Source organism: Nyctereutes procyonoides, unplaced genomic scaffold (assembly GCF_905146905.1).
Source record: "Nyctereutes procyonoides isolate TBG_1078 unplaced genomic scaffold, NYPRO_anot_genome, whole genome shotgun sequence".
Classification (NCBI taxonomy): domain Eukaryota; kingdom Metazoa; phylum Chordata; class Mammalia; order Carnivora; family Canidae; genus Nyctereutes; species Nyctereutes procyonoides.
Window position 1 is genome coordinate 31,817,031 of NW_026575048.1, and position 576,716 is coordinate 32,393,746.

The following is a 576,716-nucleotide window of genomic DNA, read 5'->3' on the forward strand; positions in this document are numbered from 1 at the left end:
GGTAGAGATTTTGCTTTGTTCAGCATTGCATCACAGCATCTTGAAGAATGTCTGTTCTTGTAGGCACCCAAATAATTGAATGATTAGCAAGCTCCAAATTTGATGTGATCATAGGCTCATTGGCAAGTTTCACTTCTTTTCTTTGGAATTGTGAAGACCTCAAAATATGGCACAGAAATTTGCACTTTTCTGTCTCAGCTGTGTTGTATTTTCTTCTACCTATTCACCGTTGATTTCATGTGTGAATCATGTCAGACTTTCCATTGTTGTTGGCTGCTTTATCACTCACTCCCTATTTCTTCATTACCCTCCAGTTTCTCAAATTGAGCTGAAACTGGGCAACATTTCAGACTGGTTTTACTGAGGTAGAGGGCTTAGAGAGTATGGCTCATAAATACTATATTGTGAGCTAAGGAGAGTGAGGTAGGAAAATGCATAATCAGGGTGCTGCTGGCTGGAGAAAACTACTCAGTGCCTTTGAAGACAGCTCTAGTTAAGGTTCAAGAGCAGCCACTGCTAGCATAATTACTATCAATGAAAGTGGCAACACCCGTGGTGAGTTCCCAGAATAGCTGAGATTCTAATTGATAACACACAGAGAACACAAGCAAATCAGAAAGGAAAAAAGGCTATTAATTTTGAGTATAAACTACATGAAATGAAAATGAAGACAAGGAAAATGTGTTTTAACAGAAAGAAAGGACTCTGTGCTCAGAATCGGCTTCTTCCTTTTATGGGTAATTTATTATATTTTAGTATAGCACTAAGTGTTTTACATGCATTATCTCATGTGATCCTTTAGCAGTGCTATGGCCAAGGATTGTTGGGTCTCCATTTAATTGATAAGGAAATTGAGGCTAAGAAATCTTAGGTTAGTGGACAATGGGAACAGTCAACCTAACTAAAAAAAAAATCCAAATTTTAGCCACTTTGCCATTCTGGGTACCTTATCTGGGTCACAGCTACAGTAGTATTTGATCACAGCTTACCTTGATCACAGCTATAGTAGTACTTTTCTTTCAGTTATTTCTTGTTGCTCATTGAGGATGATGTAGTTGTATATATTTTTGGTTCTTTTGAATTCATAGTTACCTTTGGACTTAGCCTAAAACTGGGTACTTGGGCAGAAGAAGTACAAGGGCATTTTTACTAGTTAACTTTGACTACCTTTCTCTTAATAATTTTGGGTAGAGAACATAGCACTCAACTCAGAGGAAGGAGAACTGAGTTTGAATGTAAACAGAGGTACTAAGATGTAACCTATGAAAATATCTTGAATGGTGCCTGGCACATAATAAGACCAGAAGAAGGTGAAGTAGTGATAGCAACAGGAAGGAAGAGAAACTGGAACATATGTCCAAAGATGTAGGACTCCATTAGGTAGGAGTCCATCAACCTTCTCGGGTCACCCCTTTACCTTTGTCCTCTGCAACTTCTGCTTCAAGTTAGTCATAAAGAAATTTGAAACATGAATTTCTCTCCCCATCTAATAAAGATTCACAGTGAACTTTAATTTTGAACCAAACTCCAAATGAAGGTAGTGGTCTATGGAGCAAAGTTCCAGGTTTGTAATCTGCCCCTCTTCTCTGATAGGGGAACGCTCAAGAGGAAGAGTGAAAAGAGGACAGAGTGGGGGACTGAGGGCACCCGAAGAGAGTAGAAGTTTTGCTGACTTTGGCAAGATCAGTCCTAAATGGATCCTGTGCTTTGAGGGCAGAGGGAGATGGGAAGCATTTTCTGGAAGTTTTCAATGCCATCAAGTGTCTGAGGCTCTTTCCTGGGTATTTGAGAAACCATGAAAATGCTCACCTTATTTTTCAAATATCTATTAGGTTATAATGAGCTAGTTTAAATATGGAAACAAAGATTATAAACTTGTGTCTGACTCCAAAGTCAAAGCTATTATGGACTCCCTTCTGTTCCACTCAGCCTCCCTCCTTGCTTTCTAGATGCTGAGCTGAAAAGCTCAAGCTACATACTAGCCACGGGGCAGAGGGACAGTATTGTTAACAGTGCCACATGTGATAGTCAATTGAGTCAATTCTTCAAATTTCTCAGTATGCTTGGGGTCTTGCCATAATAAAATGTTCTGGTTAACTGAAAGGTACTAGCTGCCCACAGATGGACTGCCAATTTTTTGAAAAATACCACAATTAAACTTAATTCAATTTTTTTCTTTGATAGAGCTTGAGGATCATGCAATTAGTATTTCTATCATCATTAGGATTATAAATACTCATTATATCAAAAAAGAATTGTGGAAGTAGTAGCTCATGGAGAAATGTATACTAAGGGAATACTTATACTAAGAAATGTCAATGAAGTGGTATTTACTCTCTGAGTGTAGCTAACATTGGGGAGATTCTGCTGGTGGCAAAGGATGAGATGCTCTAGAGGGGGTGGGCAGAGGAAGGCTCTGAATTGTTGCCATCATTGAAACAGTGCCTCCTTGAACTGATTTGTAAACTAACAACATTGACTTCAGCCATCTTATGTTTCTAGGTATTGTGATGAGTTACAAAAATCCACTGTTACTTTACAGTGCTCTTCTAATGTATACACTTTAGTTGTATGGCAAACACTGATTCAAAGGCCTGGTTTTGAGTCTGTGTTGGTGCTGGCTCATTTAAGGGAACAAATTTTCATTATGGCTATGGTGAATTAAAATCTAATTGAATTCCACAGGCATTTAATAGTGTGTCTAATATGGGCAAGGATGTATAGTAGGTGATGGAAAGTACAGAGATTAGGGTTGGTGCTTGGTAATCCAGGTTTCCTGGTTCCATGAAGCTCTTAGCAGATTATATTATAGACAGATGTGAACAAGCTCCTGACTGTGAAATGTTGACTTTCTCTCTGTCTTAATTCACATCCCCCCTCAAAGCAGTCCCTGCTGGGAGTAGTTTATGTGGAAAGAGATCTCAGGAAATCTGAGGAGATGGGGAAAGGAGAAAAGCCAAAAAAAAAAAAAAAAGTTGATGAGCAGGTCCCAGTTTGGACAGGTGGGGGTGGATCCCACTGGAGATCTCTGAAGTACTCTGTGGTACACATGCCAGAATTGTCCTACCTGAGGATGGGGAGTTTAGATATTTACTGACTTCCATTACCCATCAGTTAGGGATTGGCCCTGAGGTCAGCAACCCCACAGCACTTCAGGTGCATGACGCTGAGCAAATGCTCCGGGTGTTTGAGAAAGCTTTTTGACAGAGAAGCAGGAAGTAGGAGATGTGGCAGGCTGGAAACCATTTGTTGGTGAACTCACCTCAGCCTAGGAGAGTGCTATTTATTATAGCAGTTACATGAGTTCACCACAGAAAGTTTGGAAAATAAAGAACAGTTCATATCCACTTCTCAGAAATAACTACTGTCTTCATTCTATTGGACTTTCTGTGAAAATTTTTTTTCCTACTGTGTGTGTATTCTATATGTGTATATGGCAGGGTTTTCCTTTTTTTATTTGAGACTTTGTTTTTCTTACCGTTTCCTCATCTTCAAGGAACTCAATCCCTAAAATTTACCTCAGAGTTTGGAAGAATTGAAAGTAGACAGTATGAGGTTAGGAATGTTGTGGAGATTATTTTGGATATTCTGGAGGAAAAGACGGGGCACCAAGGAACCCCTGGGTCTTAGTTTGGGCTACTATAATTGAATACATAGACCAGGTGGTTCATAAACAACAGAAATGTCCTAGTTTTGGAGGCTGAAAGTCTAAAATCAGGGTGCCAGCATGGCTGAGTTCTGGTGAGGGCCCTCTCTTGATATGCAGGCTGCCAACCTCTAGACTACTCCTATAACAGAGAGTTGTTTGGGGTCTCTTTTATAAAGGCACTTATAAAATTCCATTTCTTGAGTGCTAATCCCACTCACGAGAGTTCCATCCTCATGATCTATTCACCTCCCAAAGACTCTGCCTCCAGATACCATCATTTTCAGGGGTAAGATTTACCATATGAATTTGGGAAAGACACAGACATCCTGTCTATAGCACCTTGACAGTAGCAAGGGAAAAGGAGATTCAACCCAAGATTGGAGGGATGCTACAGGCCTGAAATTCTTAGATGCATCAGACCTCTCCCCAGTCTATGGCTATGGCTGGGTAAATGACCAGAGTAGAAAGACTGACCTGGGGCACAGTGGCTCTCAGCCTGACCAGTGCTCCCAGGACCCCACAAGAAACAGATCTGCCTTTCTTAGTCTCAAACCTGTTGGGCTGTGGTATATGGCGATGGGAGTGAGTGACTAATGCAGGCCATGAATGATGACCTTGGGGCTCCCTGGTGCTTGGCTCTACATAATGCTCTAAGACTTTGCCAAAACCTTGAGGAGAGGGACTCCCAGAAATGACTGATATGAATTATATCACCACCACTGTGGATGTGGGATTATAATTGACTTTAGTTTGAATAAGAAATACAACTAAGGAAGGATTTAAATTTTAGATTTTCTACTTTTCCTGGGAGATTATTTTCTTGTGGCCTCCATGGCTTCTGTCTCCCAAGTCCAGCCTACGGCCTCTGATACAGCTCACAGTGACCCAGACATGTAACTCTTTAATCACTTTCCACCAAGAAATAAAAATTACTTATCCTGCATCATCTGATCGACTTTATTAAAGACTGGGGCTCAGGGAGAGATCACATTATGTGGAGTCTCATGCCATTTCCCCAACTATCTTTTTTTCATTCTATGTCTCCCCTTTCCTCTGGTAGCAAGAATGAGATGTTGTGGCTGCCCTGCCTCTTTAGGCTGGTGTTTGTTCCTATTTGGTCTGTTCTGATTAGTTATTAAATATATTGTCTTTTCTTTTTATTTATTTATTTATTTATTTATTTATTTATTTATTTATTTATTTATTTATTTCAGAGAGAGAGCATGCACGAGTGGGAGGGGGAGAAAACCTCAAGGAGACTCCGAACTGAGCCCACCTGATCTCATGACCATGAGGTCAAGACCTGAGCCAAAACCAGGAGTCAGATACTTAACCAACTGTGCCACCCAGGCTCCATATTGTCTGTTCTTGATCATCCTTCTAAGAAGCAAAACAAATTTCTCTTTTGCATTTTATTATGTTACTAATGACATTTTGGAGCTTAATCATGCCCTTGAGAGTTTCCTATTCATTCACATAGTTCTTAATATAGGAAATAGTTCTAGATATAGATAGTGCCCTTCTTAAAAGGCATTCTGTTGATTAAAGTTATATTTATCCTATATAAAACAGCCCCTTTAAGAATTTTCAAATTAAATGATTGAGAACATTATGGCAGAAACACCAAATTCCATTTCATTTTTCTCTTGGGCACTCAGGAAGATGTTCCCTGGCTCCCCTTGTACTTAGGATGTAGCTATGTGATTAGTCTGAGCTCTGAGCAATGAGCAAAGATGATACATGTCACTTCCAGGTGGAGTATTTACGAGGCAGTGTGCTACTCTCCAGCTCTCTCTGCTGCAGCACCTGTGGAAGCTATGTGCTGAGATAGTAGAGGTGCAAAATGGAAGCAACCTGGGACTGGAGGTCCTCCTTCTGGAGAATTGCTTGACTGAATTAGACTTTGTGATTTAATTGAGAAATTAGTTGTTATCTCAGGTTACTAAGATTCAGGGTTATCTTGTAATAGCATATCCTGAAGTAATTGTTAAGCCTAAATCATAATTGATATGACCAACTCTGGAATCAGCCTTACTAGACTCCATTCCATGCCCTCCCGCTTTCGAGCTATTTGACCTTACAACAAGTTAACTTTATGAAGCTTCAGTTTCTTCATTCTTCTGTAACAGTACCTTACGTATAGAATTGCCAGGAGACAACCAATATGAGGTGCTTAATATACTATCTGGCACATGATAAAAAAATGTTGAAAAAGCAATAGCTTTTTGATGACAATTATGCATAAGGATGATTAAAACCTAAAACAAAATTGTTAGTATAAGCATGTAAGTACTCCCAAGCAATTTTAATGTCCATGTTTTTTGTTTATATTTAGAACCAATTATTCATCATAAGAAATAGCATTAGGAAAATTATTGGTTGAGTCAATATGTGTTTACTGAGGTCAGTAATAAAATGTTTGAGCCTGAGTTTTTCACATTTGTTGCCACAGAATTGCACGTAGCACTCTCATTTTAATCTTCTACAACTCAAACAATTTTGTATCTTTATCATTTCTGAGCCAAGCCTGTTTTTGCTCCTTTTTTCCCCTCTCTAAATCTGGTTTGTTTTCACCATATCCTCTTTCCATGAAGAGATAGCCTGTTTTGCCTTTTTTATGTGAGTGCACATGGCAGTACATTCCTGACTGTCCATCTCCCTTTTTTATGTTGATGGTAGGGGTGATCAAGAGGGTTGGGGAGGGACCAGAGAAGATGCTCCATGGTTTAACGCTTGGGGAGGCTGGAAATTAGGCAGCGACCATGGTGAGGTAAAGGAGATGATGAGCTAGGTTTGTGTCTGTCATGTGTGAGACATGTGCACTCTGGGGGTTGGGATTTCAGGAACATCAGCACAGAGCAGTTTTGTCACTGGAGTTCGTGGTGGTCCATTAGGATGGAGATAGTCCATGGCCTTTTAGAAATAACTCGAATTTTGGAGAGATTGCTCCTGTAATTAGGAATTAACTCATTTCAGAAGCTAAAGACAAAGGGATTAAGAGAGAACACAAAAAGATTCCTTAAGGTATGGAAGAAGGAACAGGAACCAATTAAGAGGATAGAGGAGGACCATTGTAAGAAGACATTGCTCTGAAAGCTAAGGAGGGAAGAGTTCATGTCTGGCACACAGGCACTAAATATTTAATTATTACAATAAATGGAAGGGCATTCAACCGTACTAAATGGTACAGACTAATTTAGGAAGAATGCAGCCAGTCTCTCTCCTGGCTCTGGTTTGCATCCCTTTGTGCTCACTTGTTAATTTTATTTCTTGTTTGGTTTGGTGTTTCCCCCCCAACTTAGTTCTAATTTATTTTACCTTGCTGCATTAACCCGTTTTAGAACAAAGTAAGATATTTATAAAAATATTTGTCCCCCAAGTAATTCTAAGTGAGCAAGATTTGAAAAAAAATAAAATATCTACTACTATTCTAACCTCACCAAGAGATTTCTACTGAAAATGACATTATTATAAAGCTCTGAGTAAGCACATTGTCATAAGGATTATACCCCAGATGCATCTAGATAGCGGTCATCATTATAAAAATAGATGTTCATTCATAGAATATTTCCATATAACTTCTATTCCAATGAATGAATATAGTACTATTACATAAGGGTCTATATTTAATACCATGTTAAGAAAAGATGAGTGTGGATGACGTTATATACACACATATATATTTATATATAGAGAGAAAGATGAAATTAATAAATCTACATACAGAGTATTTCTGGGAGGATCAAGATGTGGCTGTTTATCCATACCTTGAAAATTTTCTTTCCTAGATATTGAAGAAGTTAGGATTTTTATTTCAGCTACTGCCAGTCCCAAAACTTTCCTAACTCTCCACCCCACAAGCTGCCTCTCCTGCCTGCCTTTCTTTTGATTTAAAATCAAAGACCCTGCCTCCAGCCAGCTGAGTCTACAGACTTAGTCGTTTCCACCCCTTGCTGCACACAGGTGGCAGCTCCAGGTGGGCAGTGGCTAAAGGCTGCGGAAAGTGTAGCTCTCCTGCTGGAGGCTGCTGGCTATCTACCGCCAGCTAGAGGCACTGGGCATTTTGCTGCCAGAGGCCAGTTTCTCTTTCTGAAGGCTTTTCTGCTTCTTTGGCAGCAAGACTCAGAAATTGGGTGAATTGGTAGTGGGCCATGGGGCGGGTTGGAAGGGAGTGGGACTCTCACAGAACCTCTTAAGCATGAGGCTGTTCTTTTGACTTGGCTATTCCCATTTATATCTCATATAAACAGCAAAAAAGATGGGCTGGAGAGATCAAACTAGGAAGTGCATATTCCTTTGGTAGCAGATACTTCATCTCTAGCCCATGTTTTCAGAGCACTGTTGACAGATACTAGCTTAAATAAATGTTTCTAATTCAACATATGAGTCAATAGTAATGCAAACAGACATGGCTGATAAGTGCAGGAGATAAGGTGAAATTAAAGGTATTTTGCGAATCTTCAAGATATGTATATACTCTCATTTCACGTTTTTCCCATTTTAGGGTGGGTAAAAAACAGATAACATATAGGAAAAGCACCCAAAATGAAAGAAACTTGTGTGAATTATTGCTAGTGCCACATCATTCACATTTCATAAACTTGGATTCCTTAGGTCTTGCTTTTTACGATCTTTCTGTGTTTTAGAATTTAGAGCTGACACTTATGTACCACACATACAGTTTCATTCACATTTAACACTAGATAAGAATTTCTTTTTAAAAACCAAAATTATAAGTAAATATTGTATATTACTGAATGATTTAAGCTCTAAGTTTCAGAGTTCTTTAGTATTGGAGCTTTGAATGTGGTAACTGAGCAATTCCTGTTGCTATTTAATTTATGAAAATTCCTTAGTGTTGGCAATGATTTACCTGTTATTTCATCTTATTTGTACTTAGTAATCAGTGTTTAGCTTTCACGTAGTATCTTTGGAACTAATAAACCAATGTCAGTACCTTGATGGGTGGGCTGTTTCACTTTTAATATATGTAGTTAATTACAGTAGCCTAATTGAAAACCAATAATTGTCATATTGCTTAATTTGGCAAGTGGTTCTCTTATTACCTCTTATCGGAAGTGTATCTTCTCCAGATCATTTCAACTGAATTTTTTTTTTCCTGACTTCTGGATCTTTTGCTGGCTGATATCACATCTGTCATTTTATGTTGAGTCTACATTTTTTCAAGCTTTTAGTGTATTTTTATTTAAATAAAAGATATTAAGTTTAGAATTTTCATGAGTAAGCAGTCTTATATATCAATGTGAAGTAAGACAGAGATGAATTGGAATCTCCCTGTGGTGCCTAGGATGGTTTTGGAATCCCAAAGAATTTGAGTGATATAACTGCTCCTTTTGTCTATACCTTCCAGGATTTTTGAATATTTTTTCTTCCACTGCACTTTTAAATTATTCTGCACCTGGTAATCTCTCTGAATTCTGATAACAGTTGATTATATGTGATTATCTGAGATAATCCAAGTAGTTAATCTTGTGGATATATTGAATGTAATTTTGTGATTAAATTTTAATTGCTGTATCTAGAGTTGTGGGAATTCTCAGTATTTCTGCACAAATAATGTCACCAACACAAAGAATGTTAGGAAATACCCAGGTTCTCCTGCTTCACCATTTCTCAACAAATCTATTTTCTTTCATTTGTGTTGGCAGTAGGTCATACTAGTCTCAGAAATAATGCATAGAATTATGCATAGTCCAATTCTTTTTATTTTATTTTATTTTATTTTTTTTATTGGAGTTCAATTTGCCAACATATAGCATAACACCCAGTGCTCATCCTGCCAAGTGCCCCCCTCAGTGCCCATCACACAGTCATCCCAACCCCCCACCAACTTCCCCTTCCACTACCCCTTGTTCATTTCCCAGAGTTAGGTGTCTCTCGTGTTTTGTCACCCTCACTGATATTTTCACTCATTTTCTCTCCTTTCCCTTTATTCCTTTCACTAATTTTTATATTCCCCAAATGAATGAACCAGTCCAATCTTAAGTGACCTATACTCCTCTTCCTTTGTCTTCATCCCCATCTCAACTCAACTTTGTGTGTGTGTGTGTGTTTCTTTTCAAATTTTTGTTTAAGTTTTAGTTAACATATAGTGTGATGCTGGTTTCAGGAGTAGAATTTACTGATTCATTACTTACATATAACACCCACTGCTCATCATAACATGTGTCTTCCAACTCAACTTTTTATTGGAATAGGGGAGAATATCAAATGTTGTTTCTTTTGTGTTTCGACTCCTGAGCTAAAAAGGCTTCATAAAAAATATAACAGGTTTCTGATTGCAAGCAAACTATCTTGACAAAAGGATGCTTGCCATCAGGTTGCTAGGAGGGAGTCCTTGAAGTAATAGCTGTCTCATGATCCAAAACTGGCCAATGGACAGCAAACCAAGGGAGTCCTGGAGGTGGAATAGCCAGATACCCAACTGGGGTCACATTGCAATGCCACTTTGGCCCAAGTGCCACTGCTCTTCCATCATTTCTCATCAATTTTACATCTAAATGTCTTTCTGTCTTGGTTGTAGTTGCTCAAGATTCTGGGTCCCAGGAGCCAAGTATCCAATGCACTGATCATAGATCTGATGAGTTTCCATAGGTGCTGGTACAGGCAGGTGTTAGAAATTAACCTTCCAAAAGGCCCCACAGAGAGATGGAGTGCTGATTGGAAGGGATGTAGATAATATGCTAGACAACCACAAAGAAGTTAATAAATATCTGATAACCTTTAGAATCAAAAGTCTAGCAAATAGTACTTGAGGAAAAAGCCTAAACTGTACCACACTGAGTATTACAGCTAGCTGCCCAGGGGAGATTCCTTCTCAAGGGCTGACCCAAACTCAGAGCTGAACCCAAATTGCAGTTGAGGAAGGTGGAGAGGAATCTTGACCAACCCACATGTGCAGGGTATCAAGTTCCTGCTCACCCTTTTGAGTCATGCATCAGCTGGTCCTTCGTAGAACCAAGAGCCCCTTGCTCTGTTTCAAAGCCTTACTGCCTCCTCTGCAAGGACACACTATGAGGTCTGGTTTCCTACTATCCTAACTCTCTTGCTTCATATTATTATCTCAGGCATCCTCCCAAAGACAATCCAATCTGCACATCTGTGCTTTCTAGTAGAAGGAGATTAAGGGACATGTCAGAATTCTTAAGAAATGTTGGAAATATGGAAATCTAGTTAACTCAGATTTCTTATTAGGAAATATAAATTTTCCCCCTTTCAGCTAGGATTCCCTAATCTTTGACAAGGGGCACCTGGGTGGCTCAGTTGAGTAAGTGTCCAACTCATGGTGAGATCAGGCCCTGCCTTGGGCTCCCTGCTCAATGAGGAGTCTGCTTGAAATTCTCTCTTTCCCTCTGCCCTTCCCCCTGCTTGCACCCGTGCTCAGTGTCTCAAGTAAATAAATCTTTAAAAAAAATCTTTGATGTAAACACTTTAAAAATACCTTTTTTTTTTTCATTTCTACCAATCTTGTCTTTCTGCCTACACATACTCATCAGCCTTAAGACCAGCCATCTGGCACCTCATGTCTCAGTTGGCTAGAAAAACTTAACAATGTATGGCATTGTTCCATGTAATAAAAACGAGTAATTTATTATTTAAAATTCAAATAATTTAATATGCTTTCTAAGAAATTTTTTGGTTTAGACAATTACGAAGGAAAATCGAAGGAGAAAAACCACAAATAGGAAATGTTTCTGACCTAAAAAGGAGAATAAAAGTTGAGCTTATTTTGAGTAGATCTCTCTAATGATGAGTCAGAAAATGGGAGAAGGGCTTTTGATCTTCCAGTCTGTTCTAGTCACTGTAGCATTATCTCAGATTCTGAGACTGCATGGCATTATTTTCATTCCTTAAGGCTTCCAGAGCACGATTCTACTCCTTTGCTTCTCTGAGGCACTGAATTTTGGTTCCAGCATCCTCTAATCTCTGTCTGTCTTTGCTATTATCTATTGACCATCTAGTTTCTCCTCTTCATTGAGTTTTTAATTCTGACTGTGGTTTTTCTCTGCTCCCAAAGTTCAGTCCTTATCCAGGGTGATTTTCAGGCTCTGTGGATGACCCATCCAACACCTTGATCTGTTTTTTTTCTCTCCAAGGACCTCTACCTCCTTTAAGTTTCACCCTTGCACACCTATAGTCTGGAGCCCATCATCAGCCAAACCTGTTTCAAAGTCATAATTTAGACTCATCATGACATTTTTTATTCTATTATATTAGGACTTCTCATTCATTGTCCCCTCTACTCTCTGCCTTTCCCAATACTCTTTTCTAGCTTCTGTGCAATATTCTATCATTTCAACTACTCTCTTCTTATAATTTAACCCTCCCATGTCTTGTGTTCATTACACCCTCTTGGAGAAACCCCCAAATCCTAGATGAACCACTCTCTTTCTTTCTTTTTCTTTTCTTTTTCTTTTCTTCTTTTCTTCTTTCCTTCCTTCCTTCCTTCCTTCCTTCCTTCCTTCCTTCCTTCCTTCTTTCCTTCCTTCCTTCTTTTAGACTTTATTTATTCATGAGAGACACAGAAAGAGAGGCAGAGAACATAGGCAGAGGGAGAAGCAGGCTCCCCTCAGGGAGCGATGTGGGACTCTATCCCAAGACCCTGGGATCACACCCTGAGCCAAAGGCAGACAGACGCTCAACCACTGAGCCACCCAGACATCCCCACCCACTTTTTCATGTACTTGTATCTGCTCTCTTGGGTATTTCTTGAGAAAATGATTGGAACCGCTATGAATTTATGGTCATCATCTTAATCTGAGTGTACAATACTAACCAGAATATTCTTTGAAAACTGCAAGTCTGATTATATTCCTCCTTCTAATTTTGTAGTTTAATAGCCTTCAACTACATATATTTGCTCCTAAAATTAAATCTAAAACTTGAGCAACCTTTGCCTACTTTTCCTATCTCAGTGCCCCCTGCTCCCATTTAGCCACTTGGCTACCTACTGGGTATCTTTTAGTTTTCCTGTCTCTAGGTGTTTAAACATGCTCTTTCCTACAACACTCTTCACCATCCTCTTCTACTTTGCTAACTCCTATTAATTCTTCATGCTTGGTACTACTCACCCCTTCTTCAGATAAACTTGATCTGACCTCCAGGCAACTTTTGCCATTATACACTTCCATAGCACTCTCTGCTGCCAATTTCATAGTACTTTTCAAATCTTTAAAAATGATGCTATATTCCATGCTAGCATCAAATCTGGGACTCTTACTCACTGTAGTTTCCCTAGCATTTATAATAGAAATCTTTGCTGAGTGAAAGGATGGATGCGTGGATGGATGGTTGGACAGATGAATGAAATACTCACCAATATGAATAATTCATGCCACCCCACTCTATTAATATAGTTGACTTTTATATTACTTTTGTTGTTTCTCCATCTTTCTTTTCAGTTTCTGAATTCTCATTTTGCCAGTCTATGAAGTGTGAGATAAGCTGAGATAGACAAAAGAATTGGAGATGTGATGTCTGTTTTTATGTTAGTAATCAGGATTGCTTTAATTCCTTGCAAGTCTTCTACTGAGACATGTTCTTCTGACCTTGGACATAATCAGATCTGAAATACCTTTGAGTCTGTCCAGTGATTCTTAATGCAAAGCACCTTCTATCTCTTTGTATGTGGTTGGCAAACTAAGGGTGAGTTTTTGAAAAGTATACTTGATAAATCCATCCATTTCAATTGTGGTTTAGATTAAATCATTTCCTGAGGGTTTCATTTTTACTGCTGGTTTCATTGGCAATTGGCAAATTTGTCCTTATATTAAACTATGTAAAAACAGTTCTAAAGGAATTGGCTCCAGAGGCCATTTTAATATTTTTCATATGAGAGACCATTATTGGCCACATTTAACAAATTATTGGCCAACATCTCTACTTAATGTACATCTCCAATGTTACCTTTGAAGCATTTTAAAGAAAAGAAAGCTGAAAAATCTCTTAAGTATGATATATAGATTTCCTTTTAGCCTCTTGGAAATGACAGTGAAAAAGAAATTGGACAGAGAAACAGAAAAAGTGTGGGAGGATAAAGGCATTATTTTTCTTTGTATTTTTATTAGTTGGCCAAATATCTTAACCTGACATTCTAAACCCTCCTTCAAAATGATTATGGAAGTTTAACCGTAGATGAGTTTTCAGGAAAAATTGGGGCAGTGGGGGGACTGATCAATATTACCTTGAGGCATTAGGCTAAACATACAGAAATTTAGAGGCTGGGAATCAGTTATGTGATGTGACTTCAGGGGAATCATCTATGAACAGATTTCTCCCCCAAAATACCATCACGAACCTATTACAGTACTAGGAATTTTGCCAATAGTTATTCATTCCTCCAGGATTAAGGGATTATATACTTAGCAGTCTTCTTTAAAAATGCAGAATTTTTTCCTATGATGTCTTAGAAGTGTGCACAAATGTGCATGCACACCCCACTTCCCAGTTACGGACTTGGAATTAGTTAATCAAATAGCTATCTTTATGGGAAGGAAACACCTATAAGTGTTTCCTGATAGGTGAGACCAGCATATAACAGTTCTTTAGATGGAAGCAAAAGAGAAGTTTTCTCTGTTAATAATAACTTATTGGAAGGACACTGGTGTGCAGCATTAGAGGAAGAGGCAGCCAATCAGGCCTTAAGAAGGACAAAAATCAAAGTCTGGGAACTTAGGCAAGATGATACCTCCTTATGCCTCAGATTCCTCACTTAGGGACTTTGGAGACAAATATAGTGCTAACTTTGTGAATTGCTAGTAGGATAAAAGGAGTTAATACTCATGAAGTTCTTAGAACAGGGGCTCACATATAGTAAGCACTCAATAAAAGTGATCTCTTAGTCTGGATGCAGAAACTCTCGGGGGCCGCCAATGGAAAGACTGGCTAATGGAGAGATGGCATGGGCCAGGAGAGATGGTGGTGGAGGTGATAAGAAATAATTAGATTCTGGAATACCACAGGTAGAATGCCAACAGTATTTGCTAATGGATTAAACATGAAGTATGAGCAAAAGAAGAATAAGAATGATGTCATGGTTTTGGACCACAGCAAATGGAAAGTTGATGGTTGTCACCTACTGAAATGTAGGTGATTGGGACAAAGAGGCTGTCTTTAGATATATTAAATTTCAGATGCTTATGATACTTCTCAGAACAGTTATCAAGGTCAACAGGATACAGAAGTCTGATGTTCACTAGAGAGGTCCAGGCTTGAGGTCCAGAATATATATAGAAGCTGAAATAATTCTTTACTAACTACTTGCAAGGGTCTAGTTGTTATTAATGAATTTTGTCTGACATTACTGAATCTTTATTCTCCACCCCCTCCTCCCCCCAGCGAAAGATTTAACTGGTTGGGTTTCTTTGTCTAATGAAATGATCTAGACTTTTATTGGAGAGGTTTCTGGGACTTTGATGGAGCTATCAGTTGTACCTTTGCTGGAGTCTTTCATTAGCATTTCCTGTTGGATGTGGTAGATAAAGGTGGTACCCAGAGGATCCTACTGTTTGGATGTGTCTTATGCAATTTTGTAGAGGAGAGCTTGGCAAAATAGGGCCATAGGAAGTACCTTGGGGGCAACAAGTACTGGGAGTGGGGAAAGGATGAAGACAACAAGAAGGGAATGTTCTAAAGACAGTTTTTTTTCTGCCCTCCTGATCACTGCTCAGTGTCTTCAGGGAACTGAAACAGTCTTATATTACACTCAGTATTCTTTCTCTCTCCCCAGCCCTTGTACTCAGTGGGAGACACGGCCGAGGGATCACAAGAAGACCTGTCTCAGTCCCCTTCCACTTCAGCACACAAGGTCAAAGCATGTCATGCATTTCTCTTCTGCTATTAATCTTCATTATCCAAACAGTCATTAAATGAAACTCAGCCCACGTTTTTTTTTTTCTGTTCAGTTTTTATTACCACCACCTGACTAATTATTAAAAAGCAAGCAAGCATCAATTAGATCCAGACACATACATGACAATTACACTGGGGAGACACGACAGGGTTGAACAACACATCCCCCTGGAGTGCATAATAATCTGGCAGAGACCAGAGCTCTATGTATAAGCAACAAATGCATCTAATTGACTTCCTGGGAAGTGGGGTCCTCATGTCAAAACATCTGGGTACAATTTTCTGGGCATTTAAACAGCTCTGACTCCAGAGAGACATGGAGTAGGCCCTGGGCTGCATCTAGACTGGATTTACACAACCCCCTAGCACCTTATCCTTGGTTCTTGCACCACATATGCCTTTTTTCTTTAGCTCTTGGTCCAATTCACCTGTTATAGTTTGAAGTTATAGACTTTTCTTCCTATATTTCATCAGCCAATCCTGTACCACACTGAATTTCTGGCCATTCCATGGACAGGAAAGGAGGGTCAGTAGGCACCTTATACATGTTCTTTCCCCCCTTGTTTTGCTAAAAATGTGCACTCATTCTTCAACTCCTGGTCTAAATGTCACTGAGTTAATGTAGTTTTTACTGATTGCCCCCAAGCATTTAGCTGCCTCCCATTTTCTTTTTTTTTAACTTATTTATTTATTCATGAGAGACACACAGAGAGAGAGACACAGAGAGAGAGAGAGACAGAGATAGAGACAGAGACACAAGTGGAGGGAGAAGCAGGCCCCATGCAGGGAGCCCGATGCAGGACTCAATCCTGGGACTCCAGGATCATGCCCTGGGCCAAAGGGAGGCGCTAAACCCCTGAGCCACCCAGGGATCACCCCAGCTGCCTTCTACTTTCTGTCTCTGAACTAATACTTACCAAATTTGTGCTGTAATTTAACTACTCAGGCATCTGTCTTTTCAACCAACTTGTAAGCCACTTGAGTTTAGGGAATATGTGGTTCTGGTTTTGTAATCTAAGATCCCAGTACATGAGCCATTCAGTGAATTCTGTAGCATTAATTAGCTTTCGCTAGGTTAACTAAAATAATTATGTTAGAAAATGTGGCTGAAATAAGTTTTTACTCAATAGTTTGTATTGTTTTCCTGTCAATGGCTTACTAAGAAATATTGGTAGGTTTCATATCGTCCTCATATTTGCACTTGTGATACATGATAGAGGAATGGTTCTCTGCATGATCAGAGGAACATTAGAATCACCTGGGGGCTTGATGGGCACACAGATTCCTGAGCCCTACTTCAAATTAGAATCAAATCCTTAGAAAGTGGGAACTGGGAGTCTGGATGTTCAAGAAAATTCCTTCAGTGAGTCTTATGGACCTATAAGTTTGAAAGCCACCAGAGTAAAAGAGAGTGGGAGATAAGATATTCCTTCATAAATGCAGCCAGGATGCACTATGACATAAAACCATCAGAGGCCAGAAATTGAGGTGAAAAACCATATTCCATTCTGTGACAGAAGAAGAATATCCTTTTATCCCCAACCTTTCTTGTCTGCATTCTCATTCCCCACCACTTCAACTCTGATGCTGTGCATATATCCTCAGGTCTATGTGCTTCATAAAATTTTTCATGAATGCCCCTAATGAAAGAAAATGAAGTTATACTTCTGGGATTCTGGAGGTGGAAGGGTAACCCAAAGAGGCCTCTAAGAAAAAACATTTCTGTAAAGACTGGTTTTATCTCACATATTCATGTTGCCTGTACATATACTCCATAATGTACATATTTGTTTTAAAATAAAAATGTTTTAAAGCACTATTGAATAAAATTTAAGCTTCAGGAGGTTGCACCTCTTTGCCCTTTTCCATAACTGCAGAGTTCCTTTTTTCTCTGAGAAGGCATCAACTTTTAAAATATCAATGGATAAGGATTCTGGTAAGAGGAAAATAGTTATAAAACTAATGTAACTATAGGAAGTTTGGGTGGTTCAGTCGGTTAAGTGTCCAACTCTTTTTTTTTGGGTGGGGGCGTACAGTATACTTTATTGATAATACATGACAAGGTAGGGCTCCCCAAGCCCCCCCCTTCCTCGGGGTCTGGGATGTAAATTGGAGGTCAGGAGATTCTCAGTGTGTTGGGGGATTAAGTTGGGGCAGGGACTCCCCAGCAGCTGAGGGCCTCTCTCTTCCTCTTGTTCTTGCTGGGGCTGGTGATCCAGGAGGCTCTTACTCCTTGGAGACCATGTGGACCATGAGGTCCACCACCCAGTTGCTGTAGCCGAATTCATTGTCATACCAGGAAATGAGCTTGATGAAGTGGTCACTGAGGGCAATGCCAGCCCTGGTGTTGAAGGTGGAAGAGTAGGTGTCACTGTTGAAGTCACAGGAGACAACCTGGTCCTCAGTGTAGCCCAGGATGCCCTTGAGGGGGCCCTCCGATGCCTGCTTCACTACCTTCTTGATGTTGTCATATTTGGCAGCTTTTCCGGGCGGCAGGTCAGATCCACAACTGACACATTGGGGGTAGGGACACAGAAGGCCATGCCAGTGAACTTCCCGTTCAGCTCAGGGATGACCTTGCCAACAGCCTTGGTGGTGCCAGTGGAAGCAGGGATGAAGTTCTGGGCAGCCCCTCGGCTGTCATGCCACAGCTTCCCAGAGGGGCTGTCTACGGTCTTCTGGGTGGCAGTGATGGTATGGATGGTGGTCATGAGGCCCTCCACAGTACCGAAGTGCTCATGGATGACTTTGGCTAGAGGAGCCAAGCAGTTGGTGATGCAGGAGGCATTGCTGACAATCTTGAGGGAGTTGTCGTACTTCTTGTGGTTCACGCCCATCACAAACATGGGGGCATCAGCAGAAGGAGCAGAGATGATGACCCTCTTGGCCCTGCTCTTCAAGTGAGCCCCAGCCTTCTCCATGGTGGTGAAGACCCCAGTGGACTCCATAACATACTCAGCACCAGCATCACCCCATTTGATGTTGGCAGGACCTCGCTTCTGGAAGATGGAGGTGGACTTCCCATTGATGACAAGTTTCCTGTTCTCAGCCTTGACTGTGCCGTGGAATTTGCCATGGGTAGAATCATACTGGAACATGTACACCATGTAGTTGAGATAAATGAAGGAGTCCTTGATGGCGACAATATCCACTTTGCCAGAGTTAAAAGCAGCCCTAGTGACCAGGCACCCAATACCGCCAAATCTGTTCACTCTGACCTTCACCATTGTATCTTGGGGACACGGCTGGCACTGCACCAGAAGATGCGGCTGTCTGTTGAACGGGGAGGAGCAGAGAGCCAAGTGTCCAACTCTTGATTTTGGCTCAGGTTATGATCTCAGGGTTTTGAGATCAACCCCCATGTCAGGCTCTACACTCAGTGGGGAGTCTACTTGAGATTCTTTCCCTCTCCATCTACCCATCCCCCCGATCATATGCTCATTTGAACATGCACACACACATTATCCCTCTCTCTCCTAAAATAAATAAATCTGAAAAAAAGTTAATGAAGTGTAAATAGAACAGCAAAATCCATATAAATGACCAGACATGCTGATCTTGAGTCTTTTTTGATATTTTATTGTTTAGCAAATACTTAATGGAGAATCAGATTTATTAAAATATACTGTTCATTTAGCACTATTCACAATAGCCAAGAGGTAAAAGCAACCCAAATGTTCATCAGCAGATGAATGGATAACTCTGTTATACTTAGAACAGAATATTATTCAACCTAAAAGAGGAAGAAAATCCTCACATGCCACAACATGGATGATCTTCAGGACATTATGCTAAGTGAAATAAGTGTGTCACAAAATATCTGGTTACTATAGGATTCATTTATATATGGTAACTAAAATAGGCAAATTCATAGAAATAAAGTAGAATTTTTATTACCAGGGACTGGGGGAGTTGTTTAATAGGTCTAGTTTCAGTTTTGCAAGATAAAGTTCTGGGGATCTGTTTCACACAATGTGGATATATTTTACCACTACTGAACTGAACACTTAAAACGGTTAAGATGGTAAATTTTGGTTTAACCACAAAAAAGTGTGTGTGTATAAATTCACTTAAAACAACAACCCTGTGAGGATAGACAGTATTAAACCACTTTAAAGGTGTGGAAATTAGATTCAAAGAAATAGTGATTTATCCAGTACCCATCTATGTTAATAGCAGAATAAGGATTTGAACTCAGTCACCTAACTCCAAAGCCAGTGCCCCTCCTAGTCATCTTGCTCCACAAGAGTGATCAAGCTCTTTACTGCGGGCTGTTCTGCCACTTGGAGGTCCTACACCATGAGGAAGTGCTCCTTCCTTAAATTCTTTTGTATGTATCTGGTTTTCTGCTTTTCCTCTAAAGACATCTTTTTTCATCTCACTGGGGGAAGATTTTGTATGCTTATGGATATTTAGACTTGATAACTTCAAACATGTAACCAGAGTTTTCTACTTTGTTTTGTGTGATTCGGGTGGCATCATAAGTGGGGACTCCACTCAGTGTCCCTAAAATGATCTGATTTTACTTATTTAATTCTGTGTTAAGATTTCATTTACAGAAAATGAAAGGGTGCTGCTGCTGGGAAATTAATCTATTCCAACTACCAGAATGACTCACCAGAGAGGAACAATTGGTGAGTGGTATAGCCAGGAAGAGAACTCCGATCACTTTCATGGTTTCTACTTGAGTTTGCTGCTTTTTGAGATCCTATTTGCTAAACACCTGTAATGCTTTGGTCTTAAGTGTGGTACTACCTCATTCTATTCACATTGATTTTTTTTTAAAGATTCTATTTATTTGTTCATGAGAGAGAGACACACACACACACACACAGAGGCAGAGACACAGGCAGAGAGAGAGAAGCAAGCTCCATGCAGGGATGTGGGATGTGGGACTCGATCCCTGGGACTCCAGGATCAATGCTCTGGGCTGAAGGCAGGTGCTAAACCACTGAGCCACCCAGGTGTCCCCATTCATATTTATTTTGCCTGTGTTTTCTCCTAAGTATAATGTCTTTGAGGGCATGTCACTTATCTTGGTGTCTGCCTCTGGGTAAGGACAGTGTTTGCATTGTGGTTCATTCGTTCATTCGTTCGTTCGTTTCATTCATTCATTCCACATTGTAGTTACTTGATATGTACCTGCTAATTACATGAATATGGTAGTTACAGTTTCAAACCCATATAGTCATTAACCTCAAACTCCTGTTATGCTTGTCAGGGGTAAGAAATACAGGCAAACGTTGAAGGTCAGAGACTTTTTATAGCAGTTTCATTTGTTAAAAAGTATGATTAATTGGAATACGTTCCATGGTGAAAATGAAACTTTGCTGCTTGTCTGTATGGCTCTTTGATGAAAACAGAGGGGAGTAAGTGGAAGATGGGGACTCTGGGGAATCTGTGACAAAGGGCTCCATCTGGAGAGCTACATTTTGGAGATGTTCCACCTGGTAAACACCTTGTCAGGTGTTTCAGATTCAGTGAACTCAATGTATTTTGCTTAACTGCCTTTTCCATTTGCTTCTCAACTCCTTGTGTACTCAGTGGCAATTTAATCCATCTGCTTCATACTCATTTACACCTAACTCCTCTAAATGTTTGGAGGGAAAGCTGAAAAGTCTCTTCTGTATTTAGTTAATACAGATTGATTTTTCAATTCCAGAAAGGAATGGCATAAACAAATACCAGGATCGTTTAGTCTGATTCATAGTATGGGAACCCTCTATTCAAGCCCTAGGCAACATTGTGATTAAAGTATCTAACCTTTACTATCTCTTGGTGTCCTCTTCTGGGCCCCTTGTATGTCTGTTTTCGCATAGTACTCCAACCTCATGATCCTCTAACATAGTTCCCCATATTTCTGTAACTCATGCTTTACTTATTGGCAGACTATTCATTCAAGAAAGGATTTCATGATTAGGTGTTCATGGAAAATATTGGGATGGAACCAGCAATACTCAAATTTTATTGAAAGTTTACTACATGTCAAAAACAGGATTAGTTCATTATACTCTCATAACCACTCTGAAAAGAGGTAGTATTGCTATTCTCATTCCAAAAATGGAATTTAGGCATGGAGAAGTTGAGTGACTTGCCCTGGTCATACTGCTTGCACATTGTGGAATAGAAATTGAAATACAGGCTATCTGACCTTAGGCATATAGTCTTAATCCCCATGCCTCCTGCTTCTTGTTGACTTACAACCCTCTCAGTGTGTTTGCATTGCAGTGGTACTTCTAGGATCCTTAATCTTAAAGAATGACTCTGATGGGTGGGAAGAGGAATAGGCCCTGAAAGCTACAAAACAACCACCCAGGACTCTTGAACCATAAAAGTTGGGTAGGAGGATGAGAGCATTACTCCACATTCATCTGGGGCTGACTCATAAGATGCAAAGATACAAAAATATTTTCCTTTGTGGGTACAAATCGACTTATTTGAAGAATCTGCCCTGGTACTTTCACTGTAGACAATAAACATTAAATCATTTAAAAATGTGCACTGGATTTCCCAGGTGGTTTGAGGTTCTGCAACCTGAATTTGCCTGCCTTCCTACCTCCCCAGGACATCACTACCCATCTCCAGCCTCCACCCCAGCATGGTTATATCAATGCTGTAGTTATCAAAGTATGGTCTCCTGAGTCAGCATCACCTTGGAACTTGTTGAAAATGAAAATACTTAGGCCCCATCCCAGGCCTACTGACTCAGACTCTGGAGCTAGAGCTTAATAATCTATGTTTTGATCAGTCTCCCGGGTGATTCTGATCAATGTTTAAGTTTGCAAATCAGTGTCTCTGTGGCAGGAACAGTGACAAAGGGTGTACCTTACTCTGAGTCTGTTTTCTCATCTGTAGAAAGAGAAAACCTATTCTACCTCTTGATTATCTTTGGAATTGTGAATTTTGCTTATGGTAAACCCTATAAACTCTAAAGAACTTAATCACATGAAAGTATCATGCAAGCTGATAACAGCATAATGAGTCCTTGCCTATCTTCTGTTCCCCTCTCCAGTCCACATGGGATTTTGAAGGGCATTGAGGTTTCATACCAAAACATACTGTATGGTATGGGTGGGACACAACTGCTTTTTCAGAGTGCAAGATTTTTTTTTTCAATTGCTTCTAGAACTCTTGAGAAGCCATGGAGAGTTAATCAAATTGCAGAGTAGGTTGCTAGAAGAATGATATCTACTATATCACCGTGTCCTTAACCTCTGAGGCCCTTACTTTTCTGATTGCCTGTAGAGTGGGGATTGGACTCTATCCTAGCAAAAGAATGTCATTAGTTGCTCAAGGACAACCAGTGAATTAACAGCCATGGCAGGATTTCTGGGAAAATAACAATCTTATTCTCTGTTCTCCTTTTACATCTAGGAAATTCTGAGTTAAAGGTTCTCATTTAATCTGGGAAAAATGACAAATGAGAGCTTTAATTCTACCTCTAGCACTTACCATGTTACATGATAATGTGCAAGAGGAAAGTAACTTCTCTGAGACAGTTTATTTTTTAAAAAGATGATAAAATATTTATAGGCTGGAAGGTTATAATGGTGAAATAGGATAGTGAACATAAACACCAAGCACAGTTCCTGGGTGCTTGGCACTCAAAATATTGGTTCTCTTCCTATCTTGCCTAAGTGGGAGCCATTCAGTGTTGAGGAGCAACTGATATATAGGTGTTGATGATGACCTGGAGGCCAAGTGCACTGAAATTTGGGGGATTCTCACCGTCTTTATCATTTCTCATAGTCCCTACTCTTGACTTCCTTTCTAAAGAGAATTCTAGTGCTAAGAAATCATGTTTAAAAGCCATTAGTTTAAGCATAATAACCAGATATCTTTGAAAAGGGGTAACATTAAAGATTAACTTGTGTTGGGAAATATGGCCTGTATTGAAGGAAAGCCACATCAAACAAATAGGGAAGAGACTTTGGCAGAGGGAAATAGGGATTCATCTATCTGAAAATTACAGTTTTGTGATAGAATTTCTCTTCTCAGGTTATATATTGAATATTATAGCATCCACCGATTCCAGGAAAGGCTGTTAGAAATCATGTCCCTAAGGGAATTTACTGTAAGCAGGAACAAATGGCACATGCCAGATAAATGAGTTTACTCATTTTCCCACAGGTTGATCTTTTAGAAGGAAGAGTCCCGTCTTGGGAGAATTCCTTCTCAGGTTTCTAAGATTCCCAGGTATGATGAAGACCCCTAATCTACTTCTGCCTTTACTCAGGAATTGTTCTATGGCTGAATGGAGGAGGAATCAAATTTAGAACTGCCTAAAAGGAAATCCAGATACAGGCTATTATTAGATGAGAAGTTAGCTGAGGTGGTATCAGCTTGTAAGGTACTATCAGTTATACTTGGATTTAAGAGAGAGGATCTTAAATAAGAGCATGGACCTAAAACCATGAAAGTAGTAGGAATAATGAGTTTTCAAAAATTCTACTGTTCAGAAGCCAAGGTTACAACCATGACTTGTATATATAAGGAGGCTCACTTCATGTAACAAAAGAAATAAAAATGTGTTTTTAGGAAAGGACAGGACATTAAGGAAAATAAAGTTAATTGTGTTTGGAGAAACTATCTTAAAATTTCTAATGATGCTGTAAGATGGGGAAAATGAGAAAATGCAGAGTAATTGTGTTTGGGAAGGCCTCTCTGGCTGCTGAACTTTGCCACCTGACATTTAAAATCTTTCATCCTCTGGTCTCACTTTACCTATCCAACTTTGCTGGATCTCAGTGATGTACTTCCAAAGTCTTTGCTTGATTGATGCAAAAACTGATGACCAGAGATTTTAAGAGCTAGCTCTCTCTTACACAATCAGTTAATGTTAGAATTGATCATGGAAGTAAAACCTTCTATGAAATATATTGTTAGTAAAACAATATAGTTTTACTATATTGTATATAGTTAACAGTGCATTAAATAGTGCATCTGTTCTCTTTCCAACATCCTATAGACCCTCTCAATTTACCGTCCTCACTACTTTCTACTTCCACCATACTTCCTCTTGTCTCTGTGATGTTGCTGAGATTTCCCTCTCTGATCTAAAGGAACATGTGACCTACACAGAGACCAGGGTTCTGATCCAACCGCTGCCATTAACTAATCTTTAGTCTTGATTGTAACACCATCTCCTTGGGCCTTAGTTCTCTTAAATATGTGAGTACATGGGATGAGGAGGGATTCAAATGACTGTTATACAAACATAAATATGAGGACACTTCAGATATGGTATTTCCCATTTTCCCATTGGGAAGCATCATAGGCACACAAAGCCAGTTTTGTTCAATTATAATAAATACACTTTTCAGGATGCAAATGAATGTCAAAATATATTTTAGTTATGCAGACATGTTAAAATAGCATATTTTATACAGACTGATTAGTCATACAGCATTTTTTCCTCTCATGTTTCTTAAATTTTAAATATATAAAATATTCAGCATTGGTATCATCATGAGTGGAGCCACTTTTGAACCATCTCAGTTTTCCAGGGTATGCTGTCTTCACTTGTATCTAAGACATAGTCTTTTTTGAATCTGTATATGATGATTTAACTGGCATTGATTGTCCCTCATCACAAATACTCTTTTCAAAAGACTTTACTATACTTGATTTTTATTTATTTTCTGTGGGTTTGATAGCTACAACATAACTTATGTTGATTTTTCAAATGATCTTTATTTTTTTAATTATTATTGGCGTTCGATTTGCCGACATATAGCATAACAACCAGTGCTCATCCCGCCAAGTGCCCCCCTCAGTGCCCATCACCCAGTCACCCCAACCCCCGCCTACCTCCCTTTCCACTACCCCTTGTTCGTTTCCCAGAGTTAGGTGTCTCTCATGTTTTGTCACCCTCACTGATATTTTCACTCATCAAATGACCTTTAAACTTGTTTATAATGATATCTAACACAATTATGAGCTCTGTCCCAGGAATAATTACTACACCTTTATTAGATTTCTTTTTTTCATTGTCCACAAGCTAATCTGTCATGTGAACTCTATAAACATTTAACTAACATAGGTTATGGGCATTTCATGCTAGCATGTTAGCAAAAGACACTTTATTCCAAATTTTCATAGAATGTGCTCTATTTTTAGATTTTTTTTTTAGATTTTTTTTTTTTTTTAAGGATGTAGGTAATGTGACTCTCTCTTTACTGAGAAAAATTTTGGGAAAAAATCTTCACCTTAATACTTGTGATGGAAAGGGAGGAAGAAGAGGGACAGTTGATTAAAGCTAGTTTTAAAACTGCATATGGTAGAGGAGAGACTGGTATGATGCCAGAGGAGGACTCAATGGTGCAGAGAATTAATCTAGCGTGACCTGCCTGTGGACTGATACAAAGGCAGGTATGGGCTGTGTTGAGCCAGCAGAAGCTTCAGAAGGACCACTGCCCCTGGAAGTATAGTCAGCATGAGTTAAAGGAAAAAGAAGAGAGGGTAAGTTTTAGAAGGATCTCCCCACATGGTGTAAGACCAGGAGAGAAACAAGTCACCCATCACACCTCAATTTACTTCAGTATTAACAAGTCCTTTCTCTAGGGCACTTGCTATTCAAGAAGTGTCAAATTTCAAATCTGAAACAGTGTGAAAACTTTTGATGAATATCACTGGGAAAACTGAGTAGATGAATAGTGAGTATAAGGAATATAATAAATAATCTATCTCATTTTCTGAGAGGCTTTATGAAATTGTGTCCTGGATATAGGGGGTGATGCATGATAATCCTTAAAATCCTGCTGTATCTGAAAGTTAAGACTGTTGAAACTCATATTTCACAAAGGATGAGAGAACAATGGGCTGTATTTGCTTTGGTTAATTAGTACAAGTAAGGGGGCATTTCTGTGACATCAGATGACCTATTGTACATGTAAGTTAGTGTTTTCTGAAAACTATTCCAGGGACTTAAATGAATCAAATAAATGATGATGTTTGTTGATGAAACATTTTTGTGAACATGATTTCATTTCATCACACAAACCTCTGAAGCAGGCAGGCATTATCATTCCCAGTTTGCAGATGAACACAAAACGGAATGTTTGTTTCTTTGGTGTTGAGTTTAATAAGTTCTTTATAGATCTTGCCCTACGACCCAGCAATTGCACTGTTAGGGATTTACCCCAAAGATTCAGATGCAATGAAACGCCGGGACACCTGCACCCCGATGTTTCTAGCAGCCATGTCCACAATAGCCAAACTGTGGAAGGAGCCTCGGTGCCCATCGAAAGATGAATGGATAAAGAAGATGTGGTTTATGTATACAATGGAATATTACTCAGCCATTAGAAACGACAAATACCCACCATTTGCTTCAACGTGGATGGACCTGGAGGGTATTATGCTGAGTAAAGTAAGTCAATGGGAGAAGGACAGTGTATGTTCTCATTCATTTGGGGAATATAAATAATAGTGAAAGGGAATAGAAGGGAAGGGAGAAGAAATGTGTGGGAAATATCAGAAAGGGAGACAGAACATAAAGACTCCTAACTCTGGGAAACGAACTAGGGGTGGTGGAAGGGGAGGAGGGTGGGGGGTGGCGGTGAATGGGTGACGGGCACTGAGGGGGGCACTTGATGGGATGAGCACTGGGTGTTATTCTGTATGTTGGTAAATTGAACACCAATAAAAAATAAATTTATTTAAAAAAAACGGAATGTGGGGTGGTTAAGTGCTTGAATCTACCTTTTGGGAGAACCCAAAAAATATTAGTGATGCTCCCTCTTCTCGTGAAGGTTCAGAAACCATTGTATAGACTGGCACCCAACACCAGGTGATAGCAACATTCCCGCCTCCCCCTTGCCTCAGCAAAGTCCAGGCAGTCCAGCTGCTAGGAGCAACTTCTACTCTGAGGGAAAAATGCACAGATAAAACTTCTGTGGATGCAAAGGCAGGAATATTATTGTGTTTCAGAGTTTTTTTGTTTTGCTGCTGTTGGTTTTAGTAAGAAATGGATGTGGTATATTTCAAGTAGTACAGAATGTTACAGTGAAAATGTTTTTGTCTTATGTGCTCCTGACTTTACTCTTCCAGTCCCAAAAAGGAACTCTCGAAACACTTGTGAATGGTTCCAAGAAATTCTCTCTAATCTGAGGACATCATTGCTTACCCCTCCTGATAATATTTGTTTAGCACAATTGGCAGCATATTGAATCCTACACCTTCTGTTATATCTTGGAGTTATATCTTTATTCCATATCATTACACAAAAATTGACCTTTTTCTTTATAGGGACTATTTAGTATTTCATTACATTTGTTCTGCTGAATACATAGAACATTATTTATGGACATTTGGGTTTGTAAACAATCCTGAACCAAATATTTATTAGACTGTGTTCATATGGAAGCCAAATCCTTACAGAAAAAAAACAAACTAGGAGTACAAATCCTATATCAGAAAGTCTGTGCTTAAAATTTGAAAATTACCAAATGTTCTCCAAAGATAGTAAACTAAGTTGCACTCCTACCAGTTTTTATTATAGTAATTGTTTCATCAATGTTGCACATTATGAAACTTTTGATTATGGCCAATTTATTAAGGGAAAATGTTTGTATTTGTATTTCATATGTTAAGAGTTAGCACATCTGAAGATCTAACAACATGAATATATACACTGAACTGTGTACTTCAATGGTTAAGTCAGCATAAATTTATATATTTTAATAGTTTTAAACCCTATATTCCTTGTTTCTGTTCTTTTTTCTATTGGTTTAATGCTCTTTGTCTTATTCATTTCTAAGAGCTTTTTTTTATACTAAGGAAATAGCTCTTTGCCTTCTGCTATGAATATTTTTCCCAGTTTTTAATTTTTAAGGTTTATAGCATTTTTACACTTAGATTAAAAAAATCTGTGTAATTTAAAACACCAATTTGACATTTGATCCTTCAGAAATATTTCTTTTGTGGTTATATTTTTGTCTTTACTTTTAAATTCTTTATTCATCCAAAATATTTTTTTAAAAGACTTTGAGAGAGAGAGATAGAGCATGAGCCTGGGGGAGGGCAAAGAGAGAGGGAGAATCAGACTCCCTACTGATCAGGGAGCCCCATGTGGGGCTTGATTTCAGGACCCAGAGATCATGACCTGAGCCAAAAGCAGATGCTTAAAACCGACTGAGCCACCCAGGCACTCCCAAAATATTTTTGTTGTAGAGAGTGAGGCAAGGATATAACATGTTTTAAGATGAATGTGCAGTTGTTCCAGTGTGTTCTCAGTTTTTCCTCAGCTAAGTTAGAATGCTACCAAATTTCCACACATAATTGACTTTATTTCTGGACTCTAATTTATGTCCAATCTATTAATCTCTCCATTCTTCATTTACACATCCTAAACCATTTTTGTTACTGTGATTTTATTATACATCTTATATACTTAGAAATTTAACATTTTTACATTTTACTATTAAGTTGTTAAATGTTTTACTACCAATAAAGAAAAACCAAAATGGAAGCCACAATTTGAGTATACCTGTAAGCCAACCTCCCATAATCATGTAACTAAACATGTAACTAAAACTGTCCTGATTTCTATGAAATGCTGACTCTCACCTAAACAATAATGTTTCTTCATGTCAGCATGGCCTTACTAGCCAATCAGCTACAAGCAAGTAAACTTAGTGCTATTAAAACTAGAAACAATGTAAGTTTCAGAGGGCTTCTGGGAAAGATGATGGAGTAGGAGGATCCCAGGCTTACCTAGTCCCAAGGATACACATAGATAACACCCACATCAGTGTAAATAACCCATATAATCACCTGATGGCAGAACAGACTCTCCACAGCTAAATGTAGAGAAGAGGCAACACAGAAGAGGGTAAGATGTAATATACGGTCGGGAGCCAAAATGACCTCAGGACTGTCCCTAAGAGGGAGGGATGTTGCATGGAGAAGGGAAAGTAGACCCCATGCCAGGCACCTCAGGCAGAGGGCACCCACAATAGGAAGATGAATTCCCATGACATTTGGCTTTGAAAACCAGAAGGGTCTAAGTTTGTGACTATTAACAATCAGTGGGACTTAACACATGGAACTTAAAAAAATTGGTGGGCTTGGCTCTCAGAGAGCTGGAGACTGATAAGAAACTGAGTCCCTGATTTTAAAAAGCACAATAGCCCTGCTGAGATACATCATAGAAGAGGTAGTTTTAAAAACACCTGGGGTACACAGGAAGGAGATTTATTTACTAATCTGTGGGCTGGAGGGGCAGGGATCTTTGGGAGACTTCTCTAAGAACAAAAGAGCTACAGGTGCCGTTTCCTTTCCCCAAGCCTGAGCAGCAAGAACCAGCATAGCACATATAGTATGCATCTAGCTTGTTAACAGCATGCCCTGCCCCTGTGCTCTTAGAAGACTTGCCCTCCATCCCAGTCTGGACAGTTTCCTGAGGGGCTACTGGTTCCCTCCTGCAGCTGACAGCACAGACTTGCTGGCTCTTCATGTCTTGCCCTTGCATTCTACAGACCTGTCTTCCTTCAATATGCCTTTGGCCAGAGCACATCCAAAGTGGTGCCACAAGCCAGGCAGTGTGTAAGCAGCCCCTACTGGGGCTGTCACCACTCCATTATGACTTCTGCCTCAGGGAGAGGGGAAGATAATCACACACCAGTCCAACTGTATCCCCATGGGTGGGCTAGAGGAAGACATCAAGTCCGACTGCAGGTCCCACCCACTGGTGAAAGCTCAGGGGAAAGGCAAAGTGTGCTTCAATTCAGTGCTACTGCATTTCTGGCAAAGACTTGGTCTGACTCAACTCAAGCCCAAGGCAGCCCCAGACTCGTCCCCACTAATAACACAGCAACCAAATCCTGCCCACAATAGGCAGAACAAACAAATGGAAAGATAGTCCATGCTTGTGGATTAAAAGAACAAATATTGTTAAAATGTCCATATTACCTGAAGCAATCTGCAGATTTAATGTAATCTCTACTAAAATACTAATAGCATTTTTCACAGGACTGGAATAAATAATCCTGATATTTGTATGGAAGCACAGAAGACCCCAAATAGGAAAGCAGTCTTGAAAAAGAACAAAATAGGAGGTATCACAATCCTAGATTTCAAGATCTACTACAAAGCTGTAGTAATCAAAACAGTATGCTGCTGGTACAAAAACAGACATAGATCAATGGTACCAATAGAGAGCCCAGAAATAAACCCACGGTTATATGTTCAATTAGTCTTTGACAAAGGAGACAAGAATATGCAATGGGAAAAAGTCTCTTCAACAAACGGTGTTGGGAAAACTGGACTACTTTCTTATAAACAAAAATAATCTCAAATGGATTAAAGACCTAAATGTGAGACCTGAAATCATATAAATCTTAGAAGAGCGCACAGGCAGTAACTTTTTTGACATCAGCCATAGCAACATTTTTCTAGATATGTCTCCTGAGGCAAGGGAAATAAAAGGAAAAAAAAACCTATGGGGACTGCATCAAAATAAAAAGTTTATGCACAGCACAGAAAACAATCAACAAAACTAAAAACCTACTGGAAGAAGGAAAATTTGCAAATGACACATATGATAAAGGGTTAGTATTCAAAATATAGAAAGAACTTATACAATGTAAAAAAAATCTAAATAGGGGTGCCTGGGTGGCTCAGCGGTTGAGTATCTGCCTTCAGCTCAGTATGTAATCCTGGGTTCTGGGGATCAAGTCCCGCATCAGGCTCCCTGTGAGAAACCTGCTTCTCCCTCTATCTAAGTCTCTGCCTCTCTCTGTGTGTCTCTCATGAATAAATAAATAAAATCTTTAAAAAGAAATCCAAATAAAATGGGCCGAAGACATGAACAGACGTTTATCCAAAGATGACATATAAATGGCCAACAAACATGAAAAGATGCTCAACATCCCTCATCAGAGAACTGCAAATCAAAACTACAATGAGATATCCCCTCACACCTGTCAGAATGGCTAAAATAAAAAACAGAAGAAACAACAATTGTTGATGAGGATGTGGAGTAAAAGGACCCCATACACTGTTGGTACAAATGCAAACTGGTGCACCTGCTGTGGAAAATAATATGGAGATTCCCTAAAAAATTAAAAATAAAATGACTGTAGGATCCAGTAATTTCACTACTAAGGTATTTACCCAAAGAATATGAAAATACTATAGGAGTACATACATCTTTTTGAATATTAATTACAGTATTTACAATAGCCAAATTATGGAAGCAGCCCAAGTGACCATCCATAGAGGAATGGATAAAGGATATGTGATCTGTATATATGATGGACTATTACTCAGCTATAAGAAAGCATGAGATCTTGCCATTTGCAACAACATGGATGGAGCTAGAGAGTATAATGCTAAGTGAAATAAGTCAGCAGGGAAAGACAAATATATGGTTTCACTCATGTGGAATTTAAGAAACAAAACAAAGTAAAAAGAGACATACCAAAAAAACAGACTCCTAACTATAGAGAACAAATGATGTATCAGAGGAGAGTTGGGTTGGGGGATAAGTGAAATAAGTAAGAGGTCTAAGAGTACTCTTACTGTGATGAGCACTGTGTAATGTATAGAATTGTTGAATCACTATATTATATACCCCAAACTAAAATAACGTATATTAACTGTACTGGAACTCAAAAATATAAAGTGTGTGAGTTTTGGTAACCAATCACAATGGAAAACAACGTACTTCCATATTCTTTATAAACTGAGGTGTAATTGCTGAGGGCAGAGTTTGCTTCTCAATAAATAAAGTACTCATATCAAGTGTAGCTCTCTGAATTCTCTTTTTATACTACTGCCTAGGAAGAACTATCTTCTCATTTTTCTTTTAAAGTATCCTGAGCTAGGGCGGTCCTGGTGGCTCAGCGGTTTAGCGCCACCTTCAGCCCAGGGCGTGATCCTGGAGACTCGGGATCGAGTCCCATGTCAGGTTCCCTGCATGGAACCTGCTTCTCCCTCTGCCTGTGTCTCTGCCTCTATCTCTCTCTGTGTGTGTCTCTCGTGAATAAATAAAATCTTAAAAAAAAATAAAGTATCCTGAGCTACACTATTCTGTATTTTTCATGAGAATTTTTTTAATCTACTGTCCTGCCCTTACCCTAAAAAGCTGTTGGTATTTTGATTGGGATTATATTATAGTTACAGACTAGTTAAGTGTAATTTACCTTGTTATTGAATTTTCCTATATAAGATTAGGGCATTTCCATATATGCAAATATTCTTTTAGATCACCTCATAACTTGTTAATTTTTAAGAGCTTTTTGTTAGGGGAGGGCAAGACGGTGGAAGAGCAGGGTCCCCAAATCACCTGTCCCCACCAAATTACCTAGATAACCTTCAAATGATCCTGAAAATCTACGAATTCGGCCTGAGATGTAAAGAGAGACCAGCTGGAATGCTACAGTGAGAGGAGTTCACGCTTCTATCAAGGTAGGAAGACGGGGAAAAAGAAATAAAGGAACAAAAGGCCTCCGAGGGGGAGGGGCCCCGCGAGGAGCCGGGCTGAGGCCGGGGCGAGTGTCCCCAGGACAGGAGAGCCCCGTCCCGGAGGAGCAGGAGCTGCACCAACCTTCCCGGGCGGAAAGGGGCTCGCAGGGAGTTGGAGCAGGACCCAGGAGGGCGGGGATGCCCTCGGGCTCCCGGGGACACTAACAGACACCTGCGAGCGCAAGAGAGTGCCCCGAGCTCCCTAAGGGCTGCAGCGCGCACGGCGGGACCCGGAGCAGCTCGGAGGGGCTCGGGCGGCGGCTCCGCGGAGGGGGCTGCGGGGCGGGAGCGCGAATCCACCAGCGCAGGCCCCGGAGCACAGGGCGCCGGGACACAGCCCAGGATCCGGCCTCCCCCGGGACAGGCAGAGGCCGGGAGGGCCCGAGACAGCGAGGACGCTCCTGCCCCGAGCTGAGCAGATCAGCGGCCCCGCCCCGGAGCCTCCAGGCCCTGCGGACGGAGAGCTCCGGAGTTACTGTGGGAGCTGAATCCAGGGCTCCAGAGCTGCCATAGCAACTGCGACTGTTCCTCCTGGGGCCCCACGGGGTAAACAACCCCCGCTGAGCCCTGCAGCAGGCAGGGGCAGAGCAGCTCCCCCAAGTGCTAACACCTGAAAATCAGCACAGCAGGCCCCTCTCCCAGAAGACCAGCTGGACGGACCAGTTCCAGGGGAAGTCAAGGGACTTAAAGTCTACAGAATCAGAAGATCTCCCCCGTGCTTTTTTTTTTTCTTTTTGATTTCTGATTGCTTCCCCCACCCCCCCTTTTTTTTCACCTTTCTTTCTTTTTCTGTCTCTTTTTTTCTTTTTCTTCCTTTTTCTCTTTTCTTTCCTTCTCTCTCTCTCTTTTTCTCCTTTTCCCAATACAACTTGTTTTTGGCCACTCTGCACTGAGCAAAATGACTAGAAGGAAAACCTCACTTCAAAAGAAAGAATCAGAAACAGCCCTCTCTCCCACAGAGTTACAGAATCTGGATTACAATTCAATGTCAGAAAGCCAATTCAGAAGCACTATTCTACAGCTACTGGTGGCTCTAGAAAAAAGCATTAAGGCCTCACGAGACTTCATGACTGCAGAATTTAGATCCAATCAGGCAGAAATTAAAAATCAACTGAATGAGATGCAATCCAAACTAGAAGTCCTAACGACGAGGGTTAACGAGGTGGAAGAACAAGTGAGTGACATAGAAGACAAGTTAATGGCAAAGAGGGAAACTGAGGAAAAAAGAGACAGACAATTAAAAGACCATGAAGATAGATTAAGGGAAATAAATGACAGCCTGAGGAAGAAAAATCTACGTTTAATTGGGGCTCCTGAGGGCGCCGAAAGGGACAGAGGGCCAGAATATGTATTTGAACAAATCCTAGCTGAAAACTTTCCTAATCTGGGAAGGGAAACAGGCATTCAGATCCAGGAAATAGAGAGATCCCCCCCCCCTAAAATCAATAAAAACCGTTCAACACCTCGACATTTAATAGTGAAGCTTGCAAATTCCAAAGATAAAGAGAAGACCCTTAAAGCGGCAAGAGACAAGAAGTCCCTGACTTTCATGGGGAGGAATATTAGGGTAACAGCAGACCTCTCCACAGAGACGTGGCAGGCCAGAAAGGGCTGGCAGGATATATTCAGGGTCCTAAATGAGAAGAACATGCAACCAAGAATACTTTATCCAGCAAGGCCCTCATTCAAAATGGAAGGAGAGATAAAGAGCTTCCAAGACAGGCAGGAACTGAAAGAATATGTGACCTCCAAACCAGCTCTGCAAGAAATTTTAAGGGGGACTCTTAAAATTCCCCTTTAAGAAGAAGTTCAGTGGAACAATCCACAAAAACAAGGACTGAATAGATATCATGATGACACTAAACTCATATCTGTCAATAGTAACTCTGAACGTGAATGGGCTTAATGACCCCATCAAAAGGCGCAGGGTTTCAGACTGGATAAAAAAGCAGGACCCATCTATTTGCTGTCTACAAGAGACTCATTTTAGACAGAAGGACACCTACAGCCTGAAAATAAAAGGTTGGAGAACCATTTACCATTCAAATGGTCCTCAAAAGAAAGCAGGGGTAGCCATCCTTATATCAGATAAACTAAAATTTACCCCGAAGACTGTAGTAAGAGATGAAGAGGGACACTATATCATACTTAAAGGATCTATCCAACAAGAAGACTTAACAATCCTCAATATATATGCCCCAATTGTGGGAAATGCCAAATATTTAAACCAATTAATAACCAAAGTGAAGAAAGACTTAGATAATAATACACTTATACTTGGTGACTTCAATCTAGCTTTCTTCCCTCAATAGGTCTTCTAAGCACAACATCTCCAAAGAAACGAGAGCTTTAAATGATACACTGGACCAGATGGATTTCACAGATATCTACAGAACTTTACATCCAAACTCAACTGAATACACATTCTTCTCAAGTGCACATGGAACTTTCTCCAGAATAGACCACATACTGGGTCACAAATTGGGTCTGAACTGATACCAAAAGATTGGGATCGTCCCCTGCATATTCTCAGACCATAATGCTTTGAAATTAGAACTAAATCACAACAAGAAGTTTGGAAGGACCTCAAACACGTGGAGGTTAAGGACCATCCTGCTAAAAGATGAAAGGGTCAACCAGGAGATTAAGGAAGAATTAAAAAGATTCATGGAAACTAATGAGAATGAAGATACAACTGTTCAAAATCTTTGGGATGCAGCAAAAGCAGTCCTGAGGGGGAAATACATCACAATACAAGCATCCATTCAAAAACTGGAAAGAACTCAAATACAAAAGCTAACCTTACACATAAAGGAGCTAGAGAAAAAACAGCAGATGGACCCTACACCTAGCAGAAGTAGAGAGTTAATTAAGATTCGAGCAGAGCTCAATGAAATCGAGACCAGAAGAACTGTGGAACAGATCAACAGAACCAGGAGTTGGTTCTTTGAAAGAATTAATAAGATAGATAAACCATTAGCCAGCCTTATTAAAAGAAGAGAGAAAAGACTCAAATTAATAAAATCATGAATGAGAAAGGAGAGATCACTACCAACACCAAGGAAATACAAACGATTTTAAAAACATATTATGAACAGCTATACGCCAATAAGGCAATCTGGAAGAAATGGACGCATTCCTGGAAAGCCACAAACTACCAAAACTGGAACAGGAAGAAATAGAAAACCTGAACAGGCCAATAACCAGGGAGGAAATTGAAGCAGTCATCAAAAACCTCCCAAGACACAAGAGTCCAGGGCCAGATGGCTTCCCAGGGGAATTCTATCAAACGTTTAAAGAAGAAACCATACCTATTCTACTAAAGCTGTTTGGAAAGATAGAAAGAGATGGAGTACTTCCAAATTCATTCTATGAGGCCAGCATCACCTTAATTCCAAAACCAGACAGAGACCCCACCAAAAAGGAGAATTACAGACCAATATCCCTGATGAACATGGATGCAAAAATTCTCAACAAGATACTAGCCAATAGGATCCAACAGTACATTAAGAAAATTATTCATCGTGACCAAGTAGGATTTATCCCCGGGACACAAGGCTGGTTCAACACTCGTAAAACAATCAGTGTAATTCATCATATCAGCAAGAGAAAAACCAAGAACCATATGATCCTCTCATTAGATGCAGAGAAAGCATTTGACAAAATACAGCATCCATTCCTGATCAAAACTCTTCAGAGTGTAGGGATAGAGGGAACATTCCTCGACATCTTAAAAGCCATCTATGAAAAGCCCACAGCAAATATCATTCTCAATGGGGAAGCACTGGGAGCCTTTCCCCTAAGATCAGGAACCAGACAGGGATGTCCACTCTCACCACTGCTATTCAACATAGTACTGGAAGTCCTAGCCTCAGCAATCAGACAACAAAAAGAAATTAAAGGCATTCAAATTGGCAAAGAAGAAGTCAAACTCTTCCTCTTCGCCGATGACATGATACTCTACATAGAAAACCCAAAAGTCTCCACCCCAAGATTGCTAGAACCCATACAGCAATTTGGTAGTGTGGCAGGATACAAAATCAATGCCCAGAAATCAATGGCATTCCTATACACTAACAATGAGACTGAAGAAAGAGAAATTAAGGAGTCAATCCCATTTACAATTGCACCCAAAAGCATAAGATACCTAGGAATAAACCTAACCAAAGAGGTAAAGGATCTATACCCTAAAAACTATAGAACACTTCTGAAAGAAATTGAGGAAGACACAAAGAGATGGAAAAATTTTCCATGCTCATGGATTGGCAGAATTAACATTGTGAAAATGTCAATGTTACCCAGGGCAATTTACACGTTTAATGCAATCCCTATCAAAATACCATGGACTTTCTTCAGGGATTAGAACAAATTATTTTAAGATTTGTGTGGAATCAGAAAAGACCCTGAAATAGGGGAATTTTTAAAAAGAAAACCATATCTGGGGGCATCACAATGCCAGATTTCAGGTTGTACTACAAAGTTGTGGTCATCAAGACAGTGTGGTACTGGCACAAAAACAGACACATAGATCAATGGAACAGAATAGAGAACCCAGAAGTGGACCCTGAACTTTATGGTCAACTAATATTCGACAAAGGAGGAAAGACGATCCACTGGAAGAAAGACAGTCTCTTCAATAAATGGTGCTGGGAAAATTGGACATCCACATGCAGAAGAATGAAACTGGACCACTCTCTTGCACCATACACAAAGATAAACTCAAAATGGATGAAAGATCTAAATGTGAGACAAGATTCCATCAAAATCCTAGAGGAGAACACAGGCAACACCCTTTTTGAACTCAGCCACAGTAAATTCTTGCAAGATACATCCACGAAGGCAAAAGAAACAAAAGCAAAAATGAACTATTGAGACTTCATCAAGATAAGAAGCTTTTGCACAGCAAAGGATACAGTCAACAAAACTAAAAGACAACCTACAGAATGGGAGAAGATATTTGCAAATAACATATCAGATAAAGGGCTAGTTTCCAAGATCTATAAAGAACTTATTAAACTCAACAGCAAAGAAACAAACAATCCAATCATGAAATGGGCAAAAGACATGAAGAGAAATCTCACAGAGGAAGACATAGACATGGCCAACATGCACATGAGAAAATGCTCTGCATCACTTGCCATCAGGGAAATACAAATCAAAACCACAATGAGATACCACCTCACACCAGTGAGAATGGGGAAAATTAACAAGGCAGGAAACCACAAATGTTGGAGAGGATGCGGAGAAAAGGGAACCCTCTTGCACTGCTGGTGGGAATGTGAACTGGTGCAGCCACTCTGGAAAACTGTGTGGAGGTTCCTCAAAAAGTTAAAAATAGACCTGCCTTTACGAGCCAGCAATTGCACTGTTGGGGATTTACCCCAAAGATACAGATGCAATGAAACCCCGACGTTTCTAGCAGCAATGTCCACAATAGCCAAACTGTGGAAGGAGCCTCGGTGTCCACTCGAAAGATGAATGGATAAAGAAGATGTGGTTTATGTATACAATGGAATATTACCCAGCCATTAGAAATGACAAATACCCACCATTTGCTTCAACGTGGATGGAACTGGAGGGTATTATGCTGAGTGAAATAAGTCAATCGGAGAAGGACAAATATTATATGTTCTCATTCATTTGGGGAATATAAATAATAGTGAAAGGGAATATAAGGGAAGGGAGAAGAAATGTGTGGGAAATATCAGAAAGGGAGACAGAACATAAAGACTCCTAACTTTGGGAAATGAACTAGGGGTGGTGGAAGGGGGGGGTTGGGGTGAATGGGTGATGGGCACTGAGGGGGGCACTTGACGGGATGAGCACTGGGTGTTATTCTGTATGTTGGTAAATTGAACACCAATAAAAAATAAATTTATTAAAAAATAAAAGAGAAAAAAAGAGCTTTTTGTTAAAATATAGTACACAGAGGAAAGTAAAATATGCATACATTTATGAAAGTTAACATACCATGTAACTACTCTCAGATGAATAAATAGAAAATTATCAGCATCTCAAATATTTTTGTCTTATTTCCTCCCAATTACTACTCTGCATCTTCATCCAAGGTAATCTGTGTCCTAACTTGCAGCATTACAACTATTTTGCTCATTCTTGGACTTATACAAATGAAATCATACAGAATGTATTCTTTTAGGTATGGCTTCTTCAACCTTATGTTTGGAAGATTCATACAATTTTTGAATAGCTTTAGTTTATTCATTTTCATTTCTATATTGTATCCATTGCATAAATATACCACAATCTATTGAACCATTCTCTTATGCATTTTTCCTAGTCTGGATTATTAATATACATGTGTATGAGTTTTGGGTAATATTGCACACATTTCTGTTGAATACTGAGGTATAAAATCACTGGGCCGTAGGATATACATATTTATGAATAAAAGAGGTGATGCTGAATGATTTTTTGAAACAATTCATCTAATTCACACTTCCAAAGACAGCGCATGAGTTTCAATTAACTCATGTTCTCGCCAACACGTGGTATTGTCTTTTTAATTTTAGTCATTTTGGTGTCTATGTAGTAGTATTACTGTGTGGTTTGAGTATGCAATTTTCTGCTTGCTAAAGTAGTTAAGTGCCTTTTTGTGTTTTGTTTGTTTTGCCAACTTGGATACCCAGTTTTGCAAGTGCTTGTCATACACTCATGTCCATTTTTCTATTATTGTTTCCCTTTTTCGTATTTACACATAGTAGTTATTGAATTTTTAAAGATATATATATATAATATTATATGTATTATATATATATGTTAAGGTTATTCTTTTTTTTAATAAATTTATTTTTTATTGGTGTTCAGTTTACCAACATACAGAATAACACCCAGTGCTCATCCCATCAAGTGTCCCCCTCAGTGCCCGTCACCCATTCACCCCCACCCCCCACCCTCCTCCCCTTCCACCACGCCTAGTTCGTTTCCCAGAGTTAGGAGTCTTTATGTTCTGTCTCCCTTTCTGATATTTCCCACACATTTCTACTCCCTTCCCTTATATTCCCTTTCCAAAACTGGAACAGGAAGAAATAGAAAACCTGAACAGGCCAATAACCAGGGAGGAAATTGAAGCAGTCATCAAAAACCTCCCAAGACACAAAAGTCCAGGGCCAGATCTTAAGGTTATTCTTATATTCTTATATATTCTTATATTTTTCAACTGGCATTACAAATAAGATATATTCTATGGTTATATATTTTAATTTTTGGTGGTTTTTTTTTTTTTTTGCCAGAATATCTTTAGGTTTTTCTAGGGAGATCAAGACTCCTTAAATCTTTTTTCTTTGCTAGTTCCATTAGTGTCAAAATCTATTTTTATTTTGCCATCTTCAGTTTGCAAAAGGAAACTTTTATAGGTAGTGATGGAAATTTATCTTGCTCAAGGCTTAATCTCTTCATACTATCCTCATCTGGACTGTTGTTTTGACACACATACTGGTCAATAGAGACACTTTTAAGAGTTTTTGATGAGAATGTTGGCTCACTCGCTGATTCTGCCATAATGGAATGTCCAGCCCTCAACCCAAAAGGCCTCCAATCATGAAACTAAGGTTACCTCAGAACTCTCTTGGAATTACACACCCTAGCCTCTGGAATGAATTCATTCCTTAGCAGAGACACACTAAGTCTCTTGGGTCCATAATTTCGTGCCAGAGTGAAGGATTTTGCCTATTTGTGAATTCTGTTCTCACCTTCCAACTCTACTTCCATGACTGTATTCTGTTTGCCCAAACACCCATAGCATATCATAGAAACAGTTGGATCCCTGTCTTGTTCACTTGAACTTCAGTTTTCTGCCTCAGTGGCTAATCCGATGCCCCAATTTCTCTGAAACTGGGAGGGTTTACTTTGACCTCCATAAATCTTTCCATGGTAAAGTACTGCTTCTGAACCTGTATCCCTAGTGTTGATTGCCAAGTCCTGGGTGTCCTAGACATCCTAGTTTGTTGCTGTTGTATTTTCTTGATGTCATGCTCCACCTGCTTATCTTGGTAGAATTCAATGGAGCTAAATACTGTACATTAGGATATACTGGGGGATAAGGTTGCAGATATAATAAGGACTCCAGTTAAATATGAATTTCATAAAACCACACAATTTGTAGTATAAGAATGTTCTGTATAACATATAGGGCATACTTAAAAATTATTCTTTATTGGAGGGGATCCCTGGGTGGCTCAGCGGTTTTGCGCCTGCCTTTGGCCCAGGGCGTGATCCTGGAGTCCCTGGATCGAGTCCCGTCGGGCTCCTGGCATGGAGCCTGCTTCTCCCTCTGCCTGTGTCTCTACCTCTCTCTCTGTCTATCATAAATAAATAAATAAATATTTTTTAAAAAATTATTCTTTATTTTAAATTTAAATTTAACTGGGCATCTTATATTTTTATTTGTAGAACCTATTTACTCTACTTAGTAAAGTTTTTGAGAAATGCTTGTACCTAAGTTGTACTATTTACCCTCATATGTCAAGATTTTGATTTAATTGGTCTGTAGTGGGTTCTAAGCCAAGTATTTATATAAACATTCCTCTAGTGCTATTGGTGTGTGGCCAGAGTTAAAACCATTGCTTTAATTGTTTAGGACTGAAATCTTCCCAATAAGCTGATCTATTACAGTGGGTCTCTTCTTTAGAACCTGACGCTTCCCGGGCCATCCATCCATCCATCTATCTATCCAACAATCCTTCTGTTCATTTATCCATTCAATACACAATGTCAACCCTAGGTCAAGCATATGGCTTTGGTTTAATTTCCTGAATATCTTCAGTGCGACTAACTAAGGCAAATTGGTAAAATTAACCTCCAGACATAGTCAAGAAGGAATTCTCTACTCTGGCACATGAGGAGGGAAAAAAAGTAAATCTTCTATTGGTTCTAAAATGTTTTAACTCACTTTTAATTCTATTTAATCAGTTACATTAAGACAATAGTTTATTCAATATTTCTAATTATAAGTAGATCAAAAGGAAATGTCCTATCCTGGTCATAGATTTAGTACTAAATTCGTAAGCAGTCTTTGATGCAAAGTAATTACCCTTAAAGCACTTCACCAATTAAATACATGTTATCCCTAAAAGATTCTCATATATGCAGCATGAAAGCGATCATTTGTCATCTTGCCAGTTAGAGGAAATGAATCCCAACTTTGAACAATGACTTTTTCTCTTATGCCTGCCATGGATATAGTGCTACAATGTCATTACTTTGGAATAAAGAGGACAATGTATAAGTCAGTTAAGTTAGTTTAGATGATTAGTGACCCTTCATCTTTCTCAGGGTGTCTTCAAAGATCTGTTAAATTTCTTCTGAAAACATACTTTACGAGCTTTATGATCACAATAAATATGTTTTTCACCTTCTGACCTGGTGCTATGGAAATATAGAAGGAACTATGAAAAATTCCTAAGATAAGAACTTTGTCAAGTATCTATGATGTAGTGTTAACTTTGACATAATTTTCTGCAATTAGTTTTCTTGTGTAAAAGATCTATATGCATTTAAAAAAACTGTATTTCAGCTTAGAAAACGATGTATTTCAGTCTTCTGGAATGTAATCATTTATCAAGCATAAGTGCCTGTGGTTATAAACTTAACTTCTCATTTTTCATATTTTTTCCCCATGTGGGAAAGTTAGACTTAATTTATGATATTATGTGTGGGACAAATATATATATATACACATATATATATATGTAATTTTTTAAATAAAGATTACTTTTATCCTGCTCATAGTAGAGGTGTGGTTCTGCAATTATGCTGCTTTTTGAAGCACTACCGGTTTTTATTTTTTGTTTTTGCATACATGCAGTTAACAGCATCCACATGATTAAGATCATCAAAGAGTAAAAGTTCTTTGCTACTGGTGGAGTTGTACAATATAAAACTATTAATATAACACCAAAAAGGAAACTATAAGGAGAACAGGAGAGAAAACTTCAGGAGTAGGACTTTTTTTTTTTTTAAGATTATTTATTTATTTATTCAGAGAAAGAGGGGCAGAGACACAGGCAGAGGGAGAAGCAGGCTTCATGCAGGGAGCCTGATGTGGGACTCGATTCCAGGTCTCCAGGATCACACCCTGGGCTGCAGGCGGCGCTAAACCACTGCACCACCGGGGCTGCCCAGGAATAGGACTTTTTTATGGTGGTTTCCATCTAGCTCAACATTTGGATTTTTCCCAAACTGAATCCGTGTCCTGACATCTGCATGGGACTGAGTACAGCACAGTGGTTGGGGGGTGTTGCCTCTAGAGTCAGACTGGTCTTCATGTTGGCTCTGCATTAATTATCACATAGGCTTCACACATTAGGAAGCTCTTTAATTTTCAAGTTTTTTATTTGAAATATGGGAATAATAATATTGGACTCATGGAGGGGTTTTTTGTGGGGGTTGGAGATAATGTATGCTAAGTGCGTAGCAGTGGCTGGCACTTACTAAATGTGAACTATAAATAATAGTGTATAATAAACTATTCCTGTTTATATACTATAGTATATTGCAATATAAATATAAATAATATCGTAATATAAATAGTAGTTTATTATTATAGACTGTTCCTGTTTATTATACGATAATAAAATTCATGGAGTACTTTAGGAGGCATCACTAATTGTATCAGCATTCTAACCCACCAAGTTGCCTTCCTCACTAAACATTTCTTTCCTTTTTCTACATTAAAGAGAGTCCTTTCAGTTCTATTTCATGTCACTACTTTCTTTTACTTTTGTATTTTTCCTTTTGTCTTTTCCCAATTTGTGTCTCAATGGCTTCTGTTCTCCTCTGCTTCTATTTTCCTAAACATTAAGAGTCAAGTCCTACTTCACTATGGATGGATAGCAAATAAAACCAATTAGAGCTCTCTGTCTTATGGCAGAGAAGACAGTATGTGACATTTACATGGCATTCTCTAAGGATTTTGTGTATTTTAACTTATTTGATTTTTTACAAGAACTCCATGAGCTAGGTGCCATTATTTTCTCATTTTACTGATGAAGAAACTGAGGCACAAAGTAAGTAACTTGCCCATGATCACAGAGCTTAGCAGTACTGGGATTTGAACCCAAGTACTGTGGCTTCAGATTTTATGCTTTTACCCATTGTTCTGTGGTGCCCCTCTGGAGGAATATTAGGAGTTAGGCAAATGCAATATGGTGACACTTAGACTTACATGTTCCCCCAACACAGAACTAAGGCATAGCAATTTTTCAAAGGTTACAGCAGGTCAAGTGCTAGTGCTTCCCATGACTACAAAACATGTTGCTCCATCTCAGGCTTCCTCTGATTCAAATAAAATGAAGTGCCCTAGTTGACTGACCTTAAAGGGTCTGATGTTTGCCTATTTTTTTTTCTATTTCATCCTTCATCAATTCTTAAAAGGCTCTGATTTTTTTTGTTGTTGTTCTACTTGTAGCCATATGTATATGTGTTGATTTTTTTTTGACAATTGGACTTTTTTTTTGACATCTAGACTTAGCTACTGATCATCTTTGGAAAGGCACACTCTGGTCTTTTGTTTCTATTGAATTGAAAAGCCTTTGGGATGCCTGGGTGGTTCAGTGTTTGAGTGTCTGCCTTTGGCTCAGTTCATGATCCTGGGGTCCTCAGATCAAGTCCCACATCAGGCTCCCCACAGGGAGCCCGCTTCTCCCTCTGCCTACATCTCTGCCTCTCACTCACATGAATCTCTCATATGTCTCTCATGAATAAATAAATAAATAAAATCTTTTTAAAAAGAATGAATTGAAAAGCCTTTGAGAAAGATGTTTGAGAGAAGTCTCTGTTCTGATTTGTCAATAGGAGGAGATTAGTTAAGAATTTTGAGTTAGTCTTTCCTTTGGAATTTATGGAACTCTGGCTTACAAAGAGTCCTCACTAATGTGTTGAGGGATGAAGCATCATGAAGGCATCAGTCGCAAAAATACAGATTTTCTGTATTCAGTAACAGAAACCATAATTTTTATCCCATTTTTTATTGCAATGTCCCCAAACATGAATGCCTTCTGATTAATAAAGATGAGATTTTATTTTTTTTTATTTGCATCTTTAGGTTCTGGCTTCTTTAGAGCTGGGACTTACATACACTTGGAATTTGTTGGCTAGAATTTTAAAACAGATGGCCACGTTTTTTCCCTCTAGGAAACTTGCTTGGTTGTTTGTCCTCTAGTTTTCATGGTAACCAAAGAAGGTTGTTAACATTTTTCCTCACAAAGTAAAGCCAGCAGAGCTGTCAGAACAGGTGCAGCTGTTTGTTGAGGGCTTAACCTTTTGTTGTAATTTCTAGTTTGTGTTACTGGACTCTTATTCTACTTGTACCTTATTTTTAGTTACATATAGTAAGAAAAGAACCTAGAATAAATTCTTTATTGCATATAGCCTATTTAAGAATTTTGCATTGCAATATGAACATTAAAATTTCCCTGCAATATCAGATCTTTGGTAAGGTGGGCCATGGTTATTGCTGAGATGAAATGATTTCCTTTCAGTAGATGGGACATGTATGGGACCATTGTAGATAATCCTCATATTATAGATTTATCATCTCAGAATTTCTGAAAATATTTTATGGAATTCTATATTTAGCCAGTAGTTGAAATGTGAAAGCAGAGACATTTAAGCGTCTAAGGTTCCAACCAAGGATTGATTATGAACTTTGATGAATTATATATTTATCGTGCATCCACCATTATTCCTTAAAATGTGAGGTTTTTATCTGCCATTGAATAGCTAAGCACAGATCTGGGAAGAGCTCATGGTCCACATACATAAACATGTAAAGTTATAGGATCTTAAGAGCTTAAACATGTTCAATTATTGAAATTTAAGAGAAAATCAAGAGTTTACTGGTATATCTTTGGATATGATTACCTTGTCCTTCCCTGTCTGGGTGACTACATGTTATGTAGCCAGTACACACAGAAACTGGACATAATTGGAGAATCACAATTCATAGATGATGGAAGTGGTGCTGCAACATAGCTGCTATTATGGACAGTCTTAGAACAAAGTGGTCATTTGCAATAAGGGAGAACTTGTAGCATATTCAAGCACATTTTGGACTATTCATGGATTACGTACATAGGCATGGCCTTCTTGTTGCTCTGGATAATCTTGTAACTTGATTTCTTAAAAGAATTTTGCTTAAATTTGTGAGTGAAATTAGACTTATTTTTGTTCCCAAATCAGATGTCTACAGATAAGCAGGCCAAAACAGCAAGAAATAAATATATCTGTTCTCCATGGTTGTCTGAAATACTGAAGGTGATGTTGGATGAGCTGTGTCTAAGGTGACTTTGAGGAGGCATTAAAAAGTTAGTGAGCTTTCCTTGCATCTGGGGGTTATTAGCTAAAGTCTTTTTACTCATATGACATTCTGTATCACTTCTTTTCACAAGCTATATAAGAGCTGAGATAATAATGATGTAGGATTGTTACTGTTATCAATCTGTATGGAGTTTTTTGACCTATTCATAGTGATGGCATAGATGCATATATTGGTGCATACTGCTATCATTTTATGTCATCTTGGAAGTTTTCTCAAACCAAGTAGATACTTTTTATCTGTCTTGATAGAGGCAGAATGATATAATGATCATAAATTTGGTCTTTGGGGTCAGACAGACTGGAATTCAGATTTTGGTTCTGCCACTTAGTAGCTATATGATTTGGGGCAAATATGTAAGTTCTCTGAGCTTCAAGTTTTCATGTGTAAAGAGGGGCAGAAATTATACTCTTTTCAGAGGTTATTCATGAGGAACAAGGATATAATCCAGATACTTAGTACGTTGCCTCATTGATAGCAAGCACTCAATAAATGTTGGCTGAAACTACTACAACAAAGAGAGTTAGAATTAACCTCATTTGGTCTTTTCGTCTCTCAGCAAGGAAGATGTTGCTGGTGTTAAAGGAGAATTTATTCAGATACTTGCTAAAGACAGGAAAGCTTTATTCAAGAAGGGGACCGCTGCAATGGGGAGTAGGGGAGAGAGACTGAGCTCAATTCTGAATAGAATGAGAACAGTGGGGGGTTATAGCTAAGAAGCAATAAGGAGGAACATTACTAAGATAGATGGAACATTACTAAGAGGATACATCCAAACTAGGTAGATTTTTGCTAGACTAACTTAACAGGATTCTTCCTGAAGGCAAGCCAGGGTGTTAAGATATCAAGGGTGAGGGATGAGGAATTTGACCAGATATCAAGATGGGAGGATTTTCACTAAAATGACTCAGCAGGGTCTTTACTAAGATGGACCAAGCGGGCCAGGGACAGATCTCTAAGGTCAGGGCCTTCTCAGGAGGGCTCATTAGGAGTGTGACTCAAGTTTGGTCAAGGAGAGAGCTTTTGTCACTGGCATCAGGGACATTAGTATCGTATAAGACATAAATATCAACTAACATTTCTTCAGTCGCTTATGAGTATTAGGTAATGTGCCAGGCATTTAATAAATGTTAATTATTTCATTCAACCCTTAGGACAATCCTAAAGAGCAGGTGCTATTAGTCTGATTTTATTCACCAGGAAATTGAGGTTCTGAATGGTGAAGGGATTTTCACAAGGCTAGACTACTCAGATAGACTGACAAAGCTGGAATTTGAATCCAGAGTTTTTTAATTCTGCAAACCAGTATCTGTGAGCACTGTTTTATCTTGTGAATGTGTGGCTGTATGGATGGATCTAATGTTGCCTCCAGTGAGTAGCACATATTTGCAGTGAATAAATGACTTAGTGAATACCTATCAGAGGGACACTTGGGTGGCTCAGCGGTTGAGTCTGACTTTGGCTCAGGTTGTGATCCTGGGGTCCTGGGATTGAGTCTGCATTGGGCTCCACACAGGAAGCCTGCTTCTCCCTCTGCCTATGTGTCTGCCTCTCTCTGTGCGTCTCTCATGAATAAATAAATAAAATCTTGAAAAAAAAATAATACCCATGAGAAAGGCAAGTTGCAATTGGTGTCAACAGATTCAGAGGACTTCAAATGCTGCCAAGATTAATTTGTGATACAGGGTCAGGGCATAGAACATCCGTCATCCTCATTACCCTTAGTACCACAATGGAAGGAATCACAAAGTTTTGCTTTGGGTTTCATTCTTGACCATGCTCATCTGCTTTCAGACCTGAATGGATCTGAAACCCTCTTATCTCTGTCATAGCAACAATTCACCTTGAAAGACAGTGGCAGCATCTCCTTGAATAAGAAAAATGAGAATGTGTCACATTTCAGATGTGAATCTGGCTGTGAGTGAGTTGGTGACATGTACAAACACTTTTAAAAAGTGGTAAACAGACATACATGTAAGGGAATCTGTCATTGAGAGAACATCCTAGGTATGTTCCTTTTGTGCTATTATGTAGATAAATATTTATCCCTTCATCAGCCATCTTCCTCCTCTTTCACAGAATTCCTTCATCCCTTGCAGGAACAACATTTTAGGAAACGTTAAAAAGAATCTTAGTGTTTTAAAACCAACACAATATACAAATTTCAAGAGGAGACCTTTTAAGCATTTCTTCCAGAGTTAGAGTCAAATCTCTTAAACTGGGTTTTATTTTCATTTATTTTTAAGTATGGCTTTAAGATATTACTTCTGTGACAGTTGCATTTTCTTGAGCCTGATGGACCATATTTTAATTCAAGATCTTTCTGTGGATAATTTCTGTTATAATGTAGGAGGAACAAAATAATTTCTTAAGTCCATGGAAAGTACAGAAGGATGGTAGAGGGGGAGTTCAGAAATTCCTCACTGGGAGATAGAGGTTTGTGATTTCCCTGGTTCTTGAGAATTCTAATATTTGGGATAGAGCCTGATTCATAGTAGATGCACCATAAATATTTGCTGGATGAATGAATGAATTTTTGCCTAACTGAAATGTCTCTAGGCCTGGACTGGACTGTGACAAGAAAGGCTTTGATTCTTCTTTGTTTCAGGTTAGTTAACTGAGTCACACTGAAGATACATAAGAGTTGATTTAAAAGATTGAATGGCTAATTTACAAACATTTATATTTAAGTGTTAGGAAATATGGTTAAGATTAGGAAAACAGTTAAGACAATGATTTGTACAGAGTAGACTAGTTCAGGCAGCGAATACTTCATAGATTACAGTTTAACAAGATTAAATGTCACATAAAACATGTATGACAGTGCTTCTGATTTTTATATTAACATACCATCGATTGTACACATGAGAAATATTGCTGGTTCAATTTGGGCTATGAAATATGTAGTTTTTTATAAGACATTTCAAATTACAACATATCTCAGGCAGCATGCAGGAAAGGCATTTATTGTACATTTGTTAGGACACACCTTGCAATAAGCTTCCAGTTTTGGATAGTTAGATCAAGAATATAGAACCCGTTGGAATGGTAGTATGGTTGAAATCAGCAGTTGTATTTACTGACTGAGAGATCATTTCTGGTAAAAATAAAACTCTCTGAATTCATTCATTAGGAAAATGCACAGTGAGCATAAACTCAATTCTTTAAAAAATTTTTTTTCACAATTCTCATTTATTGGTGATACAGCAGCTGCAGGAAATCTGAATTCTGAGAGCTGGTTGTACATAACAGCAGGAATTCTGTGGGCTCACATGATTACAACAAAGATGCTTACCATTTGAAATCACATATTATAACAACGGTGCTATACAAACATCACAAATATTTGGTGTTTCAGAGTCTTAACAAATATTATGCTGTGGTTATTTCACAAAGAGACTAGATTAACAGGCAGTGTAAATCACATATATCTTAAGATTTTAAAAATACATTTTATACAACAGTTTTCTAATTTCTTCACTAGAATTTAATTTTGGTTTTGTCTCATACTTAGAGTCCTTAAAGAAACTATGAATCTCTGGCTCATGCCAAGAAAATCAATAGAATTGATATTTCCCCACAGGAATATGGCTGAGTGTACATTGAATCACAGAGTCAATAAAGCAACATCTAACTTATAACAGATTAATTTTTAAAATTCAAATAAAATCGAAGTATTTTAAAAGATAGCAGTTTGAACAAAACTATAGGAATCAAAAATTTATTTACAAAACAGTTGAATGTATTTTGTAAATGGCTAGTTCTTGCAAACTGCACAAATTAAATATCCCTGGTACACAGAGTCTGTTAACCATCTATGCAACATTGTTAGACCTTGGAGTTAACTAACCTATATGAGATGATTAGGTGGGAAGATTAGATGGTAATTTCCATCCACTCATGACAGTGCTTGAAAGGGAACATTTTAATGCCTTCCATGTTAGACAAGATCTGTCATTAATGTTGGTGCCTTTCATTTAAAAGAATTAGCTGAAATTCCCAAAAGTGATTCAGTGCAGTATGACAATTATAGAGAAGACTCATGTATATACCCTTGAATGTTGGAGTGCTAATCCAGCATTCTGCAGGTGATCCAAGTTACTGTACCTTTCATTCCTAAGGTGTCTGTGAATTATACTGGTTTAAAGAATATTGTCCTGGGCCCTTAGGAATATAAAACATTGATTTTCAAAAAGATAGAGGATGATAGGGCAAACATGTCTTATAATCATATTCATAATAAAAGAAATTAATCTACATCTTCATTAAACAGTGCTCTTTGGCAGAAGACTATAGATAACATCCACTTTTAACTTTTCATTTAGGCCATCTTCCCTTTTGATGGTATCAGGTGTATGGTCACTTATTCATTACTATTAGTTAATAGGAAAACACCACAGATATAAAAATATTTAAGTTTAGCACATATTTTTGAAAGTTGAATTCAAAATGTATTGATTCATTGATAACTAGAGAAGTTATTTTACACAGGCATTTTTAGCAGTGTTGCTTACAATTATAATTTTAACAATGTGGTCAGCAAAGAGGATATGAGAGTACCTTTATTCCCTACTACATGTTGTCACTGAAACACACTGAATAAATCCACTGGAATTTCTGTTTTTATACACTGTGTTTCCTACAAAATGAGTAATAGATGATGCATATCCCTTAATATACGTGTGCATGTGGTTGTGTGTGTGTGTGTACTCAGAATGGCAAGTTTAGAGATTACATTCATTGGCATAAAGGATAAAAACTGAAAAACTCAAGTATCCAAATGCATTACTGACATACCACCACTCAGGAATTTAAAAGTGCAGTGAAGTTATGTTATTTTAAAAATAGTTTTAGACGTGAACATTTTCAGGATCAACTAAAGGAATATGAGGATTGCTTACCATTTTTCAAGGTAAAATCTCCTCTCCATTTTTAATCTCTTCCCACTCTCCTTGCTTTGAAGGATATTTGTAGTGGGTCCTTTACACATACAAGATGTGAACAAGTGATTTTTCCTTTTTTTTTTGCCTTGTACAGACAATTCATGATCACCTCCTCAGGAGAGGTGGTTTCTGGCTCAATGATCTGCCACTTTTTTTCTTTATGGATTGCCTGTTCTGGCTCAGGATGAGTTCAGTTTACTTTAACAGTCTTTACCAGGCTTATTCAGTGGGAACGAATTGCCATCAGTAATCATCAAAGGCAAGAGAGAAGTTCTACTGCCTAAATTTTCCCTTCTCTTTTGCCTCTTTAGAATACTCACAGTGGCACAGAGCAATGGATATATACAGTATGTACAATACGCTAGTTCCTTTCCCCCTTGTCTAGGAAGTTACCAGTATCTTCTCAGTGTGAGCTTCCTACTGTCTACAACAATTAATAGATGAAACCCAGGGATGTCCCGTTGTAATAACAGTTGTGCCAACGATTATTATGGCTTATTAGAATAGTGTTGAATTGCACCACTGACCTATGAAAATCACCATGAATGGCACTGAAAGGCAAAACTGTTGGGAGATTAAAACAATTATCTGTCATCTTCTAATACCAAGGCTTTTTTTTTTTTTTTTGATTTACCACATAAGTAAGACTCTTTAGATCATATAACTTTTCCCCCTGATCTTTCTGAAAGAAATTTTTTATCCAGGTTTGTTTCAAGGTTTTGGGACTTGAGCCAATAACACACACCATGGGTTGTAGACTAAGGCAAGCCACCAGTGTAACTTTGCCTTGAGTTTAAGAAGTGTAAAAATACCACAATATACTCTGAAACTCTGGAAGAAGGTCAAGGCTCTGGATCTGCATGAATCCCAGACAATTTGACTCAGCCCCTACCCCTAGAAAGGTGTACATCCCATTACCAAAGTGTCTTGACATTGGTACTTATTCTAGGAAGCATCCTTTTAGTGAGGCTTTAACTTTTAGTTAAAAGAATATGTAAATAGATACTATACAATTGTGGGGACAGAGGAAGGGGGGACTTTTAGCTGGAGGTATTTGGTAATCAGGTATGAAAGAGAAATAGGATAATGGGGAAAGAGCCAAGGGGGAAAGATTCTTGGAGACAGAAAACAAATGTTCAAATGCTTAAACTTTGACCAACGACAGGAGAGGAACACAGATTTTAGAGAAGTGGTAGAGAAGTGGGCTTTTCAGTAATTCCTGAAAAAGCAGTCGTTCCAAAATATCTGACAAATTTGACTCCTTTTAAGGGAGGCCTGGAGTGAGTGACAGTTATAGAATTCTTCTCCAGGATATCATTGTTAAGCCTCCATTATAGGCTGCTTTTTTGTACACTTGAATTAGTTTTCTCGATCTCCAAAATAGGGGAGTCAAAATATATATGGTTGTTTTAAGTACCTGTAAGTGGGTTCTTATCAGGTTAGATTTTAGGAAAAATACATACATGTGCACATACAATAACAATCTTAAGTTGTATTTTGCAAGACCTCTTTATAAACAAAGTCACTTGCTGACTCTCCATTTCTGCATCAATTCAAATGAGAGAGCCTAGAAAGGAACTCCTGAGTAACTTGGGATGGTGCCTACATTGTGGTTTCCAGGTTTCATGAGCTATACTGAGCCTTTGAAACTATCTTCTAAAACCCAAACTCACTCATAACCAGTAGTCATTTTAGCTTAATTAGTTCACACCCAGTCTTTAAACCAGTAGACTGTATCATTAAGTATAACTCAGTACTGATACACACACGATGGTGCAGCATTAAGGCAAATGGTCCAGAGCCTAATCAATTAAAAGAAAAGTGTCCAAGGTCATTCTAGAGGCCCTGAGCCAGTCAAGCAAAGCAGATTAGCTGTTGGTTTTTTGAAGGAACTAGAAAAGCTGATTAGAAATCTCTCTGGAGAGCCTGCCTGAAGCTCATTTATTCCAGGAAAGAATATTTGTAAGGATTAATTTGCCTTCAAATTATATTTTAAGTTCAGTGAACATTTCTGCCCATATATCAGAATTTATTGGGATTGTAAAGAACCTACCATTTAAGCTTTTAAGCTTTTTCCTCTGAGGAAGCAGTTAAACAGTGGGCAGCATTTACTTTCCTGGATCTCTCAGAGCTCTGTTCAGTAGCTCTCAAACTTGAACGTGCACCAGAATCATCCTTAAGGGCTTGTCAGAGGCTATATGGCTGGGCCCACTTCCATAATTTGATTCACAGGTCTGAGCAGGGTCTCTGGTAGGACTAGAGAATTTGCATAAATAGCAAATTTCAAATTTTTGGCTGATACTGCTTTGTTAGGAACCAAATGTCAAGAGTCACTACAGTAGCTTATTCCAAAACACATTGTCATTACCCAAATCACCTTAATGTGCTCCCAGGACAAAGGTTTTCCATGTGGAATGTGAAGGTGGGTATTGGAGTTTTCTGCCAGACATTTTTATAATGTAGGTAAGGGACAGATTCAATAGATGCTAATTTAATATAAGAGTTTCAGAAGTTAGTGCCATATCTGCATATATACAGCAAACCTATAAGTAAAATGTGACTCACTCATGCTCTAACTTGTGACCTTCCCCTGAAGGAAATATTTTTCTATATCACTAAATTTGAGTCTCTAGAAGGCTTTTTAAAAATTTATTTGAGAGGGATAGGGGAAGTGGCAGAGGGAGGCCGAGAATCTTAAGCAGGCTCCACATCCAGCATGGAGCCTGACATGAAGCTCGAGCTCACAACCCTGAATTCATGACCTGAGCCAGGAATCAAGAGTTGAATGCTCAGCTGACTGAGACACCCAGGCCCCCTTTAAAAGGCTTTGTAGGAGACTTTACAGTTTCTCTTCAGAGGGCATTATTTCAGTAATAGCATTAAGAGTCTCTCTTGCCACACAGGTGATATTATTCCTATTACCTTGAGGTGATTAACATAATAGATTAGTTAAATTTGTTCAGGTTCTTCATTGAACACAAAGGTTTGTTGATTTCTTTTTCTAGTAAAATCCCTTTTAAAGTGTATCAAATGTAAGGATCTATTTGCATGAGTAAAGAGTTTGCAAGAACATCAGAGAAATTCAGTTGATGAGAAATTAAGTTGAACAAGCTGCCAGTGCACTTAGAGACTACTATTTGACAGGTGGAACTGGGTCAGTTCAAGAGCCTGGATTGGTATAAGGACTTGAGAGGGATGAGACATGAGGGTCTGAATGAGCAGCTGCCTTATTCAGAAGGGAGGCTCAATCTATTCACAAGTTCTCTGCCTTATGCCAAGCACCTATCACTGATTGACAGAGCTACTTAGATGGCTTAAGGCAGTCATTTTTAGAAAATGCTTATGGGGCAGATTTGTTTAAAAAGAGACAGAAAATCCAACCTTTCCAATTTAGGATCTCCTAATGAAATGTGAAATGGGAGTCAAAATCAATATGAAGGACTTCTCAAAATATAAAAATACCATGCCTACTGCAACTGAACAGCAGCTTTACATAAAGATTAGTCATGAGAAGGAAAAAATAATTTTTTCCCTAGGTGAAAGCTCTAGATGTTAATATAGTTATAGAAAAAATACTATCTATTTATTTTTTTTCTTAGTGGGGAGGCTCACGAGATCACTTTATCTGTTACAGTGCTGGGAACATTTGTTTACCTTTCCCCCTGACGAATTTGGCGTTGTGCCTCAATGCTAATAAAGTTGGAATATATGACTATTATGATGTTGAAATGGTTTTGCCGTTTCTAATGACATTCTAACTGGGATTCTTTCAAGAGAAAGCTTACATTTATTCCACTAAAACATTTTTTGTTTATATAAGCAGAGTTCACCATGGTTGCTTTTTCTTTTCCCCATGGCAATGCCTACATCCTCTTGCTATATTTTCTCCAACTGTATGCAATTTCAGAGTGCTAATGAGGCATTTGGGCTGTGGGCAAACCAGGTGACTGCTAGGGGTGGGATTTAAGTCTTTGTAAAACCATTTTGAGGAGTCATCTTCTCCGTAACAAGGAAGGCTTTAGAAAGACAGTTGAATCTGTAGAAATGAAATTCCTTTTTTGTCTTCCTTGACAATCTGTTAATATCTTTCTGTCTGATCAACAAACACCCTGTTTGTATTTACTCACTTTAGTATAAAATAACTGTATCAGTCTCTCTCTTAAAAGGTGATCATTAACTACAAAGAATGAAAAAGTACGTGGAATTATTGCGAGAAGCTGTAGGAATGTAGTTTACATTCAGAAGAATAACATTCAGCCTTACAAAGGTCACTGATGTGGAATCCATTCCAATCTCATTAAATTTTCTATTGTAGGTTTACTCCGAAGGGAGAAACTTTTCACTCCCTGTTTGGGAAGGGAATTTTTTTTTCCAGAAGTGCACAAAGGATTTTTTCAAAATAAACCTTTAAATTCCCATCAGACTTAATGTGGTTTTATTGGCTTGACACTTGCAATCAAGTATTATGAGGAGAAACTGGTTCACAATGGAAAGTACCTTCAACCCATACCCAGTGGATGATAACAGGGAGCAAGAGATCAATCATGTAGTGCTTGATGTGTTCTGGGAAATCAAGCTAAAGGCAGTCTTTCCTTTAATGATAAGGGAATTCATGTTCAGAAGGAGCCAAAGATTCATCACCCTCTGAAACAAATACTCATTTTTGAAAGAGAAGAGTCCTTGGGTCTCCTCTCTGATGACATTTGATGTTAAAATGAAGAGAACTTTGTATATTCAGACATAGGGACTAAGGTATCTTCTATTTGGTTGTCAAAATGTGACAGCTGGAGTTGAACTCACTGAAATATAACCAGACACCTCAAAGTCAAAAGAGCAACAGGTAGAGTTAAGAACATCCAGGGATGAATTAGTATCAACACTCAATAGAAAAAAATTCAGGAGTGGGGAGGCAAATGATATTTGTAATCAGTTCTTCCCTACTTGAAATGTTAAAGATCATATGTCAACCTCAGAGTTGGCTCATTGTAGACTCAAGATCTGTTAGTTGAGTTTGAATTCATTTATCTCATTGGTGAAAGACTATGAAGTTAAAGAAATTAGTATTTCTATTTCTATTAAAAGCTTCTTGAAAGGTTTCAGAATGGCTCCATTAAGCAGTCTCAAATTGATAAAATGTCTCCACCAAAGTGGACGATTAATTTGCATGCCACAAGTGGACTCCTCTTAACTGAATTCGGGGCTAGTATTAATTTTCTTAAAACTACTTTGTCTTGAGCTCTCTATATCCTCTTAGAGCGCCTGATACAATACTTTGTACAAAATAAATGCTTGAGGTTTATAGAATTCAACTAGGATTGAAAAAAATATAGATTCTGATGTTTGATTTAAAAATTGTTTCACAGCCTTGACCGTATAGATGTTTTTTTTTTTTTTTTTAAAGTTTTGACTGAATATAAAGTCAATCAACAATTCTGGAAGACATAGTTGCTAAGTTCACTAATTTTCTGCCCTCTTTGGTTTTAACTTCTGGTTCTTTTTTCTCAGGTAATTTGCCATTTGATATTTATCTAGCCTCAGTATCCAGATCTGAATTTTAATTGATCAGCACTGTCCAAACATACTCTGTAGCAATCAGTCCTTATTGATTTGTGAAGACCAGGCAAGAGGATCAAGTGACATTTAAGATCCTGATGTCAAAGCAATTTCTGACTTTTGATTAAAGTAGTTGAGGAAACATTTCCAGTTCCTAAAGATCCTCCGAATGGTCTGTGCTTTTTTACAAATCTTGTGAATCAACCAGTGAGACAGCTATCATTTCTTTCTTTTTTCTTTTATATTAGGAACTAAGGAATGGCTGTTTCTCCTGGGAGAATTAGGAATTAAAGGCAGACTCTGGAGCTGTGTCAGTATCCTCCCACAGAATGAGTATGGGGAAATACTCTGCTGGGAATCATGACAGATAAAAACTTATGAGGAAGAACAAAACATCAAGAGAGCCTGTCAAAAGCTGTGCCCTCCTCTTTAACCCAGAAGCCTGTGCTGAACCTTTTTCATTGTCTTCAAATGTTATTAAATATCTTGTCTGTTGTTTTAAAGAGACCAAAACCAGTCTGGTTTCTTTATAAGAGAAAACCCAGTCGTTGGGTAAAGTCCTAATGATACTACACACGGTTACATGGTTTTGGTTAATAGAAGTGTCAAGTTCTAAGGAGGTATGATTTCTAAACAGGAACAAAATAATTATTATTTTCATTTTACTAATGAAACAACTTCTAGAGTTGCAGTGAGAATATTAGCCAGGAAGAAAAAATACAAGCCTGGAGTCCTTTAAGAACGGACTCCTTGGGGCAGCCCGGGTGGCTCAGTGGTTTAGTGCCACCTTCAGCCTGGGGCAGGATCCTGGAGACCCGGGATTGAGTCCCACATCGGGCTCCCTGCATGGAGCCTGCTTCTCCCTCTGCCTGTGTCTCTGCCTCTCTCTCTTTCTGTGTCTCTCATGAATAAAAAAAAAAAAAAAGAAAAAAAAAAAGAATGGACTCCTTGCTAGGTCCAATCCACATTAGCTCTGCTACTTTCTTAGTGTTTTTAAAAACTGGGTCCATGGCAAACAGTTTGAAAAGATGGGTTCACTCTCTAGGCAGGCATCAAGTATCTGAGCTGCATGACTCTGGAAAGATTTGAGTCAAACAAAACAGCCTGGCTCAGAGAGGAGTCCTTATAGGTAATATTCACATTAAGTGAAAAGAATACTCTGGCATTGTTCTAATGTTCATAGACCATATCCATTATGGGGGGGAGCAAGGGTGGTGGTGGTCTGGCTTGAGAACTAGTATTGGTCCCATTTATACTGCCCAGTTCCTGACCCCATCTTGTAACTAAACGGTGATGTGACTTATGACATTGATAGTGATTTCTCTCCTCTCCCCAACTGCTTGTTTGCCTCTATATACTCTATAAATGGGATAAGGGAGGGCAAGGATTGGACACTAATGTTACTAAATCCCATGTCCCAGTAATTAACATGCATTTTCCTTATGGCTTTGCAAAACATGTACTCTTTGCTTCAGAATTGGCATTTAAAAGCATCTCTCTTGGTGTTTAAAGTTTCAAAATTTAAACACAATTTTCAAGGCGATAAGCAGATGTAGTCCATTTTGAAAATGAGTATAACCCTTTTCTTTTGACTTTCTCATCATCTACAGTTGTTTCTGAAAGATGTGCCCTAGACATTGAAAGTCAGGAGTACGAAAAGGGGCATAGAGGTGGGGTTGCTGATGCAATCCTACTGCTTACAGCTTCTTTGGGTGCTAGACTCCTTTCTCAACAAAATGAAACCAGTTGTTGGAAAAATTCCCAATCCATTTTGATGAGAAAGATACTCATTTTTTAAAAAGTAAATCTATGCAGGATCTGTGAGGACAACCTGAGAATATCAAGAATATTTTAAGCCACATGCATACATTTACCACAGTATCATCTGTCTCAAAGAAGACTCAAAGTGTCAAATTTCCTAAGGGATTACTAACGGAAGCAAAATCCTTGTTCCTAAGTTTTAGACTGCAACTTCAAAGATAATATTTTCTTAGCGTAACAATAACAGAGCTAATAAAAATGGCTTTCAGTTTTTGCATGATGTTATCTTTTGCTTAGATCCAATATAACAAGAATTTTATTGAAATAGCAATAAGTTAAAAGTCCTTCCAATATTTCTAATAGCATGTGTCCCAAACAAGGTCCTATATGTAATGAAACAGTTGGTTAAATAGGCTCCAGTGACCTGACATCAATATTACTACCCCTCTCTGTACTCACTCCTTACCCTGACTGGACCACCTTGGAGAAATCTCATTACCAGTTAGTTGAAAGGGTTGAGTTGCCTGTTAGTAACATCTTGGATGGAAAATGCTAGGCACAACACAACCAGTGTGTATGAAAGTTGAGGGTTGCTTCAGTGAAAGTAAGTTAAATTACAGCTAGTGGAGGATCTATGGTGGTAAATGATTAGATTTTTATGGCAGAAGTGGGGAGGAGTCTCATTCCTACTGTCCTGTTGTGCCAAAACATATTTCTAGAGAATGTCAAGTCATGTATAGGAGCCTGCCTGCTCAGTGCTATGTTTCCAGGGAAAATATAAAATCTCATCCTTTTAATCCCCCAGGATTTGGCCTAGACGAACATAATTTTTTTCAAGAGCTGTTTTCAACACCCTCCAAATAATAAGAGAGAGTAATTGGAAAAATCAGAAGGGTACCCTAATTGATCCTAAAGACTTTCTATCAGAAATGCTTGCTAAATGAAGGGAAGAAAAGCATTTTTTTTTTCTTTTAAAGATCTACTTACGTTTTTTTAGAAAGATACATATAATTAACATTCTAGGCAGTTTTCAAACAACTGAATTTGCATCTTTAGCAAAAAAAGAAAATCAGGAATGTGTTTTCTTCTGTACTTCTCTCCCTTTTTTAATTTATAAAAGACACCTGATAAAAGGAATACTAACTTGACATGGGCTTTTACAGTAATCTTAGACATCTGTAAATGTAATTCAAGTTATTTGATATACATTGTCTGTTTTTGTATTTATGTATAAATATCTTTGTGGGGGATCCCTGGGTGGCTCAGCGGTTGAGCACCTGCCTTTGGCCCAGGGCCTGACCCTGGAGTCCTGGGATCGAGTCCCACATCGGGCTCCCTGCATGAAGCCTGCTTCTCCCTCTGCCTGTGTCTCTTCTTCTCTCTCTCTGTATCTCACATGAATAAATAAAATCTTTAAAAAAAATATCTTTGTGTCCTAGGAAAAGATGAAATAGAGATTTAACACTGAAACTGTGTCTGATTATTATAGAATAATCTTCAAACTACCATTTCAAATACTTTTTGTTTTTACCTTGGTTGAAATGGCAACTTCTGGTAGAAAAAAACACTAAAAGCAACCCTTCTATTTGCTTTCATGAAAAGGCCAGTATTTCAGAAGCCTTTTAACTACTGGTAGGTCTTTCAGGACTTTGTTGTTTGTTTGGGTTAGACTCAAGCTCAATATCCCATCTGATGATTATTTAAAATATTGAAATTAATTCTGAAATGTTAATATCAAAATGGAATCAGCCTTTTTTACATTAAATTGTCAAGTTATTAAGTTCTGAAATTAAGAAACTTCTTAGCCTAAAAAAGACAGTAAATTGTTGAAGGTATTTTTATGAGACACCTGTATAGATCCAGTTGTGTTCCACAAAATAACTCAATAATATGGAAAGGGGTAACAAAAGCATACCTTGTAACAAAAGTCAAAAGTTATGTATGCCAAGCTTTGATTCTCATATAAAAACAGAATACAAGCTGAAATTGTACTGTTTTTTTGAAACTGGAAATTTATCTTCCTTAAGGTTAAGGACTTTCAAATAATTTAGACAAGAGTAATCTGTGATGAAATACTACCTCGCACATTTTATTTGTGCTAAATTCTTTCATTTTTAAAGTATGTCTATCAACAACATAGATACTTTTCACTTAAAACATTATTTTAGCCATATTACTTACTTACATGAACATTATTAGAATATATTTCAAGATTTCTTCTTTGGAGCAGTTCTCAAAAGTTTAATGTTAGGATAAGTATAAGAAGGTAGAGAAATGTACCTACAGAGAAAATGATTTTTCTTAGAACTGGTTAGGTCCTATAATTTTTATCTTAAATATTGATATAATTTTTAAGTGAAACATTTTGAAAAGTGGTCATATACTTGGTTATTAGGATTGTTCCTTCCAGTTAGAAAGAATGGGACCTTCACATTAGAAAATAGGTCATAACAAACAGAATCACATTTTTAAGAAAGCTCTCCCTAGAAAATTTATCTGTGGCTTCAAGGGGATCTACTAAAAAGTACTATAAATTAAAAGCAGGTTAATTCAACTTGGGAATGTAGGGGAGAGGTCTTTGGAAATTTCTGGGCCACATCCTTCCTGGTGAATAAACAAATTCCAATATAGAGGGTTGCCGGTATGTTAATTCCCCTGTCACCCCCAGTACACTCTTGGATTTGGCTAGGTAGCTCTGTCTCTGCAATCAACAAATTAGGAGGGCTGGGCTGTGCAGTAACTGTCAAAATCAAGTCAGTAGATTGAAGCTATAGCTAATTTCTCTTTTGGTGTATTTGGTTATTGTGGAATTTTATTATCATTTGCATATCAGGAATATAATACCCACAGAGAAACATTTGACCCACTTGCATTTTTTGGAGGCATTATGTTTTTCTATGTTTACATATTTCACCTTTGTAGAAACTTTCATAGAATTGAGTGTGAGTGTGTGTCTGTGTGTTTTGGGGGTGGGCTCCTTCATCCTGATCCATACCTACATATATCAATAGAATAAAAGGCTAGGTAGATGGCATTGGAGCCTGAAAAATGTGATCCAAAAGGGAAAATCAGTACTGCTGTAATGTGTACTGTAGGGTATTATCTGTCCTAAACATTTATAGAGATACATAGTAAATGATTGTTTTCCAAGTAGAATGCCATTATTTTCATTTCTTCCTATGATAAATTCACTTTCAGAAAAACATCCCAGAGCACATTATCATGATCCTGTCTCCATTGCTGAGAGGCAATAGTGAGCATTACTAAGGGTGATGAACATGGTGGGAATAAGCGTGGAAAAGTTTGGAATTGGGGAAAAGAAAGACTAAGATTGCCTATTTCCAAGGGAACATCTCTGGATCTTTGATAAAGGTTAGGACAGCATGATTCTAAAGAATGTGAGTAGGACAAGCAGCTGTGAGATACTTCATTGATTACAGATATGGTGACCATGGGCAAGCAAGTCTATCCTGTAAAGATAGGAATTGTGGTTTTAACCACAAAGTCCTCTTCCCTTTTGAAGTTATGAAGTAATGTTCTTTCCTACAAATAAATCAAAATAGTAATATGTATAATGACTGTTTATTTAAAGGCCCCTTAGGAGAATAAATCAGAAGAACTTTGACAAAACTGAAAATTGGTAGAGCCTCTTAGAACATCTTTTTGGACATCTTGGCAGGCAGGGGGAAAAGTCACAGAAAGCTACTCACCAGTTCTTGTGGGCTGGAAAGCTGAAGCACTCTGTCCCTTGGGAGACCTAACTCTCAGTGGTTGTTCTCTTCTCTAGGACATTCTCTACCTTGAGAGATGATTAACTATGGCCTGATTAAGTTCCAAAAATCAACTATCTAACTATTGCAATTGTTTCCCCTTCCTATGTCCTTGAAAGTAGAACACCATCTGAGCTACTCAACACAATGTGTTGGGTAGAAGACTACATTTCTAGAAATGATAGAAATCTAATATTAAAAAGAAGAGCAGAAATGCAGTCCATTAACAAAAATCTGTAGGTAGATCTGAATGAAAGCCAATAGATGTACTCATAACAGCATCTTTCTTTCTCTGTAAGAAAAATACGATTGTGTAAAGCTCTTCGCATAATACACTCATTTGTTTATCAATTAAATATTATGTTCAATTTTACCAACAGCTACAATGCTTTTGCCAAGCGAAGTGATTACTATAACAAAAGTTGTGAATGCCACTTGTAGATTTGGGTGAGAATTAAGGTTGTGCATTGTCAATCATGAAATGGCCAAGTGTTTTTGAAGTTATGAAACTGTACTCAAGACTTGCTCTGAATTCAACTGCCCAAGATAGGAGACAGAAAACTAGAATCAAAAAAGACACTCTACATCTTGAACCAGGAGACATTTTTTAAAAGAAGTCTTAAAGGGGCTGATTTACATTCTTAAGGTGAAGTTTTGTCACTGTCTACTGGAGGAAATGTATTACGTTTCTAATTGCAGTTATGTGTAGTACAAACCAATCTATTTTGAAAGATTAGGACCAGGGATCCTGGGCTGTGGAATCAATGAATCTAACCCTGTATGGAAAAAGTAATGTACTTCTATTAACCATGAGACTACTGGGGGAAAGATGCTGTGTTCGGGATTCTCACTGTGAATGAGATTCATCTATCAGAATACCTATAGGGGGTTTAAAGGAGCACATTTTATAATTTTTTTTCTTTGAAAAGCAACAAGAAAAACTGTGCTTATGCTGTAGAGAAAACAAAGCTCTCTGAAATCTTCACTGGTGGCAGGCTTGAATCATCATCTTTGAATTAAAATTAGCTTATAAGAGGTTCAGAATCATTGAACCATGACATTTTGTTGAAAGGTAGTTAGATAGTCAAGACTACTCTGGCCATTGAATTACTGTCTTTGGTATTTAAAGAAATAAATGTTGGCTGCTTATTTTGTGTTAAACCAAAGATTGGTAACTAGGAGACATTAATTGTTGATCCAAGAAAATATATATATATATATATATATATTTATTTATTTTTAATAAATTAATTTTTTTATTGGTGTTCAATTTACCAACACCAAGAAAATATTTAAATTATACTTTATTTCCTTCACATGTGAAAGTGTGCCACACATGATCATATATGGATATAATGAATTCAAAGGAAATTTTAAAGACGATCAGATGAGTAAAATTCCATTTACATGTACACAGTGGACAGATTCCAAGAACTGAATCCACTGATATTAATGTAGACTTGCAAATAAGTATACAAACTAGAGGTCACATTTTTTTTTCACAAATGCTGATTTCTAGTGTCACCTCTTCTTGTACTGTTGATTACGTGATACGTAAAATCAGTAACATGTAGTTAGAAATTAATGCAAGCAAGTTCTATTAGGAATTAAGAGGAATATAATATATGATACTAAGCAACTAAGTATCACTTGGGAAACAACTGTTACTTCTTATCAGTTTTATTGGGATTGATTTATTTGCTGTAATATTCCGCTAAAAAGTGGTTTGATGTGGAGCTGTTTATAGGTCATATTCTTGGATGCAGAAAGGATGTAGATAAAGTGGTACTAAAAGATGTAAAAAAAAAAAAAACCAATTAGTGAAATGGAGAAACATCCAACATTTATCTCTATACCATTGGATAGACACATATTCTGACACTGTGCTCTCTTGGGAACATTAAAAAGGAAACCTTGTATGACCGAAGAGTTGACATTTGCATGAGTTTGAATATTGGGTATCTATTTTCTTTCTTTTGGATGAGATACCAATTGCACAATAATACCTTTTTGGTCTTTATTTCTTCAAAACATGAAAACAAAAATGAAGTAGATGACAATGAGAGGAAACATTCCATACAGATTATGCTGTATCACTAGTGATTAAATCAGAAACAATTAGAAACTTTATTTGTCTGTGTCAATAATGTGTACCATTTATAAGGAACAGCACAATTAGTGCACTTCCCCCCTAAAGCTGTGCACAATACACACAAAATAAACAAAATGAAATAATTTTACACAACTACAATTATTAACAACTCTGAACAATCAGAATCATATTTTCCCTATAACATGAAACTTGAAAAAAGCAAACAAACCAAAAAGCTTTGAAATTAAAATTCAATGGCAGGAATTTCTGAAAGTCCTCTGTGAAAATTTGCTATGGAATTATTGGTGTTCCAAATATGGCTAAAATTGAGTGCAAAATCTAATTTTTAGACAACTCACATCCTTTGACAATATTTACTTGGTGTTTCTAGGCTAGATTTCCATTTAGTAAATCTTAAGAAAAAATGGGTTAGCATGTGCCCCCAAAAGACTTAGACCATCAAATGTTGGGCCATGGCCTGCTGGGGTGAGTCTCCTGGAGATATGAGGAAACTATAGAGGTGTGGGGCATAGAAAAGTACTGCTATCCAACAAAGATAAAAACTGGGGTTAATTGGAGCATTTCAGTTATCTGGATCACCAACATATTGCCTTTCTTGGCTTACGATTGGGGGTGTGTGTGTGTGTACGGATATATAAGAACAGCCAAGGATACATAGGATGCTTCCCTTAACCTGTGCTTTATCTCTGAGTTAAAATCTTAGATATTTGGAAAACTCCATTGGTAACAATTTCAATGTGTTTATGTCAAAAGTTTTATAATCCTGTTTTTCCTTGCAAGATAAAAGTGTTTCCATTTGGCTGTGCTAACTTTTACCCATGGAAATAGCAATCACGTTAGCTGTGAGCCCCCTGAGGGCAGGGATCTGGGCTGTCTAGTTCATGGTTTAGGCCCCAAGAGTAGCACAGTACCTGGCATATTGAGGAGTAACCAGCATTTAATTATTCATTCAGTCACCAAATGTTTATTAAATGATGAATGATTATGATGACTGAGTAAAATAAGAGGAAATAACTGAACAGCTTTTATCTCTTAAGTATCTTTGAATCAATACAGAGGGCCAGTGGTGTCTCTGGCCTGGGATTCTTTATAGATAGAGAAGTCTCTGAGACAGGACCAACGTCATTCCATTTTTCCTCATTACTGGACTCACTACTTTGGAATGTTAGGTTTATCCATGCTCTTTGGTATTTTGAAATAGAAAGAGCCATTCCTTTTCCAGGGTTAAAAACCTCCCAGTGCAATCCTCCTGGGAGACAGTAATCTCATCTAATTGCTTCCTCCTTAGTCATAAGTACAGAAGATGCACTAGTAAAGGCCCATTGGTCTCCCTGGCTCCTTTCCTACTCAGGAACTACAGATACAATCAGAGGAGTCTGGGTGGTGAAATAAACAGGGCTCAAAATAGCCTTTTACATAAAAAAATAAAATGAACAAACCACTATCTACCATCTGTGCCAGACAGAGCAGAAGTGAAATAAATACTTTGGGGTTAGGGGTGTCATGGAAATGGAGGCTCTCAAAGCCCGGGGAACATCGAATCCAGCCACTGCTCTACACCTTTCTCCTTGGCCTTCCAGAATCATCAACAGGTGACTGTTTAGAGGCCTCCGGTGTATTCCACATGGCTAATTTTCCATGAAGATACTTGGTAGTTTGCCTCCTGTCCTCTCAATAGCTTTAATTTCCCAGTGAACTGTTATTGCTTCTTAGAAATGAATGTGCAGGTCCATGAACAGTAAGCCATTTTCTCCTCTTATCCCTAATAAAATCAAACTCAATAACAACACAAAAGTTACATCTCAGGTGAAAAGGAAACTCACTTATGTCTTCAATGTCCAGTCAACATTGCTGAATGGGAGAACAGTATACGCTATACTCTACTATATACAGATACGCTTATTTTGTTTTTCATCCATGCACTGTGTAACAGGTATCACAACAACATTCCCAAACAGGCACATGAAGAAGGAGCAAATGTTCAGTCATGACTGGAACAGGATTGTGCAAGCCATGAATGCTTTTGAAAATAAAACCGACGAATGATCCCAGGCAACAGCAAACATGGGACTGGGACATATTGAAGCAAATGGAAGAGGGCGATGTGCTTTTTGAATGGGATTATTCCTGTTTGCATGAGAGGTGGTGGGCAGGAGGAGGAGGGTTAGGATGAGGGCCTGGGGGTTTAGTCAGGTTGGAAAACCAGAATAAGGGCCTTGCTAATCACAGTCCAGAGCTAAAGAGATAAGAAATAAATGCTTTTGCATGTTCTTGGGAATCTAGGCACATTATTTCTGTACCTGTTGAACAAGAGTGCCAGGCATTGTATCTTTGTATATCAGACTGTATCTAGAACTACCACTTTTCCTGGCTGCATTCGAGCTCCCATGCTTCTTCTTGGAGGCAGCTTTACCTCTTCTCATGTTCCAGAGATAAGCATGAAATTTAGTGATGTAGTGGAGACATGCTTCTTCTTCCATGCCCATATCCTTTCTTAATCCAAAATAATTTTTAAAGTTTTTGGAGAGAGTAATTGCAATGATTTAAATTTTTGCCAAAAGCCCATTTGCACTTAGATTGGTCATCACCTCCCACAAGAGAAACAAAAACTTTGACTCTCCCAACAAAACAATACAAAATAGAAGTCAAACATCAGCCACCTCCCAGCCCCCACCAAAAACGAGCAGAAACAGAAAGCAAATAAAAATTTTGAACGATTTATGAACCTGGAGAGAACACAGTCCTTCTAGGCTGAGCTGCAAAGATGCCCCTGCCTCCATGCCTTGTTCAATGTGATGACGCCCCTGGGAATGGGAGGTGATGGTTTCTCACTTCAGCCCTAGTACAGAGTATGCTCTTGAAGCTGGATTCCATCAGCAGGTAAGTGAACATGACAAATGTCAGTTTCCTCTGTTCATTATACATAATATTTTATGTATATATATATACGTATATATATATAAATTTACTATATCTGATTGTTCCTTTAGAAGCCTTTTATGTGGCAGTAGGCCTCCAGGGAGGAGAAGAAAATGTACAAGAGCCATAGGAGCACGAAGAGGCAGGATGTGAGGAGCTTGGCAGTCCGGGGCCCACCCAGCTCACCTCCGATTTCTGGCCTCCGCCGATACAGCAGCACCCCCACATTGATGAAAGCAAAAATGGTGAAGAGAGTGACAGAGAAAGCTAGCGTGCCAGGGGACACTTTGAACTCTTCCCCATTGGCTGCATGGTAGATGGCAGCGATGGACCAGGCCACGCCGATTCCCAGAAAGACGTTCACCGCGTTGCTGCCAGTGACGTTACCTATGGACGCGTCTGCATACTGATCCTGGGTGGCTGCCACTTTGCTTGCAAATGTGTCTGCAGAGGAAAAAAGAAAAAGGCAGTGACACTCAATATTTTAAAGAGGTCTGCGGAGTGCTGGAAGCTTCAGCTGTGCTCTCTAGGATCAAATCCCCCAATGGAAGCCCAGTACCAGGAGAGGGTTTTGCTGTTTTCTGGAGTCCCAGTCCTGTGGCCAGAGCTACAGGATCAAGACAGCAGCAGCCAAAGGTTTGGTGTTGCCTGCGTTGCTGACCAGATCATCTTGGCCAAGTTCTTTATCCACAGGTACCACAGTTCTTTGTAATATCGATCTTGCAGGGTAGCCTTTTTCAGAGTGATCATGGCCCATCAGAATCATGTGGGGTCCTACATAAGCGTGAATTAGCACAAGGCTCCTCCACCTGGTTGGTCTAGATCAGAATCCCCAGGGCCCAGGAATCCATTTTAACAACCTCCCAAAGGATGGCAGGTTGCCAAAGTTTGTGAATGGCTGCTGGAGAATATTACTAAAAGGTTTGGTATCATTAGTTCTAGTTTATATATATAAGAAAAGTGAGGCATCAGGAAATCTTTCCAAAGATTCAGGAGCAAATCATTTGTGGAACTGAAACTAATGGAACCATAGTAATAGGTGGCATTTGCCTAGAGTCTTAGGGACAGGAAAGCTGACTCACCTGTGTTATGGCATTAATTGTGACAACAATTTTATGTGCCAAGGATGCTTTATAGGTGAGAACACTGGGCTTAAGGACAATAAGTAATGGATGCAACATCATACAAGAAGGAAGAAGCCATTTTAGGGCTGGCACTTGGGCCTCCTGCCTTCACTATAAATGCTTTTCCACGGTGCCATCTTACCTCTCACTATGCCATGTGTACCGATGGCCATCCTCAAAGCTTTGTTCACCAATAATCCTGAGTGCATCTTTTTCTGAAGGTAGGAAAATCATGGTCCATACAAGGAATAGGACAAAAAGTGACTTATATTTTTGATGCATGGAGTATAGGGATTTCGAGCAGGTTTGAGCCAGAAGATTTCAAATCCTGCCTTCACAATTAAATGTGTGACCCCAGGCAGATTACTTGATTTCTCTGAGCCTCAATTTTTTAATCTGTGAAATGGGGATAGTGACATCCACTTCAGGGAGCTGTTAGCCTGAAATACTATATGTAAAATGCTTATCCTTCTTGGTACAAAGGAAGAGTAGCTCTTTCTGTGGTTTTGCAAAGACCATGTTAAGCGGACTGGATCAGTTTACTAAGAGTTGAGGCAGGATCCAAAAAAACTTCCTTTATTAAGCATCTGGATAGAATTTGCAAGATAGTATCTTTTCTGTATAACTGTCTTATTAATAATATTAAAGTCCTTTTGGCTACCTTGGCAGTATACCTTACACAGAAGATTTATAGAAGACCTGAGTAACTGTCAGATTGAGCTCACATTTGCAGAGCCAGTAATGGCTGATATGACACTATGGCGGGGTGTTGTGTCATCTGCTCTGGTCCCCTGGAGGTTCCTGGGATGCTCTGAGTATGCGTGGGCTTGGGGGATATCTGGACTACTTTCTCCCCTCTGTGGCTATTCTGTGGCCACCATCATCTTCCCATAAATCCCCTACGGGGATGATACATAGAGCATGTAAGGTTACATCAGCCTGTAGGTCTTTGTGCTTCACTCTGGCAAGTCGGTTATTTAGGCTGCTCAGAGCATACTGCAGAAGCAATATCCCTTTCTTTTTAAAAGGAAGTCAGTCAACAGGGAGGACCTCATCTCATTAATCCTGACCTGGTGGTGGAAAGCAGTTTTTACTTACTGTTCTATAATTAAACTAAGGCAAACACACTCTACTCTGTACCAGGCACTGTCCGACACACATTACACATGTGTTCTCATTCAACCCTCTTATCAGCTTTAAAGATGTGGCTGTTCCTCTTCTATGATTTGGGAATGCCTCTTGGACAGGTCGCTAGAACACGGATTTTTAAAACAAACTGATTCAATGTCAGAGCCCATTCTCAGCCCACACCACCCAGCCACTCCCAGGAAAGATTAAAGTCTTCCTTTCCTCATTTCAGATTGTCCTGTTCCTTCCACTCGGAAACTCCGAAACAGGTTCTTGCAGAATGCTCTTTCCTGTCTCAGAGCAAAGACTGCAGAAGGGGCAGGCAGTTTGCCCACCTACCCTCCTGGATGCATGCTGCTTTGTGCATTCAGATCACACATGGCTTTGAGGACTATCGTGGAAGCTGGTGAGTAAAAGCCAAGCAGGACAAATCTTAATGGTCTCTTGCACTTCATTGTTAAGAGTTATTAGGAGCAGCAGCAACAGCCTCAGGAAAAAAAAATGGAGTCATTTTGCTTTTCTTTTTCAATCAAGGACAGACAGCTAGCTGAGCAAGGAAAGTAAAGGAAAAAGGTGGAAGGCAGGAGTTTGCAGTTTATAGTTCAGCTGCTGCTGAGGAACACCTGAGAGGCTATTCTGTGCTGACATGGCTGCTGGCACCAGCTGGCGGTGAACAGATGGCCGTGTTAGGCTGGGCCGTCCAGGTGGGGACATTTCCTCCCCACGCTGCTGGGGCAGGTGACCTGGCGCTGGTCCACACCTGCTTATCTCCCCTGGCATGTGGTACATGGCACACTGGACTTCCTGGGTGCCCCCTCTCCACTCAACCTCTAAGACTTTCTGGAGGTTTCTGCTGTTGTGCCTGAAGGAAATGAGGCATAAATCAAAGATTCCTGGGACCAAGGACCCTGAACACCCAAACCAGTCCTTCTGCCTGAAATGCAGGGCACACCTGGGTCTGCAGGGTTTGTCTCCCTTTCTTGTTTTTCAATAGCCTATTGTACATATTGAATGGGGATCCTTGTAATAACAGGCTCCTGTTTTCAAATGCCTCTCTCTGGATTCCCTGCAAAATTAGTAGCCAAAGTAACTAGCTTGTCACATAAATGAAACCTGTTTGGGGCTTTTTTGAGTCTGATAGGTTTTATTTACCTGGGTTACACATCAGGCCTTTTGTCTGGTTTCATTTGAAAGCTATGTAAAAATTATAGGTATATGCAAATCCAAATCATTAACCTTAGCTCCAGCAGAGACAGCTCTGTTTTCCAAATAAAGTATGATGGCATCTCCGCAAATTACCTTCTATCACTGCTTTGCTGCCTAGTGCAAAGAGCGACACATCACACACCTGTTAAGAGCTGCCAAGCCTCACCCTGAACACTGAGCCCATAGCCTGTTTACAGCTGAACAAGGCAAAAGCCACTCATATACCACTCCCCAAAGTAAAATCCAAGAAATAACTACTGCTGTGGTCACAGAGGGGTTGTAATCATATTCAGAACTTGGCCCATTAAACTAGCATATACAAGTCAGATTTCCCATGTGATTGGCACAAATAAGACATGTTGATATCTATCTATCTATCTATCTATCTATCTATCATCTATCTATCTATCTATCTATCTATCATCTATCTATCTATCTATCTATCAATCTATCTATCTATCTATCTATCTATTCCTACATATACATCTTAGGTCAGATTTCCAGTAGGGTTTTTTGCTTTTAACTCTCATCTTGAATTCTAATAAATTTTGAATTAGTCACATAGTCTTAGACTTTTGGTTCTGCTTCCTGGTACCTATGACTATAAATCAGTAACAGGAAAGATTCAGTTGGGAGACAGTGTGGCTAGAACTAAACCATACGTCACTGAGTCAGGACATAACTGTCCTCTGCAGACCTATCTTGAGTTCACTGTGTGAAACCTTGGCCAAGTCATCTGGTCAGTGTGCATAATAGGTCAGTACACTCCCCTTTCCTCCAGAAATTATTTTTACCTGAATTTTTCAAACTTTATAGCTACATGCAGAATTAAATGTCTCTTCTGTAGGGCAGCCTGGATGGCTCAGCAGCTTAGCACCACCTTCAGCCCAGGGCCTGATCCTGGGACCCAGGATCGAGTCCCACGTCAGGCTCCCTGCATGGAGCCTGCCTGTGTCTCTGTCTCTCTGTCTCTGTCTCTGTCTCTCTCTTTTTTCTCTCTCTCTGTGTGCCTCTCATGAATAAATAAAAATTTTAAAAAATGTCTCTTCTTTAAAAAAGATATGTATTATGTTTCTATAGGTCACACATAGGGTTTATTATCTAGAGCAAGGGTTTCATCCTAGATGATTTATTCTTGACTCTTATCATATTTTGAGGGCCAGCTGTTCAACCCTGGAGCAGTTTGTGCCCAGGAACTGACACTGACAGTGATTTTCACTGGAATCAAGCCTGCTTATGAGGCATGCTTGCTTCCCCAGCACCTGTGAATTACTGACAATATAAGAGATGGACCAGGGGTACAGAGCTTCATGATGCAGTAGTGAGAGAAGCTTCATTAAGGAGACCATTTTATCTCTTCTATCTATGTATTCTTGGGCAGGACATCACTTTTTTTAGGTTCTAGTTTCTTCATCTAAAATAAAGGATTTAGACTAGAATATCTCCATGACTGTCCCTAAGTTTATTGTTTGGGTGGCACACAGAATACATCAAAATACTAAATTCTCATGTATGATTTTAGTGTTTCTCTTTTTTTTTTGTAGGAGTTTGAACATAGGCACCCTTATTCATTAAAACTGATTAATGTTAATATCTTCTCATTTTTAAAGAATGGCCTAAATGAAATATTCAAAGATCCCAGGAAGATCTCTAGAGCTGAAGATACTGCCATTGATCAAATTGTGACAGTATTTATGAAATTAAACCATACTGCACAGTCACTTACCTTTTCCAAATAGATAAATGTTTGCAAAATTATTTACTCGAAGTTACTTTGACCAGTCATCCATTTATATGAGTAAAGCCTTGGTATGAATGGTGCCATTGACAACTGTTGCAAACTGTGTAATGTCAAGTTTGCATACCACTGGCATGAGAAATACTGGGAGAGTCAGGTTAAAAGATCTGGAGCTCCACCCTCAACCCACCTAATCAGACTCTCTGATGTAAGGACACAGGAATATGCATTTTAACAAGTGCCTCAGGTTATTCTTCCTTACACCAATTTTTAAGAACTATGGCTCTAAGCCATGGAAATGGCTATTGCTCCAAATGCCCACAGTGTGGGGGGCCTTGCTGAAAGAGATAGAAGTTTCAGTTTGGGGAAGCAGCTAATTTCTCTTAGAAACAGTGAGGCCCTCAGATAGAGGTGTTATTTTATTCACAGAACCATTTGGGTGGGCGTGGTGGAGGGACTGGGGCTGCTTAACTCTAATGTTCACCCACTCTCAAGACATGGTATGCTCTTATTACTATTTTTTAAAGATTTGTTTATTTTAGGGAGCATGAGAGAATGAGTAAGTGGGGAGAGGGGTAGAGGGAGAGAATCTTCAAGCAGACTCCCTGCTGAGTGCAGAGCCCGTGGGCTCAATGCCAGGACCCATGAGATGATGATCTGAGCTGAAACCAAGAGTTGGACACTCAGCTGACTGAGCCACTCAGGCACCATAATGCTCTTATTATCTTTAAACCTTAATCCAGCATAGATGCTATGAAAGGCCAAAGGAGGAGGGAAATGTACTTTAGTTGAATTCTGGCTCTGTCACTTGCCAGGTAAGCAGCTTACCTACTTCATTTTTGAAGAAAATGAAGTCTTGACAGAAATGTGTTAAGATGAATCGCACTCAGATTAGGGTCTGGCAACAATGAGGGTTCAGTATGATTAGCTATTTTTTTTTTTGATTAGCTATTTTTATAAAACAACAGCACCAGATCCCAAGAGAATGAATAAATGGTAAGGAATTCTGACTTAATGTGTCAATTCTCAACTTTTAGGGCGTCGGAACATCCTTTAAAGCCTGACTTAATGATCCTATGCATTTAAAAATGTGATAAAGCATAAAATTATTCTTAAAAATCAGACATTTTTTTTTATTTTGAAAATTCCACATAACCTAAGTCATAAAATGACATTGGATGTTCTGGTTTGGTTTTTAAGGCAGGCATCTCTGCTGAAATAATGCTCATATTCCTCTCTCACTTTCCTCTATGCACGTTTTTCTCTTGCTCTTTCAGAATTCAAATGGAAAGAGTTTATGTACTAATTCTGTCACTGAGGACTTTGAACAAGGTTTTGTCTTTAGTTGTGACATTTACCCAAGTAAATACAAAAACCACACTGCCTCATGCATTCCACTGGTTCATCTCAAAAGAATCCTTATTTGACTTCCAGGCAAAGTTCAAGAGATCAAGGAATTGCTGATGTTTGATTGATTAATGGCCAGTCAGGAGTTGTAAAAACAGAAAAAGGGGAAAAACACTTAAATGAGATTTCTGCCCATAAAAGCTGCTCCTGAAAAAGAGAAGAAAAGAGATGGAGATGGTGACATGACCTATTTTTAGAAGAGAAGAAAACAGAGGTAAGTAAAAAGCTCCAGAGGACTCGTGTTGGCAGATCAGAACACCTGCTTCTAGGCATTTTATCCCCAACTGCAAATCAGAAGCACCAGGGCAATCTCTGAAAAATACCAGCTTTCTAGCCCTACTCGAGTTTCTGCTTAATTGGTCTGGACACCGGTAATTTTTTAAAAAAAAATTGTATCTATTTATTTATTTATTTATTTATTTATTTATTTATTTATTTATTTATTTATTTATTTATTTTAGAGGGTGTGGGGGTTGCTGAGGGGGAAAGAGAATCCTAAGCAGGCTCCAAACCCACTGCAGAGCCCCACATGGGGCTTAATCCCACAACCCTGAGACCATGACCTGAGCCGGAATCAAGAGTCAGATGCTGAACAACTGAGCCACCCAGGTGCCCCTGGACACCAGTATTTTTTTAAAGCTCCCCCAACTAGATTGAGATACACTAACCATTTGGAGCCTTTGTCTCTTTGTCTGTGGAAGGACAATGGCATGTCTTCCACATTAGCCTGGATAACATATGGAAGAGCTCTGACACAATTTTTTTATTGTTAAATAACTATTTTTGTTTTGATACGTTAACTTGCATGTTTGTACTTTGCAAGGGTACCCCGGGACTTTACTTTCCTGTTATGTATTTGAAATCCTGGTAGATTTTAAATTCAAAGAAAGAGATGAATTCTAATTAAAAGAGAAAAATAATAGAGGTTTACTTTCCTGGGAACATAAAGCAGAGAAGAGAACACAAACCAACAGTGCCATTTGATCTGTATTCCAAAATGCAATTTGATCCATGTTTTCAAAAGAAAATGATAATACTCCACTTTTAAATACATCCATAATGGGACACTTTTTCAGTTTGATGATCATGAACATCCAAGAGAGGATCCAAGGTTCCTCTTCTTTGTTCAAACCTCTAGCTTCATGAAGTTTGCCAAAATTTTCTAAAATCCCTGGTTCTAAATCTTTGAGGTCAATAAAGACATTTGAGCCTCTTGAAGAACTCTTAATGGTTTGTCTGGAATGGGGCTTATTCTATTCACTCCATCACTCACCCCACTCCCACTCTTGACCCTGAAAAAAGCCCTAAGCCAACTAGCTGGGTATGAAGCAAAGAAGTGGTATTCTGACCTGGTTGTCCCTTGAGGCTTATATTAACATGGTTCAGGAGTGGACTAGATTCTATATGGTAAGCAGGTTTGGTACTTTCACTTTGGGAGTCCTGCTTGTTTACGTCTGCCAATAAAAAGGTTTATGCAGATTTTAGTGGTGGAATTTCCAACGTGTGCCTGATAAACTAAAGGGTACAGGGCTGTCTGTCTTGAGAGAAATCTCCTGTCTCTTGGTCAAGTGGCGAACAGGCTAGCTTGGTGATGACCATAATGTTGCACGGTTCCCAGTGAGTTCATGTGAATCAATGGTTCTGCTTGGCATTGAGATACTTATTAATCTGAAGTCACTGTAAGTAGTTCATTTGGTCACCTGGTTTCATGTTACTCTGTGGTTAACCACTGTCATTACGGAAGAACGCCAATCCTGATTACTGTGGACTGTATAATCTCTCTAGTTATAGCAGTAAGTATTAAGGAGCCTTTAGTTTATAGTACTAAAGGAGCCTTTAGTAAGTAAGCTAAAGAATAAGACTTGGTCCTAGTCCCATTTGCCATACACTGGCAGTGTGGCCTTGGGATAACCTCTCTTCAAGCCTCTGATATCTGTAAAATAGGGAAAATAAGAGTCCCCATTTATATAGCCATAAAGATAATCAAAAATATTACAAACAGCTTAGCATGGTGTCTGAAATTTAGTAGGTACACAGCAAATACTATTATATTTCAGAATTCTTTGTTCTGATGATAACCAAGGAAATGTTAATGATATTAAAATCTTTCATTATGACTTCCTTCAGCTAGGTGATTTAAGTTTCATAGAAATTATGTAGAATTTTGGGAGAATGTGTGTCTGTGTTTGATGTCCAGCAATAATGGTGGTGATAAGGGCAATAGTAGATAACATTTATGAGGTTCCTAGGTGAGGCTCTATATATAGCTTCTCATTTTATCTACAAAACAACTATATGAAGTAGGAACCTTTATTATCTTCATTTGGTAGATGAAAAAAACTGAATCCCTGAGTAGAAGGGATTTGTCCAAAGTTATATAGCCAGTAAGAAGTGTAACTAGGATTCAAACCAAATGAATGTGATCCTAGCTAGGTTCTCAACCACAGATCTATGATGGGTTTTTTGTTTGTTTTGTTTTAGATTTATTTTTTAAAGAGACAGAGCATGAGCACAAGGAGGGGTAGAAGGAGAGAGAGAATCTCAAGCAGACTCCATGCTGAGCACAGAGCAAGCTCTGACCTCAAGATCATGACCTGAGCCAAAACCAAGAGTCAGATGCTCAAATGACTGAGCCACTCATGGGATTTTGACCTTAAGCACGAGAGTATGGGTATTAACAAGGACTAAATAACTAACATATCTGAAATTTGAAAATGGACAAAAAGTTCAAAGAAAATAATCCAGAAACTTCATCATGTTTACCTCTGGCTATAACTACACAATATTAAAACAGCTGATCAGTTGAAAGAAAAGGATTAAAATTGTTCTACAGAGAAACATCAGCCTGACTCCTTTAGGAAAATATTTGCATGGGTCAGAAACAAATTAAGAAGGGACTATTTTCATGGATGACCCTTCATTCATTTAGAACAATATTAGAGATTACTGACAAAGTAATTTTTTCAATTCCTTAAGTTCTTGGCTTCTCTTGGTTATTACACTTACACGGTTATTACACTTACACTGTCTTTCTATTACATAAAAATAGGTTTGAAAGAACCTACTTTAAAAAAACACAAGATTCTGATGTTTTCAATTTTGAGCCATAATTCTATTTTATAATAAGCCTTTATTTTTTTTTTAAGATTTATTTATTTGAGAGAAACAGACAGAGTGAGTGGGGGAAGGGGTAGAGGGAGAGAATATCGAAGCAGACTCCCACTGAGCATGCAGCCTGACTCAGGGCTGATCTCACAAAGTTGGAGATCAGGACCTGAGCTGAAACCAAGAGTTGGGTGTCTAATAGACTAATCCACCCAGGTGCCCCTATAATGATCCTTTATTTTATTAATACTAAATCCATGAGGGTAAAACATTGTTGTGATTTAGTCAAGCAACATTTTGCAAATTTTGAAAAGTTTGCAAAAAGAGGGCAGGTTTGGGGGTAAAACAAATAGCTGGCTGTCATCTTCCCAAGCCAGTTAGTTATTAGATACAACTGGAACTCCTTGCCTCAAACACAGTCCGGGGCTGCCCTGCATGAAACAGCATCCCTCCAGCTCACTTCTTCCTTCCTTCACGATAATCTCTCTCTTTCCCTCAACCATCCTAGCCTTTGAAGTCTGGATCATTCTTCTATACTTTGCTCTATTTCTGGAACATCCATCTCCTATTTGAATCTTTTCAAGTCCTACTTTAGAGATACTAAAGCCACAGGTGCCCCAAGTCTTGCTAGAACTAGAGGCAGCTGAGTGGGACCTGATAGAAAGACTGTACTATAACTTGGAGAAAACAGAAACCCTCACTCTTTCTTCCAGGTAGCCTTAATAGGTTCAAAGAAAGCTTCCCTATCAGTTGGGCTATATCAGTATAATTCAAAGTCTACAGATCTGCAAAATACACTGAACACACCCAACATGTGCCTTTGTCCTGTGGATATTTACCCAATTATTTATTATCCACAGACCTTCTCTTTTTGAAAGAGGTTGCTTTGTGCATTATGCATTCAGGAAATCCTGAATTCTATTAAAAGTAGGCAAACAGAGGGAACTCAATAAATAAAAATGGTCACTGCATACAACTTCAACCCAGCCCTGGAGGCAGCAGGTGCTCCTTAGCAGGTGGAAGTTCAGGGAGTTCTGGAAAGTTGTGATAATTCTCTTCTTTCTGCTCCTACTTTGCCTCGACGTGGTGTAAAAATTTTTTTCCATTAGCTTATTCCTATGGATTAATTATATGGTCCCAAAAGGCATATGTGTCTTAAAAATCCATAAAATCTTTGATCCAGCAATTTTATTACTAGGGGTTTAGAAGTAATTCTGCAAGTGTGAAAGCTTATGTATGGGAGTGGTCAGTGCAGAGTTTTTATGTTAGAGAAAAATTAGAAACCTATCATTTCTGGTAAAATTACAGCTTTAATGTGCAACTGTTAAATTATGTTTAAAGGTACAATAACAAAGTAAAACTACTTTCACTACTAAGTGAAAAAGTTCTGTAACTAAGCCTAATATAAGCCCATTAAAAAGCGTGGGTTATATATATGTTTGTATATATGTTTTTGTGCATATATTTAAATGTCCCAGGAATTTAAAATGATATATATATATATATACACACACAATAATGCAAATGTATGGTGGGATTGCTGGATGATTTTTTATTCTGTGCTTATTAATATTTCCCAATTTATTTACAAAGGGAATGTGTTTAGGACTAATCTACATTTTTAAAAGTTTCCTCTAAATAATAGAGTCTGTATGGAAAGGGATAGAAGGTTTATTTTCAGCCTTTTCTGGTCCTTTCAGGGGTCAGGGCTATGGTAGTGGGATCCTAAGAGGGAAGGTATACATACTATACACAGAGCAGGTGCATTTCAATGGGCGTCAGCATGAGGAGGAGGGGAAGTGATAAAGGGATTTCCTGGCCATCGGGGGCTAGCCTGGAGTTCAGAGTCAAGAAGGTGCCCAGGACAGGCCATAAAGTGGCACAAGAATTCTGAAAACGAACTTCACCCATTATAAAAGTTTTTTGAGGACCAGCTGTGAAAGGAAGAGATGTGTGGGTCTTTGTTTCCTTCCAACCATTCCTGTCGGGCAATGATGGACTATAGAGCAAGGCCAAAATCCTCTCAATTTTTGTATTTGTGTTACAGCAACATTATATTATATTTACTAATAGAATATTCCATTGATTTCAACCCACAGAATTACTTTGCATATTCATTTGTTAAGAGCTCTGTCCCTTGAGATTTCTGGGAAGGGATATAATACCCAAGTGCTCATTTGTATGTGGGCTCTTCATAGAGATGTAATTTGTAATGCAGAGACTAGAAAGTAAGGTGTAGAGCTATATCCAAACTGCTAAGGATACATGATGAGGCTGAAATCTAATGTCAGGTTCTGTCCTTGTCTCTCTCCCAGGCACCTAGTATAGTTCTTGGTAGATACTTTTAAAATGTCTTTTGACAAAAATTTCTTATTTTTACATCTTAGAATTTTCAGAGCACTTCTAGAGATGTTATACTATTTGCCCTTTCTGACAATTCAGAGCAGGGGGAGCAGCTACCATCAGCCCTGCTCTTTTCGGAGGAGAAAGCTGAAACTCTCTAGGAGTCAGATGGAATGTGAATGCAGGGATGGGCTTAGAATTCGCATTCTGTGAAACCTGGTGCCCAGGTCCTCCTACTGCAAGCTCGTTTCCAGTATCCTTCATTAATCCTGCTCTCATCAGATATTATCCCATGCTCTGAATCTGATAACACATCTAGATTGCCTAACTTCTAGGGCTGCTGTGGAAATCAAAGAGATAAATTATACAAATATACTTTTTAAACAATGAAGCTATGCAAATGTGGCTATTGTTGAAACACTTCGTGTTAAATGCAAATGCTCTACTCTTATGAAATCACCATGAATCACTAAGGCCTTTATGTGGATCATTTGTTGGATATTCCAAAATAATAACTAACACGGAACATTTATAAGGGGAGGGGAAGAAGTGCTGGGGAGAAAAACCCAGTGCAATTGGGTACTGTCCCGTAAGAACAGATGTGGTAGTGATAAAAGAGTTGCAGCTGCCCAGATAATCAAACCACCAAAATAATTCAAAGTAGTTATTTAAAGGAATAAGCCAGGAAAAAGTAACACCTTTTCATAATTTCTGAGATTAGAACTGCCTGGATACATTTGCAGGGAGGATAACCACAGCTTTGAGTGAGTAGGCAATTTGCCAAAGGTTAGTGACCTAAGGAGTCCTACCACCCTACTAGAATACTCCTCCATGTGTATAGAACATATGTATTCTTGATTTCAGGATTCCATGACCTTGTTTTATTTTCTTCTCAACAATGTTCATCCTCACTACTGTCTGACACTTTATCCTATTTTTGTGAAGTATCTGTTTTCTTCCACTGGAGTATGAACTTTGTGGGATTCAACATCTGTCTTGTTTATCGCCCTGTATCTACTGTGTTAAACAGGGCCTTCTACTTAGTGTGTACTCGCTAAATATTTGTAGAATCAACGAATGAAAATGAGTATAGAATAGTTCTGAATCTATGCCATGCCCCTGTATCCTACTTCTTTCTTTGATTCAATGTTTAACAAAATGGTATTAATCTCCTTTTTAATGCCTGATGACTAGTGCAGAGAGAAGACCACTTGAATATTTAATGATCGAGAATGCCACATTGTCTCACTCAGTTTGCACATCCTAGCTACTGGCATCATCTGTCAGAACATAGCCCTTTATTTTGAAGATTATTTTTCACTAACATCCTACTGTGGACTCAGGTGTAGAAATTGTAGAAGAAAGGGTTTTATCCATATACTAAGGACAAGAATACTTGATACCTAAGTTACTGATGTCAGGTTCTTCTAGATGGTTTGACCCTTTTCTCCCTAAATGTGAGACTCTAGAAGTACAGACAAAAGGACAAGTAGCACCTGACGCACTTCTGATTCAGCCTCACCCTGAGTGTTGACCCCTCTCTGAGCAGCCATGTGGTCCTCTAGTTTGACAATTGGGTTAGTTTAGGGGTTTTGGCTTGCCATATTTCAGCTGTCTAAAGCATCATCATACATAGAATCCTTCAGAGGATGTCTTTATGATCCTTTTGCACATTTGTGGGGTTTTGTTTTGTTTTACAACTGTAACCCAGGAATGAAATGGTATAATTAGTTCTCTGCTGGGTCAATTTGTAGACCCCACTGGGGATCATTTCAGTTTGGAACTGCAGCTAGTCTTGCTTGTTGTCTCAACCCATGATTTTTTATAGTGATAACCTAATAATAGCTTACAATTTATGGAGGACCATGTCAAAAAGCCCCCTGGGCTCCAGAGGGCGGAGGAAGGGAGAAAGAAAACAAACACAACACATAATTTCCTGATTGTCAGTAATAGAACCAAAGCAAGCTATTTTCTCCTTAGCACAAAATATAGGATTTATACGTGCTGAGCTAAACAAAGTTTATCAGATATGGTCACCTATAGATTTGGCATTTCTGGGTCATGTGCCGGGAAGAGTGGCTGAAGAATATAAGGCATTTTATGGATTTAAATCCTTTTCTAGAATGAAACAGAATATAAAGTAATAATATATAGTTTATGTTTCATTCCTGGGAAAAGGCAGGATGTGGGGTCTGTGTGCCAAGGAGCATTGATGGCATTCCAGCTGGCTTTGTGCATAAATGCCAAGTACCATGATTTCATGTCTATAATATGCACTCTCCCCAACAGATATTAAAATGCTTTTACAGTCACATGTAAGATTTACTTTTTAAATTGAATACCATTTTATTTGCCTTCTCGTCTAAAAATACCAATGGGCTTTAAATTCATTTTGCTGTTCATGCAGTGCCCATGACATGGCAATTAAGTTCTGCCTTTTTATGACATACTTTTTTTTTTAACTTTTGAATTTAGTAATATGTCATTCTGTGTGTAGGGAGACAATGCACATGGCCTCTGTTCAAGGCCCTGGTCTCTACTCTCTTCCTAATGGATCCAGGGGCCAATGACAAATACCTACTGGGTTACAGGCTGGGGCCAGGGATAAGAGTAAGAAGCTGAACTCATGAGAGCTGCCTCCTTAGCATTGTGTTATGATTACCTGACTATAATTGTCTAAGGATATTTAGGCTCTATAGATCATTAGACAGGGTGTTACCCCAAGATTCATAGTGCTAATTCCAAATACCATTGTGGGATATTTTCCCCTAGCGGTTTTGAATATATGAGCCAAGGTTACTGTTGGGGGAAGGATAGTGGGATTGTTTTAAGGGATGCACAAATTCACATATGCACAAAGCAATGAAGACCAAAAATATCTCACACTTGTAGTTTGCAAATGTCCATAGAGATTTTGTGGTGAACAAAACAAAAATTATGTTAAAATCTTACAGACTCTGAGATGAATTCCTAAATTCTGTGTTACTAAAATACAGTTACTACCGTGGAGAGAATCCATGCCATATTTGTATTAAAATTGATACTTGGGAAATGTTGAAAAAAAGACAAATCTGTGGGTTAGAAAGTTACATTAGTGGCTGCCTGGGGCAGGAGGAAGAAGTGGGGATTACCTGTCAGTAGCTATGAGGGATCTTATAGGGGTGATGAAATGTTCTAAAACTGGTTAGGGTAGTGGTGGCAGGGCATTGTAGATTTGCTAAAAAAAAAAAAATCACTGAACTTTCTCCTTCAAGGAGTGACATTTCTGGTATAAAAATTATGTCTCAATAAAGTTGTTAAAAAATGCAGCCTGAGGCCTGAATTTGAAAGAAAAAAAATGCAGAACAGTGGTTCTTGACATTTTTCATTTTCATTATCTTCTTTTCAAATGTGTTTCAAATCTTCTTTTCATTTGAAGAGAACATTTTTTACAAGTCACTTGTAAGAGACTCATACTTTTGTTAATCCCTTTGGAGCCAACAGGCCTACAGCCTTCAGGACACTTGAAGTTTGCTCCCTTTTGGGATATCCTTTGAGACTAAAAAGGAGAGGAAATTTATATTCATTCACATTGCACATTCCTAAAACCAGCTCTCTGAACACACAGTCACATACACACACGTACACACCCCTGAGCAGGGTGATGTTTCTGCCAATGCCCTTGCTTTGGCTGACCTAGACTATGTAAAAAGGCCCAGATAAGACCAGGATGAGGTATTTTTAGCTCCCCTTCTTTAACACTGGGATTTTTATGGGACTGAGTGAAGGTGGCTGGTGTGGGCTTGAGGCACTAATCTAAAGACAGTGGGGTTTGGGACTGGGCATGACGCATGGTGAATTCTCAGCTCCCTGGACCACCTCCGGGTAGGTGACATCACTGTGAGCATCTCGGTCCTCCTCCAGCCTCATCCTCCACGCCAGGTGGCCATGCAGTGCTGCCCCTTGGGACCAATCAAGGATTGAAACTGCTAGCAAAAAAACTTAAAAGTACTAAATACAACCTCTTCCTTGGGCCCTAAGAATAAAGGATGCAAATGGTTTTGAAATGGGTCTTTCCCAGATTTTTACAAGATGCTTTGAGTCTGCTGCATTTTGTCTGTTACCCAGTGTTTTGTAGTGTAGGATAACAGGCAGTTCTTGTGCCATTTATGGAGCAGGTCTTGTGAAATCTGGTATGTAGCCTTCCTTTGTTTGGCTCTGTCCTTATAAACGTTTGCTTTTGTAAGCTGCTTTCAATTCCTTTGAGTTGAAAGGTGAAAAAAACCTATTTGCAAGAAAGTGTGCTGAAACATATTGTGTTTTACCTCCAGCTATCTGGTCTCTGGCATAAGGTTGAGATAAGGTCCTGTGGAAAGCCCTCTGAGGAATTAGGGCCGCCTGGTGCTGCACTCTGGCTGTATTCCAGGGTGGCTCTGCCTCTTGGCCTGACTACGATCAGAGGACCCATTTTCAGCAGCACTGACCTTTCTTAGTGGCAAAGAAACTGACTGCTTATTAGGGTATCTGGAAATGAAATATACCTGCCCTTTAGGATCCTCTTGGGGGAACCGACATTAAAGCCACAGGGGAATCTTGATGCAGAGTAAAGCAATTCTGTTTTCATTCCCATTTAAACTGATGTGAAATGTTAATCATCCAATTAAATATGTATACACACTGTAGCTATGGCACTTCCTTATCAACCCGGGGCCGAGTTGAAATGCCAATGTGCAGAGTATAAAGCTCAGCGAGAGTAAAATGCAGGAGACAGGAACACAATTGGGAATGTCCACCTCACCAGAGTTCCTAGCATAGGACCATAATGAAGATAGGCTTGGTTTGCTCTTTTTACTTGCTGTGATAGTGCTGAGCTAAACACTGGCAGGCCTAAACCCATTCATCAGTACATTGAAGAAGAAAAGAAGAGATCTAACATTTTTTTTTTGAGCATCAGTTATATGCTGGGCCCTTGCTGGGTACTTGGTAAGGGTGTTTTCTTCGTGTCATCGTCACTGTAACTCTGAGAGATTTTCATGTCCTCGTTATTCAGGTTAAGGAACTAAAGTTTATTGGAGTTAAGCAATTTGCCTCTAGGGGTGCCCTACATCTTGGAAGTGGTGTGAATGGGTTTGAACTCCTGTCTATCTGACTCTAAAGTTCATGTTCTTTTATACCTCCTTGTGGATGTACATTAATACTGCACTAAGAGAAGATTTTGCATAATTTTTATGATACTGAGAGTGTTAACCAGTTCATCCGTGAGCCCAGAAATGAGAACACTAAATTTATCTCAAGTTGGATGGAGGGAGAGGAAATGATTGCATCAATCTGAATCCTTGTTGTTCTCCAGGCCAAACCGGATGGCTCTGGGATTTCAGAATGGCTGGATACAACTTACCCTGAAAAGAATATCTGATTTGTATGGGGTGCTGTGTTTCCCTTTGACCCCATCTCTGTTGTTAAGTAAGGGGGAGGCTGAATGTGTGTACTAGTAGATGCCTTGGACAGTTAGCTCTAGTGATCCTACTCCCAGAACTCCTACTTCTACTCAGAAATTTAGAAGACTGGGCTTGATTTCCAGAGTTGTCAGTAAGTCTTTGCAAAATATGACTGCTGAGAGAACATCCCCCATATGTCCTTCTTGGGTCCCACTGACCCCAGTGCCTCGCCAACCGTGTATCACAGGAATCTCTGGTCTTAGCCCAGAATGACCAAACCTCCTTTTGTGGTCAGTTCCATTAGCAACATATGGCTGTGCCGATGGGGATTGTCTTGGATTTTTATTTTTTTGCCAGCTAGGTCAGAGCTGAAAATGTTTAAAAGGGTTTTCAGTGGTTTTAGTGTTTAAATTTTTACAATGTAGGAAATGCTAAGTGTCTATGGGTATAGAAATAGGCCTTTATCATTTCTGAATTTTTTTGAAGCATGTACTCTTCTGCTTTCCATGCCAGAGGGAATGATGATAGTACCTGACCTCAAAGAGCTTGAATATAATTCTGCTGCTGCATGTTTTAAATTGGGAAATACTAAATTAAAGCCAAAGAAAGAAGTAATTTCCCTTCAATTATAATATATGTGGGAAAGAATGCTTAGAATGCTTACTTTAAAAATGAATCCAAGGTGGAATGATAGAGTGGTTGAGCACCAGATTATAATAGAGACACAATTTATCATTGATTTTAACTGGAACTGAATATGAGCAAATCATTTATTCTTTTTTGAGCCTTAATTTCCAGCTTACTCTCTTGTTCTGATAAAGTGACTTTTAGACAGGACCACCACTATATACATCCATGGGTATGGTACCCCATACATCTCTAGGGATGTCATTTAGATTACGATGATCCCTTGAGATTGCAATATACAACCTGCACAACCATACAAGTTACCTTAGGATCCACTGGGAATTAAAATAGCAAGACACAATAAATTGTAATGTACTATTACCCAAGTATACAGTATTTTTATTTTTAGAGTTACTAGAAGTTAGGAAACTAAAAATCCATAGTGAGTTGTTTTTTTCTGTAAAAACAATGTTTTCCAGCACAATGTCAAATGGTAAAAAAATAAAACTCATTTTTAGGTGAAGGGGCTAATGGACAAAAAAAAAAAAAAAAACCTCAGAGGAGACAAAATCACTTTGTACCACTTACTGATATAACCTAAGTAAGACAATAGATACTGTAAATACAGTGTGCCTGCCTAGCACATAGTGGAGCTACATGACAAATATTTTAAAATTTCCATGTCTGTTCATAAGACCTTTCCCATTCATTCTCATTTTCTTTTTTTTTTAAATGTATTTATTTATTTATTCATGAGGGGAGTGGTGCAGAGACATAGGCAGAGGGAGAAGCAGGCTCCCTGTAGGGAATCTGATGCAAGCACTCTATCCTAGGACCCTGGGATCCCAACCTGAGCTAAAAGCAGATGCTCAACCACTGAGCCACCTAGGTGCCCCCTCATTCTCATTTTCTGATGGTTTCTATTCAACATTTTGAGAGTGTAGATAATGAGAATTATTTGCTGGATTTATACCAATGTTCAGTTGACAAAGTGCTTTGAGATCTGTATTATTTAATCCTTTTGTCAACTCTTAAATTTCCATGTATTATCATGCCTATTTTATAGGCAAGAAAACCAAAGCACTAAAAGAACATAGTGAACAGCTAGTTTAACCAGTTTTTTTGTCAAGTTCTTCCTATGATATTTTGAAATCTGGAAGTAATGTAACTTAAAAATAGTACACATTTTCTCTAAAATAAGGTCTTATTTTTTTTTAAGTTCTATATACAGAGTAGGGAAAAATGCCTAAAATCATCTATTTTCTTTCCCTTCATGACTTAAAATTTCTACAGTGAAATAATTCCTACTTGACAAAACTTAAAGGATGTTCAAAACACTGGAAGTGAACAGAAAATCTAACAATGCCAGGGGCTAGGAAATAGCCCTAAAATACCCAGTTCTTAAAGCATTGTGGTCACAGGAGTAAACAACTCATAACAGGAAATTACGGGGGGTAGTTGGCCAGATCCAGGCACAAGCCTAATCAAGATGTATGGAGAAAGACCAAGGCAGAACTGAGTGAGGTAAAAATATTCCCAACTCATTAACATTTAAGAGTTTTCTCTGCAATTAAGGAAGAATGCTTGATTCTACTTGATTCCAGTAGGAGCAAGAGATGAAAAGAAAATCCATGTTTGGAATGTGATAGAGAAGTTGGAATGTCTTGACCTAATATACCCAGTTTTATTCAAGTAAATAATTGTAAGCTAAAAGAGCATGTGATCAGGGTAGTGGCTAGTGCAAAAAATGGCTGGGTTCTAAACTTCTTGCATTAATTTCTCTTGAATTTTGAGCCTGTTTTCTATAGAAACAATCTGATGTAACATAGTTACATGTTACAAGACCCAAGTCAGGCTACTGCAAAATGCCTAGTTAGCACTACACAGAATGCATCTAAAATTTTAAAAGTATTGGCCTAAGTTCTGCATCCTAAAAGCAGAGATGATAGCAGAGAAAAGAATGAAGAAGAGACAATATCTTACTCCCCATCACACTTCCCACAATAGCCAAATTATGAAAGAGGAGACTCGTGCTCGTAAGCTATGCTTGCCCTTCTAACTACAGTAACCTACCCACATGTATTCCTCAAGAATAAGACACACTATAAAAGTATCTATTGTTCCTCTCCCTCAATAATAACTTTAATTCTTTGCTGTCTCTAAGTGTTAAGAAGAAAGCCATCTGATCTGAGTAACCCATACTAAGGTGTAAATAAATGACTGATTTGTACATTGATTTATAGATACAGCACATCCACACACACGTGCAAACACATAGGCATTTACAATTGCATTACTTATTTGTTAGCTAGGCACCTTTTTGGGAGCCAAAGAAATGAGAGATTGAAAGGGCAAAGTTTTCTGCTCCCATGAAGCTTCCATTTCAGTGGGCAGAGGTAGACAATAACATTCAAAAACAACCCAGAATATCCAGAAAGTAATAAAGACTCTACAGAAAATGGGTGATATAACACACTTCACACTGTGTGGTTAGGAAAGGTCTCTTTGACGAAGTGACATTTAAGATGAGATATAATGAAGACAAAGAACCAGTCTTGTGTAAATGAAGGGGAAGGGCATTTTAGATGGCTAGTGCGACCTCGGGAAAGGAGTGAACTTGGTGCACAGAGGACAGTAAAAAGGCCAGTGGGGGCTGAGAACAGTGGGCAAGGAGGAAAAGAGAATGGAGAGACAGGCTGCAGACAAATCAGATTGGTCATTGTAAGCCAGGGACAGACTTCTGAAGTGTATCCCAAGTAGGGAGACCTTAGAAGATTGTAAGCAGAAATGTGGTCTGACTTACATCTTAAAACAATCCTTAGCAGACAGAGAGGGCCTTGCAGCAGTCTGAGAGAACAGCCTACCTGGCCTTGGTGGCAGACAGAGAGCTAAGTGGGTCCCATCATGATATGATATACTTTAGGGGTAAGATCTGCAGGAGTTATGAAGGGCTTGACTGTGGGGATGAGGTAAAAGGAATCAAGGACACTGAGTAGATGATACTGTTTTCCTGAAAAAAGGCAAGATCTGGTTCGGTTCAAGGATAAGGCAGTCGGATAATGGAAATAAGCAGTTCTACTTTAGACATGGTGATTTGGTAATCATTGGCATGCTGGTGGCATTTAAGCCTCAGAGACTGGTGTGATGGGCCAGGGAGTGAGCCCAGAAGGGGAGGAGAAGAGAGCTAGAGATCAGGCTTTGCTTACTCCAACATTAAAAGGTAGAAGGAGATGATTCAGGAAGCTCCTCTTCTCTAGACAAGTAGCTCTGCAGAAGGTGAGTCAGGAAAAGAAGGCTCTTGCTCTTGCTCTCCTAACAGGTATGGGTCTTTAAGGTCTTCTAGGCATACTAAGGTTGAGGGGGAGTGAAGACACTCAGGCGCCCCCTTCTGCCGGTAGGTTATAATGAGCATTTGATTCACAGTATTGGGAAGAAGCTCTGTCTCACCTGGAAAGGCATAAGCTCCTTTCCCCATAGATTTTGAATATGATGAAAAAATACTTTAGATAAGATATTTAAATATTTAATCCTGCCTCAGGGCAGGCCATCACAAGCTGAGAATCCAAGAGTCTCACCTACAAAGAGGCAGCAGTACATCAAACACCAGCTTAGAGCTCTTCTACTTTAGGAAAAGGGTCAAGACATCAGCCCAGAGAAAAAGCCGGGCCTCAGGACCAATGCCCATTAATGGTAAGCTCTGAGTGAAAAGAATTAGTTTCTTTTATTCTTCCACCTGTAGAGATTGGGCTTTGTCATCTCGGAATAATAGAATAATTTTTTTTTTGAGCCAGGAAATATAATAAAGCATTGCTCTGAATCATCAGGGTTCAAGAATAAAGTCAGAAATATTATGTTTGTTCAGCATCTTGTTCAATTTGCACAGCTGTTTTGGGGGGAATGGGATGTCTGTTTATATAAATATGAGATTACCTGTGAATATTGTGTGGGGAACACACTGCACAGCTAATATTGCAGCAAATTACAGGAATCCTCCTGATGACAAAGTAAAGAAATCTGTTTCCCGATGGGAAGAATTTATGGCAGTGAAGGAAAACCATTTTGACAGTGAATGTTTCTGATGTTTTCTCCCCAACAGGCTTTCTTACCTCTTGATGCCCCTACCTGGGTTCTGAGCCCATTTTAAGTGGCAGAACAAATGACTCCTCCAAACACTAAGGTTTAGTGGAATCCACATTTCATGTTACGGAAAAATGATATGGTATGGCTGCCACACTCTTCAAAAGAATTTAATACAAGAGATGCACAGAGCTACTTTGGAAGACCAGTATATGGGAAAAGGAGCCAGTTTTGAGGTACTGAGATAAGGAGCTGGGAAACTTAAAAAATATATATTTTTAGAAACAAGGATTTGATGTAGTAAAAGCATTTTTTTTTTTTGATCATTTGGAAAACAAGAGATGCATTTGATGGGACCAACTGCTGACTTCCAGAGAGGTAGGTTGATTTTGAGTAACTCTGATGAGAGACCTAATTTTGCTTTCATTATCATAATTTGCACATATTCTCCTCAAGGGTTAAACCCAGGGCCAGAATGTGTGCTAACTTGGGCACCATTTGATACAGTGATTTAAGCCTTAGGAAGAGTAGACTCCAAAATATTTTCCTGTAGTAACCTAAGATAGAGTGATTGGTAACTATTATGTTTAGTTCTTTTTGGTAAATGTGTTCTCAAAACAAAACAACTCACAGTATGAATATTTCAAGGTCTTCCTTCTGCTTGCTAAATTTCTGGTTATTTTTGGAAAAAAATAAAAATAAAGACCCAAATTGGAACTGATAGAAACAGCTGGTGTTGAGAGGGAGTCCAATCTCCTCTGAGCATCAGCAGTCAACTGGAAGACTTTGCCTACTTCTGGCCACTAAGATAGTAGTAAAAGGACCCGCTAAATCCCCTGAGTCCTCCATTAACTCAGTGACACCAGAACCACATCGGGTCCCTTTTTTTTTTTTTTCCACATCGGGTCCCTTTATCAAGACTCTCAAATGGTCAATCAGTTGGATAACACCATGTGCAATGGCTCACCACTATAGAACTGGACAGTTTTTTTCTGGTTACTCAAGGACGAAGTATCCAAATTTATACTGGTCAGATCATCCTCAGCTATTCATAAATAACTAATAACAAAAGCTGGTGTTTTAATCAAATTCCTTCTATGTTTCAAATGCTTTAGCAGATGCATAATTTATAGGTGTTTTCTCCAGTCCTTACCACAATTCTGCAAGTTCAGTATGATTATCCCTATATTACAAATAAAGCAAGGCTCAGAGACACTGAGATGATATCTGAGTGGAGATGATAGATATTCACAGTGAATTCCAGTGAAGAGATATATACATGATTTAAACTGCAATCGTTTTTTAGACTCAAAACCAAAAGCCAGGGTTAGCTGTGTATCTGTCAAGATGTCAACTAGTACTGGGGCCTGGGTCCAGAACCTTGGTTACAGTAGGCTCTGATGTGCACCAGAATTACCTGTGAACTTAAAACACTCATGTTTGGGTCTTTCCTCTAGATCTTTTGATTCTGCAGGTGGATGGTGGGTTATAGGCATTTGCATTTTTTTAAACAAGCTCCCAGGTAATTTTGATGCTCACCAATGTCTGAAAATTACTGCTATCAATGTCAGGTTTGGGAGGATGATTTCTTAGAAGGCAAGCAAATATAATGAGCTACAGTTGTAGACTGGAAGAAAAATTCAGCTTATAAGAAATGCATGAAGGGACATCCATGAAATGTGTACTTGTTCTAATTGCTTTGGCTGGGATTACTTATGCCCTGTCCTGATCAATGTCTACTTTTTTTTTTTTTTAATTTACTCACATTAACACTTTGGTCAAGGGAATATTGTATCAGGTCTTCAGTAGATATTTATTTCAGTTACCCAACCAGTCAGATTCATGGAAGTCATCCAAACGTTAGTAAGTATATAAAAGTCAAATTCTGTGTGTAAAGGTGATTCTGTAATTTTGGTTTGTGTTTTTGAAATTGCTGGTTGTAATAAAGCTGATCTATCGATCTAGCCATCAAACCAATCTGTTCTCTCAGTCCCCCTGGGAATGCTTTCCTGTCATCATGATGATACCGACTAGCTTTCTAACCTTGAAAAATGCCATGACGTCTTCTGGCAGTGACATTATTTATATCCGTGGGCTCTTGTTCATAGGCCTGTTTGTTGTCATAGTCCTTGAAACTGTGAGAAAGAAAAGGTCAAGAAGGCAAATGGGCTTCCACGTCTGGGGGAGATCATATATGAACATATTCTCTACCTGGTACCGAAGTTCCAAGTGCGACGAACACTACTGCAGTCACAGAATCTTTCAAGCCGATGGTGCATCCAAAGTGGGAAGCCAGGTCTCCAATGAAAGCTGTCAGTATGCCAATCATGAGGATGGAGACAATGAAACAGGCCCAGCCATTCCAGTATTCTGTCGGGGGGACGAAGGCGAAGAGGACCTTCCAGAACACAGTCAGAAAATGCATCACATAATCGAAACAGGAGGGCAGCTTCTCCTCCCCACATTCATCGTCGTCGTCATCTTCCCCTGGAGGGAGGAATGAAGCACATGTCATCACAACCTGTGCTCGGCGGGGTCTTCCTGTCTCCAACTCCCTCCTTCCTCGGCCTGTCATCCCTCCCCTCTGAGTAACCGGGAGGTCATTAGAGGTGATTGAAGCTTAGGATTTTCTGAGTCCATCATAATCAACCTATTAATTACTAAGCTACTGACACACTCCCTCATGTGGTTCATGGCTGAATGGCAAAAAGCTTAAGTCCTCATCCAGTTCTGGTTACATGCAATCAACACACCGTTTCTACAGTCCTACCACCTCCAGTGAGAGTTGTCATTTTAGGGAAATGAAAAGGATTTCTTCCAAAAGACTGGGAAGCTCTGTGCCAGGCTCAGAAAGAAGTCTCTTTAGACAAAAGATAACTATGATGGAGTTCTTCTAACCAAGGATCTTCCAGCTTGGAGCCTGGCTTTGGGGATTCATGGTTAAATAATCACACAAAGCCCTCAATCACAGCTCTGGGCCCTACATAGTTTTTCAGCTTCATCTCTTGCAATTACTTCAAACTCAAACTTCATCCTAGCCAAACAGAATTATTTCTATTTTTTTTCAAACCATAAGTACTTTCTCCTACTTTTGTCCTTTACAACTAAATGTGTTCCGCATGTCCTAATCCTGCCCTCCCTACCTTTCCCAGCTCATCCTTTAAAACTCACTTCCTTTGTGAAATCTCATACATCCCCCTTTGCCCTCCAGCCAGGGCTGGAAATTCCACTTCAGAGCTTCTGGAACCTCCTAACACTTGAGACACTAGATCGGTGGTTCTTAAACTATTGCCCTGGACCAGTAGTATCAGGATCACCAGGGAACTTGCTAGAAAAGCAAATTGGCCCTACTGAATCAGAAACTAGAGGATGGGGTGTGGGGTGGCTCAGGTGATGCTGATACATACTCGACTTGAGAACCAGTCTCTCTCTAGACTAGCCCATTACTCTCTTCTTCAGTTGATCATGAGCCCAGTGAGGGCAGGAGTTTGTTCGTTTTTGTGTCCCTAGCACCTGGTCCCATCTCTGGCTTGTGGGATAAGCTGGTTAAGGGCTTGTTAACCAAATGAATGCATGCACAAATTTCCACTGACTTTGCGTTATATATACACATATATCCCAGTTCTGCCAATTACCTAACACAATTAGTACATTAAGAAATGCACCAAGCTTACTATTTAAAGGAACCAGGAAATCAATAATAGTATTCTAAAACAGAGACTTCATTTATAATGGGATATAATCCCCACTCACATATTTTAAAATTGGGATACTGAATGTCAAGTCTTCTTAAAGTGGTGGCAAATACAATTTCATGTGTTTTGTACCATTTTGGAAAGAGCTTTGTTCTCCACCTCCCCATCCCCACAAACCTTGACACCAGGGATATGCTTTCCTTTGTCCAAATAATGCAGCTGGCAGCAGGTGAGGCTGTCAGACTTTCCAGCTGACTGTGTGGCCTGAGATTACCAGCAAGGAGCAAATATGTGTGTTCTCTGGGGGACACTCAGTGGTGACACTGTCTGGTGCAGATCATTACTGGGAAAACCCTTAAAGCTGAGGAGTTTTGAGGGAAAAGTGCCTCTCACAAAACATGAAAAGAAGAATGGCTCCATTTGTCACCTCTCATCTCACAGGAAGAGAAACGAGGCAATGGCTTGCTCTTAGGGAGCACGTGGTCAGAATTATTATGCAAACACACTTTGGGGATCTGTTGAGAAAACAGCCTCCCCTTTGAGGCTTTGGACCATCTCCAGGGAACTTTTGGGAGGAAGCTCCCAGCAGATGAATAGAATCCTCTTTGGAGACTAGGTAGGTAAGGATCGCAAGTCAGGCCAGCTGATAGAAAAGTGTGTGACTTGCTGGAGTAAGACAGCATTGTTGACCATGTTGAAGTGACTGAGGTAGCTCTAATGCCTTGGTGACCTATGAAGGGAAATGAAAACCTAAGCCACATCAATTTCAGAAATAAACTTGTATCTGAGAAAACAAAATTTTAAAGCAACCAATCACAAGCAGCCGCCTAAGCCTTTACCAAATAAGGCAACCATTGAAGCTATAGCCAATCAAATAATTTCCTTGCCTTACTTCCACCTCTGCTCTATAAAAGCCTTTCCCCTTGTTTCTCTTGGCAGTGTCCCTAAACCACTGTGGTTTGGCTCTGCCTAATTGAAATACATATTTGCTCAAATAAATTCTTAAAAGTTTTAATGTGCCTCAGTTTATCTTTTAACAACCATTTCCTATAGTGTCATTCTGAATAGTTATTACATATTTCTAATATCTGGCCTGAAAGCAGAGATGATTTTAAATAAAAGCACATGTTATGGGCTAAATTATCTCCCCCACATTCATCTGGTGAAGCCCTAAGCTCAGAATGTGACTATTTTGAAATAGGATGTTAAAGAGATGTCGAAGTTAAAATGAGGCTGTTAGGGTGGAGCCCTGATCTAATCAGGCTGGTATCCTTATAAGAGGAGGATACTGGGACACATGGACACCAGGGACGCATGCAAATAAAGGAAAGACCCTGTGAAGACACAGCAAGAACGCAGCCCTTCTCCCAAATCAGGGAGAGAGGCTTCCGGAGAAACAAAACCCACCAACACCTTGGTCTTGGACATTTATCTTTCCAAACTGTGAGAAACTAAATTTGTATTGTTTAAGCTACCCAGACTGTGGTCTTTTGTTAAAGCAGCCCTAACAAACTAACACAGTCTCTTTGGAAGCCTCCAGTGTCATGACATTGATATTTAAGGCCAACCACTCAGTGTTTCTATTATCCATTCTTTTCTTGTTTGCTCATCCATTTCTTTGCTCCTCCTTTTACTTTTCTTTCTATTTCCCTTTTATCCTATGTTTTAGCTCCAGGAAAAGCTTACTATAAGAGCTGCAGTTGTTAGGGTTTATTAGAAAGAGGAAGACAATCATTAATCCTCTAACTCCTCTTCTCCCCCACTTCCCATCCCAGAGAGGAGTTGCACATACCCTACAAAAGCTCAGGAAATGCACTAGACTTTATAATTATATTTATTTTGTATATGATCCTTATGAGTTCCTATATTCTGTATTTTTGGACATTTTATTGTTTCATAAGGTATATGATTAAAACAATTTGGAAAACATTGAATTTTAGTCATTTATGGAAACATTATTCTGCCTCTAATTCTACTTAAATTAGCTAATTTGGGGTGTATAAGAATCATATTGTGAGTATGAGCATGAAAGCAAATAGTGAAACTTCTCATAAGAAATGACACTTATAAATCAGGAGGAGACATTATATTCATCTTCAAGATGGAAATAATAACACCTTTCCCATGAGGGATGTGCAAGGGAATAATTAGATCATCTCTTCAAAGTGAAGATATTTCGAGATAATGATGAGCACGGTAGTTACCATCATTGTCCTCCACTTAGGACTGTACTGTGTTTCCCTGTCAATTCTTTTTTTTTAAGATTACATATTTATTCATGAGAGACACACACAGAGAGAGAGAAAGAGAGAGGTAGAGACACAGGCAGAGGGAGAAGCAGGCCCCATACAGGGAGCCTGACATGGGACTCCATCCTGGGTCTCCAGGATCAGGCCCTGGGCCTTCAGGCAGCGCTAAACCACTGAGCCACCCGGGCTGCCCTCCCTGTCAATTCTTAATTGCCTAGTCAACATGCTGGGTCCTAAAGTTACAGCCTAAGCTTTTAGAAACAAAATTTAATCTTGCCCTCTGGAGTTATCTTCATGATCTGTAAGCATGCAATGCAAAATAAGTCAATGTCTGAGAGAGAGGGACAGAGAGAGAAACTTCCTTCCCTTCTGTAGGGTTCCGGCATTACAAGGTATCTGAAATATCTTAGCACTTAAGTCTGGAATGGGAGGCCCATCTGCTTTATTGCCTTTGAAAGTGGAAATGGCTCCCCATCCTTTTTCCTGGGATCACACTGTTCTTTATAAATTTTAATCTGCAACTCAGATGCCATTAAAATATTAAACATGACCACTGACTGCCATGTGTGATGTACAATTACGTTGTCTTGGAGAAGGAAAAGGAAATATGATGTTCATTCATCACCATCAGGACTATACTTAAAAGTTTGTTCCTTGCAAAGAGCAGTGGAACATTAAAAACACAAACACAAACACCTGGAGTGTCTTTTATGGGATGGCAAAAATGATGGTGACCTGCCAGTTGTGTAGGTGTGTCAGCTCAGGCTTATTGGAGGCTGCATAATTCGTTCAAGTCCCTCCTCTGCATTAGCAAAGAAATAGGCAGTTTGGGGTGGGGGGAGCTTTCCTTTTATAGGATCCCAAGCAAAAGATCGGCTTATCTCAGAATCCTTCTTTTCAGCTTTATGGATTCCACTAATGGAAAGATAATAAGCTGCATTCGATTAATCCTTCCTGTGGCCCTTCAAATGGTTTCCTTGAGACATGCTGGACTTCCTAAATAGAACTACAAAAATAGCCTATCATTAAAACCACAGATAAAGGAGAGAACATCACTTCAACTACTGACATAACAACTTGGACTGACCCTGTTCTACGGCATGAGAACAAAGGTGGCATCAGCACCACTGATCATGAACAGGAATCCTGGGCTTGGCACTTGCAGATGACCACACGTCTAATAGACCCGGTGTTAGTGTGCATCCCTCCAGAGGCACTCAGGGTTTGGCCTCAGGGAGAGCTTTGACAACCAGAAAAAGAGGCTACTGAGGTATAGTAGACTTAGTCTGTAGTAGACTTAGTCTGACTTAGGTCAGAAGACTTAAGACAATTCTCGTTCTCATAGCTTGTGTTTGAGAGCAGAACTTGACCTTCCTAAGCCTCAGTTCCTCATCTGTCAAATGAATTTCCTAATTCTCACATTTTAGATCAGTGGTGAGGACTGGAAGAGGTAATATGAAAGTCTCTTGTCAAACCACGAACCCCTTTACAGCCAGATGTGCCATATTCCATCACTGCTACTTGTCAGAAGGAAGGCAGTAAATCAATATGATCCGAGTATCCTGATTTTACAGAATCTATATTCTGTTTGAATGAGTCATTATCACCACTGCTTTCCCAAGCTGCTTGATTTTAAGAAAAGAAGAAAGGAACAGAGAGAGGGAATGATAGAGTGGCTACTAAGTGACAGGCACATAAACTAAACTTTTTCACACACCTAATCTAATTTAATCCTTATAATAATGCTGCATTATTAATCCCATCGTACGTACAAAACCCCCCTGAAGTTCAGAGAGTTTAAGTGACTTTCTAAAATAATCACAGGGATGTCTGGATGGTTCTTTTGGTTAAGTTCTGTCTTCGGCTCTGGTCATGATCCTGGGGTTCTGGGATCCAATCCCACATTGGGCTCCCTGCTCAGCAGGAAGCCTGTTTCTCCCTCTCCTCTGTAGCTCCCCCTGCTTGTGCTCTCTCTCTTCCTCTGTCAAATAAATAAATAAGTAAAATCTCAAACAAAATAATCACATAATAGGTAAGTGGCTGAGTTGGGATTTGCTCTAACAGCCCAAGGAACACTACACATGATGTCTTTTTGATGCAGGTAGAGTTTAGCATCAATCACATCTTGATTCAAAGTTTGAATTTGAGAATACTTTATTTATTTATTTATTTATTTATTTATTTATTTATTTATTTTATTTCATTTTATTTTTTTAAAGATTTTATTTATTTATTCATGAGAGACATACACAGAGAGAGAGGCAGAGACAAAGGCAGAGGGAGAAGCAGGCTCCATGCAGGGAGCCCGATGCAGGACTCAATCCCAGGTCTCCAGGATCACACCCTGGACCGAAGCCAGGTGCTAAACTGCTGAGTCATCCAGGGATCCCAAGAATACTTTTAATGCCTACTGCTACATAGATACAATGTTACCTTTTTAGGAATTTGAAAACACTGTTGCACCATATTTGTCTTGTAATTTATTTTCTAGATATGACATATTTTTGGCCAACTAAACACAGAAAACAATAAATAAAGGGAGGGCATCATGGTTGTGACCATTTCAGAATCTCTACTTGAGTAGAGCAAGGTCTAATTTCCATTTCTAGCTGTCAAAGGTCAGCCAGGTAGTTCTGAATCAAACACCCTGGTGTACATCTAGTTCTTTAGAATTTGGGAAACTGGCCTATATTGTCACAAGTCTGTAATGGAAAGCAGTTTGGGGAATGTATGCTGCTGTTAATCTGAAGGAAGTTCTGACTTTCAATTACTTCTTGGTACTTGCCTATAATTAGCCTATTTTTATTTTGCAAGAGTATTCTCCAACTAAGGGAATAATGAGAATGACCAGATGCTTTTCAGGAGTATGACAGAGTGAAGACAGGATGGTATCTTGCCAACCACATTGACGTGCATATGATCCAGGCCCAGCAAATCCTACGTGACAGCCCATGTAACATAGAAATCAACAACTGTGAAGCTAGATCACTACAGTGGTTTTCTTCATTCAATACACACTGTTCTAAGCCAAAGTTCTTTTTTTTTTTAAATTTTTATTTATTCATGATAGTCACAGAGAGAGAGAGAGAGAGGCAGAGACACAGGCAGAGGGAGAAACAGGCTCCATGCACCGGGAGCCCGATGTGGGATTCGATCCCAGGTCTCCAGGATCGCGCCCTGGGCCAAAGGCAGGCGCCAAACCGCTGCGCCACCCAGGGATCCCTAAGCCAAAGTTCTTGATGAAGTTCTATTCCTTTCTTTCCAAGTGTGGTTGATTTGATTTTGTGTCTCTTTAGTTTCTGAGCACAAAGATTTGTTGCCACCAAACAAATTAACAAGTTTATTTTATTTGATTGAATAGGCTTTCTCCTCCATAGCTATCACTTTTTTTCCTGCAACCTGATACACAGTCATTTCAAAAAAAAGTTCTTTTCAGTTGTAGATTTCCAATTCTTTTTGATTTCAAAGGTTCTGACAGAATCATAAAATGTTTAAGATGAAAGAAACCTTAGCAATCTGAAAATTCACCCCTCCTCATTTTAAAAGGAATACTACAAACTGTGATTTGATTGAATTTTTTGTTCTCTTGTTTTCCTATATCTCTCCCTCCCCCACCATCCCCCATTTGATACACGAGTGCTTGAGTTAAACCCAGTGGCTTTTACTGTCTTGATCACTTAGGGATCTAAAGACGTTTCTTCCCATTTCCCCTATTATATGCTTATATCTTATTTCTAGTGAGAAAACATTTATTCATCTCTTCCCACTCTTAACAGTTTCTATATGCACCCAAAGATTCATTCCCAAACAAGAATTTCCCTCTTATTCTGGATTTTGGAGAAGTGCTGTAAACATTTTCCTATAACCTGATGGTTGGGAAGTACTTACAAATATGTTCTCTGATGAAAAGTAGAAGATATCAGTAATTTTTCCAAGTATATTGCATGATTAATCCTTATCAAGAGAGATCTTAAAACACAATCTACTCAGATTCCTAGATCTGTGCATTGTCAAAGCACAGAGGAAAAAAAAATGCAGGCATTTGCTTTTATCAAATGAAACATGTGGGTATTAGAAAATACTTGGACTTAAACCACTGGGAGGGTTTCAGAGCTTTCTAAGGTCAACTCTCTGCTTAACATGAATTCCTTTAAAATCTGTCTACAAGGGGGCAAGGAGGCCCCAAAATGCAGAATAAAAAATGTGCAAGCCCCAAAATGCAGAAAAAAAAAATCTGTCTACAAAATGGTCACCTGTGCCACACTGGAGGGTCTTAACTACTAGAGGGTTTATGATCTCACAATCCAAATTTTAGGGGCCCTGGCTGGTAGGTTCCACTCATTTTCCCAGGTCCCATAGGACCATAGGCCATATGGAATAGGTCCAATCTTGCTCCACATGCCATTCCATCAGGCAGTTGATTCCAACCTCAGTCCTTGCTCGAATTCCTTTATCAGGCTGGCCATGCTCCTCTGAGCACTAAGGCATCCTTCTTTTTTAGAATATGATGCATGGTGTTGAATACAACTTCAAGAGACACCTAACCCACCTGCACTGGGGAAGGTCTTTAATCTTGTGCATTCTGGACACTATTCACTTACATTAATGTACACATTGGCTTTGGTAGCCACCTCACACACCGTCCTACATATAACTTTTAAAGCAACAACAACTCACTCTTTCAATGTCATTTCTAGCTCTTGTCTTCCTTTTCCCATACTAGTATAATTGATTTGGGGAGACACAATGTTTTTTTTCTTACAGATTTATTTTAGAGAGAGAGAGAGGGAGAGAGAGTGAGGAGGGACAAGGGGGAGGAGCAGAGGGAGAGAGAGAAAGTCTTAAGCAGACTCAGCACTGAGCACTGAGCCTGACACCAGGCTTGATCTCATGACCCTGAGATCACAACCTAAGCTGAAACCAAGAGTCAGATGCTCAACCTTCCATGCCACCCAGATGCTGCCCCACAACTGTACAATGTTTAATCTGTCCTTATTATTATTCTAAGAGAAATGATTCCTTACCGTCTTTTCAGTACAGTAAAACTGTTATTAGAATACCTGTATCTTTGACATCATGCCAGCTCTTTCTAAGAACTTTCCTTCTTGAAGCTTTCTCGGAAATGTATTTGGACCGTGAAAAAGTCTCTCTGCGAAGCTAGTCATCCTTGGTGTGAGGCTTGCTGGTGGTCTCTAGTCTTCCTGCCCTACTGCCCTAAGGCAAAAGTCTGAGAGCAAGCTTAGGCATATACTGAGAGGCCCTTCTTCACTACCTAGTGGGGATTTGAATTAGTGTGGACCCTCGATGTCTGGAATACGTGTGCCTGCATGCCCACATTTAAGTGTATGTAGTTTACTCCTAGATACTTGACAGCTTTCTAGTTTTTATTCTATGCCCCTAGATAAATAAATATATTGGGTATCAACACCACTGTGCATGAAATGTCAGTTCAAGATTGCTATAGATTTGCAACTTGGACTGCTGGCCTGTTCTGGGATGCAGAGGACACCTACATGGGCCCTGTTAATCATCCCTATCCCCCAATTCCAAGCCAGAGACAGCTATGGGCCATCCTCCTCCATAGGACCAGTGTTCATTTCAGTTCATACTTGAGGGGCTAGGGACCCGTGATATGTGACAGTGCTGGAAGGGACACAAGAAGGCAACTCACTCTCTGTGAATAACTTCAACTTCGTCTGGAACAAATGAAAGAAACCCTGGATGAAAGAACAGGATCCTTACCAGCTTAACAGGATCCTTAATGTTAGGAAGGTTGATGCAAAAGATGTCTAATGTGTCAGAAATATTTCTCAGCAATCATGGCCAGTGTCAAAATGAAAAAGGATCTACTAAGGAGTTCCATTTCCATGTAAGTTTGACTACTAGCAGAACAAATCAGTTTAAAGCTGAAACCTGACTGTGTAGCTTAGCCTCCTTTGTCTTATTTTAGTTTAAAGATTTTATTTATTTATTCCTGAGAGACAACAGAGAGAGGTAGAGACACAGGCAGAGGCAGAAGCAGTCTCCATGCAGGGAGTCCTATGCAGGACTTGATCCCAGGACCTCAGGACCTTTGGCCCTGAGCCAAAGGCAGATGTTCAACCACTGAGCCAGGTACCTCCTTTGTCTTTCAAAAGACTTCCTCTTTGTGCCCTAAGTGTGCTTAAATGATCGCAGGGTGACATGATTAGTCATGTGGTTTTGTTTTGTTTGAAAGCTTGTTTGAAAACAAGCTTTGTTTTCTGCAAAATAACTTCAAGTCAAGCTAAATGTCTTGAAATTCAGTGTACTCTTACCCTTTACCAACTGTACGATTGACAGAATTGAGGCTCCTGTAGTAGAGAAGCACATGCCCTGTAGACATGAGCACCTAAGAAATAAACCTTCAACAAGTAGAACTGATACTCAGCAAGTGTAGATGCCTCCTGCCGGTTTAGATGGGTTAGTAATAGTGGGTGGTTTGTGAGCACACCAGGTTCTAAGATGGGCCTGAGGGCCCTGATAACACTTTGTAAATATCAGCAGCTGCGCCTGAATTAGCCTCCTAGAGTGTAGGAAGTTGAGCTTTGGAGGAACGGTTTGGGCAGTAATAACCCTGTAATTTTCAACAAACAGCTCAATGTTATGTCCTAGGAAATGGTTGAAATTTATATAAGGTTAGATGTATACCAAAGCCTTCCCCACATGCAAAGGAGCATAAAGACCGCTGTGATCAAGCTAAGAGTTCAGGTTCACTTCCTGAGCGCTTACCCTCATGTTCATGAATAAATATATACGTCCCACCTAATCTTCATCCTCCTAGCACCCTGCTCAAGTAGGTATTATTTTTTCCATTTTCAAGATGAAACCAAGACTCGAAGAGTTTAAGTGACTTGCTTATGAGATCTAACCTCTTTCCACCACTTCACTGAAATTACGTGACCCACTGTTTCCACAGAAAAAATTCTCTGTGGTTTGTCTAGCAGAAAGCCATTCTGATAAAATCTAAGCTCATCTGGCATTGATTTATGGAAAACTTGAATTTAGAAAATAACTACCCTTTTTTCCGAGAGAGAGAGAGAGAGAGGAGAGAGAGAGAGAGATCATGAGGGGAGTGGCAAAAAGACAGAGAATGTCAAGCAGACTCCATGCTGAGTGTAGAGCCAAATTTGGGGCTTGATCTCATGACCCTGAGATCATGTCCTGAGTCAGACACTCAACCAGCTAAGCCACCCAGGCACCCCAAATAATTACCCTTCTTAAAATAATCCTCTGCATACATCATTTTTTAAAAGATTTATTTAGTTGACAGCGAGAGTGCATGCATGAGTTGGGGGGAGGGGTAGAGGAAGAGAAGAGAATCTTTAGAAGACTCCCTGCTGACTGTGGAGCCCCATTCAGGTCCTGATCTCAGGACTCTGAGATCATGACCTGAGCCAAAATCAAGAGTTGGATGCTTAAATGACTGGGCCACCCAGGTGCCCCCGTATATATCATGTATAAAATACTGAATACTCTTTCAGGGAATGAATGGATGGCTCTAGTTTCTGTTTTCCTAAGAGTCTGATTTTCTTTTCATCTTGGGAAAATCCTCTATGGGTGGTTTATATGGGTTCTGTTGAGAAGTGGGATCCTTTTCATTCTGGTGGCTCACATCTACCTCCCTGTGTAGCAAACAGAAGGAATCGGCACTTCAACAACTGCTCTCCACCCCCAGCACCCCTGCTCCTTGCCTGCCTTCCTGGTCTGACGACCACTTGACAAGACTTTGTTCTGATCCTGAAGTTTGTGAGTTGATTTGCTGGCAAAGTGGCAATGTAAGTTGAGCATCTAAGACTCTGATCATGGGCTTTGGTTTCCACAATGCAGAGTGATTGCAATTACTCGGCACTCCTCATCCGCTTGCCTGCATTTCCTTCTCTCTGTTTTGATTTTCAGTGAGTCCCTAGTAAACTGGCCTGCCATGGACACCAAAGGGACTTCAGTGATTTTCATGTTCTTGGGCACTTCACAGATGCTACACGTGCTTTGGTTTCTTCTCCTGGAAACTGAGGATAGCCATTACTAACATACTCCTTAGTGCTGAAGATAAATAAGATTTTTAAGAGAAGTTGTATGCTTTATATGTAGTAAAATCTGTCTTGGGTGGGGCAATCAGCTCATTCAGACACAGCATCTTCTTTCCCTCCCTGTTCATGTACGCTTGTCTTAGAGGGAGGCTGGCTACAGTGGATGCCAACAATCAAGTTTGTCTGCCAGTCTCATAAATAACAACCCTGAATGGAGCTGTTGTGATGGCTTTCTTCAATATAAACCATCTGAAAAATATCTCTTTCCCTCTCATTATCTGCAAGTCTATGGCCTGTTTTTCTTATCTGGCTAAAGCAAGGAAACAAATGTTATTAAGCTTAGAGGTCAGAACTCTAAAAATATTTTAAGTCACTGTTTTGCACCACATGCCCAGGCTGAACTCCTCACCTGGACCGATTATCTGCAGTAAATCTTTAAAGGGAATAGAGTGGTTGAAAGAGTGACTTTAATTTGTACCATTCTTTTTTTTTTTTTTTCAGTGAATTTTTAGTAATAATTTATGTGTCAGGCACAGTTCTAGGCATTGGAAATGTAGGCAAATAACACCGTATAGAACTTCCATTCTGTCCAGGAGAGAGAGATAGCAATCAAGTAAAACAAATGAACAAACATGATGGTTTCAGATACTGATATGGGCTATGAAAATAGTGAAGTCAAGTAGTGTACTTATGACTGGGTAGTTGAGAAACTCCTCTGAGGAGATGACTTGTGAGCTGAGACCTTAATGGTGAGAACATCCAGACAGAGGGAAAGTCTTCCTTGGGTTGGGTTGGGGCTTGTGCAAAGGCCCTGAAGTAAGAGCATAGTATGAAGAGTAAGAGTACACCTATGGCTGACAGGCATTAAACTCTGGGAGGCACAAGTGTGACAAGATGGAAGGAGGATTGAGCTTGGGATCAGAACCTGTCTGAATCCCAGTTTCTGTTTCCCTATCTTATAAATGGGTTCATGAATACCTGCTGCACAAAGTTGCCATGATGGGTTCATGAATGCACAGGTCCACCAATGGTACAACTGTTAAATCATTCAGTGCTGCTAAGAAGTTGGCTCAGGAAAGTTTTGGTCTTTGCTTTGCCGAATCCCAAGACATCATGTCATCAAGAAGCTCAGAGGTCCTTAGGTAAGATCAGGGGACAGGCATGGATGGAATAAGCACTAAGGTGTGGGTTCTACAAACACCAGCTCAAAAAAACCCCAAAAACAACTAAAAGAGACTAATGCCATAAAGTTTGGCAAGAACCAAGAATTCTAAAACAGGTTCTGTGTGACCTTGGATAAGACACTTTCCCTCTCTGGTCTCAGTCTCTTGTTTATTAAAATAAGGGGAAGTTGGACTAGCTCTGGTTTTTCTCTGTGCTGGATTCTGGGCTAAGATGCTCCAACAGGACAAAAGACACAACACCCAGCCAGACATGTTCAGGCAACTCAAGGCAGGAGAGATAAATAGGGTAGGGGTTAGGGTTGGTATCAAAACCTGTTGGCTTATGTAAGTGGCTTTTGGTTGCAGGAATCAGCATGGCAAGTTCTTTATCAAGAGAACAGACTGTGAACAGCAAGATTGAATGCTGCAAGTCACCTTTAGAGGCTCCCCTCTGCCTTGGGGTGTGTGTATGTGGTGGGGGTGGCTATGTTTTCTCTTCCTTCCACCTCTTTGGATTATGCTGAAAGGTTTCCCCCACTGTAAACAGTGTACAAAGGCTCCAGCCTAGGGATGAAGAGCCCTCCCTACCCCGTGCCTCGTGCATTGATTTGTAAGCAACCATTAAAACTGTATTCACAGCGCAGCAGCCAATGCCAACTAAAGAGCTACCGGATCCAGTGATGGCGCATTGTGTGCAGGGCTGAGCTGCTGTCTCCACACAAAAGCTGCATCAGAGACGTGACTTGAGGCTTACAAATGGAGCGCTGAATCATTCTGGAGCCCTTCGGTGCATGTTTTCCTCAAGATTTTGTAATAAGCAATTTAAGAGAAAAACAGCTCAACAAGCCAATATTATTTTCAGAAATATTGGCTATAGCATATCCAAGGGCCAGGAGATAATTGCTCCTTTCTCCCACCCTCTTGTGATCCCATCCCTGTGTCCCTGGCCTGCCTCCTACTGAAACAGAGTTGAAGCTCCCTGATTATCCTGCTACCACTGACATTTTTAAGTTGATAGATATTCCAGATTTGCTTTGCCTACCTACCAATATGGCCCCAATAGTTTTGTCTCTGGAACTTACTATAACCCTTTTTTCCTCACGCCCTCTGCTTTTCTTCTTTTTCAGTTAGGATCATGATTATCAGCTAAATAGTAAAATTTCACTATGAAAAGTGATAGATAAGGCCATTTTTAAATAAAGATTAGCATATCTGATTTGCATGTATGAGGATAGTATTTTAGGTGTACAAATACATGCATCTGTACAAATATCTGCATGTCCTCTGTATAGGTATTTATTCTAGGTGAATTACACATGTCTGAAACTTTTGGAAAGGTGGCATGTGTCTATGTAAGAGCATGCATGTATCTATACAGATTTTCTTCTAGATCATATGTAGCTGTATGATGTAGCGAAAACAGGCTTTTTAATCCAGTTACATGGGGACTGAATAACGTTGATTCACACATAAATTCATTCATTCTTTTCCCATAAATACTTATCATTGTTGGACACTGTCCTAAATGCTAGGGAAATAATGGTGAATGGGACAGATTTGCTGTGATTTAAAACAACAACAACAAAAAAGAATTTTAATTTAGATTCTTACTACTTCTAAGAGGACTTAGATCTGTACCTGCTAATAGAGCATAATATATTTTAAGATAAAATGAGATACTGATGTCTGAAGGAAGCGAAAATAAAGGATGCTTTCAGTCATCTGAAATTAGTGAATTTTGACCACTTGGGGAAAAAAATCGAATAGGCTTTCTGATGGCCAAAGCAAATAAAAGAGCATTGAATTATACACTTATGATTTTCTAACTGCAGAAGTGATAAAAATTAATTTGTTGGAAAAACTTCTTTAAACTAAAGTAGGAATTTATTGCTTTTTCTTTATAGTGAGTGACATCATGAATAATTATTCTAACTCTAAGGAAAGATAAAATAACACTTTTCAAAAATTATCTTTTAAAGATAAAAATCAAAGTTGTAACTAAATTATAATCCAGTGAAGGCAGTTTTGAAAAGGGCTCTGATAAAAAGTTAAAGAAGCTTTACCTCCTTAATATCTTCTTCAAAGCAAGGAAGAACAGCTACTAAATTTAGTTAATGTGACCATCAGACCGAGTATCGTAAGCATTAGATGTCTTAAATGAGCTTTAGCTGAGTTGATGTAATTACCCAATTTATCTAACGGGTACTGTAAGGCAGATATTCCACTTGATTAAAGTCAGAGCCCTAAATTTCAAGCAGCAGGACCAGGGAAAGCAAGTTGACATTGCTGAAAATGAAGGGTCCTTCAGAGGATCCTTCAGTATTTCCATGTTCCAGAGACAGAGGTCACCTATACCAATCCCCCAACTTCACAGGTGAAGTTAGAGGACTTGTTTAGAGCTATCCAACTAGTTGGTGGGTCTTTGACCACTTGAACTCAAGTCTTCAGAGAAGCCAAAGATTCCAACATACAACTTTTACATGAAATGCTTTGTCACCCATGGTATATGCACTATCACGACGAATATGAGTATTTTAGCTATATACTAGAAAAAGGAATGAAAGCCAAGTTGGATGACACAGTGTTGTTCACATCTCCTGTTAGAGTTTAAAATAACTGCTATTCCTATTAACGCAAGCAGGCTAGTGCTCAGAGCATGAGAAACCTACCAGAATAACTAATCATACTTTTAGGATTAATTGGACAGTGAGGTAGTCAGGGCCAGGGTCCCCAACAAGAAAATATGGAGTCAGGACAGCTAAAAGAAAACAACACTGACATCCTGTTTTGCAGCTTAGCTAGGACTTCCCTGACCTCTGCTTTGCAGCCTTTGCAGAAATGACTTCTTCAAAACATCCTAAAAAAGACAGTGAACCACAAAAGCATCTGTCAGTATCACGGGCCGGAGCAGTGAAGACCTAAGCCCCTAGATGTCAGCAAAAAAGACCATCAGCACGTGGATATAACCTAGTAAGTAGGCAGCTATGGGACCAAAGCCCTGATTGGCATGACTCAGTACCCTGACTGCTTAATAGAGTTGTACAAAAGAGCTCACAACTTAGAAACTCTGGCGGCAAGCCACTCGGCCTCCCCCTCCCTCTCCAGGGGCTTTATGCTTTTGGTTAATAAACTTTTCTTTGCTGCCCACCACTCTTCATCTGGTCTGCCTCTTCATTCTTTGAACACACAGATCCTGTAACAATACTACTAGGAAACACAGTAGGAGCTAAAAAAAAAAAAAAAAAAGAAGAAGGTGGGCATTGATTCTGTTTTGTGTCCAAAGACCTGACATGATTTCTAGCGGTAGATATAAATACAGTTCCAAGATCGCAAAAAGAATTTGGAAGTGTTGCTGGGTCCTTTATGATGGGATTAACCTTGCAGTACTAATGCTGTCTACTTTCCACAATTGGTTTTCTTTCTGGTCCTTCTATACCTCTGTCCAGTACTTTCACACTCATTTCCAAACCCTTCACTTCACCATTAACTGAGAGTAAAGGGTTCATCAACATGGTCCCTTGTTCCTACATTGACTCATTGAAATCTGGCCACTTAAGACCTGAATTAAAATTGTAGAAGGGACATCCACGGTTTTGCTAATAGCTTACCAGTGTTAGACTCACAATGATGGGGCTTCCTAGTCTAGCTGGCCACTTGTTCGTTGTGTGACCTTAACTAGATATGTTTACATAAGCACCCTGGGCCTCAGAATTGTAAACTCAGGAAAAAAAAATTACTTACCTTACGGTATAGCTGTGAGGAATAGAAATAATATAAATAGAGCATTGGCCAGGTAGAGACAGTCAATGAATTATAATATTATTTAAACAGAACATGAACCATAATTTCATGCATAGGTCTTTGATAGACTTTCTTTTAAGGCCATTGTACCTATTTCTCATAAAACCAGCACCTTTGTCCTTGAAATGAAAAAGTCAGCTTATGATTTTTAGATAAACGATAATTAAAAATCTGTATAGTCACACAAGAAGCAGGGAAAAATGAAAACTCCCAGTCTCCAGCACATTCTCCCTCCACTTTACTTGTCTACCTTCCCTTTCCCTTCCTTCCTTCCTTCCTTCCTTCCTTCCTTCCTTCCTTCCTCCCTCCCTCCCTCCCTCCCTCCCTCCCTCCCTTCCTTCCTTCCTTCTTGTCTTATAATTATGTTGAGGCTGTGCCAAACTTGACCCAGCAGCCTTTTTCCTAACTGCTTAAATGGCATTTTCAAATATTCCAGGGTTAACACATTAAGTAATGAGAGTATCTCCTTTGTAATGATGTTCAATATTAATAGAAGAGAGGCTAGGAAGATTCTTCCTTAGACTAGGTTGCGTGGCAATCCCGTGAAACTCATTTGAAACACCATTTTTATTACTCATTTAGGCTTACAGAGTGGGTCCATCTTCAGGCTGACAGTATTTTCAAATGAATTGATGTCTGGGGCCCCATAGACTTGACAGTTTCTGCTATTCAATAATTCAATTTAATTGATGGCACCTATTTCTCCACATAGCATGCATGGATGATGAGCTGATGACAGAAGCATCCCCAAACTGAACTAGTTTCTAAATTGATTTGGTAGGCTGAGGAAAACATGCCCTCATTATGTAGCTGAAGTCGGGTCTCTGGCTGTAATCTACTGTGAAGCAGAGTGAGGGTGGACAGGCCAGCTGCACTTACCAGCCTGGCCTAGTGTTGAATGTCTCCCCTTCTACTGTGGAGGATTTTGCAGGCATTTCTGATTTCCAGTTAAGGAGCAGGAAGAAAATTAGGCACTTTTAAAGCATCCTCTCACTTGTTTTTGAAACCACACTTTGAGTTTCTTTGAGGCTACACTTTGAAAACTCTCCTTCCATCCCTTTCCTTTTAGAATAGATGTGGGCTGCATACTGTTATTGGGCTAGAAATACCTAACTTAAGCAAGGTGGGTTGGTGGGAAGAATATTGGTTTCCATGTCCAAATCAGGTAGGCTGTGATGCACAGCATCATCAGGGATGCTGTGAAGCATCGGCCACTGACAGAACTCCCCAGTTTTGGGACACCCAGGTGACTCAGCACTTTGAGTGTCTGCCTTTGGCTCAGGGTATGATCCCGCAGTCCTGGGATCGAGTTCCGCATCAGGTTCCCTGTGGAGAGCCTGCTTGTCCCTCTGCCTGTCTCTGCCTCTCTCTCTCTCTCTCTGTGTCTGTCATGAATAAATAAATAAATATTTTAAAAAAAATCCTTAGTGCTGGTAAAATTATCAGGTAAAAGAGAGGGCAGTGTGTTGCTTTGACTTTCTTTAGAGAATATCACAAATTATGAGGCAGGAGAAGACTATAGATGCATCAGGCAAACAAATGCTCCCATTTGTTCTTTAAGGGAACTAGCGGGTATTCTCTGTGGGGGACTATGAGCAAGGCTTCAGGACACTTAATGACTATTAAAGGAAAAAAAAAACCACTTCCTACTGTCAGCTGTGGCTCGGTTGTCCAAAGGATGAAGAGACATGCTCTATATGAGATACCTGTGCATGTCTCAGTGCCTGTCTTGTGTGTATCTGAGTGTGCACACTTCTGTCTGGGTCTGTGTGTCTCTGTGTATTCATGCGTGTTTGCATGCGCACACATGCGTGTCTGTGTATCAGAGTATGTGTGCATCTGTGTGCTCATCCCTGCATGTCCATGTGTGTATGCACAGGCACGTACTCAGCCCCCAGGTATAGCAAGTGAGTGCACTCTTCACACTGGGTAGGATTCTGGGCCAATGTGCACTGCCATTTACCAGCTTTGCTTCTTGAGCAAGTAATGTTTCTCTGATTCTCTGTTTTTTTTACCTATAAAATGGTGTGTGTTACTATTACTACAAAAGGGAAAAGCAGTGTTTTTAGTCACTTAATCATTTTAGTTAATTAAACCGAATCGACTATATTCACACAAAATTCGGTTATCTTTTATTGTAGAATCTTCGAGATTTGACTCCCAAACAGCCAATTGTGGTATCTAAATGTATAGACAGCCCTCATGAAATTATGAATTGCCTTAATTAATCCTTACAGCAGCTCCATGTGTGAGGAGAAATTATCTCCTTTACATTCAAGGGAACAGAGACTTGGAGGGGAGGTGATCTGCCCTGAGTCACCCAGAGAATTTCTGGAGGTCTGACACAAATTCACATTGGACTCCAAAGCCAGGCTTGCAACCATTCTCCTTCACCCAACCACGGCCCAAGACTGTTGTGAAGAGGGGATCCCTGGGTGGCGCAGCGGTTTAGCGCCTGCCTTTGGCCCAGGGCGCGATCCTGGAGAACCAGGATCGAGTCCCACGTCAGGCTCCCGGTGCATGGAGCCTGCTTCTCCCTCTGCCTGTGTCTCTGCCTCTCTCTCTCTCTCACTGTGTGCCTATCATAAATAAATAAAAATTAAAAAAAAAGACTGTTGTGAAGAACAATAATAGGGTGGTTGTGGAATTGGCAGCATTGACATCTGGTTCTCTTTACCCAGATAATGTTTGCCCTCTTCCTTGACATATCTGTTTCTCCTCTATATCTCAGCTGGTACGCAATTTCTTAAGGTCATCCCTCCATTCTGCTTGGGTGGAGATGCAAGGAAGAAAGATTTCTTCTTCCAGTGCCTGGGTGGCTCAGTTGAGCATCCTACTCTTAGTTTTGGCTCAGGTCATGATCTCAGGGTCATAGAATCAAAGCCCTGCATTGGGTGCTGCTCTCAGTGTGGAGTCTGCTTGAAGTCTCTCTCCCTCTCCCTCTCCGTCTCTCTCTGTCCCTCACCTGCTCCTGCACGTGTCTGTGAACACACGCTTTCTCTCCTAAAATAAATAAATCTTAAAAAAAAAAAAAGAGGACTTGGGGAAAATTCAAACTGGACATGCAGTGAATGGTAGCTTCACTTCTAAGTGCATCTGCTGACACATCTTAGAAGTACTTGATGGTACTGGACTTGCCTAGCAAGCATCTGACAGCCACTTAACTTGCTGCACGCCATTGCTCTTGGAATTCCACTCAGGAGGCAACAGAAGGAGAGCTGCAGGGACATGACTGTTGAATCCCTACCTAATCTCTGGAGTCTCATGAATTTTGAACTCTTCAAATGTTAGACTCTAAGAACTTAGTTCTCAGAAACGATAGGGTCATAGGAGGCCCAGATACTGAGCAGGAAAAGCAGTGGAACAAAAAGACTGCCAGGAGTTACCCTGAAACTAAATTTAATATTATTAGTGAGAAACAGAGGCAAAATCCTATTTCCAAAATTATTATTTTAGTTTAGCAAGATATATAGACTCAATTTTGCACAGAAAATTGCATAGGAAAAAGCCTCTCAGAAGAGCTGTTTAAAAGGAATTTAATATTTTTAATAAGGCAAATGGTTCTGATTTTCAACTCTTTAGCCATGAAATCTCAAAATCCAATGAAAGTCTGTTTTCAATAAATGCTGCTTTACAAATTTTATTGTCCACTTAACGAGTGAAGAATATTAACATTCTTTAGACACTTAAATTTAATCAAAATGACAAACATTGAGCTTTCTAACTGCCCTTCATGTAATTCAGTGCCTATAAAATATGGGTTTGCTTTTCTGATATTTTGTCTCCAAATTGTAAATAAGGTCAATTTACCCAGCAGCCTGCAAATTTCTGAGCAATTTTGTGTTATTCCCAAGCAGTCATTTAGAAACACAAAACACAATTTACTGCATGACAAATAAGAACACTTGAGAGGTTTTACATCGCATTCATTAACAACAGTTCTTCAAAGGATTTGGGTAGGAACTTGTCCCATCCAGAGTGCTGAAACCATGGCACCAAGAAAGGTGACAAGACCAGAGTCCCTCAAGAAGACAGAGGTGGGGGGCAATTTCCCTCATTTGAAACCTCTCTCTCTTAAGGGAGGTAGACAGCCCATTGGACTGGTATTTGGTAGACTGGGGCTCTGAGCACTGTTCCAAAGCTATAACTGCCTCGCCGATGCTCAGATGCTACAAGATAAGGATAATCCTAATACCTATGAGATACAATCTGGAGAGGATTTAATTCAACATTATATATGAAAATGTTTGCAAACCCAAATCTGCCCCCTTTAAAGTAAAGAAGTACTAGCATCTTTATAATTGTTTCATTCTATATCAATTCTGATCAGGATCACAACTTTGGACTTGTGCACAGCATAATCTCTCTCAGTGTTGAAGGCTGCCCTTTGCTACTGCCAAAGAGTGGCCATAAAATGTTTGCTCTGGTCCCTGAGAGTTACAAGAACATGTGAATAAACCAATACAAACCCACGCCACTGCGAGAAAAGAAAATGCGCCATCAACGTGTCTGTTGATGGCATCTGTTGGCCACAGTCCATTACAGCCCCTACATATACTTCTTGTCTCTCTCCATGACTTAGTTGTTTTCTACAACAAGCTCACCATCATGCATACACTTTATTTTCTTATTTGCTTTGTTTACTATCTCCTTCACTGGAATATAAGCTCCATATGGGGAGGGATGTTTGTCTGTGTCTCACACTGTGGTATCTCTTCCTCCAAGAACAGTGATTGACATGTAGAAACATGAATTAATTATATCCAGCTTGTGACCATTATATAAACACTCACATATCTGCAGCCAGAGGAAACGCAGGAACCGTTGAGAATGGTTCATTAAAGTTTATGTTGTTTTTAATGTTTTTAATGTTCTGATTCTGATATATATTAAAGCCCATAAAACAATTGTATTATTTTTAATGTTTTCAATTGGCCTTGTCAGCAGTTTCTTATTCAAGCTATTTTTGTCCTTTTAGTTTTTATTTCTGTGAAGATGGAGTAGAGCTCATGCCTCAGAAACTAATGTTGGATTTATGGAAAAACAAAAGCCATAAGGTAGGAGTGCTGTAGACTGTTTGTGCCCCCCCCCTCAAACCCACCCCCAAATTCATATGTTGAAACCTAATCCTCAGTATGATGGTATTAGGAGGTAGGGTCTTTAGGGGGTGATTAGGCCATGAGGGCAAAGCCCTGTGAATGAGACCTCAGAGAGCCCTCTTGCTCATTTTTCCATGTGAAGATACAGTAAGAAGACAGCTGTTGTCTATGAACCAGGAGGCAGGCTCTCACCAGATACCAAATCTGTCAGTGTCTTGATCTTGGATTTTCCATCCTCTTGAACTGTGAGCTTGTTTATATACCACCCATTCTCTGGTATTTTGCAATGGCAGGCCAAAGGGACTAAAGACGGGGTTATCGCCTCCCCTAAGTAGAATTGGCAATGTAAATTCTAAATCTGCTCTCCAAGCAATTTCCCACCACTTAATGTGCATAAATTTCCTTTGTATACTCAATTTCAAGAAACTAAAGTATGATTATAAATAGCACTCATAATAAAAAGGCCCAAACATTTTACCACCCTCTGTTCCCACAGCACTTCAGGGATTTGTCAAATTATTCTGGGGCAGATTGGAAAGAGGGGGGTTGTGTTAGAAGTCATGGCTCAACTGCCAGTGATGCTGGTTACATACTTGACAGTGGGAATCACTATTTTAAAAATTCTAGTTTTGTTCATTAGCTGCAATAGTAGAAGATGAACCTTTGGGGACTGTTAAAGAGAAAGAACCAGTATAGATGGAGCAGAAGAATTGGGGGGCAGGGGAGCCCATAATGGTGCTGCTTTCGTGCATCTTGGGGAAGGACCTTCCTCTGTCTTTATAAAATCATACAGGCAGTGGACAAGGTATGACAATCAAGGGAAAAGATACTTCCTTCTATATTTAATTCTCTCAGGTCTCTGACTCCCTGAGTTTGAAAACAACTTCATTTTTGTAAGATTTTCCTAAATAAGACTCTGTCCTTTGCTTATACAGGAAGAAACAGAATGTGATTCTATTTCCACTTCTAAGAGCCACTGGAAACGCTTATTTGTTGGATGTTGCTGAAAAGAGCGTAAAATGATACAGATGGCAGTGGTGAAGTGTCTTAACGTCACCTTATCCCACCTATGATTTTGCTGCTTCCTTTGTGACCTTCACTTGGCCACTTCTCCTGCTTTCAGGGGATTTTCTAGACAAAGCCTCATGATTGGGTGTGAGTTAGAGACACACAAGTCTTTAAATTTATCTGGTCTATTTCCAGAAAGACACAATGTAGATGGAGAAGAATGCCAGGTTTGAGACACTTGCTTCATCGAGACAGTCTAAATCAGTCTCAGAAATGCGCAGGTATGCTACAAGTACATTTAACTCTTTTAATTTTACCCTGAAAGTTCTTCGGTGCTTTGATCCAGACCAAGTGGTCACAGTAGGAAAAGCAAGCTCAGCTTGGACCATTGTAATTCATAGCAGAGAAAGGCACTCACCAGCACTGACGGTGATGGCTTCAATAAACTGCTCTCTCCAGCTGTTTGTCCCAACCACAAGGGCTAAGTTTGTCTTCTTAATAAGTTTGTCCACGGTACTCTAGAATGGTTGGAAAGAATAAGATGATAACTGCTGGGTTGGTTAAAGCCTCAGGAAATCTAAGACTTCGTTGATTTTGAAACCTCAGAGTTCTACAAAGGATAGTGGATGTTAGGCTTGGAACAACAGTATTGACATCAAACAGTGTCACGATTATGCAAACAAGTACAGTCTTTGCTTGGAACCACTCTGAAATAGAAATTTCTTCATAGCAAATATGAGCCTCCTCTCCTGCCCGATGGCCAAGGAAGAATGGCCTCAGTGTTTAAAATAGCAGATGCTGCAAAAGCGCATCCCTTCCCCTTGAATGCTTTATGAACTTGTTTCTCTGTTGGCTTCACCTATAGGATGCTGCCCACAACTGAATTAATATATGACCTGCTCAGCATTACATATCTCTGAATAGCTGGAATTGGCAGATAGATTATGGAACTAAAGACTATTATTATCGTACTTTTGTTTGTCAATGAAATGCGGCCAGATAGCAAAGACCCAAGATCGCTCCTGCATGAGCATCAATAAATAGATTTTTCTTTGGCTCCTGATTTTGTCAGCCTGGCAGGTCTTAGAGAATTGACTCTAACTGTACTTCGGTCGCAAATAAGAAAAGGTTAATTCATATGGTTTAGGCAACATTGCAATTGATGTTGCACTGAATTTCCCCATGCTTTGCTTTACTTTTCTCTTTAAACATTTTTTTCCTCTTAGATTTTTTTAAGCACCTTTTTTTTTATACAATTAGCACACTCTAGCTTTCTAAATGTCAGTTAAGGTAACAATAGAACAGCCAAACGTTCACAGGCAAACTAAGCAAGCAGATGTACCCAAAGCACTACCACACGTCATAGCAACTACAGGGAGAAGGGTCACTTCCAGGACGTAAGGCTGCTCTCCCCAGAGAAACTACCACATGGACTAGTCTACCACATGTCCACACTTACTGTCAGAGCATCCTCGAATTCCCACTAATTGCAAAGAGGCAGAAAACACACATTATTTTTCTTAGGCCAAAATCCATACATGTTTAATGCAATGTACCTGAATTGACTATGGTTTGGGAGGGAGCAAGTTATCAGCTAACTGGGAGGAAGGAAAATGTGATCTGAGCAGCCTGTACAGAAGTCTAAAGCTCCATCAGAATGTCAAGTGCATTCGTTCCACAAGCATCATCTGAACATTGAGATGATAATAAACATGAAAGGGCCCATCTCCAGCTGGCCCACTCTGTACCTTCAACAGCATTCTCTGCTAGGTTGTTCCCTTAGGGTGGTGACCTTTTCTGCCCCTAGCCTCGTGTCTTGTCCTGCCAGTGGCCCTGATAATAGCTATACCCGTCACTGCTCTTGGCCACAGTAACTTGAAGCACATGACAAGCATGTCTTTTTTCTCTGGACTCAGCCCCATTTTATTGAGCCCACTGAGTACCTTGGCTGATGCCAACTCAAAGTTCTGTGTAGAATGTTACAAGAAATGACCTTGATTTTTCCTAAATGTAATGGAAACGTGGAACAGGTCTCCCCAAAAGAGCCCTCTGTTCTGATGCCAAGGCAGAGAATCCCAACACCTGGCAAATAAACAATAAAGAGATAAACTGCTGTAAGAGTTACACAGACGTGCCTCAAGGAATATCTCTAAAGAGCAAAGTTTTAAAATAAATGAAAGTTAAAATTTATGTGTACAAGAAGCCCAGGGTAGATATAAACTTTGTTCATGTTAACCCTGGGGAACTATGGGACAGCCTGGGTTCTTCCTAGGACTTAATTTGCATACATCTCCTCCCTTGACCTATGGGAGGAGGGGGGACCGAATAAAATGAATTTGAAGTTTGGACACCTGAACTTGGACATGTCCATCTCTATTCACCTCTGTTCTCTTTCCTGTAGGCCAGTGATCCATTCTTATTGCCCTAGCCCTGGAAGCGACTATTATAACCTCACTCTTAGCAATGGGTGTCAGGAAAGTCAAGCTCTTAGTCACAACATAGTAAACAGGAAACCAGTGGGTAGGGGCAGAGTTGGACATTGTGAGGTGTCATATTCTGGTCTTTAATGCAGTTCACAGTTCTGTAAAGCTCTGAACAAGTTCTTTAAAATAAGTATGGTCTAGAAAAAAAGAAATTTCCTAAAAGAATAACAAAATATCAAAATTGATATTTGAGGACATTTCGAGAACATGTTCCCAATTTCCCTTTTGTGTTAACAGTAGCTACTGATGAATTTTGAGGAGGTGGGAGGAAATAGTCTATAGGAACTATTCTAGGAAGTTAAGAACCCTAAACAAGTGAACTTATATAAGGAAATTGGGGGACTTTCAAATGTATGGAGCATTGGAGAAAACTTTGGACCCAAGAAAGCCTTGCTGCCTGGAAGACTGTGCCCTGCCGTACCCAACCCAATGCTTCCTGCAGAAAGTCTCTGTGATTGTTCCTCTTAGCCATGGGTACATGAAAGGTAAAAGTTGAAGGTTGTCTCATAAGGGAAAGAACACACAGTTATTCCCCACAAGAGCCCTGAGTGGGGGAGGAAGCTCGGATTCTAGGTGAAAAGAAGGTGCATGAGGAAGAGTGAGGTTAGATACATCTGGACAAACTGGTCCGTAGGAATGGACAGTCTGAATTATCTGGTACCCCAGAATCACAGGGAACCTGTGTATGTGTACGAGTCATATGTGTGCAGTAAGGCTGATTCTAGATCAAACAACAGGTGAGCTCTGACAGTTGGGGTCTGCCTAGAAAGCAGTGGTCACCGTCTTTACCCCTGCTCCTTCTTTCCGTGACAATGAACAAAAGAAACAGTGATTTGTAGCAACCTGAAGGGGAAAGTCTAATTGCATTTTTATCCTTTAAAAAATCCCACTTTAATTGCAAAAGACATTTTTCTTTCTACCTGTCTCCTATCAGGCACCTCAGTTTGTGAACCAATTTTTTAAAATAATTCAGGGACCCAGCTAAAAAAAAAGGAAGTCACTACTATGAAACATCAAGCTAAAAAATACTGAGGTTTCCAAGTTCCTGGCCTGCTTCTCCCTTTTGGGATCCTCATTCTGGTTTTGCAAACAGGAGCAGAGTCTGCTTTTGAAAAATAAGTGAGGGAAGATAAATCTACACTCTGGGTTTGTGGTTGTGGAAAACCAGAGAATGATGTTCCTTTCCATGTCCCACTCCAGAACTAAAGTGTGGCTCTCCTGGGGTCTTCCCAGATGTCAGGGCTGTGTGGACGAGGTGGAATCGAAGGTGGGATGGGGTAGAGGGACCAGCTAAGATGGACAGGAAGTTTCACCTCAAAATACTAAGCTCATCCTAAGACCCATCCACTTAGCTTCTGAAAAATGACTCTCATTATCCAGAGAACCAAGAATCAAATTTTATCAGCTCAATTGTAAACTTTCTGGTTATAGGCACTATATACCTTCAGTATGTCGATTGTGCTAATACGACCCAGGATCTGAAGAGGAGGACTAAATATAAATGAGAACTTGTCAATGGGATGGATATTTTATAGAGATAGCTTACCATCCCTTTCCAAAACAAAAGCCTCCTAATTGTCAGCAGTGTAAGTGCCTTGCTTTTGATGAATTTATTTGCTTCTTCAAATAGAACTTGGTTTCTCCCACACATAACAATCTCTCAGAATCTACCTTTACTTCTTCCTTGCTATCCTCTCAGAAGAAGTCCTCCCTTTGGGGCACCCCTGACCCTGTGTAGTGACGGATCCCACCCGCTGAACCCTGGCTCTGATACCATTTGGTTTGCAGGGCCCCTTGGTTCCCTGTCAACTTTCCAATTTCAGTTCTGCTCTGAAAAACTTCTCAGTTAATGAGCCAGCCCAGAAATTGCTAACACTATGAGCAGTCTTGGTTTCAAGATGGGCCTAGCCTCCCCTGTGGGCAGTATTGGTAAGCATACCTTGAATTCATACGATTCTTCAATGATCACTTCCAGCTTGGTGTGTTCTCCCAGAATGGGCCGCCCCATTTCTGCAATGCGCCTCTCCTCCTCCTCTTTGCTGGTCAGCGGTTGCTTGTCATCATATTCCTCTGTGAAAAGGGAAGGGCGAGACAATTAGCAATGTGCTCAATCTTATTTGGAGATCCCTGGATTCTGCTATAAGAACACCAAGAAGAAAGGAAGCCCTAATGACCTACTCAAAGTCCCTCGGGTGAGATCAGAAGTCTGGAGGGCAGAATTGACCAGAGGCTGGGCATGTCAGGCAGTGCATCACTGTTGACAGCAAGTGGATAGGATGACCCACAATCTGAGCACAAGCCAAAGTGGCAGATCACGAAAGCAACTCATATAGGCATATCACTGAGAAAGACCCTGCCCGCACATTATCTATTCTGAGGGAGTCACTGGCTGTCTCCTGTGATGCTGGTTCATCTGGCTGTTTGTACACATTCCTTTAGCAGGTGACTGAGGGAACCACAATAAAAAGTACTAGAGTGACTCAAGGGGTGGAGGAATCTGGCCTCCTCCTCTCCACTTTCTAGAAGCAACAGAAAATGCTCCAGGGCCAAAGAGTTGGTGGAAGGGAAATTCTGATCTTAACCAGAGCTCCTGTTGCCAGTGAAGAAGCAAAACATCCATTCCATTTCACTGAGATATCTGTGCTTTCAGGCATCCTCTCTGGGGGAAAGTTCAAATTTGTTAAGAAGACCCTGACCACGTTCATCTTAAAGTAAATAGGGAGGGCAAAGGTGATGCCTTTGGGAGTTAATACTACTCACCATGTGAGTGTGATTATTTCCAGAACCACCATGTAGCTGACACTCCAGGAGAGGCTAGTGGGTGTTAAGAAAATGTTAATGGACTTGAGAGTCCATTAAAGGGGCGGGGGGAAGCTCACAGATGGCTCCTCTTTTTGTGAAGGTCATTAAGATAAATCCCAGACTGAAAAGGCCATGCACATGTGAAGGGCAAACACTATTCCTGTAATCACTCTACCTGCTTACCCTTCAGGCACAGAATGCTGGAACAAGCCTGGTTACTTCCCCTCAGAGTCAAGTCAAGTGTACCTCATCTCGAAGGAAGTAGTATGGGTGGTATGGAAAGACCTCAGTGCTGATACCTTTGCTTCTAGAACTTTCCAGGTAAACTGCCTGCAGTAGGAATCTGTTGACTGAGGAAACATGAGAAGGGGAGGGATTTACAGCCTACTCTTCTTGCCTTTTGCATGTAGGTATCAGCTCTGTAGGGGTCCACACCTCCCATTCCCTCCAAAGACATGGTTTCCCTTTGCTGAGGACCCTGCTGTGGTGGTTCCATATGATGCTCTAGCAAATTTTGTAGAGAACTGGTTCCAAGGCCAGTTGTTCACTGCTATGGCATGGAGCAGATACGCTAGGGACACTGCTAGCATTTTACATAACCTAGTGTCTAAATAAACCCAAGGCAAAAGTAGAAAGTAGCATATTAATTAATTCTTTAATATGTACTCAATAGTGTCTTCCTAAAGGAATACTTTAGGATCTGATTTTTCTATCCCCAGTTTTCACAGGGCCCCAAAGAAATTAGATGAAGACTAAAAATAAGTGATTTTGGACTGGCCAAAAACTGCTGAAAGTTAGCAGATGCAAAGGAGAGTTGCAATTTTGAATGTAGAAGTTGTAATGTGTTTTATAGTAGGCTTGGGAAGTTATGACCCAAGAGAAGACAAGGGTTCCAACTGGTGTCCACAACATCTGTCCTTGAAATTATGTGTGTGTAGTCAAGGAAGTGATAGGCTAAAATTTGTGATTTCCAATCAACCCAGTGCTCAAATCCATCACAATGTGATTCCCACTGCTTTCTGATCCTTGGTCCCAGGAAAAGGTTAGTGGTAGTTTCTAAGCAGTATGTTATGTTAGTGTCTGTTCAAAACCTTGGCTGAACATGGATGTCTTAGAGACGTACATCAAATTAAAATTATTTTTCCAGAAGAACACCTGGGCTTATTATTTGAATTGCAAAGCCACTGGGAGAGAATATTTATTTTGGCTTTCTTTTCTGTTGTTTATTTATAAATGGTAAGTTGCTTTAAATGGGACTCAAGGCAACTTAGGTAGAAAATCGGGGAGATTACAAAAGAAAGGTGAGGTGGTTGCATTGTTTAATGCCACATTTCACAAAATGAAATTATTTGGATCATGGTATTAGATACATGGACATGGTAGTAAATCAAATCAAATCACAGTTATTAAAAAGGCTATTCCCTTTTAAATCATCTTTCAATCCTTCTGATCAGGAAGAAATGCTTATTTGGTGCCATTATGTCTGTAACTAGTTCATGACATTTGCTCTATGCATATAAAAATCCTTTGTTCATTGTTCACATGGGAAGTGAGGCATAGAGATGGGACAACTTCTAGTGTAGCAAGGTGAGGGCTGAGGGATCAGGGTGGGGAAGCAGCTTGCTCTGCGTAAGGGAGTCAGGGAAGGCTTCAGGAAAGAGGAAATACATGAAATTCGCGTTGAAACCTGCAGAGAAGCTTACCAGGGGAAGGTGGTGCTAAATTTGGGCAGGAGGTGGTACAGGAAGAAGGGCCTTTCCATGCAGACAGAAGTCAAAGCACAAAGGTATAATGTCACAGAAGGGTCAGGGCTATTTTCACTTAATAAATGTCATGAACATTTAAGACAGAATGATATGCAGCAGAGAGGAGGCAACAGGATAAATCCTATTGTTGCTCTACATGATACTGATAAATTAGTTCTATGGTACAGATTTTTGATCCTGGCAAAGAGGAGAGCTGGGTCTATTTTTTAAAAAGTGTCCTCTCTGTAGATATCTTTAATTGATTAGGGACATAGTTTAACACCCTATTTTTGGATTGTCTATTATGTTTGTTTCCTTTTCACTTTGTTTTTTGTTTTGTTTTGATTTCCTTTTCACTTGGAATGCTGGAGCAAATACGGTCCATTTTACTCTGGCCAAGCCAGTTTCACCTCCTTATTTATGCCCAGTGACAGCACATTGTGGCTTTAGTTTTGCTTCTAAGACAGAAAATTCGTTCTCTGCCTCTGTCTCTCCACACACATACATGTATACTTTTTAAATTCTCCATATTTCATGGAGAAGTTGATAATAAGTCACATAACATCAGAGTCTTAACTAATACAACTTGAGGATCAAATGGATAATTAATACACTAATACCTACTGTTAAAATCCATATTGACATGACATAAAACTATCCTGTGATAAAACCAGCAGTATAGGACCTTCCTTCTTTTTGAGTAATTGATTTTGCAAATGACAAGTAACAGAAGCTAATAGGTATCTGGGATCTCTGAAAAAGCTGCTGCTAATGCTCTCTGGCTCAGCTGCTTTTTGAAGCAGCAGTGCTCTAAGAGGTGAAGGGCTCAGAGTGAGATTCCCTATTAGAAAACTGTACAAGCCACATGCAGGTCTGCACCGGAGGAGCTACTGTTGCTATTCTTTCACATAGTTGCAATCTTTAATCTTAACCAACAATGTCAGATTTGGGAAGGGGTACAAGGACAGCACTGGGACAATTTGCTCAAGGTTATTTTAATCCTTCACTTAGATCTGTGCTGACAAGTCTGAAAGTAGAGACCTCTTGACAGTTTTCAGCACCTGATTGGCCTCTCTGGTGAGAGCCTAAAAAGACTGGCCTATTTATTTCCATGAGAATATTCTGTAACAAGTCTGTAGTCAGGTCTGGGTATTATGATTATGGAGTTGGGAAGTGGGATGTGAGGATGAGGAAAGGAGGAAATGTTTCTACCACCATGGCCAGTGATGGCGATGGGGATGACTGAGGAATAAATATCCCTGTCCTCATCCAGACTTAGAGATGCCCGGGCTCTAAGCTTACAGTGGATCTGGGATGGTTGTGTGATCCTCTGGTCATCTTGGCAGTGTTCCCTTTGGAGAACCTCCACAGATGTACCATCATCTGTGCATATGTGGCTAGCATATTGCCGGGAGGCAAGAAAGGCAGGCTCTAGAAAGAAATACAGCCTGCTTTTAAAGAAACTGCATTATACTTGGAATTAACAACCCATGTTTGAGAAGCAAGATTTGTAAGAAATCTGGATTATATTGAAACTTGAGAAGGAGAGGCCATGGGGGTCAATCTTCTCTGCAGGTCCACATGGCTTCCTCTACCATGCCTCCTGTCCTGCGTGGAAAGGTTTGTGTTTTGTTGCTGACTCTCCATACTTGGAGCTTCAGAGAAGCCACTGCATTATTTAGCAATGTTCTAGTGGGGATGGGGGCCAAATTGTGTTACTTTAATGTCTAAAGACTTAAAGAACAATCAGAAGGCAGTTAACTTCAAGCTAATCAAGCTGTGGTTTTTCAAGGACCATGATGCAACGAGTACCTGCAATGGTGATTACAGTAGAGGGAATCGGATGTTCTCTAGCATGAACTTTCCGGAAGACAGGTTGGCCTAGCGAAAAGGATAGGCAGAAAATCAGCAGGATGGACTGTGTTGGCTTACCACCAGAGCTTTGTGGAATTAGTAAGCTAAACATCACACCCAGATGCACATATCACAAGCAGTGTTAGTTTGGGGTTTGAGTAGTTAGAGGCCACTCCTATGGAGGCTGCAGAAGTGAGCAAATAAATGGGTCAAGTGTTCTATGAGTCAAACCAGATTATGTGAATGAGCCACATACTCCTTGGGAGGGGGTGCAGCTAGATTCCTGCAGGCATCTGAAGTGGAGTATTCTTGTCCTTCAAGTTATTGCTTCTAGAGGCATCATGAAACAACGGAAAGCACTTAGTACAATGACAGGTAACCTGGTTTGGCAGCCTATTGGTGCCAATGACATGGCCTTGAGCAGGCCATTTCCCCAGTTTTCCCACCTGTAAATGGGGATAGTAGTACCTGCTCCATCTGTATTACAGGTTTGTTTGAGGGTTGAGTAACATAAGCATCTGGGGACATGTTTATTTATTTCCTGAGCAGTCCGTACAGGAGAATGTTTAATATACTGTAGGTGTTGCAAGGGTATGCTATCATCACAGTAACTGTGGGGGTACTTAGGCCGAGGGTCTTCATTAAACTCCTGGCTCAGCTGACTGCCAAATCTACCTGCTGCTGGCTTCTATGAAGAGCTACCTAGAACTAAGCTGAGAATTGTGAGATTGGGACTTGGTGCCAACTCTGCCATATGCTTGCCATCTAAATTTGGGGAAAGCATTTCTCTTCTCTGAGACTCAGTTTCCTCAATTGTAAATGAAGCCAAAGTTGAAAAGGATTTGTTCCTCTACCTTAGGTACTGCAGTGATTGAAATGTCTTAAACTCTCAGAATTTTCATACTTTGGCTTTCTTAAACCGCCATGGACCTTGTTAAGTCTATATGATGACCATAATACATTTGGGAGAGCAACCTTTAAAGAACTATATTGATTTTTAATTTATAACTCTATGGGGGATCCCTGGGTGGCTCAGTGGTTAAGTGCCTACCTTCAGCCCAGGGAGTGATCCTGGAGTCCCGGGATTGAGTCCCACATCAGGCTCCCTGCATGGAGCCTGCTTCTCCCTCTGCCTGTGTCTCTGCGTCTCTCTCTCTCTCTCTCTCTCTCTCTCTCTCTGTCTCTTTCTCTCATGAATAAATAAATAAAATCTTTTAAAAAATTTATAACTCTATGACTGCCTGTTTGGGGAATTAGACAAACAGATTGAACCAGAATACTTAATTTTATTAAACAATCCAAATAAATGTGCTCTAGTTTCCCCCTTTGGGGGCCCCCCTCATGTTTCATTTGACTAGAATTCACACTGATGGCATTCATAGGACATATCTAGACTTTGGATTGCCAACGGGTTAAGATAGAGGTAGGAATAAAGAGATTGAAAAAGGGAGGACATGAAAGACATCAAATGGCTGTGGACTTAAAGTCAGAGGGCCAGAACCCTAGATGGGTGATGTGGGGGTAGACTGATTAATCACTTTCAACCTTCATTTCCTCCCTATAAGTGAGAACAGTAAACTCTTACTCTGCAAGGCTGAAGATTAAATTATATAATCAATAAGAATTGCTTTACAAACTCTAACAAGCTATAATGTATAGGGGGTTATCATGTTATATGGCTAAAAGGTCAAGGGACAATGAGGTCATAGGTTCCAACAGGGCCTTTCAACGAGGCAAGGTCTAGGAGCAACACACAAAGATTTGCGAATTCCAAAATCACCTCCAGCACTTAACGTCCACAACTAATGAAATCTCTGAAATATATTGGGCTGTGGACCAAATGACTTTTTCAATTTCCATATATCCTGCTTCAAATTTAGATTTTCACACTTAGCTGCACAAGACCACATAAAAGCTGCAGGCAGTGTCCAAGGGCTAGATTAATTCTTCTCTATTGCCCCTACATCTCAAAGCCTTGACTTCAAAGCTTCAAATTGACTTCAAAGAAAAGTTCTTTAGACTTAAAGCTGCTTTTCACTGTGTAGACCTAAGTTTTAGAAACTTCCCCAGGGCATCTGTATATCTAGAGTGGATCCCAGGCTCTCTGACCTGGATTGAGAGAAGAACAGGCCAATGTAGAAATTCCCAGAGAGCTTTAGGACATTATCTTGTTCTAACTGTAGGGAAGAGATGGCAACAATAGAAAAGCTGTTATTTCAAATTGAAGCCATTAAGAAAGAACTTAACGAACTAAGTATATGAAATGATAGAAATATTTGGAGGAAGTGATTCTGTTCTCTCAAATGCAAGATATGTCCACAGCAGGAAATGTTGGACACGACTGGACAGATATTCTAAAACATGATATGAGCAGTTTCTGAGAAAATAAAACTAGGATTCTGTTATTACCTAGATACTTAAAAGGGAAGATACTTCAAGTGATGTGGAAGGAAGGCCCTAAAAGCAAAATTCTGACATATTCAATAAGGAAAACAGGAAAATATCCAAATACATCAATGCATTTTAACAAGGCTTTCTATAGCCAAAGATTTTTGGTGAAGATCTCATTATCAGGCTGCATAGTGCTGAAGATGCTGCTAGACACTACAATATTTCTACAATGTTTAGCTTTTTTCTTTCTAATTACTTCAGAAGCCATGAAGGCTGCTTTGCCCAATTTCCACCTCCCTCAAATCTCACAAGGATAACCAACTTATTGGGTGCCACGAATAGAATATTTCCAAGAAGGCTTCAGTGAGTTAAAATGATGGGATGAGAAAAAGAAGATAACAATTTTTAAAATAAATGTAAATTCCTGCATTATGTTCAAAAATAGCATCTTCAGCAGTGCACAATCAGGGAGATTTGACCCGGGAGAGAGCTTCAGCTGGTTCAGATTTTAAAAATCCTCTACTAGGGCTTGTCCTGTTAACATTTTCATCCTTTTCAATTTGCATGTCTCTGAGAGAGTGTGGATCATTTTGCCATTAAATGTGGTGTTGGGAGAGAAACACTGGAGAGAAAAGAGCCCCTGTGAAATTGCTCGTATTCAGAAAGTTCTACTTTGGACAGAAGCATGTTGGAACTAGCTAATAATGAATTTACAAGGACAGTGGTTTAATTAACCCTCAACTTCCCTACCATGGCATTTGCAAAAATTGGAATTTTAAGGAGCATTTCCTTCCTTAAATATTTTGGTTCAGCTGATTTCAGAAAAAAAAATAATTACAGAAGTGATATCTCCACAATATATCAGAAAATGCCGTGGCCATTAGGATGCCTTTAGAGATACCGTCAACCTGCAGCTTCAGACACATTACCCCTGCCATTTGATATTTCTCTCTCTAAATCTGCATAGATGATTCTGAAAGAGTGGGAAAATACTTAGGGTCAAAAGAGAGGAAACTGTAAGGAGACACCTCCTTCTGTACACAAGAAAATAACTTTAGAGTTGTACTAAGTATTGTGATTTACACAGGCTGGATACCAGTAAGAATTTAAGTTTTAAACTTTTTGAGTGGCATCTTGGGTTTGTATAGAGCACTTTGTAATGTACTTCAAGTGGTCATGTTAATAATGCTTGAATTTCCCAAAGGGGCTCAGATTGGTGTCCTGGGATGAGGGGAAGGGACTGCCCTGTTCTCTTGTCAACAGGGCATCATGTATTATTAGGAGCTGAAGTTTGGGCCATGGAACAGTCCTGGATGTCAATTGCTAAGTTTCCTTGAGGCCAGCAATTGTCTTATTTAGTCTGGTGCTCTGAAGCATATAGCCGAATATGCCACACATCATCAGTGCTATGTGAATATTTACAAATAGACCAGTATCAAAATGTGAACAATTACAGGTTCTCCATACAAATTTGTTTGTACATAAATACAACACACAGTTAATGTGTAAAATGTTAAATGTGTAAAATCAGCAAAAGCACACCATGTGCCACAGCTAAATGTTAAGGTAGGTTACATAAAATGTGGTTTTGGTTTGATTTTTTAAAGGCATTTGGGGGAAATGAAGAACATTAAAAAAAAAACAACTGTCTTACCATACAGGTATTTTCCTTCATTAAAAGAAAATAAAAAATGAGAAATGATTTTTAAAAATGTAAACAACATATGGCAAAAACAGAAAGCAAAACAAAAATTGACGTCATTAGCTTTAAAAATTCCTACCTGTTATTGTGAAGCCACCTAAAAAAGAAAAAAGAATAAATGTTACAATTTATTTAACTTACATGCTAAATAACAAATACCTGTGACATTGGACTGCCTGACCACCCATCCAAGATACAAAAACTTGCCAGATTATATTTACAATTATGAAAGATCTGAAAATATCCATTCATGATCTAATCACTACTCATTCTTTTAAGATTAATGGGATTTAGTGCACAAATTTAATTCTTGTGTATCCCTGAGCAATCACTGGTTTTTAAAAAAGATTGTATAAACTAAAAATGGAATATAAGCTATCTAACCTACACAAAAATGAGTTAATGGCCCTAAACAACAATCTCGCTAGTAAATCAATAGAAATAAAAGTCAGAAAACTACTGTATCACCTGACATTCATGGAAAATCACCCAGAGAAATGGAAAGGAAATGGAAGAAATGAAATGCTTACCAAGCTCATTCAATAACAGGGCTGTGAAGGAAACAGACAAAGACAACACAGAATAAGAGACCAGATGAATAATGAAAGTAAGAGGAATATCAGCAGAAAGAAATCCAGGCAGATCTGATTCCAGTGGTAGGAAGCCACTGCTAACATGGGTGCATCCCAAGGAAATGTGACAATGGGAATTTTCCAATAAACAATCCCAACACTGATTTTTTTAAAAATGTGTGTGACTGATATATATGTATACAATTCACCTCATCTCTTATTTCTTGGCATTTAATAAAACATTTCTACTATATATGTTTACATATAGTATGTATATCTATCTAGTTTACCAATAGAGTAGAAACGTTTTATGAAGTTAATCTTAACCTCATTTGAGTGAGTCTTCCTCATTAAACATTGCCCAGGAGTTACTGACTTCAACATATGGAAGTCTTAAATCATCCAGGATCTCAGGTGTTATACCTTTTGTTCAATGAAAACAGATAAAACATCTCAGGAAACTCCATTTTGGCTGCCCTGCCTGAAGGGGACTTTGGCCCAAGATCTGGAGGTTCTATTTTGTATGGTATTCCTTGGCCCTCAAGTAATGTTTCTTAAATTCTCAAAACTTGAGTCCCAGGAATTAGCACTTATTTGTGTGTCCTTATCTATAACTTCTGCATATTATAACTGGACAACCACTATACTTCTTGTGGACACATAGATCCATGGACACTGACAAGGCAGGCTAGAGGAGAAGACATCCATAATTTGTCTTCCAGGTTAGGTGCTTTAAACCCAGAGTATACAGTAGCACTTTATTTTGGTGAAAGCTGCCTAGCTAAACATATCATATAAATTTCTTCAGTAGATGTGGAGGGAAATGCTACAATTATGTTTTCAGCCCCATTTTGCTGCTAATGGGAGTGGCATTAGAGGATACTTTATAAAAGAAGTTAGTATTTTATTTGTAGTTCCAAGAAACCCCTTGGAGGGTGTGAAACCACATAGTGCTATCAAGGAATTTTAATTTGCTTTTACATGAGGGCATATTTTACTAAAATGACAATTGAAAGAGCCATATCCAAGATACTCTTCCTTTATATAAAAAAGAGTGTTTTGGGGGAATACATTTAGAAGTAAGTGCTTTTTTCCTGTATATTAATAAGGCACTTTTGATCCCATCTTTGTAAGAAATCAACTCGGTTTTCTAAAGTGTCTTTTTCTTCTGCCTACTGCCTAAAAAGCATATGAAACAGGCTGCATTAAAATGGGTCCCCAGTGCTCCTTTCTCCATCATTCCAAAAGGCTCCTGTTACCATTTATGACATGAGTAGGTCAGAGACATACATTTCTTTTCTTTTCTTTTTTTTTTTTCTGATGGACTCTGAAGTCCATCAGTGAGTTTCTTACAAATGTGAGATTAAATTCCCCCAAATGTTGTGTCAATATAGGAATTAGTCCTATATTTTGACATTTTTCCTTACATGTAAAAGTCTAAATTTTTTACAAAGTGGTCCATCTGATCAACTTCTATGCTAGTCATCAATTGTTCAGATGCAATGAGTAAGAGCTATTCATGTGTAGTATGCCCATTTTACATATAATTACATAATCTCTTTAAAATGGCCACTATTAGAGGATAATTGTAGGAAGCCTTTGTAATAATTCAAAATAAGAAATTATCTTTAAGGGTGGTATAAAATTCTTGTCCTTCCTTATCAAAAATAGGCCATAGAAAATAGGAATAAGTCAAAGAGGAAAAGAAATTGGCTTCTTTGTTCAAATATTGTCCTTAAAATATATAAGTACAAATCAACTAAAAAGAAATCTAGTTGTAAGGATACTGCCATTTATTTATTTTTTCTTTTTTTAGTATACATGTTAGAAATTTGTCGATTCTATGAGGACCAAAACATTTTGGAGCATAAGGCTGGCTAGGCCGTAAGCAAGGGCTAAATTCTTCCTGAAGGAACATATCATTCCTACTAAAGAAAATTTGTAGGACTATAGTTTGCTACATCTGGTCCCTTTGAAATGTCATATTTGATGGTATAAAATATCTTAGGCCAAAATGAATGCTAGAATGTGGATAACACTACTCTCCTAGGATCTTTGTTCTATTAAATATATATTATTTGAAAACTGGATTGTCTAAAGAAGCATAATTATTGAATTCTTCTGAAAGTTCCTATTAGCTGCCATTTGACTCCTCTGTCACTACTCATAGGTATCAAGTAGTCTTTATCACTAACATTCAAGGGGAGATTTAGAAGTTGGAAGAATATTCTAGAATGATCCCTGAGTAGTAAATAACTGAACACAGAAATCATGCTTTTAGATCATCCCTTCTGAATTACAGAAATCCCTCATGTATTTCTTAAATCTGGTTTCAATCAACGTTAGTGGGCATTTCTTGAAGAAAATGGGCATTGCTGGGTGCACTTGTGGATTAGGGAAGGGAGATGAAACTGTTAAAGCTTCAAAGGAAATGAAGGATAGTACTTGGAGCCGAGGAAGAGGAGAGAGTTAAGTGTGAGAGTAGGAGACACGGAGAGAGAAGAGTACAATTTCTCGCTGGTATGTCTTTGTATACTCTCACACCTTTCATTCCTCTTCTTATCCATTTTGGTTCCTCAAGCACAAGGGAGAAACTGCACTCTTTCTCATATTCCTCACGGTCAAATATTCTAATGGTAATGATCTTCCTGTGGGAACACAAGACAAAGGCAAAACAAATGGTTGGAGTCACACGCTCATGCTAGGTGTTCACCAAGCTGCATGTTACTGTGATGTTATGCAGGGAGAACTGGCAACACATGGACCTCCAGAAGTATGTAATAGGGCATCATGGCTACTCTCAGCTGGCCCCCTGTGAGGTCTTCTCATTCACCACTTTTGCACATTCTTCCTGCTTCCATTTGGTGTCAGGAAGCACCCCAACTTAGGAAGAGAAATCAGAAAGTTGGCTTCATTTTGGCATGGCGAGTATCAGCACCACCTTTCCCAGAAATGGAGGCCTGATTGGCTGTGTTGAAAATTCCTATCTTGGACCTGCAATGTGCAGAGTGGCCCAAGTGGCCGATGGAGCCCACGGTGGCCCTGGGGCGAGATCTATGCCCTGTTACATAGGCGGAGGGATGTGTGTGTTGTGAGTCATGTCTGAAGAGTGCAGGCATCCAGGGGTGGCACAGGCCAGCAGAAGCTGTTGGGCTCAGCCCTGGAGCAGCTCCCCCACCTTTCTTCTCACTCATCTCCACCAGGCGGGGCTCTCCAATCTCAAGGAAGAAGGTCTTGTTTTTCTCATACTCCTCATCATCAATTACCTTGACTGATATTGTTTTGCTGAAACAGAGAAGAATAGAAATTGACGTACAAGGGGAAGAGGAAAGAGAAGAGAAGGGACATAGAGAAGAGGAAAGCAAGGTTAACGAGCTGCACTTCCAAACGGCAACTGAGAAACGTCTGTACTGTGACTTTGTTCTTCCAGAGTGGGTATGGGGTAGGTCTGAAGGACCGAGAGGTTACCCAATGTACCCCTGCCCAAGGTCATGGAATGATTTTAGAAAATATATAGCACTCAGGACTGAGAGGTTCATCATCATCATGAGAAGGAAAAGCAGAAGAACACAGATCACAATAATAAGAAAAGAAAAAATATATTTATTTAGTAAATGCCTTAACCTGTAGGATTCTCTGAGCTGTGCCCTGGAATTCACTCCTTTAGAACAAATCATTAAATCAGATCAAAATACCAGCAGAGGTTACCTGTGAGTGATAGGCTTATGGGTCTTTTTTTTTTTTTTTTTGCCTTCATTCTGCTTTACTGTATTTCCAAACGTAATATTTTTATAATACAATTACAAATTTATTAAAATAATAAATGTATAAGACCATCACAAAATAAAATCACGGCAGCCTGGGTGGCTCAGCGGTTTAGCACCGACTTTGGCCCAGGGCGTGATCCTGGAGACCAGGGATCGAGTCCCACATCGGGTTCCCTGCATGGAACCTGCTTTTCCCTCTGCCTGTGGCTCTGCCTCTCTCTCTCTCTCTCTCTCTCTCTCTCTCTCTCTCTCTGTGTGTGTCTCTCATGAATAAATTTAAAAAATAAATAAAAAAAAACAAAATAAAATCAAACTCTTTTATCTTGTCCCACCCAATGTCCTAGAATCAAACTCTTAATTCAGGCTAGCAGATTTTCCACCTAGATCACAAGGGGAAGATGTTCATATTTTATTTGTCTTTATAAAGATGAAAGCTGAGGGCTCCCAAGAGCTCTTTTGAAAGGTGGGGGGTGTGGAGTCATGACGTTATAGTTATTTTCATCCCTCCAAAGTTGAGTTTCAACTTTGACAAAATATACTATTTACACTACTTTCCAACTTCACCCATACAGCAAGGCACTTAGTTAAAAATTTTCCCATAATCTATTTCATTAGCGCTTCTAGCCTTAGGGTCCTCTGGTTGTGAGTGACTGGTAGACAGTAGGACAAATGCAAATATTACACAGATCTCAATTTCCCATAAGCATGATGACTCTGAAAATAAATCTAATAATGTCACCTTCTAAGTAATAAGGGCTTAATTACTTCCTATATTACCACTTACTCAGAGGCCCCAAAACACTTGTTTGCCCTTGAAAAATTTTTTTTCTAGGAACACTGGCCAAGAACATTTCTGACTAAAGTTTTTGAAACAATCAGTTTACATAGACACATAGTTTTAAAGTCATGGACATTATTTAGTTTTGGTGGAATTTTCTAGGTCTTCTAGAAAGAAATTAGTTTGTAATTTTTTTTTTTTAAGAGAGGGAGAGGGGCTTGGGGAAAAGGAGAGCACATCTTAAGCTGACCATAGAGCCCGATGTGGGGCTCGATCTCACGACCCTGAGATTATGATCTGAGCCAAAATCCAGAGTCAGACATTTAACTGACTGAGCCACCCAGGTACCCCTTTTTCCCTTAAATTTTAAATTATTGATCAAAGCCATCAAGTTTCATATAAATGAAGATGTAAGAAATGATACATGTGCTCTTTATTTCAGAATTGAATTTGACATTATAAATGAAATCAGGGATCGGGTGGCTCAGCAGTTTAGCGCCTGCCTTGGGCCCAGGGCATGATCCTGGAGTCCCGGGCTCGAGTCCCACATTAGGCTCCCTGCATGGAGCCTCCTTCTCCCTCTACCTGTGTCTCTGCCTCTCTCTCTCTCTCTCTGTGTCATGAATAAATAAAATCTTTAAATAAACAAACAAATAAATAAATGAAATCAAATTTACTCTACAAAAACCTGTGAAAAGTATATCCTCTTTGTCATCAAACTTATGCATTTTGGATATTGATTTCTATCTTCCTGTCTCATAAACTATAGTTGTACATCTCTCCTAAAGCAATCAGCCATTAGACCAAGTGTGGAAAAGTATTGATGGGCATTAGAATGGCTGGGCCATGCTACCATCTTCTGGACATCATGACCCAATACTTGTTATCAAGGCACTTCATGATAGGGTACATTAAGATGGATTTCATGTTGCAATGCTCTTATATTACCTAAAAACATTTGACTTCTTTTTCTCCATCTTGTACCCCCAACCCCTCCTGTATCTCATCACATATTTTATTAGATTGCATACATAGAGTGCAGGAGAGATGGTTGGAGTAGCCTGGCTAACAGGGTGAGCCTTTGTTTAGAAAAGGCTACCTGTTTTACTCCCAAAGAGCAACATGACCACACATTCAGAAATAAATAGAAACAACCAAAAAACATTGTTTCTTATTCTTGGCAAATCCAATCCTCTATTGTTTTAATAGCTTTATTTTCTACACTCTGAGTAGCTGATGAGTGTCAGAAATATGAAGCCCCACACAATTTGTTTGTATAATAAGATAAGCACTGAAATTTTATTTTTAGATTATTTACTGTTTATTGGATCATAATCCTTAGAGATTCCATATTTGATGTGACACTGGAATATCAAAGAAGAAAAAAGGAACCAGTACCTCTGTAGGTGCCTGGCAAAGACACCTAAAATAGATGGGATTTGCATAATGGCGTATTATTTGAAAATCATTAATAATACTATCAGCAGTGTCCTTGACAGGAGAAGCCATTAAATTATAAATTGATTTTGGTGCTCTTGCATAGTAAAACTATTAACAGGAGACTTGCTTATTAAAGGAACTTTCAGTCAATTTAAAGAGACAGGATGAAGTCAGTCCTTAAGAATTAGCCCTTTGAATCAAGAGAGGGAAAAATCAGAAGGGATTGCTAATGTTCACCTTTGGCTTCTCTCCTCAGCAAAGGTATCAAAGGTGAAATTAACCAATGTAATTTTTAAAGGAAATATCCTTAGGCTGTCCCTTGCTCACTTCCCAAAGTCTAATGCCACTTCTTCCATCACCTGGGAAGTTACAGGAGATGGGGCACATTTGGTGAGGACTCCAGTTATACTAGTTTGATAATCAGCAGAAGCACACCTCTGTTCCTCACAATTCTGCAGTGAGTATAGAATGTCAAGGATTGAAGGGACTTTAAGGGCCCTACCATTTGTACCCTCTCCCCCCCTACCCTTGCCCCTCCCACATTGCCACACCAATCCCATATTCATGGGGCTTTTGCTCTGTCACAAGGACTCTCTTTCCCTGAGAACATAGATTCATGTTGGCTGTTCTTTTGTTCTCTTTATCGACAGGAGACAGTGAAGTTTTATTTCTTTAGATTGACAGGTTAACCAAAACAAGAGAACAGACACAGCCCTTCATCCAATGACAACTCTTGCACTATTACAGCCCCAATAAGGAACAAATAGAAAAACTGATGTCATGCGATTTTCAACTACCATAATTATGAAGAAGGTAGTGAGAACTTTTCACTTGATTTTTGAAACATCTCTCTAAAGTTGAACAGTGTACTATAAAAATTATGTTTTCTGGAAACCAGCAAAGTAGTTACAAATCTTATAATAACACTAAGTAATTTCTCAATATGGCCAAAATTTTTATGGAAATATATCTTTGTTCCATTTCTAGGGAAAAAAAGGGATTTGATTTAAAAAGATCAATTTATTTATTGGAAAAATACTGGTCATTCCTTTCGATTTTTTTTGCAGTGCTTTTCCTTTGGTAATACTAAACCAACATCTACACTTGACTTCTAAGTTGCTTTCTTATCTGATGGGTCTTAAAAGATCTGAACACCTTCCAACATTCTACCAAGGAGTTCATATGTCTGGTGGTGACTCAGGTGGATGGTGGGAAAGGAAAGAAAGAGGTGACTTTATTAGTGGAGGTAAAAAAAAAAAAAAACCCACAAAATCTCTTTAACATATATACTGATCTCTCCTCAGTAAGCCAAAGTAACATCAGGACTTCTTTTTCTATTGCAGCCTCGATTTGCCCTTCTGTGGTTTCTTTTTCTCAAGACTGCCCTTGATGTTGGGAGAAGTGAGGAAAAAATGAGTTTGGAAGGTTAAAGAGAAGAAGAAACTCTCCTTTTAAATCCTCATGCAAAATATTTTAGTGAGGATTTCACATATTTAGATACTGCAGTGGCTGTTTTAAGAATTATTATAAAAAAAATTAAACTCTCCTTAGGCCTAATTAAACTCTCAATGGACCTCTGAGCACTTTACATTTCTTAATTCACCTGTGGTTCCTAACAGCCCTAGAAGTAACTTCTGCTACTCACATTCACAGAGGAAACAATGACTCGGAGAAGTCAAATAACTCCTGAGGTCACAAAGTGAGTCTCCTGTAACTGGTTCCAAAGACTGAAACCTTCAATTATATGATGTACAGTTTCCTTATTCATTCAGCTGTGCAGTATCTTTATGACCACTTTAAAGGATCTGGATCATTATTTTAAATTAATATAAAGGTTTATTGTTTTTTTTTATGTTAACAAGGACTACCTAGATTAGCAATGATAGAATTTCAACTCTGTTTTTAAAAGGAGAGGAGCACATCTATATGATGGCTGTTCTAAAAAGGTGAATCCTTGAGACAGTGGTGAGAAGTAATTGAAAAGTGCCATGAACATGTAGGGGCTCACCAATTCTGAGAGCCACCACCAGTAGCCTCAGCCTCACGGGGCTGGGTGGGGGGTGGGTGGTGGTGGTGGTGGTGGTGGTGGGAGGAAGGGGCTTATTAGAACTGCAGAGTCCCAGGATTCACCCCAGACCCTCCATATCAGATCTACATATTAACAAGATACTCAGATGATACTATGCATGTTCAAGTTTGAGAAGCATGGATCTAGAGAGGATCTAGAAGCATGTTTTTTTTTTTATTATTATTAAGTCAGATAATGAATTAAGAGGCTGGTAAAACCTGGGCTTGTGTTTTGGAACTGTCTGCATATTAGAATCACATGTTGAGTTTTGCAAATTTTTCAGGTAGGGCTGGACCCACTAGAAAGCAGTGAAATCAAACTCTCTGGTTGCGGGTCCCCAAGATGAATATAGTTTTTAAAAGGTTTTCAGGTTGTTCCAATATGCAGCAGGGACTGGCAACTAACTAATGGGGAGTAAGAATGTATGCCTGATGTTTAAAAGAATGTATTAAATAGATAAAATTGTCAGAAAGAGTCAAAACTAAATTTCAGATATAATTATCAATCTAGACTGAAAGATGGTAGAAACATTTTGCTTTGTTCTTCACCAGGGTTCTTTTCTGGATTACATAGAGTATTTAAAATTGTTTTCTCCTCTGAGGAAATGCTGGTCCTCCCAGGTTAACTTAATAGTATAGGTGAGAAAACATTGACAGCAGAGTTTACACTGCTGCAAGAGTGATTTCCTTTCCAACAAAGTGATAGGAAGTCTGGTGATAAGCTTTTACACAATGGAAATTCTATTTGGAGAGTAGAAAAACTATGGATTTCAGTTGCCACAGAAGAGAGTGCTCACATCTCCACTCTCAGAGAGCTTCTCAGCCATGTCAGTGAAAGACCACTTTTGTGGAACTGAAAACTTTCCAGGGCCACCACATTTAGACTCAAGAAAGAAATGACCCAGGATCCATCACATATGAAGGGAAAAGATCTGGCAACTTCTCTCATCGCAGAGTGATGTCAGCAGGTGAAGCAAATTTGAAATTTAATCCCCAGTACACCTGATGTTAAGAACTTCAAGATAAACTATTACTCAAAAAGACAAACCAACTTAAAAATGGGCTAAAGATCTGACTAGACACTTCTCCACAGAAAATCAACAAATGGCCAATATGTATATGGAGAGATGCTCAACATCATTAGTTACGGGGAAATGCAAATGAAAGCCACAAGAGATACCAATTCAAACCCACTAAGGGGCTAGAATGAAAAAGATAATAACAAGATTTGTAGAGAATATAGAGAGATTAGAACTCTCACGCTGCTGGCAAGAATGTAAAATGCTGCAGCTGCTTTGGAAAAACCTAGCAGTTCCTCAGAAATTTGAATTTAGAGTGATCATATGATCCAGCAATTCTACTTCTAGGTATATACTCAAGAGATTTAAAAACATATGTCCACACAAAAACTTAATACATGAAGATTCATGGCAGCATTATTCACGAGAGCCCCAAAGTGGAAACAACCTAAATATCCATCAACTAATGAATGAACATAAAGTGGTGTAGCTACACAATAGAATATCATTCAACAATAAAAACAAATGAAATTTTGACACATGCTACAAAAAGGTAGCAGGACATGCCACCCCAGGATATGCCACTTTGACATTTTGATAATGTGGAGATATAGGCACCTGAAAAATAGCAGATGCAGGGAGAGCTTTTCTCTGAACTCCCCTATCTGCCTGAAGACAGATACTCCGAAAGGAACACGCTTGTCATAGATCCCCTTTCTGGGAGTGTCATCAGCCATTATCACAAGAGAGGAGACTAGAAATAGTTGCCGCATCCTGACAAACTTTTTCACAAACCATCATATCTCCCATCTGTTCTTCTAAGGGTCTCTTCATCTTTCCTAAAAATCATTTACTTTCCCCGAAGAGACCTTTATCCCTTCCCCCTTTCCCTGCTGAGATGGTCTTTAAGTCTACATTTAAAAGAAAAAAAAATATTTATTTATTTTAGAATAGATAGAACATAGCTGGAGGGTCAGAAGGAGAGAGGGAGAATCTCAAGTAGACTCTGGGTGTCCCTCATGTATACATGGGATATACATGTTAATAAATTTGTTTTTTTCTCTTGTATATCTCTTTTATTACATGACCTTAGCCAAGAATTCTGAAAGGTAGAGGGAAAACTATTTTTCTTTCCCTACACTACAACATGGATGAACCTTGAAAACATTACATTGAATGAAGCCAGACACAAAAGTTCACATATTATATAATCTATGAAAAGTCTGGAAAATCCATAGGAACAGGAAGTAGATTAGTGGTTACCCAGGGCTGAGGGTTGGGGGGTAAGTGAGTGGTGATGATCAATAGCTATTGGTTTTCCTTTGGAGGGGGTTGAAAATGTTCTACAGGGACCCCCGGGTGGCTCAGCAGTTGAGTGTCTACCTTTGGGTCAGGGTACAATCCTGGGGATCGAGTCCCATAACCAACTTCGCACAAGGAGCCTGCTTCTCCCTCTACCTATGTCTCTGCCTCTCTCTCTGTGTCTCTCATGAATAAATAATAAAATCTTCAAAAAGAAAGAAAGAAAATGTTCTACAATTGACTATAGCAATAGTTAAACAATTCTGAAAATACACTAAAACTCATCGAATCACATATTTTAATTAAGTAAATCTACGATATGTGAATTATATCTTAATAAAGCTGTTATTTTTTTTTTTTAAAGCAAGTTCAGCATAAATCCTACTCCTCAGAAAGAACTGTTTCTTGGGTGAGAAAAGGTGGTAAGAACAGTTAGGCTTTTCAGTATGGAGTTTCAAATTTTGCTGGTCCTGCCAAATAGAACACCGAGTGCCACATGTCACAGACAAGGGGAGCCATGGGCCCCAAAGCTAAGTGCCATGGCTCAGCCTGTCAGCTCCACTGGTCCTCAGTCCATCCCCAGGTTCCCCACAGAATTCATCCCTCCAGGATTAAGAACTATTGATGCGGTACTTTAACATGCTAAGCATTTCTGGCGGCTCTTGCCTCAGGCCTGGCTTCCTTGGCTGGTTTCTTTTTCCCAAAGTACAGAATGTTATGGAAATGTCAGAAGTGGCATTTCCTTCATGGCATTTATTTAGAAAGAAAAGGCAAGGACTGTGATCCTAGGTCGTGCTGCTGCCCTTCACAGAGTCCACAGCTCTGTTTGCATCACTTCCAGCATTATCCAACACCCTCATTGGCATTGATTTCTCTGCCTACAAGGAAAGATGGGCTCACTATGGATTGCCTTTATATTCCTTGGTTTAAGTTCCTAGCACATTTCAGCTTTTATTTTTCTCCTTTAAAAATTGATTTGATGGGTGACTTAGGGATTTGGGATTAGGGAAAGAAAGGGTCAGTCAGAGACAACCCATGCATGTATTCTCATTTTCCTTAAGCGACACAAATCAACTCCCCTGTCCAATGAATATTCCAAATCAGATAAAAGCAGCTGCTATTTATATTATTTTCAATAACATTTTCCCATCATTTTTTACTTAGGAGAAATGTTGGGCATGGATTCGCTTGGGAATTTGCTCAAGGTCCCATGTTAAGTTGGGTCATTGAGGAGGGGCCAGGCAATACATGGCTCAGTCTGTTATTTCCTTTGATAACACATCAGGAGCATCAGACTGGGATGCAGATTACCTAGGTTCTTATCTTGATTCTGCCATTTTCTAGCTGAGGGATTTGGACCAGTTCTGGCATCTTTGTAAACATTAGTATTATCGTCTATCAAGTGGGGATAATAAAACTCACTTCACCATGATTGTGATTATCAAATCTTAGGTGTCATCAGTCATCAACTGTAGATGATACAACCTCATAGGTTGCAGCAATGATCGAATAATACAATGCATGCCAAATAATTTTGCAAAGGACTCTAAAATATTAGGAACAGCTGTTATTACTAGTTGAAAAGGAGTGGACTACCATTACTTGCCTATTTACCCAGGCACCAAAAGGAGCAGTTAGCAGATGGTGGAGGTGGTGGTCAGGAAATATTTGATGGGATGATGAGTCATATGCTCAAATTCACTCTCATATGAAGCTTGGGATCACACCCCATATGATGGGCTACCCAAGTACAGAGCCCTAAATTCAGAGAAGCAAGGGGGCACAAGGGTTACTGTTCGGTTTCTCAGTCACAGCTCTGCCGGGTCCCCTTTTACTACATCAACTAGTTATGAGGAGGGGTCTGAAATCATGCTTTTCCTGGAGCTCCTATGATGATGCAGAACCTGACGAACAGGGATAGTGCAATTCTGTAATTTAAATAGACTCTGAGGTAGAGAGTTGCTAAAGTAGCTAAACCAAAGTAATTCTCCAGGAGACCTTGTCATCTATGCTTTGATCTCTGCATTATCAAGTGGTAATTGAAATGATTGGTTCAAACAAGGCAAGATACAAGGACAGCCCAAATTCTGCTGTTTCCTGGGAATACCAGGAAACTTTTACAGAGCACTGGAGTGAGGGTTTTCCAATAAAACCTTGGTCTATTTCATTTTCTTCTGCTTACTTTCATAACAGAAAGGCCACCAATTTATTTTTTTTTCCAAATGCAAAATAGGAACAAATGTAATTCATTTTTGGTGTCTCTCCTTTTAGCATCGGCAGATTTAGTCTCAAAAGCAAAAGCTGTGAGCTACCTTCCTGTTCCTAGAAGACATGCTGGTTGACCACTTAAGAAACACTGCAGGGATCCTAGAGTTATTGTTCCAATAAAGAATATGCTAACAATTCTAGTATACCCCAAGGTTCTCTTCTATGATGGCAGGCTAATGTGAAAACCACATGAGTAAATGTTTAAGAGAAAAATGATATGAATGTGTTAAAAAGTGACCATAATTTTGTGATATATAAAATCGATACCTTACCATTGCCTCACTTCTCTGCAGTCAATAAAGTTCAGTCTTAAGGAGGGTAGAATCATAAAGGTCCTGGGTTTGTTACCTAAATGTGCATGCTGAGACAATTTGTCAACTTAGTGAAAAATAAAGTGGATGAAGCATTGGACATCATGCTGAATACAGATTTATGTCTAGATTTTTAAAAAATTGTTTATTGGCATTGTGCAAGTTCCATGATAGAGAGACTTTTAACCAAATGGTGGAGGGTTCTCTTCATATTGAAACTGCTCCCTTCAGTTGTCAGGACTACATAATTGTCTATAATCTGAGATCTTCACTGCATTCCTTAAGGGAATGAAAAAGGCCCCCAATTCTCTAGAAAATGTTGTTTTGACAAACCCCTCAAAGGTGAGAATAACATTGAATGGTTTGTGGCACCAAGCATCTTTTCTTTAAACTGAATACAAACATCTTTGGTTCAGTTTTAGAAGATTCTGTGAAGTCCTCAATTTGCCCCTGCCCTTTATAGGAATTTGGAATTAAGTGGAATTGATGCTGTTGAATTGCTAAGAAACTTTTGTTTTCCCATCCTTTTCAAAAGCTCTCTTCATATTGGACATTTTAGAAATTTTGGGGTTGTTACTGAACGCTCTCCAGAGATTATTTCTGCCTTTGGACCTTCCTCCTTTGTCAAGATTCTTTGTTCAAAGTAGAGTATCCCTGGAAGACAGTAGAAAGATTTCACTCCTAGAATGTTACAGAACAGCAGATAGTGTATGCTGAAAGCATCTCTATCCGAGAGAGGCAAGCTTTAAAAATAGAACTCCAAGAAACAGAGCCAGGCTTTCTTCAGTTTTTTTTAATTCACATTCTTTCTCTCTTTTCCTTCTTTCCCTTCCTTTCTCCATGGCCGCAAAACATTCGATGGCAAATCAATCTCTCTCTGCATGCATTCATATAAAATACTCTAAAAGACAAGATATCAGATATTTTCTTGAACAAATCCAAACTAAATCAATAATTAGTGAATTGTTGCTGATTTTTATATTTTGCATTTCTGTTACATATCTAATATTTTACTGCTATTTCGCATTAGATTAAGCCATCAATCCCTACGTGTTCATACTATATGTTTTATAAATATGTTTTGATTTTAGGTTTGCATTTCACAATGGGGACTTATGGTTTACAAAAAATTTAAAAAATAACAAATAATGATATTTATTGACTACCTACTCAGTAGGGTATAATAGAAATGCAGGTTGGGCTCAGATTTGTATATCCTGAGGGTGTCATGTAAGAAGCTCCCCACGAAGTCTATTAAACTATTCCAATGTTCATTTATTTCCATAATTAACATAATTATTAAGGCTAATTAATTATTAAGGACTCTTTGACCCTGACCATGCATGGCTCTGAGTGATTCTACGACACAGGTGGAGAAAATGACCTCCTAAAATGCTTTCTTAAGAAAGGGAATCAGGTTGCAAAATTCTCCCCCTGCCATTTACTAGCTGCACCTGTGTGAGTTATTTATTCTTTCTAAGGCTCAAGCTTCTGCTCTGTAAAGTGGTTGAAATGATGGTATTTATCTCATCTGATTGCTACAAACAGTAATTGTGATAATACATACAAAACGCTTAACACAGAGCCTGGCATATATTAAGTGCTAAATGAATATTAGCTATTTCTATTATGACCATGATAGATACTGTGTCACACAGGAACTGGGACTTTTGAGAATGAATGGCCTATAACTTCTGCAAGTGGCTTAATCTATGCATTAGTTTTCTCCTCTATAAAAATGGAATATATTATAGATATATTATAGATATAATCAATCAATAATGTGGTCCTTTTTTAAAAAAATCAAAATTTCAGTGGCTTTTGCTTTTCCTGATAATCTAGAAAAAAAAATCCTTGATTCTGAGCAGAATTCTGTCCTTGTTCATGTAAAATATCAGCAAGCCTATATTTTGGGCTCTTTTTCACTAAATGCAGTGAAAATAATATGAATTGCTTTCCAATAATTTGTGTTATTTCTCTCATATTGCTTTTCCTGCTTACTAAAGTAATCCTTGCTCATTGCTGAGAATTTGAAAAAGGCAGAAATTAAGAAAAACAAAAATCATCCATAAGGTTACCATTAGAGATCACCATTTAACATTTAAAAATGTTTGTGTTTAGCTTTTTAAACACACAACTAGGGGATCCCTGGGTGGTGCAGCGGTTTGGCACCAGCCTTTGGCCCAGGGCGCGATCCTGGAGACCCGGGATCGAATCCCACGTCGGGCTCCCGGTGCATGGAGCCTGCTTCTCCCTCTGCCTGTGTCTCTGCCTCTCTCTCTCTGTGTGTGACTATCATAAATAAATAAAAAATTTAAACACACAACTACAGAATTTGCACCGTATTGCATTTGTGTATCAATAAAATTGGGTGTCATGATTTTTCACCTAATGTTGTATTGTGAACATCTCCTGTGGCACAAAAATTTTTAATCCTTTACTTTAGAACAGCACAAGATAGTCCACGAAATGTCTTTACAACAATGTAATTAACTCATGTTTAGCATGAATGGATTGTGGGCCATTGTTTTTGTCTTTGTTGTCCCTATCCATCTACACTGATCTATACTTTATAGGGGAAAAAAAAATAAATAAAAAATAAATAAATATAGGGGAAAAAGCCAAAAAGTCATGAACTTTTGATACTTTCCTATGGATGCACTACCTGGGATCACTTCTGTTAGAGGTAAAGGTTTGTTTTCCCTATAATCTTCCTTCCATGTTTGGGTCCCCTCTGGACTCCTACCCTAGCTGGTGACCTTCCTCAGGTCCATCTCCTGTTAGCCTTTTTTGAAGTTCTTGTTGGAATCCTGCCCTGTAGAAAATTTGTACATCAGTTTTTAAATGGGGAAATTCTCTTCTCAGTCATTGCTAACCGTCTGACTAGTTTTGCTGGAAAATTCTTTCAGGAATCCTCTGCCAATGTTGTTTCCCTAGAAGGCCATTCTGGCTACCTCACTAAGCTCCTGTTCATTCCATAACAAATAATTCCTCATGCTAAATCATCCACAAATACCCACGATTATGCCCTTCTCCCAATCACCCACTCCTGTTTGTCATCAAAATAGCATGAGTCCATTTCTAGTCAAATTCAGAGCTTACCTTCACAAATACCCCACCCTCTAGCCAAGAAGCACAACCTCCCAGTCCTGGATCACAGAAATCGCCCTCTTCAGCTCCCCCCATACAGGTGAGCAAATAGACTCACTGACATTGGCCAACACCTCACAGCGAGGCAGCAGAGTCGGGATTAACATTCATCTCCAGCCTTTCAGCCCACATCTGGTCTGTGTTTACTCAGCTATTATCCTAGTGTTTTTCTCCTCTAGTGTTGCTGGCATCCAACTCATCCCTCTGGAGAAAACCTTTCCTTCCCTCCTCTTTCTAATGAAGTAAAAACTGGTGCTGATAACAGAGGGAAATGCGTAATTGTCTTTGTTAACTCCCTGCCTTTTTATCGCTGTCATGCTGATGAATGCTTTATAAATCAAATGGCCCATACCTTAGAAATATGGACTTCCTCTAGGAAGGATGGCTGTGTGAGCCTCAGACATGGAAACAGTCTGCAACATCCACAGAAACACTAAAGGAAGAAGAAATCAAAACCCACCAAGAGCCTTATTTCTACCTCAAGTTTAGCAGCTGACAATCTCTGCCTTTTCCTCTTGTCTCTTTCCTCCTTCCACCAGAGTCACAGGTGTACCTCTATTGGCCACTAGATAAGGAACCTAAAGATCTACTGGTACCGAGATGAGGATACTCAATAATCAGGTGTAATTTTTTTCCACTTAAAGCCTATAGTTCAATTTTAAAGGAACCCCATTTCCCTTAATTCAAAAAGAGTAATTATGGAAGGAACTGACTTTCAGCAATGAGGTGAGCCACAAATGCTCTGAATAGTGTGCCTCTATGTGGCAAAATACTTCTGTGGTGTCTAATTCAACCAGGCAAAAATTAAAAGTGATATAAATGGTGAATCAGAAATTATTACCAGTAAAATATCAAGGGCCTTGATATGCTCCCTGCTTTGTACTCCTGCTTTCCACTCTCTGCAAAACACAATGATTCACTGGCTTGGACTCTTGCTGAACTTTTCAGGGTAGCACTTATTATTTGGATGTTTAAATCTCTTTCAGGTACTCCACTTGGTTTAAAACTGCTCTGAATGGTTATCACTTCGGAGCTCATATTCTTAACAGAAGGGACCCAAGGCACTTTATAGGTAATCATCGCAAGAGAAAGTCAGCAAGAAGACAATTTAGCCTCCTATTGAAGCCGGCAATTTAAAGCTTAAAATCAGAATTAACCAAAAGCAAAATAGAGTTTATTGGCTTTGAACTGGAAATGTGTTTTGCCTTTTTCCCTTTTATGTTTTTTGTTCGTAATGGAAGTTTTCCCCAGTTAGAACAGGTTTACAGAACTCAAATAATGCCTTGTCTAGCAAAACTGAACCACTAGACCAAATGCAGTGAGAAAGTACTTGGTGAGCAGTTCTTAGATTAATTACAGGGGTTCTGATGAGATGCATTCAAAGTGCACATTGATTTTAGGAGGAAATCTGTAAGGAGGCCTTTAAATTTTTTTATTTTGTAATGGATTGTATATTGTTCACAGCGCTCAAAAAGCAAACCCTCACCATTATTTCAGCTTTTGACCCAGATGTAATCTTACAGGGAAGGATTATTGTTGTTATGATTTGTTCTATTTGACAAATTCTCTAGAAAGTCTGCACTCTTGTTCAGAGAATCTGGTAGGTAGAGGGGACATAGGCTATCTAGACTGGCACTTGCAGCATTGACATATTTATAGCTGTGAGCTGTAAATACAAAATGTAACAGCTCTTAGCAGCATGACCTTGGTCAATTCACTTTCCCTTTCCGAATTTCAATTTCAGCAAATGTAAAGTGAGAACCTCCCAGGGCTGACAGGAAAAACAAATGAAATACTCTATATGCATGAACCTTTTGCACTTGAAGCATTTTCAAATGTAAGGTGCTTTTATGATTACTATCTAGCTTCATCTCATTTCTCAACGGAGCAAACTGTGGTCTCTCAATTCCAGCCATCTTTCCGTTATGGCTTCCTCAGGTCCACTCTAAAATATGTATAGGGTATTAATATTAATCTTGCTATATTCATTTTGGAAAGTAACAACTTACTGTGTGAATGGTAAGGCAGTAATATCTGACACCTATCCATGGATCTCCTTTCAGAGTTGTATTTTATGTTTATATCATTAAAACTTGGAAATTATAGCAGCAGATAAAATTGACTGCTAGAACACGAGCTAATACTTTATTATGTATGTATTATGATACTGTCCTATTGGATTTTAACACTTGTACTAACTTTTATCATGTAGAACTAGTTTTAACTCGTATTAATTATAATATATCTTAAAAAATAGAGACATAAGGGAGATATAAGAGTACATCTCATGGATTGGTCCATGCATCCTGAATAAATCCTACTAATTCAGTAGAAGTAAGAATTTTTTTTAGTATTTTGTACTAATTAGTCCAGAAAAGTTTATTTATGGATTTTCCTCTCTATATCAACTTGCTGTCTTGGTATACCGTTCATAGGGCCTGAATACTTTTTTCTATTCAGTCATCTTTGAGTCTCTAGAATAATCAAAATCCTCTCCATACTTTTAACTAAATTACTTTCATGAGGTCAGACTTCCTAATATTGATATTCAAAGCTTAGTGAAGGCGGTGGTAAATTGAAAAGAATCCATAAAAACACAGTTCTGGGTCTTCAGAGCCCCAATAATGTAAAATCTTTTGTCCAGGCCATCAGTACTCAATAGCAACCCGGCTGCCAAGGGCCAGAATACCACTAAGTACATCACATGTGTTCCTCATGATAGTGAGCACAGTGCCAGCCTAAGGTATTTGCTTCATAGACATTTGTGATGACACAGCTATTCTTATTTTCACACGTTTGTACTTGAGTTTGCGTTGCTCTATCAAGATCTCTGAGATTTCTTGGTAAAAAGCAGCCCGCATATTTCTAAGATGAAAAGACATGCTCCCCAGTGTAGGTTTGGCCATGGGAGTGAACAAAATGGACAGTGTGTAGGTGATTCACGCTCATGACTTGGACCTCACTATGAAGGGCCAAATGAGGTTATCAGGCACACTTTAGATTCCTATGGCATGTTATTCTGTCCAGCCATTCTACAGACCTTTACTTAGTATCCAGCTATGTGTCAGGCCAGTGTTAGGTGTCAGGAATAGAAAGAAGAATATGAATCCACAGCTCAGTGGGGTGATAGGCATGTAAACCAAAGGTTACCTATATTACCTTATGTGTGACATATAAGCCAAAGCTTTGCGCAGATGGAGCTCAGAAGGTGGGGAACTTCACAAATAGGAATAACTGGACTGGGTCTTGAAGGAAAAGTAGACTTTTGCCAAGCAGAAATACAGCAAAGGCTCAAAAACAGTAAAAACAAACAAACTTGGTGCAAATAACAGAGAAATGAAAAGGCATGAGGAGTGTGAGGTGCGGGCAGCCCTGGTGGCTCAGCAGTTTAGCGCCACCTTCAGCCCAGGGCCTGACCCTGGAGACCTGGGATCAAGTCCCACATCGGGCTGCCCGCGAGGAGCCTGCTTCTCCCTCTGCCTGTGTCTCTGCCTCTCTTTCTCTCTGTGTCTCTCATGAATAAATAAATGAAATCTTAAAAAAAAAAAAAAGAAGTGTGAGGTGCTGTTGGGCTCCTGTTTTGGTGGTCGTGTTGGTGGAGGAGGCTTGACGGGAGACCAACCAGGAAAGAGGGCTTAGGGTCAGAAGAAATACTAAGTCACGTGGACACAATCTTTTAACAAAGAGCCAATCGGCCTTTTTGATTATGGGCTGCCATGATCAATTTTGACCTTAATGACAATCAATCTTACTGAGTAGAGCTTGTGCTGTAGAATAGAAAGACAGTGAACGAGAGGACAGGGAAGCAGCCATGTAGAAAATGCCATCTCTTGGATGGGAAGAGCCTAATGTCCCTGCCAGAGTAGCTAGCCAGGTATCCCGCCAGCAGCACATTTTGAGAAACTGGCCCCCAGCCTCTAGTCAAAGCTGAAGAGCTAGAAATGGCTTTAATTTTTTAAAAAGATTTTTATTTATTTATTTGTCATATTGAGAGAGAGAGAGAGAGAGCTCATGCACAAGCAGAGGGAGTGGCAAGCAGACGGAGAAGCAGGCTCCCTGCTGAGCAAGGAGCCCAAAGGGGGCCTTGATTTCAGGACCCCAGGATCATGACCTAAGCCAAAGGCAGCAACTCAACCACTGAGCCACCCAGGGCCACCCCCGCCCCTTGCTTTAATGTTTTAATTTGTTTTCTGTAAACTCTCCTTCCTGAAAACTTGTCTGTGGATTAGAGAAAACAAATTGAAATTCCATGAAATGGTCTCTCTGAGCTCCTCCTTTCTCTTGCAACAATCAATTTCTTACAGAAAGGTGAAGGTAGTAAAATACAAATTTTGCTGGAGAAAACATCAAATTGTAAAGCTGACCTGATTTTCATGAACAGAAAACCTAATTATCTACCATCAGTTCAGGTCTGAGCACATATTTCATTTTATTTCTTTCAAGTGTGAGCCGTTTTGGCAAGCTTTATGACAAAATATCTAGATGTACACATTGAATTTTTAAATGAAAGTATCAAAAACTGAAGTCTCAGGTTAATGAATTACATGGAAAATTGCTATCACATTACATTATCTTATACAGTATTGGCAGGAGGGTTGGTGAGAGAATTACAACCAAAGTGATGTAATGAAATGGAAATTTACAAGTTGGGGTGTAGAAAGGGTAAAAAGAATATTATTCTTCTGATACAGTGAGCAGTCACTAAGAGTGATTGATTCTTAAGTTACTTAGCAGGTTGGGTGTGTGTGTGCGCGTGCATGTGAGCCCATGTACATTCAGGAGTCCAGAGAGAGAGGAGACAGAGGGAGACAGAGAAAGAGAAAACAGAAAGAATAAAGTGTCTTAAGGTCTCTGATGAGAAATAGCAATTTACTATAGGAGGCAAATGAGATGTAAGAAGATTGAAGGCATGCATAAAAATGACGTCTGCTCCATGCTCTTCTTTGTTTAGGCAGACAGGAACAGTGACAGGTTGAAGGCAAAAGAGATAACCAGGGTTCAGCAGCAGCAGTTGGTGTCATGTCTGAGTGCCAGACCTGATTCATCACAGTGGGATGAACCAGACTGAAAGTGGATGAGACTGGAACAAGATGTAGCCCACTGGACAAGGTCAGGGGGCTGGAAATGACAGAAACTGTACAAAGCCATCCAAAGAGAGGAGGTCTATTAGGACACAGCAAAACATGGCACCCAGAAAGTGTGGAAATGGTAGATGGAAGAAGCTAGGTAAACCACTGTGTGGGATGGGCAAGAAAGCATGGAGCTGAGTGGTTCAAGGATAAAACAAAACCAAGAGATCTAAGGACAAAGCCCTGCATCCAGCATCACGTGACACAACCCCGTTCTCCTGGGAGAGAGAGGCACCAATCCACCAAGGGAAATGACTGCAGGAAGGATGTGCCTTCATTAGGATGAAGTGAAGTCCTGAAATCAAGACAGGAAGACAGAAACTGGGTAGGAAACCAAACCTTACTTTCAGATGGATTTCAAAAACCTAGCAGTTCACTGTTGTATTTTGTTGTCGTCTTTCTTGAGTGCCTGAAAGAATATGTGGGGTGCATAGCAATTTCACAGTGTTTAGCAAATCACAAGGCTGGACGACTGGAACTGGAGAACAGGTCAGAATCTGATGATCAGCAAACTTATTGTGATGCTAGGCTAGACTAGGCTAGAGGGCTAGGCTAGGGTTTCTAAAATCCCTCCTACTTCAGGTCAGGGTGGGGCAGGGTTGAGAAAGCTGGTGGGGATCAGTACAGGGGTGAGGAGAACTGAGGAAAGGCATAAAGCTGAGAAAGAATTTGGCCACCACCATGCCTTTCCTTGGACTCTTTCCCCCTGCTTCCTCTCAAATCTCTTCTGTATGGTTATGCCTTTCTTTGCGATTGTTTATAAGATATTTAAGTAAGAGTTGTTTATAATATTCCAAGATATTTAGGTAAGTGGTGTTTCCAATATTCCAAGGTCCTAAGTGTGGGAGCTAGCTGACATAATATTACGGAAGGCTAAGGAATTTTGTGGGGAGGAGATAATAAATCTGATCTTGATATATTTAATTTAAGCTATGATAGGTAAACGTCTTATCGTGTGGCTTTCAGTGAAGATGAAGTGTCTAGAGGAAGGGTCTCTATATATTTGTCATGCATATTGAAAAGGAAATTGAAGCCCTTGGTGTGACCTGATCGACTTTCCCCAAAGGAGTTACCTCAAAAAAAAATAAGGAATGTAGAATCTGATATTATAACATCTCTGGGTAATAGTGTGAAAAAGAGGAGACACACACACACACACACACACGAAGGCATCAGTTATGGGAAGGTGGGAAACTGAAACTTTGGGTAGGACATCATTTAACTTGAAGAGAGAGCCTCTAACATGTCAAAATCAGAAGATCCATAGAGGAAAAAAAAAGAGGTTTGGGCCAAGGTGAGACTATTGGAAATAAAGCCAAAGAGCAGTTTTGTGTAGTGATTTGAAGGAGTTAGGAAAGATTTTGAATTAGTATTAGTAATGTTGTTGGTAGTTTTAACACAAAAGAGAAAGTGAATGAGATGGCATATAGTAGGGGTAGTAGTAGTGAATGATGACTTTCTCACAGGAAGTGACCTGAAATGGATTCCTAGAGAAAAAAAAGAGAAATAAGACTGTAAACTTGTGAGGTCTGGAGGCATATGGAAGGAATATAATATCAGACCAATATGTCCTCAGCTCCAGCTGACCATTAAAATTTTCTGCAGAGTTCTTTAAAAAAAAAAAAAAAAAAAAAAAAAAAAAAAAAAAACCCAGACACGTAGATTTCTTGTCCTTCCCATAGACTCTTATTCTCTGGATGTATAGCAGAAGGGTGAGTGTGTGTGTGTGTGGGGGGGGGGGTTCTCTAGAGTTAAAAAGCTCCCCTAATAATTCTAAAGCAATGATCCATCCATTGGCATGAGGAAAATATTTTACTCTCCCTGTTTCTAGCCTCAGCCTACGGGGCTCAAACATCATTTAGACAAGAGCCTTTAAAAACCCATCTTCCATATCATCTCGCTTCCCATATTTAAACAGTTCACGAGGGGCACCTGGGTGCCTCAGTGGTTGAGTATCTGCCTTTGGCTCAGGTCATGATCCCAGGTCTGAGGACGGAGTCCCACATCGGGCTCCCCACGGGGAGCCTGCTTCTCCCTCTGCCTGTGTCTCTGCTTCTTTCTCTGTGGCGCTTACGAATAAATGAATAAAATCTTAAAAAAAAAAAGAGTTCACAAAATTTATCCTTTTCCATAACAATTTCTTAGATTGATCAGATATCATATTATCTATTCAGGGTAAAAGCAAAAGGTAGTTCTTTATAGCCTTTGTGAATTCTGCTCACTGTAATAAAGCAGGTAATTTATCTATCAAGTCTACTCTCAGTACATCGATTAGTGGTAACATCCATTTATTATCTCATTGAACTACTAAGTCTATAAAGCATTCTGCAGAGGGGGTATTCTTTATGGTAGACCAATTTGTTCTGTAACCTGTATAATTGTTGCTCAGAAGATCTCATGGAAATGCTCCTGGACATATTACATACATCAGTAGCTGCAAATAAAACGAAGTCTGGCATTTATTATTGTGGAATTGCACCAAGTTTGTCTGGCACTACTCCACAGTCATTTACCCAGTTCCTATTCAGGGGCCAGATGAAATAATATTCACTGTGCTTCAATAGTGATATCCTTCCTGATAAATTTAGCACTTACTGAGGGATCCACTTTCCACGCATGCGGTAACTGCACCATTTTCTCTGAGCCCAGAGATTATTGGCAGGAGTTAAGAGCTGGTGCCTCAGGACGGAGCTATAAGTTTATGGTGTGGTATCTAAGGCTGGAAATGGAACTAGTAAAACCACAAATGCCAAAGACATCATAAAGAAAAATGTTCCTTAGGAGGAACTTGCCAATTTCTGGGCAATCCATTATTCTCTAACCTACACGCTGACTTTTATGAATAAAACAGCCTAGGAAATGCATTTAATTAAGCAGACAGTTACGATAAAATGAAGTGCCTTCCCTCTTTAGCAAGAGACCTCTCTTTCATCTCCTCCCCTGGCTTGCACCCTTGCTCCCTGGTAGATATGCTCTTAGGTTCACTCCCATTTCACAAACTCTTTTATAAACAAGGACCGTCAGGAAAAATGAGTGATCTTAGAATGGGAAAGAACTGAATATGGAGAGTGAAAGTGATTGTTTCCAAGACTCTTTCCTCTTTGGAAATCTTCTCATCTGGCTCTATTTTTCTCCTATCTCTGTGGAACCAAGAGAGTGGTGTTATCTGTGAGGTTCAAAATTGGATCTGTTAACAAAGTCCCGGGAGAGAATGACTGCCCAAGAATGCTCCTTGGGGATGGCTTTGGCGGTAGGGGGGGAGCAGTGCCTCTCTCCTGTATCTTCGGCTCTCTCACTTGCCTCTACTGCCAAAGAGAAGCCAGGTCAGAAGGACCCCCACGAGGGCCCAATGGAACCAGTCAGAGGAGGACAAGTAGAAGGCCATAAGATTTAGATGAGCTCCAAACCTCTAGAAGGACTTGCCAACTCTAGTCTGGCCTTTGAGAAGACAGAAATATTGGGGACCTTTGAGTCTATTTCACTGTGAAAATATAAGATGAACAACTTATATTTATGTCTGCCTTAAACACTTGACAAAGTCGCATGTGTTAACTTCTCAAATGAACTTGTGGTAGTTTAAGTGGAAGACACAGGTACAAAGAAACCATGTAAAAATGGGTAAAACATAAAAATTAGAAATAAAAAAAGTTAGTGGTAGAGAAGATAATGGTAGCAAAAGATCCCTTCACTCGGGGAAACAACTGTACTTGAAATGGAGCATTAGTCACATGCACACTGGCTTGAGTGATGACCTTCTTTCAGGGGATGCTACCAACCAGAGTTGGTACCTGCCTTTTCCTAGCCCGGAAAGATGACAAATGAGTATCGGCATTCTATATTTCTGTATTATCATCTCTTAAATCCCCCAAACACTTGGTGACATATCTAAATCATATAAATGCTATAAAATATTTCATGTTATCCATTTCATTTGCTATGAGAAAATTATTTATTGATTTTTTTTTTTTGCCAGATTGCATGTAGTAAAACTGACTCAAGGTGTAAATACAGAACACAACTCACAGTGAAAAATGAATTCCACAGTGGTATGGAAAGTAAGGAGAACAAGACCCAAAGTCAGAGATCTGGATGTCTAATCTACCCTCCAGTTTTACTGAAAGCAATCTTTGGAAGCATGCCAATAACACCGGCATGGTGCTGGATAGTTCCCCCTTTCAGGCGCTTACTCCCCTGAAGTTTAGGCTGACTTGAAAGTGGAGCTCCCAGGCCCTAAGGACTGTGGCAAAAGTCCTATTAACTCAATTGTCAGTCCTTTTCATTATGGATATAGGGCTGAAGGGGTTTCTCCGTGCTCAGCACTTGGAGCCTCCAGAGGAACTGCACAGCTTTATGAAAAGCCAGTTGAAGAAAAAATATAAAAGGAGTCAAACTATCATCTACTGTAGGGCCCATGACATGATTCTCCATGTGAGTTTCCTGGTGGAATACACGATATTCTTAAGGTCTTTGGTAATGCACTTAATAAATACAGAAATTGGCTGCTAATATAATGGAAAATTGTTCAATTTTAAGACTCTAAAAATTAACATGATCCCATTTCAAAGTGGGGCTATGAGTATTTCCATATTTTTTAGTCATCAGATTTAAGGTATGTAATGAGGCCTGCTAGGGGTCCTGGAAAATGGAGGAATTAAATAATATAATCTGCATTATACAGCTTGACTGCAGTGGTGGAACTGGATACTATTCACTTTGGGAACTGCATTAACACTGGGTCACTGGTTTGCTTAGGATGGAGCTGGAGGTGCAGGGACTGAATCACCTGAAGTAGTACTCCTATAGACCAACACACAGTGATCTTTATCCATCATGGTCAGACTACCGAGAATGGTCTCCATGAGGATAATAGAGTCTGTCCATATTAGACCACAAGTGATCAAAATGCTGGCAGCCAATAGGATTTCTTTTCCAAGGGATAGATTTGACTCCAAAAGAATGACTAGATGACAAAGGAAGGTTTTAATGATTATGCAAACTTCTTCAAGGTGCAAATCCCTCTTTCTATTACTCAGACCATTTGAATTAGGATTCTGGAAACAACCAGAGCAAATTCTCCTATACTACTTGCCAGGAAACTTTGTCCTCAAAATTCCTCTCCTCATTTAGAAAAACCCAACTATAGAAATTTGTGCGTTTTGATACATGTTGATTCTACATGGTAAATGATCACTTGGAAATTGACAGGACTTACATTAGGCTCTTGTTCTTAGTTCCAGTCTTAAGAGGGGAGCAAGGAGAGGCATAAAGCATTACTCATCAGTGGCCATATTTGGCAAAGGCAGGTCTCTCTCCCCTACTATTATCATTCATCCTGATAGAGCTGTGACACAGACCAGATGTCATTTCAATGTTAAAATTACATTGTTTTCATAACAAAGTCAGCTTACATCACTCTTAAATAGATCACACTAATGTTCCTCTGTATACTGTCATGGAGAGAGTGAGCGAGATCTTTCCAGAGGACTTGCCAAGCACAAACTATAGGAGGAGTTAAGATTTTTCTCAGGGCACTCACTAGCTGGCTCACAGCCTATATATCTCCATATCTCTCTGCAGCATATTTCAGGTCGTTGCAATATAAAATGTCCTTTCTACCGATTTCTTTGATTCCTGGAGGAAATTACAGGTACTTGTTCCTGTGGCAGGTAGAAGGCCAAAGATTTCATTGGCTGGAGCTCTTTTATTCCCTGTTTTCTTTTCCCTCCCTTCTTGGGCCCTGGTGACTTACAATTAACTTACAAGTCCAATGTTTAAGAGTGTCTTTCCCATTTAACAGTTGGAACTTGGAAGGTATCAATTTTAAATCCAGGATCAGAATCCACATGGACTAAGCACATATGAAACATAATTTTGGAAGCTTAGTACATTCTCTCCCTCTCTGCTGTAGATACACTTGCTTCATCATCTCTGTGGCACTGATGATAGGTTTGGAGACCAAGAACTGCAGGCACTAACAAAAAGTCATCCTCTGGATGCTGTCATAGTAGAGTGCCAAATGAGGATAGCCCTTGCTAACTGAATCCCCAAACTATTGCAATGAACCTAAAGAAAGAAGTTTTTTCTCTCAGTTTTAGAGATTTTGTCCTTATTTGACCTCATGCTTCTATTTACAATATGCATTTTGATATGAAAGGTCATATTAGAAAAAACCCATCTGTGTAGTTATTTACATATGTAAAGCCAAAGAGTATGAGCAGGATTGGTAAAACAAGCTAATATGTTGAATATTACAGGGAACACTAACATTTCTTTATTTCCTCACCATACTCCCCTCTCTCGCTCTATTATTTCCCCTCACTTTTTTTTTGCCTTTTAAGAAAAAAAAAAAGACTCAAAGGTAGAGTGTAAATTACTGAATGAAAATACTCAGAAATATTATTCTGTCCTTGAATGAAGACCCTAATCCCTCAAAAAAGAGGTGAAAAATTATTCATGAATAATATACTTCTCCTTCAAGGTTACTAGGACATATAAGATAAATGCCACCGTTGTTTCTCATGGGTCTAGAAATTTTATGGTTTTCTGTTTTTCAGTTTCTTATGACTTAGTTAAGCCCTGATAGCTTGGGATATCAGCATTTCCTACTTCTTCAATGCTCTTTGGCTCTAAATCCAAACAAAATTGAGTTTACTGACTTTTTTTGAAGTATATTTGAAATTATCTATTACCCTGAACCAGAGCTTTTAAGGCAAGCATGTTATTTTGGGGAGAAATGAGCATAAAGCTTGACCTAGGTGATCAACCTCAGCAAAGTCATCCCTAGCTGTGAACCACTGCTGTAGACTGAAGGCATCTACTTACCCTGAATAACTGCACGATATTTAACCAAGGTTTGACTCTGAAAATCCAAACTTAAGGGGTCCTGGATATTCTGGTTTGAAGAAACTGATGCCACTGTGGATCATGGAGGCCAAAGGGTTATACATCTGGAACATGTTTGGTCATAAAAAAATGTTTAACATATTATCTCTAAGTGTGCATGTGTGTGTGTGTGTATTTGTGTGTGTGTGTGTGTGTGTGTGTGTGTGTGTCTGTATGCACGCATACCCAAGACTTTTCTCTGCTGTATCTTTGGTGGATAGGTTTCCAGAGATTAGATCAGTACCATGCAAAGAGCAAGGGTTGAAGATGAATCCAACACTGTCACTCAGTGTAGTCAGGCAAATGGGTACAAGAGTTAAAATTCTCATTAGGATCCAATTGTATTTCCTTTTGGTTCCTCCTGCCCCACCTTCATCCATGTTTTTGCATGTCCTAAGCCTACTCAATCTTTTAAGATAAAGCTATAAGGCCACCTCCTCCCCAAAGCCCTCCGTGATTCATCATTTAGAATTACCTCTTTCTTTTCTGAATTTACCATCACACTTTTTCTGTAAATTCACATGGAATATGTTACTTTCTGATTTGTATGGTGATTACGTGCCTGCCTGATCACCAATACTGGGCTAGAAACATGTCGGGAACAAAATCTCCCTCTGCTTCAACTCTGTATTTCTGAGAAGAAGGGAAAGCAGTCAAGGACTATTTTTTTGAATCCAAATATTTAATGATGGCCATACATATGTATTTTTTCTTCTAGGCTAATACCATTCCCCCCATCCCCACCGTCACCCTGCCTTTCTAAAAAAAGCATTTGCAAAAGGCACCAAGGCTCACAGTATAACAGTGGCAACGTTTAGAAGTATACTAGAGCTCAACTGTGGGCATCCCTGCAAGCAGAGAGAGGCTGACCTCACAGAGTCACTGGAGTCGTGCCTCTGGACAGCCAATATGTCACTTTATTAAAAAGTCACTGTTCATGAATCGCAATTACCATTTGGTTTGAAAGCATATGTTCATGACTAAGAAATCATTCTAGGCCCAGACAGAGTATCTTGCTGGCTTTTCTAGAGGAAGTGAATGCCAACCAGAATGGCATCTATGTAAGCAACTTTAGGCACGCTTTAAAAAGTGCCCCCGTGATGAGCCACGAGAGCTGACATACTATGTGAAAGAACTCAGTGACTCTACAGCCATGCTATGCTTGCAGCCCACTCAGATGATAACTTGGGATTGTTGCTCTTATGCCAACTGCTCACATTCATTGCAACAAAGGGATAGCGTTAGGCAGCCTTCCCTGTTCTCAGAAACTGACTGATGTTATTAGTGCTGCTTCGCTCAGGCCCCCTTAAGCATTTTGAATTGTGATTCCCTCCAAATGTCACTTATTAGAAATTCTGCTTTCTTGATCCTGGAGGTAATAAACCTGGACACAAAGCTTTCATTAGCGAATGTTAGGAGGCTCAGAGTATATCCAGAGATAAACAAATTAAAGGGCATAGAAGATTGGGGCAGTTTACAGCTAAGAGCATCTCACTGCAATATATTTAGAAATCAGCTATTCTCTTCCCCCGTAACATTGCACTACTACTGGCTCTTTATGTTTACCCAGTTTGGTTGCCAGCAAACCTAAACAGAAAGTGTTCCACATCCATGAACTATTCCCAAATCACTGGACTGAAAAAATGCCATTCTGTAGTATGCCTACTGCTAAAGCTTCCATTAGTTGCCCAAGAGAGCTGCAAGAATAGCTCAGAGAAGTCTTAGCCAAAAATACATAATTACAACATATGGAGAAATCCCAAAGAATGGTAAATGGAAAAAGATTAACAAATTCAGTGCTGCTAATGGGGCGGGGGAGCTTTAATCTAAGTTTGTTCATTCTAACATGATGAGGATTAAAAGCAATTTTATAAACCTAGTTTAAGAGAGGAAGGAAAAATAATTCAAAAAGATCTGTGTGTTCTTTAGATGACATTTAAACACTCACATGTTTTTAGAAGCCATTTGTTGCTGTTGTTATTCAGGTATGGTATGCTTGAATGTTCAGGAAACATCTTAAATGTAGGATTCATTGTTCTATCCTTTAAGATTAGTTTAGATTGCTCCTTACTTTACAATAATTGGGGAATTATTTCAGGTGCAACACTTATAGAAAATTCGAAGGTCTGAAAATTCCTATAAGCCTACAAAGGCACTTTAAATTTATCATATTTCCCATGATCCTTTAACAAAATCAACTACAGATTTTCAGATTATTTTTTTCATCCCAATTAAGGGCAACCACAATAACAACTGCGTACTTCAGTTTTTGAGCAGAAGCGACCACACATTTTTGCCCTTAACTGAAGGGAAAACAACCATATGGACCTTGTTCTTAGCCAGCGCTCCATTAGCTAATTAAATTTACAAAGCCCAACCAGTGAGCGACCATGGATTAGCTGCATTTTAATGATTCCATCCCTTTGGCAGAGCTAATGGTATCTTGTTTCAGGGCAGCCTCAAGAAGTTTGCCTCATTTTGAACAGGTTAGACAGATTAGTGCAATAGGAATGCAAAGGAAATCACATATATAATTTTTTTAAGAAAAAAGAAAAGGCAAGTTAATTTTAATCACATATTTTATATACCCAACATATCCAAAACATTGTCATTCTGACATTCGCTCAATATAAATTTTTAATGAGATATTTTATATTCTTTTCTTCATACAAAATATTTGAAATCTGCTATATATTTTACAACTGTAAAATTGTTTCATCTCTTAACGTGGATTGGCTACATTTCAATTATTTGGTTTTTAAGGGCCACATAGGATTAGTGGCTAGTATATTGAACAGCATAGGATTGAGAGGTAAAATGTCCCACTCCGTATCTTTCTATTGCTCACGCCCATCGTCTTTTTCAAGAGTTTAATCCTTCACTTTTCATACTTGAATGTTAGACATACAGCCATTCATAATGGTAAGTCTCCCTAAAGATAAAAGAATAATAGCTAGCCTGCTCCCTATTAAGAAAAACATCTCTAATGAAAAACACATCATATTTTTTTTTTAGTTCTAAAAAATGCTAGGGGGAAGAATAAGGTCCAACCCTTTAGCTTGCTGACCCATTTTGAAGTAATGGATTACAGAATGTTTCAAGCATCTTAAGGCATGATGTGAAAGTTTGAGTTTGAATAAGTCTTTTCCAAAATTTTGTCAACTTTCTGCTTCAATTATGTTGTGTACAACTCGCCTACGGGTATCCTGATCATATTTTCCTATCTAGAAGTAGGGAAACATGATCTGACAAAGGACTGAATTGTGCCTGTGTGATTTGTTGACATAAAAATCCTCACCCAGACATGGGAATAAAATATATTTAATGAAAAGATGTGACTGGAGAAAACAAAATTATAGAAAATTAGTTTGTTTTCAGAGAGTTTGCCAAACTTAGGGGGAAGAAATAATTAAGGTTGTACTTGGCAATGATAATGGGACAAAAGGATTGGGGCTGAGAAACCACCAGATATCCCATTGGATCGAGTCCTTCTTTAATTTCTTGAAGACCAGCATGAATAAGTCAGTGTTATTACAAACATCAGAGCTGTGGAAAATTGTTGAATTTTAAAGTCAGGGTACCTGCCACTTCCCTCAATATCTACTTCTAGAAATAAAAGATGTCATTTCATCACCTTGGGACATTTATTTTAATCTGTCCTGAATGTAATTATTCCATCAAGCTATTGTCACAAAATCCTATTAACTCAAAGAGTGATTGCATTATTCACTCCTCACTCATTCCTTGATTTCAGGGCCTATTAAATGCAAGTTTCAGGCAGCCAATATGAAGGATCACCTTAAGAATTTTTAAATCCTTTTGATTTTAAGAATTGTTTTCTACCTGAAGTTCTGAACATCAGTCTTAAAATGAAAATGCACTAATATTATGGTTCATTATAATGGTACAACTAGGCTGAAGAAATTCAGAGAAGGTCTGAGGGTTTTAATACAAATTAAAAATAAGATCATCAAGTGACCCAAACACTTCCTTTGATTACCCTAAGAAGAAATCAACAAAAGCACAAGAATAGATCCAGTATAGTGATGGATGCCTACATAAACAATGGGATTCTACTTCTTGAATAAGCTCTACAGAAATCAGGTTTACAGATTCTTAAACCTCAACAAGTGATCCAAGGTAAGACAATAGAACTTTTTAGTTTGATTTTCTAATTTGATTACTTGAAATGACTGAACACAATACCAAATGGATTGTATTTATACATTTAACAAAGTCACTTAACTAAAAAGATAAAAATTAAGTGAAATGACTGCTCAAGAAAATAGGAGGCATGAGGTCCCCATATCATAGATGCTGGTTCCAAGTTTCTAAATGAGAATAGGGAATCATGACTTCTGATTGGCTTGATCATCTATGTGGCTGGTCCTAGAAAATGTGTTAAGTTGGTGAAATGTAACCCCTCTTCCCCCTTTTTAGTATCAGTGAGATTACCGCTCTCTGGAGCTCCCACTAGTTGCAACTTATTTGATTTGAAAGGTTTGCAAGGACAAGACCCTAAAATATATGCTAGATCTCTCTTCAAAGTACTGCAGCTCTTTGAAGTTGGCCAGATGGAGGTATCCTTAAGGTGTATGAACCAGACCTCCTTCATGGCAACACTGGAAGGACTTCCCTGTCTATAATCCAAGCCGTCTGAAAGAACTGTTATCAATATTTTATGCACCTTGAATATCTACAGCCAAGGAAAAAGAAGAGAACATGGAGGACGAAGGGAGGGCAGGAACAAGGAAGGACAATAGTAGTGTCTAGCTTATAGAAAGAACCCAATTTATGCCTAAAGCCAGTGAGCACTGAACACATTCATAAAGTTGATTTCCTGGAGCTCTCACTCTCTAGTTCTAGACCTCTCTTCCTGGTCAAGGTTTCAAAGACCCATCTCCTGTCTTCCTTATCAAATCCTTCCTGCAAGAATAGATCTATGTATCATTTATATATATGGCAGATAACTGCTTAAATCTCTCCTGTGAATCACTAGGCACTTTTACCTCAGTAGGGAGTTAAATTGAAGTCAAGTGAATACTCTGAATGTTAGTCTCTCAGGTACCACTGGTCAGGAAGAAAGGGATGGGAAAGAGATCCCGATACTGTGTCAGAGAGTACCGCAGCTTGTCTGGGAATGCAACAGGAAGCCCTGTTTGTTTCATGCCTGGGTTTGGGTTGCTATACTTGGAAGTAAAATTATACAGAGGGGAACAATTTTCCCTCTGGCACATTAATCAATCAGCTCTGCTTACAAGGTCCCTTAAACAGGGAAGAGTGAACCAGATGAACCCTCTGGTCCTCAGCAGGCTACTCCTCTTACCCTTTGGGAGGCAAACAAGAACTGAAATGAGAAACCAGGGAGCAAGGAGGGTCTTTTTCCCCTTCTCTTCTATGTCTGTTTAGGCTTAACTGTCCTTAAAGAAGTCAGAACTCTGCGCACTAAATGAATGCTTACTTTTGAGGTGAGAAGAATCAGAGAATACCAAATTTAGGAGGCTTTTGAGATTGTGCAGTCCAGAGACAAATGCTTCCATGTTCCTTTTCCCCATTCATGCCAGATACCATCTGTTGACTCATTCATTTAGCCATAGAGAGCTGGATATAGATCAGTAAAACAAAAGAGGAAAAGATCCTTGCCTTCTCCTTGAGGTGAGACAGATGTATATAATATATATAATAAATAATTAAACCACAGAGTATGCTACAAGTGCTATGGAAACCATAAATTAGAGTTAGGTGGTTGTGATTTTTAAATAGAATGGTCAGAGTAGACTCTATTGAAAATGTGGCATTTAAGAAAAGACTTCAAGGAAACCAAGGGAGTTAGCTATCCAGATTTTTTTCAGTGGGGGATAGGGTGAAGCAGAGGTGAAGAAGGTCCAGCCAGGGCACGCATGTCCTTGGGTAGGAAAATGCCTGGCTTGTTGACGGTTTAAGGAGGTTGCTGTGGTTGGAGAAAAAGTGATCTGGAAGTAAGAGCAGGGTTGGGATGGAGGGTGGTCACTGAGGCCAAATCAAAGGGGCCACAGAGACTCTTGAAAGTAAAATCAGGAACACTGTTTTGAGCAGAGAAGAGATTTAATTTGACTGGAGCTTTAATGGATCACTGGCAATTTGTTGAGAATAGATTGTTGAGATAAGGATGGTAATCCAAGGGCTACTAATGCTTTAGGCAAAAGGTAATGGTGCTTCAGAAAGGAACGGTAAGTAACACTCAGGAAGGCAAAGTGCATAGCTCTAGATGCTGGCAGATGTTAGTGGTGGGAATCTGTGGAAAGTCTGTTCTAATTGCTTCTCCTTCTCTTTCCTTAGAGAGATAGGAAGCCAGATCATCAGGTGAGAGTGGGGACAGAGGAGGGGAGGCACTGGACATATGAGTAAGGAAAAGGCTGGAGTGAAATAGCTGGATGGGGGAGAGGAAATGAAAATGAGGGAAATACACAGTGACCAATGGCATCATCAATGCTTACTACTCAGTATTGCCTCCATTCCCACAGGTATCAATATCTTTCTCCACCCGGAACTCCCAGGCAGCCCTATTGATTGATTGATCTGAGTTGACAGATGAGGGAATGTATATTTGCCAGTTCTGATCTCATCTAACCTACCTGTTTGGTAGAGTGAAGTCCAGAAAGTATCTTTTACATTTCCATCTTTGAGAATCGTTTGAATTGCCAATTAGCAAGTGCTTTAGTAAGAAAAACAATTAGAATGCCTATCTAAATATCATGCACCATGAGGGCCTGATAACTATGGCTTCTGGGAATTCTTGCTATAGGATAAGGACTGCAGCTGAGGGTCTGAAACATGTTCCTGTTAATCCAACAGGAAGAAGACACCTGCTCGATGGATTTCTACTTAACTCGTAGCTCTCTGCGTTCTGGTTCAAAGTTATATCTTCTGCACATACTGCCTTCCTTTCTCAAAAGGTTCCAGGGAGATCGGCCAGAGTTGGTCTCTGGAATAGAGTGGCATGACTTTTAAACAGGACCCAACAGAGTCACAACTGATTTCAAGAAATTGAGGAGATACTTAAGAATGTGTTAGTCACCACTGAATGTAGTTTGTATGCTTGCTTCTTCTATTTATGGATGGGGGAGGTCCATTTAAGTCATCCTAAAAGGGTACAAAATAAAAATTAGAGAAGGGGTAAATCTGAAACACAAATGACTTTCCTGCTTTACCAGTAATTTAGTATTACCTAATGAATGCTGAATAATCCAAGTATTTATTGACATTTCTGCACCCACACTGGGAGTTGGTTTGTGACCTTCAGATCTCCCCACTCTTCTGAATTGCTTCTCATCGGTTCTCTCTCAACTCTCCTTCCCACTCAGTTTACTTCTTAGAAAGCTTGTTGACCTTTACAACCATTTCCTCTATCTCAGCTGATATCATTCTGCTCATAAGCCATCCCTTTTCTCTCCAACAGCTTCTTAGAATGGATGTTTATAAGGCACCATTAATACCATAAAGCTGCGTGCAGATATAAACAGAGGCCCAGGGCTAGCTCACACATGGGAAAGTCCTTGCTTGCTTTATTAAGACCCTCATTTTCAAGGGCTCTATCACTTTTAGAAAAATCAGGCCATTCTTAAGTAGATCTTTTCTGTGTTTTTCCAGCCCAGAAATAATTGCTGTGTCAAGTTCAATAATAAAATGAATGCTGTTGACTGAGGACCTGCTCTGGGGTGTGGACCTAGTGAGAGTCTCCCCTGTCACTTTGCAACAACCATGCCAGCCTTGTTCCTTTTCATTTTTTTTTTTTTACTGTGGATACTCATTAGATCTGAAATTCATGCAGATTTTGGCACTTCTAAAATAACCGCAATAGTTTGTTCTATAAAAATTTTTAATGATGTTGGGGCTTTTAAATTCAGATTTTGACATTTTGTTTGTCATTGTGAAGAGCCAGTGGAACTCACAGTTGGGTTTTTCCAATAGACGGCTACTAATGTGGACCTGAAGTTTACAACTAAGACTGGGGCTGAAGCTATGGATGAGAAAATTATCAATGCTGAGAGTGGAAGATAAGTCTAGAGAAAGAGAGAGACCCCTGGAGGCACAAGAAGCAGCTGACAGCAGCATCTTGGGAGGTTTTCATTTGGGGCATGGCTGAAACAGGTGATGGGGATTAAGGAGTGCACTTGTCATGATGAACACTGGGTAATACATGGAAGTGTTGAATCACTGGATTATACACCTGACACCGATATAATACTGTATGTTAACTCTACTGGAATTAAAATTAAAAATTTTTTAAAAAAGAAATAAAAGGAATTTTGAGTGAATTCATGATATATAGTCTCCAGCACATTGCATTTGTCTTGGTTTTTAAATCCTATAAATATTTTATGTAATTGAAATAAGCAATGAAGAAAAGGAGGAGAAGAAAGATAAGAATTTCAATATGATCCAGAAAGAGGGCTGAAGAGAGGACATAATTCCTAGGCATCCAAAGAGAGGACATGTGTGATAGTTCCTTTGCCCCGTGACGATCTGCTACTTAACATCAAGTGCTAGTCAGGAGAGATGCAATATCTTGAAGGCATCATGAGCATCTCAAAGAAGGAAGGATGGAGCATGAAAGAGTGAAGACCTTCTAGCCCTTTTCTTTTGTCCAGGAAACATTAAAATTTTTCAAATTCTTAGGCAAAGCAGCTTGGGTTCAGAGTTCCTTTTTATTCAGCTGTGCTGTCTCCTTCTAGCAGCCACGTGGCCTCTGGATGGAGCTATAAATTTGAGCAACAAAGTGTGTGTGTGGCAGCGGGTTAGGGGTGGGCAGAAGAGGTTAGACTAAGTCAGGGCCAGCAGCCACCTACAGGCAACTCCACAGAACACTCATGTCTGATTTGTGGAAGTGACATCATCACTAGCCTCAGATCAATAGTGGCCAAAATTTAAGAACTCAACTGTAGTATGCCAGCTTTAAATCTTTATAATCTAAAATAGAGCACCGAGTTGACTCTTTCCTGCAGGCCCCCTCTTTGACTTCAGAATCAATGGCACATTTTCATTTCTAATTTCCAGCCTTGTCCAGTTCCTGGTGATATTAGCATGCATAAATAATTTGCTGTGGTGATCATAAAGCAACTCAGGAGTGAAAGCTACTGTTCAAGGTTCAAGATGTTGGGTCACCTGGGTGGCTCTGTCACTTAAACTCAGGTCATGATCCCAGAGTCCTGGGATTGAGCCCTACATTGGGCTCTCTGCTCAGTGGAGAGTCTGCTTCTTCCTCTGCCGCTCCCCCTCCTCATGCTCTCTCTCTCTCATTCACTTACTCTCTCAAATAAGTAAATAAAGTCTTAAACAAAAATAAAAGTTCAAGATGTCTATTTAGAACTACATCCCTTGCACGCCATCCCACCCCATCCCCCTGCACCTATGGTCTACAGCCAAGAGAAACAGCCTTTCAAGACAGAATGTGTTTTACCAGTAGATGGAGTAAGTGGTTCCCAGTACCTCTACCTGCTAGTTAATGCCATAGTCTTTCAAAAAGAGCCAAAGCCACCACCACCAACTAATTATGGACAATGTATAATTGCAGCTTCTGAAGGTAACCAATGACATGGATGGCTCTTGCCTGCCATGTTTTGTAGGAGAGGAATCATAGATCCATATATCCATATGCCCATCATATATCTGGATATATGAATATATATATTTATATTCATATCTCATATAGGGATGTATGAGTAATTGAAGGGAAGCAGTAGGACACAGAATAAACCTGGGGTACTCAAAATTCCTTCATTTCTTCACAATTTTGCCTAACACCAGCCTAACATCTGGGAAACAATCCCAAGTGCATTTTTTCCCCTTCATCTTAAATGTTTTTCAAAAGTGATCATTTTACTCTGTGGTTTGGTGAAAGGATGGAATGGGGGGGAAGTCCACTTCGCAGCTGGTACGACACAGAAGAGAGCTGCGTCAACTCTCAAAGGCTGCCAAGCCTTTCTTTTGGCAGAAGCACTGGGGATATTACACTGGGGATAATTTATCACGCTTGCTTTGGATGTTCCAAATTTGCAAGCTGTGGCTAATTTCCAGAGACAGCAAGGCAATAAACTCCACTTTCCTAAAAGAAAAACAGTAACCGCACCACCTTTCAATTAAATGGGCCATGGAAAATGCACAGCCACAGATGATCATGGATATTCAGAAATCCTCAGAAAGCCTAAGTGTGGCCACTAGCGGTGGGAATAATGACTGTGTGCCTGAAGAAGCCTGGTTTCATGGTTATTAGGAATTGGCACATGCATTTGCTTCTACATCTGTCTCTTTCTGTACATTTTCCTGCATGAATATGTACACACATGCACATGCAAAGCCTCACAGGTGCAAGACCAAAATGCACAAGTGTTAGGTGCTGGTGGAAGAATTATAGCCTCTTCTGCTATGAATCAGAAGTTTTCTTTACAGTCTCTGGGATCTGCTTTTCTCTACTCTTTCCTCAATATCCTGATGCCCTCAATGTGCCTCCTTGATCATCCAAGGCCCCTTGGAGCACGAAACAAACAGCACCTCCCTCTAGATCAGGGAGCCATGTTGGAAAGTTGTCCTTAATCCCCCAACTCTCCCCAAATATATCTGTTGTCTTTTACATTTGCTGAGCCAGCTCTTCAGAAACTGCCTTATTGGATCATCTATTTGTATTTTATGTGAATGGATCAGTATTTTACAGTATTTCCAGGCCAACATTCAAAGGAATGCAGATGGTGGGCATTTTGAGTGGGTGATTAGTGGGTAACAGGAAAGATATCTGAGGGGGAGAGTCTTAGCCCAAGGAGGAAGCCTTCTCAGATGTTCCTGCCACTTCTGTGGTCCAGGATCATGCATCTGATTATGTTAACATCCCAAGTATATGTCTATTACAGAATCCAGACCAGGACCACACTGAGCCTCTAACTTCAGAGGAAGCACAGCAACCCCAGCTGTGTGAGGTTTGCACAACAGAAGAACTCAAAGGTCAAAGAGGAGTACATTGTTTCTCTCCCCTCTCCAGTTCACACAGGGTAGGCTGCTAGCTTTTTGTCTCCTGGTTTTTGTTTCTATGGATATGTTAATGATTTCACAGGATCAATTCCTGTGGCACAGAGGAACAGCTTGGGTCAGCCTCCACTTTTGAGTTCAGGAACCCTGTAATGGCAGGCAGGGTCTCATGAATTCTGAAATGCACTAGAAATATTTTCCTAATTTCTTTTTTGTGCTAATTAGTATGGGTACTTCGACGGTTTCCCTTCCTTGACTTGCTAAAACATTCATAAAAGTATGCATATAGAAAGGGCTCAATATATGTTAGCTTTTATTATTTTTATCCGATAATTGCTGAAGTGAATCATATTTCATGGTTCCCAGCCCCCAAACCAATGGAGGTTCCCTTTTGTCTTTCATGATCCTAACAAACTCCTCTGCCGTGGTCTGATACCTGACAAAGTAACTTGCGTTTAGGTGTTAAGGGGTGATGACGGGTTGACACAGTATGCCTTCCTAGTGCATGTTATTTCACAACCTGACCTCTCCTTCGGGCTTCTGCTGCTTTCAGGCTTCTCTCCTGTCCTGTACAGTTCCCTCAGATGCTTCTCTTCTCAATCCTAAAGCTCCTTATGTTTGGTAAGTAGAGGTCATCTTCTGAGTTCAGAGGATTCCCACTTTCGAGTGAACTGTGACCCCAACCTCCACCTTCAACTGTGTGCAGGATCCAACTTAAATAGAACAACAAGGTAAGGCTTTGCTAAAATTATCCCATCTGTCAGTCTGTGAAACCACCAGTTTGAAGATTTTAATCACAACATTGACACACATAATGCTAATTTCATACAGTTATATAACTTAACTGATAAACCCATCTAAGTCATACCTGCATGTCAACAGACCTGAGGTTGAAAAGTGAAACAAATTAAATGACCATATGCTTAATTTATATTTACCTAACAGGAAGCGTTTCTGTATTCTGAAATAAATAAACATGTGGTGAACGGATTGCATGAAAGCGTGTCTTCACATCCAAAACCAGTATTAAGAGGAAAGGAACAACTAATTTGTCTCAGTTGAGTAGTAAAGGGACACAGCCTTCAGAATGTCATGGGAGGTTGTATTACAACTATTTTTGGTTATTTGAAAACTGACTGAATTCTGGCACTGTTATTAACTAAAGTTTCAATTAATAACCAGTTTGGATCTAAATTTCACTTCATCTGTATTCCTCCCGTCTTCTAACTATTAGGATGCCTGGACTACTTGACTTACATTAAAAATGTCCTATTTCCCGTAGCTAGTTGTGTTTTGCTTTGATAAACTCATTGCAAATTGTGTGTAATTACTACATTGTGAACAAGGGAATGGCAATAAATTAGGCATCGCATTTTTGAATAAAATATAAGCAGCTTGAAAAAACTATTTCTGGATGACAACAAATTTGGCATGACCAAGTAGGTTAGAATTACCACTCTACATTTTTATTTATTGAATTTTATGTCTATAGAACAAAGGGGGAAAAGAGGAAGCATATTGTAGGCATTAGCCTGTGTACTTTTCTGATTTTATGGATGATCACATTTATCTAGGGCCGAGAATGCTTTATAAAAGATGAAAACATTCTTGTGGGAGAAAAAAACCAATTAACTTCCTTGCTTGCAGAGATGGGTAACCTTGTTCCTTGCATCTTAGATTTCAGCAGGACACCCCTATCTTTGGATGAAAAATGCTGACCGGTATGTTCTGGGAATCTTGGCTCACCCCAAGGCTAATGAGCACAGTGTCCTGGCTGCGTGCCCAGTTTTTGTGGCAGGGAGTTACCCCCGAGTGCTTTTTTTAACTTACGCTAAAGTTTTGACTTAGAAAGCAAGATCTGCCAGTACATCAGAGGAAATTGGGCTTTCCCTCTATAACTGTCAAACGCAAATCCTATTTCCACCTGCAGCCCTGGATCAGCCTCCATGGTCTGATATAATCACTATATTTACCCAAATCTCCATTGGTGCAGCTGAGGGAAGAGTACAGATAGGACTCTCTTAGTTTGGGGAACCTAATCTTTGTGCCCCTTTCAATGGGGATACAGGAGAGGGGTTAGCTGGTGGAGACGAATCCTAAGGGGTACGTGTGTGCACAGAGGAGGAACAGCAGAACATGCAAAAAAAAACTGAGAAAGTGAAGAAGAGTAGCTCTCACTTGACCTTGTAGGCTTCCTGCATGGGATTAAATTTCAGAAACTGGCTGAGGCTCACAAGAAGTAATCATAGCAATTGCCTTATCCCCTACTGTCATCACATGGCAAGTTCGCTGTGGGTAGGACAGCAGGGAGTTCTTCCCAAACATTCAAAATTGGTAATATTTTCTTAAATTTCTCATCAACCTCGTAGACATCATTGGAAACATCAGACATTCTCTGTCCAATTCAATGCTTACAGGTTATTCCAAAGCAGCAGAACTACAAATGCAATTGGCATGTGCACTTGCAGTCTCCTTCGGTGACACTTTCTGATATACGATAGAACTTACTGGTATTTTTTAATAAGCCTCAAACACCCCAATTACAAGGTACTTTTTCCCCTTCTGCCTTCATTCTAAATAAATTGTTAGCCTATCTCACGAGTAATGTCTTCTGAAGTCACCTTGACCCATTTATTTTTTTAAGTTTTAGAAATAGCCATAAAGGGGTCAAATCAATATTTTCACTAGCATTACTAAGTCCATAGGAGAGATGTTGTATAATTCAGTTTCCCATCCATGAGATGGCTTGGAAAATGTGATGCAGCCCCAGTACAGCTCCCTTATGACAGGATGATTTTTTTAAAAGCAGTCTATCCTTCTGGCAAAGTTTGTTTAGGCACAATTTGAAATTGCAAGTAAATAAGATGATTTTTGTCTTGCCTTAGAGAGATGGATCACTGTTTCTTAGGTTTCCTTTTCTCATCTCAGGCAAATGAGGCCCAAGTCCCTTTGCTGTTCTTATATCTTTGAACCTGTGGCCTTGCAACTGGCTAGCAACGAACCTGAAAAAAAGAATAATCGTGGCAAGCCTTATGAGGCTTTTCTCTGGGGAAAAAGAAGAAACAGAAACAAAGGAGGAGGAGGGAGGCAGGGAAAGAGGAAGAGGGAGGAAAAGAGTGGAGAGAAGAGAAGATGGAGAGGCAGGGAGACTTGCAGGCCAGCTGGCCAGCTGATCCAGAGACAGGTTCAGTCTCACAGCCCTTCTGTTTTATTTTTCTGACAGAGCAGTACTTCATTAAGAAAAAGGCACTCAGCTATTAATTTGGGCTCACTCTTCACCTGGCCAATGAAGTATGAGCATGTGCCATTTTGCATCTATTTTAGGGCATGGATGTGGGGGCGGTTCAAACTCTGCTGGGCTGGCAGCTCTCTGCATTCATCTCACTCTTCCCCGCGCTGCTGCCTTCTTTGTTCTTCCCTCTCCTGACAGGCTGCCTGACGGGTACAAGAACCGTGCGGAGTCGGAACAGGCTCACGCTGGATGCAGGAGGCCAAGAGCTCAGGAATAGTCCCTTTCTTCTTAGTAGTTTAAAATATATATAAAACGTTTTCTTAAGAGAATGTCTGAATGCTCTTAAGTATTAGTCATTGCCATTTGGATGCTTTATCTGCTGAGAGGAAAAATTAAAATCCTCTTGTTCCCCCTATGCCCTCCATCTCTTCCTAGGTTGTAGAAATGACAGTAAGGGGGGCAAGTAGGGGGAGTAGGGGGAGCGGTAGGGGGCAGGGGGAGGCCCATTTGTAACTAGTCTCTGGTGCTGTATTATGCAACTTCACAAAATCTAAGGTACTAAGTGTTGGCCTCAGGGGATGAAACAGCAATTAATGGGTTAGATACACAAATGATTCAATATGTTTGATTCATTTCCATCAAGTAAATATTTTTATCACAAGAACGACTTTTTTCCACTCATCTGTTGATCTGTTGGATTGTCAGTGTATTAGAAGTGAGCATATTCTGATTTACAGGAAAAGTGGGGGAGGATGAGCAAGAGGTTCGCCCTGTCTTGGTAACCATCAGAGACAAAGCAAGAATGAACCTTGATGAACCAGATCAAGTCTTGCCCAGAAACCACACAGGGAGCCACCTAAGTGGGTACGGGTCCCAAGTAGCTCAGCTATGAATATGTCCACCACAAAGATACTCAAGGGCCTGAGATTTTCATTTCACGGGGACTCATACAAGATATTTGGCAAGGAAATGACAGCTAATTGTCTAGTGAGACAGAGTCATTTTTTTTTAAATTTTTATTTATTTATGATAGAGAGAGAGAGAGAAAGGCAGAGACACAGGCAGAGGGAGAAGCAGGCTCATGCACCGGGAGCCCGAGGTGGGATTCAATCCCAGGTCTCCAGGATCTCGCCCTGGGCCAAAGGCAGGCGCCAAACCGCTGCGCCACCCAGGGATCCCCGAGAGACAGAGTCATTTTAACGGATCACTTAGCTCCTTACTATTTTCACTGAACAGCAAAGATCTGGGCTTATGAGATGAAGCTGTCTCCTAGAATCTGGTTGGGGTCCAGAGAGTTAGAAAAGGTGGAGACCCTGTTAATGAGAGGTTTCAAGAGAGACAGTCAGAGAAGCCAAAGATGTACCTTGTCTCTCTTACAGATTTGGTAGGAATCAGACCTTCCTCAAAGTCCCTTATTAGGGATGCCTGGGTGGCTTAGTGGTTGAGCATCTGCCTTTAGCTCAGGTCATGATCCTGGGGTCCTGGGATCGAGTTCTTGCATCGGGCTCCCCGTAGGGAGCCTGTTTCTCCCTCTGCCTATGTCTCCGCCTCTCTGTCTCTCATGAATAAATGAGTAAAATCTTAAAAAAAAAAAAAAAGCTTCTCATTAACTTCACTGTTCAGAACTGGAAGATAGCAAGAACTCCGACTCCATCACTTTATGAGAAAGGGACCTGAATCTCATGGAGCTGGTAAAGAAGTAACAGCTGGAGAATAGGAATATTTTATATGTGCTTGGCACTGTGCTAAGTGGTTTGAGGTGCACATACCTCAGCTAATCCAGCGATTACCAGCCATGACCATGCATCTTAATCACCCATGGAAACAAAAAAATACATAGTTGCTTATGTTTTCCAATCCACCACCCACTAGACACTCAGATTCCTTAGGCTTTGGGTTAGAGTGAAACGCGTATAGTGTTTTGTTTTGTTTTGTTTTGTTTTAGCTGCGCAAATGATTCTGAGTTACTTCAGGGTTGAAGACTATTTGTTTAATTCTCACAATCCTTTGAGGCAGGAATATAACTCCATCTTCTGCACTGAGGGGGGCACTTGATGGGATGAGAACTGGGTGTTATTCTATATGTTGACAAATTGAATACCAATAAAAAATAAATTTATATATATAAATAAAAAAAAAAACTCCATCTTCTCCAGGAGATAAAAGTGAAGTTCATGTCTTCAGGGGACTAGAACTCAGGTCTATAATTTCTGGTTCCTTGGTTTTTTCCGTTTAACACAACAGCTTTCCTGGAGGGCTGAAGGCTTAGGTTAGAGTGGATAACCCTGCGACTTCCAACTGTATTTCACTTTATCCTTTGAGTGATTGTTCCATGAGAAACCGAGGAATATATTTGCCAGCAGCAGAGTAAACAGAAAAGAGTGTAGGCATTTGCACTGTGGTGCTTTTAATGCTGGTTAGTTGTGTGACTTATGGGCAGGCCACCTGGTTCAGCCTCAGTTTCTCATCTGTATAATGCGAATGGCAAACAATATCTCAAATTGCATTTGAATATTAAATGAGAAAAAACCATATAAAGTAATTAAAATAATGCTGGAACACAGAGGTAGTGTGCGAACAGTTCACATTACTAAACAGGTCCTAATGCTTGTTGCTACATTGATGGCTACTAATAGTTTTCTTTTTGCCAGACAAGGGCATTTTTTCCATTCTTTTATTCTCTCCCTTTTTCTGTAGACAAAAGAATGTGGTGACTGGAGAGAAGGCACTAGAGGTAGGATAGAGTCAGAGATCATAATGAATCACGCAGAATCTCTCTTAACCACCCCTCTCCCTACTCAGGATACATAATTTCTAGATATGGGGCTCAATGGGAAAATCAGGTTGGAACAGGGGATGCATCTTAAAACTGCATCTGCCTCTGCCTGTCAAACCCTTTATTTTTTTCTCAGATGGAGACTGGTATGGGGAGGTGAAAGCCCCTCCCAAAGATGACACCACTCCTTAAGCATCACACTCTACCTTGGCCTCACTTGAATAAACAGATACGTCTGGTGTAATCCTAGGAGCCGCTAGACAGAGACAAGTACGTTCATCACTTGAATGGTGAGCTGCAGCGTTAGAGTTTCTCTATTTTTACTTTGTTCTGCAGGCAATCCTGATGCTTTTACATAACTGGTGAGCCCCACTGGCTCAGCGAAGAAGGAAAGAAGATGAGAAACAGTACTCTCATTTCTGTAGAGGTAAATGATGAGTTCACAAGCCAGCTTCACTTCCAATCATTCTAGCTAACCTACCTATTTTAGATTACATGAGATGACAGTGGGTTTTATTGTTTTCCCTCTAAAAGTTGGGCCTTGACGACAGTCAATTTGCCAACACAGGGGAGCCTGCTGGATGATAGGCAGGGCAAGAGATGGTAAATCAGGCTGGCTCATAATTGCTCAAACTTAGCCTTGCTGAGTCGATTCAGAACTTCTGTAATTGCATAATGCTCCAAGGTTCAAGAGGATGGATGTTTGGAAGCATTATATACCATGTATACACTCCATAGTGCAAACGTCCATGGTTTCAAAGATTAGCTTTGTGTTCCATACAAAATTGAAATTGAGGCTTGCGAAGTCATAGACTGCATGTGGGAGCCACATACCTGTTCAGGTATAGGAAAGGCCTAGAATGCCAAGGCATTTGAGAAAAATCTGGCTTTTGTATATAGACCTCACCTCTGGATCTTGCCTCCACAGAGGAGTCAGGTATAGACAAGTAGGATTCTGGAAAAGACCTGGATTCTCCTACTCTACCCCTTCCACTCTGGAAGCAGAGGAGAACCAACGGTGTAGGTATTTGACTGACTTGCATTTTGTTTCCTTTTTAGAGATGAAATGGAAGCATCTTTGACTAATGTGTCCACACTTGAATGTCCATAAAAGTAGCAAATGCTGGCGTCCAACTGTTAATGAATGATCTAAAAGATTACTTGGTGGCTTTTAGTATAATCCTGAAATTAGTTAATGGAAGTGCCACTAATGAACATCTATTAATAGGGGCAACTGATATAACACAGCTAATGTAATGGCCAGGAGGTGTAATCAAACATGTGGATAAAGCAAACCTAATACTGTTCTGTATCAAAGTAGCTCGCTTGAAAAATGTAAAGCTGGAAAATGATCACAACTGAGAGACATTTTAGCAACAGGGTCATTGCTTAGGGGGCTTACCTTCGAGTTTTATTATTTTTTTTAAAGATTTTATTTATTTATTCATGAAAGACACACACACACAGACAGACGAGAGAGAGAGAGAGAGAGGCAGAGGGAGAAGCAGGCTCCATGCCGGGAGCCTGATGCGGGACTCGATCCTGGGTCTCCAGGATCGCGCTCTGGGCCAAAGGCAGGCACTAAACCGCTGAGCCACCCAGGGATTCCCCCCCACCCACCTTTGAGTTTTAAATGGAGAGATGGACAGCTATACTTTGAGACCCTCATTCTCCATAGGACTTTTCTTGATTATTCTTAACTATTCTTGATTATTCTTGATGTCAAAGCTCTGATCATTTCTCTGAACTCTTATTACATAACAAGGAGCTTATGCCTTTTAATTCAACAGTTAAATTTCTTTATGGTTCTTTGTTCTAGGAGTGTTGTAAATCATTAGCAATAGAAACCAGGGACTCTATCTATAATAGGATGTCTTCCCTAACTCTTTTCCTTCTCACCAAACTGCAACTCAGGGGTGAGTAAGTCCCATACTCTGGAATCTCATAGAGTGTTTTGTTTCTTTCTTTATATCCTAATCATACCACGTGCAAATAATCGCTAATGTATCTCCTTGATGAGGTTCTTCGGAATCTGGGCTTGTGTCTTTTATCTCTGATTCCCTACACTAGCACCAGGCTCTGCAGCAATGCCAGGGCAGTGCTGATTATTGTGACCAAAGAGATATTTGTGTTGTTTAGACTTAGTTTGTGTCTATGTCTTAGGCAATTCAGAGAACAAAGAGCTGCTCCCTGCCTTCAAAGGGCTTGGAGTCTAGACATACATACATAGAATTCAGATCATGCTGCCAAATGAATACCTCCAAGAGGAAATGTAATTAGCATATTTGTAATGTGTGCTTAAAATTACCTTTTCTCTTTCTAAATGAAGTCATTTATTTAAAAAAAGCCAATTTGCCTTGATTACTGCTCTTAGTAAATAAAATTACTGGCAGAGTTCTGACATAGCTCTCTTGTTATGAAATATGGAACTCTTGAAAGTCAGTCATTCTCCACCTAATTTCATCTCACTGTGAAGGATACCCAAGCTCTGGTATCATATATGTGATATCTTTTTTTCTTCTTGCAATGGATACTTGCTTTAGCTATGTCTTTGTACAGACAACATACACACAAAACAAGAACCAGGGATGTCCATGTGAGATGGAGTTAGTTTTAGCTTTTAGGGACACACAGCTATGTGCAAAAGGCTGCTGTCTACACTGGCATGACACTGGAATCTCAGCCAACTGGAAGCAGCTGCAGCTGCCTGAAAAACAAAGCTGGGGACTTTGACAGCAGAGGCAAACGGCTGTAGCCCAAATCCCAGGGCATCAAAAGCCCTGCTGTGGGGCCTGGCAAAGGCACTAGTGGACTGGCATCACTGAACTTCATTTAATGAAAAGACCCCTAGGTCTTCATCGTGGGCCAACTCCATTATTGCCATATTCTGGTCCTCATTAAAGGTTTGGGCAGCAGGGAGCTGTTCACATACAGAAACCTACTTACTGCCATGTATGTGGAAAGCAGAAATGGTAGGTGTGGCTAGAAGTGGTTTACAACAAACCTACTTTGTGTACAAATAATCGAGTATGCTAGACTCTACCACCAAACCATGGAGGGGATAACAGTGGTGGAATCATGTTACACTTAGACTTATAGACATTACTTGCTCAATATTTTATGTGAAGGGTGCTCACTTTTTAGTTCTTGCAAATAATGTGTTTTGCTAAGTTGCTTCCTTTTTATTAACCTTTAAGAAAGGGAAAGCAATTGTTCTTTCAAGTAGTCAAGCCATTACTGATTGAAAGGCTACTATGTGCCAGTCATGATTAATTTCATAATGGTTTCATATGTATATATATATATATATATATATATATTTGTATATATATATAATGGAATATATGTTCACATGTTAATAAATTGTATTTATTTTTATATGTAACCTAATAACCATAATCATGAAGATGACTGATTTCAACCTTTCATTTTGACTTACACTCTAAAAGCTGTTTACCTGGCTGCTGTTCACATGTAAACTGAATTTGTTCCATGTACAATTAACAGGGGTAAAACTTGAATAGAAAAGGTGCCAGTTAGAGATACCTAATGGCCTCTGACCCCACTAAGTTGCAAGAATATCATTTTCATAATTATAAAAATTAGGAAAATAAAAATGCCACTTCAGGGAAATATATTTTCCCATAAATAAAGATAAATTGTATTTAAGAACACAACTTGGGAACTAATTAAACAGAGCAAACACTTCAAAAAATCAATTGTCTGAGAAACCCTATAATTCTTTTCAAAGCTAATAGAACTTGTCCTTGCATTTATCTCTCTTTTGTATTTTCTGTATAGCAACAAAACTTCATTTGTTTAGTCAATCAAGAGTTAATGTCTACAAGACACTCTACTGACCTGTCTCCCGAACAAATACTGATAGACCTGTGTTTCCACAGCACCACATCAGTGTTGTAGGTGCACTTTGTCTCCATGTCCTCTCCTGGAAGTGTTCACTATGATCTCCTGAGCATAGCCCGATGACTATAGTTCTCTAAAATGCTCTGGAAATAGCTTGGCAACATCTGTGTTGTGTAATACACGTTATCTTTTTGCTCCTTTGTATTCTATCCTTGGTTTCTTAAGGAGCAGTAATTCGTGGGTAAAAGAAAGAGTATTAGGAAAAAGCACGTAGGTTGAAACTATGAATCACATACATCCATGAGAGTTCCATTACTAATGACTATGACGTTGACACAAAAAGCTAGGTTAGTTCCTGACTTATTCGATGGATTCAGACACTTCTGATCTGAGAAAAGTCTTAGGAGAACAGCCAAACAAAACTCATTATTCAGATTTGGAACTAAGGTCTAGAAAGATGAACTGATTCTTTTTTTTCACAAGTTCCAAAGTTGGCACCAGAGCTGAGGCTATAAAATATCTCTAGGTCCCCAGTTTGGGATCTTTTCACAGACTCCAGGCTCAAAGACAAACCACTGTATTATGAGAAGGGTACTGGCTTACGGTGCACCCCAGTGACCAGAGACATTATGGGTTCCTCTAAAAATTCAGCTTTTACTAAATTTTGTTTGTATGTTTTCCCCATGTTGTATACAAACCCTCAGCTCCAAACAAACCCTGGGCACTTTTGCTTTCCTGCTGTTTTGACTTTGTTTGTGCCTTTCCCAGTTCTAGAATGCTCTGACCATCATTAATTCATTCTAGTTCCCTTAACACACATTCCAGAGGATGGCTTTCATCCTAACAACTCATGCATTACATCTCAGGTCAGCTGAGAAGCACAACTTACATCTACAATGTAAAACAAGATAAACACTTGCTCTTATCTGCTTTACAATCTTAGTTCAACAAATGAGATGATTATAACTTTCCATCTCAACTTTTACTTGATCACTAGAAGGTTATGCATGATAGGCAGGAGCACATTATGAATGACTCAGTGAATGGGAAATGTTCATGCGTGGTTCAATTTTCCTTTAAAATTACACGTAATTGAATGCTGTTTAGGATTAATGAGCCTATATAGATATTTAATATAAAATTCAATGCAAATTTTGTATACAAAGCAAATTCTGCTCTTTACCACATGTGCTTTATAGCCTACAAGAACAAGAGCTAAATGTACTTTTATAAATAAAAGGGTAACTCTGCTCTCTATTTGGAAGAGTCCCTTTGTCTTTGTTTGAAAGCTTCCTTCATGTGGGAGGGAGTTTTCCATATGCAGATATCTGCAGCTATATACGTGGAAGACAGAAATGATGGATATGACTAGAAGCAGTTTAAAAGAAACCTGTTTTGACGTACAAGTAGTTAAATGCTCAGACTGTATCACCAAACCAAGAGGGAGGGTAGAAATCAAGTCTGATCTTTAACGATCTGCCACATTTCTCAAGCCTTGCTTGATTCTCTGAACTGGACCCATAACTGCTTGCTGAAATCTTTCTGGTCTGCTTCGTCTTAGGACACATGATAAGGAATACTTAGTATTTGCAGAGGAGTAGTAAATGCCACCTATGCAAGAGATGTACTGGTTCTTGGCACAATTTTTTTTTTTCTGAACTGGAAAAAGGTGATATGAAAAATATAAAGCAAAAATCGAGTTAAATTTCGAAGAATATAATACGTGTAAATATAAAAGAAATGGAAAATATCCACTACCCTTTTGGCATTAACATCTAATTTTGGTGACAATACCTGACACACAACTACAGATCTCTTTTGGTGGCTCAGGACTCCAAATCTTCCCACTTTGTCTTCACAGGGAACATTCTGGAGGAATGGCTGGCTATGTCTTTCAAAATGGCTGTATCAGTGCTGTGTTTTCATCCCCTCTTTTTCTTTCTTCTTGATTCAAGGGCAAAATACTCATTCTTTTCTTCAGGGATTCACTTCAAATGGGTTTCTCCATCTATTGTGAATCTGGTACTCTCACTTTTCTCTTAAAATTAATTCTTCTGCAGAGCTCCTTACGTGGATCTCCTCCCCTGAGTTTTGGGCAATTATATTCTCTCATCTCTTTCACATAAATCTCACTTGGAAGACAAACCCCTCAGGTTAGACTGCTGTCGGGTGTGTGCATTTCTCATCGAGAGCCAGCAACACCTACATCAATAGCATCCACCTTCACTGCCACCTGCGAAAGCATCTTACGCTTTGGGAACCTATTTTCTTTTCTTTAGCATTTCTGTTTGAATGTGAATCTGGCCCAGGACAGGGACACTGGAGCTAGGCCTGGCTGTCCCTGGGCTCTGCCTGGGACATATAATGTGGGGGGCTCTGGATTAGGGACTAGAGTCATTAGGAGTACGATAAAGTTTCTGAGATCCAGGAGCATACAATCTGATAGAATGAGGCTGTGTGTCCTAAGACAGAGCAGGCCAGGAAGGTGTTAGCAGGCAATGAGGTCCAGTTCAAAGATTAAAGCAAGGCTTGAAACAGGTGCTAGATTATGAAAGGGCAAGTAGACAAAGCATCAGAATCTGGTTAAGTGTTTGTCGAAGTAGAAACCCCGAGGAGAACTTCGTTATGAGCCAAAAGACTCTTTGTGCTCTGTCTTTTGGACCTTCCACTCTATCTGGGCACCTAAGTCATAGGATAGTAACTAAAAGCAAAGAAAATCAGGGTCACATAGGTGGTGATGGGGTGCTTACTTTTGGCTGGCACATAGATGCTCCGATTAGAGACAAAGTGTGTTATTTTAAGAGAAATGGAGCATGTGAATATGGCACAGATCGCTATTTTTTGCTCTTTTGTGCTTCCTTTTTGCTCTCCAACTTTTTTTCAAGGAATTACAAGGGATATATATTCAGAATGATGTGCTGTTTAGATGGCAGTTATCTACACACAGAGGCTGGAAGTTAGGAGAGTAGGACTAGATGGAAAAATGAGGATTTGATGCATATTGTCAAACTCAATGGCCTTTGTGAAGCAGCCCTAACCACTTTATGTTACTGCCCAAATTCCTCTTCTGTTTCTTGCTGGCAATACCCCCTAAGGCAGAGCTGTGCAGTAAGTCTTCCAAATTCCTTGAATCTGCATAGTCTATGAAGTTAAGTGTGTTTCTATTATATAAAATAACTCAAACATTGTTCAAAGAATATCTTTTGTGAATTTCTTTTTCTTCTGGAGAAGATTAATGTACATCATTAGCTATAGAAGCCCTTCTCTCCTAAAAGTAACAATGTAGGTACTTAGGTGTTATTTGCAGTGGAGTTTACCTTTATAGTGATAATTGCAGTAACCTTTTAAATGAACATATGCATCTACCAGAACCTGCACCTGTCATTATTGCCATGGAAATAGCTCCAAAACATAAGATACAATTCTATTATTGAGGCCATATAGTTTCCCAAATAAATTTTAATGAAATTGTAACAGGAAAAAATAAAAGAAGAATTTTATGGAGAATAATTTTAAATTATTTAGTGAAGTTTGCCAAAAATCTTACTAAAACCACATTGGTAACCTTCATCTGAATAAGAAATAATGGTCAGTGAATGCCAAGCATACATAAAGAAATATAAAGGAGGTTTATTTAAAGGTAAATGAAGCACCCAAATTCTACCTCTTTAAGTTTATCTTTAAAGATTTATTTTTTTATTTATTTTTGATAGACACACACACACAGAGAGAGAGAGGCAGAGACACAGGCAGAGGGAGAAGCAGGCTCCATGCCGGGAGCCCGACGTGGGACTCGATCCCGGAACTCCAGGATCGTGCCCTGGGCCAAAGGCAGGCGCAAAACCGCTGAGCCACCCAGGGATCCCCTAAGTTTATCTTTAACACTGTTTTCAATCACTATTCCTATCATTGGTTGAAGCATAGCATTAGCTGTCTGGTGGCACCTACTGAGATCATGGAGTTACCTGAAGATTTTTCTAGTTTCTGTCATCTTTGAGCTTTCTGTTGTTATATGGAAAACAGATTTAGAGCTACATTACTTTCAGAGCTGAGAGACCTAAGAGATGTCTATTCCAGCTCTTTACTTTCCAGATGAGGGTACCAAGGTCCAAAAAGGTAAATGGCGTGTCCAAGGTACACAAGTTCATATGGCTGGACCAAAACTCAGGTCTCTGATTCTCCTCCCCACATACAATCACTGTGCTGCCTTGGGAATATGGCCCACCTCCCCACCAGTTAAAGCTGGTGCATTCTTTCATGGAGGGAGAAACTCAAGCTCTGGACTTGAATATCTGGGCTTTTATTGCTCAAAATCTTCAAAATGCACTAGTCCAATTTGTTAAATGAAATAAAATTTGAACTTCTCCCTTAAAGGATGTGTCTACTTACAAAATCGATTGATTACATGGGGATTACTACTTTGCACTTTAGAAACTGAACTAATACTTTAATATAATGTTTAAAAGGGGAAGTTTTTTCAATTTGTAATCATTGCTTCATCTCTTCTTTACTTTGATGTCATGCGAATCAAATGTCCCAGGCTCATAATAAAGCCAACTGTGAAATCTGTGTGCAGTTCCAAGTCAAGAGCCTGGGAAACCCATTGATAGGTCTGAATTTAAAGATATCTGATGATGGTTGGGATTTCAATATATTATTTTGAGCATGTAGTTATGGTGTTATATGTGAGGAAAGAAAGCCCTCACGGTCATAAATTATGACTAGGAAATGGGTACTCCCAGACACAGAGAATACTTATTATGTAATGCTCGTTAAGGGTTGATGGTGTGGCAGGCTCTGGGCCGAGTGTCTGGCAGAGCTGAGGACTCCCCAGGCTCTAGGAGGCTCCTGAGACAATGTGTCATGTAGTGATGATGGGTGGAAAATACTCTCACTGTTCAAGATGTGGGATTGTTTTGGCTTCCTTCGGGTTAGGCTTTTGGCACTTGAACTGGTCCCAATGTAACACCACAGCTGGAAAATGACATTATTTGGATTGGTTAAGAGGAGCTTTTGAATTGAACTCTACTGCAGCATTAAAGAAGGGAAAATGTGCCTGCCACATTCAGCAAGTCTTAGAGGAGGCGTCTTTCTATTGTTCACGTGTTTGCAGATGAATATGATTATTAACACTTTTTTGTATAGATATGCAGGTATATAAGACACTCAAGGTTATATAAATCTGTCTTACTAGAATAATTCATTCCATAAATATGTAGTGGGCACATATTCAAAGGAACACTGTTCCAGTAGGTACATGTGCATACACACACATACCGACACACTTGCGTGTCACTTTTAAAACAGAGATAATGAATTCCTTCCTCACAGGTATTATAAGACATAGCATGAGTAAAGCACATGGGGTGTAGAAGGCTGCCATAAATATTAATTCCCTTTACATTTCTTCTTTGCCATACCTCAGCATTGGGATATGAATAACCTTTCTGTCCTTCCAAATTCTGCAAACCACCCCCAACATGAGAGAGAAAGAAGAGTGTGGAGATGATCTGTTGTAAGTCCAATTCAGAGCCTGGGACACCCATGCTAAAACTTCTCCTTCTAAAGAAGGAGCCCATAGACTCTGGCTTGTCACCTTTTGGATCCAGAAAGGATAGGAGTTTTTTCATCATAAATATCGCCAACTTGTCCAAATCCAGTGAGAGTAGACAAATAGATATAGGTATTTTTTCTAACTATACATTTAATACATTTATGTTGTTGAATATTTGGGATAAAAAAATAATTATGTATAATACTATAATTCAAGTAATGTTCCACTGAACAATTTGGTGTATTTCCTATAGCTTGCCCTTGACTTTGGGGCAGACTCCTAAGAAATAAACACTATGGGACTATGCTATCTCAATTTTGACTACACATATTGTTATATATAGCAGCAATGCCTTATGACTTCCTCAAGCAGAGGAAAAGATGTGTAATGTGAGAGAGAGAGCGAGAGAGGGTGGGGAGAGAATGTATATGTGAATACTGAGGAGCAATGAGTCCACTAGAATTTCACGACAAGCTGGAACCGAAAACATCAAATATATTTGATGCTAGGTCTTTGTAACTATCAGTTTAGAGTACAAACTAAGACATAAGGGTAAAAAGTCTGCATTTCATGTCACATTTGCAAATAAAGCTAAAATGGCTTTGTGTAACTTGTAGTCTCACTGTTGTCCTGGATATTCCCCTATCAGGCCACCTTGTGTTTATGTAGCTTCTCGCTATGGCATGTGCTCGGAGCAGAAAAGGATATAATTATAAATCTCCATCCACTAACAAGAACAATGGTTGCACCCAGAAACCAGACTCTCCTTCTGTGAAGCTCTACATAGGAAACAGAATGGTGTAGATACCATTTTGAATGTCAAAGGCCTAAAAATATTAGGAAAATGGCTGCCACTGGTTCTTTGTACCAGGCACCTCTTTTATCATTTACTCATGGTATTACTTTATCCATCCTCTCCCAAGCAAACCGAAGACCAGAGATTTTAAGATACCATGCTTATAATTACTCAACAAAAGCAAGACAAAGAAGTATATGATCATAGTGCATTTCAAGACTTTCTAGGCTTACTTAGAAAGAAAAGAAGCTAAATTTGTGTCTCAGAGCAAAGTAAGCCAGACTAGAAGGAGAAACTTGAAATGCAGAGTATACTTTGTGCTATCTCCATTTGATAGAAGCAAAGCTAATGAGGTTCTGCTCTTTTTTTTTTTAATTTTTTTATTTATTTATGATAGTCACACAGAGAGAGAGAGAGAGGCAGAGACAGGTAGAGAGAGAAGCAGGCTCCATGCACTGGGAGCCCGACGTGGGACTCGATCCCGGGTCTCCAGGATCGGGCCCTGGGCCAAAGGCAGGCGCCAAACCGCTGCGCCACCCAGGGATCCCGAGGTTCTGCTCTTTATCTCACGATTATTACGACTGTTTTTCTGAATCCGGCATCTTCGAGAAGATAGTACAATTACCACAAATCATTTGTTCCTTCAACAAACATGCATACAAATGCCTACTGAATGCCAGTAAGAGCAGGACCGGTGACATGGAGGTGTCATTTCATGAACCGTAGTTTCTACATTAAGTAGCTACAATGATTTGGATACTAAGGAAGCCCCTAAACTTTTAGAACAAACTAAGGAAGTATTTACTGGAGTTATTTCCGACTCAAGGAAAGAAGCTAGAAAAATTTTTGAAGTCTAAATTTCAACATCAAAGTATTGGTGACATCATAGCTTTAGGGTAGGTTTTACCTGCTTTAGACGAAGAAATACATTCAAATGGAACCTGTGGCCCATAACCTCACTCTGGGAAAACCGACAAAGAAATGCAAAATTACATCAGTGCTATATAGCTCCTGAAGGGTAGTATTGCACTTCTCCTTTCTGACGGATCCACCTGTGCCCTCAAAGTATATTCACAGTGGAGAGGGCACCAACTCCGCTGTGCATTTATAGTTGAATCTATTTTTTCCCCTGACAGAGAAAAATATTCCGATGGGAGAAGAATTTCCATGCTCTAGGGCTTCCCTCTGATAAGTCTTAAGTGCTGGCTAAAGAAATATTTCCAAGACCTCAAGAGGACCACTTGAATCAGGAACAATGTAAGAGGAAAGTAGGTAGAATGGGGACAGCTTGCAGGCAGATTGTGACATTTCTGAGTAATTACTGAGTGCAGAAGGTTCTGGAGTTGGAGGGCCAACTCTCCATCAGCAGTCCGCCTTCTCTGATACGAAAAATGAACATTTGAGCAATTTAATGGAAAGCTGTGAAAACGCAGCTGCAAGCATTGCATTCCAGTGAGATTGCTTCCTCTAAGCTTTCCTATTTAGAAAATGTGAAGCCTTCCAGACTTTCTCCCTCGGGGATTAGAAAGTAAGCAGAAGCTCTGGGCCCTTGGCTTTAGCAATGGGTGGTGAACCAGGGGAGAGTCAATGCGAATGAAGAGGGCCACAGTCTAACCACCATCATTGCATTTACTGAGCACCTACTATGGGAGAGTCTTGTTCTGAGCGTTTCACATCTGTTATCTCTTTAAATTTCCCAACAACACTAAGGTAATGACAGCCTTTCCTGCCAACCTATGAAGCCCAGGCTGGGAGTTGTCCAATGACTTTTCCTGTATAATCTCGCCCTAAGGGAAGACGTTACTCTGATTTTTCCACCTCATGTTTTTCCCTGGCAATTGCTGTGAGAGAATGTTGTTTTTGGAGTTGGATAGGCAAGTGTTGTACATGATATGAAACCCCCTCCCCCCCCAAAAAAAAATCTGACACAAAGCATTAGTCAATTTCAGCCCCTCTATGCATGATCAAGGCCTTTTCCCACTGCTAGATATTTTTAAATGAACAGATTTGCCTCAATTTTCAGCTGGGCTTTTGCTCTTTGTGGAATGCCACCCTAGCCAGCCTCAGAAGCACTAAAAGAGGATCAGTTATACTATGGAGCAGCCACACGGGGGCACTCCTGAGATCCAGAGGCGTCTTCCTATCAAAGAATCACTGGAGTCCCAGATGAGCCGGTGGGTGTGTTTAACAAAGGGAAGGAATGTCTGGAGGATAAGACCCAGTGCACTCATTCTTTGGAAAATGTCTGCTTTATGTATTTGCCAAGTGATAAGGAATCTAGTAAATCTAGTATAATCAAAGGGCATTTGACTATTTATAGTGTTCGAAGGTAACTTCCTAGCTTTTGAGAGAATTATATAAATGGCTATGTTAAAAATAGGCAACCAATATAATTGAGCAACCTGAAATAGGCTATGATACACACCATATGTTATGGCCATGGAAAATAAAAAGAAAAGGAATTCAGTATAAATTGAGAATCATTCTCACATATATTGACCCAGTGTCATGGAAGAGGCACATAGATTGGAATTTTACCCCTTGTGCTGTTGTATGTACAGATCTTTCTCCCCAGTATGATACCCTCCTCTTTAGCACCCTCTTTGAGATAGCTTTGATCTATTTGTTTTTGATCAGTCTATGGCTGATCCCCAATATCCCTTCCGGCTCCCAACATATACTAATAGTCACATTAAGTGCCTGTAAATGAAGAGATATGTTCAAGCCATTTTTATCTTGTGACAGAACTAACAGTGAAAGTAGACAGTAAACAGTAAATACCCATCTAGAAAGACTAATGTGTAAATCTAAAGTAGATTAGTGAGAATTTCTCTAGACAGAGTGCTTGAGAGGACAATTTAGCAAGCGTGGAATTTGACAAGGTAAATTTTTTGCACGTTCTGACTTTATGCTGTACATATCTATTTGTTTCTGCCTGGAAAAGAACCATTAATATACAAGACCCACTTGAACCACCTAATTTAGCAGAAGAACCCAAACCAAAGAAGGCATGTCTTTGCATTAATATTTTCATTTGGTTTCATCTTATTTATAAAGGTGACTCTTAAAAAAAAAATCACTCCCTGGGGTTCCCTGGGTGGCTTAGCGGTTTGGCACCTGCCTGCGGCCCGGGGTATGATCCTGGAGTCCTGGGATCGAGTCCCGGATCAGGCTCCCTGCATGGAGCCTACTTCTCCCTCTGTCTGTGTCTCTGCCTATCTCTTTTTCCCTCTCTCTGTCTCTCATGAATAAATAAATAAATAAATAAATAAATAAATAAATAAATAAATAAATAAAATCTTAAAAAAAAACACTCCTTATATACACCCTTATGTTTATTACAGCATTATTTACAATAGCTAAAATGTGGAATCAACACACATGTCCATCCATAGATAGATGGATAAAGAAGATGTGATATATATATGTATAAATTAGTTAAGTAAATAAATATATATGCGGAATATTACTCAGCCATAAAAAAGCATGAGATCTTGTCATTTGTGACAAAATGGTTGGACCTAGCAGGTTTTATGTTAAGTGAAATAAGTCAGACAGAGAAAGACAAATGCCGTATCATTTCATTTATATGCATAATTTATGGGGCACCTGGGTGGCTCAGTTGGTTAAGCATCTGATTCTTGGTTTTTGGCTCAGGTCATGATCTTAGGGTCAGAAGATCGAGCCCTGTGTTGGGCTCCCCACTCAGCAGGGAGTCTACTTCTCCTCTCTCTCTCCTTCTCTCGCTCTGCCCCTCCCCCCACTCATGAACTGTCTCTCTAAAAAAAATAAATATTTAAAAAATTTTTAAAATAAAACATAAGCAAACAAACAAAAAACAGAATCAGACCTATAAATACAAACTGATGGTTACCACAAGGAAGGGAGGTAAGGGGAGGGGCAAAATGGGTAAAGGACAGTAAGCGATACAGGCTTCCAGTTTGGCTCCAGTTATGTTATGAATAAATCATGGGAATAAAAGGTACAGCATAGGGAATATAATGATATTGTAATAGAGTTGTATGATGACAGATGGAAGCTACACTTGTAGTGAGGGCAGCATAATGTATAAACTTATTGAATCACTACCTTGTACACCTGAAACTAATGTAACATCATGTGTCAACTATATTCAAATTTTAAAAAGTAAATAAATTACTCCTTCTCCGCACTATTTGCTGCTCTCTTGAGATGCATGTTATGATAAATGCAAACAAATATTTTAAAATCATACCAAATATCCCCAAACATATATCATGTCCAATTTCCATATATCATGTCCAATAATGTTTTATGTATTATTATATTTAATATAATCATTTATAATTATGTATTATATGTGTGTCAGAGAGATGTTGAATGTTTTATATACATTGCCTTATTTTATTCCAGAAAATCCATTTTATAAATGAGGAAATTGATGTTTACAGAAGTTAAGCAACTTGTCTACGTTTGCATAGTTAATAAGTAGCTGAACTGAGACTCCATAGGTTTGTTTCAGCAGCCTATGATTGTTAATTGTTATACTGTATGACTAGATCGGACTAGTTTATCAAATAGCTCTTCAATTAACCCCTCTTCTTTTAAGAGTTTTAGCAGATTTTAAGTATTTCTTTTCCTAGCTAGTCAAGAACTTAATTTTTAAGCTGCAGACACACATAAGTTACAATAATAATAAAAAAAAAACACCAAATACATGCTCCAGATAGAGACTAGAGTTGCATTTCTTGCCAGTGGGTGGCTACAGCCACACTATAAAGCACATGATACACATCCATCCAGACCTTGCTTTAGAAACCCATTTTGAAGAGGGAAAACTAGAAATACGTAGACTGTGGTCTTGATTCCATTTAATAATGCCTGCTTTTATTGGGTTTCCCCTATAATCATGCAACTTTTAGCCAGAGTCAAATAAGGCAATGATGTTTTTCTGCTTGGATTTTATTCAACATGGTTCATTTGTAAATGCTTCCAACTAGTCCCCATGACAGACTTTGTTCACTGTAGTTCTTCTTGACTTTCATTAAGCAGAACCTCAGATCCGAGCAGTGTGGCCCAGACATTGGGCTGGTCAGCCTGCTCAGCAGTTCATCTTCCTGAACATCACCTTTAAGATCTGCCAGGTGAGTGTGTGGTGTTTCCAGCGTTGCCTTCCAAATAGACATTTTATAAGGAAAAGTGGCTGCTGCTTAATTCATTTCAGAAAGAAGATGGTGAACGCGTTTTGCTTTGATATGCCTTCACACGAAGTCTGTTTGTTCATGGGAGGTTTGCATTCTCTTAAGCATGCAATTTTTAAAAAAATTCTGACTACTTGTTTATGGGCTTCTATTCCAACACTTTAGAGAATATATTTTTTTTAATTTGTTTTCAATGCTGTCACTTTAAAGGAAAATGGTCAGATGTGACTAGGGCTGGGCAAATGTGGTCTTGCTTTCACTGCCTGACAAAACTTGCAGTCTAATAGACTTCTGTTTAAAACAAATGAGCATGTTACATCATTGCCTCAGATTCTTCCTTCTTTCCCCATATCTTCTGGAATGTAACATCTAAGGGTGGGAAACAGTCATTTTAGTGGGAAAACATGCTGGAGGGGAAAGGCCATTTCCTACAGACTACCGCTAGAGGAGAATTTGGTCCTCATCTTTGGCACAAGTGGGGAGTTAGTACCTTTGAATCAACTCTGAGCTATGTGAAGCCTTTGAGCCTTGGTGAATTTTCCAAGCACAGGGCATTGGCTTTCTGTAGCCTGGAATGAAGAAGTCTACTGTCCTTCAGAGAGCATGGCAAGTGCGGGCGAGGTTCACTGCTTAGCTATGGCCCACCATGGTCCTGACCAGTCAGACTCCAGGTTAGGCCTAATCACAGAGGGCTATGTTGACAGATGATTGAAAATGCTCGTGACCAAAGTAACTTTAGAACACAGCAGAGGTGTGTGTATAAGTGTATGTGTGGTTTTCGGGGTGTGTGTGTGTGTGTGTGTGTGTGTGCGTGTGCACGTAGAGAGAGAGGAGTCTGAGGCATGGATCTCATAATGTGATTATTTAAATAAACTCTCCCAAATGCTAGAGTAGCAGATGGCACTACAAAAATGAAGAAAAAAGGCTCGGGCATATATGTCACATTAGCTATATTGGCCTGCATTCAAATGATAAACATTTTCATCACCCCAGGTTATAGCTCTGTTTTAAATTTTTTGTTAATATGTTAATAGAAAATGCAAATTCACACATAGAATTCTAATAAAAGTGCATAAATAATTAGACTTTACAAGAGCAAAGGACCTTAGGGATTATTTCCTCCAGCCCTCATTCTAAAGGTGAGGTCAAGAATTAAACCAAATTGCAGAGAAGTTCAGTGACTTGCTAAATGTCTTACAGGTAATTGAAGGTACAACTGTGATTAAAATATAGATTCTCTGACTCTATGTTCAGTGTTATTTCCACTATCACCTATAATAGATTTAGAGGCAAAGATTAACTTGTGTCAGCTATGCGCAATTCCCAATAAAATGTTGCAACAGCCCTTGATGAGTGTGTATTCCCTGATTTCATACTTGGTGGAAGGTAGTGATTCTGAGTCCATTAAAATGATTGCTTGATTTTTTGAATTGTAGTTCTCTATTACACCAAAACTATTTATAGAACTTTTTTTTAAAGATTTTATTTATTTATTCATGAGAGACATAGAGAGAGAGAGAGAGGCAGAGACACGTGCAGAGGGAGAAGCAAGCTCCATGCAGGGAGCCTGATTTGGGATTTGATCCCGGAGTTATTTATTTATTCATGAGAGACATAGAGAGAGAGAGAGAGGCAGAGACACGTGCAGAGGGAGAAGCAAGCTCCATGCAGGGAGCCTGATTTGGGATTTGATCCCGGGACTCCGGGATCACACCCTGAGCCAAAGGCAGATGCTCAACTGCTGAGCCACCCAGGCATTCCTATTTATAGGACTTTTTAAAAATCACTTTCAAGGAGATAAATAAATAAAATTTTCAGCTTTTGAGGACACTAAGGTATATTAAGCAAATGAAATATTCCAGATTGTGGATTAAAAATAAAGTACAAACTATAGGGTGCCTTTTTTTCCACAGTTATTTGAAATTTGTTATAATGTTTTCCTATTGAGGTCTTATAATGGGAGAGAAAAGAAAATCTGTCAGTTTTTTTCTAGATTTAATAAATTTCCTTTGAGTGATATATAGCTGGGAATAAATGGACTGCATATATAAACAAATTAAGATGACAGTAGCCAAGGAGAAGCCTGAAAGTGGGCCTACCACCTATTGATGGAGAAGATCTAGCTCTAATCTTAAGAACCTTAGGTCATTTCTGGTTTTGAAGGGTGGTATTATTTATTTATTGCAAAGTAACATTTTGGCCATAAGCAATTTCAAAACAAACAAATCTATACCCAATGATGTCTTCTATCTTGATTTTTTCATCACCGGAGGCAAAAGATTTTTATTTCTAGGGACATTCAGTGGGAGCAGGGTGGGTAGCAGAGCTGAAAATGGGATAAGCCAATTGTTACAGGACTGTGTCAACTTTCCTATGCTGTGATACCTCTAGGAAACGCACACAGATGAAACCCAAATTTCACAAAAGTCAATTGTTCTTGAGATGGAATTATGGCTCCTTCCAATTCTCTTCATGATGTTATAAACAGAAAACAATGACTGAGGAGGGAGACCACACTAAGAGATGCATACCACCCTGACAATTTAAGCAGATGGATTCATTTGGTGTGGCACCTCTCAGGGTTGCCATGAGCTCATCAGAAATGTCTCTGTTACAATGTCAGCCAAATGGAAAACAGGCCTATTGCTCTAGAGATGCCCATACATTGTTGAAAGGAGCTTCTCTCAAGACCTTTTGAAATAAATAGAATAGTTTTAAAATTTTAAGTATCTTTACTTGGGGTAAGTGCTAACAAACAAAATGACATGTCCCATTTATTATCAGTGGTTTCCAAAATTCAGTGCCTGCATGGTTCATTCCCATCATTCACCATGTTTCATATTTTCATAAGCCTTCAAGGTTTTCATGTGGGTGGACAGGCCTCGGTCTTACTCTGCCAGTCTCCAACAGCGGGGTAAGACAGAGAGGAGGTATTGCTCTTCTCACCCTGAGAAGCATTATTCTAGATGAATCTTCCAAAACTATTTAAGCTTTTAAATATGTGTTTTTTTAAATTATATTTTATTTTTTTAATATAAAGTTAGGTAAATATTATCATTGCTTTGTTTCATAGTTTGTTTCATAGTTTGTATCATAGTTAAAATTGCCAAAGAATCATCTAAATACTGAGAGTAATGACAAATGATAATGTATACTCTGTGGCTCAAGCTGTTTTCCAACCTGATTAGCTACCAAGATCGTATTTAAGACTAGGAAGGGTGGAGACTTCACTGGAAATGACTCATGGATGTTTGGTTTGTGGATTTTATTTGGAAAAAAAAAAAGATGTGTTTTGATATGTAGCAATAGTTGTTTCAAAGAGAAGTGTTGAGTCAATATTGAGAAGTACACCTCCAAATCTATTAATCGAGGTATTTCCTCTTAAAATGTCTGTGTGACATTCTTAAAGTAATTCAAGCCATTGTTGATACCTGGACTTGACAACCTATGAAATAATTCCTTAATTCTTAAATGGATATTGTGATGAATATTAAAAATGCTAGCAGAACAAAAATTCTTTGGAAATACAGAGAATGGTTTCTTCAGTATTGCTTTCTTATTAGGAAAGGAAGAAATTTAATATGGTGTAAGGAGAATAGAATTTTGGAATTAGGTTGAGTTAAAATTCTTGCCTACCAGTAAGTGGCATTAGACACATTACTTAACATCTTGAGCTCAGTTTCTTAATCTAGAAAGTGAGAATAGTATATGTATTATGAAGAGGTTATAGATATTGAATAGGTGAAACAATCTAAGATATGCTTTGCCAGTAGCAGGTGCTTAATATATCACACCATTAAAGTTGGTGATTATTAACTAGGGCTTTACAATAAAATAATCGGTTCAAATTTTAAAGATGCACATGCCCTGGTTCTATGACAGGAAAGTCTAAATCCAGAGGGGTACTTTTGTGTTTGGAGAAAGCTCCCCAGATAATTCTGGTGCACACTCTTGTTAAGAATGACCAGTCCAGAGGCACCTGGGTGTCTCAGTGATTGAGCAGCTGCATTCAGCTCTGGTTGTGATCCCAGGGTCCTGAGATCGAGTCCTGCATCTGGCTCCCCACAGAGAGCATGCTCCTCCCTTTGCCTATGTCTCTGCCTCTCTCTCTCTCTTTCTCTCTCTGTGTCTCTCATGAATAAATAAATAAAATCTTAAAAAAAAGAATGACTAGTTCAGTTAATTTTCATCTTTTCAATAGAGGTACACATGAAATATTTCTTGGACACCCTTGGAGTGAAGAAACTTTCTCCTAACCAAGCCTCTCTATGGCCCGTTATTTAATTTGGGGTTTGGGGAAGGACAGTTGGGATATTTTCCCAGAGTATGTCAGTGCTATATAGGCTAAACAACAACAACAACAAAACCCACAAAAAACCAAACCAAACAAAAAAACTTAAGTATATTTGTATGCGAAAAAGTGCCTATGTCTATCCCGTAGTTCCACTAATGGGATCATGGAACTATGGGAGGTAAGAGTTTGATTCCTACTCAGGCTTTTTAGTTTTCTCAGCTTCTCAACCCCTGCCCCCCACAAGCCATTGCATGAAGGCATCAGGCAGCAGAGTGTATACAGATCTACAGAACCTCCTGAAATTACTGGGAAGAGTTAAATATTAGCAAGTGGTAATAAAAAAAAAAGTGTTTTTTTTCGATAATCATTTTGAAGGTTTGTTTTTTTTTAAAAGAGCCCCCCTGAAATACTGGGTGTCTGAATGGGATATTACTAAAATACTAGGGTATGAAAATAATTCTCTTTTTAACATTAAAAAAAGAGAAAAATCTCACTAGAAAAAACTCAGCGTATGAGGTGGATAAGCTTCAGACAAAGGGAAAACCAAATCTGCTAATCAGTGACACAAAAAAATATCAACCTCTACTTCATGTTGCCAGAGAGACCGTGTAAACAGACTTATACAAAGAGAAGTGGCTGGCTGGCAATAAGGCTAATGTGGAAAACCTCTTCATTGTTGTGTGGCATGCTTCTTTTCAGAACAGCAGGAAAACGTGGTGGGCAGAGAGGAAGGAAAACAAGAATAGAAGAGTTTTTCTTCCAAAGGGGCATCTGAGTCCCTGAGGGATGAACTTAGCCCACATGCCCACATGGGATGACATCTTAGAAAATTACTTGGAAATAAAGCCTGGAAGGCCTATGAATTGTCTCACAATTCCCTTACTACTCTGTTCTTTGATCAGCTGCGTGAGGAAGTAGGCTCATAAGGGATTTTTTTAGAGGGAGGGGAAGGGGCAGAGAGGGAAGGAGAGAGAATCTCAAGCAGAATTCCCTGCTGAGTACAGAGCCCAGGGGCCTTGATCTCAGGACCTGAGATCATGACCTGAGACCAAATCAAGAGTCAGATGCTTAATGCATCAAGCCACCCAGGCGCCCCACAAAGGAGATCTTTTAATTCAAGCTTTCAACCTATGTTTACTTTGTGTTTTCCATGCAAGGGCAATGCCTGGAAGTTGGGGGAAAGGGTGAGTAACTGAAATCTGTCTGACTGCTGGAGGTCACCATTTAATAAGTAAATACAGAGTAGGCCCCATCTGACTTACAGATCTTTCCTCTTAAAAGTTTATCTAGTCTAACCACATACCTAAATGCAATTATTTCCCCTGCATTAACCTCAACACAAACAGGGTATTATATATAAATACAGTGGAGTTTCAGGTGATCCTGTTCAAGATGTTTGCAGTACATGGTATAGAAATATGCTCTCATTATAAGCTTTAGAGAGAAAAATGTTGTTTTTAAGTCTTTCTTTAATTTTTATTTATTTATGATAGTCACACACACAGAGAGAGAGAGAGAGAGGCAGAGACACAGGCAGAGGGAGAAGCAGGCTCCATGCACCGGGAGCCTGACGTGGGATTCGATCCCGGGTCTCCAGGATCGTGCCCTGGGCCAAAGGCAGGCGCCAAACCGCTGTGCCACCCAGGGATCCCTAACACCACCATACATGCAGTATGATTACTTGTCTGTAGAACTCTTGGGCAAACAATAAGTAAACAGTGATCTTTAATGATGGATATGAAAACTAGAGATTATCGTTTTCTTCCTCCTTTTAATTTGTCTCCAAATTTTCTATAATGTGCCCATATAAGAATTTATAGTTTATTAATGTGAATTTGGCTGCAGATGTTGAACTTTGTAGTTTATTCTTTTATAGAGTCTGAAGTGAGCACCATGAAGTTTGACAAAATCAAGATATAAAACAGTTCTTTCAACATCTGCATATTTGTCTGCAAGTTTTTTTTTTTTTTAAGAAAATGCCTTTTTAAATGTGTTTCTTCAAACCTGTCACCATAGAAGTTGCTTGTTTTGAAAGGGGATAAAATAAGATTGCAAACCAGCTCTTACTTCATTGCAGAGTTTCCACCTAATCAGAAGGCAAGTGTTAGCATTGGTAGTTACACATTAAAAGGAAAAAAAAAAAAAGGAGTCCTTTCCAATTGCTAAGTCATTGATAGATTAAAAATAGAAATGAGATTGGGGTCTTAAGTCATTTCCCCACAGTGTGAGGGTCAGAAAGAACACCACTTTGGAAAAAGGCAGCCAATGCTCAGTGCCCAGACTTGGCAAGTTGAATTAATAACACTGCCTATCAAGCTGCTCTTAACTTGAGTTGTTAAATGTGCTTTTTTCTTTGTAGGATGTTCTGCTGTTGGATCATACGGACAGCCTCTTCAGAAAGGTCATCAGGAAACATGAAGTTAAATGTAGCAAAGAATTGCTGTTTTCAACTCTCAAAAATATCATTTTATTTATACAACTGGGTGAAACATTACCCTGTGTTTTCATTTCAAATTTTGCTCCAGAAAATTATGTTTTAACCATCAAGACACACACTCCAAGACAATGCCATCCTAGTGAGATCTAGTCAGTCTGAGTAGCTGGTAAACTTATCAGATCCACTGAACTCTCAGGAGATTGTGAACTTCTGCTGGCATATTGGTTTCTGTTCATTTTCACAAGATTGACAGGCTCATTATGGTAATACGGACATCTCTACTTGAGAGCTCATACTGTGCAATTGTAATTTTGCATATGTTAATGAGGAGACATATCAAAGAGTGAACATTTGGGCTGATGTGCAAGGCACCATTTAATTATAAGAACAGTATGGGATTGAGCTCTGTCATTGATTCTCCCATCCCTTCCACCTTGTCTTTTCTCAGATTATTCTATTTCCTCCTAGGTTTTCTTACTTTCTTTCTCTTCTTTCCTTTGTTTCCCCCCAATAAATGACAGATTTTTTTTTTTAATGCCATCTCTATGGCTGCACTGGAAACAAGAATTCTTTCCTCCTAGTTGTTGCTTAACATCTGCAAATGTGAGAGAATTTTAACATGACAAACAACAAAGAATTAGAAATAAACTGACACGAAACAGCGGCTCTTCTCTCCCCCACCTCCATGGTGGAAATGATGATATCCTCACCATCTGCACATTTGCAGGCTGTTGAGTGGGTAGAAAACCAGCTGGAGATGCAGCCCATGGCAGGGATCCAGAGCCTCAGCTTCTGGGAGGTCCTAGAAGCTCAAGATGCCTCTCAGCTATTGGATTATCTCTTGCCATGTATATTCAAGGGGACAATGTTAAAACATGTTTCCAACCTCTTCGTATGGAGAGGATTTCCATAAACAGAAGGCTAAGGTAGAGTAGGGGATGGTGTTTTGGACTCAGTGTTCGGGAACCAAGTCCTTGGGGGTCTTCATTTGCAATTTGAGCATTTTAGGTCTATCACTTCACCTCTCTGGAGTCTGGTTTTCTCATTTCAGAAGGGACAGCTTCCAGCTTTAAAATCCCATGATTTTGTAATGGAAAATACGTGCAGAATTAAGAGAAGGATGAAAATAGTTTAGGGATGTCTCCTTCGCCTTGGCTGACAAATTATGTTTTATTTTATTTTGTTTTGTTTAAAAGATTTTATTTATTTATTTGAGAGACAGAGCATGCAAGAGCAGGGTGAGGGGAAGAGGGACAAGCAGACTCCCGGCTGAGCAGGGAGCCCAATGTGGGGCTCCATCCCAGGACTCCAGGATCATGACCTGAGCTGAAGGCAGATGCTCAACCACTGAGCCACCCAGGTGCCCCAACAAACTATGTTAAGAGTAGAATATCACTGCACTTCCAAAATATGTCCCTGAGGCAAGAGTTGTGGTGGAAGAGTAAACAGAATGCCATACTCTTCCCATCAGCTAATTGAGGAAATATGATTACTCTGAGCCCAAGAGACTCTGCTAAAAAAGATAGAGGTGATGGCTCCATTTGGTTCCTGCAAAGCGCCAACTTGTGTCCATGAGTGTGCCAGAATGGAAGTTAGGGCCATGGTACAATCATCCCGGTCTGCAAACAGGGAGAGTGGGGCTGACAGGCCCTAGGCGCTGTTCCTGGTGCCATGCTGGAACACAAAAATCCAACATAAGCCATAGGAGGGCTAACCACAATGGAGTACAATGGAGTAGTGACATGGCAATATTTGTATGAAAAGCCACCTTGTAGCCTCTTAAGAAATGTAATAAAACCATAAGATACAAAACATTTTAGTTTAATTCCTAAAATGAACATTGGTCCCTCCACTCCTAATTGAATGTCATATCAATAGTGTTAAGGACACTCCACAAATTTTTGTGGAAGAAGCCAGGAGAGATATGAAATATGCAATTATTTTTGGGGGTGGCTGCTTGGAGTTCTAAGGTGTTAACTCTAATATGTTTTAAAACTAAGACTCATTGGCCAAGATACACTTTCCTGAGTTTGAGAATATATAATGGTAATGACATAGTCCTATACATGTGCATGTATTTATATGACAAAAATGCCAAAGTGAATGTAAAAGACAATCCAATCCTTGTTTCAAATGCCCTTAATGGAAATAATTCTGTCTTTACCATCTATAGTCTTTATTTGGATCTACTTAATATTCTTGTTTCCTCTATGTTACATTATATATTCCCTTTAGGGCACATTTTTGTACTACACATGAGCTTAATAAGTTTTGTTTTTGTTTTTGTTTTTGTTTTTGATATCACTCAAGGCTCCCTGAGGCTTAAACCAAGCGCTCAGAGGAAACATAGTCTGTAGGGAAGGCGCAAAGCCTGTCCTCAGTCCTAAGCTGGGCTTTCTCCTGAACACACCCAGGCCTACTGTATGGTTGAGGCCAAAGGCACTTCCTGCATCCACATTCCTGGGAATGCTGGATTTGTTCCTCCAACATGCCACTTGAGACGAGACAGGATGGCCTGTCACACCACACTCTGCTGTTTCCCTCTCTATAGTTGGGGGTAGCAATGGGGGTAGGGTAGGAGGGAAAAATACTGCTGCAATTCAGAACAGCAGGCTAGCCCATCACAAGTCCAGATGACCATCTCTGTAGCTCCACCTGCCCAAATATGGGACTGAGTCCATCAAGAAAAAAAATACATTTTACACAGGGAAAAATACATTTACCTATATGTATATTTATATGTGTACATAAATTTTATATATATGGCATATATGTGTTAAGGTACATATATACATATATTCATAGTTTTCAGCCTAAATCTTATAGCCTGCTATAATCTTTCTAGTTGCATTTTAGCTAACAGCATGGTGAAAACTACTTGCAGATCTTAGCTCATTTTATTTTATTATTTTTTTAAAGATTTACTTATTTTTTAGAGAGACAGAAAAAGAGCATACAAGTGGGGGGAGGGGCAGAGAGGAGAGGAAGAGAAGCAGAAATCCCACTGTGAGGGGAGCCCAAGAATCCCAGGACCCTGAGATCATGACCTGAACTGAAATCAAAAGTCTGCCGCTTAACTGACTGAGCCACCCAGGCGCCCAAATCTTAGCTGATTTTAAATGAACACTGGTGTAGTATGGAGGCTGCCTAACCCACCAACACTTTTCCATGTATTTCAGAAAACCTTTTTAGATATACTGCAGGGGAATATCTTTTGAACAAGTTCCCTTCATGCAGCTCCTAAACAGATGATGGCATTTGACTCATTGTGTCCCATTCACTTGTCATCAGCTACTGGGGGAGAATTAGATGGGTCAAAGAGGAAAAGTAAAAAATAATAATGAAACTCCTGGTTAAAAAAAAAAAAATTCAGTGACAGTTACGGAAATGAGCTCTTTACCACTCTTTCTGTGACCTTTCCTTCTTCCTTTTTTTTTTTTTTTTTCTTTTTGGACCCTCCTCATAGGCAAGCCTTAGTTTATGGCAGGAACATCATCAAGTGAGGTCCCAGAGAAAGAAAAATGATTAGAGAGATAGCCGCAATTTCCAAGAGCATATCAGATCATGGCCAGGCACATTATGTCAACACTCCCCCTGCGACAATCTAGTTTTTACTGGAGTTAATTAAAGCAATTAATTCCCTTCTCTTTCAAAGCAGGGTGATTACATAAATAGATAAATTCCCAATCCATACCCGTAAGGCAAGTGATTTCTCTGCACCTCCCTCAGTGTGTCAAAACCTAACTGAACTAAATTATCTGTTTTTAAAATATGACCTTTCAGGAATTCTCCATCCACTTTTTCTGCTTTGTCTTCCTATCTGGTGGGATGGTAGAACCACATCTCCACACAGACACAGGACTCCAAGGTTAATTAAGCCTTTCACGTAGCAAAGATCGGTGACGTCCAAAGGGTGACCCCAGTGACAGGAGTAGAATGGCGGATATACACCCTGACAGTCACCACTGAGTTCTCTTCAACAACAATTTACCAGTGTGGGTGATGCTGACAATAATTAGGCAAACAGAATGCCAAACAATCGTAAGAAAAGCTGTCAAACATTTTGTGTTATTATCCCTTGCGCAGGCCTGTGATTTATCATCACAGAAAAAGTACATTAAAAAAAAATCTCCATAAACAGCGACATTTTGTTCAAATTACAACCCCCGGCTTTCCTGTCTGCCTGCAGACTGACATCTCCAATGTCAGATACAATGTTCAGCAATTTTTTCCCTCATTCGCTGGGTTGGGTTCTAGCCACTGTTGGGGAGAGCTGGTGTGCCAAAAGCAGAAACAAAGCACCTCTCAGTACATGGGAAGCCACTTGCCTTTCAGATGTCAAAATGAAATAACTGCCATCCACATTTCCTTCTTAGATTCTCTGGGTCACATGGGTCCTAGAACTTGAAATATGGTCTTTTGCACCAAGGCTCCTACCATCACCTTTTCCACCCTTTTCACTCAAGACCCAGTTTGGGGGATCCCTGGGTGGCGCAGCGGTTTGGCGCTTGCCTTTGGCCCAGGGCGCGATCCTGGAGACCGGGGATCGAGTTCCACATCGGGCTCCCGGTGCATGGAGCCTGCTTCTCCCTCTGCCTGTGTCTCTGCCTCTCTCTCTCTCTGTGTGAGTAAATAAAAATTAAAAAAAAAAATTAAAAAAAAATTAAAAAAAAAAAAGACCCGGTTTGGGGTCCTGGACTTGGTTAAAGTGTATTTTAAGGGCTTTGATCTTTTCAATATAAAATCAACCTTCTAGATGATGTCCCCAATGGCTGTAATTGAACCAGAAAGAAAAAGAAACAATACTTTTCTAATCTAATTTTTTTAGAGTTTGGCACAGTTCTACAGATAAATTCTTATAAATTGAGAAGTACTGCAAGGATACCTCCTTCCAGGGATGCTGGGCCAATGAGACAGATGTAAGGTACTAATATGATGATTTAATAGAGTCCACAGGCAGTCTCTAACTTAGATGTCTGGGTTGCTAAGTGTTGAAATGGACCTTGGAGGTCATATAATCTACCTTTTCAACTAATGACACAAATCCTGTCTATGATATTTCTGGCTCAGGTTGGGAACTGGAACGTTTCCAAGGATGGGGATGAAGCAGCCCTTCCCTGACAAACAGCTGGCTGCTGAAAAACCTAAGATTTGGATCTTTAGTGTCTGCAACAACCCCTCGTCCTATCCTATTCAGACATCAAGATCCACTTAAGGATGAGAACCCCTGCCTCCCTATGTATTGCCTTGTTTGAATAGCCATTTCCTTCTATCCTCTTGTAAAGGCTCTTTCCCACTCCTTCCGTCACCCTTTCCTTAATCTTTACACCCACAAGAGAACCTTTCCTTCTCTTGACCCTCTTTTGTGACAGTTTGGTCAGTCACTGAGTATCATCAGTAGAGTCAATCTTCATTTTATTTAGATTTTGATTTTTAGAAACAGCCAACAATAATTTTACTTGAAATATAGCAAGTCATGTAGGTTAGCACACAGAGTAAATGAGCTCTAATTTCCCCCTAACCTTGTATCTTTTTCTAGTAACCTTTCCACAAGGCATTCAATACCTCCATGCTGACTGCTGGCTGCCCAGGGGCCCTCTCACTAGGTTAAGGCCTAGCGGATGGCACTTAGGACCTTTTCTAACCATCTTTCCTATCAGAATTCACGTGTCCTGTGTCTCATAACCGAGAAGGTTGATAATAAATTCAATGGACTAATTTAAACTAGGGTGTTGACAGCTTCTATCAGAACATTAAAAAAAAAAGGATGCTTTAATATATTGTAACCCAACTAACATTTACACATAAACAGTGACTCATTTCCTTAGCTAACAAAGGAAACAGAGGTTTCATTTTCTTTCTCTTTCTTTCTTTCTTTCTTTCTTTCTTTCTTTCTTTCTTTCTTTCTTCTTTCTATTCTTCTTTCTTTTCTTTTCTCTCTCTCTCTCTCTCTCTTCTCTCTCTTTCTCATTCCTCTTCATAGACAAATATGAGTTATACCCTACAACCTGTTCATCTAATTCTGGCAGCTGGTTTCTCAAGGGAAAAGGAAAATTCATAAGGAAGGACCAGGTAAAGGATGTGCAGAGCTCACTGAAAACCCATCTCAGCTACAGAATGAACAGCTCACAGCTTCTCGACCAACCTCACCAAATCAATTTTAGCATCCTTTTGTCCTGTGGGCTCCCAACCTACCCTGATTGATCTAGGCTTATCAGAAACAAAAGCAAGCAGTAAAAACCAAAATAAATGAACTATCTTTTAGAAGCCTTCTCTCTTGTTCAAAACATTTAAATTTATATCAATTATACCTACAGTAACCGGAGGAAAGGTAATATGAACCCATACCTCTAGTAAAGAAGAGGCTTAAATGAGAACTTTGGGTTCCTTTCAAACCCAATTATGATGTAGTCTAACATGTGATATGACTGAAATATATTATCTTTCCTTTCTGAGGTATGAAGTTGAATATGCATGTATGTGTTCGGTTTTGTTTTTTTTAGATCTACATGAAACAAAGTGGTTCATTTTATATATCTGGACTCTTTCAGGCAACAAAACTAGGTATGCAGTTTTCTATCCCTCATAATCATACCTAAGACATGTGGCAAGCATTTCAGAATTCAAATTTTTTTCATGATTTTTTCATCTTATTTCCGTATACAAATTAAAAGGGGGTAGAATCACTCTATGTAGTCACAGCTGGGAATAAAGTTGGGTGAAGAAACAGAAAGGAATAGAAATGGAAGGACTTTTATATATTCTTCTTTACAATCTAAGTATGTTGTGCACATGAAGATTGCAACAGAACTAGATCAAAATGGCCCTTGCTCTGCTTGGGGAAATATATATTTTTTAAAATTTTTAAAAGATTTTATTTATTTATTCATGAGATACAGAGAGAGAGAGAGAGAGAGAGAGAGAGAGAGAGAGGCAGAGACACAGGCAGAGGGAAAAGCAGGCTCCATGCAGGGAGCCTGTCTTGGGACCCGATCCCGGGTCTCCAGGATCACACCCTGGGCTGAAGGCGGTACTAAACTGTTGAGCCATCCGGGCTGCCCATGCTTGGGGAAATCTTGGTTGTAAGGATCTTCTATAGTAGAAAGGGAGGTGGGTCTATCACACTACCTGGCAGGCAGTCCGGGGTGTGCTCACTGGTTGTATTGAGATCAATTACCCACAAGTCCCTATGGAGCTTCCCTATGGAACAGGGGAAGCCTAGGCCATTGGTATTCTGCACACACACACACACACACTAACAGCTTGTGCTCGCAGAGGCAATCATTTCTCAGCTGCTTTCAGATTCTATTTATTGTTTATTTTCCCCTTTGGCTGAAAAGGTTTCTCCTTCATATTAAGCAGAGACACCAATCTAAGAGAATGCATTAGAAACTGCTCGATTGGTATTTTGCAGGAATTCTACTGGGGTTGAAATGCTCAAACAAAATGTGCTGAAAATTTTAGGGTGTTTTGGGTGACTTCAACCCCAAGGTCTTACTAGGGTGACTTGATTTCCTGCTCTTAGAGGTTTAGGCAAAGCTAGTTTGAGATAAGAGGTCTGGTAGATTCTGAAAATGAGGCAGCTTTACATCAACCATTCAGTGGTGGAAAATCCCATGCTATTCTGGATGTCAAAATACTATACCTGCATTTGTGTGCAGGTGTGAATGAATTATTTAAAGAGGAAAATGTGGGAGTGGGCACAGCATAGCGATGCAATTCAGACTCTGCACTGGGTTTTTGGAGAAACACAAAAGATTTTCTTCTGTTGTCTTCCTATGACAAATAGAAAATGATGATGGGAGTTTTAGGGTAGATAAGAGGACATTCCTTTATTACTCTTACTGAAGTTGACAATTTTGTCTTCCTTTGTGTCCTGTCTTCTTAAAAAATATATTATTTATTTATTCATGAGAGACACACAGAGGAAGGCAGAGACATAGGCAAAGGAAGAACCAAGCTCCCCGCAGGGAGCCCGACGCAGGACTCGATCCCAGGACCCCGGGATCACAACCTGAGTCAAAGGCAGACACTCAACCACTGAGCCAATCAGGCATCCCTGTGTCCTGCCTTTTGGGTGCTTGCCCCACAAATAAATTGTAAGCTCCATGGAGACAGAGAACGTGTCTGCTCTGTCCATTACTATATTGCCAATACCAACCACAGTTCTTGGAACACCGCAAGAAAAGACAAATAAATACTTTGTCTCCTTTAAACCACTAGTTCTCATTCCTCTCCAAGTCTGAAGTTGGTATGGATATTCTTGAGATTTGATAATGACCAAAGCCAGTAATGGAATAATTATCTGGTAAACATGGTCTCTGATTCACTGGAAGTTCTAGCAATATCTGACTTGGATACTCAATGAATAAAATTCTAATATTTCCTAATACATTTTAGTGTACTAAATATGTAAATACATATTTAAGCCATAGCATAGAAACACTAACTCTATCCTTTTTATTTTTTTTAAAGATCTTATTTATTCATGAGAGACACAGAGAAAAAGAGAGAGGCAGAGACACGGGTAGAGGGAGAAGCAGGTTCCATGCAGGGAGCCCGACGTGGGACTTGATCCTGGGTCTCCAGGACCACACCCTGGGCTGAGGGCCGCGCCAAACCACTAAGCCACCAGGGCTGCCCTAACTCTATCCTTTTTAAATGTAAGATATAGCAGCATTCATTTATATAGTTAAGAAATATTTCCAGAAAAAAAAATAAAAAAAATATTTCCAGAGACCCTACATGGAGCCAGGAACTGTTCTTGATTCCTGATGACTATGGCACATTGTCGCTCACGGAGCTTTCAGTCTAATAATGCATATATGATTAAAACTGGTGAGCGTGGAGTCCAAAACAGCAGTTCTAAGCCAAACTGCTCTGAACAAATGATGTGACTATCATGGGGGAATATCTACAATTTTGATTATATTTAGCTCTCCTGCCTCCTCTCTCACCAACTAAGTTGGATCGGAAGAGGTGCACCTAGAAACACAGAATGAAGTGGGAAGAGAGGTACCTAGGGATCAGTACAGGAATGTTGTTCTTAGCAAATGGTCCTCTGTATTTTTCCAGAAGGTAATATATTTAAGTATTGAATTGGTCTCATGATACGGCCATGCCAACTCTATTAGAGTGGTTCCATAATATAAACCTCCCTTCAATGAATGATCTAAAGTTTGAACAACTTACAGAGCAGGCTGGGGAGTCAGTTGTCAAGGATAAATTGAAGCCCACAGCTTCATTATTTGCTGATTGATTCATGAGAAAGTTACTTTATGTTTCTAAGCATCAGTTTCATATGTAGAGAGGAGATAATAATATCTAGGTTATAGGGTTGTCATGAATACAATATAAAATAATATAGTGCATTGTTAGCAGGGTAAGTGACATATAATAGCAGCTGAATGCATTATTATTCAGTAGAGATAGAGCCCACATTTCATTAATCACAACACTCAGAAAAGCACAGTATATATAATTGGTAGGTAAGAAAATTGAGGCTTAAAGGGGTAAAATATCAATACTTTAACTGCTCTGGGCACAGGGGAGGTGTGCTCTTCACCTTTCCATTGAAATTAGATATGGTCATGCAACTTCCTTTGGCTAATGAAATATTAGGAAAGAGGCACGTGTTGCTTTTGGGTGGAAGCCTTTAAAAGCCAAATTCCCTTCTGTTCCACCATGAACAGTACGTTTCAGAAGAAGGATCGTCCAGCATCTTGCATCTCAAAGTGAGGACAGTGCAGAGCAGAGTCCCCAGCGGATGCTGTTGGAATGTAGCATGGGCAAGAAAGAAATCTCTGTTGTTTTTGCCACTGAGATTTTTTGGAATTGTCTGTCACCGAAGCAGAACCTGGCTTATTCTAATTAGCCTAACATTAAAACTATTTGGATCCAGGAGTCAAACTCAGGTCTTATGGTACTGAGAGAGACCTGATGCTCCTTGTACCACCTTCAGATATCCTAATTGCTTATTACTAATAAAAGACCCAGTGGATGTAACTTCTTCAGGAGAAAACTGACTTTCCTATTGCTCTTATCCTTGACTTGGAACAAAATTATTATTTTTTTCCCCACAGATGCAGGAAGAGAATTCTCTGAGCAAAGGTCAATGGAAGGTAACTAAAAAGTCGGAAAGAGGTGGGCAGATAATTAAACTGTTTGAAAAAATTCATTCGTTTTGCAGAACTCTTTATTTCCCACAGGTTCATGACCTGAAGATTACACGGGATGAAGAGAGGCCCTTATCAAAAGCTTGCAACTCTGTAGCGACAAAATCAATTTTTAAATGATTTATGTGATGTTCTTCAGGACCATAGGCAGTAATTCATTCCCCACGTGGCACTCAGGCTGCTGCTTAGATGTTGAAAAATGATTAATTTTTATTTACACCGTGCCTCTCTCATACATTACTAGAAACAAGATTTGAGAGCATGACATGTCTATAGCATGAAATTATTTACTGAGGGCAGTCTCAGGCAAAAAGAAAAAAATATATACTTAAAGCCAAAGATCTCAACATGCACTAAAATAACCATTGTAAAAACTTTCCAAGGCCAAATCTTCCAATCTATTCAGTTCAATCCATTTAAGGTAAACAAGCCAAATTAATTTCCCAAGGGGAGCCATTCTTATAACAATTCATATTCACTATGAACTTCAACCATGAGAGGATAAAGAATTTAGAATTTCTTTGGTTTTTGTTCCCCCAGAAGACTAATTTCATAAAGTTTCTAGAATTTGGTGCACATAGTATATTTCAAATTAATTTTAAAGAAATGTGGCATTTAAAAAAATATTAGAAGAATGTCTCCTCTGGGCCACCATATGTTGGTATTTCTTTTTTTCAAAACCAAAACCACAGAAGAACTATATCCTCAGACTTCCTACTCTTCACCTTGCCCCTGAACCAATATGTCTATCACTCTCTGAGAATTGATTCGACTCAATGCCAAGTTCAAATTTTTCTCATTGACCATATTGCCCTGAGACTCCTAGCCCAGGACCCACAAGCATCTGATAATGAGGAGTTACTTTATATTTCCTTTTCACCTGTGACTTTTAGGTTTGGGGTAAGGACCTTGTATAGCAAAGAGGGAAAACAGAAACTACTCCGAGGCCATTGGAAAGAAGTCTGCCCATTGCTACTAGACACTGGAAAGTTAGAAGGCTGCAGAGAATGGTGTCTGCCATTTTATCTTCTACCATCTTCTAGGACAAAATTTCCTGAGGGAACAATGAGAAGTCAGCTTGGTTAATCACCAGATCCGCACTAGAGACCATTCACCAATTCATGTACATTTCGTACCACATCCTTTTTCTTAGATCAGTGCATGTCTTCTCTTCATCAGGCTAATGATGTTGGCTAAGCTGCAGGTTGGTGCCTATGGATCACTATTACCTGCATCATTAAGCATGCCATAACCCTCAAGTGGGTTATGGATCAAATCAGTACTCTGCTTCTACTCTCAACTAACTTGGATTGTTTAAAAAGGCATGGCTAGCTCATCAGTAAATGGCTTGAACTGGTATGACAAAGGATGTAATATCCTGTCAATACAGGCTATTTGTTAAGCCTTGTACAAATGAAAGATGCACAACCAAAGGGCAGAAGCCAGGGGCTTTTTTTTCTTGTTTGTAGTTTGTTTTATGTCTGGTGTTCATCACCTATCAGCAAACTTTGGGAATCCCAGTTCATTAGGTTTGTTGGGCAAAAAGGTGGGCAAAGTTGTAAAGAATAGAAAAAAAAAGGACTCTTTTACCACCAGTGATGCTGAGACACTTTTTATTAACTGGAATATAAAACAGGAAAACAAAATAACAAGGCTTTGCTGATGTATTAACAAGACCCTGGATCCTTCCCCTGTAGGACAAAGGTTATATTTGCTTGAGTGACCTTGATGAGTCTTATGTCTTCAGATAACTTCAGCTATAACCCTTAACATTTTTAAATAACAGAAGTAAAGGGATGTATGCTGGAGACTATATGGACTGATGTCCTAGAAACTTAATAATATTTGCTTAGTAAGTGAGCTCATAAGACATAAAAAATGACCGATTTTTTTCATTCATATTTTCCTGTCAATGCACTTTCTGCATGCTATACTTTTTTTTCGTCTCCAGGCCTAGAGATGCCTCTACCATTACCAGTCCAGAGAAAGACACTAAGTACTCACAGTTAGTTGCCCCCACTCAGTTGCAAACTCTGTGAGAGCAAGAAACACTTACATTGACTGTCTATCCCTGCAGTCACTGAAGGGCCTGGTGGGCAGGAGATATTCAGCAACTGTTTGTTCAATAAATGAGAAAAAAATGATAGAAGCTGCCATTGATTAAGCCCCTACTGTAGGGTAGGGAATGCAAGGCGTTATATTAACCATATTTTGATTCTCATTAACAACTCTACAAAGTAGATATTATTTGTCTTGTACTATAGGAAAAGAAACAGCTTCAGTGAGCTTTTCAGGTGTGTGTCCTGAATGGTTGGGAGCTGTTGGGCAGTGATTGCTCTCCCCTATGACAATCAGAACCTTTCCCATATATTTTCCTGAATCTCTGTGTCTGGTCAGTGGGATGGCATGAAAACGACTGGTTAATGACAGCTTGCCTTGTCTGTTGAGCACTTGCCTCTTGATCAATGGGATGGGATGGAGAAAGAAAGCACAATTACTGAATCATGGTGGGTGTTTTACATACTTTATCATGTTTAATCCTGGAAAAAAACTTATCATGTGGACACTAGCAGTCTTATAATCAAATAAGTGACCAGAAGTTAGGAGAGAAGAAGTGGCTTTTCCCAGACTCTAATCCACAGTGCCTGTGCTATGGGTGCTAAAGATGAAGCTTCCCGAGCCCTGCCCAATTCATTAATGTGGAATTCCTGAAAATGGGGCCCCAGAATCTACATTTTTAGCAATTCACTAGATGGTTCTAATGGCAACTAAAGTTTGAGAAGTGCTGGTGTACGTCCAGCTGCCTCTAAATGCATATTCTTGGGCAAGAAATTTTTCCTGCCCTTGCACAACACTAGGAGCCAGATGTTCTATAAATGGAAGATATGTCCCTTTAGCAAGCATTAGGGTTGCATTTGTGGCTTGGAGTATGAGGAATGCCTCCATACTCCCCATTAATGTTAATGGGAATCATGTGGCTAATTCTCTATATTCCATGCTGAAAAGTGTTCCCTTTAGAACCAGGAGACGCTATATTTAATCAAACCATCTGGATTCCTAAGCCTATGTATAAGGGCAGAAAATAGGTCACAGTTGGTAAGCTACTTTCTGGAAACAATTGCATTGTATCAGCAAACTTCAAAGTCCTAAAAGGGCCCCTATTGTCCTGCCTCCCTCAGTTAAGTGATAGTCCCAAAGCTAAAGAGAGGTCAGAAAGAGTCCAAAATTTAAGGAAATGAAGTTTTAATAGCAAGAAAACACATAAAGCAAATCGTCCCCAAAAGATAAAGTGTGGAATAAGCTTGTTAAAAGCTATTAACCTCCCCAAATAACACATTTCTACTCCAGATAACCTCACTTGCAGTTTAGAGAGCAGCATGAAATTAAGAAACACAATTTGGACAGCATAAGCACTCCAGATATGAACTCATGACGTCCATGAGGTTTACAGGCACTCAAGTTCCTATGAAAAGCATGAGGATGATGGGTCTCTAAGCCCTGAGAAAGTCAGGGAACCTGGCAGAAAAGAGTAGTGAACATTCATAAGGCTTTAAGAACTCAACATTATTATTGACTATTTCTATTAAAGGAGAGAAAATACAGAACTGGGTGAGAAATTTTAAGGCAAGAGAGGACCTATCAAGCTCAATCTGGATATGAATATTGGTCAGGTCTTAGAGCAGGGAACTATTGATTACAATGGAGTGTGAGGGCTGGTGGGTACTGGGCTCAAGAAAATTTATAAGTTGTTACTTCCTCTCACCACACTGCTGTCACCACACCACACTGTCACTTCTCATGGGTCATTTTGACTGTTGCTCTTTGTACAGTACCAACTAAGCCAGGGCATGGAAAGGGTGAAGTCTCCCAAGGCATGTAGCAGGGAGGATGAATGGCATATCTTACCCATTTGCCTTTTGGTGTGTCTGAGAGTCTGAGAGCTCCCTAATGAAGAGTTCCTAGACTAAAGCCCCTAGTCTAGAGTGGGAAATTGCACAAAACGCCACAGGATAAATTATCAGTAGGCTTTCAAGCTAGCACTGGTGTAAGCCACACTATCCTTGAGACATTGGGCAGAGTGCAAAGCCCTCAAATTACCACCACTTTGTCCCCGGGGAAATTCGAGAACCCAGTTTTGAATCTTTTTTCTTTCTCTATCACGAGATCAGGAACTTTCTAGATCTAGCACCAGGTTCAAGGTGGTGCCAGGAGCTCTGAAAAAAGGGATGGTATAGGATGTTGTATTCATTTTCTAATGCTCCTGTAATGAATCCCCACAATTTAGTGCCTAAAACAACACAAATCTATTCTCGTACAATTCTGTCAGTTGGACTTCCAATAGACAGGGTATCAGGTTGAAATCAAGGTGTCAGCAGGGCTGTGCTTCTTTCTGGAGGTTGTATGGGAGAATCTGTTGCATTGCCTTTCCTACCTTCTAGAAGCCACACACATCCTTGCACGTGGCCCTTTCCTCAAAGCCAGCAAGCAACACTGCGTCTCTATACTTTTCCATAGCATATCTCCCTCTGACTGCAGACAAGAAAGGTTCTCGGCTTCTAAGGACCCGTGCAATTAGACTGGGCCCACTAGGAAATCCAGAATTTCCCCACCTTGAGGTCCTTAATTTAATTACATCTGCCAAGTGCCCCTTGCCAAGTCAGGTAACACACACTCATAGGTGCTGGGAATTGGGACATGGACGTTGTGTGTATGTATGTGGTGTGTGTGTATGTATGTGTGTGTATAGGGGCATTCTTCTGCCCACCACATGGAGGAAAAAGTGGTGAGGAAGGAGGTTCCCAGAGATTCAAAGAATTTTAGTAAGAAGCTAGCTGGGAGTCTATCTTTGCAGGGCCTCTGGTTGGCATTATCTTTCCAGGACCCTTTAAATAGTTCAGACTGGTTTTTTAAAGTCCCCACTTTTCCATAATTACCTTCACTGCTACTACTGTCATCCTAGCCCATCCCTTCTCACCTGGATTATGCTCTAATCCTTCTTCACTGGTCCCCCCTGTGGCCCTACATCCAAATTTGTCCTGCCCCAGGCTTATTCTCCACGTAGCAGTCAGAGTTGTCCTTAAAAACTCGGTCATATTATGTCACTCTCATTTTCAAAAACTCTTTAATACCTTTCTCCCCACTTACAAGGTGAACCCCAAGGCCCTCACCATGGACAACAGAGCCACAGCTGGCCTGGCCTAGGACTCCTCTCCTATCCGCCCTCACCCCACTGTCTCCAGGGTCACTGCTTCTTTGGTGTTCCTCCAGCTGTCCACGCCAGCTCTCACCTTGGTCCCTACTGAACCCTTTGTGTGGTTTATTCTCTCCTTTCTTCCCAGACCCAGATAAAATGTCACCTCCTCAGGGAACTCTGACCATTCTCACTCCCTTTGACCAACTCCTTCCTTCACTTTCTATCCCTCTCACTGAACATGTTTATTTTTCATGTTCCTTACACTACCTGACATTGCATTTGTTTGCTTGTTCTCCTTGTGGATTATCTATCTCTGTCACCAGAATGTAAAAGATACCTCAGGGCAGGGAATTCCCATAAACCAATAACAGTGCCTCATACCTTAGAGGCACTCAAATATTTGCCATTTGAATGAATTCAACACATATCAGTTAAGGATCAATTTTGTGAAAGACACTGTTAATATAGCAAATGAAAAAGACAGACATGGTCTACCCTTTTCTCCAGGTGTCCCATTGACTGGTTTTCGTGTCCAGAGTCAGGTTTTACTGATGACCTAAGGTTATTTTTTAATTCCTATTTCCATTTTACGGCTCTCCCCTGTTCTCATTCATTCTTTTGTTCATTCATCTAATCAATGCATATTTATTTTGAGCACCTATGCTAGATCCATAATAGGTCCCTGTCCCTGAAATAAGAATGTTATGAGTTAGAGAGGTTACTTTTGCTGGTGGCCATAACGAGAAGCAGATAAGGGATAGAAAGATTCTACACACACTCAAACCATTCTCTCCTTCCTCTAATCCTACATACGTCGTCTTTTCTCCTATGAATTTATTTGCAGACAAAGATGAAAGCATCTTGAAATGACAGCAGAGACTTTCTAGATAATCAAAGTATTTCAGTAGTGTAGGAGACAGGAGACATAATCCCAGTACCAACAATGCAAAGATTGTGCCATGGGGATGGAGTGAGGTCACTGTGTCTCTGTAGATCCTGCCACATGGATCTAGAAGGTCACCCTAGTTCACCAATGGCCAAGTAGGAATAGGCGTGCAATCCTAATTTCCAGCCTAGCCTAGGTGACAGTGCACTAGGCACTGCCCTTTTAACCATTTCCACTTCTTGTTCACCATTATGCTTGTAATTCTATGTTTTTCTTAGAGAACATATGCTACATAAGTGGCTCCAAATTAACCTGAGCTAATTTCAACTCTGTTGCCTGTGGAAAATCAGATAGGGAGCATTGACACATGCCCTCTGTGTGCTACAAGATGTGCTATGCAGAGTTAATCTGGGCTGTATGTGGGAAGATGAACATATTTCAAATATTCTTAATAATTAAGATACACAAGGAGATGCTTCCTATGAACAGAAGAGTCAAGAAGAAGCTACACAGGGCAACACACTTCTTCTCACTCCTGCTCACTAATTTGTGGTAGAAAAGAAAGGGGGAGGGGAAGCTGGATGTCAGAAACTTTATTTTGAAGCATAAGCAATGTGGAAAGCCACAAAGTACTTTATAGGGTATCCAAAATTTGGTATCATTTATTGGTCCTAATAAGGACAAATAAGGACTAGGCATAACTCTATACTTTAAAAGTGAGGCTCGATAACCAGTAATTCACATATAAGTTTGTTAAATAATACCACAGCATTTCTATGAACTTTTCCTCTCTCTGATTTAATGCCTCAGGTTGGGGCAAAATTTCTAAGTCATTCATTCAGGAACACCCACACAGCAACTCACACAGCAATGAGGAGGAGGAAGAAATAGTTAATACATCATGTTCCTCTCTTCATTGTAGCTCATTCTGTCTTGGCTGGAGCATAGAGAGGTGGTCCTGCTTCTTTGGGGGGTTCTGTGTCCCCCAGGACTGCTGAGTGTTGGTACTCTGGGAAGGGTCTGTGTAGCCTCTATGGCCCTGACCTTCAGCCTCTTATAAAGAAAGCATTGCACTGGGGCTTTTTGATCATTCTGTCACATTTGCCCATTTCTTCACTGAGGAGTCTTGGATGAGAGGACCATAGAAGGATGTGGAGCAATCCTTCTGGACAGAAGAGACTGGGTACCACTTCTTCCCGGCTGTTTGCCTCTTGTGAGGACATTCACACCCTGTCTTCCACTAAAGAAACCCAGGCACAGCATCTTATGGGCTTAGCCCAATCTATATGTATTGATTTATTCAAATTTGCTTGTTGTGTAAATAAATATAATTTCTAGGGTTAAAAATAAATGAGTAACGCCAAAACTAGGCTGTCCAGCTTCCACACTGAAGGGCTGTGGAAATTGTGTGCCAAGACTTTCCAACCACAGCCACGTGAAAAGCCACAGATTGGGGCTGTCTGGAAAATGAGAATATCAGAGACACTTAGAGATTCTGTGTGGGAGGATGTGATAAACAATGGGAAACTTTCCTGACCATTTGACTTTACAAGTGTTCATTAACAGTTTTGCAAAATAGGTAAAATGATGTATCAGAATATCAGCAGGCTTCTATTTGTTCTGTAGAGAATCCAGGCATAGGGATTCTCATTCTTTTTATCAGAAAACTAATTTCACTCTGATAGTAAATCAAAAATGATCCATGGCCACTTCAATAAATAAAAATGTAAAAAAAATATGTTACACATCTCCATAGAAAAAAGAACAGCAAACACAAAACTCAAAGTGCTCCTACATATGATCTGATTGTTTTGAGTGGGGCCTGGCTTATCCAAAGGTCTCCCAACAAATGGACAAGGGTTGAAGCTGTGTTGAGCATAGACCATTTGGTTTTCCCTTTATATTAAATTGAGGCTATATAGATATGTAACTATAATGGCACAGAGTGCCTGTTTTTCATAAGTAGTAGGTAGACTCTGAAAATATGAATTCATTCATTTCTTGACTGCAGAAGTACATCAACGCTGAAGTAATTTTGTTTAATATACAAAGGTTAATCAAATTGGTATTAAAATATAAGACAAATGGCTAAATTCCCCAATATTGCCTTATTTTAAATAAATGGAATAAGAAATATATACTTGTGTCTGACCAGGAGGTACCTATAGGATAGAATGGCCATGAGCCTCAAATCCTTATTATCTGAACAAAGGAGAGAATTGTTTTATGTTAAGGATCCACAGATTTAGCCATTGGCTACAAATTCACTCCAACCTTAATAGTGTACAAGTTTTTGCAGATAAGCTGGTATATTAGCAATGGAGAAAATGCTTAAAATTAATTTCCGAAAGGAATATATCCTATGTTGCTTGGGGTGCAGCCTGCTTTCATCCACAGTAGCAGACTGTCTGGAAGACTGGAAGGAGAATGGGACCTAAAGCCAGAAGAAGGCCTGTGTCTGAGGCCCTTCTCATCACTTGGCCTTTATATAAGCTTGGGTAAGCCACAGTCCCCAAGTAGCCTGATTTTCCCTGGCTTTATGATGAAGATAAAAGAACCTAGCACTGTCTACCTCGAAGGGCTGTTGTGAGGATCACATGGGATAATTATGTGAAAGGTGCTTATGTGAAAGTGAGAAATACTGGGTCACCCAGATTCGAATCTGGATGTTCTGCAGGGAAGTCAGCCCAGATGCATGCAAGGCAAGGGGTCCAGAGAGGGATGCGCTAACTTCTCCGCTGGATAGTTACCTCTTTCAACCTGTGGGTGATGAACACCCCTGGGCCGGACCCCTGTGCACAGCACAGTGCAGTTAGACTCCGAAAGATTCATGTGCTGTAGCTTCTGTTATCCATCACGAGAGCCGACTGAGAACCAAGGATATTTCTATTCTGACTGATGAACACATCGATACAGCCAGTCATAAAAATCAAACAGGTGAAATCTGGTCTCAATTTTGCCAATTCAACGGCTTTATATTGGCAAATTTGACAAATATTTGGGAAGTGTACCTTCGAAAGCTAATTAACAGCTGCTTTCCCTTTGCTTCATGTTCCTGCACCTGTTCTAAAGCCAGAGTGAGAAGCGAGAGCAGCAAGCAAGGGCCTCTCTTTGGGACCATCTACCTGTTCCTTAAGCGGAGGTCTTCCTAAGAGCAATCGGTTAAGCTGCTGGGTTGTGTGGTGAATCCCAAGGATTCAACAGTGAGATTAGGCTCCTGATCACATCTCTGAGGCTTCATGAGACAATAGGTGAAGACGAAAAAGTCTTAAACAGACTCCATGCATTTTCCTCTTTTCAGAGAATGTCTCTTCCTTATGCATTATTCTCTAGTCAACAGAAAAAAGATGCCAGCTCGTTCTTTCTTCATGGGTACTCTGGCTTTAAAGGACAGAAACTCTCAGCTACCAGAACAGTCTAGTCATTTCACCTCCTATCAAGGTCAGCAAAATGGATGATATAAAATATTCAGGGAGGGGTGTGGTAACACACAGGACTTCTTCTTCTTTGTCTTATTCAGTGTGTTGATAACTTCAGGAAATGGGGACCTCGTCAATCTTTCAAAATGCATTTTAGAGAGGCTCTTGCTTTTACAGGATATCTTTATTCCAGAGTGCAAGAATTTTTTTGTTCCTCTGCTTTGTTTACATGTCTACTAGGCATTTCTCAGGGTCAAAATGATTCACATTAGGGGATCTATTCTGGACACTGTCAATGCCCAATTTATATTGAGGATTTTATGGGGAAAACTTAACCCTTTATTATGGTGGTTCAGCTTAGAAGGGCTATTTTGAGTGAAATGGTCTAGGTTAGAAAGTCTAGACAGAAGGACAGTGACATTCTACCTAGTAGCCTAATGTTATTCAACTAAAAATAATGTTGACATGTAAATTAAAAATCAACAGTGGGATCCTGCTGCATGAACATCATAACACAAGGTACAGGGTAGAGGAAGAGAAAGCAAATATTACAAAAGTCTAAGTGGCTTATGCCGTTAATAACAGTGATCAGATGGGCATATTCTAGTTCTACTATTATCACTGGCAAGCTTTGCTACTCTGACAAGTTACTTTCCCTCCCTGTGCCCCACTTGTGGCTTTTTCATCTTTCAAATAGGGATAGAAACAGTAGCTACCTCGTGAAGTTGTAATGTAAATTAAATGAAATAATCACTGCAAAATTCTTAGCACAAGGTCTGAAATATTGTACCTACTCAATAAATATTAGCTGTAAGATCAGTAACACTTATTCATTCGACTGCCTGAATAAATAAAAACTAGAAAGAAATGAGAATAACAAACATATATATAGTTTGTCTACTACATGCTGGGCACTGTCCAGCATTATAACTATTAATGTATCTAATTCTAACACCAACTTCATAAGGTATCTATTATCCTCATTGTACAGACAGGGAAACTAAGGCACAGAAAGGCAAACTGACTTACCCAGGTCTTCACGATGGAGCTAGGATTTGGCTAGGCAATCCGCAGATACCTCAATCTTTTCTGAAGTGAATGAGCACATTTTTGTTTCTAGAATCTTGTTTATTACATCACTGGTTTCTGTCTTTTAAAATATTCAATGGTTCCTGGATAGCAGCCATCAGCTCTCCAATTTATTTATTAGTATCCCTCAGAATAAAGGCATCACAAAATGATGATATGGGGAAATGAGAGTTGCTTTGTATGTTAATCCATTCATATGTGGGGGAAAAAGTATCTCATGCCAAAGGTAGGCAAAGCAATATCCTTTCAGTGTTGGAGAGTGAGCTCTAGAGATTAAAGGCATTTTGATCTCTCTTCTACTTTTTCTTACAAGGCATAAACCGATGGGATGCTTAGACCTATGATAAGGTAGCCCTTTATCCATCTTTTCTTTCTGTACATTGAGCTCCTACTTTATAACTAATACCCATATAAGAAAACGGACCCCCCCCCCACCATCCCTACTTGACATTGGAGATCTTAAAAATCTTGTACAGTTTCATCAATATTCCTTTTTTACAGCTTCTCTTCCTTCTTATTTATAATGATTTCCCTCTACTTTTTTTTTTCCTTGTCTTCTAAGCCCAGATGCTTAAATATTGGTTGCTCTGGGTCTTAATGGTTACTCCAGAGCCATGGAATTTTAAATTTGATCTCCAACTTTTAAGATGTGACAGCTTGATTATTTTACAAGGCCAAAACCCTGAATCAAGTCTGTAATTTTAAGAATCAAAACTGTTTTCCCACTGATGTAGACATTTTGAAATGTGTGGTCCACAGCTATTTATGAGTGGTTTACAGCTGCGGTCTCTTTGTGCATGACATCTCGGAGAGCCCAGAGCTGATGCTCCTGGGGCTGCTATTAATTTCATTCTCATTTTAGACAGCTTTTCCCTCAACCATCAATTTTTGGCTCTCTTATGGGTACTATAGCCTCACGGCATTCAGGCATTTGCAGGGCACTTGGGCAATTTAGCAATGATCTATAATACAGGTTTTAAAAACGAATGGTGTATTCAAACACTGGTGAAACAGAAAATGAGTCTTGGATAAAAAAGCAAGTGCCAGAGACTGAGAAAAAAAATTGCATAAACTAGTGTCGGGGTCAGTAACTTCTTTAGTGTAAGGAGACATGATTAATATAATCAGTTTTGGGCATTGTGATATCTGAGACCTAATGGAATGACTCCTAATGTTGTCATGAAGGAAGAAGGCAAGACTTTTACGGCAAACTAACCAACTTGTATTGCACATGGACATGATTTTGGAAGTGTTTTATCTCATTCCATGTTTGATAGGTCCTGACAGCTCTCTTCCCAAGTGTGTACTGGAAATCCTGTTCCAGGCCTTCTTTTAAGGAAAAAAGTCATTATATCAGTCTTGAAAATGGGATAAACCTCACATTCACTGGTATACAAAGTAATCTGTGACCTGGGTGAAAAATGGACACATTCTGGTATTTGGCCTCCAACATGCAGACTTCACTAAAAAGTTCTAGCTCGACCCTCTTATTGTTTGCATTTGCTTTTAGCCTTTGATCACTTATGCTTCAACCCTCTGACATTAATATGTTATTCCTTATTTTACCTATCTATAAAATGGTAGTAATAATATCATAGGATTACTATAAACATTAAACTCATTTATATTTATAAAACATTAGGATTATGTCAGGCACAGAGGGGCACTGTATAAATGTTTGATTTTAAAAAATGCCCCCTGGGGTGCCTGGCTGGCTCAGTGGCTGAGTGTCTGCCTTTGACTCAGGGCGTGATCTTGGAGTCCTGGAATCGAGTCCTGCATTGGGCTCCCTGCAGGGGTCCTGCTTCTCCTTCTGCCTATGTCTCTGTCACTGTGTCTCTTATGAATAAATAAAATGTTTTAAAAAAAAAGTCCCCTGCCTCTTTTCTATTCTCACAAAAATAATCTGATTAATACAAAATTGTATCTGTGTGTGGTAGGCCATACAGACCATATGATATTTAAAATCATGGAATCCATTTTTTTTTTAAAGAATAAGGCATTTCTGAATTGCAAATTATGGAGAGCACTGAATGCCATTTTGAGAAATTAGATGAGGACAATAAAGGATTGGAAATCTTAGACATTAGGATATGGGTTGCAGCTTTTTAGGATTATCTCTGGCCCACGTAAATTGCAAAAGCAGACATTAACACTGACAGTGTAAACTAAAATAGGACCCAGCTAAAATAGGACCCTAAAATATGAATGTCTGCTATTATAAAAGATTCTAGTGATAATAAAACCTGAGGAAATATTAGAATGAGAAAATAGCAGGTTATTTTCTCTTCCTTAAAAGTTCTGAAATTTAATTTCACCATGCATAGTCACAGGATAAAACATCTGTTCTAATGGAAAAATAACAAAAATCCATTTCTGAAAGCCCCACAGAGAATTTTTCACATGCGTAGATGGAAATATGTATTCCATTTTTAGATAACTACTCTTTCTTGATGTAAAAAAATCAGTGGTGAAAAAGCACAAATATCACATTTGCCTTCAATCATGAAAGCCCGATAAGTCCCAGAGTAGCAGTGCATTGTGCTTCCGGAACTCATTCACTTATCCATTCTTTTCTTTTGAAAAGTGAGTGACATCCAGGCACTGGGAATGCTGAAATAAGAAATGTAATCCCTACTCTTAGGAGTTTGCACTCTTAGGAGTTTGCACAGCAAAGTCAAGCGCCGAACAACTAAAATGCAATATTATTAGCTCTGTGATAGAGATAAATACAGGAGTGAATGGAGGAGAGACAAGGAATCCAGATCAGCAGTATTGGGAAAAGCTCCTAAGAAGAGGTGACATTTGAATGGTGTCTTTGAAGGCCCTGTAAAGATAGCTAGGCAGAGGTTCTCTAGGCGGGAGGAATGATTTGTGCAAAAGCAGAGATGGGTAAAGATGCATTTGCCATTTCTCCGACAGAATTAATCAGTCTCATATACAGCACCTCAACACGTTGTCTAGAGTCCTGTTAGCATGAATCTTAGGCCTATTTTCATTGATCTACATGTCGCCCTTGACAGACAGTAATGGCTTAGAAGCGGGCCAATCCATCTTTGTACCTCCTATTTCGGCTCGTGCTTATAAATTGCCAGCATAGGTTTGATGGAAAGAACAAATGAATTACCGTGAGGTTTAATGAGATCACCTGTGAAATATATACTTAGCCAAAACATCCGCTGAACCACTCACTAACAAGGGAAACTCTTGGGTTTCTGCAAACATGGCCCCATTCCCAGGGCAGGGGCAGGAGAAAGTCTGAAGTTTTTTCAAGGGATCTCATCCCCAAGACATTTTTGTGGTCATGTGAAAAAAGGGTCTGGGAAATGTGCTCTCAGATGGCATGGCTGGAATGAGGAATGGGAACCGTTTTTGCCTTTCTACAGTTTCTGGAAAAGGCAATAAGAACCAAAAAAGCATCAGTGTTGGTTAGCATTCTCAGTGCCTGAGTTGAAAGGTGCTACAAACAGGGAAAAGTCTGATAGACCATTTCCAACCAGGCCCCATGCCAAGAATAGCTCCAGGGTGGCAAATCAAATCAACCAGGGCTGGTGAGCTCTGTCTCACAACTTTGGGGTCCCAACCAGCATTCATGAAAGTCACTCTGAAGGGAAAGCCACCTTTCCTGGGACAGCCAGGATCCTGGCCAGGTCCCACAGGGAAAGACGTTCGTTTCAGAGCAAAAGCAGGGTTCCGCTCCCTTTAGGCAACTTCCAAAGTAAAGCTTTAAATATATGGAGCTGGGAATTTCTGGAAAAGAGGAGTCTTAGCATCTAAAACTGAACTTCATTTTTTTAAGGAAGTAAAACAGAGAGCTGCAATTATTTCCATGCCAGTTCTCAGGGGAATGTCTGTAGCCAGAATCAGCTAATGATGCTTATTAAAGGTAAATGTTCCCTGATCCTCAGGAAGTGATTTTTCATCCTGGTGCTTCTGAGGCTTTGTCTTCACTTGAGACCTGAGTAGAAAAAAACCCTCCTGGATTCTTTCTAATCTAATACTCAAAGTCGGTGATTCACAGGAGTCTGTTTATTCTTCTAAATAGTGTAGTAACGGTAGATTCACTCATGGCTCCTATGCTTCAGTCCAGTCCTATCAACAGAAGAGTACAGCTTTATGACTAGAGCTGGTACAGCAGCTTTCTTCCTTTTAACAGAAAAAAAAAAAAGGCAATAAAATGCCAGCGTTTCTGTTTTTCTTTTTTGCTGCTTCTTCTAGGGCATTTATTTTTCTTATCTAATTCAGAAGCATGCTGGGAAATCTAACTAGATCTGAAAGGAAACATTCTGTAAATCCTTAGGATTGGAGTAGTAGTGAGGAATAATTTCTGATCCAGGATCAGCTCCACTAATCAGCTTTCTTACCCCAGGTACAAAACACAATAAAGCCAACCAACATTTAGAAGAGGAAAGAACAGGTGTTACAGTTGTCACATGAAGTCTTTTTCACACCCAGCAGAGGGTGCAGACTAGGTCTTCTGTGTTTCTATGCTAGCCAGAACAGAGTATCATATTGTGAGCAAGCATAACACTTACTGAAATGCAAAGGCTGTCTACTTTTGAAGGTCGCATGTGTACATTTGGTCATGCACTCTGGCGCATACAGGCTGCTAACATTATTATTATTATCCAAGATTAGAAATATAAATGGAAACTGAACAACTTTGCTCTCAAGAGACCTTCCTTCCACCAACTGAAATGCTAGGTGAGATGTATCAGTTTCATTTCACACCTTTCTTTTGCTTGCTTCAGTCTGGTACCAAAAGAAAAACGTTATTCTTTTGGGGGAAGGGTGAGGTTCTGTTCTTGCTGGGTTCAGTCACCAGGAATTTTAAAAGGGATCACCATCTTCTCTGCCCAGTAACAAAGAACAGCTATTAAAAGTATCCAAGCACTGATTGGCAAGGGGACCTTGACCTCTGAGCCAGTATAAGCCCAGCAGATGCAGACATCTTTCCCATGTCCCTGACCGCATGCCTCTCCCCTGCAAGAATATTGAAAACCCTGGAGCTAGCCTTATTATTTTGACCATACAGTGATGGCCTTAGCATACATCCAAGATCCTGGAAGGATCTTTTTTCACCAGTTTTCTCTCCCCTTCACTTATTATCAAAACAGCCTTGGTTCTTTATCAAGCCACTGGTTTTGCTTTACTAAGTTAAATATTCTAACATATTTCAAAACAATTCTACTGAAGTTGCAACATGATATTAGAAAAACCGGCCCATTCGGTGAAAACAACGCCCAAGAAAATCCCAAAACTTTTAACACCTTCCCTTTTCTTCTCCCCAATGAGAAGAGTAGGATAGGAATGTGAAGAACCTAATGCTAGTGTCTCCACTGATTGCATGACTTCTCATCCAGTTGTCCTGGTGTCACAGTAAGAATGGGGTGCTAGTATAATCTTTGTGGGGTTTTTTTGATAAACCTGAAAAACGAGTTAAACAAATGGCAAAACATGTGGATCTCTGACAGAAATGACATAAAAGAGAAAAACAAACAGTTAATCTGGAGAGTGCTTTATGGTTCATCAGGGATCACTTTAAAGGTGTTTGTTCAGAGCCTCCCTCTCAAAGACATCTACACAAGAGCCATCAGCTACCAATGACACCGAGGAAGATTTACATCATCCAACACAGTCTTTATGGCTGCCCTTTCAAGAATCTGAAAGAAAACAAAAACCAAGACAAAGCACGAAGAGTGAAAATGGATGCTGCTTCATTTTCTCTTGCACCCAGTCCTTGAAACCGTCAAAGCCAAAGCTCTTTATCCTGGCTTCACTTTGGCTGTCCCTTTTGCCACATGCAAAACAACTCCATCTCTGGAAGAACCTGAATGCCCTACCCTATCCTTAAATAGCCTCCTCAGTAACGGACACTGAAGATGGGATAGAGTTCAGACTTTCACAGCCAAAGAAGCCTTTGTGAATAGAGCTATGAACAGACAGAAGGAAAATAATCGGAACAGTCATTGGTTTGTCGTATTTATCCATCCCCTCCCCCAATTTTCTTTTTTTTTTTTTCCTGAAAAGCAAACTATATGGCCATTCACCAGGGGATTTTGGCAGAATCTGGGAACAGTGGGCTTGTAATTATTCATGTAATTCTAGCGATTTAAGAGAAGCAGTTGTCTTGCCCATATTATATACTGTATCTGAAAATATGCATTGCCCAGATGCTCAGGAGGTTAATCTTTTTTTTTAATTTTTATTTATTTATGATAGTCACAGAGTCACAGAGAGAGAGGGAGAGAGGCAGAGAGACATAGGCAGAGGGAGAAGCAGGCTCCATGCACCGGGAGCCCGACGTGGGATTCGATCCTGGGTCTCCAGGATCACGCCCTGGGCCAAAGGCAGGCGCTAAACCGCTGCGCCACCCAGGGATCCCTCAGGAGGTTAATCTTAAAAACAAATTTTTTATCTGTATAAAGCCCTGCACATGAATCTTGTTTTCATTTCTTCTGAAGACTTTAATTAAAAAGTTATTTATTATTTATATATAATAGATATATGTATATGTGTATATATATATATATATTTTTTTTTTTTTTTTTTTCCTAACTGAAAGACTTGGCTGCACATTAATGGTTTGTCTGTCAAGTCCTAAGGCAGCTGGGCTGAAGTACAGGCAACTGGTACTTGTATCAGGCAACTTATTCTGGTGTCTCTCCACCGATTACCTTCTGCATAGTCTTGAGTTAAGATGGACAACTATATTCACACACAGTCCATTGAGAATTGTCCTTAAAGTAACTTCAAGTTGAACCCAAATAACCATGAACCTTCTATGTGCAACTTGGAACAACTGATGATCCTTGGCCTGCAGGGATCATGTCTTCTAAGTGACATGGATTTTTTTTTTAAGTGACATGGATTTAACTGGTCAGACCGAAGTTATGATTGAACCAGCTCTACACATATGTTCTTCTTCACACTTTTCACTTTGGCATCCCTTGACAAGGGTAATATGGAGTCATGCCTTCAGGTCATTATGAGTGCAATTTAGAGTCAGACTTTAAAAACATGACTTCCTAGGGTATATAAGGAGCGTCTGCCCTCTTCCAGAGATGCAAGCGGCCATCAAGCTCCCCTGCCCTCACTTCCTAAAAGATACTTAAAACAATTTGAGCTGAATCAGTGATGGTATACTGAACTTCCAAATCTTGCTTACCTGGCAGAGAATATTTAAAAGGATGTAAGACTCCTCATGTTCCCGGTCTGTCAGTAACTATGTATTGAACAATACCACCTTGAGACAAAAGCAAAGTATAACATGCAGTACTGTGGTATCTAGTTGAATAGAAAAGACAAACACAAATGTAATAATTATAGAGCAATAGAAGAGAGCCTAGATGTAGAATTAAGTGGTTAGTTGAGATGTCAGTGAGTCAAGAGCATATAAAACTGTTCTGCTTCCAACACATGTTTGTGAGTTGGCAGCAGTCTATATATGGTCTCAGAAAAATAATGAGAGTCAGGCACCTACAAAAGCTGACATTATATATAATGCCCCTGAACCAGAGACTTAAGAATACAAACTCATGGTGTTTTATTGTTCGAAGAGGAAAAATATCTGGAATGCCAGGAATATTCCTGCCCAGAAGCTTGCTGCAGAGGATAATTCTATTCCTGATTCTCTCAGCCAACACAGCAGGGAAGAGGTTGTGTGTCTGTATGCGTGTGTGTGGACAAGGACAAGGGGGTTCATAGCTCTACTCACCACACTAGGAGGACAGGGGCATGAGGCTGGAGTGAGGGACAGGGAGGATGAGATGGAGACTGAGGATGGGAAACTAAAATGGGGGTTCTGCAGGGTGTGATAATGAGGAGCCATCCTGGCAAGTGGGAGGATGCAAGTTTGTCTCCTCTCCTCCCACCTGCTCTACATTAACTCAGCTGTGTGACTCTGAGCCAGGCACTTTCTTCCTCTACATAAAGACAGAGTAGCACAGCGGTAATGCGTAAACCGTTGTTTACTTCTTTAATTCCTGGCTGCTTCTAGAGGGCAGAGAGGAAGGATGGAAACAGTAGGCACTTTCCCTTTGCTTCACTGCTCCTCACTGACACCCTTGGCCTCGCTAAGCCCCACACCTGATTATGGTTCCTGCAAGGATTCTGGAAAGGGAAGGAGCACAGAGCAGGTTATAAAACTTTAGTAGGTGGTGGCCTAAAGCAACAAGAAAGAGAAAAAGGAGTGGAATTTAGTGTGAAAGCAGTTCCTGATCCTCTGGCTTAGAAACCACTTCTTTCCCCTTCCACTGTCCTCAGCTGTACTGCCCCCTGCAGACTCTGCAAACCATATGTGCTGCTTAAGGCAAGGTGGTCTGTTCTGATAATAAAACTGCCATGGAGCCTGGATTCATGACAGTGTTTTCATGAATTTTCATTTTAAAAGGCAAATAAATACACTCCTGGAGAATTATTCCTATGGCTTCACACGCGAAATGAACTTCTCATCTGCTTTGTTTTTATTTAAAAGAACCACATTTCAGGAAAGCTAAGTCATTTGTCATTAAAAAAAAAAAACCTAACACAGAGAAGAGGGTTTTAAAAATAGCCTTCAAAGGGAATGTACGTTCAGTTGAAGAAAAAGAAAAATGCCAGAAGTTCCACCGGGGAAATTTCTGGCTTCATTTTGGCTCCTGAGTATGAGATAAGATGTTCCCGCTTGCCATAATTTGGGCAAAGTTCTCCCCAACCTCCTGCCCCCTGACTTCCACTTCTCCCTCAGCTGAAACACCCACACGGAGGATGACTTCAAAGTGACTATAACTCCTGTGTTGTGCAGAAGCCGGCACATCCTGGCTCTTGAGAATCCATTATGCCTTTCCCTTCCAACTCTATGTTCAGTAAATTCATGTTGGTAGCTTGAAATCATCCATCGCGTAAGTATTGACATCATGGAAGTAGACAACTGCCACAAATCAGGATTTTTCTTTGGAGGGGACAGTCTACCAGCATACCACTGGGTAAAAGTAAAACAACAACAACAAAACAAACAAACAAACAAAAAACACCTTTTTTTCTGGACCTCAAAAAGTACTTCACTTCTAAAATATCTCTTCTAAATGACCTGATATTTTGACTTAGAATATAACTACATATTCTATAAAAACATAGTCTAAGAGCTGAAGTTCATGCTCAAGTACAGTGATTTTTTTTTCTTTGTCGCTCGAATGCACTATAAAATCATAAATGATATCATTTTTCCCCCTTTGGGGAAAGTATAGGGATGGAAGCTATAAAAGAATAGGAGAGTAAGTAGACTAACCAAATCCTAATTTTTCAAAAAAGAATTTCATAGAGTCTAATAAAAATGTTAAATTATTTGGAATACAGTTTCTGGCTATAAGATTTATGAGTATGGCTTGTGATACAAAGGGCAAAATTTTTCCTCTTCAAGTTACAAACATAATTTCACACTTTGGGGGCGGGGGGAGGTGAGGGAATCACAAAAGCCTCTGGTGAATTTTTTGTCTATGTGCTTTAAAGCCCTAAATGTCTTGTTAGTCTATCCACAGCATTGAGCTACTGTGTCCAGACAGTCTCATTAAAATACACACTGGTACCCTGGAAAGGTAACATGGCAATAAAAGATTATCAAAAATAATATATTTTTTCTCAGATTAGTGGACAGAGGAGTGGCTTGAGGAGTGGGGTGGAGGACAAACATATTTTGGTAGGTAGCTGGACCTAGGAGAAGTCTTGAGCAAGTATTCTCTTATAGGAGTAAGAGATCCAGAATAGCGAATCTAGGGCAATGTAAGGGCACGTGGAGGGAACCTGAGTGAGGCAGAAGATTTGTCCATGATTTGGTCTCAGTTTGAAGGGTAGACAGTCAGCTCCACTAAATCAAGGATTCTGTGTCTTCCTCACTGCTGTGCCCTGATGGCACCTGGATTGTATTAAAGTTCAAATTCTGTTGAATGAATCAGGAATGTGGTATCAAAGTAAAAAAATTACTATTTTTCAATTCTTTTCTTTTTTTTTTGTCACAGTTTAAGATTTTTATTTATTTATTCATGAGAGAGGCAGAGACATAGGCAGAGGGAGAAACCTGATGCACGACTCAATCCCAGGACCCTAGGATCATGCCCTGAGCTGAAGGCAGACACTCAACCACTAAGCCACCCAGGTGCCCCTTTATGTCATAGTTTAGAATATAAGTGAGATAATATAGTTTTGGGAAAATTCTTTTTTTTTCTTCAAGTTTTTATTTAAATTTTAGGTAACATATAGGGTAATATTGGTTTTAGGAGAGTTTAAGGCGAGTTCTATGTCTTCTCTTTGACCCATCAACAGCATCAATTCTCACAAGGTGTGGAGATAACATCGAATTTTAAACTTAGATTCTTTCTACAGTGATGATGCCTTCCCTCCCTGTAGATGAGGAAGCCAAGCTGATAAATTGTCAAGAGAGAAATCCCATGCCAGAACCAGGGCTACATTTGCAATAACGTATTTCCTGAGATGTCTTATTGCTTTCTCATTTTCCAGGTTCACTGCCCTAGGAAGCTCTGTTAGATGCTCAAAAAATAAAAGAATTATAGCAAAGGGAAATTAGGTCTCTAAAAAACAACCATGCATTTTTTAAAAACCAGAAAATGAATTGGAGTTTAGTCACTGTAGGTAATTTTATGTTTTAGTCATCAGGATTTGAAGGACCCTAAAGATCCCATTACCACGTTTTATAATAAGTAATGACTTCGCTGTTTTTTTTTTTTCTCCTCTGTTTTCAAAGATAATCTAAAGTGGTTCATATCAGTACTTCTCGGTCTTCACCTTTGATACACAGCAGTTAAATAACAAAAATGAAACCAAAAATATTCCAAGCAACTTGGTTAAGCTCTAATTGACTCCCCCAGCAACTCTGATATTTTCTCCATGGTTTGTGTCCATGACAGATATGTATAATCACTGGGAATATTTTCTAATAAAAAGTCAATGTCATTTACAGCCAGGTAAAGTTTATGCCAACTAAACATCTGTGTTTTTTATCATAAGAAGAGCTTTCTCAAACAAGCTTGCCAGCCTACAATGTAAAGCCACAGATGAAACAAAGGGAAGGAGGCTCCTAAGTGTTAAGTGGATGGCTTTGAGAGTTTATGACTCTAGGCTTTATGTCTCAGTACTTTACTGTGTTTAACAAAATTTTATTTATTTTATTTTATTTTATTATTTTATTTTATTATTTATTTTATTTTATTTTATTTTAAACAAAATTTTAAAAATGAAAACCAAGTCTGTCCATGAGCAATAGGGAGGTAAGTTTCCCTGCTAAAATTCTGGATTGTTCCCTGATCCTAAACTAGGAGTCCCTTGATGAAACCCAGGGTTCCACTGTCATGATATGCTCCCATCCCATTTGTAGATGAGTCACTAGTGTATTTCCCCTCAAAGAGGTGGGAAAGTGGGGTACGCTTCTATAAATGTCATAATGGGGATCTGCATTTTGCAAGGGCCTTCTGGTGACTCTGCCACCCCGTCACTAGTCCAGTGTTGCTTCAGTCACTTCTGAAAGAATCATATGACCTCAAATATTTAAAGAGTAACTTTCCATTGTTTCTCAAAAGGTCCTTTGTTATTTTACATTAATGTATTTATCCATCAGATCTTGCAGTTAATGGAAACTTCTTATTGTATTTTTATAAAGCAAGGGAAAATGGATTCACTCTTAATTTTTGCTGTGAAACTGAAGTCCTACTGAGTCACAAAAATACAGTAATTATTGGAAAAGGCTCCTTTATTTCTATCACCACCCACCCGCTCACTTTTAAAATCTTACAAGTTGCCAATCATTAAAAACACCTGTACTGGGGCACCTGGGAGGCTCAGCAGTTGAGTGTCTCTGCCTTTGGCTCAGGTCATGATCCCGGGGTTCTGGGATCGAGTCCTGCATTGGGCTCCCAGGAAGGTGCCTGCTTCCTATGTCTCTGCCTCTCTCTGTGTCTTTCATGAATAAATAAAATCTTAAAAAAAAAAAAAAACACCTCTACAACCCACATACCTGAGATCTAATGTCACAAACCTCTAGCACCACATGGTTTAGCTCTTTCATTATTTTATTTTTAGTCTTTACATGTACTTAGTTAAATATAAACCATATGAAGAGTATTACATGTGAGACAGTGGAAAGCAATCAAGAAAAGAGGGAAGAAAAACCAAGCCTGAGCTCAATATACAGAGTTTTCTCTCTCTATGACCCATGTGCTCTCATGAAAGCAACGATAAATGAAAATATATTTCTTCAGGACTTTTCTACTGACGATGCTAACACACACTGGAGAACACTTCAAATGCCAACTACTGCCAAGTCAGACTATTGACCCAACCGCACTGTCATTTTGCTTCCCCCTGCATTGTAACACAATGGCCTTTAGAGACCAAGGTGCTAAGACTGCCAAAGGACCAGAGAATCTCATGTGGGGCTTTGGGCTTTGTCTCCAGTGTCTGAGCTAGGTGTGGAGTCAGACTGCTGTGGAACAGCTGTTTCCAGAGACATCCTTCTAGAGACATAACTGGTCACCTGTCACAATTTACATGGTTCTCCATCATGGGGATAAATGCATCCAAGGAAAGCTCACTTCAGAACAGAATATGGTATGGATTGCAGACCTAATAGAGAGAAGTGCACCCAAAGGGGTGATTGTAATCTCTTAAGTCAATAAAACCTTGGGAACCTTCTGTAAATTGACCTCAGAAAATCATGGTTCCCTTATCAACACACCACTGTATTCTTTGATTTGTCTTTTCTTAAGCCATTCTGAGCAAAGGGCCTGGACAGAGGATTTTAGACCTTGAATGGTGTTAACATGGGATAAAAAGAATGTTCTTTTATCTTGCCTATTGTCTTACCAAACTCAGTAATCCAAGGTTCTCTTCCTTTATGTAGTGGACTAACAGGAAAGGCAGAGAGAACAGGCATTTGGTAATTCATTCTCAACTGACTTTGAGAAACCATAAGTCACATTAGAGAGGACCTGTGTGCTTCTCCATCTTAATTTTGGTCTACTCTCTCCCTCATTTTGTTCCAGTGGCCTTCTTTCCCTTCTTTGAATTGAGCACATTTTTTTTTCCTGCTACAAAATCTTTGCACATGTTGTTTATTCATCTAGAATGCTTTTCCTCTCTACTGATCATTTTCTTAAATCTTATACTACAGGCTTCCATCTAAATACTACTTCCCTAGCAAGGAATCTAAATTAGGTGCCCTGCTCAGACTTTCATTGAACCTTTTAATTTTGTACATTTTTTTCACAATCCACTTATACTTTTGGTTTGTCTCCTTTCTTATTTCTGAATATGCCATGGGCATGAAAGCCTCACAAAGGAACATGTAGGAGGAGCTAACACATAGTAGGAGTTAAGAAATATTTTCCATATGGAAGAACTTTTTAAAAAGATTTTTATTTATTTATTTATTTGAGAGAGAAAGAGAGACAGAGATGGGGCGGAGGACACAGGGAGGGGTAGAGGGAGAGGGAAAAGCAGACTCCTCATTGAGCAGGGACCCTGACTCAGGGCTGGATCCCAGGACCCTGAGATTATAACCTGAGCCAAAGGCAGATGCTTAACCTACTGAGCCACCCAGGAAGAAAATTCTTTTTTGAAAAATAAATGAATAAATAGAGTTTCTGAAAAAAAAGTGGCAACAATAATTGTGGATTTTGTATTTTTTCATTTAAGTTCAATTAGCCAACATATAGTATATTAATTTCAGTTATAGTATTCAATAATGTATCAGTTGCATATCACACCCAGTGTTCATCATATCATGTGCCCTCCTTAATTGTGGATTTTAAGTAAAGTTGTACTGATGTCACTGTTTTCAATTAAGTAAACTTCAAACTAAGAGTTTAGTTTGTATACAAATCAGAAGATTCAATCATACATATTTAAAATCCCATTTTTTCTCAATAGAAGCATGTCCTTTAGGTGAAGTTTACACACTTCTATCTTCCTGCAATATCAGAGAATTTTTAATAGCTAGCTTTATAGGGCTTTGTAGGTACAAGAAAAATCACTGTATTGATGTTAAGTGAAGGGTAGAGGAGAAGGCAGTTCTATTAAGCTGTTGACCTAGTTTCTTTCTCTCTGGCTTCTTTAAGGCAATTGAAAAGTCCTCAACTAGGTACAATTTGAGGGTGGCTTTACACTGCTGTCTGGTCAGACGCATGTAGCTAGAGTAGGTTTTATAGACTTATGTATGTTCTATTCACTTACATAATTTTCTGTCATCAAGAAGAAAAAAAGGTCAAATTCTTGATGTTATTGAATCCATTGTAAAACAAGGTATCTGGATGTTACTTTAGAAACAGTATTGATTGGTACAGAGTTCAAAGCATTTTCAATTATTATACAAAGATTTATGTGGCAGGTTTAGTAAATTTTACATATAGAAAATGTTGGGATTAATAGAGTCCATGACAAGCAGTTTAATGTTTTAAATAAAGCACTGAATGGTAGGAGAGAAATCAACTAGAATGTGCTACCATTTGCCTATTACTGCAGTAAGATACCTTTATTGTCAATGTAGTAAGATTATTTATGTATGCCCTTTAATCCAGCAATTTTACTTCAAAAAGTTTATTTTACAGATTGTTACACAAGTGTATAAAAATTCTTTATGTAACATTTTTGTTGAAGAACAAAAACCCTAGAAACAGCTTAAATGTCAATCAATATAGGACTTTCTCCCCTAACATATATTGTCGGCTCTCTGCCAGAAATTATTCAAAGTATTTTTCACACATTCAGTTAATCTTCATAATGACAATCTTCAGTTATTGTCTCCACTTTATATAAATTTCCTTTTTTTTTAATATTTTTTTTTTTACTTATGATAGTCACAGAGAGAGAGAGAGGCAGAGACACAGGCAGAGAGAGAAGCAGGCTCCATGCAGCGGGAGCCCGATGTGGGATTCGATCCCGGGTCTCCAGGATCGCGCCCTGGGCCAAAGGCAGGCGCCAAACCACTGCGCCACCCAGGGATCCCTCCACTTTAAAAATAAAGTAAAGTAGCTTGTGGGAGGCTACAGAGATATTAAGTGGCTAAGCTAGGGTTTGAATCTAAGCAAACATTTTAAAAAATGAGGTAGACCTAAATTTACTAACACAATATCCAGGACATATTTTTGGATTACAAAAAAGAAGCAAGTTGCATATTAAATATAGTTCTAAATAAATAGCACTCTAAATATATACATATATGTGTCTAGAAAAGATCTAGAAAATCTATCCAAACCAATGAGCTGTTAACTCTTATTTCTAAGCAGAAGGTTTTTTTTTTTAAGATTTTATTTATTTATTCATGAGAGACATAGAAAGAAAGAGAGAGAGAGAGAGAGAGAGAGAGAGAGAGAAAGAGAGAGGCAGAGACACAGGCAGAGGGAGAAGCAGGCTCCATGCAGGGACCCCGAAGTGGGATTTGATCCTGGGTCTCCAGGGTCACACCCTGGGCTGAGGCAGACGCTCAACCGCTGAGCCACCCAGACATCCCTTAAGCAGAGTTTTAAAGTGGACTTTCATCTTTTACTTTTTTTATACTTCTGAATCATTTTAATTTTATATATTTAAATGGTAAAGAAATGAGTTCCCAGGTTATTAAAATTAAATGCAATCCACATTCCCACCCCTGCCTTAAAGGCAGTGATTAAAAAGTATAACATTTGCTGGTTGTATTTTTATTTCCTAATAATGAAAAGGTGTTATTAAAGAATCCAATTTTATATAGTCTACATTCGCATGTACATGAATTCTGTATATAGCAAATGTAGTCTTGAATAGATGACTTTCGTGGAAGAAAAAAAGAACACAAAGAAAGTTAGATTATGTTAAATTCAGAATTATTCCCCAATTTTTTTAGACACATAGCATATGCATGAGACAAATGATGACACAATGAACCCATAAAGGTAACAGTATTGCTTAATAATGGATTTAAAAGAAATACATTGGGGATCCCTGGGTGGCGCAGCGGTTTGGCGCCTGCCTTTGGCCCAGGGCACGATCCTGGAGACCCGGGATCAAATCCCACGTCGGGCTCCCGGTGTATGGAGCCTGCTTCTCCCTCTGCCTATGTCTCTGCCTCTCTCTCTCTCACTGTGTGCCTATCATAAATAAATAAAACAAAAAAAAAAATAAAAGAAATACATTGAATGAAAAGTCATAATGGGAATTGTAATGATTTGCTGTATACCATAGTTATGCTTGGAGGATTCAGTTTAAAATTTTAAAATTTTCATTTTTTACATTTATTTTTAAAATATCTATCTATGAAACATGACTGAAGAAATGGGAAATTTCTTTGTCTTGATATTCATTGTGTTTGTTTAGTGTGATGCTCTAAAATCCATCTATGTGATGAATGTTGGAAGGCAGCATTATAGCTCAAGACTAGATTTCGATCACAAGAAGGAAATATGGAACAAGAAATACCTGTGAATCATGACATGTTGACATGGAATTTTGATAAGTCCTTATAGTAATAATGCGGTCAAAAGATTATTAACCCTTTAAATTCAATTCAATTTAATAAGCTCTTGTGAACATAAGCACTTTACTATCAGTCCATCCACAAACAGTATACATTTAGAATATATCATGTCTAGAGACACAGCTACAGGAAGACTGAAAAGCAGAGTCTTCACTCTTGTGAGCAAGAGATAGAGGTGTGCCTGCTTGTAAAGAGAGAACTGCAGAGTGTTCAAGCACCATATTGAGAATTTGAGAAGTGCCCTCACTCCCTATAGAACTTGAGATTTTGGCTAGAAAACCTAATCTTTTACTCAGTTTTACAAAGAAATGAGGAGTACACCTAAATCCACTCCTCTTAACCCATTTAGTCAGATCTGATTTTCATTATACATTAGTACTCACTCCATGGCAACTGAAGGATATTAAAAGTGATTCCAGGAAAAAAAGTATGCCAGAAAGTGCTTCAGGTATTTTTTTCTTAACTAGGAGAGCCCAAGGGCAGAATGAATAGGTCCCCAAATTTCTAGGAATGACATCTCCTTGTCGGGAGCAACCTGAAATATGCAGTTGCTACAGTCTAACTCCTAAGAGACACTCCAGTTATTTAAAGAGAGGGTAAAGATAACACCAGCAAAGCAATAGCAGTAAACTGATTTCTTTTTTATGAATATCCTTGCCTCATTTAGGAGATCTACTAAATTTCCAATCAAAATGAGATTTTCTTGCCTTCTGTAGCTTTAAGAAACATTTACCTATTTTCCCCTATTAACCACATGGGTGGGTAAAATTAGTTGATGGTCTCTTCAAACGCTCCATTAACTAAGTGACTTTTGGAAGTGGACATTTGATGTTGGACCTAAAGGCTAAACTATGTTTTCTAGACGAATTCCTGCTAACAAATGAAACTCAAGAAGTAGCTACTATGTACTTAACACATCTATCATATCTTCTGCAAATGTTTTGAAACAAAATACTGAATATAAAAGATTCACTATCTAATGAACAAAATTCAAACTGTTGCTTTTAAGGCAGTAATAAACCCACTCCTTAATATATATTCATAGTATAATTTCCAAAATTTTACATTCTTTTTTATTTATCTTTTTACCAAATAAAACAAAAGAAAGGCAAAATTCTGCTAAAAATATTCAAAGGAAACAAAACAGCTATGCCATTTTAATTAAATGTATTTATCATCAAGCTAGATGGCTCCATGTAATATTTTATAGTTATTCCTGTTACTTTTCCTTATTTTAACTCATTTTCTCTCTTGTAGGAATTGTTAGTTAATACTGAAACTATCACACAGAGTTTTTGTTTCTTTCTTTTATGTCATCATCAAGTTCATTAATCACCCAGTGTTTTGACACCCAAATAATTGACAAAGCATTGGATGGACCTCTCCAAGGACTCTTCAATGCTACTCCACTAGAGACTCCCCCTAGGCCAGGTTGACACTGAGCACCATACCTGGTGTGGTTGCTCTTTAACAGTTCCATAATCCAGGCTTCCCTAATCTCATAGCTTTTCATCTTGGTCACATGACTATAATGAAAACTTTTCTTTAATGTCACATAATACATATGGTATTCTCCTGGTCTTCCCGCTAGGAGGTAGATCAAAGACAAGAAATATCAAGTGGATTCCTTAAGTGCAGACATTATATCCTATCTGTTTCTGAATTCCCAGTTTCAGGCCCAGTGACCACATGACATTAAATATAGGTTAAATAATTTTTATTACTGGGAGAATCTCAGGTTTTTGAAGAAGTTGCTTTGTAGTCCTAACTGTGCCATCTTCTGTGTGACTACTGTGCAACTCGTAGTCTCTAAGAATCTAGTTCTAAGATCTCTTTTAGATATAAGAGTCTACCTAGATTGAACACTCTTTACTTTGTGACAAAGTGGAATGGGGACCTATTTCTCTAATCCTATGTATTTTTCTGAAAGAAATTTTAAAAATACATTTTAATGTGTCAGTATATCCTGAGATAAAAGCAAGTGTGCTATCTCCACATATGTAAAGCAAATATCTAATCACATGTCTAAAAACTTACTATGGTGCCAAACCATTTGTAAGCTTGGAAAACTAATGCAGTCTGGATCTTTCATCCAGCTGTTTAACATATGTAAATACAAACTTAGAAACCCTAACACACTTTCCTGGAAGTGTGATAATCTTAGCTTTAGATTGATATAGATTGGTAATTTCAGAGAATGAAGAAACACTTAATGATTCATCTTCACTCAGTCCTTTATAGAGGAGGGGCTACTACTTTGATATGTTAAACCAAAAAATTCTGTGCATAACTGAGAGAAAGAGGTATGATTTAAGAATGAGCTTCATACGGAGTGGGAGAATTATGAAATCCATATTCTAAAAAAACTCCAGTGTCTGTTTACTATGGTTAACTAGTGTGTGGGTGGTAGAAATGGAGAACAAACCCCAAACACAAATTGGCTACTCTGTCCAGTAAATTGCCTCCACCTGCTTCCTACTGGGAGTCACACTGACCTCTTGGCTATTTTTTCCTATAAATGGATTTAGTTATAAGGCTTGGAAAATTGGATATATTTTATTTTCAGCAGCTTTAGTTTAATTGGGTTTATGAATGAAATCTTCTGTTATTATTTTTAAAAGTGCAGTTTACTATGGGATAAGGCATGAGGCATATAGGGAATGGATGAAGGTATTAATTTCAGGGAAAAAACATACAAAGACAATATTCACCAGCATATTGCTGTCCCTCAAGCTGATGAATTAGTTTAATCTTTTTAGATTAGTTGCAGAGACATTCTACCATTACTCCATTTTGAAAGAAGTTGAAAAGCTATGGTTTCAACATTGTGATCAACATTTAGCTTGTAAAATAGTAATAATTTACATATTCTGGGACACTATGGTAAGGATGATGTGAGGGACAGCACAGAAAAGCAGGCTGAAAGCTACAAAAGCTCATATGAATATTAAATATAATTGCAGAGTACTATTATTGATGGTGAACTATAACAGATGATAGTTTACTTAGACTTTAAAGATGTTAATATAGAGCACTCCAACTGAATGATTTAGATATTTACAGCAACTATTCAGTTAGTCCATACCCTGTCCTGGGGTCATCCTTCCTGCCCTCCACCCTATATGCCCTCCCAGCCACATATAGGTAGTGAGAAGAGTGGCAATAAACCTGGATCCACTGGGGCCAGACATGTAGACTATTCAAAGAGTAACAGAAAACAATGTTCCAGACTTGATTCTCCAGCAAGGCAGTTACTCAGGCACCTCTCCCCAGTGACCTGGGTTTGAGGCTGGTGGGCACTACATAACCCAGCTCTCTGGGCAGCAGAGCCATGTGAAGTGGTTGTGCTACGCCTACCAGCTAATATTTCTGTGGTTCTGTGTCACAAACAATTTGTTTCTACATCTTGTGCCATCAGGATCCCAGGAAAGATGTCCATACTTATTATTCATGAAAGGAGTTGATTGTCTAAGTGATTTGCCTGCTTTCCATAGTGGGGAAAAACTATTAAAGGCACTTTTAGCCACAAGATTACATTGTCAGCAGTTGGGCTCTTCTTCTTTCTTCCTCTCTCTCATCCTCATTCTCTAATAGAAATTGTAGATCAACTCATTCCCTGCTTGAATTGTTCATCTTGAGGTCAACATCCCTGGGACAACCGTTAATCCTATCCTGAAACTGGATGTGACACGAAGGAGCAGAGAGTGATGTAAGAAAGTTACAAACTGGGATCCCTGGGTGGCGCAGCGGTTTGGCGCCTGCCTTTGGCCCAGGGCGCAATCCTGGAGACCCAGGATCAAATCCCACATCGGGCTCCCGGTGCATGGAGCCTGCTTCTCCCTCTGCCTGTGTCTTTGCCCCCTCTCTCTCTCTCTATCATAAAAAAAAAAAAAAAAAAAAAAAAAAGTTACAAATTGCTGGCTCACTTCTCTCACTTCTCAGGAAGGGGGACTGAGAAGTGATTAGGAAACATTTGGACTGTAAGAGTGATGATCTAGGGACCTGGAAGACTGGCTTCTTGCCTACATCCTCCTTCACCTTCAATTCCATTGCTGTCTATTTTCTCCTGTGAGAGCTTCCCACCTGTCTCTGTCAAGACATCGTCCAAAGTGGAAATGCAGTTGAGTGGAAGAGGGTTTTAGCACAGAAAGCCCTAAGCCATATTCTATACTTAAGAGACAAATAAATTGAGTGACTTGCCAAGGAGCAGATCTTTCTTCATACTAATCAGTTTAGGGCAGTGGTAACAAAACAGTGGCAAAATCTCCAGAAGAATCTCCCTGTGAGCACTCCTAAGCCTCCTGAACTACTGAACCCCAGGCACACATAGCTACGTCCATCACAACCTGGCTCCTGAGAAAGAAATGAGCACACTGCACTAGTACTTCCAAAAGGAAAAGACATCAAACCAACTACTTGCTTTGGTGACAAACATCGAAAATAAGCATGGTTTCAAATTCCCTATGCACCAATTGCTCTCTCAATAAAATCTAGGACACTTAAGTTCCTCTAGCATATGCCAGACGTGTGTTGAATACTATCTCATTTTATCCTCACAGCAATCCTACAAAGTCATTATTGTTTTATACACTATACACAAGAAAACAGGCTTTGAGAGGTCGCGTAATTCACAGAAAGTCAAGAAATTAGTAAAATGCGAAGCCAGGAGTTCCATCCAGCTCTGGATGATTCCAGAGTCTTTATGTTTCATTGTGTTAGAAAGTTGGATGCTTGAAATCTAGAATGTTGTAGTCTATAGAGAGGACACTGCATTTGCTGTTTTTTTCCTAGGCTGGCTCATGATAAAGTATTGTTTCAGCTTCTCAAAATAAGGCTGAAACAAGAGACGCACAGGAGACTAGAATTCTTCTGTGTCCCACTATACCCCAAGAGTGAAAGAATTCTCTATTGCTCAAGCCTCAGAACGCAAGCTCTGAGCTACAGCCTTAAATTTTGCCACAGCCTAGAAATTGAGCTCAAACTTGGGACCAGAAACCCAGTCATCCTGATCTCTGAGAGGGACTAGAGTGTTAGGACAAGTGGTGGCTCTCCAGAAACAAAGTGGGCTAAGCAGCCTCCCCTCATGGAAAGGGCGAAGACAGTAGCCTTCTGAGAATTTACTCCAGCTACAGTGCTCATTCTTTATTTCACCTTACAGAGAATCTTTTTGCTTTGATGATCTTAAAGAGCCATATGGAGAAGTATTTAACCAAATATGTAGACCAAAGTACTGGGAAGGGGTTACCACCATATGTCTCACACTGGTAGGCAATTAAATTCATATTTGGGAAAAATCAATATTTAATCATCCTTTTGGAGGACAGGAATTTTTCAAGATGAAGAGAGACAGGAAAATGTGATTAGGCCCTACAATTTATAGGAACAGAGAGAGGAGGTCAAGTAAGTTCCCACAACTCGGAGTCAGGCAGTCAGGCTTTGCATCTCACCTCTTGTGCTGACTAGCTTTGTGACCTTGCACAATAACAACAATAAAATAGGGATAAGCTTTGTTTCTTGAACTCTATATGTCGAGCATTGTTAAGTACTTTGTATGCATTCTTTCATTTAGGATTAAGATCAACCCTATAAACTATGCGTTATAAGGCGTCTCTTAGAGATAAAGAAACTTAGTGTGGAGGAGTTGATAGAACTTGCCCATGGTCACAAAGCTAGTTTAGTGGCTAAGCTAGCAGTGGAACATAATGAATCCAACACTCAAACTCATGGCCTTTAGACTACTATCTTCAAGTCTCTGTTTCCTTATCCATAACATTCTGAACTTGGGCCACAGGGTCTGAGAGTTTGCCAGCCTAGTTCTGGGAGACCATGGCGACCTAAACATTTAAAAGGCAAAGCCAACAAGGCATTTTCAAATTCTTCCCTCTGTAGACTATAAGCACTAGTAAAACGCATTGAATCTGAGTGCTATGACTATACTCTGCCAGAATCTGATTTATTTTGGACAAGTGCCTGTTTCCAGAGGTACAATTCTCAGCTGTCCATGGGATGCTATGTTCCTTCAAGTAATGCCAGTGACTCTATGAAGGGACTTGTGTCTTCATCCACCCACAGGCTTCTTCATCTTCCAGAGTAAGTAAAATGGCCAGGCCACGGTTAGGCTGTGATAGAAGCCCTGAACAAGATGCCATTTACCAAGAGACCTTGGTTAAGTCAACATCTCCCTAAGAAAGGGCTCCAGTGGCTGCTGAGCAAACACACAACATCAAAGTCTTTTAACATCTGTCGTATGTTTTAATAATGTCACAATGTTCCAAAACAATGGTAAGATTTTGACCACAGGCAAATAAAAAAAAGGGCTACTGAGAAACCTGACAAATGCTACCAGAAAGAGCCCCTCAGAGATTTTCTTCGTCTAGTTCATATTTGCCCTTTTGCTCAGATTTTTAGTCCACTTGATTCTTTGTGAAGGAAATAAGGAGGATGTTGGGATAGCAATTTCCAATATCCAGATTCCAGACATATCATCCTGCTACAGACAGAACTCCAATCCAAGGCATTCCTGGAATCCCCATGTTAATTACCACATTATCAGGTCCTGGAAGGGACTATGAGCTATTGTATAAGGATTCTGAGTAACTCGATTCCCCTAATGAACTCAAGCCACCCAGACAATGGAATGAACAGCCTGTAGCCAGTCTGGGCTGCTGCCTCTCACCCCCGCAGTCTCAGAGCCTTGGCCTCTCCCGGATTTGGCACATGGCCTGTCCTTTCCCACTGTCAGCCTCCTTGGCGCAGCTTGGCAGTCTTTCTCTTCCACATGGACTGCCTGAGTCTTGTTCCACCTCTGTCCCTTGACCCAGACACTGCCACTTGTGACACAGCATCACCCATTCATCACCACCTCTGCCTTCTAGTCTATTGGTACTGCATTGTTTCTCCTGGGCTACCAGCTGTGACTCTTAGCCCCCAATTCCAGTTGTATTCCAGGCTGCACCCATGCTCACCTAAACCTTGCACTACACAGACAGATCCAGGTGGAATTCCTGAACTTGGACCTTTGCTTCTGAGCACCTTCAGCCTCTGCACTCCATCCATTTAACTCTGAAACCCTTTTGGTCAGGGCTTCTCAACCTTAATATGCGTATGAATTGCCAGAGGGTTTTGTTAATTTTTTTTTTTTATGATAGTCACAGAGAGAGAGAGAGAGAGAGAGAGAGAGAGAAGCAAAGACGTAGGTAGAGGGAGAAGCAGGCTCCATGCACTGGGAGCCCAACGTGGGATTCGATCCCGGGTCTCCCCACGCTCCCCCCACGCCCTGGGCCAAAGGCAGGCTCTAAACCGCTGTGCCACCCAGGGATCCCCAGAGGGTTTGTTAAAATGCAGATTAGGCTTCAGTAGGTCTCGAGTAGGGTTTGAAATGTATTTCTAAAAACTTCCCCAGGTGGCAGCAATTTGATTGATTCAAGATGAACCTTGAGTAATAAGCTTCTAAAAAAGGGGTTACCTCCTCTTCCCCTTCGCACTCCTGGAATTTCAACCTTATTATTACAGTCACCACTACATGTGTAGTAGTAAAGGTCCAAAATAATTATGATACACATTGTTAGATGAATGGGTAAAGAAGATGTGGTGTGAAATGCAGTGGAGTATTACTCAGCCATAAAAAGAATGAAATCTTGCCACTTGCAACAATATGGATGGATCGAGAGAGTATAATGCTAAGTGAAATAAATTAGAGAAAGACAAATACCATATGTTTTCGCTCATATGTGGAATTTAAGAAACTAAACAGACATACAAAGAAAAAAAAAAAGAGACAAACCAAAAAGCAGACTCTTAAGTGTAAAGAACAAATGGATGGTTATCAGAGAACAGGTGGGTATAGGGACAGGTGAAATAGGTGATGGGGATTAAGAGTCACTGTGATGAACACTGGGTAATGTATAGAATTGCTGAATCACTATATTGTACACCTAAAACTAATAAACACTGTATGTTAACTATAGCAGAATTAAAATTTTAAAAATGACTGTGATACAGTCCCTGTTCCCAAGAGCACACAGTTTAGGTCGGGGTTCTCATTCTCAATATTATTCACATTTTGGGCTGATAATGCTTTGTTGTGGTGGGCTGTCCTATGAATTGTAAAATGTTTAGCAGCATCTCTGGCCTCTAAGCACTTTATACCAGTAGCACCTTTACCCACTGGACACTGAAACACCTACCTAATTGTGACAATAAAAAAAAAACATCCTCAGGCATTGTCAAATGTCCTCTGGGGGAGAAAACGTCCCTGGTTGAGAATCCTTGGTCTAGGTGGGAGACAGACATGTAAATAATAATTGGAATGAAGGATCAAGTTAAAGAGCATAATTTAGGAGAAGGGGTGCATTAGGCACATAGTAAGTACTCAAGAAAAGTTTGTTGGGTAAACAAATGAACTGCCGATGTCCTCACATTCCCTGGTAACTATTAACATTTTACCTTTCTGGCCTCAGCGGAAAAGATACTTGCACATTCCAAAGATAAATATCTAACTACTTTACTGACATGATGAATTTCCATGGACGTATTTACCAGGTGCATCAAAAGGGAAGAAAGAAAGCTTATTTTTCATAATTCAGATGGAGTATGACTATTCATAAAAAGATGAGGCTCTTCCAATAATAAAGAACAGTTTTTTAAAGGTAGTTTTTACTGGGTATTTTTTTTGACATAATAAGCACATTCATACTAGAAAATGACAAAACAGAATGTGTATACATATAACTCTGTAAATGAATTCAAGCAGAATGGTGCATTTTTAGCTTGGCTCACCTTAATGCATTCTCCTAAGCAGCTGTGTCTTTTCCCCTACAGGTTTTGTGAGGATGAATGCATTTCCAAGACACTCTATTCTGAGATGCTCATGTTCCTACACAGATGCATCTGACATCTGACCATGCATAAAAAGGATGGCAAGCCAGCAAGCAGATAAGCTTATGGAATCCACATAAGAGGGAAGCTGGAGAGAGTTAACATCTCTAGAATGGAGATGAGGAGCAGAGCTGTAGGCCTGTGGTCTTCACATCAAGTGGTAGAGCAAAAATAATGTCAGCATTTGGATTCATATAATAGGGTTGCAAGTTGAAGATGTTTGGGTGATTTATCTTATTAAGGAGGCAGCCATGGAGAAGAGTGTGATTTGGAAGCAGAACAATGAGTCTGTGACTGGAGATTACAGAGGTGCCAGGGCATTTGAGGACATATAAAAAGAAGAGGAGTGGAGAAGGGGGTGCATGGCATGGAACATTTTGGCGCAAATTTTTAGACACGTATTTGGTAGATGTTATTATCCCTTAACATTTTGCAAATGGAAGCCCAAAATAGGCTCATGGGGAAAGTTCTTGGAAATATGTAACAATTGGACTGGAATACCCAGAGTTGCCAAAGGAAAGTGTGACACTTGGTCCCATTGCCAAAGTCAGTATGCCTTGGCCCAAATAATGGCAAACCTTTCCTTTTAGAATACAGTTTCTTAATTTAAACACCAATGTCAGTTCCTGAACAGAAGTGGAAATCAGCAGTTCTGATGCAGAGGCCAGGCTCCAGGGCTGGTTGGCTATGTGAAACAACAATCTTGCTCCAATTTTCCTATCTGGAGAATGGGAAAGCTAATCCTTTCCACCAATCTATGCTAAATGAATATCGTGATAAAGCAGAGGACAAATCTCTAATTTTTTGTTGTTACGAATGAAGAGCATTACTGCATTTAATATAATAATGGCTTCTTCTGTTTTAATCCATAAATTTTGAAAACAGCAACGTAAATAATTCAGCCAAAGAAAAACCCCACACCCAAAACCCTATAATGATGGCCTTTGGTTTTAGTATCAGAAATTGGCTAGAAAGATACAATCTCTGGTTAGATTTCTTAGCAAGGGTAGTCTAGGCTCCGCTTATCAGAGGTGTCTGGTTAGTAACACAGCTCATATAAAGGAAGTAAATCCACAAATGTCAATTTAAGACTATTATCCCATGTTCTATCTAGTTTGTGCCTTTCAGTGGCATGTGATAACAGCAAAGCCTCTGGAACCATCCAGAGGAGAAAATGGACAGTCAGTACTGAGTCTGGGTTGGCTGCCATTGACAGCACAGGGCTGTAATTATGTAACATCCAGAGCAACCAACTCTGAAGACAACTGCCAGGTCTGTGTCATTAAGAGCAAGAAAAAAAACACTAAGACGTTCAGAAAAAAAAATAAATAAATAAAAGGAAATGAAATGACACAAATCAAAACAAACACTATTCAAGAGAGTTTTGTTTCTTATGCCTACGAAACCCATGTTGGCTCAATATACCAGAGAACTTCTGGTCCCTATTAAAGCACAGTGGCTCTTTTTTTTTTTTTTTTTTTTTGGAATCTGTCTTTTGCTGGTTTCAGAACAGAAAATTGCCTATGTTTTGCTGCAGTGATATCATCTGAATAATTCTTACTGTTGTGAAAGGAGCATGAATCTAAGTGGAATGATAGGAATCTAACAGAGTGGCAGCCTGGCATGCTGGGAGTAGGGAACCACTCAGCTAGTGCTTCAAGATCTGGATCTCAATCAATCACTACTTCACTGGATCATCCTGGGCAAGTCTGTACCTCATCTTCACTTCTTCTGAGAAGTGGCAAGACTGTACTAGATGCCTTCCAATCTGCCAGGAAAAGATCAAGGGGGTAAAGTAGGAGAGTCAGAAGTTACCCAGAGGCAATGTGTGATGGAAAGTAAGCAGTGACTCCTCAGTTGGGGTGAACCTGGGTCATTTGTGTGGGGCAGCAAATGAAAAGTAGCAGCCTGAGAAGTGATGCTGTGAAACTCAGAGTCACCAGGATTTCTGGGGATCAAGACCAATATCCTAATGCTATACTTTAGTCTGTGAGCAGAAGGAATTTCTCCATTGGGAAAATAAGCAAAACAAAATAACAACAAAGCCCTAAAGGTGTGTTGGGCTCATAATTATTTCCGAGAGTGGTTCAGTCCTGTGGGGGAGGAGGGAGCCAGGTAGACGCCATGGAGATCAGACACCTGGCCAATTAGCTCCACAGGGAACGCTGCATAGGACAAAGCTCTGTCATCCCATCTCTTTGAAGAAGTGTCTTTTCTGGAGGCCTTTAAAAATAGGACATGCTCTCAGCGGGTAAGATGACAAGCTATAAACCTATCTGGGGGAAGTGGATAGGGAAGGTGGCCTTCCAAAATATTTGGGGCATTGGGTCTTGTAGATTGTTGGACTCCAAAGCTGACTGAAGATTTTGAGATGATGTTTATTCAGCCTAAAGCTCCTGGATCCTGTGAACTATCTAGTTGAATTCTCTTGAAAAAAAAAAAAAAAAAAACCCTCTGCCAGTGAAATCCAACTTATTTTTGTTGTTGCTGATGTTTCCTTCTCTATCATCTGCCTATCTATCTATCTATCTATCTATCATCTATCTATCTATCTAGATCTTTTTTAAAAGATTTTATTTATTTATTTATGAGAGAGAAAGAGAGAGGCAGAGACACAGGCAGAGGGAGAAGCAGGCTCCATGCAAGTAGGCTGATGTGGGACTCGATCCCAGATTTCGGGATCATGCCAAAGGAGATGCTCAACCACTGAGCCACAGGCACTATCTATCTATCTATCTATCTATCTATCTATCTATCTATCTATCTATCTATTATCTATTATCTCTCTATCTTTCTATCTATCTATCATCTATCTATCTATATCTATCTATTTTGCTGAATTTAGCTTTTGAGGGGACAGATACCAAAGGATCAGGGCCTCAGGAAAAATCTCATTTCTTCCCTATTCATATTCTTAGTCAAAATGCATTTTAATGTTTTAGACAGGAATTACATTACCAACCTGGGAATAAAGTTTGCAGACATTTGCTGTGCCCTCTCAACAGTAACCAAGAGAAGCACCTCTCTTGGCCTTGGGAAGCACCGAGATAAAAAGCACTTGTGTTTTTGGCTGTACCTCCATGGTCCTGACCATCTCCCTAAATTGGTTTTTGAAATATTTCCAAATGTCCAAGCAATTCATATTATATAAATAATGATTACCTGAGTATTTTCATCAAATTTTTTATATAATTTACATGCCATAAAATCTACCTTATTACAGTCTTTAATTCAGTAGTTCTTAGTGTATTTACAAGACTGAGCAACCATCATCCCTTTGGAATTCCAGAACATTTTGATCACCCGAAAAAGAAAAAAATCCTTGTACCAATTACTAATCACTCCTCTTTTCCCCCTCCTCCAGGCCTACAATCACTAACCCACTTTCTGTCTCTATGTATGGCCTCTTCTGGATATTTTGTTAATGGAATCATGCAATATTTGGCTTTTGTGATTGGCTTCTATTACTTAGCATCATATTCTCAAGTTCAAGTATAGCATGTGTCAGTACTAATGTCTTATAAGCAATTACTATGTATGAGATGGCTAGGGGTTGAAGCTTTTCGTTTCTTCTGGATGTATGGAGTTGAAACACACCCAACTCACCCTCACCAACCGTGGATGCCATGGGTCACAGGCTACATGTTTGTGGTATAGGCCAAGGGTTACCAGTTGGGTTAACTCAACAGGGCATGGTGGATTTCATAGAATATAAACAAGAGATAGGGCATAACTGGAAAGTGAGGAAAGAAAAAGCAAAATAAAGGAAGTATCCAAGAGGCACAGTTACGATCTAGGTGCACGGGTAAGAAACCAAATAATAGAGAAAAAATAGTGGGTGAGATGAGGTCAATGGCCAGGGATATAAGCCAACCAGCTAGGGTTGAAGTTTCTGGATCTGTAGCAGCAGCCCTGACTAAAGGATAGGCTCCAGAGTTCTCTGTAACCAAACCAGAGAATATTTACACTAGAGGAGCCTAGAGCTACCTTCTCCAACTCCATTATTTCAAAGATGAACAGTATGGGCCCCAGAGAAGCTGAGACCTCCCCAAGTTCACAGACTTTAGGGATTACCCCCTTAGTCTCCTTTCTCCCCATAGAATACATTTTCCACAATAGCTAATTGCCACAAGGTCAACAATTGGATTTGGTCATATGTTGGTGTCAAAATGTAGCTTAGCAGGGATATACTCATATACCCTCATGGTATACAAGAACCAACTAAAGGTCTTAAGATATTTTTACATTAGCTTAAAAGAAAAACTCGGTGTCCTTTAACCTAATGTTTATTGGCTAATTGTCTAAACATAGGAGGTTCCTTTACATTTTATTTATTTATTTATTTATTTATTTATTTACTTACTTATGATAGACATAGAGAGAGAGAGAGAGAGAGAGAGAGAGAGAGAGAGAGAGGCAAAGCCACAGGAGGAGGGAGAAACAGGCTCCATGCTGGGCGCCCAACGTGGGACTTGATCCCGGGACCCCAGGATCACGCCCTGGGCCAAAGGCAGGCACTAAACCACTGAGCCTCCCAGGGATCCCCTCCTTTACATTTTAAATGAATTTCATAAGTTAGTATCAATGTATAGATTTAGAAATTGAGGAAAATGAATGAGGTTCCCCAAGAGGTCAAAGGAAAAGTCCTAATTCTGTTACTGGTTAGAACAGTGATGGCCAGAATTTGCACATAAATATCATGTGATGACCACTAAAAAGTGCTTAGTGTTCAACAGCATTGGAAAATTAACAGTTCAACAGGCCTGACTCTAAAGCACTTTTTCGTTTAAAATTCAGAACTGTTGTACTTTTTTAATATCTTTTTTTGCTAAAATTATGTTATAGAGGAAATCTTTGTTCCTTCAGAAAAATTAAAGAGAAATTAAAAATAAACAGAAACAGACCTTAACAGCCTTGAGATTGGTTAAGAATTTTTGGTGCATTCATACAATGAAACAATTGAAGGCATTAAAATGATGGTATGATGTATATTTATTGACATGGAGAGTTTGACAATTTGTTAAGAGGCTAAAGGCTACTAAGAAATAATGAAGGTTTGTTGTCAATAGATAGATGTATGGATATATAGATAGAGATAAATAAATATATACACCTAAATATAAAATATATACCTAAATATAATTTATTAATTTATAATATTTATAAATATAAAATATATATTATACATATATTATCTGGACATCCATAACATATTAAGAACTATACTCCCACATGGGATTACAGGAGAATTTAGTTTTTGTTTTGTTTTGTTCTCTTATCTTAATCTTCTAATTTTTCCACAATAAAAACAGATCCTTTGTATAATTAAAAATGCTTAAAATAGACCTTCTTTTGAGTATTGTGATTGTAAGGCTGGTTCATCATTACTTGTTCCTACAAAAATATATTTTATAATTCACAAAAAAAATGAAACCTAGTCATCCTTATCATCTATGGAAACTCATCATCTATGGAAAATATTCAATTATTCTACATCAAATATGAATCAATACAAAAGGAAGCTTGTAAAGGAAACAAATGCCGAGACACCTGGGTGGATCAGCGGTTGAGCGTCTGCCTTCGGCTCAGGTAGTGATCCTAGAGTCCCAGAATCAAGTCCCACATCGGGCTCCCTGCATGGAGCCTGCTTCTTTCTCTGCCTGTGTCTCTGCCTCTCTGTGTCTCTCATGAATAAATAAATAAAATCTTTTTTTTTAAAAAAAAAAAAAAGGAAACAAATGCATGGAGTCTTGATTTACTTCTTATCCCTCCCCCTTGGTGCCCATGCCCCTGTAGCTCAAAGAGGTACAGCTTCTTTTCATTTATTCTGATTTATTAAATCAGCGTCTTCTCTCTAGCCCCACCATATAATTCATGGTTTAGAATTTAGTCTCAAGCTTTAGGCTGTCAGCCTTACATCTGAAACATGCAAGTCACCTCTGCACTATTGCAAATTTTACAGATTCATCTCTTTCATAGGACTATCTGCTGAGTTTGTTTTCACCAATGTTTACCTCAGAGAAAAGTCCTATTAATATAGGGCACTTTGAATCACCCCATTTCCTAATTCATGAAGTTGAAATCTATAAAAACAGATCATGTTTATGTTCCAAGGACTCAGACTACCAGGGTCATCATGATGAACATTTGTGAAAGGCACTATTTTCACCATATATTACAGTTATGGTTTTCTCTAGAGTTGTATTGTATACATTCTCTAACAATGGTCCAGGAAACTGCATTCTGTAACATTTTAATCTAATTATGTTTTTATTCAGTATTTGAAAATATGTACAGGCACACTGTCTTCATGTATCCTATAAATTTCACAGATATTTTTAAGGGTAGACTTTTAATTCCAAAACCTATGGACCACATTCGTTGAAAAACACAAGATACGATTGGATAGCAAGTTGATCATAAAAACAGAAACAAAACCCCTACTTTTAGATATAGCATCATGGCTTGTCAGATATAGTGATAGACTTTATTAATTGTAGCAAATATATGTCAGTTTTATATATTACAATTTTTCATAATTATTTTTTTTTATTTTTCGTAATTATTTTCATGTCCTCAATGCCTAAAGCTTCAGCTTTCTAATAAACATTTTTATTGACATATCACTAACATACAGAACACTGAACATATTTAAAGTATTCAATTTCATAAATCTGGCAAGTTTTGAAATATGTATCTGTGAAAATATTGCTTCAATCAGATAATGAACATATCTAATCACCCCCAAAATTTCCTCAAACACCTATTTGTCCCCTCCTCAGGCAACCACTAATCTTTCTATTGACTCTCCAATAGTTTTACAAAGATAGAATGACCCATTGCTACATATTTTTGGAGGAGGATGAGTCTGGCTTTTGCATTGGGCATCATTATTTTGAGTCATCCATGGTGGTGAATGTATATCTTTTTTATTCCTAAATAATATTGTGGTATATAAAAGTGCCACCATTTGTTTACTCATTCACTTGTTAATAGACATCTGGGTTGTTTTTAGAAGTATAAGTCTTTGTCTAGATATATGCTTTCTTTTCTCTTAGGTAAACAACAAGAAATAGAATGGCTGGATCATATAGTAGAGGTATGTTTAATTTCTTAAGAAATTGTCTCCTAAGCTAAATTACACCATTTTATATCCAACCAGCAGTGTTGGAGATTTACAGTCACTCCATATACTCACAAATATTTGGTATGGTCTTTTAAGCTTAACCATTCTTTTTGGTATGCAAAGGTTTTTCATTATGATTAAAATTTGCATTTCTTTAGTGACTAACGGTGTACTGCATCTTTTCATGTGTTTGTTATCTGTGTATTTTCTTCAGTGAAACATCTATGCAAATCTGCAAACTTTTATATCTTCTTAATTGTTGAATTTTGAGCATTCTTTATGTATTCTGGCTAGAAGTCTATTGTTAGATAAGTTATTTGCCAATATTTTCTTTCAGTCTTGCTTATCTTTTTATTCATGGAATGGTTTCTTCAAAGAATAGAAGGTTTAAATTTTATCAATTTTTTTCATGTTTTTGGTGAGGCAATTAAAACAGTCTTTGCCTAACATGATGTCTCAAAAAATTTCTCCCGTTTCTTCTAAAAATTTTATAATTAGGTTTATGATCCATGTTAATTTTTGCAATATAGTATGAGGTATCTTTCTTTGCATATAGGTATCCAATGTTTTCAGCAACATTTGTTTTTCACTTAATTGCTTTTGCATTTTTTGTGTAAAAAAAACTGTTCATTAAAAAAAAGTTGTTCATATGTGTGGATCTATTTCTTTATCTCCATTTTGTTTGATTGATCTTTTTTTTTTTATGCCACTACTACACTATCTTGATTACTGCAGCTATAAAATAAGTCTTGAAATCAGGTAGTGTCATCTCTGAATTTAGTTCTTAATTTTCAAAGCTGTTGAGCTATTCTAGATCCTTTGCCTTTCCATATGAATTTTAGAAAGAACACAATTTCTACCCTGCAGAGAAAGGCTACTAGGATTTTTGCTGGAATTAATGTTGAATTTTTAGTTAATTTGAAAAAAATTGATATCTTAAAATATTAAGCATTCATGGAAGGCACGTCTCTCCATTTATTTAGGTTTTCTTCAATTTCTCTCAGCTAGGTTTTAAGTTTTCAGTGTACAGATCCTGCCCATCTTTTGTCAGATTTATCTTTAAGTATTTCATGACACTGTTTTTCTAAGGTCTATCTATATTTATTGCTAGCATCTAGAAACACAATTAATTTTTACATATTGATCTTGAAGCCTATAAACTTGTTAAATTCCCTTACAAGTGTTAGTAGTTCTACTTTTGTAGATTCTGTTGAATTTTCAATATAGACAATCACGTTTTCTGTGAATACAGAGTTTTACTTCTGCCTTTCTGACTTGTATGCTTTTTTGCATTGCCAAAAATCTCCAGTATAATGCTGAATAAAATTGGTGAGACCAGATACCCTTGTCTTGTTCTTGATCTTAGAGAAAAAGCATTCAGTCTTTTACTTTTATGTGTGATGTTAGTTTTAAACTTTTTGTATATAGCATTTATTAGATTGAAGAACTTCCTCAGTTTTTCTGAGTCTTCATTAGGAATGGCTGTTTAATTTATTTGTTCTTTTTCTACTTCTATTGAGATGATCATATGTTTTTCCATTTTCAGTTTGTTAATATGGGCTCATGAACATAATCATATGGTTAGTTTATTATTTTTGCTGCTGTTAAATTCTAAAACAAAGCAGTTTCTGAATAAGCAGAAAGTTACTGCCTCCATAACATTAGGTTGGCCTGAGCTAAGTAAATAAATAACTACTTTCTATCCTAGGACCACTTTTGAATTTCAATTGTCTAAATCTGTTATAACTGCCTTTCTGTCTGTATTTGCTAGATGCAAATAAATTAGTTCTGAACTAGCATTACTAAAGGGAAAATGTGCAGTGAATTTTAAAGTTGATATGTAACTTAAAATGTGGCCTCAAATCGTGATTCCTGCCTGAAGAACTAGTCAAAATAGGTAATTACAAACAAAAATGAATCACATATCTTTAATGGCACTCTCTTATCCAAAATAAACCTTCTGGAATATTTATCTAGAGTCTTTTCATGAAGCTACAGTAGCAACCATCTTAGAAAATGATTTTCCAGTAACAGGGTCCTAGAGATATGAATTTATCTAAATTTTACTGTGGTTCTATGTAGCCTTTGGCACATGGTTGCAATACATTAAGAAAGAAAGAGGGGTAAAATTCAAAAGCTTCTTGCAATGAGAATATTTATCACTGGGCTGTATCAAGAAATGAACCTGGGCATGCAACCAAGATAAGTAATTGCACTGGGCCCAGGCCAATTTAAATTGTGTACTATAGACTGTCTATATAGAAAAAAGTTCACAGGCTTTGTATTCAAACACTATGTGGATAAAACATGATATGAAAGTCTTTTGTTCTCCAAGCAGGACCTGAGTTTCAGTTGGCAAGACAACCTCTGTGGGTATGTAGAAATCCTCAGACATAGTATGTGTAGTGCAAGGGGAAGTGTTGGTTTGTGCTGATCACAGTCAATAAAAACATATTTGGTATTTAAGCCAAGATCTATTCATACTAGTATGATTCTGGAGTAAACTAGACTTTTTTCTTTTTGCAGTTTAAGGGCATTAGGAGGCTGAGAGGTAATCTTGCTAGAAAAAAAGTAATTTACTAAAAGGAACACCACTTGAATAAGTTTAGATACCTCCACAAAGCAATGTGTTCATTTTACTACAAAAGACCTAGAGACAGTCAAAGGGCTTAAAGGATTAGAAAGATTTTTTTTCCCCATTAATTCAAGCATCATATATGAACATTGAATTTGGTTGCATACTAGTAAATACTTTCGTATAAAAAGCCTGCTTAGCTCATTATAAATATTAAAATTAAGAGCATATTTTCTTTGTTTAAGCATGATAACAATTTAACTGAGATCATGAATTTTAATGAATTTAGTCAATCTCAATAAAAACTCAGACAAGGAAAAAGCCGATGTTCCATAAATACTTCTGCATAAACAAAATGAATTCAAAAATAAAAGGAATTTGGAAAACAGAAGATTAGACTACCTTATCAGGAATATTATAGAGGATAAACCTAGTTGATTTGGTCAGTACGGTGTTCTAGAGACTGAATTGTATTTTTCTCAGAATCTGCCTACAGTGTCTTCCAGATATATTTTTGAATAGAAACACACTGGGTTGAGCAAGTTCACTTGCAATTCCAAGCTACCGATTCTTGAGAGCCTCAGAGCCTTCCGTTTAATTGATGAGGTTTAAAAAATTACCATATTGGAGACTACTCACATCTAACTCTCCCTCTTTCCCTTTGCCCCTCATTATCTGGGTTTTAAATGTAGTCTTGGGAAGGAGTATAGTAAGATATGGGTTTGTTTTTCAGGTTTTCACACCTTAATTCAGTGAAAAACCTGGAGAACTCTGCTTAAAGATATCTTAGTAAAAAACAACATAAAGAGGGGAACCCTGGGTGGCGCAGTGGTTTGGCGCCTGCCTTTGGCCCAGGGCGCGATCCTGGAGACCCGGGATCGAATCCCACATCGGGCTCCCGGTGCATGGAGCCTGCTTCTCCCTCTGCCTGTGTCTCTGCCTCTCTCTCTCTCTCTGTGTGACTATCATAAATAAATAATAAAAAAAAAAAAAAACAAAACAAAACAACATAAAGATCATCAGTGTGCAGAAAGCTAGCATAGCTAAAGTCTAATGTAGGATACTGTAAGCCCAGGGACCATCTACCGTCATTTTGGAAAGTCTTTTACCAAGTGCCAATGAAAGTCTCCATTACATTCGCTCTCTCCCTCCCTCTCTCTCTTTTTAATGAAAGCCTCCATGTACAGTTCCATCGGCTGCACTCACAGGCTTGCAAGTCAATTCACACTACGATGTATACCTTGCACCTTAAAATATAGCCCTTGGTCATGTGCACCAACACAAAGATGTGGCAAGAGAAAAAGAAAGAATACATGCCAGTGCTAGACATAGACAAGTAAATAAAACAACCCCTATGCTTCATTTTATTGGTCAGAGAATTTATTATCAGTGTAAGTGGGTGAAATAGGAACTTTCAAGGGAGAGTCAGGAGAAGGCTTCACAGAGATGATGGCAGTGAAGCTGTACCTGGAAAAATAAAAATAAAAAGGAATTATCTGCTGGCAGATAATTCAGAAGTCATTGATATATGACTTTGAGACGTATTTCTATACTACCTCTGAATAATGGCGAATTTAAAATTAGAAATAGCAATATTACATTAATACGTAAGCCAAACAGCCTGGTTCTATATACTAGTTCTTCCACTAAGCTAACTCTATAGTCTTGAGCATGTTATTTAATTTTCCTGGGCTTAGTTTCCTTATCTTCAAAATGGGAGTAATAATATATTGCATCTAAGTTACAGTGATGTTGGGAAGATTAAATGGCATATATATTTAACATGCTTAGTACAGTGCCTGGTACCTAGGAAGCATTCAAAAATGACCTGCTATCATCATTATTAACACTATCCTCATCTTAAAGATGATGAAATAGTGCCCCCATTTTCTAACCTGTAAAATACGTTTAATAAAAATGTTAACTTTCAAGTGCTGCTGGAGAATAAAGGTTTAAACCTAGGCCATTTGAAGCTGGAGCCTGTGGTCAGGACAGCTACATTTTAATACATTCTCAGCACATCTGGCTGCCCCAGCATCGTGGACACAACTGTTCTGATGTGATGTGCTTAAGAGCTTAGCAAACCCTGTAAAATTTAACTTAGCTTTGTTTCCACAGGTGCTTTCCATATTGGCCCATTTGATTATGCACTTCTTTAAAAAAAAAAAAATCCTTCTTTTCATTCTAGGCTTCTCTTAATGGAATCATACAATTTTATTAACACTTGATTAGGTTTTGTTATGCATGGGTGGAAAACAAGAAATGGTCCCAAGCCCCCTGCAAGAAAGACTTCTTCCCCACCATCAGATCCTCAGAGATCCTACAGAAAACTTCAAAGAGCTTCCTTACCTTAACGAGGGGGTCCCTGGGAGCTGGTCAATAGCCTCATTTAAGGAAATTGTTCCAAGAGAAGGAATGGGAGATTAAGAATAAAGTTCCTTCACAGTCTAGGAGCCTCTTCAAAAACAAGGCTCCAGAATGACCTGATCATCCTATCAGAGACAGACGGCAGGGTTCCATCTCCAGAGTTCAGTAGGTCTGGGATGGGGTCAGGAATTTGCCTTTTTAACAAGTTCCCCCAATAGGAAGACAATCCAGAAGAAAAAGGGAGCCACAGCAAAATGAAGACAGTAATATATGAAAAAAAAAACAAACAAACAACGAAAGACAGTTATATATGAAGCCGCTGGCGACTCCCCCTCCTGCAGTTTTGCTGGATTGTATTCTTATGCAATCCTCCTCACTTCTGCTTCTTTTCTTCTCAGAGCCACTCTGAGCATATTTCCAAATGGGAGTCTCGCTTTACAGGCAGAGCCCTGCATGGCTATCATCCAAAACACCTCCCTGCCTCATTTGGCATTTTCTCTTCACATATGACCCTATAATAGTTCAGAATCTCACAGTGGCCAAGATCTAATTTCAAGGCCTCTGCCCTCTCTCAAACTCTCTGTATCCCCCTTACCCTGCCTTATGTTATCACCACCTGACTCGTTTATTTTTGCCCTCTTCCACTCAAATATAAGCTCCACAGGGACAGAGAATTAATTTTGTCCACTGGCTTGTGGTAGGTGTTCAAAAATCTTGTTAAACTGATAAAATTCATTTTAGTAGTATAAGTAACACTGAAAATAAATTCTCCCATTATTAAGTTGGTAAGTTACTAAAAATTCCAGCTTTGAACTGGAGCTAATTCTCCCTGACTCAAGTACAGATATCATGTTCAAACTTCTCCTGCTCAACTTCTTCCTGATTTTTATCCAGGCCGTGGATACACAGAAACCATCACTTTTCAGATTGATGCAAGGCAGTGGGAATAAAACAAGCTACCGCATCATGAAATCATATTGGTTTTATGAATCATATTTTTCTGAGTTAGGAAAAATAGTGGTTTTGGTTTAGGCTAGAGCAGAATTCTGACTCATGTCAACAAATCACTGGCAAACCAGGCACTGATGGAAATAAAAAACTAAAAGCAGCTCTTATTAGAGAAAACCTACAACAACTCTACATGAGTATTGGTTAATTACAGGTTGGCTCATGATTCTTTAAAACAAAAACACACATGGGCAATGTGCCAATGATTTAAAAATAGAATATGTAATTTGAAAGAAAGGAATATTTATTTAAAAGGTTATCCTGCATTTTGCCTTTTTAAAAGATAAAAACTACTGCAAATTGAAACAAGTTCAATTTGTAACTTGAATCTAAAATTCCTCAAATCCTTTATCACTTATGTAAAAGAACTCTTTTTTTCTCAAAATCATGGCAGCATGTAAATAAGACAATAAGTTGTGCTATTTCTTCAATTTTTAGAAATTATATTTTATTTTCATCATGCTAGAAAAATGATGTTCTCATCTACTTCCCACCTTGAAGCGGTATCTGCATTCTTTGATGTCACTGCATGGATATCCAGTGTGCACTGACAGGGCCGATTTCCTGGTGGGATCAATGCTGAGCAACAAGAGGCTGACCAAGATTCAGAAGGAGAAGAGTGGTTTAAATATGGATCTACATGGGTTCCCCTTCCTCCACATCCTCACCAACATCTATCGTTTCCTGACTTAGATATTCTGACTGGTGTGAGGTGAAAATAGAGCTATCCTATGACCCAGCAATTGTACTATTTACATGTATCTTACCTCAAAGATACAAATGTAGTGATCCGAAGGGCCACCTGAATCCCAGTGTTTATGACTGCAATGTCCACAATAGCCAAACTGTGGAAAGAGCCCAGATGTCCATTGACAGATGAATAGATAAAAAAGATGTGGTATATATATGTACAATGGAATACTCCTCAGCCATCAAAAAATTGAAATCTTGCCATTTACAACGATGTGGATGGAACTAGAGGATATTTTGCTAAGTGAAATAAGTCAATCAGAGAAAGAAAATTATCATATGATCTCACTCATATATGGAATTTAAGAAATAAAACAGAGGATCATAGGGGAAAAGAGGAAAAATAAAACAGGATAAAATCAGAGAGGGACACCAACCATAAGAGACTATTAATCATACAAAGCAAACTGAGAGTTGCTAGAGGGGAGGAGGATGGGAGGACAGGGTAACTGGGTGATGGGCATTAAGGAGGGCACGTGATGTGATGAGCACTGTGTATTATATAGGACTGATAAATCACTGACCTCTACCTCTGAAACCAATAATACATTATATGTTAATTAATCGAATTTAAATAAAATTTATAAATAAATAAATAAATAAAGATTCATACTAACAAGTGCTAAGTTTTGAATGGCCAAAGTCCAAATCATCAGGTAATTTTCAAACTCTGGCATGCATGAGAATTTCCTGGACAAATGACTCAAAATTTGAGTATCTGACCCTCATCTCAGAATTGCCTAACCAGAGACTCTCATGAAGTGGAGGGGACATCTGTATTTTTAAAAATCCATTCTAGGTGATTCTAAGTCTCAGCACAATTTCAGAGGTTCTGGCTTAGACTTCACACTCACTATGTACCATAAACTGTACCAAACTATTTCTAGGTACCACATTAATTAGCTTAATAACCTTACTACAACTCTATGAGGCAAGTATTATTATTATTCCCATCTTGAGGAGAAGGAAATCAGCACTTGGTAACTTTCACAAGGTCACATGACCAGTAAGTGAAAAGACTGGAATCATCTGCTTCAAAACACTCACACTTAACTACTATACAAACTGCTCCCACCTGTATGGAGTATAATGACCCATATGAATGTAGACCATTTGCTGTCTAAGAAAAACAAGCTATTTATGAGAACTGATCCAAAAATAATGCTACTATTTTTATCTACTGAGTGTAACCATTACGGAAAAATACCTGTATTGAAATTCAGTCATCAGGACTCTTGAAGTTACAGGAGGATCGATGAGGCAGGAGCCTAACTGTTGCATTAAGTGCCTTCTATGTGTAGCATTTAAAAGGGTTATTCTTTGGAGGTTGTTTTTCTTTTTCTCTCACCCTTTTAATGAGACGTTCGGATGTAAAATCGGTGCCCAGGGTAAAGAATTCCTGTGGATGTTAGAGTGACTCGGATTTGAACAACAATGCCATGGATGTGTCAATACTATAAAAAAAAAAATGCCCACTGGAGGGCTTTCAGCTTCCAAGAAACTGGATTTGGAAAGTAAGGCATGAACAGGCAGCTGAGGAGGTAATATAGGCAGACACAATGAGAAGGCCTTTATTTCCTGGCATACTCCTGTTTATAGGGTGTTGTGAGAATGGCTTCATTTCACATCAGAGAGAAATCAAAGTGACAAATCATTTTACAAGATGAATGCAATTACAGTGAGAATTTCCAGTTTCCTAAGTGGAACAATTAGCTGGTGCTCATGAAGCCTCTAGCAGGTAATACCATTTGGAGGAAGACACAGATTGCTTAACACTTACTCTATTTAATTTTGCTTTACTTCACTCTGCTCAGAGGCAGCTGGACTAAGGGCCGGACTTGCCTGACTTCACGTCATTAGGTTTTTATTCCTCTCCGGTTCCCTGCAGCCTGGATCTCTACAGTTGCTATTCAGTTAATTCTTAGAGCTTCCTTTGTTACCTGGGTGCTCCAGCTTTGACAGTATCGATCCCTCCCTGGGCCATATGTTCTTTATAGGAGTGTTCAATACTTGTTTCCTGAACAAACAATTAAATTAATGAAAGAATGCAAGCCTCACTAAGCAGCCCAGGCCATAATCCCATGCGTGAGCTGTTCTGCCTGTCATAAAGCTGCTCATGTTAGATAGTACTCTCCCTCACTCAGCCCTCCATCAGCCACCACACTTCCTCTCTGGAGCTACAGACCACTCCCCTGGAAAGCAACCCCTTTAATATCTGAAAGAAGTTATGATGAACTCCCAAATCCTAATTCTTCTTCCACATTTGTTGTCAAGTGTTTCCTTTATAATTCGACTTCTAGATATTTTACAATATTGGTCACCTTTCTCTAGAGAGAGTTGGACTGTGTCTCTATGAAAAAGTGGTGCTAAGAGTCCAACACAGTATTCCTCATGTGGGCTGAATGAACATTGTAGTTTCTTTTGAATCTTTACCTTTCTTCTCCTCAACACCCTTGCTGCCTCCAAAATATGGTATGTTTTATCAACAGAGATTACGAGAATTTATGAGTTATTTTAGGATCAGCAATGGCTTACAGTGAACTATAATGTCATTATTTTTTCTCATGCTACATTTCAAAAATATGGGAAGTAAATGCTATTTTTTTGAATCCCTACCACATGCAACGAAATGGAGGTGCACTTAGCCTATATGAAGAAGAAAAATGAACAAGGGTAGTCTCTGGATCCAGGAAGAACTTTCTCTATTATTCAGTACATTGGTCTTTGTGTCATTTGAGCAAAGAGGAAGTATTCAATCAATGTTTTCGTGAATAAGTGGATAGTTGCTCTTTTTGTGGGGATTATGGTATCTCCCTCATAAGGTTGTTGTGAGGTACAGGAGGTAGATAAACTGCCAAGTGTACAACCATGCATTGAGTTGGGATTCAATTAATATTAGTATTTGTTGTCACTGTTGTCATCATCATCATCATCACCATTATCACCATTATTTAAGTCATAGCCTGTGCAGTTGCAGGTGTTTTTCATTTTTAACTTAAGTGCCATATAATACATTTTCATGCATATACATATATATTCAATTTATTCCAGAAAAAAAATTGAGTGATTATTCTGTTGTTCAACACAAACTTAAAAAACATCCAGTGTCTTCATTAAAATAATGGTAAAGCTGATAGGCTGGGGGTGGGGCAACAACCTTATCCTCCATTATAACATAATTCTCCAAACCATCATGTCCCATAGAACTCCTGTGCTTAGTTGGCTGGTCCACTTTGCCTGGGAGTAGCTGATGCGTTTTTGAAGATGTGGTCAATTTTCGTGTATGTCTCAAGCTATGTATAACCTTCAACAAATCCACGTCAAATTACAACTTCATGTTAAAAATGAAAAAGAATGGGATCATCCTAAGCTCAGAAATGTACTAAATACTGTAATAGTCCTCTCTTATCCCCAGGGACACATATCAAGACCCCCAGTAGATGCCTGAAACCATGGCTAGTACCCAACCCAACTACTATGTTTTTTCCTGTGTATACATATGTATGATGAAGTTTAAGTTATAAATTAGTCACAACAAGAGATTAACAACAGTAATAATAAGTTGAATGATTATAATGAAATGCTGCAATATACATTCTGTGACTATGATCTTTCTCATTCTCAGAGTATTCACTGCATTGTACTTTCCCTTCTCTTTTTATGATGAGGTGAAAAGATCAAATGCCTACATGATAAGATGAAGTCAGGTGAATGATGTAGCCTTATCCTACTACTGACCTTCTGATGGTAAGTCAGAAGGAGGACCATCTGCTTCCAGAACCTGGTTGACAGAGGGTAATGGGAACCACAGAAAGTGAAACCAAGGATAAGGGGGGATTAGGATAATAAGAAAAACACTTTCAGATGAGGAGTGTTAGGTTTCTTTAAATTCTTTACCATTTCCTCTTTGAATCTCTTTGATGTGTACCTCATTGTTAAGGACAGTGAGGAACAGCTTGATCTTAAATGGATCATGTAACATAGATCATACTTGAAAGGGATATTTGCCTCCATTTTCAATATTTTTAAAACTTGATCTTTTAAGACTCTCCTCAAAAAAGAACTTGGTGAACTCCTGAAAACGCATTAAAATCAAACGTGACTGATTTCTTTCTGCCCTCAGAACATCCCGTCAGAACAAAATCAGCCAATTTGGCCATTAGTCATCAATAGTTTTTATCCCACCATCCTAATAGGCTATCCCATTGGCCCTCCCATTTGAGTCATGCAAGTAGAAGGAATGTGAGAAAGTGCCATTGCAAATCAAAGGTAAAAGACTACAGAATCCCCAGATTGAGAGTTGAAAAGCCTGTGTTAGATTTGGCTCTACATATTTTTCAAGGTCATACACCTACTTATGGTCTCATTGTCTCAATTTCTTCAACTACAAATTAAATGGCATATGAAACCTGATTTTTTCCTAAGTCCCAGTATCTCCTTTTGTCACATAAATCCAACAGCTGGATTTTTTCATTTGAAATCATTACTTTAACATTGCATAGAAAACATCTGTTAAGAAATATACTTGATTTTTCTGATATGTTGGTGTATGGTTTGCACAAGTCAATTATCTAAAACATTCATGACCATTTGCCACAGTTGTAACTGGGATTCTGTTCATAAGAGAAGAAACTGAGCCTCAAGATTGATATGTTCAGACAGGCAGTGATCTAAAAACAAAACTAGAAGGCTCTCACTAAGGCTTGGGGTCTATGGATTATCTTCCATGTCATGAGTCACTGGAGATACAAATACGTAAAGTATTTCCTACTCATTACATCAATTCACAAGCACTCATTAAGTCTCTACAGTAGAAGCTTAATAGTTGAAGCTAGTTGAATTAAGGAATCCTGTTACTCATTAGTCACCTTAAAATTTGCTGCTGAGGCTCTATGAAAATGGAAAGGTCCATGATGCTGCTGCATTTATTCATAAAATTCACACATTCTTAAGCAGTAAATCAATTTCTTAGACTTTCCTTACTTCTGTTACACTGTACTGAATTAGGTTTATTTTTTTTTTAATTTTTATTTATTTATGATAGTCACACACACACACAGAGAGAGAGAGAGAGAGAGAGAGAGAGAGGCAGAGACATAGAGGGAGAAGCAGCTCCATGCACCGGGAGCCCGACATGGGATTCGATCCCGGGTCTCCAGGATTGTGTCCTGGGCCAAAGGCAGGCGCTAAACCGCTGCGCCACCCAGGGATCCCCTGAATTAGGTTTAAAAAAGATTGCATTGGTAATGATTTCAGGAAGGCTGCTCTGTGGCTTTACATAATATATGAACAGGGTTTTCCAGGTATCCCCCTTGGTTCAACAGCTAGGATTCTCAAATCAGAAAACTATTTTAAACTTTCTTTTTAATTCCAAGGAACTATCCTGCAGTAAGTATGGTTAATCCACAAATGTTTGTTGAAGGTCAAGTAAGCCATGATTTTCTCACATGTAATACTTCCCAAGTTGCTATTAAGCCAAGTTTGAATGATATCAGTTTAATCAATTTAGTATGAAATAACAACAAAGATGATCATATAAATGCTACTTGTATTGTGCCTATCGTATATCATGTATTGGGTTTTATACATATACACACACACACACATATACATATATTACTATACACACATATCTACCATATCATCTTGTAATTATATAATACTCTAAAAATATAAATTGTGTGTGTATATATACATATATACACATATATGTATATATACATAAATATATATATATTTCCACTCAATGCTTAGAACAATCCTTTGTGATAGATTTATAATCCATATTAAAGATAATTGTGATCTATTTAACATTGTTCAGGAAGGAGGAGTCATACATTCCATTCCATTCCTACCAAAATTTTGGTCCAAGGAATTTTATAATTTAAAACTCAATTGATTAAATAGCAGTTAAAATTAATGATGGGTAGATTGTCAGGTTACTGACAGAGCGGGTAATGTTTATAGAAAAATTCTTCATTCTTTGTAAAGCAACACGACATAGGCCCACAATGCTTTCCTTCCCAAGAGCTTCTACTCTCTTTATCACAAATTACAAAGTTGATAATCATTTTCCTTGAAAAGCTATAGTGACATTCATACACTGTAGATATCTGATAATCATCCTGATTTTTATCAATACGTTTTTTTCAAGATTTGAAGTACAAAGAGAAGGAATTTATGACTTCGATCCCCATGAAAAAGTAGTGTTAGTGAAAAGTTCAAAGTTCTTGCAAATACAATTGTCATTTTGGAGTCTCAAATTATTTCACCTGGTTTTAAAAAAAAGTCAATTTCCTTAGCTAAAAATAACTGACTGAATAATCTATCTGACATGAAAACAAGTCTGGATTTTTGACTCACTTGCTTATCATTATCTTCTTTTTAAAATCCCCAATTTAAGGATTCTATTAACACCCCTTCCCCAAATATTTGTATGTCAGAATTCAAGTACCAGGAAATAGAATAATGCAAAATTAACAGAGCAGCATTATAAAGGAACATGTGACCAAAACAGCTGCAACTCTATGATTATTTGTCCCAAGGCCCAGTTTCTGGAAGGGGAAATACAACAAAAACAAACTCTCCTACCCAAGCAGCCTCTGGGAGTGTTTAACTGGACTCTAAATGCATTGTAGGGATTTAGAAATATTCCAAATTGTTTAAGTGATTTGAAAGGATGTCAGATAGCTCTCTCACTAAGGTGCTTATTTTGTCGCTAATCAGAAAATAAGGAGAGAGGTAATTCTAGTTTTGTGAGTGTAATTTTTTAAAAGAATTATTAGAATAAGAAGTAGTCTATAAAAGTATTTTTCTCATTTCCATGCACACTTCACTTATAAAGAGTTACCATATAACTACATTCCAAAGTGGGACATTTGGTGAGTAGAGGGGCACTATTAATAATTACAATATGTGTAAACTGAGATTGTCTCATGAAAACTGGGACATACAGTCACCTAATTTATAAATAAACTTATATAATAAATAGACGGAGATCTTAAGCAGAAATCCATGAGAACGCAACAGGATGAACTTAAAAATCAGTAAAGAGCTTTTAACATCTCAACAGACACTGGATGGGAGGTAAAGAGGTGTCATTAATCCATACTATACAGGCCAAGATAAGAAAGGCCCACATTTTTAAACAGGGGAAATGATCACAAAAATCAAGGAATGAGAATGAGAGTCACATCTGGTTTTTAACAGACAACTGGAAAATGGTGTTCAAGGTTAAAATGAGGTGATCTCAGAGGCACTTCCTAAATCTACATGGCAGGATTATTTAAATTTCCTGTCGTATGCCTAAATAGGACGAAGCATTCCATTTTCTTTTCTTCTAACTCTGCAGAAGTGTCCTTTCTCTTTCTTGTCACTATAACAGGAAATGTCAAAAATTCCTGTTCTAAATATGATTCAAAGTGAAGTGGCTCATGCATTTATTAAGAATGTAAGGTTTGAGTCTGCACAATATGGCCGCTTTCTGTTTTCTTTTTTTTTCCTCTCTTTGTGCCCCTGCCTTCTATCCTCCCTCCTTTCCTTTCTTTCTTTTAATTAGTAGCACACAGGTCTGAAATCCGAAGTTCATCAGAAACATAATACTTCTGACTACCCATAAAGCTGTATCTTGCCAAGCTCTTGGTTTAACTAGAAATGTCATGGTGCCACGACTTGTTACAACAGCCTGTCCACAGCATCTTCTGAGGGAGCAGGTTGTTTTCAGGTGAGAGTTGCCATGGCCTCAGCTCCTGCTATGGTGGGACAAAATGGCTACAGACCACATGGCCCATAGTATGTGTCACAAGCTTCAGTCCCTGCCTATTTCCTTCCTATAATTCCCTGCAGACCCTGGCGGGGTGCTCAGCACAGTGCTCCTGCTGTATTCCAATGCTATTCCCTGGAAATTCCCAACACATCTCTTCCTACTCTTTCCTTAAATAATGACCCAATTTATTTATTTAAAGGCCTGCTTTCTTCCAACAAACTCTGTAGAGAAAACCTGCAATTAATTCTTGTATGGAGAATAGAACGTATTTTCTCTTTCATGACCTGAAAAACAAGCAGACAGTTTACTTGTGAGGCTCTTGGTAGATGCTTGGTGATTTAAGGGAAACACAGCTCTGCCCCTTCCAGTGAATACAAGAAAAAAACTTGACCTCTTGAGGTAGGTCAGAAGGAGAACATTTTTTGAGAGGACTGTCAGGAACTAGGGAGGAGTTTCAGTCTGGCTCAGGGGTGTTGCTCTTCCCTTTCAAACTAGGAGTGCAGATCAATAGTTTGGCTAACTGTGTGCTGGGGTACCCTACTGGGCCTGCATTATGTCAGAAAGCTTGGGTTGTCTTCTTCAATAGCCCAAGAGAGAAAACCTGCAGCTCTGAACTGTCCAGAACCAATTCAATTCACAAGCACATGTTATGCACCTCTGTAAGCTGTCCTGCAGTTTGTATGGTGTTGAATCAGGGACCATTTGTTGTGGATTTTTCAGGCAAGCCTAGGTAAGGAGGAGACAGAATCCGCTCATCAGCACCCACCTTTTCAAATTCAGATGTGAGGCCTTACCATGGTAAAGGCTAAAGATGTCTGAGGAGTGTGTCCCACAGTTTCCCTATGAGCTTACATTCTCACGTCCCCTTCCTACTATGGGTATTCTATTTACCCCATTATTTTGTCCAGGTCTTGGCTGGGAGACTGAGGTTCCCACTTCTGGTATTATAGTATACTCTGTGATTCAAGAGAGTAGGTCTCTTTCTTGCTGAGACCACCTCAGAATATTGATTAGAGGAAAGATCAAAAATAGTCATGGCTTTTGAAAATACAGTGCTTCTGTTTGAAAGGCTCCATTGAGCAGCAGGGAAGAGATTTTTAAGAAGTGAGGAAAAAGGCATCAGAGAGAAGCAGACACACTTCTCTTAGAGTGAAAAATCTTTCTTCTTTGCCCTTGGTCTTTTCTTGTCTCTTCCTATTTCTCGCACAGCCCACTCATTGGCTTGCTCCCTTCTTCTTGGATTTCCACCCTCTTGACTTTCCTCTTACTTTTTCTTTCTCTTTTACCCTTAAAACTGCCAACCGTTAAGAAACAAGATGGTTACCTTGTCCAACATTATAAGCTGAAACAAATCGGTGGTGCCAATCAATGGTGATGGGGCTGATCAATACTGCCATGGGCCAGTAATGAATCCTGACAGCCTCGTAAGAACCTGTATATTTACAAATGACACTTTCTGGGTGGGGGCATTGGAGGAAATGTTTAAAGCAGATTAGTAGTATACCTATCATGATGAGCTCTGAGAAATGTGTTTAATCATTATATTGTACACCTGAAACTAATATAATACTTCATACTAATTATACTTAAATAAAAATAAATAAATAAATAAATAAATGAACAAACAAACAAATAAATAAGATACATTTAGCCACTTCCAGAAGGGTCTGTATCTTAAGTGTATGGCCTTAGTCACATGTATTTGATCTATCTGCATCAACAATGTGAGCTCAAAGATGAATGTGTGGAAATAAGAGAGAAAGGTCCTAACTAGAATGCAGAGGTATTGATCCCAAGACCTTGGCTCATTAATAGAAACTTCTAATGGCCCTAGTAACCTTCCACATTTACTACACAGTATTAGATTCTCCATAAGAAAACAAAACATCACTTTGATATATGATGACTTATTACAATAATATATTACAGCAAATTTTAAAAAGAAAAGAAACCACTTGCAATTTTACCTCTTATTTTCATCTATTCTCTTCCAATATTTTCCTATGCACATTTTATACATTTCAAACTATAGTGCACAAATTATTTTGTGCCTTGTTTTTAAAAAAATAATAAAAAAAAGTTGTAAAAACTTTCGTCATACAAAGCATTTTGGTAGACTTTGAGGCAGAAATGAATAAGTTTAAAATACAGACTTTGCCCTGAAAATCATACAATCCAGTCGGTGAAATAAGACATACACAAGTAAAAAGAGAACTAACTATATCAATGACAGGGATTCAGGGAAGAAAGAACAAGATCATTTTCAGCAGGAGTAGCTGAAGAGTAAGGGTTTTGAGTCTTAGGACATTCATAGGTATGGATGATTTGAGATGAGAGAACATCAAGGCTGATAAATAGTGTGATAAGAAAGAAAATTAAGCAATCTAAGGAATTCCCTGTGACTCAAAGCACCACATGAATAAATGCAACTCATTAGCCTGATTCACATAGATTGCAAATTCCTGAAGGATAGTACCATTACTAGTAATAGTTATTCACCTTGTCCTTGAAATTTCCTCTTTCCTTGTTACATTTGATATGATACCACGCAGGTTCACCTCCTCCACCTCTAACCAGTCCTTCTCTTCTTTCTTTCAAGCTCTTCCTCCAACAACTCCTGTAAATAAAGCACTTCTCAAAGATCTCTTTCAGTCCTTTTGTACCTTTATATTCTTTCTGTAGGTAATGTCACACTTGATATGTTGGCTCTAACTATAACTTCTTGCTTCTAACTCCCTAATCTCTAATATCCAGCTCTCAAATGTCTTTTTTGGCCCCATACATACATACATTACCACCTGCCACTGACAGCATTTAAAATTCATCTCCAAAAACGAACTCTTTCTGTGTTCTTCAGATCATTTGAGAGCACTGCAGTTCAGAAGAACATCATCTTTGCTGGCTCTTTCATCTTCATAATTCACATTCAGTGAAGTTTCCAAATTTGGTCCTAACAACACAGCAAATCCAGCAACAAATCCAGCTTCCTTCTATTGTAGGCCATCAAAATCCCTCACCTAGACTACTGCAAGGATTCCTATCTGATCTGCTTGCCTCTGGACTCATTCCCCTCAATCTGCGCTCCACACTACTACCAGGTACCTTCCTAAAGCACAGAGTAGATTATGTCACTTGTCTATCCAAGAACAGATCTAATTGGCAGGCAGAGTTGAATACAAACAAATTGATGTGTCTCCCCTGGTCCTTTATGATTTAGAACCTTTCTACTTCCCTAATTCTGTCTCTCCACCCTATGACTGAAAACAGACATGGACTTTCAGCAAGCTGAACCTTTGAAGTGAACACTCACACACTCTGGACTACTGAAGTCATATACAATCTTTAGATCCAACCAACTTGCAAAAAACTTTCCTAGACCTCTGTCTCCTCAGTTTGAACTCCTATATTCTAATTTCCTGTATTCTGCAACACAAAGTAATTTACATTCCTATCTTGTATAACTACAATGTTCCCTTTCTGAAGGCCAAATTAAGAAATTCAATAAATGCAGGTATGTTTTTAATTCTTAATCTCTCTGGCCAAAGGCTGAGATTCTTCTTGCCACTTGATAAATGGCTATTAGATAAGGATCACCAACTAAACCTAAAAGCCTTCAAGATGCTCAATAGAATCTTCATCTAATAGGTGTGGAGAAGAGGAGGAGAAAAAAAAAGAGAAAAAGCTTTGAGAAGTTACCAATGATTTTTCTTTCTAATCAGCCCTGGGGCATATCTTCAAAATGAAGCCAAGATCTCTAATCACTTATTCTAGGCAGTTCATTAGCAAGAATGTGGCATTGCAAATCCAAGTTATTGTGCCTGGCTCTTTTGTCTTCATTCAAGGCCCTTTCTTCGTTTTGTTTTTTTAATTTTTATTTTTTTTATTTAAATTCAATTTGCCAACATACAGTATAATACCCAGTGCTCAACCCATCAACTGCTCTCCTTAGTGCCCATCACCCAGTTACCCCATTCCCCCTACAACCTCCCTTTCCACAATCCTTTGTTTGTTTCCCAGAGTTAGAAGCCTATCATGGTTTGTCTCCCTCTCTAATTTTTCCCACTCAGTTCCCCTCCTTTCCCTTATAGTCCCTTTCCCTATTTATTATATTCCCTTTCACTATTTTTTATATTTCCTGTATGAATGAAACCAGATGATGATTGTCCTTCTCCAATTGACTTATTTCACTGAGCATAATACACTCCAGTTCTATCCATGTCGAAGCAAATGGTGGGTATTTGGTTTTTCTGATGGCTGAGTAACATTCCATTGTTTATATAGACCACATCTTTATCCATTCATCTGTCGAAGGACATCGTGGCTCCTTGCTTAGTTTTAAAGTGAAAACTTGAAGTTCACAAGAGTCCCAAGCTGCAAGTGTTCCTCAATCCCTTGTCACTCCACACGAGGCTGACTGATGTCCTAGCATGCCTGAGATGCCCTGGTCTACAAAGAAATCTGAGGTATGATAGAGGGGAGAGAGGGAAGGGAACTTGCAACTAACACTCCAACTTTATTTACCACTTACCCTGGGAAAGTACTGAGCTAATAAAAAGAGGAGGAAAAAAACCAAGTTATTTAAAGAGCAGGAGCTAAAACATCAGAAACATAAACTAATGTTTCTAAATTAAAAAGGGTGTGGAGCAGGATTTTCTTTCCAAGTAGATGCTATATCTTAAGAAAGCTGAGTTTTAAATGATATTTTTGAACGATCTATACTGCCTTGTTTATTAGAATTCAGGGTTATTCACAAGACCCATTTCTGACTTCCTGGGTTCATGACATTAGGTGGCAGTGTGTTTTTTCCATTTGCGTAGTAGAGGCAGGTTAATGATAGTATCTGCTTTTGCCTGAAGTGACACTGGTAGAAGAAACACATTAAAATGATGAGGATAAATGGGCATGTCTCGTTAAAACCAGTTCTTCCTGCTATTCCTCAGGCTGAATTTCCTGAAATTCTCTTATTTGTTCAAAAACTGCACATGTTGTTGGATTAAATGTATGAAAATAAGAAAATAGCCAGCGAATGATAAAAGCAATCTCTAAGGCTGACTATATTTAATCAACTAAAATGAAAGAGAAAGCTAGAAGACAGAAGAGTGGTGCCTGAAGCTTTCCCTGAATCACCAAATCGGCCAGTTATTCCAGCCTGATATACATACACCAACAGATGACAATCCCAAGAGAGAAGATTGTATACAGAACGTCTCATGTTTTGAAGTCTGTTGCTTGTATTTGCAAAGTTGAATGTAGAACTATCATTTCACCAATAACTAGCTCAGGAAAGGAAAAAAATCAATACATGCTCCCTTTTTCTCATTGACTACTAAGGAACTGACTGTTTATGATTCAGTAAATTAAGGCATTTTGGATAAATGGCAGAATTGGAATCTAATGAATGCATTTGTTAAATCTAGGCTAATGTTGATAGATAAATATTTGATCGAATATTATCCAGTTACCTGTAAATAAGAGCCGCATACAACATGGAGTGGAGAAACCGTATCTCAAGACAATCGCAAATCATTTCTTTTTTTCAAGTGTAATAAGGTACTTATTATGCTGTTTAGAGTAGTACATGTGCAGGCCTGGAGCCCTAGCTTTTTATGTCCACAGTCAAAGGTTCAAATCCTGGCTCTGCCAAGCACTTACCAGCTCATGATTTCAGGAAGTTGACCTAATAATCACTTTGTACCTCAGTTTCCTCTCTTGGAAAATGAGGTTGATAATATCTATGTTATGGGATTGTTATAAAAGTTGAGAGAATGCCATAAATCATGCTAAGCTCAGTGTCTGACATATGATACATTCTCAATAAATGTGTTTTTTAATAAATATTATTATTAGTGAAGCTGAAAAACTGAACAGTCTAGACAGTGTTCTTAACTTCAGATTCTACAGGAAGTTTATAGAATAATCTAGTTCAAACACACACACACAATGAAAATATTTCCCTCAGTGTTCAACTGTGCTTGATACTTCTCTGATTCACTTCCATGGTCCATTTTGGTGCAAACACAACCCTATAGCGAAGAACCCCCAGGAGAATCAGAAACTGTTTTATATATTAGTGGGGTTTTGTATGAGTTAACACCATTGAATGGAATGGGCTTTGTATAGAATCTTATCAGTTATGTTCCTTTATGATGGTTTTTCTAAACAGAGATTTACTGAAGGATTTCTGTGGTGACTTGGCAAACTATAAGAATTTTATTTCTAAATCTTTTTATGTCTTTGTAAAGGTCATGGACTAGGTCTATGTAATTCTCTTTGCAGCACCACATGCAATTGGCTGCTTAGGAAATGCTTTTTGAGATGGTGAAGAGCTCTGTTTTTCATTAAGTGGCTTTGAACTTTGGCACTGCAAGTCCTGACTCTGGATTTACCCTTCACTTTACCACATAATTCAATTCAAACAGCAAAGTGATTATGTTCTCTCTCTAGTACATGTTGGCGGGGCTAGGGGGATGGGCAAGGAGAGTGTTTCCCTCTTGTGCCTTCTCCTGTACCTTTATCAAGCCAGTCCATTCTAATGAAAGGATTTCACTCTTCCCTAAACTTCCTTATTCTGACTCTTCTTTTAACTTTATGCTTCAACACCTTCTGGTGAGGCTAGGGGGAGAAAAGACCAGTAAGTCAAGAATGGGTTAGGAACATAATCCTCTACCATGCTGCAGAAAAGAAAAAGGGAGCTGGCTGAACTCCAAAGGTCAAATATATACAGACTTTCTTATGGGAAAGGAATTTCAAACCTGTTTAAAAATCTTCTAAACTGAGTTTACAATCCCAGACTACCAAAATTAACCACCCAGTTGAGTCATTCTGCTATTTCCCTGAGTTATGTTAGATTGATTAGCTTCTCCAGGGTTATCTATTATCAGATAAACAAAGCAATATATTTTACATGAATACTTTTTTACCAAAATGGCAATGTGGAGCACAGGAAGCTTAAGAGATGCCCTCTGGGACTGCCCAAGTTTGTTCATAGACAGAAAAAGCAAATTAGCCTCATGAATGTACCTTTCAATGCAATACTGTGCAAGCTGAAACAAACGTAGTCTTTTTTCCTCACTTTTTTTTTAATGTTTCTAAATTATGTTAGAATTTAGGGTTTCCAGTTAGATTGAAGGTTGGTTGAGAAGGATGATAAATCGTGGGGGGAAGAACTCTTACAAAAATGCTATTGTACTCAATAAAAAGTCTCTTTCATTCCAGAATTTCATTTATCAGAATGGTGAGGCAACCGGTGTTATGGGGATTCTCAGGTCTATTTTATTCAACACCTAGGCCTCCCATTTGAGTTTATTCTGCTTTGTAATGGAAAACATACATTTTTCCGATCACACCTATTTTATCAATAGGATAAGGAAGAATAAATTTTTATTTGATTTTGATTTTTAGGACTTCCATAACTTACTATTACTTCAGCTTATAATCAGGTGTCCCCTATAGCTTGGAGTAATCATCACATTATAAATATGTCTATCTGCATATCCCATTTGTTGTGCCAACATCAACATATACATAGAGACACAGAATGTTAGGGTTACTAAAAGGAGTCTTAGAGATTATCCACTCACTTTATTTCAGAAGCAAATAAACTGGGGTTCAGGGAGGTTAGTCATTTCCCCCAGAAAAGCTTGTATCTGACCCTTCACTCCCACCCCAAATTCCAGTCCAGTATGATGCTGTGGATGGAAGGAAATAATACTACTGTGTACTGAATATTGTATGAAGCTTCCATGCCTTTTAACTCATTCAAACACACTCAACAATTTACTGTCATATATATTATCATTTCAGCTTTATATATAGAGATGTCTTAGTGTGGCCTAAGTTCACATAGCCAGACAATAACCTTTTTTACAGTCCTTGGGCATATTTTTGAAATAATACTAAAAATGAATTTTTTTTTAAAGAGTTTGATCTTTTTTTTTTTTTTAGAATTTTTTTTTTATTTTTATTTATTTACGATAGTCACACACACAGAGAGAGAGAGAGAGGCAGAGACACAGGCAGAGGGAGAAGCAGGCTCCATGCACCGGGAGCCCGATGTGGGATTCGATCCAGGGTCTCCAGGATCGCGCCCTGGGCCAAAGGCAGGCGCTAAACCGCTGCACCACCCAGGGATCCCATAAAAATGAAATTTATGAATATAATTTAGTTTATAATAAATGATAAATATGCGTTCACACTCTCCAAAGCTGCTTTTATTGGTATCGGTACCAAAAGCACCAGCTGTGATTCTACTATGGAGAAAGAAGAAAAGCACTCTAAGGGCAAGAATCACTCTAAGAAGAATGCCCTTAAAACGTCCCCCAAACATTTGTATTCAGCCATAAATATGAATAACTGAATTGGAGGGTTTTAACGACAAAATTCTCAAACCATTGATGAAGTGATGTGTCCTATTGTCAGGCAGATAATACCATAAGAGCAAAGAGAAAAGATATCTAATTTGTGTCTGGGACATTTAAATTAAATCCAATGACAAAGAACTGCTGAAATGTCCTTCCTGTAGTCATTCTCTCTCATTCTGATCCTAAAACTCATCCCTCAGCCTGCTGGGGTTTGGTGGGACACTTCATGCATCCTGCCACTTTTTCTCCTCTGACTTCTACTGAGGCCTCAGTAAAGGTTGCTTGTCCCTCCTATAGCCAAAAAGCCAAAAATCTTATTTAGATCAACTCATGGATCTCAACCTCCAGGTGGACACCAGTGCTCCAGTTTTGTAAACAGCCATATTCTGAGCCCCAAATGAGTTTCTAGTTAACTAGATAACTGTGTATTTATATTTATATTTATATGTGTCTATAAGATAAAGCACATACATATATATAATATGTATATATGTATATTTTTTATGTGTCTATATTTTTTTAAAGGTCTTTTTTCTTAAGTAAACTTTACCCTCAATGTGGGGCTCGAACTCACAATCCTGAAATCAAGATTTGTATGTTCTACTAACTGAACCAGCCAGGCAGCAACATTTCATATATATTTTATATATGAAATACAGGTAGCTTTCATTCCTATTATCTTAGAGATTTAAGTTGTTAAAACAAAATGCATAGATATATGCCCAGGAAGTTAGCAACATGTTCATATATTTTTTCTAATTTCCTAAAATATCAAAGCATCAATAACCACTCAAAGAACTAACATTTACCGTTTATTTTTTTCAGATTCAAATATGGCTTTATCTGGAAAACACACTCCCTCTAAGCAAAAATGGTTGCCTGTCACTGTGATGAAGTTTACATTGTTTTGTCAGGTTAAATCTGTAAAGAATGCTGTCTATAAGCAGGAAAATAAGATAGAAATGACAGTAAACTAACTTCTTTTAAGAAATATGATGAGCATAGCTTCCTTTCCCTTGTATTTTCTTAAAAACCATGTAAATAATATAAAGGTATCTTTGCTTCAAACTTGGAACTGTGACAGCCCCAAAAAGAAGAATGGGAATGAATGATTCTTTTCCATGGTCCCCAGGTCCAGTCCAGGATTGCCTTTTCATACAAACTGGAAAAAAGTCAAGAAAGAGATAAATGAATGAGTTTGGAAAACACTGTTTGGTCTATGAACCAAGTGCTTAAGAATGATTGGGGAGGAGCAGCCCCGGTGGTGCAGCGGTTTAGCGCCGCCTGCAGCCCAGGGTGTGGTCCTGGAGATCCAGGATCCAGTCCCACGTCAGGGTCCCTGCATGGAGCCTGCTTCTCCCTCTGCCTATGTCTCTGCCTCTCTCTCTCTGTGTGTCTCTCATGAATAAATAAATACAATAAAAAAAAAAAAGAAGAAGTGGGGAGAAAGGAATGAGTCCACAGGGAAGGTAATGTTAGAGCTAAATCCAGAAAAAATTGGGATTTACAAGTCAGAGAAGATAGGGCCGTATATTTCCGTATGATGTCATGCCATGGTTACAAACTAAAAATCTCTGATTATGATTAAGGGCAAATGGCTGGCCTCTAAGATTCTCCACTTTGCCCCAGTCTCAAGGATGACTTTGGCATCCTCAGGACCAGTTTGAGTAGAACCCCAAAGATGTTAGCATCTCTAGTACAGCAATGATTATACTGCCTTGTAATCATCTGTTTGCACGTCTCCTCCACTTGAAGACAGAAGATGTATTTATATCACACTGCACCAGTGTCTGACATATTCTATATACTCAAATGACTAAACAAGTCAATGCATGAATAAAGATTTAACCAAGACAGCAAAGGCCTTGCAATGGCCACTCTCCCTGCAGTTTATAATCATGTTCACTAAAAAAGCTCAGAATGCCCCATACTATAGACAGCCAGTTCTGAGTACCCCTGAAAGATCTAAATTAGTCTAGAGGGCTCCCCAGAGTTCCAGATAAATCTTGTTTAACCAAACTTCTCTTCTCTGAAAAATAACTTCACATCCCTTAGGGAGGTTATTTAAACTGGCCCTTTCCACTGGGACTCCTCCAGCTCTTGGTCTAGGCTCCATTTCTGGAGATGCTATCATAGACATGGGTTGCTAGGTTAACTTTGGTTCACCACCAAAACAGGCACAAACCCCTGTCTCCTGCCAGCATGTTCCATTTTGGGACACCATAGTATTTTTATTCCTGCTTTTTTAAATAAAAACGTATAATGTTAAATTCACAGAAAGATCATGGACTTTGGTGTCAGAGATCAGAGTTTGAATCTTGGCTCTGACACTTTCTGCTTGACCCTGGGTAAGTTAATTCCCTGAGCCTCAATTTCCTTATCTGGAAAATGGGGATAATAGTACTTAACATCATAGGGGGTAGCAAACATCAAATCTGATACACCAACACAGTGTACCAAACAGGTATTCAGTAAATAATGACCTCATGCCTAAGAAACAGGAACATTTTTGTAATGCGCAAAAGCCAACCAATTTTTCTCAAGATAGCTGGAAACAAGGCAAATGTCTGTTTAAATAGAAACATAGTAATTGTGTTAACTACTTAATTAATGTACCGGGTATATTTTTCAGCTGCTGTTTATCTTTAAAAATGTAAAATAAATTTTCTTCTTCTTTTTTTACTTTAAGAAAGGGGGAAGGAAATAAATTCACTGTCTCAGAATGGTATTTTGAGATTTATACCTGAATTGAAATATTTTGTTAGGAACGACTTTCCAGGAAAGGATGCATCATCAAGAGTGATATTGTTTTGTAAATATTGGAATGCAGCTCTGAGCAGCTGATTCATGCAGAATAGTTTCATTTTCTTGCCTTCTGACCCTGAATTCTCTAAGCTTTAAGAAAGTATCTGACTCAACAGAGAGCCTATCAAGGGATTCCTGGGTGGCTCAGCAGTTGAGCATCTGCCTTTGGCTCAGGGGGTGATCCTGGAGTCCCGGGATCAAGTCCCACATCGGGCTCCTGCTTCACCCTCTGCCTGTGTCTCTGCCTCTCTCTCTCTCTCTCTGTCTCTCATGAATAAATAAAATCTTAAAAAAAAAAAGAGAGCGTATCAAGAAGTTAAAAAAAAAGAAAGGCAAGTAAAACAACAAACTACTCATCTCCATTCAGCCCATCCTCAATAATGCACCTGTAGTTAGTAGATCCAAATAGTGGGCATGCAGGGATAATACCCATATGGATTAATCTCTTACTTTTCTCTTTCTCTATATTCTTTTCCTATCATCTCTTAGACTTTTTCCCCTTGGTTTCCATTCAATTTATTTTTCTTCTTAGTTATATTCCTATGCCTGTAGGACTATAAGAAATTACCCTTCCTATTTGTGGAGAAATATACCATCCTGATGACTCCAGGAAGTCTGCCTCTTTCAATTACTGTTTTCCAAAGTACATATTAATATGAAATTCCTTGATTCCTTCTCACCTATCAGTTCTCTCTTCCATTCCATAATCCTAAATCATCAAAATTAGATCTGTTTTATTGGCATTTAATTCACAAAATCACATTTTATCATGAGATGTAACTGTAAAGGAGAGGTATGAGACACAGAGAAGCAAAGTAACATGAACAGTATCACCCAGTTCATATAAACATAGAAAATATGCAAGTTCAGAAACTGTGCTCTTAACCTTCTCTCCCAATCTCGCTCACTTCTCTCTCTCTCTCTCTCTCTCTCTCTCTCTCTCACACACACACACACACACACACACACACACACATTCTTCAATGAGGTTAAAATTCAGTCAATGGATAATCCTAGGAGGTCAGTATCTAGTAACTTTTCTAGAAGGCAGGAATATTTACAGATTTACAATGGAAGCATGTAGGACATCCTGCCTGTAGGACAAATCCTGACACACGTGAAAATAACTTTGGCACCTCCTAATCTGTAAAAATAAACAAACAATAGCATGTTTATGTATGAAGGCCAGTTTTTTGTTTGTTTCATTTTGTTTGAGAGAGAGAGAGAGAGCAAGAATCTTAAGCAGGTTTCATACCCAGTGCTGAGCCTCTCATGGGGCTTGATCTCATGACCCTGAGATCATGACCAGAGCTGAATCAAGAGTCTGATGCTTAACAGACTGAGCCCCCCAGGTGCTCCAAGTCCAGCTTTCTATAAACTGGATAATATAAATGAACTTCAGCCATTCTGAGAACACTGAGCCTAATGACTAAAGATTACTCTGGAATCGAATGCAACCCAAGTCAAAGCTTCTGGCCCACAAATCATGGCTTTGATTCCATTGCTGCGCTAATAACTTCTTCACATGGCATCAGATCCTACTGAAAGTACTCAATAAATATATGTAAATGATTACTGAGAAGCAAAATTGATGACTATGGTCATGTTTCTTTTTTTTTTTTTTAATTTTATTTATTCGTGAGAGACCCAGAGAGAGGCAGAGACACAGGCAGAGGGAGAAGCAGGCCTCATGCAGGGAGCCCGATGTGGGACTCGATCCTGGGACCCCAGGATCACCCCCTGGGCTGAAGGCAGACACCAAACCGCTGAGCCACCCAGGGATCTCCTATGGTCATGTTTCTATCAATAAGTCACAATAAACCAAGTTTCCAATCCAAAAACTAGTAGCTATTCTTATTTTGAAATTAAATCGTGAATGTCTTCAGTAACTGGATTTTCTGCTTTTTAAAATTTCCCTAATAGGGACTTGAAAATGTACACTATACACTACAGGAATCCAATAAAATACTAGCTTAGCTCAAAGTCATAGCTGTATTTTGAAAGATTTGAAAACAATATGATATACATTATAAATACAAGTTAACATAAATTAAAAATAACTATAATGAGAAGCAGGGATTAAAATTTAAATGACAAATTAATTCATGATCTTCTGATAGAACTATCTCTAAGCCAGAGACATTGAACTTTCCCGGAAAGTAAAATGTTAGCCATAGATAATGTGGTGTTCTAATATTCCTAAGACAAAGAACACTGGCTACCTACAACATGGATCCCACACACACAGAGAATCTGTCCAAATTTCAAGAACTGGACAAATTAATAACCAAACATGGTTATTTCCCTCCAGCATCTTCTTCCATGTTTCTTTGTTTAGTTCTTAGTAAGCATGGAAATAAGAGGTCACTCATTCCCAAAATGCCATTACTAACAGCAATTGCTGTTTTGAAGGGTGTCACGTTCCATGTTGGATCACAGTATCCTGTTTAAAGATGGCCCCTGATTAGATAAAGGTAATATGCGTTCTTCTGTTACATTGTACTTCTGTAGAAGCAGGGATGCTTTGAGCCTCTCTCAGGAGCTATAGCAATCCAGTTACAGGGAAGTCAAGGGTTCTCTAAAGTTAGGCAGAGCCAAAATTCGCTTTGTTATTTTTCTATATACACGTTGTTTTGGAATTTGCTTTAGAAACATGTATGTTACCCTTTTCACAATACCAGACTGTGAAAAGAGTAATTGAAACAAGTCACGAACATGTATGAAAAACTGTCTGGCAGGTACTATGAAGTGAATGATGTAGGTTATAAAATAGAAGGCAATCTATGATCCCATTTTGCCATTTTATATATAACCACTGAATGTTTAGCACGTGTAGAGAGAAATTTTGAAAGTACCTGATTACTAGCAATGAACTGGATTAAGGAAGGATGAGTTGGGTATTGTGGAATACTTTCAATTTCTAAAACATATCTAGATAGATGTTACTATGTAATCAGAAAAATCTTGAACAAATATCATGATGCAGAAAATAATCAACATACAGTATATCCTATTACATACCTATGTGTATACCTTCACAAATTCAGTTGAAAATGCTAGGTCAATAAAGAGAAATATAGAGAAATAAAAAGAATAAAGTCCACTAGTTCATGACTTTTCAGAGTTTTTAACCTGCAGTCTAGATGTCTATTGAGAATAAATAGTGAGGCAGAACAAAAATGTTCATATGCATAGAATAGAACCTCCTGTTGCTCATTGTGGCATGTACCCCTGGTAACTTTTGGCCAATTTGCTTTCTAGTCAAGATATATTAGGTACTTTTTGGATATTAAAAGTGGTGGCCTGTGATTCTGACCAACGTGTATACCTTTAATAGCCATGAGGAATATGTTCATTTCAAATGTTCTATTTCTGTGGATCACTTGGGCAAATTGGTCAAAAGAGGAGTTGGGAGGCTGGGAGTATCAAGCACAGCTCCCCATCCCCATCCCCTCCTTGAGAATCCCAGGTTCAGGATTTTTGCTCTGCAAATCCTCTGCCCAGCATAAGGGCCTCACAGTGCTCAAGGTATTCTGAATTTAATTCCTAAGTCTGGTCTGGGCTCATCTATTTCTTGCTAAATTGCCAGCTCAGTGTGGGAGTAGGGAAAATGCAAATTCATCATGCTAATCAGCCTTATGGGTCTTGAGGGTAGGAAGAAATTAAGGCCTTCATTTCAGAGACAATGAAAAGGCAAACTGCCCTCTCTCTGCCCAAAACACACTGGAAAGTTATGCTTGAGTTTTTGTTCTTTTTGCTCAAGGCTTCAATCCCTGCCAAATAACAAATGACCTTGAGAAAGTTTACCTTTTTAGTTATTAACAGCCATTTAAAATCTACCATGCATTGTTCTATGTGATTCATATGGGAGAAAAAGCTTGCAGGGGTCGATGCCCAAGTGTAAAAAGAGGTGGAGTGGCACGGAGGAGAGGGAGCAGCCTGGCCTAGTTCCTTGTTTGGTGTAGCACTAGCTTTGCTTTGCGTGGTCCTTCATCCTTTGTGCCTATTTTTTCATATTCAGAAATGTGAGATCAGGTGAATTCATCTTCAGGAAGGAGCTTAAAGAGCATTAGCAAGCACTCTTCCCTAGTGGTTAGCTTGATTTTCCTTTCTTTTTTCTTTTTTTTAAAGATTTTATTTATTTATTCATGAGAGACACACACACACACAGAGAGAGAGAGAGAGAGAGAGAGAGAGAGAGAGAGAGAGGCAGAGACACAGTCAGAGGGAGAAGCAGACTCCATGCAGGGAGCCCGACGTGGGACTCGATCCTGGGTCTCCAGGATCAGGCCCTGGGCTTAAGGCGACACTAAACCGCTGAGCCACTGGTGCTGCCCGGGTTAGCTTGATTTTCAAATGCATGACTCGAATTTGGATGGAGAAATAAATAAGATAAGCAAGAATGGCAGGGGTAAGAGCTGTCTTCTCACCTGGTCTTGACCATCCTGCTATTAGAATCACAACATCACAACTCATTTAGAAGACTCTGGAGTCCAAATCAAGTAACTGAGATGGTAGCTCTGGGAATCTTTGCAGGTTGCTTTAGAAAATTGAGATTTCCTTCTATGACTTTGCTGATTTTGCAAGGTCCTTCCTTAACTCACCCTCTATGAATGAAGGATATTTTCTTTGTTATAAGGGACAAAAATGTTTTAGTGTTTTCAAAATAGAAGATAAATCAAATTGTGGGGTCTTTGAGGTATTATGAGATTCAAGAAAATATCAACACACAGTTAATATATTATGCTTCTGGATCTAAATTCTAGTCCTTAACGTTGCCACATACATTATGTTTTGGCTAAAGTTTCTTCACTTCTCTGAGTCTTTTTTATGTATAAAATACAATTAATATCACCTACTTCTTAAATTTGTTTTTAAGATTATACAAGTGTGTGTGAATGTACTCTACTAAACCATAAGGCTATTTTTAGAACATTATTATTAATGTTGGTTTTATGCATGACTTCCATTTCTGACATCCACAGAGCAATAGTGATCATAGGTCAAATCCCACTGCATGGACCACCAAGGAAGAACATAATTCTTTTTTTTTTTTTTAAGATTTTATTTATTCATGAGAGACACAGAGAGAGAGGCAGAGACACAGGCAGAGGGAGAAGCAGGCTCCATGCAGGGGGCTCAATGTGGAACTTGATCCCAGGACTCCAGGATCACGCCCTAAGCCAAAGGCAGATGCTCAACTGCTGAGCCACTCAGCCATCCCAGAAGAACATAATTCTTATCATTGAAGTAGATTTTCATGTAAGTAAGTCCTTCTAAAATTATATACCCCATCTGCCTAGAGCATGGACACTGTTTTCATATTATTTATAATATCATAATATATAATTATATATAATTATAATATAATAATTATACATAATTATAAAAATATTTATAATCTTAGAAAAAAGCAGATATTGGGGCACCTGGGTAGCTCAGTGGGTTAAGCATCCAACTCTTGGTTTCAGCTCAGGTTATGTTCTCAGGATAGTGACATCAAACCCTGAACTGGGCTCTGTGCTCAGGGGGGCATCTGCTTGAGATTCTCTCTCCCCTTTGCCCTCTGCCCCTCCCCCAGCTCACAAGGGCATGTGCTTTCTCTCTCAAATAAGTAAATAAATCTTTAAAAAAAAAAAGAAGGGGGGAAAAAAAGAAGGGTAAATATGGGTAGCTTGTCCTTTCAATAGCATATGAGGGCAGACACCTAATCAAGGGTTATTAAATTATTTAGGGAGAGTTTATTTTCTTGACTCACTCTCTTTATTATTGATGAAAGGTACAAGACTTAATGAAGTTTCATATTAACCTGAAGAATTTTGTCTGGTAGAGATACAAATAATTTTTGTCTAGTGGAGAAGGTCACCTCAAAGTTTGCAATTTATTGCCCCATAAGGTATATATTAACTACTTCTATAGATAACATAGAAATCCTATTCTAACATTTATGTATTATGTTAGAATAACAAATAATAATTATTATTATTATACATACTCAGCTCTTTAAAATTATCTCATCATCTTACTAGATCCCTGAGTAATAAGTGAGTTTGTTTTTTTTTTTTTTATTTATGATAATCACAGAGAGAGAGAGAGAGAGAGAGAGGCAGAGACATAGGCAGAGGGAGAAGCAGGCTCCATGCACCGGGAGCCCGATATGGGATTCGATCCCGGGTCTCCAGGATCGCGCCCTGAGCCAAAGGCAGGCGCCAAACTGCTGCGCCACCCAGGGATCCCAATAAGTGAGTTTGAATGAATTTTTGGACATATATTCATTTTATATATTCAAGCCATGTTTTAATTTTTTTAAAATTATATTTTCACTGTGATAAAAACATTTTGTTTTTGTGGAGATAGCTATAGGGGATTTGGTAGATTGTAGCATATATTCTGGTGTTGGAAAAAAAGAATATTAGTATGTGAATGGGAAGAGAGATGGATAAATGGCAAGCTAGGAACAAAGTTTCTGGAAAATTTAAATGATGAATGTTAAAATTTCCTTTTTCTCAGTATTCCTCTCAGGGGGTATCAACATGCTGTTATATGGTTTACGGTCACAAGTTGAGGAACTTATTTAAATAGTGGCACTTTCTGACTAATAACTGGAATATATACTATATATACTATTACAATTCTACTCTGTGATTCTAAATTCTCACAGAATGAACGTCAGTGAACGTTATCATCCCCTTATGCTTTACGTTCGAGATGGTGGAGACCCACAGAGTTTCAGGGGTTACCAAAAAGACAGGTCACTGAAAATACAAACAATATTCAGTATCCTCGACACTCTGCTAAATGTACTAACCACTTTAAGATTTATACCTGGGTGAAATGTGTCCTTGTGGAGGTCCTCATCATGTACAATATGAGACTATACAAATATTTCCAGTTGTATCCTGAAATTTCCACATAAACTTGAGCTTTTAGGACTTAAGGTTTCAGGACCTCATTTCAATCCTGAGTAATATGAGAATATTGGACTAACTCAAATTTCTCATTCCTCTGTGAAATGTTCTATACAAAAAAGGGAAGGCAAAAGATACATGATCAAATGTAAAACTTGGAAAACACTTATTTAAAAAGAGAGCCAGAGCAACATCTAGTCGGCTCTTTAAAAAGTTCAGCTGCAAACTAACCTTTTCAATTCTGTTTAACTACACATTTTCTCAGTCTAGCCATAGGCTGACCCCCTCCTGCCTCATCTTTTCTTGTCCATCACCTGTGAACGTGCCTATGAACATTACCTATGAACTGAAAACTCAAGTCTGAAGCAGCACCTCAGGAAATTCTGGATTAATCACCTCTGAGGTCACTTGAGATTCTTTTTCTTTTGTCTTTTTCTTTCAAGATTTTATTTATTTAGGGACACCTGGGTGGTTCAGCAGTTGAGCATCTGCCTTTGGCTCAGGGTGTGATCTCTGGATCCAGGATAGAGTCCCACATCGGGCTCCCTGCGTAGAGCCTGCTTCTCCCTCTGCCTATGTCTCTGTTTCTCTCTCTGTGTGTCTCTCAAAATCTTAAAAAATATATATTTATTTAATTGACAGAGAGAGTACAAGCCGGAGGGAGAGGCAGAGGCATAGGGAGAGGCAGAGGGTGAGAGAGAAGGAGAGGCAGAGTCCTGGCTGAGCAGGAAGCCTGACACCAGAGTGATCCCAGGACCCTGAGATCATGACCTCAGCTGAAGGCAGATGCTTAACTGGCTGAGCCATCTAGGTGCCCTTTGAGATTCTACCTAGCACAACTACTTACTTAATATGTATGTAGCAGTCAGTATCTGCCAGGCCCTGCTCTGTTCACTTAACAGATATCAATCCATTCAGATCAACTCTGCTAACTACACAAGATGTTGGTAATTTTTTTGTGACATTCCTTTATGGTGTCAAGGGCTGAGTCTATACCAACATAGGTGAGGTAAGATGCATTGAAGGGAGGGATTCAGCACACATTTGTAACGATTTCTACCTGAATCTCCCTTGCCCCCCAATGACACAAAAGCAAAGGGACAAGAAAGTAGGTCACTCCAGGTGTGCACTGCAAACATGCCATAGTGGTTTGGGCTCTAAAAGTATTCACCTTTGAGTAAGAACCCAGATCAGCTATTTATTTTGATGTAAACTATTACAGAGGAAAACACTGGGAGAAAGGCACTCAAAAAAGCATCTGTTGAAGAGTAAGCAATCTTATGAAGCAATATTTAAATGCTGTAAGGAAAAAGAAATCCCAAATCTTCAGGTCTCCCAGTCGCCTTAGTTTTGGCCAATAGCCCAATGTACACAAATCTAAAACCTTGTGGTTGGGCCTGCCAGGAAACTCTTGTTCAGAACTGGGCATAGGTTATGTACCTAGCAGGACCTAGATTCCCAGACTGATGCCAAGATTTCTTGAACCTGAGCCTCAAAACCAAGTATTAAACACAGTAATAAGTATGTGTGATCCCAGGGCACATATATGTGCTTCTTCACCCCATCTCTCTTGCCCTGACACCTGTGTTATGAACCAATCAGCACAGGTCAGAATGAGCAAACTGTCAAGAACTCTGAAAGTCACGTGCAGTGTTTTGTCTGTTTCCAGAAAGGGACAAACATCATAAGCCATGGATTTTCACCTTTTATAACTGGTTCAACTAGAGTCCACTCTTGGAAGGCAAAGCTTTTCCGATATTGTTTGTTCCTCCAGAGTCCAGACACTAATTGCTGTGTGGTGGCTACTCATGTTTCATGGTGATCACAGTGGATGCTAGATATTTTAACATATCATCTCCTTTGGTCCCAGAGCAAGTGCCCCAAAAACCATTCACTGTGGGTCCTGCTACTCTTCCCAGATCCCTACCTCCTACCCCTTGCCTTAAAAGGAATTACTACACCCTTGTCTCATCAATAACCACAGAAATTGTTAAAAATAAACATGCTTTAAAAATGTTGGGGATGTTTCATAAATTCTACTTCCATTTTCCTGCAAAGGAAACTAGAGTGATGGGGAAGAAAACATGTTTATACCTTAATTATGCAGGAAAGCAGTCAGAAGATTACTCTGAGCCCAAGGAGAATGTCAGGGGCAAAAATTCCATACAGTTAAGAACAAGAAAAATGATACCCGTCAATCCCTAAAGGGTCAGGACCACTGATTTATTCCCAGAGTTGTTAGTCTCTGAATAAATGAAAGAACCAAAGCAAATTTGTGTCTGGGTATCTCTAACTCTCAACCAATATGCTTTAAACAATGAGCAGCAAGCAAATCTGCATTTTGAGAACCTCTGATTTTCTTGTAGGCTCTCAAATGTAATCTTCAGAACTAACAAAAGCTGTTTAAGACTCTGAAGCAGTTCGTTTCTCAGGAAGCCTGGTTCTACACCTCTGTTTGTGGGGTCACTGTAGTTCCTCTGTATTGCAGACAGTGAGTGATTGATGGAGTGAGTGACAAGATAACTAAGCCGTCCCTTTCCTGAGCTGTTCTTTTGCTAGAGTTGGGACGGGCGTTTCCTGCCTCTTCATGAGAAAGGGCACTGTACCCCAGGATCAAGTGGATCAGCATCACCAGGAACTTGTTGGAAATATAAATTCCAGGGCTCTGCCCCCCATGAATTAGGATCTCTGGGAGTCGGGCCCAGCACTCAGTGTTGTAATAAGCCCTGCTTTGCGGTCAAGGCCCCATTCCTCCCAGGGTCACAGCCTGCCAGTGGTGAGAATGGCCCTTTCTGGGAAAGAGAGTAAAGCTGGAGTCGATGTTTTATTGTCTTCCACCAGAACTCTTGCTATGACAGAATTTCCAAGTCTGGCCTTTCAAGTGTAGTCCCCAAAATGGAATGCAGCACACAGGAAGGCAGAGAGGGAAAAAAAGTCCGAGTGCCAAACAGAGAAGAATGACCTGTATGGCTAAGTTGTTTTGTCTGCATCCTGTCTAAAGGCACCAAAATTTACAGAGAATAAACTAAGGGAAGGGCAAAAAAAACTTAGAGCTCAATGATCTTTCAAGTTTGGAGTAATTTTAAATTGAGCAATAATCTGAGCATATTTTCATCTAGTGTGTGTCTTCCACAAAGTTTTAGACTGGCTTTTACTCCCGTGAGTAATCAGCCCACATACAAACAGGTTAAAAGAAACACACATTTCATTTTGTATTTCCCACATCTCTTTTTGTATACACATCAAGGTATAGCATGTGCCCAGAACACCCTCCACAATAACCAGGTAATAGACAGCATTGTAGACAGACTTTGGGCTTCTATGCATGGGTTCAAATTCCATCTCTGTTCCTTACTGGCTATTTGAAATGTGGCAACTAAGTTACCCTCTGTAGGACTCATTCATTGAGTTCTTCATTCAACACTGATGCTTTGAGTTCCTATTATGTACTAAAACTATTACATACAGAATGCATACACCGTGAACAAGAATGATGCTCTAATCTCATAAGGCAAACATTCCAGAGGAAGGTTAAAAAATCAGTCAAATAATGACATATATACAACAACAACACTATAAATAAAAATAAAGTGGGGTAGTGGGGACTGAAAATGGGTGATAATGAAGGTGCCATCTTAAACATAGGGGTTTAGTAAAAGCCTCTGAAATATTAGCAGAGAGCTGAATAAAATGAGAGAAATGAGAGAAATCACACTATTTGGGAAAAGAACATTCCAGAGACAATAGTAAGTGCAAAGGTCCTGGGGCAGAAACGAGTGTGGCATGACTGGCACATCAAGAAGGCCAGTGCAGCCAACAGGCATAAGGGAGAATGAGAGTAGAGCTAGATCACATGGGGCCTGTAGCCAATGGCATGGATTTTTATGTGTGTGTGGTAAGAACACTTAACATAAGATCCAACCTCTTAGCAAATCTTTAAGTAGACAATTCACTATTGTTAACTATAGGCACCATGCTGTGCAGTAGATATCCAGGACTTAACTCATCTTGCAAAATTGAAGCACAGTTCCATTTTACTAACACCTTTCCTATTTCCCCTCCCTCCACTCTCTGGCAACCACCATTCCACTCTTTGCTTCTAGGAGTCTGGCTACTTTGGATTCCTCATATATGCGGTATCATGTAGTATCTGTCCCGTGTCTGGTTTGGTTTTGTTGGTTTGTTGGTTAATTAATTAATTTATTTATTTATTTATTTATTTAGTGTGATAGAAACACAATGGAGATTTTTAAGCAGGAGAATGTTAGCACCTGGCTTAGACTTTGAAAGGATCATTCCAGCTGCTGTGTAAGGACGCGCTGTGGAGCTCACATTAGGGAGCAGAGAATCAGAGAAACTGGAGAGGGATGGTGGGGCCTTGGACAAGCTGTGGAGGAGATGAGAGAGGACAGGTAGAAGGTTTTTCTGTCGGAGTCGATGACTGCCAGGTTTCTGCTCTGAAGAACAAGGTGAATGGTAACCTGGTTTTGTGAAATCAGGAACCCAGAGAGGGGAGCAGCTTTGGGGAAGGGAAGGAGTGTAAATGAGGAGTTGCTTTGGAGGGGTTGAATCTGAGAAGCCTATTTCCTAATCTTCAGTGTGTACAGCAGACACCTCGTAGGTGTGCAGAGCATTAAATGGATACAGCTCATGTGAAACCCTGAGCACAACATAAGGCGTGTAAGAAATATGCTGGAAATCAACAGTGAGGAGAGACCTTGCATCTCAGACCTTCAAGGGAGGCTTGAGTGTTGTTGTTTTTATCAGGCTGGAGTAAGATCATTTAAGAACAACGAGACTGGGTTGCAATAAATAATCAACCAGCATTACCTCAACACTTTTTTTTTAATTTTATTTTTATTTTTATTTATTTATGATAGTCACAGAGAGAGAGAGAGAGAGAGAGAGAGAGAGAGAGAGGCAGACACAGGCAGAGGGAGAAGCAGGCTCCATGCACCGGGAGCCCGATGTGGGATTCAATCCCGGGTCTCCAGGATCGCGCCCTGGGCCAAAGGCAGGCGCTAAACCGCTGCGCCACCCAGGGATCCCCACACTTCTTTAAAAAAAAAATTAAAAAAAAAAAAAACATTTTTTCTTTTTTTTTCAGATTTTATTTATTCACGAGAGACACAGAGACACAGAGAGAGAGGCAGAGACACAGGCAGAGGGAGAAGCAGGCTCCATGTGGGGAGCCCGATGCGGGACTCAATCCCAGGACCCCGGGGTCACGCCCTGAGCCCAAGGCAGACGCCCAACCGCTGAGCCGCCAAGCATCCCTACCTCAACACTTCTTAAAGAAAACCACACTTCATGCTTCTAACCCATACATTTAAACACACAGGAGGGAACAATGATGAGAACCCATGGCTCTGGGCCAGACAACTCGAGTTCAATGTCTAGCTCCAGCTTTTGCTATATATGTGACATCAGAGAAGTTATTTATCTAACCTCCCTGACACTGAGTTTCCTTATCTGTCTATAGGTATAACACCCACATCACAGGGCTCTTGGAAACCTTCAGTGGGAAAACATAATTTTCCTTCAGTGCTACTAAGATTTCTTTTAGCTGTGTAAAACATCTACCAGTGTTAATGAAACTCCGTACTAACAATTGTCAAATAAAAGAAACTAAATACTTCCAAAACATTGTGCATTGCATTAACTTAGGACCCCTGAAAAAGATGTCAAACTTTATTGACCAGAAGAGAGATCTTTATTTAGTCTCCACTTACTCATCTTTTTGGCTGTTACATTCTTTATTTTAGAAGACATAATTAAATAAACGCATCGATTCATGGCCTATGGTGTCTTTTGACTTCAGTCACACACAATAATAGCCTTGTTTAAAAAAGTCAGCAATGAAATCTGAGAGAACACACACATTCTATGTTAGAGACAAGGAAAGACCCAAGAGTTAGTAGGATAGGATACTGAACGGAAATACTGCACAATTAGGAAATTATGTCTTTCTTTATGCCATCTTATCCCTAATTTAGGGATCTGTTAGTAAAGAGATTTTTGTACCTCCCTCATCTATTATATACACTTAGTGAAGTAGAAGTTACTAAGCATCTTCTACATAGCAGATTACCAGTTGCTTTCATAGATCACCTTCTTTATTCCTAAAAGTACAACGATTTATTATCATCCTCATTTTACATATTTGCAAGCAGGCTTAGAATTATCAAATGTGAAAGCCAACAGAGATGTGCATTTAACCCTAAGTTTAAACCTGGATTTCTCTATTTCTAAAGCCCATGTATTTTCACCTTTACATCAGCCACATCACTAATAATAAAGATTTAAAAAGAAAGAAAACAATGGCTCACAGTCCGTATGTCCTTTGTGTGCATGTGTGTATGCGTGTGTGTGTGTGTGTGTGTGTGTCTGGTCTAAAAAGGCACATTCAAATTTATAAGTAATTGGAGTTAGATTTTTTTAAAAAGTCACCTATGGGTTTTTTTTTAAGATTTTTATTTATTCATAAGAGACACAGAGAGAGAGAGGTAGAGACATAGGCAGAGGGAGAAGCAGGCTCCCTATGGGGAGCCCGATGTGGGACTCGATCCTCAGACCTGGGATCAGGACCTGAGCCAAAGGCAAACGCTCAACCACTGAGCCACCCAGGCATCCCACGTCTAAGGTCTTAAAACATCAGCTGTATTTGCTCCAGCACTTAGGTATCTACTGAAAGAAGAAGGTCAATAATTTGGCATTCTTTTTATGTATGTATTATTATTTTAAGCTTAATATACCTCTTGTACAACATTGAAAGATGTCATAAATTATAAAGGCCCAAGAACCAATCTTTGGGTAATGAGAATAAATGACCTTTTTTTGAATACCAATAATGGGCCAGACTCTCTGGTAGGTACTTATTATAAATGATCTCTAATCCTCAAAATATTCCTCCAGAGAAGATATTATTACTGTTGCCACTTTACAGTTGATGAAATTGGGACTTTAAGAGGGATGTGACCTGTCACAGGGCCCACGGCTATTATGTGATAGAGCTGAAAGCAAAGGCAGGTCTATCTGAACCTCACAGTCATATCCTTCTTTTGTTGCCTATGGTGCACAAGATTAAATAATCTTCCCAGCAATATTGAATATAAAAAGAAAATTTAGACAATCTCAGGTAAAGCATTATTACTCGATATCCTCTGAGAATGAAACCTCTCACTATACTTTGTGTCATATTTTATAATATTTGTATGTTAGTTATTTATGTCAGGAGCCACATCTGACCCATTTTATAAGGCAGAAACGGAGTCTGAATTATATTTCTGTACAGAGTAGATATCCAAACTCTGAGAATATGGGTTTCATCCAAACTACATGAAGACAGTGTGTGCAACGGGAAATCCTAAAGGAGGGAAGAGTGCACCTGTCACAGAGGCTCCAGCTCAGCACCGCCCCTTCTGCGTGGCTTTCTGGCTGCCCAGGACTTACTTTCTCAGATGCCTCAGTGCCCTAATCCCACTCTCCTGTCTGTTCTCAACATCACATTAGATCTGAGGAGATTGGCCTACTGCATTTACCAAAGAGCCAGAAAACCTCTATTTTAGTCTCATTCCCACCCCACACAGACCAAACACTCCCAACAACCCTATATATGCTAAAATCTGCTCCTTTCGCATAAAATTGAAGAAAGACAGGGCTGGGAGGTTTGACAGGAACAGTGAAGAACGCCATAGAATACAGTTAATGCGTTAGCTCGCCTGAGTATTTGAGGTTGTGCAGATTATCTGAATGATCCCTTATGATCCAAAGGCAAGGGACAAAAAATACAAATTAAGGGGTTTTCAGAGATCCCACTTGTACTATGCAAAATGCATGTATGTGTATTTATAAAGAATTCAGTTCTTTTCCAAAAGAAGCAAAAAGCTAATATAAGGAACATGGAATTTTTTTTAAATGGACATTGCTTCTATCAAATCTACTAATAATTATATCTAGCAACTGTGACAAGTTATTCTTTCAGTAATAAATTAGATAACTGGTTTTTAGGTGCTTAGTTTGCCTCCTTTTTAAAAAATTATTCATAAGAATTCAGAGAAGAAACTTGCAGTGTATTAGGGTTTAGAGACAATGTATTCTGTGAACAATTCAATTTAAGAACATACTCAATTAGGGAATTAAAGTAGCAGAAGCTAAACTTATCCCAGAAAAAAAGAATATTTTCCAAAGCTAAGAATAATCCATTATGTTTATGATGGAGCATTAGATTTCAATGAATATCTCAAATAGCTACCATATGTTTTCCCATGTTGTTCCTTCCATTGGGGAATGGACATCTCTACTCGTTATCCAAAAGCTGGTAAGTTATCTTTCTATAATCTTTGGGAATTCAAAGAAGCCTATGAGTCATCAGAATTCATTGTCACAAATGGGAGCAGACTCTAGTTTCCTCAACACTACGAAGACTATCACACACAACTTTGGTCTCTAAAAATCTGGATGTAATTTTGGTTATGGGCAAAGAATGACTTAAGTGACCTTACTGCCATGGTCTAATTTTAGTCAGAAAAAAACATTAATTTTTTTCATACAACTTGACTGACTTAAGAAGTAGAGTAGCATTTTAAATTAATACCAGGGTGCTAAGCCACTAAAAATAGGCACTGATGTTTGTCTGTTGGATCCAGGTGAGCTTGTCCCTATTTTCCAGTCACGTCTATACAAGTAAGAGTCTTCCAAGTCTTTGTAGCTTATCTGGTGTATCTATGAGAAATCAGGGAGGGTGTGAAAAGCTGGCAGGCTGGAAAGCTCACTTACGGAAAGTCCACACCCCACCTTATTTTTCATGTCCTTATCTTTGACTTCCGAACAGGGTGATTTCATAGCCCTGCTTTTGTGTTCAACTTCTGACTTACTCCTGATTCCTCTACAACTTTCTATCATCAGTTACGAAGTTATTTGGGGGGAGAAGGGGGAAATCTTTTTCAGAGCTAGACAACAATAATTTTTTTGATGAGAATGTTTTCAGGAAACCTTCTTCCACCTCCCCAAATCTGCCCTTCCTCAAACATGTGCAGGCAGTCATACAGCAAGGTCTCCGAGTCTCTTTGGAGGCCACCTCTTGACCGCCTACATAAATAAATAAAGCAAAGAAAGCAGTCCTCCTGCTAGAGCCCTTCCTCGTGGTCCCATCCCTCTGCTGGTCACTCAACCATGAAAACCTGGCTTCCTCTGTGCTCCTCCCCTGTTCTTTGCAGGCTCTCCAAGGACTATGGGTGTTTCATTAAGGAAACTGGCCCTAAACCATTATTAAACAATTTCTACCCAAACCTCTCTCCTCTCACCTCCCCACTTGGTGACATCACTAAGACACGGAGTCCAGGAGTCTAATATTATGGGTACAAAACATTGTGTCTCCGGAGCTGCAAACTGCGAGAATCCCCAACTGTAGTATACTTTGGGCATGGTATGCAATCCATCCTTCTCCCTTAATACTGCCCATACACCTTTCTACTTCCTCGCCCGAAGCCTTCTCCTACTGAGACCTTTGGAAGCTTCTGTCCCATTTTCATTCCCGGTGTTGGTCCCTGATCGTGGTAAATGATGCTACCATAACTGGGATCACCACCCTGCAACCTGTACATCCTTCAAAACATGTAAAGCCCTTTGAAGGGAGGAAGGGATCATTGTAGATGTTACTTCCTCATGGCCCTCCGACTCAGAAAAGGGAAAGGCAATTAGGCACTTAATTAATACGCATATTATTTTACCAACCCCATACACAGTAAGTGGTCAAACAATTCAAAACACCACCAAACTGAAAAGCGCTCTACATAGGTCATTTCATTCTTGTGCAGATGTTTTTATAGGACAGAGTCCCAGAAATGAGGCTGCCAGGTCAAAGGACAAACGCATCTCTAATTCTGTTAATTATTTCCAGATCGTCCTCCATAAGGGTTATACCACTTTGCATCCTAGAGATGTACAAAAGGGCTTGTTTTCTCCCAGCTTTGCAACCGAGCATGATGTCAAGCGGCTGAATTTCTGATAGCCTTATGAATGAGAAATACTTTCTCAGTGCAGTTTGAATTTACATTATTATGAGTGAGATTATCATATGTTTATGGGCCATTTGTATTCTCCCTTAGATTTCTGTATTTGACAGAAGGCATTTTTCAATCCAAAGCCCTGTTTCTTTACCTCCGAGTCCCACCCATAGGCAGCCCACCCATCTGCTATATATCAGGCCGAAGCTACTTATACATGTTCTGGGAATTCAGTGAGGATAGATGTGACACATGTGTCAGAAGAGCCAAAGGGCCTCAAAGCCTTCATACTTCTCATCAGCAGTTGTTAGTTACTGGTTTGGCAGAAGCTGAATGAAGTATGTGAAGGCGACTCTGCAGACCACAGTCAGGAGGGGTTGCTTGTTCTGTAATTTACATTCTGTGCTATTTGGGGATGTCGCCTGGACGATTTGCCTTCTCCTTTTTCTGAAATGTAGTATTTGTGCTTCTGAAACTGCAAATCTGAGAGAGAGAGAGAGAGAGAGAGAGAGAGAGAGGAGAGGAGGGAAGTAGGGAGGGGGAGAGAGAGAGAGAGAAAGAAAAAGAAAGGAAGAAAGAAAAATAAAGAAAAAGAAGAAAGAGAGAGGGGGAGGGAGGGAGAGAGAGAAAGAAAAAGAAAGGAAAAGAAAAGAGAGGGAGGGAGGGACAGAGAGAGAAAAAAGGAAGAGAGGAGGAAAGAAAGAAAGGGGGGGAGGGAGGGAGGGAGGGAGGGAGGAAACATCAAGATAAACTTCTCACACCTGACCTTCCATGTGGTGTACGGCATTCCATTTCCAGACACACCTCATTACATTTTATTTATTATTTCTTTCTCTTGTGGCTTTTGGGTTTTTTAAGCCGAGATATAATCGACATATAACATTATATTAGTTTCATATTGTAGTTTATTTTTGACAAACATGGGAACGTGGAGGGTGCTGATGGTACCTTCTCCCTTTCAGATTGCCTCCAGAAACCTCAGGAACACGTTAGGAGTAAGCAGGCAGCATGGCATAGAGAAGTGCCTCTTATAGCGTTATATAGAATAAAATCTCTATGAACTAGTAATAAGTGCTTCTTGAAAAAATAAGTGTTCTGTTGGCAAATACATGTGGGACGTGCTGGACTGAATAAAGAGAAGCAAGGTGTTTTATTGCAAGATCTCTCAAAGCCTTTTAAAAGGAAGAAGCCTTAAAGTAATCGGTGTCTCCCTGCAGAATCCTTGTCCCAGAAAAACAAAAGACAAAAAGCAAAACAAACAAATAAAAAACAAGGATCTAGTGTTTGTGATAGTGCTGGGAAATGGTGGTATAGCAATAAAAGCATCTAACGAGGGGATCCTGAGGAGTCAGAGTTGTGACAACACGTTGTATGTCTCAGCCTCTCGGGACTCAGGTTACACATCTCGAAAGTGGGGCACTCCCACAGGGCCACCTTCAGTTCTCACTGCCTTTGACCAACTACAAGGTGGAGTGTGCCGCACAGGACATCCTAACGGCCCAGCCTTTAAGTCACTCAGCAAGTGACTCCCTTGGTCTATCTCAAGGGCACTATCCAAAGGGAGTGAGTCAACACTTCTACAATGCCATAAGAAACAGAGAAACACTGAGGCTCTTCTCTTGCACAATATCATGGAGACTTGGCACGTATCACCATTCTTCTCAGATGTAGAGCCCGCCCTCTTCTCGTTGATTTTCATGGACTTACCTGTCGAGGTAGCAGGTTACCCTACAATCAGGTGACCAAGTCAGTCAGAATCCAGCTTTGCTTAGCTTGTGGTGCATTCATATAACATACACCTGTCCTCTGAGCCAGCTCATCAGTCAAACGTCAAAATAAACCCATAGGTGGTTCCAATCATTTTGTTTCTTTGGCATTCGCTCTTCCTGGCATTTTCTGTCACTCTATTATAACAGAGATTCTAATCTGTCAATGTCACCAAATTGTCAAGACGTAATCAGGTTCTATAAACCCCTGAAATGGGATTTGTTGCAAAAGCCTAAGGCTCTGCTTGGCCCCTTTACTTCTGTCATCAAATGTTTTGAGCCTATGGATGCCAGGCACTCTGCTGAGGGCTGAAGGTGCAAAGGCATTCGTGGCTGTGCATGCACTGTTTTTTCCCAATGCTGTGCCACACTCCCTACAGAGGAGCTCAGATGCCTCCTCCTCCAGAAAGCCTTCCTTTGCTTCACCTCACCTCAGTCTGGATTATATGTTACCCACCACCCACCCATCCCCCTCCACACACATTCCCAACAGCTCCTTCTACAGATACAACATTACACTTATACTACTGCATAGGCACCTCCCTGCTTAATCTCCATCACCTCGGCATCTATGGCAGTGACTGCCACATAGAACATACTCAGACTTGTAACTGATTAACTGATTAGGGTATGAGAAAACAGTTCTTTTTCTCAAACATCACATAAAATCTAGTTCAGCTTTTCTAAGTCACTTTAAAATCTAGTAACATGTTTATAACATCTTAAATACCAATTGTATGAGCGCCTCTTAAGTACATTAATAGTTTTGAATTCTGAAATGTTCAAATATGCCTTTCAAAGATAATTTGGATAGTGTTAAAATTATTTGATGTTGGTCTCAAGCTCAATCAATGGGCCTGCAGAGAAGGACCCAGCAGTGAGACCAGACTAAAACACAGTTGAAAGACCTGGGTGGCTCAGTAGTTGAGCGTCTGCCTTTGGCTTAGGTCATGATCCCAGAGTCCTGGGATCCCCGCAGAGAGCCTGTTTCTTCCTGTGCCTGTGTCTCTGCCTTTCTCCCTGTGCCTCTCATGAATGAATAAATAAAATCTTAAAACACATACATACACAAACACACACACACACACACACACACACACACACACACACAGCTGATAGAGACCTCTGGCACTTTCCCCTATTTGAATCTGCCTACTTTAAGGGGCCTGTCATCTCTTCCTGCCTCTGCTTTTGCATGTCTATTAATGTGGGGAAAAATTATTGCGAGACACTAGCAGTCACATTTCTAGGTTAATTACAGAAGCACAAACCTTCCATCTCCAGAAGCCTCAATTATTTAAAAAAAAAAAAAAAGACAAAAGGTACATGTCATGTCATCTCTGCTTCTCATCACTAACCATCTTGCCCTATTGTAAACAAGGACGTTCCACAAGTCTTCAGAGCATAATTACAACACACCAGTGTGCCAGTGACACCTGCAGAACCCTGCAATGAGGATTTTCATAAATGGACACTGGGGTAGGAGGCATGTAAAAAAGAGTGCCTGCTTCATCTGAACAAATCACCTAGAGAGTGTATTTTTTTATGATAATCACATACCCTTGAGATGACATTCTAAAAGACATTTAAATGTATTTCAAGAAAGGATGTAAACAGCAATATTCCTGTGCTCAGTGTGGAAGCCACCTCCTCACATTACTAACCGTCATATAAAATGCCAGCTATATCCCTGAATGCTACTCAGATAAATTCAGACCCCATGGCTCATGTGGCCTTCTTTGGTACACATCATTCTTTTTAAGGAAAGTCCAGCTAATGGCTTCTTGCTCCCCTGCTCCCTCTCTCCTCCAGCGCCTGACTTAAGGGAGACTTCAGCTGTTAGGAAGACAAGTCTTTGTTTGTGAGTTGCATGGTTCCTCTCTACTGGCAGATATTTTATCCTGATTCATTTGTGAATCCATCACAAAATTATTTTTGCTCACTGAATGCCAAAAATTATATGCAACCAAGGCAAAAAAATAAAATAAAAAATAAAGAGGGGGGATATTGGTAGTGACCCAGCCCTGTTATGATGGGGAAATAGGAGGAAGGCTGAATGCATCCAACCATCCACTCCCTGCCCCATCCCCCATTCATTCATTATTCATTCAAGCTAGATTCAGTAACTAGATGCAGGTTTTACATCATTCCTCAAATGCATATACTTTTTAAAATTAAAATCCAGGCAGAGGATTAAAAAAAAAAAAAAAGCCTACCACATGGTGCCTATGTTTAAATATGTCCTAAAAAGTGTGGTTGCAGAAATACCCATAGTCCACATAGAGCGTATTTTCATAGACATCCCGATAGCTAAAGAACTGGGTAGTTGGGAACATCAAAGGTAATGCCTATATCAGAAACTTCCCAAGTTTGGGTTTCCTTCTTCATTGCAGTGTCAAGGAAAGAATGAGGGGTTTGGAGTATGAAAATCCTAAATGTAAGACCTAGCCCTGTCACTTCCTACTTATTCTATTTACTTTGTGGAGCTGAACCAACGATCAAAAAAGTCAATTCATGCAACAAGCATCTGGTTCATTCATTCATTCATTCATTCATTCATTCACCCAACAAGCCCTACAATGACCAGGTACTGTTTCTCGGGTGTGGTAGGAATACAAGGGTGAGAAAAAACAGACAAGGCCCCTACTCTCATGAGATTCTTTACCTCTTAGGGAGCCAGATGCTGATAAAATAACCACACTAGTGAATTCATAATAACAAATTAGAGTGTGTGCTCTGATGGAGGGACCTGCTTCTTCAAGCTTGAAAAGCAAACCAACGAAGGCAGGGGCAGGCTTTAAGGGAGACACTTTGTACCTAAGAAGTAAATGAAAGAGTACTGGGTGAAGCGGTAGAGATGGGTGCACATGAAACAGTATGTGCTAAAGCCTCGGAACAAGACAGAGAGTAGTTGGGGGTACTGCAAGAAGGTCAATGTGGCTGTAAGGTCAGGAATGGGCAGGAAAGAAGCGAGAGTGAAGCTCAAGGTGGGGAGGGAGTGTTTAGCATGGATGTAGCTGTTTGAAATGAGATGGGCTGTGACTGTAAATCTCACACTGGACTTTGAGCATTCAGCATGAAAAATGTAAAATATATCAATAATTGTGTATTTTGGTTATCTACTGAAATGATAACATTTCAGATGCAATGGGTTAAAGTACATTATTAAAATTAATTACATCTGATTTTTTTGACTCAATGTAATTACTAGAAAAATTAAATTTACATGCATGGCTCACACTATATTGTTATTGGAGAGTGCTAGTTGTATATGCAGAGCCCTTGAATTCTGGACAAGAGTTTTTAACCTGAGCACAATGGGAAGCACTGGAAAGCTTAAGGCAGAGGGATGATGGGATCGTTCTAGCTCCTGGATAGAGAACAGATGAAATCATAGCCAGAGGGGATATGGAAAATCAGCCATGTACTGCACTAGACAGGCCAGAGGCTTCAGAATAGCTTGGTTTAGGGTCAAGAAGTACAGAGATGACAAGTGGAGAGAAAGAAAAGATATTTAGGAGGATCTGGATCTGGTACCAAGAACCTCCACAGGGAGGTGGCCAGCTGGGAATATAAAGATATATATGGAAATATAAAATGTAACACCAGGTGTCCTATACTAGAGGTCTGAATTCAGGGCAGTGGGAGCATAATAAAGTGGTAAGAAGTGCTTTTTACACAGTATACAGCATCACTGAAAATCAGGTTCTAACGTCACATCCAGAAATTGCATTCTGATTGGAACATTAAGTATCTTTTAACCAGTTGATCTTAAAGCTACACGAGTGTCAACTATGCACAACACACTGTGAAAGGCTTTCAAGAGAAAATGAAAAGGAACTAACATTTATTCAGGGCCCACTACCATGTGCCAGGAGCTTTGTATGTCTGATTGATTCAATCCTCCTAAGAACTTTATGAAGTCATTTCATTATCCCATCTTAGAGATAAGGAAAATGAGGCTCAGTGAGGTTAAAAAGTTGACAGAGGCTCTGTACAGACACAGGACATTTTGTTCTTGGACCTCACTATATCTCTAATGCCCAGCGTACTGCCTAGCATATAATGAATACTCAACAAACACAGGCAGAATGAGTGAATAAAGTCTACCCAGGTCATGAGGGGTAGAACCAAGTTCCGACTCTGTGGTATTTTCACTCAGGCACAGGGTATCAAAGTTAAAATTTTTAAAAAGTAGAAGCAGTGATAGCTATATATTTGTATGTGGTTAACAGGTATTTATGTAAGAGCTCTTTATCAGGCAGATGGCTATCCCACACTTCATTGAATAATAAAAACTGTCAACATTTCCTGAAAACGTACTGTGTGCCAGACACTGTTCTAATCATTTCACTTGATTTATCTTATTTATGCTTCATTCTCAGCAACCCTGCAAGGCAGGTACTACTCTTTTTCTCATGTTACAAACTGGGAAACTGAGGCACAAAGAAGTTCAGTCATTTGCCACAAGTCACACAGCTGTCAAGGCATTACGCCCAAGGTCACTAATTCGAGAGCCCCTATCACATTCTTAGCCACTGTGAGACAGCCTTCTACTCCATGGCACCCTAGTTCTTACAAAGATCTCCCCAGGATTATGGCAAAATCTGCCATTCTGGCGTTGGTCCAGTGCCCTCTCTTGGGGCCACACAGTGTGACGATTTATTAGGGCACACCCTCTGTGAATCTAGGAAATCATTCAAAGCTAAATAGTAAGTCAGACATTTGGAGAATCAGAGCAAAGTGAGTACAAAGAGAGCCTGTGGATCTGTGTGCATCTCATTCAGTGCAAAGAGCACATTTATCCTGGGTCTTGAAATGTCCACTGTCAGGAAGCTATCAATTGTCTCTGATGGCATCAGATAGAGCAGGGAAAAGAGGTGAAGCAAGAGCCTTAGTAAGTTGAAGATTTCCCAACAGCAGAGACCATCTCAGTAGGGAGTTAACAAGAGAATTCAAGAGACCCTTGTTCACTAATGGAGTTTAATAGTTAAGATACTCTCTAAGCACCCTGGGCATTAAGTGCTTGCTAGCAGTTCGGATAATGAACTGGATGGTTATGACCAGCCATCCAGGCATTTTATATGTGCCATTTACTTCAAGTGTCAAATTACAGATTGATCCTGGATAAGAGGGCTTAGTGCTCTGATTTGGAAAATCTGTTGGCCAAATATGGCCTAATGTGAACATTTTACTTCTTTCAAGACTTTAAAATTGCCATGCACATTAGTAGAGTTCCTAAAGGAATCAGATTTTGTTTTCATTTTCTTTAAAAAAAAAATAGCCTTACTAATACTGTAAAAATTTTAGAATGGTATTCAGTATTTGGCAGTTTGATATAAAGGGATCCCACTGGTGCCCCATTAGGATGGTCTGAAGTACAATCTAGACTTCATTATAGAGTGGTTTAACTGCCTATAGATAGACAGCAACATGATCCTTCCCTACTCATTGATGTCATCTGCAGCCACTGTAGAATCCTAGAAGTAGACAATGCGCTATATGCTCAGTGGCCATCCATAACAGATAGGTGAGACTCTCCCAGGACTGTCCCTGCCCACTCAGCAACCATGAGAAGTAATTCTGCCAAGATTCCCAACACTTGCTCTGTCAGAGAATTTCTTATACCATATTATAATTGCTTGTCTAATTTTCTCTTCTGCTAGACTGATAACTCTGGGAGGGCAAATCCTGCATTTCTCATTTTAATCATTATACCCATAGCATCTAGTACTATGCCTGACAGATAGTAGACACGCGACACACAGTTAATTAATGAATACAATTACTTTTGCACATTGCATTTGATGTTGTCAGTAAATTAACAGTTTTAGAAGAATGAAAATAATGTTCCAGAAATGTATTGTCCAAAATGTTCTGTGATGGCCTTTCTAAATGTGCTAATGTTCAGACAAAATTCTAAGACCAGAAAACGAAGGCTGGTAATAAACTGGATTGGGGTGAAGAGAGAAGAGTTATGGAGTAGGGAAATGGGTAACCGGAAGTATTTACTTAGGGATTTATTAGTGAAGAAATAAAAGGCATTCAAAATTATTTAGTCAGATACTTCATTTGGAGAGAGAAGATCAGGAATTGATGGGAGTGGGGGTGGGGTTGGGAGGTTTTGCAGTTTGTATGTTGTAACATAAAGCAAAGAGGAATACTACATTATTTTTAACACACAATTATTTTTATAATTCACCTAGGAAAAGATTCTTCAAAACACATATAGCTTCCTCTCAGAATATTGCTTCTTTCTTTTAAAAATCCTATCAATTGTTTTTTGTTTCAGTCAATTTTAATGCAGTAGTAACTTACATTAGCTCCTCAAGGGTAATTGGTATGGGATATTCTAGAACTGGTCCCACACCATGGAAGGAGGAGAGGATAAGGACTGAGGGGACCATGGCCCCACTTCACATTGCTCCTGGGTAAAATGACTGCTGTAGACAAAACCAATGACTATGGCAAACTTGTTCAAGGGGGAAATTTTAAAGAACGTTATATAAAAACTAGGTGTTTGTGCTTCCTCAGGTTCTTTTCTCTTAGAAGATCAAATGGTTTGGAAACTTGGATCAACTTCATGAGATAGGTCATGTGCTTTATGTTACTTTGAAGCTTTATACAACACCTCCATGATTTATCTTCCAACCTTTCAACTACTATGGGAGTAGTTTATGTCCCCATCTGGCCATCCCGTAAGTATCTGAAGCTAAATGGCTCACACACCAAACTAATCTAGCATGTCCCACCAGACTCCTTAGCATCTGGAGTTTTCTACCTTAACGAAAGACATTTACTCAAGGTGGGAACTTCAGGACCATGTTTATTACCAAGTTTTTCTCCTGCTTCCTTCTTCCCTTTGCCCAGATCCTGTCAGATACCAAGTTTTATCAATTTGCTTTCCAAATATCTTTTAGATCCTTGTCTACATTTCCACACCCATTAGCACCTCTGTTTAAAATTTAAATAACTTGCAAAACTGGTTTCTTTTCTCCAGGTTGGCTCCCTTTTTGAAAATGCTTTCCCCATTATGTCATGACTATCTTCATAAAATAAAAGCCTCATCCTGTCACTTCCCTGCTTAAAAACTTGTGTAGCCCTGTGTCACTTCAGTCTAGTCACAACTCCACAGATCAGCATTCTCCTAGCTTTTCCCAGTCTGGCCCTACTTGCCTTTCCAGGATTATCTCCTCTCCATATGGCAATTTACTTTGACCAGGTGTGTCTTCCAGAGCACATGAGTCTGTAAGTGAAAACAGGTCCACCCCAGCAGGAACCAACAGTATTTCTATGGCTCTATTTCTACATAATGTGAAGGAATGGCAACCCCTTCAAATTCCTCACAGCCAGTTCCTGGAGATCCTGAAAGGAAATTATATTTGTTCTCATATGAATTATAACTCAATTTGATAATCTTTTTATCACATTTTAAAACTAGTTCCATATTATAACCTCACAAAAATCGTTCCTTAGGAAAAAAAATAATGATGAATGAATGTTTAAGGGATTGGTTCTAAATGAGCAGCATTGCCAAAGTTTCACTTAGAATGTTGTCTATAAATCTTATTAGATCCAATTCCCCTTTAAAACAAATATTTTATAACACCCTTCTTCATTATCTTGAAATGAAATTCTTAGATAATTAAACGTATCCACGTCCCTAATCAAAGCCAAATATGTACATGTAATGCCTAGATTGTAATATAAATGAAAAATAAAATAAATTAATTTATAATAAAAATTGTATAATACTTTATAACTACTTTATAAGTAGTTAATAATTTCAATAGAGAGCCCATAGTTATACCTCTCTATAATGAATAGTATGAATGTAAAAGAAAAGATTAGAAGCCATTCCTGTCTAAAGGATACTGAGAAATGAGAAACAGATAATATGTAGGTAGGTCCTAAAAGAGAAAAAGAAAACAAAACCAAACACCAGTGTTAAGATAAGTAATGACAGACAGATTTCTGTCTACATAAAAATAGAAAATGTAAATAATCTTAATTTATATGTCCAGGACAAATTACCAACTAAAACTGCTGAAGAAAGAAAGGATTTATCATTGCGCCACCAATTTTTTTTTTTTTTAGTATATAGGATAGCAAAAAACAAAATATTTTTAAATGCTTCACAACTTAATATTATTAACAAGATACTATGTTAATAAAATTACATATTTGCATGTGACAGTTATAACTGCAGATTGATGTGGATGTGTTGCCTTAGTGACTCAAATGCCATAACTGGTATTGCCTGGGTGATGTGGTGTTCCAAAATTGTGAATAATTCTCGGCAAACTTCTAAACCATCTCAAGTGCAATCTTCCCTTGATTCACATGATTGCATTACTCGAACATTCGGTATATATTAAAACTTTGCCAAGAATACTTTGTGTTTTGAGTTTAGGTTCTATGGATCAGATGCTTATCAATTGAATTTTTACTTCTGTGGATTTCTCAGAGATACTCAGAGTGGCATTAAATTCAAAGAACTTTTTTGTTATTTGAGATCACACCGTGCACTGCAGTTTATGCCACAACTTAACGCTCACTCACTAAATTCTCACTCTTCTCCCTCCTAGTCACTAGGATAACAATCACAGACCCCCACAAATGCGCCAAAGCATTCTGCCCCTGTGCCTGTAAGCCCGGGAGATACTGCTTTCATTTAGGACTACTGGCTTAGGACTCACCTGATCTAGAGGAATGAGATCGTTTTTATCAGTGCAGGTTAGTATTAGATGATTGTTGTAATCATTCTTCTTCACATAAATAAAACTCCAAGATACAAAACCCTTCTTCCAGTCAATGAGGTTAGCCATACATTCAACATAGTTTCTTTTCAACGGGATCTTAAAGCTTACTGCCCAGAGGATAAAAACCAAATGTAGTAAAAACTGTCTTCCTGTCCTTTTCCTGCCCAATTTTTAGACCCACTGAAATGATGATGATGATTTACATGACAATAGTTAGCATCTATTTACTTAAACACTTATTTTTGTGCCACTAAACTAAGTGCTTTAAAGATTTTATTTATTCAGGGGAGACACAAGGAGAGAGGCAGAGACATAGGCAGAGGGAGAAGCAGGCTCCTGACTGGGAGCCCAATTCGGAACTCCATCCCAGGACTCCAGGGATCATGACCTGAGGCTCAACCACTGAACCACCCAGGCGCCCCTAAACTAAGTGCTTTAAAATGCACATAAGCTACACAATAGCCCTCTTAGCTCCTTTGGGACGTCCTTGTTAAGTCTAGAGATGATCCACCAGAATCCTGACCTACCATCTCACACATGGTAAAGGGTTAAAAACCAAAAGCTATGATCATTAAATCCCAAAGCACCCTGAGGCAATAACTCAAAAAAGCAAGGCTTACTGTCATGTCAGTTGTTCAGTAATTATTTATTTATGCCATGAACAATACATTTCTTAAAATATGCATGGAAACAAGCCCATCAGAGCCAGAAACTTCCTTTAGATTTGCACCTCTTTGGCAGGCAGTAACCCGTGGGCTTGGCTTAGATTATGTATAACTGGTTGTCATTAGCACCCTGCCTGGTGCAGCGAATGGTAGCTTTCTGTTTGGGTCCTGAGTTGTAACATCCATTTCTTTATGGTTGATTGATTCTGGACAGTCACATTATTTGCCTGGGCAGTAGGGCAAGAAATTTTCCAAGGGAGATTTCTTGGGGGTGCGTTTACATGTGTGCCTGTGAGTTTGGGGAGAAAAAGAATTTGTGAGCATAATATAAGTAGCTTTAAAAATGGGTAATTAGAAATACCCTGGATTTTTTTCACCCTGTTACCTCGCACCCATAGCACTAAAGACCGTTTTTATAAGAGCAGCTTTTATTTCTCCCTCTATAAGAGTATAAAAGGACAACTGCCTGATAACAGTTTGCTCTTATAAAAGCATATCTTTCAGATTTTTAAAAAGAAATCACAGTTGATAAAAACAATTAAAACATATCAGATGATAATGATTTTTCTCAATGATCAAGAGATGAATTAAATGATGGGAACATAAAGAAACAAAATAATTTAGAAAAAATAGTTCTAAAACCGTAAGGTCTTAACTTTATCAAATTTTAAACTCATTGAAATCATGTAACTATTAAGAGCTTCTTTTTAGGGTAATAGGCTTTAATGATTCATTTAAAATGTGAATAAAATAAGCTAGGTTATATGGTAATTAGAACTAAAAAATTAGAGCCTTTCCATTTTAAAGGTTCACAATCTAACACAACTGAGTAACTTTCTTTTTGTTCCTTCTCCAAACAATTATTTTGTTCCATTCACATGTATGTCCACCAAATATTTTCAATTTATTTTTCCATCCTCAGGGAGTTAAATTACCTTTGTTGGGAAGATGACAAATGTACTAGCTGCTCTTACTACTGCCCCCTCCCTCAATATTAATTTACAAATACACAATACCCAATAGGGAAAATATTTTATTAAAAATGAAATCCATCCACAGCCTCTTTTCCTCTATCTGTTAAAGAAGTCTATGCCCTCCAGGAAGATCCCCTCTTGCCAGCCTGTTTCTTGGGTTATTTTTATGGGGAAAACGAGGAGGAATAAATAAGGAGATAAGAAAAAGGAAAGGCAACAGATACCGTTTTTTTAATTCTTTTTAACTGTTTTTATTGAGAGAAGAAAGGGAGCAGCTTGAGGGTATGTGCAGATAACAGATGGGAGAAGAAAAGGGGATTTTAAGTTTCTGGCGAGAGCACATGTCTCTTTAAATCAAGAAATCAAGTAGGAGATTCTTATCATATCACATGGTGTGTATTCTTTCGAGCCCACCACGACCCTGGGACTGGTCCACACTGGCCTCTTCTCAATGAGTTATTTACGGTACTTTACCATTTTTAGACTGTATTTAAATGCTTTCCCTTATTTGGAGCTCAGAAAACCATAGGGCCAGCAGGGAAAGAATTACATTCATATTTTACATACAACTGGACTAAAAAGATGGAAATCGGACAAGACTTCCTAGTACCTGAGTTGGTCCTTCTGTCAGCCGTATATTGATACATTATATCATATTTTGACACTTAATGTGGATTTGCTTCAGAGATGTGTCATTATAAATTCAAACATCTAAATAACCTGCAGAAAATTAAATCAGAGACTTATGTGTTTACAATTATCCAAATATTTGGCATTCACACATCACAGAGAAATGATTAACTGCCCCTTTCACTTTTCATCCTTATATATGTGGCCAAATTTCTACTCTCTCTACTTAACCACACCATTTAAGAATTCCTATAGTAGTGAGACTTTGAATCCCCTTGGCAAGATCTCTTCAGGAATAGTCCTTCTCAGGCAAATGACATAGGTCTGGTTTCTTGTTTAGCTAATAGCCTCACCATACCTACTTTTACACACACACACACACACACACACACACACACATACACACGTCACTCTTTTGCATTGTACTTAAAAGTATAAAAAATGCTTTACCATACCTTTTTTAAAAATAGATTTTAAAGCCAGAGAATCTGGTCTTCATTCTTCTCCAGCCCATTATAAGCTCCCTAAAAACAGGTAATTGATATACCTCCTTTATCTCTATATTCCCTTTTTGTAAAATGAGAATAGTAACAGTACCTGCCTCTATGAGGGTACTGTAAAATGCACTAATCCATATATGTTCTTAAAGCACCTTATAGTAAGCACTCAATAAATATTAGCTTTTAGTTTAATTAATATGACATTTGCCAATGCTTCTTAAGCTAGTTCTAGCACGCAGTAGTCACAAAATAAATGTTTATGGGGTGTACAGTCTGTAAGTCTCAGTTTTGCCAATGTGTGATCTATGGGAAAATTATTTCATCAGGAAAATAAGAATATAACACCAACAATAATGAAAACTGCTTCACAAGGCTGTTCTGAAGATCAAATGGAATAATATATGTCAGAAATGCTTTATAAATTATAAAGCGTGAAATAAATGTTAATGATCATGTTTATACTCTATTTTCATCCTCACAAATACTCTGTTCTGCAGATGTGATTATCCATTTTATAGATGAGGCAACAGGCTTAAAGAGGATTATGTAACTGCTCAAGGTCATTTAGTTGCTTGGAGGAAGAATCAGACCAAAAATAGGTCTTTTTTTTTTTTGTACCTCCAATTCCAGGATTCTTTTTTTGTACCTCCAATACCAGGATCCTTTTCACTACTTCCTAACTGCTTCATACAAAGCTATGATCTCTCCATAACACTATATCTATGCTTGTTTTTTTTTTATAAATGGCATTTGATATGTTGATAAAAATATAATTTATATTTTAGGGATAGTCTGTCATCACCAAGGAATTAAAAAAAAAATGTGTGTAGCAGCAAGCCAATGACAGTAATGAACAAGTTTAATCAACCTAAAGCGTTCTTAAGAGGACTTCATCTATTAGAAGACAAAAATTAAAACTAAACATCTTAAAATTTCACCTGACTTTAACCTTTTTAAAGATTTGAAGGCAGTGTTGTCAAAAAAGAAAGAATTGCTCTGGTTCTGGGTGATCTCACAGGGATTTTTCACCAAATCAAACTGGTAGAATTTAAGGTCCCCTTAGAGAACCCAGCCCCCTGACAGTGTGCCTGTTCCCAGGGACAAATTTTCACATGGCAAAAGCTCACACTGACTCCTGCTTCAGCAAATAGATGGTACTGTGTAGGATCTGTAGGCTCAGCTCTCTCACTTGTGCTGGACTCTGAACTGCAGCTTCTGGTCTCCTTGTTCCTCCTCCTACTCTGCTTTCTTTAGTTTCTGGACATCAAATGTCAAGCCTATGTCTTCTAGACAACTTGGGATTTCCTGACATTGGCCCCATTCACCATGTCTGCCACCATTTTACAACTTGTAACATCCAATTCTGACCTGTCCTTTGCCCTCTGGGTTCTTGGAACCTATGTGTTCCCTTTGCCCTTACTGATTTCCCAACAAGTTGTTATTCCAGCCCCGTTTCTACCCCAGCTCTGTTGACTTCTGATGAATGCTGGCAAATTGCTTCTTCCAATGGAAACACAATTTTTTCTAAACTGCAGTAGGTCTTTTCCTTATCCTGTGAATACCAACCACTCACTCCCAAGTGAGACAAATGTGTGTGTATTATCAGCCTGTGCCACTTTGCTGTAATTGGTAACCATCTCATCAAGATATCCTCCAGATTGTCAATGACATCTGAACATGCAGGTCCACAATGGAATTGAATATGAGAGCTGTGGTCTACTCAGTACAAAGCGTAGGGAGGGAGACAATGACATCTAAGGGTTAAGTGCCATCTAGGGTTACACCAGTTTTGTTCACAGACACTTTATCCCATTGATTCACAAGAAACTTGAAGGCAATAAAAATTTCCATATCTTTTTCACTGGAACTGGTGTGAAGGGTCTCCTACACCCTTACTATTTTTGTTTAAATCAAAATTCAGCTCTTTATGTTTATCCCGAATTCTTTCTATAATCTATTTAATATTAATTAAATATTAGAATATTATCAATGTTATCAAAATAATATTAATTTAATCATCAACATAATCCTCAATCTTTTAATATAATCTAGTTATTAATATTCTGACTTTGGATTTTATTGGGAAGAACTGGGATTTGCTAATTCCCAGATAATTCCCTTCCTCTTTCATGAAAATTGGGTAACTTTTTCTATTATTACTATTTGTGCCTGTTATCATCCAAGATGGGTTGTTTCCTCTGTGTCTGCATCCTCCATGATGCTCAGGGATATAACTATATGACACCATTAGCTGAGCACATATAGTATTAAGTTGGGAACAGAAACATCAGCACATCATCTCTCAATTGTTAACGTGCAGGGGCTTGAACAGCTCCTTTCTAAGAAAAACTGGATAGTGTTGGCCATGCTAATTTTTAGGAGTGTGTCTTATTTTTCAGCCATCAGTTGTCCTGAGATGTTTCACTGTACTCCAGCCAAATCTCTTGTCTATGTCATGCTTAGTGGGTCATGGACTGGCCAGCCCCAAGGCCCCTGTCCTTCTTTCTGTGGCTGTCAGCCATTTCAATACATGCTAGCACCGATAGAATGTGCTAACACCAACGGAGTACACAGGCAACACAATTCTGGCAGGTCCACTTTGATTTTCTTTAGCAGCTTTTATAAGTCTTTCAGGTTAAATTGTTGAGCCATTGGCTAGAGCTAATTTGGAGAATCAGCTATAAATCAAACCTGGCAGCCAATTCTGAGAGATGAACATCATGAGGAGGAACGGTGCTTACTGCTGCTGGGGTAGAACAGAAAGGCAAAACACTGGTTGGAAACATTGAAAAAATAATTCAAACTTTCCCCTGTGGTTTGATATCTTTGTGATATTTCTTTAAGGATAAAGATGCGTGAAATAAAGACCACAGAGACATAAAGTTGAGATGAACATAAAACCTTATGTGACACTGGTAGTCTTAGCAAAACATGGTAGGGACAGATATGGCATCCAAACAGCTGCACATCTATAATTTCTGGATATAAATTCTTTTTTTTTAATTTATTTATGATAGTCATACAGAGAGAGAGAGAGAGAGAGAGGCAGAGACATAGGCAGAGGGAGAAGCAGGCTCCATGCACCGGGAGCCCGACGTGGGATTCGATCCCGGGTCTCCAGGATCGCACCCTAGGCCAAAAGCAGGCGCTAAACCGCTGCACCACCCAGGGATCCCTGGATATAAATTCTAGAAAATAGATTCAACAGAGATTAATACATATTAAAATTAAGGAAAAGGATCTCTTTTCTCTGTGTTTGTCACTGAGTCACTGTAGGGGCAGGAGTGATAACCTTTTGAGAACTTCTCCCAGAACTTTACCATACGTTGGCGAGTTCTCAGGGCTTGGGCATTTTTCTAGAGGTTCAACAGAGGACTGCACACCAGATCCCTAGGAAATCAATTTACATTTCCAACCTTTCCTCCAGTGTATTCTCCCTTCAATTTCTCTCAAATGTTTTCTTTTCTCATTTCCTCTTGATTTTACCTCAAGCTTGTATGTTGGTCTCACTGGCCTGGTATTGTTTTTAAAGTAACTTTGCTTTGCTGTGTATAATTAACAGCTTATTTTACTTTTGAGTCTAACACAATCTCCTGGTGAAAATTTTATTTTTTAAGTATCTTATTCTTATCAGACTGATTTGAGCTTCTGGCTAAGAAGCGTGTTTACCTCTAATAACGGATTACAAAATAAGTTAAATTTTCAAAGTATATGAAGATAATAAACATGTTTCAGTGAGAACAAAGAAAGCCTCTATTGTATTCTTGGGTCAGTGTCTCCAGAAATTAATATCAGCTCCAGTGTTCTACAATTTACCAAGCACTTTCACATCCATACTCGTATTTAATTAAGACAATCATAGTATTAACAATGTGCTTAATACCACATTACTACTATCATCTCCAATTTACAAATAAAGAAATGGAAGGTCAGCGAAGCAAAGTAACTTGGGATATTGGGGAATTTAACCCCAAAGCTCATGATTCTAAATTCAGTGCATTTTTAGTCTTTAACCCAGCTCACGAGTTGTATTCTGAAAGCACACCACCTCCATAGCTAGAAGGACCACCTACATTTCATTTCAGTCTTAGGAGGCTTAAGACTCTCCACCCCCTCCCAGTTTCAGAAGAGTTTATTTTATTTTATTTTTTAATGTTTTATTTATTTATTAATGAGACACAGAAAGAGAGAGAGCCAGAGACACAGGCAGAGGGAGAAGCAGGCTCCACGCGGGGAGCCTGGTGTGGGACTCAATCCTGGGTCTCCAGGATCACGCCCGGACTGAAGGTGGTGCTAAACCGCTGAGACACCGGTGCTGCCCAGAAGAGTTTATTTTAAAGCAGCAATAACTAGAGGGGTCTCTTTGGGCAGAATTATGCCTAGTGTTTAAGAATTTCTAAGTATGATACTAGTGGTCCAAACCCCAACCCTGGAATAATTCTAGTTTACTTCATTTGGGGACCTTAACACAAGAACTGAATTCCAAGGGTAGGGGTCAGCTTTGAATTAAGTGGAAGAAAATTTCTCAGATTAAATTTCTACATTTTTAAAAAGATTTTATTTATTTATTCACGAGAGACACAGAGAGAGGCAGAGATTTAGGTAGAGGGATAAGCAGGCTCCCTATGGGGAGCCCAACGCAGAACTTGATCCCAGGACCCTGGGATCATGACCTGAGCAGAAGGTAGATGTTCAACCACTGAGCCACCCAGGTGCCCCAAATTTCTACATTGTTGTGGGGGCACCTGACTGGCTCAGACGATAGAGCATGTGACTCTCAATGTCAGGGTTGTAAGTTCAAGGCCCATGCTGGATGTAGAGTTTACTTAAAAAAAAAACAACAAAGAAATAAAATTTTTAAAAATTTCTACATTTTGTCTTTCACATAAACATCACAACTTCAGAAATAAGGAAGCTTTGGTGGGAGTGGGATGGGGGGAAAATAAGGGAAAAAGCGCAAGAGGTCCAGGGCAGCCCAGTCAACTATTATGGACCTGACTGGGAAAGTCAAGTATAGTTTCTGGTGCTTCCGAACACGGACTTTTGTGTTTGGCAAAGCTTTAGCTGTAGTTTTACCAAGCCTCAGTTTCCCCATTCCTAAAAGACAGAAGAAGAGTAGTATCTTCTACCTCAGGATTTTTGTGAGAACTGAATGAGCTAATGAGAGTAAAGCACAATGCAGAGTAACTTGTACATAGTAAATGCTCAATCAGTCCTAGCTCTTTTTATTATGATGAGATGTTACCTGATTCTGCAGATAGAACAAAGACAAATATATTTAAAGAGAGAACATGAAAAAAATGAAAGGTTAAAGTGTAATTCTTTGGAATGGGGTATGCAAAATTGTCTGTGTGTAGGGTTGACCCTGTTCTGTGGAAAGGTTGTCTCTGGCAGGCAGATTCTGAGCATGTGACATCACTGGCTCCTTCCTCTGTTGCCCTAGCAGCAGCCCAGCAGCCAGACAACACAGTTTTACAACAGAACAGGGTTTGGAGTCAGTGGGGGGGGGGGGGGGGGCGGCAGGCACAGAGATCCAAAAGTAGGTCTATATTCGTACATGAAATCAGGATGCAACGTCCTACCCATTTCTTATTTTCTAAGCATTATTTATTCCCTTCAGAGCAAATTCGATGCTTTTCCAAGGTAAGTTGCAAAAGCTAAGTAATTTAAAAAGAAGAAAATGATAAGCCCCTCTTAATGCGGGAAGGATTAGACAGCTTGCTACCAAAAATCAAGAAATATTTACAATAATCACATTCAACTCCAGACTTACTCTATGAACCTAAACAGAAAATTTTAATCCTACACACTGAAAACTGAAGCCATGGCTATATATGGTCACAGAACTCCCAAGGGAAAGAAAAATGAAAAGGAGGAGGAAAAAAACCTCAGATGCTATGTCTCATAATTTGTGTATATGCTCCACCATGGGGACCTGTTAACTCTGGCAAAATCTACAAGTAAGATTCATTAATCAGCTTTACTCAAGCACACGTAGCACTCTCTGTTTAAAGAAGCCACAAACTCCCCTCCCCTTGGGGAATCTCACTGTTTATCATGCTGAAGTATTTTCCTCACAAATAAAACTGCCACAACAAACATCAGAGACAGCTGGATTACATATTCTGTGGGTTTAACAGCTCCAAAGGGGGAAAAAGAAATTAATTTTTCCTATGTTCAACTTTATAAATGCTGTCTCTATTCCTTTTCTCCCCCTCCTTCTTCTCTCTACCTTTTGTGGCCTTTTCGTTCAAAAGAATGTATATTGAAAGTGTTCAAATATTCTTGGTAATGACCGTATTTTTCTGTATTCTTTCTAGGTCGAAGGCATTTCCCACATTTCCGAGATCAATTTGGGTTCTAAGGAATCCTGCTGAAGACACTTCCTCCCCTGCAGTTAACAACCCATTGTTTATAGGATGATAGTTTGTTGTTTCATTTCCCCAGTGTAACAATGGAAAGTCATTATCTCTGGCTTTGATCTTAACATAGGAAGGGATCACAAATTGCCTCACCTACTAGTGAATGGAAGGAAAATCCCCGTTGGTTTATGAGGAGAGGTGAGGAGGGAATACAAAGGAGGAAGAATGCTAAACTGAAAAAATGAATTCTTACTAAATGTCAATATCAGCCTTATAGACTCCACTGAAACTTATCCAACCAACTCAGAAAAAAAAATTAAACTATGTCTTTAACTGTAAACTGAAGAATAGAGTCCAGAAATGTCAAAATACTTCTACCATCAACATTTTTATTACTTTTTTGCTCTGAAGAATGTCACTTTAAAAAGCTATTATTTGTAGATTTTGTGTTATTCCAACATTAAGAGTGAATTTACAAAGCTGCAAATGTCATGTTTCCTGATTTCAAACTATACCATAAAGCTATAGTAATCAAAAACGTATGGCACAAAAACAGACACTTAGATCAATAGAGTAAAATGGAGAGCTCAGGAAAAAAAAACACACACACATCAATAGTCAATAAATCTATGACTAAGGAGGCAAGAATACACAATGGGGAAAAGTCTCTTCAATAAATGTTACTGGGAAAACAGGATAGCTACATGCCAAAAAAAAAAAAGAAAGAAAAGAAAGAAAAGAAAGAAAAGAAAGAAAAGAAAGAAAAGAAAGAAAGAAAGAAAGAAAGAAAGAAAGAAAGAAAGAAAGAAAGAAAGAAAGAAAGAAAGAAGAAAGAAAGAAAGAAAAAAGAAAAAAGAACAAGAAAGAAATTGGATCACTGTTTTTACCCCACACACAAAAATAAATGCCAAACGCACTAAAGAGCTGAATTTTAGCCCTGAAACCATTAACTCCCAGAAGAAAACATAAGCAGTAAGCTCCTTGACATCAATCTTAGCAATATTTTTTCTGGGCTGGTCTCCTCAGGCAAGGGCAATAAACAAATGGGATTACATCAAACTGAGAAGCTTCTGCACAGTGAAGGAAACCACCAACAAAACAAAAAGACGACCTCCTGAATGGGGAAGATATTTGGAAATCATATCCGATAAGGGGTTAATACTCAAAATATATGGAGAATATGCACAACTCAATATCGAAAAACAAACAACCCAATTAAAAAATGGGCAGAGGGCATGAATAGCCATTTTTCCAAAGAGATACACAGATGGCCAACAGACACATGAAAAGATTCTCAACATTACTCATTATTAGGGAAATGCAAATCAAAGCCACAGGAAGATATCATCTCATATCTGTCACATTGGCTAGTATCAAAAAGACAAGATATATCAAGTGTTGGTGAGGATGTGGAGAAAAGTGAACCTTCATACACTATTGGTGACAATGCACGTTATTGCAGCCACTATGACAGAGTATGGAGATTTCTCAAAAAATTAAAAATAGAACTACTATGTAGGGCACCTGGATGGCTCAATTGGTTAAGCATCTGCCTTCAGCTCAGGTCATGATCCCAGGGTCCTGGGATCAAGCCCCATATCAGGCTCCCTGCTCAGAGGGGAGTCTGCTTCTTCCTCTCCCTCTGCCTCCCTCCCCTCTGTTCATGCTCTTTCTCTCTCACACACTCTCTCTCAGATAAATAAGTCTTTAAAAAAATAGAACTCCATGCAATCCAGCAATTCTACTATTGAGTATTTACCCAAAGAAAATGAAAACACCAATTCGAAGAGATACATGCACCCCTCTGTTTATTGCAACATTATTCACAATAGCTAAGATATACAAGCAGCCTGTTCATTGATAGATGAATAGACAATTGAATATGTGGTGGTATATATTGAATATAAAGTGGTATATGTATACAATGAAAAAGTACTCAGCCATAAAAAAATAATGAAATCTTGCTATTTGCAATATGGGTGGAACTAGAGGTTATTCTGCTAAGTAAGTCAGACACAGAAAGACAAATACCATATGATATTGCTTATATGTAGAGTCTAAGCAACAAAACAAACCAAATAGAAACAGAAACAGAAACAGACTTGTAGATACAGAGAACAAACTGGTGGTTACCAGAGTGCAGAGGGGAGGGGGGGTGAAATGGGGGGTGAAAGAGTGAATTTATAAAAGGGTGAATGTCAGTTGCAAATATGACTCTTTCCTTTTGCTAATACACAAAAATCATCTTATGTCTGCTTTTCTACCCACAGGTCCTCTGCTTGGGTCAGTCTCAGCAAAAGCATGTATCTTCAAAAATAAATAATCACAGTTGTCACTAAATCTCCCATGCTCAAAATTTACAGCCTATAATTCAACGTCAATATGAATAACATCCTAAGTCACCAATAATAAAGTTATAGTCATTCTCCTTCCTTCCTGCTAAAACGTCTCCAAGACTAATTTAGAGGCAAACTAAGATCTCTTGAGTGTCTATTTTAAGGTAGGCATTTTGCAAATTGTTTTACACATACCACCCTATTTAGCTGGAATAGGTATTAATATATCTAATTTACAGATAAGGAAATGAATGCTCAGAGAACTTGAGTAACAAAATTGCACAGTAAGATCTGAAACCCAGAATTCTCATTTCTCCTGCCAACAAACCAACCAACCAACCAACCAGTAGATAAACAAAACAGGGTAAAGATGGTGTGGAGGTATTGGATATATATATATATCACTCATATATATGTGTATATATAGATATAGATATAGATATCTCACCCCTCCTTTTCTCCCACTCTTTCCTATTTGTTCTCTACATCTCCTAACACTAAAGCAGCAGGTTTAGGTATTCTTAGTAAATCTTCAAATGAGTATGGATCATATGAGTTGGGAGGCAATAAAAGTTCATGTCACCCTCCCAAGAAATCTCATAGATATGGTCTATTTACAGATACACTCCCTGCCTGACCCAGTAGGAAAAATGAAATCAAGGTCTGGACTTTTTGTACCTTCAGGGCATCCACAAGTTCACTGAAGTTCACAACAAACATCCAGAAATAATGTTAAGTTACTGAAAGAACTCTTCAAATGTCAAAAATCGGGCAGCCGGGGTGGCTCAGCGGTTTAGCGTCTGCCTTCAGCTCAGGGCGTAATCCTGGAGATGGGGGATCCAGTCCCACATTGGGCTCCCTGCATGGAGCCTACTTCTTCCTCTGCCTGTGTCTCTGCCTCTCTCTCTCTCTCTCCCTATGTCTATCATGAATAAATAATAAATAAAATCTTAAATTTTTTTTAAATAAATAAATGCCAAAAATCATACAGACAATGAAAGGGAAGTCACTTCAGGTTCAGGTGATCAGGAAAACTTAAAAAGAAAGAATGGAATGAATAAATAGAATTTAATAGAATTTCAATACAGAAAAGGCTTAGGCTACTCTGGGATGTGTGTGTGTGTGTGTGTGTATGTGTGTGTATAAATAATTTTGCACAAGGGAGACTAGATCACAGCAAGGGAGACATTAATTTGGCTATGAATTAGGCTTATAGAGGGAGAAAACTGGCAAAGAAACCATTTAGAAGCTATTATCCAAATCCAGTCTTGCTGAGGATAAGATGTACCAAGGTGGTGGTAGAAAGAGAAAGGACCCTCAGCTTCCTAGCCTGACTCACACACAGGATCTACAAGAACTCCATCACTCCACATTGTGGTCATAAGGCAGTTTCAACTGCTTTGTGAATAATAACCAAAGATGACATAAGTTTAAGGAGGTACTTAAAAAAAAAAAAAAGGAGGTACCTTGTTTTTTGGAGTTGGTGCACTGAAACAGACTAGCCGTTCAAAATGAACCATCCTTATCCTTGAAAAAGAAGCCCCTTGCACTGTCATCTTTCTTATTTACCAAATCTAGCTTCATCAGGATGAGGGAGAAAGGTAATTCCAGAGCAATAACTCTTCCATGGAAAGCACTCTACCTCTGGCTGCTTGATAATGAATTTAATCAGTCGGGAGAACAGCCCTGTCATTACGGATTAATCACCAAAGGCTCTGTTTTGGTAAGTTAATTGATGCTGTGTTTGCAGCTGATGGTGGTCACAAGACACACTTGATATTTTAAAGAAATTTAGAGATCGAAGGAGTGCTCAATCAGTTCATTAGCAACCACAAAACACAGCAAACAGACACAAAAATGGAGTTGTAGAATAGCAAACAGCAAACACTCAGACATCTATGCCTTTGGCTTTGATTAATTCAAGGCAGAAATCACTCAGAATTTGGTAATATTTCTCTTCTTGTTGGTTTGTTTTGTTTCTTTTTCAACCCAATGGGAATGATAAGACAATGGAGTCTGAAGCAGGGATTTTTCTAACAAACTTACAATAAATCCATTTTGTAAAGTGCAGCTCATTTTTAAGATACATTTTAATTGGGTAGTTTTAGAAGATTTTTTAACTGTTCTGTTTTCAACATGATGTCAAATACTGTTCAGCCTTATTAAACTTGCATGTATAACATATGACTCTAGATCATTACCACAGAATTAAATGAAATTGATTCTGAGTTTTCTAGCCAATTATTCTCTTAAAGGGTATTATATATTTTAAATAGGGTGAGAACCATCCCTCCAGAAACTAAAGCAACTGAAAATTTCAGCAAACGTATGAACCTAGGTGTTTAGGTTTGTAGGTTGACTTCTTCAGCAAGGTATTTAGAACTCTGAATAAAGAGGCAGACTTTCCAACTTAAAGGTTTCCCCTGAGTACATTTTTTCCAACATCATTATCATGCTATTTTTAAGTTTCACTAATTGCTACACAAATTTGTGATTTAACTGTTAACCTAGCCTTCTAGTATTTCTTGGCAACCTCAAGTGTGTGACAGTGAACAATGTTAAACACCCTAATGAATTATTTCTTATATAATCTGACCTAAGCCAATTTACTTCTTAATATTTTGGAAAAGATTCATGGTCACCTGAAATTAGAGGTGAATGGTAGCTATGGTCTCTTCTACAATTTCACTATCAAGTGGGCTTTTCCATGAAAGCTAATCTTAAGCTAAATTCTGCTAAACTTTAAGTTACCAGTCACAAGCAGGCACAAAGATGGGCATTGTAAACCCAGGGAAGTCCCCCATTCTGTTGACACTCTGATATGTGCTTCGTAAGAAATGCTCATGCTGAGGCAGATGTAACCATCTGGCACAGCAGGACCAGGTAACCATACAGGCAAGTTGGGAGGCACATCCCTCTAGACAATGGGACAATTGATACTCTTTTCTTTCTTTCTTTCTTTCTTTCTTTCTTTCTTTCTTTCTTTCTTTCTTTCTTTCTTTCTTTCTTTTTTTTCATTACAGAGAGACAGAGACAGAGACAGAGACAGAGACTTGGCGCTCAATCTCACAACCTAAGACCATGACCTGAGCTGAAATCAAGAGTCAGACACTCAACCGACTGAGCCACCTGGGCGCCTCAGGACCAATGATACTCTTACCAAGAGAATTATTTGAAAGGTATTGGGCAACTGGGCTTGTGGCTTCTACACATGCTTAAGATAAGCATAGGGGAGCCCATAAAATCTCTCTGGTCAACCATATTCTGAACAATTATTTCTGATCTTCTATCTCATAATTACCAAACTCTCTATTATGGTATAATAGACAAAATGTAAGATGACCTCTGATGGCTCACAACCAGGTCTATTCCCATTGCCTTCCACGTAAGAAGTACTTGTTTCTAACCAATAGAAAATGGCAAAGGTGATGGGATGCCACTCCTAAAACTAAGTTACATGATATGGCAAAGATGAAGGGAGTAAGCAGATGTATTAAATCCCTAATAATTTGACTTAGAGTTAATCAAAGAGAGTTTTTCCTGGGTGGATCTGACCTAATCAGGTAAACTTTTTAAAGGGGGCCCGGGCCTTCACTTAAGACGATACTCCAAGAAATTCTCCTGCTAGCCTTGAATAAGCGAGCCACCATGAAGTCTATGGGTGCAAGGAAAGAATTCTGCCAACAACCACATGAGCTCTGAAGAATACCCCAAGCACCAAATAAGACCCCAGCCTTGGCCAACACCTCGTACTGCGGTCTTGCAGAGGGCCCCTGAGCAGAGGGCCCAGTTAAACTCTGCAAGGCCTTCTAACCCATGGAAACTGTGAGATAATAAATGCATGTTGTTATAAGCCACTATGTTGCTGGCAATTTGTTATGCAGCAATAGAAGACAGGTACATGTGGGTTACGAGAAAGAGACTGGAAGTGCTTTCTTTAAGCACCACTGCTGGATGGGTGCTTTTCAGATGCTAAGAGCCCCAGAACAGGGATCAAAAAGAATCAATACACACACGCATCACACTGTTTATTCGTGGGTGTGTTTCAGTAAATGTCCACACAGACAAAAAAAATGTTCTGTCCCACATATTTGAGCTTTGGGCTCTAGGTATTACATTACAGAGTAAGAGCTGAAGTATACACAAATAGTGTTTAGTCCTCTCCCTGCCTCTCTACTTCTACTACCCTCTCCCTATTATAGCATCCCGGGAAAATTTCAGTGACTTCCTCAAGGCCATTCAGTTGAAGACTAAGACTAAAGCTTCACATCTTGGAAGTCTCATAGCCATTTGAAAGATTTGTTACTCCACAGAGCTATAACTCTTCTCGCTGCCTTATACATCCCAACCTAAACTCACCTTCAACTCGTAGGCCTTGTAGAAATTAATCCTGTACCCCTTGATAACCATTCAGTCCCTCATTGAATATTTATTAAGCACCTACTATATGGCAGATATTGGTCCAGGATCTGCAGTTAAATAATGAATAAAACATACAAGGGGCGCCTGGAAGGCTCAGTGGTTGAGCGTCTGCCTTTGGCCTGGGTCATGATCCTGGGGTCCCGGGATCAAGTCCCACAAGCCTGCTTCTCCATCTGCCTGTGTCTCTGCCTCTCTCTGTGTGTCTCTCATGAATAAGTAAATTAAATAAAATAAAAAATACAAGCGGCACCTGGGTGGCTCAGTCGGTTAAGTGTCTGCCTTCAGCTCAGGTCATGATCTCCGGGTCCTGGGATCAAGCCCCACATCGGGCTCCCCGCTTAGTGAGGAATCTGCTTCTCCCACTTCCTCTGCCCCTCCCCATTTGTGCTTTCTTCTCTCTCTCTCTCTCTCTCTCTCTCTCAAATAAATAAAATATTTAAAAAATTTCAAAAGTCCCTGTCCTCATTGAACTTAAATTCTGATGAATAGGAAACAACAATAAATAAAATAATCAAAATATGTAGAATATTTGATGTGGGTTAAGTGCTAAAGGGAAAAGGAGCCTAGGGAAAGACAAAGGAGCCACGATTTCCTAGAGTCTCAGGGAAGACCTTCTGGAGAAAGTGACAGTTGAATAATGGCCTAAAGGAAGGAAGGAAGCACCAGACACCAGGAGACCAAGTTTGGGGAGCTTTCATTCTGAATGAGGCAGGAATCCTGGAGAGGGGTTTGAGCAGATGAGCATCTAGGAAAAACAACATCGTTTCTTGGGAGTTTTAAGTTGGAACTAAGTCAGAGTGGAAGTGGCCTCTACTCATCCTGTGGCCCGGAAGCAAAGGCCCCGTTTGCAGAGAAAGAGGAATGAGGAATGAGCTAGATCTGTGGAGAAAAGCTGAGGTCAGAGGCTGGGAGAGTACTCGGCCTGGTGCCCCATTCATGCTCCTATTCTTCTTAGATCCTTCTGTCCCAGCGCACTCTCTGCCTTCTTTGAAATGGCCTTGCCTCTCACTTTACTCAGACAGGCTTTCCCTGACCACATTTTCTAAAATAGCAGTCTCTCATGCTCTATCCCCCTATCCTGCTTTGCCTTCACAGCATTTCTCTCCACTTGACATCACATCATTTGCTTATTCAGTTGTTTACTCTTTGTCTCCCAGGCCAGAATGTACACTCCTGGGCAGGCTCTCTGTCCACCTTTTCCACTGCACATCCTCCAGTTTCTAGAATAATGTCTGGGTCATAAGCCATGCTGTTTTAATACTTCTTTGACAGAATAAATGAACAAATGCAAATGCTTAAATCCCCCATTGCTCTTTCCTCCAGTATCAGTGGTTCCCCTACTAGATGACTTGCAGAAACCCGGATGGCTTGACCTTCTGTCCAGAATTTCTGATTCAGGTTTGAGGTCCCAGGTGCTGGTGCTGCTGTTCCACGGGCTACCCTTCAATAACTATTCTTCTCTATCTAGTTAGCTTCTGCATCTGTCAAGAAGTTGCAATGGACAGAGATAAAAACTTAATTCTTTTTTTAATCTAGTGGAGTTCTCAGGCTAAATTTATTTTTTATAAGATTTTATTTATTTATTCGTGAGAGACACACACAGAGAGAGAGGCAGAGACATAGGCAGAGGGAGAAGCAGGCTCCATGCAGGGAGCCTGATGTGGGACTCGATCCTGGGTCTCCAGGATCACGTCCTGAGCCGAAGGGAGATGTTCAACCATTGAGTCACCCAGGCGTCCTTCAGTCTAAATTTAACGTAAAATGCATACCTACTGTAAAAGCTTAATAGCTCGCTCAAATATGTTGCCAGCATGGAACTATTAAGAAAGAGCTCTGGTAGATCTAATACAGTTTGAGGTGTGAAGATTAATAAAGCATTTCACATCTGGCTTATGCAACTTGATAGCACACACCAGCACTTTGTGGCACTATAATTGTGTTATAATGTCCACAATGAGCGTTATACAAAATTGCAAATTAATACTTTTAACTTGGTTAGCACTTTGCAATTTGCAAAGCACTCTTTGTTGCTTCATCTCAATAGCAGTATTCAGAAGTCAGCCAATTATTCTTTTTTTTTTTTTAAGATTTTATTTATTTATTCATGAGAGACACACAAAGAGAGGCAGAGACATAGGCAGAGGGAGAAACAGGCTCCCTGCAGGGAGCCTGATGCAGGACTTGATCCCAGGACCCCGGGATCATGACCTGAGCCGAAGGCAGGCGGTCAACTCCTGAGCCACCCAGGTACCCCCAGACAATTATTCTTGTACTTATTTTCCTTATAACAAAACTGGGGTCAAGGGCTCCTGCCTCCCAGCCATGCTGATAGGCAGTAGGAGTTAAATTCAGTTATGTGTCAAGGTGCCATAACATTCTTTGCCTCCAAAGAATGTTACAAAACACCCCAGAAAAAGAATGAATCAATCATAAGAATTTCTATGAAATGCCACAAATGTAGGTATTAATGTGTGACGGGTATGTGACTTACTCAGTTTTTTCATGAGACTCTCTAGTCTCACAAGGAAAAAAAGTTTCATGAGGAAAAAAAATATCTGTGTCATCTTTCTTTTTTTATTTAAGCCAAGGGCTCTAAGACAGCTGTTTAGTTAATTCTTTGATTTGTTGGTCAAAGTTTGACTTAACATCACAAATTATTCCACACAAGTGGGTTCCACCAGCTGCACTTGAAACATGCTTCATCATTCTAATAAAGCAAAATAAAGTAACTTGGCAAGTGATGAGTGCCTTAATTACTTTATTGCTACACTTATTAGGATTTCAATGATTATACTTAATAGAATTTCCTGAGTAATGAGGGTCCACATGGATCTAAGTGGGCTTTTCACAACTTCAGGAAAGCAGAAATTACTTACTAATCTGGCTACAGCCAAATTTGGCCTTCCTACTAAAATAAGGGTTACCAGGTGTCCTACTTCTTTAGGGAATGTGCTACTTTTCAACAAATCACCCTGCATATCTGACCCAAAGTAGGGCAGTAAAAATGTCTCTTTTTCTGTGACATGCCAGATTCTTCCCCTCCCTCAGCTTTGACTCACTGAGTTTCCACACTTTTCAGCATCTGAGTTTGAAATTTTTCCCAGAATGAAAAAATCCAGAATCTATGGGCTCAACGAACCTCTATGTTTCCTATAAGAGAATGTGACCACAGGGAGAAAATTTTCCACCAAGCAGGCTAGCCAAGCTCAGCAGTTTGTATATCCATGTCAACAACCTCTGTGGTTGCTCCAGACATCGGAATCAGGGCTTGGCTGTTCTCTGCAACACCACTAGCCCTGCCTGAAATGTTTTATTGCGTGGCTATCACTTCCTTCAGGAAGCCTTCCCAACTATCACATCTTCTACCCCCCCAACCCCCATATCACATCATGGATATGGAACTAACTGGAACTAACCTTTCCATTCCTCTTTCTTTCCATAACATTTTTTTTTATACTTCTCTTCAAGTGATTATAACAAGCTGCCTAGAACCATAGAGGCCCCAATGTGATAAACTTCATGGCTGCTACTTGTTGCATATATCCATGAATTTGTAAACCTCAATCTTTATTTCTACAACAGACTTCTCTCTCTTTGGTTTGTCAAAATTCTATTCATTTTGCAAGATTCTCTACTGTGTGCCATTCCTCCTGTCGCCATACAGCAAGTCTAACCTTCCTCCACAATTTCAAACACTCACGCATCCCTCTCTTGAAGCACTTAATACTATACTATAATTACTTCTTTTTTTAAGTTTCAGTATAGTTGACACACTAATTGTAATTACTTCTTTATACCCCTATCTTCACTAGACTGTGAATTCATCGAGATAGGCTAAACCCAGCAGCCTTCCACAGAGCCTAGCACATTGCAGGCACTCAGTAGGGACTTGACAGAGGAAGTTCCCCTAACCAATCTCTACTTAATGATGAGCTGATGATGACTTTGATGATAAGCTTAATGCTCTCCATTATACATTAAACACCTGACCAGGACACCCGGGTGGCTCAGTGGTTAAGTGCCTGCCTTCGGCCCAGGGAGTGATCCTGGAGCCCCGGGATCGAGTCCCACATCAGGCTCCCTACATGGAGCCTGTTTCTCTCTCTCTGCCTATGCCTCTGCCTCTTTCTCTCTGTCTTTCATGAAAAAATAAATAAAATCTTAAAAAAAAGAAACAACTGGACCTCGTATATTATCCTCAGGTGCCTGATGGCAGACCCACACCAACACCAGGGGTCCATTTGTTTATTCCCAACATGTTATGCCACTTTTGTTGTTGTCATTACATAATTTGATCAAATATTATATGAAACTAATGCAATAGGATTATTTTAAAAGACAGTTAATCCTATGCCAATCAAGTAGAATGCTTTATAAATACTCAACTAATACTACCTCTTTAAAAAATGTCTAATTTTATGTGAGAATGACAATTGTGAGAGATTGGGAAAAATATGGATGAACTCTGTAATTAAACTGCCTTGCAACTAACTATCTAAAGAAACTGAAATCATACATTATGGGTGTGGTTTAAACGAATAAGAAAACAAAGATTTACTACTGCTAGAACCTTACTTACAAAAATATTTTAGTTATTCTATAAAAATATTAGTGAATGAAGGTACATTTAGTTTTGGTTAAAATGAAATATATATTTATTCTAAATCAATTTAAAATTCCAGGGACGCCTGGGTGGCTCAGCGGTTGAGCATCTGCCTTTGGCTCAGGGCGTGATCCTGGAGTCCCGGGATCAAGTCCCACATCGGGCTCCCTGCATGGAGCCTGCTTCTCCCTCTGCCTGTGTCTCTGCCTCTCTCTGTGTCTCTAATGAATAAATAAATAAAATCTTTAAAAAATAATTTAAAATTCCTGCTGATTAACTACCAGGTATAAAATTAGAAGGATTCTATTGCAATTATTTTATGTCCAACTTGATGGATTCATCTGAATACTGGATAAATACTATACTTGCTTAGATATTATCTAATGTACAGTCTATTGTCTTGTGGTTATAAGCATTTTGACATATCAGTATGAGATATAGTGATTGGCAAATTAGAGGTACCCAATGGTTGAATAATTAATGAATTAATGAACCTATTGATTCTTACTTTGATTTTGTGTTTTTAAATGTGTCCTCCTTTGACACATTCTCTTCCTTAAAAAATGTAGTTGACATATCACACAGGGGTAAAGGTAGGAAGAAATGTATTTTTTTTAAGATTTTATTTATTCATGAGAAACATAGAGAGAGAGAGAGAGAAAGTGAGAGAGAGAGAGAGAGAGAGAGAGGCAGAGACACAGGCAGAGGGAGAAACAGGCTCCATGTAGGGAGCCTGACACTGGATTCGATCCCGAGTCCCCAAGGATCAGGCCCTGGGCTGAAGGCGGCACCAAACCGATGAGCCACCCAGGCTGCCCAAGAAATAAGTTTTTCATGAACTGGCTAAAGTATTCAAACATCAGATAGGTTTTTCCACATCTTTACAAAGCTAATTGAAACCAGCTTCGTAGCCAATCTACCTAAGAGGAGTTGATTGTTCCTTTTTGGTTGTTTCTGACTTTCACTGCTATCTGCATAAAGGGGCACCACAGAATTTAAGGCTATATTTTCATAATGTAACTAGTTATGCTGATTATGTTGAACTTGACTGTAGTCAGCAGGTTATTAATTTAGAGTTAAAAATCAGTTCAGACTGATGGGCCACTAACTAAGGGAATCTCTCACATTAATTAATCAATTTGGCCAAATTGATATATAGAAGAAATTAGAGTACAGATGAAAGCATAATCCTGGTCAATCCATGATTGGTCAATCCAATTCCAGATTGACCCCTGGAAATTGTGACTGGAAACTATACGATCCTTTTTCAAAGACAGTCACTGTGAAAAATGTTTCCTCTTAGGCCAGATAAATAAATGTTCATGCTATCGATGAGTGGAGCTACTAGGAAATCATCATAACTTGTTTAGGGATTGCTGTTATGGACAATGATTAAGATACTACATTTGAGAGTGTAATTAAATGCATGAAAGTGATTAAAACGGGAATTGCTACAAAGATAGCAGACATTTGGAAATGTTTATGTATCATGCTAATGTGTGTGTGTCCCGAGTAAATATATGTATTTGTTGTTGCATGTTGTGTTCTTCCTGTAGAAGAACACATCTTCATAGAAGATGACATTTATCTCAGCAGTACCACAATTCTCACTCCACAGTATGCAGAAAATGACTGGTAATAGAGAAAATACTGAAAAACACCTCTTTCAATACTGACTTCAAGTTTCTAGACCACAAGTCTAGAAAATTTAGATTTAAGATTTAGATTTAAGATTAAGAAGATTTATTTAAGATTTAAATTTTAAGCTCATTTATTGGTGAAAGTGGGCAAAACAAAATCACCCTACACATCTAAGCAACACTAGGTAATATTGTGAATAGTTCATGTTCCTTGGTAACTACTTTTGTTAAACCCATTGCTTTTGTGACACTTTTTGTTAAATGTTTTACTTTTCTAAATATCTTGTTTTGCTCAGAGGTGTGGGCTAAATCAAATGATAGCTTAAAATGAATTATGTGTATATATATTTATGTGTGTATGTATTTATTTATATTTATTATATATGTATATTTACACACACCCTCTTAACCCTTTATGGTTTAGTAATCAGAATTCCTTATCCCCAATCAGCTGGTTGAATGCCCTATGTACTAAGAGAGTGATCTGAACACCCAATTCATAACCCCTTTGGTGACAATCTTAAACCACGAATTCACAATATTTCCCGTTTATTTTTTATTTATTTATTTATTTATTTATTTATTTCCCGTTTATAATGTCGCCTAAGCTTCCAGGATTTTCTTACCTTGATAGATACAACGGACATTTTAAAATATTCACCATGAAGCATTAGTTTTAGAAAATGAAGTTGTTACAATATGGATGGAACTAAATAGGGTCACAAAATTCTGTCAGTTACCAAAAATCACAAATCTACTACTTAGACTACTCTTATGTCTCACCTAAAACAACTTATTGCCCCACACCATCCAACTGAAGCAACAGCCCCAATCGCCTCAGTGTTACTCTTTTCCTGACCCCCCTGTCAGTCTGTGGGTCTTATAACCAGGAGTAGGGAAGCAAAGAAGTTTAAATTATGAGAAATTGTTTTCACATACATTTTTATTATGAAACTTTAAAAACCTGGGAAATATGGAAAAGCATAGTGAAGAAAATTACTGTTATTATAAGGCAGTCTCCCCAAAAATTACCACAGCCAATAACCTGGTTACTTTCTTCCCATTTATACACGCACACACACACGCACACAATTTGGAATTTTACCAGTTAATAACATGTCATGAACATTTTCTCATCATTCAAAACTCCTCAAAATCATGCTTTTCAATGGCTAAATGATATTCCATTATATGGATACAGCATAATTTATGGTTGGGCAACAGTAACAGAAGCATTTTTCTGGAAGATCTGGATTATACTGCTTCATCACAGTAGTAAAGGAATTATTCATAGAAAGTTTAATATTTTCTGATGCTGTTTAAGTGACAGATTCAGCTGCCTTTCCCTGTTTTCTTAATTAGTGTTCCTTAAGTGGAAGACTCTGTTTATCTTGCAACTATCTCTTGGCTTAGAATCATATAATTATTCACTGCTTTTTTTTTTCAAAGTTTTCAATTGTGAACAAGGTGTTATCTTAAATGAGGCTGACTCCTCAACTACAAAACTTTAGCAATTTCTCACATACTTCCTGCTAATTATTCTAAATAGTTACAGGAGCATAATTATGATCCCAGTGGTCCTCCAAATGTGATCTCTGGACCAGAAATATCAGAGTTACCTGAGAGTTTGCTAGAATGGCAAGTCTTAGGCACGATTCCAGACCTGCTAAATCATAAACTCTGGGGGATTAGATTTAGCAATCGGTGTTTTAACAAACCTCCAGGTGATCTTGATGCTTGCTCAAGCATTATCTTATACATAGACCATGCTGTTGAGGTAGGCCGTTTTCACACAAGCATAAATCCACCAAGGCATGCATCAATTCTTTTAACAGTCTGATGCATAACATTCATCCAAGCAACATTTTAATATCACTAGTCTGCATTTATCTTGACCTGAATACTTTGGTGTGATCTTTCCAAATGAGCTGTTTAAAAAAAAATTAGAAGTACATTTCTTTAAAGATCTCTAACCAATTTAATGGAGGTTTTATCATATGCTAGCATTCCCATCCTCAGGTGGGAAACTGCCTGAAGAGGCAAATAGTAAATATGGAAGCTACCAAATCATTCTTGGTGCACTCATCTTGAGGCAGGTTTAGAACGCTGTGAAGCTGTATCTAGACAAAGTATTGACAGGACAGTTCATTGTACATAAACTGGTTTTATTTCCTTTTGATTTTTTTCTAACTTGAAAAATGTAGCTCCTAAAGAATGCTCCTCTACTGTTCTTTCCTGCCAAGTGTTCTTTTCTCCTATAAAATATATGTATATGTATTATAATGTATTTTAAAATATATATAAGTAACTCCATTGTAGGGGAAAGGTTTCTTTGAGGACAAGTAGTTTATTATTCAGAATGAGAAGGTGATGTTGGTATGACTTTAAGGGATTTGTATAAATAGAAATATGCATCCTTTCGAAAAAGTAGAGTATAGAACTAGAAATACTTTCTGGAAACTCTGATCTCTTATTTAAGAAAATCCAATTGTTCGGGCTAACGGTAAACCCGGAGCTTACAGCCTTATTTCTCTCTCCCCATTCAATGTGGGGGTAGTTATACAACCAGGAGGGATTTGACACTAACCATAAACACTCCTCCTGTAAATCTCCCAAGATTAATGAGAGCCTTATGTCTTTCATGCTTTCTTTGAGTTTTTACTTCAAAGTCTTCTGGGACTGGAAGAGCCATTCTGCAATCATCCTGCTTTCACACTGTAGAACTCCACACCTTTAGAATTACCGAACCCTAGAAGAAATTTAGGGGGCACTGAAACCACTTGTCAGCTGATACAATGAAGTCAGGTAAACATAGAGGCTTATCCACACCACACAGTGACGAAGAGCCAGGGCTCCCCATATTCAAGCAGAGCCCCTAGTCTCAAGACACTATTCTCCATTGCTACCAATATCATCCTAGTGACTAAATATTGTTACTACTGGGATATTTTTACACGGAGCTCAATTAAGTTATCCATGACCAAGTTCAACATCATTTCTTCTTCTTCAGTCCTCGAATGGAGACAGCAAAATGCTCGTAAATCCATATACCTAAAGATTTTTTGTCATAGAATTTCAGATCAGAAGAAATCTCAAGAGGCCACCTTACCTACCCCTTGCACCTGGACATTACTGAACAGAGAACAGCACAGCTAGAAACCTCTCTGTTGCTAAAGATTTCCAGAAAGGAGAAATGCCTTAGTAAATTCAGGACATGTAAGTGTGTAGGCTTATGTACTGATGAAAGTGAACAAAATGAAATCACTCTGCATCTAAGTAACACTATGTGGTATCATGTGTCTCTTGATATAACAAGCTGGCATCAATTGTTGTAGATAAGTGCTAATTGCTGAAGAGCTACCAAATTTGCTCTGTTCTTTTATTAAAATATCTTTGAAACTTCCAAGACTTTGCAAGATTTTACCTACTCTGTCTATCCTGTCTACCTTCTTCACAGCCACTCTTGCTTGTTTGCAATGAAATGCTGATGATCAAAGTATTCAAGGAAAAGATAGGAGAGTGGATAAGAGGACAGGGAAACATCGTGGTTATGATTTATGGAGCAAAGCAGGGCTTCTGGCATTAATGTTAACAAATATTGAGGCAGATTATACTATTCACCTCTGGCTTCACTTATTCTTACCCTACATGAAGTCAAATACTCATTTGTACCTGTGAGAACCCTAATGTTGATAGTGTACTAGTAATGCATACATTTTTGGTGACATTAGTCAATAGACAAAATGGGGCAGAGAAATAAATTGTCATAGCAGTACCAGTACTGACTGAATTTTAGTGTCCTTTCATTTTTAACCCAGATATATAAAAACATTCACATTTTTAAAAATAACACTTAAACTGTCTAATCTTTTATATTTGGTAACTCTTTACAGAATCATAAAATGTCAAGAACAAAGTAGTAATATCTAAAACACACAAGTTAGCATCCTTTCAATTCTTTCTGAAAATTCTAAAAATGGGATGATTAGAACATACTTCTACCCTCACAGATCTGTATTATTTAGTTAGTTAAAAATACCAACAACCATCCAAGAATATTCTGTTGTACTTTAGGGTCATTTCTCAGAGCATGTACATTAAGAAACTTAGCAATCTTTGCTTGTGATCACTTTATCTGGCATTATAATATAATAAAATCTCACAAATAAAATTTACCAGGCACTAAAAGATCAGAGGAGGGATTTCTATTCTCAAAATGTTTATCTGTGCTCTTTTAATTCAATGGTTTTTCAGTCCATAAAAACAATCTACTCCTATTTGCAGTAAAATATTACACTCTTATTTCCATTGTGAAATCTTAATTCCACAAATACATATTCCAATTTATGTAAATCCTTTCCAGTTCCGTATAAACCCTTATGAGGATACTCCCAGCAAAAACAATTGGGGAAAAACTTTTTAAGGTAAAGGGGTAAAAATCTGGAATATTCTCCATGTTCTTTGATTTGTCAAAATTCACCTTGTAACACAATTGAATACCACAGCTGGAAAAATTAGTCATTTTATTTATATAATAGGCTCTGTCATTAGACAAAGAATGAATGTCATCCAAGTGGGTTAAATCACTGATAGTCATTGTCTGAGTCACTCAATCAACCAGAAAGTTGAAAAGTTCAGTCTTCATACTTAGGCATATTGCCCTTGGCATAGCAGTGGGCTCCTTTGGATATTGTGAGGACTGAAAACACAGCCAGGTTACTCTAAACCAGTGGTTCTAAACCAGTGACCATTCCCTTTTGTCCTCTAGGTGACACATGGCCATGTCTAGAGAAATGTTTAGTTGTCACAATTTGGGGCATGCCACTGGCATGTAGGAAGTAGGGCCAAGGAGTGCTGCTAAACATCCCAAATGCACAAGACAACTCCCTTAACAAAGGATTATCTGGGCTAAAATGTCAAGAGTGCTCAGGTTTGAGAAAGCCTGCCCTACACACAGAAAAGAATCTGGACACCTGATGCCATTGCATCATGCACAAATCCCTACATTCTACGGGGTTGTGGTTGGGGGAGGACAGCCATTCCAGGAAGAATCATTTGTTCCACTTTGGGATTTCTGACCTCTAAACTAATAAGATGTTTGCTCCTATAATGTAAATTTATCAGGGCAGTGAAATGTAACTATTATATTTAAAATATGATGTATGTTCCTTCTGGTTTTTGTATGTGTGCGATTTTCTACAATAGAGGTCATTGGAACAAAGCAAATGACATTTAGTTTTATCATCAAGTTTCTGCTGCACTCCTCGCTAAGATCATGCAGAGCCTGTAGTAGATTTCAGAATATTTATGGATTTGGAGGGGGAGGGAAGTTCTTAAACTGATGTCTGCTCTCTTCCTTTCTAGAGAACCATGATTTCATTTTCCCTCTTTTTCTAATATGTCTAGGGTACCTGCTGCCATAGCAACCACTGATCTAGCACAACAACATGTTTTTTCCTCCTCCTTCTTTTAGAAAAATTAGTTTCCATTCCTGCCAAGAAGGAACATATTAATCTACCCATTATGCTCGCTTAGGGAAGTTGAAGGCCATAGAAGTTGTCACTTATGCAAAGATTACAGAAAGTTAATTGTTAGTATCTTTTGTGTCAAAAACTCTACCCCAGTCCCAGAGAGGAAATGGGACAAAGAAATAAAAGACTCTGGGGCTAAGGAGGTAAGATCTCTCTTCTTTCCCACAAAGTTTCCCAGCAAGGTGTGAACCCTCAAACTCCATGGTACAATATTATGTCTGTCTACTAGATAGTTTTAAAAGATCACTGGTGCCCAGAAAACAGTGACTAAGTACACAATACTTTTTAAGACAAGAATTAACCTTAAAAGTTCATCTACATACCCCTGAGGGAAGGGCAAAAATAAAAACTAACCAAAAAAATCCTTCGAAGTGACTGATATACAGAGCAGGAAAACCTTATTGAAGAAACCAAAAATCAACTGTCCAATTCTTGATAAAACAAAAAGTCCTGCAGGAGTCTGACTGGCTAAATTCTTTCTAGTATTAGGTAATTAGATCTTAAATCTGACTCAGCCTTGCTATTCTGACTTCAGAATGCCTCTAAACATACCTATCCAGAACCGTGTCCAGGCCTGTTGTATGACAATGGTCTATGCTAACCTGGATTTTTATGAATGACACTCCAATCTGTGAAGGACAGATTCTTCCCAATTTCTCAAGACAAATCCACTGGCTGTTCCATCTCTGGGGTTCCACATGCATGCCTAACCCTGATGGGAAATGCCACCAATCCCAGCCAGAGCATTTGGGCCAGAGGAAGAAGGATCAAAGGTTGACCTCAGACTCCCTCAAATTTCAGACCTATTTACTGTTTTAAGAGAAGAAAGGCAGTGGAGGGAAGACAAATAAAGGCAGAACTGAAGGATTTTCAATATTCAGAAATGTCTGCTTATTATCAGAATGATGAGAACTCAAAATTAAGGCACTGGGAAAGAAAAGATTCTAAAGGGGGAAATAAAACTGTCACTTCCTCAAAGGCTTTTACAGAAGTGGATCCTGGCTTATACAGAATTAAACCGAAAAAGACCTGCTATAAATGAGAACAGATGAAGGGCAGGAACATTCATGTTTACTAAAAGTACATATGGAGAATGAACACACACCACCTTTCAAATAGAGCCTTAGAACCGTCCATGTCATCCTGTAAACTCAGCACATTTCCTATTGTTTTCCACAACAAAGACCTGGCTCTGCATTTCCTTTCAACTTTATGGAAATGGGCAAGGGTTTAAACGGAAGAAAGATATTACTTCCCGAAACCTTGGATGTTTTGCTGGAAACAGTCTTCAAGGAATGAATCTTTGTTACAATAACAAAAACAAAATGTTTTTAAAACAACTGGTTGCTAAGAGAAAATGTGAGAAATGTGTCATTGGGAGCAAATACACATTCTATGGCAGTAAGACCACTGTTCTGCTTTAGATCTTCCCTTCAGACAGAAAGCATTTGTTAATAAGTAGGCAGCGAACTGAGAGGTTATCACCTTTCCTCCAGATGTCAGGTATCAATTCATCAATCTCCAAGGCTACACGAATCTATGAATGGTCTACAAACCATTTGTTGGCCTACTTTCAATTCTGTTGTCAGTAATAATAATACCACCATTCTATTCCAGTAATCTTTTTTTTTTAAAGATATATTTATTTATTTGAGAGAGAGAGTGTGTGCAAGCAGAGAGGCCAAGGGAGAGGGAGAGAATCTCAAGCAGACTCCCTGTTGAGCATGGAGTCTGACAGGGAACTCGATCTTTGGGCCCTGAGATCATGACCTGAGCAGAAATCAAGAGCCAGTCACAACCAATGGAGCCATCCAGGCACCCCTCTATTCCAGTAATCTAATACAAATTAAAGATCATTAGAAAACAATGGCAGAAATTTAAAACAAACAGAAGACTGCCTAAAAGGATAAAAGGCAATGCAAAATTGACTACACAGCCTGGAAAAAGGAGTTGATAATGAAAATTGTGGTGAGAAGTACCTCATTGACTCATTAAATTTTTCTAGAACCTGATGTTCCATTAAAAAAAGAAGTTATTGGTGTAAATGAACTTTTTATCTTTGCCAGGCAGCATCCTTTAGCCACCATCATCTTTAGAAACTAAGTAAAATACATGGATATATATAAAAGAAACAAGCCAGGTGGCTCAGTGGTTGAGTGTCTGTCTTTGGCTCCAGGCACGATCCTGGGGTCCTGGAATCAAGTCCTGCATTAGGCTCCCTGTAGGGAGCCTGCTTGTCCCTCTGCCTATGTCTCCGCCTCTCTCTGTGTGTCTCTCATGAAGAAATAAATAAAATCTTTAAAAAAGAAAGAAAGGAAGAAAGAAACAAGCCAGAGAAACTATAGGTTGCTGTGTCGACAGCATGATGATGACCATGATGACAACTTAACTCTCTAGGTCACTCCTCCATCAAGTCTATAGGGACCTACCTCTCAGGGAGGAGCAGGCAAAGTGTGCTTTGTCAGTCTCCATACATTTTGACAGGTTCTAGGCAGAAAGACCAGGATTTAAATCTGCAATTCCTATGGCCCTGCAAAAGTAATATCCTTTGTTTCCTTAACTGTAAAGGGTGATGGGCGTCCCTCAGCACTTCATGTAGGTGCTGGATCAGCAAGTTTCACTCAACTGAAAAAAAACTGAAGTGCTGTTTTATGGATTAAAAAAAAAAACAAACAAACAAACACATAGTGTTTAAAGCAATTTCTGATACATAGCAAATGTCTAATAATGTGTCTGATTCCATTCTTTCCCTTTCTCTCTTTCTAAGGTAGAGTCCAGTGTTTGGTATTAGTGTGTAAACATGTCAATAGCTAACGTGCTCATATGAAGGTCGAGCTTAGTTTATGGCCACTGGTCCAGTTTTCTCAGCTGATAAAACGAGAATTGTAACCAATAAAGTTCAATATCAGTTCCAACAAGGATTAATTGGCTTGTCTTATTCCAAAGTCAAAGGCCATCTTAACCGAGTTCTCTATCACTTAAAATGAAGACAAGGGAAGAGCCTGGCTACAAATCTGCTTTCGCTGGTGGAAAGTCAATGCAAGGGGCATTGTCCACCTATCCTGGCCATGAGCACCATCTGTGCACTCAAAAGTTTTCATATTGTCATTATTATATATCTGGATACATTTGCTGGGCCTGACCATTCCAGATAAATCTTCTCAATACTGGCTGCCCATGGGACTCACGCAGTTTCATAAACATGTCCATGCTCAGGCTCTGCCCCGAGAAAAGTGGAGCAAAGCATTCTGAAATGGAAAGGATTCTTACCAAGATGACCACCCTGAGAATCAATAGAAATAGAGATCATGGGTCAAAGGAAAATATTCTTTCTCCTCTGGGAATCACCAGCATTTGCACAGATCTCTATGGCTGACTACATGACCTAGAGCACTTTCTTAAAGTGGGACACAGTGTGCTCTGAATCCAGACCTGACACTGAATTTATCATGGTTGGGTAGCTGCTGCTATGGCCCATGAGACACTGAACTTACACATTAGACAGCTGAGCCAACGGATGCCTCAACAGCCAAAGAAATAACAGGATGGGGAGACCCTCTGTGCATCTGACACGGGTGTCAGCTTAGCAGAATAGCATTTTTCCCCTGCAGCCTTTGAAAGAAGGTAATTTAGCAATACCTATAGCCTTTTAGCTCCTAAAATACAGAGCCATAGTTTCTCTTCCAGCTTATTTTCAACCCAAACCAGATTCCAGGTTCAACAGGAACAAAAAGCATGCCTTGGTGCCTCTTTGCTACTCCTGATCTGCTTTTTCAATTCCTCCAACTGAATTGGGCTCCAGTCTGGCTGGCTTTCCAGAAAAGTCTATCAGCACTATCTACAGAGTGGTCTTCTGAGCTATGTTGCTAACAAATATATAGTATCTAGATCCTTTCCTGTTGCTGATAACTGGTAGTATGTTGGTTTTTCTTCTGTATGTTGTTAAATTTAAAATAACATAGAAAATTATAATATCAGTACAAGTTCATTGTAAAATATATAAATAAACAGTAAGAAAATGTCCATTTTGATGCCACAAAAGGTTAACAACTGTTAGCACAATTTCCAAACACTTTTCCCATGTATATCTTCTTTTTTGTCTTTACAAAAATGCAATCATAAAAATGCTCAATATTGTATGACCTTCCTTTTTCATGAAATAAAATATATGAACACCTATTTGTCAATAATTATTCATTTAGAATATTATAACTCATGGCTGTATAGTTTCTCCTTGTAACTTACATAACCACCTCAACAGCGACATTTAGTTGTTTTGAATATTCTGCTGTTAAAAACTATGCTCCGGTGATACTCATAAGCTCTTCAACTGCTACTATGTCATCATGAGTGGCTGAGGGCCTAGGAAGAAGCAACAGATTCTGATGTTTACAGAGTCTGTCACTGTGGCTAATCAAGAAATAGGCCACTATGCATTATCATCATAGCTAATGCCTTGAAAGAAGAAAGCATTGCTGTTCACTGAAAGGAGAGTTTATGTGTGTGTGTGTATATATATATATATATATATATATATATAATATTTTTTAAGATTTTTTTAAAATTTATTTATGATAGAGAGAGGCAGAGACACAGGCAGAGGGATAAGCAGGCTCCATGCCAGAAGCCCAATGCAGGACTCGATCCCGGGACTCCAGGATCACTCCCTGGGCCAAAGGCAGGCGCTAAACCACTGAGCCACCCAGGGATCCCCTATATATTATATATATATAATTTCCTATTAGTTGGGGAAAGAAAATGGATGAGGAGAGCCAATCTTAAGTTCTTGCCCTGTTACCATTTAAAATTTGTTTTATTTTTCAAATCATGGTCAGTGCTTTATCACTGAAGTTATTAATTTGTTCTGGCCTTTTTTTTTTTTTTTCAAATTGTAACACATATCTATCATGTGAGTAGGTTTGGGTGATGGGGAAATGTGTTCAGGTGGGTCCTGTTTTTGCTGCAGCCACATATGGTACAGGCCTAGAGCTTGGAGATCCTTTTTTTTTTTTTTTTTTTTTTTTGGCGATCCCTTTTTACTATGATATTAAGAGTAGGACAACAATAAAGTCCACCATAATGCAAAAAATATATATATGATATAGATAGACATATTTGGCAAAAGACTTTAAAAACTGACTTTTAAAAATGAAATGAGGAATGTGGAGGTACAAATAGCCCAGAGCCTCAATCAGGAAACCATCTCTCAGAGATTCATCAGGTGCGATTAGCTGCTATTTAGAAAGTCCACTTCTATTTGCTAACATTTCCCTGGGTATAAAAAAAGAAAGGAGAAGTAATGTAGCTGAGGTATGACTTCATTTCCTTTGCCTGGGTTAGACGAGAACTGCAGAAGGTTCTCCATGAGCTTGAGCTTCTCAACAGGAAACCTAGAAGGTAGGCTGTGGCTAACAAGACACTATGGGGAAACCAAAGGTGAGATTGGCTAACATGACTTTTGTGAGGCCCTCCCTCACCTTCCCTTCCTCACATCCCCAACCTGGCTATCAGGGCCATCTGGGGAACCATGTCAGCAGGACCACATACCAGAATGGTTGTGCTCATGGGGACTTTGCTCCACAGTGGGGCTACTCTAGCATAATTTCTGCAGAACACTTAGAGAAAAAGTCAGTTGAGGGAATTTTACTCAGGTCCAGAATGGCCCAGTCTCTAGAGGTCTGGATCCAAAAAAATAAAGAGACTGCATTTTTTTTTTCTCTGATTCTCACCAGAATGAAAAACTATCTAAATGTTCCCTAGGGGGCCGTAAACTGTTATGTTTCCCAAAATGTTATTCTGTGGGAAACACTAATATTCAATAAATAGCCCCTCTCTCTTTTACTCAGAACACATGAAAAAATAAAATCCCTGATGAAGCACTGGATGCTATTTTAAGTTGCCCAAACTGACAAAATATAGACCATCACTCTTCTAAATTCTGGAGCCAATTAACAACCTCTATCAGTAGTCGCTACATTAAATTCCATTTCACAAATAGGTATATTAAGTTTAAGGAGAACAGACTTAGGAGGCTGAAGGCAGCTCCTAGAAGGGAAAGATGAGGGTGGATAATTGAGGGGAAGACTCATCCAGCAGAGAAAAAAAAAAAAAGAAAAGCAATCAGACGGGGCTATCTGAGAATTCTCCAAGGAAACTAGAAGCTGTGCCAGTCAAAATGTCCCTAGCAACATAGCACAATCATTTGAAATCAAACCATATATTCACTGGATTCTTCTTTTTCCAATCTTTTGTTTTCTCTTGGCCTCTGGGTAAAGGTCATTTGTAAAACTTTCTCGTGGGTCAGATGGGGAGGAGAGGAGAGAAGGAGAGGAAGGCAGGGAGGGAGGAAATTAGAGGGTGTCCCTGCTGGGGCGCAGCAGTCACTGAATTGCCTACCCCAGGGCTAGAATGAAGTGGGAGGGCCAGCCTGCCAGGGGAGAGAAAGGTGCCAGTTCCTTTGCAAGTAGGGGACAGTGGAGGGCTCTTTTCAGAACACTGGGAGAGATTTTGGTGGTGATGTCAGAAATGGAGCATCTGCCTTCTAAGGACCTTGCCAACTGGCATGGGGGCCAGAGTCTAGAGTGCCAATTCCCTTTGTAATAAGGAAAGCAGGAAATGGGCAGAGAGCATTAAACACAGTGGGAAAATCCACCTTTGAAAGACAGGAGAGGGGAAAGAAAGGGACCCCCATGGAGTCTTGGTATCCTCAGGTAGGAAGGATAACATCCGTGTTTTATATTTGCGTTGTGTTTTACAGTTTACACAACACAGAGACCCTCATGTTGAAACCTCACAGTGGTCCATGAGGCAGGCAGGATTATCACTATTTTCCAGATGAAGAAATTACCATCCAGAAATAAGTAATACACTGGCTTGCAAGTCTTCTTATACAGGTCAGATGTTCTAATGTTCTTTCTACTATGTTTACCTCAGTAGCTTCTCTGGGGGCAGGCCTGCACTGAATGAGTAGAAGGAGGGCTTTGCAAACAGTAATGAATTCTTCAATTACTTAATATACCTATTTGCAATGTTATTAGGCCAGTTCATACCCAGAAACAGTCTTACCACAGGTAGCACAGGTAGAAGGAACAAAGACACAAACTCTGAGTTTAGAAGGAAAATAAGATATCTCCCCAAACATAATTCATCCACTGACCTCCAAGAGACCTCCCTTTGACCTCTAAATCAGTGTCACCCAAAAAGGACAGATCTTGACCTCTCCTACCTTCTTTTCTTTTCTTTTCTTTTTTTGGACATCTCCTACCTTCTAGGCTGCCTCCCCAACCACACCTTCCATGTATTGCCAGCCCTCTTTATAATGCTACAGCTAAGTGATAATTCTGTAACAGCAGGAAATAAATGGGAATACGGTATCAAATCTGAGGCTTCAGGTGAATCCAAGTATAGTTTGGATCTTGTCATGTGTTCAAATATCTGTTTCAAAAAAAGACTCATTTCATTGGGTTGAGGATTCTCATTTAACTTCCTACTGATCTAGAGCACAGAGTTTACTGTTGAAGAAGGCCCTTGCTGAACATCTGGGTTCGGGCAGCTTTTGCCACTTTGCAGTGAGGAGAAACAATATAGCATCACCAACAGGCTGCCAGACAAGGATAGACACCCAAGTCTCAAGCCTGATTCAGTCTCCATCTCCTAGTGACATGTTAGAAAATCCTCACAGTAGCTACCTTTGAGGACCTCTTACATGCCATGTGCTTTACATATAGTATCTTGCATGTAACATGCAAAGTAGATCTGTACCCCATCATGCAGATGAGAAACTGAAGCTCAATGAAGTTAGGTAACTTAATTATCTCAACCAATCAGCACACAGGGAAGCCATCCTTCCCTGCATCTAGAACTGTTAAAACTTTCAACTTTCTCCATGACATCAGAAAATCGTTTTTCCCTCATCTACTTTATAAACTTCAAAGATGATGGGCAGTACCTTTTGAAAGCTGCTTAAAAAAAAAAAAAAAACAGATTCTTTCTTTATTTATTTAGAGACAGCAAAGGGAGGGGAAGAAGAAGAAGAAGAGGGAAAGAGAATCCGAAGCAGACTCCACACAAACTGTGGAGCCCAATGTGGGGCTCAATCTCATAATCCTGAGATTAAGACGTGAGCTGAAATCAAGAGGCAGATGCTTAACTGAATGAGCCACCCAGGTGTCCCAGAGGTTGTTTTTAACATTTTTTTATAAGTATGACAATCCATACATTGATCAGTGAAGGTTTATGCAATGATTCCACAAATGTTTATTAAGTGCCTGTGTGTGCCAGCCTTAGGGTCCCAGCCAAGAATAAAACTGACAACCAAATGTTGCCCTTAAAATAAGTTTGTATTCACAGAGTCCTATCTACCTATCCACCTGTTCTTTGGCTTTCTTCCCCTACATGGTGAACCTATTGCTTAGCCCTCAGGCTCAATTCCACATGCGGCCCTATAGCCTGAGAGAAGAGGCCACATTCCCACCTAATGAAGAGTCACACTTTTATACAGTTTACTCATCACTCCAAAAGCTGTAAGCCAAATATAGCTAATGACAAGTAATTCCATTTATCCCTTATCTACATTTCTTAATGAAATTCAGCAAAAAAAAGTCTTAAAAATCCTGGTCTTAATTGTATGCAATGCATATAGCTGTAGTTAATATGGCATTTCAGGTTGAAATTCTTACAAATTTGAATATAATCACAATATAAAATGTCCAATTTTGATATTTTCTGATTGTATTTTTATTTGCTATTTATTTATTTAGTATTTTCTAAATGAGTGGGAAATGTTAGAGAGGGAGACAGAACATAAGAGACTCTTAACTCTGGGAAACGAACTAGGGGTGGTGGAAGGGGAGGTGGGCAGGGGGTGGGGGTGACTGGGTGATGGGCACTGAGGGGGGCACTTGATGGGATGAGCACTGGGTGTTATTCTATATGTTGGCAAATTGAACACCAATAAAAAATAAATTTATATTTAGTATTTTCTGTGTTTAAATATACATTTCAAACTATAGAGTCAAGAACCTTCTGGTACCCTGGCTTTGAAGTAGCTTGCCCTCCATTCCAGTGTCCTTTTCTTTATTCTAGTGCATGCACAGCCATCCTTTAGGAACTGCTTCAAATCCATGATCTGAAACTCTAAAATTCTTCTTCCTACCTCAATTTCCTTTCTGGCTATTCTTTACATGTCTTTTTTATTGACTTCAACCAGTTGCCAAGCCCTATACATTCTTAGTTCACAATATCTCTAAATGTCATTGCATCTCACCAAGGCATATTTCTTCTTTCTGTTCTGTCTTCCTTTGATGTTAAAGTTTTTTCTCCAATTCTAATCCAACTACCTAACAAACCTATACTAAAGTTCCATTAGAGTAACAGTCATAGAAAATAAACCTAATCTTAAGCTTCTGCTCAAAATTGCTCAGCCACTTGCCCTCTGAATATCAAAAAATTACCTTGGCATTCAAGTTAGAGAAGTTGAGCCTAACTTCTTCAGTGGTATCTTCCAAACACCATTTGTTTTCAGGATCCTACACTTTACTATACTTTAGACAAACTATATTAGTATCATTCTTTAAACATGCTGCAAGTTTTCCTGCCTTTATGCCTTTGCTTATGCTATTTTCTTCATCCTGGACTCCTTTGTCCAAACTGGATTGTTAGAATGTTACCTACATCTTTCAAGGTCTAAATCTCCACATTAATTGTTTCCCTTCTATGATATTTTTATTAAGATTCTTTGTATTGCCGATATTTATATACAATTCTTCTCCCATAGGAAATTTAGCTTTGTATTCATTGTAATGCCTAATAAAACTCTTTGCATATTATAAAAACTCAGTTTTGAATGAATGGACTGGCAAAAAAGATACTTTTTGAGTTTTTAATATGCATTTTTTTGTATATTAAATGAAAAATATTCCCTAAAACCAATTCTCTTCACAATTAATGTAAAGTTGTACTAACTGAATTTTATATTTCATATTTATGAAGAACTATCTGTATCTATTTCTATATAATGACCGAACAATTTGTGTGTGTGGTTGTAGAGCTGTTTAATTCATTAAAATGAGTGAAAAATTTTCATCTCTGCTGAGTTTATGAGTCACGTCTAAATACAGAAGTCAGTGCTCACTGAAATATCATATTCAGTCAGGTATCAAAAATTCAAGTGCCAATTGTCCCATATCTGGATTTCTAGCTTTAAGTGTACAATTCTAGGCATTTATTGATTAAAACATAGGTACTAAATATAACTTCAAACTTCAAACCGACTTCTGTCATGACCCAGATTGGTATTCATTTTTACTTTAGTTATGGCTGCCATGTTTCCAGTGCTAAAGAAAAATTATCTTAACCACATCACTCTGCAGTGCTTCCATCTTACCCTTCCCACCAGAGGAAAGGGGGGGGGGAGCTTATAGGTGCTATTCTAGAGTCATCCTTCAGCTACTCACCTTGACTATACTTACTCACTCACTCTTTCAATTCTGGCTCAGTATATTTCTCTCTCAGTTTAAAACCTTTGCTATTAGTTACTGGCACAATTGCACCATTTGATTTTTATTTGTAACTTATTGCTCCAAATCACAGTTCACAAAATTTAAGCCATGAACTTCTCCCCCAGTGAAGCATTTGTGCCTTTCACAAATGACACTCAGATGTTATAAGATATAGGTTCTATACACAATACCTATCAATAGCACCACGTGAAATCATTTTGGGACTTAAATTTAGATTCAGATTGGTAGTTAAAGTTAATCCGTACTGAATAGGAAACATTAAAAATGAGGCAAGTTTGAAAAATACCAAGCAACTTGGCATTATTCAGTGTAGCAAGCCAGTTCCCTTTATTCAAAAGCAAACATTTTCCAAAGCAAAAAATTCTCTCATTAAATGCAAGCATTAAGAAGAAAGTAGAGTCTTAATTACTCAAGGAGGAAATTCATTTGCTCCATGGTTAGCTGTGTAAACAGCCCAGGGAGCTTTCTCAGTGGTTGCCTCCTAAAGAGCCCCACTTTGATTCTGCTTCCCCATTCCCGCCAAGCCACAGGAGCCGACACCTTTGTCCATTAGCCACAGTTTTCCATATTGAAGAAGACATTATTGTCTACTGAGGGAGTGCTTAGGTCTTTGCCCTCACCTCCCCTACAGGAGGAAATTCAGTAGAACCCTTTAATTGGTCTGAAACAGTCAAGTCATTGTCCATCTGACTCCTAGGTGTTTCAGGCAATCTTCACAGTCATCTGGAAAGCCCTTCAGTTATAATTTCCTCTCTCTGTTACTCCTCTGCTCTTCAGTTATAATTTTCTCTCTCTGTTATTCCTCTGCTCGTACAGAGTTAGGTTGAAATTTAACATTAGCTTCAAACTAGTAAGAGAACATTTATTGTGTGAGATGGAAAAAGTACAGAACCTATTCATAGAAAGCACTCTGGCATCCAAAACAAATGTGTAACTAATAATGAATAATAATAGCATTGTCTCTGAAAGCAAGAATGCAAATATATAGCTATGAAATAAAAATAAACTCCTGACAGGGCCATATGTGCCCTTAAAAAAATAAGTGGAAAGCTTTTGTTGCTTTTGAATATTGTGTCACGATTTCACTTGATTATTTTAAAATGTAACTTTTCACAAATTTGCATGATATGAATTTGCAGATCCACTGATATCTACTAGAGCTATATTAACCTGAGACTATCAAGATAAAGTAGACCCATGAATTTTAATATATTTCTCTACAACTTTCTCACTTGTCAATCATTAGTAGGAGAAATGCTTCTCTATATACATATCTGACAAACAAACTCTTTTTTTCTGTTTTTTTTTTTGTTTTTTGTTTTTTGTTTTTTTGTCCTTATGTGTGTATGCCTATGATCATCAAAACTGGCACTAGTTCTAGTCATTTGCAAACACTAAGATTCCTTCTCCACTCCATCTGTAATGCATGGTTTTTGCTGATGCCTTCAGGCATATATTTTCTGAAATAGATATGGTAAATTGAAAAGGCCATATTAAGATGTATCATTTTATGCAACAGTGATCAAATTTGTAAAATTCAATATCCCAAAGAGTTTGTGCATACTAGGGAAACAAATCCAAGAAATATTTGACTAAACTATTGAATCATCATTTCTTCACTGTTCATCAATGCCCTAGATTCATTTAAAAAAAAAGAATATAGGCACTGAAGTTCATGAGTTTGACTTATGGTGACATTTCCTTCATTTTCACGATTGGAGAGTAGAACTGAAGCATTTCAGCAGTGTCAGGCTGGCATGAGTACTTTGCTTCCTGGCTTGAAATGCATAATTAACCAGAAAACTAGTTGCTGAACAGCTAAACAGACTGTGTAAAAATGACCCCATTACTGTTCAAATGAATGCTGAAAAGTAGGGTACCAGGGTGATTTTTGTTTTATAGAGAAGCTAAATCCAAGCAATTGACAAAGACTTTTCCTTTTTTTTTTCCCCCTTTGTCAGAAGCTGATGAAAGCTTATGGGTAACAGCAATTATCTCTGTTTGTGGATTTATAATCCCATGAAAATTCTGTAATTTACTGAACCACTGAGCAAGTCCATGCTACTCCTCCTCCCCAGCCTCATAGGATACAGCTCCTTTCAACAGAGAAATGGAGTCAATGATGTAAGTGAAGTAGTCCTCATAGGTGGAAGGCAAAAAAATGCTAGAGAAACATGCCACCCATATCCCATAAGAAAAACCCCAATTATTGGACAGAATAGCCACATTTCAGAGCACAAATGAATCTCATTTTTGTTAGCTAAGTGAAGATGTCAGGGGAGAATTAGTGGCTTAGCATTAGGTTGGGCCATATACCTATATTTGCTAAAGTAATTACTCTAACAGAAGATAAATATGGGAAATATTGTAGATCAAAGCCAAGGAATGTCTTAAATATGTACTGCTTAAGAAAAAGACATGGATATTTCCATATCTGGTAAATGGTTGTTTTTAAGAGGTTATCTTTAAAATTAAATGGATGAGTCATGATATAACAGCTGGTCCCTTTTCCAGCACATTCTACAAATTAGAATTCTTGCGAGACCTCATGCCCCAATTCATCTTCCAATTTCCAACAGAGAAGATACTTCACCTTTTTATATTGCATTTACATTGTATTGCAGGCTTGAATAATAGTTTATGGTTGGTCTGGACATGCTTCCTTCTTAGAAGTATTAGAATAGAAAGGATGAGATAATTCTTCAACTGTCTCAAAGTTTAACAGTTTTAACAAAATGTAATGTTATACTTGAGCTAACAGGTGTTCTATTTATTTCCCTGTCTGCTCTACTTTTTTTTTTTTTTCTACTCTGGTCAATCCATATAACACACTAGCTGCAAATTATTCTGATTGTATTATTAAGCTTTGACATGAAATCAAATTTAAATTTCCATAAATTTGCCATGTTCCTTGAAAGCAATTAACATGAGTTTGAAAAATCTGTTAGCTGAGTCCTCAAAGACTACCACAATCTTTACAAAATCATTTTATGCATTATGTCTTACATCACTGTATGCTACCTATATACATCGTCCTCTTTCCATAGGTTGGAGATTCTAAATGTTTTTCACTCTTGGGAAAATGCAATTAATATTGGATTCATTTGTCGTCAGTTATCTTTACAATATATGCATGTACACAAATATACACAAAGAAACTCCAGTTTTTAAACAATCTATTTCTTCAAAAATCCATACAAATGAGCCAAAGATTATGCTACGTGTGGTTTCAGGAAACATTTAGAGCATGCTCCCTTTGACTTACTTACAATTTAAAAATAATAGAAGATATCACTGCTCTTGGAGTTTTGTGCATTCCTGAACTTTCTAATTCCTCCTGCATGCATAGTTATTTTGGCAAGATGCCAGAATGTTCCCCAAACAATGTAATATTAGCTAGATAAATGACAAACAGGGAATCTTAAAACTTCTAAATGAGTTGTAGAGCTATCAACGTCTACAGCTTTTCACTGCCAGACAGATAAAAGTAGGAAAGGATGTTAATGCATGCCCTGTAGTGGCATGAGTGTGGAGGGCACACTAGAAAGCTAGAAGAGTAGAGTGTCTTCCCAGAACAACTGATGAGATCAGTGTGGTAGAGCAAAGGGGCTCAGCCCCATAACAATGCTACATGTATGGTACTGAGGGCCTGGTCATGAAGACAGAGCCAGTGTGGCTGGGCATGTCTACCAATCTTAGGATGTAACTGTTGTCCACTCATCCTCTGTTATTTTCAAGCTAAACTTTTTGGTAAGTCTCTTCTCTGATGCTCAAAGGCATCCACAGAAGAACCTAATGTCCCACATTTCCCACTTAGGGTTTAAACTTAGGAAAGTTGGCATGTGATACAGATTCCCTGTATCTATGTCACATGCTGATTGCATATTCATAAAACAGGAACAAGTCAGTCCCTCTCTGTGTTCTGTTCTCCTACTTCTGCATAATTTTCTTACTTCATCATGCAAATGCAGAGTGGACTGAAGGTTAGGCTAAGTAGGTTCTAGGCAGTTCCTACTGTGTGATCTTAGTAGGTCACTTGCAAGGCTTCTTTTATACTGTTTCCTGATCTGTGAAAGGAGATGTTTAACTCAATGCTATCTATAGTGCCTTCACTTCCAAACTTCAATGGTTTCTCCTTTCTTGGTACTTTGCTCTCTCCCTGCTTGTTGCCTGTGTCTATTTCATTTCTATTTTAGGAAGTCATAAATCTTTCACTGGGGTGGAATCCCTCCCACTCTACACCCTACACCCTGGGAAAACACCACCACTCAGTAACCATAGCTCCCACAACTCTGGGCTCAATTGCATTTCTATTGCTCTGTCTCCATAAACTGCCAGCTTCTTTCAACAAAGACCTCCTAGTTTCCAACGTTGTGACACTTAGCATGCATTCAATAAATAGTTTCTTAATAACTGATTTTTCTAACCTTTTCCTGGAGGGTCCCTTTAAGTAGAGGGAAGAGACAAGAGGAGTCAACTTTGCTTTTTGACCAATTCTCTTCACAAAGAGCCAGACTTGTGTCCTTCCTCCTCTGGGGTGACTTTTTTGAGCTGTGGATCTTCCCTGGTAACTATAATAACTGATCACTTCACATTTATTCACTCACAAGTGTAGGTAAATAACTGTGTCAACCACCAAGGGATATATCCCATAGGTAATGAAGTCACAAATACGTTATCTCTGTAACAATTTAATAATCTTCTATCATACTAGACCATGAGGCTGGCCATGGAAAGGGCCATATTTTCTTCATCCCTCTAAATTTCCTTCTCTATCTCTTTGTCCCAGATACCCAGCTCCTGACATTGTCTGGGGCATCAAATATTATGTTTAACATATTTTTACTGAAAGTTTGTTTGGGGTTGAACCAGATCCCATTCAATCTGAACTCATACACTTAAAAGTCTTTATCTTATGTTGCTCTCTGTAAGATATACAGGCACTCAAGAGAACCCTCTTGGCATTAATTTATCAACATTTTCTTTTATCTGTTTTTTAGGGCAGGATTATCAACAATTTTTAAAATTGAGATCTAACTGACATATAACAATGCATGAGTTGTAGGTGTACAACACAGCGATTTACCATATATTGTGAAATGACTGCCGCAGTAAGTTTGGTTAGCTTCCGTCACCACATATAGCTACAAAAATTATTTTTCTTGTGATGAAGACTTTTAAGATCTATACCCTTAGCAATTTTCAAATATACAATACAGCATTATTAACTACAGTCAGCATGCTGTACATGTTATGATTTTCTACATTTCCCTTCAGAAACTACATGGGGTTTTGGTACTTTGGGCATTCCCTTTACACAATACGACATAATTCAACTGCCTGAATCTGGGTGAGGGAGATAGCAATTAGGATAGCTTTGGGAAATAAGAGAGTGACAAGTACATGCCCTAACTAGGGGAAACTGAAACTACAATGACAGAACTACTAATTCACAAATCATGGCACGCTGAAGCATGCCTTCATGCTCACAGAAGTGGTAAAGAGGCACCAAAGGCCCATATTTTGGAGTGGCTCTAGATAGATACTTAAAATTCATGAGCTTGATCGAGGTTTAGCAATATAAATTACCTGTCCCGTGGGCTTGACCAATTCTGCTACATTGAAAGATATGGCCTCGGAAAGCATTTGAACTGCAATATTGAATTAAAAGACATAAATATAAGGAATAATTTATAGCCTTGATGCCTCAAAAAATGAATTCTCCTTGGTAACCTAACTGCAAATGCACAGGAATGAAAAATATGTTATAATTATATAACATGTTTAAATCAGAGTAAATGATTACATTTAATCATTGCTTTTGATATGATTGCGAAACACCAATTCAAGAAAGGTCTATAAAATTCTTCCTATTTTTGAGGTCCTGAGCAAAGAAGACAAGGTACTCTTCTTGGAGAGAACAAATCTCTCTGAAATAGTCACACTGGTTCTGTTCTGGTATTCATTTGAAATTGCCTATTCTTTGAATAAAATAACACCTATAAGTACCCAGTCCTATTTTTTTACAGGGCTATATCCTGAACTTTTTTTTTTTCTGGTGGAAAAACAAATCTGCAGATTCAGGCTTAGAAATACACTTGGAGTCAATAGAAAAATCAGGGTTTCTGCCTTGCTTCATAGCCAAAAGATAATGGATTCTTAGGCAATTTGTCAAGAACTCTTGCTTCAGAATTGTCCAAAGCAAACAGCTGGCCAGAAATAAATTTGAACCCCCCCAAAGATTTTTAAATTCACAAACCTTCAGAAACATGCCTGCAAAGTACCACATCAGAGCTTTAGCTTATCAAGTGTGGGTTTATTGTCAACAATTTAGAATACTCTAATTCTTACAATACAATCTCCCTCTGTCCTCTAGCTGGCTGAGGAAAAATAAGTTGGAGGTAGTGGCAAATAATGTGGCTGGAGAGTGCAAATGATTAAGAAAAATAAGATGCTTAGGGTTTTGGAAGTGATTGCGATAGAAATCATCTTGCTCAGAATACAGTGGAAATTATGTATTCCAGTTCCATATCGTCCAATGGTTGCCATTATTAACCTAAAAAGCAGAAGTAGTGATAAGAATATACTCCTCCATATATGTGCCCCTTGTTCCTGCTTCACCTTCAGTCTCACAACTGCCTATCAACCAACCAATCCATCTGCAAATTTACCAATGGTGCTATTCCATACCTTCCCTACCTTTACCACCAAAAATGTGCTGTGTGAAAAACAGCCCCAGTGAATTGGAGCAACCACGGGCTAAGAGTGAGAAGAGTAAAAAGAGGAAAGAGGAGAAAAAAAAAATAAAGAAAAAATGAAGAGGTAAACTTTCTAGTGGAAGCAAATACTAGGGGAAACCTACAAAATAAAACTTTCTGGCTTAATTTCTCAATAAATCACGGGGCAAGGGAAAAAATGCAGGCCTCTTTTCACTAACACCTTTGGCAGTAAATCTTAGAAATGCTTTGTTAAATTATTTCAGTAACCCTCTGGGGGCAATAACATGATGCAATTAAAAATCAATATCACAACACTAAACTATCCCAATTTACAGAAATCACAGCGAAATCTTTCAATTTGACTTGTTACTGGCTGAATCAGGGTGAAGGCAACATCCAATACTAGAGATTCAAACTAAAAGTAGTTTTATTTGGTTTTTATTAAAAGTTTCCTAGATGGTGACTAGTAAGAGGCCTATATGTTCTACCAATACTTTAATATTTATGTGCATTACAGAAAAGAATAACATTTTGCAGATACCTCTTTCCAGTAATAGCAGTGGGAAGTAGAGTTATAAGTGAGATTTTTTTTAAAAGATTTTATTTATTCATTCATGAGAAACACAGAGAGGAGAGAGAGAGGCAGAGACACAGGCAGAGGGAGAAGCAGGCTCCATGCAGGGAGCCTGACGTGGGACTTGATCACGTGTCTCCAAGATCACGCCCTGGGCTGAAGGCGGCGCTAAACCGCTGAGCCACCAGGGCTGCCCAAGTAAGATTTTTTTTACTATATAAATATAATCATCATCATAATTCTCACATGCCATTTTAATATGTCTTCCCACTCTTTGAACTTACCTACAAATTATCTCCAATATTTTCTAATAATAATATTACCAAATACCATTTTCTCTCATTTCTCATTTTCACATACCTTATCTTATGACACTCATTCTAGCACTTTGGTTAAGAACTAATTTCATGATTTTTCAGAAAAGGAGACTGAGTCTTAAGAACACACAACTAAATTAACTGTGGCCCTAAAGCCAGCAAATTGGATTTAAAATGAGATTTTTCAGCCCCAAAATGTTCTCATTCTGTAATTCTGAAATACAGGTGCAAGCTTGATATATAATTTTGAAAAATAATAATTTCCTTATATTGGATTTGATTTGAGGACCAGCCTAAAGTTGTTTGGCACTAAGACTTTTGAATAAGGTGAATGATCACATAAGATAATGCCATTTGAAAAAAAAAAAAAAAGATAATGCCATTTGAAATGTTTAAAAAACAAATATTATCTATGGTTCACAAGATAATTTCAAGAGAGGAATTTAAGATGTCTGAACAATAATGGTATATTGGAATCCAGGCACACTTTAAAGGCAACAAATTTAAAGTATGATAATGACTGGCATAATATTTTACACATAGTAGGCACTCTCTAAACACTAGCAGGAAAATTTTAAAGGTAGCACTTCCATATACAAGCACTGATAAGGTTTTCTTTTTTTAAAAAAAAAATTATTTATTATTTATTTATTATTTATTTATTTATTTATTTATTTATTTAAGAGAGAGAATAGAGTGAGGGGAGGAACAGGAAATCTCAAGTGAGGCTCAATCTCATAACCCTGAGACTGTGACATGAGCTGAAACAGAGTCAGATGCTTGACCAACTGAGCCACTCAGGTGCCCCACTGATGAAGTTTTCTAATATATTATCAGTGTCATCAGAAAATTATCCATAGATATTAGAATTACAAATTGATACAGATGCTCCTAAAATAACTAAGTGAAACTTAACATATAACTTAACATGTCTATAGATTTTGGTCTATTTATTCCAATTTAAGGATTTAATCTAAAGAATTATTCTAAGATGTCAACCAAGATTTTCTTTTCTAAATGTTCACTATGTAAACTATAAAATGTATTAAATGTTACTAAATGTTTAAATGTTCACACGGATTCATTTTTATGTGTATACACTTGTAAAAAGAAAACAATATAAAACAAAAACCAATAATAGAGGATTCATTAAGACTGTATGCATATAATAGAATATTATTCAGCTATTAAGATCTTAAAGATAATTTCATTTATTTAAGAATACTTTAAACACAGACCTGCAAGAGCAAAACAAAGATTACACATACTAAAAGGTAAAAGGTAATAATCTCCAGTTTGTGAGATTATTTACAATTCTCTCCTTATCTTTTGAAAATATTTGGGATACATTACTTTTATACAGACACTGAAATTACTTTTCAGTAATTAAAGTCAGTAATTAAACAATAGTCAACATGGATTGAATTTTTACCATATGTCAGGCATGTTTCTAACCTTTTTACACATATGATCTCATTTACTTCCTATAAAAATTATTGATACAGAGCTATTTATCCTCTTTAATAGATGAGAAACTAGGGCAGAGAGATGCTAAATAATTGGCCCAACATCACCTTCCAAGTAAATATGTGAGCTGGGTTTTGAACCAAACCATCTGATTCCAGAACTCATACTCTTCCTGGCCATACTATCCTCTTTACATTACACATTAGTGATGTGTTTGAACACATTAAGGTTATGGAGAAAGTGATCTCTTATCCCTGTGACGCTTGCCTATGAAGTTTTATAACCCTCCTGGTGAGTTGGCTTGTGATTCTGATGGTGTATTAAGTGTACTTTATATACAACCAGTTTTCATGAACGTGTCACTTCTTAATCCTGAGAACACCAAGGCTGTTTAACATAGAGGGATATTAACATCCATTTAAGTCCATTTTGTGATCATCTATTTCCAGTATATTGAGCACTAAAGTCAAGAAAAATTAGCTAGTGCTAGCTCTCCTTGCCATAAATTTAACACTACCTTGGAAGGGGCATGTGGTCTTAATTAAAGCTATTTCTTGACCACAGGAAAAGGAGCACTGTTTTAAAAGCAGGGAAATTCAGAATGTTTCTTACTAAAATAGCTTAAGACATTATTACCTTCATAGATCAAAAGACAACACAGTAATTTCATTGGTTTCAGAAATTCCCATTATATTCACCAGCAACCATGTCCACAAAACTACAGCTGCTAAAACTGCAAAGGTATAAGTCAGTCATGATAATAAAAATGGAGCATGATGACTGTATCCAGTAGGAAGACACAAACCTAATTTTACTTCTGATGAAAACTATTGATGGACACTTGTTATTACTGATTCCATGTAAGTATCCTCTGAAATATTAGAGTCTGATAGAGAGCATGCTTTTTTCTGGTTGTTATTGTTGGTTATTAAAATTATCTATTTACAACTAGATCCCTTTTTTTCTTAATAAAGAAAAAGTCAGGAAGAGTATTACTAGCATGGATTTACTTCATACCTTATACTTCTTCCTTCTCTCCAGATACCGTATGAATCTCTTACCAAGTGCAAGTGAGAACACTCATGTCCTAATGCTTCTCTGAAGCTGTATTATATATAAAAACATTGCACAACATGCTATAAATCAACATCTTTTAGGTAGGAACTCAAAGACATGCAAAAGTGTAACGTATGTCACTAAGTTTTATTCCAACTTTTTTTTGTTTATAAGGCAGATATATATTTTCTCATTCCCAGATAAATAGATAGGGATATAATAAATGTAAATAAAAGAAGATGCATTATGTTCTCATTAACTCATTAACTATGACATATGCCATTGCAGGCATATGACGAGTTATTTCACCACGTGTTGCATGTAATAATACATACTGGTTTACCACTTAACAGCAGCAAGAAAATGTATTTCTTGAGTACTATATTTTATACCAATTGAAAAAGAAAATTCATGACAGTCATGCAAGAGAAATAACTCAATGTCTAAATGGCACCTTAATTATATTAACAGTTTACAAACAGAAAATTAATAATCAAGTTTACTTTGATTTCTACGCGGTAAAAACATTATTCATATCCTTCAAGTATTTTGTAAAATGAAACACAAATCAACATGTATACAGAACAACTCATGATTGAAACTGCAATCTTTTTTGTATTTTATTTTAGGTACTGATCTTATTGGAAAACATATATTGAGATCAAAAGTCTGGGAACTATTGAGGTTCTAGCCGTGGAGACAGCTAGACTGTGGTGATGCAAATATCTGTACACATCTGCATCCATATGAGGTCCCATATGAGATATAGGAACAACCTATGTCTTAATGAGCCACTGTAGGTGACGTACCGAGCACACCAGGACCATTACATGGCGTTACCCATACGCTGTGCTGAGTAACTTCAAACTTGTGGTGAATTAAAACTCTCAGATATTCTTTTGCTTTAGAATATTTCTAGGTCTACTTACTCTGATTCTTGCCTGATTGATTTTTCCTTGTGCTAAATTCTATATTGTCCACACCTTCACTGATCTACAATTATCTATCGCTTCATTAATTAAAATATTCCATTCTTCAACTATTTTTCTGTTCTATCCACAGTCTCATATTTAAATAAGGACTTATTTTAGTCTCTGGGAGGTTCATTCATTGTTCATGTACTTTTGCAATATCTTTTCCCTTTTTTTAAATCAATAAACTTCATTTGTCATACCTTTAAGATAAGTCAACATACACATATATGTAATATACATAATAATAGATATAATATGCCTAGGGATCTATATATTATTCTTTCTACCTCTATAGCCATCTTGAAGACTGCTATTAGTTAAATAAAAAAGGTAAAGATGGTATATTTACAAGAGGACAAAAGGCATTGATCTGAGAAAACGCTTTGAAAATGGCAATATTGAGGGAGAAAAGACAAAGACAGATCTGAATACCAAAGAGCATGGACTATCTGGCTTAGATAGTTGTTGTAGAAGAGAATGGAAGAAGAACATTTAAGGACAGAGCCCTGAGGAGTATCCATGAGCATCAGCATGAAGAAGAGGATGCGGCTAGCCTAAAGAGGCATGGTAGACCAGAAGCACACCAGGTATTTCTCTATGCTTGGACAATCAAGACTAAGGGGCAAAATAAGGTTAAGACGAGGTCATGGGGTCTCATGAGGGTATAACACTGCTAACAATCACATTTTAGAGCTGGAAGAGATATCAGAGAATTTTTTTAAAAAATTAAGACATAATTTGTAACTTTTTGAGTGATACAGAGACAACACTATACTTAAAATCTCACACAGATCTGTTTTAGCTGCAACTCTACAAGTTCCCTGAAGTCATAGAAGAAAAAAAGTCAATTCTTTAATCCATGTGAAAAAAAGAAAAAAAAAAAAAACCCACCTGTGAATGTGGTTTAACTAGCAAACCACTGGAGCTGTGGTTTAGGTATAATGGATTCCCTCTTCCATTGCCTCTAATCTAATTAATTCCTCTTATCTGTCTCCATTCCAGCAGATGTGTCTACTAGTCAAGTTGTATTAAGATGAATTTTTAATAGCTTCATTGAAAAAATGGAGAGGATGTGGACAAGTTAAGCAAACAGAAACATCAAAGTCTTTCATTTCTTAGTACTATTGCTTTCTTATTACAAATGTCTTTAAAAGAAAAAGCAATCTCTATTTTTCTGAGACACCACACACATAGAGAGTGGTTAAAATAAGTTTGGCTATGCCACGTTTCTTAATCATTACACCTGCATAATTATTCATAGTGCCCCCTTTTACTCCAAAAAGTGCTCTGATTTGGACAATAAATTAAGTAGTTTCCTTAGATACATTGTGACAGGAATGTCAATTTACATAAGACATTGAAACAAGACTTGATATGACTCCTTTACTAAATCAATCCAGTGGACATATATAATTTTGCAAGTTCAGAACTTACCAAGGCTTCCTGAGAAAGGATGTAAGCTTCTCTTATTTGATTTTTGCCTTTCTTGTCTTTCAACATGTTTCTTTATTTTTAAAGATTTTATTTATTTATTTGAGAGAGAGCACAAGTGGGGGTGAGGAGGCAGAGGTACAAAGAGAATCAGACTCTGTAGGGCTCCATCCCAAAACCCTGAGATCATGACCTGAGCTGAAGACAAATGCTTAACTGACCAAGCCACCCACGTGCCCCTCAACATGTTTCTTTTTAATAAAAAACTATGTCAAGAAAACTAAGGCAGGGAGTTATTTTAAAACACAAATATAAATCAAGTTTCCTCATACTTGACTGTAAATCTTATTCAGTGTTATATGATTTTTTAAAAATGTTTTCTCTCAGAAAAACAGCAACCATTGTTGAGATAAAAGAAAACATAGACTGTTCACTTCAACTCCTTGATTTTACTTTCAAGAAAACTAAAGCTCAGGGAAATGAAATGACTTGCCCAAAGCCGCTGGTCTGGTTAGTGCAGAGCTAGGTCTGAGGACTCAGGTCCAAACATGTGTGCTTCCTTCTGCATTCCGTTCTGTCTCCTTCATTATACTCTTTACTTATTTTATGACTGATGATTGTCTTGGCAGGGATAAAGTCATAAAAATCTAGCTTTTCCCTAAGCATTACATTTTGCAATAGGAGAAGACAGATAGAGAAAGTGAAGGACCCCAAATAAAAATTTTAATTTACCAACTTTTCTCTCAGGGGGCAAAGTAAGGTAGTGTCTATAAATTAGCATTGTAAAATTTCTTAAGACTATGGCTATTTTACTGCTTCTTGAAATAATACAAAGCAGGTTATCCCAGCTCTGTTTCTTGTCCCTGATTTCAATGCAACGTACTTTAAAACAAAAGAAGAGCAGGGACTTTGGGAGGACTGGCCCACAGACATTACTGGGAATTCTGAATTTAACTAAGAAAAACATAGTCAAGATTTATTTCTTAACATTCAGTGTAATACAAAGTTTAATTGGTTCTAAAGCAAGTGTTAGAATTAGTTTTGCCAAAGAAGTTAAAGGTAAAATTTTAAAAAAGCAAAAGTGTCCAAAGCAATGTACTTGTTAAAACAAAACTACTATAGTAAAAAGCCCATTTTAAGTGTTTTTATTTCCTTCTTTACACAGATTTATGCATTATGTTAGTTACAGAGTTGAATTAGAATGTGCATCTGAATTCAGGGAAATATGTTTATTTACAGGATTTACATTATCAATAAATTCATGGAGAAGCCATTCCACTAACTGGATTTTAACACACTGAAATTTTTTGCATTAAGATTTAATATATATTTGATGACCCCCATCTGTCCTACACCTATGCAAATTTAGATGAATCATGTTTACTTAGGAATTATTTTCCATCAAGGAATCAGTCAACATGCTATGAATATCCAGTACGGTCATAATTGTGAAAAAATTTATTACACTTCCAGACAGTTCAAATGAGATTTCCACATATTTTCCACAAATTACCAAGAGGATTTAGTTGTTTATAACAAACATGTCCTGGGATCATCAAAAAAAAGAAGAAAAAGGAAAGAAGACAAGAAACTAAAGTAATAAATTACAGACCAGAGTTACTGAACTTCCCTGGCATTTTGTGTATCTCTCTATCATCAAAATTATAGCACTTTGTGTTGTAATTATATTTCTTTTTTTTCCCCACTACATTCTAAAGCTTGGAAAAAAGACTCTTAATCGTCTTCAAATCTCTAGATTAAGTGCAAAACAAGCTACAATTGAGAAGTTAATAGATTTGTGCTGAATTAAATGGTTAACTAATACATGATGGATGCAGAATCACACTTGCTGAGGGATAAATATAAGTTTAGACAGTAAGGACAACAGTAGCGGGTCAGGCATGAGGAGAACTCATGGGCAAGTTGCTAATAGAACCGGCTTATTTTAAGGCAGCAAAAGGAACAGGAATCACCCAATTCCTCAGACTGGTTTGTTCTGGTCTAAGAGTAAGAATGTGATCCTGGCAGCAGGCCATGAAGAATTTCATTCCACAGAAGCCGTAATAGAAGTGAACATCCCACTACTTCTATACAGCATATTATTATCCTTACTATTTCACTCATAACCCTCCCCCAACTCTAATCTTGAATGATTTGATGTGTCTTATAAAAACTTCTCAGGCATTTTTATATCATCATCATGGATAACCTTCTGAGTCAAGGAGATGCAGAGCACAGGGAATCAAATTGCAGCAAATTTTTCCCTCCTTGGACAAACAATTCAATCCAGATGGAAACTTGTAAAATACTCTTTAAAAGGATGCCATGAAACATTTGTGGGAGCTGAGCAGGTACCCAGTCAGGCAGCTTCTCCTGAGTTAGACTTGCTGGCAGCATATGAAAGAGCCATAGGTGAAGTCCTAGACCCGATAACTACTCAACTTGGGGGGACATCCAGATTACCAGAGGAGGGACACCCGGTGGCTCAGCGGGGGAGCATCTGCCTTTGCCTCAGGGCGTGATCCCAGAGTCCTGGGATCGAGTCCCACATTGGGCTCCTTGCATGGAGCCTGCTTCTCCTCCCTCTGCCTGTGTCTCTGCTTCTCTGTGTCTCTCATGAATAAATAAATACAATCTTAAAAAAATAAAATCTAAAATTTAAAAATTAAAAAAAAAAAAGATTACCAGAGGAGGTGCCAATGTACTTAGTCTCCAGTTTGGGCTCTGCCACTTAGAACAATTCATTGAACTCTTCGAACTCAAATTTCCCATCTGTAAAAGTCTTTGTTGCTTCCCTCTTTCTTTCTGCTGTCTAATAAAAAAAACATTTTGTTGAGCTTCTATTAGGTATTAATCATTGTGGCACTCCTTCTGCCCTAAAATAGATGTGCTAATGCCTGGATGGTGTGAAGATGAAACAGACATGCAGGAACCTTGTAAATAGCACAGTGTTATGTAAAAGGAAAAAGTCTGATCTCTGCCCCCTCCCCCATGTTCCATAGCAGCTCTAGCACCTGGGCTCCATATTATATCTTGTTTCCCTCCCTTCCCCACCAAAATGATGACTGCACTGATGGGGAACACTCTGGACAGCATCTTGTTATAATTTTGATCACTTTCCATGGCTATCATTTTTATTAGAGGAAAGCCATATGCCTTGAGTGTCCCTACCTTAAATGTAAGCATGCACACACCTACACACTCATACACACCATACATAGAATCACAAAACCCAACAAGTGTTTTTTTTTTTTTTTTTTTTTAAGAAAAGGAAGAAGAGAAGCACCTGTGCCTAATTCCCAGCAAGCCTAGATTAGACTTGTGCAAACAATCATCTGGAAAGGAACTAAAGGCAACAATAATGAACATTTACTGAATACTTATTATAAGGCAGGTACTGGCTAACTGGATGTAATCTTTTATAAGTACTATTAACCTTCATTCTATAGATGCTGGAACTGAAATGGAAAGAGTTTACATATTTATGCATTAATGCCATTTCTGAGTGAGAGGGAGGATTTAAACCCCTGCTCAGCTAGCCCCAAAGCCCGTGCTCCCAATCATTATATTGCTGCAGAAGAGGTCTCTGGGTGGCTGTAACAACTGTCATGAAACCCATCCACTAAGCAAAATGCTAAGCCCTTAACTTCATAATGTTGTTATTTGTGTCCATAAAGAATACCTACTATTCATTCTTACTTATTCTATATGCAAGTTTGGGAAGGAACAAATTTAAAATGAACGTAGTTAGAATTAGGCACACTGATACCTTGATACCCTGTGAAAAAGGAAAAAAAAATATATTCTCTATACTTATGTTACGTATGTAAGAAATATATATGACACATGCAAGGACTCTAAACTCAGTAGACCAGAAGACTGGAAAACTTTAATATAGGGCCCAAGACCCAGATTCACCTTGAAATAACTCAAGGGCTTCACATGCAGGAATGAGTCATTAAATTAATGACCAAATAAAAACAGATTCATTTAAGAGACTATAGTACACAATGATATGGAAGTCATTAGGGAAGTATTGGAATATTAGGGGAGATGTTCCCTTCCTGAAAGAATTCAAACATATAGAATATGCTTCAATTACTCAAACAACTAAGTTTTACAGGATATTTTAGCCATAGAGATTGCCAAGTACCCATCCAGATGAGGACTTAGTATGTCTGATGTTATTATTTTATGATACTGATTTTTATATTTTTATCCTACTCATTTTTATGTTGATTATACATTATATTAATACTGTTCATATTCTATGATTCTATTAGAGTATGTGATGAATCATTTCCTATAATACATCAATTTAAAGCATCCCCGACTTCATCCATACAGAGTTCTTTTTTTTTCCATATTAACACAGCTCAAAAAGACCTCCCACAGCTTACTCTTTCCTTGGTAATCTGGGTGTCATCCTTCAACACCACATCAGGATATTCTGAGTGCTAGTCTATCCGAGTCTGAGACCCTGAAGGGACCAGCCCTGGTGAATTCCTGGCTAGGTAGCTATGGTGTCTGTCTTCGCCTAGCTTGTCCACGCTCAGTAAAGTCATTTCACTTAGAGGAAGGACTCACACTGAGTGGCATAACCTCCCCCGTAACACGCAAGATTAGCAAGCTGTGAAGCCAGGTGAAGCGAATATTGCCACCTTTCCCTACTTCACATCCCTCTGAGTTCATCACTGCTGTGAACAAAGAATCGGATTTGAATCATTCCCAATATCTATTGTTTGATCTCCATTAAAAAGGGCAGCCAAGCGGTGACAAGAGACATCTGGAGTGAGACAGGGAGGGAAGAGCAGGCACAGAGTGGGTTGCTGCTGCCAGAGGTGATGGCGATGCTGTAGGCTCAGGCTCATTATCATTTGTTCTCAGCCTCCCCACCGGCAGCAAGAGCCCCATCACTGCTCAGAGCTCTGAGAGAATGATGCCAAGAAAGCACAGAGATAGTGAAACATCCGCATTGGTTTTTGACTGAATGTCTGCACCCCCATCTCAAGGCCAGAAAAAGACATGAGGTTCTCCATGGCAGGGATCGGGTCTTCGTCTCCATTGTTGTTCCCTAATCTTGCAAGGAACCTGACACAGAACAGGTGCTCATAAAACATTTGCTGCAAGCAGGAACCAGTGGAAAGGTACCAGCCCTATCCATTCTAGCAAACCTAGGAAGATTCCACAAGCCTCCTCTGGCTCCCCAAACATACTCAGGCAATTGTAGGTACATTTGATTTCAAGGACAAAGTTGCTGTCTATTTTTAATCAAGAAGCAGCATGAGTGAACCCCTGTCTACTTTCATACTCTCCTACTGCCTTTTGTTTGCTTGAGCAAGAATCTGGATGAATTTCAGGCTTTACTTCATTTTAGTAATAACTGAAATCTCATCAAGGTTGAAATTCTTTGCCTCTGTCTCTGTCCCTCTACCTGCCCACCTTCTTTCCTCCTCCCACTTTCTCAGCCTACCCCTTCTTACTCTTGAGCCTCCCTTTTCCCCCTTTCTCCCTTGCTCTCTATCCCTCCCCTCCTCCCTCTGACTCCAGGAACTGCTCTGCCTCTCTTCTCTCCCCTCTCCTTCCCCTCCTCCCACTCTCTCTGCTTCCTCCTTCTGTCACTTCCTCTGGTGGTATCACCACCCCCCCTCCACCCCCTTTACCCTTCCTCCCCACTCCCTCTATCTCTTGCCCCTTGCTGCTCCTTTCCTGATCCTCAATCTGGCCCCCTCTGACCCCTCTCCTTCTCCCCATCTTTCTCTGCCTCCTCTCTCTCTCTCCCTCTTTTCCTCTCTCTCCCTAATACAGAAGTCTCACACTCAGAGAGCTACACCTTGAACTAAAGAGCCCATTTTAAAAACCATGTCAAGATTATAACATTTTGTATGTGAGAATGAAAGATGTCCTCTGGGAATTTTTCATTTTTGTTTTTTGTTTTTTTAATTGTGCCCTATAAATTAAACTCTATGTAAATAGGACTTAATTTTACTTTCCCACCTTTATCTTGTTAAATAAATGAGTATATGTTTGTGTGTGTGTGTGTGTGTGTGTGTGTGAAAATTTCTCTGTTGAAAGGGAACATTTGGAGGCTTCTGCTAAAGGTTATAATTAATTATATTTATAAACATAGTGACAATAAGTTTATTCCAAAAAGACCAATAATCCACCTCCAAAACTAAAAATAAATAAATAAATAAAACAACTCTATTCAAAAGTAAATTAGTTGTAGACACACTTGAACACTGATTCTGTATAAAGTGTATACAAGTTGTCACTGGACGGTCATCTGATTGTAGGTAGGACTTTTCTGGTTTTTGTTTTTGTTCCCTAGAGATGGTGTAGTTTGGAAGCAAGAGTGACTTGGAATTGGACTTTTAAAAAAGTATTTAAAAATTCCACTTGCCTTGAGATGGTTTATATCAGAGGAACTGCCATGGAGAATCACTTGTTCTAGGAATTCTTACCTTCTTTCCAGGGGCAGAAAATTTAACTTTGTAACCTCTCAATTGTGCTGACACAAGGTAACAAGCATCCTCTGGTACTGTTTCTCTGTTATCTTTAATTTACATTGTCTTGTAATATACATTTAAAAAATAGGCCAAGAAACTACTGTTTTAAGAATACGGAAAAGCTACATTCATTGTTCAGCCATATAAGGAAGTTATATGGTACAGGGCAGGCAATGTCACAAAGCTACTAATAAAGAAGTTTCTTTTTTACTTAGGAACAAAGGGGAAATAAATACCACAAGAGACAAAAGAATAGACAACAATTGAACAGGTCAGGTACATGGAGGGATTATAACATTAGCATTTTTCTTGCTTTTCAAACTCAGTTTAATCATGGCTTTTCTTAAGGTTAACAGAGAGTGGGGGTGGGGTACAATGTGGTTAATGCAGGTTCAACAATTCCAGAAAAGATCAATGACTGCTCTAGTTTCTTATCTTCTGAGCTGCATGAATAAATGATATAGTTGGGGTCATAGCACTACAACACCCTTGCATGGTCATCCTCACCTATGAAAGCCATGACAAAGGAGAACAGCCCCCATGAAGCAGGGCAGATTTTAAAGTCAGGCAGTCCTACTACTAAATTCTAGATCCATCCTTATTAGATATGTAACCTTAAGAAAGTACTCTCTAAGCTCAGTTTCTCCATCTGTAAAATGAATATAAAAGCACCTATCTAAAAGAGTCTTCGTGAAGATTAAACCAAATTAATATTGTAAGAAAAACAGCATGAAACCTGGCTCTCAATACACTGTAGCCCACTATGATCATCACCTCCTATACCACCACCATATCCAGAACCACCACCTCCAACAACACCAACACAACAATTACTACCATCATCACCAACAGCTTCAGCACCACCACCACCACCACCACCACCACCGCTAGCACCATTACCACCATCACCGCACCACCATTGTATCCAAAGCTACCAACACCACCACCATCACCACCACTACCACCACCACCATCATATCCAAAACCACACCTCCACTACCACCATCACCACCACAATCACCACTACCACTGCCACCATCTACCACCATCCATCATCCTCAATTTACAGGTAAGATGAGTTTAAGTAATTTTCTGAAAATCACAAAGCTCGTAGGGAACTAAGGGAGAGCTCAGACTTGAGCATGGAATCCAAGTTGAGGACTCCTTCTAAGTCCATCTATATCTCAGGAAGTCTAACATGAAGAATCAGAGTGGTCTTAGTCTCCAGGGTCATCACAGGGCTTCAAGAGTATGCAGAATTCTAGATCCTTCAAGCCTAAACCTACTGGAAATAAAATATCCCAGGCTGCTCCATTAACATCTCAATTGCCAGGTCTAGTGAAATTTCCCTGGTTGGCCTGTTGTGCACACCAGCCTGAAAGGCAAAGTTCTGTGTTTGGTTCTGTTTCTGCCCCTTGCCTCTGTATCTTCAACTGTCACCAAAGAACACAATGTCTATTCCCCTATCTGATCCTGTGGAAACATTGTAAGAAGCAAAGAAAATGTCATCTAGAGCACAAGTCCTCACGAGAAAGGCAGGAAATGAAAAGGCATTGTTTGTTTCGCCTGGCTCTACAGTGAGACAGCTGTATAGGCCTGTGCAAAGAATGAGCCCTGGCTGGCTCAACCTTTGGCAAATAGATGGGTATTACGTAGGCAGTGTGTCGAGCCAGGAGAGGAAGCAAAGGAGGAGATTTCCTTTAATTCTGCCCATATTGTTGACTGCTTGCTTTCCCTCCCAGGACCTTCTGGACTTCCCCACTGCTGGAGCAGAAAGTGCAAGGCAGTGCGGGAAGCCAGCAGCTAAACCCCTCGTTGCCTGCTGCTTATTAGTTGGTCAGCATCTTCCATGCTCCTCCCCTCCACCAGCTAGGCCTGAGCAGTCATAAAGATCATTGCCACTGCCACTGATCCACCCTATATTTGGCTGTCTTCTCTTCCTTTCCGGCCACTTGGCCCAAAGCCACTTCTATCCTTTCCTTGCAGGGATTAACACTTAAGAATCGCATGGCATGTATAACGTAACAAGGGCCTAATAGCTTCCCTATCCTCCCCAAAATGAATCTCCAAGGAGATTTCAGTCATCAGGACAGCACAGGATGGAGATATTTTATGGAAAAGCCTCTACAGTTCTCAAGATACTATAACCTACAGGCAAGTTTCTAAGCCTCAGCTGATAAGGACAGAGTAGCATAACAACAAAAAACCCCAGGATAGGTGTTATACCCTCAAGGTTGCTCCACACAAAAGACTTAAGCATGCCTAAATCTCTTTCCCTGGGGTACCAGTGTCCTCAGGAGAAACATACAAAAACAAAAACAAAAACACAAAATTAAACACCAACAAAAAAACACAAAGACAATCCCTTTCCGTTTCATAATTTGTATAAAATCGGCTCAGGTTTTACCAAGGTATTGCTAATTCTAAAAAAATGGGACAAGAGTGGAAGGCACAAGGACTGTTCCAGGGGGTATAGGATTAAAGTTTGTCAAACCTTTCCTAGAGATCACGGACTAATTCACAAAGTGGGAAACAAAATATTGACACATTTTGTTAGAAATCTTGTAAATTTTCCTTAAAAATACAAGAGGCAATCTGATACAGAGGGGCAAGCACATAAGTTTTTTTTTTTAAAGTAGATCAGCCATTCTATTTATATTTTTAAATTTTAAATATAAAACTTTTAACATGAGATTTACCCTCTTAATAGATTTTAAGTGTGCGGTAACAATAGTGTTAACTACAGGCACCATGTTGTACAGTAGCTCTCTAGAACCTAACCATTTTGCATTAATGAACCTTTATACCTGTTGATTAATAGCTCCCCTTACCACCCTCCCCCTACCCCTGGCAACCACAATTCTGCTTTCTGCTTCTAGGAGTAACTATTTGAGATATGTCATATAAGTAGAATCATTAGATATTTGTTCTTCTGTGACTAGCTTAAAAGGATATAGACTCAGATTAATTTAAATACTTTTGTGATGATTTAAAATTCCATTAAAGAAAATAAACATTCATTGAGTTCATTGAGTCTTTTATTCAGTTTGATAGCCATCCTATTTAGTGAAATCGTCCATACTTTCAGGTTTACCAAAATACTACTCCATCTTAAAAACACAACATTTTTCTCTCCAGTTACGCCTTCTGTCCTTCAAATATTTTGTTCAAAATTAAGATTTCTCCTACAGCTTCCACCATGTCTTTATAATGATGTTTGTACTTATCAAACATGAGTTATTTTGTCATCTCTCATTTTAGAATATAAGGAGTATATTTCTTCTGTTTCTTTCACAATCGCTAGCCCAGTACCGAGTACAAATCAGTATCTTATTAAGCATGTGTAGAGTAATTGATATATAAATTCTTCTCTAGCCCTATCCAAGTGAACCAATGATCCCCCCTCTGGAAGGGCCTTGAATGATGATTCAGAAAAGAGTCCAAAATTTAAACACTTCAGTGTGTCTGAACTATGAAATCTCCTCATTTGCAAAGCTAAAACTTCTTTACTATAACTATGTTATAACCCTAAGCTCTAATTAGCAGTGGGAAAATGAGATTACAACAGTATACATGGCAATCTGATTGACACAGTAAACAAGCCTGCCACACATAATCAATTTAGGCTCCTGGTAATATTGAATGGGGAGTCAAAAAATTTTTTGGCTCTTACCCTGTCTTATTTTTATAATAGTTGTGCATTCATGAAAACATACGCATTTATAAAAACACTTCTTGTAGCTATAATTTATATTTGCAGAGGATACTACAAGTGGTTTGGATCTAAGAAGAGACAAATATTCCAGTCTGAAAAGATAATCCACCAAAGTAGAAATCCCTAAAATTCTAAAGTTATTTCATCTAAATCTCTTACTGTAGTGTACTACCTAAGAAAATTTTACATCAATATAAAATCATGATTAGGTCATTTTAATAGGCTAAACATAGCAAATAAAATTCTTCTTCCTAAAGTAAGTCTTGAGTATGTTGGATTCAAATATGCGCTAATGGCTTTTCTTGTCTAACATTATTTTCTGTAGTATTTTTCATCATTTCTGATTTCCCCAAACACACAAAATTATTCTTCCATTCTTACTACTTCAAGTTTCCTTACTATTTTTGTTTTATCTCTCTCTCTCTCTCTTTTTTTTTTTTCTTTTACAGCTGGCTACTTTCTTGTATTACATATTTGTCCTACTCTCAGAACTGAATTGCTCGCTCATAAAGCTAGGTCTTTACACTCCATGGACTTCTATAGAGCAAGAAAAGAATACTGGTAATATAAATAGCAAAAACAAAGTATTTATTTTCCCTGGAATATAATAATAATAATTCTATAGAACCTATATAATACTGAAGTGTTATTTCTTTTCTATTTCTTTCTCCAGAAAAGGCAATAAATTCTGTGTCAAACAGCTATATTTGTTGGGATGTCTTGCATATGATATTTTTCCTAAAGTTAATGAAGTTACAATCATACTTGAAGACATAATAGTTGTTAGAACAAAATTAATTTTGGACAGATCAATTGATTAATAAATTACATTGTAGCTAGGAACCCCCAGTAAACTGATTTGCTAAGCAACATATTACATGCATTTTCCAACCTACATACCTTGTCTTTCAACTCTCCATTTTAAATATGTAATAGTAAATGCTCATGATTTTTTGAGTCCTCCTCCAAAAGTATTGTTATTGGGTTACAACAAAGTAATTGAATTTGATTGTATCTACATTAGCTAATTAACCTTAACATTTTCCAGAACAGTCAAGCTAATGTCAGACCTTGGAAGCCCAAACAACATTTTGTAATAATTATTACCGCTAAACTAGCATCATTAAAAAAAACAACTATTAGTAGCACATCAAAGTTGTGGATATCACCTACCAAACCACAAATCGAATTAGCATGTTCTTCAAGTCAAGATTAGCTGGCATGGGCTTAGTATTTGTCATTGGTTGAGTTTATACAAAAGCACATGCTAATTATTACATTTATCATTAGGTTTTGCATTATAGTTTCAAAATGTCTTGCTGAGAATACAGTTTATTTAAAACTACAAGAACCATTTATTACTTATCAGTATCTTTCTCAGATTCAGATTTTTATCTTTAAAAAAGATCAAGTTGAAATAATTCAAGTCATTTATATAAAAATGTGAATGAATGGGTATAGATATGCTTATATTATAAATTTAAATGACTTTACAAAAATAAGATAAAAGATTAGGAATCTATCTTATTCTTGAAACTGAAGAATCAATAAAGCTGATTACCTCTTGATCTCCATCCCTGATTACATTGGACCCAAGGTAGAAATAACTACCTTGGTTAATGCCTTTTTGAAATAGGTAAGCTTTAAACCCAGGCTTTTCCAATAATCTCTTTATAGTGCTCTAGAAAGAATCATAATTTCTGGCTTCTTGCACAACATTAAACAAACAAGCAAAAAGACTTTCTTAAGCAGTTAATAAAGTTCAGTGACATCCACCGTCCTATCTATATATTGTAGGTTTTTAAGAAAGTAATCTCTCATGATTAACTGTGCAATTGGATGAGACATAAATTCATTCTTCAAGAAAAATTGGGTTGAAGTCCACATGGTTCAGCTTCACTGCCTGATGACAAACTCTGTCACTTCGATCTGACTATGTGGACCTGGCATTAGAAACAACCCAGAGGAAGAATGATAGAAGAAGAAGAAGAAGAAGAAGAAGAAGAAGAAGAAGGAGGAGGAGGAGGAGGAGGAGGAGGAGGAGGAGGGAGGAGGAGGAGGAGGAGGAGGATGATGATGATGATCTTTGATAATACTATGTTTTTCTAGAAACATTAAGTTGGAATCCTTGATGCCTAGTTGAAGTCTAAGTCCCAGTCATCTAAACAAATTTATTTAAACAATAGCTGGATTAAGCATCTACAAAGCTTGTTAGCACTCTGTGATGTCAGGATAAAGACTCTTTAAAACTAAAATTCTAGAAAAAAAGAAAAAAATGGAGGGCTGCGATTTTATTCCCCTGATAAATAAAATGTTTGACATTTCTAAAGTTTCACATTTCAACTTAATAAATAAAATATAGTAAGAGTTTTATTAAACTAGGAACTAGTGATTGATCTAGAATACTCCTAAGAACACATACAGAGATGGCATGCCAATAATTCTATCCATTCTTACCAATTTTCAGAAGATATTTAAATTTTTAAAGCTGGAATTTGGCAATATTCTCTTCCTTAGCAAGAATTAAATCAATTTAATGGCATAGGGTGAATGTTTTAAATGGAACTTGGCAGAATAAATTATTCCATCAAATTACTGTCAGTCTTTTTTTTTTCCTTCTTCTTCTTCTTCTAACACTGTGTCCAAAAGAAGGTTATTATTTACAGTTTGATAAAAGTCCTGGACAGCAGAATAGATAAGAAAAGACTGCCTCTCAAATAAATAAGTACAGAGCCATTATTCTTAACCAAAAGCAAGACCAAATTTTAAGGAGAAAACATCCTAAGTAAAATGAATAAACAAAACAAAACACCCATTGGGTCATATTTAAGTGTTACCCGTGTGAGTTCATTTAATAATATTCAATACCCCTTTAGTAACATGCAATATTATTTTCACATGGATTACAAGTGCTATCTAATACAAGAGGGTTCAATAACTGAAATGATTAGAAAACATAATGAGAAAGAATTTCAAACAAAGGAATAAAGTTTATGAGCTAACATGGGCAGGATCATATTCAATGCAAGGCCCCTGAGAAAACCCTTCCTAGTATGCAGGATATTCATTTGCTTTTATATTACTATCTTTCAGTAAAATAGACATCCAACAAAACACACCTCAATGCTTGGAACATTAACAATATAAGAACCAACATAAACTAGATATTCATCCAAAGTTACCCCCCATACATCTGAAGGTGGATATTATAATCTCTGCTTTGCTTGATTTCATCCTGATACTCCACTGTAACTGCTCATCTCTATAATACAACATCAAAGAGAGGTAAAGACACTGGAAGGTTTCTGCAGGAAAATCTCTTCCTTCTGCCCATTTGCCCTGCCCCCCCTCTACTCTTTCATTTAGGAGAAAAGGTACTTGGCATTTGACATAACACATAATGTTTACACAAGAGTTAACCATTTTTAGAACAAACTGCATGTTTTTTTTTTTTCCTGGAAATCCCTAAGTTGCCAATGATTCAACCAATATAAGCGTTCATTTTAATGTCCTTTTATGTATTACAGATATTATGGTTTCTTTCTTTCCTTCCTTCCTTCCTTCTCCTTCCTTCTCTGTTTCCTTCCTTCTCCTTCCTTCCTTCCTTCCTTCCTTCCTTCCTTCCTTCCTTCCTTCCTTCCTTCCTTCCTTCCTTCCTTCCAGTTTGGACACTGCTCATTGAGTCAGGCTTCTGCTTTGCATTTGGTGAGTGTAATGCCCCTTCCCAGGCAAGGAAGGAAGAACAGCTCTAAACAGCAGCTGTCAATGGCAGAATCATTGTACAACCAGGCACTTGGTGTTACAAATTGGCAAGTGTCACTGTAAAGTGCCAATAGGAAGAGTAAATTGTTCCCAGTTTTTTTCTCTGACCTGTTCCCTGTCAACTAGGATGCTTGGACAGAATCTTATTCTCTCCCCGTCACTATATCAGCAGGGTAAAAGCATTTACTTAATCATGAAAAGAAAAATCAGGCTAGAACTACGTTGGAGCTATGTGACTTTTCCCACATTGGCATAAAACCAGATAAAAATTTAAAAAGCAGGTCTGGTCATTAAGTCATAATTAAAATGAGCATGTAAGCAGAAACATTACCTTATATTATTGCAAAAACACAGTATCAGATAAAAGCAGCAAAAAAATGTTCCAGCCAGCCTTGGTAGCCAGGAAATTCTTTTTAAAGGTGTTTCCTTTTTGGGCTTTCCCAATTTGTACTCAGTAATAAAATTAGGGACTTGATGTGATGATCTAAACATTCACTTTTGATAAATAAGTAAGTAAATATTCCCTTTCTGTGTGTCTATGATGTGATTCAAAACAGAATACAAAATTTCCAACCCATCATAAGCAGTTTGATAAACTGTCACAAAACTCATTCTGTCACAATTGCAACAGTGTACTTAAAATACGCACAAGTACGAAAGTAAAAAAATAAAACCCAATTAAGATCTCTGTATAGAGCAGATTGAAAGCAGGGAGCACCGACAGTTTTGAAGTGGTCTTGCGTACTACACATTCCATTCCTTGTGTGCCATGTCGCTTAAAAAAAAAAAAATTACGTGCACTCTCACATCCACAAACGCACTCGACCCCACGCTTATGTATCAAAAAGGAACTTACACAATTTCATCGTTCTGGAATTCGAGCTCTCCACAAGTGTCCTCGAAGTCCTCCCCTCCACCTCTGGCAGTCCCTTCGATGGTTTTATAGGGAACGATAACATTTCCTCGAGCTCCAGATGTTCGCAATACCTTCACCTCCATAATGCCAATGCTCTCACTCACGTGAGTCACGGGCTCCTCAAAAGTAAAGATGCCAGCGTGGTCATCGTCAAAAATCGTCACGGTGGCGGTGGAAGGAGATCCCAGGCAAGCGAGCGCAGAAACATGATTGGCTTCCAGGATGCCATCTTCTGAGGCTTCAGAAGATACTTTGACATTGCTCAAGTGCACCAGGAAATTTTCATCCTCCTCAAAGATGTCATCATCGATGATGCCAACTCTGATTTCCTTCTGGGTCTCACCTGGCTTAAAGACCACAGTTCCTTCAGTAAATTCATAATCAGACCCAGCGTTGGCTGTGCCATCCTCTGTTCTGAAGTCAACAAACACAGTGTTAGTCAAATCACCACCTCTGCGGATAATGGTCAGGGCTACAGTACCACAGTTCTCCAGACACTGATAGGTCCCTTGTTCAAAGAAGATCTTACTCACGGGGTCATTTTCAGCCACTTCAGTGTTGACCTCATGCATGCTGACAGCCTTCCTTGCCTGGTCAGCTGCGTGCCTCTTTAAAATGTTGCCAGCTCCAGTCATCAGGCGAGTAGCTTGGATGCGGTAAAATGCTCGGCTTTTCTGCTGCTGACTTAGGACTTGGTAGTTAGCTAATTCAATCAGTTGCTCTATTTCTTTCTCCGGATGCTTCTGCTTGAGCTCCTTCAGAATCCTAGCCATTTCTCGCCTTGCCTCTTCATCATCTTGGTCCCTCTCATCAACCTCCAGAACCAGAGCACCATCTAAGAAATTGTCAACATGGGAATTGACCACTTTCCCATCCATTTCAATTTCAGTCTTGGAAGATGGCCTGTCTCCTTCATGCTCGATGATCATTCCCCTCTGCTTGCCGGCCCGATACCTCTTGTAGACATACTTGTAAAACAGCAGCCTCCTATCTGCTACCCAAGCGAACACAACACAGATAGGAAAGAAGAAGAAAGTAAGCAAACCTTCCCAGACTTCCACGACCCCAGGAGAGATGACAGACAAAATAATGTAAAGCCACGTATAGGCAAAGATGCTCCAGGCTGCTGTCACAAAGAACACACGCAAATGCTTAATCTTCCTTGTCTCTCCATCTGGGACCACATAAACACAAAGCGCGATGATGATGAACATGTTGAATGCAGCACTTCCCACAATGGTGCTGGGACCTAGGTCTCCTGCAGTGAAGTTATGGCCACATACTTCAATTACTGAAAGGAGAATCTCTGGAGCAGAAGATCCCAGGGCCATCAAGGTTAGATTGGAAACAGTCTCATTCCAGATCCTCACAGTGGTCTTGGTGGTCTCTCCATTGGGTTTCTTTATGGTTATTTCTTTTTCTTGAGATGTGATGACTTCTATAGAGGACATGAACCGATCAGCAATGATAGAGACTCCGAGAAACATGTAGACCATGGCCACAAAATACACAGTAGCTCTGGCAATTTTGTCTCCAAAGGAAGGGTCTTGGGGCTCCCAAATGGGTAAAATCACCCCCTTCTTACAATAATATGAGCCAGTACACTCGCCGGTTTCGTTGCCTTCTCCTTCCATTTCTGTCTCTGCACTTATAAGGTCCACGTGGGAAAATAAGAGCGCCACAATGGCTAACAGATGACATCCCATTGAAAAGGTAGGTAAGAGTCTTAACTGCAGCATGTTGTACAATGGTAGACCTCCAAGTGTCCCAACCTACTGGTAAAAATAAGATGGAGGGAGGGTGGGGGAAAAAAATCACATCATCAGAAACAGATCCAAAGCATGACCAATTACTTTTTTTTTTTTTTTACTTTTGCCAATGATTTGCTTATATTTGACTACCATAACATCTATGGTGAATCATTATTCCAAGTATCCACAGGTGATTAAGCAATCATTTGCAAAATGTACAACTCAATCTCTCCGCTTGTGGGTTTTGTACATGTAATCTCCATTCACTGAGCAATGTACACAATTGACTTACTGGAAATGAAAAGTTCAATTATAGCCTTGTCTTGTTAAATATATAGTTATGGATTCTAAGAGCCAATAAGGAAAAAAAAAAAACCTTCTGATGCATCAAATAATCTTCTCCTTGTTGCTAATGCAGATTTTCTTTTTTTTTTTTTTAATTTCTTTTTTTTTTTTATTTCTTTTTTTTTTTTTTTTTTTTTTTTTTTATTTACTTAGGATAGTCACAGAGAGAGAGAGAGGCAGAGACACAGGCAGAGGGAGAAGCAGGCCCCATGCACCGGGAGCCCGACGTGGGATTCGATCCCGGGTCTCCAGGATCGCGCCCTGGGCCAAAGGCAGGCGCCAAACCTCTGCGCCACCCAGGGATCCCCCAGATTTTTCTTTTACATTTTGATCAGTACAATCACCTCCCAGAAACTGTTAAATTACCAAAACCCCTTTATTAAGATCGATGCTTTAAAGTTCAGACCTTAAAATCTTAACCAACACAAGACCTCTTGATGATCTTAAACTCTGGAGCAGACCTTATACTGCATGTTTTGAAATCACACCCTATTGCTCCAAACTTCCTTGGAAACACAGAGATACCTTCAAACATCTCTGCAAAGTCAATTGTAGTTGTACTTGGCGGGGGGGGGGGGGGGGGATCTGCTGTAATGCAATCTTTCCACACATTAAGTACAGTTTTTAAAAGAATAATTTGATGAGAGCACATTTCCTCCTGATTTTCAGCAAGCCCCATACTCTTGATAGGTTAGCAGCTGGGCCTCTGGTTGCTGAAGCACAGCTCTTCGCATCTGGGTACAGATCTCCCTGTAGAGTCTGCAGGCTGTCCACAGCAGGACAGGAAGATAAAGCCCGGGTCTAGTTGTGTGTTAAGACTCTTGTCTGGCAGGCTGTGAAATCAGCTTCACCAGCCGTAAAATGTTCCTTCTCAGTGTTGATGTCATCCTTTCCATGGTCATTCTAAAACACTTATTAGTTCTACAGAGGGTTCAAGTGACCAAAAAATACAGGAGCAATAATTTCATCCGCATCAGCTCATGTGGCAGGACAGCAGCGACCACAAAGTATCCATATGATGAAGGGCTGTGGGCAATTAGAGATACCGAAACAGAGTCACTGAGCCTGGTAAACAAAGCAAAGTGGGGGACTGAAAAACCATGCTCTACATTCACCCACCAGCTTGGGCAAAACTCCACTCAGACCGTACATCTCTTCTGCCTCTAAGGCTTGGTAAAGTGCTGACGTACAGGAGGGTCTTCTCCGCGTCAGGGTGACTCTGGCCTGGAAGGCCAGTTATGACATCAGCTAAAGTGGTGGCAAGAAGAGGCCCTGAGTCAGAACATAGCCTTGCGGCCTGATAAAACGTGAACAATGGAGCTAGAAGGGAGCCTTCCATAGTCTGGGGCAGTCTCAGAGGCACCCACACATTCACCTGCATTCTCTGGCCCATGTTTGCGGCTGATGGCATAGAGTGGAAATTCACCAGGGCCCAGGAGAACTCCCCTGGCCTAGCACATTCTGGCAGACCTCAAAGAGCCCTCTATAACCTAAAGCCCCCTTTAGCTCATCACTATTGGGAGATAAGCGTTGACATTTATCCCAAACTAACACACAGCAGAGGGTTGTGATGGGAGAATGACATTCCACATAAAAGGCTGAGAAATACAAAGAGTGTATCTTCAAAATATGCAAGGTTCATGGTCAGTGATTCTACTGATTCAATCATTACAGGGCTTGGGTGAGATCACCGCTTAAAACAAGGAGACACTGAAGCAACCTACAAGAGTCATGGAAGAGCTAGTTCTAATTCTATGATGCAGCCATTTATTCCACAAATATTTATAAGTGCCACCTAACTACATGTTTTAGGACCACCTGCTAGCTCTCTTCTAAGTCCTAATTGTGCATCAAAGAATTAAAACAAACAAAAAGGGCAGCTCCAGTGGCTCAGCGGTTTAGCGCCGCCTTCTGCCCAGGGTGTGATCCTGGAGTCCAGGGATCGAGTCCCACGTCGGGCTCCCTGCATGGAGCCTGCTTCTCCCTCTGCCTGTGTCTCTGCCTTTCTCTCTGTGTCTCTCATGAATAAATAAATAAAATCTTTAAAAAATAAATAAATAAACAAAAAACACAGTCCTGTCCTTGCAGACCTTATATTCTATTGGGGAGGAAACAAGTATAAATTTCAGATACTAAAAAGTGCTAGAGGGGTGGGGGCAGAAAGCAATATAAGTAAGACAGGGAGTCTGTGCGTGTACACACGTGGCATGCATGATTTTATACTGGATGGTTAAGGAAGGCCTCTCTGATAAGGTGAAACTGGAGCATAATCCTAAATGAAGTAGGAAACCAAGAATCGTGGCTTCCACACAGAGTTAGGAGGGTCAGTAGCAAAAGTCCCATGGAAAGTTTCCCACAGGCTGGCTTTTATCTTACGGATTAGAGACTCAAATAGACAAGCATTGACAGCTGTGATGTAGTATGTGAGCTGGCACGTTCCTAGAGATGGCTGCCCTTCACCTGACAGTTTTTTTAGCAATCACCTGCTACCTCTCCCTGACACACTCTCAGGGAAATCTCTTAAATCAGCCAAAAAAAAAAAGCCTTGCTCTGACCTATATCTCACAGTTGTTCTTAGCCAAAAGGGCACATATGTTTAAGAATGGATGCATCTCTAAAAATTTCTATCAGAGAAAAAAAAAAAACAAAGGGAAAGTTTTGTGAGATTAACTCCAAAACATCACAATTACATTCAAAAGGTGGTAATATTACAATTTGTGAAATCAGTGGACATAAAACACTGATACAGAATTTGGCAATGGAGCAACTAGAATGAACTCTCTGGACTTCAGTTTCTTTCTCTATTAAATTAATACCAAATTCAACTGTTTGGGAGGATGTGGAACAGATAACATCTGAATGAGAGTTCCTTCTTCATTCTTTGGTTTCAGGATCTTTTCTCTATCATCAGATTTAAGCAGATCCACCTGGCCCTCCGCACTGTCTCTTCAAAACTATATTTCCATAAAATTAAGCAGGAAATAGAGGCTGGCTATTAATATGTTGTTCTGCCATGTGGCTTTTTTTTTTCTTAATTTCATGATAGATGGAGAGAGAGAGAGAGAGAGAGAGAGAGAGAGAGAGAGAGAGGCAGAGGGAGAAGCAGGCTCCTTACCGGGAGCCTGACACGGGACTCGATCCCGGGACTGCAGGATCGTGCCCTGGGCCAAAGGCAGGCACTAAACCACTGAGCCACCCAGGGATCCCCATCCACTTGGCTTTTTTACATTCTGCCCTGATCTACTGTACCCTGTAACAAGGGGTAGGCTGGTTTTCATGGTGCCTTCAAATCAATTCTCACATCTCGGGCCAGTTCTTGCTTAGCAACATCCATTACATCATCCAAATGAGCTTTCAGCACAGTATTAAGAATACCCAGATTGTCTTCTGCTCACTATTTATTTTGAAGCAAACAGACAACCCCAGCACCTAGAGATTACAGTTGTGAATGGCATTGATGAGGCAGGGTGAAAAGATATTCAACTGAAAAGCCCAGACCCCAGCATTGAAAGGAGAGGTCAAAGGAATGAATCATATACCTGCAAGACAGGTTTTTATCAAACTGCCTCCATAAAGAGTGAGGAAGAACCCCCACTGCAGAGGGAGTCCTAAAGAGTAGTCAGGCAGCAGAGCTCTGGGTCCCTTGTGGGAAGCCACAGCCAGTTTTGACCACCAAGGAGGACCTGACTTGGAGAGAAGAAATCCGCTTGGCATTCCTGTCAGTCCAGCACACAAGGTAGCATAATCTCATTCTACTGATTGGCAGCTGAGGTTATTCAGAGGAACTCCTTGACTCATCAGGACCTGGAATTCCCTTCAATGTAATTCTTGCTGACTGAAAGCATCAAAGCCAAGCAATTAATCTGTTTCTAAGGCAACATTAAAGCAACCATAAGTTCTCATCCACTCCTGAGACAAGCACTTTCAAATGCTTTTAGACATAGATGATGCCAGAAGACGACTTTCCTTATCTGACCTTACATCTAGGGGGCAAATTACCGCTCTGACACCACCCAACCTCATGCCAACCGACCACGACTACACATTACTAGGGAGCTCTGTTTCCATGTTGACTCTCTGCTATCACCTTTTTCTTTTTTTCTTCTCAAAGAGAGAATTTCTTCTTTGTTACTTAGTAAATTGGGACAGGTCCTCTAGAGTACAGGCAGAGAGAGGTCATATAAGGGGCTCACACCCTCCGGTTGAACGTATGAGACCACAGTCAGAATCCTGTGCCACAGAAATCTCACAGAGGAAGACATAGACGTGGCCAACATGCACATGAGAAAATGCTCTGCATCACTTGCCATCAGGGAAATACAAATCAAAACCACAATGAGATACCACCTCACACCAGTGAGAATGGGGAAAATTAATAAGGCAGGAAACAACAAATGTTGGAGAGGATGCGGAGAAAGGGAACCCTCTTACACTGTTGGTGGGAATGTGAACTGGTGCAGCCACTCTGGAAAACTGTGTGGAGGTTCCTCAAAGAGTTAAAAATAGACCTGCCCTACGACCCAGCAATTGCACTGTTGGGGATTTACCCCAAAGATTCAGATGCAATGAAACGCCGGGACACCTGCACCCCGATGTTTCTAGCAGCAATGTCCACAATAGCCAAACTGTGGAAGGAGCCTCGGTGCCCATCGAAAAATGAATGGATAAAGAAGCTGTGGTCTATGTATACAATGGAATATTCCTCAGCCATTAGAAACGACAAATACCCACCATTTGCTTTGATGTGGATGGAACTGGAGGGTATTATGCTGAGTGAACTAAGTCAATCGGAGAAGGACAAACAGTGTATGTTCTCATTCATTTGGGGAATATAAATAATAGTGAAAGGGAATATAAGGGAAGGGAGAAGAAAAAGACTCCTAACTCGGGAAACGAACTAGGGGTGGTGGAAGGGGAGGAGGGCGGGGGGTGGGGGTGAATGTGTGACAGGCACTGAGGGGGGCACTTGACGGGATGAGCACTGGGTGTTATTCTGTATGTTGGTAAATTGAACACCAATAAAAAATTAATTTATTAAAAAAAAAAAGAATCCTGTGCCACGTCAGAAAACAGTCACCTCATTCATTGGAGGAAGCCCCTCGGGTAATTAATGGTCAGGCAATGCGGCCAAAAGCAGAAAGGTGAGTTTCAGATTTAAAATAGCGAAGAAGTTATTGAAAAGTCATGAGATGTCATCCATGGCCCTTTCTCCTACTTTGTTTTTCTATGTAGAACTTATTACTGTTTATGTGTTAATATAATTTATGTAATGGTTCTATTTATTGCCTTTCTTTCTCTGATAGACATAAACTCTGTATAGGTGGAAATTTTTGTCTCTCTTGTTCATTGATGATCTCCAGTTCCTAGAGCAGAATCTGGCACATAAAAGATACATGGCACCTGCTTATTGAATGAATAAAATAATCCTCATGGGGTCATGTGCTGATTCACCAAATCTCTGAAGGTAAATCAGAATCTGGAGCTCTGACTAGGCATTTGCATTTAAAAACGTGCCCTGTGTGAAGCAGATGCCCCTAAAATGAGCAGAGGCCAATATCACACTACACTGAAAAGCCAATATCAGTATTGGGTGGAGGAGAGGAAATGTGATACAGGCTCATAGGCAGAGAACCTCAGGCTGGAAGAACTGACCTCCAGCATAGAGGAACTGGGACTCTGACACTTTCCCCGGCACCTGGGGATGGGTCTTCCTACATGAGCCCTGGCTGGCTGATTTCTTTTGTAATGCCAGGTTCATCTGCTCTGTTGAGAGGGTCCTGATATTTTGGACATCCTCAATTAAGCATCTCTTCTCCTTTCAGAACAATAAAAAGACATCTGGTGAAGCACCAACCAAAAATCAGCTCCATTACAGATGCCTCATAAAAGGGAAAGTGCATCAAGAATTTAAATTTAAATAAATTAACTCTGCACACTGGCATGGAAATATAAGAGAAAGAAAGCCGGAGAATAAAGAGAGTCTTTCAATACTAAATAAATAGAGAGGAATTCAAAGGGAAGCTGCTCTGCTAATCTTGGGCCAGGACCATCCTTGGATTCATTTTGCCAGTGCCAAGGGCAGAGTAAGGGCCCCCCTTATTGTCATAAATGCCAAATTCTGACAATAATGACCAAAACCACTGACTGAGCACATGCTTTGTCCCAGGTGCTTTACTGACTGCTTTGCATTCACTGTCCCTGACCTTTCTGACAATATTGCAAGGAGGTATTATCATTCTCATTTTACAAATGAGAAAAATAAATGATTTGTAAAAGTAAACTAGCTGAAGTTGTACAAACATAAGTGAACTGGGATTTTAATCCAGGCACTTTGTCTTAATTATACCATAGTGCCTTCCAAAACGGTAGCATTTTTTTGTTTGGTTTCACTACCTAGGTGAGCAGTACTGTTCTCTGGTTAGCAAAGAACTCCCTACTTAGTGCGGGATAACATTTCCATGCTGCCCTCCTTTCCCCTGAATAAATGTATGTCGTTGTTTGCACTGTCTTAACAAGAGCCTTCATGCTTGCCTCTCCTGTCTCATCCCTCCCCACCCCCTGGAGGAAGGGCTTTGTAAGCCTTCTTATTCCTCATGTAGCGAGGGAAAGATGATCCATTTGGGGGATCATCAGCTAAAATCTGAGGTCTCAAATCACTCCAAAGCCATGTAATAATCTCAAGGTTTTTCCATTTGGTCAGGAGAAAAAGAAAATAGAGAAAGAAATCCTAGCAGTGAGCAGGCAAAACTAAAATACAAGATGGGTGGAGCTGGGGAGGATGATACTGAATTTTAGCATAACAAGTTAATACTTTAATAACAATAAATCAGTATTTTCTCAAGAATTTCAATGCAGCTCACAAATTTGCTGTCCTAGGGCCAATACTTTTTATTTTATGCTATTTTATTTTAATTTTTAAACCAGTAAGTAATCCAAAGCTACAGGAAAACCACACATTCATTCATGGTTTTGTCTGCCAAGCTTTTCTTAGCCACTCCCATATGCCAGATATTGTGTTAAAAAGATGAATAAGATAATATCCTCCAAGAAGCTCACATTCTACAGAGGTATTACAAAAGTCAAGTGTGAATCTCCTTTCTGGAACAGAACTCTTTCATTACTAGAGAATCACAGTAAAGGAGAGGCTTTCCAGGCATTCAGACAGTGAGATATATCATGGATGCACCTTGACACACTCAGAGCAGACCGCCTCGTTCCCAGGTTAATGCACCTGAGCTCCTGGATTAATACAACCAGGTTTCTAGAAACCGCAGTTTGCTCAGCCTACTGTTCCTCCACCTAAGGTTTCTAAGCGTAGTGAACTCCTGCAAGCAAGGCCTTGGAGCACCTTGATTGTACCCTGCAAATCTTTCAGAGGCCTCATGATGGACAACAATAACTATTTCAGATAATAATTTGTTCACCATCCACCCTGAAGAGAAAGAGCAGCCTTTGATGTCCAACCTTACACACTGGTAGCAAAAAATGAGGTCATATGCGTGCCTTTATATCTGGGTCACCAAAAACGATTTACTACCTAAAAATATTTTCCACACTAGCTTGTTGACGTTTCACCTTAAGAAATGTGTTTCTGAGTGAAGCACAGCCCTCTCTGTATTTCTAGCTCTAGAGAGTGGACCAGTCATTTATTCATTGAGCATGCACTGTGTGTGTATATGTGCAAAGCACCAAAGCCAGCACTATGGGGATTACAGAGATAATTGCACCTGCACCAGATGAACTGACAGTCTTCAAGCAACTCAAACAGTTAGCTAGAAAGAGTGAGAGGACATTCTAGAAGGTAGGGAGTAGAACCAGCAGGGGGTCTTCTGAGCAAACACAGATTGCAGAGCAAAGCACTTAGGTGAGCTACTGGATAGCAGTGCCTAAAAATTACAAGATAGTGTTTCTTGCAATATCAGTAAAATGTTGATGTGAAATAACAGATCAAAAGAGCTTTCCTTCTCACAGATTAGGACTGTAGATAGCATCAAAATATAGAACCCCTTAGTGAATCAAGGGGGAAGCAGAAGAGATCTGGACAATGGAGAAGATAGGAGATCTCATGGGCCCCCAAAGAGGAGGTTAAAGCATCAGGAGTAACTTATATCTACTTCATAATTTTGCCAAGGGTTTGGCAAATTGAACACCAATAAAAAATAAATTTATTATTTAAAAAAAGGAAAAAATGTAAACAAACAAACAGACAAAAAAAAATTGCCAAGGGTTAGTTCTGCTCTCTTTAAATAGAAACATCTAAGGATTGCTAAGACACTACACCAACATGTGACAAAGATCCAGGATAAATGGAAGCCTTTGGAGGAGACCTTCCATCCAAGTTCCATGCACAAGTCCTGAATAGAGTAGATGATATGTAGAAATAGAAACCCCAAACCTGAATCCTTGGGTGGTGTGGAAAGTTGTGTTTTTGAAATTATAGGGTCTTTACGTGCATCACCCTTCCCTCTCTTTACCTCAGCTCAAGGGTGAATTTTGTTGTCACTTTTGCATTCTAGTCTGCCTCTTGGGACTAGGGATGTTTAATACAGAATCTAATTTCAAGCTATGTGATAGGAACATCCAGCATGTTTTGTTTTGTTTTGTTTTTTTTAATCTTTTTTTTTTAACCAAGGAAAATGCTGGTTATGTGAGCAGAGGCTGGTGAATTTCATCAGCTTTTTCCCTGAGTCATTAAACTTCATCTTCAAGTAGATTGCTTTTCAAGAGATGGAACCCCATCAACTTGAAGTTTGAGTCTTTTAAATTTTCCTGCATAGTGTTAAATCACAGTGCTTAAAAGAATAAGATGCTCTTAAGAAAAGCAGAAGAAGGAAGTAAAAAGAAATATTTTTATTTTTTAAAAGATTATTTATTTATTTATTTATTTATTTATTTATGAGAGACACATAGAGAGAGGCAAAGGGAGAAGCAGGCTCCCTATGGGGAGTCCAATGTGAAATTCAATCCCAGGACCCTGGGATCATGCCCTGAGCCAAAGGCAGACGCTCAACCACTGAGCCACCCGGAACCCAAGAAATATTTTTTAAAACTCGAGTTGATAGATGCTCATGTAATGGTGACCCTTCATCAATATTCTGTGCTACAATTTTCTAGAGTTTCTGACAATCTACACAGTGACATGGCTTTAAAACCAGGTGTTTATGTACATAGAACAAGTAAAGGTTTTTTTTTTAAAGATTTTATTTATTTATTCATGATAGACAGAGAGAGAGAGAGAGAGAGAGAGAGAGAGAGAGAGAGGCAGAGACACAGGCGGAGGGAGAAGCAGGCTCTATGCGGAGAGCCCGACATGGGACTTGATCCCGGGACTCCAGGATCGCGCCCTGGGCCAAAGGCAGGTGCTAAACCGCTAAGCCACCCAGGGATCCCCCAAGTAAAGTTTTTAAAATGGAAGCAGCTTACAAAGGAAGTAGCCAAATTTTAGTATTTAGAGGAATAAATTGAATAGCTTATGGGAAAACATGAAACTTTTACACAAATCCCTGAGCACAGTTTATGAAACATACAGTTTCTCCATGAGATAAAGCATCTAGTGAATATGCCCTTTACACCAATCCCTTTACACGTATATTTGAAGAATTGTTTAAATATTGGCTGAAGGGTTACGGTTTTAATGTTAGTAACTATGCCAAGACCATTATGTTATGGTTTTCTTGTGATAGGCCAGGACTGGAGAAAAGCCAGTGGGGAAGATTGGAGGAAAAAAAAGTCAGTGGAAGAAGAAATGCCAATCATCTGATTATTTAATTAGCAAGTGAAGAGAGTAACTTCTGCCTTTTAAGCAAGAAATGTTTTCATCAATATCAATGACTTATGCAAGAACATTCATTCACTCATTCATTCAACAAACCCTAAATGTCTATTACGTGCCTGGAGTGGGAGAGGCACTGGAGCTAGAGCCATGAAGTAAACAGACAAATCTCTCCCCTTCTGGAATGTATTATGCAGCAGGGAAGACAGATGACAGGCGTTAACTTAAATTATTTCGAAAAGAAACATAATTATTAACTCTAATAAATGTTGTAAAGGCAAAACACTGCCCTACAAGAGTAACTAATGGAGCACCTGACCTCCTAGGGTATTAGGGAAAGCTTTGCTTAAAGAAATAACATGTGAGCTGAAAATTAAGATAGTCAGCAGGAAGCCAGGCAAAAGATTGTTGGGTTGCCAGGTCTTGGGTTAAACTTTTTGCAATTCACCTTCTGTGTAATGGTGATACTCACAGACCTTCTAAGATATGCTGGGAGATGAGATCATGTTTAGAAAATACTCAAAGCCAAAGCCAGGGGGAGGGGCACCTGGGTGGCTCAATTGGTTAAGTGCCCGACTCTTGATTTCCTCTTAGGTCATGATCTCAGGGTTGTGGGATCCAGCCTCACAACAGGCTCCTTTCTCAGCGTGAAGTCAGCTTGAAACTCTCTCTCTCTCTCCCTCTCTCTCTCTCTCTCTCTCTGCTCCTCCCCCTGCTTATGCAATCTCTTGTGTGCTCTCTTTCTCAAATAAATAAATAAATAAATAAATCTTAAAAAAAGAAAACAGTCAAAATGGCTTCTGTAATTTTTTTTGACTTGCCCCTCTGAGGTCACAATCACATAATCACAGTTAATTTCATTGTACCACTCTGCTGGGGGGCAATGTGGTGGGAAAAAGGATCATTGGTCTGGGAGCCAAAAGAAATGAGTGCTGGTCTCAGTTCTCCAGGACCATTTATTTTAATTATTATTATTATTATTATTTTAAACAATGGGTCATACCATTTTATTTTATTTTATTCATTTTTTTTTTATGATAGTCACACAGAGAGAGAGAGAGAGAGGCAGAGACACAGGCAGAGGGAGAAGCAGGCTCCATGCACCGGGAGCCCGATGTGGGATTCGATCCCGGGTCTCCAGGATCGCGCCCTGGGCCAAAGGCAGGCGCCAAACCGCTGCGCCACCCAGGGATCCCTTTTTTTTTATTATTAATAATTTATTGTCAGTAAGAAAGACTGGCTAATGGTAGTTTTTCAGTAAAAAACCTTTACAAGACCATTGCATCACAAATATACAGACACTATAAAAACTGTGTCATGATGGTTTTGGTTTCCTGTGGCACTGGACATGGCATTTGCCCTTTCTCAGACTAACCTGTAAAACTGGGGAATTTTGCTAACAATAGTTAACTGTGATACCCTAATCCCTTGCTTTGACATTCAAGGTCATCATCACAATACAGCACATGTCTATGTTGCCAGGGTTACTGTTCCTGGTAGTCAACTAAACTACTAAATAAAAATTACCCAAATGTGCACCATGTTTTCCTTTCTCATGCTTTTCTACCTGCCTTCCATGATCCATCTTAAATGTCCAATTTCTCTTTATAAAACTGTTTTTATTACCAGGAAGACCCCTGACAGCCATTTAACTTTGCCTCTACCCCCTTTCCCCAACACGAAAACTCAGGCCACGATAATTTAAAAGACTTTTTCAAAGCCACACGTCTCAAATTTGACAGAGTTTGGCTCTAACACAAGGTCTTAGATTCTAGGCCACCTCTCTTCTCAGGACATCAACCCCAACTGCTAGGATTCTTCAAGCTCACTGATTTTGCCTTTGCATCTCTCACAATCTAGCAGTGTGTCGGGAGTTGGCAAACTACAGTCAACAGGTCAAATGTAGCCTGCCGCATATTTTTATGGGGCCCATTTCATTAATTTTTTTTACTTTTTTAAATAACTAAAGCAACAAAAAAAGAATGCTTCATGATCTGAAAATTATAGGATGTTCAAATTTCGGTGTCCATAAATAATATCTTAGGGCACACAGCATGCCCATTCATTTAAGTATTGTCAATGGATGCTTTCATGCTACAACAGCAGTGTCGAATAATTGTGACAGGCCCTGTGGTCCACAAAGCCAAAAATGTTTACTATGTGGCCATTTGAAAAACAGTTTTGTGACCTGTGGTATATGTCATTATGTATGTCCTTATCTTCCTCCTCTCCATGGCAACCTCCCACAATCAGCATGTCATGTAAAGGCACACAGGCAGAGACAGAGACTCACTATTCATCTCAAGGAATAAGAGCAAATCCTTACTGAGCACTTACATGCCAGAAACCCTTCCCAATGTTTTACAAGTATTAATGTATTATGCCTCACAAAAAACCCAGATGGCTTCTTACCATTATCATTTCCATTTGATAGATGAGCAGAATGAAGCAGAGGGAAGCACCTAGCATGATGTTAGATATACCATTTGTTGAATTCAAATAAATATTATGACTGTCATGATATGCCTATTGACCTGAGAGAACTTTAGCCTGACTACTCTACGGTTCCTCATTCTGTTGGTCAATACCCTCAACCTAGAAGGAAAAGTCATCATTGTTTTTCTACCTTGGGGAATCAGTAAGAGACATCCAGGGACTCCTGAGGCCAGAAATCACAGATACATTTCTGGAGGCCTTCTACAGGATCAGACAAAAAAGGAAGATGTGACTTTGGTGACATGGCCTCAGAGCCCTAGATATGAATTCAATCTGCTCCTATTTCCTTCTCAAAAGTCATTTACTTTCTATGACCTTCATTTGCTCATTTGTTTAAAAAGAACTGTTTGATCTCTGCTGTGATCCCTTCCAGAGAAAGCTGTGGTTCTAAGCAGCAAGAGCACGAAGAAGGAGAAGCTAATCCTAAAAGGGGCTGTTGACAGTTGCAGGACCAGGAGAGAAGAGGCAGTGAGGAGGTAGGGGAAAAAGAGCCATCAACTCTGCCCAACACCAATTCATAAATTTCAGCTTCAGGGAGCTCCCATCCCCCAACATCTGGCAGGTGGATTATTTTGGAAGAGTGGCTTGGAACTTCTGAGAGGCATTTGATAGGACTTAGCACCTCCCCAAACTCTATCCTTTCACTCCTGCCGGATGCCGTTCACTTTAGAGGCTCTACCATGGTCTATGCAGGAAGTTTAGGTTTGTGGGAAGGGTAAGCAGTTGAATTCTCTAAACTTGCTGTTAGGACTAGATGCTATACATCGAGCAGGGCAGAGCCACAGCTGGCCCTGGGTCCTGTGCTTTATGAGGAGCAGGAAAAGTTCAAAGTTCAAGAAGCTCAAGAGAGAAAGCATCAGAGCCATTCAGTGCCAAAAAAAAAAAAAAAAAAAAAAGGAGGGGGAGGGCGGAACAAAAACCACCTGTAACAGCCCGGAAAACATAACCATCAAATTTAAGGGTGGTCTATCCTTTGTCTGACCTCTCAGACTCTTACAGTATCTCTCTTTAAAGGCCATGCTGGAAATTCATCCTGAATTTTGTAAAATACACATGTGCAGTGGCTTATGCTATCATTTGACCAGATCCACTCACTGTTCCCATGGCATGGTTCTGACTGGGACACACAGCTGATTTTAAAAGTCTAGAAATGGCCCTAACATTGCCCCAGGGTTGTGCTTGGCATAAATTAGCTGGGTCTGGTTTACATGTTTCAAAAATGGCTAGGCTGTATTTATGTTATTTATTTTTGAGAGAGACAGCGCATGTGTGTGCATGGTGGGGAGGGGCAGAAGAGAGTCTCAAGCAGATTCTCAGCATGAAGCCCCACTCGGGGTTGAACGTGGGGCTCTATCCCAGGACCCTGAGATCATGACCTGAGCTGAAACCAAGAGTCAAATGCTTAACAACTGTGCCATCCAGAGCTTTATTTCAGAAGCCCTTTTCACTCTTTAAAAATGAATTAAAATGCCTCCTCCATGAAGTCTCTTCCAATATTCTCTTCTTCCTTTCAACTCTACAGCATTTTGCTCATTAGACAATTGTAGCAATATTTCTCCATTGGCCCAGCATTTAGGTGTTCTAGACCATGACATCCTGAAGAATAGAGAACGTGGCACAATGAAAGTAGCTTGTGAACAGCATCAAAAACTGGTACTATCACCTATTAACTCTCGAATAAGTTATTTAAGTGAGCCACTGTCTTCATCTTTAAATCATAATAAGGATGCTTCCTTGCAGGGCACTTATGAGCATTAAATGAGAAAACACATTCAGAGTGCCTAGATTGGCCCTGGGCATACAATGAGCACTCAGGAGCTGTCAAATAACTCCTCTTCATCATCTGCATTGTCTGAAAAGCCCAGCACAGTGCCTTGCATACAGTAAGTGCTCAATAAATGTCACAGTTGGGCTGGAGTAAATTGCTGAATCACCCTCTTGGCTGTCTGACTTCATTTCACTTTAGATCCAATGAAGAAACTATTAATTATTTTTGACTTCACGTGTAATGACACCTAAGTGATTCTTTTTTTTAAATTAAGATGAATTTTAATATTTAAATTTATTTTTCTATGTCTACTGTATACGCAAGCAGCCATTTGTTTGAACTGGCATTGCATGTGCGTTTTGTAGGGTACTGGTATGAATATTCCAAGAGGACATATAGTAGAAGCCATTCAAGATTTTAGGGATATCATTGGGGAACATTCACACTGGGGAACATAATTTGCCCCTTCTCAGAGGAATTCAAGAGGCTAAGTTTTCCAGAAAGGATCAGATTTTTTATATTTTTGCTGTGCCAGAAGTAAAATTTCAGCATGGAAGTGTATGTTGTCTCTGCCTGGCTACTCTCCACTCCCCCACAGCGGCCCTGTTCCTGGGCAGGCAGGTCCCTCACACTTCCCCACCAGAAGGAGCCACTGAGGGCACAAACAGGGCACCAACCTAGTTTCAAACTACTTTCACTTCTCCTGTACCTTCCTGTGTTTCAGGCCCTCAAGACTTTTCTGTCAGCTGACCTGATAAACCAATACAAGTTGACGAACGAACAGATGTCAGCGGTTTATAAGAATTCAGGGTGGCTCTTTCCTACGTGGTGTCATTTTATTTTGTTAGAGATCTACCAGATAGAATGACTTTATTCAAGCGAATGTCTAATAGTGAGAATTTCTGGTCTTATGTTGGTAAATGGATAAATGCTTCCAATCCAAGGATGTTTTGCCCACCCCCGCCCCCACTAGATCACTTTAGAGGCAGCTGCCTAAAATGTACTTGCCTTTGACCACACACACATTTCCTTCATTTTCTCTTTCCCTACGTCCTCCTCTTCCTCTTGAAATTGGCTAGAAAGTTTCAGGTGAAGAGGGGGCACCTGAATGGCTCAGTGGTTGAGCGATCATGTGCAGGGCATGATCCTGGGGTCCTGGGATCAAGTTCCGCATCAGGCTCCCCGCAGGGAGCCTGCTTCTCCCTCTGCCTATGCCTCTGCCTCTTCTGTGTGTCTCATGAATAAAGAAACAAAATCTTTAAAAAAGAAAAAAAAAGTTTTTCAGGTAAAGAGCAGCTGTGATTCTCTTGAACCTCTGTCTATCTTGTTAGGTAGCATACTCTCTTCGCTATGCAGATCAAAGGACAATCAGAGATGTGGATATAAAACACTTAGAGTTCAATCAGAGTTGTCAGCAAGGAGTCTACACAAAACACTTGAGGCAGTGAGGGCTGCAAGCAACTGTCTTCCAAGTTGAGCCAACACACTGGAAGAAGGCACCCGATCTCCTCATTTGTATTCTGAACTGCTCTTGATGAAAACATGCCAGTGAGAGTAGTTTACCCCACAAGTCTCCAGTTCAGAAAGTAGGTTTCTGGTTTACAAACCTTACTGAAAACCTAATTATTAATTAGCTTAAGTCTTCAAAATATGTGTCGTATAAAATATATTTTGTGGTGTGTGTGTGTGTGTGTCTGTGCGTGCATGAGAGCCTGGGGAGGGAGGCAGTGAGAGAGAGAGAGAGAGAGAAAGAGAGAGATGGAGAGACATAGACACACAGGGAAAGAGGTATCTTTTGGAAGAGAAAGAAAGAAAACTGAAAATCATCTCACTGCATTTAATGAGGCCCCACCGGACTAGCTCAGAGTCCAAATCAAAATCTCAGAGGCCAACTCTGAAAGCTCACATTTCCCAAATCTATTCCATCCCAATGGGTCAGAAAGCATCTGACATTTACTTCCACTAAATCTCAAGTATGTCTCCAGGGGATAGACATCCCTTTGTTCAGAGAGAAAACGGGAAACGGCTAGTTCAGGAACCCACTGGCTCGATTAGCCACAAGTATTACTGGGATTAGAACCCAAGTGATAGACAGCTAAGGGAGCTGTGAGTGATGTGAGCTGTAATTCTTAAATCTAGGGAAAGTCAGGGAGAATATTTGCCACAAGAGGGAGCAGGAGAATTTGATCAGATGGGAGACTATCTGGTATAGGTTATGGTGAGGGAGGGCTCTAAGTGTGAGGTATGGACAATACTAGAAGATGTTCTGGCAAGAGACATCTATCCCTTGTGAGGAAAAAAAAAAGCAGGAGGGATGAAAGGAGCAACAAGAAGAGAAAGATTGCAACACGTTGATCCCTAAATTCTCAGCAAATGTAAAGCAACAATTTAATTTTTGGTTCAAAATGACAAACATCCACACTGCAAAAATATAAAACATACAAGGTAGAGCTCTACCACCCTCTTTTAATCGTATATTTCTTATTCCAGATTTAATTTTTATTTCAACTTGCACCTGGTTTATTTCCATGCTGATGGGGTAGGCTGCTTGCTACCTACCTTTATGATACGCTCCCTCTACCTGAAGACATCATGCAGAAAGGGCTCCTCTCACTGAACTGCAACACGAAAATCAGATGGCAAAGTTCTAAAATGCACTTACTTTGGGGGAAACATATCCATGACCTAAATGAATGCTTTAACTTGCTTTAAAGCAGGAGTGCAACCTCACTGGATCTGCAGAGCTTTTATCATTATTTATTTTTTCAAAGAAACAGATTAAATACTGAGAGGGAAGAAACCATGCGTTTACTTTGCAAGATAAATAAAAGTTCTATTTTTGTCTGATAAAAACATGTTAAATATAGCTTGCTAACAAAATGCTGAAGCTCTCTTGGAATTTTTTTTTTTCAAAACATAGTAAGCTTCAAAGAGCAATTAATGTAATTTCTGCATACAGTCCTGACTACACCTTATCTTCCTTCCAGTGAAAGCACTGCTATCACTCTCTTCCCCTTCGTGGTCACCAAAATGGTTAGCTAGCTCTTAATCTTAATCCAAAATGATATAGCAGAAACCATTAAACAGTCATGATAAAATAAATAGAAAGATAGATGGATAGGTAGGTAGGTAGGTAAATATATAGACAGACAGATACAAAGCACAGCCTTCATATTCTTTTAATTCATTACTCTCCTCTTCAGCCTTATTAAGCTTTCAAGACAGAGTAAATTAAGTCTGATTGTCGTGGACCCTTGCATCCTCTGCAACCCTTGCATAGCTCAACAGTCAATAATCGTTTACCTCTATCCAGTTCCTTATTTCCCTAGTAATTAATCATTCCATATTCAATACAAGACAATAGCCATTTTAGGGGGAAAAATCGGGGCTCTTTTTTTTTAGTAGGTGGGAAAAGTCTTAGCAAAATAGCCACCAGAATCAAATGGAATTCTTCAAGCAGGCGGAATTTGTAAAATGAAAACCATTTAAGAAAACACATCTTGCTCCTTGATGAAGTGAGTGGGTCTTCCCCCACCTTCTCACTCAGAGGCCCCAAAGATGGAGCTAGCTCTCCCTTCCTTCCTCCTTTCACACCAGCCTAAGCAGCCAATTAAGCAAGTTTAGAAAACCCATAGAGCTAAATCCAAACGACACAGGATTTGAAAGAGGAACCTAAAAGCGATCGCCCTTATTCTGGTTTTGTTTTCTTATCTGAAATGAATTAAACATCTACATACATTTCCACCCGCTTTTCCCGACTTGCTGCAGGAGTAGCTTTGAGAGAGAAAGAGAAAACATGTAAGTGTGTGTGTGTGTGTGTGTGTGTGTGTGTGTGTGTTTAGGGGGGCGTGGGTGGGAGGTATACTTGCAGAATCCCCTCCTGGTTGCTCCCCGTTTCCCCATTTCCCTTAGCAAATCTTCACAGAGATGCTGGATTGTGGGTGTTCAATTGCTCATATTTGGAGATACTCAAAGCTATGCCTTTAACCAGATCTGATCAGAATCTCCACCTACTCTGCTAGCTCCTCCATGATCTGGATGCCAGCACTGTCTTTACCACATCTGTCATTTTTTAAAAAAGCTTCTTCCACTACACCTCCTACTGATATCCTTTTTTCTCTTTTTAGTCTTTACACCTCCAGCAGGACAAAGTTTGTATTGTTATAGTCACAACCACTAGTGGCTGACTAGCAGGAGAGAGACAGAGCGCCAGCAAGGGAGCCAGGCTAAGGGGGGGTTAAACAGATACCCAGTGCAAAGCATGACTTTATTTCCAATGACTGCGGACACCATGCACTATTGCTCTCTTCAAAAAAAAAAAAAAAAATTCTTTGTTAAATTTGATCACTCTGCTTTCAACCCAACCACTGCCACTTTGTCTGGAGAGGGAAATACAAATTGCCAGCCCCAGTCATTCATCAAATAGTCAACAGAATCCTGGGGGGGGGGGGGAGAGGGGGACGGATTTTTAAAATCCAGGATGCACACATACTGTATTTTTAAAAGCATCAGCTGGGCAGATTTGGTTTCTTTAGCCGAATGTCCACCCATAAGACCTCCCTGTTCTTCATTAAGGAGGAGCCAAGAAGGATATCCTCACATCTGAGAACACAGACCATTTCCCCAAGAGCCAGCAAAGCTCCAGAGGCAGATAATGCAGCTGCAAAGTTCCCTTTGAATCTCGTGGGGGGAAGATGCCTGTGCGTGCAGAATCCCCAACGCACAGCCCTGCGGAGTGCCCAGAGACGGGGACCCTTCAGCCCACTCTCCCGCTGTCACCCCCGACCCCACCCCCGCCCCTTGCCTGGACCGCCTGCCCCGGCCACAACTCCCTCCTCTCCGCAGTCCGCGGTGAAGGAGCACCCAGAGCTGGCCGGATAAGAGACTCGCGAGCGTGGCCTTGGGGGGAGACCCCAGGGATTACCAGCAGGAGGGATGACCGCGGAGCCGAGCCCAGTGGGTGGGGACGCCCGGCTCCCCAGCAGCGCTGCATTCCGGGTGCACTCAGCTCTTGGCGCCCTGAAGCCCCGGAGCCCAGCGCCGTGCAGGGTGCAGCATCTCCCTGAGCAGCCCTTTCTTCCTCGGCCGGCGGCCGGCGCTGGCAAGGCAGGCACACTCACGCCCAGACGCACCGGCCCGAGCAATCTCGCTCCCCGAGAAGCGCGGACACCCCAGAAAACGTGTAGGGACACACGCGCGCGCGCGCACCGCACACACACGCACACACACAATTCAGCAGCTGGTTCTTCGCCGAAGCAGAGGGAAGTGTAGCCTCACGAACAAGAAATGGAAAATAGTTGGCGGCAGCCGACCCCATCCCTCCCGCTGCCCATCGAGAGATCCTACCTGGTTCGGGGGCAGTGTGGATGGATCCTTCCCCAGCTCCTCCACGCCCGCAGGCGACACGGCGCACGCCCTCCTTTCAAATAGCTCCCGACCTCGGGGACGAGGTCGCTCGCATCTTCTGGGGGGGAAGCACGAAGCGGGCGGCGGCGGGCAGGCTCCCCCGTGCAGCGGCGGCGCGAGCGGCGGCGGCGGCTGCGGGCAGCCGGTGCGCGCGGGCGGGAGGCAGGCGCGGAGGCCGGGAGGCTGGGAGGGCCGGGGCCGGGCGGCGCGCGCGCTCCCCCCTCCCTCCCGCGCACACTCGCCCGCCCGCCGCCCGCCCGCCGCCCGCAGCCTCGCACTGGCTCACACGCGCGCTCGGCCCCGCCGCCGCCGCCGCCGCCGCCGCCGCCGCCGCCGCCCGCCGAGCCCCCGCGCCCTCGGCGACCGCCCCGGGAGAGGAGCCGGCGCGTTTCTGGAGCCCCGGGCGGGCGGGCGGGCGGGGAGCGTCTCCAGCCCCCCGGCCCCGGGCCCCCGGCCCCCGCCGCCGGGAAGGCTTTTCGACTCGCTCCCGGCCCCGGGCCCCGCAGTGCGTTCCGGCTCCCTCGGGCACCCGGCCCACCGGTCACACGCGCCGACCCGCGCTGCAACTTTTCCGTGCAACCTTCCTCGGAAAACCCTCCCCCCGACTCGCCTGCCCAGGTCTCACCTCTGAAATGGTTAATCCAGATAGACCTTTCGTCCCCCGCTTTCTAGCCCTCTGCTAAAGCAAGCGTCCGTTCGGCAAAGGGACCTGGGGATGGATCAATGATTTTTCTCTTGTATCTTCGCTGGGTTTTTCCTACGTATAGACATGCACAGCAGAACCGTGGCGAGAAGCTGCTGACACAAGCAGATGAGGATGTGGGGGGTGAGGGGAGAGGTATTCCCCAGCCAGGATCCCTGAAAGAGGCTCCGGGCTGGTATTTCCCTCAAAGATTGCGGCTCCTCACCTGGGAATAAAGACCAAGGAGCTGTTTAAAGCGAAAGCCGTGCCGGCTTCTAAGCTACACGGAGGAGTAAAAGATGAGCATTAGGGTTGAGTTAGGAAAAATCTAATGCAGCAATCGACGAACCATTCATTGGCCTTTCCAAGAGAAGCATTATCATTGCCAATACATCACTTCCCCATAATTAATAAAGGAGCATTGCACCAGGCCCTTGCTCTCTTGACAGCTCATTCATCCTTACAAATCCTTAATGACTTGGCAGGATGAAAGGCTAGACCCGCTGTGGAGTTCACAAACCTGGCTGCACATGAGACACACCTGGGAAGCTTGTTAAAAAGGCAGATTTTAGCATCTCATCCTGAGACTCTGGTGGTTGTAGTTCTCAAGAGTGACTCCAAGCTTTTGTGTTTAAAGCATCAGTTGACATTCACCAGTGGTGTAGCTCGCCTTGGTGTGAGGGGTCAGGGGCCGCTGTATGGAGGCGATGAGAGGATCAGAGCACCAGGCAGATAGTTAAGTCCGTAGAGCAGTCCTCCGCACTGCTTACTGTGCAGCTCTGTGGCGGCCAGGCCACAGGAGAAAGGCGATTCTGACTCCAGGAATCCCACTGTTGGACTATAAAAATCCCAGTGCTTAGGCCACACCCCAGACTGATTAACTTGGAATCTCTAGAGGGGTAGGACCCAGGCCTCAGTAACCTTTTTTTTTTCCCCCTAAAGATTCACTGGTTGATTCCTACTTCTAACCAAGGTTGAGAACCACTGTCCTGGACGCAATACCCCCTCAATCCTGGAGTGCGCATATGAATCACCTGGGAATTACAGTTTCTTATGTGGCAGATCTGGAGCAGGCCTAGGATCTGCATTTCTAGCAAACTTAACAAGTGATGTTGGTACTGCCTGGAGGAGGACTGTACTTTCATTAACAAGGATCTGCTGCGTCCATCTAGTGGTGAAGGATACACATCCTGATGGAGGAAACCAAGCTACTTCTTGTATATTCCCAGGAATCACTCATTGTCCCCTAAAAACATTTTCCTTTCCTGGCTAGGAGTTAAATGTTCTTGACTTTCCACAGACTTCGTTAGACGGCACTGACTAGGAGGTGTAAACAGAATGACATGTGGGGGAGACGCAGAAGGTCACCATCTCTCTGTGAGAGTATGTCCTTAGCCAAAAATTACTTAGGGTACTGATTTCAAGGGAGTGTGAGAGGCAGACATTTGGCTCACACTCAGTGAAAAGGACTTGGAGAGAAAAGTGGCTGCTTTCTAAATGACACAGAGTGTAGCATGTAACTAAGGACTCCTGCCACGGGAAATAGGACCAGGCTAAGCGAAAGAACTGAGCAATAGAGCTAAATGCAAATATGAGTGGACGACAAGTCATTGGGACAGCTTCTGTGGCAGGGGCGTGGCCCGTTCCTGCTCTTAAGGACCACTCAGTGAGAGAGCTCAGACTTTTTGGAAGTATAAGCATGCTTGTGACCTGGGTGACACTAGCCCTGTTCTTAAATGCCTGTATCCTGGTGGTGCCCAGTTTGCCTTGTCTGTAACTGGCAGAGCATTAAGGCTCTACCTTGCTCCTTGTTATTCCTCTACTTTTCCAGTCTAGTCTGCTATTAGGTTAGTTTGGATTTGAGGGGGGTGGGGGATCTACTTGAAGGTCCTCTCCTTACCTAGCACCATTGAAATGCAACCTCGTCTTAATGATTTGGCACCCTTTCTGATTTGGCTTAATCTCTGAGTATATATATATATATATATATATATATATATATATATATATAATTTTCTTTTCTTTTTTTTTTTTTGTCTTTAATTTCTCATTAAAGGCATTTTATAAGGGTTCCAGAGCCCCAGGCAAATCAAACCTTTTGCTCCCTTCTAAATGTCATACATGAATGGATTTTTATTGCAAGAATTATCAAAGGCTACATCACTGGCACAAGGCTCCAGGTAAGGAAATAGAGTGGTTTCTGCAGGTTGTGGCTTTGGAAAGAAGAAATTTACGTGTAGGAAGATGGTGATTTACATTCCAATCCAATAGTATTTCTTAATTGTATTCTTGAATGTTGATCACCATTCTTTCTTGGGCTTAGGATTCAGAGTTATGGGTCTCTACTGTTAAGTATCCAAAGCGGTAGGGCATGACAATTTTGGGGACTCCACAGAGAAATCACTAAGATTTGATATATTCTTTTTTTTTAAGATTTTATTTATTTATTCGTAGAGACACAGAGAGAGAGGCAGAGACACAGGCAGAGGGAGAAGCAGGCTCCATGCAGGGAACCTGACGTGGGACTGATCCTGGTTCTCCGGGATCACGCCCTGGGCCGCAGGCGGAGCTAAACCGCTGAGCCACCCGGGCTGCCCAGATTTGATATATTCTAAAGATGGTTCAGATTTTCATGAACTAATGAATCTTCAGGTTCATACAAACCTTCAGGAGATCTTTTAGCAAATAAACTCACTTTCAGACCAAGTATAAATGTTGTGAATTAGGCCCTATGTTTTTATCACGTCCTCAGAGAAATTGGACACAGGATCAAGGCTACCAAAATTTTAAAAAATATTGAGTATTTTAGTAAAATATTAAATAACTCTTCTTCATAAGAAAAACAAGTACATCGTTGTAATTTCTTTCGTTTTTACTTTGAATCACTTCAGTCAGAGGTACCCATCATTGTTTCTCTAGTCCTGGGTCTTTTCGCAAGTGTGTTAATATGGAGCTAGTAATTCCCCACCTCATTTCCTACTCTGCCAGCCTTCACACTCCACTACCTGCTCATTCTTGAGCTCAGTCTGATGCTGATTTCTACATAAGTAAAAAGTAGCATAGCACACTGAGCCTGGTCAGCAGGTGGAGCTCAGCATTAGTCATTCTCCCACACCTAGGAATGGGCATCATTTGTCCTTTGGGTTTCCTTTGCTGTTGATTGGATCCAGGGTTTTTTGCTCCAAGGGTGACTGCCGGGATTTTTTGTTGTTGTTGACTCCGAAGTGCTATTGTTCCTCCTCCCTGGGGCCCTGTTCCTGCAAATAAACTTTTACTTCTCTGTTTTGTTTTGACTGGTTCAGCACCACCCTGAGTTCCATCCAGTAAGTGGACCCTGCCTCTGGGTGGAAGCAGCCTCCCTGATAGACTCACAGTTATAACTCATAATTCCTGCCCTGGGGGGGTCACCCATGTCCTTTGACTTTGTCACAGTGTTTGGATCAGGGATCTGCACTTCCACATCCGAGCAATTTATCATCAAGGATTGGGCTTGTCCAAAATCCTGACACTCTTTTTTTTCCATTTATGCCCCTTACTACATTAAGGACATTCATTATCCAGTGTCCCACAACTTTACCAGTGAGTGACTTCATGGCGGAATAATTATCTAGAGCCATTCATGGGTCAGAAAAGAACAGAAACTGGTTAAGAGTTAAGAATTTGGAGTCCAAATATCTGGCTTTGAACCTCCCCTCTGACTTTGTGGTCTTGGGGAAGTTTTTTAATCTCTCTGAGCCACAGTATCTTTGGCTGGAAAACCTAGGTTTTAGAATCTCCTTAAAGGAGTTATAGGTAGGACAAAATATATATAATATGCTTGACATAGTCCTTGATTATAGTAATTATTCAATACATGATGCTGTTGTTGTTACTATTGTTGGTAAAGTTCCATTAAGTGATACTCATAAAGTAAAAAATAAAAAGTGTTTATATGATTAGGTTCTACATAATCGGGTCATCTCATTATCAATAACGATTATGCTATCATTTGTACTATACAGAATTCTATACAATAAATAAACCCAGGAAAATGAATCCTCTACAGTATGAGAGTACTTTCCTTCTCTGTAATGAAAGAAGCTGTTGCGCACTTTCTAATTTTGTAAGTATGGAGTGTAGTTATATGTTTGATAGAGGAGGCACCACATCTGTTGTATATCGGTTTGGTACAATTTCAAATCCACTTATTTATGATAAAGCCCCCCGAAAAAGTTGTTTTTAGAAATAAAGTTATTTTGATATAAGAATGAAGTATGTTGTGTCAGGACATCATCATCTCACCTCTTCTCACCAGTAAGAATGCAGCAGCTCAGCTGCTAGAGGCCCCTCCTGGGGGCTTCTTAAAAACATGAAAAGAAGCAACTTGGCAAAGGACATTTAGACTATAAATACCGAGAGTTTATGAGGACCATCTGAGAGTGTTCGGTCTGGGCAAAGTGACTCCTTCTCATCTAAAATAGCTCTCCAAAGACCTTGGGGCATTAGCTCTTGCCTTGGTAAAGGCGACTCTCATTGGCAGCAGTGAAAACCAGGCAGCAGCCCTTGGTGAAGATCATCTTGCCCATCGACACCAGAGCTACCGTTCCCTAGCAACATGCTCTAGCAACAGGGAACTTTTGCACTGACAGCTGGACATCAGCTCACAGTTGGCTGACCTGTCTCTCCCAAGTACCAACTCCTGTAAAGGTTCAACCCCACTGACTGTGGACTTTATTCCTTTCTTCTCCTTTTGCCTAGAACAATAGTGTGATTAATGGATCATTGATTTGATGTATATTATTTCTTTATTGGCTTATTAAAAGACATCCTGTATGCTATTGACTTGTGAAATTTCCGCAGTGAAACTGCATTAAATAAATTGTTGGCAAAGAACAACAACGACAACAACAGCTCAGTTTCTGAGCATTAATTTGCTTTCCAAAACAAAACAACATTCTTGCTGGATCAAAATATTTCTTTTCTTTTATGTCTGGGTATTAACTTGATCCCATCTCCATTGTATAATCTGAGGGCATAATTTCCAATAGAGTCATTTTAAATGAATTTCACTGCAATGAACATTTTTCTTGTCGTATCCATTATATTAACAGATGATCTTATCTGTGACATAAACTTCTTCACTAAGTTTGCACAAACTTTCCTCAATTAATTCAAGGACTCTCTACCAGTAGAGACTCCAGATAAAGCCCCCAGGATGCTCTTTACCAGAGAGTTATTTGTGTAGATATTAAATTATTTGCCATCTACAACCTAACTTATTTTAAAGAAATCCTTAGGAACTACTGAGGGAATTCTGATTATCCTCATTTTATAGATTGAGACCAAAGAGGTTTGCCCAACCTTGGCTACACAGTATCAGTCATGTTGTTCCAAAATAATACAAAATCTCAGACCCACTCTTGGAGATTAGAAGTAGAATATGGGCATTGGAAATTTATTTGTTTATTTATTTATTTATTTATTTATTTATTTATTTATTTAGGATCCCTGAGTGGTTCTAAATTTCAGCCAGAAATGAGAACTTCTTGCTTAAGATCAAAGAGCTAATTAGTGGTAAAGATGAGTGAAAAAAAAAAAAATCCCTTTACATCTGCCACAATGTTGCTTGTATTCTGCTGCTCCATCAAACATTGATATTTAACAGAATATAAAAATGGGGGCTCTTCTTGGAAACTTAAGAGAGCTTACAAATATTTGAGGGCCTTTTTACATCTCTAAGGGGCACAAGTGGATTTTTGTAATTGACCTGACAAAGATATATAAGCAAATTGGAAAAGATGGAGACAATGGAGTCCGTTGACTGAGTGGTCTCTTTCTGTTTTGTTGAACACTCAATCCCCAGCATCTAGAGCAGTTTTTGGTACATGGTAGATGAATTAATAAGGCACATATTGTCCCCTGTAAGGGACTTCCCTGTGTTGACAGAAGATGGATTTTGGTTCTAGGGTAAAGTAAACTCTTTGGCCCTTGTCCAGTGCACTTGCAACTCAATAGCAATCATGTCCTCGTAGCTATAGTGCAGGCCCTGGTTAGCAACTGACATCGTCACCATATCCACACCCACAGTCCTGCCTGGCCACCTGCTCTGTGATGACAGACAGATTGTCTGTGACATTGCAGGAGGCCAGACCACACAGAGATGGCAATCTGACCAAGCCTCAGGCTTATGCCTGTAAGCTGACCCTTTGTCAATTATCTCAGGAATTACTTATAAGCTCATTTGGCCCACTTTGTAAGAATGTCAGAGAATCTCCTATTTCCTGTTGAGAGAGGCTCTTTAGGCATATAATTTATGGATATGTGCTTGCTTTTTCATTTACTATTTTTCAAGAATCAAGGGACCTGTGAATTTTCTGATAGTTCAAAGGTAGTCATCAAGCAACTCTTATTAAAGGCAAAAAGCTGGGCAGAGCAGAGACAAAACAGAGTTCACAGTGGAGAATAGCCATAGTAATTCTTGTTTTCATTCATTCCTTCATGTATTCATTCAACAACTATTGATGGGGACCTACTCTGGCCCAGGCACTATCTCATACCTAGAGATACAATAGAGAAAACATCAGTTAAATTTCCCATCCTCTGGGACCTACATTCTACTGGAAAAAAGAAGAGGCAATAACCAAAATAAACAAATGAACTCACCCTGGGTATCAGCTGGAGATGCTGCTATGGAGAAATGAAGCAAGAAAACAGGCTAGTGCCTTTCGGAAGCAAGTACTAGCTTAGGTGGTCAGTTTCTCAGAAGCCTCAGTGAAGTGAGAATTTCTTCCTGAGGTGCTATCCCTGGTTTGAGAGTCCCAAACAGGTAAGCAATAGAGCCCAATGTTTTGTTTGTTTGATACTTTGTTTCTGCCCGGAGTCAAGTTTCCTTTAGGAATTCCTACCTCTAAGTAGCAGCCTTCCTGAGGCTCAGCTGCAGAGGCACAGCCACAGGGTTTGCACCTCCGCATTCTGGTGCATGTACATCTGTTATAAATCCAAGAATTGTTCCAAAAAGACGGACAGCTCCCTGAGGCTGCACATAAAATGGTTGTATCCTTTCTAAGGCAGAGCTGCTGCAAGAGTTCTGACTACCCCTTTAGGTTATTTAAAGAACGGTGCTTTAATGCAACTGGATGGCAAACATTATACAAGTGAGCTTTCCTGGGTGAACCTCTTACCACAAAGTCAACAGCACTGGGGAGTAGGGAGGGGAATAGCATATGTGTAGCTTAGGGATGGTTCCAGGGCTTCTTTCCATGAGTTAGTCACACCTCCTGTATCCTTCTTCCTATATTCTTAACTGAGATCACATAATACACATAACATGCACACATACACACTGCATTCATACACACACACTTACACAAACACACACTTGCATACACAAATCCTAACTGGCTAAATATCTTAATTATTGGAAAATCACCGTTTGCAAATTTGCAAAAACACATGGAAATAGCAGCTGACTTCTTATTTTTCCTAATTTTATTTAACCTTGATGGTCTTTTATTGGCCAGATCTTACATACTTGATTTCATGTCTACTTAGAGGCTCATAGGCTAATGCAGAGTATCAGCCATGCACACTGCTCTCTTTCAAAATGAATGATGATAGATTTCGGGCTTAAAAAAGATACTTGAATTATGTATCTTATAGATCTTGAGAGACATTTAATTTTTAGTTTTTGTCTTCCTGTTTCTTTTGTCAAATAAAAAAAAATCTCTAAATCTAGAAATTGCTCAAGGAAAGATTTTAGATAGAAATTTTAGATGGAAATTATTCACAGCAAAATGCCAACTCAACTCGAAATAGATGATCAATAAATATGTGTTGAATAAATGATGCAAATTAATGGAACATGCCTTATTATAGGGCAATCGTGTAAAGGAAACTTTGTAGTACATTCATTGGCTGAATTTGTAAATCATCCAGGCAGCCCACAGTGAGTGACCACTCCATTCAGTGCCATGAACTAAGTCCTGTGGTAATTAAAAACATGAATTAGATACCTCTAGGAATTTAGCTTCATAGTGAGAATTAGACTCTGAGGATTTTTGAGTATGTGAATGCTATAGCCAGATACGTACTTCATGGAGGTACATCTTGAGAAGGGTATGAGATGTGTCCAAGTGAGCATGGTCAGGGATATAAAGACCAGTAAGGGGGTGATCACAGTCATGTCCCAGAAACCCCAGCCAGTAGAAGGACTTTAAGCAATGACAGGAGAAGAAAGGGAAGAATATAGTTATTTTTCTCCTTGGCTCAGAACTTCAGCGGAGTCTCATTACTGCTCCTTTTTCAGCCCCGTACTCCCGTACTTTTTAAAATTACTGAGTTTTCACTTTCAGGGGAATCCTTCTGGATAGTTCCATTTGGAACACACACAATTTCTAAAGGCTGGTAGTATTCTAGGAAACAAGTCTCCTTTGAGTGTGGCATACTAATAAAGGCAGGGGTGGGGGTCATCTGCTCCAACAGGCAAGGAGAGTATTTTATCAGTGGAACACTACATGGTGAAAATAAAGAGTGGATAACCCTTAGTTGATTTTATTATTATTTTTAGAGTCTCTATGGACAGTGCATCCCCTTATTCTTTGTACCTTACCGTCACTCCTCCCACTGCCTGACCTCTTGATATGTGGCTGCCTTTTTAATAGGTTATAGGAAACTGAGAGTGTTTTGTCTTCTATGACATAGATCTGACTTATAAGTGGGAACAGGAGACCAGATCCTTTGCCCATCACCCCACCTTCACAGCCACTGCACTAGTAAATTGCCAGACATTTCAATTTACTATGTGGGAAGGCCATATGGAGCCAAGTTTGACAAAGTATTGCCTTATGAAGAGCCTCTTGCTTCTCCTAATTACAGCTGCTTTAAATACTATTTTAGAAATATACAGAATCAATAAGGAAATATGAATATAGTCTGAACATTTAATCAAGTATTTTTTGTCTTTTGAACACACACATTCAGAAGAACACTGTTTTGCTAAAAGCAGTCTTATTTGTTGGATAACAGATCCAAGTGTACCAATTACCTTGATTTTTCATATGTATTTCTGACATTTCTTATTCTGATACAAACTAAAACATTATACATTTGTCATTAGGTGAAATCTAGTGCTAATTTAACACTAACACTATTTGACATTATAGGATATATTTTTTAAATGGAAAGCATTTGCTAGATTTTTAGATCTTCATTCCTTTGGTTTTATTTCATCCCTTTGTTTTAAGATGAAATGTCACTTATTTTATTCAAACAGATTTAATACATTTGATTATTAAGTTTTAATAAATTAAATAAAATTTCATTTAATACTAATATTAGAAGGACACCTGGGTGGTTCAGTGGTTGAGCATCTGCCTTTGGCTCAGGTCGTGACCCTGGGGTCCTAGAATTGAGTCCCACATCAGGCTTCCCGCAGGGAACCTGCTTCGCCCTCTGCCTATGTCTCTGCCTCTCTCTGTGTGTCTCTCATGAATAAATAAATAAAATCTTAAAAAAATACTAATATTAGAAAAATGCCTAAGGAGTTTTTCTAACAAGTTTGGAAACCTTTCTTTCTTTCTTTCTTTCTTTCTTTCTTTCTTTCTTTCTTTCTTTTTGTGAGAGAAAATATCTTAAGGTTAGAGCAGATGTGTGCTTGAATTTTGTGGAAGTAGGTTTGAATTTTGGTAGTTACCTGCTAGCTATACAATCAAAGATAAAAATCATTTATTCATGTGATCACTTGTTGATTGCATTTTTTAAAGTAACTATTGAGCAAAGGACGTGTTAGACATAAGGAATCATCAGTGAACACATGAAGAAATGGGGCTTTCATCTTGGGGGAAAAAAGACATTAACCAAATTACACAATTTCCAAAACAGGAAAATGACCATTTTTAGAAGAGTCTGTTCTTTTTTTATCTACATATCTTCCAGAAATGCTCTTCTAAATTACTCTCTTATACTTATGGATAAGAAGAAATATTGATAGCCCAAGTGAACAAATTACTTCTGGCTCAATTCTGGCATGGAGACAACACATTTCATAACTAAAAGATTTCTATATTTCCACCTGTTTATTCAAACTTAAAATTTCTGCATTATGGCATATCAACAAATAAGCAACTATGCCTGATGTGTTACACAATCTGTCAGGAGTTGTGGAAGGAGAGTACTCAACCAGTTTCCCTCTTTGAGGTAAAGAGTGGAGGCTCCCAGAAGATTTGCTTTGAAGACTTAAGAAGCAGAGACTACTAGCTGATTTCCAAGTCTTAGTCTCCATTTGCTTTTGCATTATATAGTCCTGGGATGGTAGAAAGACCACTGGGGAGAAATGGGGTGTGACAGTCTCAGGAATGGGCCCACAGGAGGGAAATGAGATTGGGCTGTAGACCTGCCATGGATTCCACTACAGGAAATAAGACAGATGACCCAAAATAATAATTCAATTGTACAGAAACTCCTTAGTGCCTGGAAAAGATGCTGAGTAAAGCGTCCCTCCCCAATGGGAACAGTTGAGGACTTTACCCAACTACACTGACCATATAACCAATGAGATGGCTCAGCATCAGGAAGAAACTAACATGAGGAGGTGCAGCTTTGCCCCAAGAGGTGTTCTCATTCCTCATTGTCTGCCCAAACAGGAAAGAGTGTGGGTGGAAGGTAGAAAATAGCCCATTCTTCCCCAAAGTCTCTAGAACACTGGTTCTTAATTGGGGTGGTAGGGCTCCTTAGGGGAAATTTGGAAATTCATGGGGGAGTTTTGTTGTTGCCACAATAGTATGGAAATTGCTATAGACATTTACTGGGCTAGGACCAGGAAGGCAACACATCTCATAATGCATGAGCCAATCCCGTACAGTGAATAACTCGCCTTCATTTTGTATAACTTCGAGATGTTCTATGAATCACTCATATAGGTGAAAAACCTATTATGTGAGCCTAAACCTTTACTCTAGTTTTTGTGAAGGAGCTAAGCATTTTTCACATGTCTTAACTTCTACAGATTTTTTCAGGAATAAAACTACTGTGTACATTGAGGAAAGACTGTACTTTGTTTTATTTGAAATTTAATAAAAGCTGTTCATCATTTTGGAAAATCACTTCACTGATGGCAATGTTACTTATTAACCAACATTTGTAGCTGTTGTCCTCAGGGTAAGCTCTACATAATGGGATAAGCATCTGACTGCTCCCACGTATCTTCTGAAGTGGTCATACCTGAGATTTACAAATTGAACAACATATTAGCTCATCATAAAAAGGTTGGCATTTATTTCCCTTTTATATTATAATTAGAACATTTTATAAAAATTTTAAAAATCATATGTGGAATAGATTATATTCTCAATTAATTTTATTTCAGAATAATGAAGAGGTTGCCACAGCACATTTGTTGTAAAAGAGGGAAATTGGATCTGAAGGGTTTGATAACCTCTCCAAGTTTATAACTGTCCAATACAAGCAAATGTAGCCTGTGGGGTCTAGGGCTGGAGTTGTGAGAGAAATTTTAATCTATTATAAGATTGAAATTCAATGATACATATGAATGAGTCAATTACAATAATGAGACTCTTAAAATTATGAAAATTGACCAAAAATGTTCTTAACTTCTATGCCCTTTAGGGACCCACTGCAGGAAAGGAGCTCCACCAGAGCTTCCCTAGAGACAATTATTCCAACATGACTTAAGGATCTTTCTTCCCTGAAGCTTTTATTTCCAACTGAATGATCACATACTGGAAGTTATGGTTTTGCTACTAACTAGCTGCTGCCAACTTTGTCTCCATTGATATCTTCTACAGAACAATAATTTGCTACCTCTTGCTTCTTCTAAAGGTCGTAACCGTGTTCTGGACACCTGTGTGGCTCAGTGGGTTAAGTGACCAACCCTTGGGTTCCATTTAGGTCATGATCTCCAGGTGGGGAGATGGAGCCTTGCACTGGGCTCTGTGCTCACTGCAGAGTCTGCTTGGGATTCTCTCCCATGGCCCCTCCCCACTCATGTCTGTAAATAAATCAATAAATCAATAATAAATAGATACATTTTTTTAAAAAGGTCGTAACAGTGCTAAGCTTTGTTTCTCCTGCAAACTGAGAATACTAACACATTTTCTGTCTCTTTCAATATTATTCTGAGAATCATTTGGTGCATAAAGTGTTTATAATCATAGTAAATGTGATTCTGTACCTTCTTACATTCCAAGGTACTCAGACCTTTAGTTCATGTTGGTTGGTTGACTATGTCCTCCTCCTATCCCCAACCCAGCAAGCACAGATGCTGGAAATTCTGACTTGGTCTTTTATTCCTGATGGATGATGCTACTTTCTTTATTCACATGCATGATGTACCTGAAAAAGCTATGATTACTTGACATCATTAACTCATTTATAGAGGGCCCAAGAAGGCACTAAATATAGTAGTGTCTAGCTATTGAGGTGAATTAATCATATATTTTATAGGAATGGGTACTCTAAAAGCATATATAAAGAGAAAGGAAGAAGCTAGATAAGTGTTTTAAAAGATGGATTAATCTGAGACTGAAATCCCACCAGGGGAACAGTTAATTAAATCCTGTGAAAGGAGTAGAGTGGATCCTGAAGGCTGGCTGGAGTCTAAACTGGGAGAACACAGTGTTTATTGTGCCCTTTAGATTTGTATCTGACCCTCAGGAGCATTGTTCAGCTTCAATTTTTACCCACCCAACGACTTCACTGTTAAGCCCAAGCTGTCTATCTTGGAAACGTCTCCTATTGCATACAGCTGAGACTGTGATGGGAGATGATGTAACCCAATGCCCCTGCTAAAGGACAGCTCCAAGTGAAAGGGTCTGCATTATAGAGAATGGCTGGTAGATCACACAGCAGCACTGCCCTCCTAAACAAAGGGCAGCATCCTGATGGTTCCAGTTGCTTCTGATGCAGGGTGCTGTTAATTGTTTAAGGATGATGGAAGAAGAACAAACTCTAAACTGTTCCATTCACTTCTCTTTCTCCTCTCAAAAACATTGCTAGCTACCATCTTCGTCTCTTTTTGTCTCTTCCACAGAATGATGATTTGCTATGCTTTGCTCCTTCATGAAAGGTCCTATAATGTCTCTTTGCATCTGACATTCCCATAAACAAACTTCTGTCCTTGTTATTCCCTCCAGAAGGATGTTTGCTTTAATTAAATCTTGATTAATTTCCACTTTTTCCCAAAGAAAACAATAGTGATTTCCTTTGATACTTTTGAATTTACTTTGTGCTCAACATCTTTCTCTTATATTCATGATATTAAATTTGTATGGCTATCACCTTGTAATCTTCACAATGGAATTTTTAGTAGCAAAATAGGAATGAAGACTTTTTTATATATGACCCTATTACTGTGCAAAAATCAACTTAACTATTATTAACTATGTGCATAACATTAAGCGAACTACTTCAGGATCTTAGAACTCGGGTTGAATATCTGTAAAATTGGTATCTGGAACTGATTTCTCCTTTCTTCCATTAAAACATTGAGATTTCACGATGTAAAGTCTCCAGTGCTTACGCTAGGTTTCAAAGCTCATGCTCCATTATTTCTTCTACACTGCATCTTACAAGAAAGATGATAGAGGGCACCTGGTTAGCTCAGTGGTTGAGTGTCTGCCTTCGGCTCAGGTCATGATCCAGGACTCCTGGGATTGAGCCCCACATCAGAGGGAACTGCTTCTCCCTCTGCTTATGCCTCTGTGTCTTTCATGAATAAATAAATAAAATCTTTTTTTTTTTTAAAGAGAGAAGTGATAGGGAACTAGCAGTATCCTCCTCCATGATTGCAAATTCTCTATATTGTGTTAAAAACATAGTAATTCATTTTCTCCAGAAAGATCACTTTCAGATAATACTAACTTCAACGGCTTTTACTTATTTTTTAAAAAAGCAGTGTTAATGCATTTTTCAACCCTTTACTGCTATTGTTTTTTACAGAAAAGTGTTCTTTCCTATCCATCTAAACAGTAATGTTTAAAGTCAACAATCATCCAATTATTTTGATTATTAAGACTTTTGATGTCTTTCCACATGGTTCCTGGCATTGCCCATTAAGTATAAGTAGACTCCTCTTGCAACCAAAGCAACCAAAAGAATTTTTAGATTATCACAATTTTCTGTTTTTATTTTAGTTTCTATTAATTAAAAGTTTCTGCATTTCATGCATTCCCAGTGTGCATAAATCTTTTGTATACAATAATCTAAGTTTAAATATAATCCTTGCTTTTCATCATAGTAAGTTTCAAAGATAAGAAAAGTAGAGAGAGAAGTAGAACTAGTCCCCACATATTCACCTTTGGTTTCACCAGTTAACAGCAAATTGTCAATTCTGTGACATATAGATCTCCCCCCACCATTCAGATTTGATATCTCAAAGCCACTCCTGGATATTACATTATTTCATCAGTATATACTTCAGTGTATTTTTCTAAAAGAGGACTCTTTGTTTTTCATAACCGCAACATTGTCACATTTTTAAAAATTAGCAATAATTACTTAATTTCATCAGATATTCAGTGTAGAAATTTCTCTGATTCTGATTAAACAATATGTTTGCAGTTAGTTTGTGAGAATAGTGATCCAGATAACTTTAAAACATTATGTATGTATGAAATGTCTTTAAGAAGCTCTTTATAAATTCCTCCTCTCTTTATTTTTACAATTTAGTATCCTAAGAAATCTGTCAAGTTTCAGACATTCTGGAATTTACTGAATGCATCACTGTGGTATCTTTTAATGGATTTCTGTCTTATATATTTTCTATAATCTTGTTTATCTAGCATGAATGTGTAATAGGGAATCTTGTGTATATATCTTCCATTTCATCATATCAACAAGCAAATAAAGCCTGTTTGCTCTCCTTCTGTGTTGATAAACTTAGTGTGTTCAGGTATCATCAGCTTGATTCAACTATCATAAATTTTTCCATCTAGTGTTTTCAGTAGCCATTGATGGATTCTTTATTTCATCAAAGATTTCAAACAGAAAATATTCTGTCATTATCATAATTTACTAGTTGGAATTCTTAAAAGCAGAACTTTCTCTTAAAGGGGAACAGAATTTGCCACCCCAAAATATGTCTCTTTGGTACAAGGATTATTTTAGGGTGATTATTTTTCAGAAGCAGACAATGTAGAAGAGGCTCTGAAACTGAGTAGAAGCTACCATGTTGTAAGAAACAATTTATAGGGAAATCTCCATCTGTAAGACTGTCTCTTACTTTCTGTACCAGGGGAAGGGGGATGACCAAATCTCTAAAAACTCTTATCAACTGAGAAGACTTGTACTTAAATCCAAATAACAATAAACCTGATTTCTGTGTTTTTCTTGATGGCCTTCCATAACTGGCTGCTTCCACGCTCAACATTTTTCTTTTGTCTTTATCTAGAGAGAGCAATTAAGGTGATGATTTAATTCTGGGAATTAGTCAGTTTTTCTGCATATTCCATGTGTACAGAAGGTATACATGTTATTAAACTCCTGTTTGTTTTTCTCCTATCGATCTGTCTTTTATTACAAGGGGTCTCAGCTAAGAACCTAGAAAAGTAGAGGGAAAATTACTTTTCCTCCTCTACACTCTCATCAACTATTTGGTTACCCTGAAGTTCAATTTGAACAGTGTTTTAATACTTTCACTAATTCTGCTCATGCTCACTCTTTTCCTATTTTCTCCTATTTGGCTTAATCCACAATATATTCCCCTCCCTTTAAACCAGCATTTAGGGGATCCCTGGGTGGCGCAGGGCGCGATCCTGGCGACCCGGGATCGAATCCCACGTCGGGCTCCTGGTGCATGGAGCCTGCTTCTCCCTCTGCCTGTGTCTCTGCCTCTCTCTCTCTCTCTCTCTCTCTCTGACTATCATAAATAAATAAATAATTAAAAAAATAAACCAGCATTTAATTAAAAACTTAAAACAGCTTTAATTCAGTTAAAACTCCGTACTTTATAGAGACTTAAACATTTCCTGTTATGTTTAAGTCCAAGAAGTTTTTCTAGAGGGCAATCTGGCAAATTTTTTATTTTTAATCTACATGCCTTTAGTCAGAGTAATTCTATATCAAGCAACTTAGCCAAAGAAAATAATTGAAAAGTATGCACAAATATAAATGCACAGAAATTCAACACAGCGGTTTATAATAGCTAAAAATTATTGCAAACAATCTAAATATTTACCAGTAGACTGCCTAACACATTATAATAAACATGAGTAGCCATTAAAAACAGATGTATAGGTCCATGTTGACATGAACAGAATGATCTATAAATCAATATAGAATATAGATCTATACTGACATGAATATATATGTGTTAAAAGTAGGTACAAGAGCACCTGGGTGGCTCAGTCAGTTATCATGGCTTCAGCTCCAGTCATGATCCCAGAGTCCTGGGATCAAGCCCCAAGTCGGGCTCCCTGCTCAGTGGGAAGCCTGCTTCTCCTGCCTCTGCCCTTCCCCCCTGCTTATTTCTTTCTCTCACTCACTCTCTCTCTCAAATAGATAAATAAAATCTTTTTTCAAAAAGACAGATGACAAAATATCATATATAGTTAGATGCTATAGTTATAAAAATAATAATTTTATAAGAATAGAAACAGATATATAGATATATACATAGAAAAGTTAAGAAAGCCTATCTTTTGTTTTTTTTAAAGATTTTATTTATTCATTCATGAGAGATACAGAGAGAGAGAGAGGCAGAGACAAAGGCGGAGAGAGAAGCAGGCTCACTGCCGGGAGACCAATGCGGGACGCCATCCCAGGACCCCAGGATCATGCCCTGAACTGAAGGCAGATGCTCAACCACTGAGCCACGCAGGCATCCCAAGAAGTATTTTTAATCAACAATTAAACAATTTCTTTAATCACCAAAACACCCAATAAATCAATTTTCAATTTGTAAATAAAGAAGATCCCCATTCCTTGTCCTGTAAGCTAACACACACCACTCTTTCTTCTTCCCTTAAATATCATGGCGCAGATTACAAACAGAGAAGTGGTTTTGCTATTGCTATGCTATGAACTCTACCTTCCAACTTCTAAAATTTGATGTCTAGACTTGATGCGTCTTATCACCAGGGAAATTGCTGATTTTATACTGAACTGGGCTGCTGGAAGCTTTACATTGGAAGTGAAGTCTCTCAAACAGAAGCCTTTGCCGCTGCTAACATTCTGTGGTCCATGAAGACTCTATACATATTATGCTGCTTATTCTTTAGAACCACTCTGTGGTATAAGCATTGATAACCTCACTTTATAGATGAGAGGAGACCCCACATTCACACAGCTAATAAACTCCTATGCTGGGAATCAGACCCAGGATTTTTGACTCTAAAGTCCTTTCTTGCCCACTTGGCCACTACATCCCCCACTGGTTTCATTTCACCTCTGTTCTACCTTGAAAATCTTATCTGACAAGTCTTAACCGCACAGAGAATATCTTACTTAATTCTCTGCCACCACTTTTCTGTTGGAATAGATTACCTTATCCATCAATGTCTAAGCTCTCATGTGCTAGCACACCTTCAGCGCCTGTGAAAGACGGACATACAACTTCCTCCACCAGCCTAGCTACTCAGCCAGTCAGAAATCGTGAGCCAAGCCCACAGAATTGCTGTTGCTGCCTAAACATAATGTTTTTCCATCAGTTATATAGAGGAAGCATACCCTTCATTAAAGTAAGAAGTAGCTGACCTAGACAACTGTCTGGAAATACCCTATTCGTGCAACCCAAGGCAAGAAAGTTGACAGGAAATCTGAAATGATTACTGTAGTTGCAGTGAGCTGAACCAGGTTGTTTGAAATTGTAAATAGTGAAAAAGTCAGATAACTTTAGCAAGATAGGGCAAGAGTCATTTTTTAATTAAAACTTTCTAAGACAAAACTGTAATATACATGTTTCTCTATCACACTGGCAAATCTTAAAAAATAAGTTTTAAAAGAGGTTTATCCATCGGTGATAGATCATCTGATCGATGAAAAGGTCAGGGCATCAAGTACATATGATAGAGCACTCTTCTGGCTTGGGGTTGGAGTGTACTGAGATGCCCTGTGAACAAACTTGACCTGTGTCTAAGCCAGGAGGATTAGAAGCATGGGCATGAAAGCAGAGGAATCAAAGTGGTATAGAAAGCCAAGTGCTGTCAACAGCAACCTTCTGACTTGCACCTGATGTTCTTGCCTATTTCAAAGATGTATAGTCCTCCAACAAATGTTTTCTGAGTGCCTACTATGTACTGGGCCTGTGCTAGGTGCTGCAAATAGAGCACAATAAAACTTATTGCTATTCTGGAGTTTACATATCCAATCAGTGGAGACTAAAATTGTAGGCTACTGGATTTGTAAGGGATGTTAATTCATCCAATTCAATACATATTTCTGAGGACCTACACGCATCAAGCATAATGATGGAATGAATAGAATGTATGTACTATGTGTCATGAAGCTTCTGGCTTAGAAGGCAGGCTGGAGTCTGCCAAGTGTAAAGTGAGCTGCTATACAGCAAACTACAGCTAAGATACTGCAAAGAGGAGACACATAGCTCAGATTTAGGAGTCAGGAGAACATCCTGAAGGACGTACTGCACAAGGTAGAAGACTGAACATGGAGAAGAGGTATTGGTAATGCTCCCATTCTGCTCGGGCATTTTTGAATATAGTGTTCCTGGCTGAGTATGTCTAAGCAAGGACATGAGGACTTGAGACACAGAGGATCTACAAATCCTAGCACATGGTAAATGATGAAAAAAACCTGAAGATATTTATCTTGGAATATGAAAGACTTAAACATAATACATAATTATAAATAAAATAAATTTATTTGGTGTGATTTCAGATAGCATATCTCAGTCAATGGCCAAATTGACATCTTCCTGAAATCCCCACTCCCATTTCTATGTCTTCTGGAAAAATCCTTCCCTCACTATTTAATCAACTAACATCCCCTCATCTCCTTTCCAACATTCCTTATCCTCCTTTTTGCTTTGCTTTTCTCCATGGCACATAACACCTTCTGATAATGTGTATTTGACTTGTTATTAATCTGTTTTGTCTCAAAATAATATGTCATGTGAAGGCAGAGATTTTATATGTTTTGTTTATAGCTATATTTAAAGTTCCTAGAAGAAATGTCTGCCCTATAAATATTTATTGAATAAATGAATGAGAGTTGTCTAGAATATGAAATGCCACATAGAACATTTTGTTTCTATTACAATTGAAAGTTAATGGACTTGTTTATTTGAATATTAATGCAATGGTTAAGGAGTATAATCAGATGAACCTATGATTTTTTTTTCTGATAGAAAAATACACTTTTCCTTTTATACATTCAGTGGTGGGGAACTCATTTTCTCAGGCAAAGTGGGTAGACAACTCTGATCTTTCCTGTTTTCTTCTCCCACTGAACGAAATTCTGCCACTCTGAAAACTCTATTTACTGATCCTGATTCTGATATGAATTGATATCCAATATAGAAGTAGATGTAAACCAGTATAGGATGGGAAACATGCCTAGAATATAACTTTGACAAGTCATAGTCATATGGGTTCATTTACATGACCTAGAGCATTCCATTTGTGATTATTCCCACTGCTGTCCTTTCTGTAGTGCAAATGATGAGACTGACTCTCAATAGACTGTCTTCCTAGGAGGCTGGTTTCACTGACTCTCAATTACCCTTTATCAGGATAATTGCCCTCTAGCTAGATAATTTTAAATATAGTGTTCTGGCTTGGGAAACAATGTTATCAGGAAATGATATTCTTAGCCCTAACAGATTATCTTTTCTATAATTACTAATCTTCAAAATACATAGTCTTTGTTTTCTTCTTGGTGCATATGTTTAATCTACATAATGAAGCCTTATCACATGATTATGAGAGAGAACACCAGAAAGGGAAATTTACTCTTGGGCAAAAACATATATGATTTATCAGAAAAGGATATTGTCTCAATGGTAAGATTAAATTTATCTTTCAATTTCTAATTGCTTTGAAATCTCCTAAATCTTCCTAAAGTATCGATGTCAACTTCCCTTATTTTGGTATTAGTCTCGTAATGATCATCATAGTAGCTAACATTTCTATGTTAACTCTAATAGTACCTAACACTTATCAAATGTGCCTAGCACCATTCTGGACACCTTAGAAGTATGAAATTATTTAATCTTCTTACCAGCCCTCTGAATTAGGTATTAGCGATACCTACACTTTAAAATGAAAGAAACCTAGGCGTAGAAGGGCTGAGTAAATTTAGGCACTTTTCCTGGAGCCTGTGCTCATGACCACAGTGTTAGATCTTAAGATTTTCACATGGGTTCCCATTTGGATTCGGGTTGGAAAGCTTTAGTTAATTGCCTGTGCAAGTAAGCTGAAACAATTGTCTGAGTGTACACTAAAAACATTGTGGAAAGAGGAAGATATAATGAATGAAAAAAAAATCGTCATTTTCTTGGAGCCCTCAGAAACAAATCTAACTAAAGTAACCAAGGTATTTTTAACTATGTCTTCATCATCTTAAATTTAAGTTATAAGATATTTATTTAGGAATCTATTTGTTGATAGTTTAGTGTCTTAGATCAGCAATTCTCAAACTTTATGGACCCCATCATACTCCTAAAAATTAGTGAGGATGGAGAGCTTTGGTTATATGCTTATATCTATAGATATTTATTAGAAATTAAGAATTTATTAAGTAGTTATTTATTCAATAAAAAAGAACAATAGCATATCTACTGCATGTTAACATAAATGATAAAGTTTTTTACCAAAATAACTACATTTTCTATAAGAAAATATTTAGCAATGAGAATGGTCTTGTTTTCATATTTGCAAATATTTCTGATGCTTGGCTTAAGAGAAGACAGCTGCATTTGCATATCTGATTCTCCATTTAATCTGATTTGTCACAATATCACACACTATGTAACCTCCAGAAAACTGCCATGTAGAGTTGTGAGAAAATGAGAATGAAAAAGGAAAATAACATCTTACATTATGGTGAAGAAAATAACATTGACCTTATGGGGCCCCTGAAAGAATTTCCAAGATGTTCAGGAGCACCCAGATCACACTTTGAGAATTGCTGTCTTACAATGACAGACTAGGAGAAAACCAAAATAAACTTTAGGATTTCCTTTAGATAATTACATAAACTGTAGATTCTCCTATTTTTGATTCTGTTTGCCAAAAAGCCATAGCTTTCTATGATGCTTCCAAATTTTTAAGGAGTGTGGAGGAATTTTCCTACCCTCAACAATTTTCTATTCAAACTGTAGTTAACAATCTTAACGTATTCCCAGACTTGTTTTATCTCTAAAAGCTTTTGTTTTGTTACAAAGCATAGGACTAAATAAGTAATGAGAAATTAAAAGTAATTTTTACAAGTCAGTTAAAACATTTTGAGGGAAGTTGTAGAACATTGAATTTTCTATGGAAGTGTAAGATTCTCTTTCAAGAATTATGATTGGGCAGCCTGGGTAGCTCAGCAGTTTAGTGCCGCCTTTGGCCCAGGGCCTGATCCTGGAGACCTGGAATCGAATCCCACATCGGGTTCCCTGCATGGAGCCTGCTTCTCCCTCTGCCTATGTCTCTACCTCTCTCTCTGTGTGTCCCTTGTGAATAAATAAAATCTTAAAAAAAAAAAAAAACTACTATGACTTTTTCCTGTGTGCATATTCTTCATATCATCCAATTTACAACAGCCTGTTTTCCCTTGTTTTCCTCTAAAAGGACCCTATAAAATCTCTGGGCCTAAGGCCTAAGGCAGAATACTGTACCAGTTTCCCAGGGCCACCATGTGTATTGTCCAGACTCCTTTGCCTGACTGCAATTGCAAGGAGGCTGAATTTTTGAGACCTCTGATATGAAAAAGCAAATCAACAAGGGTGAGTGGATTTTTCAGTTAGGCAACTGAGTTAATGTAGTTGCTATTTACTAAGATAGGGAATCCAGGGGTTACAAGTGAAGTTTTGTTTTGAATGTATTAAATTTGAGATGCCTAGTAGTAGGTATCCAATAAGAGATGTTGACTTCTCAGTTGAGTTTGTGAGTCTGGAACACAGGGTTGTGGCCTGAAATAAAGCTTTGAGCATCATCAACCCGTGTATGGTTGTTAAAATCTATAAAAAGTGGGGAGCACCCTGGAGGCTGGCATCTCCAGTATTAACTTCTATCATGAGGGTATGACTATATCAAGAAGAGTAGAGTATCTTATAATAAATGTACATTTCTTTTCTCTCCAGAGAAAGCTAATTGGGATGGAGGACACACATTGTTCTTCTGATTTCTGAGTCTCTGGGAATAGTAATCATCCCTTTTGGATGACCTAATATAATCACCTTTCCTCAGTCTGTCTTGTTCACTCCTTTGTTTATATCACCAAGCCTAATGCCTAGTGCATATTAAGTACACATTAATTTTTTGAAGGGATGAGTGAACCACTAAATCAATGAATAAAAGTTAACAGTTTGTTTTCTCTGATATTTTAGTCTGGAAAATCTGGTTATGATTAATGGATGGGTGCCTCTTACCTATAGCAAACATAATATGGCAATGACAGTGTCATGCATTATTTGTGAAATTCAATGTTTAAAAACATGTAACACTATTCTCTGAAAAGAGGAGTAGAGAGCTTATTAAGTAAACAGGTAAATTTCTTGGGCAACATAATCTTTTAAAATTTACTTTTAGTAAGCTGAACTACTATGGAGTCTGAAGAAAACGTCAGGTTTCTATTACCTTAAAAGAAGAGTACCTTTCAATGTAGTCCTAGATTGGAAGCTGAGGTCTTATAGCTCCCTATTTCTGGAACCCTCTGAACGCATGCAAATAAATCAATTCGATCCTTTCTTCTTCAGGTTGTTATCTGTAAAACAATCCACCTGCTCCTCTCCCCCAAGCCCCTCCCTATTTCTTTGCCTCAAATTATTAAAAAGAGATAATTTCTTGCCACATAAACAATATTTTAGAAACCATTGCTCAACTTTATCATCACCTGCCAAATGAAAAAGACTCTTGACCTTTTGCTGAAGGAAGAAAAGAGGTCAGCTGGCATGGAAAGTTTCCTTCCTCTGGCTGAAGATGAACTTAACTGCATTTTTCTCTGCTCTGTACACTTAAGCTGCATGAGTAATTTACCCTTGAGTTGAACCTATGAGTTTCAGTAGATGTGTGCGTGTGTGTGCATGCACAGGGGCGTGTGTGTGTATCTGTTTGTGTATAAGGAGAGATTTGGTCAACATAGGAACTGAATGCAAAGATGTTGGTTAATAAAGTTTCACGAGGCCCAGAATATGTTCAGTAAATGTCCATTTTTAGAGTAGCTTGATATGGCACAGCAAATTTCCAGAATGGTTGTGACTCAGTACTTTTCAGGAGCTCTTTAGATTGCAGCTTGGGAAAAAGCCAGAGATGACCACAATGTGTTAACAGCTTTTTAGAAAAAAATGCTGTATTAATACATGGCATTGTTATCGTTCCAGTCGGCCTCCTTCAGCCACACATTTTGATCAAACTGTGAAAATACAGTGATACAGCTTCTAGACGGTTATTTTACTCTCCCTCTCTTTTTCCTGCTCACTAATATTATTTGAGAGGTAATTTCTTTATTTTGATAGAAGTCCTTTTCTCTCTCAGTTTTTCTACTCTCCACACACACATTATCTTTCTCCATGCACACACAATTACTATTTTTCTGAAAAACAAAATAAGCCACCTGTTGAAGGCTGTCCTACTTGTCACAGTGAGAACAATTGTTATTTAAGACATAATCAGCATAGCACTAGGCTGAATCAGGTGTCTTTCAGTCCCTGTTTACATATTGCAGAGGCCACCTAAACTCAAAATGACCTTTACAGAGCTAAACTATCTGACAAATTGCAATAGGTAGTCATCTTTGTATTTATAAATCCAAACATTAAAAATAGTATTTAAAGCAACATTTGTCAGAGAATCAAACGTACTCTCCTGATTTCGAGTAGTAAAAAGCCAAGTGGTTAGTTTTTTCATTGAAAAACTCTCCTGTGCATATAGAATGCATTTCTCTCTCCCTTTTAAAAGATCAGTTTTTGTTGGGTTCCACAGGATCTCAGAGATAGCCAGATTCTTCTTCTTTTATTTTATTTTATTTTTTAGATTTTATTTATTTATTCATGAGAGACACAGAAAGAGAGGCAGAGACACAGGCAGAGGGAGAAGCAGGCTCCCTGTAGGAAGCCTGATACAAGACTAGATCCCAGGACCCCAGGATCATGACCTGGGCCAAACACAGATGGTCAGCCATGGAGCCACCCAGGTGCCCCAACCAGATTTCAATACCATTTTATTCTTTGGTAGACTTTACAAGGAAATTCACATCCATTTCACTAGATGTTGTATTTCATTATTGATCAACTAATTTTAAATTTCAGGAAAACTTTCAAGCTTCATCTATTCAGACCACTAATTCAGAATGTGCAAATGTTCAAAACAAGTGGTTATTATTGTAAACACTTCAAATAGTTGACTGAATTTCTGAAGTCCTTTTTGAGAGAATTCAATTCTGAATCAATATTTTAAGAAAATAAATGTTAAAGAGATGTCAGAATTTGTATTTTTTGTATGTAATTTTAACTTACAATTACTTCTTTGCATAATGTTTTTATGTTTATAGCATAAAATCACGATGAAATCATTGTTTACTGGAGCCTGAACGCCCAATTTTTTTATATACTATTTATCTTCTAATCATAAATTTCCTCAGGCCTAGGGAAATCTAAATGTTCTTTAAACTCATAAAAATCTTTCTCTTGGTCAGTTGGCTGGATAACATTTTTTTTTCTCAAGGTTTCCTCTTATAGAGATAATAGTCATAAATACTTATATTCCACAGATAAGGAAACAGAAATTTCTTATCTTGGTTAGAAAGAGAAAAAATTCCAGGGCCAATAAATAGAGTTTTCATGTTCTTATCTCTGAAAACATTAGTTTCATTTCTAATTGGGAAAATTCACTAAGGTATTAATGATAAATGTATCCATTTTAGATTTGAGTCAGGCTGCTTTGACATCTTACCACTTCTGGATTTGTGGAAACGCTTTTAAAATCCATGACTAGGGATCCCTGGGTGGCGCAGCGGTTTGGCCCCTGCCTTTGGCTCAGGGCGCGATCCTGGAGATCCGGGATCGAATCCCATATGGGGCTCCCGGTGCATGGAGCCTGCTTCTCCCTCTGCCTGTGTCTCTGCCTCTCTCTCTCTCTCTCTCTCTCTCTGTGACTATCATAAATAAATAAATTAAAAAAAATAAAATAAAATCCATGACTATTGGGAGAAAAATACAAGCCTATTTAACATCTTTTGCATTGTTTATCATAGTGGTCCTTTTAGTAGCTGTGTGAATGCTTATCCTCAGTCCCCACCCACTGGCCACTAATTAATGTACCGGGGCAATTTCTTCCTGACGCCACATCTGTTGATATAGCTATGAAAATTGACTGAAGGTACATGATAAGGTTTCCATACTGACTTGATTTTACTGAAGAATGGGAGAAAAATGGGACAAGGAAAGATCATAAGAAAAAAACTGCATATTTTCATTATTGTTTTCTCAAATTGCATTCTAATTTTCTGTGGTGCCAACAGAGGCTACAAACTGATTCTTTAGGACTAAAACAAAAAACCTCACGAAACTTTGAAAGAGGAAGCCAAATGTTGCTCTTTTCCCCAAATGAAGTGCTTTTGGTTTGACAAAGTTTAGTTGTTAATCACCTTAATGATGCTTTGATGAAGGAGGTTGAGTGTATTAGCTAAATCCTAACCAACAGGTCTTAAAGGGATGAAAGGGGCTCTTTTCAAGTTGTGCTGAGTGACCTCTCCAAAATACACCGCTTTTCCCAGTCCATACCTTGTCAGGAATGAATGAACTCAACGATATGCTAAGAGATGAAGACCAAGGTATTGCTCAGCATTTGTGACCAGCATCCACTGTCTAATCTTATATTTTGAAGAGGTTTATCACTGTCTATAATTGCATTGATGCTTAAGTACAAATACCTAACAATACAAAACATCACATCCACAATCTTTTAATTATAGAGATATCCTTTAATGGGAGAGGGAGTGTAAGAGCAATCCTTTGCTCTTAGATACAACTGTTTTAGAAAGATGGCATCATTCAGAGTCCTTTTCCAAAAGGGAGCAAATGTTCTCCTTTTGTGTGTGTGTGTGTGTGTGTGTGTGTGTGTGCGCGTGTTTGCACAAAAGCAACATGCTCTTTAGTATTTTAAAGAACATGAGTTCCCATGGAGAGAAATGGATTTTAAAAAAAAAGAGGGTAATTTATTGGTTCTGAGTTATATCATACTGTATCTTTTTGAAGTTTAGGCTTTGAATGTCACTGCACATACAAATAAATGCCATATTTATTTGTAAGCACCATGGTGTTGGGAAGACAAAATAGGTTTTGAATTCAGTCATACCTGGGTTTGAATCTCTGCCACATGTTAGCTGTGTGATTATTGCAAGATTATTTCATCTGCTTGAGCTATAATTTTCTTATTCACACAAACAGGAATGACACCTTTCTTGCAAGATTGTTGTAAACATTCATCAAGATCACATTGGTAGAACGTTTAACGGTGTGTCTGGGAAAAAGTAACAGTAACTCTTAGATCCCTTTTCTCTCCCCATAAAATAATATAGCTTGATTTAGGCTAATAAAGTCTCGTATTACAGAGAATAATCATAATTTTTGCTACTGGGCTTATGAGTAGGGGAAGGAAATGAAATAATTTATTTATTCTTGAAAATAAACCAAAGGAGAACTAGTGGTTCACAAGTCTTAACACTTGTAGACAAGTTGTGTTTTGGGGCTGAAAAGTGGTATCTCAGCTCTTCATAGCTTCACCCCTGTCTGTCTCACTCAAAATTCAGAGCATTCATTGCCTTGGGCAAACCCTGAAGGAGGGGGCCAAGTTTCTGATTCTTCCACAGAATCTTCTGATTCTTCTTTTGATTGGTGATTTCTAAATCAGGATTATGTAGTTTAAAGTTAGAATTTCAGACTTGGAAGAGCTATTACAACAGAGTGGCTTAAATTTTAAGGCACATTAGGATCACTAGAGAAGCTTGATCAAAATGGAGATTTGCAGGACCTATCCCAAAAGATTCTCTTTCTGGAGATATAGGCTCCCAGTGCCTCCACTTTTTAAAATTTTAATTTAAATTCCAGTTAGTTAACATACAGTGTAATATTAGTTTCAGGTGTACAATATAGTGATTCAACACTTTCATACAATATCCGGTGCTCATCATAACAGGGCACTACACTACTTAATCTCTGTCACCTATGCAACCCTTCACCTTCCCACCTCCCACCTCCCTTCTGGTAAAAAGTATCCTAAGTATCTCTGATTCAGTCGCCCACACACCCACATAGAACATCCTCTGCCTTAGGGCTGTCTAATTGAAGGTTTTAACCAGTGTGGGGTCATATGGCTTCTGACACAACCGAACTACCAGGGGAGTCTTTGGGTTTTGTGGAGACTGAAGCTTATATAGTTTGGGGTCTGTTTTAAGAAAAGAAACAAAGGGCATCCCGGGTGGCTCAGGGCAGCCCGGTGGCTCAGTGGTTTAGCACCACCTTCAGCCCAGGACATGACCCTGGAGACCCGGGATCGAGTCCCATGTCAGGCTCCCTGCATGGAGCCTGCTTCTCCCTCTGCCAGTGTCTCTGCCTCTCTCTTTCTCTCTGTGTCTCTCATGAATAAATAAATAAAATATTAAAAAAAAAAAAGAAAAGAAAAGAAACAAAAAGTATCTTACTTTTGTAAATGATGTCAAAGCACAAGATCACGTGAACATATATTGCCAGACTTCTCCTGGGGCCTGGGAAGGGACTGATGGATATGAGGGTGCCTGGACAGAAGCTTCCCTAGCTTAACAGCACATTAACTTCTGAACACCAGCATGACAATCTATCCTTGCTATTGTCTCTATTTTACACAATGAAGAAATTGAGCAATGAGACATGCAGTAACTCGCCGTGGTCAAGAGCTAGTAAATGGCAGAGCACAGGTTTGAATCCAGGCAGCCTATTTCCAGAGCCTTTGTTCTTTTTACCATGACAACATAATGTCTCTTATAGATACTTCCTGTTTTCTGAAAACTATAGAAAGATGATACTTCTTTACATTACAGGACCTCGTCTTATTAGATGAAATAAAGTGCTGATTATGATAAATAAAAAAGATAAATTGATTAGTCAAGTAGTTTTGCACTGTTACTATGAAATTAATCTATTTACTTGTATATTTTTATATTTTAAAATCTAAATTTAAAATACACAATCACTCAGAATATATATTGAGATACATGTATACATGTATATCTATACATGCAAATATGTATATGATAAATACATATCCAGTGGATGGATGAAGTCTCTGGTTGATTAAAAGTAAAAGAAGAAACAGTTGTCACGTCCGGAAATTTATAATCTAATAAGCCAAGGATGTGGTATACCTCGGTAGCTCAGTGGTTGAGCGTCATGGTCCCGGGATCCTGGGATCAAGTCCCACATCAGGCTCCCTGTATGGGGCCTACTTCCCCCTCTGCCTATGTCTCTGCCTCTCTCTGAGACTCTCATGAATTAAAAAAAAAAAAGAAAAAAAAAGACAACCCATGGTAGTGAATGGGGATGGGGGAGGTAGTATATCTCAAAGGTGAGATAATCATGAACTTTATAAGCAGCTTGAGGGAGTATGTGGAGGACTTCAGCATTTAGAAATGGGAAAAAGTATGATCCTAACCTTCACAAGGGTATAGTGACATGAAACAAAACCAAAACAGAACAAAGGGAAAAAAATACAAGAGAGCTAATTGTCTAGTCCAATATTCTTTTAGCAACACACTCCTCAATTTTAACTGCTTAGAATAAGGATGACTTTGCAGGAAGGCTGGTCACACGACTAAGTTCCGCCTGATGAGATGAACAGAATTGTTACGTGACAACTTCCAGGAAACCTTCTTTTTAGAAAGCTGCCATGCTCCCTTTGTTCCTTTCTCTTCCTCTTTCTCCTTTCCTCTGACTGGAATTTGAACAGCCACCATGGGCCGTGAGACAGCATATGAAGGCTGGCAAATCTTCAAGATAGAGAGGAGTTCTAACGACCATAAAGCCACTGTATGAGCCCTGAACTGCTTGCTTATTGCCAGACTATGTTCATCAGAGAAGGACAGACCACTGATTAAGAAATGTTTATTTCAGGTTTTTGTCATTTACAGCTGAATTTAATCCTAACTTATAAAAACCTGTACCAAGAATGCTAACCCCAGCCATCATTTTCTTAAGATTTCATTGTAGAAAGTAGGTATAAATAACATTATGTAAGTACACTTAAAAAACCCCCAAATGCATCATTATCATGCATCCAAATAAAATTATCCCTTATAAACTCTCAATCTGGAAGAAAATATAATTATTCCAATCATGCCGCCGTTAGTCAAATTAATGTTAAAGCTTTTCCTTTGGAAGTGCATTCAGATGACTTCCATGGATAACCCTCTTCTAAATTAGGTCCCTGTAGTGGATATTTATTGTATTAAAGGTAGTTAATAGAAGGTGATTCTACCAATGCTGGAATTTCTAGCAAAAGAGAGAAGATATCTTAAATACAGTACCTTTCTAGTGATGCTCAAAACATATGATGCAGAAAATTTCATATATGATCTGAGCATGTCAGGCATTCAACATTTGTTGAATGAATAATTTGATAAATAAATGCTGTTCTATAAATAGCACCATTGGTGGATGTGATCTAAATGCAAACATCCGAGATACGAAGGAAGTTGGTGGAAAGTGCACTTTCATGGGATAAGAAGAAGATGTGTAGAAAGTAGGAGCAGATGTTTGATCAATGGAGCAAGATCAACAATTCATGCTTGGAGAACCAATACTAGTCATGAAAAATCATCCATATTGTAAAATAATTACTTTTGGAGGGATTAATACTTAATTAAACTAACAAAACATTATCTTTCAGAAAAGAGAAAATTTGTTTCTTCTAAACAATTAATTCAAATAATAGCGAAAGAAATAATTGCTAAATAATTATTTGTTGAAATCCTGTTAAGTGATCAACACTGTGGAGGATGACATAAAATCTAAATATGCCTCAGCACTGCATCTTTTACTTTAGTTTTAATGCTAATGATTCACAGTCAAACATTTTCTGTATTTTTCCTAATTGGTTGCATTTTTGTTTGTCTCATAGATAACATGGTCTTAGAGGTGGAAGAGCTCTTTAAGATCACTTCACTAATATTTAGCCCATATTTTGCTAAATGTAATTTTTTACCTGCAGGACATGTGCTTTTATCATAAACATGATGATGACATAATATAAATAACATATAACTGTATTATATATATTTAATGCGACTTTCTATAGTGCCACGTGCTTTTCCATTGTCCATATTTATGCATTTTTACTCTGTTGGTATAGAACTGCTATATTCTATCTATAAGCATTTTAAAGTTTGGTTGCTATTTTCTCATCGGTCAGCTCATTAGGGAAAATGTCATTTCCATAAGAAAACTTTCCCTGATTACTTGGACCAAATCAGATTCCCTGCTATACACCTTCTACTTCTAGAAATACACTTACCATAACAGTAATGAGTTAAAAATGTAATTTGTGTTTAATACCTAGCTCTTCAACTGCAATATAGGCTCATCGAAGGCAAAGAATGTTCAATCTAGTGTTCCCAGCATCTAGCTTAGTCCTTTGTGCAAAGTACGTGCACCTAGCACATTGCCAGGCCTATGTGAAGTGCCCAATAAAAGACTGCATGCCTAAATGAACACAACAAATAATAATTGAGAACCTACTTTGTGCTTCCCTTAACTGTGCAAATTATATAGCAGCAATAATATGATTTGGGATCCTCTTTCTTGGCCAACCCACCATTCTCCCTCATGTGAGATGGCAGATTTCATACTCAGGCCCCTTAGGCTGAATAATTCTTTTTTATTCCTTCAATTAGTATCTGTTTTCACCTGTTATGTGTGAAGCTGAATTTATCTTCTGAATCTTCCCTTTTTTTGGATAACTTTTTACCAGCCAGCTAAGCAGATCATTTTAAATTATTTGAGTTGAAAATGCCCTTAAAGGCTAGATGTCCTTCCCCAGCACATCTGAAAATTAATTGTCTGGCACTCTTTGAACACTTTTAATCACCCTTAAGAAACACACTTCTTTGCAAGGAAGCATAGCTCCTTGCTGTATCTCTCAAATTACTGGAAATTTCTTTATGTTGTTTGGAGCTCTTCCATACTGTAAAATCTCCGGTGGGGTGCTATTGTTACACTCTAAACATAACCCTCAATTTTTGGATGATGGACCTTTCCATACAGGAAGGAAGCTCTTATGCCTTCTCAAATAAATGTAAGCATCCACTGCTCCTTCATCTGTTTGCCACTGACATTCTTTCCAGATGTTTTGCCTTACTGGTCATTTACATTGTAACTCTTTAAATATGCAGTGTCTTAAGTACAGGATTCCCCAGGCGAACAATTTAGCGCTTTGAACAGTGGGTATTTTGCCTTATATGAGCTTCATATGGATCCCAGGACTCACTATGAACTCACTGGCAGATTGTCCTGAGATTACAGGGCATGATCAAAACACTTTTTTTATTTGTTAGACTGTGCCAAATGCCACAGAAAAATGAAGAGCTTGATCACTGGCAAAGGCAGAGTTATATTTTATCAATTCATTTTCTTCACAAATGTTAATGGTAATGAACCAATCAACCATTGCTTTGTATTGCTCTATGTGTCTGCTTTACCTCCTCCACTTTGACAGGCTAATGATACAAAACAATAGAATTGGTTATGCTACAAATTGTTAAACAAATGATCAACAAATTTACTCAAACAATGTCTGCCAGAAAAATACACTCATGGTGTAGGAGGAATAATATAGACTGTGAAAAACAGTATCGAAATCCTCTGCTTCAGTGTGAGTATCAAATATGATGGAATTTATTTCAGCAGGTGCCTGAGTCCGGATGCTTAATCAGATTACGTGCCTCGAAACATAATTCTACTCTCAGACAATAAGATGTATATCTCTCTTTCCAACAAATAATTCTCATACTCCATAAAGTATACTATATGAGTCATTCCATGTTTTAAAAATTTTGAGAATTGTAACATTTTATAAAACACAGAATATAACATATCAATGAAGAGAAGTTAGAAAGAATATGTAGAAACTGGGAAAATATGTTCAAGAACACCGTATTAGTGAGGTTTCCTATTTTTATCATCCTAATCTATTGTATATAATATTGTTCCATAAATTTTTTTTGAGAAAAATATGGCATAAATACACCAAATATTGTTGAAATATATACTTCATTTTTTCCCCAATTATTCCATCTACGCCATGCATTGTATGTAGGAAACATGCCAGGCTTTCCAGTCGCCAGAGGTGAAAAATACATTCCGTCAGGCTTCTTTGAGAAGGTGGCATTAGAAATGAAATATGTAAGACGTAGAGATCCATATCTCTAAACACCGATGTATCATTACTCAGATTTTCTCCTTAGTATTCAGCAATTTTCAACTCTGTAGATCCATAACATACATTTTCCCTGGGTATTTTAGAAATTCCTTTAGATATAGAAGATAGCTGATTGAGAAGAACACTTCACATTCCTCTCTTTTTTTGATTTTCCAAATGATGTAAGTCTAGTTTGGATTTCCTTTCTAAAACTATTATCTCCAAGCTCCTAATCACCTTTTATTTTGCTTGAACACAGCAGCATATACGCCTTTATCATTCCTGAGGTTTTGGCAAAGATAATTGGATATACTGACACAGTAAACTGAGGGGGGGATAGTTTATTGCAACTCACAACTCAAAATAGACAAGCACCAGTTCAACTGAGATACTTCCTCTAAAATAAGCAAAACTGCCAACTCTCGCTACTTTGGTGTTTACTCTGACTCCAAGGAGGGAGGAACAGGAACGAAAGGAGCCCATTGCGGTGCCTGCTGACTCAGACTGGTTTTCCCATCGCTGCTAGGAAGGCAGCACAGGTTGCATAACTGAGACAGCTTAATGGTCAGCCATGGCATCCACACAGACACTTGTGCTTAAGCACTTTTTCATGCTCCAGTAAGTAAATTGTTAATGGACAGATAACACCATCTTAATCTCTGATACTACTTCATGGAAAAGCGATACACCCAGTCCCAGGGAAGGAGAACTTTAAAATAATAACAGCAAGCAGTTAAAGAGATGAAAGCCAGCAGACTGCATATCTGGCTTTGAGTTTAGCATTAACCTTCAGATAGGAATGAGTATTTGAATAAACGTTTACCCACTTAGAGGCACGCGCTATTAAAGGGTGGATAGACAGAAAACTAAAGGTCTTCGTACATGTGTGAAATACCACAAGATTAGATGAAATGTCAGACTAGCCTTTGCTGTCACCACAAGGGGGACACCTTCTGTGGATGGAAATAAATAGACTAAAAGAAAGTGAAGGCTTTTTTTGTCCATAATCCTCCCCCCCCCCCCCCCCCCCGCCCCACCAAGTTCCCTGAGAAAGCTGGCAAAAGACTCTAAATGCCAGGGAACTGCTGTGAGATAGACTTTAGGAGATTCAGGCCCATTAATATGCTCTTAGGGTTGACTGTTGCTGGCTCCTTTCATAGATATGCAGGCAAATTCTCTTGAAACACAATTCATAAACTGCTTACTCTCTCTCCAGTTTTTTGTGTTTTGTTTTGTTTTGTTTTGTGAGGTTGTTTAGAGCTGCTCAGCACGTGGAAAGAATAAGCATGTTCCTTTTTAACTGTCAAAAGGGAAGTCTCAGATGACAGCGTACTTTTGAGCAAAAGCAACTGCTTTTCTTTTTAAGTGAAGTAACCAAAAGGGGTGGCGGGGGGGAAGGAGGAAAAGAAACCCAAGCATTTTGCACTAAGCCATTAATATCTTCATTCATATTTTGTGTTCCTCCAGACCAAAAGGTGACTGAAATTCACAGGAGTTCTTTCTCTGTGCCATCTTAGTATGAAGTATGATTTGATTTTTCTGCTTGACTGAGGTTTTTCAGGACTGGGCTCATATCTTACTCTCACATCTTCATGAATTACTCATTATAATCTTTCAGTGAGAGCAGAGAGAGGACACACAGTGTTCTCTGATGGAGACTTCTATCTACGCCAAGGTCGATTGCAATGCTGGGTGAGTCTCATGCTCTGTGATAGAAAAAAGAATGGTGGGTTTGGGAATGGAAGATCTGTGCCAGAATCCCACAAGATAATCATAACTGTGGAAATAATCATACTGTACGGACGGCAGCTCTCATTGATGGAGTGCTTCCTCGGTGTCCGGCATAGCCCTGAGTGCTTTGCAAACATCTCATGAAGCTGTTGCATCAACCCAGGAGGTTATCAGGGTCCCTGTTTTACAGATAGGACGCTGAGGCTACGGTGACACACTGCCAGTCATTTGTAGCAGAAACCGAAGTTGAAATCAGATCTATCTGCTCAGTTTCATCATCTGTAAAATAAAGGTATAATCCCCCCACCCCGATTTTGCTGTGCATAAATGGGAGTACAGAAGCCCTTTAAACCAAAAAGAAATATAAATGCCAAAGCATTGTGTTAAGGACAACTCGGCATATAGACCAAGTGCAGAACGGAAACTGGGCTCTTCATAAGGCGAAGTACAAGGCAGAGGAAAGTAGGAGGAACTTTCCTTCCCAGGGCCATGGTTCTACGCCTTGTCACTAACCTAGAAGTTTCTTCTTGCTTTTCTGACATTCAGCATTAGTCCCTCGAGGTGCCAGAGCAGCTTTGTCTACTCTCTGGTAGTAAGGGGACAGTGGCACATTGCTGGAAGGGGAAGCGGGAGGGAGACTTAGTTTCACTTTGGGTTTAAAACGCTTCGGTTGGAGAAAGAGAGAGGATAGAAGAGTCTGGAGGGCCAAAGAGCATACTGATTCCGTTTTCCCCCTTGAGACCGACACAGCACTTAACTCTCAGGCTTCCGCTCTAACAAGAGCCATTAAGTGGCTTCCTGACACCCTTCCTCCGTGGGGTTGGTCTCTGAGCAGGAAAAGGATCAGGTCTGTTGGCAGAATTTTCCCCTAGGAGCAATCCCAAAACTTTAGCCAATAAAACACTTCTCGCAGTCCCCAAGGAGCCAAACAGTATCACCTTATTAAAAAGCCCATCCTCAGATTTTTACAGCCCGATGTGAAATGAAGGAACTCACTCACCTTCACAGGAGGATACGCTTCTTTTAAAAATCTACTTGTTACAGTAAAACATACTTAACATAAAACTTACTCTCTTAACCATTTTGAAGTGTGTAGTTTAGCAGTATTAAAGAAATTTGTGTTATTATGCAACCATCACCACTGTCTATCTCCAGAATTAGTTTGCAACAGCATGGATGAAACTGGAGAACATCATGCTAAGTGAAATAAGCCAGACACAGAATGACAAAAGCTGCATGATATCCCTTACACGTGGAATACAAAAACCCAAACAATCACAACATAAAACAAAACCCCCAAACTCAAACTCATAGAAAAAGAGATCAGACTTGTGGTTACCAGAGGCACAGGGTGGGGATGGGGAACTGGAAGAAGGTGATCCAAAGGTACAAACTTTCTGTTATAAGATGCAGGAGTACTGGGGATGTGATGTACAGCACGGTGACTACAGCTGACACTGCTCTATGGTACACGGGAAGTTGTTAAGAGAGTAAAATCCTGAGAATTCTCATCACAAGGAAATTTTTTTCTTTTGTATTTTATTCTTTCTTTGTTTTTAGTATATCCATATGAGATGTTGGGTGTAAGCTGAACCTACTGTGGTGCTCATTTCACAATATATGGAACTCAAGCCATCATGCTGTATGCCTTAAATTCATACAGTGATGTATGTCGATCACTTCTCAACAAAAATTGGAAAAGAAAGCTGAATTGATGGTAACATAGAGTACAAAGGCACTTAGCAGAAACTGGGGAGAGAAGGAAGGGTCATATTTTAAAAAGGTGTTAAAAAAAGGAAAGAGAGTAGAATGGTTGTTGTCGGGGTGGGGAAAGGGGGGACATGATGATACATTTCTAACGTTTTACATTGTACCACTAAATCTGTGTTAAAAACAAATACACACAAAAATATTTTTCCCCTTACCTATCAAGACACATTCATGAGACCCATTTGATGACATTAATTATGTATAAGTTTTTTTTTTCACCAAGAAACTAGTGAAAGTGTGGATATTTTACTTGTACCCAAGAAAAATATGCATCATTTAAATATCATCAATCACTTGGAATGTGTAATCACATATTTATGAGGGCAGATGCACTGTGCTTGACTTTAAAACATGTGGCTCATTGGAAAGCATGGAGAGAGAGATTTTTGTTATTATTTTAACCTTTGCTTATTGATGTGGGTTCTAAACAGAAACTTTAGTATTTCAGAAAGTAATAAGCACAGAATAATAAGTTTTCAGATCTTCATTTATTCCTTTCATATCTTCTAATTGTTTGTTTTTCTAAAGCTTCCCCTCATATATGGAATGCATTTACTTTGCTTCTTTTTATAAATATAAATACATTAATTTATTCAAGACTGATTATAACCTCCTAGATACCTACTGTTTCAATAATAAGTGTTGAGGAAACAAAGATGTGTATCTTCTAGGTACTTAATGAATCTTCATTATGAAAAATTCTAGGTATATCCTGAAGGTGCAAAGTTGAATGTAATGTAATATTTTGAGATGATTTGTGGGGTGTGAGGTGGAATCATAGATTCAGAATTACCTATTCAGGTAGCCAGGGATGTCCAAGGATAAAACTCAAAATGAAAGACATCTGATCTCAATTTGGCAAAGATATTGAACATAAGGTATTAATAATATCACTGAAAAGAAGCAAAAATTATAAAGTACAGTAAAGCTTTATGATGATTGACATCTAGTTGGAACATATGGCAAAGAGGAAAATCATGTTAGAAACATGTATTATACTAGACACAGAATAAGAATATCTAGAAATCAGTAACAATGAGAGATTGGCAAACAATATTTTCTCAAATCTGGGCTTGAAAACTCTGCCATTCACTCTACTTCATACCATAGTTCTACTTCTTCAAATAAGAATGTGAAAATAACAAGAAGTTCTACTTCTTCAAATAAGAATGTGAAAGTAACAAGCCCCCAAAATTACTGTTTTGAAGTTATGAGGCCAAAAGGCAAACCAACACAGAATAGATTCTCTCCACATATATATAAAGGGTATTTCATAACATTGTCTGTGCATGTCTCCTGTGCATACAACTTAACAGTTGTGAGGGACCTTAGGTAATCATCCAAGTCAAGCCCTTAGTCTAACCTAAAGAAGCTTAGATCCAGAAAATGAGAATGGATTTACCAAGATCACAGAACTGGAGAACTAGATCCCAGTTCTCCCTCATCATAATCCAGCAGTCTTTCCCATATTATGTATGTCAATGGACAACCAGTCAGCAGCTATGTTCTCTTTGTGATGAGATTTCCATCTTCTTCATTTTCTCTCTCCCAAGCTGCTTTTTTTTTTTTTCTTTAACACACTTGATACTTTTTCCCTTTTTGTAGCTCTGCGAAACTTCAGATCAGGTCTGATCCATCCAAATGTGTGTGCCATCTCCCCTCTGCAGGCTTCTGCAATCACTACAATCAAATACTTGAATCATTTGGCCCAAATTCGAATAACAGGTCTGATAGGTCTGGCTGTCCCACTGCCTTTTGGTGACTCATCCATTTAACTTGTAATTTCTTTCAGGTACCTGGACATTTTTGTCCTGAATCCAATAGCTTTTTTGAAAAACATTTTTAGTGCAAACACTAAAAATAAGCTCCAGGTTCCAAAGAAGAAGCACAAGCATGAGAAATTGTTTCTGAGACTAAATAAATTACAATTATGTAACGCCAAATGGGACCTAGAGATTATTTAGTTCCACCTTTCTTTTGGCTGATGTTCAGAAAAGCTCATGTCATTCATTCATGAGTGTAATTTGTGTTGGCCATTGGCAGAGCTGGGATCAGAAGCAAGTGCTTCTGTCCTTCTGTCTGATGATCTTAGTTGTATTTTCCAAGGAAAATATGGGGTCTGGGGAACAAAAGAAAACTCTTTGTCATGTATCATATTTTTAAGCTTTCTCATTCATTTTTTCATGTGCCCACACACCCTCAAATGAAGTGAAATCATTATTATTATCATTCATTTACAAAGGAGGAGGTGAAGCTAAAAGTGAACTGAAAAGTAAACTACGAGATGAATTTTGATACTAGATTTATCAACTTTGTACTGTTTACTTTTAACATAAGTACTATGCTAAATAAAGCTGAAAAGTTATACATCAGTTGATACACAATTTTATGATTGTTAATAGACATGATTTCTTCAGTGTTCATGATAACAAAAGCTGCCATTTTGAATGATGGTTATCCAGATCACAAGACATATGGAAAGAGCATAGATTTTAATGTCAGGTAGACATATGTTCAAATTCTGGCTTGTCTACTTTCAATGTAGTAGCTCAACAAGTGGTAGTCATAATAATTTTTATTATTATTTATGTCTGAAAGTAAATCATCTTCTTTCGGGGGGTGTCGTTTTGTTTGTTTTGTCCTTCAAATAACACATATAAGCAAAATCACACAGTATTTGTCATTATCTATCTGATTTATTTTACTAAACCTAATACCCTCAAGGTCCTTCCATGTTGTTGCAAATGATAAACCATCTTTTAAATATATAGGACAAAAGAGAAGGGTCTAAGTCAGGACAAGTTCTTAAAGCATATTTTTACTTCTTTTACACTTATGCCTTCTTATTTTTCATCAGATGACAATGACTAGGATAATTCATGTAAAATGAAAAGCCATACCAAGAACAAAGAGTGAGTTTAGGATCAAATTATGGATGTATCAGTTAGTGAGTAAAAAATCAACATGTATCATGAAAGCCTCTCTAAAAGACTATTTCTCTACTGTTACAAACACTTTTGACGATGAACATTACAGCACAATGGCATTCCAGTGGTTATGAAGTCCAACTTCTTCATCCCACAGAGAAAACAAAGGTCTGGAAAAAGATTAGTGACTTGCTAACTATTGGACCTTAAAGACAGGACTTGGGATTTTGAGTGTAGTAGTTCTGTTCCTAGTCTCCAAACGTTGAAATTAATGCCTATTTAAAGATTTACCTCCTTTTTGGATAGACTTAGCCTTTGTCATAAAGGACTGTCAGTAGTTATTCAATTATTAGATGCCAGAAATTATTTGGCTCTCAAATGATATCATTTTACCCTTAAAAAAAAATAAAGCAGACCCATTCAGGAGCTATGTTCAGGCACTTATACCTTACTCATTACCACATTTTCCTCATTGGCAGGAGGTACTTTGACTCTAATAAATGGAAGAATACGACACCTGAGTCAAATTTTAGCTGCTATCTCAGTTTTTGATGTTATCTAAATGGTATATCCATATTGGTCTAAATAGATTATTTGACTAGGTATACTTGGCATCTCTACTTGTATACACTGGTAAACTGAGATCAGTTTCCAGATCCAAATGGAGGCACTACTCAAGTGGTGTCTGGTGTTGTCAGATTAAAATCCATTTCCAAAAGTAATACTCAAAAGGATTTCAGAACGATCTAAAGATAGAAAATATTGCTCTATGGCAAGTACTTCAAACAGTTGTATCAAGATCTGGATAATGTTGCTAAAAATGCTAATGGAAAGTTCTCACTATCATCATATGTTATTTTTGCCCTCATAGCCAGATTAACTGACACTTCATTTTTAAAAAGTTATTCTCAGAATATTTGTGGGTATTGGAATATAAAATAATGAAAAGAGTATTCATTTAAAAGAGAAATATTTTAATTACCCTCTCTTCCATGTAAGTTCTCTCATTTTGAGGCTGGTGAGGTTGATAGCTTTTGCAATTGGTGAGTTTGGATAACCTACAATAAATGGACTATATTTTGGAGCTAATCAACCACCAAAGCCTTCACGTGTAATGAGTAACGTTATTAAAATCTGTTTATTAGTCGGGTGGACCTTATGATGTAAAGAACCAATAGGATTCTTAAAATGAACAATTTAAAACTAAATGAGGAAGGGACAGGCCTCTTGCTTGGGGGCATGTGGAAGACTAAAGAAACACAAAACTCCTTACAGAACATTTTCTTCTAGTTCTCCATTCGATGAGAATTATTTTGGCTCATTTGCTTCATTATTCAATAAGCATTTATGGACTACACCCACTGTATGTCAGACACTGTGCCAAGCCCTTCATATACAAAGATGAGTAAGATAAGTACATGCCCCCGAGTTGCTTAGAGTCTAATGAGGAGGCAGAAAAATACACGTTGACAATACTAAGTAGGATCATGGAGATCTTTGCAGGGCTCAGTAGGAGCCCTTCAACAGGAGAATACAGATCAGAATATGATTGGGGAAGGGCATTACAGAGACAATGGTTCTTATTTTGAGTCTTAAAGCAAGGGAAGAGTTTGTTAAGTGAAAAGATAAAGACTAAAGAAAGAAGGTATGAATAAGTAAGAAAATAGAGATCAGAGCCCTTTTGACTGTTTCAGTGAATCAGCAGTAGTTTGGTAAAGCTGAGACAAAGAACATTTTTGGGGAGATAGAGGACAGGCTTAGAGACATAGGCAAGCCTACAATTTCAAGGATCTTTGGCACTAACCTAATAAATTTTATCCTGGAAGTTATGAGGATTCATTAAAAGATTTTTTTTTTTTTTTTACATATAAGGATGCTGATTAAAATTGTGTTTTAGCAAGATCATGTTGGCAACTAAGTGGAGGATATTGGGAGTGGCCAGGCTGGAGGAAGGGCATCTCTTAGCATGCTACTGCAATAACTCATGTAGTAACTATAAAAGGCACTGGCGATGGATATAAGAGACACTTAGGAGACATGAACTACAGGATTTGAGGACTGATTTGTTGTGGTAGGGGGACAGTAAGTCAAGGAAAGTAGTCTAAGCTGACTTTTTGGTCTAAGGTTAATCAAAGAGTCAGATAAACCACAAAGATCAGTCGGGTGGATAATAAAAATAATGCATTTAACTTTGAAAACATTAAGCATGGGATGCCTGGGTGGCTTAGTGGCTGAGTGTCTGCCTTCCGCTCACGGTGTGATACCAGGGTCCAGGGATAGAGTCCCACATCAGGCTCCCTGCAAGGAGCCTGCATCTCGTTCTGCCCGTGTCTCTGCCTCTATCTGTGTGTGTCTCTCATGAATACATAAATAAAATCTTAAAAAAAAAAGAAAACATTAAGTGTGAGTCAAGGGATCTGCAGACATGGGTCAAATAGACAGTTGGATGTATGGATAGGAGTGTGGACAGACATTAGTAATGGGAAACTAGAATCAAAGGTAAAAGTGATGGTAAGATAGCACCTGGTTGCTCCAAATTCGTTCAGATGCTTTGCATAAGTAAATTACATACCAATGCATGAAAACTTTTCAAAAGAAAATGAACCAATCAGTGGACTGAGGAACTCTGGAGATTGGAAGAGCTGCCATTAGATTGCAAATGAGCCAATATAGTTTCAGTGTTCAAAGCCAAGTCAGCCTAACCTTATAACATTTAGGGATTTTAAACTAGCTGGCACATGATTTCTGACTTTCATCATGATATTTTACATAACTACACAAAAGTGCTTTGAACCCAATGGAGAAATACAGACTGATTGATAATGCAATTAGGTGAAATCCTTACTAAACAATTGTGCTCAAAGACTGCTGACTCAGGATGGATAGAAAGTGAGTGGTGTGCTGCATGGCACTGTCCTTGGCTTTGGCCAAATACTTTGTCAGAGTAGCAGATAAAGACATAAAAGCCACTCTCACAAAAGATATCAAAGTTGAAGAATAAAAACCGGCTGGATGACATTTAAGATCCACAAAGATCTTAACAGATGAAATTTGATAGGGATAGGTCTCAAGATCCTGCACATGGAGCTCTCAAAATTATTTGCAACATATTTGTTGGGTGAGTTGTAGTTATCAATCCCCTTGACACATCAACTAAGTAAATTAAAAAAATAGAAAGAAACTAGTGCACATTTAAAGAAGAGTTTTTAGGCATTATTCTAAGCTGGAATTCATACATATGTCATAAGAGACTCCACTGAAGAAACTGGAACCATAGAGAAAGTTTGAGGGAAATATAGTAACTGCAGGTCTTCAGAGACTCCAAGGGATGTCAGTTGGAATAGCAATTATGTTTTGTAAGATTATAAAGACTAAAAGTAGTATTACTAGATACAAGAAGTTACTTTTCTTTATTATGCTCCTTTATGCACTTGCCCACAGTGGAATGGATAATATTGACTCTGGACCCGTATTTGTCCAGCTCTACTATTTACTATTTATTAGCTGTGTGACCTTGGGCAAATTTCATTAGTTCCTCCCCATCTCTTTTTCCTTATCAGAAAATGAGGATGGTGATAGGGTCTAGCTCATAAGGTTATTGTCAAGATTTAATGAGTGAATACAAGTAAACACAGTGAGAAAAGTGCCTGCCACATAGAAATTGCTTTGTGTTAGCAACTATTGTTGTTTGTAGTTATAGGAACATAGAGGACAATTGCCCTCCACCCCCAAGGAAATACTAGGAAGAAAAAGAGATTTAAAGAGAAACCCTTTAAGCAGCTTTTTAAAATTTATGAATTATTTGTAAGCCAGTTTATAGAAGTTGGTGACAGTTTCCAAGGCTTCTAGTTGCTGGTTCATCTGTACAAGTCATCAGAGTATATGGGAAGTCAGCTGCAAGTAATGACTCCACCCTAGAGCCCAGGACAAATTTCTGCTTGGGTATCTGACAAAGTTAGGTACTTCTTTTATTTCTTTATTTCTTTGTTTTTAAAGATTTTATTTATTTATTCATGAGAGACACACATACCACACACACACACACACACAGAGAGAGAGAGAGAGAGAGAGAGAGAGAGGCAGAGACACAGGAAGAGGGAGAAGCAGGCTCCATGCAGGGAGCCCGATGTGGGCCTGGATCCTGGGTCTCCAGGATCACTCCTTGGGCTGAAGGCGGTGCTAAACTGCTGAGCTACCTGGGCTGCCCATACTTCTTTTACTTCTGAGCTCATCTTGCCATCATACTTTACATACTTTAGATTTAGATTTTACATGCAAGTTTTTGACCTCTGTATCAATGGCAATTCAGTATCTTTGACTGATTCCAAGTCCTATTCCAGGAAAAAGAAAAGGCATCAAGCAACTATTACTTTTAAAAATTCCCAGGCATAAACTGAAGTCTGAAGAACCACAAGCACAAAGCAAATACTAGATTTTTATGGGAAATGGAAAAGACTTATTTGTATCTCTAGGAGATCAGAGCAACCTTGACATTTTGGTAACAGCTAAAGCAGTGTGACACTGCTTCTAAATTGTGGTTTGCAGTTTTTCATACCATTGAGTTATCTACCCAGCAATATCATTAAAATTTCTGGATCAGATCTTGAAATCGCATTCATCATCCATTCTACTCCATCCCTGAATGACCGCTTTCTCCTAGAACATCATTCTACAGAAGGCTGAAGTCACAAGATATTATCTCTTTGAAAAAATAAAATCTATGGACAAATGACTTTGAGCAATACTGTATACCATAAAGAGTGCCTAGATATTCCCAAGGCAGATTGTTTTATTAAAAGCTCCAAGAATCAATTTACCTAGGTTTTTTGTAGTGTCCCTAGTTTGTTCATTCATCGAATTATTTTTAGTCTATAGCCCATTAATATATTATACATCTTATTTGGTGAAAGACTTGGTAACTATTACTTTTAGCTGCTTTTCCTTGAACACCTACTCAGCCTCATTTATTCTTGAAAATAGTCTTTTAGTTAGGGCAAGCATATGTTTCAGTTTGCCTGGGACATTCCCAGTTCTTTGCTGTTGATACAGTGTAATTATTAACAGTTCTCTCTTTTATTCTCAAGAATGTCCTCATAAATTGTATAGACATTTGACCTGCAAGGTGGTTATTATTATTATCTGAATTTTATTTTGAAGGAGGCTCCAAGCCTAGTGTGGAGCCCAATGCAGGGCCTGAACTCACAACCCTGAGCTTGAGACCTGAGCTGAGACCAAGAGTCAGATGTCCAACAAACTGAGCCATCCAGGTACCCCTGCATTTTTTCCTTTTGCTTGCCTTTCTACAGTTTACCCTACCTACTGCAGTCAGAATTAACTTTAAACAATGTAAATTAATATATTTCATTTCTCAGTCCATAATCCTCCAATGGATTCCTAGTACCCTCAGAACTAAAGTCCCACAACCGAGTCTTCCCAATCTTGGGCTTCAAAGACCTAATAAATTGGCTGTTAGCTATATCTCTGATGTAATTTTTTTTTTTTTTTTTTACCATTCCTATTTTTTATGCAGCCTCACTGGGCTCCTTACTGTGTTTGTAGAACAAATCAAGTATGCTCCTACTTCAGTGAGTCTATACTTGCTGTTTCTTCCCTCTCTTGAAAATCTTCCCCCTAATCATTCACATGACTTGTGTCTACACCGTATTTAATTTTCTGTTCAAGGTCATTTCCTCCAACCACCCTATCAAAAAATGCTTTCCTTCTTTTTCTCTATCTCTTTATCCTACTGTACTTTTATTTGGTGTAGGTATTGTTTGAGTTATATCTCTAATGCCCCACTTATATTAGCACTGTGGAACCTCCATTAAGGTGTATGTATCCTTTTTATATACAATTTCTACTACGTTCAGTTCTTCAACACAAATTGGCAAAATAATTAAAAATGATTACACATACTTTCTTAGAAAGAAAAAAAATTGACATAGAAAACTGACATTTTAAAACAATGTTACCAATTTTTCTTAAATCTCTCCAGTCCTACGTGCTTTGATTAGCAAATACTCTTTTGACATGCATGCAGTCTTTTAAAGAACATGGATTCAATCTGTGTTTTGTTTTTGAAAACTGATATGTAATTGAGCCAGAGACAGTTGGAGACAAAAAACTTTCTAAAGATCAGCGGGTAAGACTCCTAGTAAGATCGGGAAAATACTCAAGAAGAGAAGCGTTCCTTTGAATTCTTGACTGGGTGTGTGGACATCATCATGCCCTTTGGGAGCTACCTCTGGCCCACCTAGCAGCAATTTCAATCCTGGGGCCCATCTCATCTACCACACAGGAGGGGCCTAACAAAATCTTAAGAATAAGAATATACCATCCAAGGGGAGCTGTAGCTTCAACTTTCCTCAACTCATAGCAGTAACCTTACTGGGATCCTATGCTGAGAAAACTTTCCTCTGCAGAGACTGCTGGCCTAGGGGTCCTAGGGCTCTCTGACCTCTGGGCCCAGCCAAGACAAGCTGTGGTCTCAGTTTCATTGTGTTGCTGAGACTTTACCTCTGGTGACAGACTTGCCATTTATTTTGAGAAAAACATTTATAAGCCTGGGGCCTTTTGGTCAGGCAAATTGCATAGATGCATCTAATATCTTATTTTAAAAGAAAAAGGTTTAAAATTGTTAAGACGAGAGAGAGAGAGAGAGAGAGAGAGAAGAGAGAGAGAGAGAGAGAGAGAATCTTTCATTCCCCCACTCCCTACCCCCTGGATTTAGTAAGTGGCACAGGTTTTGGTGCTGTAACCAGGGAATCAAAGTATCAAGGACCTTCTTCTGTCTTCCCACTCTGCTTTAGTCTTCATCCTAAACCAAGCAATTACCATGAAGCAGCAAAGGTTGTCTTCATGATGTCCAGACATTATCCTAATATACTCAAATAGAGATTGAAGGGAAAAAAAAGAGCTTTGGGACATATATTCTCTATATTACTTATTTCATCTGTGTTCCCAAGAAAACATGGGCCTCAATTTTGGCTTTGGGATCCAGGGACTGAATTTAAGTTAAGTATATAATGTTACTTAAATTTAGTTTCTTAATAATGAAAATTTTGGTGTCTGGTATGTTTTAGTTTTTGTTTTGTTTTTGTTTTTCCACACTCTGAATTGCTCAGAAAGTTTAGTTTAATGAATTATCATGGCTGTTTACTCCTGATATGGTTGTTGACTATTGATAGTTAAAAAAAAAAATAAAAACGTGACCTATTAGGACTTATATATTTATGGGGTCAGCAGGAGCCCCACTTTTTGCCTGCCTCTGATCTTATTTGCTTTCTCTCTCTCCTACCTGCATCACGGTAGATATTTATCTATCTAAGGCAAAAGAATATTTAAATTAATAGTAGCAAAATCATCTCTGGGGAAACAATAAGATAAATGATTTTGCATGTGTGATAGAACAAAATAAGTGGTAGAGAGTGGATTTGACCTTTATTCCTCTGCATATGCATGATAAAAAGAGGAGAAAAGAGGTAAGTTTTCATTGCATGCTCTTCACAAAAACAAAATAAATAAATAAGTGGCTAACTCCTGTACAATTTGTATTGCCATAGTTATGATATATTTAATTATAATTTTCATAAAACTAATACATAATTCTGCAATGTTGTATGCTAAATTTCTGAAGGTCCCATGCTTATAAGCATAATTTAAAATGTAAGCTGAATGTCAAGTGGAGTTCCTGTTCTTCATTTTAGTTTTATGAAATTGGAATTTCAATACAATTTAACAGGTATGTGAGATGGGCCTCTGAATACAATACTAACTTTCATGATTCTTATCTCATTTTATACTTTTTGTCTAACTCATCTTTGTGACATAACAGTGAAGAATGGGGGAAGTATGTCAAAACCTTTACACGTTTTTATTGAAACACAGTGTAATGAACAGAGAGAAGAAGAGGATGGAATATAGTCACAAAATAATAATTTAACCTCTATGTCTGAAAAATGTCCAGTCAGCATTGTAAATGTTAGCTTACAAAGAACAATCAATATTATTTCTTTTTCAGGAATGTTAAATATAAACATTTAACATTAATGAATAATATTAAATATTAAATAAATATTGGTTCTTATTATAGTGCAACAATAAGTAAGCACTATTTTAAATGACTAGCTTACTCATTCAACAGGTTAAACTAAATGAACAGTAATCTGAGAAGAATAACATAGCTTGTTTTTCTTACCAGACACTATACTGAATAATTTTCGACATTACTTTTTATCATACATTAATTTATTTGTTTCCATTTGTAAAAGGCCAGCAAACAATTGCGAGACAGTTGTAACACAGAAGCTAAGCACAGGCTTCAAATCCTGCCTCTTCTATTTACTTGCTGTGTGACCTTGGGCATAGTACTTAACCTTTCTATGTATCACTTTGTAAAATGGCTGCTTATCTTACAGAGCATTTGTCAGAATTAATAAATTAATATATGTGACTTGCTTAAAAGCATGCTTGGGAAATAATAGAGCTCAACATATGTCAAGATAGTTACTAGGAAACGTGCTCAGCATGGCATTAAGATGCATAGTTGGAAGTTAATAGATTTGTCTGAGTCTAGAATTCAAGGCTTTACTTCCCCTCCCAAAAAATACTTTTTATTTCATAGCATGTATTTTATCTATATGGGTAAAACAGCAGTAAAACTAGGTAGGATTTAGAAATTGTTTGTAAAATTATATTTCTTTAAATGAAATTCAAGAATTGCTTGCAGTTGATATATATGATCATATATGATCATATATGATCACATTTTTTTTTCTCTCCAGGGGCAAGCTGCTGAATAGACTAAAGGACTAGACTTATAATTACTACTATATATTATTATTAATCAGAACATAATGCATTACTCTGAATAGAGTAACTATTCAGTGGATTCTTCTATTTCTATCTAAAACACACCTTTACTTAGACAATGATTCAAGAAATGTCTTAACTGGTACCCTTTTCTATTTATGATACTGGTTCATTTTTGAAATTGATTTTGTATGTCTCTTAATATTCATGAGTGAGTATATATCTGTATTTATTTATTCTTGATATAAACGGACAGTTTCCAGGCTCACCTTCATGGTAAGATTTGGAGTAAGAGAGGAATTCAATGCTCATAATCAACAGTCAAAGAGTATATTCATTTAGTGCCTCCCAAAGGCTCAGTATTAGTGCTTGGTTGATTTTAGAAACTGGGTTGAAAGGCAGGCATTTAAGAATTCATCTAGAGGCACTTGAAGGGCTCAGTGGGTTAAGTGGTTAAGTGTCTGCCTTTGGCTCAGGTCATGATCTCTGGGTCCTGGGACCAGGCCCGGTGTGGGCTCTCTGTTCAGTGGGAAGTGTGCTCCGGGCCCCCACCCCCGTACCCCCACTGTCGTTGCTGTGTGTGCTCACTTTCTCTCAAATAAATAAATACAATCCTTTTGAAAAAAAGATTTCATCTATACTCCTCTTGAAATGTGATCACTCTTCTATTTGGTGTTTCTAGTTTCAGAGACTTCCTCAAGAGACTAATTTGACTTTAATATTGCTTACAAGGATGGTACCACCATTTATTGGTCACTATGTTAAACTCCTTGTTTGCATTTTGTTACTTAGTCCCTTCACTGTGGTTTCTGCTGTTATTGTTCACAACTTACAGAGAAGAAAATGGAGGTCACAAAGATGATGTTACCTGTTCAGGGTCACACTGCCATGAGTATATTGAAGAGCCAGAATGAAATTCAAGTTGTCTGATTCCACCTACCCACAGTAGTCAAACTCTGATTGCTGCTTCCATCCACTACCTTGAATTGTCTTCTGTATCCTGGGCTGAAAACTAAAAGTTTTAAATTTTATTTACCTGCATTTAGCCTAGACTCATTCCTTGCAGGGTTTGGACAACCCAGTCTTCATTTTCCACTTAAATAGAAAAAGTCTGTGGCTCTACATATCATCATATTTTTTGCCAGTGTTAGTTTCTTATTCATGTACTTTGATGTGTGATAAATTAATATATCTCCTGCATAAAGTCATGCACCCTCTTTCTAAAGGACTTGCCATTTTAGAGGGGCAAAAGGCAGGCAGCCCAGGTGGCCCAGAGGTTTAGTGCTGCCTTCAGCCTGGGGCATGATCCTGGAGTCCTGGGATCGAGTCCCACATTGGGCTCCCTGCATGGAGCCTGCTTCTCCCTCTGCCTGTGTCTTTGCCTCTCTCTCTCTCTCTCTCTGTGCCTCTCATGAATAAATAAAATAAAATATATTTTTTAAAAGGCAATGATTTGCCTATTCCTTAGAAAACTGTTGCTATCCAAAATTAACAAGCCCTTTCAAGATGGCTATTTGAAAAAAAAAAAAGATGGCTATTTGATATTTGCTAAAACAATATAAAATTCCATTTAACATCTGTAGTTCAAAACCATAATGTAGCATATACATCTATTCTTTATATTTCAATAATTGTGGCTAGCACGCATATGTTTCAGGCTAAAGAAATATGAGAAATGTCAAATAGATCCATATCAATCCTTTGGCATAGAGAAAACTTCTTTTTAAATGTGCTTAAACTTCTAAAGAGGAACTCCTTGTCAGCCAAGATTACATCAATAAAACTTTCAAAGAAATAATCTCTTTGGGAAAGAGCTCATTTTTAATCTTCAGTTGTGGTTCTGTTAACTCCCCCTGTTGAAATAAATTGAAGTGGTTACCACTTTTTTATTGCCAAAAGGAAGTGGTTCTTAACCTTGGCTGTGTATTTACATTTCATGGGGTAGATTTAAAAAATAAACTACTTTTGCCTGGACCCTATGAGCATATGTAGTTCATCAGAGGTGTAGTGTAGACATGTCTCATCCCAAGTGATTCTCACGTGCAGGTAAAGGTGAGAAGCATGGGAAGAAGTTGATGGGATAGGAAAAGCCCCTTTTCTCCTCACTGGCACTAAAGTGCCACAGGAATTTATTCCTTTCTTGCTACTTTATATACCTTAAAACTACCTTTAAAATTTTCCTCTGTCACAGAATTCTTCCAGTATCTTTCCATTACATTTGAAAACACTGTATAATTTTAAGATTAAGAAAGAAATGTAGCAGGGCACCTGGGTGGCTTAGTGATTGAATATCTGTCTTTGGCTCAGGTCGTGATCCCGAGGGTCCTGGGATGGAGTCCTACATCAGGCTCCCCGCAGGGAACCTGCTTCTCCCTCTGCCTGTGTCTCTGCCTCTTTATATGTGTCCCTCAGGAATAAGTCAATAAAAAAGAAGAAAGAAAGGAAAGAAGAAAGAAAGAAAGAAAGAAAGAAAGAAAGAGAAAAAGAAAGAAAGAAAAGAAAGAAAGAAGAAAGAAAGAAGTGCAGCAAGAGCAGATTAGTTTTGATCAGAAAACCAAATGATCTGGATTCTAGGGAAACTTCACCTACCATTGATTAACCTCCGAGAAACTGTATCGCCTCTCTGATATTCACATCTCTTCCTTGGTCTCATGTCTTCCGTCACTTTTAAGGTTCTTGAAATCATCAGTGGTTTGTCTGAGACCAGTCAGTCTGAGACTAACCATTGAGAAAATTTTATTTTATTTAAAGTTCCCAAAGGGATTTTTAAAAAGTAATGCTCTCATTTCCTTGAAACTTAATGACCTTTCTTGTGGGTCAAAATCTTTCATACCTCTGGAAAAGTAAACCTCTACTCTTTCTTTCATACCAACTCCCCTTTACATATTCAGGTAAGCTGTTTTCCATCAAAGCTCCTAAAAGCATTTGCTCTTCCTGATCATTGGAGTACAACCGTCCTGGCCCAAGAGCTATTCTGACTGGCCCTGTCATATACATGTGAACCTCAAATCTGTGCTGTATGTTTTTAGATAAATTTTGACTTCTTTATCATTCTTGGTTACCATGAATTTCCTTCATATCTCAGCTAACTATAGCATAGGGCATCCAAGTCTTTTTATTTTTCACATAAGACTGTCAATACTCCCAATTCTCTTCTCAAAATATGACCTTCCCAAGATTTTCTGCACATACGACTAAGTGCTTAAGAAGGTGTAGTCAAAAGGTCAAGTGGTTTAACTATCTGTCAATTTTTTCCATAGATATTTACATACTATATATAAAAATAGTAATAAATCTTTCTTTATTACTTATATTACACCTTCAAATTTGCTCGCTAAAGAAAAACAGGAGTAGGCATGTCTCATGAGAAATGTACACTTGAAATGTACTTGGCAGTAAGCAACTGAGAAAACAGCCAATGATGTCATATATGCATTGCGTCTGGTCACAAATACTAGTGACATAATTTATAATAACCTTTTACTTATTGAGAATTTCCCAGACTCCTGCTGTGCTGTTCCTTTCAAAAAACTGGTTGGTATGTAGTGTTTAATTAAGTGTCTTAAAGCCATCCTTTTGTAGGCCTGTTCCACTTTAGCCAAAGTTATGACAACTTGTCTCTGCTGGTTTAAAAAAAGAAGGCATAGTTTATTGCCTCTCGCTCTCTCAAAGTTACAGAATATTAGTATTTTTAAGTAAGGTAAAATAGCCTATTTAGAGATGCATGAAGGGTAAGCTTCAATGTGCTGTTAATTTAATGTGTTGTCAGTGTAAATAACCTAGACATGAAAAGGAATAATTTGATAAAAACACTCATGTTTTAGTATTATAATTATTTTAATAATGATGAAGTATTATTATTGGAATAGAACCATGTTTTCTCCTTCTCTGCCACTTTTTTTGTATTACAGAACATTCACAATTTGAGAGAACCCACTGCATAACTATAGTCATTTTACATATATCTCTTAAGCCAATTGCTTTTCCCACTATCTGATTTATCCAAAGGGCATCTCCTTGGTCAGTATTACAAATCATTTTATTATTTTCTTACACTTGTTTATGAATCATTTTGCATGTTATGCTTTGTCATCAGGAAAGGAAAAATCACATTCAATTTTTCTTTCTTTTTTTTCTCCCTCTCATGCTCTATTAAAAGATTGAAAACCTAAATAATAAGGGAGTTCAAATCATGTGTGACATATAGACACATTATTCTCAACAAGAGAAATTTTAAATTCACATTTCATTTTCTTGCGCAAAAATTATTTTAATTCAATCTTGGAAAAACACACACATTTTACAGATATGGCCTATAAATTTTTCTCTTGACTTTTGTGAGTGTTTGGTAATAGTTCACAGATTTTTGCCAACAATTTTAAAAAGACTGCTTTAATGATCTAATTATTACAATTTGCTAGTTAGCTAGAGTAGCATTTCAAAGTATTATTGATATGATTTGCCTGGATTAACCAGTATTTTAGAAAATAGACTAGAGTCATACATATATACTGGTATTGTTTTATATACCAGTATATAAATATAATATTTATAACAATATAAAAAGTATATTGTTTTATACTTTTAGTTTGGATCCCTGAGACAGACAGCTTTTGTGGTTCTGCCACAATCTACTATTCTCAAACATCACTTACAGTTAAACTATAATAATCTTTGGAGAAATCTCTCCTCAAGTTCGTCTGTTTCCAGTCATTAACAAAAAGGAAGGAAAAATGTTAAAGGTACGGAGAAAAGTCCAGTGCGTACAGCTGGTTTCAGCAATTTCAACTTGCGCAAGACCCGTGTTTGTGAAAGCAACTCAAGAATCTTTGAACAGGATGTAATCAACCTCCGATCTGCTGAGAAACACTGCAAAAATGACTTCCCCTGCCAAAAATAATAATGTCGTTTACAAGCAGCTCTTCCATGTCTAAGGAAGAACTAGCCACACGTGTGAGTTTATACTGGCTTCAGAGGAGCAAGCAAGAAGGGCAAATCCCACCTACCCCCGCCTAAAATACTCAGTAGCAGAACCCACGGGAATCTGTGGCCCGTTCCAGAGGTGCTGGCAATATCCAGGAAGATTCGTATCGACAGAAATCCAAATGGTAAGTGACCCCAGGACAAAGGGATTATATTTGGCAGCAATTCTGTGCTGTCACTTTCCCTCTGCAACCAAGCTGCCTTGCTTTGTGAAGGCAGAGCTGTTAAATGCCTCTTGGTCACCAGCCCCAACCCAAATCTTTCTTTCTTTTTTTTTTCCCCCATTTCAAAATATCATTTGACAGCTTCCCTTAAAGGACATCAAGAGCTCGGGAGGGAATATTCATGAATGATCCTTTAGATAAGTTTCATCTCAAAAGCCCTGCACCTACCTCTGTCAAGTCTGGGCTGCTCAGTCCGCATGAGTTGGATGTGAAAAAAGACCCGGGATGATGGCTTCTCCGAATTTACCAGAAAGAAAGGACCTGGGATGCTTGTCCTTTAAGTGTCTCTAAACATGGTTTGCATAGCTGGATCTCTGCTTATCTGTGCCTTTCGGCTTTCGCTTCCATACATGGATCTGTTCCCAACAGTAACTCCAAGCTGTGGAAAAGAAGCTATCTGGCAGCTCTCCGCTTCATCCAACACATGGACGATAAAAATACACATATAGAGATCCTTCCAGCCAGGCCCAATTCCCACCCTGCCGTCCTGCCACTATGCCTTTTTGGAAATACACTTTCAGATTGGCATTTCTACTCCCCAGACGTTTAGAGAACAACCACCCTTCCCCTAATTCCCACACAGGGCTTTTAGGATGTGGGTTTGCTTCACTTTATGAAAACAGAGGCACAATTATAGTTCCTTACCAGGGTTTTCATCCTTAAAGATTTTAGCAATCAGATATGTACAAGACCTGCACAATGTTTAGTGAATGGATGAACATATAAATGAATGGTTAAACGAATGGACACTGTATGTGAATGAATATGATACATATTTATTGTATTTATTTAATTAAGAGTAGTTGTTAAAAAAAATAAGAGTAGTTAACATTCTGAATTATTTGTCTTAAAGGATCGGGTAGGACCAGAAGGTCAAAGTAATCAAAATCCCTAAGACAGAAGGAGAGGCCTTGTTCTTTCTTAAACAGCTGCTCATTTAGGATACGGTGGCAGTTTCTACTAAGCTACCATCTAGTATATAGTTTGAAATTTAATGTTAAAGAATATACACTTGGATAGACTACTAATTTCTACATTTGTTAACTGTCAACGATACTTTAAATGACACACAACTGTGACCTAAGTTTCAAGGATGGGGTTGGGGAAGGAGTCCTGCTCTGGATAATAAAGATGTAGGTGAGATGCACTCCTTCAGGGGCCTGTGGAAACTCCACTTAGCCTTCCAGCTCCTGGAAATTGGGCTTTTCCGCTTTAAAATTTCTCTCTTTTTTCTCAGTCTGTTATTACTCTTGTGTGTATGTGTATGTTTGTGTAGGTATACACATATATGAGAGAGAATTTCCAAGTGGCATTTTTCCATTCACCATTTTTTTTCCAAAGTCATGTTAAAACTCTTATAGGATCTCCTGTCTGAAGAAGAAAAAAATCAATTTGAGGTATACAGCGATAACTCATTTTCTTGTGTACTGAAATGGAACTAGTTTGCTTAAAACATTCCAGAGGAAAAGGGGAGGGGTAGATGAAACAAGATTGGCAAAATGATAACCATCACAGGTGGTTGAGTGGTCAATAGGGAACTCATTATATTATCCTCTCTACTTCATGTACGCTCCAAAATTTGTACAAAACAAAAGAGAGAAGAGTACAAAATAGATATATTAATGGTAAGTTTGAGGAATTCTAGATTTGTGTAATCTCTGCATAACGCACTAAGGCTGGAACAAGAGGGGGCAAGTTTTTTTTTTTTTTATTAAGAACATTCTGACATTCAAACCTCCCATTCCCTCCCTTTTTTTTTAAGTATATTCTTTTCCTTTTTTTTTTTAATTTATGATAGTCACAGAGAGAGAGAGAGAGAGAGAGAGAGAGAGAGGCAGAAACACAGGCAGAGGGAGAAGCAGGCTCCATGCACCGGGAGCCCGACATGGGATTCGATCCCGGGTCTCCAGGATCGCGCCCCGGGCCAAAGGCAGGCACCAAACCGCTGCACCACCCAGGGATCCCCCATTCCCTCCCTTTAATCAGGCATCTATATGTGTGTGTATGTGCATATATATATTCCATATAATAATACATTTTATTTTGTATAATATCTATACAATGTATCATATATGCTTAATAATGTATTATCAATATAATAATATATGTCCTATATAATAATATATATATCAAAGGAAAATTAAGATGTGATATATTTTTAAAAGATTTTATTTATTTATTCATAAGAAACAGAGAGAGGCAGAGACATAGGCAGAGGGAGAAGCAGGCTCCTCACAGAGAGGGGAGTCCAATGTGGGACTGAATCCCAGGATCCCAGGATCATGACCTGAGCCAAAGGCAGATGCTCAACCATTGAGTCCTTCAGGTGCCCCAAGATATGATTTTTTAAAAGCTGACCAAATGTAGTTCAGTGATGGACATGGCAGATGGTGACTGCACACATAAGCCATTTCTGAAAGGAAAGTTCTTTTTTTTTTTTTTTTTTTTACTGTCCCTTGCAGCTAGGGACAACCATGTAATACTGTTCTGGCCAAGTAGGTGTACATAGGAGTCTCCTGAGTGACACTTCAAGAAAGTGTTTATTTATCTGTTAAGAAGGGACAACGTTAGCTTTTTTCCTTCTTGTCCTTATACTGCTTCTACCTATTTCCTTCCCAGAGAACAAACTTGACACCTGAAATTGCAGCAGCTGTTTGGTGACCAGAAGGGGACATGCAGGAGAAGAAAAGGCTGTGAGGTAAGGAGGCTGAACCAGACAGAAAGAACATCAGCTCTTGACAGCATCATTGAGTTGCTGTAGCAGTAAACTACCCACCCCTGGACTTCTTGTTCTTTGAGAAAATTAAAAGCATAATTAATACAAATAGTGGATTTCATCCATTTTGAGATCAGGCTTTTGTTGGGAATTCTTTTCTTCAGCTCCAAGTATCTCGGTGGATGATGGTAACATTCAAAATTAAATTCCAAATTTCCCCTCTGCACTCAACACTTCTCAATCCTTCCCCAAATCATTTAGGATAAAATATAAATGTCTTAGCTTAGTTCTCAGACATGTTTCAAGATTTACTTGCAATTCGCATCTTAATCTCATCTCTGGTCACTCACCCACCAAGCTTCTTTCATTTCAGCCACCTCAATGACTACCGTGTGCGTGCAGCCTGGCCTGCTAGAATGCCATGGTTTTCCTCATACTTCTTATGCTATTTTCCTGTGCCTTTTTTTTCTGTAAAGAACATTCTTCTTTCTTTTCTATATTTAGCTAATTCTCCTTGAATTTCTAGGCTCAGATCATCAGTTCTTTCCTCTAGAGAGAGGACCCTGGCCATTCCTGGGTGGTTTAGGGTTCTAGGGGCACACATTATACATGTTTGCCCTCTTCCACTCTATAATTGTGGGGTACCTGCTGTTTCACTGGTTTGCTTTTTAACTCAGCTTCAAGTTCTATAAAGTCAGGGAACAGACTTCATTTGTACTTGTATTATTAGGACTCAGCATATAATAGGCATTCAACACAATATTTAAATGAATAAATGATGAAATGGATACATCAATAAATTACTCTTGATGAGAAAGATAAAGAAAGATGTCATGGAATAATTGCATGGCTTTGAATGAGACACCTCACTCTTGAAGCAGGGTTAGGATTGAGACAGGGACAGATACTGGCACAGACCAAGGAACAAGTACATATGTCCGAGTTCTCGAGGAATGAATGGGTAAATGAGAAGTCAAGAATTCTAGGTGGACAGAGTTTGAGTCATTGCCCAGGAGCAAGAATCAAGAAGTCAAGCACCAATCTGCCTGACAAATTGTGACGAGTCCAGGTTGGCTGAGGCTTGGGATCGAGGAAACCCTAGGACCTCAAGTGACAGACTGCACATATTGGTTTGGGGTATATTAAAGGGAGGCGTTTTGGCACAATCAAAATTGTGATTTTTTTTTTTACAAGACTTAATTTTCCTTCTTGATGGGACTTGATGATAATGGGATACTACAGCAATCTTGAAAGCAAATGTTTACCGAGATGAGCAAGTGGGTAGGTTCTTACTTGGCACCCTCTGCAAGAAAATTCTTAATGTCTTCTTTGTTTCTAAAAGGACATCTTACTTTCTAAATTAACTGCTGAATATGTTAGAAGAGAAGAAAGACAAAGAGGAGAGATGTAGTAGTGTGTAATCACCCATGAGAATTAAAGAAATGTTGGGGCTTCAGTTAGTTTAAAAATTGGTCTGCTATGCTTATATGATCCCTTTCATTTTAAATTCTGCCTGGCACATGGAAACACAGAATCATTGTACTTAACATAACAGATTGCATCTGGAAGGTCTCTTAAGTAATTCTAATAGTTCTATATAACAGGAATATTTAATTCATTTGGTGTTTTCATTATTTAAATATTTGATTATTTGTGCCATATATCCTTATATGTCAAATTACATGATCTGATTCTTTGAAGTCATCAATAGCAATTTGGCTCTAATCGAGCTGGCAGTCTCCAGGGAGATGATCTTGAGTAAATTCATCTCATTTTTGCTCTCTTCCAGGATTTGATTTTGCTCTTCTGTGCCATTTGCAAATGATAGGCCCTCCTGCCTCCACTTCTTTCTAAACTCATGTTCCATGATCTGCAAGAAATATTAAAAAAAAAATTGCAAGCAGATTTTTTTTTTGTCTTTCAATTATGAGCCTTTGAACAACAGAATAGAAAGCCCAAACTGGTCTCATATTCCTTCTGGGCTTTAGTATCTCAAGCTCATCATAGGTGTCCAATGATACTCTTTTGACGTTATGTGGAACATAAGGACTTCCCTCCAGGAGAAAGCAAGCAAGTTGGGATAGCCATAGTTACTTGAGAGTTTAGTTCTATATTTCACTTAAAAAGTAAAAACAAAGCAAAACAAAATGGAACTGTATTCAATTATTTTTGTTCTCTATTGAAACTGTAGATTCTACTTTGAAAGTGGATTAGAATATTCCTAGATTCAGGCACTGAGCCTAGTATGTACTATATAATCTATAGTACCTATTATAATATTCTATTTCTAAGCAAATAAATTCCTAAAGTTTTCTAAATAAATTTCTAAATAATTTCTAAATAAATTTCTAAATAAATAAATTTTAAAAAATATTAAGGTCATTAATCTACTCAGGTTTTGCTGTTATTTGTGGGTTTTTTTTTGTCATCAGATACTGACTATAAAAAAAATCAGTGTTTAAAAGACTTTATGAATTGTAGTAGTGCATCATTTAAAGTCTATCCTATCTTATCCTATCTTCTATGTAGACAGCCCAGTTAAGCATGATCACGTCCATGGACTTATCTCTACAGGACAAGTAGAGACATTAACGTACAATGAAGAAGTTTTTTGTGCTGTTTTGTCTTTTCATATGTTTCATTGAGCTGTAGACAGAGTTTGATGAGATGAGCTGAAATAAAGGTAAGCGATTTCAACGTATTTTGATTGTAATTGTTGGATGCTTGAGTAAAGAGAAAATGTTGGAATGCCATAGCATTCTTTCTCAACATCCTACTTGGACCCCAGAGAACATTTTTGCAAAAGAAGGTAATTTAAAGGCACTGGTGAATGAGGAATCATTCTGTCCCCCAGGCTAGTTGGAGCCAGACTGAGCAAGGTCAGTAAGGTTGGTACAAACTTGGAAGAACTCAGTGGTGATTGTGAGTCTGTAAAGACAGGAAAGCATTTCTCCAAACACCCTTGGCCATTGTTCCAAAAAGTTAAGAGACTTTGCAAAAGTGCATGTTACTAAGCATTTCTTAGGAACTAACCATGTCCAGAGGCTCACACAGTAGCCAGCAGAGCCTATAAAGCATGTTCATCATCTAAGCTATTCATTAACATGGTAAAAAGGCATGGCAAGCGTTTAGGAAAATGCACAGATATTACATGGAAATATATATCTATATTTCTCCAAACCTGAGCTTATTTTATATGAGGTACTTTAGAACTACCACGAGATTGTTTTCTGAAGGCAACAAGTTCAGTAAATTACTCTGCTTTTCTCCAGTCTTTTCATCCTGCATGTAAAATTTCAACCATGATGAACAGAGGGAGTCTCTGGTCCAAAAGCCCCAAATTTCTTATCCACAAATACAGGCAAATGGAAATTGCAGTTCTTCAAAAACAGCATTCCTTATTGTAATTTGTTTTTCACTTGTTACAGAGTCAAATAACATTGGTAAGTGTAATAAAATGTTTTAAAATATTCCTGTGCTTGTTCATTTGCTTTGAGGACATAAAGAGGCAGATCTTAAAGCAATGTATTCTGATCGAGAAACAGCTGGAAATGGCAGCAACGTGATATGGAGCAATCAAGAACAGAAGGTTTATTTTGAATGAGAGGTGCTGTCCAACTGTGAGACTGAGTGATCGCAGCTGAGAATGAGTGCAAACACAATCACTAGTGGCTCCAGGTATGGAGTTATTGAGGACCTGACTTGTTTCATGTCTTTTTCTGCTGCCACATTCACAATACATCCATAGATTGCAATCCTGTCTGTGGAGGAGGAAAAAAGTTCTTCGGTTTATTCTTATTCTTAATGACAGCTTCTGAGCTGTCATGATTTGAAATTAGAATGATAAAAAGGCTCCTTTGGAAAAAAAAAGAATATATTCCAAAGCCAAATTGTGTATCGGACAGGTAAGAATGCTTCATCATTAAATGGTCTTGGATATGCATTGCCTCTACAGCCTGCCATCAATTTTTATGTCAGTTGTGCTCTGTTTTCTGGACTTGTATAGCTACGGGCAGAGACATTTCATTCTTCCTGGTCCCTGACAACATTATTATTTTATTGATATAGACCAAAGGAGCGGATCGATAATGATGTGCTGTTGAATAATCTATAATTGCAACATTTCATATTTAGATACCACTTGAGTTTGAGCAGTATCTTAGCATACCTCATTTAATGAAACTTCGCTTCAACACAAGTGTATTGTCCAAGATACGTGTCTCTTTAGGTCTCATTATTTTATAGTCATACTTTATGTGTCACACACAGATATATCACAAACACATAAAGACAGGAACATAACTACATAAGAAATATTCCCCAATCTTGGGGTACCTGGGTGGCTCAGTCAGTTAAGTGTGCCTTTGGCTCAGGTCACGATCGCAGGGTCCTGGGATTGAGCCCTGCATAAGGGTCCCTGATCAGTGGAGAGTCTGCTTCTCCCTCTCCCTCTGCCTTTCCCTTTCCCCCTGCATGGAGGGGGAACTCTCTCTCTCTCCTCTCTCTCTCTCAAATAAATAAATAAAATGTTTTTAAAAAAGAAATAGTCCTCAAACTTATGCTTGGTGCTTTGTTTAGGATATCTTAACAATATATTTTTTTAAATAAAAATCTTTCTTCCATTTATATTGCAAAAATGACCACTTGATGATTAATAAATCTTTACTTTCTTGTGTTCCTGTATCTGTGTAAGGCCTTAATGGGCCACTAACCACATGAAATACAAACTTGAATAAAATAGAGCTCTTGACCTCAATGAGATTAAAATTCACTTGTTTCTTCAGCTAGTCCTTTCCAACTAGCATTCTCATTAGACAATTTCATTAAAAAAAGAAAAAAGTGCACTTATTTTAGAATCTTGGGAGTCAAGCTGGAGCCTGGACAGCCTTTCTACTTATTGGACTCTTTTGTCTATGCTTAGATGTACAACACTCTTTTTCATCTGGTTGCTTTTATAATGCAAAGGGCAGGAGCAAATTATATGGAGTACAATCAGTGGGACCAGAGTACTGAAACATTCCTTTTCATGACAATGCCAAGTTACTTTATTTGTTCATGAAGCTCTTGAAAAATGAGAAAGAACAGCAGGCCTTCAAGAGAGAACAGAGAAAGAGTTGGCTCCCAACGCTTTCATTACCAAAAGAGGGTGTTAAAATGCATAGAAATGTTAAATCTCTACTAAAAAAAAAAAATCAATGAATGACACATCCAGTTGCAGCTCACTCAACCCTGATTTAACAATCATAGGAGATCTTACAAGGGAATGGTTCAAAGTATAAAAAGTATTTTAATTTCACCTGCTGAGTGTTAATAAATTTGAAACACTGGAGGGGAAGCTGTCAGAGGGAAATAGAATATCTGTGCCACCACCTACACTCTCTCAAACAAAAATTATAATGTATTTGTATGGAAGGAAGTACAAGTAGTGGAACACTACTTTTATTAAAATGTGTGTGTAGGCTTAAGTGTCAGGTCTGACCATGAGACAAAATAGTTAATACCACTTATTGGTATTTGGACAGCATTTTTCTTTTGAGGATCCCAAAGCAATTTATGGGTACAACTCAATCTTTTTTGCTATTTGGAATCTTTGCCAGTGTGTTTTAGTACATCTAGCAACCTGGAAAATGACCAGGTCTTAGGGTAGATGAAGGTTTTAGGGATTTAATTTCTTGTGGAGCCTGGCAAACAAGAGGGTAATGACCCCTAAACCAAGGCAACCCACAGGCAATGTCTTCGTGGATTGTGGCTACATGGATGTAGGGACATTATTCAGAGCTCCAACCCCAACATTGCTAGAGTCCACATAATGTTCTGCCAAATAACAGATTAAAAGGTCCAACTCCTTTGAAGACCCGGTGTCCATACTCAGAAATGGCAGACATTTTATTCCAAAACAAAGATCTGGTGAAAAGGCTACATCAGACTTTCTAGCATCATAGCAATATTTTAATTTTTTAAAAAAGTTCTATTTAGAGCATTTATATTCACATCAATATAGTTATTTTGGGGTTGAAATGCCATACTAAAGAACCATTGGGTCCTATGATATTAGGATTTATGCAGGAAGGAACACATTGTTGCCATGGGGATGGGTAAATAGTCTTGATCTGAGACACTAGTTCCCACTGCCAAGACATGGGTGGAAGAAGGTGGTTCCCACAGACTTTGTTTTCTCTAGACTAAAAATAAAGCATGATTTCTATTAAAGGGCAATTAAAAAAAATTCTCGGGGATGTAGCCTAAAAGGAGTATACCCTATCATTTTCGGAACAATTAAGCAGTGAGCTCACTATCTAATACTTTGAGATTGTATTTGTATGCAATATTAATTATGTTCATTCTCTGTCACATCAAAGGTGGTGTTGCCACTGCAGCTTTTCTTAGTGCTGTTCACACAATCTTAAAAAAGAAATGGTTTATGGAGATAACATATATTACAGACACAAATTACTTTCCTTTTAAGAGTTACAATATAAACTTAGCACTTTGGGGTTAACTCTTCAAAACTGTCACTCCAGTTTGTGAAATATTGCTCCAAATGGTTGTGATGAATGTGAATTCTGTTACTTACGGCTTTTCTGGCCTCTAGTCAAGAGATCTACTACCATTTTTTTACTCTTAAATAATATGTCCAGATATATTCCATCATCATATCTGGAATCAGAGGAGTTTCCATAGCCTCTTCTCTTTTTTCACATCTTGCTGAAGCAGAGTTTTAAAAAACAAAACCACGAACTCTGCTATTCGCCAGAAGAAGTCTGTTATCAAAGATAATCTCCATGGGGACTGACTCCGGCTGTCCAACACTTGTCCGTTCGAGATGTAAACCATCTTTGCCCCCTCGGTCCCCGCTTCTGGAGCTAATTTGAGTAACCCTCAAATTCATAAGGGTTTGCAGTGATTTTACCACCAATGATTTTGCCTTACGTACTTCATGTTCCTGTGAGATAGGCAGGGTTTGTTGTGAGTTAACCATCTCCTTTTTTTTTTGGATTTAATTTATTTATTCATGAGAGACACAGAGAGAGAGAGGCAGAGACATAGGCAGAGGGAGAAGTAGGCTCCCCTCAGGGAGCCTAATATGGGACTTGATCCCAGGACCCTGGGATCATACCCTGCGTGAAGGCAGATGTTCAACTGCTGAGCCACCCAGGCGTCCCTAACCATCTCCTTTTGTATGTTGAGATGGAGCCTTAAAAACATCAAAATGCTTGCCTAAAGCTACATTGATAATATATGTAAGACTGAGCAAAAGTTCTCAAAATGAAAACGACTTTTTGCCTCTACTGTGGCATTAGAAAAATGGCATACTTCATTGCATACCATCAGTCCTATAAACTCTATCATTACATCATCGAGACTTCTAGATTTCATCCTGTGACAATTAATATTAGAGTAGCATCTGAATCATCTAAAAATTTTGTTGAGCTAAATAGCAGTTAAGGAAAATTATCCATTGGGCAGGATATCATTCACAATCCTTGAAAGGGTATTTATTTTAAGAAAATTTGACACACCTGGAAAGGAACGAATTTTCAGTTCATTATAAATTCCGCTGAAATTGTTTTATTTTACCACTTTGAAGGTAGATTTCCTCTTCTTCCTCTTCCTCCTCCTTCTCCTCCTCCCTGCTTTCCTCCCATGACCTCTTGTGACTTGTCAGCCTTCTTAAGTTTATCATTGCACAACTTAACCTATTTTTTTTTTTTTTGCATTACTTTGCTGGATCTCAAGGCAGCACAGCCAGGTTTAAAAACAATTATTATTTTCTCTCATGCTGTCTTCCTCTAAGGTATGTTCTTTATACAGAATATTTATTGGGGTGGTAGAAGGGGAGGAGGGCGGGGGGTGGGGGTGACTGGGTGGCGGGCACTGAGGTGGGCACTTGATGGGATGAGCACTGGATGTTATTCTGTATGTTAGCAAATTGAACACCAATAAAAAATAAATTTATTATTAAAAAAACAATTAAAACCAGTTTAGAAAAAAAAAGAATATTTGTTGGGCTGTTTCCAGTTTTAAATGAGTATAATTCATCAAGGGATTGACACTCACTAAAGAACAAAAATGTGGGATCCCTGGGGGTGGCACAACGGTTTGGCGCCTGCCTTTGGCCCAGGGCGCGATCCTGGAGACCCGGGATTGAATCCCACGTCGGGCTCCCGGTGCATGGAGCCTGCTTCTCCCTCTGCCTATGTCTCTGCCTCTACCTCTCTCTCTCTGTGACTATCATAAATAAAATTAAAAAAAAACCTGAAACTTTAAAAAAAAATAAAGAACTAAAATGTATTTTGAATAGCTGCTTCTCAAAAGTTCTAAAGAAGCTTTCCCTCTTCTTAAACAACTCTCCTTTTCATGCCGGCTCATTCCACCCTGAACATTATTTTTAAAAGTGCTTGATTTGGTGAGAACTTCACTTTTTTCAGCTGTCCCCTGGGAAAGAATTCTGTTGGTTCCTACCACCCAGGTCCCTAGAGTCAAATGTTTCATGTCTCCATGCAGCTTCCTTCTCATCCTACCCTTCATTCACATGAGCCACCCCCATAACCACCCATATTTTTATTTTCTCCTTAAATTATAGAATTGGCATCTTATGTTTGCACCAGAGAATCCTGCTTGTTACACAGAATGAAAAGAAAGTGTTATAATTAGTGCTATTTCCTCGCTTGAGCAATACTGTAAAATAACCAAATATTTTTGTCATCAAGCATTATTTACTACAGCAGTGTTACATTTCTTCAAATCACTAGCATTCATTTACTGAGATGTGGTACATTTTACTTGGATCTCACATTGTTTTTCACAGGCAGCCTCCTTACCCCATTTTGGAGGAGGGAGCCCAAATGAGATAGATCTGTTTTGCAAAGCTCTCTACAGTCTTTATATGTAGAGCAGTGGTTCCCAAACCACATCAAAATCAGCTGGGTTCGAGACCCACTCATTTGGATAGTGTACCACTTACCGGGCTCAATTAGGAGACAGAAAAACTGAAGTACTGGTTGCCTAGGTAATTTCTCTAGGTCAAAGGCAAAAGTCATTTAGCCTTTTCTCCAGTCTAGGAATCTGTTTGCTCTGCTAATTGAACCACCCTAATCAGATCAATAATGTCCCTTATCTGCAATGAGGCAGGTAAAAAATCCATTCCAAAGTGGTGGTTGAGTTGCTTTTCCCTCCTTCACGCTGCCTGCTAATGTGAACCTTGGCATAACAGACACTACTTGGCAAAAGGTAAGTGCTCAGAAGTAAAAACCATATTCTCAGTGAATTCATTTATCCTTAACAGAGGCTTGGGTTTCACCCTCAAAGGTCACCATGGAGTCACTGTGAAGAGATGCCTTCCTGTCTTTTGAAATCCTGAGGAGTGGAGACTGGAGAAAACGGGGTGAGACCATTGCCCATCAGGATCCCTCTTAATTCATGTCTCCCTCTTCTGTGAATTTATAATAAACACAGTTCCCTGGAAGCCGGTGTTCAGATCAGGGCCAGAAAATAAGCACAAGTATATTCTAATCCATTCTTATCAATTATATATATTTCCTCTTCTCATTATTATGTTAAAGAAGGGATGATGAGAATTTGTCATTGGGAAATAATTAGATTGGAAACTTCTTTTCTCCAATCCAGTCCACTCTTCACTCTATGTTCCTCATGTCAGTAACCTCACAACCACTTGCACAGTCACTCAGGTTTGGAACCAAGCTTCCAATTGGTCTCCATGCCTCCTGCCTGTACCTCTTCCTTCCTCTGTCCACCCCACATTGCATCCCGTATGATCTCTTCTAACCTTGTATAAGATTTTATCACTCTGCTGATTTAAATTTTTTTGTGACTTCCCAGAGCTTTGTGGTTCCTTTCAAATTCCCTAACTTGCTATCCAAGCTCCTTCATGTAGCATGGCACCTGCCTGCTTCTTTTGGCTCATCTTGCATTCCAGTCCCACATGTATCCTCTACTCTGGTCCTACAAGCTCTGCCTCTGTCTTCAAGAATTTCACAAGTATAGTTTTCTTAAAACCTTTAGATTTTTTTCTCTACCCATTTAATTCCCATTCTTCAAGACCAAGCTCTTGAAAAGGACTCCTTCTGACTTCTTAGCAATGAAAATATTCTTTCTCTGTGTCTCTGAAGCATCCTCAGCAGCTATTTTAACACAATCATATGAAATTGCACTTGCTGGTTTATGGCCCTGTGTCTCCCACTGGATATAAAACTCCTATGAGGGGAAAGAATGTGTCACTTTGACTTTATATGCCCAGGACCTAGAAGTATGCATGGAATGTAGAAAGAAATCAAATTTTCTTTTGGAATTAAAGAAACTGAATGAGTCAATAAAGCAAGGAGATGGGTGATGTAAAGAAATATGTGATGTTTGCCAGGAAGGCAAACTTGCAAAGCCTATTTTCCCACAAACAATTTCTCATGGCTGAATATCTCTTTTTGCAATCTCTCCTTCAATCATTCCATCCTGCTGAAACCATGCTTTTCAGGCCCAGCCTGCTGATGCTCCCCAGGACTCTAGATGAGGTTCATTTCTCTCTGTAATAAGCATTTATTGGCTATCATGTACTCTTGCTTAATCAAGCTAACTCATTTCCCTGAACCAATTAACTCAAAATTTCCATCTCTTCTCATATGTTTTTCTCAATTAATTAGAAAAGAAAGGAAATTCCCTTTAGTACTCCTGTATCTAAACATGGAAATCATCAACAACTTCTTTAGCCCCAACTATAGGCAGCTCCACTGCTTCGTGAAGCTCCTAGCACATTAAGGAATGAATGAAAGCTCCAGACTAAAAGACCTGAATGTGAGTCCCAGTCTTTCCACTTTCTGTGTCACATGGGATGTGTTACCTCCTCTTTGAGCCTCAGGCTTTTTCCAGTATATTGTGGATTATAGCATCTTCCTGTGCACTTTTGATACTAGGACTGGATGAGATCTGGAGAGCCTCTACTCCCTATCTAGCACACAGGTTCTTTGGAGATGAGTAGTAATTATGTGTGTTAATATGAAGAAACTTTCCATTGATATTGGATATACTCAATGCATTGAGTTTTACACTCCCAGGTCATGGAGTTTTCAATAATTTAAATCAAATTAAATAGAGTATGCAAGACAAGAGTGTCTAAATTCTAGATAGTGAAAAGGTATTTTATTGCAGCTGTAATAACATTATATAAATTGATGTGAATATTGAGATCACTTGATTTCCTGATTGGAAAGTTTATTGCTGTCCTTCAAACACAGATGTAGACATAAATGTGAAAGATAGCAAAAAATTCAGGCCTGAACATTTGCCCATATTGTCCTCCCCTTGGCCCGTTTACATAATTTTTGCCATTATTCCCATGGTTCTGTAATCCCCTTTCTGAGTACTCCATGTTCTTATTTTTTCTCATATTTGGCCTACAGCACCATTTAGAAGGCTTTATTAGACTCCTTTGTTTTACTAAATTGAATCTCCATGGTTTTCTTGTGGAAACCTTTCTGTTCTGATTTCTCTCTACTTGCATCACTATATCCACCCTTCCTTTTTCTATTTCATGCTCAGTGGCCTGAAAGATTAACCTCAGAAACATAATCACCTGGATTTCCTTGCCCTCTGGCTCTCAAATGGCCTCAGTCCTTCAAGAAGCTGTAGAAATGTATTGATGGCTGAGAGAAGAGCTAGACTGGTGTACTAGATTCCTCCTGCCACCAGCTCACTCCTTGCCTGGCCATAGTCCTGGTGGTAGTTGCCTTATGGCCACAACTTCTGTTGAACAGACCCACACCCATAGCTCTGTTTCTCAGGAGGCTTCATTAGCACTATTCCTTCCCCTTATCTTTCCATGTGTAGGAGTGGTAGAGGCTTCCTAATATCAGAGTTCCTGGGTGGTTCATATTCTTGTTGGACTCTGAATTCTACCTAAATAGCTCTAAAATCCCCCTTACAAAATCTTTTTCAGTTAAATCTATCCTTTGGAATCTGCCTGTTTGATTTTCCACATACCCTCAGTTCCAAGAAAAAGATATTTACCTGCTGGTAGCTAACTCCAAGGGCTTCCAGTGGGTGAGGAGATGAGATTACTTATTAAGTGTTGAAATTGAGGTCTACAGTGGTTAAGTTACTTGTTCAACATCACATGACTGGTCAATTTACGGGCAATTCATTCAAACATTTAATGAAACATAGAATTGGTTGGGCAGTGGAGATAAGATAGAATATTGCTCCTGCTCTTAATAATTTGTATTTCAGTGTAGGAGAGAGATGTATAAATTAATATTTAATATGTAGCAAGAGTCAGGGAGCCTGGGTAGCTCAGTGGATTAAGCATCTGAGCTTCAGCTCAGGTCATGATGTCAGGGTCATGAGATCAAGCCCTGAATCTGGCTCCACGCTGGGCATGGAGCCTGCTTAGGATTCTCTCTCTCTCTCTCTCTCTCTCTCTCTCTCTCTCTGTGCACATATGCTATCTCTCTCTAAAATAAATAAATAAATAAATAAATAAATAAATAAAATATAAAATAAAAATAAAATAAATTAAAATATAAAAAAAAAATAAAATAAAATAAAATGTAGCAAGAGTAAATGGCCAATGATAAGAAAACCCAATATAATCTAGGCCTTGCAGATGAAACCAAAAGATGATATGGGAAAAAGATGGTCCTTTGAGTGGAGAGTAAAGCACGCCATGAAGCAGTTCTGGTGTTTAGAGCTTTCTCCAGCAGCATCTGTTTTCTCCTGGACTGCTGCAATGGGCTTCTATAAAGAGGTATATGGCCCATGCTTCCCATCTTCTAATCCATCCTCTACATTGTGGTCATAATGTTCTTTTCAGATGCAAATCTAAGACAATTTTCTCCTTGAAACTCTCAATTTTCCTCAGAATTAAAAAAAAAAAAGCAACTATGGCTGACAAATACTTATATGAACTGGTTTCTGCACCATCACCAACTTTACGTCTGGCTACCCACATTTTCTCTTTTTTGTCTTAATGTCTACAGCAGTCACCCCCTTATCTTCGTTTTGCTTTCCAGTTTCAGTTACCTCAGGTTCACTGTCATCCAGAAGTAGAGAGTCCTCCTGACGTGTCCTCAGAAGGTCAATAGTTGCTAACACTACATCACATTGCCTAGGTCGTGCACCTCACTTCATCTCATCAAATAGGCATTTTTATCATCTCACATCATCACGAGAAGAGCAAGGGTGAGTACAGTACAAGAAGATATTCTGAAAGACCACATTCACATAATCTTTATTACATTACATTGTTATAATTGGTCTATTTTATTATTAGCTATTGATGTTAATCTCTTACTGTGCCTACTTTACAAATTCATCCTAGGTATGTATTACAGGAAAAAATATATTATACTTAGGGTTAGTACTATCTGCAGTTTCAGGCATCCACCAGGAGTCTTGGAAAGTATCCCCACAAATAAGGTGGATCGCTGTATGACCTTCTCTTAAGTCCTTGAAAATGTAGTTCTCCTCTCACCACTGGATCTTTGTAATCTCTTCCCTACCTTTAAAGGCCCCTCTGAACCTCCTGCCATTTATTTTCTGTAAAATCTTCAAGCATTAGCTCAAAAAAGCACTTGCTTGAGGAAGCTACCTCTGAAAATCCTGACATAATAATCCACTACTTTTTGCAGCATCTATCACAATTCTAACAAAGTTAAATACATTCACTTACATATTTTTCCCCTTTTGAGAACTGATACGATTTCCATTTCTTTACCGCTTGACCCATAGTATTAAATCCAGTGCTGCACTGAAGGTAGGAGCTCAATAGATAATTTTTTTAAAAAATATTTTTATTTATTTATTCATGAGAGACACAGAGACAGAGAGAGGGGCAGAGACACAGGTAGAGGGAGAAGCAGGCACCATGCAGGGAGCCTGACGTGGGACTTGGTCCTGGGTCTCCAGGTCATGCCCTAGGTGGAAGGCAATGCTAAACCACTGAGTCACCTGGGCTTCCCTCAATAGATAATTTTTGAATGAGTATGGGAATGATTATAAATGGCCTGGACTCCAGGTAGGCATTGTGCATTAGGGGAATGTGCACCTCAGATGGAGTGATGATGATAAATGAGGCTAGAGAAGACAGCAAAAACCAAATCTTAAAGGGCCTTAAATGCAAAACAAATCCAGACTTACTCTTAAGTGTGATAAGCAGCCATTAGTATATATATATATATTTTAAGCTTGGAATTTTTCAACTTTGTTGACTAACTGAAGAGTGGATTGGTACAGAAAGAAGCAAGAACAATTAAGAAGCAAATGCAAATATCAGGAGAGGAATATTAAGAGCATACACTAAAGTAACATTTCTCAAATTTGTTACACATCATCATCACATGGACAGCTAATAATGCCCACAGAGGCACAGGCTTCTTGAAGTAGGGGAGCTTGTGGGCTTTTATATTTTTAACAATACAAATTTCCCCCAGGGGATTCTGATAGCCATACATTTGAGAGCCACTGAAGTAAATTTAAGATAGTGAGATGTAGTCTTAATACAGTTGAATGATTTTTTATTTTTTGAGGTGGGGAATGGGTACAAGTAAGGAGTCCATATTAACTTATAGGTTATGGCAACAATGGCTAGTTCTGCCATTGGTTGAAATGGGAAGAGATGATTAGTTTTGGATCTTTATTAATGGGATTAAAGTCAGTCTTTTCTCCTCATTTTATTGGTGTTTATGTTCTGCAAAATCTATCCCAGTTGGTCAGTGAAAATCTGGGGTCAGAATCCCTCCTGACACAATAAAAAAGAGATTATAATAGAATTCATATTTTATAGTTCACAGTCTATGATAAGGTCTTAAAAATCACAAGTGATAAATTATAAGCATCTAAGTGTGTTTTTTTTTCCCTCTAAATGTGTTGCTCCACTGTCGACTTGATTTATCTATGAAAGAAAGCATGTGAGATTCACTGTAGTGCTTTTTTTATTTCAGTAGTGTTAAGTATTTGCCCATTTGTTGCCAACCCTTTTGTGATTCACAGAAGTTTAGTATTAGCATCCAAACTCTGGATAATATTAAATCTTGTGAAAGATCAACTGAGAAAGTGTTTATTCATCATGTGAATTTAAGGAGGTACCACCCACAATTTAGTGTGGTGCTAATATTTGTTGATCCCTAAGAGTACTACTGAAATTTTAAAAATGCATTGCAGATTTAATATTAGTTTGGCATCTTTATAATGCCTGGAGAATGGTAGATTCCTGGGATTTGCACTTTAAGAGTCAATATAAGGCTGGGCAATATCCAGGAGCAGGAATCAGGAAAGGTCCAAAAGATGCAATGGTCTATGTTGTTAATATTCCTGTACCTAATTTTACCACACAACACAATTTACCCTAAATATGTTTTTAAGTAAGATATTAAAATGTCCCTTCGTTTGTCATAATGACATACAGTCTGGAATGGTAGAAAGGACTTAAGTTCTAGTCCAGACACATAACCAACTGTGGAATGTTGTGCTCCCCACTTTAACATTTGTGTGTCAATCCCTCTGCTTTAAAATGATGGGAATGGCTAGTCTCTAAAAATCCTTCTCTGGTTCTACAATTCTGAGATTCTGGGTTCTATCGACTGAGCATCTGTATAGTTTTTAATAGAAATGTGATTTCATCTGGGAACATCTGTTACAGTTTATAACATATTTTACCAAGTCCTTGACCTTAATTTTATCATAGGCATCAGATGTTCCTTCACAGATTCTACTCTGCATCTTATTGAAGGAACATCAGTTATGCTTGTGTCTTGAGTAGTGTCAATCTGACTAAAATAATATGCCAGATTTGTTAACATGATCATTAAGTGACTTCTTAATTAAGATTGTCAAGATCACCAGTGATATAATTCAGTGCTATTTTAGCATTAGAAATTACATAAACTACTCATTTACATTTTTATTTTTATACTTACTGCAAAATAAAAGTATTTTTGTTAAAGGCGTCATACTTCTTCCAAATAAACATGGATTCTAAAATAATTCTGTGACATACATATTAATTGACTAAATATACTGCCATTTGATATCTTCTAATAAAACAATATTTCCTTACTAGTAATTACAACTTTTCTATTATTAATTTAGAAACTTGCTTTTTTACACTGGAAATTTAATTTTTACGATTTCCTGGCTATAAGAATAGTTTAGATAGGGCCATAAAATTCCCCCAGTTTTTTTACTTACTTGAAACCAAGGAGATAGAGAGGGAATTTTTCAATCTTTTCCTTTACTATTTGCTCACTAAAAGAAAAGTGCAGTCTTCTATGGTTAATTATTAAACCAAGGCAAATCTTTGATTCTAAGGGAAGAAAGGATAATAAAGTGTAAACAAACAACCTGTTAGACTCAGTGCACTTTGATGCTTTGCCTCTCTGCATCTCTATTTTCCAATCTGCAGATGATGGTGGGAAGGCATGAAATAGTAATCATCTTGTGAAATGTACTGAAAATTATTTGAGATAACAATAGTACAGCTCTTGACCAAGAGTTATAGTCGCCAAGAAGCTAATTTAATGTGCAGAATTAAGCGACATGTAAGAAGCTTCCCTGGGCTCATGCTGTTTTCTGATCGTGTGTTAGAAACATTCATTTTACTTTACCTCATCTACTTTCCTTTCCAGCAAGTCTGAGAAAAGTCCATAAGTGTCTTAGGCCCCCTGACGCTGTCTCCCTTCCTTCTGTTCCTAGTGCTGTTTTGTTGGTTGTAATTGGTCATGTGTTTTCAGCATCTGGGGATCAAGTGTTGATTTTCTCTACCAATATGGTTGTTTTTTTCAAATGAGCTTCCTATTCCTATTTTAGCTTTTTTGATTAGCCTTATCTCTGTTACTTCTTAGAAGTCCTTGATTACTCTATAAAGGAAACTTAGAATCAAGTATATATCCTTATGAGAAATAAATACTTTTACTAATTTGCAAAAGAAATTCTAGAAAGCATAGTGGAGGCATGCATTACCTTTCTCTGATTCTTTTACCCTATCGTATCTCTATCTTTCCTGGTTCCTTTATCCCTGGCTGATTTCTGACCTCTGCCTGTCTGCATTGGGTGCTTTATTCAGCCACTTGGAATCTTCTGCTGCCACAGAGCTGAGTCAGCTCTGCTGGTGCTTAGAAAGTCCCAGGACCTTGCAGAGAGGGATGGAGACCAGTGACAGGAGGAAGGGGAGGAAAAATATCCCCTTGTACTGTGCTTTTCAAAAGTAAAAAATATGCCGCCAAAGAGGGCCTCTTATGTGCTCTCTTTATCTCTTTGTGGTCTAACTGGGGCAGAAACTACCATCTCCAAAGACATTGGGACTCATAAGTGTTAAATGATCTGCTTAAGGTCACACGGCTTGAAAGCATTCCAAATCAGTTGTAGTCTGTATGTTCCAAATGCAACTCCAGGATTCTTTCCACTTGTTCATTCCAACATCTCTATTCTGGGACTATTATCAGAAGTGCCTGAACTTGTCTTTGGGAAATCCCGTCATTCACTCAAGTGCTTCATGAGGTGCTTTGATTATGAAAATAGAAGAAATCTTAAAGCTTTGCTATGATGACAACTAAGAATGTTAACAGTCTATTAAAATAAGATGTAAGGATTTAGGAAGATAGGTACATCCTCACTGTATCTTCTCAAAAGCTGAGTAAGTAGTATTGCCAGAAGGTTCACTCATAGCAGACATGAGAAAAACAATAGCAGTGGAAAGGTTTTTCTGTCTCTGGAATAAGGAAGTGTTCTTCCATGAATGCAGGAAAAAAGGTTGAGATTGTTAAAGCCTTAATATTCCCTAACTTTCATTCCATTCAAATAACTTGATACCAACTGTAGACAAGATACTAAAATGCCTTTTGTGAAGTGCAGTGAAAAAGGTATGATTTTAGACTTTGGATCAATGACATTGGATTCAGGCTAACTTGAGCTCCCTATAAGGTCATGGCTAAAATGAAATAAAATAAGATGTAAAAGTTGTTACAGAGTACCTCAAATGTGTGTTAGAAACAAATAGTTTTTGTTTTTGCTGTCAGATGAATGAGATGAAAGCATTCAGAAAATGCCCCTGGATTTCAAGGAAAGAGAAGTTGTAGTCATAATTAGCTATTTTAGCAACAAATAAGCATGCAGCATAGTTTGGAAATTTTCTTTTTGTAAAAGTGGCCCTAAGCTCCAGATCACATTATAGTCATTTAGGAAGTAATAAAACATAAAAACAAAAACAAAAGAACCACAAAATATCCAAGTCTACTTCAGACCAATTGAATCTGAATCTCTAGGGGGTGGAGTCTGAGTTTTTTGTTTGTTTTGTCTTGTTTTTTTTAGCTTACCAGGCCATTCTAGCATGTGGTCACAGTTGAGGAAAGTTGGTTTGTAACATCAGCAGTCTTGAGTAGCAATCCCAGAAAACTTCTTTTGGTGATGACCATGACTTATGTGTGTCTATTTTAGTAATAATGGCCCATGGTGTGTCCTCTTTTCTTTCTCATGGTGGCCCTATTCATAATTTTCAGTTTTCTGAAGAGGATCTGAGGTGAACACATCAGCCTGCAGCATCCCTAGCAATGGTAAGTGAAATGTAAGAGAAGTAACATAAGAGCTTGTCCTTAGCCCGTCTTGCAGCTGGAGGGAGTAAATCAATTACAGCCTTCTTACTTCTTTTTTTTAAGATTTTATTTTTATTTAGTTGGGAGAGAGAGAGAGAGAGAGAGAGAGAGAGAGAGAGAGAGAGAATCCTGGAATCCCAGATCAAGCTCCCATGTCAAGCCTCATAACAGGCTCTCTGCTCAGAGGGGAGTCTGCTTTTCACTTTCCTTCTCCTTTTGCCCCTCCTCTACTCATGCTCTCTATCTCTAAACAAACAAAGAAATGAATAAAATCTTTTAAAAAAGAATGCATTGCTTAATATCCACAGAATTATGAAATTTCCAGTTTTACTTCTGTTAATGATTTGTAACTTCCAAGGTGATGGGAAAAGTTAATTAGTATGATATCTATCTTTCTATATCTATTGAGACTTAATTTGTGGCCTAACATGCTCTATCCTGGCAAATGTCCTATGTACCCTTGAGAAGAATGTGTTATGCTATTGTTGTTTTGTAGTCTTTTCTTTGTATGTCTATCTAGTTGGTTTATTTATCTAGTTGGTATTATCAATGTCTCTTTAGTCATCCTTAGTCTGGTTGTTCTATCCATTACTGAGAATGGAGGATCAAAGTCTATATTATTGTAGAATTGTGTATTTCTCTCCTCGATTTTGTCAGTTTTTGCATCATATATTTTCATGATATATCATCAGTTGCATAAACAATTATAACCGTTGTGTCTTCTTGCTGTATTGAGGATTAAAAAGTATATAACGCCTTTCTTTGTCTCATAATCTTTTGCGATTTAAAGTCTGTTTATCTGATATTAATACAATCATCCCTGCTCTCTTTGGTTATTATTTGCATGGAGTATCTTTGTCCTTCTTTTCACTTTTGGTCTATTTCTTTGGTTCTAAGGTGAATATTATATAAACTGAATATACATGTAATGGAATGTGTGATTTTATCTATTCTTCTAATCTCTGTCTTCTGATTGGAGAGATTATTCATTTACATTAGTAATCACTAATAAGGAGAGGCTTCTGTCATTTTCCTTTTTGTTTTCTCTATGTTTATAACTCTTCTTGTCCTGCATTTTCTATATTACTGCTTTCTTTTGTGTTTAGTTGATTTTTTTTTTGGTTTAAATTTTTGTTTGTTTGTTTGTTTATGTTCTATAGCTGTATTCCTTGTGGTTACCTTGGGGGATTATACTTAACATTCTAAGGTTAAAGTACACTATTTTGAATTTATACCAGATTACTTTCAATAACATACAGAAACTCTGCTCCTTATAGCTACTTCCCTTCCCATGTAGGTTGTTGATGTCACAAAATTATATCTTTATACATTGTGTGTCCCAAAATATAACCTAATAATTCTTTTGAATGTATCAGTCTCCTAAATTATATAGAAATCAAAATTAGGAGTTATAAACTAAAGTTGTAATGATACTAGCTTTTGCATTAATGATTGTTTTTTTAAAAATGTATTAGTCTCACCAATCATGCAGAAAATAAAGTGAAGTTACAAACTCCACAAGCTTGTTGTTGTTAAAAGATTACAAGCTTTTATAATTTCCCTTGTATTTTCCCTTATTGAGATCTTTATTTTGCCATATGGCTTTGAGTTACTATGTGGTATCTTGTCATTTCATCTTGGCAGACTCCTTTGAACATTTCTTGCAGGGCAGGTCTAGAGGTAATGAACTCCTTCACCTTTTGTTTATCCTGAATATCTTAATGTCTCCCTCACTTTCAAAGGACAATTTTGCCTGATGTAGGATTCTTGATCGACAGTTGTTTTCTTTTAGCACTTTGAATATATCAGTACACTGCCTGTGGCCGTCAAACTTCTGGAGAGAAATCTTAATGAAGATCCCCTGTCTCTCTCTTGTGCTCTCAAGATTCCCTCTGTCTTTGTCTTTCTAAAATTTTATTATGTCTCAATATGAGCCTCTTTGAGTACATCTTATTCAGGGTTTGTTGAGCTTCTTGGATGTTCATATTCATATATTTCATCAAATTTGGGGATTTTTTAAGCATTGTTTCTTTATATATTCTCCTGCCCATATAACTGTCTCTTCTCTTTCTGGGACTCCCATAATGTGTATGTCGGTCCACTTGATAATGTGCTGTATTTCCCTTAAGCTCTATTCAATTTTCTTCAATCTTTTTTCTTCTTCTTTCTCAGACTTAATAATTTTCACTATTTTAGCTTTAAGGGTGGTGATTCTTTCTTCTGCTTACTCAGATTTGCCTTTGAATTCCAAAAAAAAACATTTTGATTATGTACTTCTCAGCTAAAGAATTTCTTTTTAGGTTTTCTCTTTGTTGATATTTCCTTTTTTTTTTTTTTTTTTTTTTACATTTTCTCCAAATCTTCTTTAGTTCTTTGAGTATCTTTAAGATGGCTATTTAAAAGTCTGCCTAGTATATCTGCCATCAGTTCTTTTGTAGTGACACTTCTGTTGATTTATTTATTTCCTTGGAATGGGCCATAAGTTCCTATCTCTTTATATGCCTTATGATTTTTTTTGTTGAAAACTGGAAATTTGAACCTAAAAATGTGAAAACATGGGAAATCAGGCTGTTCTTCCTTTTCCAAGATTTTCTGGGTTTTGTTGTTTTATTTCTGTTTGATTTCTGTAGACTAAAAAGTTATAATGATACTAGCTTTTAGTATCAGCCTGAGAGTTAAACATAAAGTCATCTCAGGTCTTTTCTGGGTCTTTTGCTGGGCATGTGTGGTTAATTTCTATTATCTCCTATATTTGCAGTAATTTTGAATGTCCTAGTCTTTAATGTCTGGATCCCAAAAAGGGGAAAATGAAAAGAAGAAGAAGAAGAAGAAGAAGAAGAAGAAGAAGAAGAAGAAAAGAAGAAGAAAAGAAGAAGAAAAGAAGAGGAGGAAGAGGAGGAGGAGACGGGAAAGGGGAAGTGGCCCTTTAAGTCTGCTGGAAGTCATATCAGCCAGAGGGGGAGGTACTTGCAGTAATGGGGATAAGTAAAACTATAATGACTGCTACCTCTTTGTCTGCATCTGTATGATCATCAGCAGCAACCAGAGGTCAGAACACAGATCCCTAATATTTGGAGGACAGGGTCCATTTTGCCCAACTTGGCTTCCACCAACTGTGTGTAAGCTTCTCTGGGAATATGTTCAATTCCTGCCATGCAGCAGGGAGTAGGTATGGGGGGCTGCTACTGTGCTAAGAGCTGAAATAGACTGTCCATGCCTTCCTTTGGAAGTTGCAAGCTTTCCATAGAGTTCATAGTTCAAAAAGAGTTACATCCGACGGATTCTTCCAGTGTAGTGTTGTCTAGGTGTGAGGACAGATTCCTGGTGCTTCCTATTCTGCCATCGTCCCAGAGCATCATGAATGGCGAATTTTTAATCATCTCAGTAAGGATCACTTTTTATTAAGTAATTTAGCTTCCTTAAAATGTGATTAATCTGGAATTTCAGGGAAAGAAAATGTTTCCAAACAGATTTCCCATCATCTTAGAATCCTTCGTTCAATCTTCATTGTCTAAAAGCAAAGTACATATTGAGAACAAAGTTCACAAGGGACTTTTCCCCTTTTCCCCATGATCTGACATGTCCAAGTTTCACCATTCATATTAAAGCATTATGCACTAGAGACGGTCACAAATAGACTTATACCACATTTCCTTCCTTTAATTTTATATTTACGTCAATACCAACGTCTGAGCAGTACAGTTTTTTTTTCCTCTTTAACTCAACAATTAAACTCAAGATCAATCCCAGACGTTTCATGGCTCTTCCAAGTCACATTGATGCTGTATATGGGAGAAGAAAAAAATTTCTGCTTCAATGAAGATTTTCCATAAGGATGAAGCTCCATTTTTCAATCCACATTTAATGAAACATCTATGCATTTAATACTTCATTCATTCATCTATAGTCTGAGTTCTTGTTTCCACTAGCACTTTTTAAGACCCTCATCACAGTCTAGTGAGTCTGATTTCTTAAGGAACCCTCTGTCTTTTGGGTGAGAAAGATATTTGGGATCAATCATATTTAGGCAGAGTTAAGTGAGATATTATAGAGCACAGAAGGGGAAAGGACATATGCTGCTCGAAAGAGTCAGGAAAGGACATCACAGGGATGGTGTCTGATCTCAGACTTAAAAGATAATTAGGAGTTAATGAGGCAAAGAATATGAAAACAGTAAAATAAGTGAAGGGAACAGCATATGCAATGACACATTGGCATGTGCAGAGATGTGGAATTCAGAATGCTTTCAGGATGTTTATAGAAAGAAGGGATGGGTAGGAGTAAGATTCTGAAAACTGAATTTTAGGTCCTCTGACCTAAGGACGTTGGACTGATTCTATAGGCAATAGAGCATAAATAAAGGGAATTTTAAAGCAGAGGGTGGTTTGTGAGTATTTGTTTTGCTGTAAGTTATTTATAATAGCACACAGAGAATTAGACACTGGTAGTAAGTAAAGCAGTGCAAGAAAGAAATGTTCTCAGCCTTGGAAAGAAGATGGAGAAGAGGATTCATATTTGAGAGACCTTTATGGAACATTATTGATAGAACTTGCTATTGGTTGGGCTTAAAATGTAAAGAGGTTTGCTTAAGAGAAGGTTAACTGTGAAGTACCTGAGGTCACTACAGGTAGCTAACAGGTCACTATAAATTCAGGCATGGGGGATCCCTGGGTGACGCAGCGGTTTGGCGCCTGCCTTTGGCCCAGGGCGCGATCCTGGAGACCCAGGATCGAATCCCACATCAGGCTCCTGGTGCATGGAGCCTGCTTCTCCCTCTGCCTATGTCTCTGCCTCTCTCTCTCTCTCTCTCTCTCTCTCTCTGTGTGTGTGTGTGACTATCATAAATAAATAAAAATTAAAAAAAAATTCAGGCATGCTGTTTGAGAGAGTTGAAGTAATTCGTATGAGCCAGGTAAAGCAGAGTATCATTAGAATGGAAAGATACATTAGCCAAGGGCAAAACTCCAATGGCAGTGTTTCCATTTCAGATCTTGGCTAGGTTTTAGTAGACTCTGCATGTTCAGAGTTTAGTAAGATTTCTGCAGGCTTGACTGGATGAATTATCTTCTGAGTTCTCTTATATAATCTATTTTACATATCTCTTGAATCTCTGAGAAAAGATTGGGCCTAATTGGTAGTATATTACAATGCCTTTTCCATAGGGGATACATTCCAAAACCCCCCTCTGAATGCCTGAGACTATGATATACTGAACTCTACATATGCTATGTTTTTTTCATGTACACACATACCTATGATAAAATTTAACTTATAAATTAGACACAGTAAGAGATTACAACAATAAGTAATTATTATTAATAATTTATTTATTTATTTATTTATTTATTTATTTATTTATTTATGAGAGACACACAGAGAGAAAGAGAGGCAGAGACACAGGCAGAGGGAGAAGCAGGCTCCATGCAGGGAGCCTGACGTGGGACTCGATCCCGGGTCTCCAGGATCACACCCTGGACTGAAGGCAGCGCTAAACCGCTGAGCCACCAGGGCTGCCCAACAATAAGTAATTAAAAGCTGAATAGTAACAATGTATTATAAGAAGAGTCATGGAAATGTAGTCTCTCTCTGTCAAAATATCTTATCGTACTGTACTCACCTTTCCTCTCCTTGTGATGATCTCAGATGATAAAAGCCCCATATGATGAGATCATGTGAAGTGAATGACATAGACCATGTGACAATAGGCTACCATTGACCTCCTGATATCGCCAGGAGGAGGATCATCTGCTTTCAGACTGCAGTTGAGCGCAGGTAACAGAAACCATGGCAAGTGAAACCACAGACAAAGGGGGACCTTTGCATTCTTTTTTTTATTTGATTTTTCAGAAGAGTAAAGTATTAGAACAGCAGTGATTTTTTTCTTAATAAGAAGAACTGATCATCATTTTTACATGTTTACTAGAAAAGCAATGATGGGGTTAGATTCATAATCCTATAAAGTAAGAACAACTCATAGCCTCATATTATAGAGGAGCGTAAAGGTTAGATAGTTTAATATTTGGGATTCCAATTCAGGTTCCATTGCTCCAGATCCCACAGTTTAAGCCTGTGGGTTTAAAACATGACTGATGCCTACTTTCACCCTCCAGAGATTCCGACTTAATCGCCTCAAGCGAAGTTCAGGCATTGATTCTAAAAACTCCCCTGGCAATTCTAATTGCAGCTAGAGATGCAAACCGTTGCTTCACATCTTATTACTTCACCACCTTCTGTTTTGGAAGATGTCACCACATCACACTATCTCAATGACTCTCCCTGGAGCTCAATGCAGATGGTGCCCCACGGAGATGTATAGTTTGACAGCTGTACCTCAATGCATATTCATCTCTGAAAAAAAAAAAAACCTTCAATTCCAAGAGTTTTAATAAGTATAATTAATTGGAATCCTTTGTTCATTTGAAGCCAGAATCATATGGTCCTCGAAGTAGAGAAGTCTTAATTCTTACAGTTTTCTTACTATTTTGGAAAACATTTGGCTTCACTTACTCTTGTGAGGATTTCACAGAGCTCCTTACCAACTAAAAGTGGCCTTATCTATTAGAAAACAATAACAAAAACAGGAAAGGGCTAGGACAGAGGTAGGCTAAGAGTTTAGATGGAGTAGACTTTGCTGTGATACTGAGTGGGTATAGTGCCATCCTCAGATGCCATCCAGAAGATTCCTGAATATAGGCAGTGGAAACAGAACCAGAGAAATTAGCTCTTATAGAAAGAGAATGGGCAACTGGAGTCAGGGCCTGACAATTCACTAACTGCGGGAACTTGAGCAAAATTATTAACCTCTCTGAACTTTAGTTTGCTCTTCTGTGAAAGGAGATGGTGATACCTTTTCCTCCGAGGGTTTACATGAACTCTTAAATGTGAAAACACCTAGCTTAGAGCCTCTTTATTGATTTCTCCTCCACAGTGGCTTTGGCTGAAGGGCAGTGGTAGCAAAAGCAGAAAGTGCAAGGAAATGGCAGCCAGTCGTAGTAAGTCAAAGACAATGATGGGACAATGAGGTGGGCTGGACATGGAGCACAGCTGCAAGATTTGAAGCCTCCATTATGGCCATAGTCACTCACAATCAATTCCATTTGTTTGCAAAAAAGGAACCACCATTTTAATTCTGGAGCCTCCTACCCATCGGAAAATAATTCAGCTTGCCCTACTTTCAGAAGGGTCAGCTTGATACTCTGTAGGTTCTCTTCAGAAAGAGCACGGGCTATAGTCATGTCATTTTATAATGCTGCTGCCTGAGTTTTCATTTAATTAAGAAGACTGACCTTTAGAAAGAGTTTATTTTTTTTTCTTCCTCTAGCTTAGCTTGCTATGATCCTAATGGAAGCTGAAAATCTGATGGTAAGAAGTGCCAAGTTTGTACTGATAAGGCTAACACATTGTTCCTATCCTTACAGAGAAATTAAATAAGCATAATTATAGATGCATAAGCCAAAATCACTTTCAGATAAACCCGATCTCAAGTAGATGAGAAGGTGGGAACAGTAGGAAATGAAAGATAAGCCCTAGAGGAATGTATACAAAAAAAACAATCCCATATACCAAAGAACTAAGACCCCATGAACACATATCCTTGTAATTAGCCTCTATCCAAAGCAAATTAAAGTCAAATTCTTACCCAATCCTTTAAACCTCTGGAGATGAAGAAGTGGCTACTTAAAGGCTCTGTTGTGTACAGCATTTGTGGTGCTTCTTAGATAGAATGGCCACACGAACTGGTGAGACAGGAGAACGTGACCTATCAGAGTGACTGCCGTAGGACCATAGCATTGCACACTCTGCATTTGCTAATGGTTGATGATGTCATACCCTATAAGGTTAACAAGAAGATAGGGACCATCAAGCTCTGGTCGAGTCTGGAGAAGACTCTGGCATTTGCACTGCCCTAGATTTATCACAAACTCCAACTAGCCAGCCACTGCTTAGGAGAGCTCCTGAGCTTCTGCCCTGACCCTAAGATCACAGCCCCTGCAGCTCTGTGTGTGTTCTGTTTTTGGTGCCCTTTTTCCTTTCTACTAGAGAATACATTGGTCTTCCTAGAGACTGTTTATCTGGATAGAATGAGATTGTGTTACCCACATAGACTACTTGACTCTCAACCATGTCCTGACTATCTGGTGGCTGAGTGCACAGTCATCATTACACGCACAACCCACACTGATGACAACTCTGTAGGGTGGTGATGGGCTTATGTATGCCCCTGGAGTTAGCAACAACCTGCTTCCCAGCTTCATCCAATTGGTAAGCAACCTTTCTTCAATCAACTATCATTGATTGATTTGCAGATTAAACCAAACAATATGATGTTTACTCAAATTAAGGCTTTGGTCCCAAGATATTCTGGTTTGTGTCTCGCCGACTGTGAGCACTTTTATTTCTGTTCCTTAGTAGTAACAAGTGAGTATTAGATGCAGAGGAGTATTTGTCTCCCTCCTTTTGAAGGTTGTAAAATATTATTCAATACCAAATGGAGCAAAGAGATAAAGAAACAAAATATGAATGGGATCTTTGAATAAATGATGCTAGGTTAAATCCTAAATCACATTATTATACCCCCTAGTTTTTTCTTTTCTTTTTTTTTAAGATTTTTATTTATTTATTCATTCATGAGAGACACAGGGAGTGAGAAAGAGAGGCAAAGACACAGTCAGAGGGAGAAGCAGGCCCCATTCAGGGAACCTGACTCAATTCCGGGTCTCCAGGATCACGCCCTGGGCTGAAGGCGGCGCTAAACCACTGAGCCACCTGGGCTGCCCCCACCCCTAGTTTTTTCTGGCAGCGTTAGTGTAGGTAGTAAATTAGGGTTACTTTCCCAGGTACATCCAGCTGCATGAAAAGAGAGACTATTTCTCATGTTGCTAACTTAATAGCCTTGCTCTGGGTATTTGCAATACCTTAAATGAAGAAAAGGTCAAGAAAGGATGAGGCAATAAGCAGTGCTTGTACTTACAGCATCTCTTTCTACCTTCCCAGGGGCCTTCCCACCCTTGCATATTTTTATCCCAGTGTACATGAATTCATTGCAGGTCATGTAATTTACCACATGCATGAGTGAATTCAAGGAAAGGAGTGTTATAAACAAAATTGCTTCTGTGCACCTATTGGTGTCTATTGCTAGACACACGCTCACACACGAACACATGCATAGGCTCTCATTTTAGCATACCCAGGAAATGAAAGTCATTTTTCAACTTTAAGCTCTAGTACATAATAGATCCCTTCTTACCTCAGCTCATTATATACCTTAAGGGAAATTTGAAGCTAAACAAGCAAACCTTGTAGCATGCTACTCCTTCCAACAGCAGAGTCTAATTTTTATTTATTTATTTATTTATTTATTTATTTATTTATTTATTTATAAAATATTTTTTAATTTATTTATTCATGAGAGACACACAGAGAGGCAGAGACATAGGCAGAGAGAGAAGCAGACTTCCTGCAAGGAGCCTGATGGAGTACTCGATCCCAGGACCCCGGGATCACGCCCTGAGCCAAAGGCAGAGGCTCAACTGCTGAGCCATCCAGATGCCCCCTATTTTTATTTGAGCTGGCATGGCATTTAAATGTATTCTCACATAAGATAATAGCAGTCATTTCACATATCACAGTGGAACTAAAATCCATCCAGAAGGAGAATACTCTGTGAAGTGAAAAAGGTGCATGTTCTTGATAGAGGCCTGTGAGGAGAATCCTATAAAGGCTTTAACTTCTATTTTTAGTATGACAGATATTCTCTGATAGAAGGATTTTTCTTTTCTTTCTCTTTTTTTAAAAGATTATTTATTTATTTATTTATTTGAGATAGAGACAGGGAGAGAGGCATGAGCAGGGGGGAGGGGCAGAGAGAGAGGGAAAAGCAGACTCCCCTCTGGGCAGGGAGCCCTAGGCCTCGATCCCAGGACACAGGATCATGACCTGAGCTGAGGGCAGACTCTTAATTGACTGAGCCACCCAGGCACCCTTCTTTCTCTTTTTTACCTATAATGTTTTTTTCAGATATTGACAAAATCTGCAATATTTTCTCTAGCTGATGTTATGCTCCATGTAGCAGATTTAACACAATGCCTGTCAGTTGCCCAAATCCTCCCCGGGGAAAGGCAGTTTTACACACACCTCCTTCTGTATCATCCTGATTCTTATTTCTTTTCCCAGATTACAGCTACCACTGCTGCCCTGAACTAGTGACACTAGGCTCCTCCCCAGGGAGCCAGCTACAACTATATAAATATACTTTTAGGCGAGTGTGTGGGACACCTTTGCTATAGTAAAGGGCTCTGAAAAGAATGCAATAGTTTCTAAACAATGGCATATTGGCCTTGAATGAACAGGACAAAATCGGGGATTTTGCATCATTGTAAATGAGGGTCAAGATGATCTAACATGGAAGTAAAGTGACATTCTTTTCCTTAGCATCTTATTGTTACTAGACTAATAATACCCAGGGAGAGGGGAAAATGCGATAGAGGCTCTATTTTCCTTTCTTGGTAATGACTGCTTATGACCTTGAGTATTTGTAGATGGACATATAGCTGTAAATCTGATTCAAAAATATTTTTTCTTGATTTTTTTTGAATTAGAAATCTGAGTTATTCTTTTCTAAAGATGCATATTCCATTTTCAATCTCGCTTCTCTTCTCTAATCCTTCTTTCTTAAAAAAATAAAGACACCATGGCTTCATCTCTCAATTGAATTCATACCACTCCTCTTGGCAAAGAGAGATGAAAAGAGAGAGACCGGTGGCAGAATGTCAGGTGTGAAAGTATGATACCAGCATCAGGTGCAGTGACAAGGAGAGGGAAAGGAAGGTCCGTGGTCAGAAGGAGTTATAGCTAAGGAGGATAATAGGATGGAAAAGAGCAGAAAAGTTGGCGCAGGGTCTTTTTTTCCAGCAGCTTTGTGTCAAATGGCTGGCAGGCATTGTCTCAATGCTGTGCTAGACAGCTGTAAAACCCAGCCTCAGATCTCACAAAGGCAAGAAGTACTTGTTGACACAGCCACCTGTTGCTATTGCTTTGGCATCACTGAGGAAACTGAACACATTTGCCTACCTCCTTCAGTAGGCCACCAGAGCAAGTGGTCTTTGTCTTACTCACCTCTATTTTCCCAGAGCCAGCCTAGAGCTTGGCACATGATAACCATCTAACAAATGTTGATTAAACTGTATGCTTGAAAATCAAGTCAATATGAATTGTTCTTCTAGAACTCTAGAGGTAAGACAACATAAATCAAGACCTCAAATTCCAAGGCCTGGGGCTAACCCCCAAAGAGGTCTTACATTTGATAAGAATGTTTTCTGTAGGATTGGCCAGGGGGTATGGGAAGAAAGTTTACTTGTTTTTCAACATTAGGAAATAGAAACAAAGCCTTAAAGAGAAAACATAGGACTTTGTGCAGCAAGAGTGAGAGAGAGAGAAGACATCAAGTAGAGTAGAAAAGTTTGCTTCTTGTGTAGAGGTTTGGGAAAAGACAGGTGCAAGAAGACCATGGTAAGCATAATCTGAGAAACTCACAAAGATTCCTAAGTCAGAGAATAACTTGGGGTGTACAGATGTGTAACCATTAATTTCAGGGACCAAAAACACCTGACTACATATGCACAGACACTTATGTTTTAAAAATTGCTATGAAAGAAAGAAAGAAAGAAAGAAAGAAAGAAAGAAAGAAAGAAAGAAAGAAAGAGGTTTGAATTGGATGCCTACCATTTATATAATCTATGATTGTGAATGGGAACAGAGCGGGTATAGGTGGACATAAAGACAGTGTTGAGAGGGGGAAATTTAAGTCAGATTCATGTATGTTACAATGCAACAACATAACTTTTACTACTTCCTATTTTTCTTCTCGTCTTGACAGTGTCTGTATATTTGCTTCTATGTATATTCAATCATAGCCTTTAATTTATGCCAGTTTGCTATTTTACCTCCTACGCCATATTTTTAAAAATCTGCTCCTCATTTTCTGAAATACAGATTTGAATTAACATGAAACTATAAAAATGTATGTCTGGATTTTTCTAATATAGAGATTTTTATTTGCTAATTTTTAGAGCTTCATTTCCTTGCTTTTCAGATATTCTATTTTCTTCATTAATAGAACACTAAAATCCTTTCATTGGCCTCATTTTTAATGATAAAATTATAAACTTTCACTTTGGTTGAGAAAGGCACAACTCCACTGAAAGCTATCTGAGCTACGTTATCATTTACCTCTTTAACCATATAGACCAGTGGGAGCCAAATATCAAAATAAACTCTTCCTTTCCTCAAGAGAAGTTAGTAGCCTGCATCCTTGCAATACAATCAGGATGGTAAAAGAAAATGGAATATAGTATTGTGGACTGATCTTAGATCAGGTACAGCTAAGTTTTGGGAGACCTGGGTAATCCATAGTCATGCAGTAAATATAACGTACACAGTAAGTATAACGTTATTTTAGTTACTTTGCCTTTATCCTTCTCCTTGGGCTCTGCTGGTTTCACATGTAGAGCATCTTAATTGTAGAGCAATCTTATAATAGTATTTATGCTTGTCTCACAGAGTGTAAATAGTCAAATGAGCTCTAGTCATTTTACTATCAATCTGTACCAGGAGAACAGCAATATGGTTAGTGGGATTTTGGAATTCTCTGTGGATTTGCTTGGCATTTTAGTAACCAAAGTCATCCTTCTGGACCACAGTTCCAGAAAATAAGATAGCTCCTAGTTCTAAAGCCACATAATTGTTCTTTATCCTAACTCCATTCATTTCATCAAGTCGTTCATTATCAATTGACTTCTGGTCAAAAAGTAAGACTTGGAAAATATTAAGTGAAAATCATTTTCTCTTGGTTAATTTGTGCTCTGTTCTGTTTTAGTTTTTAGGAAATAAAAAGTTTGAAAATTATTTCACATTTAATTAATAGTCTTTCTCAGAATGAACCAGAAAGCTATTGGCTTAGGGCAGATGTTTAACTTTCTAACAATGGAATTTAGCCTCACAGTTAATATTTTGAGTGAATAATTCTTATTCCTAATTTTTCCCATAGGTAATATTGCATATTTTATTAAGGATTTTTAAAAGACAGATTCCACTTCATCAAATATTTACATTTTTAAAAATAATGATACAATTTCCCTAATTAGCTGTTCTCATTTTGTTGTTGTTGTTGTTGTTGGTATGGTCTGTTTTACACAAATCTTTTTTCTTCCTTTATCTTCATTTGTGAAATGATCATTATTATTGCCATTACTATTTTTAACTCATTTTCATGTGAAAGCTCCCATTGATTCTCATAGGATCCATGACTCTTACATTCAGTGAATGGAAATGAATAAAACACATCAATATGCATTTATTCAATTTAATATTTAAAAATTTGTTGACAGCATTTCTCTGAGTGTCAACATTTCTGATGAGTATCTGTTTGGACCAGAGCATCACTGTAGCCCTGATTTTGGAATCAGGGAGTGAATAAAAAACTATTCTGTCTTTTCTACACCTGTAGTTATTTAGAACAAAGCTCTGTGGTAGTGTGTCATGCCTTATTTCAACAGTGTTAAAATATGAGAAGTGATATTTAAAAATTATTTTAACTTTAGATTTTAGTCTTGATAAGCCAATACCTAATCTAATAATGGCATGAGAAACAATTCAAGCACATTCTGCATTAAATTTGAATGAGGAAATGTAAATTCATGGAAAGAAGAGCTACTGTAAATAGTTTAAAAGCCCAGAAAACAAATGTATCAGAAGTTCCTCAAAAGTTTTTTCTAGTTTGGTATTTTATTTTGTTACAGAGATCTCTCATGTATTTACTGTTGCTGGATACCCAATCTGTGATGGTGCTGATTTTCTATCTAGAGTAAATTCCGAATGTCACAATCTTGCAGTAGATGAACACACCCTACAATTGATCATTTGAGAAGTAACCAATGAATAATGGGTTTTATTAATAGAACATAGGTCTACTATAAGCTCTGACTATAAGCTCTGACTAGGCTCTGACTATACCTGCAGATCTGTGTGAGGTATAGCCAATGGTCTTTGTCTGAAGAAGCTGTTCATTTTGAGAAGAGAAAGTTATTTATGTGAAATATGACACAAGGCAATATGAATAACAATGGTGTTTAGGTACAAGGCAGACAAGATCTATGTTGTGTCAGAAATGGTGAGGCAAGCAGTGGGACTTGAGTCACGTCTGTAAGAAGAAATATGCTTTTATATATGGAGAGTGGGGTGAACAATATTTTAGCTTGAAATAATAGTAAGAATGAGGGCAGAGTGATATGAATGTGGTTGACAGGCTTGGGGGACCATTTACATTAGTATTCTTGGAGCAAAGGATATAATGTACATACATATGTGCAGAGGAAGATGGGAGTATAGTGGAAAGAAGCAGTGGATGATTATGGAAGACAAGAGGATTAGTTGGACCCTGAACTTTATTGTGAATTTTATTCTATGGATAGTACTGAAACTCTTAAGGACTTCTGAGCTAAACAAATGGTTCATACAAAAGAGGTTTTTTGGAATATTAATCTGACAATGTTTTGCAGACTACTTCTGAAAAGGAAGAAGAGAAGGTTCAGTAAAGTATTTAATAATCCAGGCACAATAGTTACAAACCAAAAATAGTATGGTAGAGTGAAAAAGATAAAAATTCTAAGCAGCGGTTTTAGATATTCAGTTCAAGGCAAAGCAGAGGGCTATCTTATGAGATTTGTCTGCTGTTTTTAAAGGTAGCTTCCCCGTTTTCTTTCTGCCAATCCACCTGTTTATATCCTGACCTGATACTCTGATAGAGAATGTATTTTGGGATTGTTCTCTGTCTTTCATCCTCATTACAAAGGACTGGCCCAGTGATTGTGATGCCTGAAAACTCTTAGCCAGTGTGAGGACAAAGAATCTAGCTAGGAGGAAGAAAAATAGATCTGTCTGTCTGGATGTTGCAAAATACTCCATTTTTAGTGATCTTTAAACCCATTAGGCCACATATATTATCATTTACTTCTAAAAGTTTGTGAAATTCAAGAGCTCTGAAGTGAGGCCATCTGTATTTAATCCTAGATTTACCCTACTTTATGGGTGACTTTGGACAAATCAGAATTTATTATACTTTTGGACTTTGTGCTTCTAGTTTCTATCATGGTCTTATCTAATAGTGTTTGAGAAAAAGCACAAAGACATGTATAGTGGAATAGAATGCTGGCTTTAACATGTCATTAAATCTTAAAAAAGACCTGTAATAAACCATTTCTCCTACCCCAAATCTTTCCATAATTAATCGACATCTAAGTATGAGCCAGCAGGTACTTGCTGATACAACAAAGTGCATGTTGACAAGAAAAGCTAGATTTCATTTGATAAATGGAAAAAAGTACTCTATTCTGCTTGATTCTTCCAGCCACTTGATGCTAAAGCCAGTTGTGCTGTGGCCTGTGTCAATGGCTTCAAGTGCACAAGGCCTCCAGGCAACCAGTTGGTAGTGTTAGTGGAAAATATTGGAAATTGTAGGTTACTTGTATGTAAAATTTATTTTTACAGGAAATAGTGGCTAAGTGGTTCAGCCATAGAGTTTACAGAAAATAGTCTGGAATCTCTTATCATAGTGATTTTTTAGTGTAAAGCTATAATATTTGATTTTTGTGCTTTTGAAAGATACTCTTTAAAGCAGCAATGAGCTCAAAAAACACAAATGCACTTAAAATTTAAAAAATAAGTACTACATTTGAACTTTTCTAGAAAGTTAATGATTAGTGCTGAATTGCACAAATTATTTGTCAACATTTATCATTCTTCACTAGAGCTGTGTGATGTGCCTGGGTATGTGAAAAAAAGGAAATCCACTGAATAAGCATTTGCATCTACTTCAAGAGCTAATAATTATTTTAAGAAGGCTTTTAAAAAGAATAATTTTACATGTGGAGCTGCAGAAAGCACATGTTCATATCACTGTATATCATTTTTCATTTAGATCAAAGAATTATAGATTTATTAATTTTTAAGATTTTATTTATTTATTTAGAGCACTCATGCAAATTCGAGAAGGGGCAGTGGAAGAGGAAAAGAGAGTCTCAAGCAGACTTTGCTGAGCACAGATCCTGACACAGGGCTCAATCTCAATACCCTGAGTTTATAACCTGAACTGAAACCAAGAGTTGGTCATTCAACTGACTGAGCTACCCAACTGCCCCAAATTTCACTCATTTCTAATTTCAAGCTTTTTTATGCCTGTATGAAAGGTGTTTGTGTGTTTGTTCCATTAGCAGAAAAACTAGACATTGCTAAATTATTATATCAATGTCATCTGATTCCAAAGATAAAGTGAATTAATTCCAAAATTAATTCAATTTTTAACTCAATTAAAAACTTGAAAAAAAATATCAAGTCACACATGGTACTTCATAGTCTTTGCCTAAAGGAGGATTGCTTGAATAGCAGGGATTGGGGGCACTAGTTACTATTCCTCATAAGAAGTATGAGATTATGGGAGTTATATTTCTTCCTTGTAGATGTAACAGTTAAATAAAAAAATGTGGGTTACTCTTTGTTGTAGAAAGGAACACTTTGCAAAATCACTCCTCACTTCAAAGTAAGTTTCTTTTTGCTCAGTTTGTTTCTGTTTCTCTCTCTCCATTGTTAAATGAAATGGTACGTGCATTTTACAACTGTAATTAAAGTGTACCAGTTTTATATTTCATTTTACAAATCTAAGATTTCTAAACACTCACATGAACTAAATTTTAAGTCGAGGTCTTAATTAAATCTTTAAATAATTAGTGTTCAAAGCAAAAATATGAATAGAATTAATGTTAATTAGGTTGTTCATTTATTCCTTTATAGACAGACATAGAAATTCAGGTCATAACCATAAGTTCTTTTTACAGAGAAGAGACAGATGTTAGAGAAACATAGTAGAAATTATAAATCTATAGTAAAATACAGCTTTTTTTCAGCTAGGACTGCTAGAGTTAATGTGTGGGTGTGGGTGTGTGTGCACATGTGTGTGCATGTGTGTGTGTGTATGACACTGTTAAATTTGAATTTTAGAAGAATAAGTTATATGTTTGGTTAAGTATGTTCTAAATATTGCATGGACATACTCAGAGTAAAAATTGTTTATCTGACATTAAAATTTAACTGAGCTTCTTGTATTTTATCTGGCAACCTTATTTTCTGCATCTTGAATATATTTATTCAGACACTTTGGATTTCTGAACTAAAAATCTTTGGATATAATATAATGTCCTCTAAGGGTGGGTGGGTTGAGAAAGCCAGAATTTATTTATGGACCACAAAGACTGTTCAGTTGTAATTTTAAGTTGGGGGTGCCTGGGTGGCTCAATTAGTTAAGTTTCCAAAACTTGGTTTTTGTTCTTTGTTTTTTTAAAAAATATATTTTATTTATTTATCTATGAGAGACATAGAGACAGAGGCAGAGACATAGGCAAAAGGAGAAGCAGGCTCCCTGGGGGAGCCTGATGCAGGACTTGATCTCAGGATCCCGGGATCACACCCTGAGCCAAAGGCAGATGCTCAATCACTGAGCCACCCAGGTGCTCCCCCAACACTTGGTTTAAACTCAGGTCATGATCTCAAGGTTCTGAGATCAGCCCTGAGCCCCAAGTCAGGCTCTGCACTCGTCAAGGAGTCTGCTGGAAATTTTCTCTATCTGCTGCTTTGCTGCTCCCCTGACTCTTTCTCTCTCTAAAATAATACAAATAAATCTCTTAAAAAAAAAAAAAAGTTTGAAGACTTCAGGTTACTAAGCTCACAGATTTTTGTTTTAGATTTATTTATTTATTTATTTATTTATTTATTTATTTATTTATTTATTTAACTGATATATTGAGAGAGAGAGAGCTCGCACAAGCAGGCATAGCGTCAATCAGAGGGAGAGGGAGGAGCAGGCTCCTCACAGAGCAGAGAGCCCCAACGTGACTGAATCTCAGGACCCCGGGATCATGACCCGAGCCTATGGCACATGCTTAACTGATTGACCCCCAGATGCCCCAGCACACAGATTTCTCATATGGGAAGAAAACAGACAAGTTATTACACTGTGAACATAAAAACAAAGAAAACCTTTGAAATGCTGAATTTCAATTCTTCAGAACTTGATACAATATTCTATTAACAAAATGAAAGTATGAAAACGTATATATTTCTATTTATGAGAAATAATAATAGAATAAATTTAAAAGGAAGAAAATCATAGAAGGATGTCTTTTACAGTTCTTTCATGATTAAGATCTTTTATAATTGGAAAATTGATTAGTACACAATATGTTCATATAATAAAAAATCTAATTGCTAACAGAAATGTAGGTGCCATTTATATAATAAAACCGTTTTCAAAGGAGGATCTGGTGGAATGTTCAAATGAAGGGTAATTCAAGATTTACACATCTCATTAACTGATTTGAACTTAATAAATTGATTCATATGGTATATATTCTTTCATTACTTTATTTTTTTTATTTTTTTTTATTTATTTATGATAGTCACACAGTGAGAGAGAGAAAGAGAGAGAGAGAGGCAGGCAGAGACATAGGCAGAGGGAGAAGCAGGCTCTATGCACCGGGAGCCTGATGTGGGATTCGATCCCGGGTCTCCAGGATCGCGCCCTGGGCCAAAGGCAGGCGCTAAACTGCTGCGCCACCCAGGGATCCCCTTTCATTACTTTAATTTGATATATCTGTTACATCCAACTCTTACTTATAGCTGTAGTTATTTTATATCTACATTCTTCCATTTATATTATATATTTTATATCTACATTCTTCCACTGAATATGTCTACTCATTATACCATTGGAGGATATTTGGTTTGTTTCCAATTTGGGGCTATTACAAGTAGTGCTGGAATCGCTGGGTCATAGCATACAAACATTTTTGTCTTTAGTAGAGAATGCCAAACTCTCTTACCTATAGGATTGAACCAATTGATACTCCCATAAACATTTCCTGAGTATCTTCATTTTTCAAATATTTTAGGATATTTATTACAACTTGGCTTTAATTTGCATTTATGTAATGATTAACCATTGATGAATAATAGGCTTATTAGTCATTAGGGCATTCTCCCTTATGAAGTATCTAGTCTTTTGTCCATTTTTATAATTTATTCTCTTTTTCTTATTAATTTTTGGTGGTTCTCAAAATATACATATTTCATGTCTGAGTCCTTTATTAAGCATACATATTTCAAATTTCTATCTTCCTATACTGTGACTTGCCTTTTTACTCTGTGATGTTTTTGATAAACAGTCTAAAGTTCTTTTTTTTTTTAATTTTTATTTATTTATGATAGTCACACAGAGAGAGAGAGAGAGGCAGAGACACAGGCAGAGGGAGAAGCAGGCCCCATGCACCGGGAGCCCGATGTGGGATTCGATCCCACATCTCCAGGATTGCGCCCTGGGCCAAAGGCAGGCGCCAAACCGCTGCGCCACCCAGGGATCCCAACAGTCTAAGTTTTAATGTAGCCCAATTTATTAATTTTTCTTTATATGTAATGGTCTTGCATCCCATATAAGAAAATTTTAGGCAGTATAAATTCATAAGATAGTTTTCTGTTTTATGGCCTAGGAGCGTTTACTTATTATGTTTATTTTTACAATTCATTACTAACTGATTCTCTGATGCTGTGAAATATGGTTCAAATTTCACTTTTTTCCACACGGTTATCCAATTACTCTAGCTGCCCTAATTGAAAAGACTGCCCTAAATTGAATTCCCACATATTAGCAGGTTTGTTTGTAAATTCTCTATTTTGCTCCTTTGGCATATTTGTCTATCTTTGAACCAATATCACATGGTCTTAATTACTGGAAGTCTATAGTAAGTCTTGATGTCTGGTAAAATAAGTCACCATATCTGTTTTTTCTTCATTTTTCTTGGTAATTCTTTGCTTTTTGCATTTCCATGTAAATTTTAGAATCAACCTTGTGTACACACACACACACACACACACACACACACACACATACACCTGCTCAGATTTTGACTGGGAATGCACTGGGTTGTACAGAGTGATTTGACCTATTTAAACTTTTGAGGTTTTAAATCCATAAGCCATGTATATTCTTCCACTTTTAAAGGTTTTCTTGATAATATTTTGTAGGTTTCTTATATAGAGGTCTTATTCATCTATCATTAGATTTATATTTCATATAATTATGGATTTATGGAAAATATTTTGGTTTTGATGTTATTAAAATGGCATATTTTAAAATATCTTAAGCTGTTTATTGCTAGTACATTAGAAAACTATATTTGTTTTGTTATTCATTACAGTATCCAGCAACACTAAAAAAATCACTGTTTGTAATAATTTATTATAGCTTTTATATTTTCAATATTCATGTGCACATTGGTTGTGCATAATGACACCTTTTATCTCTTCATTTCCAGCTTTATATCTTCTTTTCTTTTACTGTTGGGGCTAGGACATTAAGCAAAATGTTGAATGGATTTATGAATAATGAGCATTTGTGTCTCATTCTCCATTTCAGGCAAAGAACAATTCATCATTTATCATTGATGTGCGCCAATGTACTTTAAATTTATCAATTACTTTTTCTTGATATTTAATATTATTTGACAGTTCTTGATATTCCTAGTTTCCATGAATGGAAGTTCAGTTTTATCAAATACTTATTCTGCCTATATTAAAATGTTGACATAATTTTTCTCTTTTTTAAAATATTATTTTATGGTTGAACTATATTGATTTGATTGTTAAACCAACCTTTCATTCCTAGTATGAACCCACCTTGATCATAATGTCTTGTTATTAATGTATTCAGATGAAGATCTGTTGCAGTTCTTTTTATCATATTTTAGGATTTGTTTATGTGTGTATGTCCACGAGAAACATCAGCATACAGTTTTCCTTTCAGCTTTTGATATCAAAATTATTTTGGCCATATAAAATGAGTTAGGGATGTTTTCTTTTCTGTTATCTGGAAGAATTTATATGAGATTGATGTATTTCTTTTTTAAATGTTTAGGAGAGTTTACTGGTGAAGCTATATTATCCTAGAGTTTTTATTAAAGAAAATTTTTATTTATAATTTAATTTCACTGATAATTTATGAGATTTTTCATTTTGTCATGCCATTTTATATTAAGTTGTGTTTCTTGTGGAGTTTGTCAATTTCATCTAACTTCATTAATAAACATAAAGTTGTTCATGATTTCAAAAATTTTACTAGTTTTTAATGCTGACTTTTGAGGTTGCTCTATTGCATATTCTAATTTACTTTATTAAGTTCTGCTCTTTATATCTGCATTTATTACTTTTTGTGCTGATCTTGCTTATTTTTTTTTGATCTTGTTTATTTTTAAAAAATGTTCTGCATTTTAAAAAATTTAACCCCATAGGGTATATGTTCTTTTCTTTTGTGTATGTATTGCTCTTAAATTTTAAAAAGTTATTAAATTTGTTCTGGTGTTTTTCTCTAGCGATATAATTGACCATGGTGTCTACAGGTACCAATGTTCATATAGCATCCATGGGATCCTTGTTCTAATGAATCAAATGTTTTATTTCCTTTTACTACTGGACTTATTCTATTCTCTATCATCCAACTTTAGTAAATGTCTTCCTTCTTAAACTTGACTTTTGTAATGCTTGGCATTAGTACCTTATGTTTCTTGATTTAAGTGTTATCCTATTTCCTCCCAGCTATCAGTGATGGGACAATGATCAAACATAAATTGTGTCTGATATTCTTCCTCTCTTCTCCTTCCTAGTTTCACTAGTTGTATCATTTCACATTATCAAGGAACACACTCCTTAAATTCCATTTTGCTACCTAAGCCCCCTAATTTGTTTGAGTCCCACTTCTTTTTCTTTCTCAGATTTTATTTATTTATTCATGAGAGACAGAGAGACACACACATACAGAGAGAGAGAGGCAGAGACACAGGCAGAGGGAGAAGCAAGGTCCATGCAGGGAGCCCGACGTGGTACTCGATCCGAGGTCTCCAGGATCAGACCCTGGGCTGAAGGAGTCATTAAACCACTGAGCCACCTGGGCTGCCCAGAGTCCCACTTCTTATAGCAGCTCTTCACTACCAGGTTTCCTGCCACATTTCCTATTGTCACCTCTCCACAATGACTGAAGTTCAACTAGTTTCCTCAAGCCTGCCAAGGATTCATGGCAACAATATTTTATAGGTCCTTGTATGTTCATAATTAGCCTAGTTAAATATCCTTAAAATTGCATTCTACCTTGTTTTCCTTTCACCAAAGGAAGCTAGACAAAAAAGGTCAGAATTGAACTTGTTATTCATATATTTTCATTGATTTAAATACAATATAAACAAGTTCTGCAAGCCGCTGGAAGAACAACCCTCAGCATCACTCTCTGAGCCTGGCCTCTCCTCCCTGATACAAGGGCAGGGCCTGTGACTGGAAGAAGGCTTGGCTTTCTGTGAGTGCCAGCTAGAAGGCTGCCCTGGCACTATGGACCCCTGGCTCCCTCCAAGTCCACATTAAGGCAACCTGAGTACAGACTTCAAGGGGATCAGAGATATATGTCAGGAAAGGATGCTCCATACTCTCACCTGCCAGGACAGGGGCCAGCCCCCTTGTCCATTGGACCCAATTTTCTTCTCATCACAGAGATGGTCAGGATGAGGGCTGTTAAATATAAAATTCTTAGATCACACTTTTCTTTCCTCATATTGACCAAAACAGCCTTATCATTCCCCTCAGTTTGAGAGGAATTTTAACATGTTTCTTCCTGATGATAGGCTCCTGAATTCCCTTTTCTTAGAGCATTTACTTTAAAGACTTTTAATTGTATATTCTTCCTCTGCCTCCTTTGAAATGTAAATTTTCTTCTAATCTCTTACCAGTTTTATAACCCAGAAATGTCTTTCTCAAGGACCCGGAAGCCATCCCTTTGAAATGTAATCATCAGGAAACATAGAGTCTCTATCACCCTGTCTTTGTGGACGAGTGGGAGCTTAACTTCAACATGTGCCAACTTGCAAACACAGATGGCCTATGTCCTTACATTGACCATCTTCCTGATGCCCGTCAGTAGTTTTGTACTAGCTTGCCTCAGTACTAAAAAACTTTTAGTTGTTTTGTGAGGATTGAATTCGATTTCTCTTTACTATGGTAGTAGTAATTGAATAATATTTTCTTTGTCAATTTAACCATGTCTGCTGAAATTTTTTTTTTGGCAATAGATCTTGTAAGTATTCTTCCACCGTATCTGTTATTGTATATTTCTGTGAAGAGATCGAAGGTCAGCTTGATTATTCTCTCTTTAAAAATATCTTGAATTTTTATATAGCCATCTAATATAAATCTCAATAATTTTACCAAAACATGTTGCTTGAACACTCGCAGTTCAGTATTCACTGTGGAAGGGTAAATCTTTTATTACAGAAAAGTTTTCTTTTTTAAAAAATTACATATGTATTTATTTATTTGAGAGAGAGAGCAGGGAGAGGGTCAGAGGGAGAGAGAGAATCTCAAGCAGACTTGGAACTCAGCATGGAGACTGACAGGGCTGGATCTCACAACTCTGAGATCATGACCTGAGCTGAAATCAAGAGTCGGACACTTAACCAACTGAGCCACAAGGTACCCCAATAGAAAAGTTTTCTTAATGCATGGTTTAAGCATTTGTTTGGTTATTGCTTTGACTGCCATCATTGTTATCTCCAATTGATAATCTTGGTTATCTATCTCCTATTTGCCACACACTCCCTGATCCTCTTTTCATCTCTTTATGTTTCATTTTTCTCAATTTTCCCATTTTCATACTTCCTTCTCCATGGTAGTTCCCTACAACGTTTTATACATTCACATGTCGGTTTTGTTTTCCTTTCTATTTCACTTTTTGTCAACTCACATTTCAATGTCTTCTAGTTTTTCATCTCATTTACCCTGATCTCTTGCATTTCTTGTTTGGTGGCCTTCTTCCAAAGACATGATTTCTTCTTCATTTTTTTATAATTTTTTTTTAATTTTTATTTATTTATGATAGTCACAGAGAGAGAGAGAGGCAGAGACACAGGCAGAGGGAGAAGCAGGCTCCATGCACCGGAAGCCCAACGTGGGATTCGATCCCGGGTCTCCAGGATTGCGCCCTGGGCCAAAGGCAGGCGCCAAACCACTGCGCCACCCAGGGATCCCAATTTCTTCTTCATTTAAGCAAATTTTATGTCATAATGTTTCATTCTAATTCACCTATCTTATTTCACCACTTAAAAGTAATTCTATGCATGATAAAACTATTTAGGAATATGTACAAAAATTTAAATTTTTATTAGTCAAGATCCTTGCATAAACTCATTATGCCTAAATTAGGCAGAAGTGGATTGATTTAAAGGCTATTAGGTAGCTAATAGGAAAATTGGAGAAGAGGGATCAGAAAATTGGCAGAAACCAAAGGGGGTTTTATGACCAGAGGCACATTCACTCTCATATAACTGAACTCACTTATTTAGCACACTGGTGCTAATCCTGCAAACAGAAACTGGGACTATCATTGTCCCAGCTGCCACTGGTATTAGACTCCACCATCAACTGACACAATGAACTATAATTTATACCTATTTCTTGTTTCTATTCAACATCCCAGGCAAAAACATATAATTAGTTGAAGATGGATCACTTGCCTGCCCCTGGTTGCCAGAGTACAGGGAGAACAAACATTTGACTTTTTAGATTCCATGAAGATTCACACATTGTGAGAATCTCTAATTATTTGATGGGGCTTCAGATTCTAAGCAGTCAAGTAATATTAGTATATGATCATTTAAAAAATTATACACTAGAATGATAAAAATGTGACTTAAAATGCCAAACTACTAAAGGAAAATAAAAATACATATTACAAAGAAAGTTCAATCCAGTATAAGAAAGGAAATGAGAAAGAAACAAAGGAAACAAGGTTATCATGGGGTAGTGAACAGGTGTTTTGTTGTTGTTGTTGTTGTTGTTTTGACTATTGGCTTCAATTTTTTCTTATTCTGATAGTATTATCTAGATTTTACTTTGAGAACAACTATACCACTTCTAGTTTAGATAGGGCAGGTTGGGATAACCCAATCCATTTGGTGGTAGGCTCAGTCGGGACTTGAGCAGTCAGGGCAATCTACCTCACTGGTGACTGAGACTAGCTGGGAGCTGCACATGTTGCTCACACAAGGCAAAGAGCTCTGAAAAGAAAATCATGACAGACAATTTCAGGAATTATTGGAACAGAGATACTTCTTTTTCAGAATGGCTGTTCTTTGTGATAGAATTTTCACACTTCTGGTAGTCATCTTGACCCTATGAGGGATGATGCCATTGATGGCTTAGATGGGAGCTGAAGAGAGGAAGCAGTGGACCTGCCAGAGGTGGGGGGACAGATTTCTGACCATATTTGTTCTGGTTAATTACAATCCTGCCTAAAGCGGGCAAAATTCCTAAGCTATGTTAACTTACTGAAAGACATATAAAAGAAGGCTTGAATTTCCAGTAAACTTTTTTATTTCATAAGTGAAATCTTATAAATTCTAAAATTGATTTCAAAAACTGTTTGGATAAAAATAGCCTAGAAAATGTAAATGCCTATAAGATAATTAATAAATGGCAAAGCATACAGTAATACTTTAGGAATTAAAAAAATGTGTGTCTGGTGCTGAAGCTAGTTAATTAATGGAATGGGAGAAAGTCTAATAATTTATGCATCCATTGAATTATATTATACTATAATACTCATATTTCATATCAATATGTGAGAATAGAATGGGATTAAGTAAGTAATATTGGGAAAAGATCGAATGATAAGTTAGATCCATGTTTCACAAAACTACTTCTGTATATATATAAAAATAAAATTCCAGATGAATTAAATATCTCTTTAAAACAATCAGAAGAATGCCTCTTTGTAATTGCTTTGAGCTAAATTCTGTCCCTCAGAAATGTGTATGTTGAAGCCCAAATCCCCAGGGCTTTTAGAATGTAATTAAGATTCAGTGAGGTCGGGATCCCTGGGTGGCACAGCGGTTTGGCGCCTGCCTTTGGCCCAGGGCGCGATCCTGGAGATCCGGGATCGAATCCCACGTCGGGCTCCCAGTGCATGGAGCCTGCTTCTCCCTCTGCCTGTGTCTCTGCCTCTCTCTCTCTCTCTCTCTGTGACTATCATAAATAAAAAAATAAAAAAATTCTAAAAAAAAAAAAAGATTCAGTGAGGTCATAAGGGTGAAGCCCTAATAGAACAGCATAGATAGCCTTATAAGAGAGAGACATCTCTCACATAGTGCACATGCATAAGAAAGAGCACGTAAAGTTACAATGAGAAGGTATACTTCGGTAAGCCAGGGAGAAAGCTCTCACCAGAAACTGACCAGGTTGACACCCTGATCTCAGACTTCCAGACTCCAGAAACTGAGAAAATAAATCTCTGTTGTTTAACCACCAGTCTGTGGTAGTTTGTTATGGAAGCCTGAGCTGATTAACGCAGTAAACTTAAATTAAATATCTTTCAAACATGTCATAAAGACTAGAAATAAAAAACTGAGAAGTTTTACAATTGATTACATGAGATTTTAAAACTTCTATAACACAGAAACTGCCACACTCCAGGTAAGAAGGAGCAACGAATATTGACAAAATATTTTTTCTGTACATAATAAAACCAATAGCAACAATATAAAGAGCTTCTGAAATAATGAAGAAAATGACAACTCAATAGAAAAACAGACAATATGAACAGAAAATTTGCAGAAGGAAAAAAGATTAATAAACATAAGACAAGTTACTGGACCTCATTAGTGATCAAAGCAATGGATAAAGAAATAATAGTAAAATGTTTTCCCTTGTCAAATTTTAATGAATGAGTTGAGTGGCAATATCTACTATTGGCTGGATGCAACAAAATAGCATTCCCATGTATCATGGATTGGGGTATCATAGGTTGGTACAGTGCTCCAGCATCTATTACAATTTAAAATGTGTATCCCAATGATGCAACAATGCTCCTGTTCAGAGTATATGACAGAAGTCCACTTATGGTGAACAAATATATATTCATTGCAGCATTGTTTATAACTGCAGAAATAAATTTTTAAAAAAGATTAAACATCCATCAAAAGAGATAGACTTAGATAAATTAGTATATCTTCCTACTATGCAGGGGTAAAACTGGATACTACTATCCAGGGGTAAAAATAATATTTTCTTTGTATTTTTAAAAAAGATTTTATCTATTTATTCATGAGAGACACAGAGAGAGGCAGAGACACAGGCAGAGGAAAGAGAAGCAGGCTCCATGCAGGAGCCTGATGCAGGACTCAATGCGGGACTCAATCCCGGAACTCTGGGATCATGTCCTGAGCCAAAGATAGATGCTTAACCACTGAGCCACCCAAGCATCCCTATTTTCTTTGTATTTATAAGGAGAGGTTCCAGTAAGAATTGTAAAGCCTAAGAGTAACTCACAAATACACATAGTGTGGTGCCATTTACAAACATTTTAAAACCTGTATGTGTATGTGTGTGCGTGTGTGGGTATGTGTGTACATAACACCAACAAAAGGAAAAAAAGAACAGAAAAATAAATGCCAAACTTTTAAGTGTGTACCTCAGAAAGGAGAGTAGTAGGATGGCAATCCTTTTGCTCCTTTAGTCTCTACTGCTCAGCTCTACTACACTGAATAATAATAGAGTTTGAAACAAATAGAATTAGCACTTATTCTGGAAAAGTTATGGTAAAAAATGAAAAACAACTGCTGGCACCATTATAAAATAGTTCTCTTCTGGAAACAATAATTCATACAGTTGGAACCATAAACTTATTCATAACTTGTTATAAAAGAGATCGATTTTATACATTTGTTAGGTTACTTTAATTTTCCTGAACAATTGATATTAAAACTGTTTTATCAGTGAAAACAACTTAAGCTCCACCATTTACTTCAGTGGTAACTCTGGGCGGTACAGTTGGGCACAGACGCACACCTATCAAAGTTCTCTGGTTAATCCCTTCCTAGTTACTTACTGTTCTCTTCATTCAGACCCTCATTGCCTGCCAGGTTTATTTGAATGGACTCTTATATGACCTCTCTCCCTACAAGCTCTCTTCCTTCCAATCTGTTCTTCTTGTTGCTGTTAGCGTTGTCTTCTTAAAAAGTAAATCTCACTTACCACCTTCTTATTCAATATCTTTAGGTGAGCCCCATATCTTCAGAAAGTATTTGAATTCAGTAGCATAACATTTATGTCTCATTGTGATCCAGTCGCTGCCAACCTATCCGTCTTTATCTCTACAATCTATTTGTCAAGAAAGAATGGTGGTTGGAGCTGAAGATGTCAAAGACCTCAGCCCACTTAAGACTGCAGTGGAGGTTCTAAGCCACAGCCTACAGGAGGGAGCTGGGAGATGAAGACTAAGCACTCTGACCTTACTGTCGTCAGTTTTCTCAATGCCTGTGGTACCTCCCACTGGGAAAGTCTGACTAGACACCGGAGGGCTAGGAGCCTAGTTGAGGCAATGTCTAATGTAGCCAAAAGGCAGTTCTGGAGCACAGAGCAGGGAGGGGAAGGGGCTGTGGAGTAACACAGGGAGAAGAACCACCCTAACCATCATACATCCAGGGGCTTTCCACCACCCATGCCTTTTGTACTTTCTCTCTTCTAGGAATGCTCCCCACGGAACACACCTTCATCTGACTAATTGTCTTTCAAAATTGATTTTAGCCAGTCTCTTAAATTGCTATGGTCAGGTGCAGCACTCCAAAGAGAATTTGAGTTCTAGGCGTTGGTGTATTTTTCCTATTGCTTCACACCTGGAACAAAAGGTATCCATTACAATTCCAGAAAGTCATGCAGGTACCAAATGAAAAACCTGGAATTTGTGTTTTGAGAACTATGAAACAAGAGAAAACATATGGAATATTATCAGTGACCTCAAAATTAAAATTAAAATAGCCAACCTTTATGTTTCAAACTAAATTGGCAGGTAATTTTACAATTATTGAAGACAAGAAGGAGGATTGCTAAGGATTACTTTTAAAGTCCTCACATATGTTTGATACATTCTCAAAAATATTCTATGAAAGGAAAAAGAGACTTTTTCTCAAACATGTTCTCTAGAAAGCTTAAGTACTTACATATTGCTCCTGGTCTGGATTATGTTGTTATTTTCGCAGGTTTCCCTCTTGCTAATGAAGCATGTGACTTAGTGTGGTAGCAGGTTTTCCCCTTGTTTCTAAAGGGAGGACCCAGCATCCAAAAATAGACTGATTTTATGCTTAAACACTGAAGTAATAGTTCTGGGAATAAGAGCCTTCAAAGTCTCTTAAGTTTCTTTATATCCCTTATTTTATTTGCTAAGAATATTATGGAAACTCTGCCAATACCCTTTGGTAAGAAGCTAATTAACAATGAATGAGTATAGTCAATTGAGATATTGTTATGTAAGCAAATAGAACAATGCCAGGTTACATCGTTTATTATAAAACATGTCTCAATTAAAATTTCATGTGATATAGTGCATGCAGATTTTCTAGGATAAACAGCAATGTTTTAGAGACTAAAACCCTTTTACAGCATGCTAGTAAACCCTGAGACGCAAATCAACAGAATATTCATGTCAAGCAAGAGAGTTTCAGAGGACAAACTATTAACCTTAAACGTGAATGCATTTGTATTTATAAATTTACCTTAAATCAATTTGTATCTCATCTTCTTGTAATTATATCTTGTTATTTAGAAATCGTAAATATATTTTTAAAACTTTTTAATTGACATTGTAAAGATCCAAATTTAATTCAGAGTGGCCTTTATTATATTCTTATGGAGTTAATACCAAATTTGAATATTATTATTACAACTTGTTCAAACTACCTGGTAAGCATCAGTGATGAAAATTGCTTATACAATTTTCCGCTCCCTGGATCCACCTTTTCACATTTGGTTCACTGAAAGCATTCCTTTAGTCTTTTATTCCTTGAGATACAATTCACATATCATGACATTTATACCCATTTCGTGTTTTTAGTATATCCAGAGTGTTGTGCCATTATCATTATTACTTAATTTCAAAATTTTTTAAACATCTCCAAAAGAAAGTCCATAGCAATAAGCAATCACTTCCCATTACCCCTCCCCACAACCCATGGTTACCACTAATTGATATTCTGTTTCCATGGATTTGCCTATTGAGGACATGGTTTATAAAATAGAATCATATAATACATGGCCTTTTGTGTTTGGCTTTTTCAACTTAGCATAATTTATTCAAGATCACCCATGTTATAGCACCAATTACTTTATTTCTTTATATGGCTCAACAATATCCCTTATATGGATGTATCACATTCTATTTATCTATTCAGATGGGATTGTTTTCACTTCTTCACTATTATGAATAATGTCACAATGAACATTTGTGTACAAGTTTTTATGTGAACATATGTCTTCAATTCTCTTGGCTATATATCTAAAAGTGGAATTGCTAGGCACGTGGTCATTCTATGTTTAACTTTTGTGGGATTTCCAAAGAATTTCCTACAGCACTGCATATTTTTACATTCCTGCCAGCAAGGTATGAGGGTTCCAACTTCTCTGCATCCTTGCCAACACTAGTTATTGTCCATCTTTTGATTATATCAATCCTATTCATCATTTGTAAATAAAAAATCCAATTAACCCATTAGAATGACTTTTCCATATTGACACTGACTATTCTAGATAATTCAGTGATTAAAGTTTTTCTCTCTACTATTATTTTCATCATTTTGAGTGAAGGAAATAGTATAATCTTATTATATTTATATTTGGATTGTCACTTTTATTAATTTATTTAGCTAACATGTTCATTAAAAGAGGAATGATATCTATGTATCACATATGAAAAACCCAACATTCTCAGAGGACTATAGAATTCCAAAACTAAAGTATTCTGGTTTTGCAGTTGGCTACTTATGGAAACTTTGGCAAGTTAAATAAATTATTCTTTGCTCCATTTTTGATAACTATGAAATGGAGAAAATGTTGTGCAGTTGAAATGAATTTGTGGAAATTTCATGAGTATATTGGTTTCCTGATGATGCTGTAACCATTTAACATATATTTGGTGACTTAAACAAACAGGTTTATTAACCTTCTAAAAGTGAATATTCTGACATGAATCTCACTAGGCTGAAATCAAATGTTGCCAGAGCTTCATGCCTATCTGTAGGTCTATTTCTCTGCTTTTTTGAGTTTCTAAATGCCACCCCCATTCCTTGATTCATGGCTTTCTCTTTCTACCTTCACAGCCAACAAGGACAGTCTACATAGAGTCCTTCTCCTGCTTTCATCTCTCCAGCCAGAAAAGATTTTCTACTTGTAAGGATGCAAGATGAGAATGGACCCACACAGATAACTTAGAAGAATCTTTCCAGGTCCTTAATTTAATCAAATCTGCAAAATCCCTTTTGCCATATAAGGTAATATGTTCACTGTCTCTCTGGTTTACAATATAGACATCTTTGTGGGACCATTATTTTACCTATCATAATGAAATAATGTGTGTCCCATAACAAATACAGAACTGGCACACAATGCTGGATAAATATTAATTTCCTTTTTTATCGTTTAAAATAGGTACTGTATGATAAAATGGGAATGGACCACACTTCAGCTGTGCCAAGGAGATGGATGACCAAATCTGAGAGAGCAATACATAAAGACTTAAAATACAAACACTATTATTCCCATAGAGTAATTCCTGTCATGGGATATTTGCCAGATGAGTATCATGGCATTAATCTCCATCCACAACTGTCTCATCTTTCCTTGGGCCCAGCAGCCAAGACATCTTAGTACCATTTGGAGATACTTTGTTTTCATGATCTGATCACCAGTCCTTTACCTAAAGCAGAAAAGACAGCAAAGAAACATTGATAGAGGAAAAGAATATTGAGACAGTTCTAAGTGGACTGTTGGTTCTGTTATCTGTGATGAATGACATTTCTCCTTCATTTATTTACATCAATATCTATAATTTCTGGGTTTCTAATGCTAGATGTATATCATAGCTTTCTTTTAAAATGGGAATAATGGTCACAGTAGTGTTTAGTGAACAAAGACATTAGCCACATAGTGACAAATTACTCTAGGATGAAGAAAGTCATTTCTAATATCTCTCTTGCATCTCTGCTATACACACACACACTCACACACCCAATAGTTTCTATCAAATACCTGATGGAATGGAGAGAGTTTCATAGTTTCATTACTTGGCAACTTTTGGGTTTGAAAGAAGATTGGGTGGCATTAATGTAGTATATGTTAGTTATCTTAAAAACCACCACCACCACCACCACCACTACAGTAAATAGGCCTCTGTTAATAAAATTAAATAAATTTCTAGCTCCTCAGGAAAACAAAATATTGTCTCATTGGTGGAGACCAGAGCCAAAGCATATCACTTTTTTTAAAAAATAACTAGAAATGTCAATTTCCTTAGGATTAATTTTTCTATAATCACAATCACTTTTTGCCCAAGGGAATTAATTCTAAAATTAAGACTAGCCATTTTGTATCACTTTTTGTTTCTGATTTAAAAAGGCATTACAGACTTTTTGAATTAAAAATAAAACTTGATTTTTTAAAGCAATTCTTGCCCTAGATAAAACTTTCAGTCTGATGCCACCAAACTTTTAGTAGAATAATTGCATTATCACAATGGCAAAAAAAAAATGGCTACAAAAGAAATAATGTTTTCCTTATTCTGTGGACATTTCTTAAATGCCTCTGTCAATATTTCCAGTTTCAAAATACATTCTAATAGAAATTCAGCAAGTGGTATTTTAAGCAAATCCTAATTAGAAACCGTTTGAATGTCAGTGATCAAAACATAGGAAGGGAAACTTGATATTTAATGATGAGATGGCACACTTATAGAATGCCTTTTCCTGAGAAGATCAAAACGGATAAGCACAAGTTTAAGTATCTGTTTAACACTGATACCTGGAGTTGGGCACGTACACTAACTTTTCCAGGTGGGGCTAGGAGGAGAATTGTGTATTTACCTTGCACATCTGACAGCACGGGAACAGGCTTGTTTTATTTAGTGGGAAAAAAGTGGATAGCCAGGGGTAAATTGACATGGAGGAACAGATAGCCTCAGTTGAAATACTGTTTGCCTCTGAAATCAGTGTTACTGTTGACATCTTCTGTCCACTTTGTTGTCAATCCCTAAAATAATTTAAGGATTTTGTTCCCTCAGAAAAGAAAGCTTTAATTCATTGCTTCGTGTATGTTGGCAAAAATGCTTCTGCCAAAGGCTATTTCTGAAATACTGCAGTAAGAAGATCTAAATCAATAAAGGATAAAAAATGAAAAAAATAAAAATAAATAATAAAGATGTCCAGCAATGCCATGTTCTATTTAAGTGTCAAGCTAAAAATATGTTGATACAGAGCTTAGAAAAGAGATAAGTGCTCACTAGTTTTACAGTTGGTGATTCACAACATACTTTTAATAAGGGGGTGTGGGTAAAATGAAAAAAGAGGAAGCTAGTAAAAATTGCCTACACTGTCCTAGCAGCTGCACAAACTACTGTTCATCTTTTGGTGCATTTACTTTGTTTCTTTTTCTGAAAATTATTATATTTTTGTTTGTAAATTTTTGTTTTGATATGATTTCAAGTTCATAGGATATTTTCAAGAAGAATACAATAAAGTCCCTGATACTTTTAACCCAGATTCAGCAATTGTTAAATCTGGCCTCATTGGTTGTATCACCTTCTTTCTCTTCACATCTCTGTGCATGTGCATACACACACACACTTCTGTGTTTGCATAAGTATTTGTAACCAGATACATATGCAAATATATTTTTTCCTGAATCATTGAAAGCATTATATCTTTATTACTAAATACCAATAAAAATCAAGAACTTGAACATTGTCGCAACACATTATCTAATTCATATATTTAACTTTTGCCAGTGTCCCAGCAAGCTATTGTATAGTTTTGTCCCCTTAATACAGCATCTAGTCTAGATCATATGTTGCATTTATTACCATGTCTGGTTAATCTCCATTAATCTGAAAAGGATTCTCAAACTTTCTCTTTTTCTTGACCTTGACATTTTTTAAGAGATAATAATGATTACAATAAATAATTTTGTAGAATGCCTTGTAATTTGAATGTTTCTAGTGTTTCCTCATGATATAATGTGGGTTATGCATTTTTTTGCAAGAATACCATAGATATGGAGCTGTGTTCTTCTCACTTCTCATACTAGGAGGCATATAATAACTGTTCCAACATTGATAACATGAACTTTTGTCATGGGATTAAGTGATGTCTGCAGAGTGTCCATGGTAAATTATTTTTCTGTTTGTAAGGATCTGTAACTTGTGGATGTCTGCTTTAAGACTATTCTTCATCAAACTTTTACCCATTAAATTTAGCAAACGTTGGTGATTTCTAACCCTATAATTTCTTCTATATTTATTAGTTGACATTGATAGATTTCTTATTTCCCCCTTCTATGTTTGATTCATGTGTATATGTATATTCATATAGATTTATGGATTCCTATTTTATTCAATTATAACTTATTGTTTATCATTATTAGTAGTAATAGTAGTAGTATGCTCAAGTGGCCCTAAACTTGGCTATGGGAACCTTTATAATCTTTTTGACTCAACTCCATGATTTATTTTTAAAGATTTCTTTATTTCTTTATTTATTCATGATAGAGAGAGAGAGAGAGAGAGAGAGAGAGATAGGCAGAGACATAGGAGGAGGGAGAAGCAGGTCCATGCTAGGATCCCTACGCAGGACTCAATTCGGGACTCCAGGATTGCGCCCTGGGCCAAAGGCAGACGCCAAACCTCTGAGCCACCCAGGGATCCCCAACTCCATGATTTATTGAGCATTCTTTTAATTTACAGTGAAAATGTTCCAGACTCATGTTGGATTTTCTCTGTCCCAGTCTTGGCATTAGTATTTACTTCAATGAGTCCTAATTTCATTTTAGTAGAGGATGGCTATTAGAGACTAAAGTCTGGGGCATAAATATACTCATTGTTACTGGGGTGTCATTTCCTCTAGACACACCCAGCTAACAGAGCTAGAAAGTATAGTCATGGACACACGGACACACGCACACACACACACACACACACACACACACACACACACACACCTCTATATGTACAGGCATACCTATGTATTCCTCGATTTATCTATCTTGTAATAGATAGTAGTAGTAATATGAATTCATCCTAATTCCAATTCCACAGTACAGGGAACATATGTTTAGTATTTCCCCTTTCCATATTTGTAACTAACCTTTCCAGTAGTGAAGAAACTGGTTCTCATTATCCTTTATATACATTATTATGTTATATATCGCATATATATTATACATATACATTATGAGTATAGTATATAAAACATATTCTATATTACATATGTAAATATTATCTATTTAATATAAAATAAAAGTTCAAACCTAGAATACAGAGGACAGTTTTAAGGTTGCTGAGGTTATATTTGTTAACAGCTAGAAAATCAATCCATCAATAAAAGTTGTGTTTGAATATATATATATGTGTGTGTGTGTGTATATATATATATATATACACATCCTATAACATTTACTCTTTTAAAGTATACAATTCAATGGTTTTTAGTATATTTACAAAGTTGTGTAATCATCATCGCTATTTTTTTTTTTCACATTTTGTTGGTCATTGGGGAGGAGGCCTCCTTCCTATCACTGGAGGTGCTCACAGTTTCTTCAGCCATTGCAAGCTTGGACACTGGAGGTCCTGGGGTTCCTAGGGATGCCTGGGCACACGGGACATGTTCCCATCACCTCAGGGAGGGCACGGGACAGTTGTAGGGCATGGTCTAGTTGGTCACTGTGGCTACCTGGTGAAGAGGCAGGGGCAGAGTGGGAGCAGAATTCTAGCAAGGCCTCTGCTGGTGAAGGACTTGACCAATACCTGCTCCCTGGGAGTCTCCCAGCCTTCTTGGTCTCAGCGCCAGCGGCAGCTACCATCATCACCATTAATCCCAGAGTTTATCAACCTCCCTCAAAAAAAAAAAAAAATCAAACAATCAAACACTCATTGGTAGTCACTCCCCATTATCCCTCTTCTAACCCTGGATAAATGAATCTGAAGTAAATAATAGGTAAAGAATATACAAGCAGCACTTCCAATTATTGCAGAAACAATGGAAAGAAAGAATGCTTTTCATGCCCTTGACAATGCAGAGGGAAAGGAATCCACCCGGATTCAAGTTTCCTCAGTGTCCTTCTCTTGTTAAGGAACCTCATGAAAGTGAGTTTTCCAGTTGAAAAAAATATAAAGATCAGGTGCGAACCTTCCTTCACAGAAAGCTTCACAGTTGAAGTAATTGCATAGTAGAGTTAGTCACAGTTAAACAGGAATGAAAAACCTACTCATGAGAGGCAAGAGCAGCTCTGACGGAGCAACTTTCCGAGTATTTTAAGAAGATGCAACGTCTCAAGTACAATTCCTGATACAGGGGATGGGATGCCTCTAGGGATTCAGGTATGATAAATGCCTAGTGCCTAGACTGCCCTGATGGATTTGGATTTCTTCCCATATGTGGAATGGCTACATTACTGGCTGGCCATTTTCTTAGTGGTTAAATTTGAAGGAAAAACGGAACAAAAGGATTGAGAATGTTCACTGGGAGGCACACTTCTTCCCCATACCTGATGCTTTCTTCTCCACAGGGGAGGAAGTTCCGCTACGACAAAACTCTTGTGTTTCCTCATCCCACATTTAAGCATGGATAGGTGATAGAGGGATGGAGAAATGTATCATCAATTGGTGAATTTTGGACCAGGGAACTAGTATACATATTTCTTTGTTCTTTGGGAGCAGCCTTATCCATAAAACAAGGATTGTGCTTTGCTTGCTCATGCTGAGCAAAGTGAGTGTTTTAGAAACAATTTTCTGCCTTATGTAGTGCCCTGTACTGGTTCAGTAATGGTTGTTTGAGCATTGAATTCTGAGAATTTATTTTGGAAGCCCATTTCCTTAAACAAAGAGTCAAATTTTTCACATTGCATTAGCTGGCTTCTTTTTTCTCATTTCCCAATTGGTTTGGTACTTTTGTAGAGAAGAGTTTATTATTGGGGCACCTCAACACCGATTCTCACTTAGCATCCCAGTGTTGCACTCTGACGCCTAAGTTACTGTGATAGCTCTAACCTCAGCTCATTTATTTTTTATTTTTCAGAATTATTCCCAGGATTCTTTTCATATTATATTTCAAAGTGGGTATGTATCTCTGTGTTAATGACATAAAAATACTTTATCGTTGTAATGGTTTGGGGGCAGTGCTAGAAGCCTTCAGTGCAACATGGTCACAACTGGAACTCCCACCTGGTTTGTGTTGTCATTTGATTTTCTTTCAATTAACATTATTTTAATATTGTGATTGTAATATTACAAAAAAGCTCTATTTCTTATCTATACCACTTTTATTAAATTTCTTGTTTTCTTTTTACTTATATTCCATCCTGAGTTATAAAACATACTTATGTAAGGATTTTTCTCAATAGACTAAAATATTTATAATTTAATCATATCCATACATTTAAAACATTAATTGCAGCAATCTATCAGTGTAGTATATTCCTTTCAATATTCTGACTTTTTTCTTTATTTTCTGCCTATGTCTCTGCTTTCACTTATTCATTCTTTCTTAGAAATAGGGAAATCGTAGTGGTAGACAGAGGCATACAAAGATGGGGATCACTTGCTTTTTCTTGTTTTTTTGGTCTATACTTTTGATAACTGGATGTACTCATGTATTTACAGGGCAATCCATCGGGGTCTATGATATTAGACAAATACCATTGTGTGTAAAGTAAGATATACAAAATATTCAGGAGTACAAAAAAATGAGAGTATTTTTGTTTTGAGAGAGATTTTAAAAGTTCCTAAGACGTTAAAAATCAATATGCAGAAAGAGGCAAGCTCAACCATGTAGGTTAAATGGACATAATCATTTTGGAAAGCAATTTGAAGACTTATATTAAGATCTTTATGCACATGCTTTTCTCATTTCTGGGGCATTGTTCTAAATAAAGTATTTTTAGGAGCCCCTGGATGGCTTGGTTGGTTAAGAATCTTGATCTTGGCTCAGGTGATGATCTCAGGGTCCTGGATTGGAGCCTGGTGTCAGACACTGCACTCAGCTTGGAGTCGGCTTGGGAGTCTGTCTCTCCCTCTGCCCCGCCCCTAGCTCATGCTCTCTCTCTCTCTCTCTCCTTCTCTCTCTCTCTCTCTCTCAAATTAAAAAAAATAAATAAATCTTTAAATAAGGCACTTTTAAGTTTTTAAAGAAGACTTTATGCACAAAGATTTTTATAATATTCTTATTTATAATAGTAAAATATGGAAAATGACAAGGCTATTTAAGATAATGATAAATAAAGCATGTTATATAAGCATTATAGAATACAACAGAGTTATTAAATTGTGTTAATGAGTCCATTTTAATATACAGGAAACATAAGCCATAATAAGAGGAAATTGTAAAATCACTATGATGACAATTTAAAATGAAAAAAATCGAAATCTATGAAATAAAGAAAAATTGAGAAGAAAATAAGGTGAAATATTTATAGTGCTAATTTGAGACTGATTGAATAAATACAAGATTTTTCTTGAATCTTTTATTTTTCAATCACTATCAATGGCTCAGTTGTGAACTGTCATAACACTCATAATAAAGACAACCTTTTTAATTTAAAAATGAATGTTCAAATAATAGTAAATGTACAGACTTTGAAATGACTATATATGATTTCTTGCATTGAGTTAATCGAAGAAGCTTCTTAACAGAGTTGAGTTTAACAAAAATTTGGAAATGGGGATACAGAAAGCTGAAAATTAAAAAAAAAAGGCATTGTTTGATACTTGTTTAGTAGTTGTTACCAACAGGAGCATAAGGGGGATGGTATGGGTGGACTAGTTTTATTCTTTCATGTGGATTAAAAATAAATTAAAAACATCTATAGCTCAAGAATATTTCTATCATAAATCAGTTTTTATTTGCTTTTACAAAAGTTTTCTTATAGACTTTACATATATTTTTTCTTCATTTTTAAATTTTATACCTTCAAAGCATTGCCAAATACAAACAATGTAGTATAAATAATACAACAATTGTCTGAAATATCAAAGATAATAATATTCTCACACTCCAGAGATCATGTTTACATGATAGGGTTATCCTATATGATAATGTGTACATATATGCATGTGCTATATATAATGCATCTTATCTTTAATTTTAAAATATCAATAGTAGGGATGCCTCAGTCGTTCAGCAGTTGAACGTCTGCCTTTGGCTCAGGGCGTGATTTCAAGATCCAGGATTGAGTTCCACGTTGGGTTTCATACGAGGAGCTAGCTTCTCTCTCTGCCTATATGTCTGCCTCTCTCTTTCTGTATCTCTCATAAATAAATAAATAAATCTTAAAAAAATATCAATAGTAAAGGGGCACCTGGGTGGCTCAGTTGGTTGAGCATCTGACTCTTAGTTTCAGTACAGGTTGTGATCTCAGGTTCCTGGGATGGAGCTCATGTCAGACTCTGCACTCAGAGCATGGAGTCTGCTTGAGGATTCTCAGTCTCCCTCTCCCTCTGCCTCTCACCCTATTTGCTTTCTCTCTCTCTCTCTCTCTCTAAAAATAAATAAATAAATCTTTAAAAAAATAAAATATCAATAGTATTACAGTATACATACTTTTCTTTAAGGTATTTTTTTATTAAATATTTCCTAGTTTTACTTTCCCATGTCAAAATATATGGGGCATCTTCACTGTCCTTAAAAATGATACTGTGTTCTATTGTGAGAATGAGCCATAATTAGTTTCTTTAATTTTCCACTGATGATCATTTAGATCATTTGTAAATTATGGCTTTTTCTCCATAATAAACAAATTTGCAATCACTATCCTAGTATATATTATATGTCTTTACTCTGATTACATTTTCAAAGTAGGAACATTAAATGTGATAGAAGGATAGTTATTGATTTAAGCTTGTGCTATACAAGGAAAGAATAGACAATATATCAAATGCCAGTGGAAGCAGGGCAGTACAAATTGTTTTCTTTTTAGACTTGCCCTTACAGGGATTAGATCATAAAAATATAGTCCAATCAAATAACTAAAGAATACTGATAATGACTATAATGATAATTTTTATTAAAAGGTTATGATGTGCCAGTTAGTTAGACCATCTTACACAAGTCCTACCAAATTCTTATTAGGACGATGATGTTATTATGCCCATTTTGCCAATGAAGAAATTAAAGTAAATTAATTTGACCCAGGCCGCATAGTGAAATCTATTTTCAGGACAAGAATCCAGTTTCATTATGTATAATCCCACTCACAAGCATAGCATACATAAGCAGAAAGAACACTAAATAAAAATATTTGCAATCTCAGTCCTTGTTGAGGTTGGCTTCTACCTACTGAGATGACTGCATCACATCCATAAGTGACATTGTGTGAAATGAAAACTCCAGGCATTGCATCAGAGCTACTCAGTGTCTTCACCTCAGCAAACATTAATTCAAAGTACTGTTTTACTGCTTAAATGAGCTTAAGTATATTTTAGTGCGCTGTCCCCTGTAAAATCAGAAAGTGGGGAAATGATAAGAGATTGTGATGATTATGTATGCTAATTATGATTTTTATTGATCTCAACTAGAAAATCATGAATGTCCAAGAATGTAAAGGCTAATTGTAGTTTCACTCAGCCAATAAATTCTATCAAAATATTCCGTGATAAGATCTCTTACTCATATCTGAATACATAAAGGCTGAAATAGAAGGGAAGTGGGAGAAAATCTATAGGGTAATTGAATCATTACTCAGTCTTTCTTTAATTTTGCATATACATTACTACCTAATGATGGCTACTTTAGACTAGCTCAAATATTATTTTAGCCATTTAGACAATTTTGCAATAGACCAAGAGTGACTAAAGTTATTTTTAAAAAGCAAAGTGCATATATTGTAAACTTCCACAACAACTGCTTAGATATTAATCCAAAACATTTGATTCACTGTTGATTTCCTTCTTCTCTCTTACCTCCCACAGTCATAGGGTCAAGTTTGATTGTTTTTTTACCTCAAAAGGATCACTTAAATCTTATTTTCTACTATGATTAAGAATTCTATGTTGATGACAGAAGATGAATGTTCTCCCACTCTGGAAAGGGGCCCATGGAAACCAGATAATTTATGTTGAGGTACAAACGAGGCAAAGGACATATTTCCTAAATAAAGAACATGACAACAGAAGTCAGTAGAGAAGGATTTTAGGGAAGATCAGAGAGAAGCTTCCTTGAGCAACTTCCCAGATCCCTCCCATGGTTCCCAGGTGAGGAAGAGGCAAAGAGCCAAAAAGTAGTAGACATGGACATGTATGAAGTTAACATGTTTCAAATTCCCAATTCCTGCGACTCATTACTATTAACATTATATGTATGTGGACTCTTTACAAAAAACCTCTAATTCTGGGACCCTCTGAAGAGAATTTGTCCTGGAATACAGCTGTCTCTTTGTCTCCACGTATATCTATATAATTCTTTCTTTCTATCTGTCTATCTATTTATCTATCTATCTATCTGGCTATCATTTGTTGTGCTTTTTATTGTTGTTTTACTTTATTTTTTGATGCTGCTATAGTGATAAATATGTTGTTACTTTGAGCTGCAATGTTTTGGGAACGAAGGAATGGGGGTAACATCACAGAACTGATAAGAGCAAAGTAAATGATCACGCTTATTCTTTGGCTCATCTCCATCATCCAAGCAAGGAAAGCAAGCCCTTTAAAGGATGAGAAGCAAAAACATTATGAGTAGAGGAAACTTTCCATGGACTCTTCTTATCAGCCACATTTTATCTGTTGGCTATTTATATTTCTACCCCCTGTGGCATCAGCAAGCTGCAGCTTGGGAAAATGAAGGCTTTAGAAATGCATTTGGGGCTCCCTCAAAATTGATTTTCCACATGGAAATGTAGGCAGATTTATCAGGGAAGGACAAATGAATACCACTACCAAAATAATAGAAAAAGCAATCTCCAAATACATCATTGGGAATGACTTCTTAATTCTGGATTTTTTTTTTTTTTTTGTATTCAGAGATGTGATCTTCTTGAGTGTGTGGACCTCCTCTGACTTGCTGTGGCTACATCTGGCATTCCTTTTTGTGCGCCTGCTAAATTCTCTTCAAGGAGTTTTAGGAATGCCTGTTGGGGGTATATGCATAGGAGTGGTGGAAAAGAAAAGAGACAAGGACAGAGGGGAAGGTGGAGGATGAAGGAAATCTGTGTCTCAAATATTCTCAAAACTGTTTCATTTGGGAAAAAAAAAAACCTTTCATTTGAATGACTATTCAAATGGAAATTCATCATTTAAAAAATGGACTTTCTCAAATATCTACAGACAAAGGAAAGGAAGGTGGTTTGGTTTTATGGTTTTGGGTTAATTTGAATTATCCTGGAAGGAGTTTTAAACATGTTATGAATTCCATTGACTATTTAAAACATTGCTTTTGTTAGATATACAAAAGTAACATTTAAAAATCCTTATTATTCAGATTAAGTCTATAGATCCCATGTATTGTGTTTTTGTCTTAGTAAAGTTTAACTCTTAAAGGCATCTGGTACAAGTTTTTTTTTTTTTTTAAGATTTTATTTATTTATTCATGAGAGTCTTACAAGTTTTTCCTTGATTTTTTTCCCCTTCCTTGTACACAAAGGGTATTCATCTCCATTCTCTTTTATTCTCCTCCCTCAGTGTTATTAAACTTGACTGGGGTTCTGGCAGAGGCATGCCCAAGGTTAGGAGATACTTGGACCAGCCTGCAGCTGCAGCTCTGGGGCATCCCAGGCAACCTGTCACAGGGTATGAATGTGTTACTCATCTAGAAACATAGGGACTTGATAAGTCTGCTACTAGGAGAGTGTGGGACAAGGTATAGCCCTACTTGGTATAGCTGTATACCTTTAGCCCTATACCTTCCAACCCTACACAAAAAAGTAATTTGATTTATGATGAAGCAATAAAATAAGTACATGGCAATCTTAGATTGTGTCCCTTTATTATAACACCTATTAGGTATCTTTTACTAGCCTAAGGGAGAATTGAAAGGCTATAATTCTATGTCAACATTGTCAGTTGTCTTGTGTATTAAAAATGAAGGCAAACCTCAAAAAAGAAGAGCTCACAAACTTTAATTATATACACTCTACTCTTTGTGCCCCCTAAAAACAGAATGCATTTTCAGTCTTGTTCTTATGACTGAAAGAATTAAAAAAGAAGAGAGTGAGAGAAATTAAGGAAGAAAATAAGGTCATGGGCAAAGCACTGAGAAACATGATACTTTCTGATAATTACTTTATGTTCTATTGAGTTGAAATAAAAGGATTTGACTGAAAGATCTTTTTAATGCTGAAAATTTCACCTCCATTGACTTTGAAAAAAAAATCCATTCATTAATTTGGGGCATAGTAGGGAGAAGAATTCTCTTAAAAAATAAGTCTGCATACGTACCTATTGAGTGGTCACAATCTGGGATACTGACAATGCCCAGTACTGGCAAGGAAATCAAGAGGGAGTTCAAAAGTATAAAACAACACACACAAATATATATAGTCAAGTAGAATACACATACATGTAAATATATATATATATATATATATATATATACACACACACACACACACACACACACTGAGCCTTGTTTTACAGTCAAGGCAGGCAAGCATCACCAAGAAAATAATGGAAACAATCCATTGGACCTATCTGTCAGGGATAGCTGCTTATGTCTGAGTTCCAGGGCAGAACTGGACCAGGAAATTTCTATTATTTTATAAAAATGATTAATGAAACTTGTTTTTGAGGGTAGTGTTTTTGCATTGTAGAATGAAACCATAAAATAAGTTTATAGTGAGTCAAAGCCACTTGCTTGACCCCTAGACATATAGTTTGTCTTATAAAACATGTTAACTATGAATTTTGATATATTTAAAAGTGGCATAATATGAAATTTTACTTTGTTCCTCAAATATTACAAAATTTGGAGGTAAATGAGTGATCTTGACAGTGTGGAAACTTGTCAGCCAGAGGGGTCAGCATGTAAAGTCAAGATGGCTGGAATAATGCCTGCTATTATGAAAGGCTTGCAGTGATTCAGTGACCACATCTTGGTTCTCAACCATTTACCCATAGGTCCTATGATTAAGTCAGAGACTACAACCTTATGGTCATTAGAAGAAGATTCTCTTACTGATTATTTTAGCCTTTTCAATTTTAATAGATTTTTTTTTTAGCATCATTACCACAAACATTATGAGATCTGCTTGAGGGATCTGCCAATGTGTTACTAAATTTATTGAAAACTATTATAGAAATGAGTGAGAAAAGAAAAACCTCTATAGGTTAAAAGTGGTTGACGTTTGACCCAAATCCCTTCAAAGAATGGCATATTTTCCCTTAGGAGAGAGCTGCACTTTTATTTAGGAAATCACCTTTTTGAGTATGAAAATGTCATGCCATAGGGCACTGAGGGGAGAGAGAAAAAGATATAAAAGAAATAGCTTGCTCAGCAAAAGCATGAAATAATAGTTCACAGGCTTTGACTGGTAGGCCAAAGGATTGTAGGAATCAGGAATTAGAAAGAGCAGGATTGGATGAAGGGTATAACACAGTAATTTTCAACCTGGTTGCACATTAGAATTAACAAGGGGAACTTTTAGAAAACTCATTTCTTGGTTCCACTCCCCAAGATTCTAACTGCCTTGGTGTAGGTGGGGCTGAACAACATTTTTATAAAGTCTCTCCAGCAATTCGAATTCTCAGCTGGGGAGAAAATCGTTGGGGAGAAAGTGACCATGTCCCAAGGTGGCGTTTATGGTAGAAGATAGACAGTAAGAAACCCAAGACTGGCCAGAGCAAAAAGTGCTTGAAAATGAGAGCTGGATAATATATAATCTTAAAATTATTAGTTTTCTTAATTGTTCTATGCTTCCTCTGTGCTAATACTCCATCTTTGGTGAACTGTGTTACATGCAACAATCTTGTATTGATGGGGTTTTAGGGAATGGGAATGAGGGTCCAGTTCTGGTGAGAACTAGTGCCAAAAAAAAGTAGCAACTCTAAGAGTTAAAACAGAAGTTCCGCAGAGATCAACCATGGAACAAGATCTAATCAGAAGATAGGAGGGTGCTGGATACACCTCAGAAATCTTTGGAGCTCTGAGTTTCCCACTATAGGTGACATGGAGTCTTATGATTCATTATTTGGAAATATTACCTGAAAGAGAGGGAAGATATGTAATTAGCCTATGGAGTTTGGGCATGTGCTAGCACACTGTGTTACACCTAAAAAGATTAAGTAGATATTAAATAGTACAAATATATATTTGCATTTCCTTTTGTCTGGAAAAATCACATAAGAATTTTACTTCACTGTACTGAAAGCTGTATAGTTCAGATACTTTCCAAAACATCTTTACATCTTCCTATAAATAATATATTTCCATGGAGAATCACAATGATAGAATTTTCCAGAGGCATTATAAGAGTGTCATGATCACAATGTTCTCAGTCGCTCAATAATTCACGATTGCAGGTGCTGCATACCCTGTCTGCGGGGCCTGTGTGCTCTTTTTAGGATTGAACTCCACACTACTCCCTGAAGAACCAGCCTAATAATAGCTGTCTTGTCAGGTGGTTGCCAGATACTCTGCAAAATGCATGGGGGAGAGAGTGGGGAGGCATAGTATCTCCCTTAACTGTGTGCAAGGCTCAGACCAAAGAGGCGAGAATCTCAGAGAAAGCAGTCACTGCTCCCTCATCTGGAAGAGTTTCCTTTCTGATGACTGGATTCCAAGTGGAGGCTGTGCAATCATGGTCTGCTTTTTTCAAAATGGCCTCTCTACTCAAAAAAAAAAAAAAAAAAAAAAAAAAGGCCTCTCTGGGCAGGAGGCCCACTCCCTGATTAATCTTGCATTCCTCAAGACAGTAGGCAACCAGAAAAACATTCCATGTGGAATGTGTCTGAGCTCACCTGCTATTTGGGGAGTCAGAGGAACAGGTAGACTTAGGGTTCTGTGTACAGATATTTGCTCTGAAAAAGACGACATACAGATTTTGCACTTTAAAGGTTCTCTTGCTTTGAAATAACCAGCTGAAAGCTGACTAAAGCAACTTAAAGGATATCAATAAAGATCTTCAGGTCTGACTGCAAACCATTATCACCTGAGAATCTTTTAAAAAAATACGGACTTTTAAAGCTGCTGATGTTCATGGCCTCCTGAAGTCTTCCTGAGTCAGAATCCCCTGGGGGGAAGCGATGGGGGGCAGGCATCTGGGTGGCTCAGTCGGTTAAGTGCCTGCCTTTGGCTCAGGTGGAGATCCCTGGGTCCTGGGATCAATCCCACATCGCGTTCCCTGCTCAGCTGGTAGTCTACTCCTCCCTCTCCCTCTGCCTCTCCACCTTGTGATTTATCTCCCCCCCCTCTCTCATAAATAAATGAATAAAATCTTGAAAAAACAACAAAAAAAGAATCTCCTGAGGATGGGGTCCAGAAATAATTATTCTGGTAAAAAAAAAAATTCACTGATTCTGATGTACAGCCAGGTTTGGAAATCATTTCTTAGTCTGAAATAAATAAACAAAAAATCAATAGAAGAATGACAAGCCAAAGAAGATAGACAAAACAGAAAGAGAGGGCATGAGGGGGAGAATAGGAAAAACACATTGCTAAAAAAAAAGTAGTAATGGCAAAGAGTGAGCGACATCACCATTAGGCAGAAGGAAAAATTAAGCACCGCAGCAAGCAGTGCCAACTGTGGCTTGTCCTGGTCTAGAAGAAAGGGATATGGACAACAATGTCTCTGAATCCACAGGAGCTACAATTACCCTTGCATTCAGTCATTTGTATGCTAAAGTCAATTAATTGTAATAAGACTTTGTCACCAAACAAATGTCTCTTGCTTGGAAAATCAGTACTTCCACTCTGCCCCCCCTTTAATGCTCCAGCGGGAGAGCTGAATGTTATCTTGAAACAATGTTCTGTTCTGCTAATATTATCATTTCATTATAGCTCCCTTACACCAAACTTCTAAGCTTTTAATGAAATATTTCCTAAAAGCACATGCCTTTAATAGGAACATGTAAAATTGAAAAGTAGAAATGTTTCAAATCCATATGACTCAAAACAGCATCTTCAGTCATGGGACCTGCAGGGGTGGTAGCAAAAGTCATAATGTCAATGCCTGTTGAATAAGGTCTAGTCAACAGTTCAGTCTGAAAATAATGGAAAATGGGGAAAAGCGGGTTTTTAAAATATAAGAGAAAAAAACAGAAGTGCTCTCAGGCTAAATGTCAAAATGAGAGAAATATAAATGAAGCTATATTTAGTTGTATAAATGTGATCAGGTAATTCATGTGTAAGAAATAAAATGGAATTAAATTTGACTTTCAAACATTCATTTCTGCTGTTGAAAGTTTTGTTTTTTCTCACATCAAAACTCTGTCTTGAGCTCTAATGCTGTCCTTACAGAGAAATCCATACTTGTGCTTGTTTCTACCTTAAAATCAAGACTATCTACCTCTAAATCTCATTCATGGTCTCTAAGACAAGATGATAATGTAGACTTCACTCATTTGTAAAATGGGAAAAATAATAATACCTACTATGAGAGAACTGAGTGAAATTATATGTATAAAGGATTCGAAACAGTATCTGGCATTTTGTAAACCATGCACAAGTGTTTCCTACAACTATTATAAAAGCTAAAATTCTTCTCTGACTTTTGAAGCTCCATGAACAATTTTCCCTCCATTATCTCCATATTCCTTCTACTGATTGCCTTGTAGTAATGCATCTTAAGTGACACAATAGCTTATATAGTAATAAATGACCAGCTGTGTGTCAAAGGTAGTGCCAGAGATCAGCAGTCTCTTATTCCTAATGTCCTCTGTTGCATTTATGCCAAAAATTATCAATTAGAAATCCTGTCACAACTCTCTGTATTAAAGAAGATTAAGGAATACAATGGAAAGTCAAGGGAGTAGAAAATCCTCCCTTGAGGACTGAGAGTGACACAGAGGAAACGGGTCGCTACTGAAACAATGGCTCCCCTCAAATGGGATGGAAGCCTCCTAGAGGGGAGAGAGGGGAAGGGCTTCTGTTTCACATGAGCCAAACCAACTCCACTGCCACAGAGTGACAGATACTGCCACCAAACTGCTCTCCTCTCAGAGCTGCAGAATTTTTTTTTTTGTCTTGCTGCATTCTTCATATGTGTTTCTGTCTTCTTTACTATTCTCTACAGACTCCCCTTAACACTTCCCCTTTGGCAATATTACATTATTATCTATAGTACCTGTAGATTTCTCTCTTAGACCATTGCTATATCATCTAGCTGACCCCCTAACCCTTGTCCTGCCACAACTAATTGAACTTGCTGTTTTGTGGCACCAGAAAGAGAGGATGCAGTATGTTTAATGAAACTGTGGTCAGAACATCAAAGATTATGTGTCCCATATAAAATGAACAACACACTTTCTGATGACACCAATTGTTTCCCAGTAATGTATGCCTGGCTTTTTCATCCTTTAAAAAGTTAATTATTATTGCAATTAATATTCTGCTTCCCTCCTTTTTCTATGCCTTTGCTCTTCCAGTGACTTATAAAATTAGTTAGTTTGATCTTTAACGTTTGAAATGTCAGTTGTCTTTTCAAAGCAACATCCTCTTTATCTAAGGGCATCAATTAGAAAAAGAAAATTAAGTAATGCAAATGCATCACAGAGATAGGTACAGAATGAAAGGGAAATAACATAATTTTATTGATTTTTAAAATTTATTTTTAAAGATTTTATTTATTTATTTATTTATTTGACAGAGAGTGAGAGAGGGAGCACAAGCCGGGGAAGTGGGAGAGGAAGAGGGAGAAGTAGGCTCCCCACCAAGCAGGGAGTCGATGTGGGGTGAAATCCCAGAATTCTAGGATCATGACCTAAGGTGAAGGCAGACACTCAACTGACTGAGCCACCCAGGTGCCCCAAGAAATAACATAATTTTAAAGGAGTGAGTGTAACTGAAGTGAAAGCTTACTATATTTTCTTGAAGAGAATAGTCCATTTTTTTCATTAAGAAAAATAATAGCACTAATATCTAAGACTTTTATTTTATAGTTTCTTCAAGAGAATAAAGTCACCACCTTTATTTGATGAAAAATAAATAAAGAAAGAAAGAAAGAAAGAAAGAAAGAAAGAAAGAAAGAAAGAAACTAACCCAGATGCCTTTGAGTATAGGGATGACTTTTTAGATATAACATCATTGACATGATCCATGAACGAAACCATTGGTGAGCTGGATTTTGTTAAGATTAAAAAAAAAAAAGAAAAAAAAACTTTTGCTGTACAAAAAAATGATGTCAAGAGAATTAGAAGAGAAGCCACAGATTATAAAGGGAGAAAACCTTTATAAAAGATTTAAGAAGCATCTGATCAAACTGTTTATCCAAATATTCAAAAAACTCTTAAAGCTCAACAATCAGAAAACAAACAGCCAGATTTAAAAAATGGGCTAAAGGGTGCCTGCCTGGGTGACTCAGCAGGCTAAACAACTGACTTCAGCTCAGGTCATGATTTTGGGATCCTGGTATTGAGTCCTAAACCCCATGTGGGGCTCTGTACTCAGCAGGAGGGGTCTGATGGTCTCTCTCTCCCTCTGCCCCTCCCCCTGCTTGTCCTCTCTCTCTCTCTCAAATAAATAAAATCTTTTTTAAAAAATAAAAATAAATTTAAAATATTAAAAATGGGGGGGAGGGGCAAGATGGCGGAAGAGCAGGGTCCCCAAATCACCTGTCCCCACCAAATTACCTAGATGACCTTCAAACAATCCTGAAAATTTACGAATTCGGCCTGAGATGTAAAGAGAGACCAGCTGGAACGCTACAGTGAGAAGAGTCCGCGCTTCTATCCAGGTAGGAAGACGGGGAAAAAGAAATAAAGGAACAAAAGGCCTCCGAGGGGGAGGGGCCCCGCGAGGAGCCGGGCTGAGGCCGGGGCGAGTGTCCCCAGGACAGGAGAGCCCCGTCCCGGAGGAGCAGGAGCTGCACCAACCTTCCCGGGCGGGCGGAAAGGGGCTCGCAGGGAGTTGGAGCAGGACCCAGGAGGGCGGGGATGCCCTCGGGCTCCCGGGACACTAACAGACACCTGCGAGCGCAGGAGAGTGCGCCGAGCTCCCTAAGGGCTGCAGCGCGCACGGCGGGGCCGGAGCAGCTCGGAGGGGCTCGGGAGCGGCTCCGCGGAGGGGGCTGCGGGGCGGGAGCGCGAATCCAACAGCGCAGGCCCCGGAGCACAGGGCGCCGGGACACAGCCCAGGATCCGGCCTCCCCCGGGACAGGCAGAGGCCGGGAGGGCCCGAGACAGCGAGAACGCTCCTGCCCCGAGCTGAGCAGATCAGCGGCCCCGCCCCGGAGCCTCCAGGCCCTGCGGACGGAGAGCCGAGAGCCCCGAGCCCCGTAGTTCCTGCGGAGGCTGAATCCAGGCTTCCAGAGTTGCCATAGCAACTGCGGCTGTTCCTCCTGGGGCCTGGCGGGGTAAACAACCCCCGCTGAGCCCTGCAGCAGGCAGGGGCAGAGCAGCTCCCCCAAGTGCTAACACCTGAAAATCAGCGCAACAGGCCCCTCCCCCAGAAGACCAGCTGAGGACCGTGATACCCCCGTGTTCCAATACAACTTGTTTCTGGCCACTCTGCACTGAGCAAAATGACTAGAAGGAAAACCTCAACTCAAAAGAAAGAATCAGAAACAGCCCTCTCTCCCACAGAGTTACAAAATCTGGATTACACTTCAATGTCAGAAACCCAATTCAGAAGCACTATTCTACAGCTACTGGTGGCTCTAGAAAAAAGCATTAAGGACTCACGAGACTTCATGACTGCAGAATTTAGATCCAATCAGGCAGAAATTAAAAATCAATTGAATGAGATGCAATCCAAACTAGAAGTCCTAACGACGAGGGTTAACGAGGTGGAAGAACGAGTGAGTGACATAGAAGACAAGTTAATGGCAAAGAGGGAAACTGAGGAAAAAAGAGATAAACAATTGAAGGACCATGAAGACAGATTAAGGCAAATAAACGACAGCCTGAGGAAGAAAAACCTACGTTTAATTGGGGTTCCCGAGGGCGCCGAAAGGGACAGAGGGCCAGAATATGTATTTGAACAAATCCTAGCTGAAAACTTTCCCAATCTGGGAAGGGAAACAGGCATTCAGATCCAGGAAATAGAGAGATCCCCCCCTAAAATCAATAAAAACCGTTCAACACCTCGACATCTAATAGTGAAGCTTGCAAATTCCAAAGATAAAGAGAAGATCCTTAAAGCAGCAAGAGACAAGAAGTCCCTGACTTTCATGGGGAGGAATATTAGGGTAACAGCAGACCTCTCCACAGAGACGTGGCAGGCCAGAAAGGGCTGGCAGGATATATTCAGGGTCCTAAATGAGAAGAACATGCAACCAAGAATACTTTATCCAGCAAGGCTCTCATTCAAAATGGAAGGAGAGATAAAGAGCTTCCAAGACAGGCAGGAACTGAAAGAATATGTGACCTCCAAACCAGCTCTGCAAGAAATTTTAAGGGGGACTCTTAAAACTCCCCTTTAAGAAGAAGTTCAAGTAACTCTGAACGTGAATGGGCTTAATGACCCCATCAAAAGGCGCAGAGTTTCAGACTGGATAAAAAAACAGGACCCATCTATTTGCTGTCTACAAGAGACTCATTTTAGACAGAAGGACACCTACAACCTGAAAATAAAAGGTTGGAGAACCATTTACCATTCAAATGGTTCTCAAAATATACCCTAAAAACTACAGAACACTTCTGAAAGAAATTGAGGAAGACACAAAGAGATGGAAAAATATTCCATGCTCATGGATTGGCAGAATTAATATTGTGAAAATGTCAATGTTACCCAGGGCAATTTACACGTATAATGCAATCCCTATCAAAATACCATGGACTTTCTTCAGAGACTTAGAACAAATTATTTTAAGATTTGTGTGGAATCAGAAAAGACCCCAAACAGCCAGGGGAATTTTAAAAAAAGAAAACCATATCTGGGGGCATCGCAATGCCAGATTTCAGGTTGTACTACAAAGCTGTGTTCATCAAGGCAGTGTGGTACTGGCACAAAAACAGACACATAGATCAATGGAACAGAATAGAGAACCCAGAAGTGGACCCTGAACTTTATGCTCAACTAATATGCGATAAAGGAGGAAAGACGATCCACTGGAAGAAAGACAGTCTCTTCAATAAATGGTGCTGGGAAAATTGGACATCCACATGCAGAAGAATGAAACTGGACCACTCTCTTGCACCATACACAAAGATAAACTCAAAATAGATGAAAGATCTAAATGTGAGACAAGATTCCATCAAAATCCCAGAGGAGAACTCAGGCAACACCCTTTTTGAACTTGGCCACAGTAACCGGAGAAGGACAAACGGTGTATGTTCTCATTCATTTGGGGAATATGAATAATAGCGAAAGGGAATATAAGGGAAGGGAGAAGAAATGTGTGAGAAATATCAGAAAGGGAGACAGAACATAAAGACTTCTAACTCTGGGAAATGAACTAGGGGTGGTGGAGGGGGAGGAGGGTGGGGGGTGGGGGTGAATGGGTGACGGGCACTGGGGGGTACACTTGACGGGATGAGCACTGGGTGTTATTCTGTATGTTGGTAAATTGAACACCAATAAAAATTAATTTATAAAAAAAAATAAATAAAATATTAAAAATGGGTGAAAGACCTTAATGGACACTTCACCAAATAAAATATACAGATGGTAAATAAACATATAAAATGATGCTCCACATCAAGTTATCAGGGAAATGCAAATTAAAATTACAAGGAGATAATACTACACACCTATAAGAATGGCCAAACTCTGGAACATGACAACATCAAATGCTGGCAAGGATACAGAGCAATAGGAACTCTCATACATTGCTGGTGAAAATGAAAGTAGGTGCAGCCTTGTGGGAGACAGGATGAAAATTCTTGCGGAACTAAATGTATCCTTACCATGTGACCCAGAACACACTCATTGATATTTACCCAAAGGAGTTGAAAACTATGTCCTCACAAAACCTGCATACAAACATTTACAGAACTTTCTTCATAATTTCTGAAGACTTAGAAGCAACCAAGATGTCTTTCAGGATATCTTTTACTGATTCATCCAAAGAGTAAACTATTATTCTACATTAATAAGAAATAAACTATCAAGTCATGAAAAGACATGGAGGAATCTTTTTTTTTTTTTTTTGACATGGAGGAATCTTAAACCCATGTTATTAAGTGAAAGAAGTCAGTTTGAAGAGGCTATATATTATATGACTCCAAATAGAAGAAGTCCTGAAAAGGCAAAACTGTGGAGGCATTAAAACAATCTGTGATTTCCAGAGTTGGGGCAAGGAAGAGGGATAAATAGGTGGATTACAGAGGAATTTGAGGGCAGCAAAAATACTCTGATACCATAATAGTGGATACGTCACTAGACATTAGTCCAAATCCATAGAATATGCAATACGACAGCAGGAGTGAATCTTGATATAAACTATATATTTTGGGTGATTACGAGATGTCTATGTAGACTGATCAACTGTAATAAAGGTACTACTTTAAAGGGAGATGTTGGTAATTGAAGAGGCTGTGTGTGTGGAGGAGAGAGTATACAGGAAATCTCTATATCTTCTGCTCAGTTCTGCTGTGAACCCAAACTACTCTAGAAAAATAAACTCAATAATAAATAAGTAAATAAATAAATAAATTTAACAAATCTATCCTCAAAGTACCAAATGAAAGAAGACTTGATGTTATATGAAGAATCAACCAAAACCCTTTGTTTATCTACCTTAGCATCAATGCTAGGTCCCATTTACAACGCATTCTTTGCTAGCAGCTTCTTGATTCTTCAGTTTGGCCACTGTCCCATCCTATTTGGAGCCATTTGCATCTCATTTTTTCCCTGTCTGTGTATTACTTAATCTTTCAAGATCAATTTTTTCTTGAATTCAATCATGATTAACAGTTCTATTCCTATTCAGTTAGTGAAAATAACAGGAAACTAATATAAGGTGGATGAAAGAAGAGATAGTTCCCAATGAAAATAATAATGGACCAAGAATTTGGCGCTGAAATTTAATTTTGAGTCTACAAAAATCCATTTTTGTACACTGTCCAAACAGCCTATTAAAATGGGGTTATTCAGTCAATCACCTGAATATATGGTCTATACAGATTGAATCCTAGTATTTAGGCCATGCTATTTGTAGCATTTCATAAACCCATGTTCTTCTGATTATATTTTAAGGTGGATTTATGTATAAACCCATTGTTGAATCCCTTGTCTCATATTTTATCTAAGGTTAATTGTATATAGAACTACATAATGAATCATTTAAACAATTTATTCATTCAAACAGCTAATATTTGGGAGCCTAGGACTAGAAACTAGCTAATAAGAGAATCCTTCCTCTTTTTATTTTATAATTTATTTGAGAGAGAGTGCTCATGAGCTAGGGAGGGGCAAAGGGAGAGGGAGAATCTCAAAGCAGACTCCTCACTAAGCGTGGAGCCCAACAACTGGCTTAGGGATTGGAGGAGTGTTGACCCAGGGCTCGAGGTAGGGCTCAATCTCAGGTCCCTGAGATCATGACCTGAGCCAAAATTAAGAGTCAGGTGCTTAACTGATTGAGCCACCCAGGTGCCCCAAGAGAATCCTTCCTCTAATCACTTTACATTCCATTAGAAAAGAGAGTCAATAAACAAGTGAACAAATAACTAGTAGTAGTAAAAACGTTTATCTCACTTGCTGTCCTGTCAAACTTCTCTATTATCAGGTTATAAGAATTGCATGGCTTATCATATTTCCATTTTTTTTGCTTTGGCAGATTAAAAGACCAGCATTAAATGTAAAACTTTCAAGAGGGAAAATGATATAAAAAAGAAAGGATAGTCAACCAAAAATCTGAGTGTGACTCTCACTTCTTAGAATTTTAATTGTGAAACCACATCTCTGAATTTGCTTTGATACAGCATTATCTCATTGTTTTCAGAAACTAACAGCGCCATATATATGAAGGATAACACAGGTAATTTTCAAAAAAGATACCAAGGAATCATTTTTCAGTGAAATAAATTGCACTAGATATATTTCCTCCCTAAAAGCTATGACTAATATTTTCCTGGATATATAAAAGAAGATATATTTTATATGTTTTGTTAAAGTTTCATTAAATGCTTTTGAAATAGAATATTGAATTACAGGATTAGAAAAAACCTTAAAGATTATCTAGTTTGACTACCATTTACTGTTTAAAATCTTACCTATAACTTCCACGTAATATATGAGTTTTAGTAAGCCAGAGTTTCAATTCCTCTGATGATGGGGAACTTAGAACTTTCTGAAATGGTTCATTCTGACTGTTACACACTATGTTATAAATATCTTCCTAATTTAGAGCTGGAATGCCACCTAATAGCTTCTGCCAAATATTCCTAAATTACACTCAGTTTGTATGTACAGTTTGTGCACTGTACAAGGGCACTGATTAATGGGACATTGTTCTGATCCAAATGTTGTGGATTTGTTTGTTTACTAAAGTAATTTTTCTGGCCAATGTAAGTAAAATAAATTAATAAAGAAATGGGGATCCCTGGGTGGCGCAGCGGTTTAGCGCCTGCCTTTGGCCCAGGGCGCGATCCTGGAGACCCGGGATCGAATCCCACGTCGGGCTCCCAGTGCATGGAGCCTGCTTCTCCCTCTGCCTGTGTCTCTGCCCCTCTCTCTCTCTGTGTGTGTGTGTGACTATCATAAATAAAAAAAAAATTAATAAAGAAATGTCATAGGACACCTGGGTGGCTCAGTGGTTGAGCATCTGCCTTCAACTCAGGGTGTGATCCTGAGGTCCTGGAATCAAGTCCCACATCAGACTCCCTCTGAGGAAGCCGGCTTCTCCCTCTCCCAATGTCCCTGCCTCTCTTTTTGTGTCTCATGAATAAATAAATGAAATCTTAAAAAGAAGAAATACCATTTAAAAGTTATTGCAAAGGTACCATATGGGTTAACAGAAGCCCTGCTTTGTCATTTGTAGTTAGATAGATAAAAGCCCATCCCTCCTCCTCTGGTGACCCTTTGGATATTTTATTTTGATGATATAGTTCTATGAACTTGTAGACTCCCTCTCTGAGAGGGGCTCAGGTTTTCTATTCCTAAATCTCAAGTGACTCACACTGGTCAATGTAAAAATAAATGTAACGTTGTCAGAAGCTTCTAAGTACTTATGACAACATGTAATAATTTATCATCTCATCCTTACTGTGGAGTTGCATTGGGATTGTAACATGTCACAATATTTTGGAGAATTGGATATCAATAATACATATTAAAATATTGCAACTTCTTATGAAATTTCTAATATTATCCAGGTAAAATATGAAGACACTTCTTATAACATTCCCATTTTGCCACCTACCATATCATAGAAGCTTCCATTGTCTGCTAAGAAATCCAAAATAGCACCTCCTGAAATATACTCTTATCCAGTCTGTGCATATCAGTTACATTTAATGTAACTTAGGTAAATTCATAATGTTGAAAAAGCTGTTCTGATATTAAAATAGAACCTCTCTATATCTTTATTTTGAATCTCATACATCTGGTTTTAAAGAGACAATGGATATGGTTGAGCAATTAAAATTTAATCTAATGCTTGCAGGATAAAGGGAAGGGGTTAGAATAAAAGATGGTCACTAACAAAGATTTTATTGCACTCTGTCCATCTGTCTTGAGCTAAACCAGTTCCAATTCTTGTATTTTCTATCCAGTAATCTGTGTCTGATTTTTTTTTTCTAGAACAGGGGATGCCACTTGTAAAAGCTTTATGTGTTTGTTTAATAAGAAAAAAAATGATGCAATTTCATTGCAGAAGTTAACTTAGCTCTAAAGCATTGTGAACATAACATATAATTAAAAGTGCAAGTTCACCTCCTTGCCAGGCCATCCATCCAATTTCCCAGGGCCAGTCACAAGCTTCATTTATTTATTTTTATCTTTTAAGCCATTTTTTTGTGCCTATGAAAGATCTATCTTTAGATAGACCAACACTTTAAAAAATGAATTCAGTCTTTATTCAACAAAAATAGAATCTACTCTGTCTAGGCAATGTTTATTCTTTACATGAGAATAGATAGATAATAAAGCAGAAGAATAAAACATGAGATAGTCATATAAAGCCAATAAAGTAAATAAAACAGAGCAGTGTGCTGCTGATGGATGGGATGGGGATGTTTCATCAGACTGGTGTTCAGGGAAGGCTCTCTGATGGGTGGCTTGAGGACAGAGCATTCCAGGGCAATGAAATAGCTCATGCAAATGAGCTTAGGCGAACACATTTAGCACTGTCAAGGAAAAAATCAAGACCCTGTGGATGGATCAGGGAAAGAGAAAAAGGGAAGCTGAAAATAATGTCAGAGTAGTCAGTATCTGTAGGGACACCTAGGTTAAGTCGGGGATCCTGGATTCTATTTTCATGTGTGATATGAAGTCATCGGAGAGTGTTGAGATTACATGATCTTACTTTCATTATTTTTACTGAAGTGCAGTTGACATACCCGTATCCTATTAGGTTCAGATGTATGTCATATATGATATACATATGTCATAGTGATTCGATATTTTTATATGCTACAAAATGATCCCCCAGTATGTCTAGTTACCATTTGTCACTATACAAAGTTATTATGAACTGTATTCCCTGTTCTGGACGTTGCATCCCCATGACTTATTTATGTGATAACTGGAAGTTTACAATGATCATTCTGGCCACAGTGTGGAGTGGACTATAGATAGAAGCAGAAGTCAATTGGGATTTATCATGGTGGCAGGATGGTATTGGTACTTGGACTATGAATAATGGATAAAGTGAGAGTGCAGGAAGGGAGATCAGTTGGGAGGGTGATGGGCATCTGGAGCAGAGAGCAGTTGTTCATATAGAACTAGCATATGTTTTAAGGTAAGAGTTAGCATCGGGTTGTGGGTGAGGTGAAGGAATGTGTAGAATATTTTAAGAATAAATCCTAGGATGGTGGCTTGGGCAAATAATAAATAGTGCATTTAATTGGGATATCAAGGATTAGGAAAGGGGCACATTTTGGCATGTTAAATTGAAGCTTCCTCTGACAAATGCTTACTTTTTAACATTGCTTACCTCTGCCCCTTAGATACTCACTTCCTCTCAGGAGAAGTAATATAGTCTCCTGTTATTTTATACAAACAGGAGTTTATTAAATATATTCTTCTATACCTTATTTATTCACTGGAAATCAGCTGTTGAAAAAACTTCTGTATAGTGATCTATCATATGGTGTACCATAATTATTTCACTAGTCTGTTGAAGAGCATTTGGGTTCCTTTTATTCTTTTGCTATTCTCCCCTATTTCCTGTGTTTTCCATTTTTCTGCATCGCTGTCTGTTTACCTCTAGCTACTACATGTTTTGGGTTCCATTCTATACCAAATTCCCTGGAATGTTAATTATAATCATTAAAATCCTTCTTTTCATTTTCTTTGTCTTGTGACATCTAATATCTTCATTATTCATTTCTATAATGATTGTGTCGCTACCTTGAATTCTTTCCTGATCTTTCCCTTCTCTGTTGCCTTTTACTTGATGTGTTCCTTTTATCCTGTTTGCTTTACATCAATGCTGAAAAATCCCTTTTATATCCTTCATGAACTTTCTTTGTGTGTGAATGAAGGCATCAGCATTTTTTGTATGTATTTTTTATTAGAGTTCAATTTGCCAACAGATAGCATAACACCCAGTGCTCATCCCATCAAGTGCCCCCCTCAGTGCCCACCACCCAGTCACCCCATCCCCCTACCCACCACCCCTTCCACTACCCCCTTGTTCATTTCCTGGAGTTAGGTGTCTCTCATATTTTGTCACCCTCACTGATATTTTCACTCATTTTCTCTCCTTTCACCTTTATTCCCTTTCACTAATTTTTATATTCTCTAAATGAATGAGACCATATAATGTTTGTACTTCTCCGATTGACTTACTTCACTCAGCATAATACCCTCTAGTTCTAGCCACATTGAAGAAAGTGGTGGGTATTTATCATTTTTAATGGCTGGGTAATATTCCATTGTATACATAGACCACATCTTCTTTATCCATTCGTCTTTTGATGGACACCGAGGCTCCTTCCACAGTTTGGCTATTGTGGACATTGCTGCTATAAACATTGGGGTGCAGGTGTCCTGCCTTTTCACTGCATCTGTAACTTTGGGGTAAATCCCTAACAGTGCAATTGCTGGGTCATAGGGCAGTTCTATTTTTAACTCTTTGAGGAACCTACACACAGTTTTCCAGAGTGTCTGTACCAGCTCACATTCCCACCAACAGTGCAAGAGGGCTCCCCTTTCTCCACATCCTCTCCAACATTTGTTGTTTCCTGTCTTGTTAATTTTTAATATTCCCACTGGTGTGAGGTGGTATCTCATTATGGTTTTGATTCGTATTTCCCTGATGGCAAGTGATGTGGAACATTTTCTCATGTGCTTGGTGGCCATGTCTATGTCTTCCTCTGTGAGATTTCTGTTCATCTCTTTTGCCCATTTCATGATTGGATTGTTTGTTTCTTTGCTGTTGAGTTTAATAAGTTCTTTATAGATCTTGGATACTAGCCCTTTATCTGATATGTCATTTGAAAATATCTTCTCCCGTTCTGTAGGTTGCCTTTTAGTTTTGTTAACTGTTTCTTTTGCTGTGCAGAAGCTTTTTATCTTAAGTCCCAATAATTCCTTTTTTATTTTGTTTCCCTTGCCTTCATAGATGTACCTCGCAAGAAGTTACTGTGGCTGAGTTCAAAAAGGGTGTTGCCTGTGTTCTCCTCTAGGATTTTGATGGGATTTTGTCTCACATTTAGATATTTCATACATTTTGAGTTTATCTTTGCATATGGTGTAAGAGAATGGTCTAGTTTCATTCTTCTGCATGTGGATATCCAATTTTCCCAGCACCATTTATTGAAGAGACTGTCCTTTTTGCAGTGGATAGTCTTTCCTGCTTTGTCAAATATTAGTTGACCATAGAGTTGAGGGCCCATTATGGGTTCTCTATTCTGTTCCATTGATCTATGTGTCTGTTTTTGTGTCAGTACCATACTGTCTTGATGATCACACCTTTGCAGTACAACTTGAAATCAGGCATTGTGATGCCCCCGGGTCTATATATTGAAAAATATTCCCCTGGCTATTCAGGGTCTTTTCTGATTCCACACAAATCTTAAGATAATTTCTTCTAACACTCTGAAGAAAGTCCATGGTATTTTGAAAGGGATTGCATTAAATGTGTAAATTTCCCTGGGTAACATTGACATTTTCACAATATTAATTCTTCCATTCCATGAGCATGGAATATTTTTCCATCTCTTTGTGTCTTCCTCAATTTCTTCCAGAAGTGTTCTGTAGTTTTTAGGATATAGATCCTTTACCTCTTTGGTTAGGTTTATTCCTAGGTATCTTACGCTTTTGGGTGTAATTGTAAATGGGATTGACTCCTTAATTTCTCTTTCTTCAGTTTCATTGTTAGTGTCTAGAAATGCCACTGATTTCTGGGCATTGATTTTGTATCCTGCCACACTGCCGAATTGTTGTATGAGTTCTAGCAATCTTGGGGTGGAGTCTGTTGGGTTTTCTATGTACAGTATCATGTCATTTGCAAAGAGGGAGAGTTTGACTTCTTCTTTGCCAATTTGAATGCCTTTTATTTCTTTTTGTTGTCTGATTGCTTGGTGATGGGCACTGAGGGGGGCACTTGATGGGATGAGCACTGGGTGTTATGCTATAGGTTGGCAAATTGAACTCTAATAACAAATATACACTAGGCTAGGACTTCTAATACTATGTTGAATAGCAGTGGTGAGAGTGGACATCCCTGTCGTGTTCCTGATCTTAGGGGAAAGGCTCTCAGTGTTTCCCCATTGAGAATATTTGCTGTGAGCTTTTCATAGATGGCTTTTAAGATGCTGAGGAATGTTCCCTCTATCCCCACACTCTGAAGAGTTTTGATCAGGAATGGATGGTGTATTTTGTCAAATGCTTTCTCTGCATCTATTGAGAGGATCATATGGTTCTTTCTTTTTCTCTTGTTGATATGATCTATCATGTAGATTGCTTTATGAGTGTTGAACCAGCCTTGCATCCCAGGGATGAGTCCCACTTGACAATGGTGAATAATCTTCTTAATGTACTATTGGATCCTATTGGCTAGTATCTTGTTGAGAATTTTTGCATCTCTGTTCATCAGGGATTTTGGTCTATAATTCTTTTTGGTGGGGTCTTTGGTTTGGGAATTAAGGTGATGCTAGCCTCATAAAATGAGTTTGGAAGTATTCCATCCCTTTCTATCTTTCTGAACAGCTTTAGTATAATAGGTATTGTTTCTTCTTTAAACGTTTGATAGAATTCTCCTGGGAAGCCATCTGTCCCTGGACTTTTGTGTCTTGGGAGGTTTATGATGATTGCTTCAATTTCCTCCCTGGTTATTGGCGTGTTCAGGTTTTTTTATTTCTTCCTGTTCCAGTTTTGGTAGGTTGTGGTTTTCCAGAAATGCATCCATTTCTTCTAGATTACCTAATTTACTGGCAGATGGCTGCTCATAAATATGTTTTTAAAATCGTTTGTATTTCCTTGGTATTGGTTGTGATTTCTCCTTTTTCATTCGTGATTTTATCAATTTGAGTCTTTTCTCTTTTGTTTTTAATAAGGCTGGCTAATGGTTTTTCCTCTCTTATTAATTCTTTCAAAGAATCAACTCCTGGTTTTGTTGATCTGTTCTACAGTTCTTCTGGTCTCTATTTCATTGCATTCTGCTCAATTCTTTATTAACTCTCTTCTTTTCCTTGGTGTAGGTTATATTTGCTGTTCTTTCTCCAGTTCCTTTAGGTGGGAGGTTAGCTTGTGTATTTGAGTTTTTTTCCAATTTTTTGAGGGATGCTTTTATTGTGGTGTATTTCCCTCTTAGGACTGCTTTTATCAGAAAGGGAGACAGAACATGGAAGACTCCTAACTCTGGGAAACGAACTAGGGGTGGTGGAAGGGGAGAAGGACAGGGGATGGGGGTGACTGGGTGGCGGGCACTGAAGGGGGCACTTGACGGGATAAGCACTGGATGTTATTCTGTATGTTGGCAAGTTGAGCACCAATAAAAAATAAATTTATTATTAAAAAAAAGGACTGCTTTTGCTGTATCCCAAAGATTTTGAACAGTTGTATCTTCATTCTCATTAGTTTCCAGGAATTGTTTTAATTCTTCTCTAATTTCCTGGTTGACTCATTCATCTTTTAGCAGGATGGTCTTTAACCTCCAAGTGTTTGAGTTTCTTCCAAATTTCTTCTTGTGACTCAGTTCAAGGTTCAAAGCATTATGGTCTGAAAATATGCAGGGGACAATCCCAATCTTTTGGTATCGGTTGAGACCTGATTTCTGACACAGCATGTGGTCTATTCTGGAGATGGTTCCATGTTCCCTGTGGAGAAGGTTCTTCTCTTCCATGAGAAGAATGTGTATTCAGTTGCATTTGGATCCAAAGTTCTGTAAATATCTGTGAAATCCATCTGGTCCAGTGTGTCATTTAAACCTCTTGTTTCTTTGGAGATGTTGTACTTAGAATTCCGTCATTTGCAGAAAGTGTCATGTTGAAGTCTCCCAATATTAGTGTTTTATTATCTAAGTATTATCTTTATTAATTGATTGATATACTTGGCAGCTCCCACATTAGGGACATAAATATTCATGATTGTTAGGTCCTCTTGTTGGATAGTTCCTTTAAGTATGATACAGTGTTCCTCTTCATCTCTTACTACAGTCTTTGGGATAAACTTTAATTTATCTGATAGGAGGAGGATTGCTACCCCTTCTTTCTTTTGAGAACCATTTGGATGGTAAATGGTTCTCCAACCTTTCATTTTCAGACTGGAGGTGTCCTGAGGTCTAAAATGAGTCTCTTGTAGATAGCAATAGATGGGTCTTGCTTTTTCATACAGTCTGAAACCCTGCGTTTTTGATGGGATCATTTAGCCCATTCACATTCAGAGTTACTATTGAAAGATATGAATTTAGTGTCATCATAATACCTATTCAGTCCCTATTTTGTGGATTATTTCTTTGGGTATACTCTTTTATTTTTATTTTTGGGGCATCCTCTTTCTTTCACAGAGTCCCCCTTGATTCTTGCAGAGCTGGTTTGGAGGTCACATATTCTTTCAGTTTCTGCCTATCTTGGAAGCTCTTTATCTCTCCTTCTATTCTGAATGAGAGCCTTTATGGATAAAGTAGTCTTGGCTGCATGTTCTTCTCATTTAGGACCCTGAATATATCCTGCCAGCTCTTTCTGGCCTGCCAGGTCTCTGTGGAGAGGTCTACTGTTAATCTAATTTTTCTCCCCATATAAGTTAGGGACTTCTTGTCTCTTGCTGCTTTAAGGATCTTCTCTTTATCTTTGGAATTTGCAAGTTTCACTATTAAATGTCGAGGTGTTGATCGGTTTTTATTGATTTTAGGGGGTACCTCTCTATCTCCTGGATCTGAATGCCTGTTTCCCTCCCCAAATTAGGGAAGTTCTCACCTATGATTTGTTCAAATATGCTTTCTGGCCCTCTCTCCCTCTAAGCGCCCTCTGGAACCCCCATTAAACATAAGTTTTTCCTTCTGAGGCTGTCATTTATTTCCCTTAACCTCATGTCATGGTCTTTTAATTGTTTTTCTCTTTTCCTCAGCTTCCTTCCTTGTCATTAACTTGTCTTTTATGTCACCCACTCGTTCTTCTACCTCATTAACCCTCATCTTTAGGACCTCTAGTTTGGATTGCATCTCATTTAATTGATTTTTAATTTTGGCCTGATTAGATCTAAATTCTGCAGTCATGAAGTCTTTTGATTCCTTTATGTTTTTTTCCAGAGCCACCAGTAGCTTTATAATTGTGCTTCTGAATTGGCTTTCTGACATCAAATTGCAATCCAAATTCTGTAACTCTGTGGCAGAGAGTGCAGTTTCTGATTCTTTCTTTTGTGGTGAGTTCTTTCTAATCATTTTGCTCAGTGCAGAGTGGTTGTATGAGTGGGCTGAGTAAAAAATATCAACCACAACCTAAGTAAATTTCACCCTAGATTATTCTGCCGAGATCAGAGACCAGAAATTGAAAATAAAGATCAGAACAAAATAAAACAAAAGTAACACTAAAGTGAAAAGCAAATTTTAAAACAAAGCAGTAAAAAAAATAAAATGCCAGGAGTCCTAAAGAAGAAGAGAAAAAAAGAAAAGAAAAAGAAAAAAAAAAGGAGAAGTAAAAAAAGGGGGAGGCACTGGGAGATGGTTGTGGAGAAGAAGTGGTAGTGGAGGGAGAATGTAGTCTACCTGAGGGGTCTTAGAGGGTGATTCTCTTGTTTCTGAGTAAATGAAATTCTTTATGTTAGAATATGCTCAGTCCCAAATTTATATAAACCAGAAATTCTTGTAGAAGGCCCCGACATTGATCACCAAAACATAAATGTGATAAAAGAGAGGGGCAGACTGGGAATGAGAAATCTCGCATAATGAACCAGCACATATACCACTTGGTTCTGGGTGCATGCTGGTCATGTTTTAGAAGTTTTTTTTTTTTTTTTTTAATGTTTTAGAAGGTATTAACTCTCACCATTGTAACCATTATAGAACAAAATGGGGCAGAGAAAACAAAAAAACACAAAACAAAACATAACTTCTATATCTTCCAAAATTAAGTTGAGTATGTTGAAGGGAATCTAGAAGTAGAAAATATATCTAGGACCTGCAATTGTAGAAATATGAAAATCAAAAAGGAAGAATCTTAAAAATGAAGAGATGATAAAATATTGTAGTTAAGGTGGAAAAGAGAAAAGAAATGGGAAATTTACAGTCTGATATAAAAACGAGTTGTACTAGAAAAAGGAAGAAAAAAAAAAAGAAAGGGTACCCTCTGGTTCTATATAGTGTAAATCCCTCAACTTCCCCTGGAGCTTTCCAGCGCTGCTTGGTCAGGAACTTGCTATTCCACTGTCCTTCCAGCTGGTCTTCGGGGGGAGGGGCTGCTGTGCTGAGTCTCAGGTGTGTGCACCTGGGGGAGCTGCCTCACCCCCCACCGGGTGCTGGGCTCAGTGGGAGCGGTTTACCCTGTGAGGCCCCTGTTCCCTGGCGGCCCCACCCCTCCCGGACACAGGGTGACCCCAGGAGGAACAACACACTAGCTGCAGCCAGCTCTCCAGCCCTGGAGTCAGCTCCCGCAGTAATTCCCAGAGCTCCTAGTCTGCACTGGCCTGGATGCTCCCAGGGCGGGGTTCCCTGACCTGCACAGCTCGGGGGCACCCGGGGGCAGGAGTGTCCTTCTGTCCTGTGCCCTCCCCGCCTCCATCTGTCCCAGGGAGGAGCACAGGATCCTGGGCTATGTCCCCGGTGCCCTGGGATCCGGGGCCTGCGCTGATGGAATCGCAGTCTCAGGGTCATAGCTTCCGAAGGCAGCAGGGCGCAGCCCCCTCCGCCAGGAGCATCCCCCCCCCCCCCCCCGCAGCTGCTCCCGAGGCCCTGCCGGGCGCTCTCCAGCCCTTTACCGTGCTGGGCCCGTGGTGTGTGGCGCCTCTCCCCTGAGCGCACCTCCTCTGTTAGTGACCCCGGGAGACTGGGGGCTCCACTGCCCCCCTGCAGTGCTGCCTGGTTTCCCTCCTGAGCGCCTCTCCATCCAGAAGAATATCCAGTGCAGATTTTTAAAGTTCCTGCTTCTCCAGGTCTGGGCTTTCCTGGCCTGGAGACTCTCCCCGCCCCCTTAGCCCAGCTCCTCACCAGCCCCCTTCCCCACTGGATTCTTTTTTATTTTTTCCCCGCCTTCCTACCTTGTTAGAAGTGAAAACCCTTTTCTCTGTAGTGTTCCAGCTGTTCTTTCTATAAATCTCAGGTTGAATTTATAGGTTTTCAGGATGATTTGGAAGTTATCTAGGTAAGTTGGTGGGACGAGGTGACTTGGGGACCCTACTCCTCTGCCATCTTGCCCCACCCCCTAGGCATCAGCATTCTGGTCAGCTCTTTGTACAAGTAATGGCAAGAAGCAGTCAATAGCTTCCAAATGGGATTGTTTTCTCAGAACATTTTCCAAATAGATATGTTCTATGGGTCTGTGTCCTGAACTGGAGACACACATTCTTGAGTTTCTCCTTCAGAGGGAGCAGATGCTGCAGATGCCAGTTAAGCTCGTTTCTGACACCTCTCACCTGGATTTCTCAGGGAAACATGGTTTCTGTGCAGTGACATTTTGCTAGCAGATGCAAGGTGATTTCTGTCTTCCCTTTCTATCCTGCCTCTTTTGTGGCTTATTTTTCATATTAAGAGGCATGGTTAGTGACATAAATGGGACATTCTTGATACTATTTCTTTCTCACCTTGTCTGAGGCTCTGTGTTACAGAACCTAATTCCCAAGTTACTCTTCTGGTCAGCCTCATGCCCAGCCTTCATTGTTCTAAGAAATGAATCACAGGTACCCCAGGATGGTATCATTATTTTCAGAGAAATACAGCACTCTGCTTGAGAACTAGTGGTATTTTTCACAATTTTGATGACTTTCTTGAATTTATATGAATTTTGACAGATAATCTTCTTATGTTAGCTGTTTCCTACTTTGTTCATTGAAGGGATTTTCAAAATTATTTTGTTTCTTATGTTAATATAAATTATTTTCACACAAGAAAGAGCAAAACTTATTTTTTATTCAGATTTTTGCTGGTCTTCAATAACCCACTAATTCTTCAGTAATCTAGGTATTCTTATCAGAAAAAGAGCTCATTTCCTACTATGCAGAGAAACAGATTTTCATTTCCCAATTTCCTATGTATATAAGTATTCACATTTATTTCTTCCTCTACAGAATCTGTGCTACCATTTTGTATGTATCATTTTATTTAATTTTTACCCTTGTGAAGCAGAGATTTTTACTGCTGGTTGCACAGATCAGGGAACTGAGGCACAAATAAATGAAGTATTCAGAAGTTACACCAATAGTTAGTGATAAAACAGTAATTTTTTTATAAATTTATTTTTTATCGGTGTTCAATTTGCCAACATATAGAATAACACCCAGTGCTCATCCTGTCAAGTGCCCACCTCAGTGCTTGTCAACCATTCACCCCCACCCCCCACCCACCTCCCCTTCCACCACCTCTAGTTCGTTTCCCAGGGTTAGGAGTCTTTCATGTTCTGTCTCCCTTTCTGATATTTCCCACTCATTTTTTCTCCTTTCCCCTTTATTCACTTTCACTATTTTTTATATTCCCCAAATAAATGAGACCACATAATGTTTGTCCTTCTCCGATTGAGTTATTTCACTCAGCATAATATCCTCCAGTTCCATCCATGTCGAAGCAAATGGTGGGTATTTGTCGTAAAAAAGTAAATTGAGCCCAGATTTGATTCTTAAATATTATGCTCTATGTACAATAAAAATCATACAGATAAAATTATTAGATTTCACTGACATTTTAGAATTCAATCGATTATTATACAGACAACTTTCTACTTACTAGGGCCTATCATTGGGAATTCCTAGTATGCATAGACTCAACAAGTCAATTATACCTCTATAAAGTGGTGTATTTTTTTAATTTTTATTTATTTATGATAGTCAGAGAGAGAGAGAGAGAGAGAGAGAGAGAGAGGCAGAGACATAGGCAGAGAGAGAAGCAGGCTCCATGCACCGGGAGCCCGATGTGGGACTTGATCCCGGGTCTCCAGGATCGCGCCCTGGGCCAAAGGCAGGCGCTAAACCGCTGCGCCACCCAGGGATCCCTCCATAAAGTGGTTTTAAACATTTATGCCTTTTGGGGAAAACAAAACAAAACAAAACAAAGATCACCATGTCATGTATGGAAGACAGGGATCATATCTGAATTGTGAAAATCAGCATGGCATCATGGGCATAATAAGAATCTTGGGATTAGATACATGGGAGTTTGAATTCCACATTTGGCATTTATTAGTTGTTTGGGAAAAACACTTTGCCTTTCTGAGCTCATTGTAAATTCTGGGCTGTAAAGATAAAATTTAAAAACCCACAAGATCAATAAGAGAGTTAAGTTGTAGAAGACAAGGGAGAGTGTGTGCATAAAGTAGGCATTCAGCCAATTTCCATTTCTTTCTTAAATACTCATTTCATCTTTTGCCATCCAAGCTAATAGGGATTTTTTTTGGTTTTAATCTCTGACACCTAATAAGCTGATATAATATATGGGATTTTACTACCATGAAATATTATAACAGGGGATTTTAAAAGACTGAGAAACTATAATACAAGAAATGTTTCAGTGTATAAGAAGTGCACCAAGGGCTATGGATTGTGCAAAGTGCTTCTGAAAACCTGCTGATAAAATTGTAAGAGTAAAGAGATTATAGGCACACATTCAAATACTAATACATTTCACATACATATATATTAATTTAGCTAATAATTCAACTGAATTGTCCAGTAAGAGATTTCTGAAAGCAGAAGAGAAAAAGAAGAGAATATTTGGAATACTTTTCAAGAAAATAGGAAATTTGCTTAAAGCCTTTCAAAAGACAAATCTCAGGACCCTTTTCAAGAGAAACTACTTTGCTGCTTGAGAATTTGTTAGAAGCACAGTCAAGGAGAAATGAAAGGAAATGTTAATACATATGGTCTTGAAAGAAAATCTTCAAGATAAAGAACATTTCAATTTTTAATTTAATATTTAACTGAAAGCTATGTCATATTCATAACCCTACCAGGCTGGAAATTAAAAGAGTGTCTCAGCTTGCAAAGAATTTTGCCATTTGTGGTTTTGCATTTTTATGTAGCAGAGTGACAGCATTTAGTTTGCAGGGGTGTCCCAATTCTCTTAGCGCCAATCCCACATGGACATTGGAGGAAATGCTCCATTGGATCTGCCAGTCAGCCCACACCAATTCTGTACTTGTAAGTCCCTGATGCACAGTATTGCAGATGGAAGTTGCCTTAACTCAAAGAAAGTCCGCACACTGAAGACATTCTTCATTAAGCAAAAATTCATTTTAATGTCTCAGTGATTCATGTTAAACATCCTCCAATATCACAAACACATCCCTTGCTGGCAGTCCTCTGTTGGTGGGTCCCATGGCATTTGCTACGAGATTCTCTCTTGTCCTCGGGTCATCTCAAGCCTGGATGCTCAACTGGTGTGCTCAGCTACCTTGTCTTCTGCTAACCCATCCTCATAGCTCCTGTTCCAATGTTTGCTCCTAACCAAAGTCTTCCTCAATCATCCTATACTCCCAGAACTTTCTCTGAGTACCTTATACATTAGCAGGGGAAATTTTAATATCTCTTTGTGATCTGGCCAGTAATGTCGGGTTAGTAAAAAGACCCTAGGCTTAGAAACACAACAGTTGTCTTTGAGTCCTGACTGTGCTGCTTCTTGTTTGGTGGCCTCAGGCACAACAGCCTCTCTGAACTCGTTTCCTCATTTGTGGAAAGAGAATGATTATGTCTACCTACAGGACTCATGAGAACTAAATAAAACAGTACTATGATATATAAATCAGTTTTTAGGGTATCATCCACAGTTTTTCCAGCCACCCAAACTATAGGTACCATTGTCACAGAGTCTCTTCTTCTGAAACTTATTCATCCTATTTACAATTCAGCTACCTCTGTACACATGAGGTTTTGCTCACTCCTCACAAAGTAGCAAATTTCTCTCATTCAGACATTTTTGGGGCACTCAGAAATACCGACAATTCACAGGTAATGGGACGGAAATCTTACTTGGGTTCTGGGGTCTTGGTAGTAATAGAAATAAGACCAAAGGACACTTTCATTTTTTTTAATTTAATTTTTAAACCAAATAAGTTTAGTTCTTTCATTTATTGAGGTATAATTGATATACCTGTTGTACACCTGAAACATCAGTTCAGGTGATTCAATATTTGTATACACACAGAAGTGATTACCACTGTACATCTAGTTACCACCCATCATTATATATAGTTATAAAAAATGTTTCCCTTGTGAGAAGAACTTTTACTATGTATTATCTTAGCAACTTTCAAATATGTGATACAGTGTTATTAGTTATAGTTATCCTGTTGTACATTACATCCTCATGACTTAACTGGAAGTTTGTACCTACTGAACACTTTACCCATTTCTCCCCCACCCTTACCTGCTCTGGCAACCATTAATTTGTTCTCTGTATCTGTGAGCTTGGTGTTTTGTTTGTTCTGTTTTATTTTTTTATTTCCACGTAAAGTGAAATAATACTGTATTTGTATTTCTCTGTCTGACTTATTTCACTTAGCATAATGCCTTCAGGGTCCATTTATGTTGTTGTAAATGACAGGATTCCCTTATTTTTTTATGGCTGGATACTATTCCATTGTGTATGTATACCACATCATCTTTATCTCTCCCCACTCAAATTATTCTTACATTTCAGGAGCTTGCCCAAGCCCTACTTTCTGCAAACTAATTTTTCTTTCTTTGAATTCTTACAACACAATTTGAATGTCAAAGTATTTAATAATGGACAATCTTGTAAGGATTGTCACTGCTTTAGTCACAGCAGATAGTGCTTTTTATAGAGATGAGGACTGCCAAAATTTAATTCTATAGCCTTGGAGTTGTTTTCTGAAAAATATGGCCTCAGTTTATTTATCTGTTAAATGAGTTATTAGAAAACAGTCTTTACTTTTTCATCCTCCTCTGATATTTTAAGACACTTTCTTTGTTAGTGTATTTTTATTAGATTGTAAATCTTTGAGAAATGTTAGCATATTCTATTTTTTAAAATTCCCTCAGATTCCATTCCCCTCTCCCAGTTTTAGAACAAAGCCAAGCACATACAAATATGAACTATAACTACATGACCCTGGCATTACACTGGTTAGGATAAAATGGTTTAGTTTGTTTAGCATGTTTATTTCACATGAACACAAACATATAACATTTTTTCTTAGTAAGGGAGAATAAGTCCTACTATACTGAGGGAAACGTTTTAGGTTCCAGAACTGTTTAGCTAAGACTTTTCTCTGGAGAAATAACAAATACTGATTTATTATTTTTACTGAGAGTTCCTGTGGCAGTCCAATTTATATTAGAAACAAGGTAACTTTTTAAATAGCTGGAATGGCATAATGCCATTTATGTGGTGAATCCAGATCAGCAAATTCTCATCTAGAACACTGGACATCCCAGAAGTTTGGAAAGATCCTTTCAATCATTTCACACAGAAATTACAGCTTCCAAAGGACCTTGAGTAATGCATATAATGTGATGAGGTGTAGGTTATGTCAATGTGATAAAAATCAGGAGCCCTTACAGTACAGTCTTTCTGTCTTTCCCTGGCAGAGAATGTGAATGCTGAGGCAATATATTCCTTCCTGGAAAAAGACTAAGGCAACTTCTAAAACTTCTAAAATAGCACCCCATACCTATGATAAATTAATCAGTTTGGGCTTTTCATATTTTCATTTATTTTAATTTGGATAAGATTTATTTTGACCTGTCACTATAGAACATAGAGCAAGTACAGTATGGGGAATTTACCTAATACAACTACAGTCTCCTGATGACACTGGGAAATATATAGCCATTGAAATGCTAAAATAATTGGTAATTGACTATTAGAACACTGTGTTCTTGCTAATAGACTGGCTAGCTGTGGGGATGGGATTCTCTCCGGTGCCTGAAATTTGGGAGTATAGTTAACTCTACCAACCTCCCATCAGAGCACAGCTTCTGAATTCTGTTTACTGGATGTTGTCTGTGTTAGATGCTGTACTATCAGCAATTATAAGTCAAATGTCAATTAAAGTGTTGTGATGGTGATGAACTTTTGTTGCAGCTCTACCTGCCCCCAGTTGGCATTCATCTTTGCTGACACATTTATACATAGTGTAGTGATCTCAGCATTAATTGTGTGACTTTGGGCAAGTTAGCTAAACTCTCTGTGCCTCAGTAATTCCCCTTCCCTGTAAAAAAGAAAAGGGGAAAAAAAAGATTTATTTATTTATTTGAGAGAAAGAGAGAGAGAGAGAGAAAGAGAGAGAGAGAGAGAGAATTTGAGTCACTCTGGAGGGAGGGCCAGAGGGAGAGAATTTCAAGTCAACTCCCCTGACACAGGGCTCCATCTCAAAATCCTAAGATCATGATCTGAGCTGAAATGAAGAATCTCAGAATTACCCCTTTTGTCATAGTGTTTTAAGCGGGCGGGTAAAATTAGATAATATATGTACATTGCTTTTTCACAGGGCCTGAGCACATAGTAAGAATCAACAACTTATACACATACATATTTTAATTATATATATCATATATATGTTTATAAAAAGTTTTTTAATTTAAATTCAATTAGCCAATGTATAGCATGTCATTAGTTTCAGATGTCGAGTTCAATAATTCATCAGTTGCATATAATACCTTGTAGTCATTACATAAAGCATCCTCCTTAATGCCCATCACCCAATTACCCCATAGCCCCTATAATCAGTTGATCACTTTGAAAAAATATATTATTCAATAACAAAGTTATTTGAGAACATATAAACATGTGGCCCAATTTTTAAATATACTATTATAATTATTTTCATAATTTTACAAATATGTGCCCTTTAAATTAGTGTTAAGAAGGCCACATCAATCCTATGCCTTATAACCATGTGCGGGAAAGATGACACAAAATAAAATGGTGTGATAGTCGGGGGATCTGAGTGGCCACTGTTCTCAACACAGGTTAATGTATTTAATGTTTAGAACAGTACAGCAGTGTGGGGAAAATGTTCATTAGGGAACACTGGACTTTGATAGGGATGAAGTTGTCTTTTGCTACCAGGAAATGAAATTATCAGGAAATTCTTATATCACTCCATCATTAGCTCTAAATAGATTACCATTGTCACTGTGTCCTTCAAAACAAAACAAAACAAAACAAAACAAAACAAAACCTAATGATGTATGTGCAAAAAAAGACATTAACTTTCTGTAAATCGTTTGTGTGTTCTGTATTCACAGAAACCAATTTAATAAATTCCAACACAATACCAGAGAAAATAAGAATTCTAAGAGCAATTCTATAATTTGATGCCGCCTCCACTTCCACATACAAGATTACTTCTGAATAATAAAATTTTAAAGTAATTTATAAATACATAATGAATAACCATTTCATTCAAAGTAAATAGTTACCAGTTGTTCAAATAGCATGGTTTTTGTTTTCTCTTTTTTTTCTTTTCTTTTCTTTCTTTTTTTTTTTTTTTTACTTTATTTCTGAAAAACTAATAGGAAGGAAAAGAACCCATATAATCTGATGAAGGTGCAGAGTTAAATTCTGGGATCTGAATCTCATCTTTGATAGTTGGGCAGGAATTGGGAAGTAGGCCTATGTTGGTAAATAGGACAATAGATGAATAGATATTAGGCATAGTGTTGGTATGCCCAAACAAAGGTGGCCATGTATGAGGTGAGGCAGTGTGGATGAAGAATAGAAAGAGCAAACCGAATGTGAAGTTTGAAGATTCAAGGGTCACTTGGCCACTTAGAAGTAGGGCCAGGGGTTTGAGAGTGGGTATGCATAATCGGGAAACTGTATATTTTCCTTCATGTCTCAGACAAGCCATTTAAAATGCAGGGATTCTGTAACAAAGAACAGCTATAGATTTTATTACTGGTTCAGAAAGAATTGTCTGTCTCTCCCTTCACTCTTCAGCACTGTTTGAAGAAGAAAAAAGTAATCTTGAAACCTATTTCTACTTTCACACCCAACCATCAACCCTACATCACATCTCTTTCTTCTCCCCACATTGATTAGCTTATATTTTTTTACTATCTTCAATCCCAGTTTTCTATGTACAATTCACATTTTCATATTGTTCCTTTCACATTTTATTAGTCAGAATGAACTAAGAGCTTCGATCCTGCCCTCAGAGCTCTGTGGTTAAGACCATCTTACACTCTTTCTCTGTTTATCCCTCAGCCCAGTGGTTTCAGCTCCAGGTGTTTCTTATCATATCCCTAAAGCCAATTTGCTGTTACTGTCTGAGCTGTAAAACAATTCTCTAGATACTTATGAAAATGTAGTTATTGCTTGCTCTTCCTACCAATTGCGATGTTCATAATTTTATCTAAATTGCAATCAGAATTTTGGTCTTAGTTTGTTTTCAAACCATGCATTACAATTTCAATAACTGCCTCATACTCTGCCTTTGAGATTTTTTCTTAATTTTGTTAGAATTTCTGAAATTTGCTTTCAAAAATTTCTAATATGCTGCTTCATTTTCCTCTTAGTTCATCTATTAGGTTGCCATTGGTTGCAGAGGGAATTATAACTACGTTAAGTATTTAGCATTCACTAAACTATTAAGTTCAACAGTTAAGGACTCTTCTCTACCTTCTGTTCCACCTGGTGTGAATATCAGACCAGTTCAGGCTAAGGGATTTTCTCCATTAGTCATCTCAATACTTCATTCCTCATCTGTCCTTTCTTATGGGTGGCTGAATAATTCTCTTTACAGTGATGGTTTAAATGGGCTTAAATAAGAGTTTACCATATCAGATTTAAGCTGTATCTTGTTTACAGCATGATATCATCAGACCTTGATAAAGGTTTAAAGTATTGATTATCTCTGCTCATCTTTTTCAAAGGCCACTCTCTGGTCAGAAAGTCTTCTTCAAAATTGAGAGACGAAAGTCAGGAAAAGACTCTCTTCAAGCTTCCTTCTATCTTCCCCTCTAGTTACTGTGAATATATGTTTTATATAAATCTTGGGGTTGTTATATTGTAGTAATAAATATTCATCTATGAGGACCCTGGAATTTTGAATATACCAAGAGAGAGGGGTCAATTTTGATATCACATTATCCTGGAAAATCAGGAAACCAGTGGAGAACTGTAAGCATAGAGACCTATTACTCTGACACCCTGGACTTGAACATGGTACAGGCTAAGGGTCCTATATAGTGGAAGCCAGAGTTTGGCAGAAGAAAGCCATGGGGTAAATGATAGCCTGGAAATAAACAGAGTACGCACTGCAAAGCAAATATTCTAGATTTATACTATTCTTGTGTGTCTTTTGCTTTAGTTATTCTTTATCTTTCAGCATTTTTTAAAGTAACCCTTTGCCTCAACAAAATGTTTTAGTGTTAAACATCATATATACCTAAGCTTAGACCATATGTTTAAATAAAAGAATTAAGATCAGGAGGTCTGTGAGACAGAGCCTGTAGAAATCAGTGAGCATCCATCAGGAGATGGGGAATGTTCAGAGAGAAATTGGTGTTGCGTGGTTTAGCTGTCCCTCTCTACATGGCAATTCCACTTCTAATGTGCGCTCTGAAAGTTCTGGGACTCATTTTTACTATGAAAAGAACTTTAATTTGTAGAAAAACAAAACAAAAAAATTAATGAAGAGGAGACCAGATGAGGGAGAATGGGTTGCAGCAGGATAAAGTTGCAGCTGCCATATGAATTTCCAGCATATTCTTAGATCAAGCCCTTACTGCCTTCATTTTTTTTAAGGTTTTATTTATTTATGAGAAAGAGAGAGAGGCAGAGACACAGGCAGAGGGAGAAGCAGGCTTCTGCAGGGAGCCTGACGTGGGACTTGATCCTGGGACTCCAGTATCACGCCCTGGGCCAAAGGCAGGCGCTAAACTACTGAGCCACCCAGGGATCCCACCCTTACTGCCTTCAACATGCATTCCCCAGCACCCGGAAAATGCCCTTAAATGTTTGGTGACCTGCTTCTGAAAGTTGTTATTGTCTCTTTGGCTGCTCCCTGCTCTTCTATTTGTTTTGTAGTATCTTCCTTCAGATAGAACATTCCTCTGGATACCACCACCTGATGGATGAACACTGGCATCTGACACTTATAGCAATTCTCCAAGATGAAAGGCCATATATCTAGTTTGTGACTTTGCCTCAGTCAGTTACAGGGAGCTCTAAAAACCTAGTGGTGTGGAGCCCTCCTGGGAGGTATCTTTCCAAAGAGGAATACTATCTTAAAATAAAACATTCCTATAGCACTCTGCTTGCCAGGATCAACATACAAAATATCAAAACAAGCTAATTGCTTAGTGACATACATAAATACATTTTCTCAGATCTTTTGCATCATCTCTTCTTGATATCTTTGGAGTTTCATTAATCAATTATTTTAACACTAGATTATTTATATAATCTACATATTATATATATTCATTATATGTGTGTGTGTGTATATATATATATATGTATTTGTAATTCTGGTTTGATTTAAACTGATCTGAAATCATACTCTAGAGCATTCCTAAACAAATATCCGAAATCATCATAGCATTGTGCTTAAAAATGCTGACCCTAGTGTTAATTCTTACCCATACACCACTTCTACGGTTTTATCACTGTTATTTTGTGCAAGTTATTTACATTTCTGTGTTTTCTTTCCTCTGGAACATATTTCATACATAATATAAGTAATTAGGTTGGAAAAATGCCAGTTACATGGTAAGTGTTCAATAAATATTGGTTCATTTTACTTTAATAACAGTTTGATTTCATGTCTATTTTTTCTCATATATATGATTTCATTGTGGCTATCTAATAAAACTATATTCCTAAGTAATTGTCAGATAAAACACTTAAAACAATCTATTCTCAAGCCTTATTTTATATGAAGACATAAAATTAAATTTCAATATGTTAAAGTGTTATTCCATGTGAAAGGGGGTATTTAGGGTTACTTGAAAAAAATCATAAGCCACAGGGACTATTCAAAGTTAGCTTCCGCTTAGACAACTCAATTATGTGATGTCTGCTTTTGGAATACTTGAAAGCAAGGTACAGCAAGGTGCCGTCTATTCAGAGGTATATATCCTAGATATATACTTCATGAGGTAGGGATATTTGTCTCTTTTTTTTCACTGTCCTACCCCAATGCTCAGAAAATTTCCTGGTACATAGAGGGTGATCCCTAAATACCTGTTGTATACAGAATATGCCATATCATTAACACTGTACACTGTAAAGACCACCAGGGATTTCAAATAGGAGCCATAAATCAAAATCTTACATGCAGATGCTTTGGTTGTTTTTTGAAGTCTGTTTCTCAAAGGGGCAACTCTCAATATAGCACATTCCAGGTGGAGTTGCAGTGGGTGGCCATTGGTTAGACATTAGCTAAGCAGTGATTTTCTTGAAAGACACTGCTTACAGATGATATAACTCTAAAGAATCTGTACTAGTGCCTGGATTTTTTAGCACTGTCATCAGGAAAGTCAGGAAGACATCTTAAATTCTAAGAAAAGGAATAATAAAAGTAAGGCAATATGGATATTTGAGGTAGGAAAATATGCGTATCAAATAGAAAAAAATGTATGCTAAAAGAAGAAAGACAAATCACAGTGAGGATGGATATTACAGTTATAGGGGATTTTTCTGTTTCATGATTACCTTTCTTAAGCTTTTCTCCTTATGAAAACTGTCTCGATGTTGTAGAAAAATAAAACTGCCAAAAAATAACTTTAGAAAACTTCCTTTGTGCTTTTTTTTTTTCTGCATAAACAGTGTTTTATTCTTGTTTTTTTTTAAACTAAGAGATGTAGGATAGATGTATGTATGTGTATATTTGGGAATGGGCTCATTTATCCCTAATAATTCCTTCTATCACCAGAGAATCTATTTAGAGTTATTGTGACTTTTAAGGGTCCTTCAGCTCTTGGGTGCCATATCTATGGTTTATGATCACCCAACTAAAAGGGTCATCTGTCAGTGCATTTTGCATGACATGATTATGTGCAGACCTTTGATCTTAAGCAATGTTTTAAATTTCTTTCAAGTCCGCTGAAAGAAAGGGAACATGTTATGCATAATCATGATATGCAGTGATAACCTTGACATGCCTTTTGAAAGATGCTTTTCTCCATCACAATTTACAGATGCTCTGGTGACTAAGGTTCTCAAATCCTTGCTGTACATTGAAATCAGTGGGTTCATTAAAAATACTGATGCCCAGATCATCTCAGATATTCTAACATAATTCACCCAGAGTGTGGCTTTTTTTTTTTAATTGGAGTTCAATTTGCCAACATATAGCATATCACCCAGGGCTCATCCTGTCAAGTGCCCCCCTGAGTGTGGCTTTATTTTTTTTTTTTATAAATTAATTTTTATTGGTATTCAATTTACCAACATACAGAATAACACCCAGTGCTCATCCCGTCAAGTGTCCCCCTCCGTGCCCGTCACCCATTCACCCCCACCCCCCGCCCTCCTCCCCTTCCACCACCCCTAGTTCATTTCCCAGAGTTAGGAGTCTTTATGTTCTGTGTCCCTTTCTGATATCTCCCACACATTTCTTCTCCCTTCCCTTATATTCCCCTTCACTATTATTCATATTCCCCAAATGAGTGAGAACATACACTGTTTGTCCTTCTCCGATTGACTTACTTCACTCAGCATAATACCCTCCAGTTCCATCCACGTTGAAGCAAATGGTGGGTATTTGTTGTTTCTAATGGCTGAGTAATATTCCATTGTATACATAAACCACATCTTCTTTATCCATTCATCTTTCGATGGGCACCGAGGCTCCTTCCTTTGTGCTTTTTTAAAGTATTCGAAGAAAGACTAAATAACTTTGAACAGCAAAATTTCATTAATATTTTTCTTCTGCATTTACAAATACTCATATTTTCTCAGGGTGTCATCTTTCATTTTCCTCTTTCTTTCATGGCCTAATCCACAAAGCAATTAATACACTTTAATAGAAAAAAAGGGAAAGGATCAAAAACAAAATTTTCACAGAAAAGCCCAAAAAATGTATTTAAAAATTGATCAAATAATCAGAGAAATATGTAACACTAATTTATTTCCTATTTATCAAATTAATGAGGATTTGAAGAAATGTCATCTTTTACTAATGAAAAATGCAGAGGCATTTATAAACCTGCAGGATGGCAAATTGGTACACATTTTCTGGAAATTAGTATGAGGACATGTATGAATAGTCTGAACAACAACCCTATCTTTCATTTAGAAAATTCATTTTTATTTATTCATAAACAAAGAAAATAGAATGATTCCAAAGTGTCTTCCACAAAGATGATAATGACAACTTTATATTAGTATTTGAATATAATCTAAAAGTTAACAATTAAATTTTATATTTATTTATTAATATTTATTGGCATGTCTTATTCTAGGAAGTATTTAAGGCAAATTAATAATTAAGTTAATCATAGGTTATGCACCTGATGAATACTATGCATCCTGAAATGGCATTAAAATGTATACACATTGATGTTAGAAAATGTTTTTATTATTAATTGAAGATGTTAAGAATCACAGTTTAATCATTGCTAACTACAAAAAAATAAATGGATAAAAGAAAATAATAAATGATAGATTCCATCAAAACGTTAAAAGCTATTGCTTTTGAGTGAAGAGATAAGGAATGATCATTTAAAGAACTCCACACAGCAACAGCAGAATACACATTTGCTATACTTTATAAAGGAGTATTTACCAAGATAGACTGTATTCTGGGCTGTTAAAAAAAATCTCAGTAAATTGAAAATGATTTAAGTTATACAAAAATAGCATATAAAAAGTGTCATATAAGTGGAATAGATTAAAAGTCATAACATATATCAGTAAAATTTACCTGTTTTGGAAACTAAATAATATCTTACAAATAATCTATAGATCAAAAAGAAAATAAAAAGAAAAATTAGAAAATTTTATTCTGAATACAAAAACTCATGGCAGGGGCAGCCCGGGTGGCTCAGTGGTTTAGTACAGACTTCATTCAGCCCAGGGTCTGATCCTGGAGACCCGGGGTCGAGTCCCATGTCGGGTTCCCTGCATGGAGCCTCCTTCTCCCTCTGCCTGTGTCTCTGCCTCTCTCTCTCTCTCTCTCTCTCTCTCTCTCTCTCTGTGTGTCTCTCATGAATAGATAAATAAAATCTTAAAAAAAAAAAACAAATCATGGCATGCACTAATTAAAGAGAAATTTGCAGAACTTAATGCCTACAATAAAAACCAAATTTAATTTTTTGACATATGCCTTAAGAAACTAGTTAAAGAAGAGAAATAATGGATAATACAAAATATAGTATAAACAGAAGAAATAATATAATAAGGACCAGAGTGAAAATTAATGACCATAAGACAGAAAAACAATAAAGAAAATTACCAAAAAATGATTTGTGGAGAATATTGATAAAACTAACAAACCTCTAGCCTAACTGATCAGGAAGAAAAAAAGAGAACACAAGTGACTAACATCAAGAATGAGGGAGGTGACATCACTACAGATTGTACAGATATTTGAAGGAAGACTTAAATAAATAGATATAATCACTGATCATAAAATTGAATTTTGTTAAGCTATCAAGTCTGCCCAAATTAATCTACAGATTTGATTCAATCATAATCAAAATCCAAGCAAGACTTTTTTTGGTATGAATTAACATGTTGATTCTAAAATGAATATGCAAATACAAAAGGCCTAGAACAGTTCAAACAATTTTGATAATTTTTTTTTTAATTTGGAGAATTAAGTCTACCTGACTTTAAGCCTTATTATAAAACTATGGTAATCAAGAATGTATGGCATTGATATCAAGATAGACAAAGAGATCAATTGGGATGAATAGAAAATACAAAAATAGATGTGTACGTAAAACATCAATTGGGTTTTTTACGAAGGTGCAAAGGTGCTTGGTAGATAAAGTACAATCTGCTTGCAAAAAAGTAAACATCTATCCATACTCTGCACTATATACAAAACTTAAATAAAATGAATCATGGATATTCATGTAACACCTAAAATCATAAAATATATAGAAGAAACACAGAAGAAACTATTTGTGTGGGGGTTAAGCTAAGATTTCTTTGATTCTACACTAAAAGCAACACCCATAAAAGAAAAAATTCATTAATCAGTCTCAGCAAATTAAGAACCTCTGTTCTTCACAAAATAGTGTTAAGAGAATAAAAACAAACTCAGTGAAGGAGAAAATATTTGTGAATCACATATCTGATGAAAGATCTGTATGAAGAATATATATATATATATTCTTCATATATATATATATATATATATATATATATATATATATATAAAGAAAATGCTCAAAATTCAGTAAAAAAACCCACAAGCAATCCAGTTGAATAACTGGGTGAAAGATTTGGACACTCCACCAAAGTAGTATGTGGATGGCAGATAAGCTGAGTTCTCTTTTTAGATACTCCACATTAATTATTTACAATTGCAAACTGAAACCACAGTGAGATGCCACCGCACATGGATAAAAATGTCTAAAACAGATTGGCCATACCAAATGTTGCTGAAGATGTGGCAAAATGCCAACTTTCATTGATTTCAGGAATGTAAACCACTTTGAAACAAGTTTGACAATTTTTTACAAAGTGAAACATACTGCTACTTTATTACCCAGCCATTTTACTACTCATGTATACATTCATATAAAAACTTATATTTAAATAGTTATAGAAACTTTACTTAAATAGGCAAACATTCAAAACAACAAAAATGTTCACCAACAAATGAAAGGACAAGTAGTTGAATATCTGTACATTAAAATCTTATCTAGAAAAGAAAAAAAAACAATTGAACTAGTTATAGTTCACAACATGGAAGAATCTGAGTGACGTAGCCAACAAAAGGCAGTATATACTCTATGATTTAATTTATTTGAATAAAATTCTAGAAAATGCAAATTAATTCATTCTAATAGAATACAGATTAGTGGTTGCCTGAGGATGCAGGGAACAGTGAAGAGAGGGTTGGAGGGATAACCAATGGGCACAAGAAAACTATTTTGTGTTACAGATATATTCATTATCTTGACTTCTGATTATGTTTTAATGGGCGTATGCATATGCCAAACTTATCAAATTGATACTTTAAATAAGAGCAGTTAACGATAACTCAATTATACCTCAATAAATCTGTTTTAAAAAACATTTAAGTAGCCATAATATTCCTGGAGAAGAACAAAGTGAGTGGGTTTGTTCCAACCAGACTTTTTATAATGCTGCTCTAAATAAGATAGTGTGATATGTATGTAAAGATAGACAAATAGAGCAGTGGAATAAAATAGAAATCCCAGAAAAAGACCCAAGCATATGTGGAGTCATAATTTATAAAAAGAGTGCTACTCCAGAGCTGGGAAAGGAAAATATTTTTCAATAAATCATGCTGGGGCATTTTATATCCATAAAAATAAAAATGAAATTTGGCTCCTACTTCATGTCATACAAAACTATCTTTTACGTAGAAAATAAATCAAAATGTGAAAAGCAAAACAATAAAGAATCTATAGAGGACAAAGGAGAGAATCTTTATGATCTTAGATAAGTAGAATATGTCTTAAACCAAAAACTCAAGACATTAAGTTGAATAAACTTGAATACATTAAGATTGTTTAATCAAAAGACTCCATTAAAAAAGTGAAAACGCGAGCTATAGTCTTGGTAAAGAAATTTTGAACACATAAAATACATGAAATACTGAAGATCTAAAATCAGTAATAAAAAATAGACAAGTTAGTAGAAAATAAGTAAATGACTCGAAGAGGCATGAGAATATTGGAAATGCCATAAACCCATGAAAAACTGATCAAGCTCATTGGTAATTGGGGAAATGGAAAATAATATCACAATGACAAACCACCATGTACCTCTAGAATGACTAAAATTTATAGTATGATGTCTGACACACAAGGGGAATTCTCATGTACAGCTGTAGGGGTATAAAATAGTAATTTACTTTGGTAAACCATTTAACATTATTCACTACAGTTGATCAAGTACATAGTTTACAATCTAGAAATTCCATGTATATATGGAAGTGATTGTTAAATTCAAATCAGCTAGTTCTTGCTTAAAAAGCCAGCTGTTAAATTTTCAGAAACCTTGCAGTCTGAGTCTTAGATAAATGATAGCTTGAAAATCATCACAGTAATAATATTTACATTAGAATCTTGTTGAATGCCATTAATTGGGGCTCTTCCCCCCCCCCTCTGGAGCACCAGTACATGATATGTGCAAAGCAACATAATGTGTAAAGCAATGTTTATAGTAGTAGTACTTACAATAGCCTCAAACCAGAAACAATCTAAATGTCCATCTAAGGCAGAAGTGATAAACTGTGTTATATCACACTAGAATATTTCATAGCAATAAAAATAGATGTAGTACAGCCACATGCAGTCATAACAATGATTATGATCATAAAAATGTGCTAGTATTATCAGATACCTAATATATGCCAGGCCATCTCTCCGTCCCTTTCTCCCTCTCTTTTTAATATACTTACATGTTTACATCCTTAGAAAAATTATGTGACTACATATTGAAGTGCTATCTTTGTGTGATGGCATTAGAGGTTATTTCCTCTTTATACTTTGTTTCTTTTATACCAATAAAATATTGCTTTATAATCAGCAATAGAATTACTTTGGTTTTAAAAATAAAGTATAGGAGTGCCTGGGTGGCTTAGTTGGTTAAGTGTCTGCCTTTGGCTCAGGTCATGCTCTTGGGGCCTGGGATGAAGCACACATCCGCCTCACTGCCATCAGCCTCAAGCTCTGCGCTCGGAGGGGTGTCTGCCTCTCTGTGCCCTCTGCCCCGCTCCCTGCCCCTGCTCTCTCTCTCTCTCTCTCTCTCTCTCACTCACTCTCAAATAAAAATAAAATCTTTAAAATAAAATAAAAATAAAATATAAAATGGTGGTCATGGTAGCAGGGGTATAATTTCTTACATTACTCAGATGGTATCACTCTAGGTGCTGGGGTCAGATAGATTGGATTTGATATCTGGTATATGTCTTGTGAGATGTGTGACTCTGTAAAAGTTATTTATTCTTACTGAAATTTGTTTTCTGCAGCTGTAATATTGGAGTTGTGGCATAGCCTACCTCACAGGATATTTGTAAAAGTAAAAATGAGATATATGTGCCTCAAAGAGTGACCAGCATAGATCAGGAGTGCTATACATATATTTTTTAAAGGTTATTTATTTATTTATTTATTTATTTATTTATTTATTTATTAATGAGAGACAGAGAGAGAGAGAGAGAGAGAGGCAGAGGAAGAAGCAGGCTCCATGCAGGGAGCCCGATGCGGAACTCGATCCCGGGTCCCCAGCATTGCATCCTGGGCTAAAGGCGGCGCTAAATCACTGAGCCACCCGGGCTGCCCAGGAGTGTGATATATTTTTATCTAGCATATTAATGTTTGTTTAATTACAGCTCTTTTAAGCAGTGCTTAATCTAGTAGAAGTGCATATAAAATCAAGTATTTGGACTGTGATAAAGATGGAATATCTTTGTAACTAATAGGGTACCATTGTTCATTAGCTTATAGGCACAAGTGATTGAAAATCTATTGGTAGCATTCTGGCGGTACCAAAAGAGGAGGGTTTAATTATAACTTGTGCCTGAGTTTATTCAGGGAATCTTTACAATTTCGTGTGCATGTACTTGATTTATTTACCTGTGTTACCTCCTTGAAATGTGGGGGCATTATGTTCACTGATACTCACATGCAGCCCTTGGAGGACGGATGTGTTTCTATATCAGCTCTGCCATATTGGCTAATTCTCTCCTACTCTGCTCTCTGTGACTTTCTATTTTGAACAGACACAGACCGTTGAGCAGGTTTACTGTGAAGGGATAGTTACTATCACTGTGTGTGCAATTAGGTTCTACTAGTGTAAGCTCTGACTCATTAAATGCTACACCCATGCTTTAACTGAGAGAATGCATTTAACTTTGGTTCAGTCAATGAATTGTTAATTAAACCTCCTTGATCTTTGTCAGAGAAACATCCCACCAGGGTACATAAATAGTTTAGTTATTTCAAAGGCTTTTACATTTCTTTTATATTATGTACAGTGCTCCATTAACCACATTGAAAGAGAAAAAAAAAGCAGTATTCTCATCAATATTTGCCTATCCATGTGTACCCATCATCAAAATGAGAATTCTGAAATCCTGGAGTAGAAGGTGATTTGGAGGGATTCATGCAGGAAATGTGCTTTGGGTTTTTGTTTTATTTGTTTTTTAATTGTCTTTGCTTTAAAAGCAATTAGAACTTCAATTACTGTATTTTAAAGAGTGCAAAATTTCAGGGGATACTATGATTTAAAAAAAAAGTGTTGACAAGAATGTGGAGAAATCAGAACTCTTGTACATTGCTAGTGGAATATAAAACTGTTTGGCCATTATGGAAAAGTTTGTTGATTCTTTCAAAGTTAAACAAAATTACTGTGTTACCCTACAGTTCCACTCCTAGACTTGTTTTGCAAACACATATGGCTTTATTCAGTGTTTTTCTAGATTATAGAAGTGTCAATAGTGGGCTGAGACTTCCCTGAGGGCAGAAGCAGTGAGGCAGCCCTCAGGGAAGGTGGAAGGGAGATGGGAGCAGCAGAAAGAGATGATATCCTTTGCAGCTCCCAAGACCAGCCCTTTCCCTAGGCCCCCAGGACAGGGAAGGGAGCGAGGCCGTAAGAGCCAGATATCCTTGAATTTGGGGCCAAAGTATACGGGCAGGCTGTTTGTCCTACTAAGGCATGTACTGAGGCAGGAGTGCTCTTTCTACCTCATGGCCCCCCGAAATGGTTGCTGGCAGAGGACCATATGCACCCTTAAGACCTGAGCCTGTTTCATGAGGCCACTTGTGCCTAGGAGAGGCAGTGAAGTATACTGAGGGCAGAGCTACATTTCCAGTTTTGCCCTTCCTCACTTTGGGCCCCTATCTCCTGGTCTGTCATAACAGGCGGCAAGACTAGATGATCCCTCCATTCTTCCCAATTCTATGGTCTAAGACTCCTTCAATTCCAGGATTCCCTCAGGCTAGGATGATGATTTAGACAAAGCATTTCTAAGGCAGAAGAGGGTAGGTAAGGGTGGTCCCAGGGAGATGTTGAAGTGGATAGTCCTTTACCCCCCCCAACTGAAAACAGGTGCTCAAACAAAGACACGTGTGTGCATGTTCACAGCAGCACCATTCATAATAATTAAAAGGTATCCGTGTTCATCAGGGATGAATGAATATACAAACTGTGGTATATACATACAAAAGAATACTATTCAGCCTTAAAAAAGGAAATGATGATACATGCTACAACATGGGTGAACCTCAAAAAGATTATGGTAACTGAAAGAAGTCAGACACAAATGGTTACACATTGTATCCATTCATAAGAAATGTCTACAATAAATAAATACAGACAGAAAGAATGCAGATTGGTAGTGATCAGGGGTTAGAAGAAGGGAGGAAATGAGATGGAACTGCTTGATGTGTATAGAATTTTCCTTTAGAGCAATGGAAATATTTTGAAATTAGCTACAATGTGTTCCACAATACTGTGTATGTACTAAATGCCACTGAATTGTTCACTGAAAATGGTTAATTTTATGTCATATGAATTTCACCTCCACAAAATATTTTTAAAAATTTCCGAGGCTATAAGAGATATTTTGACTTGTAGATATAGAAGTGTTCCCTATCAAGCAATTTGTTAAGTAATGGAGCATATATGGTAGTAAGAACAGAAGGTGGAATCAGTAAATGCCAAAGAACAGAACATAGAATCAGACAAAATGACTTTAATATGCAAATTATTTTTTATTAAATTTATTTAAACCAGAAAAAAAGAAACCAACAAAACAGTTCTACCCATTTCTCACCCCACACCCTGCACCTCTGGCAACCGCCATCATACTTTGTATCTATGAGCTTAGTTTATATATATACATATATATACTCTACATGATCATGGTGTACAATCCTTTTTTGTTGTTGTTAAAGATTTTAATCATATATTTGACAGAGCACAAGCAGGGGGAGTGGAAGAGAGAGAAACAAACTCCCCACTGAGCAGGGAGCCTGATGTTAGACTTGATCCTAGGACCCTGGGATCATGATCTGAGCCAAAGACAGAAGTTTAACCAAGCACCCCATTGGACAGTTTTTGAATACAGATTTAATCTCCTTACTAATAACTGATCTGTTTTTTTTTTTTTTTCAGTTCATCATGATTCAGCCTTTTCTGTTCCTAGGAATTTTTCCATTAACTTTTAGGTTGTCCAATTTATAGCTTATAATTATTCATAGTAGTCTCTTATGATTCTTTGTATTTCTGTGGTACCAGTTATAATATTTCCTCTTTCATTTCTGATTTTATTATTTGAGTCTCAACTCATTTTTTCTTGGTGAGGCTAGCTAAAAATTTGTCAATTTTATTTTTTCAAAGAACCAGCTCTTAGTTTTTTTTCTTTCTTCTTTCTTTTTCTTTCTTTCTTTCTTTCTTTTCTTTCTTTCTTTCTTTCTTTCTTTCTTTCCTCTTTTTTCTTTCTTTCTTCCTTTCCTTTCCTTTCCTTTTTTTTTTTGGCCTCTATATCATTATAGTGACATGATCCAATTAAAGAGGACTCAAAATAGTAAATTTCTAAATTATGAAGTAAGTGAAAATATACAAAGTCTGAATTTATTGGGATTATTTTCATTACTGAAGGACTTTTAGCACTATATATTAATAATTTTAAGCAGAACATCTAAACTTCAAATTATAGTGCTGAGGCATGACCAGATTTTAGTATGCTCATTATTTGTACATGAGTGTCTTAAGGAATCAACCCTGAATCCCTACAGGGAATGACATATAGTAACTGCTCAATATAAATATTTTTAAATAAATCAATTGATTCTCTTGATGTAGCGTATGAAGAGTTGTAAAAGAATAAACAGAAATGAAGTTAAAGTTAAACATTCTTCCATAGTATCCATCAGTGGGACAGTATTTTTCAATTTATATAAACACTGTGTTTAGAGGAAAGAGCTAATATTATATGTTTTATGATACCCCAATGAAATACACCTGTCTAGTTATTTAAATGGATCACTTAACAGTGAATAAAAATACTAGCTTTTCTCTAGTCTCCCATCATGCCAATTGTAGAATATTTTCTATGTTGGAAATAAATAAGAATTTTACTTTAAATAGCACTTTATATTTTTTAGTATTGTTAAGTTACTTTCCTGGGCAGTGACTTAATGAAGTGAGCTTAGAATGACTATGTATGCAATGGGAAAAGACACCTTTACTCACTTGGACAATAGAATCATTTTGCTGAGATAATAATATTAGAACATCAAAATTTATGTCTACAGGGCATCCGATTCACAGATTCTGAATTTGTCTTCTATATGACATGAATCAATGCAAAAGTGGACTTTATATTAAAGCCTATTTTTAAAACTTTCATATGTAAGCAGTCTATTAACTATATTCCATCATTTAATGGAATAAAGTTGAGTTTTCATCTTTTGATGAGCCCGTGATTCAGAAAAAAGATCTTAGCAATCAATGTCCCTTAGAACATAGACTATAGTCATAAATTACAATATTGCTTACATTGTTGTAACAATTTCTCTCTAGTACATTTTACCTCCAGTGAGACAATAACAATTGTGTTTGGAGGTTTAGCAGAAAAAAATGGTTGAATTATCATTTATACCACCAAAAATCTTTAACACATGTGAGGAATTCATTTCTATGTCTTTGTCTAAGTTTCTGCAAATATACTATGGAAATGATATTAGTCATCTCATAACTTCTTTTTTTGAGATGTTTGGAGGATATACACATATTTTTTAAGCATCTGGGAGTTAGGGGGATGATATGTAATTTAAGTCCACATAGTAAGAGTAAGTCAGTAATAGTAAAAGCTACAATAAACTGCAGGTGGCTTTTAAATTTTCTCTCTTCTCAGAAAATTTAAAATTGGTGACAGGAATTTCTTGGCAGTTTATAAAAGGAAAATTAATCTTAATGTTTTGCTTCTTGAAGGTAATACTCAGTAATAAAAACCAGCCAATATCCAAACTTTTCCACCATGATCTAACCATCAGAAAATAGTTTGTGAGGTTTTGCTCTACTAGTTCTTTTAGAAGAAGCGAATTTGCTTATAGGTCTGTTGAAACCTTTTTGTATAGCCTCTTGCCGGAAGCTCAAAATTATTTAGTGCTGACTGTAATTGCATCTTGGAGGAGGTAACTGACAGCATGTTGACTAGTATTGCCAAAAATAAGCCTTTTAGGTTTCCTGAGAACACATTTTAAAATACTGGTTTTTGCTTGAAGATTATCTCGCCTGCCAAAGAATCTGTTGGGTTTTTTTAAATAAGAAAATATATTTATTTATAAGTCTGAGGTGTTGAATTTTCTTTTAAAAAACTTCCAATAACTTGGAAGCTACAAAAATTAGAAGGAGAAGGGTTTAAGGTAACTCAAAACCATTTTTGTTAATGCTGAGATGTTAATTTCCCTTCAGCATTATTTGTAATAATTTCTTTTGCAAGCAAAAATTGCAAAGTCATCAGGATATTCAGATATCTGCAAATATAAAAGTGATGGCAATTTCATATTGTTGTCACATTACGTTCAATATTCTTTCCTATACAATAGTTAGAGTCATGATCCTTTTTATCCCTGATAACTGATCTGTTTTTGCTCAGGGAAACTTATTTATGTCTTATGTTAACTATGTCCTGCTTGTGGTTTGCATTGCATACCCATATAGGAGAAAAATCAGCATAACCTTGTAGAGTAAACAGCAATGAGTCCACTGTATTTCATTTTTATTAACAAGACCAGTTATACTCTCAGAGCTAGTAAGAAAATGAATCATCTGTCATCATCACTTTCATGGAAATTAGTGCATTTCCATCTTGAAACCATTTATTCAATATACTTATGAATCATTCCTGGTAATTGTTTGGTGGGTAAAATATAACAGACATAGGCTGAGCTTGGAAGCACAATTTTTCTATAAAACTAGGTCTAGAACTAGAAGTTAATCATTAGAGATCCATGCTGTATTTCCCTACTTTAGATTCATATCATATCATTAAATTAATTTTACTTAATTTTACTATGTTGGTTCTCTCCCTCTCTTAGGACTATACAGAACTTACATATAAAAGCACTACTAGAACTAAGTAGAAAATTTGGCATTATGTTTTTCTAAATTTTTAAAAAATATTTTGTGTAGTCATCAATCAATACATGCACCCCATTGAACTGTGTTTGCATTCACATACCCATTCTCTCGATTATCTATCTATCAGCTATTCCTACTATCCATTTTAGTGTGCTTAGGAAATGTAGTAGTAGAAATAAAGACACACTAGTGAGAAGACCTATTGCAAAATATTAGTAATACTATCCTAAAGAAAGAGGAAATATATTGTGTGTTGCTGGCCCTTGCCATTTATATGATATATTGCTAATTTTAAATGTTAATATTAGTGCAAAAATTCCATATATATATGTTCAGAGGAAAGCATTATTTTTTTGATAATAAACCATTACCTAAACTCAGATTTGTAAATTTTTATTTCAGTGACAAACTCCAGACAAAAGTTTGCAAAAGAACTTTTGTTTCTGACTTTTTATTGGAATCACTTGCCATTACTTTGACACTGCTACATTTTGAGCTTGAGAAGGCACATGAGTCAGTGAGCCTCATAGTCTACCTCTGCTGTGTGAGTATAATACCATCAATCCTTAAGTAGATCAGAAAGATAATAAAGTGAAAAAGATCATTTCCATAAATGCAACTAGTGCTTTTCAAAAAGAAGCATGATGTATAAAAAAGCATGTTATATTCACTCATTCTTGCTTCCCAGACTGTCCCTCCCTTTGCTAAGGAAATGCACTGCAGTGGTATCAGTTCAGATTCAAAATTATAGCCTTCTTGCAAAGGTAAAAGATTTAAACTTAGATATTATTAATTCAACTCATTTATAATCCACTTGGTTCTCATTTTCTCCTAAACCTGGTTATTTATTTTTAATGGCATTAATTAAAATGTTTTCGATAGCACTCAAAATAATGAAGGTATTAAAGTGAAATGCTCAGAATCTTCTTTAAAGGTTTAAAATAGGGGCACCTGGTGGTTCAGTCAGTTAAGTGCCCAACTCTTGATTTTGGCTCAAGTCATGATCTCTGGATTGAGAAATTGAGCCCTGGGTCTGGCTCCATGCTGGATGTAGAACCTGCTTAGGATTCTCTCTTTCCCTCTTCTTCTGCCCCTCCTCCCAATTCATACTCTGTCTCTCTCCCTCTCTCTTAAAAAAAAAAAGAGAGATTTATAATAGATAGGATCATTTTATATCATATCATTTGCCTTTTTTTTTCTTGTGTGATTTGTAGCCAACCATCATTTTCTTTTAGGTATAAACCCAGAAAAGTCACTTTTGCTTACTCTATTTGAAATTTAAAATATGTTTTATGACAGAGTCTGTTCTTTTCAGGAAGTTTCTTAACTATTCACTGATTAAATTTTATATGATTCTTAATGCAAAAAATTCATAATAGCTTTCAATGCTTTGCCCCAAACCATGGTCTTTTTGAAGAAAAGCCTATACTCAAATACCAAAGTATGTATTTCTCAGAATTAATGATAAGAGGGGCACCTGGGTGGCACAGTCAGTTAAGCATCTTACTCTTGATTTTGGCTCAGATCGTGAACTCAGGGTTGTGAGATGGAGCCCCGTGTTGGGCTCCACACTGGGCATGGAGCCTCCTGAACATTCTCTTTCTCTCTCTCTCCCTCTCCCTCTGCCCCTTCCCTCCAACTCCACTCTCTCTATCTTTAGAAAAAAAAAAAAAAGAAATAGTGATGAGAAATAGGTAACTTTCACTGAAAAAAAATAAGGCTCTATATGCTTTTAAATGCTGAATTACCCTCAGAAATCATATGCAATGTATCAACTAATATTATGATACTTGAAAATAATTAGCATTTAAAAACACATTAAGGAATGACCTAGAATATAATGAATATGAATAAATCTATGTATATGAAGTTTTATATACTGTTGGGCTTAGTGGGGAAGTTAACCAGGACTTGTTAGCTGTACTTTGCTTTTTCTCCTTCCATAGAAACATCTGAAAAATCTCTGTTCCTGGTTGCACTTAGGATCACACTTACTACTTTTTGTGAAAAATATTTAAATAACATTATTATGAAAAATAATGTAATTACTTAAATTACATTATTTAGTTATTAAATATTTAAATTACGTTATTATGAAAATAATGTTTAAATATAATAAATAAAGCTTACTTTCTTTCTGCTCAGGTACAAAATCCAGTCTTCTCCAAAGAGGTAAGCACTATCAGATTGCTAATCTTTCTTACTTGTCTTTTAAAAAGTAAATGGTATTTCTTCTGTATATATATTTAGAAGATGTGTTTTTTTCCACTGGAAAAAATCTCCTTCATCAGACATTTCTATGTTTGAACATATCAACCAATCTCATTCTATTTTCCTCTCTTTAGTTAATAATTGCTGTTTCCTTAGGGCTATTTTTCTTTTTTTTTTTTTTGAGTATAAATAACATTGCAATAGTGTTCTTGTACGTGGGTCATAAGATGTGCACATTTTTTTGTTTTGTTTTATTAGATACTACCAGATTTCCTACCAACTTTACCTTCACTGTATCCTGGCCCTAGCAGTGTGTAAGAGGATTCTTTTTTCACATCCTTATCAACACTTGCTGTTATTTAACTTTTACACTGAAGAAGATCAAATATATTTAAAAATGTGAGAATAATTTGCATTTCTTAATTACTAATGATATTATTTTTCTCCACATGTTTATAGTCATATGTGAATTGGATTGTCTTTTCTCTGTTTTAGCATCTCTCTTTATACTTAATGATCTGTAGTTTCACTACCACTTGTCTAGTGAAAATTTACTTTTATTTATTATCCTTGGTATTTTTTTCCTAAAGATTGTATTTATTTGAGATAGAGAGATAGATAGAGCATGAGCAGGGAAGAGAGGGAGTAGCAGGCTCCCTACTGAGTAGGGAGTCCCTGTGGGGCTTGATCCCAGGGCCCTGGGATCATGACCTGAGCCCAAGGCAGACACTTAACCAACTGAGCCACCCAGGCACCCCCATCTTTGATATTTTTAGTGCATTGTTAAAATTTAAAGACTATTTCTTACTTTAGGACTTAAGTAAAATTCACACTGTTCCTATTTTGTCTTTATTTGTTAGCACATGTCTACTTTTCTCTTTTTTCCAAAAGCCCTCTTAAAAATATTTTGTAATCTCCATCTCCATCCTTCTTAGATGGTCCTTCCAATTTTTACCTCTATCTTTCTGGACAGGGCTCTAGGTGACTTCCTCACAACTTCCTTCTAATTATTAATGCTTTAGTTGAACTCAGTCGCATACTGCACTATTGAACTTTGAAGTGTTATATTTCAATTTTCATATTTTATGCCCACAATTTCTAATTGGCTGTACATATCACTAATTGGTCCTATTCTACCTTTTCTTGTGTTTACACCATATGTTCCTTGGCTTTGAGGTGAAAATCTCTTCTTCATTTATCTTTTACAGCATTTGAAAGAGACTGATTTAAAACAAATTTTTTTTCTCCAGATTGTTCTATAAATGTGCTTTAAATCTCGAGTGAAATTGTGACTAATTGTGAAATATTTTGTTTGCATTTATTTCATTTGTATGCTCTTTTAATTTGTGAATTACAATATACAAAATAGTTTATACAGAAAATTGCATTAAAAAACAAATACAGAATTTAAAGAATATTTATAAAGCAAATGCCCATGAAAACACCACCCAAGAAATGGAAATGGGACTTCATCTCTAATTAAATCAGAATGGAAAAAAAATTTCTTCAAAGCATATGTTGACGATGGCAATGCTCTTATATGAATTTGGGATTTTTTTTTTGAAGCCTGATACAGAATAAAGTTTTGAAAATATTTCACATGTGCCTCAGAAAAATATTGTTACAGAGTTCTATGTACATACTTTTAAGTAAACATTATTAATTTTAGTAATTAAGAGCTTCTTCTTCTCTCTCTCTCTCTCTTGCTCAGTCCCACTGATTTCAATCTAAGTTTGTGAATGCTTTAGGATAAATGTTTATAGACTTACAGGTTTAGACAAAATTTTTATTCAACAGACTATAATGATAGGTTGAAAACAAGCATATGCTAAACCTAATGAGGTAAGTTGCAAAGTATTTGCTGGACATTCTTCACAGATAATATCACAGAGAAATTATGCAGAATGATCTCTGTTCCTCCCATCTGACAGTGGCTTCAGGACCTCCATCACTTGCCCAGAACAACAAGACCAGCTGAGGGGGTTGCTGAGTACATACAGATCTGGGGTGGAGTAGGGCACTTGCCCCATATTTAGCTAAGCCACAAACCGGTGAAACTTGCTTTACTTTACATTGTTACACTATCAGATCCTTTATCCTACTGGTGATTAACATGAAAACTGCTTCACGACCTTGAATTACTTTTTTTAAGAATTCCCCTTGACTCCCTTCTCATTATCTTAGATTTCTGTTTATTTAGTTTCTAGAGCTTCAGTTGGAAGACTGCGGTTTGTGTGCAATTCCATTGCTGAGGGCACAAAGAGAGGAACTGGATATTTTGGCTAGGGTTCTGAACAGTTGTGGTTGATGGACTTGGTCTTTGCGTTTCATTCTGAAGTTGTTTTTAAAACCTTGTACTAGTGTTCAATAGACCTATTTGTTGTGTTTGTATGGGTATTCTCCGCAGACTTCCTGTAATTCTTTCCAATTCAGGATGGAATGCATGAAACTTTCTCCAGACAGATAATCAGCCTCAGAAGTCAATTTCCTTCATTACCTACCTTTCCCTCTCCGGGAGCTTTCCCCAGTCCTTTCCCAGTTAGGTGATGAAATGATAGGTAAGCATGTGAGTTTGGGTTATGCCATTCTTCCATGGTGAAGGATTTTATTTATAATATTCATTCTTCCTCCCTGCTTTTCTTTTTGCTGTGTCTTTTTTTTTTTTTTTTCCCTACTGGGGATAATTAACTCTGGGCAATTAGGATTAATAGTGAGCTCCCTCTAGCTAGCTTCCCATTCTGGAAAAAGCTAATGGCAAGCCATAGCAATTTTTTGATTCTGGTAAGTTGCTAAGTGGATCCAGCATTGCTTCTCTGCACTAAGGAATTATGTGCATATTTTCTCTGAGCTTTCCACACATCCTGCCATTCGGCTGGTCTCCAGACTGGGGAATTGTTAGTGAAATTTTTACATTCTGTCCACTTATCTTCACCTCCACCACATATCCTTTCTTTAGGAAAAAAATATGGGGAAAGAGTAGTAAACCCTGGAATCATTTGTCATTTTTCTCCCTAGAAAACCACTTTTCAAAGAGTATAGTACGAAACTATTTTCTTTCTTTTGTTAATTGCTAGTTCACTGTAATTATTATTTTATTGTTTTAAAGGAGAATCTATGACTTAGCCTTACTTGATTATGTAGGATCATCAATATGTTAAGTGAACTTTCAAAATCATGTCTGAAAAAAAAGCAAAAAACAAAAAACAAAATCATGTCTGACAATATCCAGTCATCTATATTCCAGAAGGGATGTGGTAGTCAGACTTCTGAGAATGATCCTCAATAACGCTTGTTCTTTATAATTCTCTGCTCTATGACACAATGGGACATCTCTTTCATGACTACACATTTTACCTGGCCAAGGGATTTTGCATATAATTAAGGTTACAGATCCATTGACTCAGTTTCTTTAAGATAGGGAGGTTATCTGAATGAACCAGGTCTAATGAGGTGAGTCCTTTAAAAGCAGAAGGTTTAACAAGAAAAAAAAACAAAACAAAACAAAAAACAAAAACAAAAGAGAACGTTTTCTGGGTCCAGTGGCAGAATAGGAAGTTAGTCATGAAAAAGACTTGATGGGCCATTTCTGGTTGGAAGATGGAGGAGGTCATGTAAAGAATGCTAATGGCATCCCAGAGACACCAGTGTCCCCTGACTGACAACAAGCAACAAACAAAGGATGTCAGACTTCTAGCCCCAAGGAATTGGGTCTGCCACAATCTGAATGAGCCTGGAAATGGACTCTTCCCAGAGACTTTAGCTAGAATCTAATTTGACTGAAATTTTGATTTCTGTCTCGTGAGAACCGAAGCAGGGAACCCACAAAAGCCTACCCAGACTTCCAACCTATAAGATTTGAACTAATGAACAAGTTTTGTTTTAAGCCACTAAATATGTGATAATTTGTTATGCAACAATAGAAAATTAATAACCATTCAAGACAGTCTGCAAGGAAGGAAGCTTTCAGGACACACACCTATTTCTGGAGAAACATTTTAATGTCCAAATGATGCTGTGCACCAGATTTAAGAACCAACTCCTTATTCCATGTGACCACACTCACTTCCAGTGTTTTCCACCTTGCATCTCCCTTTTGATTCCTCTCCCCTACTCAGCTCTGACCCTGATCCACCAACCTTAATTTCCATCAATCCTCTGGCTAGATATATAGCTCACTGGGAACTGGCCCCATCCTTTTAACTCCTTTTTATGGCTCTACATATTACTCTTTCTTGCTTGCTTCTTTTCCCTGCCCCATAGCTCTGTTAAATAAGGGGAGTACTAAGTTTATTTTGTCATTTTTCCTTAAGTTTCATTTCTTGTAAATAACTAATCTTGTACTATGATAATATATATAAAACAACCATGGATATTTAAAGAAAATTGCAGTGAAGCCCAGCAGGTATTACTTTTACAAACAAAGCAGGACTGTTTATAAGTTTAAAACAAACATCTCTAGTGATAGATACATGGAGCTAATTTTATTCAATAAGAAAATATTTAAATCGTTCAAATTGTTCAGTTAAGTATTTAGGATGCTCCATGAGACACACATCTTCATCATTCCCTATGTCTGTGTTATTTAGTTCCATAAACTCTTTTTTAATTGATGCAAACATCATACTCTAGGAAAATGTTTCTGAGTGGAAAATAAATTGCAATGAAAATAAAACAAAGGAAACAGTAAATTACAACATCTCTGACCCCTTTCTCTTCCCTCCAATACAATCTACAACATTGTTTAAATAGGGAGTACAAATGTATAAAGATCACAAACACATATGGGAAAGGAATAAAGAAGGCACAAGGAGGAAATATTTTTATTTACTACCAAAAATTTGTCTTACCAAGTCTAGAGGATTCACTCTTAAAGATAAAATAAATAAATAAATAAATAAATAAATAAATAAAAGATCTAATTGACAAACAGGCATGTGGGAAAAAGTGAGATTTCTGAGAGCTGAATCATTTTTGAAATTAGTTTGTGTAAACAAAGGCTATTTCATAGGTTTTTGATTCTTTAAAATTAATTCTATTATTCACACACAGATTAAGTGTGGAAACATGGCTCATTTAAAGGAGCGTAATTATGTTTTACAAAAACAATATCCATGTATTCTATTTTTCTCTGATTATAATACTGTTGGAGTCATAGGATATTGCAGATAATGTGAGGCACTATTGAAAATATTTTATAGAAATTCATACTACCGTTCTGATTTCTCTCCAATTTGTCCTGTACTATGCCAATACCGATCTGCAATAAAAATTCACAAGGACAGACTGTGTTGACAGAATGATACTTGGGAAGAAAATTTAGACATAGGAAGTACAATTTGTTTGGAACAAAATAATTTTGCAAAATAATTTTAGTTGGTATCAAAAATGAGACAAATTGGCAAGCTTATCTGAAAGATTTCTATCTTAGAACCATTGATAATTGAAGTTGGGAACCTTAAAATCATTAATCTCCCACCTCCTATATGCAGGGCAATCTAAAGGACATGCAGCAGACCTCCTATAAGGAGGGTCTTCAAATCTAAAGTAAGTGATCATTTCACACATTACTTCCTAATATCCTTGAAAGGTATTTTTCAAAATCTAGGCCGTCCTTCCTAAACCAGGGTACTCTGGAGAGGAAAACTCTGTGGGGCTACACCTGGATCAAAAGGGGACAGAAGCCATTTAGGAATCTACAAATATAAATTATGTGTTAATTCCTTCATTTATTCAGCACTCCATCAGGCACTTAGATTACATGGGTAGTTCTGTTCTCATGAAGTGATAAATCTAGTATGACTTATATGTACATGTTTTATCCTCCTCTTATATTAAAAAGGCATAAGAAAAAAAGTTGACTGATTCACGTTTGTCTGCATATAAAACTCAAAAGGAGTGTGTGTGTTTCTGTGCCACATTTGTATATCTTCAATTATTTGCTTATAAGTTGTTATTCACCATCAGTTATGAACTCCAAAAGAGCAGAGAGCATAGTTATTTAACTCTCTCCGTACAGTGTCATGATAAAATGAAAGCCCATTAAGTGATTTTGTTTATTTATTACTTATGTCTGTAGTAGGTTTGGTAGTTTTAGAAGCAGAAAGAAAAAAAATCAGCTAAGGAAACACTGCCATTCTTTGTCTTTGGATAACAGTCAAGATTTTACATAGACATTAGTCTATCTAACTAATTTTATTGAGGACGTTCACATTTCCTGAACAAACGTGCAGTGACATTTCTAGCATTCTACTTGTGTCTCCTCTGTAGCCATGTCCAATGGCTGTAGACAAGAGTATCCTCAACATCTAATTTATTTCTCTTAATGTATTGCTCTTTTGACTAGAAAGATAAATAGAATATACTGGTTGTCCTTGAGGACTGAATAGTGCAGTGAGGAAGATAAGCAAGTTAATGTAATATTAAACAAAATGAACATTTCTTATGGGGCCTTTAATTTTGGTGCACTATGGCTCAAATTTGAGCCACATATGTATTGGATAAAAAAAAAAAACAAAACAAAACACAAACAGATTCAAATTCAAAGAAACAGAGAATAGAGAAGTGATTGCCAAAGCCTGGCAGGGTGGTGGTGGTGGTGTGGTGGGAGAATTAGGGAGAGATTAGAAACAGAAAGCATTTTTTTAAAAAGACAATTGTAAGAATCAGGTGATTGCCCAGAATTGACATATAGGTCATGGCCAAACTTTCTTTTTTTTTTTTTTCAAGATTTTATTTATTTATTCATGAGAGAGAGAGATGTGGAAACATAGGCAGAGGGAAAAGCAGGCTCCCCAAAGGAGCCCGATGTGGGACTTGATCCCAGGACCTTGGGATCACACCCTGAGCCTTAGGCAGATGCTCAACTGCTCCATGGCTGAACCTTCTGTAGGTGAAATCTTCTGTAGAATCAGGTAAGTTTAAAATACTGTTTACTAAAATAGAGAAGTATTTTCTTTGGAGTAGAAACAAATAGACTAAAGGTATGTCACAGGAGCCTTCTATCTCCCTAAATGGTGAGAGGGTGAACAACTTGAATGCAGATGTGGCCCTTCATTCAAACTAATGATATGAAATAAAGGGCATAGTTCAAAGTCCCTGTGACATAGCAGATTGTCCTTACACCAAAGCAACAGCACCAAGAATCAGAATTTTGTATGGAATCTGTGAAGAACTGGGAAGCACTGGCATGCTACAACTGCTCTCTGGTTTCCTTGATCTCTTTTATGTTCTCTGTACCCCTAACCTCCTGGTTCCATTGTAACTGAGTCTAGAGTCATCATTCTTTCCACTCTTCCCGCCTGAACCAAATTTTGTAGCTTGACCTAACTTCGTTCGATATGACAAACCAAAGTTGTGTTTTCCAAAATTGCTAGGTTAATATGTTAACTTGCATTGAGTTACTTTTTCTTTTGAAACAAAGTTTTGAAAATGATGCTAGTACCAAAGAAGAGCATGCATCTTTCTCCTCCTCTTCCTTCTCCTCCTCCTCATCAACTATGATATTTCTTGATTTGGAATTCTATTTTTCTCCTAATATAATTTCAAACACTAATTCCCCGATATCACTTCAAATTTGCCAAAGCAGAAAGAATAAAATATGTGAATGCTTAATGGTGAGCCTTATGACAAAGTCTTAGTGAGTTGGATGAACGAAGATTTTCAAATTTGCCCCAATCAGCTACGCTTATAAAACACTAGGGAGGTGATAGGAACTAAAGAGGCAGTTACGGAAGACTCTGCAGACAATAGCTCCATCCGTCAAGCAGTGAATAGTTGGTCCTCAAATGCAGAACTCTGTACCAACATCTGTTCATTCGCAAATGATATTTTTTTCAAAAAATAGAGCAGCAGTAGTACTCTTTTTCCCATCATGATAGTTGTTGAAATAAGAGTTTGATTTGATATTAGACTAAATATCAATGAAAGATGGAAAAAGAATAGTTGTTGAAAGCATATGTCACAAGCTTCCAGAGAACAGAGCTGGTGCTCACAGAGAGAAATTGCAGGAAGACATATTTCAGCTCTGTGTAGAACAGTTTGGTGAGGTGAAGAGCTTTCTGAACCTGGGCATGCTTTAAGAATGGACACGGTGGTCATCTCTGATTTATAGAAGGGATTTCCATAGTATGTTAAGTACTAGAATGAATAAATCTTCAAAGTAACTTTCAACTCTAGTCTTGATGAGGTTATGCTTTCATTTGATTTAATATATAATTAAAACTAAGAATGACATTGCATATCTGGCATCTTTAAATGCTCAGCTTCTGAATGAACCAGATACTGGCAAAAAGCTTAAAAAAAAAAAAAGACCCATTTATCCCTCTAGTGCCAAACATTCTTTTATAAATTCTAGTATTTTTTGTGTATTAGTTTGTATACATGCTACAGACTCACAGGTTTTCTATTCCTTTAAAAGTGTGTATATGTGTTTTAGCCAAAAGAAATGTATTAATTTTTTTATGGTTTGTAAATTATTTTTTTCTCTTATGCTTTTGCTAGAATATCTAAGACAGTGTTAAGTAATGGTTTCAAGAGTCACCCTTGCTTAATTCCTGATCTTAAATAAAGTGATTTTAGTGTATTATCATTAACATTTAGTATTTATTATATTTTAATAAATTGTTTTGTCATATTTATGTAGTTTCCATCTTTTCTCATTTTTTAAAAAAGATTCATTTATTTATTTGAGAGCGAAAGGGGGAGCCTGAGTGGAAAGGGCAGAGGGAGAAAGAGAGACAATCTCAAGCAGATTTGCCAGTGAGTGTAGAGCTGGTCTTGGGGCTGGATCTCACCACCTGAAGATCATGACCTGAGCCAAACCAAGAGGTGCAGTCAGTCTGTTGGAGGCTCAACAGACTGCACCACTCAGGTGTCCCTCATCTTTTCTCATTTTTATTAGGACTTATTTCTGGATTTTTAGCAAATTCTTTTTGGCGTCTATTTGCAAGATCATATTTTTCTGTTTTGTTTAGATTTTGTATCTGATAAACTATACTGATCAATTTCTAGTTGTTGCACCCACTAACATTTCTGGAATTAGCCCTTCCTGATTCTAGTGTAGTGATCTGTAAATACTTTGAAATTTAAAAATAGTTCGTTTCTTTATTCACAAGAGATGTAGGTAAATAGCTTTTTTGGGGTACTCTTAACAGGTTTTGGTTTTGAATATATGTTATAAAATAAAATAAATTGAACAGCTTTATAAAATATTGGACAGCTTATCATCTGCCTTTGACTGGAAGAGTTTTAATAACTTTGAAATGATCTTTTTTAATTTAACAGTTAAATGAAGTTCAATTGTGAACACATCTGGTCCTGGGGTCTTTTCCCTGTTTAGAACTTTGATGACTTTCCAAATTTTTCATGGAAATTATCATGCTAAAGTTCTTTCACTTTTTGAGTTAATTTTGATAATTTATATTCTGTTGGGAAATCACCTATTTCCTTTACATTTTCAAATAGATTTGCAGGTAATGTGCTCCTCTAATTCTATTGATTTTATTAGGATATGTGTTAACAATTTTTAAGAAATATTTACAAACTTGTCATTTTGCTATCTATCTTCTTCAATCAAATTTTAAGAGGTTTATATAATTAATATACTTAATTCAAATACCAAAAATTAGTGTTTAATTCACTTGCTCTTTTTCTATTTATTTCAGTTCTCATCTTTATCAATTCTCTCTTCTTTGTTGGTTAAATTTTCTTCTGTTTATCGTTAATGCCAAAGACTGATTACTATTTTCTCCATAACTTTTGATATAAAGTATGAACCAATATTCATTCCTTTGATTTATAGATGTTTTTAAATTTTACATTTGATTTCCTTTTTGATTCAAGAGTTATCAAAAATACTTCTTTTTTTAAATTTTTATTTATTTATGATAGTCACAGAGAGAGAGAGAGAGAGGCAGAGACACAGGCAGAGGGAGAAGCAGGCTCCATGCACCGGGAGCCCGACGTGGGATTCAATCCCGGGTCTCCAGGATTGCACCTGGGCCAAAGGCAGGCACTAAACAACTGGGCCACCCAGGGATCCCTCAAAAATACTTCTTAATTTCCAAGTACTACTTTTCAGTTAATTCTTAATTATTTTAAACTGATTGAATCATGATAAGACAAAACAGTTCATAAAATCTACTCTCCGAAATTTTATCAAGATTTAATCTACATCGAAAACTTTTCTTTCTCTGAGTTCTCTTTTTTGCTTGCAGGAGCCCCTGCTGTATCATATGAACCTCTCTAGAACTGTAGGTTGAGTTCATCTCTTTGGTTTGTTAAAAGAATAAATTCCAGCCTTGCTGCCTGACTGGTCCCTGCCTGAAAGTCACTCTACTAGTTTCCTGCTACAACTCAGTTCAAAATTCCACATTCTACTAAAAATCAAAACTCTCCCTATTGCTTGATTTTTCACATTCCTACATATTTTGATAAGTCACTTTATCAGTTTGTGGCTGACTGATCACTGTGTTTAATACTCTTCAGTAGACTGGCTTTATTTCGGATAGGCCAAACCAGGCATAAGACACAAGCATATGTCCAGCATCTATAACTAGGAGAATGCTATCTAGAAGAGAAAGGACATGATATTTCTTTTCGCCATTTATCTGCAATTGTTTATTTTCTTCATTCTTGGCTACTAACTTCCTCAGTGGGGTGATAGTGAAGCAAGATGAAATTAACTTGAAATCTATTTTACTCTTCAATGAGTTGTTCTCTGAACTCATTTTTTCCAGGCACATGTTGCTCTTACTATCTCTGTACTTCATGAGTTTGTGGATTTGACAAGTGAGGGGAAAACCTATGAACAAAATAGATTGCCTTGGTATATCAGATTTTACTGTAAGGCCAAAAGTACAGGAAAACTTGAGGTTTTGTTGTTTTTTTTTTTTTTTGTCCTGAGATTTTAAATGTGGACACGGTTACCTTGAGAATAAGTGATTTTGAAGGGAATCTATTTTTCCTTATGTCTCTTTTTCTTCAAATCTTGGGGATTCGGTAATTATTTTTTTGGAGAGAGAAGGTAGTTTCAAATGTTATTTTAAACCGCTTTTGCTCCATTTTGTGTATAATGTTTTAATTTAAAAATATTTTTCAAAATATCAAAACCCTGGCCCAGTTCATGCACATTTTCTGACTCAGAAAACCTTGCCCTGCCACAATAATAAACTGCATTGATAAAAAGGACTTGCAGTGAGCTTAAAAAACACTGCCATATGGTTAACCTGACCTGGTTTTATTTGATCTGAGGTTTCCCAAAGTAATACAATACATGTTTTGCTATAATTCAGAAAGAACCAAGGCTTATTCCTGATTTGGGTCCAGCACATGTGGGAGACTTAACGTGGGGGAAGGTAGGGAGATGAGCTGCATTCTAGAAGGCCATAATAAAATGTAAATCTTTCGATGCTGGTGACATAACTTTACATCCTTTATTTGTCTGATTTGCTGTAGTTTTCAAAAGCCTCTGTTCTTGAGTTACAATTATAAAGCCCTCTTTTCCATGTCTTCAATTTTTATAAGAAAATTCCTTCATAAATACAATTTTCCTCTGTAAATTACCTATGTAACCAATTAAATAAACCTATGTAACCACAAAAAGTAAAAAGTATATAATACATAGATTAAGTTATATGTATATATTGATGTATACTGTAATTTTAAATGATTATATCTGTATTTTTGAATTATGGATATTTTTTACTTTTAATCATTGCAAATTTTTAGATTTCCCAAATTGTCATGATTAGCATGTATTATTTTTGTGGTCAGAAAGACATGGTGTTTTGAAACACACTTCATGAAAAATGTAGGACTTAATCTGTTTCTAAATATTCATATTTGCAAATATTATGGAAGGGAATATGTAAGAAAATATTATGCAATTAATTAATTAAAAGTAGTTTATTTGGCTTATAAGTTATCCCAGAACCAGATTTTTAAAAATATATTAATTAAATTATATTATATATAAATAATATATATTATATAATTAATAATTATATTAATTAATATATTTTAATTAAGCTATATATTTTGTACATTTACACAAGCTATTTATTTTAGCCTCCAGCAATGATCATTAATATTTTACAGAGTTAATTAAATAAATATATTTTAGGAATAAATTATTTTCAAAAATCATCATAAAGGGGCTCCTTGGTTAATCATCTGACTCTTGATCTCAGCTCAGGTCTTGATCTCAGGGTTGTGAGAGTTCAAGCCCTGCGTTGGGCTTCATGCTGGATGTGGAGCCTACATTAAAAATAAATAAATAAATAAATAAATAAATAAATAAATAAATAAATAAATATATATATCATAAAGCAGCAGCACATTTATAACAGAACTGATCCTGTGGGCACTTGTTTAAAAATCACATGTCCTCATCCTCATTGATTAGAAGATAACGTTCAAATGCTTTTTATGTCATTTAGTATTCAAATCTAAATTAATTTACTATTTGAATCCAACACACCATCTCAAATGGAATCCTAGCATTGCCTTTCAATTTTATCACATTTCCCAGGCAATTCACAAGCCCAAGCTCCAGGATCACAGTCCATTAAATCAGCTATCAGTGATACACAAATACCATTTCTTACCTTCTCTTCTTCACTTCTTCTCTTCTCTTCTCTTCTCTTCTCTTCTCTTCTCTTCTCTTCTCTTCTCTTCTCCTCTTCTCTCTATTCTCTCTCTTCTCTCCTTTGCATCCTCTGCCAATACTCTCCTTCTCTCTCCTTGTTCTTATTTGGTGACTTCTCTGAGCAACTAGAAGCCATCAGAAGAGAATTCCTTTATCTTCCCATGACCACATTCTCTCATGGTCTGCATTGGTGTTCTCTCCTTTCCTAAGTCCTTGCTCCTTTTTACTTTTCACTTTTCTACTGGATCCCATCTGTCTTTGGATACAAATCATTTCTCCTGCAATTATCCACTCCCTTTACAAACACATCATGAGTCCTTCCCTCTCTACAGTAGGGATTGTTTTCAATAGAAACAAACAAGAATGGCTTTCATTTATACCTGCCTTCCTGGAGGTCAAATATCTCTCCAGTTACTGCCCCATTTCTCTTGCCAAGGGAAAAAAAATAGTTTAAGTCAAGTAAAGGTTAAAGACACATCTGTGCACATCAGGAAGCATCTGAAGACCAAGTAATTCACAGGGTTAAAGCAGAATTTTGTAGGGAAAAGATAAAAGAGGGGGACATGTGGTTTGGCCCAGGTGGCAGCTTTCACCTCCAACTCCAGTAAAACTTGATTATTGGGAAAGCAGTAGATTGTTCCAGTTTGTCATTTCTCCTAGTTGGTACAGTTGGCACAATGACATCCCAAAAACTGTCAGAACAGTTTTTTTACCTGTTTTTACCAAACAGCTGTTTGGTAAGCCTGTGGTTTGTTGGTTAGACAAGTTTCAAAGGTGAGAGATTTAGCAAAATGGAGGAAAGGGAAACAACAGCAACAACAACAACCAGGAAACAGAGGCAATGGTTGAAACCAAGGAAACAGGGGGGCCCTTTGTTGTATCTTTTTAACCTTTGTACTCTCTTCTCTCCTATAGAATTCCATGAAATTGTTTTCCATTCTCTTTAGTGTCTTTTGTGCCTCACCCCCTGTTTTCTCTTAAATCAATCAAGCTTTCTTAACACTCCAGTGAAAACTTTCTTGCCAATGTCTTCAAATAATAGCAATTTTATCAAATCCAATATTAAACATCCTGCTACCCAGATTTTCAACATCATTTGATGCTCTACAAGGTGGTCTAAGTTAAAATTATATAAATCAGTTCACCAAAATAAATCTGTAAGTAACCAGTGACCTCATTATTGCTAAATCCAAAGTTAAATTCTCTGTCCTTGTCTCACATTTGACTCCATCAGTCTCTCCCTCCTTCTTGAAACACTTCTTCACCTGTCTTTTGGGATTCTTCATGGTCATGGTTTTCCTGGACATTTCCTGAAGTTGCTCACTGGTCATATCTTTTCAGTTGTTCTCTTTGAGAGGTGATTTTATTTATATATTTTTTTCTGTTTTTTTATTTTTTCTTTTTTAAATGTATTTTCAAAATTAATTCAATCGTCTTATATGTTTTGTCATAAAAATATATTAATCTAAAACCAAAGAGAAACTAAAGAGTTCTTGAATCTTTAAAACATCTAATTTAATTAGCTGTTTTATTTTAATACTAAAATTTACATTTTTTTTAGGATTTATTTATTCATGAGCGACAGAGAGAGAGAGAGAGAGAGAGAGGCAGAGACATAGGCAATAGGGAGAAGAGGCTCCTTGAGGGACCCCAATGTGGGACTCTATCGTGGGACTCAGGGATTACACCCTGAGCCAGATTCTCAACCGCTGAGCCACCCTCAGGAAATGCATCCTGCATTTTCATTTGAATTTTTTTCTCCTGCTTCTTAAAAGTGGTAAAACTAATAGAGTAATAATGAGAGGCATAGTGAATGGAAAATTTACTGACTCAGAAAACCCTGATTTGGTCCAAACTAAGTGTCATTCAGAGGGACTTAACCTTTGTGGCCATCAGTTCCTCCATCTATGAACTGATAGGGCTGAGGTTGATGACCTCCAAAAACCCCCCTGTCGTGTACCTGAGTTCATCATATACATACAACTCTGTGAACTATTTTGTACTATGTTACTTAACTCCCATGAGAAGGAGATTAATTTCGTGCATTTCTGGGTGCTGTTTGAAATAATGATCTCAAAGTGTCTGGAATTTAGAGAAATCTAATTATAAAAATTACAGTATGATAAATATGGCAGATTTTAACATCAATCTTGAGTTTTTATTGGGAATTTCTCATTTCAAAGTTTCTTGTGGGAACCAAACTTACTGGTGTATTTTTTTCTGTATCCATATATGCTTCAATTATGATTCTGAACCTACCTAGGTACAAGCTACAATTAAAATGTGTGTGGGAAGACATTAAATTTTGGACATTATAACTATAATTTCAAACACTTATTGTAAAAGAGAAAAAGAAAAGACTCCAAAATGGTTCTATAAGATGGGCGGCCTTAGATATATAGAAGTTGCACATGTGCCAATATATGTGAATAAATTAAAACGGGCTACAATTGATAAGTGCTCATCTCATTGCCCAAGGCAGGTGGCTATGAGACAGCTGCAGGCATGGGTAAGAATACTTGAGGAAAATTTAAACTCCTTGCCAGCTGACACCTTTGGGCTCCTACAGTGTGTGGGAGAGGTGTACAGTAATGAATGTGTGCACCAGGCAAACTCTTTAAAAAAAAAACACAACATTTTATCATGGGCTAAATCCAGTTATTTTTACCAAAATTGCTACTTTGATTTGTTCTTCTGAGATTTCTTGCCTGATTGGCTTCCTCTCTGGGGATCGACCTTCTGTGAGAACTGGAAGGGTGAGCTCCTTGAGAAAGCAAGGAAACTGAAAACAATAGAAGTGAGATGCTATGCATGAAGGGAAACAAGGAGGAGGTTAAGTATGTCTGGTAGGGCAGTAGAGTGGGTTGCTGCCCACCCACTGCCTCCAGAAACACATCAGCTAAACCCAGGGCTCAGCTTTAATAATAGCTTTAATAATAATAGTTTTATAAATTATATTTCTCTAAAGAACTCAAAGCTCTTCCCACTTACAATCTTACTGTGTCTGGGTGGCCCCAGATATTTGACCCTGGTTGGACAGGAAGTGTAACAGAGTCCTACGTTTTAGTTTTTGAGGACTTTTTCTTATTTCTTACCTTATTTCTCCCCTTCCCAATGGAACTCTTTTTTTCCTGGGTATACATATACATACTTTTTAAAAAATTATTATACATTGCCTTTTGAATGGCCTCAGATACATAAATTGTGCCTTATAGACTCTGTATTAAAAAGTCATGCCAATTTTTAATTTCAGTTTTTAAATCTCTTCATTCCTGTGCATACAACACCACCTCAACCACTTTGCAAGAATCAGAGACTGACAAAATCAAAGAAAAGATCAATATTTAAAAATTTTCATAATAATCATGAGCATTACCAATAATAGATATAAATATGGCTTCTGGCTTCTTTTTCAGTATTCATACAATCTTCAAAAACTAGTCATATATAACTTTTTTTAGATTTCCATCCTCTAATACTCATTAATGTGCTATTATATTTCTTTGAAATCCAACTTAATATCCTTATTTTCTCCCACAGAACTGTTGTTTTACTTTCCCATCTGCCCACCTTGGCAGTGTAGAAGTCAAGCCTACCGAAGAGAAGAAATCAGTTTAGTGACTCATTTTCTGAATTTTCCAAATATGCGTCAATGCATGAATACATTCAGTGAAGAATGTTGACTAATAGATGAAGTGCAAGATGATGAACTTTTTTTCTTGAACTGGCATGTATATACAGCTTAGTGGAAGAGCTATGCTCAATGAATGGCCTGGAAAAGAAATCATGACTATGGAACACTTCCTGGTGGTTTCATTTGTTCTGAGCTTTCAGGTAAAACATTGGGGAACACGTAGTCTAAATAAGATGTGAAAATGTGCCTACTCATAAATGGCTCATGCCTGTTGCTCACTGATTTTCAAATTATGGATGCAGTCTATAAATACAATGTAAGTTTTCATAAAAATGAAAAAAACTATTTAATTAAAGAACATATTATTTTGGACCTAAGCTCCTAGATTTTGAGGAGCTCATCAAATGGCCTAATTTTATGGAAATTTAAATGTCTGGCACAGAAAATTACTCTTGTGATAGAAATGTCAGTCTCAGCACGCATCAAGCTTTATCCCCACAGTGTTCCTGTTCATGAGACCACAGGAATGTTGGTGTGAAAATACATAGTTATGTAACATATCATGTACTGAGCCATCTTGGGGAATTGTATAACACACCATTTATTTATTTCTGAACATTTTCCTGGATGCTCTTCAGAAGTCATGGCTAGAGCCAAAGCTGTCCTTGTCCCTAGACAGCCCTTGCCCAGTGTTCAATAAATAATTACCTAAATGTGAGCATGATTTTTAAAAATCTAATATTTATTTCCGTGAATCAATCTGGATGCAAGAGGAAAGTGAACAAAATTGTTCCAATATGTTATTAAAATTCTCATCTTCATGTGGAAATTCTTATTTAAAAACCCTGGAGCCATATTTTTGGCAAAAAAAAAGAAGAAAGAAAGAAAGGGAGCAGATGTATCAGAATTCTCTCATCTTGATCATGGTATTAAAATATAAATAGGTTTTTTAAACTCGAGCTTAAAATTATGATTCTTTAATTAGAATTAGCAAAATACTTTTTAGAATTCAAAAAAGAAAAAAAACAAGTTTTTTTCCTCTTAAAAATTATATGCAGTATTCGATGTGATTTTCCAAACAAGATCACAACAATTTTTTGGCATTCATCACATTAATATCTCTGTATCAATAATAACAGCATGTTTCCAGGCATAGTTTTCTACAGCAGGGCTTTTCCAAAATATTTGCTTTGCTAGTAACTTAAGAGAGTACCTGTACTACCTCTTCTTCCTCATTGATATTTCCCTCAATTTACCTGGCTTCCAGCAAGACAGACTTTTCACTAATATCTTTCTTCTCTTTGTCTTTGTCTCTTTCCCTTGTATTTCTCTCTATATAATACATGTACTATATGCAGATATATCTATAATTGCTTTAATTACATTGTAACTTACTTATGTTATACATTATATTATATCATTTAATTATTTAATAATAACAATTAAAATAATTTTCATTTTCTTAGCCAAAATGAATCATCTTTTTAGAATTAAGTTGCCATGGAAGTCTTGAAAAAGTTTGATATATTGAAACACATAATTTTTATGCTTTCACAGCTGGTAGTTTTCAGGCTAAACATGCTCAATTTCAAAATTAAATTATGCATCTTGCATGGAAGACAGCTTTTGGTTAAGACCAAGCTATATCCTGAAAACCAATGCCACAATCTATGCAGATTATTGGTTTAAGTGTATATTATTATGCTGTGTGTTATTTTTGGGCTGCATCATGACCTCAAATATTTATCTTTTTTTAAAAAAAGATTTTATTTATTTATTCATGAGAGACAGAGAGAGAGAGAGGCAGAGACATGGGCAGACGGAGAAGCGGGCTCCTCACGGAGAGCCTGATGCAGGATTCAATCCCTGAACTGGGATCATGGCCAGATGCTCAACTGCTGGTTCACTCAGGCATCCTATCGAATATTTATCTTTGAAAATAATCTGAGGAAACACTTTAAGAGAAATCCAAGCAAACTCTAGAATTACATCACTAAGTCATTTATCTACATCCCATATCGGGGCAAACAGACTCTATAACTACGAACAACATTACTGACTGCTCCTTCAGTTAGCTACTAAATTTTTTAAAAATTTTGACCCTTCCAACTGTGAAAATCATTTTAATAGCACAAACAAGTAGTTTAGAATTATAAAAAGTTCTTATCCTTTTTAATACTCTCAATAAACATTTATTGAATATTAAAATTGCTCCAATTAGTATTAAAACACATTGAATATTAATATTTTGTGAGGGAAAATTATCAATTTAATCTTGTTTTTAAAACTGTTTTATCCTATAGTAACTTTGCTTATCAATAATATAAAACATAATTAAATTGCTTTATAGTTAGCATGCCATTAAATTAAATAAAGTTGTACTAAATGGCAACCAATTCCTTGATAGTTAAATGTATGCCTTTCTTTCAACTTCTCCACTTAGAACTAAATTTTAACAAGCACAGAAAAGAAGCAAGAAAAGTAAGAGAATAGAAGAGACCCTGTCTTCGCTGTGAGGCAAACTTTACAATATGCACTGAATAGCAAATGGAACAGTAATATTGTAAATGTATATTGTATATATATTGTATAAATCCGAATGTTATGAATAATATCCATTTGGGGTAGAATATTCTCACTTTTATTTTATAATGTAAATTATATAATTTTATATGTAACCTCTGACTTGAGATGGCAGAGTGAACACAAACATTTATTTTCTCTAGAAACCTCACTTAAATATCAGCCAGAGGAAGGATTTTTACAAAAGAAGCAAATAAAGACAAAAAGAATGAGTGCGGACATAAGGCTCATACAATTTCAAAACTAAAAAGCAGGCAGCTAAAATGATCTTGACTCAAGAGGATTAGAGATCTGTTCTCAAAGCCAGCAGGAGAGAAAGCCACAAAGTAACCAATTAAATAGCATGTAACAACCCAAATGCGCAAAAGTTGAAAGCACCTGTAACTTCAGAAATGGCATAAAATTAAGGGGATTGATGAAAAGATGCTTAAGAAGAAATTAAAATGAACTCAAGAAAAAAATGTTCAGATTCTCTTTCACACTAAGAAGTTAAGCCACAGCTGCAGAAATCTGAAGTTTTGGCTTCTAGAAAACCTGAAGAGCATATCTGCTGCTGGAGACAGCAAACAGAGCTGCAAGCAAAGATACATTATGAAAATTGGGGTATTGAATGACTGCTGAGACTCCTCCCTGCCTTATTCCTGAGTTATTATGGGCTAAATTGTGTCCTTCCCCTTACTACCTTTCCAAATTCAAATGTGGAAGTCCTAATGCCCAGTAACTCAGAATGTAACTAACTACATTTGGAGATAGTATCTTGAAGGAGGTAATTAAGTTAAAATAAGGCCATTAAAACAGGACCTAATCAATCTGACTGGTGGCTTAATAGGCAGAAGAGACTATGACACAAACAGAGATATTAGGGAAGACCATGTGAGGACAAGCAAGAAGGTAATCATATCTGCAAGTTAAGGAAAGAGGTCTTATGACAAATCTGCTGACACCTTGATCTTGGATCTCTAGACTCTAGAACTGTGAGTAATAAATTTATGTGGCTTAAGCCAGTCTATGGTATTTTGTTATGGCAGCCCTAGGGGCCTCATATAGTAAAAAAATTGTATGAACCTTCCATGGGGACAATGTTTATTACTACAACCTCTTAATTATAATCTAAAAATATCAGAGAAAGAGTCATATATTTATCATAACTTGGATGATATGCTCCAGTATTTTTTGAAGTGATAGATACATAATAAGTACATTAGATTTAATAAAATAAATTACAATTTGAATTAATTGCTTATCACTAAATCATCGATTTTCTTATTATTTTCTAAACTTTTCTGTGTTGTACATAAAATTTCTTGTGACATTCTTACATTATACTTATTTAAATATTTTATTACATTATTTTGGTGTCTATTTTAGAAATTAAGTTTTGAAACATATTAGAACTTTAAGAATTCTATGTGCCTTTGATAATTTATCAAATATCAGGTTGTAGGTTTAGAAAATATTATTAAGATAAGTATTTTTAGAGCACATTTTAAATCAGAGCTCTGTAGTTCATCTAAACCAAAATGTAATTAATGGATCATCTAGTCCAACTGTCTCAATTTAAACATAAGA

General features: G+C 38.3%; 1 protein-coding gene and 1 long non-coding RNA gene across 10 annotated transcripts; one reads left to right on the forward strand and one right to left on the reverse strand.

Annotated features, from left to right (window-relative positions):
- Nucleotides 1-64,452: 64,452 nt before the first annotated feature.
- SLC8A1 (solute carrier family 8 member A1) lies at nt 64,453-442,950 on the reverse strand. Of its 9 annotated transcripts, none has more exons than XM_055327409.1 (11): nt 442,735-442,950; nt 367,304-369,135; nt 131,344-131,450; nt 128,124-128,144; nt 127,673-127,690; nt 127,546-127,560; nt 123,459-123,527; nt 119,039-119,169; nt 115,035-115,134; nt 91,765-92,040; nt 64,453-67,825 (listed from the first exon to the last, which is right to left on the reverse strand). In XM_055327409.1, exons 2-11 carry the CDS (start codon nt 369,100-369,102, stop codon nt 67,449-67,451), a joined length of 2,913 nt encoding a protein of 970 aa, XP_055183384.1. In that variant the 5' UTR covers nt 369,103-369,135; nt 442,735-442,950; the 3' UTR covers nt 64,453-67,448. The 9 variants fall into 9 exon arrangements, with proteins under 9 accessions (XP_055183384.1, XP_055183383.1, XP_055183389.1 ...); XM_055327408.1 differs by having other exon boundaries at nt 367,304-369,138; XM_055327414.1 differs by lacking the exon at nt 442,735-442,950 and adding an exon at nt 388,842-389,021.
- A 4,728-nt stretch (nt 442,951-447,678) lies between these two features.
- LOC129510995 (uncharacterized) lies at nt 447,679-468,350 on the forward strand. The gene is made up of 6 exons (XR_008664729.1): nt 447,679-448,960; nt 453,020-453,077; nt 454,569-454,667; nt 458,302-458,470; nt 463,783-463,836; nt 466,634-468,350. It is a non-coding gene; the product is annotated as an uncharacterized LOC129510995 (long non-coding RNA).
- The last annotated feature ends 108,366 nt before the right edge of the window (nt 468,351-576,716 follow it).

Excerpts from the sequence above, each read along its gene's own strand:
- SLC8A1 (XM_055327409.1), bottom strand. The coding sequence starts at position 369,102 with ATGCTGCAGTTAAGACTCTTACCTACCTTTTCAATGGGATGTCATCTG. Across the intron at positions 119,170-123,458 it reads TACTGTAATCACCATTGCAG|AGGAATATGATGACAAGCAA; the intron begins GTACTCGTTGCA and ends CCCTTTTCACAG. Across the intron at positions 92,041-115,034 it reads AGCCATCACCGTCAGTGCTG|GGGAAGATGACGACGACGAT; the intron begins GTGAGTGCCTTT and ends TCCTCCCTCCAG.